Below are 576,716 nucleotides of genomic sequence, written 5' to 3'. Positions count from 1 at the left end.
TTACTCTAAATTAATTTTTATTTAAGTGAAAATAGTATTTAACTCCAAAGATAAATCTTTGCTAATTTGCTAAAGTGTTTGAAATATATATTTTATCCCGCTTTTTAAGATCGGTATAGGCTAATCATACAATATAATACCAAACTATTGTCAATTTTAATTCATAAATTGAAAACATGCAGTAACATAATAGAAAAGTGTATATGAAATGCATTTTTTTCTCCACATAATACATGGACAAAAAAGAGCGCCTCTTATACTCGATATTTCCTAATTAATTTACCGAATCTAATATTCATCATCCTTATGAATCGGCAGTTGTGAACGTCCTGCGATCATAATTAACGGAACGCAATAGGTCGGCGGCCGATACAAGCGCACGTTCTTGACACACAAGTACTGAAGCACTAAAGGCCACCCTTTTTATTGTCCGCGCATCATGTTAACAATCATTTACACGCTGAATAAAGCAAACAGATGTAGCCCTCTTTATACTTTTTTTTTATTATTTATTTTTTATCTAGTCTCTCATGCCCTGCAGAAAATGAAAGCACAGCTGCGCTGGCCCGAACAAAACTGGCATCAGATGGAGAATAAAACAGTCGCTTCAAATGAGTGGCGCATCTCTCTGAACTATGACTCCACAGATGGCTCTTGGGCAAGATGACTAGAAATAGAAAGTCTAAGGAGGGTGTGCAGGAATAATTCTGTGTTTGCTCCACATGATGGTTTTAAGGATGCTTGCAGGATGTGGTTGCCCCTGTGGACAGGTATAGCCTATCAGACATGATGTCAGATGTGTATTTTTACATCAGGTTGTGTTCCAGTGACCTAACATTTATTGTGGTAGATTTCAGTCGCTCGACAGAGCTGCTTCTCATATCCTGCATGTAGAGCACATGCCACAGCAGAACAAATGTGAACCAGCCCCATGCAGTCTGTTTCCAGCACTCTCTCCTTATGATTGGAAATGAAGGGCAGTTAGTCCACTGAAAAGGTGCCTGTAAATGTATATATCACTGTCTGCATAAGTCAGGGCAGATTATTCTGAGCACAGTCTGCCCTCACCTTTCATAAATCATTCCACCCATTCAACTGATTAATTATTATAGAATTTGCAATCAAACAGCATTAAGGAATGATTAATGGTGGGCTTTCAAATGAATTGTCTTGGACCGTATGCAAGTGACTGTAAAACTCATGCTTTTTATTTATCTAATCTTTTTATTTATTTGTTAATAGTATCATATAGTGAATAGTGCAATCACATTTACTCTGCTTTCAAACTTCATGATTTCCTACTTTACTACAATTAAGTGAAAAATGCTGTAAAAAAATGATTTTCTGTCTACTTTACATTTTAACTTATATGGCTCCTTTGTAATGATTGCCATTTCATTCAGAATTCTTTCTTTTTGCAGGAAAGAAGTTACTAAAATTATTTTTCTTTGCTTGTAAATGCATTTTACAAGCTTTAATCCACACTTTTGAAAATCTGGCTGAAATTGGAACATATTTAGACAATGCAAATATATTTAATCTAGGTAAATAGCATTTATATTTACCACATTTGTGTGTTTCATATAATTTTACAAACATATCTGTCTGATATAGGCCATAGCCTATATATGTAGTGGTTTGTTTTGCTCTCATGCTTCATTCTCTGTAATTGTTTTAAGTACCATGCTCTGTAAATGCGAATTATATAGAAATGTGAAATAGCTATAGTGAAAGAGAACACTGTCTGTTTAAAAAGTTTCAGTTTTCTGGAAAGCTTAAGCTAAACCACATATCCACCTGCATGCCTTTAATAATTCAGCGTATTGAGCGTGGTGACAAAATATATTTTAGTGACAAAATATATTTACAGGCGAAATCATTTGTGCAACAGTTTTTCAGTGGCATTTTATGGAAAATTTGAAATGTGTACATTATGCATAAGCCATGAATGATTTTTTTATTATTAATTATTGTTTCTTGTTGTCCAATCCAATGTTTTATGTGGATTACTTTTAAATCAAATGCATTTGTCTGTAATTTTATTTGTCATCTCCTCAGTAAGTCTGATTAACTGCATCTGTTTTTTAGTGTCAAATTATTTGGAAACAATAGAAATTCTTCAGCATTAACTATGCGTAACATTAAAAGGACTATTGAAATGTTGTCAGATTTGCTTATATATTAAAACTAGATAATACTTTGTTTGAGCCACACAAGTGACAAACCACTGTGGTGAGGCACAACCCCATGAAAGCCTTGATCCTGGAATTTCACTGTTTTCTGTGGAATTCTTTTGACAAAAGGGGTTAAATATCAAAGCATGAAAACTTTTTATCAGCCTTTGCAAAGAGAGTGAAAATGCATGTTTATTAGATTCATTTAATCACAGTTCGGCCAGACAGCAGCACGCAGAAATGTTAACACATTTTGTTTCATTAAGATGATATTATTAAAATTATTGTATCTCTAAAAAATATAATAATTTCCAGATTAATCATATTCACATTTTGCTCCAAATAATGCAGTGAACTTGTTCTCTCTTAATTCCTCATGCCTTTAGTGCTTTTTTTAATATCCTATTTAAGCCACGGTCCATATAAATGTTATATTTTATTATAGTGCAACATGTGCTTTCGTAGGCTTGCACAATATACTCAAATACTGAGCCTAAAGTCTCAGTTTAAAGAACGTTTTAAGTAGGCCTGTAGATAATCACAAATTGACTTTTTCCAGGATACCTGACAATGAAATTTGACAGTTTTAATGACAAAATAACACAAGCTGGAAAAAAAGTGTTTGCTCCACCAGAGGTAGGGTCGAGAATTTCATAATAAAAAGTCAACCTTGTGACATAAAGATAAAGAATGGATTCAGGCCATGTTATGAATCTTGTATTTTTAGACTGTGCTCTGGAAAACCTTACCATATGTGTACTAGAACTTTTAACTTGCATATAAAGCATAACAGATTTGCTTCTTATTGTTTGGTTTGTATTGAGGTAAAATAGTCTAGTATGTTGAGATGCCATGGGTTATTATATTATATGCTCTGCTCTCATCTGAACGTCTCTTTTACAACATGAGATTTATGACAGATGAGCTCAAAAGCTGACAAATGTGACTCTCCTCTAAATTTAATGCTTATTGCACTTATTTTTATAACATTTATGCTTTCACTCTGTCATTATCAAGTGTTTCCTCACTCTGATACGAGAGGGGTCACCATGTCAGCAAATGACCTTTGACAGTGTTTTCAATGGGACTTATTTAAGTAAATTTGGGGGTCGTCTATTTCTGTATTTTTCAAAACATATTTAAAAGTTATGGAAGCAGTTTCAAGTTGACCATTGATGAAAATACATTATCGGTCACAGGGGGCACTGGCCTGTGGCAAAGGCAGTGGATGCTTCTGTTTGAAGATGTTAATTTGGTGTGACAAGTGAGTCATAATTGATGGTTTTGTTCAGTAACAGCATTTCACAATAACTCTCAGTGCAAATGCAGCGAAGACAGGCTGCAGGAAAAACAAGCGAGGAAATGATCTTTGTCTTTTTATTTGGAAGTCACTTCACGCTTTATTAATCGATTTGGTTGATAACATTAAAGCGGTTCCTCACTTTATTTTAGTACTTGCGAATCAATCTCAGTCTGAGCAATGTGCCGAGGGCAGAGGAAAAGGGATGCCATTGTGCTTAAATGGCCCCTATCCCTGCTCTACAAGAGTGCTCAGTACATCCAAGTGCATCTCCACCAGAGTCCAAACATGCCTTAATTCCGAGGCAATAAACAACACTAATTGGCCATCAAAGAAACTTGACATGCGTTTCAATGTTCAGATGAAGAGCAGGCCCCGTTTTAGTTTTTCATGCGCATATGTGCAATACACATCATGCATTCATTCAGAACACGACCCAAATTTGCTCTGATCATCTGTGCCCGCTCTGACAGCATATACTGCGGTGCGCCGTTTGATTTGTAATTTATCCTAATTTCCTAATCACAGTTAACACCAACAGTCCACACAGCAACACTGAAAGCTGCAATGTGTTATTTTATTTTTCTCATTGAGGTAACACATGTTATAGTCTTTCAAGTGCTGATTCTCTCCCTTCACTTTCTATTAATTTCAAAAGTCTTTAAAAGTCCATAGGAGCTACATGGGCTAAAGCAAGTATACACTGGGTGCAGTTTGATTGATGTACACTATAGTTCTAAAGTTTTGGATCAGTAAGATTTTTAAAATTATATTAATACTTTTATTCAGCAAGGATGCATTAAATTGATCACATAGTAAAGAAATTTATAACGTTACAAAATATGCTATTTCTAAAATAAATGCTTTTCTGTTGAACTTTGTTCATCAAGAATAAAAAAAAAAAAATGCATCATGGTTTCCACAAAAATGTTAACTTTTTTCAACATTGATAATAAAAAGCAATGTTTTTTGAGCAGCAAATTAGCATATTAAAATGATTTCTGATGGATCGTGTGACCTAAAGACTGGAGTAATGGCTCCCAAGATTAAATTGTTAAAATTATATATTAAATTATTTAACATTAAAAATATTAAAATAATTTTTACATTTATGCATTTGGCAGATGCTTTTATCCAAAGCGACTTCAAGGTACATGTTTACATTCTTATCAGTTTTTGCTTTCCCTGGGAATCGAACCCATGACCTTGGCGTTGCAAGTGCCAACACTACTGTTTGAGCTACAGGTGAGCATAAGAGATTTAAAAAAACATTCTGTACAAAATGCTATATATAGAGGACACAACAACTTTGAATTACATTGCCTTGATGCAAAGTATACATGTATTAAAGAGATAGTTAACCCAAAAATGAACATTCTGTCATCATTTAGTCACCCTCAAGTCATTCCAAACATGTATTACTGATAGAAGATAGATTGATAGTGGGATGTTTAGTGTTGTTTTGGTCTCCAATGAAAATTTTACATTCTTCAGAATATTTTTGTTTTCTTATGATGTTCCAAACCTGACGTGGAACGACATGAGGGCAGTTAATTTAGGTATGAACTGTCCCTTTAACCTGTTTTCCTCTGATAATGTCACACTAGATGTTCAACAACATTTAACACAGGGATTTATATGATCAGTTACTGGATTTCCCTGGAATCATTCGAAAGGCAATCTTTTTCCCATCAGAATGATTCCTATGTGTGAGGCGAAGAGAATGCTTGGGAGAGAGGAGCGGAATCTTTGCCATCACCTCTCCATGGTAACCAGATGGTGTTCTTCCACCACAGTCATGCTGTGGTCCTGCTCGTATGCAACATGACGCACAGACTTGGCTGTAGGCTTGTTTATTTCGTTGTGTGTTTTGTGGCGGTGTCTGTGCACTCTGAGACGCAACCCTACAAACGCTGAACCCAAGCCTGCTCCGGGTCTGGCTCCTCACCTCCGCACGGTCACATGGGTATGGAGCTCTCCGACTCACCCAGACATGAGAACATCTTCATGGGCGAGGATGAGCCATGTCTATTTGGAGCTCTGCTCCAGATTTTTATGTGTAGCTAAAATTGGTTTCACATGAGTTGGGGGGCAGCCTGCATCAGCAGATTTTCTGATCAAATTAAACAGAGAAAGAGAGGGGGAAAGGCAGCGGTCGTACTGATCTTTAATTGAATAAACAGGACTTGAGGAAGGGAGGCGAGAGAGTCATCAGTACCCCTTCTCACCACTGTCCTCTTGGTCAAAGATAGTTTAACCCCCAGCGGCAGATCCAGGCCTTCAATACTCCATCCTAACCGGCTTCAGCCAGACTTTAAAAAGTTGCGGTTTAGACCAAAGAGCCATCAGATGTGTGCACGATAAGTGTCATCTTTCATCCGTGGAGAGAAATTCAGGAATTAAATTTTTCCCTTTCAATTTTTAGACCCAATGTTGGCTGCTCAGTATCATTCACTGGTGCACACGCTGGAGAACACAGAATCAAACCATTGTGATTTTCTCATCTTTTATCCAAAACCAGGCGTGTTTTTGTGACACCTCACTGGATTCGGATCTGCTAATCACACTGGAGGTCTTGTGCTTGTGCCCGGGACCCCCTTAATCTGTAGATGAAAGTTTATTAAGATTTATAAAAATGATTCCCATATGTGACTGATGCTGGAATCTGGTTTTGATCTTACAATTGCTCCTTTTAGTGATATGATCAGTTGGGTGAATTATGCCACTTCATCAAATTCAGAGCACACCCGACATGAGCCGTACGGCAGTTAAAAGAGAGGGAAAAAAGCACAAGAGAAATGAAGAGCGATGGAAACGAGAAAAAAGAAGCGGGAGGGATTATTCTAATCATTTCGAAGCAGGATAAGAAAAGCACCGCAGATTCTCTGGGTTATTATTGATCAAAAGAATTACTCCGTGTTCTGAAGAAATGGAATGAGAGTCATCAATGCTGTGGAAAAACAATAGACCCATTCCATGAGTCAGTGTCACTGCAATTATTTGTCAATCTAACATGTTTGGTTCAAAACAGGGTATGTTATTGTATCAGCAGTTCTCTTGTGAAAGATGCACAGAAAGACTCCAGTTATAATCAAGGAACACCAATCATACCAAAAGCATCCAACAATTGACCACTGGTATGTAAATAACTGCCGTTTCTCATGCTTGGGCAGAATTATGAGTGCTGTGAGTGTCTTGAGTTTAATTTTTATCCCATGGCAGCCACTTAGATTACTTTTACCAGTATGTGAAAGCAGAAGAATGCCCAGCAAAATATTTAGCATGCCTTTTTATATTTGTGTTATATTCATTTCATTTTCGTTATTTATTTATATCTTGCATTTTAAGAGCGCATGCTACAATTTCCATTCTGCTGCTCTCTGAAAGAAATCATGATAATTACAAAAGTTTATATTAAAGTCTTGTATGAGTGCATGACACCCCAATAGGCATGGTCTTGTAGCAGAGGGAATCTCCAAACATTTCTCACAGATAATGCTGTGCAAATGGCTTGCAGGCAGCAATTTTGGTAGCAATTTCTTCTGAATAAATTACACAAATGTCCAGCAATTGTCTTTTTTTTTCTTCTCTTCCCTCATTCCTTTGGGAAAAGCCAGATGTGGGAGTGTTGGGTGCTGTGGTTGCTTCTATTATGTTTGAGTGTGTGATAATAAAACAACAGTTGTGCTTCTGTAGACATTTATGATGTTGATTTGGTAGCTATTCCTATTGTAAAAAGATCTCTTGTGTTCAGCTTATGTTGACTAGGATCATAATTCATTAGGATCTGCATTGAATTATCTTTAAGATATAACCAATCAGAACCAGTCCAGTCTGATATGTGTGGAGTTGTGAAATGTGGAGTTGTGAAATGAACAGTCAAGGATGCCTTTTATGATAGTCATAGGACAAGGCTTGGCTAACCACTGCAGCACCAGGATTTGTATTTTCCCAAGGACAGCTAATTGGTTTCGATTTGAAAACGGGACAGGCACTCTCAGCTCTATCTGTACATTATAGAAATTGTGAAAGAAATCCATCTGTTGTCTTTCCTGTAATTTTATACTATTTCATCTTTTCAAATGAACACTGATCTAAATCTGACTTGATTTCTCCAGATCTATCTATACCCATAATGACTTTATATTTATACTTATTGTTTGTATTTATGAGCAATAATTGTTTGCTATGATTTCAAATGCCTAGACAGCTGCCATTGTCACACTCGTGTTATATATTGAGGTTCTGGAGATTTTTTATTTCTACATTTAACCTGTAATGAGAAGAATAATGATCCATTTGACTTACATGTTGACAATGGCACCTTTTCTATTCAGAGCATTTTATGTGAGCATATGAGACAAAATTTGTTGGTTTATATTTTCGTCTATATTGCTTTTGTTACAGGAGTTGTTTAGCTGAAGGATGCAGGGCTGGAGCTTTTAATACAATTGTTAGCTCTTTATTCTTAAGTAATATACTTGTCACTGTGCTCATGTGAGCCTGTTACTCTCTGAAGTTTATTATTGTTCTGCAAAAGTTTTGCCAATTTGCTGTTTGAGAAAGAAAAACAAGCCCATAATGTTCAAATGAGCCCAAATTTGGTTCAAATTGTGTGGAATTAGGTGAGTAAAAGGGAAATGATATGAAGACACTGACTGTTTTTTAGTCTAAAAGATGGAATGCCAGTTTATTGGAAAATGGGTTTATTGGAATCAAGAACATAAATGTTTAAGTAAACTTCATTTAGTCTCATGTAGTAGGCTAGTTCAAATGGGTGTGTGTGGCCTAATGCACGCCGAGCAGTTTAACTGCCTCCTCACTATAAATTCGATTTTTTTTTTCTAGTTGAAGTAAAAATTGAGATAAATGGTGGTTCATTTACTAATATGTGTTGTGATTTTTTTACACTTGGCGAAAAGCTGAAAAATAAAATCTCATTAAGTGCCTCATGCTGAACACTATTGGACAACTTGAAATTTGGTGTAAATAAGGTTCATGTGCCATTTTCTGGAAATTATAGGCCCCATATGTATATGTTACATACTGACATGGTAAAAAGTTTATTATTATTATAATAATTCCCCCATGAAAAAAAAAAGACGAAATATATTTTATAGCTGCTTGTCATATTTGATAATAGAGTTGTTATACAATATATTGGTATATTGACCACAAAAATGATACCATTCCCATTCTGCTCTGACGTGTCTTCACATCTGCTCCATAACGCAATATAAAACCTCATTGGAGAGGAGGAATTCTGGCACAAAATTATATTACCCTGCTATTTCCATGACCACCAGTCGGACTTTCTTTTTCAGTTGGAATGAATTTGTCTTTGGGTCATGAGCGTCATTATAGAATTGCCTTTCAAGAATTCTGGTTCAACCGTGAACGACTGACTATGTTAAGAATTAAACTTTTTTTTACATTTTTCATTTACCCCATTAATTGCCAATATACCAAAGAATTTGTGTGGTATCACGCAAAAACATTGTCCATTGGGCTGCCAATAATGATGGGTGTGTATAACATTGTGCAAGTGCTTTTATTGTGTGCTAACCTCGGGGAGATTATGGATTTCACAAATAGTAGGACTGGCACTGGCATTTCTGTCAGAATTAGGGACTTATCCTCAAACTTTCGTACATGAGTTTATAGAACTTGATTTTTTCTTGAATGACTCCCTCATAGATTTGACGTTAAAAATCTAGCTGTGGGTGGAAAATCGTAGACTTGGCTGAGCTTTAGTGTCTTTTTATTTGTATCCCAAGACTATATTACATCCGTGGCGCTCTCACTGCAGTCTTGCCCATTGAACATCTCTAAATCCTTAAGAACCCTGGGCTTTTGGAAGAGTTCAACTAAACAAACATTGGCTTTGATTTGCTGTGTTTATAGTTGCAGGAGGACACGCAGTATAATATGCATTGAGATTTGTTTGAAATCCCAATTAAACAATGTCAGTGAAATAAGGTAAAAATGTGATGGCCGTTTCATTTTGAATCACGATATCAGTTCGAGATCATTTTCTTTTTAGTCTTTCAAATGGGAGGTTTCATGAATTTGGCGAATACATGGTAATGTTGTGAAGTGAAGAATAAATAATTTGTTTCTGCCAGTGTCAAACATGATTCCATTGCAAGAAAAACAGGGCTGGTCTCTCCCAACTTTCCTTCTCCGTGCATTTGGAAGGGATGAAAGCTCAGTGTGATCTCAAAGGTCATCTGGTGACCCTGTCTCTGTTTTCTCAAGCGCAGACCTGATCCTCAGTTCTGCTCTTGGAAGTTGGTGAGCAGATCGGCTGCTGTTGTCTTAGTGAGGTGGGCCACACTCTCACAGTGAGGTGCCCGCTGTCATCACTGTGACCTCTGAACTCACTGATGGGCAGACCCAGGACTCCTGAGGCTGAAGGCAGTATTGAAGATGACCAATGACTGATATTCATATAGGGGTCAAAGATCACGATCTGTGGACATATTTGTATTTATTTACTTTTATTTTAGCTCTCTGTAACTTCTATTAGGGTGGAACAACATATTATTTTTGGTAGATTTTTCTCACTGTTTGTTACAATTTTTTTTTTCTCACAGCCTTTTGATGGTGTTTAAATCTACACTGGTGTTCAAAGGTTTTGGGGCGGTAAGATTTTTGCAATGTTTTTGATAAGCAGAAATAAGCCTCTTTTGCAAGGCTGCATTTCACAATTACAGTACTACTGTTGTGAAATATTATTACAACTTCAAATATTTTTAAATATATATATTTATTTTTTCCTGTGATGGCAAAGCTGAATTTTTTAGCAGTCATTACTCCAGTCTTCAATGTCACATGATCCTTCAGAAATCATTCTAATATTCTGATTTGGTGTTCAAAAGAACAGCATTTTGTAACATTGTCTTTACTGTCACTTTTGATTAAATTAATGTTTTGTTTTTTAGGCTAAATGAAAGCATTATTCTACAATGCCTAGATGGATAACTTCCAAACTGACCTATCTGAGACCGGTCACTCACCTGCCGTTTGGCAGTTAGACATAAACCGGATTACACTTTCTCTTCCTTTCTGTGCCCTTCTCATGCCCCTTCTGCCACCGGGGCTGCAAGTGGAAATGTTATCATTGGGGTTTGTGTCTCCCCTTTGTCCTTGCCTTCCCCTCGGGCACTTGACCATAATTTAATTAAACATTCGTTTAAGAGGATCACGCAGGAAGAGACAGGCTGGTCACAGACAGGTCAGGGCAAAAGAATGTAGCCAAACTGAACTGCCTCTGTGTAGAGGAATTCAGCTTCTTTTTGCAATTGCACAATATTTTATATATAAATACATGTAACTTGAATACATGCTTTTGTCTGGTAAATGATAATAGGCCGCCTTGTAATTTTTTTCATTGACATTTTATATTACATTAATGTATTTGACAGATCTTTCAATGTCTTTAACCCAGTTTGTATCTGATATGGTAACGATAATCACTGACCATTTCATACCAAAATTAAATTAAGTTACAGGCGGCAGAAAATTATAAATATGGTCTTTGTCATTAATTTCATGAAAAAAATAATTACTAATATGCTTTGTTGTAGTAGATTCAGGCTGTTAAGAAATCACTTGATAATCTGGCTCAATTTTGGTGATGATTGGCCAACATTAAAGGGTTAGTTCACCCAAAAATGAAAGTTCTGTCAGTAGTTACTCACCCTCATGTTGTTCCAACCCCGTAAGACTTTCGTTCATCTTCGGAACACAAATTAAGATATTTTTGATTAAATCTGAGTTCTGGATCACTCCTCCACAGGCTTGTGGACACTATAACTTGCTGGCCCAGAAAATGTATTAAAGACATCGTTAATATAGTCCAAGTGACTCCAGTGGCTCAATCTTAAGTTTATAAAGCGACGAGAATACTTTTTGTGCGCAAAAGCAAACAAAAATAACGACTTTATTCCACTTTTCATTTCCTTCTCTGTTTCTGTGTTTAAGCGTAGCGCGTCTGTGTTGCACGTCACCACGTATCACACACATGACCCGCGTCGGCCAATAGTGAGCCTACGTGTGACGTGCAACACAGACGCGCTACGCTTAAACACTACATGAAAAGACTCGAGGCCCAGAGAGAAGGAAATGAAAAGTGGAATAAAGTCGTTATTTTTGTTTGCTTTTGCGCACAAAAAGTATTCTCGTCGCTTTATAAACTTAAGTTTGAGCCACTGGAGTCACTTGGACTATAATGTCTTTAATACATTTTCTGAGTTATAGTGTCCATAAGCCTGTGGAGGAGTGAGCCAGCTCTCAGATTTCATCAAAAATATCTTAATTTGTGTTCCGAAGATGAACGAAAGTCTTACGGGGTTGGAACAACATGAGGGTGAGTAATTACTGACAGAATTTTCATTTTTGGGTGAACTAACCCTTTAAGAACCATTATCAATTACAGTCGTCCAAAAAAAAAAAAAAAGTAATGTAACTCTGCAATGTAAATTTTTGTATTAATGTCAACTTTTACTTTTATTCAAATAATTTCTGATGTCATTTTAAGATAGAAATAGAATTACTGCATGCATTGTTTTCAGTTGTGTATCACATATCCATGCTTAATTTCAAAGCAAGAGCAAAGTTATGTCTGGTGGAATAGATGCAGGGTCTGAAAGGGTTACATAAGTCAAGTAAGGTGTCTTTTTTTTTTAGCTCTTTCTGGCTGTATTCTTCTGGGAGAGAGTTAAAACCATCTATGGTTTATTGAATCTGACTTTAGGCTGTCTTTAAAATCTTGTCTTTCTACACTTTGAGTCTTTTACGAAAATCTGAGTTCTGCCATGGAATTCTGGCTATGATAGTTAATTTCCAGTCATTTCCAGACTATAGTCTCAAGCAGGTTTCCAATGACCTCATTAATTTTTTGAAAACAGCAATTTTCTAAGGGAACTTGTTTTTTTTCCCTCTCATTTTAAGATTGCCCTGTTGTCTTGATTAATTAGTATCCTCATTACAATAGCCTGTCTTCTATTATACTCTCAATAATACGTTAAAAATAAAATATATATATATATAATATTTGGTTGCAAAAGAAAAGATTGTTTTGAATTCCTTTGTTTTTGTCCAATGGCATCATGTTCACAAGAACCAATAAAGCTTCTTCTATATGATTTTTATTTATTTATTTATCTCTCTCTCTCTCTCTCTCTCTCTCTCTCTCTCTCTCTCTCTCTCTCTCTCTCTCTCTCTCTCTCTCTCTCTCTCTCTCTCTCTCTCTCTCTCTCTCTCTCTCTCTCTCTCTCTCTCTCTCTCTCTCTCTCTCTCTCTCTCTCTCTCTCTCTCTCTCTCTCTCTCTCTCTCTCTCTCTCTCTCTCTCTCTCTCTCTCTCCTGGTGAATGTTCATTTTGTGTAGTGGTGAGGAGAGACGCCTGTCTGTCTTGCATCTGCAGTAACACTGAAGGCTTGTGGACTCTTTCTTTTGGTCCTGCTGTGGGATAATTACCATGACCAAAAGAACATTTATTTTGAAAAAGAGAAACAGTTGTTAAAAGCTCTCAATGACAATCTCAATTTACATGGCTTTCCACATGAAATATTTCAAAAGTGATGCCAAAGAAAAAGGCCTACAGTATTTGGTGAGGAGTTGGAGATGGAGATTTGGCCAAGTGGCATCAGACAGACTGGGGTGTTTCAATGTGTTCTTACTGTGTTCACCAGTTTAACAAGCGTTGGACCACATCACTCACTTTGCCGGGTTAATTTCAGCGGACCAAGACTTAGTGCAGTGATATTATTGGGTCTAGACTGAGGGAAAGACAAAAAAAGGTCTTCTCAGAGTGCGGACACAGTGAAATGTCGCTACTCCAATTTTAGGAGCTTCTGTAGGAAGCCCAACAAGCTGCAAATTTTATGGATATCTTTGCCTGTGTTTTAATGATATAGTGGGTGTTTCTGACATAAAACACTGCTATTAAACTCTTCATGATGGCAGAAAGCTGTTGGCCATGGTTAGCTGCTGTTTTTATTCTTACAAGCAGTTAAAGTACACTTTTCGAAGCAAATAGTTTTGTTGTTTGTTGGGGTTTATATACTGGCTGGAGTGAATTTAGTGTGTGACATCAATGTTGTCTGGTGACTCAGAACGGACCACAAGTCTCTCTGGTCAGCCACTGCAAATGGTGCTGACATCATTTTGCCATCATGTCATCACAGATTTTTGAAACGAAGCAAAGCGTTGTCTGGATACCCTTTGGGTCTGTAAAGTATCTACAAGTTCCTCAGCAATTTAACAACATATAGACAGCACATTAAGTATATAGATTATCGGGAGACAACTCACACTTAAAAAATTTTTTGGTTGTCAAACTTTAGTGGAACTTAAGTTCGGGATACTGTATAACATAACCAACCAAATTAAAATATACACTGTAAAAAATAATTGTTGGTTTAACTTAAAGTAAGTTACCTGGTTGTTCTTTGTTAATATAAAAAGGAGATTGGTTTAATCAAAAGAATCTCAAAATATTACGTTAGCTGAACCACATTAATTATTTAAGTTGATTTGATAAAAGAAAATAATTTGTGATTAAATAAAGTATAAACTGAATCTTATCTTCATAATGCCTTCAGGTCATTATTAGAAACACCTGTTTCTAATAATGATATATCACTTAAAATTATATGAATAATATATCAAATAATTTTAAATGATATGAATAATTTTAAAGGTCAATAATGATATCATTTTAAAAAATTGAAAATGCAAACAAAGAGTCCTCACTACGACTATAACTATAATGGCACAGAGGAACGATATCATTGGCATCACTTTCGCAACAATTTTTTTCATCTTATGAACGATCAAAACATTGGCAACCAATCAGAATCCAACAGACTTTAAAGAGCTAGAGCATTTAAAGGACAAATGCAAAACTCCAGCGCATGCTTATATTGGTGTGGACGCTAATATAATAGAAGCATACTTCAAGTTCAAGTATACTTAAACGGATTGTTCACCCAAAAATGAAAATTCTGTCATCATTTACTCACCCTCATGTCGTTCCAAACCCTTAAGACTTTCGTTCATTTTCATAACACAAATGAAGATCTTTTTGATGAAATCTGAGAGATAGATTTCTGTCCCCCTGTTGACAGTCTACACAACTACCACTTTGATGCTTCAAAAAGATCATAAAGAGATCGTAAAACTAATCCATTTTGCATTTTGTGCAGATGATCAATAATACATAATCAAAATGAAGCTCTTTTCCAGCTGATGAACAACAAAAACATTTGCAGCCAATCAGAATCCATCTTGCTTTAAAGAGCTTGAGCGGCAGACAGTGCACACTTAGATTAAACAGAACGATTATTTTCCACTGGTGTGGATGCTATCGTTATAGTTATTTTTATAGTTAGCGCTTTTGGTGTGAACAGGCCATAACAGTAGTTTGAGTACACAACTTGTTTACAATTATGTTTTTCTTTTGTACTGCAACTATACTACAAGTGAACTTATAGATCGTTTACTAGTTGAATGTAGTTTTTAGTTTATGAAAGTACACTTTGAAGTACACTCTCAGTAAACTATTACTTTAGTACTTTTACACTGCAAGTTGTAAGTTTTCTTAAGTGAACCTGGCATCATACTTAGTTTACTATTTATATATTATTTTTTACTTTAAGTATACTATATATTCCTATTTAGGTATTCATTTTTATATACCTGTACTTAAAACTGCAGTTTAAGTAGATTTGAAGTCAATTTCACCAGTGAACTACAGGAACATGCTCTCTTTATAAATCAATATTTTCAAATAATGTAAGTTTATAAGATAGTATGTAAAACTATGTGGGGAAAAAAAGTATTTAATAGGCTACTCCATCAAAAGAGTAAGCACAACTACAAGCCAAGTATGCTTAGAATACTTAACTATAATTTTAAGTATATCTTAAAAAGATTGAGTAAAACTTTTTGTACTTTTTTTATAGGCCAAATAAACTTAAACTTTTCTGTCAATAAGTCAAGTATACTTGAGTGCAATATTAAGAATATTTCTGAGAAGTACTTATTATAAAGTAGACTGAGTGTATTTTTAGTTTAAAAGAACTTGAATAAACTTTTTTGAAAGAGTTCTGCAAACGGACCTTAGAACTAATAATTATTATAGTGTTATTATTATAAAACTTCATTAATACATTGAATTGTTTAATTTTACAGCTTTTTACATTTAAAGCTCATAGCTAAGTTAATTAGTTTTTGGCTTAGACAGACATAAGGCAAGAACAAAAGCATTAATAATATTCGATAGATGTGGGATGGATCAAATTATTTGTATTTTTTATTTGTGTCATAAAAAAATCTTCTCCTGTTTGATTCTGTCTAACAGATGCGGTCTCTGCTGCATCTGGCAATATATTAGAAAATACAGTCTTACAAACAATGATTCCAGGAAATTCAGTCTCTGCTCTGAATTTTAGACTGTGTGACATGGATCACCTGCACCTGACTCAAGTTAACCCAGAATGTTTTGAAATGCTGTTGTTCGGAAGCTGGCCTGGACCACACCGTGCGGCTCATGAAGTTATTGTGGGCTCGGTTGCCAAAGTTTTACCGGAGCTGTCAGGCTTGCAATAGCGCCAGCTCCCATGGCAGAGGTCATCCAAAGCAGGAAACAAAGGGAGTCTGTCTGCCACTAACATACCAGAATGTCCTGGAATGGACAGAAAGAAGCTCTTTCAAATAGGGTCCTAATCAGAGTCATGTTCCTTATTTAATTTAGGAGGACACTTGCATGGAAGAACTTGTCCTTTCTTCACAGCTCCATTCATTCACAGAGGATGGCAATAATGAACACTTGGGGTTTTACTACACCCATCTACCATAAAGCTGTATTCATCCCCGATGGTACATATTTTTCACATGCACACACATATTTATTTTAAGTTGTTCTCATTCATTTCAGCCATTGCTTTATTTTATTCTTAATGTTTTGAGTTCAGTGTAAGAGCGAACGTCAGGTGAGAGCCGCTTAAAATAAATGGAAATAAATAAATATATGCTTAAAATCCTCATTTTTGTTTTCTAAAATAGCATCCTGTATTTTAAAACAGCAGAACCTGAATCTTAGTGATAGTTCACTCAAAAATGAAATTTTTTGTCATTGTTTACTCACTCTCAAACCTGTATAAATAAAATAAGAAAGTCCCACAGGTTTGGATTGACGTGAGGGTGAGTACTGTTAAAAAATAATGTTTTTTTATTGGCTTTAATGGTTCTATGAAGAACCTTTAACATCCATGGAAACTTTCCAGTCAACAAAAAGTTATTTATACGGTTTATGACGGTTTTTTAGATTGTTAAAATGTTCTCCACACTAAGAAAAAAATGGTTGTGCACACTTAAAAATAAAGGTTCCAATAATAAAGGTTGCCATATAGAAGAACCATTTTTGGTTCCCCATTTGAACCTTCCAGTGAACAGTTCTTAAACTAGCAACCCAGTGTTGAAGAACATAAAGAACCTTTTGTGGAATGGAAATTGATGTTAAAGGTTCTTTGTGGAACCATCAATGCCAATAAAGAACCTTTAAAGACTGAAAAGAGTTCCAAAACCCCCTTTTGGAACCTTTATTTTTAAGAGTGTAAATGAGGACAGAATTTGTATTTTTGTTTAAACTATTAATTATAATATGCAACAAACTTAATTTGTCTTTTCACAATGTGAACAGTTGGAGTGCATGATGTTTTTTTTTCTTCTCTCTTTATGATATAGATAAAAATAGTGAAGAGAGAGATTGCTCTCAACAACGCTCAAGTGCTGTTTACTGGCTGAGGTCGAAGGGTCATGGGTGACCATGTCTGATCCTCAAAGTAGCAAAGTGCACTAGAAGGGGTCCCTTTCTGGAGAATCAGTATATATTGAGTTCTCTTACGAGAGGTTCTCTCGTATTGCGTAGTTGCTTACGCTACGGGAAAGCCTTTCTTTCTCGAGATACTGAAGCCAAAAATTATCCTTAATTTTTATAATCTTGTCAACGCAGTGCGGCAGCCTGCAGACCTAGGGCAAGCTAACTAGCGTGCCCATTGGCTGCCCTGCGGCAACTGCAGCAGCCTACCGCTGAGCCCTTGGCGTGACGTCACGACCAATGAGCGCGCTTGGCGCGCTTAATGCGTCACAGCCCGCGAAAAGGGGTGTGGCTTAGCGTATATAAACAGGGCTCGGAGGCTGCTTCTCTGATTTCTGTCTTTTCAGCGAAGCTCTTCGCATCGCTGCTCTCTGAGGAAGCCGCCGTCGAAACAAGCGACCAGCACGCCGAGGATCTCAGCCTGAGGACGCCGGCCGCCTTCGCCGCCTTCGCCGCCTTCGCCGCCTTCGCTGCCTGCTTCGCTATCCGGCGATCATATCCTTTACTGCTCTGTGTTGCATGTGTTTGTGTGTTCGCCCCGCGACACACTTTTTGCATCTAAAAGAGCGCGAGGCGTTGTTGCAAATGCCTCGCTCATCCTGTGGCTCGTGCAGAGCCCCGCTCAGCGATGGAGACCGCCACGTGATTTGCGCTCTCTGCCTGGGCTTCGACCACGCAGCCCGCGCCCTCTCCTCGGGCGGCTGCGAACAGTGTGAGGACTTGCCGATGTCGACCCTGCGGGCTCGACTCGCCATGTTTGACGATCCTCCACCTTCCCCGGCTGCCTCTTCAGGGCCGCGTAAGAAGAAACGCCGCTCTCAAAGGCCTCCCGAGCCGGTGGTTATAGCTGAGCGCTCGCCGGAGCCCCTCCCGCGAGCCTCGCTTTCTCCTTCTCCCCCGCCCTTCACCGACGCGCAGCGGCCGGCTACTGCCCGCACTGCCATCGCCTCAGGGGATGAAGCAGATGACGCCGCTGACAGCTGCTCTCTGCTTGCTTCGGACAGCGAGGAGTGGTCGGGCTCTCACCGCTCCGCCTCCTCGACTCCTGAGTCTGGCAGGTCCCGCTCCAGTGTCGACGCGGAGCTTATCCGCCTCCTCACCAAAGCGGTCGACCGACTGGGATTGGACTGGTCCCCACCCAAGGAGCCCGCGCCTAACCGACTCGACGGGTGTTTTCTGCCTAGCCGCCGCCAAGCGCCAGCCTCTAGGTCAGCACCCTTCCTGCCTGAGCTCCACCAGGAGCTATCGAAGTCGTGGAACGCGCCCTTCTCCGCTAGACTCCGCTCGTCTGTCTCCTCGGCTCTCTCCCAGGTGGACGGGGCCGCCGAGAAAGGCTATACCGGCATCCCTTCCGTTGAGGAAGCGGTGGCAACGCACCTTTGCCCGCCGTCTGCTAGATGGCGCTCAAAGTCTGCCCTGCCGTCTAAAGCCTGCAGGACCACATCAGCTCTCGCCGGCCGCGCATTCGCCGCCTCCGGCCAAGCTGCTTCTGCCCTGCACTCGATGGCTGTTCTTCAGATCCTGCAAGCCGACCTCCTCCGCGAATTGGACGAGAAGGGCTCGGATCATACAGCCTTAACAGATCTGCGCAGCGCGACGGACCTTTCGCTCCGTGCTACCAAGACCGCTGCACAAGCCATCGGCAGATCTATGGCCGCGCTCACCGTCATCGACAGACACTTATGGTTGACGCTGGCGGATATGAGTGAGTCAGAACGCGCTGTTTTCCTCAACGCCCCGCTCTCGCCCACCGGCCTCTTCGGCCCTGCGGTCAGCGGGATTGTGGACCGCTTCTCTGAAGTGCAGAAGGCGTCGCAGGCTATGAATCTCTTCTTGCCTCGCCGCTCGAGCCCAGCCGCAGGCCGCTCTCAAGCTCAGCCTCCTGCGCGCAGCTCCACACAGCGCTCGTCTCGGCCACCAACCACTTCGCAGCGACGCCAGGGCGGCCGCCCTAGGTCGCGCTCGACCAGCCGTCACAGACCGCCGCCCCCCCGGGGTCCGCGTCCCAAGATAACGCTGAAGTCTGAGCCCGCGAAGTCCTCCTAGCACCCGCAGGGAGGAAGAGATGGCTGAGTCCCGCTGCGGCCGGACCGCCATCAAAACGCCCAGCTCTGTCAGTCCCCTCAGTGCAGGCTACTGCAGCAGCTTACACCGCAGCCAACGAGCCAGTAATACCACTCGCTCGCCTGCACACAAACGCCGTTTTTACGGCGGCCCAAATAAATCTCGGAAAGAGTGTAAATTCGGGCTTTCCGGCTCCGGCCGAAGGTGTTGTAAGTGTAGAAAATGTGCCCACTCCCACGTGCTCACTGCTTCACACAAACACGGTCCCCATGGTAACGCGTTCAGAGCGCTCTCTCATAAAGCGGTCACACGCCGCTCGAGTAATAAGTGTAGTAAATGTGCCCACAACTCTGTGCTCACATCTACCTGTAACTCGCTCTGCCACTCTGTTACCCCGGGCAACAGCGGCTCAAGCCGAGGGTGTTATAAGTGTAGAAAATGTGCCCACTCCCATGTGCTCACTGCTTCACACAAACAGGGTCCCCATGGTAACGCGTACAGAGCGCTCTCTCATGAAGCGGTCGCAAGCCGCTCGAGTATTAAATGTAGGAAATGTGCCCACAACCTTGTGCTCACACCTACCCGCTGCTCGCTCTGCCAGCCAGTTACCTTGGGTCACGGACCCTCTAAAGCTCCCAAACACTGGCCGTGTCATAAGTGTAAACCCTGCGCCCGCTCACGAGCACGCGCACTCACTTGTAGACATTATAATCCCCACGCCTCTCTCGCGCCTGGGATGTTTGACAGCAAATCACGCTCCATCCGATGGGACCGAGCTACTGAACGCTGTACAGTCGGCCAATACTGTTTACCAGCCCCCGTGTTCGAGCACCAGCGGCGCGCGCGCCGCGCCTTTCTCTCTGATACAGGCTCCCCATCCCGCGCAGCGCGGCGATCTGAGCCCAGAGACCATTCGACCCCTAGCTATGCATGCGGAAGCATGGGAAGCGATTCAGGGCGCGTCAGAATGGGTGCTGAAAACTATAAAACACGGCTATTCGCTTCAATTCGCTCGTCGCCCTCCGCGCTATACAGCACAGACGGAGACGAGAGTGAGTTCAGAAGCTGCGCACTTGCTTCAAGCAGAAATAGCGAAGCTGCTGCGCAAAGGGGCTATAGAACAGGTTCATCCTTCTTTGAGCGAGTCGGGCTTTTACAGCCGCTACTTCCTCGTGCCCAAGAAGGACGGAGCGTTCAGACCTATTTTAGATCTGAGACATCTGAACAAAGCCCTCATGAGACGGCCGTTCAAAATGATCACAACCAGAAAAATCCTCGCGCAGATTCGCCCAGGAGACTGGTTTATCTCTCTCGATCTAAAAGACGCATACTTTCAGATCCAGATAACTCCCCGTCACAGGCCATTCTTGAGATTCGCCTTCGAGGGTCGAGTATATCAGTACACAGTCCTGCCGTTCGGCCTGTCTTTGGCACCCCGTACATTTACGAAATGCATGGACACGGCCCTCGCTCCCCTGAGGAAACAGGGAATGCGAATACTGAATTATCTGGACGATTGGCTTATTCTAGCGCAGTCAGAGACGGAACTTGTGTCTCACAGAACAGCGCTTCTCAGCCATCTGGAGGAGCTGGGTCTCTCGGTCAACTGGACCAAGAGCTCGCTATCACCCCGTCAGTCAATTTCCTTTCTTGGAATAGAACTGGACTCGGTGGCTATGACGGCCAGACTGTCGGAGCAGCGCGCGCGCCGCATCCGCCTCCTCGCCGCATCCCTCCAAATAGGCAGCCGGGTTCCGCTGAGGACATTCCAGCGTATCCTGGGGCATATGGCCTCAGCTGCAGCAGTGCTCCAGCTGGGTTTACTGCGCATGCGCCCGCTCCAACGCTGGCTGAAAATGCGCGTGCCCCACCGAGCCTGGGCGGCCGGCGGCTTGCGAGTCAGAGTGAATCAGGGATGCATTTCAGCCCTGCAGCCCTGGCTGGCAGCCGAATGGTATCACACAGGAGTGACTATGGGAGTGATTTCACACCGGAAAGTTGTCTCGACAGACGCTTCCAACCTAGGTTGGGGAGCGCTCTTCGAAGGCAGACCGGTCTATGGCCGCTGGTCAGACCAGGAGAATCTCCTACACATAAACTGTCTAGAGATGCTCGCGGTCGAGAAAGCGCTCAAACACTTCCTCCCATTCCTCCACGGTCACCATGTTCTAGTCCGCACGGACAATACATCGGTAGTGGCCTACGTGAATCACCAGGGCGGTGTCAGATCAAAGATGCTCTGCACCCTGGCGGAACGCCTCCTCGCGTGGGCTCAGCACTCTCTGCGCTCGCTGAGAGCCGCGCATGTGCCTGGCCACCTGAACGAGGGCCCCGACAGACTGTCCAGGGACAACGTTCCCCCTGGGGAGTGGTCTCTACACCCCCAAACAGTCCAGTCACTGTGGCGACGGTTCGGCAAAGCGAAAGTCGACCTTTTTGCGTCAAAAGACAACGCTCACTGCCCAGAGTTCTTCTCGAAGAACGAGGACGCGCTGGCCCAGATCTGGCCCAGCGGCCCGTTGTACGCTTTTCCCCCGGTCTCTCTGCTGCCTCAGGTCATCGAGAGAATCAGGGAAGCGCGCCACTCAGTGCTCCTCATAGCCCCATGCTGGGAGAACCAAGCTTGGTTCCCGGATCTAATACAGCTGGCAGACTCAGCCCCCTGGCCGATACCGGTGAGGAGAGACCTCCTCTCTCAAGCACGCGGATCGATATGGCATCCCCATCCAGAGCGCTGGTCTCTGCATGCGTGGAGCCTCAACGATTACACGCTAATCTGCCAGACGGGGTCATGAACACGATCATACAATCTAGAGCCCCCTCTACGAGGCGGCTCTACATGTCGAAATGGTCAGTGTTTAACACATGGTGCACTGCTAAGGGGCTCGATCCACAGACATGTGGGGTATCGCGAGTACTGTGTTTCCTTCAAGAGCTACTGGACGCGGGCAGGTCCCCCTCCACGCTCAAAGTCTATGTTGCGGCCATTTCAGCGCTCTCGGTTTCTGAGCAGGGCCGCGCATTAGGAAGGAACGAGCTCGTCATCCGCTTCCTTAGGGGAGCCAGGAGGATGAACCCCCCGCGACCCCCCTCGGTTCCTATGTGGGATCTCTCTATGGTCTTGGAGGCCCTGAGAGCGCATCCCTTCGAACCCTTGGAATCTGTGGATATGAAATACCTCACGCTCAAAACCGTTTTTCTGATAGCTCTGTCGTCAGTCAAACGAGTGGGAGACCTTCACGCGTTATCTGTTAACGCCGCGTGCCTCGAGTTCGGACCTAATGACTCCAAAGTCATTCTCAGACCGAGGCATGGGTACGTTCCAAAGATTTTGGGCACTCCCTTCAGAGCACAGGTCATTTCCCTCTCAGCCCTGCCGACGCACGGCAGCGAGGCCGATAGTAATCTCCTCTGCCCGGTCAGGGCGTTGAGAAACTACATTTCACGGTCCGCCGCTTTCAGGCGCTCGGATCAGCTCTTTGTTTCGTTTGGTGGGCGCACCAAGGGTCTCGCCGCCTCGAAACACAGCCTGTCCAGATGGATAGTGGACGCTATTGCTGCTGCTTATGCGTCTAAAGACCTGCAGTGCCCATTGGGCGTTCGAGCTCATTCCACTAGAGGCATGGCCTCGTCGTGGGCATGGTCCAGCGGGATTCCCATTCATGACATTTGTGCAGCGGCAGGCTGGGCCTCCCCCTCCACGTTTGTTAGGTTTTACAACCTGGATGTTCCCGCCTTGCAGGCGAAAGTCTTATCAGTCTAAGTCTCGCGTATGCCAGCCCACTATCTGTGCGCGGGCTACGTTGTGTGATTTAGCTCTACTGGTTGAGCTGCACTATACAGGGAATTGTCAGTTAGGACCGGCCGTGCCGCTCCTAACCCCCTAGAGTGTGCTTATGTACGGCGCTAGCCCTCTTCGGGCTGCCCGGCTCTCCGCTATCACGTTCCCCGGGCTCTCCCTGGGACTCATTCAGTGGATGCTGGGCGCGCACGGCGTTGACAAGGGCGTTCCCGTAGCGTAAGCAACTACGCAATACGAGAGAACCTCTCGTAAGAGAACGTTTCGGTTACTCACGTAACCTCTGTTCTCTCTAGAAGAGGGAACGAGTATTGCGTAGCCCGCCGTGCTCGCGCCACAAGCTCATTTCGCTTCATGCGACAGAAACCAGAGAAGCAGCCTCCGAGCCCTGTTTATATACGCTAAGCCACACCCCTTTTCGCGGGCTGTGACGCATTAAGCGCGCCAAGCGCGCTCATTGGTCGTGACGTCACGCCAAGGGCTCAGCGGTAGGCTGCTGCAGTTGCCGCAGGGCAGCCAATGGGCACGCTAGTTAGCTTGCCCTAGGTCTGCAGGCTGCCGCACTGCGTTGACAAGATTATAAAAATTAAGGATAATTTTTGGCTTCAGTATCTCGAGAAAGAAAGGCTTTCCCGTAGCGTAAGCAACTACGCAATACTCGTTCCCTCTTCTAGAGAGAACAGAGGTTACGTGAGTAACCGAAACGTTTTCAATTAACAGTAATATAGCATTTTGAAATGAGATTTTATATATATATATATATATATATATATATATATATAAAAGAAACACAGACCACACAGACCACATCCTTCAGAAAAAGAAGTTTCAGAGACTGAGATTCAGTTGACCTTTCACCCCTGCTTCCCAAAAGAACTCCAAAACCCACTTCCTCCTCAAAGTATTTTGAAATATAACCAACATTCCCAAAGCGCTAGAACAATCTCAACCAATTAATCAGATTAATATGTGACCTCAGAGCACAAGAGGCAAGAAAAATCTATTTGTTTTAGCATGCAGAGAGTTCCGCCAGTGAGGCGGGAGAGGTGGGATAGCCTGAGAGAAGAGTGGAGGCCGGGGTAAGGGTCTGCCGTGCCTGAAGGCTACAGGCCTTCCTGTCAACAACGGAATATGACATGGCGGTCGCAGAGGACCCGGGGCATTACAGCGGCAGAGTTTGAAGAACTCCCTCCAGCTTATCCTGTCCACTTAGTGGCCAATATAACAACTTCTCTATGGAGCTATTGTTTGGTGATGTGACACGTATGTGATTCGTTGATAATCTTTAGGGCATTTTAAAGATGATTTTTACGTTAGGAAATGTTCAAGCTTTGTTTTATGCAGAGTTTTCTTGCCATTGTACATTATTGAGAGTAAATGCTGGAGCAGACATTTTAGGATACGCTAACACGACAACGTTATCAAACGATCCCCGTTCACACGGCTAAAAACGCTGTGTTATGCTGCCAGGTCAGCAGTTGGCGATGTCGCTTTGTAAAGAAAGACAATGCACCTGTGCACAAATGCATTCAAACGCGCACGGCATATAGACTAAACGCGTAATAAACAGGTGCCCATCACCGTTTTCACAGATTTGCGTTTTTATACTTGTACGTTTTCAAAAGTTTGAGTTTTCAGGCCACCAAAACACCATTGTTGTGTAAATTAACGCCCAAAACGCATATGAGGTTTTCTGTTTTAGTTGAAAACAGGGTCATGTGAACTGCCCCTAAGAATATGCAAGGTTATTTCTTATTGAATCCCATTTCAGCTTTAGAGGGGGGATATTCCAAAGATAACTGCAACTCACAATGTAACTTTATGTCTCCCAGTGTGACCCCATATCTCACAATCTAGAAATGTAGTTACTTATTGTGAATTGCTGCTTTGTTTTTTATTGCTTTTGCAACTTTATATCTTGCAACATGGCTTTATATCTTGAAATTGCAAATTTGTTTCTTGTAATATGTCATAATGTGACTATTTCAATTGTCACAATTAGCTTTTTTTTGTCTTAAAGATAAAGAGAAAGTTTTTTATTTACTCGGACTCAGAAACAAAGTTTCCATAATTTCTCTCTGGCTCAGGAAAGGAAAATTAAACAAAACAGCATGTGGTGCCTTAACATACCATTTTGCCCTCTTCCTTTCCTCACCAACTGTTGTAACAAGCCCCACTTCCTGCTTGGGAATCAGTGGCAGTGATTTGAAATAAAATTTTACTGCCAGTCAGAAAAACCAAGCCTTTGCCGTATGCATACAGACACAACAGGCTTTACTTTTCGTGCTGCCTATTACTGTAATGAGCTATACATCTAGAAACACATGTTTTCACTGTACAACTTTATGATTTAGTAAAACAGTGACCAGTGGTTTAGAACTTTATATTGCCACAATGACTTTTTTTATTAGTGGATTGGTCGTTTTTTACACATTGATAAATTATGTGGGGCTCCTGTTTGGATCTTCTCAAGATGGGATGTTAATTCACCAATTAAAGGCATGTAGGCCTATACGTTCGTTAGCTGGATGAAAGTTTGGTCAAATGTTAATTTAATACTTTGCCCGAGTTAATTGGACTTTGAAGTATGAAACCCGATAACAGAAATCGCGCTCAGATGAGAGATGTGGGCCGCCTGTGTGTGTACAGCAGCAGAAATATAAGTGGGAGTCATTAGTAGATTAGGCCTGTATAGGGGGTGCAGGGGCTGTGCTCGAGTGTAGCTGGTCATCCTGGCCATGTGCCCATTAAGACTTGTGACTTGCGCTCAAAGGTAACGATTGTGACTGGGAGACAAAGGCTCCACTCAGCACACTTACTTTTATTTTCTCCCTTACATCCATGCACTCTGCCCTTCAATTGCTAATTCAATAACCGCTAATCACACAATTAAAATCACATGCACCCAGAAAGTCAATAAGGCCCTCTCGATGGGCCAGACACCCGCAGACTGAAAACTATGTTGTTTTCCTCTGAAACTTTCTGCCGGTGGAATGTTAAGGGAACGGCTTCAAGTCATTGTTCTATCTATAGCACCAGTCAAAAACATCCCAATCGTCCAAAACTATTAAACTTAAAGACATAGTTACAATGTCCATTAAGCTACCAGAATGTCACACCAGATAACCTTTAGTTTTTAAATGCTTCTCAGAGTGACCTTAAAGACATTTAGAATGTAGCATTTCTGCAGTTATGTATTTATTTTTAATTACCTGTCTCTTATTATTTAGGTCTCTTATGTATTTTATGTTTGCCAAGGCTGCATATATTTGATCAAAACTACTGTAAAAGCACTACTATTGTGACATATTATTACAATTTAAAATAACCATTTTCTATTTTAATGTATTATAAAATGTAATTGAAGACTGTAGTAATGGCTGCTGAAAATTCAGCTTTGCCATCACAGTAATAAATGTCACATGATCCTTCGAAATCATTGAATGTTCCATTGATTTGCTGCTCAAGAGACATTTCTTATTATTAATGCCGAAAACCGTTGTGCTGCTTAATATTTTTTTGTGGAAACTGTGGTATTTTTCAGGATTCTTTGATGAATATAAAGTTCAAAAGAACAGCATAAAACAGAAATCTTTTGTAACATTCTAAATGTCTGTCACTCTTTGCCGTATAATGTGTCCTTGCTTAGTAAAAGTATTAATATCTTTTAAATAATCTTATACTGACCCCAAAGTTTTGAATGGTAGTGAATATGTACGTGTGTATATATATATATATATATATATATAAACTGTAGTGCTAATTCATAAATTTTTCCAAGTGCAAAATTATGACTAAGGCTCGCTAAAGGCTAGGACATAAAGCTCACGAAAAGCCATAAACTCCTTAAAAACCGCAGTTCTAGGGAGAGATTGCTGAGAGAAAAAGAGAGGAGGAAAAGGAAATGGGGCTTGGCATGTTGACTCAGGAGAAAATCCCCCAGGACCCCTCAATGGACAGCTATTGAAGTTTAATTGCTTGCCTTGTCTTGTCTTTTTGGAAGTTATCACGTGCTCACGTTAAGTAAATAGCAGTTGCTATCTAGAGGTAGCAGGCAAAAAGAGGCTGAGCACAAGGTTATCGACACCTGTCTGTAATGAACATTCAGCCCAATCCTTCATCTTAACTTCAACAATTACCAGGCAAAGTCCTGATGTTTTTCAGGGAACATTGCAGATGACAACAGCGCTGAAAATGTCCACAGTCAGCCCAAATTTCCCATTCCCTCAGAGAGTGTCTGAGCTTTGTAGCATTACCATTTGCATAATTCACTTTGATGGCAAGATATTAGCTCTCCATCTTTGCTCTCTTTTGTATCTGAAGATTACAAAGGGACTATTTCCAGCGCCACGCAGACTACCAGGAGGAGACTATCAAAGGAAGGGAGCAGGCTTTCAAGTTAGGACACTTCGATTGTGTTACAGATTGGTTCCAGGTGAGGCAGCTTTGGGAGGCTCAGCCAGAGGAAAATTGCCCTCCACGAAGTACCGGGTGAGAGGCAAGAGGGGCTTCACGGTTGGGATGGCATTCCAGAATTCCAAAACTACTCACGTTTGGAGGGATTTGAAAGGATAAAGGCCGGGCTTCAAAAATCTTGTTGTGGTGATTGCCTACATATTAAAACTGAGGGGAGTTTTAAAAGCATGCTAAATAGCCTTTGATTGTCCCTGTGATACTGCTGAACAGATATTTTCCAGATCTGCTCCTTATTTTCGTTGCATGCTGTTTTCATGTGGTTCTCGATAGTGACAATTGTCGGTGTAATCCTACAATCTGCTGAAAAACAACTACATATATGGAAATAATGTTGCCTTTCAACTACTATACTTAGAGAAAATGAGCTTCATAATAGATCATTTTACTTCATATATGCTCTGTCGTCAGAATGCGGAGAGTTAATTTACTAATAAGAAAGGTGTGAATTGTGAGTGCGAAATAGGTGATATATATATTTTCAACAGAGTTTTCAAATAAGTGAGATTAGAAAGTTAGTCAAGGTCAGAATTTTCTCTTGACTGCAACAGTATACTTCCAAAGCCATTTTTATTAGGATTTTATTCATAAAAAATAAATCATTGATTATTTTTCACTTTGTTTTAGATACCACAAAAAGATATCATAGAAGACTAAATTGCTTTATCTTTCTTTTTAGTAGAAACAGCTTTGTATGGCACAACCTTTCTTTAAAGAATCTTTAAAAATTTTAGATAAATTCCAGTAACATTTTACGATAAGGTTTCATTTGTTAACATTAGTAACTGTATTATTTAACATGAACTAACAATAAAAAATACTACGTTAATTTCAATATTTACTAATACGTTGTTATTTGTTACTATTATTTGATGAACCGCAGCTAACTTGAACTAACAATGAACAGTTTTATTAACTAATGTTAATACATATTGATAATTTGTTCGTTAATGCAAGTTAATGCATTGACTAATGTTAACTAATGGAACCTTATTGTAAAGTGTTACTCAATAATTTGCTCAGTGATAATACGTCTAACATTTATGTAAACTGAATTTTATAGAACAATAATTATGTAACATTTCATTTACATTGAAGCTATAATGCTTCCCTGGAGGCAGGATGTTCTTGATCATAGCTTTCAAACCCTACACTGTTAGAAAAATCTGTAGAAATTACAGTATTACTGGCAGCTACTTGCCAGTAACTTACTGTAGATTTAAATTGATGTTATTTACTGGCAACAATTTGTTCAAAATTAAATGAACATTAAACATTAAGAAGTCTTTATCTTTACAGAATAAAACTAAAATAACATCCTCATGCAAAGCATTCTGGGAACCAAAATCTGAAGGAAAAAAAACAGAAAAAGGTTGATGAAGATTTCTGGTTCCCAGAATGCTTTGCATTAGATTGTTATTTTATAATTTTATTCTTTAAAGACAAAGACTTGTTAATGTTTAATGTTCATTTAACTTTGAACAAACTGTTGTCAGTAAATAACATAAATTTAAATCTACAGTAAGTTACTGGCAAACAGCTGCAAAACTACAGCAAATTTTTTACAGTGTAGTCATGACTATAGTGAAATATGATCGACGGACATCACTTAACATTATTGCTTCTACTGTAATACACTAGCAGCGGTCATCTTCTTTCAATAGGCTGAAGCCTCTCTTGCCAGGTTTCAGAGCCAAATTTGCCTGTGCAGTTTAACAGATCATAAACCAATTCTCACTGCAACTGTGTGGATCTCTGAATGTCTTGAGCGCTGAATGTGTAGAGATGGGCTCATGTGGCCGCCGCCGCTCACCGTTCACCGTTCATCATGTCAGGCTGATCTAAAGCAGGCCGTCGGTGGGATACATGTTCCAACCAGCGCTGTGCCAAACATAATGAGCCTGCCAAGATGTTTCCCTTCATTCACATGGTCTTCTAGCTCACTATATGGAAAAGGTACAGTATTATCAAAATAAAGTTAATTTGTCTGAAAATGAAACAAATCTTTGACACAGGTTCTTTTTACAGTCTCAGAGCTAAGAAAAGTACTTTTTTTGTTGTTGTTCGTGTTAACTTATCTATGTACACTCTCCTCAACTGTCCTCAAAAATGATTATGCTCATTATCAAGTTAAAGCGGACAACTGAGGTTAAATTAGCGCAAACGTGGACCAGGAAAGATCCGGCCTTTAGGAGTTATTAACGTGGGAAAAAAAGAAATCTTGTAATGGTTGGCTGATTCTCCACTGATTGAGTTTACACTAAGAGGAAAGATTGTTTCCACCTTCAGCGAGGGATGAGGCACAGTGAAGTGGATCCGGACGGACCTTAGCGCTCCGTCACGATCCCTCCGCCCTCTGCAGAGGCCACACAGAACAAATAAGCTGTTATTCCACTGTTGTTTGAAAGGCTTGAGGAGGGATTGGTCCTGTAATGAAAAGAAAATAGAGATGATGTTCCCATGACGGACATGATATAGCGAATGGTGCCGGGCCGCACTGCAGTGTTCAGTTCACACCTCTAATTCTCGGAGCCCCTGACAACACTCGTCCAAACTCCCTCACCCCCTCAGCTGAAAACCTCATTGCTTGACTCACTTTCCCAACAACATGATCCGGCCCAGAGGCCCATGCCATCACTTCCTGTGCCTGATTTGTTTGGGAACTTTAATCCATGCCCCTGCCCAGCAATGCTTTGTTTGTCTTGCAGAACAACCAGCAAGCATGAGCTGGAAATCCAGAGGCCTCTAAAACTCTAAAACTCAAGATAGCTGGCGATCCAACTTAATGCTCATGTAGTCTGTCTTCAAAGGATTCTTTTTTTTTTCTTTCTGATGACCTCTTTTAGATATATTTTTTAAGAATAATCATTTCTGCAATCATTTCTTCGAAGGCCATTTTCTTAAAACATGTGGGTGTTTCTTCAACATCGATAATAATAATTGTAATAATTTCAATAATAATAATTTCACTTAAAGTCTTGGAGATTTTTTGCAATGCAATGTTTTTTTACAATTTATATTTACTTTTCAAATACTTTTCATATAGTGCTCACATGTTCCAAACTTTCTAAACAGAAAATATGAATTATATGTTAAAAAAAAAATCTAAACAGAGTGAAAAAATCCCAGATAACAACCATTGAAAACAGATAAGGCAGGGTCATCCGGGTTACTGAAGTCAGCAGCGCTGTATGCTTGCTAGGAAAAAAAATATATATTTGTAAAAATATTGCATTTGGTGAGCTAATAAAATATTAAAACAGTTACAGTTATTTAATTATGCCATCCAGTATCGTGGACTCACTCTCTCTTGTTTCATACAAATGCAGCTGCTGCCATTTTGTCACTATTGTTTTGTCCACTGTTGGATTATAAAATATAAACAGGTACGATTTTAAAACAGTTTAATCTGAAATCAGTATCTCTTGTCTCCATAATTATTTATGTGGCGAAATTCTGTGTTATAAGTAAGTGGTATGACTGTATACTCTTAAATGTCCGTCTAGTTTGAACTTGCCGAGCTAGCAACTCTCTCCGCGGAAGCTTTTCTTTTAAATACCTAATAAAATATTTCAACTCAGATCAATATTTCGTGTCTAATTATGTACTTATGTGGCGAGTAGCCGTGTAATAAGCGAGATATTGTACATCCTGCCGGCTGTTATCTCAGACTAAACCCCCGACAGGGTGATGAAGACCCCGACTCGAAGCTCAACAACCAGCTGGATGTATTATCCCTTAGGCCCGCTTAATGGCGCGATTGACCAATCAGAATCAAGTATTCCACAGAGCCGTGAAATTATCAATAATATTTATTTCCTATCAGTTACAAAGAAGATCTAACTGTGCGGTTATTTCCACCAATTCAAGCTCTAGCAAGTAAGTCGTTTTATTGCAATTTTTTATTCATTTAAACATTTTATTAAAACATTTAACACAATGGCTGGGTTTGTCCATATTGGACCCAAATTTGTGTTGAAACAACCCATCATTTTTAAGTGTGAACACTGAAAAAAATAATACGTTGACTTTAATAAAAAAATGTACCGTAAGTGGTTGCACACAATTGATTTTAGCTACATTTAAACAAATGCATTAAGTTGAACTAAAATTAAGTTAAAATTTTTGTTTAAATGTAGCTAAAATCAATTATGTGCAACCACTTACGATATTTTTTTTTTATTAAATTCAACGAATCATTTTTTCACACAAAGCATAATTTGAGGTCTGGTGGAAATTTCATGACTGAAAAAAGTGAGTGTTAAGAAACATTATTTTCTAAGAAGTCCACGAGGCCGAAATGCCCAAAAGAAATACCTTTTAATGAAAAACAAAACAAACCTACTGTGGGTATGTGGAGTTTATGTGGACACCCAAAAACCATTTTTAAAGGGACACTTGTTTGCCTCCTCTATCACGTTTGTTCACAACAGGCCCATCATAAGGTTCCGCAAGGGTGCGTATTTGTGTATTTATGTGTCAGAGGTCACTTAACTTCAGTATGCCCTTAAGCTGATCCACATGTCAGAGGACTAGCTGCATTGAGAATCAAAACCAGAGTATGAGAGGAAGTACTCTGTTTATGCTTTTCATAGACCTTCTTTTTCACTTTCAAAGGGAAAAAAAAGCTCTGCTGGCAAGCGGGTCATCTTGTGCATTCTCTACGCTGCACAGATTGCCGCTGGCCTGGCTGAACAGTGCCATATTTAAAACTCTCCTCCGGTTGCCACTCTCGGGGGCCCTCAAAAGATTTATCTTTTATCTTGGTGTTTGAGCTGAAACTAGTGATTAGACATTTACATGCAGATCATCCTTGATCCTCATCAGCATGTTGTAATTGGATTTAGTTCTCATTTGTGTACACTGATGATTATGTCAATGAAATCCATATGCACATAACCAATATTTTCAGAACAATTAGATATAGAATATGCCTCTCACAACCTCAAGCAATAGCTGAGACAAAACAAGAAAGGCATGATGCCATTATGTATACACATGGTGAGGATGTTTTGCAGAATTTTGATTAATGTGAAGAGCCTGTGAGAGTACGTAATGGTCGCTGGCATTTTCTTCTCTCAGAGATAATACACATTTTATCTCCTTTTTCCAACATGATCTGGGAGACTGCACTTGTGTTTATTTGCTGATTGTTGGTTTTGTGTTGCCATGACAACAGCATGATGCGTCCTTATGTCTGCTTGGAGACGCCCGTGTTGTTTCTCCTTTTTTCTTGTGGAAGAGCAAAAAATGTATCGCACACTTATTTGTAATTTTAAAACATTTTGAATAATAATTTTTATATTTATGATGGTAAATCACTTTGAAATACTCGTTATACAGCTGAAGTAAGCCACATTAATAAGGACAAACCAAGTGATAGTAAACATTGTTGTTTCGTATTCTTCAAATTTAAATGTCACCAAAGTAACGTTATCCAGCAGGATATAAAAATGAGGAATTGTTGAAAATGTGAAACATCAGTTAGACGATTTGAAAAGCATAAACAAATCATTGTATGTTTATGAGTTTATAACTCTTAAAATTGCATATTTTATTGAACATTTTTTTTAGCATTTTAAATTATTTGTTTACATATTGTTTTATTAATATGTTATATATTTTACTACAAATTATTAAATAATTGTTTATTTTATAAAGAAAGTATAGCATTTATAGGCCTATATATATTTATATATACGTGTGTGTGTATATGAAGAGTTCAGATGCAAAAGCCTAAGTGCCATCTGAAATTTTCTTCTAGAATGATCATTTTTATCAAGCTTGTATATACAGTAAGTTCAGTAATTTCACTGAAATGACAATAATAGGTCATTTTCATTGCCATTTAAGTGAAATTACTGAACTTAAATATACGAGCTTGATAAAAATGATCATTCTAGAAGAAAATTTCAGATGGCACTTATTAGAGGCTTTTGCATCTGAACTCTTCATATATATATGTGTGTGTTAGTATGTGTTTATATACTGTAATAACTGTATGTATCTCAAATCTGAGCTACTGGCAGAGAAAAATCTTTAATGTTAATCTGTGAAATGTATAGGGCCTTCTTAAAAATGTATATATTTGCACAAGACTAAACACATTGAGGAAACCAAAGCTGTGGATTTTTGCTGAGAAAGAACTGAGTTTTGAAGTGCTCCAAAATTTGCTTGCTATTTTCCTTTACCTGTTGGGAACAGCAGGCCACATAATGAATGCACAGTCACAAGCACAGAAGAGTAACAAGACTCTAACCAAAAGCCATAATGACATAATTGAGGAAAAGACCTCTGATGTTAAGCCATACGGTTTTCAAGCATGCATACAAACGTGATCTCACAGTACATGCTCCAAACAGTCCTCACGAGACATCAATGTACAATCCTTTCTCTGGAGAGTAATCAGACCTATATTGTTCCTGCTCTGAAGTAAACCTTGATGCCTGCTGCACTGAGCGGTGTCATGTTCATTTCAACTGTATCAATCTGAAGTAATCTTGACAAGGCATCTCTCAAGATCACCCATGTCGTGTCATACTCAGTGACCCCTGTGGCCTGTGGGGGTGTTCTGCACGTCTGGATCGCTCTGCTCTCTTACCGTGCTGTAACGCAGAGCTCTGTTTGAATCATCATACTCAATCGGCCAGTTGACCCTAGATCGTCTACAGAGCCCTGGCATGTCAAGCCACATCCCCATTAGTAAGCCACAGTCTGCGGCCCTGCTTTGCCTGGACTGGGTGGAGAAGGAGACAGGGTTCTTCTCGTCATTTCAACCTTAAACCTGCTGGGAGGATGAAGGGTTTATGAATTGCCAGGAGTTCAACAACAGGCCCGGTTGATTAAATTAAACTTTCCTCATTACTGAACTTTCTCTGCAAGTGACAGACTCCAGAGGCTCTTTAGTGACAGACACCACTGTGGGTATATGATTTTTTCCTGAAGTCTGAAGAAAACATTCACATTTGCCAGTGTGGACACTCTCTCGCCAAACACAGAAACATTTGGGATCTACATTTGGTACATCAACAGATATAGTCAAATAGATATTTACTTATGTGTAAACTAAATATAATGTTTTCGGACATTTAAATGAAACATGCAATTAAATTAACGAATTATAGTTTAAATTTAGAGTGCTTTTTTGACCCACTTAAGCAGGACTTAATTACATCTTTATGTAATCTTAAACGTAGGCTACTTTCATATAATCACCACTATTGTCTTTGAAATGTCAAAAACATTTGTGGTAAACTAAAATACACTTTGTAATTAATATTGAAACGTATAAGTTATGTATTTAAATATATTTGCAATTAGGCCTACACATTTCTAATGATGAATCTGTGATTCAAATTTTGTCAAATTTGTTAGACTTTAAATGTAATATTGCATGATGACACTATGTTCAAATTATAATCAAGTACTTTACATGTGGTTTATTATGTTAGTCAACACATCAAAATAAGTGTTCTTTAGAGCATGACATAAGTGCACATTTAAAAGTATATTTCATGCAAATTAATGTGTCTCTTTAAGTGCCCATTGATTTCATTAATAGTATATAGAGTTTCCTAAAAATGTAATTTTTATAAGATTTTAAGTACGCTACAAGTGCATGTCCAAGTACACACATTTATTTTTCCCATGGGAACGCCGTTTGTTATTTTTTTATTTTTTTTTTATCAAATATCAAGGATACTTATGAATGGCCATCAATGGAAAAAAGTTATTTGCCTCATAGTGCTGTAGTTACAGCACTTACCAGCAGGGGCTAACTGGCCCATACTAACCAACAAAATCTTCCTCCACTGTCATTGCAAAGTGGAAGAGTCTAAACAATGTATTGAATCCATTCCTTCTAATTTCATCCCTTTCCCATTTTCTCCTAGATCCCGTTACAAAGATAGATCGGAATTTTGGCTGAAAGCTCATTCTGACGTAATTGTGATTGGCTGATACCATGACATTCAGCAGGAAGGAGGAGACATCCAAACATGTTTCCAGTTTGTGTTGTTTGGATGAAATGTCCATTTCTGTTATCTCTTCATCGGTTCCTATTTTGCTTTTCCAATATGGATAGATTTCACCCTAGGTAACAGTGGGAGCTTAAAACCCTCCATAAAGCCTAAAGACAAACATGGACCTGTAGTGCAAGCGGTTCTGCTCCAAGTTTGGGTTTAGATTTCCATCTAAACTGATTTTCATCTGAATTCAGAATAAACATGGCGGAAGCCATCTGTTTCTATGTAGAGTGGAAAGAGTTCGATGAAATTCTTGAATGCTTTAGAAAAGTCCTTTGTTAACAACTTTTATTTTGACTTATCCTGTCCTCTCAAGCATAGATCCTTGTGTTTGGCTTTTTTTTTTCTAAACTCTCTGTGCACATGGCCCTTAACTTTTCAATAAAAAAATACTCTACACTATATACAGTATATTCCATATATTTCCATATCACTCACATGTTTAGAATGGTTGAGGACAATAAGGTGAAGACTAGGGGGTTACAAAAAAATATACATGTATATATATATATTCATAGTCATTATTCATGGTCTTGTACCTCAGCATAGATTAAATGGCAAGGTTATACAGAAGCTAGCAGTTGATATTAGAGTAACCCAGCCTTGAAGGACATTGTGATCCTGAGTGACAGCTGGCTATGAAAGTTATGTCACATGACTCTAGACATCTGGGAAGCTCCTTGCTCAAGAAAGAGTGTCCCAGGAGTTCCCAGAATGCCCTCTGCGCTTTGGTCTGTTTTAGCAGACTGACGGGTGTGCTCAGGTTTCGTACTGGGAGATAAGATCAGGTTTGTGTGAATTCTGTACAGCAACAAGCGCTGTTCAGTGCTAACCCCCCAGAGTAAATGCAATATCGCACCACATCTGAGGGCCAAGTGCAGTACAGTCCAAACTACAGCCAGTCACGCTACACATAAATAGGACCCAAGGTCAAAGGTTACACTTCCTTCGAGTCTAAATATTTTCAATGAATTAGTCAAAGGAATAAACAAAACTGTGTGAGACGCTTCTTGATTCTGTCTGAATCATTTGAGCTTTAAGTAAAGACATTTTCCAAACAAAATAGTGTTGAAACTCTAACAGTATATACGCATTAGCATGGTTTCAAGTTAATATTCTTTGAATGGTACATGAAAACGGTAGTGTTTTTTAATATTTATAAAAAAAAATCAAAAAGTTGCTGAAATGTAGCAAGCTATTTTTGTTATGTAGCTTATAGTGTTGTTCAGTTTCAAGTTTAGTTTTTCTATGACTTTCTGTAGATTAACTAACTCAGCTATGTTTATGTAACACTAGCTTCTGAGTAGCTTTTTGACCAGAAAATCAAGCGTTTGTTTGAAAATGTATCATGTCTGAACTGAATTATGGCTGGATGGCCCATTTTCAATAGGCTAAGTGCTGAATATGTGATTAATATGCAAAATCATATATTTCATTGTGTCCATTTTAATGGGCAGCTGCTAAATGGTCCTGCTTGCGGTGATGAATCAAAAGTACTTTCTCTCACTCATTCTAGGTCACGAGGAGATGGATGCGCTGCTGCTGTAACTTCACGGCCTCACAGAAGTAGTCTGCTTTCTGTCAGTCTCAGTCCTGAGAGACTGCTTCAAAGGAAGAAGATCAGCTGCAGTAACTGAAAGATAGAACGAGTGAGTGCGGGCCTTTGCAGCTCTTTCCCTCAGAGGGGAGGTGTGGTATAGAGAGGAGAGGGAGGTCACGAGTGAGCACAAGTATTAGTAACTTGCATCTCCAGCATGTGTCCGCTCCACAACTGTACAGTAGCTCACCAAACCAGCATTCATAATGTGTGTAACAGATACGACTGTTGGACTCCTACTATGTGTCAGGCACTGAGTGATGTTTTTATTACTCTTTTGTACTGTACTTTTCAACAAATTAATGCAGCCTTGGTGAGCATAAGAGATTTCTTTAAAAAAAATCGTAATTGTTTCAAATTTTTTGACCAGAAGGGTGTTCGTTTGGGGTCTGTAAAAGGGGTCTGTAAAAGTCTGTAAAAAAACAAAAACAAAAAAACACCCATCGTTGTCACATGTCTGTCCTGTCTTGTTCTGCACTTGGGTGTTTGTTATGTTGTGCCATGTGCTTGTGTCATTGTTAGCCCCGCCCTACTTGTTATCTGATTATTGTTTGAGTTCTCCCACCTGTTCCCCCTGATTAGTTTCCCTTTATTAGTTCCCTCTTGTTTGCAGTCTGTGTGGATCGTTGTCTCTGTTTTCCCCTGTGTTATGTTTTGAGTATTTGCCTGCCTTGTTTTTTCCCCACGAGGGAGTTTTGGTTTTTGGTCTGTTTTGTGGTTTATTCATTAAATTTCCTTTCTGCACTTGAATCCTCGCCTCACCTTTTGACTTCCCGTGACAGAACGATCCACCAACTATGAGGATTCAGCAAAAGGATTCCTGCCCTCACCTGGAGCGAATCATGAAATTCAGCGGGTTGGTTTCCCTCCGACAGCAGGGGACCAGGGTGAAGGATTTCGCCCGGAAATTCAGCGCGGCTGCAGAGGGACTCGGGCTTGGGGATATAGTCCTCAAAGACGTGTTTAATATTTGTTTGGATGTTCCCTTGCCTCAGTGGGAGATGAAGGGGCTGGAAATTTTAGACTTCCCGGGTTTCGCTAAGTATCTCCACCATCGTGCTCGGTGGGATACATCGGACCCGCCTGCATCCCCGCTGCCCAGCCCAGAGAATGCATCGCCGCTGCCCAGCCCAGAGAATGCATCGCCGCTGCCCAGCCCAGAGAATGCATCGCCGCTGCCCAGCCCAGAGAATGCATCGCCGCTGCCCAGCCCAGAGAATGCATCGCCGCTGCCCAGCCCAGAGAATGCATCGCCGCTGCCCAGCCCAGAGAATGCATCGCCGCTGCCCAGCCCAGAGAATGCATCGCCGCTGCCCAGCCCAGAGAATGCATCGCCGCTGCCCAGCCCAGAGAATGCATCGCCGCTGCCCAGCCCAGAGAATGCATCGCCGCTGCCCAGCCCAGAGAATGCATCGCCGCTGCCCAGCCCAGAGAATGCATCGCCGCTGCCCAGCCCAGAGAACGCATCGCCGCTGCTCAGCCCAGAGAACGCATCGCTGCTGCCCAGCCCAGAGCTCCATCCACCATTAACTCCGTCTAGACCTGAACCTGCACCTCACCATCGAAGACGGCGGAGGAGGAGGAAGACCTCCGGACTCCCCAATGTCCCGGAGGATTCCGTTGCGGAGCAGCCAGAGACTGTTCACGTCACGTCTGCCCAGCCAGAGACGGTTCACGTCACGTCTGCCCAGCCAGAGACTGTTCACGTCACGTCTGCCCAGTCAGAGACTGTTCATGTCAAGTTAGCCGAGCCGGTGTCTTCGGACAGGATGGCCGCCGCCGAGGGTGTTTCCGTCACGTCTGCCAAGCCTGTGTCTTCGGACAAGAAGGTCACTACCAAGACTGGGTCTTCGGACAAGATGGCCGCCATCGAGCCTGTGTCTGGGCCGGTGACCGCGACACTGGCCATTATGGCCACAGCCATGTGGTGTGTGTGGGCTACACACACACTTGAGCCGGTGGTGTCTGTTCCTGAGCCGGTGGTGTCTGTTCCTGAGCCGGTGGTGTCTGTTCCTGAGCCGGTGGTGTCTGTTCCTGTTCCTGAGCCGGAGCCCGTGTCTGTCCCTGAGCCGGAGCCCGTGTCTGTCCCTGAGCCGGAGCCCGTGTCTGTCCCTGAGCCGGAGCCAGTGTCTGTCCCTGAGCCGGAGCCAGTGTCTGTCCCTGAGCCGGAGCCCGTGTCTGTTCCTGAGCCGGAGCCCGTGTCTGTTCCTGAGCCGGAGCCCGTGTCTGTTCCTGAGCCGGAGCCCGTGTCTGTTCCTGAGCCGGAGCCAGTGTCTGTTCCTGAGCCGGAGCCAGTGTCTGTTCCTGAGCCGGAGCCAGTGTCTGTTCCTGAGCCGGAGCCAGTGTCTGTTCCCGAGCCGGAGCCAGTGTCTGTTCCCGAGCCGGAGCCGGTGTCTGTTCCCGAGCCGGAGCCGGTGTCTGTTCCCGAGCCGGAGCCGGTGTCTGTTCCCGAGCCGGAGCCGGTGTCTGTTCCCGAGCCGGAGCCGGTGTCTGTTCCCGAGCCGGAGCCGGTGTCTGTTCCCGAGCCGGAGCCGGTGTCTGTTCCCGAGCCGGAGCCGGTGTCTGTTCCCGAGCCGGAGCCGGTGTCTGTTCCCGAGCCGGAGCCGGTGTCTGTTCCCGAGCCGGAGCCGGTGTCTGTTCCCGAGCCGGAGCCGGTGTCTGTTCCCGAGCCGGAGCCGGTGTCTGTTCCCGAGCCGGAGCCGGTGTCTGTTCCCGAGCCGGAGCCGGTGTCTGTTCCCGAGCCGGAGCCGGTGTCTGTTCCCGAGCCGGAGCCGGTGTCTGTTCCCGAGCCGGAGCCGGTGTCTGTTCCCGAGCCGGAGCCGGTGTCTGTTCCAGTGTCTGTTCCAGTGTCTGTTCCAGTGTCTGTTCCAGTGTCTGTTCCAGTGTCTGTTCCAGTGTCTGATCCAGTGTCTGTTCCAGTGTCTGTTCCAGTGTCTGTTCCTGTGCCTGTTCCGGTGCCTGTTCTTGTGTCTATGTCCGTTCCTGGGCCGGTGGTGTCTGAGTCGGAGCCGGTGGGACTAGTTTCAGTGCCTGAACCAGTGATGCCTATTCCAGTGCCTGAGCCGGTGGTGCCAGTTCCAGGGCCTGAGCCGGTGGTGCCAGTCCCAGTGCCTGAGTCGGTGGTGTTTGTTCCAGTTCCTGCGCCGTGGCCGCCCGAGGGGTCTTCTCCGCCCTGGCCGCCCGAGGGGTCTTCTCCGCCCTGGCCGCCCGAGGGGTCTTCTCCGCCCTGGCCGCCCGAGGGGTCTTCACCGCCCTGGCCGCCCGAGGGGTCTTCACCGCCGTGGCCGCCCGAGGGGTCTTCTCCGCCCTGGCCGCCCGAGGGAAAGTCTCCGCCCTGGTCACCCGAAGGAGAGTCTCCGATCTGGCCGTCCGAGGGAAAATCTCCGCCCTGGCCGCCCGAGGGAAAGTCTCCGCCCTGGCCGCCCGAGGGAAAGTCTCCGCCCTGGCCGCCCGAGGGAGAGTCTCCGCCCTGGCCGCCCGATGGACAATCTGCTCCACCCTGGCCGCCCGAGGGACAGTTTGTTTCTCCCGTCCCGCCCTGGTCTGTTTCCCCAGTCCCGCCCTGGTCTGTCCCTCCCGTCCCGCCCTGGTCTGTCCCTCCCGTCCCGCCCTGGTCTGTTTCTCCAGTCCCGCCCTGGTCTGTCCCTCCCGTCCCGCCCTGGTCTGTCCCCTCCGTCCCGCCCTGGTCTGTCCCCCCCGTTCTAGTGGAGTGTCTGGAAGCCACTCCTTAAGGAGGGGGTTATGTCACATGTCTGTCCTGTCTTGTTCTGCACTTGGGTGTTTGTTATGTTGTGCCATGTGCTTGTGTCATTGTTAGCCCCGCCCTACTTGTTATCTGATTATTGTTTGAGTTCTCCCACCTGTTCCCCCTGATTAGTTTCCCTTTATTAGTTCCCTCTTGTTTGCAGTCTGTGTGGATCGTTGTCTCTGTTTTCCCCTGTGTTATGTTTTGAGTATTTGCCTGCCTTGTTTTTTCCCCACGAGGGAGTTTTGGTTTTTGGTCTGTTTTGTGGTTTATTCATTAAATTTCCTTTCTGCACTTGAATCCTCGCCTCACCTTTTGACTTCCCGTGACAATCGTTTACTCACCCTCATTTCATTCTAAACCCGTAAGACTTTTGTTCATCTTCGAAACACAAATGAAAATATTTTAAATTAAATCTTTGAGATTTCTGTCCCTCTATTTAAAGTCCATGCAACTACCACTTTGACCCTTTAAAAAGTTCATAAAGAGACCGTAAAACTAATCCATATGAATCGAGCGGTTTAGTTTTCAAATTTTCTGAAGAGACTCGATTGCTTAATATGATAAACAGATTGAATTTAGGCATTTATTCACATATAAACATTGATCAGCGTACATGAACAGAATTGCTTTATGCGCGAGGACAAACGTCATTGGTTCTTGCGGAAGCCTAAATGTGCTGCGAAACACACGAGAATGAACCCCATTGGTTCTCGCACATCAAGCAAGCATGCCTTGAGCTTCCGTTTACCACAACTGATGTGTGAGTTGATGAATGTTTATATATTTCCTAACCTCAAACTTTTGAATGGCGGTGCATTATATAAAAATGATAATATATATAAGTTGCATTTGTGAAATATAGTTTCAATTATAAGAGAAATAAGTAATAAACAACAAAACTTATGTTATTATTATAATAGCAACAATAATAATAAAACATTTTGCAGATTAAAAAATTTCTTTGAAAAATATTTTTATCTGTAATATATAGCAAGTGCTCTGCTATCTGGTTCATGTTATAGTGCATGAGCTGTACATAATGTTTTATGCGACTGATCCTTAATGTACAGGTGGGCCCATGTGACCCTAGTGAGAAAACAAGGCTTTCACCATGTGCTCTACAATGAAGTGTTCCCTTCTTTAATGTCAGTCGCTCCACTTTTACTGCCAGTGGAAAGTATGCACTCAAGGGCCGTGGATGAAGAGTGCGGGGCATGTGGGGGACTAAGCCAACTCATCTGGCAAACCATGAGTGTCTTAACAGCCTTATCGAGATGAGCACTTTTAAAGCACTGTAGAACTTTTATTTAGGCCTGGAGTCCATGCTCAATGCACATCAAAAGTCCCAAATGGTTCTCGAAGTCTCTGACAACATTTTCCACAGTAAGAAAGCAACCTAGCCATCTCTATTAAAATAGGTGCATCTAATAAGAGTGAAATGCGTTTATGTTCCATCCTCTCCCAGGCTGTATCGCACCATGTGTGCACGACAAGGAAATAAAGTGTCATTGGAATTTACATGACACATGTTGTGAATCCATGGCTGTAAGCAAAGACCTTTCATTAAATATCAAATGGGAAATGGCCCTGATTTAAATCAAAGACTCTTTAAGACTAAATTATATGAAGTCTTTGATTTAAATTGTGCAGTCAGCAGGCATGTAAGTCAACACTTGTGACAAACAGGGCCACCAACGGAAGAGAGCTGACCAGATTGGTGAGGTGTTGGAAGACCCCTGAGTAGTGTTGAAGAGCAGATCTGCATTCATTGCAGCTGGCGAGCAGACGTCTAGTCAAAACTCCAGCTAGCGCCTCTTTTCTCCCCCCCCTCTCTCTTTTGCCGTTCTGTCTCTCTTTCTGGTCCCTCCTGGGGAAAAGAATATTTCTCTCTTTGATTTCAGTCTTGGCACCAAATACAGCTCCTTTCTCCCATATGGGTAAACATCCTCACACAGAAAGAGAAAGGAGGAGTAAATAAAGAACCAAAAAGAGCAGCAACAACAACAAAAAAGGTGGCTGACCATAGCTAACCATCATTTCCACCTGTGCATGGACGGATGTACGTCCTAATGAATGTCCATGTTAATTATGAGAGGTCATAACCCCCACAGCTGGATGCAGTGACATCTGAACACACACAGACTCATAGACCTCTGTAGAATAATGCACTGCTTATGCAGATTTTGGATCGGATATTGTAATGACTGGCCAGTGTTTTGTAAAAGGTAATGAAAAATAATCTGCACGACCTCCAAATGTTTGGGGTCAGTACATTTTTTTAAAATATTTGTGAAAGAAAAATATTTCTTATGCTCACCAAGGCTGCATTTATTTGTTAAAAAATAAGGTAAAACCAGTTACATTGTGAAATTAAAAAAACATTTATTTTAAAATTTAAAATTTTCTATTTTAATACATTTTAAAATGTAATTTATTCCAGTGATGGAGAATCTGAATTTTCAGCATCATTACTCCAGTCTTCAGTGTCCCATGGTCCTTCAGAAATCATTCTAATATGCTGATTTGGTGCTCAAGAAACTTTCTTTATTATTATCACAGTTGATGTTGTTTTCGCAGATATATATTTTGTGGAAACCATGATTTTTTGACGAAGAGCGTTTTTTTTTTCTCAGCATTTATTCAAAATAGAAATCTTTTGTAACATAACAAATGCATTTACTGTCACTTTTGATCAATTTAAACGTACAGTATGGCATTTTTCGCCACTAGGGGTCGCTAACCTATTTACAATAACAAAGGCGTAGATTGATGACGCAACATTTGCTAAGAATTATGGATCTTGTCGTCAACGTCAAGCCGACCGATCTAATAATGTTTATGGATGACTGAATACATCGATGCTTTTATCATGACTGTGATATGAAGCAGTCCGGGATTGCTAAGAGACAGCTATCAGCTCCACACGCGACGTGAGTCCCGCAGATATAAAAGGAATACGGACATTTCATTCTACCGAACTACACACAGAATTACTACTCACAGGTCAGTTTATTAGACAATTTTAACTTGTGAGGTAACGCAGCGCTGTTTCACTTGATCTAACATTACACTATCACACTAAACTGCATTTGAATGTGTTGAAATGTATGTGTTAGTTTGTCTGTATGAGACTAGCAGTAAACTAGATCAACATTAGAATAACATACAGATCAGATTCTGATATTTTATCATTGTTGAACGTTATAAAACATTGATTAGTTTTATGTAAATGTGCTCACCTGTTTAATAAAGTACATGTAGGAGCGATCGAAGTCTCGGACGTGGAGCTCTCGTTTATATAACGTTACTGTCTATGGGAGCTCTCGGCATCTCGAAAACACCGCACTGATATTGATTCTCGTTTTAGTTATCCTTTTTTTTATCCAAAGTCTGCTTGCCATGGTCCGTAATGTTTGAACGAAACAACAACAGCCTGCAAATAGACATTGCGAACTACAAAGTTGTCCGCGTCAGTCGCTTTGGTTACTATCAGACGCTCTGGTTCATAGCTCTGGTTGCCATGGCAGCACGAGCGGAAACCAGGGACAACGCGGATATGACGCCATTGACGGCGACAAAACGGAAATGAAGAAACGGGACGTTTCTCGAATTAAATTACAAATTTCTCCTGGTTTGAAAGTAGTTGGTAACAGTCAGGATAATGTAAGTACACAACAACAAAAAATATATAACATAGATATAGTGATTTTTGCTATTTTTAAAGCAAAAAAGTTACATATTGTGCCTTTAATACATCCTTGCTGAATACAGGAATTAAATTTTCTCTCTTTTTCTCTCTCTCTCTAAAAATCTTACTGACCCCATCTTAGTGTTCATTTATGAGTCTTGGGTTCAAATCCAACCTGTGTAATGTTCTTTCCTCATTATTTCCTGTTAAAGAAACAGAAAAACAAAATAAAACCTATAAATAACCCATTAGATGTGTAGTTAGATGTATAGTTGAAACCAGTCGAGCCGTGTTGCCAGTGATGCGTACAGATAAGGAGACAGGCCCAGATGGATGGCAGGTCAATGGGGGTGAAGTGGACAGACTAAGCGGAAAGATGGAAAAGGAGAGTGAGACGTGGTGGGACGCTGAGAGAGAGAACGGACGAAGAGTGTGCAGAAATCAGAGGGGCATCTGGAGAATTCCAGTGCTTGTCTGCAGTGCAGCGGGAGTGAGGCTTCAGCTGAAGTGTTTGTGGGGCCCCTGTGGTTTTTCAACCAATAAATCCACTGCATGTCTTTAATATGGGCAGAATGTGCAGGCAGAGGAGTGCTGAAGGATGTATGGCCATTACTCAGCGGCCCACATCTGAGAGGAGAGCTTGGCCTGGGACGGCGCAGTCAACTCCCTCCTCCTTCTCAGTCTGCGAGCAGACGGTCAGCTCTGCTGAGGTGTGAAAAAGAATGGATCTCCTGAAGCGCAGGCCACTGACATATAACCTAAATGACAGCCAGTGCTCACATAGTGTTTTCTGAGTGGGGCTAAGAATGAGGGAGAGAGCATGTCTGGATTATACTGTGAGAAGCTGGATCTCTTGAATTTGTCTATTCAGACGGCTAGTTGTTGATTAAGATTTTGTTGTGTTCATTTAGCATTATACAACAGTTTAGTTCCGGTGCTGAAGTGACAGGCTGTCAGCTATATGCATGGATGCTTCCTCATTAATTCTCTGTGGCCACTGACTTCCAGTGCAGTGTGAAAATTGTGAGAAAATTAAATCTTTGAGGAAATGTCAAACAGGAGACAGCAATCCACCAAGCTAACAGATCTCAATATAATGTTATAATTTTTTATTCTGATTGACCATTTTTGCTGCTAACACAGTATGCTATTGGAGAACCCTATACCAGAAGCTTGTGTAGAACTGAGATTTTAGCGGAAATAAATAGACAGTGTGCGTTCATAGAATCTATTGCAGTGGGGATTTATCGCTGACTCTTTCTGCAGGTTACATTGTTATGCCAGAAGGTAGTGATGTATGTCTCGAGACCGGTCTAATATGCTGCTGTTCTTGAATTCATACAAGTTATTGCTTAGCTTCAACACTAGTCTGTTTTTTTTCCCTCCGGTCTCGACTTGGTCTCGGTCTTGGTCTCGACTTGGTCTTGGTCTTGACTTGGTCTGTCTTGGTCTTGGTCTTGGTCTTGGTCTTGGTCTTGGTCTTGGTAGTGTCTTGGTCTCGGTTTAGGCGGTCTTGACTACAAGTCTACCAGAAGGTGTAGATAAGCTGGTCGGCAAATCACTCATTCAGCTTTTTGCTTCGGAGCCGAGCGGTTGTCTTTACAGCACACACAGGAAGGTGACGCAGAGATGGAGGGACTACTCTTATCCTGGAGGTGATGAACGCACCGCTCCTTCCCCCGGAGGAGGACTGAGTGGAGAATCTCTTGTTTCTAAAGGGTTTATTTCTGTTCTGAGGAAACTGCTCTTTTATTGAAACTTTGGGTATCACTGGCCCTCTGGGTCACATAATTCGATATTTGACAGTAAGCGACGCTGTGCTTCCTCATTCTCAGCCCCCCAGTGCAGGAGTTTGTGTTTCGAGGATGCGATGCCTCCTCGCGGTTCCGTGAAGCCAGGTAAGAGTCATAACATACTCAATTAAAGCACCTCTAAAGTCCTGTTTAACTTGGTGGCAAATAAAGATGCGCCTGTCCTGCGCGTGGAGATTGCGGTCCTGTTGGCGAAGGACGCAATAGAGCCGGACCCCCCAGCCGAGATGAAGTCAGTGTTTTACAGCCTGTACTTCATTGTACCCAAGAAAGGCTGTGGGTTACAGCCAATCTTGGTTCTACGAGTCTTGAACCGGGCCCTTAAAGGGGTCATATAATGTTACATGCACTTTTACAAGTTGATTGTACTGAAATGTGTGTTGGCAGTGCCTGTACACAACCATCATAAAATGATAAAAAAATCCATCTAGTGTTTTTTTTTGTAATCACCTTATATGTTTTCCAATCTCTAAAATCAAGCCGTTCGACCTAGTGATGTCACACGGTCGGACGCCCCTCCCACGATTTGTGATTGACAGCAGCGTTTCAAATCAGACCCGCCCTCGCTCGTAAACGAGCTGTCAATCATCATAGTCTGCGCGTCATTGTTGAAACACTGGAGCACTGTCTATGAGCAGAATGGCGTCTAAGCGATTGTGGTGTTCTGTTCTTGGGTGCAATAAGGAACACAGCAGTCATACTGATGTTCTTAAATCCGAACCGCTGAAGTCGCAGTGGCTGAGTTTGTTTTCGAAGGGAATATTCCCCACGATCAACGTCAATGCTTTCATGTTTGCGCGAATCATTTCACACACCAGACTGCTTTACAAACGAGGTCAGTATAAAGCTGGATTTGCTAAGAAGCTGCTCCTGAAAAAGGATCGGTACCAACTATTCGTGTTCCTGCTGCACCTCCAGAAGAAGTGAAGTGAGTGTAACGTTTTATTAACCTTTATATTAATATTTATATTAATCTTTGCAAATAGCTAGCACGCTTCACGATGAATGCGGCTGTTTACACTCAGGGTACATTGATTACGGCATGTTTTCTATGTACGACGTTATCAATATAATTCATAATCCCACGTTTATAATGAACAACGCGTTATGATTATTGTGTTATTATTACAAACGGTGTACGCACAGAACAGAGGGGCGGGGTGAGCAAAGCTCATTATCATTTAAAGACACATGCACTTAAACGGCGTGCTGAAAACAGAGCTGTTTTTGACCAGGTAAAATGAGTGTTTTCTTACAATACTAATGAGAATTTTTAATTAAAGTATATTACAAACTTTTAATTTAGACCCTAAAGAATCATATTAGCTTGTACAAAAATGGCTTTATATGACCCCTTTAACACTATCCCGTTCAAGATGCTAACACAGAAACATTTCCTCACGTGCGTTCACCACCAAGATTGGTTTGCAGCGATCAACCTAAAGCGTACCTCCATGTTCCGATTTTGCCTCAACTTAGACCATTCCTATTATTTCCTTTGAGGGTTGGGCATACCAGTCCTCCCCTTCGGGCTGTCTCTGTCTTCCCGCTTCTTCACGAAGGTCGCGCAGTGTGCCCTTGCCCCATTAAAGGAAGTGGGCATCCGTATTTTTAACTATCTAGATGACTGGCTTATTCTGGCTCACTAGCAATATCTGTTGTGCTAACAGAGATCTGGTGCTCAGGCTCCTCAGCCGTTTGGGGTTTTGGGTCAACTGGGAAAAAAGCAAGCTCTCCCCTGTCCAGAGTATCTCTTTTCTCGACATGGAGTTGGATTCGGTCAACGACAGCATGTCTCTGCCTGAACTCATTCAGGGGCAGAACAGTGGTTCCAGTGAAACAGCTTCAGAGCCTCCTTGGGCATATGGCATCCGCAGCCACAGTCACGGCTCTCGGATTGATTCATATGAGACTGCTTCAGCACTGGCTACATGGCCGAGCTCCGGCACATATCAGGTGGTCATCACATAGATCTGTCACCGCATTTTCAGCCCGTGATTGATCTTGCATTTCTATGGGCAGGGGTTCCCTTAGAACAAGTGCCAAGACATGTTGTTGTTACAACAGATACCTCTAGATTGGCCTGGGATGCTGTATGCAATGGGCATGCAGCTTCGGCCTCCTGGACAGGACCTCAGCTGCCTCGAGTTGCTAGCAATACTGCTGGCCCTGCGCTGGTTTTGACCGTTGCTGCTGACGGACAAGACTGTGACTGTGGCATGCATTAACCACCAGGGCAGTTTACGCACATGTTGCATGTCGCAACTCTCCCGCCATCTCCTCCTCTGGAGTCAGCAGCGGCTCAGGTTGCTCCGTGCCATTTACATTCCGGGCAATCTCAATTGTGTAGCCAACACGCTCCCATGACAGCTCAAGCTCCCGGGAGAAGGGAGACTCCATCCCCAGGTGGTCCAGCTGATCTTGAATCGATTCTGAGACGTGCAGGTAGACCTGTTTGCCTCTCCAGAATCCTCCCATTGCCAGCTTTTTTACACCCTGACAGAGGTACCCTCGGCACGGATACACTGGCACACAGCTGGCCCCTTGAAGTGGCACGACCTGGTCATGGCACCAGGAGACTAAATCCTGTGCATTTACATGGACCGCACGCAGAGCTTTAGGAGCTCAGAGCAGCTCTTTGTCTGCTTTCAAGGTCAGCAGAAGGGAAAGGCTGTCTCCAAACAGAGGTTGGCCCACTGGATAGTGGATTCCATTGCCTTGGAGTACCAAACTCAAGGCATATCATGCCCCTTCAGAGTGTAGCCTCCCCCTGGGTGTTAGCGAATGAGTCTGATGCCAGGCCCAGTAATTGTGTGTATGCCCCCGTGGTCAGCCCCTGTACTGTGCTAAGAGCCCATATGTAGTGATTCCCCTCGGGTAATCCCATATGTGTATTTCTCCATGGTATGTTTTCCCCGTTGGTAAATCCATGTCTTTCCTTTGACAGTGTCTGCTCTGTCATAGCTCTGCATTTTTAGCCGTCCTATTCCTTTCTAGGTAGGATCTACCACAGAGATTTCTACCACAGAGATTTCAGATATGTTGTACTAAGGTCAATCCATATGTGTATTCTTCACGTTATCTCGCTACAGGCAGGATGTGGCCTGCGTAGCATCTCTTTCCATCTGGATTTAGCACACTTCCCCAGTGTTATCCAACCAGTCATGGCTGAACAGTGTAAAGCAGAAAGGAACAGCAGCTATCGACCTTCTCCTTGGAAAGTTCTGTCCGTTCGTCCCACTAGGTACAGAGGTCTGTTCGACTTACATGGGGTGCTGGGAAGGGTCAGCAGTTGTGGCGCTTACTATAGGGACCCCATAACATCAGTATCGACGTGACGTCAAACGCGACTGACTGAAAGGGAACGAGGGTCACAAGAGTAACTGAGACGTTCTCATCTCATGCAGCCGAAGTAGAAGTGGTTCAATCAAAATGCCACATCTGTAACTGCATGAGAGGATAATATATGAGTCCGTATTTTTTCCGCTGGAAAACTTTTCAGTTTTTAATGCTTTATTTAACATCACAACCAACATAACAAGTGGAATACCCCGAATCAGATAAACAAATGATTATCTTTTGACGTCTCTACCGGGAAATAACCTGATTTCTAAATAAAGTCTTGTAAAGGCAGTCATCCGCGTACCGGTTTGCATGTAAACATGCTCATTGAATCGTTTATTCAACCGATTCGTTCAAAACACTGATCATTCACACTAATGCATGTTGCTCGGAAACATCACTGAATGACTTCACTGTCACCAAAGACTTTTTGAAAGTGACTTTTGACTGTCACTTTTCTTTTGCAGTGCAAAAACACTCAAAGTAGCCTAACTAGCAATACTCTGCTTAAAATGTAAGTTACTCAATATTAATTTAGTGTTTATTTAACTGTTCTATGAAAACACTATCACTCTTGCAATGTAACATTGGTCTTAAATCAGCACAGCCATGTCATTACCTGAACCCAATCACATATGCAGGAAGTTATTACTGTTTTCCGGGTCATGACTCGTGACCGACAGGTCGTGTTCTGTTTCTGCTTCTCGTCATGTATTAGTCACTGTTAAGCACAAGTATCTTCTGTTTACCTGTTTTGCTGGTAGCCTACCAGCTGATGCTAATGCTGAGGTCAAAGGTTTGATATCCATGGAGAACGCGCTGATGTAATGTATATCTTAAATGCAAAGTAATTTGTTTGGGGGAAAAGTGTATACCAAATGCATTTGTATTAGTAAATGCATACATGTAATGCAGTGATTCTCAACCTTTTTGACTACGACAAGGCCTGACTGTCCACAACATTATTCAAAGCCCCCTTATCTTGAATTAGTTTTAATTGTCCATAGATTAAAATAACTAATAATTATGATTCAAATTTAAATAATTAAATAGTAACATTCCAGAAGTTAATGGGTGAATTAATTTAAGAAATGTCCTAGCTGGATTTAAAAGCTTGTAGACTTTGGATGTTTGCTCAGAGCCCCTATTCGGACCTGGTTCAGTGATTGAGAACCACTGATGTAACATTAAATGTACAATGTACAATGAATTTTCAAGTCATACAGTATGTATGCATTTTTCTTATACATTTATTTATTTTCCAAGATCATCGTCATTTTACCCTGTTGCTTATCTGTTTACATTCTTCCAAAGTAAATGTCTTTTGAGAGATTAGCGCCATCTTCTGTTTCAGATTACACTTCCCATGCTCTCTAGGTGTGCAACTTCACATCTGAGTATCTTCATGCAGTGAACAACTGCTCACCAATAAATGGATACTGCAATGGGACTGGTACTACAAGAAGTCTGTCTTTGATATGATTAAGGGGTTACCGGGTGAATGGAACAGGCATTGAAACCAGACGTTCTCATACAGTTTATTAAAGGTTTCTTCTCTGTTTACACTCAGGTTGCTAAGATAAAAACAGCTCTCACATGGCTGCATATTAGTTTGATGAACTCCAGTGATTATTGTATTCAAGCAAATCCGTGTTTGGCTTGCACATTTGTTTTGTGTTCAGATTTGAGGCCAGTGTTTTCAAGGACACGCTGAAATACAGTATCATCACAGGTGGACACAATTGTAGGCCTGTTGGCAACACTGACAGTCTTCAGTGCAATCAAAACAGAGAATAGGTTTAGGATTCTATGAATAAACTCGCAATTTTTGAACTCGCTATGGTGTCTCTGTCATTGTCTGTCTCTTGTCTCCCATGTGAAGCATGAAGCAAACATTTTTGGACACAGTGCTGATTACCATCATAACCCTCTGTCTGGGACGCTGCTCCTGGCTCAGGCTCAGAGTCAGCCTGTTTGTAGCTCCATATGTCAATACGCTGCCTGGAGATTTGTGGGCCATCATCAAGACTCGCTTGCAAGACGCTCGCTAGGAGTGGCTTCAACGACTTTGCATTTCTCTTCGCTTTTTTCATTCCAGCTTTCACTTTACTTTTTTTTGGGCTCATCAACTGTGCAGAGAGACCAGTAATCATGCTCTTTCATGTGGTTGGGATCCTTTCACAATCCAAACGCTTACCATTTGTTTGTGTCTTTTGCTGCCATCTCTCCCACTCCTGACTAAGACAGATTTAAATACTCTCTGGGACCTCACACGCAAATGAAATAACATGGCGGCGATAGCAGCCATGGATGCAATTATCCTCCTCTTCAGTATTCCAGTCTGCAGATCTCTCCCATCGGCTAGCATTAGTGAAAATTAGATACCAGAGTGAAAGAAAAATTATGAAGTTTATCCTTATGTCTATGGGCCACAGTGCCACTCTGTTATCACAATGGTCCTCCAATTATTGTTTGATCTCAAACTATATATTTTTTTTATTAGAAAAATACAATTATATGCATGCATTATACAAAAATACAACATAAACTTATATTTAATTAATTAATTCAATTTTCATTCATTTTAAAATGTGCAAAGCTTAATTTTCAGCAGTCATTACTCTTCACATGATCCTTCAGAAATCATTCTTATGCTGATCTGGTGCTCAAGAATCATTTCATATTATGTTATTATGAAAGTTGAAAACGGTTGTGATGCTTAACATTTTTGAGGAAACCGTGATACATTTTTTAGGTGACTGTGATTAATAGAATGTACAAAAGAACAGCATTTGTTAGAAAAATATTTTTGTAACAAAATGTAAAAATCTTTACTGCCACATTTGATCAATTTAATGACTCCTTGCTGAATAAAAGTTATTGAATAAAATTATTTTAATACTATATCTATCTTATTGGCTAGGGCTTCATTTGCAACCTTCACTTGTTACAATATGGCACTTATTTGTCTCTCTAATGAGTCCTTGAAAAAAAAAGTACCATTGTCTAAGAATCGCATCTCCTACGCAATATCTAAAATGAGTTGACCCATTTATAAATATAAAATATAGTTTATTATATATATATTATACATTTTGGTTTGTTGTCTGGGCCTACATTAATGTTTACATAAGGCCCAGAGACAGTTTTCTTCACCACTCACTAAATTCCTAACACTAAAAATACATGCCTTGCTGCATAGTGCCAAAATTGCAATCGAGTTTATCTACAAATTTTATGTGTACGGTCTTACCATAAATAACATGTTGATGTCAATAATGACAGTAGATCCCACACACAGCTCTTTATATCTCAAGCAGTCTTCTTCAGAGATGAGACCGTAAAAAATGGTGAGCCAAAACCAGACCGTATTGAAGAATAACAAAAACATAAATTACTGAATCATGGAAGAGACACACAGAGCGACTCAAATCCCCTGATGGGATCATCTTTGAGCTTTGAGCTCAACGGGAGAGTGATTTATCTAGCATTATAAACATTTCACATTGGTAGGACAGTATAGTTTTCTCCGTGTCAGTTCATATGATTCACCAAAAATAATATCTGTGAGTGATATCACTACTAGAGAACTCTGTGCACATCAGTACAACCGCTTGTATGGAGCAGATGCAGACACAGACAGAGCTGTTAAATGACCTGTGGTCCACAGAAAGAAGCTCACCAGCTCTTCGCTAAAACACCATTGATCTTTATGGTGCCAAACTCTGTATAAAAATGTGGCCTGATATAGCTGAGTGATTTTTGAAGCTGGTCTGAGCTTTTGACTCATAAAACAAAGATAATTATTCTAAAAAAACAGACGTCCACATAAAAGCTTCAGTTCAGGAGGACATACATGCAAGACACATGCATGTGTGCAGCCTTGCGTGTTTGTGGGTGGCTAAATCACTCTCAGTTGTCATTTTTCTACATGCTCAAAAAAAAAGTCTCCTTTCCCGTCAGTGCAAATAAATTCCTTACCCCTCAGACGAAAGGGGTCTCTTACCACTCCACTTTGCGGTGAGACTATAGCACACTAAATGGTGGGGCAACTTAAGCTTGTGGCCATCAGACATACCGAATATAGGAAAGAGAGCATCCCTGAAAATAAAGCAAGACATGATTTTCATAGAAGATTTCTAATATTTCAAGCCACTGAACTATCATCTCTGAACACTGATATCATAATAATATATGTTTTATGTTATCCTTAGACACTAAAATGATGATAATATATATTTAGTATTAGTGTCTATGTGAAGGAGATTGCTTTGGTGGAAAGTGAGAGAGTAGCCTACACCCTGTTTCACTTACACTCCAAATTGGTCATTTGTTGTCACTGTAGTTTGTAGCCATCAATGAGAAACGTTCACTAGAGGAGCTCTTGCCTGCAGTGCCACTTTACAGCTCAAGTCTGGCCTCTAGTGGAGGAAACGTTTACTACAGGCTGAGAGCTGGATGATGACATCACTGTTCTGCAGAGCGGCTGAATTGAACTCATAGGCTTATTGATTAACTTTACAGTTACTGAACTGAACTGAATCCACACTGAACAGAGTTGAATTGAGCTGAATAATGGCAATACTATTGTTCTTTTACAGCAGAATTTGATTCTTTTTTGCATCATTGGTCATTATCTTCCCTATTTATCACTGTAAAGCTGTTCTGTACTAACGAGTTATATAGCCTAAATGAAGGTGACTTGATAGACAGACAGACAGATTTAAAATAAGTCAGTATTTTCTTCCACAAGTTTGGAAGCACTTGGTTCTGTTTTTATTTTACTTATATATTTTTTTCAATCATGTTCACTGTAGAAGTATTTAATCTGTCAGAACCGTCAAGGCATCAATATATTTTTGGACGGACAAGCCCAGTATACAGAGTGGTGATAAATATCTGACACAATATCTATAAAATATTTTAACATTTTACCTCGTTTATAAATAAGGGGTTTGTTTGTTTATAAATGATACCTTCTTTTGGATATGAGTTCAGGCAACAGACACAGACACCTAATAAGGGTCCTTCAGCGCTTCTGCATTGTTAAGACGAAACTCGCGGAGCTGCTGGAGTTGCCGGGGAGCGTCTGTTATACTTGTAGAAAATAACATCTAAAACACTGAAATTCAACTGTATTATACAAGTAAATCTTTCAAAACATTGAAAGTAAAGGTAAGACGCCACGGTTATAAGAATAGTCAATGTTCTGCATCCACGAAAGCGATGACCAGCTCAAGCTAGCGGCTAACGCTCACAATCCGCTAAGTCAGAGAATGTAATAGCACGCGATTAAAGTTTGATTCTCTAACTGCAGTTTTGTGTTGATATGTTTACATTTATGTGTTATATGACGTCTGATTGCTCATTCATTCTGTTGTGTGTTAATACGTCTAGCTAATAGAGCTGAAGGGGTGTGCTTTTGGTCAACAGTCGGACCATCCGGCCAAGAAGAAAGAATTGAGTCTGCTAGACTTTAAAGCGTTTTAGGATCACGCTGAATTATACTATAGGTGTTCCGAGGATAATAATCTCCTTCGGCTTTGTTGTGGATGATTGGCAGTTTGTTTATATAATAATTGATGGATTTGGAAAATTGGGGGTTCATCCCAGACAAGTGGGGGTTTCAGTGTCTTCAGTTGGGATACCCGACAGACCTTTGTTTGCTCTCTTGACCAAAAATGCAGGCTTAAATTTTGAGTTTTTAATTAGCTGAAACTGGTTTCTTTTTGACCTGTATAAATGTCATATCATTGAATATCTTCAGATAAAATGTTTAATTTTCATGCATACTTTTTTTATGTAGTTAATTCTTTGACATCTGAAAAATATGACAACAAATCATCATTGGCTTTATCTTTACAGATGCCATCAGTGACCACTGGCGACAATGCTGTTCACTCCTCCAGTCCGGATTTGGGCTCTGCGCCATCTGATGCCCTCAAGCAAGTTCTTGTTGTAATTGACAAGAAGGTTCGCAACATGGAAAAGAAAAAGGTAACTTAATTTTAAGATGATATTAAACTGGATCCTATTTATTTACTTCATACACAATCCTCATATTATTGTGCATTTAATTCCAAAGACATTTTTCTCTTTGTAATATTTCACTGAAATCTTGCTAGTTATCTAATGCAAATGCAGATTAACATAAATGCAGTTCATGTTTTTGCAACATTGGCTTCATTTGTAGTATGGAATAGCCATATAATCAAATCAGTTTGCAATGGGAAAGATCCAGTCCTCTTCTATACATTTTTTTCTCCTGTTATCCAGTTTTACTTGAAATCTGCCTAAATTCTTTCTTAATACTGATGTGGCATCTTACATGTCACATAGGCTATCTTTAACTGCATTCCTGACAAGAATTTATTTGTTTTGGATTTTTAAGATGACATTGGGTTTCTGAAATGTTAGTCTAGTAAAGTGTAATGAATGCAAATAAAAATTGTACATGACTGATGAATCTTAATTTACAATGAACCTCAACCAATAATATAGTGTGAAAACAGACTGCTCTGTGGTTTTAATTTAATGGTATAAAATATGATGACAACTTTACAAAAAAGATAGTCGTATCGCATCTGATCGGTTTTATGGAATTTGCATTTTAATCTGCATTTGCAATGTGCATTCCACTCCTCACCATTAACATGAGCAAACTCTCTGTTAAGAGCAAGCTGGATGATTACCAGACAAGGAAGAACAAAGGAGAACGCCTCAACCAGGATCAGCTGGTATGTGGCCTATATTCAACGCTTGTTTTCTGTGCTCCAATATATCAGCAGGTATTGTTTTATATATTAAATGCATGTGCTTCTTTGTTTTATATGTGTAGGAGGCTTTATCTAAAGCTCCGGAGGTGGCTCACAACTTGGACTTTGCCCGTGAGTTGCAGAAGAACTTCCTGGCTTTAAATGTGGAGGTAAGTGTGTTTTTGATTAAAGTTTGCCTCAGTGTCATCTCAGCATTTACATTCACTCTCACTCCCTCCATCTAGGCTAAAACCTTGATGCAAAAAATGCTGCGGGACGCAACAAAATCAATCTCGTCTTGACCTCAGCGCAGAGTTCCAGTTTGTTTCGACCAGTTGATATTAAAATGTGTTGTTTGTTCTTTTGCAGATGCAGAAAACGGTGAAAAAGGCGACACGACGGGAGCAGTTGAAGAGGGAGGAGGCAGAGCGCAAGAGACTGAAGGCAGTGCTGGAGGTGCAGTACCTGCTGGAGCAGCTGGGGGAGGAGAGTGTGAGGCAGGACCTGACTCAGTCTAGTGGGGAAGCCCCCTTGCTAACAGAGTCAGAACTCACTGGCCTGGACGAGTTCTACAAGCTGATTGGGCCTGAGCGGGACTCTAGCGTAAGGTGAGGACAGTTCATTTGTGTTAGATTATTCGGCATGTTGGGATATCTTTATCATAAATGACTTTTGATTCCAGGTTGGCCGAGCAGTTTGAGGAAGCAGCCGTGCATTTGTGGGAGCTTTTGGACGGAAGGGATAAAGCTGTGGCTGGAACCACATGTAAGTAACGTTTTCTGACAGTGTTTGCCACACGAGTATCATTCTGGGGGTACATTTTATATAGATAGTGGGTACATTTTATATATATATATTAGACATGTGCCGGTATTCGGTAATGCGATAAATCGCGGTAATGAATATGCACGATATTGTTATCGCGGGCACTTCAAAATACCGTGAAAAATAATAGATCAGAATTTATATTTATAGAACGCGCATTAGCGCGCAACCGCTTAAACAAACACTGCGTATATGCTGCGCGAAACACGTGCACGCTCTGATGTAAACAATCATCACATGTAGAAGCACTGTGTGCATGCGGCGCAGTGCGCGCTCTAGTCTAATGCAAACAATCCTCACATGGAGAAGAAGCATGGCGGAAGAAGGAACGCTGCCGATGATTTATCCCCCTTCTAATATCAGTCCTTTCAACTCTACGCATTCAGCGTGAGACTCACGCAATTTACACTTCTCACACGCTCTCGCGCCACACGTTCATTTTCTCACGCAGAGAAAAATCGCGGAGCAAAGACACTGACACCGACAGACTGGACAGAGTAGGTTACTTTTGATATGAAGAAAATTATCAACTCTCAGATTCTGTCCATTTTATTACGAAATTCAGACAATAAACCGTTTTGGTGCTTGTAAACGTGACGTGACCGATCGCTGTAGCACATCAGTTCAAGTAAACCGCAGGGCTTAAAGTATTCCGGCACCATGCCGGATCTCCGGCGTGCGGCCGTGAGGAGAAAAAAAATTGGGAACTTGCATGCGGTTTAATATTTTCGAGTCAATTGATTTCACCTACCAATCATATGAGAGGATCGCTGCTCTAACTAACGTTACAAGCCTATCAGAAGCAGAGCAGGGCGGGTCCTGGCAACACAATGTGATCACGATCCATACGTTAGCGTCGTCGGTGAAAGCATGGAGCGCAAGTTCATAAAGCCCGGGGATGATGTCTTACCCACGGGTATAATTTCCTATGCGGACGGGGGGGTATGTCCCCCCACTTTCAAATTCGTTTGTTGTGATTTTTAACCGCACGCCGTCATTGCCACAGAGGAGCAGGACCGAGCCTGTAAAATTAGTTCACTGAAAGTTCTAATGCGCAGGTATAGCGGTTGCGACCATAGACTATAAAAAAATAGATTGCGACACAGTTAGTGATGAAACGCGAGAAACAACAACAGGCTAATGTCATTATGGATGAAAAGAAAGAAAGGAGATGTTAGTTGGTTGATTCAGGAAATTAGCTCAGGTCAGGATAATGGGTAACTTCAGACTGTTAGATAAATATTAAATGTAGAACATTCTGTGTAGCTTACTTCAAACCGCAGTATTTTCTGTCAGCAATGTATGAAAAGTGCTGTCAACGTCAACGCATGCGATTCATTTTTGTCCAGCTTTAACGTTTTAAAATATTTAACGCAATTAACGCAGCATCCATCCGTTCTTTCTTTCTGACATCCTTTAGCTAGGGTTATGATCACGCTCTTATTCACGCAAATGCTTTAGAACCATTCCTGCGCGACAAGACAAAGAGAACGCGCTTTCAGTGAATGTCCTGACACGTACGACGCACAGAAAGATGCGCGCCAGTATCGAGTTCTCTTTCGCGCTTGAACGAACAATAACACACACATTTATGCCAGAATGTCCTCTTTGTCGAGTATCATCACAAGAACAGTCTTAAATGAGTTAAATAAAATCTTAAATGGTAGAGAGAATGAGATGTGAGATAGAGGTCTTCACGGGTCCAAAAATTCGTGCCCGAACCCGAAAGAGACCCGTAATGTGCTAAACCGAACCGACCCGGACCCGTCTATTATTTCAAAAGCTGGACCCGGACCCGTGCAGATCCGAGAAATGCCTAACTGGACCCGACCCGGACCCGTCTATTATTTGAAAGCTGGACCCGAAACCGACGGGAAGACACAGACCCGACTGGACCCGATTGTCACATATTCCACCTTAAACTGCTATTACAAGTCAATAAACCTGTTGCGAAAAATACAACTTTTTGTCTTACCTAATTTAAGCCGTGGTAGCTTAGTAGTCTCCTCTCCTTTCCTTGTAACGTTACCTGACTGGCTGTGATCATGCATTACAATCCTCCGACAAGAAAGTTATTCATGTTATTCCTCTCGTTATTCCAAGTCCAAGCTTAATCCACTCATTATTTCAGCTTCAAAAGTCCACTTGATGTCACGGTGACGGATGACAAATGCAACTTTGCACATGTAACGTTAACTTACATTCTGACTCGAGTTAACTCGCATAATAACTTTGACTGTTTGCCCTTTTGAACTAACGTTATAATAACGATTGCTCGTTCAGTGCCATGGCCGCTGACGTTATTTATTTGCTATCATCTCTGTGCTCTCTGCTCTGCATCGAGTCCTAATCTGACCACTAAAACTTTAAGATTAAACAAGACGGTTAATTTATATTGTAAAATCTAAAGCGCGGTTTGGCGGTCCCTCACTGAAGCTCTGGTAACTGGTTGCCATAGAAACATGACACGCGCTTGAGACTGCACATGCACGCTAGCTGGATCAACCTAAAATATGCTTTTTAACGCAATTTATTTTGAGTGTCCTAATTTTACAAGTTGCAAGTTACAAAAAAAACACAAGCAGTGTCTAATCACGACCGGGTTTTCTCCGAGTCTGATCTAATGACTCCGATCGCACGGGTATTACACACAATGTTAAACAGACCCGGGACCCGAAGTAATAAATTCGGACCCGACCCGGACCCGGCTGATCATTTAAAATATAGACCCGAACCCGTACGGGTCCCGGGTCGGGTCCCGGGTCAACGGGTCTCGGGTTCACTGTGTAGACCTCTAATGTGAGATCCTGTCAACAGCGGCAGATCTTAAAGTGACAGGAGCCATTCATTCTGTCTGTCAGTAAAGTTGACCTAAAGAACAGAGGGAGCAGAGAAAATTACTCACTGTTCTTGACTAAAGAACGCTTGTAGCTTTGATAAGGATTAATCTATATTTAATTTATAATTTATGCAGTGCGGACTGTTTTATAACCTTATTCAATTTCTGTATGGTACAGATAAATATGACATGATGTATTATGGGTTTAATGATGATTGTCTTAAGTTCACTTAAATTAAAAGTTTTTATTTTTTTGAAGCCTAACGTTTAAAATTTTGGGGGAAATCATTTTCATCGAGATATCAGTAGCTATAATATTAGTGATACTGGCTTTCATTCATAAAAAGATGCCATTAAGATACAGCTGTAATACTTGAAAATAAGTACCCCCCCCCCCCCCCCCCCCAAAAAAAAAGTTCAGGCTCAGGAATTTTTTTCACTTTAACCCCTGAAACCGTTCATCTGCTACTTTTTATTTAAAGATACAGTACAACTTACCGAAAGGTATATGCCTCATACATATCAATCAATCAGTGTTTTTCAACCATGGAAAGAGGTCAATAAAACTGCAGGATAACAATTATGTCACAGAACGTTACATTTACCTCAAGAAAGCCATTTAATGACCAACACGTTAGTTGACTAGAAAAAAATAGCTATAGAGAGGAGTATTTTGCCAAATATGTGCACTATATTACATTTGTAGTATATTTTTACTTGTGTCATAATTGTTATTATAATGAAAACCAAATTAAATTAAATTTAATTTGTTAATTTTTAACCTTTAATAATACCAGCTGACAGGGCTCTCTGTCTGTTTACAGTTATGTGAGATATATTTTTTTCTTGAGAAAAATTAACATGTAGGCTATCTACTGTAGCCTACCTCATATTTATCCAAAGAGTCAATATTGAATCAAGATTGAAATCAAATCCCAAGAATTGAATTGAAATCGTGAAAGTTGTGTAAAATTCTGTTTAGTTACCAAATGTTTTGACAATCACAATTACACCTATTGTAATGCAAGTTTTTTTTTTTTCTACATCCCAATCCATCCGTTTCTGAGCAATTAAAATATCGTGATATTACCGTATACCGTGATAAAAGCTCAATCAATTAATCGCAGCATGAAAATTTGATACCGGCACATGCCTAATATATAGATATATAGATATAGATATATATATATATAGAGAGAGAGATAGAGATATAATATATATATATATAGAGATATTAGGACTTTGGCTCTCGCAAGATCTCGCAAGACTAAAATGTGACGAGATTTCCTGTCCGCTCCCTATACACGGAGTACACGCAATCGTGAATTTGAAAAAGTAAAAGTAAAACACAAGCTACCTGATGCATAAATACAATAGTCTGTCTCCCAATACCCATCTCTGGACTGTTTAGTTGTGGCTATGGTCTCTGTTTGCACTTCGAATATTGAGAGAGTACTGTAACATCTCAAGGACAACAGACAAGGGAGCCTCCTTTTCTGAACTTTTAATCGGAACGCAAGAACAACTGTAGGGACAAACGCACTCACTCATTTCTCTCTACCTGGCCTTGAACTCGCCACATTAACCCTATAACTGCCGGTGCAAAATAAAACGGCAATTTCACAACAACGATAGTCTGTGCGCTACAGTACTTTGATTATGGTTGCACTTGAATCCGTTTCATCCCTATATACTACTATACTATAATACCACTACTACTACTTCTACTAATAGTAATAATTATAATGTTATAATACTATTCCTATGACAGTAATAGTCATGTATAACACAGCTCTATTGTGAATGTTTATCTTCAATAATGCTTTTAATAACACTTTATCATCTGAACAACCAGTTAGTAAAGGGTGGTGTATATTTTAGGATTGTGAGACTTGCGTCACTTTAACAATCCGTACTAGAGCTGTTTACAAGCCCCCCTAACACGAGTGAGTTTGAGGCTGTTTCGTAAATGTTTTAAAAAGAACCATTTCGTAAGAGTAATTTGTTTTTGTTTTCACTGCTTGTGTCATTTTCGTTTATTTGTTTGTTTCAAAATTGCGTTTGTAATCGTCAAAGTGGTCTTGATCCATGTCAACTGTATAATCAAACTAATATTTGCTCTCCAGTGAGTCTGAATACCAATGCGGCCATCCCTCGCTTGGCCTCCCTGTGAATGGTGGCACTTGCAATGAGCTTTGCTCTGTCTCGGGCCCACAAGGGTCAGCAGTGCTTCATGCTGACTTGTGACCCACGTCAGCAGCTGGGCAGGCAGCCAGTGGTGTGCGCAAAGCCTCTCTGCTGGAGGTTTCAATGATGGACAGGGCCTGCTTGCATATTCCTACAGAGAGGGTGGGAATCACGATAGTATCAGATTGTGCAAACTCAGCTTATGAGACATTGCTGTATTTATTTGCTGACAGTTTTTGTGAGCTAAGCTGAAATTACCTTCAATGAAGAAAGATGTTTTTTGAGTCCAAATGATTAGAGACTAACTGTGGACCATGCTAAACCTTGACCCCTTGAATTGTATGTTACTTTACCAGACAAAGCCCTAAAGGAAACCTTGGACAAGATGCTGCTAAGTGGGTACTTTGATCGTGCTCAAACACATCAGAATGGAGTGTGTGAAGAGGAGACGGGGGCCGCGGCGGCAGCAGCGGAGTCATCAGAGAGCGAGGACCGCCCCGCTGAGCCAGGTAAAAACAAAAACCATCAAATTTCAGAGAAAAGAAACGCTTCCCCGCACAGCTGACGGCTCATGTTGATGTTCTTGTCTTTTCATAGAGGGATCCGCTCAAGAATTCACAGAAACTATTGAGGTTGAATCAACAGAGGTGCGGATTGATATTACTATACTTTCTATGTACATGCTCGGAGTAAACCCTAATTTTGTGGAAACATTTCTTGGACTGCACTACTTCAGCCATAGCATTCTTAATGCTCTTCACCTCTTTTTTTCCTAATAGTTTGTAAACAGACAGTTCGTTCCAGAAACCACCTACTGCAGCAGTGACAAAGAACAAGGAGCAGAGTGGAACACGAGTTCTCAGGTACGATGCACTTCACAGGGTTCCTACGCAGCTTGGGAAAGTGGGTGGGAAAATGAAAAAAATATTTACAGATATCTGTACTATATACCAAATATAATGCTGTATGATCAACCATTTATGTTAAATAAGGTCTGAAAATCTACAGAGAGGTTTGGAAATTTGAGTCTGGAAAAGTATGGAATTTTGAAATGTGTAGGAACCCTGACTTGATTTGTCAAAAAAAGGCCAAGCGGTTTTTATTTCCTTGTTTACACCATGTGATCATTGGTTTTCAGGCGGTCAGTGCCCTTCAGCAACCTCAGCAGCCCCCTGCAGCCATGAGCCCAGCTCTGGTCAGCTCAGAACCACACACGCTGAACGCCGTCCTCCCTACCCCTGCAACAGATCCCGTGGTCCGAAAGCAGGTGGTACAAGACCTCATGGCTCAAATGCAGGGTACCTTCAACTTTATGCAGGTAAACTGCTGAATGTTTTATTCATCTCTTCAAATGTAGCAGTGGCCTTTTCTAACTTGTGTAATGTGGACAGGACTCCATGCTAGAGTTTGAGGGACCGCCTTTAGATCCTGCAATTGTGTCGGCGCAGCCCATGAAACCTGTTCAGATGGTCTGTCCACCAGGTTGGTATACAAATGGGAGGGTTTTTTTTTCTTATTATTTGAATATGGCAACTTTCGATGCATCATTGACATCATCTGATGCCATTGGTTTTTGTTTCATGACCAAATAATGTTGATTTTTCAATGACTGGCATCATATTTGGTTTGAGAGCTATGACAAAGTCCAAAGATTCTTTGCACCAGTGCGATTATGGTTTTCCATTACTATTGTAGCATTTAATAATATTTGTTTTGTTTATTATAATAAACAATAAATAGTAATATTGTTATAAAATATGTTGAATTATATTGTTTATAGTAAAAAATATATATATATATTCAGTATTAAGGTTTAGTAATTTTATGGGCTTTGTCATTTAAAAAAAAATTTTTATTAGTTTTTATATTTCTATAAAACTTTTAATGTTTTCAATTTAAGTTATTTTAGTACTTCAACTTGTTTTAGGTAGTTGCCAATAGTTATTTTATTTCAGCTTTTTTTATTTATTTTTTTATTACCAAAACCAGTTCATGCCACTAATATCCTAAAATGGTACTCTTTCAATGTTTTCTGCTGATACAGAATCCAGACTCCCCCAACACAATGCTCTTTCTGTGCAGCCTGAACACACGCAAGTAAGTTCAATGACCAAAAACATGCTTTCAAACATGCTTTCAGGCGTTCCTGAAACCCTTTTCCGTTTTGGTTTCCAGGTCCCGATGGTCTCGGCTCCAAAAGAGGCTTACTCCTCCACACCCCCTCTCTATCAGCCCCCTCATAACTCTGAGCCCCGACCACAGACAGACTCCATTGACCCCCTGCAGGTAACGTCGTACACCACAGTCTTCACAGAATGCTGTGTGTACACTATGGCATAGATATGTGAGTGACGTAGGATATACACCCTAGGTTTCCATGCCTCTGTCGTCTGAGCAGCCCCCCACCCCTTCCTCTCAGCCCCAGGTGTTTCAGCCTGTCTCCAAACCCCTTCACAGCGGCATCAACGTTAACGCAGCTCCATTCCAGTCCATGCAAGCGGTAGGCCTCAACCTGTCTACCCCACCCTCTCCAAATTCACCCCCTGAGTTTGTCTCCATTCTGCTTCTGTTCTGTTTGTCATGCTGCGCAAGGAGCCGTTCACACAGAACACATTTTTGCATTACATGGTGCGGCTTTTCCATTGTCTTTCCATGTAAACAAGTGCTATACAGAAATGTTTGACCATTGCGATTAGGGATGTCCCGATCAGGTTTTTTTGCCCTCGAGTCCGAGTCATTTGATTTTGAGTATCTACCGATACCGAGTCCCGATCCCATACTTCTATAATACATAAAAAAAAGAATAAAGAAGAGCCAAAAACAGATCCAGGATGTTCATTATTTTTTTATTTAATTCACCTTATTTTAAAGGAGAACTCCGGTCAATTTTAACATTGAGCTAATTTTTTTGTACATTTGGAGTGCTGTCAATACAGAGAACAACGACAAAAACCGGTGTTGCCTACACCGTGTTATCCTCTTTTTAAAATTTGCACCCTGTTGATTTCAATGGGGCAAGTTTTAAACCTGCTTTTAGCCTCTTAACATCCTTGATGTGTCATTACAAGTGCACAGGTCATGTGAGTGATTCCTTCGGAGTGAACGCGGGTGAATCTGACTGCAGTAGATGTGAAAGATATGAATAAAAATGATGTTTATTCAGTACCTATGATCACGTGCGTGAACTCGACAATCGACTACTATGTAGGATGTAAATACAGGTATGTGCGCTGGCTGAATAAACATCATTTTATCAACATCATCTGGTTTAAAACTTGCCCCATTGAAGTCAACAGGGTGCAAATTTTAAAAAGAGGATAACACAGTGTAGGCAACACCGATTTTTGTCGTTGTTCTCTGTACTGACAGCACTCCAAATGTACATTTAACATTCAACAACTCTGTTAACAAACAGAGCACTTCTGTGAGGTAGCTTGAACAATCAAGTAATAATAACATAAATTCTTCACTTTTGGACTTAGTGCAACAGTAAATATAAAAAAAGTCTAATATATAAACAAATAGCACCTCAACTTAAAATACCCAGCAGGCATGTAAACAAATAAAAAAATAAAAGTGCCACAGTGTTTGCAAAGCCAGTAATGTGCTTTTAGGAACTGCACTTGCCGGTTTCACACTGCACGAAGTGCAGAAATAAAGCAATGCCACACGAAATAAAGCAATGCCAACTTATCCATTATAGAGTACTCTGTCTGTACACAACCCGCGGTTCAGCCGCGCGTGATAAACGCATAGACTGTAAAAAATAAACGTGATCGGATCGGGACATCCCTAATTGCAATCGCATCTCAAGTCAAGTTCAACTAAAAAAAAAAAAAAAAAAAGCATCTTTAGACCTATTTTTTGTTATTTAAATGCTGTGCGTCTCATGTTTTTTAAACGAAAAACAAGCATTCCGTGTGAATGGCCCCTGACAGGCTTGTTTTGTTTAAAAAGATATATTTCTATGAGCATTAGCATTTGAGTTTATCATGTTCAAGCCTGTTGTCCACCATTTGTGGATGAGCCATTACTTGCATGACTATAACTAACGGTCAGTGATTTTTATTTAAAAAATTTTTTTTAAAGAATGTGTTTAGTAATGTCAAATTTTTTTTTTTTTTTTTTTTGTATTTGTGTAGATAAATTATGTCCTGTTTGTCTATTCCTTATCTGTTTAAACATTTATTTACCTAATAGTCTTAAAGGCTGACATGGCATAACAGTCCAAATAAATAATGCCGTATGCTAGTTTTGATATGCTTACATGTTCTCTCCTCCATTAGGTGTTCAATTTGAATGCTCCAGTTCCTCCAACCAGTGAGATGGACTCGCAGAAGATTTCTAGCCAATATCAGAGCGGTTACGGTCAAGGCTACAGCACACAGGCCAACCTTCCAGCTGAGCAGCAGGAAATGCCTCAAGAAGCCCTGCAGTCGGGTAAGAGATTTGCTGCTAGAGTTGTGCCATTTTGTGTATGCGTAATGTGGAAAGATATAAAATAAATATCTTTATTTCTTATTATGTCTTATGTAATATGTGATATTATATCTTACGCAATACTTTTTTTTCTTATTAGTTGGCCCTTTCCATTCTCAAGACCAAGGTATTCCGTCTGCAGGGGGACACCAGTCTGCACCTCAGCAGCCCTCGGGGCAGGGCACAGGGTTTGGGCGGCCAGGTCAGTCCTTTTACAGCAACAGAGCAATGCCACGAGCTGGACCCAGAAATCCTAGAGGTGCTTTGAACGGCTACCGTGGACCATCAAATGGATTTAGAGGTGAGACAGGACTTCTTTATTCTGTGCTGAGACATTCTAGTCTGAACTCCAGTACGAAATCATACAATCAAACCTTTTTTTTTCTCCTTGTGTTTAGGTGGATACGATGGATATCGCGCTCCATTCCCCAACACTCCTAACACCGGATATGGGCAAACTCAGTTCAGCACTCCGCGAGATTACTCCAACAACACCTACCAACGGGTAACTTCAAGAAAATGAATACCGTGGAGATTTGAGAAGTCCTAAATATGTGTTTCTGTAATCGGTCATGTTTTGAAGTTCCGTGTGGTTTCTTTACAGGACGGATATCAGCAAAGCTTCAAGCGAGGAGCTACCCAGGGACCTCGAGGTTGCTCTCGAGGTAATGCTCAAGCGATGCGATCCTAAAATCTTTGGGAAGACTTGTTTCTTTTTGGCCAGTTTGAACATTCAGTTATTGAGAATGTTTCCCCTAGCCCATATTTTTACTCCTATCAGTGGTTTTGTTATTTTTTTGGCTTATTGATTCAAGTAAGCCCACTTTGATGGTTTTAATATACTGATGTGTTTTACAGAGACACAGTGGAGAGCTGAAACTGTCAGTGTTGTGATTTTTCAGCCAGGTCATGTTTAAAACATAGATATTCCTGTAAACTTGAAAGATTTTCATTAATTTATTTTTTTTATAAAAGAAAATGCAAAAAGTTAACTGCCACTGTCGGTCCAATCCATAGGAGTGTTTTTGACATTTTTTTGGCCTGTCCCCTTTCCCACACTTGGTTCTTGCCTGTTTATTGGGTACTGAAGGCATTAATTGTTTGTTTGTTTTTTTCACCCCATTTCATTTGAAGATTTTTTTTTTCTGCTGTCCTGCCCTTTGTATGCTCATGTCACTCCTTGAGAGAATGTTTCAATAAAGATGTGTTGCATTACCTGCTTGTCTGCCGCTGCTTCCTTTTTGCTCTCCATGCTGAGGAGTCCTCTCACCTGTCCTGTGACCCTTTGTCTGCTAAAGTGTTTGAGGTTGATTGTTTCTTTTAGTCTTCTAAGGGGAGGCAGGTGATTGGTCCGCTTATCGGTCCATTTTCTGCAACTCTGCTGTTTGCTTTCCTGCCCCTTGCGTCATTTATTATATCCTGCTTTTCAACAAGCTTAAGAGTTTGTTTTAATTGGGTGTGAAGAGTTGATCAAACAAAATGGCTCTCAGATTGCCTCCAATCCGGGAAGCGATAAAAGACATTGCTCCAAATCAATCCATAGCTGATGCACTGCTTTTCCTGCTTTAAGTTAAAAAAATGCTCACAGAAAAATCTGTCATACTAAAACTGTATGATTTTTTTTATTCCTTGGAATATGAACATGTTTAGCGCAATGTTGACACTGCTGTTTTCTATACAATGAAAGTGAATGGTGACCATGACAGGAAAATATAGGAGTACTTTAAATATTAAATCTAAAAGTTGCATAGATTACTTGACTCACTGATCATAATTCACTTTCATTGTATGGAAAAAAGCTGAAAGAAAAGAACATCTGGCATAATATCCCCTTATTGTTGGCATCACAAGAAAAAAATATGGGTTTGGAATTGCATATGGGTGAGTAAATGATCCAAAATGTTTATTTTAGGGTGAACTGTCCCTTTAAATGGTCCTTGCGTGACCTGAACATTAGCAGCCGTTTGGTGGATTGCACAATTTTAGGAAAGCTAAAACAAAGAAATAAACTGAAAGAAGCTCATGCAAATTTCAGAGAATCCTGCTGCGCACAATTATGTTGCTACTGACTTTTTCTCTAACTGCTAAAGATGGTTTAGGTTTATTACATTTGCAGAGCCTTTTATCTTTATCATTTTTATTTAATTTTTTTCTCAAAGTCAAGTTAAGAACAGCAATACTTGAGTGCATGTGAGAGTATTTGAGTGCTATAATGATTTCTGGAGCTGTTCGGATGAATCTTGTAGTTTGTAGGATGTACAGTTTGCATTTTAATACTTGTAGTATAAATGTAGATGTAAATGTGCCGCTTGGTGATTTAGGAACAGCTTGTACCATGCCAAAAGCAGGGAAAGTGCTCATTGTAATTGGCACAGAAATCATTGAATGCGACTAGACTATTTAACTCAGCATTGATTTTCTGATGTATTTGGGTTTCAGGACGTGGGGGATCATATCGGTCCAGCAGAGGAATGGGTCCCATGGCTGCCCAACAGACCAGCTAAACCCAGTCCTTTAGCCAATATCAGCCCTGTTCCACCCTTTTATCTCCTCCACCCATTTGGACTCAAACTCAAGCCGTGCCACTCCAGACCATGTAGTTAGATGACTGCATCTTAGCAAGTAAGGACACAATCAATGGTTTTGGGAAAATACAGTATCAATGAGACTATAGCACTCCCAGCACTGTAATTGCTCAGAGCTCTCAAAGCTTTCTCTCAATCATATGCTATTGCACAGCCTTTACACATTTGAGACAGAACACGTGCCTTTGATTATGGGTGTCTGGATTTTAATCGATCTTGGTGGAATAATGACTTGGTAGCTGGGAACAGCCACTAGATTTTGAATGTGAAGTACACCGTATACCAAAGGCACTTAGTTTTTGGCCAAACGAACTGTTAAGTGAATGTGAAGAATTTTCTTGTACGTACTGTATTGTATGTTATTTTCTCTTTTTTTGGCTCAGCCAAATGGTTTACAGGAATTGCATTGTACTGTATGTGGCTGAATGACTGCTTCATTGTATTTCTTCCTATTACTGTTGATTAGACTTAATGCTAACAAATAAATGATTTTTGAAGGACAAGCCACTTTAAAAGTTATTCTGCACGCATTTAGTATGAAGAAAGAGCAGATCGAATCTTCTTTGAAGTAATCAAATACACTTGTGCATTTAATATCTTAAACTCAGCTATTTTTTAGATTATTAGTGCTTGATTGAAATGATGGTCACAAATGGTTTTTGATGGGTCAAGTATAGCGCAACCGTCCAGAAACTTGCGACCTAGAACCTGAACCACTTCATACTAGTTCTGGGTTCAGTACAAGTTAAGCTAAATTGAAAGCATTGTGGTATCTTCTTGATTAGCTCAAAAATATAACTGATTCCTAATCCTTTTTCTGTGTAGTTGTATCCAATTTTAGAACTTTGTTGCCATGAAAACACACTGCCTTAAAGTTTAAACCCCAAAAAACCCATGTAAAAATTATTCTTTAAACATCTTTACAGTGCAAATAATATGCCATACCGAATTAATGTAAACGCATTTGTTAAAAGTGCCTCATTGTAACCTTCATTTTTGCTTTTGATTGAGCTTAATATGTACTGAACCAGCACTGTTCCTTTACATAAAGTAAATATTTGTTTGTTTATTAAAAAAAAAACTTTTTTTTTTCCAAATAGATTTTTTATTGATGTCTGACTTAACTCTCAAACTTCCCACTGTAAGCAACGGTTAAAATTCAGAGTAGCCCTAATCAAAATCTTCCAGTACAATTCAACAATATTCTGATACCACACAACTAGGTTTTAAGTAGCTTTTCATGGCCATTAAAATTTCCGAAAACTAAATGTGCAAAACAAAAGCTTATCCACAGACATCCAATCCACTGTGTTGAAAAAAAAAAAAAAAATATCTACAACGTATGAAAGATATTTTCAATAACAAAAAGAAATCAAGCACACTTATACCAAACAGCAAAGTCTGCATTAAAAGTATTAGGCTTATGAAAACCAGCCACTTTCCCACTAATTAAAACCGCAGCACACATGAACGCAGATAATCATTGACTAGAACTGGACAGGAGGTACTGTTTGTTGAAGTCTCCGTGAGCCTGGCGCTAGGTAAGTTTATCCACAAAAGCCATATGACGGTCCTATGGCACATTGTTGTGGTCGAGGGGCATATTTGGAGAATCTTGGGGTGGGCTGTTGTGTCCTGGAGGCAGTGGCTGGTTTTCTTGGGGTATATTTTTGTGTTCCTGTCCTAGATCCTGTTGATTCGGGGGTACATCATGATGTTGTTGTTGTTGTTGGTGGTGTCCTGGGGGCAGAGGCTGGTGTTCAGGCGGCTGGTCATGTCCTAGTGTCTCAGGGACAGCATTTCCCTCAACTGTTATGAGAGATTTAAAAAGTGTTGTATCATTGCCAAGAATGTGTTGCATTTAAATTAAAATGCTTAAAAAAGTATATTTGCCAAGAATGTTGCTTTTAAAATGTGTTCTTTTCAAATTTAATTGATTAAAACCAAGTATTTTGGCCAGGAATGTTGTTATTAAAATAAACGTTGCACTTACATTTTTTTTAAACAATATATTTGCCAAGAATGTTACCCTCTAATGCTTTGCTTTTTTTTTTTTTTACTTCATCGGAATGGTATGAAACTTGGTAAAGGTTTTTGCACTTGCTATGTGAAAAAAAGGTTAAATGGTCCTGGGAAAAAATAGTCACACTTGTAGTCCTCGTGTTGGAAACGAATGGGAAGCAAATTTCATCTGGTGGAAACATTTGGTACTGTGCCCAAACAAAATCTTAATGAAAGCTAATTTTTAGAGCTATCCATCTTAAAGGTATAGCGGAGGATCTTTCCGAATTTTAGATAAGAGCCGCCCTCTCCACTTTTTGAAAAGTTTGATTGATTCACCAGAATGATTGACAATTAGGAGGACCAATAGTATAGGTGATCCACCTGGAAGTAAAAAATCCTCTGCTATACCTTTAAATATGGAACACAACTTGTTTTAGATTCATGGCTTTGATTTTTTTCACAGCGTAAAACGTGTTTTGGAAAATACATATTTCATATAAAAATTGAAAAACAAATTTTTTCATAACAATAAACATAAAATTCTAGAACTTTTTAAAACTTGTTTTCTTCTGCCAAGTGTCATCTTTAAAAGCAGACCAAACTTAAGTCTGTGCTCCAAAGCATTCAAGATGTATGACAGTTTAAGTTGGAAATTTCATTTTCAGGTCGAAAAAGTGCTTAAAAAGTTAATAAATGGATTATAATTACTGCATAAATATAATTTAGTAGCATTAAAATCCCATGAAATAAAAAAACATGATCAAACTAAAATATAGTATATTAATTTCATTGAAATAAATATAAAACATTTTTAATTTTTGACGGCCACGCGAAGAGCACCAGAGGGTTAAGGGTGCTTTCACACTTGGTTTGATTGCCTGGTCTGAACCCAAGTTCACTTGCTCAACTCTCCCCTGCCCCCGCTGGACTGTGCTCGCATTATATTATTTGGGTCCAAACTGCGATACACTTGCGCCATCAAAGCAGCAGTTGTTTAGCCCTGTTACATGATAATAACAACGCAGTAAAAGGCGGCAAAAGGCTTAGAGCTGCTCACCTCACTTTAATATTTTGTTCTTTGAACCTTTGGTTTTGTTTTCAACGCACCAACACATAATGGCACTTGCGTTTATCTGCTGCAAATGTACTAGTAATGCGTGAGTCCAGCAGAAATTAGAAAAACATTCTCTGTTTGCAGTGCTTCAGTCACGCTTGTCAGGGGAGTGAGCGAGAACACACACAGACATAGTTTTATCCAATGCTTTATGTAGTTGCGAAATTGGAAACCCTGTTAACCCACTGAACAGAATTACTCATGTTTCTTTAACATTCTCTAGAATAATGTAAAACTAGAAAAACATGTCAGGTGATATCACATTCAGGGCCTAATGTAACAACAGTTACCCAATGTAATCTTTACATGATCTGGTTATATATGTCATTTGCAAATGAAAGTATTACTTACAATGCGTCTCAGGAGGAGACGGTACATTTTGTGTTTTCAACCGTTCCATATGCTCCACAGCCTGATAAAAAAGACGCACAGAGTAGGTTTTCATTCACTTGTTATAATGACTTGTTTTTCATTCAATGAGCAGATACAAGACAAATCAGCTCAGTTACCTGCTGCAGTTCTATTTTCTGAGCATTGAGCTGCTCCTGCTGTCGCTCTAGATCCTCTCTCTGCTTCTGAAGGTCAGAAGCTTTCTGGTTTAAGTCTTCCTCCTGCCTGACCAAATGCTCCTCAAACTCTCTCATCTCTTCATCCGTATATGCCTGGTTCTGTTCTAGAGTCTGAGGTCATCCGAAAACCCAAGATAATTATTACTTGGAAAACATAAAGGTTAAATGCCATTTTTTACATTTTTTACTCACTCGCTCTTAGGTTTATATAGTAGTCGTGGTCTGAATTATTAGCATCGTTGGTAATTCATTAAAAAACACATTTGAAATTCCCTTATCATCCATCATAAACTTCTGATGTGCAGCAAAAGATTGCTGAGGTTCACAAAATAGAAAGTGGCTGTAAGATTCTATCAAATACCAACAGATAAAAAAAATCTAAACCTGACAGCCTCTGCTAGAAATCTTATAATGGGCCATAGATGGATCTTCCATCAGGACAATGATAAAAACACAAAAATGGGTCACTGAGCACACAGTTAAGGTTCTGCAATGGTCATTCCAGTCCTCTTACCTCAACCCTATAGAAAACTGGAGAGATTCTGTATGGAGGAATGGCCTCTGATCTTTTGTCAGGTGTTTTCCAAACTCATCAAAAATGATTGAAAGAACTCTTAAGCTGTTATCTTGGAAAAAGGAGGCTGCAAAACGTATTGTGCCATTTACTGTGACCAATGTGTATTAGAGAAAATCATTTATTTCATAATGAGATTTTCCCCCCATTTTCAATTGTTTTTCTCCTTATAAAAGGTTAGATTTTGGGGAATTTTTGTAATACAGGGTCAAAAGGATTACCAATGCAGATTTATTTTCACAAGCTTCTTTGTTCATATTTACCAAGGTTGCCAGTAATTCTGACCAAGACTGTACTTTGATACTGTGTCAAACGTAACGCAATCATCCAACATGAAAGACTGTTTACTGAATGCATGAATTAGATGATATTGATCAATGGTCTAATTATGTATCTGTAGCGTGTCACACTTACTTCCCAGCTGTCTGGTTCAAGAAACTCTTTTTTCTTTGTGGCTACCAGGAACTCGTCTAGGGACACCAGTCTGTCTTTATTGGTATCAACCTTTAAAAGCCAGATGATTACAGATACAGAAAATTAGATTTGTCAATTTTTCTGAAGTTGCCAGGTCAGGTCATGCAAAGAGAACTGGTCCATTATTTATAATCATCATTTAACCTCGTTCATGACGTGTTCTCTCATTCGCAGCCTTTCCTCCTCCATTTCAACCATGTCGTCCTCTTCATTAGTTGGATCATAGATCTTCTCCAGCTGGGAAAAATAAAAATCACAAAATATTTTCGTTGCTACTCTAAAATAGCAGAGCATGTTATACCTACAATATTGGCATGGTTGTTCAGAAACTGCTAATCTACTGGGATTTTCACGCACATCCATCTCTAGGGTTTACAGAGAATGATCAGAAAAAGAGAAAGTATCTAGTGAGTATCTGTGGGGGAAATGCCTTGTTGATGCCAGAGTTCAGAGGAGAATGGCCTGACTGGTTCGAGCTGATAGAAAGGAAACAGTAACTCAAATAACCACTCATTACAACCAAGGGCTGCAGAAGAGCATCTCTGAACGCATAACACGTTGAACCTTGAAGCAGATTGGCTACAGCAGCAGAAGACCACACCAGTGCCACTCCTGTCAGCTAAGAACTGAGACTACAATTCGCACAGGCTCACCAAAATTGGACAATAGGATATTGGAAATATGTTGCCCGAGTCTCGATTTCTGCTGCGACACTAAGAGGGTAGGGTACGAATTTGCAATAAACATGAAAGCATGGATCCATCCTTCCATGTTTCAACGGTTCAGGCTGGTGGTGTGGGGGATATTTTCTCATTACACTTTGTGCCCCTTTAGCCTGGGTTTCCCCATGCTGCCTTGAGCGCAGCGTGATTTTATTCACGCTGCTAGGCAGCCTGGATACCATGGACCAGATTTTCCCCTCAAAAAGGGAACCAATCACAGAACGGGGAGGGAGCAGCAAGACGATGATGACGTCTATGCGACACACCGAAGCAGTTTGTTTATATCTATGGATCCAACATGGCATCAGACGCGAAGTTACCTTTCGATGCAGCCTTGGATAGTGATCTAAGTAGTTTAGAACGCAAGTTTATTTCGTCTTCTTCCTCGTCGAATTTCTGTCACTCTACATACGTCATCTGGTATAATTGAAACAATTGGCTATGAGCTACGTACAGGCGCATTTGATAGACATTCGTAGCGGCCAATAAACGGCTCTGGGCATTCGTAAACCACGCCTCAAATACGAGAAAATGAACATGTGGTTCCCAGACCACGTCTCAATGAGAAGAGGTCTGACGTTAGCCAGGCTAGTGCCCCTTAGTACCAAATAAGCATTGTTTAAACACCACAGTCTTCCTCATCATGTCCATCCCTTTATGCCCACAGTGTACCCATCTTCTGATGACTACTTTCAGCAGGATTACGTCTTGTCACAAAGCTCAAATCATCTCAAACTGGTTTCTTGAACATGACAGTGAGTTCACTACACTCAAATGGCCTCCACAGCCGCAGATCTCAATCCAACAGAGCACCTTTGGAATGTGGTGGAACGGGAGATTCACATCACGGACATGCAGCCGACAAAGGAGCAACTACATGATGCTATCAAGTAAATATGGACCAAAATCTCTTAGGAATGTTTTGAGCACCTTGTTGAATCAGTGCTACAAAGAATTAAAACAGTTTAGTTAAAACAGAAGACAAAAAGGGGTCCAATCAGATACTAGCAAGGTGTACCTAATTAAGTGGCCAGTGAATGTACAGTGTGTGTGTATATATATATATATATATATATATATATATATATATATATATATATATATATATATATATATATATATATATATATATATATATATATATATATATATATATATATATATATATATATATATATATATATATATATATACAGTGCTATGCATAAGTTTAGACACCCATGCTAAAGTTGACTAAAAAGAGGAATAAAAAATCATCTTTTGGAAATTGAACTTAAAGGAGAACTCCGGTCAATTTTAACATTGAGCTCATTTTTTTGTACATTTGGAGTGCTGTCAGTACAGAGAACAACGACAAAAATCGGTGTTGCCTACACCGAGTAATTCTATTTTTAAAATTTGCACCCTGTTGACTTCAATGGGGCAAGTACTAAACCTGCTTTTAGCCTCTTAACATCCTTGATGTGTCATTACAAGTGCACAAAAAATGTGAGTGATTCCTTCTGAGTGAACACGAGTGAATCTGACGAGTGAATCTGAAAAATGATGTTATTTCAGCCAGCGCAAATACCTGTGTTTACATCCTGTTTTCGGTTGAAGTCCATAGTAATCGATTGCCGAGTTCACGCGCGTGATCATAGGTAACTAAACCTATGCGCGTGAACTCGGCAATCGACTACTTTGGACTTCAACCGAAAACAGGATGTAAACACAGGTATTTGCGCTGGCTTAAATAACATCATTTTTATACATATCTTTCACATCTACTGCAGTCAGATTCACTCGTGTTCACTCAGAAGGAATCACTCACATTTTCTGTGCACTTGTAATGACACATCAAGGATGTTAAGAGGCTAAAAGCAGGTTTAGTACTTGCCCCATTGAAGTCAACAGGGTGCAAATTTTAAAAATAGAATAACTCGGTGTAGGCAACACCGATTTTTGTCGTTGTTCTCGGTATTGACAGCACTCCAAATGTACAAAAAAATGAGCTCAATGTTAAAATTGACCGGAGTTCTCCTTTAATGTCTTAATTTAAAAAATGAGGAAAAATCCAACCTTTAAGGACACCAATTTTCTTTGTGAATGAATAATGTATCGTAAATAAATAAATGTTCTTCCTTAAAATACAGGGTGCATAAGTTTAGACACCCCTATGTTAAATTCCCATAGAGGCAGGCAGATTTTTATTTTTAAAGGCCAGTTACTTCATGGATCCAGGATACTATTCATCCTGATAAAGTTCCCTTGGCCTTTGGAATTAAAATAGCCACACATCATCACATAGCCTTCACCATACCTAGAGATTGGCATGGTTTTATTTCAGTTAGCCTAATAGCTGGGTTAATTTGCATTGAGAGATGATCTTATGGAAAGTACTCCATGCCAATCTCTAGGTATGGTGAAGGCTATGTGATGATGTGGGGCTATTTTAATTCCAAAGGCCAAGGGAACTTTATCAGGATGCACAGTATCCTGGATCCATGAAGTAACTGGCCTTTAAAAATAAAAATCTGCCTGCCTCTATGGGAATTTAACATAGGGGTGTCCAAACTTATGCCCCCTGTATTTTATGGAAGAACATTTATTTATTTACTATACATTATTCATTCACAAAGAAAATTGGTGTCCTTAAAGGTTGGATTTTTCCTCATTTTTTAAATTAAGGCATTAAGTTCAATTTCCAAAAGATGATTTTTTATTCCTCTTTTTAGTCAACTTTAGCATGGGTGTCTAAACTTATGCATAGCACTGTATATATATATTATCTTCCGTGGTGACGTATGCAATTATGTACCTCCTTTGTGAATAGGGCTTCCAGCTCTTGTTCATCAAAGAATCCATCTCCGTTTGAGTCTGCAATACAAGATTGCGAAAATGTAATAATATTAAGTATGTAATTTCAGCATTCTCATATCCAGGATTTGGCTAAGATATCAAGAATTTTTACCATGCAGATTGAAGAAGGTTTTTGGGTCAAAATCTTCAGGGTCAAGGCCATCAGCCTCCTCCCACACTTCTTTTAGCTGATTCTTGCTACCCTATGGACCAAAACGTCAGAGATACATGAGTATATCTTCAATGAAATCAAACATCAAGAGAAGTTAATGCGTGCAGACTTACGGGGTGGTTGACTTTGGGGTGATCAGCATGTTTTTTCTTCATCTCCTCATAGTGCTCCTCCTCTTTCCTCCTGTCCTCCTCATCAAGGGTCTTCAGGTGTTCCCGTCTCTCATGCTCTTTCATCATCTCGTACCTTTTAAATTCTTCATGCCGTTCCTTGTCGTAGTTCTCCAGATCATTTGTAGCCTACATTGCAAGATCATAAATGTAACTGAAAGATAATAGCTTTATGTGTTCTGGTCTTCAGTTATATGTATATAAAAGGTATTTTATTGCTGTTGCTCAGTGACCAAATGAGAAGGGAAATGCATGCTGCATGCTGACCATGGATTTACAACAGAGTATTACACGATGTTCTTTTAAAGTGCGTATGGAAGATTCCAGAAATATTTGAGACAATATTTTCAGTTTATCTGTGGGAATTGACCTTAAAAATGAACACAATGTGCTAGTAACTGTGTCCTACAAAAACAAAGGAATTTGGAAATGTCACTGAAATTTCTTTAGTGACAATATATTTTTCTAATTATGTTCAGCTCTTGTTCTTTGTGTGTGCGATCTCTATGAAATGATTTATAAAAATATATATCTTGTAATCACAAATGACTGTAAAGTCATGAAAATGTATTGAACAAAATGTGTGGAAACCTTGAGTTATTTGTCCTTTTTTACTTAATTTTATGCAACATGAATTGTACTTTAAATGCAAAATATATTATTGACTTAAAAGATTACAAGCACTAAAATCAAGTATCAAAAGAAAGAAGCATTCAAGCATTCAAAGTGACAGAATCAAAATGAAGTATGATTATGAAAGCTGGGTAACTAAGTAATGACATACCGATTTGATGAGTCTGTCCAGATCCTCAACCTCGAATGTGTGCGGGTTCATGTGGTTCAGATATTCAAACTGTTTGAGTAACGCCTGGTGATCTACCGCCATATCTGTGAAACATGAGAGAGAACTGTGTTCAGAGAATGTTCTGAAAATCAAGACCCATATGCTTAAAATCTATGAATCTACAAGACGTTGTGTCTTATTTGGTGTTTGTGGTCTGTTCATTCATTAAAGTCAGCATGAAAATCAAAACTGACAATTTGTATTCATTTATGGAATATTGCAGTATTTATTAGAAATGATTTATCCATGCACATAATTTATTTTAATTCATGTGTCCTTGTAATCTTTAATCAAAAGATCACTGCCATTTTATAATTATATATTTAGCTTTTCTCTAAATTTCTCTCTCTCTCTCTTTTGCAATCAAATTAAAATATATTGTTTTTAATTCATAATCAACATCTGTAAATGAGTAGTTTTTATATTTCTCCATTTCTCCTTTCTAATTTGATTATGCTGTTCGCAATGCTTCATGGGATTGTAGTCCTTTCCCTCACCAAGCCATCAAGTACACAGTCTTGCACCTTTTTGTCAAACTTTCAAAGACTTTTGCTTAAAATCTAAATTTGTAGTGTTGAGATTCACCTCGTAGCTGATTAATGGCTTAAAACGCTTTAGAGCTGCTGAAAAAGCGGGACAGGCACTGTTGCACTCTATAGCAAACCACAACGATCCAACTATCCAATCAATTCCCACTGGACAAAATCAAGTCCTGCCCTACATTTTTTCTTGCCATTTTCCTCAGATATATGTCTCAATGGGGAAGAAAAGATGATTGCAACTTCTGTTTCATGCCAACTTTAATATGCAATTTCACCTTATGTATATGAAATGAGCATTTATTCAACTATGATTATGATTACGGTTATGATTTTTACAGCCATTCTTACCATTCCCTCCTTCAATGTCCTGCTTGGCTTTGATCAGGGTTCTCAGACGGCTGACCTCTTGCCTTTTTAGTTCATCCAGCTTGGTTCTCACATGGTGGCTGACAAAGTCAAGCTCTTTAGCCAACTTCCCTTGCTGAAATCAGCAGGAATGAACAGATTAGCCTTGTGCGACCTTTGAATTATACAACACAAATAAAGCCATGCTGTTTTCTTACCTTTATATCTTCCATGTCTGTGTTGTGGAGCTTTTCTCTAAAATGTTGATCTTTTTCAAGGAAATCAATAACTTCCCTGAGATAGCGGTCATAGTGTAGGCCGGTGTCCTACAAATTTAATATAAATATGTTATACATAAAAATAATATAAGTACATAATAATATAGTGTCAAATGTTTTCGAAATTAAGAGCGTATTGCCCACACAAAAATAACCATGCATATTAATGCAATCTGACACTCTAAGGCCACTTATTGCTGCCAAAGCTTGTTACATAATTGACTGATCAAATGTTTCTTACCACACTCTGGGGAGGCTCCTTGACTGTTTCCTCTGGGAGTTTCACCTTAGTTTTATCTAAACTTATTGGCACTGCCTTGGCCCAGGACATCACACTCGCCAATACAAGGCAGCTGGTGAGGAGCCCCTTTAAACAGGACATCTGGAAAAATCAGCAAACATATGGATCATAGTCAGACGTCAAGCCGAAGATGACAGCTCTATCATTTTTAGATATAGGTTGTATCGCAAAACCTAGCGAGCCGACTACCACTTCTGGAAATCTGAACGTAAAAAAAAAAAATCTGTCTGGATAGCCGGCTCACTTCTAGGGTTGTAACACAGCCACTGATTGGCAGTTCAGCTCTCCAATAAATCCGTTACTAAGGATAAACGACATTATCAGGCAGTTAGCGGGTCACTACTATATTAAAGAGACACACTGCAAATATACGTGGTTTTGCTGGCAAGCTATAAGTTAATTGTAACACAGAGATGTGGTTTGAAAGGGTTCCTGATCTCGATACACAGAAGCTAATTTCATTAGCTTTCCATTGACAGTGAAGTCTATGCCAGACGTTATAGCGAAACTCGATGTCCATTTTATGAGTGAAAAGTTGAATTGTTGATGCTCTATTTGGGTCAATGTATCCGGATCGATTCTCAATTAAATAACGGCACTTACGGTGTCAGATCGGTTTCTATCGAGCTATCTCGGGTGTTTTCTGCTTCCTTTCATTACCGCTGGCTTCCTGACTGCCCGCTATCTTGGACTGATGATGACTAACAGTAACAGGGCAGCTAGCGAGCTAACCGAGCACAGCAGTAGGAGGAGACAGAGAGCTCGTCCACGTAGATCAAGCGCACTGCTTCTCTTGCAGTTTGGGCTTGAGTGATGCTACTGTTTCTTCATGACGCAAATACAGACTTCCTGAGGGGGGCGCATGGCGGCTCAGAAAGGCGAATGATCAACTGGCGGTTTTTTTAATATGAAACATTTGTACACTTAAAACATTACAGATTAAAACTTGATAATTATACTGTTTGCTGCACGTAAATGTCAGAATAAGTCATCTTTATTCATTCATCTCAAACGTGTATGATTGGTCCGTTCTGACAAGCACTGAAAAATGTTACAGATACAAAATTATTTTACGCCGTAAATGTGTGTTATCATAGCTTCGGATAATAATAATAATAATAATAATAATAATAATAATAATAATAATAATAATAATAATAATAATAATAATAATAATAATAATGGATTAAACCGATCATACGCTCCGCCCATTTCATAACTCTGTTGCACGCGCCAGTTCAATCTGCTTATTTTATTTCTAGAGACTCCAGCCACGCTTACATCAGTTGGTCTTTTCTTGGAGCGCCACCAGCTGGTGGATATGAGAAGAATGAGGGGGGGAAAATAAGACTTTTTCTTTTTCTTTTTACATATTATTTTACATTACATATAACATAGGACAACAGCAATGAAGTAAATGCTTGAAAAATACATAAATAAATAAGACAACACAATTATGAACATATTACATCAGATAATAAGTTCCTTTGCTAAATGTAGATTGAACCAGAGCCCGTCTATTCTCTGATTGAACCCAAAATGTTGGGTTAGAGAGAGGAAAGATCTTCCACTGACTCATAATTCACATTATTACAAAGACATTTTTTTAAAAAGTGGTTAAAATTATTATGATCACTGAAATTTATTTGTATGCAATTTTTTTTAGAAGGACTTATCTGGATTTATTGAAAATAATTAATAGAATGTTGTTGTTTTTAAAGTTCAAACATAGATGACAGCAAACAAAATGAAAAAATATATATATTTCTGAAACAGACGGTTGATAACTAACAAGTAAAGATTAAGTTAATAAGATCATAATTAACTTACTAAAGAACATAGTCTGAAAACAATCGATATATAAAACCAAAGATCCAAAAACAAATGATCCTGGAATCAACAGACGGAAAGTGATATTCTACATCACTTCCGCCACCATACTTCACTTCCTCTCGGCCTAGGCTCGGTCTTTCTCTTTCTTCGGTCTCTAAACCGCCATCATGGGTCGTATGCACGCTCCTGGGTAAATGTTTATTTTACGCTTAAAACACCGTCTAAGGACCACACTGCCTACCCAAAATACAGTTAACTCTTTATAAGATAGACTGAGCCTGGAATATGTATTTCATTCGAGCTAGAAAAGAGTTTTTGAGAAGTCAGAAATTAGTCCCACGTTCTCTTCCTCTGTGCAGCGTGATGGCAGCACATGTAACGTAGTATGAGGCGCTGCAGGATGGATAAATGAACGATCTTTACACACTGATTCATTTTACATCGACAGTTTGTCGGTGCGGCCTGGCTGTTCGGGTATCATGTCATTTAGTTTCACGTAACCTACGTTTTGGTGTCCAAATGTGTTTGGCGGTTCGTTAGGTTTTATACATGTTGGTCTATTACATTTAAAAGTATGTTATGTACTGGACCAGTTCATTTTAAGATTATTTTGATTTTACAACCTCTTTAGGTTCGCTTATAGTTTATATTTCCTTTATTTTATATTACCTGCTGTCAGTTAACATGTTTACAGCTTAGCTTACTGCAGAAGAAGTGGAATTGTTTAACAAGTTGTAATTTAATGTTTCATTAAAAGACATGTTTAACATGGAAGAACGTTTTGTTTTTCAGCAAGGGTTTGTCCCAGTCGGCACTGCCCTATAGACGAAGTGTCCCCACAGTAAGTCCATTGATTCTGATTCCTCATTTATGGAAGTACAATGCCTTTCTAAGTTGTCAAGGCTGTTAAAATATCCATTTATTATGTCTTTTAGTGGCTCAAATTAACATCCGATGATGTCAAAGAACAAATCTTCAAACTGGCCAAGAAGGGTCTCACCCCCTCACAGATTGGTAAGTTCTGACTGATGTAAAATGAGTGTTCCTGCAAGTCATGTCCATTGTATAACATAATTTAACAGGATTCTCTATAGCACATTTCATACAGAATGGTCATGCAAAGACAAGTTTGAAATCAATTCAGTACATTAAAGGAAACTAAAAATCAACTAGTATAAATAAAATGAATGCTGTCAGATTAGTAAAAGTACAGCTGAGGCACACTTTACATTTGTAATCTGATTTCCAATAAGAGAGAGAATGCTTTCAGTTGTCGCTTTATAGGCTTATTGTTTATGCGTCTTAATGGGCAATTCAACTTTTCTTCATGTTTTCATATTTGTGAACTAGATGTTGCTGCCCATATTGTGTCTGTCTGCACAATTTCATTATCAAGAAGCTGATATCTCTTGCTCTTCTCATTAGGTGTGATCCTGAGGGATTCCCATGGTGTTGCTCAGGTGCGTTTTGTCACTGGCAACAAGATCCTTAGGATCCTGAAGTCCAAAGGCCTGGCCCCTGATCTGCCTGAGGATCTCTACCACCTTATCAAGAAGGCTGTTGCTGTGAGGAAGCACTTGGAAAGGAACAGAAAGGTAACGAAATGCAAGATCACTTCGGAGATTTCTAGAAAACTCTGTTCAGTGCACTTCAACAGTTTTCTCATCATCGTCGCTTGTTTTTGCAGGACAAGGATGCCAAGTTCCGCCTGATTCTGGTTGAGAGCAGAATCCACAGGCTTGCCCGCTACTACAAGACCAAGAGAGTACTTGCACCCAACTGGAAGTAGTGAGTATTTGAGTCGTTTTATAACCAGAACTGAAATCCCTCCTGTATGTGTAGGGCACATTTCATTGTCCCATTCTTCACTTGTAAGAACTGAGATATTTCTTATGTGCTAGATAAACTTTGGAGGTAAATTAGCAGTTTGGCTTGAATGTGCCACCACTGCCAGTCCCCTTCACACAAAAAGCTGCTTTGTCTTTCAAAATGCATTTTTTCCCACTGAATCTTTTAACTGATTCATTTGTTTTCATCCGCAGCGAATCCTCCACAGCTTCTGCACTGGTGGCATAAATTTGCAGTTTTTTTGGACAAATAAAGATATTTGGATCAATTCATGAGTTTGTGTTGTCAGACTGATTTTCTTTACTCAAGTTGGGTACAGAACTGTTGTGATCCTAACTGATGTTTCAGAGTCGAATACAGCTGCCACATGCCTGCTTTCATTAGAATTTTGGTCATGTGAACATATTCAGAATCCATTGTAACTGAATATTCACTTGTATTTGTGCATGCTCAAAGTTCATTTATGGGTGATGCAGTTGTGAAGATTCAAAGTCGAGCTATTGAAATATACACTTTATCACTTTGCAAACATTAAAAGTAGTGTTGTGGCAACATTGTGTAGTGCATGTTTTTGTGTTATTGGTAGTGTTATTAACAGGGTTTCTAGGCGGAGTGTGTTCTGCTTAAATCAGCAGCGGATAAAGGGGAAAACGATCATCTAAATTGGAATACATAACATCCACATTTACAGTATCAAACTGATCTGTCTGGCATAAATTTATGCAGGTCATAAAGCGTTTTAGTTTCTTCTCATGTAAGCGTGTTATCACTTCGAGAAAACCAATGGAAGAAAATTAAAAATATTTACAGATGATGACTATATACCAAAAATAATGCTTTATGAACCATTTGTTAAATATGGTCTTAAAAATGGAGGAGGTTTGGGAAGTTGAGTCTGGAAAAGTATGGAATTTTGACATATGTAGAAACCCTGTGTAAAGGACTGAGAATAAATGGGTTTGTTAAATCACTGCTTAACATGGCAAGTGTGGCCATTGTTACAACACAATAGAAAGAAGTAAATTTAGTAGCTTTTGTCTTGTGGACATGAAATTCATTGAATGGCCAGAGATCTAATTACAACTGTCATTTAACTGGCTCTAATTTAAAAAAGAAAAAATTAAAGGGGGAATTTTTGATCTAGATGGAATTATTACAACACAACAAATGTTTGTGCGCCTGTATTGGATTGTGAAAACACTGAAAATTAGACAGACATTCCAAACTTTCCATCTGTGTTCACCATAACTTCTATGTCTTAATAGTGCTAAAATGTTACTATTCTCAGGAAGATCTGCATGGCCCAGTAAATTTAATAATACAAGTTGGCTATCTGATTCAATAGATATGTCCTTAGAATATTATATGCATATTATTAAATTAGATTAAGACTAGTATCTCTAGTCTACATGCAGAGGAAAACTGCTTTAGAACAGGGCTGTGCAACCCTGGCCCTTGAGATCCACTTTCCTGAAGAGTTTAGCTCCAACCCTGATCAAAATCACCTGCCTGTTACTTTTTGGTAACCCTGAAGACCTTGATTAGCTTGTTCAGGTGTGTTTGATTAAGTTTAGAGCTGGAAAGTGCATCACAAGGGGGCAAGAGTTACCCACTCCTGCTTAAGAAATTGCAATACGTTGATAAAACATCAAAAAATTTAAAAATTTAGATGGTCCTCACTGCAGAGCATACAATCTGGGGGGAGGAGTCGGATAAAATCCAACTCCTCCCACCTTACGTACCTAAACCTACCAATCTCCACCCCCTGATCCCTAAACCCACCCCTAAACCTACCCATCTCCACCCCTAAACCTACCAATCTCCACCCCTTATATAAGATCCGACTCCTCCCCTCGGATCTTGTGTACTGCATTGAGGTGCTACTGGAAAAATTTACAGCGTGTAATCCACTAGAGGTCAGTGTTCACTCACCATAAGAAATTTGTGCTAATGGCGGCTTACTAAAATTCTTCCAAAAGTGTGAAATGATGAATATTATATATCCTGCATTAATAAATACTGTATAATAGAATATATTGAATGAAATAGTCACGTGGTGTACAGTATTTTGTTAAGTGCAAATAGACATTTTTGAAAAAAAAAAAGTATGTCTTGAGTCAGCCTTTCATAACCGGCACCTTTTGCTTTAAACATTGAACTTTGTTGAATGAACGGAGTCTGGTATTTATGCAAAAAGCATTTGCTGCCATTCCAATCATCACTAGCAAAGCAGGTTTTTCTGTAAAGCTCTGAAAAGCTGTGATGGTCTATTATGAACAGCACCATAACTCGTTTTCAGTTTGATTAAAATAAATTAAGAGCTGACAGAGGTCACATCACTGAGATGAGGCAGTTTTTTTAGTTGTGAAATGAAATAAAATACACTTTATGGAAAGTGTGGTGTAACACTTTCACTGTAAAAAGTGATCAGTTGACTTAACTTAAAAAAAGTGAGGAAAGTCACTGCCTTAAAGTTATTAAGTAAATACATTTCATGTGTAATTGAAAAATAACTTAACTTAATTTTGTCAATTACATATGAAGTTTATTCACTTAATAACTTTAAGGCAGTGGCTTAAAGCTGTTTTTACCGTAGATGTGTTACATAGTGCTATTTCTTTGTATTTTGAATCAGCTTTTTATTTTTCTATTTTTAGTTTTCAAGTTCAGTTTATTTTTAGTCATTTTGTTTAGTTCAGTTTTAATTTGTTTTAGTTTTTATTTATTTCCAGTTATTAATATAATTGTATATATATATAATATAATTTTAGTGTTTTAAACTTATTTCATTTCTAATTTTCATTCAGTTTAAGTTTTTCAAATTTTATATTTTATTAAAATACAGCTTTATTTCAAAAAGCATAAATATTTTGTATAGTTAGTTTTAGTAATTTCATATGATGTACTGAAAATGTTTTAAATGCACATGTATTTGCAAATATATTCATTATTAATCATGCATGCATTTTAAGATCAAGTATGAGGCACATTTTTTCAAAGGTTTAAGAAAACCTCATTAAACAGAGGAAGAAGACATCTTGAGAGTCGCCTACTGCAGATCACTTTATTCTGTATGCAGCGATTTAACTGCAGTTGCCTCTGTATGAGCCTCTCCTGTGAGAGAAAAGTAACACTGAGTCACCTTGCAGCATTGTGAGCTGCTGGCAGCGTTGAGGAAACCATCAGCAGTACAACACTGCAGAGCTGCGCAGGACTGCACTCCATCGCTGAATGTGTGCGACTGCAAGGGATAAGACAGAGGAGATGGAAGACCTTTTAAGTGGTATTACAGAAAGCCCCTAATTCAAACAAGCCTATTAGCCGAACATGTGCTGTGCTCTTTTTAAGGCATATGGCGTTTTATTCTGGGGGCACAACATGGAACATGGTCAGGTCCCACGGTGTGGGTATATGCCTCTAGGGTTACAGTTCTGAAAGTCACATCTAATCCCAAATCAACATGAACTGCTTGTCAGTCAAAGCCAAGGGACTCGGCTGCATAAAACTGCTGACACAATATCAAAGTGCCCTCTGCAGATGTCTTTTTTTTTTTTTTTACATGAACAAGAGTTTTAGTGGTCTTACCAATGCCAATGTCTTCTTTCGAAATAATCTATTATTTATGTATTTCAGTAGTGGGAGAAATGCTTGTAGCTTTATGCATTATTATTAAGATCAGTAAAAGAATTGAAACGATTTGTCAGAAAATAAATAAAATAAACCCACAGAAGCTGCCTTTGTAGCAAATACCAACACTGCAGCCACAAGCATCTTTTTCCATTCTGTATCATCAGTGTCTCTTCTGTTGGATTTTAAGTCATCCTTAGGGGGAAACATTGCATCAAACCAACAAAAGGCTTGCCGACAAAAGCAACTCCAAAGGGATTCTGTGCTAAAATATTTATACGGCTCTGAAGTGTTTGATGTAGATACACAACTGGAGTCAAATGGCTGTTCTTGGCGAGAACAGAGTGTAAATCAGGGATACAAGGGAAATTCACGTGTTTCGCGTAAAATTTCCATCAATCGCTGCTTTTATCCCAGCCAATTCATATGATATGGTGACCATGCATTTGCCAAGTATACATGTTATCCTTGTTGGTCCTGCAACAACATTTCTTTTACAGTTTTTATGTAAAAAAATAGTTATGATGAATTGGCGAGCAACACAAAAAAGGAGAGAAAAAAGAATATAAATATACACAGTGCCTTGCGAAAGTATTCGTACCCCTCAATTTTTCTATCACATTTTATGTTGCAGACTTATGCTAAACTGATTTAAAATATTTTTTCCCCACATCAATCTTCACTCCATACACCATAATGACAAAGCAACAAACAAATTTGTTTTTCAGATACTTTGAAAATTTACTTAAAATACTGAAACACTGAAATAATAACATTGCATTAGTATTCGCATCCTTGGACACTTGAAATTTAGCTCAGGAGAATTTCAATTTTACTTGGAGATGTTACTACACTTTCAGTGGAGTTAACCTGTGGCTAAATCAATTGAATGGGTATGATTTGGAAAGTCACACACCTCTTATTCAAGAATTCAGAGAGCTCAGAAATAGGTAGTTCTTTTGACCTTATGGCTTGGTTTTTGCTCTGATATGCATTTTCAGCTGTTAGACCTTTTATTGGGGTTCACAGAAGCACGTAGCCTCCATAATCCTTAATGAAAGAAGTTTGGAACAACCAGGACTCTTCCTAGAGCTGGCGTCCTGGCCAAACTGAGCAATTGATGGAGAAGTTAGAATGGTGACCAAGATGCTGATGGTCACTCTGGAGCTCCATATATGGAGATGGGAGAAACTTACAGAAGGACAAACATCACTGCAACACTCCACCGATCTGGGCTTTATGGCAGAGTGGCCAGACTCAAGCCTCTCTTATTGAAGACTCATGAAAACCCACTTGGAATCAGCAAAAAAAAGCACCTAAAGGACTCTTCCAGACTGCGAGGAACAAGAAACCGGGCACTGCTCATCACCTGCACAGTACCATCCCAACAGGAATGTATGGTGGTAGCAGCATCTTGTTGGGCCAGTGATCTTCAGAAGGGATTTGGTGACTCGTCAGGGTAGAGGGAAAGCTCGATGCAGCAAAATATAGAGATAGCCTTACTTAAAACCTAGTCCAGAGCACTCAGAACCTCGGCCTAAGCAGAAGCCTTCCAACAGGACAATGACCCTAAGCACACAGCTAAGACCATGCAAGAGTGGCTCATGGACAACTCTGTGAATGTCCTTGAGTGGCCCAGCCAAAGTCGAACATCTCTAGAAAAACCTGAAAATGGCTGTCCACCAACGGTCCTCATCCAACCTGACAGAGCATGAGAGGATCTGAGAAGAATGTCAGAAAATCACCAAATGCAGATGCGCATAGCTTGTTGCATCATACCCAAAAAGACTTGAGGCTGTAAAGGTGCTTAAACTAAATACTGATGGGGTATAAATACTTATGCAATGCACTTATTTCAGTTTTTCCTTTTTAATAAATTTGCAAAGTTTTCACAAATCTTTTATTTGCTTTGTCATTATGGTTATGGAGTGTAGACTGATGTGAAATATAGGTAATTTAATATAATTTAACTATATATATATATATATATATATATATATACATACATACATTTTTTAGTTTTTCTTCTTCTAAGGTATTAATTTTTCTCATGTTCTACCAGGAAAAGACATATCTTTCATTACAACCTCATGTTCATCCATATGCTATTTCTATGAGGAATCAAAAACCACACATCTGAATATGTAGTGATGTTTATTGTATTTTAAAATGCAACATATCACTCTACCAGGATGTAAATCTTATAAAGACAATGAATTTGTCAATGAAAGGTTACAGCAGTTTGCCAGTAATACAGTCATTGTCTTTTGGTACATGGACATATACAGCGTGACATTATGAAGCGTGACTTTGAGCGGTGCCTCTTATACCTTGCAGGATGAAATTTGGATGGCATGAGAAGACAGGACAAGTCCGGTATGATGCATTGTAAGCATTATTGTAATGCTGGTTGAGATGGCTCATTCTCAGTTCAGCCAAGTTGTTGAGAGCTAATAGATCGAAACCCTCAGCTGTGTCATTTTTATTCACTCTGGTACACACACAAACAAGAAAAAACATCATGACCTTCCATACATTAACTGCTGCCAGCACTGAATGACCTTTAGAGGTGCACTCAGTCCTTTCTCTGCCATATGTTACATATAAGGAAGAGCACTTTTTACAATGATGTACACTCACATGAGATGAAGATTCCAGTCACATCATAATATATAAAAAGTTATTTTGTTTTACATTAAGCCCATTGCCTCTCAGGGGGTGACATATTAAACTTGAATGACCAGCTGAATACTTCTTATTTTTCTCTGTTAACCCTGATTATAAGACACTTTTGCGAGGTGAATAATAAATTAATTAATAACAGGTTTCTGAATAGTGCATTTCTAAAATGACATTATATATATATAAAAAATAAAAAAAGCATTTCCTTTTGCATTGCTTTTTTTGGGCTTATTTACAGTAAACAGTTATGAATATGCTTGCTAGTGGTTGACCCCATAGCACAATATCCAATTAAATATCCTCACCTGCTGTTTGAGCTGCACTCTAAATAATGTCATTAATTTTAAACAATTTGTTTCCCTTTGCTCCCACCCCCACCCCACACACATACGCACACACACAAGTATTTTACAGTATTTTAAGGTCAATCGTCAACTGTCAGCCAGAAGAAAGACTATGTTTGGCTATAAATAGCATAGCCTAGTGAAAGGATAATCAGCTGTTGTTGCAGTTGGATTGTTTCTTTTGTTGTGACTCTGCCCTGCCTTGGTAATGAGAAGTTTGAACGGGTGTGTTCCTGTAGTTATCATCAAGAATGTATGGGAGAGTAGGTATGAGTTTCGTGACTAGATTTCTTATACTATGAGACATATTGGCACATTTGCTTTCATGAGGAAGTGCATCCTTGTCCAAATATTAGCTCAAGCTCATGTGTTCATTTACCTGCATATGTTTTGGTTAATATTAAGTCAGATAACCAGTTAACATGCATAATGCAATCAGATTACTTTTGATGTAACAAGTAACACATTACAAACATGGATTTCGTAATCAGATTGCTTTTGGTGTAATGAGTAAACTTATGCATTACAAGTAACATTTTCGTAATCACATTACTTTTTTAACGAAACTGCAAATTACATTATATTAACACAAATATATATTTTTACAAACAAAAAATGACTGCAGATTAAGTCTTTTCAAGGAGCTACAACCGCCACAGTAATATTGTATGTTGAAATATAACTAATGATGCATGATGTCCAATTTAGTATCAGAATTTTCTCCCAATCTAAAATTAAAACTTGGAAAATTTAGCAATGAAAATACTCCTTAGATGTTACTTGATGCTAGAGGTTGATGTGTAGCCTAACTATGCCATTAAAAACCCATGCAAACTTTTAATCTTTCAATTCAGTCTTTATTGAAAATTGTTTTTTTGTTGAAAATTTAAAAAAACTTAATATTTTAACTTGATGGGAAACAGTCAGTGTAGATACTGGTATTTAGTGGCTACTCTTGAATATAGCTAACTATCACTGAACATAACACACCTGGTAATCAAAGTACACGATGATAAGCCTGCCATTTGGCGCTTCGGAGAATAGCGCGGCAGGTAGAGAGCCTCGAACAACTAGTAGGCCTAAACAAAGCAACGTTGCGTTTTGATAGCAAAGAGAAATTCCTCAGAATGTCTAGAATTCAAGAAAAAAAGTTTAATCAGCAAGATATGGTTTCTCAGATGGATATTTTGGCTGGGAATCACATAACCACGTTATAGGTTTTGGTTAACCTGACTAAAATAATCACTTGTAATATTGTCATTTAAATCATAGTCACCGTTCGCCTAGGGTAGCCTACTTGTTACAGAAGCTCAAATCTCTGTTGTCATGAGCACAACACATTTTTAACGCAATCTGGCTTTAATACAAATCTGACAAGTTGAACAATTATCCAACTGTTTCAGAATGCGCGTGTGATTTGCGGGAATGTTAATCTGTCCAGGTTTTAAAGTGTAACTCGGATCTGTGTGAGTAGGCTATGCATGAAGCATCTTACAGCATTGGCTTTGCTGTGATAAAAGGTAGAATTTCGAGGGCGACATCTGCACTCACAGCATCAACATCCCGCCCAAATAGTGATGCCCTCATTCTTTTCTGTCGGCTTATTATTACTGGGACAAAAGACTTTCTCCAAGTTTGGCCTGCCCCTTTAAACAGCAGTTGCAGCCCTAGTGGTGATAATCGGACTGTCCGATTCCCTGGAAACTCTGCGGCGCAGCTCTCACTTTAAACCGGGATCATGGCGGCTCCGCTCGGGCGGGACACACTACCTGATCAGTGGTCCTACGGAGTGTGCAGGGATGGCAGGGTTTTTTTCATCAAGTAAGCAGCTACTAGGGGTTTAATCACAGTCGTTGTGTTGTACTGTGGTTCTGGTAAATCTGCACATTTTCCAATGGGTCTCGTAACAGGTGTTTCTGTTTTCCAGCGACAAAACTCGCGGCACTACTTGGCTCCATCCCCGCACTGGTGAACCTGTCAACTCGGGACACATGATACGATCAGGTACAGTAATAAACCATGCTTTCTAGTCTAAACTTTGAATCCCTTTGACGGATAGGCTACTGCAAGTAAGTGTGTTTAAAGTAAGCTGTGGAAACACGTCCTTTGCATAATTGATGGAGGGCTACTTTCTGTTTCATTAAAAACTTAATGGAGTTTTGTACAAATATTTCTCTCCCATTAGATTTACCGCGAGGATGGGAAGAGGGCTTCACCGAGGAAGGCGCCAGCTACTTTATAAAGTAAGCGATAGTAAATTTCTGTTTTTGTCCTTGTGAGACCGTGAGGATGCGAGTGCAACTGCAAAGCCCTCCCCAACGAGCGCTCACTCACTCCCGCCTCTCGCGCTGATCAGTGTCCGCTGTCTGCTCGAGCCTCCATGAGTCAAGAAAAGACACTTGAATTCAAAATTCACTTGATTGAACGTTTGAATATTTACTGCTGAATAGCAGTGAGTGTAGATTGTGGGAATGAAAGCAGATAACTGATTTTCATCTATCAGTCTGTTTATCCATTGGTTTGTACAGTTATCACTGTTTATGCAGTGATCAATCTGATTTCCATCCATCCTTCTGTCTGCCTCCTGTATGTCTGTCTATCTGCCTGTCAGTCTGTCTGTTTATTCGTTCATCTAGTAATCAGTCAATCAATCCATTTGTCAACATCCATCTCCACCATGTTCAGTAGGTGAGGAGACTCATATGGGCAGCTAGTGAGCAGCAGAAGTGAGATGAAGTGGACTTTGGCAGGTAGAGAAGTACAGCTAAGTGAGCTGCCTGGAAACATTAGCTGCTAAGACAGTGCTTCTCAAACCTGTCCAGAAGACCCCCACCATTGCACATTCTGGGGCTGAATCCGAAATCGCCCCCTAAACCCTCATTCACTATTCCCTACGGTAGTCCACTAATACTGTTCACTTGAAGGAGTGAATGAAAACGAGTTCGCGAATTCAGACAGCTGTTGAGAGCGTACATTAATTGTACACTCGTTATTGCGGTGCAATGTGGGATTGCACTCAATAACATTCACTATGGTTTCGGACACCACGACAAATGGCTGTCAACTCAAATAACGCCCTTTTTGAGGGTATATAAGGGGCGTTTTCGGATTCAGCCTGGATGTCTCCCTCAGTCTGTACTAATGAGCTGAATCAGGTGTGTTAGAAGAGGGAGACATACAAAATGTGCGGTGGTGGGGGTCCTCAGGACAGGTTTGAGAAGCCCTGTGCTGAGTATTAGACTATTGCTGTTGGGACTGTGGTCAGTGCTGCTGTATAGAACAGAACTATATCGCCTGAGTATGACGGGATGTGTGTCTTGGCTTAGCCTGTCAATGACAACGATTTGTTGTTTATGTAGATATTGATATTGTATAAAAATGTGTTTTTTGACATGTCATCCTCTTCAGTTGTGATTACATTTTAAACAAAGTTGTTCTAGATGCTATTGTGAATTGGTAGCATGAATAGTACATAAATAAAAGCAAATATCTAAGATATCATCTCTGTAATAAGATGGCATAAGCGTTGCAGTGGTTCCCTAGATAATGTTCCCCAAGGTAATTCTGTACAAATGTATTAAATACGTTTGTATTAATGAGCCAGCTCATGCTGTAAAAGATTATTTCCCTTGGAACCAGTAGGTGCTATTTTCAATTTTTCATCTGAATGGAGTGTATTAATGTTGGAATATCAGGAATATTTCAGTATTACATTATTAAAACATTCCGTTATCAATTTAACATGATTTTTTTTTTAACCTTTTTATAGTTTGGTTGAATTTCAGATTGAGATCAGCACAGCATTTCTCTGTTATAGCTTTACCTGTCTATAGTTTTCTTGGATGACATTAAATTACAAGTGATAATGGGAAGGAGATCTGATTGTGTTTGATCTAAGCTATATGATGACAAAGAGAATCATTAATTCTGATTGTAGGGCCCTCACTACTGTTTACAGTCACCCATGCAGCCCATTACCTCTCTCTGTGCCCATTTAATGCTGGAAATAAAGGGCATTGCCCAGCAGGACTGGATGAGGTTTTCTCATTAAAATTCTCCTCATGTACGGCAATGTGCAGGACCTTAACCCTCCCCGTTTAGCGGATGTTGTACTCTGTCTGTACGTGCATGTGCCCATATGCCTGTGGAATGACATGATGTATGGCGAGATCATACAGCCAATTCATGGTGGCTTGGCTTTCCAAAGTCACTTTACCCATTCAGCTCCACTAATGTGGAAACCGCAACCAAACCACCATCATCATAGTCAAAGTATCTAGTTATTCATAGTCAGTCAACGGCTTTTACGGTTCCATGTGACATATAAGAGAGTTTTTTTTTCTGCTGACAGATAATTAGTTTGTTTAAACTGCTTGTTTAATTGAATTGAGAAATCAACCCGACAGCTGGCAGTAAACAACCGATGTGATTGCACTTTATGCCGCACATTAACAAACCAATTGGGGGAGCAGAAGCAAATGAGAGGCAATGTGAAGCTACTAGATAAGATTTTCCCCATCACGGATTCGTGTCTGAGTCCATCTTTGCTGCCTTCTACACAATTGCCATGCAATGATTTGCTGCAGGATTGCAGTGAAAAGAATGTTTACTTGTGGCTTTTTTCAATATTAGCTTAGGAGAGTCCTTGAACACATTCACCAGAGTATATAAAGTGCATGATCCTACAGTGACCTAATGCATCTTGTGGTAACTCAGTTTCTTTGTTGAAATTGTATGTTTGTGATGTGACCTTCCTCTGTATGACTCATTAGTTGTTTCATTCAACATTAGTCTCATATGGATTGTACACAGATGCCAAAATATCATGCAGTCTCTGCATCTAAGAAATCTTCAAATGAGAATACATGACAATCACCCAGTTATCTTGATGTGCCACCAACGTAGCCCACGCAATCCAGAATGCCTTAGTGTCTTGCACTCTTCTTTGCATCTAAACAGCACCACTTTCCCATAAAGCTGTTTATTTGTTAGTTCAATGCTCCACTGGTGTCTGACCAGAAAAATGCATCCCGACAATGCTGCTGTAGTGAGGGGGGTGTTTTAAAGGTCAAAGAAAATGATTTTAGAAATGTGTTATTGCTGACAGTTTTATTGTGGGGCATGTGAAGGGACTCATTGTGCTGCATCTGGGCACAGTCAAATACTGAACAGTGCAGCTCAGAAGCCTTCGAGAGCTGAAATGTCAAGACTGTAAAGTAATCAACTTATTTGTGGGCTAAATGACATTATAGTTCCTGTTTTGATCCTGCTGGACATTTGTCTTTGTGTCATTTTGTGTTAATGTGCTAGAAAAGGAGCTGATTGTTTTTTTAGGCGAAGAAGGCTAGAATAGAAAAGGGTGCATACTTTGTTGCTTATTTCTGCCTTTTTAGGTATGGAGAGAGCCTTCCATTACTTTAATCTGCCCATTTTGTGGTTTAAATTGCATTGTTTGCTGTCTGTGGTTATTTGACTCACTTAAGCCAAAGAATTTATCATGCACCATTTGTGTAAAGTCTGGCAGTCATAAGTGGCTGTTTGCTTTCCCTCACTTCAAACTTTATGAGAAGAGATTTTTTTCTTTATCCTCTTGTAGTTTTATAAATCAACATTCATTGCCGTAGACTGCGGTACAGTATAGTGTACAGTAGAGTACTGGATGTTGTTAAATGTGCAGCAGTAGGGAGAGAGTGATGCTTAGACTGTCCTTGAGACAAAGCACGCTTGCGTTACATTAGCCACTCTCAGAGACCATCATTTCTGCTGATGTGATTATTATTTTTGTTGTTCATGGGGGACTGCTCTGTATCCGGCATACTGGATTATTATTCAAATCATGTTTGATATACTGCAGGCTTGAATTATGCCAAACATTTAATAAGTCCCATAAAACGGTATAGCTAATGGATTTAGTGTATGTCTGTATCCATCCAGCATTCATCTAATTAAGTGATATGAATGGGGGAAAAAGACTCTCAGAGGTTCCCACTCATTTTGAGACGGAGAGGCACATGTTCTCCATCACTGTATGCAGGAGACTGAAGGTGGATCTTCAGCTGACCTTTAAAGAGTTCATTCTGTGAAACCGGTGCCTTTTCCAATTTGATAGGGTGTTTCTTTAAGTAAATTTTAAACAGATTATTATTGTGTTATTGTGCAATTTCAAGATAATGTAATACATTTTAACATGTTGGAATATAATATTTGACAATCCAATGTATCATTTAAACTACAATCCATATACATACACTGTTCAAACGTTTGGGGTCAGTAAGAATTATTATTTTATTTTTATTTTTTTACATTAATAGTTTTATTCAGCAAGGACACATTAAATTGGTCAAAAGTGACCGTTTTAAGACATTTACATTTCTGAAGGATAATGTGACACTGAAGACTGGAGTAATGACTGCTGAAAATTCAGCGTTGCCATCACAGGAATAAATTACATTTAAAAAAAAAAATCTTCTAAACTGTAATAATAGTTATAATATTACTGTTTATATTACTGTTAATATGGAATCAAATTAAATGTGTACATATACTGTGTAGAGAGAGAAAGATAAAATGCCAGCTTTTATTTTCATAATATATTTTTTCATCACAATATGCAAAATATATTAGCAGATGTACATGTATGACAGACACATGGCACCTGTATTCTTAGAATGACCTATATGACTTTATTAGGAGGTTGTGACTCAGGACAAATGATTTCTGAAAGGTCCTCGTAGGTCAGCTCAGCGTGAGGAAAACCTATTGTACTCAGTGGACATCAGAAGGGTTTGGCTGAGTCATAAAGAGTCAAGGTGATTCATCTCTGCATCCTGCATTGGTTTCTCAGCCTCAGAGAGTGAATGGCAGGTGGTCTCAGCAGGCCTCCGCTCCAGCCTGGACGATCAGACGTGTGAGGAATAGTGCTTGTGCGGAGACGTCCTTTCCACTCTACATCTGTCTCGCTTCAGCAGCTTTTCAGAAGGGTCGAGGGTCAGTGTTGTTTATCAGAGTGACAGTGTGTCCTTCCTCTTACCAAGAGCTCATATTGGCAGGTTCACACATAAGAGATTTTTTCCTATAGGACAGTCAGGGTTGCCCTGAGTTTGAAAGCTTCTTGTGCCCGTTGGTTAGTCCTTTGGTTAGTTCAATGTTTCTCTTACAATAAATTTGCCAGATTATTTGGAGTAGAATTTGTTCTAGCTGAAGTCATTTGATTTTCACAACCAATGTTTTCTGGAGTGCTTTGTCTACTGATTAAAATGTATTATAAATTTTTTTTTAGAAAGGAATATTTTTGATGCTTTGAAAAACAAACTAGGGATGGGCATTTAAAAAAAATTATTGCTTTTGAATATTTGGGCTCATAAAAAACGAATATTTGTTTATTAAAATGCCGTTTAACATTTACAATGACGTTTTATTCATCAAGTTTTTGTCACCATTTCTGAACAAGCTTACGATTAGGCAATATACACAACAAGCTTACGTTATGTATAGTGAGGTTTTGTTTTAGCAGAAAACATTAAACAATATATTATGTTCATGTTAAGAAAAACAATATGCACATGCTCGGGTGAAAAAAGCACACTGCTGACAAAGGTTGCAGACACAAAGATAACGGTGTGCTAAGCGAAGTTTGTGTTTTCGGTTCTTAAACCTGTCTCCCTCGACAAAACTTAAAGGAAGCACGTTTCGAGATCATTCTATCAGAGTCTATCAGTTATCTTCTCGGCTCATTAGGGTACAGCTGGTCTAACCTGCAGTCATTCGACTTGTGTTTGGATTTCATGTGATTTCTCATGTGGTGGTGGTGATATTATAATAACTCAGCTTCATTAATTAATTTGATCAAAAGTAATTACAATTTGTAAGATCATTTAGTTAGATCATTTTTATCGAAGTAATTCGAAACTTTGCGAGGTTGTATTTGAACATTGTGATCAAATACAATCAACTTGTTTACACGCTCCACAGCGCCACCCAGTGCATTTAATTATAACTGTGGGCTTTAGTTTGCGTGCTTGGAATTTATCATGGATTCACTGCATTTACGGCCAGCAAAGGAACGTAGTAAAATTCTAATAGTATTTTTATTTTTCGAATAATTATGTCGTTCGTTTCAGAATTCACATCATATTAAATGCGGCGTCTACCCTGATGGTAAGGTCCATGGTGACTCTGTTTGAGGAACCCCCCCCCCAGACCCCCTTCTTTCACTTCACTGCTCATCCAACAGCCTGAGCTCAGGCCAAGTCTGCATGTCGCTGCCGTGACAACAGCCGCTGCTTGTGCAGCAGGTTTTTTGGAAATAAGAGGAGTCAACACAATGGCGGGACTGTTGAGTGTGAGCGGCCGTAGTAAAATCAAACTCATTTACATGAGCCCCGATGGAGGAAGAAAATATCCTCCTCTTGAGAATATACACTACCATTCAAAACCTTTTTTTTTTAAATAAAATAATAATTTGAATAAAGTTGACCAAAAGTGACAGAAATATTTTGCAACATTACAAATGTCTTTACTATTTTAAATAAATGCTGTTCTTTTGAACATTCTATTCATCAAAGAATCCTAAAAAGTATTTCTCCACAAAAATATTAAGCATCACAACTTTTTTCAACTTTTATGATAATAATAATAATAAAACCAAATCTGCATATTAGACTAGTTTCTGAAGGATCATCTGACACTGAAGATTGGAGTAATGAATAAATTACATTTTAAAATGTAAAAAAGTACAGCCTTAGTGAGCATAAGATATTTATTATTTTATTAATTTTTTAAATCATACTGATCCCAAAATTATGGACTGTAGTATATATATTTACTTGAGTGAATGCCTGTGCTTCTGATTATTTGGGATTTTGTGTACAAACACGTGTGAAACAAGAATTTCCCAGTTTTTCCTCCCCAAAAAGCCAGCAGACTCTCTGAAAAGTATTCTGTACTGAATTTGTGCAATTCTATATCTCCCCAAAGGCATTTAGACACAATGGTGTCCTATTGGGACAATATCCTTTTTGTCATTTGGGTTTACATCCCACTAGAGTTGCAGTGGAAGTGTTGTATTTCCATGAGACTGTAGCCCTAAATTGACCGCCTACAGAGAATCAGATTCCCAAACACCAGCTCTCTGGCACTCCCACAGCTCAAACTCTTGGGAAAAAAATGTAGAATTTCAGTTTGTGATATTTTTACCTCAATCGGCCTTTCTCTTCTGATCCACTCATGGTGTATTGATCCCACCCCCCACTATTGGTTCAGTCTCCTGAAGTTCTTGGGATGCAATGAGTTAATTAACCATGATGTGTTTCAGTAGAGTGGAGGCAAAACACTTTAAATGTTGATTAAAGAGGATGGATTTCCCTATAGGCACCATCTCCCAGCAATGTCAGTGGAGCAGCATTTGTGCCAAACCAGCAACCCTCTCCACGCGTCACTGTTCCTGTGTAGATGTGTTTTTAAGTAGTCCCATTCCTTTATTTCAGAGGCAAAGCTCACTCATCCTGCAAATGACCTTTTGACTTTTTACTTTCTGATGGTGTAGAGTCATGCTACATTACCTGCTGTCACATCTGTTCAAAATATAGTGGAGATACGCTCCAGATCAGGCTACTACTGAGTGTTTTTGAGGTGAACTGTCATGTTTAATATATTAATTACAACATTTACTGTAGACATATGTGCTCATTTTAACCTAGAGACCTATTGGGATGGTCCAGACCTTCCTGTGTTTCTTCACATTTAACAGTTAATAAATGATGCTTAAGATTAGACTTGATACATTGAGGATTGATAGTTTTATAGGGTTGTATTTAGGGGCAGAACACTAAATAGCTCATTCACTAACCCCCTGGAATCATGATCAAAGGGATAGTTCACCCAAATAATTAAAATTATCTTATCATTTACTTACACTCATGCCATCCCCGATGCCACTTCTTGTTCGAACTTCACAGCGCACTCAAGTTGCATGGTACAACGTCTCTTTTGTGAGCACTCGTATGGCAGTGTAGACAATAGCTATGTTTACATCGACAATTTTAGATTAAATTGGAATGAAATCATTCCGATTGATGAATCCGAACATAGTGTTTACATGAACAGTTTAGCTTAGGTACAGAGGTTAGCTATTGGTGCATTATCTTCCCATCGCTACTTTTCTTTTTTTGTCCCATGCATAGAATAAGTGTATTTGTAAAGTGTAAACATGAGCAGTCATTTCTGAACCAGTTGTTTTTGCAGAAATCCAACGATATCTGAAAGAGCAGTTACTTTAGAGAGAAATGCATGTTTCATGCAGATTACATAATCAGAGAGTATTTGTTTTTTATTTGAATTTGGTTAGTTTAAAAGTAGATATTTCAAGCTTTCTATAGATATATTTCTCGTGTCTGTGAGAAAGTGAGTTTGTTCATTGTTGTGACGCGCTCCAGTTTACGGAGGCTGAGATAGCAGAAAGCACATCCTTTTTGTTTTCTTACTTTTACAAAAACATGTTTTGTTGTAATTGTGAGTAGACTATATAAAAGTAGACTCTTTAAAGTTGCATTACTCTAATTCTCTGGTTCTCATTATCTGTATGAACGAAAATGACAGTGTTAAGTTGTTTCCGCTGTTATCAGGAAAACTGTTGAGTGATCGCGTTGGCACCTCCATGTCATGCAGCAAGCACGCTATACTTTAGCTTCCACACACCTCCTTTCAGCCAGAGCAACAGAGGGAGCTCATGAGAAGAAAACAGGAGTTAGGAGCTATACATGTTTTGTATGACTCATGCAGAGGCATTTGTCTGGTATCCACAAAGGCACAGGCAAGAGACAGTTAAAACATGAAACCAAAGTAATACACGATTATAATTATTTATGAAATGATTTGTCTATGTTCTTCAGCAGCCTCTGGTATTTGCTATATGTATTTATTATTGCAATGGTTAGCATAAGTAGTCTTTAGCATCGCATATAAATATATTTCTGCCTCATACAGTGATCAGAATACCCATCGGATCACAAGGAAGTTATTTCATACACTTGCTAGAAACTCAACTGGCCCTGGCACGCATTAGAATGCTTACTTTTGGCCCAACAGTGGAAACACGGCTATTGTTTGATTCATTCAGTTCAGCTGTTTCTTGTTTATTTACCCTTTATCTCGTGGTTTTGGTTAAATAAAAGGACTATTGTGAACTCTATATCGTTGTGCGCTTTGATCACAACCACAGTACGTGACAATACCAGACCCCAAAACAAGAAGAAGAAATATGGATCTGGCTGAGGTAAGAGGACTGTACTCACTCTACAGATAAAGCGTTGTCGGGAAAACCTACCCCGTTTCGCGTACTTACCCCGAAGTGACAAAATAAAATAAAATTCTGTATCAAAATTTATAAGGAAAGACCAGTACTTGGTCTGTAGGGAATTCCAAACCTGCGCACATATATTCAAACGCACATAACTATAGAACCAATTCTTAATGCGCATGTGAACGCCATCAGTGTTTATCACAGGTTCGCGTTTAAAGTCTGTGTATAGAGAATGGTGTCGTCTTAGCGGCCCCTAATTTAATAACAAATGATCGTCGCGACGGAAGCGAATCAATCAAAACTAACTTTAGCTGGAAAATAACTTTATTAAAGAACCACTTTAAAGCCAAACCAATCTCTATTACCTTAAATTATACGTTTATCTCTGTAAAGCTGCTTTGAAACAACATTGTTAAAAGCGCTATATAAATGAGGATGACATGACATGACATGACATGACATGACATGACTGGCTGAGGATCATCTCATCTTCTCCCTCCATCAGAGCGGTCAGGAACCAGAACAATATGTGGAGGAGTTCCTGTAGTATTACCATTCCTAACTCCAGTGTCCCTAGCTCCTTCGTTTCGGCCACGGAGGCTGTTCCTGTCTTCAGTGTTCTAAGCTCAAATGTCCCTAGCTCCTTTGCCATTTACATCTCCAAAGATATAGACTCTAATGTTCCTACCTCGTCTCAAGAAGACTGAGCCTTTGCGATTTACATCTCCAGCACCCCCTGCACTGCCAGTACCTCCCTGGCTCCCTGTATTGCCGGTGCTACCCTAGAGGCTTCCAAGCCTACCTGCACCACCCTGGTCACCTGCCCATTACCCGCCACTACTCCAGGGTGCCTGCCCTCTCTCCCGGTTGGACTCTTTTTTGCCTCAAGGTCGCGCCTTCTGGGAGGGGGGAGTAATGTCACATTCTGAGTTTGTTTCTCATGTTTTTCTGTTCCATTCATGCCTGAGTTTCATAGTTAGTTTTCTAGTATGTTAATTAGTTCTGTTCTCCCTGCTTGTTTGTTTCCATGGTTACACATTGTTTGATTCATTCAGTTCAGGTGTTCCTTGTTTAGTTACCCTTTGTTTGCTCTGTGTATATATGCCCTCAATTTGAATTAGTTGATGGTATCATTTGTGCTATTGTGGTTGTTTTCTCCTGCGTAATTCTGTTTTGATTAAAGACGAATTTGTTGGGATGCCTTTGTGCGATTTATACAACAACTTGTAACATCATCTGTTTATTATCAGTCAGATTCAAATGCTTTTTTAAAGCTACTTGATTTATTTTGTGTGTGTGTGTGTGTGTGTGTGTGTGTGTGTGTGTGTTATTATAGCTATACATTGTCAGACTTTTTGTTTTGGCCTCGTCATGAATACTATGAGTGTGTGTGTGTGTGTGTGTGTGTGTGTGTGTGACCTTTACATGACATCCGCTCCACTGAAATGTGTTTGTTTCCTTTGTGTAATCCCTAAGTGTGATTGGCTGGCTTTTGTAGTCAGCCTCAGCGCCGAGCAGTGGTTGTGCTTCGTCACAGTACGTCAGACAAAATATTGCAGTGCAAGTAAAAAATGCTAATATTATAGGTGCAGTGTGCTCTTTCTGGCTTATCTCAGTCAGCTGTTTCATACCATAATGTTTACATTGGATGGATGCTTACTCAGTAGCAGATGCTCACTTCAGTTAGATTGATTTGAAATCTGAGGTGTCTTGGCTTGTTCACTAGTTCTGTTTGATCCCTCAGATGTTTCTCAGCATACGCATGAGGCATTATGAGACAGCATGTTTGTGCCAGTATTACCTCTCTCTCTTTCTCTCTCTCCCCCTTACCCTCTTTCTCTGAAGAGAATAGGGGATAAAGTGATTATGCTGCGTTTTTCAGTGAGGCAGGAGCCTTTCGCTGTGACGGGACTGCTTAATGTTTTCCTGTTGCGGTGGGGGCTGTGCGCAGTGGAGCTGCAGTGGACTAAACTGCTCATGAGAAAAAAAAAGAAGAGAAATGCTCCTTTTGAACTACCTGCAGCGTTAATAATTTATCTTGTGGAAATCGTGTTATTTGTATCTCACCAGCAGCAGCAGGGGGGTCTGCTTATGAATCCAGGCATGACTGATCGTCTTGAGAATTCCAGGGTTGGGCCAAATGTAAGAATTGGCTCCCTTTCAATTCATGAGCAGGAATTAAAATTGAATTGGCCATGTCCCGCAGGATGTTGAATTTGAATTTGAATCGCAAGACAGTTTATATTTGTCTTCCTGTCATTCTAAGTTGAGGAATTTCAGTAGTTACCGTAAACACATTTAGTAAAATCTATCATCATTTTTATTTTAATCTATGCATCATTAATTTTGTCTGACTATGCCTATTAATTCCATGGTATGTGGATTACTTTCACACAATATAGCACAGTATGTTCTACACACTGTTTTCAAATAACTATGAAAATAAACACTGACATCAAAATTGGAATTTTGAGAACTTCACTTCATCAGAGCAATGGAATGTTCTTCCACAATTGTCCCTAAAATTAAATGTATTAAAAATGGTTTGTTATTGTACAGTATTTTTTAAAAGGATTACTTCTAAATGTTGGGTTTGGTAAGAGTTATTTTTTAAACATTTAAAAAAAAAAGTCTCTTCATCAATGTTCATCATTTATTTGATAAAAAATAAATTGTGAAATTATATTGCAATTTAAAATAACTATTTTATTTTATTTTATTTTAATATATTTTAAAATATAATTTATTCTTGTGGTGGTTAAGCTGAATTTCCAGCAGCCGTTATTCCAGTCTTCAGTGTCACATGATCCTTAAGAAATCAATATGCTAATTTGGTGCTCAAGAAATATTTCTTATTATCAGTGTTCTTAATGTTTGTGGAAGCCATGATACATTTTTATTTGGACTCTTTGACGAATAGAAAGTTGGAAAAAAAGCATTTATTTGAAATATTAATTTTTGTAACAAATGTTTTTCCTGCCACTTTTGATCAATTTAATGCATCCTTGCTGAATAAAAGCAAAACCTTTGAACAGCAGTGTTTTTATAAAAATGATTTTATTCAATATTTTCACTTTTTTTCTTTTTTTTTATCAAACATTTAATTTATTGGCACATGGTAGGCTTTTCCCCCCAAAAGGTTTTCTAAATACTCCCTCCATTTTCCATTAGTTGGACAAAATCTTTTGCTTTGTTGGGATAATCACAAAATGTTTTGGTGTCACATTGTTTACACTTTTTGTGCATCCTGTTCTACCTAAATTCAATTCCGAGTCTGAAATCAAAATGAATGACACACAACCCGGGAGTACCACTGTGAGTCCAGTTTAAATAACTTGCCCGAGGGCAGCCATATTCTGATCTAATCTGGAGCGTAGGAGACCAGTCGTGCTGCATTGCTACTTACAACTGTTGTATTGTATTCTCAAGCCATCCATATTGTCCAGATAGTATACTGTATGATACTTCCTTTGAGAAAGAAGTAGGCACCAGACACAACGTGCCATGGTACCATCACATCTTCCATGACAGATGAAAGCCATGCTAGGCTAAAAACACATTGTTTGTGCTGGTCGAAACAAATGGGACTTGGTGTAATAACAGAGCATTGACAGGAGGAAGGGACAGAGGAAAAACAATGAGGTAATTGAGAAGAGAGGACAGTGGCTGCTTATGTTTTGCAGTATGTCACCAGGGCCATTCAGTCAGACACAGATTGACTTGTCGTATTTAACCCTCCAGCCCGCGCTAAACTCAGAAACATGGTTGAGATGTAACAATGTGTGTTGCTGTACATGAGAAAGTTTGTAGACCGAAGAGACAGCAGACATAGGGGCCGTAGAGATGCTAAAGCCTCCGCCGGCATGGGTACCTGCTGCAGCTGCCTGCCGTTGGGCCGTGTGACCAAGCAGGATGTTGGACGTGAGGGGACCGAGATTAAACTGGAGACTATCAGCGAGGAAGAGGATGAAGTTACATCAGCGGAGGAAAGGTAATGAGAATATTATATAGGTTAATAAAGGGCAAAGTTAACAGGGTAGCTGAAGGATCAGAATTAATCCGATGGCAAATTCTCAGATTGTACGAATGATTATTTTCATTGCTCAGTTTGCATGACGTGGACCAGTGTTATACTAATAGTATACTATTATAGTATTAATATTTACATTACCTTTTATTACATTTTTTATTTTTAGTCTTTTGGATATGTGCTTTTGTAATTTTTCTTTACTTTCAATACTTTGTCTTGAACTTATTTTAAGGTGCCATTTCTAATTTTGATTTTGAAGTTTTTCATATAATATTTATATTTTATTTTACCTTTACTTTATTGATGAAAACTATTTTTAATACTTTCAAGTAACTTTAATAGTTAGCATACTTAGCAATAACAACACTTATGTGGACCCAAAAAGCCTAGAGCTGGAGATTTTTTTTTTTTTTTCTCTAACTGAACACAGATGTCAGGTCTCCTGCAGAATTTTTGTAAGAAGTGAGCCAGCAAATGTATATGACTGCAGAGATTCCGTTTTCTCTCGCCTTCACTTAACATAAAAGGAGCTGCTGAGATGACTTGAGCTTGTAAACAATGTCTTTTGCTCTCTGCTCCAGACGTTTCAGTCTGTGGGGTTTAGAATGAGGAATTATGCTATTCAGACCATGAAGCTGGCCTCCTTTTTTGAAGGAGAAGGAAATTCCAATGGCTAATACTTGGATTTTGCTATCGAACTATGATCTTCACAGTCTCACGGGTGCGTGTTTGAAGTGAAGCCTCAAATATTTAGTTTATTCTGAACAGCAGAGCTGTGCAGATTATGCCTTTGTTTCTCTTCTGAATGTGAACAAAGTTTCCAAATTAGATGTGACTCTTAAGATTTTGATACCTTAAAAGTCTGGCTGAATGTAATGTAGACCTAGGAGCTCTCTGAATAAAAAAATAAAAAATAAAAATCAATGTGCTCTCTCTGAAATGGTGTGGAGGACCATTTGTCTTTTTTAAAGCTATTGATAACTACTGCTTTGACTCCTCAAAGAAAATTAGTCTAAATCATAGACACTCTCAGGAGGATATATTGTCAGAGTAGGCAGGTGGATGTGGTATTGGTTTCTTAGGAAGGTCATCCATCCAAAACAAACATTCATTTCCTTTTGCAGGAAGTCGCGCTACCTGGGATTTATCCAAGTAACATTTGAGCGAGCAATCTTCCTGCAAGGGAGTCTTTGGTCGGGCAGGACTTTGTTTTGTAGTGCTGTGTCCTGTGTTGGAGTGATTTAAAGACATGATTTAAAGAGATCTTGCTGGCAGTGTGGTTTAGGAACAAAAACCTTTTCCTCTAAGCATCTGGTAATTGATTCTAGGAAGCTGGGCGGAGAAACATGAACCAATCAGTATTAGCAGAACTCTTATGCTCAGTCAACTATACTTCTTTTTCTAAACAAGAAAATGCACTCTTCAAAATGCTGAGGAAGGTTAGACGGCTTCTCAAACCATCTCCTACTTTTTCTGATGCAAAGAGTAAAAACACTCTTGCCTAGTTTTGTATGGCAGAGTTTCTGCCCTTGACCGCAAGGCTCTGCAGAGAGTGGTGAAGTTGTCCAAATGTTCAACAACGGACGACCACACTGACAGGACTGCATTTTTGTCTTGATGCGATCAGCCTAAAATTTCACACTCTGGTATTTATATGTTAGCCTACTGGAATGTTGATTGTTTTAGTAGAAGTTGTGCCTTTTAATATAGTATTAATTTTGTCAGCTATTTAATTTAGTCTTAGTCCTGTGTCAAATGTACTTTTTAGTTTTTAATCATATTTAGCCAACCTTGTTCTCTTTTTGTTTTGTCAAGTTTTAGTCGACTAAATGTCTGGGCATTTTAGTCTAGTTTTAGGGCATGTTTACACGACACTAAATCTTTTTATGCGGTTTGGCCGTTCATGTACACGACAGCGGCGTTTTGGGGCCTGAAAACGCAAACATTTGAAAACGGGTTTCAAAGTGCAAGGTTTTGGAAACGATGCCTTTACCGTCTCCATGCAAACAAGAAAAACGTGAATTTGTGAAAACGGTGACGTAATGCGAATTACATGTTCACGCATACATATTACATATTTTTGCAGATCCGTGTGAATGGGGATTAGTACATTGTTGTCATGTAAACATATCCTTAGTCAATGAGAACTTAGTCACAATTTTGTCACTGAGAAGCTTTGATCGCAGATTTAGTCGCATGAACACAGACTTGCTGAATGACATTTTCATTTGAGCAGAATATCTCAATGGAGATTGCTAAACTGCAGCTTACATATTTGTCTGTTTTCACATCATCCTTTCTGCTTCCGCAGTGCAGAGAGAGCATAGTGTGTATGGTTGCCAGATTGCAAAGATTAAGTAAAACTTCTTTTCAAAACAAGCTATGATTGGAGGATTTAAAATATTGACATCTAGCAACTGCATACATAAAAGCTCTTAGTGGTTGTTAAAAGCAGTCTGCAATATTTGTCTCCTTTTTTTGACAAAAACAAAGAGATTTTAGTCTTGTCTTTTTATTCCATGTTGATATTTACATTTTCATTTATTCATTTAGCAGACGCTTTTATCCAAAGCGACATACAAATGAGAACAATAGAAGCAGTTTAACTAACAATAGGACAACAGTATGCAAGTGCTATGACCCTTCCCAGTTTAATTTTTATTTTATTTTATGAAGATAATAGATAGAAGATAAAGTAATGGATCAAGTGTTGCCGAAAAAGATGCGTCTTCAGCTCGGCTCGTTAAAGACCACTCTAGCTGCTGCATTCTGGATCAGTTGCAGAGGTTTGACAGTGCAAGCTGGAAGACCAGCCAGGAGAGCATTACAATAGTCCAGTCTGGATAGAACAAGCGCTTAGACAAGGAGTTGAGTAGCATGCTTTGATAGGAAGGGCCTGATCCTCCTAATGTTGTATAAGGCAAATCTGCTGGACCGGGCTGTTCTAGCAATGTGGTCTGTAAAGTTTAATTGATCATCAATCACAACTCCAAGGTTCCTGGCTGACCTTGATGGACTTATGGATGACGAACCTAGCTGAATGGAGAAGTTGTGGTGTAGTGTTGGGTTGGCCGGGACCACAAGCAACTCTGTCTTGGCAAGGTTTAGTTGAAGGTGGTGGTCCGTCATCCCACCTGATATAGTCACAGTTATCATTAATGACATTGGTGTCATTGTCTCATCTAAGTCATGGAAACAAAGGTGACCAGAACTAGATTTGTACATTTTCTGAAGAAAATTTGAGTAGTACTTGCATGTTCAAACTCACAGGCTACAAGAGTAGGGTGTTGCTGTGCAGTTGTCAAGATGTTCTCTGTTGTTTTAACACATTCCTATGTGGTTTCAAGTCTATTTTTAAGTGGTTGCAACAAATGTATACAATGTAATGTTAAAGTCTCTTAAAAAATGTTTTTCAGGGGACTACTGTAATACGGTATTGGCTCCAGCCTACACTTAGGGGAGACACTGATCCAGGCTCTTCTAGTCTATTTTACTCATCTCTCTCATTTCTTTGCCTGTTTTATTGTCCATAAGGTGATATTATTAAGTATGATAGCACGCCTCATTGGGCTGCATTATTTGAACTATCATTCATATCTGTAGCACAAATTATGTGGGAAGAATTACATGCCGAAGTGTGAACAATAGTAATAGTGACTAAGAAAATACATTTTGTCAGGGTGATTCAGTAAGTCTACTCTATTTAGTTTGGGGTCTGTAAGATTTTTTTCTAAAATGTTTTTAAAAGAATTCTCTTATACTCACCCAGGCGGTTATTAAAAAAATGATATTGTGAAGTATTATTACTAAAAAATAATTAATAGTAAAATATATATAAAAAAACATTAAATAATTGTTTTCTATTTTAATATATTTTTAAATGTAATTTATTACTGTGATGGTAAATCTATATGTTTGATTTCCGGAGCCAATACTCCAGTCTTCAGTTTCACATAATTCTACAGAAATCATTCTAATATGCTGATTTCGTGCTCAAGAAACATTTCTTATTATCATTGTTGAAAACAGCTGTGCTGCTTAATATGTTTGTGGAAACCGAAATGAATTTTTCAGGATTCTTTGATGAATAGAAATTTTAACACTTTAGTTTAGGGTCCAATTCTCACTATTAACTAGTTGCTTATTAGCATGCATATTACTAGAATTTTTGCTGTTTATTAGTACTTATAAAGCACATATTAATGCCTTATTCTGCATAGCCATATTTTACATCCCTTAATCCACCCAGTTACCTAAATTTAACAACTTCCTTCCTAACTATAATAAACCGTAATTAGGAGTTTGAGGCAAAAGTCGTAGTTAATAGTGAGTTAATTGGACCCTAATCCAAAGTGTGACCGAATTTTCAAATAAATAACATTTATTTGAAATAGAAATCTTTTGTCACACTACAAATGCACTGTCACTTATGATCAATTGAATGCATCCTTGCTGAATAAAGTACTAATATCTTCTTAAATGAAAAAGAAATCTTACTGACCATAAACTTTTAAACGATAGTGTATGATGCTTTTTGGACACTGCTTTTTTATCATTACTTAAGTTGTGCCTAAATAGATTATATATCTTTTAAATATAATAGTATGAATTTATCAATTCAGGATATATTTTTTATAAGCCCCAAAGAGATATAAAAAAAGTAAATACGTTTATAAATGGTATATAAATAATAGTCAACATTCGACTTTATTGGTACTTTTTTTTTTCTCCTTGCGCTTTTTTGTGCTCGTTGAGTAACACATTTAACTGTAACATACTGTCTTTGCATACTAAATCTATCCATACATTATCAAGTCTGACTGCTCTCCATACTAGAACAAGCTGTAATGGTGACATTGATTGCTGCAATTTATTTGCCTAATTATAGCCATGAAATGTATGTCCCTCAGGTCCACCAGCCATAACACACACATACGTTCTTAACTCAGTCTGCCAGGACTGATCACAGGACAAATAGCCCCGAGCACTGGTTACGGCAGTTTCCCACCTTGCCCACATTAAAGCCTGAATGAAATATCTACGGTGAGAGGATGAAGTTATTTCTGTCAGAGTCAATGATCCTCTGCTTGGCCTGAGCAGCGTGAAAATGTAGTAACACTCTGCTGTGCTCAAGACAACCACCAGGGAATGCTGTTGAATCTTTGACTTTCATAGGTCACACGTGGACAGCACCAGAGAGGTGGGGGATTAGTTTTCTTTCAATGGAGCAAATCTCATTCAGGATTTAAACGGACAGCTTGTGGAGATTTTTCCCTATTGCTCATTTATAATTTATATCAAGTTTATTGAATTCATCATAGAGTTAGCCTGGGTTAAAGTCTTTCCCCCTTCCCTGATAAAAAAAGTAATCTTGGATTATATTTTTCTGACTCTTTCTTTCACATCACTGCCCATGCTATAGTGTTTACATGACTTATAGCAGGCCATCAAGGCTCATGTCGTCATGTCTGTCCTGGCTTTGACCTCTGGCCTTGTAGTGATGCATTTTAAGTCCAAATGCTTTTTATAAATACTTTTTTTCACATTATCCACAAAAATATTAAGCAGTGCAACCAGTTTACAGCTGTGAGAATTAGAAATGTTTCTTTTAGCCTGTCATGATTATTAATTGTCTGATTGTGGTTATTCAGTCTAATCACAATTATTATGCATTATAATTACTTCAATAACATTTTGCCATCTAAATAAGGATAATTTAAGCACTGAAAGAAATTACATCAATTGTACAATATTGTGTCTTTTCTGGTTTGGTAGGGAGAATTATAAAGTACACAATGAAAGTCAAAGGTCTTCCTTCATAAGAAATGCAAGCTTGTGGCTTTAATCAGACTGCATTATATTATATTATATTTATGAATTATATTATATTATGTGAGACACAAGACTAAAGTAATGGGTGCTGACATATATTATATTATATTATATTATATTATATTATATTATATTATATTATATTATATTATATTATATTATATTATATTATATTATATTATATTATATTATATTATATTATATTATATTATATTATATTATGTTTTGTTATGTTATATATGAATTAAATGATATTATATGAATCATGTTATGTTATGTTATGTTATGTTATGTTATGTGAGACACAAGACAAGAGTAATGGGTGCTAAAAATATTTCACAGTATCACCGTTTACTGTATTTTTGATCAGATAAGAATCTTTCCATATCATGACTTGCAGCAGTCACGAGTGCTTTTTAATTCAGAATCTCGCATATCTCTGTTCTGCACCATTTGATCAGCTCTGTGAACCTGAAGGCAGATGCACAGGACAGGAAGGTTCTGGTTTCATCTGGACCGCAAGCTCATCAGTTACTGCTGATTTGAGGCGGCCCGCTGCAGCAGGTGTAACCTGAGACCACTGAGGATGGGGGCGATTGGTCAGACCCTTCTTTCTCTGCTCAATTTAGGGATGAGACCTCTTTTCTGTCCCCCCTCATCCTGTAGAAGCTCACAGGGGAGATGGAGAAGGTGCTGACAGCCTGACTCTGGCTGAATGGGGGCGGCTCAGTTCAGGCTGATCCAGCACTAATTTCACCCATCCAACTCCGCACTCCACACCCTCTACAGAAGGAAGGAACCAGAGCAAACAGAGGTCATATGAGCAATTAGCACCGGGATATTTTTGGCACACGAGACACGTACCTTCAGTAAGATTCCAGTGAGTTTAGATAACTGTGAGGCTCAGAAATATTAGTCTTGTTGGGTGTTAAGAGCACGTGCCAGAAGATACCTCAAGGAAGAGAGAATAATGATTTGTGGATAAAATCTATCTTCAGATATCCTGAATTCTTCTTGAGGCACATACATAAGAGAAACTGAAAAGTTTTGTCTTTTCCGGAGTGTCCTTAGGTCTTCAAGGCCAAATAAGTGGTGAGTACCATACAACTCTGAGTTTATCTGTTATTCCCTTGAACAGATTTATCTACAGGAAGATTGTGTTTAACAAATGATCATTAATTACCAAATGACTAAGTTCCTTTTCTTTCTTTTTTTTTTGATGATGATCTAAAGCAGTCATGATGGAAGTCATATTTTATTATTATAGCTCAATATTACCACAGCTTAACTAGATAGCCAATAAACATGTTTAAGTTATGGTTATGACTATAATTTCCAAGGGATGCTGTAAAATCCATTAAGTCAATGGCAATGGTTAATATATCACACAGTTTCTAAATGGAGCCATTATCTATTTATTTCACACTTAGTGTGGATTGCAAGAATATAAAATGCTCAGTTAAAGAAGAACTGTGTACTGTTGGCAAATATAGTGTTCTTATTGTGAAATTTAGATTTGGTAGGGTGATTCAGGATGTGAATATGATGTCTGAACTTATTTGGCACCTTTTAAAGTTTCTCTTATAACATGAGATTGATGAACACACTGTAATACATTTAGTTTTACAAATGTTCCAGCTTCATATATTTCTAATAAAGTAAAATTAAGATATTGCACAGTTACAATGTAAAGAAACTAAATTCAAATGCAACAATTTTTAACCCCAAGTTTGTGGGACATGATACGAAATTTAATGTCATAATGATTATATTTTAACACCGTATGATGTGAGAATGAGGACAATTCAGTAAAATGAATTTGAAGTTCGATTGCAACCCCCCCCCACCCAAAAAAATTATTTAAAATGATGTGTGCCCGTTCCACTTTACGCTTGCGTCATCAAAGTAGCAGCTGTTTACCCCTATTGCATGGTCCCAACGACAAAGAAGGTGACAAAATGCATAGCGTTGCTCACCTCACTATTAAGTTTTGGTTTTTGAACCTTTAGTTTTGTTTTTAAAGCGTCAGCACATAACGGCTTATCTGCCGCGAATGTACTGCAAATGTTCTTTGCAGACGCCTGAGTTCGGAATACAGCGTCCTCCAAATGATCTGAACTCGGGTGCACACCAAAAGTGATAGTGTGAAAGCACCCTAAGTGACATCTTGTATAGTGGTTAGTTTGAATGGTTAAAGGTTTGCTTTCAGATGATAATGGGAAGAACAGGCAGCTTTTGCTGTATTATCAGTGGAGGTTTCTGAGATTTCATCATGGCATCCAAGAGAATAGATCTACAACTGTCTTGGTTTTCCAGACATCAGATGTCAGTGGAGGGCAACTAAAGGCTGATTTAATGATAAGCATGAAAAATACATTGTGAGTCTGAGACCACATTGAAAATGTAAAAGTCTAATTTAAACCTGAAAGCAGAAAGTTTTAGTATTTTGATAAAACAAAAGTCAGAGAAATATTATGAACTATTTCTAGGTCACTAAGCGTAAGTAAATATGTGACAATGACTATCAACAAAAAAACATAAATTTGACATTATTTTATAGTAAAATTACACATAATGTAATGCAAATTTTAAACCATTTATAATTTTTCAGATTGATCATGTGAACTCCTTTGAATAAACGGTCATGTTCATCTGGGTACTTTTTGTCTACTCTTTTATGAGTACTGTGAATTTGGCCATACTACTTTTGTCACATACTGTTTTTCGTCTACTTTATATTAGGGAAGTATGAGATTTCAGATGCAGCCTTGGTTTCATTTTCATGGACTTTTAGTTTGTTTCTCTTCAGTTTGCTGTTTCCTGTGTTCCTTTGCTCCATTTTTCCCACCAGTTATTAATTTCAATGGACACTCATTCAAATCATTCTGTACACCTGTTCATCATTTAGCTCTTTATCTTTGTATATTTAAGTTCCTCTGTATTTGCAGTTCATTGTCTGGTATTGTCGTGTGCTACACACTTTGTTTTATATAATAAATAGGCTACCTTTGTTTTGGAACCTTTTGAATCTTTATTATCATCATCAATCATCATATGGACTAAAGCATTACACTTCCATTGAAGTACCAGGGACAATGTCATCAGGTTTTATAAGAAAATTTGAAATACATGGTAATTTTTTTTGATGAAACTTTCCACTCATTTTTTTACGTTGATGATATAATTTGTAATTTAAAAAATTGCATTGATTTGAAGAAAAAAAAAACTGCAAAGCAAAATAATTGCTGCTTGTGCTTCATCTTTTGGACTCAATCATATTTACAGAGTTACTATTCAACTTAAGTGTATTTTATAATATTGGGAAGGAGAAAATGAATCCCTTTTAATTTCAGGAAAGCTTAAAACATTTTTTTTTAACAGTGATGTTATTACAAGGAACTGTAGGCCTATGTAATTTAAAGAATGTGTTTTTATGTCGCATATATGTGGGAGGAATTGCTTCACAACCTCTCATTTGCTGTTTAATTACCTATACATTAGTGGCTTTCAGCACGGATATGGAGGAGGCTGCCACCTTGCTAATGGCTGAAGGTCCCCTTGGGCTGTGAGACCGTAATTGGTTTAGTGAGCTGTATATGTGATGTTTGATTTTAATTACTCACTCAGGTGAGTGCCAAATGCATGTGCATGATTGAGCATCCTTCATAATTCAACCAGATGAGCTCCTCTCATTTTTATCCCCTCTTCTGCCCTTTGCCTTAGTGCAACCTGCTTTGCATTCAAAATTACATACTGTGGGGTCCAAAAGTTTAAGATCACTTGTGAAAATGCTTCTGTTTTTCAAATTTAATGTTTTTTAATTTTTTATTATTACTAAATTATCAAAATAAAACTGAGTTACAATGAATTTGTGTCAACAATAAGGGTGTGTTCACACTTGGCATGTTTGGTTCGATTAAAAGGAACCATGGTGCAATTGCTCTGTTACTGCGGTTCATTCGAATTGGTGTGAACACTGCCATCCGAACCCTGGTGCTCACCAAACAAGAGGACCGAGAACGCTGAAAAGATTGGTCTCGGTCCGCTTCCAAACGAACTCTGGTGTGCAACACTGACTAAAGACATGTAAGCAAACTAAAATCGGGACATGATGTCACAAGATGCGACCCTAAAAAGGACAGAATGCTCAAGCATACATGTTTTTTCCCTGTCATGCTAGCTGTTGCCCATCACAGCCCATCATTTCGTTTGTGTGTGTGTGTGACAGAGGGATTCCTGCCACTGTTTTGACTCCTGTACACATTTTATAAGCTCTTCACGAGTTCTCAGCTGGTCAAAATACCATCATATGTAGGCTACACACATACAATGAGCACATTTAGCCCAGCATTGTTTTGGATGTTCTGTCTCGAAATAAATGTCATAGAAGCCGACCAATCAGGTTGTGAACGTATCCTTACGCCTTTGTTTGGTGTTAAAAATGCCATTAAGTGGACCAAAAATGCCATTTAGTCCCCCCCCCCCCCCCAATTACACTAAATAGTTAAAAATAGTTGTTTATAGTCTTAAACAAGCAATATTGGTTGATCTCTAATTGCATATTTGGTTTAGTGACCTTGAAATAGTGCAGAATCAAGATTTCTTAGTCATTTTGGCATAATAATGCTTCAATGTTTTAAATGTTTCAAAACCCAGAAACTTTATTTCCAAGTTTAAATTATAATACTGAATCCCAGATTTTTAGTGAGGTTTTCCATGACATTTGGACCCCACTATAATTGAAGGCCAGACCCCATACTTGGGTATTCTTAGTGAATCTCATTTTACATCTGGGCTGTGGGAACAGAACAGGAACTGGGGTTGAAGGGGTTTCATTGGGGGATTGTGACGAGCATGAGTAACGGAGGGCTGTTCCCAGTCTCCCCTCTGGATTACCTCAAGGCTCAAGACTCATCCTTCACCTGCAGCCGCTCTTTCATTAGCTGATAGCGCCCATTTGCACAGCCTATAATCAGTCTCGCCAGTTGGAGCCGTGCCAGTTCCCTTCTTTGAGGCTTTAAAACGTGCATTTTTGTTCTTTTAAATTGACTTTTTCTTCTTCTCTCCTTCTGTCCATTTTAATCAGTTCTTTTCTCTTTGACTCAACCTTTCTCCCTGCCTACTTTAATCTTGCGTCTCATCCCTTTTATCACCGTCTCATTTAATTTCTTTCCCTTCCTGCCTCCCACCTCTCTATCCTTTCCCTTTTCTCTTTTTCCTCCTCTTGCATCTCTATCATCCCAATCTGCTGAAGTCGTTTCCATTTCACAAATGCGTAATAAGTAGAGACCCTTGCGTCATTTGACCGTGACAAACGTGAAAGGGTACAAGGTGCAGCAGAGGTGAAACGGTCTTGTGTTTGTGTATTTGGATGTGCATGCTAGCTGTTTGTGCACCATCCCCATCCCCCCCCGTGTCTCTCGGTGAGTGGGAGAGCCCGGGAGCGGGAAGGCCGTTTAAATGAAACTCGTGAGCTGGGCAGTGCTTGTCTGCAGCAGTAACGGCAGCTGTGCTCCGCTCAGAGGAGTGTTTCCCGTAAGCTAGCAAATCTGCGGCAAGCATGTGGAACCGGGCGAGTTATTCTGAGCACATCTCTCAAACCGGGCAGCCCTACTGCAGTGTGCCGCACAGGTGTGTATCTGCTCTGTTTCTCCTGCTTCAGAAACACAGATCTGCAGATCTAGACCTGTGTCAGTTATACTGACTTATGCATGATGCATTTATATGTACAAGTTGACGACTGTCCCGTCATAGAGGAAGGTGTTAGGATGGATCTTGTTTGATACTGTTAAGCTTTTGATTCACTGCTGATGTTGACTCAAGGATTTCTTTTAAGAATGCAGCCTGTGTTTATTAATGCTTGCTGTAGCTGTGTGCTCCCTGCTTTTATCTGCTTTGAAATATGTTATCCTCAAGTGAAATATTCAAGGGTCATTTGCAGAACGATCTGTGTCGGATCTGTTCAGGCTTCTAGTTTAGAAATACTCTTGGGATATGCAGGCAGATCTAGATTGGAGTTGAGCTGGTTTCTTGTTTGGGAGCTTTTCACACACATCTCTCATATGATATCACACACACACACACACACACACACACACACACACACACACACACACACACACACACACACACACACACACACACACACACACACATAGGACAGAAACAGATTTCTGAATTATCGTCTTAAAAGCATAGGCCTTTTATTTAATGTTGCAAACATCTAAACTGCCATTTTTACTTTAAAGCTACCTCAATAACTAATATTGTCAGTGGGATTGCAGAAATAGTTAGTTTTCAATAAGGTTTCCTGAACACTCTACTACCATTGGCTGACCAAACTGATTGCCCTACTCATAAACTCACAGCATTGGCTGAGCACAATATTTTAATCGCTTTATAGTCGAATTTTCATTCATTTTTTGTATATTTTGATATGATAGAAAGTATTTAACTTAATATGAATATTTTCTTATAAAAAACCTGTTGTATAATGTTTTATCATCTCATGAATAATTGTATAGCAGTTATGCATTATATAACTTGTTATAGCTTTTAAGAGGATGATGATTTACAACAAACAATCATGGTTTGTTGTAAATCTATTTAATTAACATAGTATGTGTTAATTATATTGTAAATCAATACAATTAACATGTTAATAATATAATATGTTTAATGTTTAGCCATGAACCGGTTATTTTCTTAATATTAATAGTAGATGTTAATTGTACTTAAATTAACAATGAGTTATAATTCCCAAAGTTGTTGTGTATTATTATGTCTCATATTGACATCTTAGTACAGTACATTGATTTACTTTTACCTGCTCAATGTTTTGATGCTGCAATGGTCTTGGTGTCAGAGGGGATTATGAAAAAACAATATCCATCCATCTATTTATCATTCCCCCCTCTGGCTGCCCTTCCTGTTACCTCCACTGTGAAACCCTGTGACAGCTCTGGCTTAGACTGCATGTCATCTTCCAGCCATCATCTGTGCTACAGCCACTGGGTCTTAATGTGGACCTTGGAAGGAGCTGCAGAGACTATTTTTATTGGGGGATGTTCAGCAAATCAGTTATGGGTTCTTTGGTTGAGACAGAGAAACCTGGATCTGACATTCCTACAATAGAATCATAAAACCTCATTTGTTTGTTTCAAGTGATTTAACACTGGAATCTGGAGTTCCAGGAAATTGTCCAAAATACCACTCTGTCTTTGCTTAGGTCCTGGGAGGGAATTGTTTGTGAACAAAGGCCCTGAGTAGTATGTAGCTGGAGATGACATGCCATTCCGCTTTGAAATTCTCAATAGTCGACTGTCCTAGTATCATTACACGCATACATCAGTTGCTTTGGCTTTATGCAGTCAGTGCCATCTAGTATTTTGCTTTACTTCATAGTGCATTACTCGCAGTAAACTACTTGGAAATTGTGTGATTAAGTGCTATTATCCTCATTAGACTTTTTATACTGTATGCTTTGGACATAAAAGCCAACCACTAGGCTATATTAGCAAGCACAGTTGTAACATAAAAGCCAACCACTATATTAGCTAGCACAGCTGTAACAGAGACAGGGGTGTGCCAACTGCAACAAAAAAGGCAAACCCAAAGATGTTTTGAACAGTAGCAGCACCACTGCTCTGAATGGCGTGATGATGAACTCAAGGGTTCAGAGTGTTTATTCCAAGAAGTGCAAAAATTAAGGTTTCCCAATGGTGTGCAAATGGTATTTACAGTGGCAGTCCTAAAGTATATGCAATAAATAAATAAAAAGGCAAAAGTTCATTTGTATATAACTTTTGAACAATGCCAATAAATTAACCCAGAACACAGCAGCAACTATACTCCAAACTTTCAAACAACTTGAGAGGCCATCTTAAAAAGGCAGAGCCCCTCCTACTTGGACTAAACCATTTAGAAATTAAAAGTAATAAAGAAATTTAAGAAAGACAAAGAAATGTGATTTAACAAAGATGTAACCTGTTATCATAATACAAAAATCTATAAACATTTGGAACAAAACATACTCAATTATTAATGTTTAACAAACAGATCACAAATCTTCCCCTCATACATGAGAACAAAGAACTGTGCCTTCTATTGGCTCGAATGAAATCTTTAAAATGGTGTAGCATTTACTGTGTCTGTTTGGGATGGGGAAAGTGTTCAAGTACGCAAGTATAACTATTTATAATATGTCATTTGCTATGGAAACAATAAACATTTAACATGATTACTGGTCTTGTTTTACTTCTAAATACATACAACACTTTAAAGGTTAAACTGAGTAAGACAGGAGACAGGAACAAAAATAAACAATACACATGATCAGTGACACAAACATATCTGTGTTAACTGCATGGTGTTCAAATTTGCGCTTAACAGATATTGTGGCTGAATCCGAAATCACCTCCCATACCCTCAAATAGGGCATTATTTGAGGGGACATTCATTTGTAGTGGTGTCCGAAACCATTGTGGACGTTGCATGCACTCATTCAATCCCACAGTGCACCGCAATAACAAGTCTACAGCCGATGTACGCTCAACGGCTGTCTGAATTCGCTCACTTGTTTTCATTCACTTCTTCAAGTGAACTGTATTCGTATAACGTAGGGAATAGTGATTGAGGGTTTAGGGGGTGATTTTGGATTCAGGCTGTTTGTTATGATGTTACAAGGAGAAGTGTATGTATGCAAGTATGTTCACAGTCTAGTGACAAAATAAGAGTCCTTTTCACAGAGCCTCACTGTGACAACACTGTTATATACTGTGTATACAAATGAATTTTCTCTGTTTCAGGAGTTTGTCACACATTCATGCCAGTTCACCACGTCTGCCCCTCCGTACGTTTACAGCTTCACTTGTTAAAGTAATAATCTCTTAATGTCACGCTGGCTTACCCTGTAGTTATTATCTTCTCCATACACCTGAATTCTATTTGCTCTCTTGACTAATGGAGCACAGGTTGAGTTAACAGTGCGTGCTTTAGGTTCATCTGGGAAGGAGAACATGTCTTCCCCACTGCAGTCTAAACTGAGAATAAAGAGAGATGTGAAGATGTGTCGAGAGAGAGAGAGAGAGAGAGAGAGAGAGAGAGAGAGAGAGAGAGAGAGAGAGAGAGAGAGAGAGAGAGAGAGAGAGAGAGAGAGAGAGAGAGAGAGAGAGAGAGAGAGAGAGAGAGAGAGAGAGAGAGAGAGAGAGAGAGAGAGAGAGAGAGAGAGAGAGAGAGAGAGAGAGAGAGAGAGAGAGAGAGAGAGAGAGAGAGAGAGAGAGAGAGAGAGATTTTGTTGTAAACTAGTAATATTTGTAATAAGTATAATTTTATATATATATATATATATATATATATATATATATATATAACTCTTCATATATATATATATATATATATAACTCTTCATATATATATATATATATATATATATATAACTCTTCATATATATATATATATATATATATATATATATATATAACTCTTCATATATATATATATATATACAGTGCTATGCATAAGTTTAGACACCCATACTAAAGTTGAATAAAAAGAGGAATAAAAAATCATCTTTTGGAAACTGAACTTAATGCCTTAATTAAAAAAAATAGGAAAAATCCAACCTTTAAGGACACTAATTTTCTTTGTGAATGAATAATGTATCGTAAATAAATAAATATTCTTCCTTAAAATACAGGGTGCATAAGTTTGGACACCCCTATGTTAAATTCCCATAGAGACAGGCAGATTTTTATTTTTAAAGGCCAGTTACTTCATGGATCCAGGATACTATGCATCCTGATAAAGTTCCCTTGGCCTCTGGAATTAAAATAGCCCCACATCATCACTTAGCCTTCACCATACCTAGAGATTGGCATGGTTTTATTTCAGTTAGCCTAATAGCTAGTTTGATTTGCATTGAGATATGATCTTATGGAAAGTACTCCATGCCAATCTCTAGGTATGGTGAAGGCTATGTGATGATGTGGGGCTATTTTAATATATATTTTTATATATATATATATATATATATATATATATATATATATATATATATATATATATATATATATATATATATATATATATATATATATATATATATATATATATATATATATATATGCAAACTTAAAATATTTGCATGTGTGTATATATAGATGCAAGTGTGTGATATGCAAACAGTGTGTCTTTTTTAAACAGAAAGTGGGGTTGCCTTTAGTCGGAAAAATGCTTAAGTATAGGATAATACGTCATAATTCAATTTTTGTAGTTGATATTTTGTGTAAAAGATTGCTTAATGTAAATGCTCTTGATATTCACTGAAAGTTTTATGACAAAGTATGGATCAGCTGTTAATAGCTTTTGGAAGATATTCTAATCTGTTTAGTGGGCACAGTTATCAGCCATCGCAGAACGACCAAATATTTATCGTCCTGACCAGATTTTGGTGTATCCGATTCAGTGGTGTGATTTATGTGTGTGCATTTGGTTTTTATATAAATAATATATTTTTTTTTAAATGCCACAGTAGACATTTGCATGATTCTGTTATCAGAGACTGTTATGTATTCATCAATGCTTGTTGTAACTAGCCATCAGACCCTGCTCAGCCCAAACATTCGACTCGCTGACCTTTCTACAGTGTCCCTGTCCTTATCTGATCAGTGCTTTTTTTAGGCAGCGTATTGTATGTACGGGCAGGGTGTTCACAAGGCTAATGCATATATATGCTTTAAAACCAGACTAGCAGTCCTATAACTGGATTGGTGCGAATGGCACTCAGTGTGTTATGTCTGTGTGAGCATATTGACCGTGAGGTGACAGAAGGACGAAGGCCGACTGCTGGAACCAAATAGGATTGTGCAAGTTTCATTGCTTATAGAGCCCATTAGCACTGGTTTCCCCACCTTTTTTGTCTCTCTCACTCTTTATCTCTCTTTTCTACTGTTGTGATGGAAAAAAGTGACTGATTATTCATAATATCTTCATTTAAATCTTTATGGAAAACAGCCCTGAAATACCACAATGTTCTCGAACCATCTCTTAGTTGTGGTGTCGGACACATGGTCATTGTTTTTCAGTAATGCTGCATGACTGTTTCTACAGTTGGTTACGCATCATATACTAGGTGTAGTTTTATTGTGAAGTAAAACCAGAGTTGCCTGTTTATGACTAAAGTGAAAACAGTTTTATTTACATTGGTAGTAAGGCTGCACGATTTGAGAAAAATGTGATACATTTAGATATTTTAAATGTATTTATAAAATATAAATATTTATTTTATATATATATATATATAACACGTGATTGCACAATTTACCCAAACAATTATAAGTTTATGATAATAGTAACATTATTATTAATAATAAAAATATTAAACAAAAAATGAAATATTAGTGTTGAACTAATACTATTTAATGGTAAAATACAAAATGTATACAATATAAAATAACAACAATATTTGATAATCACACTAAACCATATCAAGATTCTGATTTTAATTGGAAAAACAATTGCATATTTATAGCATTTTATTTCAGTATTAAAATATGTTTTCCTAACATTTAAACACTGTGACTCTGCTATCAGCATTGTACTGTTGGCTGAACCAATTGCATTAGTTCAGGGCTGGACTGTGTTTGTGTGACCAATGGTGGACGGGTAATTATGGAAATTCACTTCTCAGTATTTATGCAATTCTGCATTTTGTATCTAGTGGCACAGCAATTCACATTTCAACTTTTAGGGGCCGCCTCCATGGGTGGGCTCTTCCTTCCTTTCTTTTCTTTATTTTTTTGTAGTTAAGATGTAGGGTTCACAGAGAAACCTCTGGCACTCTCACTGTAATGAATAATGTGTCTGACAGCTATATCCTACTATCTGTGCCTCTTTCTTTTAAGGCCTGTTAAAAAGAGCCCGTGTCTGTTGTACAACTCACCCCTGGCCCTACACAGCAGGAGATGCCAGACTACTGCTCTGCGGTGAATGTACTGTAGGTGAACTCATGATGCCGTATGCTGAAAGGAGAAGAAGAATCCAAATTCTGTAACTAGAACCCAGACTATTTTGAAAGTTTCGGTGACTAGAAACATTAGACTGTAATATACCTTAAGAGTCCTATGGCTTCTTTGACTTAAGCTTGAGTTGGCAGTGTATTGATTTTTTTTTTAATTGACTTGTTAGTGCCAGTTCTACTTGAACCCAGTGATTATTTATATTACAGTGCAGAGAGTCCGGGGCTTTGGAGTGAGCTACATCTCCTTATGCATAATGGATTGTGTTGGCCTTTATGTGTAGAGGATATTGCTGAAGGAAAAATTTTAGTATCAACAATATAACAATGCTTTTTCTAGACTTTATTAAGATTATGAAAGTTGGAATGGCTTATGATTTCTGTGGGGATTATGGTCACCGCCCCCCATCCCCCATTTAGACCAGAGATGAAATGGATAATCCAGATGTAAACATATGTGGTCACTGGTTAGTGTTTGAATATGTTTGTGGGTCAGATTTTGCCTGGACCAGTCAACTGTCCCCAGGTTTAATAAACATTCTGAATAGTGTCTTAATGAAAATGCAGAAAGGTTTCTGTGAGCGAAGTTTAGGGATAGGATTGAGAATTTGAAATGCCACTCAGTTATTGCTAGTATAAAACATTGAGATCAATGGAAAGTCTTCACCATGATATAAAGCAAACTTTATAGTGCACCATTACACATATATCAGTTCCTTTGGTCAGTCATTATCACACCCGGGAGTTCAGGTACTGTTCAGCTGTTCAGGTACAGCACTCAGTATGGCATCCTGTAGATAAAACAATGTGCAGGTATAGAGTCATTGCTTGTTCTTTGAGACTGGAATATTTGCATTTAAAAAAACGTCCTCTCCTTCCACATTGGGGATTCTGTCTAATGGCATCAGACAGTGTCTAATGGATTGTGACATGTGCAATAATACAAGAACAATGTCTTTTTGTTACATGCAACATATAAGCATTTTATCAAGGGTTTGTTTAGCACAACTGTCCCTAGATGCAGGAAAACAAACCAAGGGTTTCCCCCCTTTTTCCACTTGATAATTGGTTGTTTAAGGCATTGTTGCTACTACTAGAAAGTCTAATGACCCGTTGCCTTGGTTAATAGGAAGTAGTAACTTGTTTTAAAAGCCACAAATTAAAGAGGTCACACTGTCTAAATGGTAAATTTTTGGCTCATCTGAAATAAAACCTTTTTTGAATAAAATACTCAACTGTTGTTACTATTGGTACCGTTTTTTTTTTTTTTTTCTGGCATGGCAGAACACTGGCTCTAATGCCACTGATGTATTCTGCCTGCTGTAAATCTGTTTTATGCACATGGAGCCTAACGTTGTGACAAGGTTGCTTACATTTGGAGGAGAACCATCAGTGATAAATGCAGCTAAGTGTTTGGCTGAACTGAAGCCATCGTCTGTCGAAGCCTCAACTGCAGAGTGTCCTGAGAATAGCACAAGCCTGAACATTTCTAATCTAAAAAGATGAGCTGAAAACTGCTCAGAGGACTTGTCGGAAGCAAAGCTCTTGTAAGATTACGAGATGTCTGAAGCTACAGAAACGCAGATAATTTAGTGCCTTCTTCTGACCTAAGGAATGACAGGAGGAATATATTCTTCCTGTGCTGCTTTAGGCATGTTTGATTTTGTCCTTGGGTTACTTTTCTTTGATTTGGCTTTGACTTCAACTTCAATTTTCCCTAGAGGTAGCCTTTGAAATAGTTGAAAATCTCCTTTAAAAAATGTCTTTTTTTTTTCTTTTTTTTTTACACATCACTGTTGCTTTCAGCGAGTTAAGAATGTTTTGTGTGTGTGTGTGTGTGTGTGTGTGTGTGTGTATATATATATATATATATATATATATATATATATATATATATATATATATATATATATATAGATATATATATATATATATGAAATATATATATGAAATATATTTTTATATATATAAAATATATTTTTGTGACCTAAAAATGGCCTTAAAAATGGAAATCTGTTTTGAATTTTGAGTTGTTGAATTTAGGGTACACCATTAGCATTCTCTGTGTGCTCTCTGGATTGGCAGTTGACAGATCTTATTAGGAAGAGTGTGGCCTGAGAGGAATGTGTATTTCCTGTATGATAGTATGATCCTGCAGAGTTTGTCCTTGCTGCAGATATTACAGGGCCGCTCTGATTTTGACTGCGTGGAGTCCACGGGAACATGTTTATGCCCAAAGAACAACTGTCACAGCAATATTTCCCTCTGCAGCACCCTGCTGACAATGTATTGTCTCATATCGTTGTCTCATTTTCCCTCTGACAGTCAGAAAGAAGGTATTGCATCTCAACTTAAATCTCAGGTTAACATTTTCTTAGGTCACTGCAGGTCAGGTCATTCCCAAGATCACAGATCCTAAGAATACTGAGGTAGTCAAATGCTCAGTGTTTTACATATCTATTTGATAACATGAAACCCACATCTAATAAGGAACTATAATGGTGGAAAAGACAAGGAAAGGCATACTTGGTTAGTGCATATTTAGTCTGGTATTACTTTTTAAATTCCAGTCACTTTAGTCCAATTAAAACAGGAGGTAGTGTAGTGCTGTGTGTATAATTTGGCTGATTGTCTCAATAATGACTTCATCCAGTGTGACTTTTCTAGGTGTTTTGTCCCACACCAATAGGTTAGGATTTCCAGACATTTTAAGAGAAACAAGTGCCTCCTTTTATATTTTGTTTGTGCCTTATTCCTGTGTGTATTCCTGATCCATGTTTATTAAGTGAATCTCATTGCTGTTGATTACCTGGCTTTCGAAAGAAAATATAATAATTAGTTTGTGCTCTCGGGCTAGTGCAAAACACGGGGCTTTAAATCTTAGTAGGAACAGTCCTATTTACAAAGAAAAAAGAACCTAACCTGTATTTAATCTGCAGAATTATAATCAGTATCAGTGTTTCTAATTTCGCTTTATGACAGCCTCATTTGGATGGCCGTGGTGATGTGGTGCCTGGAGCTGTCTAAGGCTACAGACCACATGCTTCCTTATTACTGCGACAAATCCGCGGCCCAGTCAGTTTGTCATTACTGGTTAGCTTCGTCAGATTACTGCAATCTCTCAATTCCAAACCTAAAACGGCACACCATCAAGACTGAACACCTTATTCTAGCCCAGAGAATGCAGTTGTAAAGAAGATTGCCCTTATGTTAACACCTTTATGAAATATATGTGTGTGTGTATGGTGCACTGAAAACATTTTGTGCATAGAAATGATTTTCACTCAGAAATTGCTAGTAAATTTCATAAATCTGCAAGTAACACATTGAATTAAAAAAGTACCTCACTGCTGGCAAAGTGAGCTTTCATTAAAGCTTGGCTGCCTTTGCATTAGAAAGGTGATTAAAAAATATATATATATTTTTTTTTAATTGGTGCTATCTGGCTAGAGAAAACAGAAAAACTTCAACACCCATAATGCACTGGGCATGTTGCCTTCCAAGGCCATTCACAGGCCACTATGGATACAGTTGACCATAGTCAAATAGCGCCTTTCTTTAGTAGGAAATACTTCTTAGCATACTTTTAGTCATATTGGAGTCGACTTGTATTGTTCCCGGGAGCAAGAATTCAAAGAATGAACGTTTAGAGTGAGTTACTTTTGGTTTGCAGTGAAGGATCCAGAGCGTTGTAGGCAGTGGATAAAGGCTGCAAAGAATCATAAATATGGAGAGAACATTGCGAACATTGTGTTTGTAGTCAAAGAAACTGCCGTTCCATCTGTTTCGTCAAAACTTCAGTCGCATACAGGTAAGAAAGCTGTTGCCATTTCTCCATGTTTCCATAGTGCTATTTAAAGAGAAAACAAAGTACGATACAATTTACTGTGACTAAACCTATACCTTACAATAACTGTTTTGTTAATAACCCTCTGTCGATCTGACTGTCTGTGGGCGGTATCCAAAAATGCTGAAGTCAGGTAACACAGAGAAAGAGTAAACATTGTGCATGATCATATTCTACCGATATTGTAACAATTCAAAGCGAGTAGAAAATCGGTGAAGTTACACTTTAAACATTACATTTTGAAGTAAAAGAGCTGACTTTAATAGTTTAGTATGCGCATCATGCAATAAGTAGCAAGTCATGAAAAGGGAAAGAAGCCAAACAATGTTGTGTGCATTATCAACCATGATTAATTGCGGTCCCAAAGGAAGGAACATAAACACAGTCTCAAAAACTTATGCATCTCATGTTCTGCCCTGATTCCAAAAACAAGCTTGTTATTACAATGCTTGGAACAGTTTATAATTTTGAATAGTCACCACTATAATGACATTTCAGTGGTATTCTGTTATTTGATTTATTGTAAGTTTCTTTTCTACGTATTTAGAATGTAAATGTTGACTTAACTGAATTAAGATGAAGATATCCGGATGTGCTGCTGCTCTGCTGCAGTCTCAGGGCATCTCATCTATCCTGCAGCTATTCTGCAGATGTTGAGGTACTAAACCTAGACATGGCATCTGTCAGTTTACATGTGTTGGTTGACGTGCAAACTTTATTGTTTGTGATTTCATTTGTTTTTCCCCCTGTCTGACATTTGTTCGGCTCAGAATTACTTATCAAAACCACTCATGTCCATGTCATTCTGTCTCTCCTGTCATTAGGACCCATCTTGCCATATGTGTTAGCAAAGCCCATGAAAGTAAAGTGATGCCTCTGCTAGACGTGAGCAGTCAGCTAAACTGAATCAATGTTGAGAGGCTGTGCGGAGCTGAGATGAACTTGCGAGGCATGTTGTAGGCTGTTGTTGGGGTTGCTACAGATAGAGTTTGAACCCGGCACAGGTCACTGTTCCTGTAGCAGGTTTGGGTGTGTTTCACTAATTATTTCCTTCTGATTATTTCAGGTAACAACTTATTTTTTTTCACCCCAAGCCCCCAACACAAATTGCTGTCGCTATTGATCTTCTAAGTGCCTTTGAAAGTCATTTCATTGTGACTGTCCGGGTGGCTGTAAAACAGCGATTTCTGTGATAAATTGCTGCGAAATTGTTCTTTATAAATATTTATCAGCAGGCTAATTTTGTGCCAGTGAAGTGATGGAAGTGCTGATGCTGCCACATTCTTATGGGCGCATCTTTTCCCTCAGGCCATTGTGAAGATCTCGGTATATGGACAAAGGGGGTGTGTATAATGCTTTGTTGATCAGTAGTTATTTAACTAAGACTTTTTTTGCCGACTAATGACAAGCCGTTTGATGGGCTTGTTAATATTAGGCTATTAAAAGACCCAACAGAAGTGCTGACCATAGGAAGCTCCATCTCATAAACGAGGATGTTTCAAGGCCAAGGGTTCAGCTTCTTCAACTTTTGTTTTGTTAGCTGTTCTCAAACTTTGAAGATTTTTCCAGAGTTTCGCCTCCAGGCGCTCTGGAACGCGCTTTTCTGGAGGCTTTGAAATCCAAAGGAGTTCATCTGAGCAAATGTTGTCATGGTAATGCTCTGTTAGCGAGCAAAGCACCGGATCAGATTTTCATTTTAATCAGTTTTGTCTGAAATTAAATGGGTTACATCAAAAACATGTGGGGTTAATTTTCTGCGTAATCAGAGGTTGGATATTTTATGAGTCGTGATGGGGTAGTTGTTATTGCTTTAACTGTTTGTTTGTGTAGGAAATTGACCTAATCATTTTGGTAATTACTGTATGTCTCACTTAGCATTGGTTCTCTTTTAAGTCTCTCTTTACACTCACTGCTTGCTTGACACATCATCATCAGTCCGTCATGCTGCTCGGTGGACTGGGTACTGCAGCTGAGCCTGTGAGCAACCAGGCGGAGCGAACGACATTTGTGTTTGTGTTCAACTAAACCTCCCATTCGTTGTTCCGGGACCCTTGTCCTTTTACTTCGCTCTAATTAGCTTTCTGCTGGGGTGCTCTTCAGTTTTGGGGGCTATCCTTTGAAATGTGTTGTTTAATGAACACGTTGAGCTCTCAATGTTCTTTAAAGTCTGAGGCTTGTTTGGACATGCGAGGTCTTTTATGTGCTTTATGTCCTTATATTGGAAAACTGTCCTTTGTATCAAGGAAGCTTGAGGTAGCCAGAATGGCAGGATTGCTTTTTTTGTACCACAGTGACAGCACCTTGCAAAACCTTTTTTTAGGAGGGATGCGGCCTCACTCTTGAGGGGCCGGGATCATGATGTCACTCAGCAGCAGATTAGGGGCCGTTACCAAAAGGATGGTCAGTGTATTCAGAGAGAGGTGCTCGATGCCACCAGCAGGAAAAGAGCAGTCACTGTTGCTGGTTAGACTCAGAATAGGGTCAACAATTTTGAAGAGAGAAGTTTGTTTTATCATGCGGATATATATTACGGCTGGTTTAATGTTTACATTCATGAATTTGGCACATGCCTTTATCCAAAGAAACTTACTTTTGTACTCAAGCCACATGCACTCCCTGGGAATTGAACTCATGAATTTGAATAGTTTTTACAATTGTAAAAAAATCTTTTTTTTATTTTTTTTGGTAAATGAAGTATTATACATGTTAATTACATGTTAATTTAGTGTGATTATTAAAATCTTAGCAAATATTCAAAATTCTAAATTATCTTCATTTGAACCAATTATTTGCATTTAACATTTTTATTTGATTGACAACCCTTTTATATATTTGTAACCACAGCCCTTAATGTGGAGAATAATTTTTTTTTTTTTTGAGTAATAGGACCTATCCAGAACTCTGTAAAATAGCTTTTTGAATACATTATATAAAACCTTTAAAATCATCCAGTGAAACCGGCCTGTTAAAAAAATGGATTACAATTGGACAATTTGTCTTTTGAAAAATGGCTCAGTTAAAGTAATTCACTGCAAGGCTGAGTAACCAAATCCCACAGTACTTTCCTCTCACAGTTACAGTTCCTTTCTTCCTCAGTCTCTCCTCTCAACTAAGATGTATAATGTTCATGAAGCTATAGATTATTATAGTGTTGAGTTTACTACTTTGTGAAATGCATGCTTGACGTTATGCGTTTTGTACAAAGTTGCGTAGCCTAAGTTTTTATTATTGCTGCTGACTCAGGTTTTGTTTTATTCAGTGCTCTTGTTGACCACATTTTTTTTTTAAATCAAATCCTTGTACTGTACAAGTATACATATTTATCAAAACAAACGCATTATAGTTTCACATCCAAGTGCATTTTAAAGGTCCCATTCCATGGATTATTTTATTATTTTATAATGTTTCCTGGGGTGCCCTTATAATGTTAGTATGTTTTTTAGATCAAATTCTTTTATAATTTAGAAATAAAAGGCATTTTTCCTAGCCTGATTTCATCACCTGATTTGAACGCTCTGTTTGAAGGGGCGTGTCTGCTGTGAGACTTCAATGTAAACGCCCTCTGCTGTGATTGGCTGACATGCTTGCATATGAAATATCTGGCATTACATGTGGAACTATCTGGAAAACTTTTACTATTACAGCTATTATACGTTTTTACTATTACAGCTATCGGGATTAACGAATCGTGAGAAGTTTAAGTATTTAGATCTATTTCAGTCACATAAAAGGTTGCAGTGATGAGCATTGAGCAGATGACAGTATGTTGATCGCGTGAAAAAAGATCTTATCATTGCAACGCAGTTTCTGCACTCACTAATGATTTCACCAATGCAAACATGAGGTATATAAATACAGTAAGAGCTTCGTTGTGCAGTGTAACAGCGTCATTGATTTCATAACGAGTTTTGGCAAGTGTCCAGATAAACTCGCGCTGTGTGATTGACAGCTTGGGCGATTGGAAAGGGATTGTTCTTTGATCGCTTTCTGTATATTAATCACAGTTTAAGTAAGATTATTTTCATCCTACTAAGAGAAACGATGTGAAGTTGATCGCTACTTCCATAGTAAATCACTACTTACCGCTTGCTGGAATATAGTTGAAATTGTCCCCTTCGTCAGTATGAAACGCTGAGAGAAGCCTGCTTGATATTATCCCAGGTTAGAAAAACAGTCCGTGGTGAAATGGACAGAGCAAACTAACAACTTTGAATGAAACTTTTGCAGTATCCGATTATAGATAAACATCAACCACGTCTGTTGACATTTCGGCATTAATACGCCTGTGTTCCTGTGGGCGGAGGTTAGTCAAAACACGGTTTTAATGACGTCATTAAAGAAGGAAGTAGAGGAATGTAGTCCAATCCAGCCGTTTTTTTGTAGGCGACTTCTGTTAAATAAAATATCTCGCTTGGCATTGAACTTTGAGCTTTATAATTTTACAGATATTATTTATACTCTAACAACAACATTACACACTAACTAAAGTTTGAAACATGGGATCACGAAGAACGGGACCTTTAAACCTTGTGGCCTTATGTCCATTGTTCTATTGAGCTGAATTTTTTTTGTATCTGATTCAATATTTGCTTTAGAGCTGTGCAAATAACACCTACTTTCCTGGTCTGCATACCTCATTTTTTATCTATTGTGAGCTAACCTACTAGTATTTACAGCCCACAGTCTAGCCAGTAGTTTGAAATGTTGCAAACATGCTGTTGGAGAGAATCTGATGCAGGTGCAGTGGTGTGTGCCTTGACTCAGAACAAGGTTTTGGTTAACGGAGGGGAAACGCATTTCTCTGCAGGCTGTCGTCATATATGGTAAAATTGAAAGTAAAATTACATTTTGCAGTGATGTTGTCAAATTATCAAAGTTTTCCCCTCCAATTGTTAGTCGTTTTTTTCACAGGAAACTCAAAACAATAAAAATTAAGCTGTATGCTTTTGCCAAGAAAACCTGGCAGTACAATAGAAACAAGAGATGCTTTCTGGGAGGGCAACAGGCTAGTGCGCTAAAGCCGGGTTGATTCTGTGTTATGAAGCTCAGATAGGGAAATATTTATTTTGTCACAGAAACACCTCCCAGTTGGGCTGTAGTTTGGCAAGAGACCAAGAGGGTGGGAGTTTGAGAGAGAGAGAGAAAGAGGGAGGGAAAGTTAGAGAAAAGAGGGTATATCTGATAAGCTGTGTGGCTGAGCTCGGTTCTGGTCATGAAAGAGTTTGATCTCTGAATGGCCGTCAAATACTTTGCGCTGAGTGAAACTTCTGGCAGGCTGTTCTCAGGAGAACTTGTGTAGATTGGAGAGCTTTGGCTGCTTCACTTCAGCAGGATTTCAACTTTCCCATCAGAGCTCTTCTCTCATCCTGCCACCGTTTCGGGGGACAAACCCGACTGGGGGAATGAGCCCAGGAGGAAGTAGATAATCTACTGCACTCTGGCAGGTGAGACAACTTTAGGGCAGCACATAAAGAAAGAGTTGAAAACGAGGTTGAATGAGAACATCCGGAACTTTGTGTTTAAATAGTGTTAAAAAGTGTTTGTTCCCCTAGTATAGTACAGCTGAAGTCCTGAAGTATCGGTGGGAATGCCATGGTGCTGCTGCTTGAGCTCTGATGCTAAGAGGTCTTAATTTTGATAAAGATTTACCTCTGAGCATGTTGTTCATTGAGAACTTGGTACAGCCCGTTATACTGAATATCTGCAAGGACAAAATGTAAATCTTATTGAAACAATTTAATAACTATGCAGCCTGTGTAGTGAACTTTTTAAAGCTGAGAAAATAGACTGTGCCATGAAAGCATATAGTTAAAACTTTAAGTTAAATAGTTAAATACTACTTTGCTCTGTTATTTTTTGTTATTGCTATTTTTAAGTTGGGTGGGGAGTAAAATGTGGTTAATCAGGCAGAGAAAACACATTCATTACAAGCTCCCTTGATAGTGCTTTGTGATAATGCTATCTTGATTTGGCATTGAAAATGTGTTTTATAGTGTGTTTTCATGTGGCGTTGTGTTGACCATTGTAGAAATCCATCATTAACATAAACTCCAAAAAGGGATTTTTAGAAGAACCATTCCCCAAAGACCCTTCAATAAACTGTTCCTAAAATAACCATTTTAATAATCTCAAAAACATTTTTCAACTATTAAGAATCTTTTGTGCAATAGAAAGGTTCCATCATGGATGTTAAGCTTCTCCAGGGAACCATATGCCAATAAAGAACATTTATTTTGAAAAGTTTTAAGACCATAAAACCAGAAGAATGTATAAACAATTCCAACATTTTAGACAACAGATAATGATTTCAGATCGTCTTTTAAAATACAGACCTTAAGATTACCATACAAGTTGTTCTTGATAGAGATACTGAGTTTTAATACTGCATTATGACTTGAATTGCTGAGACTAGGAGAAATCAATATCATTTGTGTAGCTATACTACCACTATCAGCAGTTTTGTTAAATAATGTGTTCTTCTTTCTCTATATAAACATGGCTTTTGGTTTCACAATTGCCTGTTCTGCTCTTGTGAGATGCCAAATTATATGTTCATCCCACGTGTAAAAGCTGTCATAGTGCAAGGGGAGTTGAGAGCTGTGGTAATACTTCTCTATGTGGACTTTAATCTTCTGAATATAAACAGGCCCGACTGCACCACTACACAACTTCTTGCATTTGACTGTCAGCATGCTTGTGGTATCTGTATGGATGCAACTGGATGTAATATACGTTACATGTTGTCTGTCTTTGTAGCAAAGCTGTTATGAATGATTTTACCCAATAATCGAATGGTCTGTTTAAGAAAATGTCAAACTGATTGGGTATACTTTACATACTTCATCACTCTTTCATAGTGATCAGCTCTGTCATGTCAAGCGGTAAATTGAACCAGTGGGCAAAACATTAACAATTTACATTCCCAAAATAATAAAATTGTCACATTTTCACATCGAAAAACAAAACAAAAATATATATTGTCATGTGACATTGTTCACAGTTTAATTTATAAAGGGTGATTCTAATGACAAGAAAAAATGGCGAAGTAGCAGTCTAACACAATGAGAGATTATTCATGATCATCATTCATAATGTCACTGCTTTCCCTCAAACCTGCATTATGGCTAAACAAACAGCGCTACTGTTTGCTATTCTGTTTATCCTCAATGCTAATGCAGGGAATTCCGTGGCAAGTAGTTCGGAAGTAATATGATGAGAACAAAGCTCTAAAGAATGCAGATTCCTAATTAACAGTGGAAAATAGCAAAACTATTGTATAGGGCCAATGCAGTTTATCAAAGTGCATGATGCATTTGAAAAAAAGGCTTGGGCAAGAGGGAATCAGGAAATGTGCTTGTGTTTTTGTAGCCCATTACAGGAAGGTGCACCAATCTGTGCCTGACAGGCTGATGACGACTGAGCGAGGTACAGTAATCTTGCGTGCATCATCGTTTTTTTTACAGGTTTCACTTCTGGTCTGTTTTACTGAATGTGACCTAAAGGGCTGCTTCTCAGATAATCAACTGTTCTGTTTGGTGGTCTAAAAATAAAATGTCCTAACTTATCACAGTTAATTGTGTTACATTGTGAAGAGTTTTTATACAATGATGTCAACAGACTGTTTATGCTTAACACAATAATAATAATAATAAAAAAAAAAAACTATATTATGGGGTCACAGGGGTTGTATTTTTTTTATTTTTTTTGGTAAGTAATGTCAGTGTTGCCTTGCTTTTTTCCATTGTTATTTTAGTCATGCATCCTACAATGATCATGGTTTAAAATCACTTTGTGAAATCAAATCCAGCTTTTAATCCATCAAAATGCTTCAGCTTCTTATACCTGACTCGCATTGACTCCATAGGTGCCTAAAGTCTCTTAGAAATGCCAAATGTAATTTGATGGAGTCTAATGGCAGGCCTGTGGCTGACTCCCCTCAGATGTGGATGGCATACATAAAAAAGAAAGGCCTGGTTGCAGTCGGCCTGCCCAAGAAAGGGCTGAAAGCCCTGTAATGATGAAGAACCTTTCAGAGGAGGGTCTTTTAACTTACATTACAATGATGGACGGACCAAGCTTACTGGAAAACCGGGGACACAGCGTTTTAGGAGCACTTCTGTTGGTTCCTGTGCTTTAGCAAACATTATTTGTTATATTTATGATTTTTATATAGGTTTTATTGATGTGTTGTTGAATTTCATAGTGTTACTATGGTTTTCCATTGCATATTTTTCTTGCATTTCAGTTTTTATTTGGGTTTTCTTGTGGTGATATTGATCATTACATAAATTAATTTCACAGATGAGGTAGCAGGATTGACTTCAGGATCATGTTTATTCAGGAACTGAATCGAGCTGCAACAAGATGGATAAGACCATTGTTGTAGTGAAGGCTTTGTAGTACATGCTTTAATGTCAAGCGTTCTTTGATGCAACCACTGAAAAGCTTTTATGCAGCAGAGTTTGCTGATGCACTAAATGTTCAATTAAAGATAAAAGCTTGTAGTGTTTGGAGACGTATGTTTGCATTCAGCAGAACCATCTTTTGAGGACATTTGTATCTCGGATTCCTGTGGTATGATTGTTCACTAAAGAATGAACTTGACAGTGTTGTGTCACTGGGGGTGTATGATGACATGTTCCGCCGAGCCTGAGAAGTGTTTTTCACAGCCTGTTAAATTTGACAGTGTACTGTGAAAGAAGCATGCCTGAGTTTATTGGTCATGGTGAACGTGCCACCACCATAAGTTTAGGAAGGCTAATAAGGGGCTATATTTGGAATGCTGACATAAATCTCTTGCTGTTCATTTCTTGTGCAGCGGTTAGAGCATTCAGAGCCATGCTGCTCATGCAGGCAGTATAGGTTCGAGTCCAGCTCGAACTTACTTTCCTCTCTCTACTCTTCCAGTCAACTAAGTGCTAAGAGAAAAAAACAAGTTATGTTCTATTCAGTGTTGCTTGCCTTGTATTTAAATGTCTTCTAACTAGAGTAATTAGTGCTGTTGCTGCCCTGGACTGAAAATCACCTTGTACACTGATGGTGGATAAGACCATAGTAATATTATGTTCTTGTCATGTTTTTTTTTTTTTGTTACACTTTGTTACAGTGTCCTTGTTACATGTTACATGTAGTTACTACAGTAATAACTATAAATTTTGCATAATTACATGCAACTAACCATTCAACAAACCTAATCCTAACTATAACCCTATAGTAAGTACATGTAGTTAATTAATACTACTCAGTGCTTAAATGTATAATTACACGGTAACAAGGACATCTGTAACCCACTATTTTAAGGTGTCCTTGTTACCATGTAATTATACATTTAAGCACTGAGTAATATTAATTAACTACTTTACTTTTGATTAGGTTTGTTGTAGGGTTAGTTGCATGTAATTATGCATAATTTATAGTTATTACTGTAACACGGATACTGTAAAATAAAGTGTTACCAAATAGTGTAACCGTTTTTTAAATATTTCTATTTGTTTCAGTTTTAGTAATTTTAGTACTTTAGTACATTTTCCATCTAATATTTATATTTTATTTTGTATAGGTTTTGTTTCAATTAACAAAAACAATTAAATAGTTTTAGTTATAATAACAACACGTTTCCATGAAACTTAAACCTTATATTGTCTTCTGAAGCTGTATGATATTTGTGTCAGGAACAGACTTGTCATAATTCACTGGAAAATCTTGCTCTCCACCATAGTTCTGAAATGTTATTCATGTCAAACTTTCATGTTGAAATGTTAAAGTACTGGTTTATATGTGTTTTTACTGTATGTTTATTTACTGCCTAGACTTACTATTCATTTACTTTTCTATAGAGAGGCAAAAGGGAACAGCGTTTAAAGAGAACTGTGCTAACATCTGTTCAAGCCTCTGTGTTGCGTGAAGGACATCTTCACTTGGCTTGATGATTACTAGCACACCTGAAGCATGACTATGCCTGTTCTTTTAACTGCATTTATAAGCCTTGAGTCCACAGAGAGTCACTGAGGCAATGTGACTTAATATAGCTTTTTTAAACATAATGGATATGATGATAGGCAGATAAGTGACTTGAATTATCCTCATATAGGAGCACATGAACTCACTGGGGGGTGTCTCCTTAGTCATCAAATTACCACTCCCTCTCTTCCAGCCAAAGAAACGGCATGAAGTAAAAATGAATAACTAAATCGATGACAGCAGGCATATTATGTGTGTTATTTCACAGTGCTTTCACCCTTAGAAGCCCCCCTGTCTCTGTCTTATTACACCTGATGACAGTGAGATGTTTTAATGCCCTACTTAAAACAGTGAATGGCCCTGTGTAATTGAAATCAATAGTTTCTGCAGAAGTTTGTGCTTAGCACCACACTTTGTGTTAAATAATATGAGTGGGCTTGGCCAGACTTCAGCGCTGCCAGTGCCACACATTCTGCACTCTTGCGGGAAAGTCATCAGAATTCCTCAAACTTGGTGTATTCCTGTAGAATGTTGCTCTTACGGCTACAGTACCCACAGCAGGGGAGGGAAGTGCCAAATTAAACATGATTAATATTGGATTGCTCATTTTGTTTTTTCTTCTCTTGTCATTTTCCCTCATTTCCCTCATCTCCTGACTTTTTCTTTTTCTCTAATGCAGCCACAACCAGAGGACGACCACGTTCAGGCATCCTGTGACGGGACATATCTCCTCAGAAAACACTGACTTCCTTTTACAGGACCAGTGAGTGCTTCTCTTCCTTTTATTTGCATGAAATGTACTTTAGGAAACACACTCTCTGTTTTGAGAGGGCATGTGTTCAGTGCAGGTTGTTTGTATGTTCAACCATGTTTAAGAAGATCTAAAGGGGCTTTGGTTAAATTAATAGCTGCAAGAGTTTTAAATTGTTCTTTAACAGATGCGTGAGTAATGGGACGTATAATGATCCATGAGCCACTGATATCATATGCCTGTGCTGGAATCTGCAAATCAGCTGGAAATGTCCAGAGAATGGTAATGATGACCATTGCTGGTGTTGCATTTTCTAGCTTGGAGCTGCATTACTGAATTTGATTTAAAGAGAATCTGGTAATCTGTGCAAAGCAGGTACATACAGTGTTGAGGAAGATCGTTTGAAACTACCTACACAACATAATATTAAAAGAAATTAGTAAACTGCATTTTGCTATTTCCAACTAAATTCCTTGGGGGAAAAAAGTTTTCAGATTGAATTGCTTGTTATGACGGAGAAAGATTGGGAGCCATACAAAGACAATAAAGACGTACTGTAAAGTAAATAGACAACATGTTTTTTGTTGTTCTTCTCGAAGGTAAAACATAGGACTAGTGTTGTCTGAATTGTAAACAAATGACTGTTATGAACAGATTATTTTAATCAATCGATCAATAGTCTTACAAATTGGTTTCAAACATAGGCTGCATCCGAAAATGCATATTTCCATAATACTGTATACACTCACCTAAAGGATTATTAGGAACACCTGTTCAATTTCTCATTAATGCAATTATCTAATCAACCAATCACATGGCAGTTGCTTCAATGCATTTAGGGGTGTGGTCCTGGTCAAGGCAATCTCCTGAACTCCAAACTGAATGCCAGAATGGGAAAGAAAGGTGATTTTAAGCAATTTTGAGCATGGCATGGTTGTTGGTGCCAGACGGGCCTGTCTGAGTATTTCACAATCTGCTCAGTTACTGGGATTTTCATGCACAACCATTTGTAGGGTTTACAAAGAATGGTGTGAAAAGGGAAAAAACATCCAGTATGCGGCAGTCCTGTGGGCGAAAATGCCTTGTTGATGCTAGAGGTCAGAGGAGAATGGGCCGACTGATTCAAGCTGATAGAAGAGCAACTTTGACTGAAATAACCACTCGTTACAACCGAGGTATGCAGCAAAGCATTTGTGAAGCCACAGCACGCACAACCTTGAGGCGGATGGGCTACAACAGCAGAAGACCCCACCGGGTACCACTCATCTCCACTACAAATAGGAAAAAGAGGCTACAATTTGCACAAGCTCACCAAAATTGGACAGTTGAAGACTGGAAAAATGTTGCCTGGTCTGATGAGTCTCGATTTCTGTTGAAACATTCAGATGGTAGAGTCAGAATTTGGCGTAAACAGAATGAGAACATGGATCCATCATGCCTTGTTACCACTGTGCAGGCTGGTGGTGGTGGTGTAATGGTGTGGGGGATGTTTTCTTGGCACACTTTAGGCCCCTTAGTGCCAATTGGGCATCGTTTAAATGCCACGGCCTACCTGAGCATTGTTTCTGACCATGTCCATCCCTTTATGACCACCATGTACCCATCCTCTGATGGCTACTTCCAGCAGGATAATGCACCATGTCACAAAGCTCGAATCATTTCAAATTGGTTTCTTGAACATGACAATGAGTTCACTGTACTAAAATGGCCCCCACAGTCACCAGATCTCAACCCAATAGAGCATCTTTGGGATGTGGTGGAACGGGAGCTTCGTGCCCTGGATGTGCATCCCACAAATCTCCATCAACTGCAAGATGCTATCCTATCAATATGGGCCAACATTTCTAAAGTATGCTTTCAGCACCTTGTTGAATCAATGCCACGTAGAATTAAGGCAGTTCTGAAGGCGAAAGGGGGTCAAACACAGTATTAGTATGGTGTTCCTAATAATCCTTTAGGTGAGTGTATAGTAGGTCAGAAACAGTATGTGAAAAGAGTAGTATGTCCGAATTCACAGTTTTCACAGTAAAAACATGGATATCTATAGACCCCTTCACGGTTGACGTCACAGGAAAATTCTAAGTTCGCAGTGCGCATGTCGGGGTCAGAAAGTTCATTCCATCCCATTGAATTGTGTGTTTACCAGAGAATTTCTCGTCAAGAAAAAATGCCTACTTGTTGCGTCGTGGACTGTGAAAATCACACCAGCTGTGGAGTCAAGTTTTTCAGGATTCCTGCAGGATCTCATCCGTTTAAAAAAAAAATAGACGACATCTGTTCAGATCTATTTTTTTTTTTTACAGTCTATGGTTCAGATAGATACTGCTATCTGCTAAGTAGCATGACACAGGTCACAATTAATGCCAGATATTGAATTTCACCTAACTATTAAACTAGTCTACAGTTTACAGAAAACATTTGTTTACTTACCAGGGCTTAACTATACCGTTGTTGTCACAATAACACTACAAACACGAGCATCTTTGATCGTAGCATTGTCCCTGTCTTCCCGTTTATTATATAAAAAAATACACATACTTAACAGTGTTAAATTTGAAAAAGTACTGTTCGAGAGAACTGCTTGGTTTGTTACCTGTTTGTTACCACAGTTATCTGTGTGCTTCCTCAGCGATGAAGTTCCACATTTGCGGCTATCCAACACGAAAATGCATGCAGCAAATAAGCCGTTCACAATATTTTCTTCAGATAACTCCAAATTTCTCCCATACACTGGACTTGATTTTTGATGACTGTCGACAACTTTACAATCTCCACTAGCTATTCTTCTCTTCAACTCCTCAGCATCCATCTCGACGACTGCAAGCAGGTCGCGCGCGCGGTTATGATGCATTTTTAAAAGTGAAAGGGCGTGGCGCGTGGGCAAATAAACTGATGTGGATTTTTAATTATTTTATCAACTTGAAATACAGGCATATTTTTGTAGACGTGTTCCTAAAAATATGAATATATTTTTACGTTTGCATGTGATTGTTTTAAACCCGTGTTTAGACCCGTATTTCCCCCGTGTCCGACCCGACACAGTTGGATATTTTTCACCCGTTTGAGCAAAATTTGCGGGTCACCCGTCCGAACCCGTGCAGGACCAGTACAGCAGGTAATCGCCATTAGCTAAAACAAGTTTATTATGGTTCTGTTCCCGTTCCTGTGATGGCAAAGACAGTGCATACCCATGACACAATATGCCGGTCTATTAGCCGCACCATTTTTCTGACCCCATGCTGCGCGCGCATCCAACCTAGGCGTTCGATGTTTACAAACATTGAAGGGGTCTATATGCAGACCTCATTTGACTGCTCCAGAGTAATATTTCTAAGAGCTTTAACCAAATTTAGCACGTGGAGAAACTAAATCCTATGAAAATAATCTGCTGCAGTCTATTGCAGATATAGATACATGTGAATAAATTTGCTTGCAGACACAGAGTCAGTCAACTTGCTTTCAAGTGCTTACGGACCGGCTTTGACCGTTCCAATATGGCAGATGTCTTGCGTATAGCTGCCCATGGTGGTCACTAATGAGGCATCTACGAATACATCTCTATTAGCGAAAAGTACCCGGATGGCGAGATTGTGAAGTGTGCATCCAATGGACAACTACCGTAACGATCCTATGAGGCCACAGGAGAGGATTTGTGAATGGCATTAAAGCGACACAACTAATGCTGGTAGGTCACGTGACAATGACAACATGCTACGAATGTAGTACTTCCAGATACTATATAGCCATGAATATGGCGTCATTTTTTAGTCAAATGTTATGAGCGTGTAAGACATGCTCACGAGCACATTATGTTATTTCACACGCGCAAAAATGAACCTTCAGCTGGCATGATAAAAGTACTCGCGCACAAATTCAACAACCGAGAGGTGTACAGGTAGCTGCGAGCGAGCGCCTGGCATACTCTCATGCTTGTACAGTGGAATCCTGCTCGCGCGCAGCGGGCTTCTGCTCGCGGAGTGCTGTTTTGCTCGCGCAGTGGATTTCTGCTCGCTCAGCTGATTTCTGCTCGCTCGAGTCTACATGACTTTTGACAATTTGGGGGCGGAAACCAAGGAGGGCACTGACCCTCTTATGATTGGTCACTTTCATCATGGAAAATCTTGGGAAATCCTAACCCCGCCCATTACTCCGGCTATCTCTGTATATTTTAGACAACGAAATATGTGATAAAACACCATACTAACTCTTTTCGTTTTCATTTAAAGAAATCTTAAACATGATAGCCACACAAATGTGGTTCATGCAACGCGTATTGATTATATTCACAGCACATAACGTTTGCCTATTTATAATATATATATATATATATATATATATATAAAACACAAACCTGCCTCTTTTCGTTTTAAATATAATATAAAAACATTAAACATTTTAATATGGTCCAGGCAATATGTGCATTTGTACTAAACAACAGATTTTGCAGTAAACAACATTACAGTTTTTAAATTTTTAAATACAATTATTACAATTTAAAATGACAAAACTCAAACCAGTCTCTTTTTGTTAAATTTCAGTTTTATCAATATTAGCCATGATAAAAGTATAAGTAAAAGGTATAAGAAGCTATACAAATAAAGCAAACAATTCAGTCAAACATACAAAGTCAGCGCTAGTCTAACCATACAACGATGACCGGGCGCTCGGCACTCATGTACCCCGCCTGGAACAGCCTTTCCTCAGCTATAGTCGTTCTGACGTTCGCCGCTTTCGCTGGCGTCTCTGTAGTGGTTAAACATGAGATATAATTCGTCTTGTGTATATCTAACGGGCGATTTTTGGTCTCGTGAATCTATAATTTATTCCCTGGCCAATCGTTTTGGCTAAGGGGAAGTTTCATAACTTTATAAGCTATTTAACATTACCTTTGTATGGTTTTATAGAGCGCTGACTTTGTGTTTGACTGAATTGTTTGCTTTATTTGTATAGCTTCTTATACCTTTTACTTATACTTTTATAATGGCTAATATTGATAAAACTGAAATTTAACAAAAAGAGACTGGGTTGAGTTTTGTCATTTTAAATTGTAATAATTGTATTTAAAAAAATTAAAAACTGTAATGTTGTTTACTGCAAAATCTGTTGTTTAGTACAAATGCACATATTGCCTGGACCATATTAAAATGTTTAATGTTTTTATATTATATTTAAAACGAAAAGAGGCAGGTTTGTGTTTTATATATATATATATTTTTTTTTTATAAATAGGCAAACGTTATGTGCTGTGAATATAATCAATACGCGTTGCATGAACCACATTTGTGTGGCTATCATGTTTAAGATTTCTTTAAATGAAAACGAAAAGAGTTAGTATGGTGTTTTATCACATATTTCGTTGTCTAAAATATACAGAGATAGCCGGAGTAGCAGAGCGAGCTGAGTGACTCGCGCTGCGTCTGAAGGTGGGCGGGGTTAGGATTTCCCAAGATTTTCCATGATGAAAGTGACCAATCATAAGAGGGTCAGTGCCCTCCTTGGTTTCCGCCCCCAAATTGTCAAAAGTCATGTAGACTCGAGCGAGCAGAAATCAGCTGAGCGAGCAGAAATCCACTGCGCGAGCAAAACAGCACTCCGCGAGCAGAAGCCCGCTGCGCGCGAGCAGGATTCCACTGTACAAGCATGAGAGTATGCCAGGCGCTCGCTCGCAGCTACCTGTACACCTCTCGGTTGTTGAATTTGTGCGCGAGTACTTTTATCATGCCAGCTGAAGGTTCATTTTTGCGCGTGTGAAATAACATAATGTGCTTGTGAGCATGTCTTACACGCTCATAACATTTGACTAAAAAATGACGCCATACATGAAGGACATACTGATTCAAAAAGAGAACGTATCCAGAGATCATGCAATTTCGGATACAGCCTTAGTTACCGGTTTAAATCAATCAAGTGACTCATTCAGAGTGATTCTTCTTGACTTACTCACTGAACCACAAATACTTTAATGTCCGACTCACAATGAACTGAGAACCAGGGGAATGTTAATGAAATCAATAAGAATAAGGCTTGTGTTAAGTGTTGTTGATTTAGTCATTATCAACAATTACACTTAGTCATCGTACAATAGTATTAAGAATTGCTCATTTTCTTTACTATTCCATTAAAATGTGCACCACTGCACCTGTTCCTCTCCTCTTCCTCTCCATTAATTTCTATGTCTTCCCATATGTCAGTAAGCTGAGCTGGGATTTCTTCCTCATCAGTGCCGTGAGGGTTAAGAGAGCTCAGATTTACATGCCCCGCTGAGACAGATCTCATTCTGTTACTCGCTAACGCACAAGGAAAGAACGGGCTTGAAGAAGGGTTTGCTGTTTATTTTGAGTGTTCTGCTGCCTGCTGAAACAAACCCAGGTGAAAACTGTTACGAAGTTCAGCCGCCTGCCTCGATTTCCCTGTTATCACTCAGTTGTGCTCCATATAGAGGTGGGCTCATGGATTCAGAATGTTGGGCTCTCGTAGGAATATCGCACACAGCCGTCAAGAAAATTTCTCATGCAGATGACAGGTAAGTAAATGTTGCTGCCAAGGTTGATTGATGCTTCTCATTAGGGGCACAGTGTGTGCAGGACCTGTGCCAGGTTCAGACTCCGATTAACCACCATCGGGAAAAGCCAGAAGAGTCACTTGACTAGTTATTAGTTTACCAGATTACAAACCTCTTGTTTGAGTGCCCAAGAGATAAAAATCATGGCCAAATGTGTTAAAGAGTAAGAGAGGAAGTTTGTCACTTGCAGCTGTGTCGATAAGGCGGTAAGACTTTTAATGTTGTGTCAGCTCTAGCATGCCTGTGGTTTGTAGAAGTGAGAGATAGTGAAGTTACAGGACATAACTGGAATACTTGCCACTCCTGGCTGCTCATAAGAGCTATTTTAAGCACGAGTCCGGCCTCATTTGGTCCTCTCTCCCCATCAACCCAGCCTTTTCCTTTAGGAATCTAGCAGTGGAAACTAACCTCACCCTAACAGCTGTGATAAATGCTGATCTGTGGGAAAAGCCTTGTGAAATATGTCAGGAGACATATCAAAATCTTTTATCCAAATATGTAGTATGCTGATATTTCAGTTCATCTGTGTGCCCTTAATAGCGCTGCATACTCCCAACCCTCCTCAGTGAAGGGCTAAAATGTGTGCTGCGATCCCATTGGTGGGGATTTCAGTGGAAATGTGTGCAGTGATAGTGATAAGTGTTCAGATCCCCTGGTAGTGCAGTACTATTGATCTGAATGGCTAATCTGAGCACAGTGCATATCTAGACAACACTAAAGCATGGTGCATTGTCTGCCACAAAGGCTGACTGCTTTTTTGTATGCATTATTCATTCCTTTAATGACCAAACTGCACTACACTTTTATTGACATAATTAACGAACATGATTAGTACATAATATAATGCTTAACAGATCCTCAGTTAAAAGGTAAGTTCAGCCAAATAATGAAGAGTTCAGATGCAAAAGCCTCTAAGTGCCATCTGAAATTTTCTTCTAGAATGATCATTTTTATCAAGCTTGTATATTTAAGTACAGTAATTTCACTTAAATGGCAATGAAAATTAACTATTAATTGTCACTTGTGAAATTACTGAACTTAAATATACAAGCTTAATAAAAATGATCATTCTAGACGAAAATTTCAGATGGCACTTAGAGGCTTTTGCATCTGAACTCTTCAAATATAATTGTCATAATTTACTCACCCTCATGTCGTTCCAAACCCATAAGACTTTAGTTTATCTTCGGAACACAAATGAAGATCTTTTTAATGAAATCTGAGAGCTTTCTGTCCCTCTATTGACAGCCTAACCAACTACCACATTAAAGCCCCTCAAAAGTAGTAAAGACATCATAAAAATAATCCATGTTTAGCCTCAATTTAATGAATTGACCCAGGTGCTTTGTTTGCGCAAAAAACATAATTTACCACTTTATTTAACAAAAAAAATTAATCTCCAACGCGTGTTCACGAGAGCACCATTACGCATGCGTGTTGTGTAGACACGAGAGCAGACATTGTTGTGTGAACGTGCGTTGGAGATTCATATTTTGTATTGTATGACAAGTTATTTAATTTTTGAAACTTTGATTCTTATCGTAAATTATTATCTTTAAATGCCAGGATAGCCTTTTGTAGTGTTTAATGACTTATTGAACAAAAATGGTGCTGCTATATTATTAATGTCATCAAATTGAATGATATGACTTTACAGTAAATATAAATATTATTAATTACGATTTATTAATTATCAGTTTTGTTGTCTGATAATTTTGTTTAATGGCTTTTAAACTGTATTAATTGACCATTCTTAGTTTCATGTCTCTTTATCACATTATACAATAATTAATAATTCATGTCCTTTTATTTATATATTTGGTAGGTAGTTCTGCATTAAGCAGGATATTGCACAGCCAGCCAGTCATTGTATAAAAAATAACAGCCTCAGGATAATAAAAGACCCCTGATCATCCTGTTTGAATTTATTTTTAAATGATGAGTACATCACAGTTTACAGACTGCTATAACTGATCTGACTTCTAAAGGTTTTTTTTTTTTTTTAGAATAATGTGATCAATACCAAAAAGTACTGTTAAATGCCATGATTTCTGAATTTGTTCATCATTCAGTACCTTAGTACCCATCAAAGTACTGCTGTATGTGATTCCATCACAGTCTAACAAAAACTGCTGTATCATTGTGTAAATTATGTGGAGCTTATTATATACTGCTATATGCTATGTATTATATAACTTAACCAGGTTAGTGGGTCTGAAGCTCCGCCACTGTGGAGCTCTGAACATTTGGGAGCAGATGTGGTCGTTTTTTTGCCTGAGTTCTTGCTGGCCTTCATCTCTCCAGCATGAAATACAGGCCCTCTGCGCCCATCCATTCAAAAGACAGTGCAGGTAAATAATATGAAAGCCTAGATAAAACACTAGTAAGTCCCAGGGTGCAAAGAATCTTGAGAAATGTTGGACGGGAGCCAGTTTGTGAGGTGAAAAATGAGAGTGAGAAAGACAGCAGTGCTGTTCCAGTCCGCAGCACTTTCCATGACAATGCTGCTGTAGCTTCCTGCTGTTTTGATGTTGTACACGGGCCACAAGCACCTCCTGACTCTTTCACACTACAGGAACTCTTCACATTCCTCAGGAAGAAAATCTGTTTATGGTTTTGTTGAGGGGATGTCTGTGCGCGCATGTTTCAGATTTTGGACAGGGTTATTGTGTTTTATCGAAAGCTCCAGCACCCATGAAAAGCGTGGAGTCAGCCTGACATGCGGCTTGGAAATCTGCTTGCTTTGGTGAGTTTTAGCAGAATAATCAAAATTTTGGGGGGGGTTTGATGACCATGTTAAGTTGCATCATGCATTACATTATGCATCATGCATCATGCATTTTCTCGCTGGTTTATTTTCCATTATCAGCACTCGTATTTGTAGCTTGGTACCAACAAAAACTGTTAACCTCAGATTCATGTTTTATGTGATAAAAATATGTACAATATAATTTTAGTTTTGTTTTGTGTGTATCAGGTTATAACAACACACTTGCTTACAAGCAGGCTTGCACATAGTGAAAAAAACTAAAATATAGTAAATAATAGTAAACAACAGAAATTAAAATTATGAATTCTGATCCATAATATATAACAGAACACACACACACACACACACACACACACACACACACACACACACACACACACACACACACACACACACACACACATATATAATATATGCAATTGCATGACATAAATATTTGATACATCAGAAAAGCAGAACTTAATATTTGGTACAGAAACCTTTGTTTGCAATTACAGAGATCATACGTTTCCTGTAGTTCTTGACCAGGTTTGCATACACTGCAGCAGGGATTTTGGCCCACTCCTCCATACAGACCTTCTCCAGATCCTTCAGGTTTCGGGGCTGTCGCTGGGCAATACGGACTTTCAGCTCCCTCCAAAGATTTTCTATTGGGTTCAGGTCTGGAGACTGGCTAGGGCACTCCAGGACCTTGAGATGCTTTTTACGGAGCCACTCCTTAGTTGCCCTGGCTGTGTGTTTCGGGTCGTTGTCCTGCTGGAAGACCCAGCCACGACCCATCTTCAATGCTCTTACTGAGGGAAGGAGGTTGTTGGCCAAGATTTCGCAATACATGGCCCCATCCATCCTCCCCTCAATATGGTGCAGTCGTCCTGTCCCCTTTGCAGAAAAGCATCCCCAAAGAATGATGTTTCCACCTCCATGCTTCACGGTTGGGATGGTGTTCTTGGGGTTGTACTCATCCTTCTTCTTCCTCCAAACACGGCGAGTGGAGTTTAGACCAAAAAGCTCTATTTTTGTCTCATCAGACCACATGACCTTCTCCCATTCCTCCTCTGGATCATCCAGATCAGGGATGGGCAACTTCGGTCCTGGAGGGCCAATGTCCTACAGAGTTTAGCTCCAACCCTAATCAAACACACCTGAACAAGCTAATCGAGGTCCTCAGGATTACTAGAAAGTTACAGGCAGGTGATTTTTTTTTTTTCAGGGTTGGAGCTAAACTCTGTAGGACAGTGGCCCTCCAGGACCGAAGTTGCCCATCCCTGATCCAGATGGTATTTGGCAAACTTCAGACGGGCCTGAACATGCGCTGGCTTGAGCAGGGGGACCTTGCGTGCGCTGCAGGATTTTAATCCATGACGGCGTAGTGTGTTACTAATGGTTTTCTTTTAGAGTAGCCCATAGCCCATCCCAGCCTTGTGCAGGTCTACAATTTTATCCCTGATGTCCTTACACAGCTCTCTGGTCTTGGCCATTGTGGAGAGGTTGGAGTCTGTTTGATTGAGTGTGTGGACAGGTGTCTTTTATACAGGTAACGAGTTCAAACAGGTGCAGGTAATGAGTGGAGAACAGAAGGGCTTCTTAAAGAAAAACTAAAAGGTCTGTGAGAGCTGGAATTCTTACTGGTTGGTAGGTGATCAAATACTTAGGCTATGTCATGCAATAAAATGCAAATTAATTATTTAAAAATCATATAATGTGATTTTTCTGGATTTTTGTTTTAGATTCTGTCTCTCACAGTTGAAGTGTACCTATGATACAAATTACAGACCTCTACATGCTTTGTAAGTAGGAAAACCTGCAAAATCGGCAGTGTATCAAATACTTGTTCTCCCCACTGTGTGTGTGTATGTGTGTGTGTGTATATATATATAAATAAATATAAACATAAATATAAATATAATTTTTTTTTATTATTTCACCTACTTCAGGCCTTAGTAATATTTAGCCAGTCTTTTAACTGTTAGATATTTGGAGATTTTACTGTCACTACTAGGCATTGCTCAGCAACACAGATGAGGTGTAAGTTGAATATGAAGCTGAAACCAGAGCTGGAGCTTACACAGAATGGGTAATCCAAAGTAGAAGAAGGGAAAACAAAGGAGATGTGAGCAGTCCGGTACCTTGTAAACAACTTTGATTCCAAGCAGTCTCAAAAAACCCTATGAACCCTTACTCCTGGAAGTTGTTGAGTCAGCCAATCAGATTACACTCGGTTATTTCAGCCAGCGTTTGGCATTTTTGTGTGCTATATACATCAAACAGACTATAGGCACTCTATATGTGGCTGTGCCTTCTCGCTTTGAGACTCAAGAATTTGTTCATAGTTTATACACTGGGATGAAAACACTGTTTACACAATAACAAATACATGCATGGTGATGGGAAGAGGCAACTGTGTACCCAATGAGTAATAACTCCCTGGGTACTAAAATGATTTGTCATTTCCTTGAAGGAGATTTAGAAATGTGACAGATGTTTGGTTGAACTGTGGAGCTCATTGGTACCTTTCACTCTATGTTATACCTTTCCCTGCAGTCTCTGAATCTGACACCTTTTCTCTGACAGTGTTTGGGAGAAGTTTTTTATTTGTTGCCTGCAGCTTTGACAATTTGTTTCACCTTTCTTCTGTCCTCTATTCCCCCCTTCATCCTAGTCTCTCCCCCATCCCTTCTCTCTGCTGACGTGCCCAAAATGTTATAAATCTCACTGCAGCTTTTTATATACAGTAGTTGTCCTTCTTAGGAAAGTGAAATGGAGCCGAATAATTTAAGGGAGCAGGCTGGCATTAAGACATTTGTATCACAGCAGTCGTGGCTCTGACATTTTGCAAACATTTGGTTACTCATTTATTATTAATGACATAATTAACCAGCCTTGCTTTTGAGATGACATACCTGAGTGTTTACACTTTCTCTACTGTAATTCCAGTGAAACTGACTCAGACTGTTTAGTGACCGTGGCCTGTGATGTGACTTGTGCAAATGCCCTGCATTCTTCAGCTGCTGTGCATTCCTCCAATCCTCTCATCCACAGAGCACCCACAAACAGATTAGCTAAATATGGGTTGTCTCATCCAAATCGGGCACTGTTATACTTCATATTAATCCTGTTGTGACTGTGGCGGAGGTAATGTTGATGGATGGAGAAGGGAAGCAGCGTGACATATAGACATATAGTGTATGAATACTTAAGTAAGCTTTTAGGAGGTGTGAAGTATCGTAATGACGCTGCATTGATGTTTCCTCTGGTGCTTTACAAATGAATGGATGGATGGAATAAATTATTTGTTAGATAGGTAGTAATGTAGCAACCCTCTACAATGCGAGTAAATCACTCACATATGTGACTAAATCTTCAGTCTGGGCGACTAAATAATATCTATCATTAATAAATTATTTTTGAATTTGAATGGTAGATGGATAAATATGGATGGATAGATTGATAGGCAATAGATTGATAGATTGATAGGCAAGTAGATTGGTAGATATGTAGATACAAATATAAATTGATATGTATGATAGGGAGATAGATCAGTATTGAAAGGTAGATATAAATATGTAGATACAAAGATAAATGTATGTAGATAAATGTATGGAGGGGTAGATGGACTGATAGATTTATGGATAGATAAATCAATAATTGGATATGTAGGTTAAGTAGCTAGGTAGATACAATGGCGAGGCCAGAGGGGTGTCTGTGGTGGCACTGGACATCTGATTGGCCAGCCCAAAATGTAATTAATACTGGCAGTTTAATTTTTCATTTCATCTTATTTATTTTAGCCTTCAACTTTAGAACAAGAACATTTTTTTCTGTGCAGCATCACGCTTCTCAGTGTGCATTATAGCCTATTTGAGGCTGGGCTGCTAACTCTCTCACACCCAGTCGAAAACATCGCGGAGCAAAGAGGCCACAAACAATGCGCTGACAGACAAGACAGTGCACGTTACTTTTGATATAAAACAAAGTCTCAGCTTTCAAATTCTGTAAGTTTTACTACAAAATTCAAACAATGAGAATATAAATAAAGCTTTGGCGCTCTTTAATGTGCCATGTTCAAGTGAAGCGAGAGCACACCTGAACCAATCATCTCTTTACTACTAGTTACAGCACCAAATAAACATGAATGAACATCAGAAGGAATGTTGAAAGAAACTGTACAACTTGCTGAAATGAATCATGTCTCACGTAATCGCTCAATGTTTCAACCGTGGAAAGTTAAAACATCAATAAAACAGCTTAAAGGGCACCTATTATGCCCCTTTTTAGAAGATGTAATATTGGTCTTGGGTGTCCCCAGAATGCATTTGTGAAGTTTCAGCACAAAATACCCCACAGTTAATTTATTATAACCATTTGAAAATGTCATTTTTGGGGCCTGTTTTAAAAAGAGCTGTTTTGTCGTGTACCACTTTAAATGTAAATGAGCTGCATATCCCCGCCCTGCTGCTGGACCCAGATGATGAAGAGAGTCTGGCACAGAATAAACACGAATGAGAATGGACGAAACGTCTCGGAATGGTTATTTGATACATTTATGTTTACAAAGTTTTAATCGCGTCCCCTTTGCCATTATGGATGTGCAACACACACACACACACACACACACACACGAACTGTGATAACGTTCGCGCAATTTTTTTAAACTACACACACACACACTACTGTGATAACGTTTGCTAAGTACAAACAATTTATTTATTTATTTCTTAAGGGGAGGGAGATAGACGTGTATATAGCCTACTGTCTATGGAGATAGAGCAGACCTTAATTTATTTACATTTGTAAATGGTGCAAAAAAATGCCTACGTGACATAAAACTGTCTGACGTTGTTTGTTGAGACATCCTATGACGACGACAATAAATAGCTTTAGACGCATTTGTTGTTGAACTGGCTGACATCGATTGAAATGACTATTTGCTCAAAAATCATAAAATACACTTACTTTTTCTGGAGGTGACGTTGGATCGCGAACTGTAGGCAACGATCCACACTTGAGGATTAACTTTGACCCTCGTTCACTAAACAGTCAGTCAGAAAATGAATCTCGTATTTAGGAAGTTTAAGTGGTGCCTTTTCTTCATAAATAAAATCCATCCGCTGCGTTTTCGGTGGCTCTGATGTCAGTGAAGACTAGTATGTCCATTCTTACATCCCACAACAGAACACCTACACTTCTTAGGAGACATTACCGGCTGTCGTTGAAACAATGGAGGATGCAGATCACCGAGGGCGGGGTCTATGCCAAAACCAGATGTCAATCAAATCACGTCGGTGGGGCTTAGCGCTTTTCTACGTCACAGTGAGGGAAATCTAGAACAGGGCGTTCTGAGACAGTGCTTATGATTTATTGAGATAGTAAAAAAACTACTGGGTGGATTTTTATCATTCTAGGGTGGTTTTGCTCACACACTGCCAACACACATTTATGTTCAAACACCATGTAAAAGTGAATTTTGCATTGAAGAAAAGTGTCACTTAACATAAATTTACCTCAGAAAAGCCATTAATTCAGTTAGTCCATAAACTCTGTAGTTAGAAAAATGTACTCTAAAGAGGAGCATCTTTCAAAAATATATACACTATATTACATATTCATTATATTTTTACTCTTACAGTATATAACTAAAAAGCTATTATTATAAAAAGTGGTCTTGTATGCAACTGTTTTCAAGTTGTTAATTTTAACTTTTAATAACTAGAGTCCTTTAGGGTACTTTGTATAGTTTACAACATTAGTTACATGTGAAAAGTGAAAAAGTAACGTACTGAATATCCATGTATATGTCCAAATAAACGATATTGAATCGTAAGCTTATGAATAATTATTCCCCCATGAATCATTTTCATTCCAAGCTGAAATCAAAAGTTGGCAGCCCCATTTGAAGTAAGTTTAAGTTTTAGGTTTCCTAAACAACTTTTACGAAATTCACTGTAAGTTAACATTAGATCTTTTGCTTAACGGTTAATTAGATAAGATAATTAAGAGAGTTCCAGTACCCTAACATCCATTACGTTTACATCTGTGCTAGTAATACATGTAATTCGGTCACAGTGTCTTAAGTTACAGTATAGGATTGTATAGCAAATGTGGGGGTAATGTTAAGTAATCGTGCGATCATTCATCCATGCTTTTTGATGCCAGGTTAGGGTTATAAATTATTTTCTGTCATGGTCTATAGACCTTCTGAATTAGCATTGGTCACCCACTGGCCACAACATGTATAAAACTTCTGCCACTGGTTAGATATAAATATGTAGATAAATAGATATGTATGATAGATGGATGGATGGATTTGGTTAATGTCTTGTCATTGTTACTATGTCCAGGTCACCTGACACTACTTTCACCAGAGCTGCGTATGCTGAGTGGTGATATTGTTTGTTTAGTACTCTTCATGTCCTGGTCTGTGAGTAGTTTGCCTTCAGGGAATGTGTTTGACAACATGTTACTTGAGTGTTCAATAGGGAGTGTGCTTCTGAGTCTCTTCCTTGATTGTATACTTGTGTCCCTGGGCTCTGCTTTACTTTGTTGGTTATTAAACACAAAAATGTATCTATTTCACTCTTAATTTCATAGTGAATTAGTAACCACACCTTATACTTTGTGTCAGAGATCATGTCTTTCTTCTACTATTGTAGGGCAAATTTACGCATGTCCAAGCCACCACCAGAGCCGAGGCCTCCCAGCATGGTCAGCGAGTCCTCTGTCGCCATCTCCTCTTCCCCAGCGGACACCACTTCAGGATCCAGGGTGAGAAGCCCAGCCTTGTTCAGTTCTTATCTGAGACTGGTTTAATGTTTTCTGTCATGGTGCTGATTCTCAATAAAGGGAAATGTTCATGCAGAGCACTTCAGGTGCATGAAAGTGCAAGGCTTGACCGATAGCCTAGAGAGCCTCACTGTTTCAATGTGTGTGTGTGCACTGTGCATGTGTGTTTATCTCATATGAAATCATATTGAAAACTGATAATGTTTTATAGATATTTGGGAAGAGTAAATTGGCCTCATCTATTTTTGCCATATTTCTTCCATTTTGACAAATGACCCAAGCAGTAGGTGGAATGGGTAACTGATTTTTCTAGCCCCAGAGAAGCTGGACTTAATCTCCTGTGTGGGTCACTGCATTTTGCAGAGGTCATGGGGTAATACTGCATAGAACTTCTGGTTATATAATTTTGGTTTAAATTTAATTTAATAATAGTAATTTTTATAACATTTTTTATGAATAATATTATATTGGTTAGAACTCATTTTGCATACACACTCCATATTTGGTTGAGGGCTAAACATCAGGGTGATCTCTAGGCAGCACTTGGTCGCTCGCGTTGGTCTCATATCAGCTCAGTAAAAGCCTCCGTTTCCTCAGATCTGCTCTGGAAGTGGAAATGTAGAGACGAAGTTATGTCTCCTATTAGAGGGTTTTTTTGACACTTTGAAGTTTTAATGGCCTGGCTTGATACACATTGGCTGTGTCACTGTGTGGTAGAGAGTCTGATGCTGGCCTGTCAATGACAGCTCTGTGTCAGCATCATATGAGCTTTCACAAACCAATCGATCAAGCCCAGAGGCCCTTATCTCTGCACACACACTTTACTGGGACAAGAACCAGGCTCCCAGTGGGCATCAGTCATCATCCAGCTTTGGTTCTTTTTAACAAAGCATCTTATCACATTGTTGTGTATTCTAAACAGTTAATTAAATGTCTTTCATTCTATTCTTAAAGGGATGGTTCGGAGTAATTTCAGCCTAGGGTCCTTTGCACCATGACCTCGATTTCAAACTGCGTTTTTGAGACTGTCTTTGGTTCACTGCAGTTTTAAGGAGAAAATACTCAGCAATGAAGTAGACTTTGCACATGGTCTTAAATCATATTAAAAACACTTAAAATCATCTTAAATTGTCTTAAATCATATTAAAAACACCACAGGGGGGATTTTCACCACAGGGGGTCTTTAATATATGCAAAGCTCATTGTAAATGTTCTGTATTATTCTCTGTGAACTTTATTTGGATATTTTACAGTTCTAATAGTCTTGCTAATTACCTTGGACATAAAGTGACCCTAAAAAAGTTTTGACACTTTAGCCACATTTAAAAAATAAAAAGACAATTTTATATTTATTGTAAGCATCCGAATACTTTTGGTTGCCACTTAAGGTTGCTACCTTATTAATGCCTGTGTATACACTGTATGCAATTTTAAAAGCAAAGTATGTGTTTTTCTTTTTTCTTTTAAACACCTCAGAATTTGAAACCCAGTGGGAAGGTGCATTGCTTTGGCAAGCGTGACCATTCCATCAAAAGGAACCCCAATGTCCCGGTGGTGGTGAGAGGATGGCTCTACAAACAGGTGCGGCCCTCAAAAGTGAAACCCTGGTGTGAGTCATTTACAGAGTCTGATTTTCATCTGAACTGAATGGTGTTCAGATGTTAGATTAGATCTTGAACTAAGACCCCACAGGCAATAAACTGATTAACTGAGCATGTTATTCAACATAGAATAATTAATAAATATTCTATATAAACAGATTATCCAATTAAATCCAATTAAACGCTAATAATAACAATATTTACATTGGGTGGTACTGATAGATGATTATCTTTTTTTTTTTTAAGATAATATGAAGATATATATAAATGATAACATGAAACAATAAATTCATGTTGATTATTAATTGAAAAAAAAAAATAGTGTGCTTAAATTTGCTTCTAAATATAGTTTTTTTCTGTCTTTGTAAATTTCCATTTCTTCCACACATACATTTGAAAATGTTATTGTTCTTCCATCCTCAGGACAGCTCAGGCATGAGACTGTGGAAGAGGAAATGGTTTGTGTTGTCTGATTACTGCTTGTTTTATTATAAAGGTGAGTTATAATATTCCGCTTTAGTTTGCTGCAATTATCTAGAACGGTCTCTAATTTTATTGCACCATAATCACATTTTCTGTAACGCGTTTTGAGATTACCTATAATTTAATAAGAAATACCAGGTTTCTCATTTCCTGTTTTTATCCCTATTGCTTACACAGATCATACTGAATTATATTATTTTAACAGTTCACATAAAGTAATTCTGTTTTGATAATTTTTAATCATTTTGGTGGGTGAGGTGGATTATCACTTATTTGCTGTCATATGTGTTTGTTTAAGAGTGTTGCTAACAAACCAATTACACCATTGTTCAATTGTAATCTAACACTTTTCAACTAACATCTCTACTTTGCTAACAGATAGTCGAGAGGAGACTGTTCTGGGCAGCATTCCTCTTCCCAGCTATGTCATTTCTCCCGTGGGACCCGAGGACCACATCAGCCGCAAGTACACCTTTAAGGTAAGAGTGTTCTAATGATCTGCACTGTAATGCTACTCAGCTACTAGCTTATTATCAGTGGTGGTGTGTGGGCAGCAGTCAGTGATGACTGATTAGTGTGGCAGTTGTTTGACTCCTCTCTTTGCCCTCTTCTGACCACACAGATCAGTTACTACTGCCCTCACAACCTCATAACAGGCTCAACTAAATCTCTGCTTGTTTTCACTAATAGCATCATGTTCCTCCACTGAGTTCCTAAAATATTCTTTTCAAGGAGACAAAAATACCTGAGAATTTTTGCTGGTTACAAAGGGAATAATTATTTAAAAAAATGATATTTTTGCTTCTAAAAATTTAGAACGAGTCACATTCAAAGTGTCTGTTGAAAAGCTTATCATTAAATCGCCATTAAAATGCTTATCAGCAATCAGCAGCCTACTGTTAAATGAGTGAACTATATTACTTGCCACAAGAATTAAAAATTATTAGTATTTTGAATTATTATATTAAATACTGTCATATTTGAAAAATATTTATAATTCAATTTTTGAATTTAATACATTTTTTTTTTAATTAAATTGCTGATACCACCATTGTTTTTAAAATCTTTGTTAAAAGCTGTGTTGTGTCTAACAGCATGCTTTAACTGTAAAACTGTATCTATCAGCCTCTCATTAAACTTGTTTTAGCCCATCTCTTTTTGACCGGTATTGTTCCCCTCAGTGTCTGTCAGCACAATGCTGTCATTACAGAAGCTGCTGTTTGTTCACAGGAATTCACACTGAGCTTCCACCCAACTCGCTCAACAAGTTTTCAACAGCCCTCTTCTCTTCTCATCATTATCTAAACCCTTCTCTGAGTGAGGCCTATTGATGGCAAGCTTCCATTGAGCCTCATAAACCTCCTCCCACTGTTTACTGCGGTTCGGAGGACAGTGAAATAATATCCCAGAAGGCTTAGTGCTTACCATTTCTATTAAACTTACTGCATTGGAAAAATCAATTCTGGGTTAAACCTTGGAGGTGCCATGGAAGTGGAAAAAATCTTCAGTTTTATTCTATAAATTTACTGATAACTTACTAAGATTTTGGAATTTATATGAAGCCGTTTGCATTTTGTGCGCAATTTACCCCAGTCTCCTCTTGAAGCAAAGCTCTTCTGAAGAACAATACTCCAGGAATGTTTGATCCCATCACTGCAGCTCATTCAACGCTCAGTCATCCTTCCCTATGGGCACGCGATGCATCGTTCAAACTCCATTTCCCTGCTCGTATTCCCCAGTGCTGGAATTTATTTGACTATTGTGCCAGCAGGGAGATTAATTATACATCTACTCTATTTGGAATATCTTTCTTGCCCTAAAGTCTGTAATGTACCAGAGCAAGGTGAGGGGACTTGTTCTCGCATTGGTGCTCTGGGTGTTAATTAGCAAGTTGTTAGTTAGGAGATCTCCATCAGTGAAACTAGCCAGCAGCTATTTGAACATCTGGCTGCTTTATTTTCATGTAAATTAGCCCCCAATGTATGCTGTTTGTATAATGTTTTTACTCTTACTGGCTTCTTAGTCAGCAGTGAAGAGTCTTGCATGTTTATTTTCTGTAGGATTTCTTTAGTAGTAAGTTCTGTAGTAAGGGTAGTTTTTAAAAAAAAAATTACAGAACAAATGACTCTTATGAGGATGAGCAGTTTTTTACAGAATCAAAAAAAATATGGCCACGAATTAAGAATTCGTTCTCTCGTTTTAGTAAATTGTGGCCACAAATTATGAATTCGTCCCCTCAACTTATTAACACATTGAACTAATTTGTCCCATCATTTTCATTTAACTAAACCAAGGAAAATGAATTATTACAACATGGCCACGATTTAGAAAAATGAGGGAAGCATAGCCTGGCTAACGTCAGACCTCGTCTCATTGAGACGTGGTCTGGGAACCACATGTTAATTTTTCTCGTATTTGAGGCGTGGTTTACGAATGCCCAGAGCCGTTTATTGGGCGCTACGAATGTCTATCAAATGCGCCTGTACGTAGCTCATAGCCAATCGTTTCAATTATACCAGATGACGTATGTAGAGCGACAGAAATTCGACGAGGAACAAGACGAAATAAACTTGCGTTCTGAACCACTTAGATCACTATCCAAGGCTGCATCGAAAGGTAACTTTGCGTCTGATGCCATGTTGGATCCATAGATATAAACAAACTGCTTCGGTGTGTCGCATAGACGTCATCATCGTCTTGCTGCTCCCTCCCCGTTCTGTGATTGGTTCCCTTTTTGAGGGGAAAATCTGGTCCATGGTGTCCAGGCTGCCTAGCGGCGTGAATAAAATCGCGCTGCGCGCAAGGCAGCATGGGAAAACCCAGGCTAGTTATACCATGTGCACGACTACAAATTAAATAAGTCGTAGGAACGAATTGTGAATTCGGATTGTTTACATTTATTTATTGTTGAAATGATCGAATCATTTGGTGATGGAATTGCACCCCCCCCCTTTATTTATTCCTTAAAAGCACTAAAACAATTGGTTATGGAGCTTTTAAGGAACTGAAATTGTTAAAAGTAATAAGAATACGATTCCCATCCCTGATCTGTGGCCGTTTGAGAATACGAATTCGAGAATGAAGTCATGAAAGGTTTTACATTTCGTTCAGCAAATGATATGGCAAGTACGCATGAGAAAACTCCTGATGCTCAGCTTCAATTGATTCAGTTGATTCATTTATTCAGCTACAGCAGTTAAATGTTTTGATGTTTATTAATGATCTTTTCCTGTTCTCTGGTGTGTTGAACTTTTGTTCTCCCAGTGGCATAATTCTGCTTAGCTTTGCTGCCTCTAATGTTAATTGCGTTTCAGCTCACCCTGCTTACCGTATCTGATGATATTTCACAACCAGGGACATTTCAACACATCTTCTAGTTTTGGTTAACATTTTTCACATAGGCCGTGATCCACTTCCCTCTGTTTTTTGCACAACTCACTCTGATTCTCTCATTCCAATTGCCTATTGCTTCCTGTTGTGACCTGGTGCATTATGGGAGCTGAACCGGGTGCATCTGGTGGAAGGGGCCGTCTCCTGAGTCAGCCTATTGCATGAATAGGTATTTTAATTTCCATTCATTACTATCAGCGGATCTCCACTCCATCACCATTCCGTGTATGGCATTCTCCTAGGCAGATGAAAAATGCACATAGCCCATGTGCATTGCTGCGTTTCCGCATGCATGCGACTCAACCCGCTTCCTCAGGAACAGGCAATGCCAGATCGACAATCCAATCTCCCTGATGTGAATATTGGAAATGCAGACATTTCCTTGCGAATGTGCGAATCTTATATTAAAGACGAGGACTGTTGCAGACTGGCATTGCTCTATTCCTCTTATCACTTCATCACTTGCATCAGTAGTTCCAGTGTTGGTTATTATCCACACATTTCTCCACTTGCATCAGTAGTTCCAGTGTTGGTTATTATCCACACATTTCTCTACTCTCATTGGCTGTTCAGTCGCTGCTGAATTGCATCGGTACTGTGAACTGATGTCTGTTGTTAAATTGTGCTTGTATTTATATTTTTAACAGATACAAATATTTAGATACAGTGCGCTACCGTTCAAATGTTTGGGATTGGTAGGTTTTTTTTTATGTTTTTAAAAAACATTTAAAGTCTCACCAAGGCTGCATTTATTTGATCAAAAATATAGTAAAACAAATAACTATATACAGGCAGTATATAATTTATAATTTTAAATACAGTTTAAATGATATATTTTAATACATTTTATATTTTAAATTTTCAGCATCATTACTCCAGTCTTCAGTGTCACATGATCCTCTAGGTAATCATTCTGATGCTGATTTGGTGCTCAAGAAACCTTTATTATTATTATCAATGTTGATAACAGTTGTGCTGCTTAATATTATGTAAAACTGTGATAAATTTTTTCCAAGATTCTTTGCATAGAAAGTTCAAATGAACAGTTTTATTTGAAAAGCCTTTTGTAACATTATAAAAGTATTTACTTTCACATTTGATCAATTTAATGCATCCTTTCTGAATAAAAGTAAAATTAATTTTCTTTTTTTTTTAATCACTGACTCTAAACTTTTGAACGGTAGCATATAACAGATCTGAATTGTTACTCTGTACTATTATTTTTGTGTTTAGCTCATTGTTAATTTCTCAAAAGGATAGGTTTTCAAGTTGAAATGTACGCATTCTTGAATGTTTAACTTTCTGAGGAATATTCCAGGTTCCAACTTGATATCAATGGACAGCATTTGTGGCATGCTGTTAAATAGTAACTTCAATTTGTCACTCAGTTTTTAAAAATGAACATAAAAACATTTTTTTATTGGACATAAATACAAACACAATAACTTTTTTTATGGCTGTTCTTTTGTAACAGTTGAATATTTAAATGTTTTGGCATTCTCGCCTCCATAACTGTTAAGCTACAATTGTGCTTTTGGCCAATTTCACAAACTGAGAGACAATTTATAAAATAACCCAGAATATTCCTTTAGCCTCTGAAGAGGTTAAGCGATTGAACAAATTCCTCTGATTAATTAACACATATCCCTCTAAGTGGGATAACCCTGAATGAAAGCCCAGGACGTGATGGGTAATCTGAGGACATTAACTTCTTAAAGACAGGAATGCGAGAAGAATTTATATCAGCAGACATGCTTTCCTTCAGTAGCTGATACTTGATATTAAAACATGCACTGAAATCAATTTTCTCTTGTCCAAGTTTTGTCTCCCACTTCTTATTGTTTGTCATCATGAAATAGTGGTTAATGTTTGCAAGATACAATATGTGCCTTCTTTTCCCCTTGTTTTATTTTTGTGTGCATTCTGCCATCCAGATTTTTTGCTTATTTGTATGTGTAGATGTGTATGTATGACAAAGTGAGATATTGTTAAGGTAGATTAAAGCTATTATTTTTCTGGAATAGCATACAGAAAATATCTCTACTACCTGACTGTTCACTGAAGCGAGTGTCACACACTTTTGTCTGTGACAGGTCTGTAAACCATGAAAAAATACAGGTCGCTATTTTTAAACAAGTCTGTCAATCATTTCAAGTGTTCAAGTTGGCTGAGATGTTTTCCAGATGACAATCAAACATCATACAGACGTCTCTGGTCAACGCATGTGTGCTATCAGTAAAGGAACTGAAACAAAGTCAATGTGAGCAGAGTAGGGTAATATGAAGACTTCAGGTGCAGATATCGGATGGGCCGTATTAGCCATTAGCTCGTGACAGGCGGGATAATAGACTCCTGGAGAGGCTGAAGAGATGTGCCGTGAGCAGAGATGCAGCTGTCAAATTGTGAATTAAGAGACGCCATCGACGTAGCCTAGAGGCTGCTGCATTGACTTTCTACAGAATGAGTCAATGTTACCAGATGTAAGCTCTGTGTGTGTGTGTTTGGAAGGACGGTCTGCTGCCTGGGTCTGGGTGGGCCTGGCAAAAGCGCTGAGCTGGACTCTGTTTAAGCGTTTAGATGAGTGAGCGGTGGCCATACCCCCATCAGAGAGATTAGACCAACAGTTGCATTTTGGCAGTAGCAGATTTAGCAGGACAGAAGGTGCACGGAGCAAGTTAAGCTGGGGGGGGGCTGTTAACCCTGGCATTAAACAACACCAGTAAGAGATTTTAACAGCTTTGTTTATGTGTGTAAGTATTTGTGTGCATCTCTAATATTATGTGTTTTACATTTGTGTGGTGTGTTTTGGAATTAGTACTGAAGCCCTGAAACGTATTTGAACAAATGTATTTATCTCATAAACTCTTCTCAAGAATTTGTGTAAATAACAAAATAAAGAGGTAGAGGAAAAAAAAGAGACTCTTGTTTGTAAACTTGTGTTAAATTCTATAATATTCTAAGAATATGTGGAATAAATAGACAATTGCATTCATCTCTCTTTGCATGGATAGTTTGTTTGCCAAGTAGTTCAGATCTTCAATGTTGATTTTCTGACATTGATGGTTTTTATTTTATGGAAGCCTGTTTCTACCTCAGAGTAAAAAAAATAAACGAGTAACTGACATCTATTGTGACAATATTGTAACTTTATTTCTTCCTTCAGTGTTTTTATTGCGCACATTTGTGGCTTTATATTTTGTAATGTAATTTGTGAGTATGCGATTGTGTAAGTTTTTGCCACTCTTTGTCTCACAATTGTGACTTTATTTCTCTTAACTGCTGGTCATAAGTGCCGTTTTATATCTTACAGTTGTTTTCAACATTAATAATAAGAAATGTTTCTTAGAGGACCAATGATTTGTGAAGGATCATGTGACACTGAAGACTGGAGTAATGGCTAGTGATAATACGATAATAATAATAATACGACACAATATTACTGTATTTTTGATTAAATAAATCCTTGTCGAGAATAAGAGGCGTCTTTCAAAAACATTTAAATATCTTACTGACCCAAAATGGTCACGTTCATCTCACAATTGCAACTTTCTATCTCAATAAGTATAAAGTTTATATTGCATTTTCTCACAATTACAATTTTTTTATACTCTGAAGCATAACGGGCTTCCATTTTCTGAAGCATAGTCTGACTGTAGTACAACAATTAGCCTACTTTTCAACAAAAGTCTCAAATGCTTGCACAGTACCTGTTGCACTAGTGCAGATCATTTGACAGAAGTGCATGGCAATATTAGTAACAATGATAATACAGTTATCATTGGTTGGTAATCTTCTTCCTGTGCTCAGATCAACAAAATAAACAGAGCAGTTCAGCATGACGTCTGAGCTTGCTAAAATGACAGTGGTGCTGTCACAGCAATTCTGGGGCCCCCGCTGGTCCGGGGCCTCACATGCACGTGCATCCTCTATACGTGGTCACTGATGACGGTCCCCTTCTCTATCTCTGTCTCTCCCTCAGGCCTGCCACACGGGAATGCGCTCCTACATTTACAATAAGAATTCTCTGATTGGCTCGCAGGCCGAGCACTGTGGCATGAGGACATACTACTTCAGCGCCGACACACAAGAGGACATGAATGGCTGGATCCGGGCCATGAACCAGTCCGCACTGATGCAAAGCCATGGCGTGAAGAGGTCAGTCTCTTCCTGCTGCTGCAACAACTCTTCTCTCAGGGCTGCTGTCTCAACAAAATCCGTATCTAAGAAACCTGGGCAATATATGCTATTAAAAACTATAGGATAACCCTTATTAATAATTTTATTTGCCAGACATAAAACAGATTAGGAACCACAGGCAGCAAAAAGATTTTATGTGATTTGGTTGCATTTTAATATCATTTAAAATACATCAAAATACAAAAGTATAGTAGATTGAAAACACTTAATACATTTTCCTGGCTTTAATGGATTCATTGCAGTGCACTTTATTTTAATAAAAAGGGCCTCTAAAACAACTTAATTTGTTTTATATCTTACAAGGCCAGGGCTGCATGGTTGGAGAAAAAAAATATTACCCAATAATATATCAGTGTAATATTTTTCAGTCCTGCATGGTCCAGTCAAACCCCAATGGATTTTGTCCTTACAAATACCTTACATTATTTTGTCTCGGAAATATGCCGCATTAAAAGGATAAATACATTATGAAAGCCATCTCATGTTTTCTTTAAGAACTAGCTCTAACCCAGTATAGTATTAATTCTTCTCTCCACTTGTTCTAGAACTTCCTTTATTAAACCCTCTTTATACTGTCACTTAATGTTTAATATTATATGTTTTTACGTGTTTTTATGTAATGTTGAGGATTGATATTTTCTATTATTTCATGCACAACAGAAGTGAAGTTGTCTTAACTGGTTTCTGCACTACTTGAACATTTAATCGTTTTCATTGAGGCAGTCCAATGACGATCAAGGTTAAAGCTTGACTTTTTTCTGTATTCATTTCTTACTCAGGAGGCTGGTATCACAAATCAATTCAAAGAATGGTTATCTTTCAATGTGTACCAAATTTTGGTGAAATCTGACCTGCAAATTTACATAGCACAAAGTTATTAGTCTCATAGCGGACCTAAACCGCATCTAAAGTTAATCTTCACATATTAACCTTTTGGCTGAATTCAAAGCACACACGAATTCAAAGGTTGCATGGTTTGCATTAAGTAATTTTGTCCACTCGGTGTGACTGCAGCTTTACTCTTTGTGCTGACTTGGTTGTGTATGTGACATGGCAACTTTTTAAAAAGTCATTTTGGGGATGCTTTATTTTATTTTTGTCCCCAAAAAATACTGGATCCTTTATAAGATGTGAATTTTGAATCCAAATAAAGAAACTGTATTATTTTATTTTAAACAAATAACAACTTTTTAAGTCACTTGAAGGGCTCATGGCAGTCATAAACTGTAGATGAATGATGTGTTGTAGTGATTTAAGCTCATGTCTGATCCACAGATCAGGGGTACAGCAAAAGCAGTGTGGTGTTCTCACTCACCTACTGATGTTGTGCTGGTGCAGAAGGCACAGTGCCATAGTTGTGTACACTTTAACACTGCAGCTCTGGGGAGGAGTATCACTGCGGCACGTTGCATGCAGCTGACTGTGGGCCGCCGGCCCAAACTGGCCACTCAGACTGGGGCGTGATGTTAGTGTGCTGCCCCCATGCTCTTCATTTACATGAGGCTTTGTCCCTGGGGCTTTCCTTATCGCTGGGCTTTTATAGTGTACATAAAAAAGAGGAGTAGGTGGTTAATAACCATGAAGGTGGTTCATAATGTTGCTTATGGTTGGTTTGACTAGTGTAGTGGCTGTGTTTGTTGCAATTTGTAGGCAAAGGCTTTCACAGAAGCACGTGGATTGTTGGCAGTGTTACTGTTCGTGTCGTTTTGATGCCAGACCACGAGTCTGATCATGACGAGGAGTAAAATGTCAGTTAGTGCTGCTGTACTGTATTGTAATTAATTGACCTTCTGCTGTAGGCCATCGGTTCATTTGAGGGAGATTTTGAATGTAAAATAACAGCGCCATCTAGGGATATATTCACAATATTGCATGTGAAGATACTTGTATGAATCTGATTTATAGAGCTGAAGTGTTTTGATGCATTTCAGATCTTTGGTTAATTTCACTTGTAAATGTTTCATGAATGTGTTTTAAATATTGACTTTTAAAATAATTTCTTAATTTTATACAGATGACCATTGGTCTGATCTAATAAAGCAAATAAGTAGCTGAAATTAATTAATTAATTGTGCTAAATTATGCATTTGTATTAATTATGTTAAATTTGTTTATTTATTATGCCGTATCTGGTCAAATTAGACTTAATTGTCAGGTTATGTGACGTAAAGGAATAGCTCATCCAAAAATTATTTTTGGTAATGAATATCGCACGTGTCTTTTGAAACCAATTGTCTGTCTTCCATTGAGCACAAAAAGATTTAGGGTTGCTGAATGCTTAAGCTGCTATTTTCCATGGAATGAAAGTCAATGGTGACCACAGTTGTCAAACGTATTCAAGGAAAATATGTCAAGGCATAGTTTCGTTTCTTGCATTTCGTCGTCTTCACAGAGTAATCATGTACAAGAATAGGATGCAGCACAACTGGTTTCAACATTGATGATAACCAACTTATTTGCCTACTTAATAACCAAATTAACATATTAGAATGCTTTATGAAGGATCATGTGACACTAAAGACTGGAGTAATGATGCTGAAAATTCAGCTTTGCCATCAAAGGAATAAATTATGAAATATATTAAAACAAAAAACAGTTATTTTTTAGTCGTAATGATATTTCTGCAATATTACTGTTTTTACTGAATTTTGATTAAATAAATACAACCTTGTTGAGCATTATTTGGAGAGTCTTATTTAAAAAAAAACATTAAAAATTATACACTCCAAATTTAGGAACACAGTATTGAATATTGAAATATGTATAAAAAATATAGTGCATGAGTTATATGGGCTACATTTATGATGCTTTAATGGTGCATTTTTGTCCTTTTTGGAGTGTGACAGTCCCTGTACCCTCCTCTTTCATTTTATAGAAGAAAGCAGCTCAGATATAATGCTAAAATCTTCTTTTGATGTTCCACGAAAGAAAGAGAGAGTCAGTTCAAGGTCAGTTATCAGCACATTAAATCAACACATTGAATTGTAGATTCTATAAGAATTAATTCAAAAGTCTAAACTCATTTCTGTTTTTTCTTTCTTTATCAGCAATAAGTAAAGTTCAAGTTCACTTTATTTGTATAGCACATTTACAACAGCCACTAGGCTGACTAAAGTGCTTTACAGAACAACCAGATTAGTAAGACCTGCATAACAACACATACTGTAAAACACAAATAAGAGCTGCAAAGCTAAGCGAAACCTTAAAACCGAAGTGACAAAGCAGTGTCAGACTCAAATATAGAATGTAAAAACAGGAGTGGCAAAACAATCTCAAACTCAAATATAAAATAGTAGAACCAACCGTTAGAGAAGAGATCAATATACTAAAGAAAACAGGTATTTTTAACAGACTTGAAAACAGACAGAATAGTTCTAATCTCGGTTTGAGAATCGGAGGGATGTGGTCATATTTGCGACACTTATGTAGACGTCTGGCCGCAGCATTTTGGACTAACTGAAGACGAGCCATTTGAAAACTTGATATGCCGCAATATAAGGAACTGCAGTAATCTAACCGACACGCAATAAATGCACGAACAGCCATTTCCAGAGTTTTCGGGGTGAGAAAGCCTTTGATTTTAGCCAATAGACGAAGTTGGTAGAAACTGGAACTGATTACGGATGAGATCTGTTTGTCAAATTTTAAAGGCTGGTCAACGAGAACACCTAAGTTCCTCACCCCTGGGGATTTAAAAGCCGATAGACTCTCTAACTCTGGACTTATACACTGAGAGTTTTCATTTGGGCCGAAAACAATGTCCTCAGTCTTGTCTTCATATAGGAAGAGGACATTTTGGGCTAGCCATACTTTAACCTCCTCTAAGCATTGCAGAAGAGAATTCATCGCTGCAGGGTTGTTTCTCTTGATTGGAATATAAATTTGAATGTCGTCCATGTAAAAATGAAAGGATACGCCATGACTCCTTAGAATAGCGCCCGCCCAGAGGTAGCATGTATAGAGAAAATATAGAAGGAGCCAAAAGAGAGCCCTGTGGAAGACCACAGGTTAGAGGTGCCATAGATCTGGAGAAATTACCCATCTTTCCTCTAAACTTTCTGTCAGACAGGTATGACTGAAACCATTTCAGGACAGAAGCTTTTAGACCCACCCAAGACTCAAGTCTAGACAAAGACTTTTAAAAGACATTAAGTCCAATAAGTCACAGGTAATTTTGAAGGTTAAATATTAACTATATTTATTTTTTACTATTAAATCAAGTTTATTTAGATAACTTGCAGGCAATTTGGATGCAGCGTAGTAGACATAAACATAAAATACACACCACAATATAAAACAAAACAAATAAATGAAATAAGAACATGCAACAGTACATATAAATCTAAAATACTAATGTTTGCCATTCAGAGTATTTAACAATCTACTCCCTTTAACAAATAACTCCCTTTCACTCCACAGAGAGGCCGAAAGAAGCTCTAAACCTGAGCAGCACGCAGTCCCTCAGACCAACCATTGCAGCAGCAGCAAGAGCTCCTCCCAGACCGAGGGTCTCCAGCAGACGCTGCATGTAGAGGTGGCAGAGCTGAGGCCGGAGCGGGATGGGGACGAGTGCTATGTTTACAGCAAGGAAGTGTTGGAGGATCCTGTTAAAGCCATTTCCACTGGAGAGATGGAGGGGCTTTCCCAGTCAGGTGCCCATTCTCGCCCGTCGTCCACGGTGCCCTCTCACAGGAACGGGCTGCCCTCCTCGGGCATGCCCCCTGATCAGAACGGGAACGTGGTGTATAAGAGGGGTCTCGTCCCCCGTACAGACACAGAGAAAAAGGTACAAAGGAAAACTGCGCTGGCTCAGGTCGAGCACTGGGTGAAGGTGCAGAAAGGAGACCCCAAAAGGTCAGTTTTGTTTGCGTAGACACCCTTATGTGTGCTGTGATGGAGAAAAAATTGTACGTGTAATAAGCTCATTAAATGGTGTAACATTGAGGACTTGAGCCATTGTGGGATTCTGTATCCATATGGTTTCTTCTTATAAAGGAGCTCCCTCTAGTGGTTGTGATAAAAACGCACTGAATATTAAAGGGAATGTTTTGTGTTCAGTAGTTCTAGCAACCGCATTTTGGTTACTACTGGAAAAATATCATCTCTCTAAGTTAGTAAAAAAAAAAAAGAGTCAGTCTCTAGAAAAAAAAAAAAGAAAAAAGTGGAATATATATTAACTATATCTATAATATACTGTATATTGGTTATAATATATTAAATTATATTTTTATTTTTACAATTGTATTATATAATGTATTCTTTTAATTAGGGCTGTCAAAATATTAATCGCATGTGTTTTAATAATATATGTGTGTGTACTGTGTATAATTAAATTTGTATATATAAATACACACATGCTTGTATATATTTATGAAAAATGTGTAATTTATATATAAAAAATTATATTTATATATAATATAAATTATATATAAATATATACAGTATATGTATGCAAATATTTCTTAAATATATACATGCATGTGTGTGTATTTATATATACAAAATAATTATACAGAGTACACACACATATATTATGTAAACACAAACTTTTATTTTGGATGCGATTAATCGCGATTAATCTTTTGACAGCCCTACTTTTAATATATTTTTATTTTTAAGTATTATATTTTAAGTATTTCATTTTTTTCAAGTATTATATTATTAAATGCTATTATTATCATTATTATTAATTTAATTTGTAGCTCAAAATTGAAGTTACATTTACATTTTTGCACTCACAATAAGAACCATCCTCTAGCATACTTTAAAAAATGTCTTTGTATTAAACAGAACTTTCCCTAAAGGTTTTTTTCTCTGAAATGTATATCTGTAGCATATATTAAATATTTTAAAGTTTATCAAATATTAAGTATCTATAACATATTAAAATATGTTCTTATTTGTGTTATTTTATTACTATTATTAGATATAAAATATGAATGTAGTATTATTATTATTATTATGATTATTATTATTAATACTTAATTTGCAGCTCAAAGTGTTTCTCAGCTCAGAATAAAAACATTTTAGGGAAAAGAAAAATAATAATAATTGTTTTTATAGAAATATTGTGTATGTATTGCATATGTATGCTAATTAACAGTGAGAAGGGCATCAATATTAACAGTAAAAAACTTAAAATTCCAGCCATCCCACTGCTGAGTACACCCTACCCAGACGGACACCTCCTCTCAAGCCTAAGTCCGTCATGATGGATACGTACCAGTCGTTGCCAAAGACCGCTCGCCACCACTCCGGAGGCAGTTCCCCCCCAGTGCCCCGCAACCTGCCTAGTGACTACAAGTACGCCCACGATCGTCTTAGTCACTTTCGTATGTCCACTGACGAGCGGATGGCCACTAAAGAAGGCATGGTGTGGCAACTGTACGAGTGGCAGCAGCGCCAACAGTTCCGCCACGGAAGCCCCACCGCGCCAATCTACACCGGGCCTGACTACATGGACTCGTCTGGCTTCAGGGTCACTCTGGAAATGCCACGATCCATATCTGTGCCACCATCACCATGTGACATGCCCCCAACCGGGCACCCTTCCAGGTCCTTGTCCCCACGCAGGCCCCACACGCCCTCCGACAGGGTGACGGTGCGCCCGCTGGATGATTTTGCCACCGTGGACACACCCAGTTTGGGTTCTCCCAGAGGAATATGTTCCCAGATCTCAAAGGTAGGGAACACGAAGCAGTTCACATAATCTCACATTTTTAAATTAGTTGTGGAAAGTTCTTCTCTTTGTTCAGACCACAGGAGCCTTGACCACCAAAGGCGTGAAGGGTTATGGGAAAACTGATTTTCCCTCTACTCAGGCTTTGATTTGGACTTTGTGACAGGATTCACACAGTCTTCTCTCAGGGTTTGACTCCCAGGTGCAGAGGGTGTGTCTAAAGAGAGCGCTTTTTGTTTATATGTGTCGCTGAAGTTGTTTATGTGACGAATAGTGGCATCTGCCGGCTACACCCCCCACATGAGAGCAGCGCTCCCAGCGCCACATTCACACGCAGCGGCAGTCACAGAAGCCTCTGTGCCTCATACAAGTTAACATACTGTCACCCACTTCTGCTCTGCATACGCTGGGACTCGTGTGAACTCACTAATTACATGCCTCCAACAGAAAGATTCACAGAAGCTGTCAAAAGACAGATGGAAAGAAAAACACAGCTTCAGTCAATGTAGTGATACCACAAAGAACATCTCAGTGGGATCTGAAAATCTGAGACTACTAGTGAAAATGCTTTCACTATGGGTTCATTACATATTATTGTCAGCTTAACAATTATCAGCATAAATTAAGTGGGAAAAATTAACATTTCATTTTAGAATGTCTTTGCATTTTTTTGTCCCCTTTTGCTTTACTTACAGCAGCATTTAAGCTTCAGAAACTCCACAGGTTTGTTTAAAACCCGATGATCATGTTCTCCAGCATGATTTGAGAATGATTCATAGAGCATCACTGTGACAAATTTGCTTGTTTGATTTTTGACTTAGAAATCTTAAATATTTTGTCGTAATTTTGAATCGCACTGTATATAAATGAGTAGAGATGAGTACCTTTCACTACTGTTCAAAAGTTTGGTGTTAGTAATTAAAAAAAAATCAATTAATAGTTTTATTCAGCAAGGATGCATTAAATTTATCTTAAGTGACAGTAAAGACAGTTTTTTTCTAATCAGTAGGCTATATTAAAATTATTTCTGAAGGATCATGTGACAATAAAGACCGGAGTAATGATACTGAAAATTCAGCTTTGCCATCACGAGAATAAATAATATTTTAAAATATATCAAAATAGAAAACAGTTCTCAAATTATATAAATATTTCAAAATGTTTCTGTTCTTACTGTATTTTTGATCAAATAAATGCAGCCTTGGTAAGCATGAGAGACTCATTTCAAAAACATTTCCAAAGTTTGGGGTTGGTAAGATTTTAAAGTATTGTACATAAAATGCATACATAAAATTTAATACGGAAAGTATTTATTTTGGTGGTGTAGCTTGTGACCATTTCAAGGTTTAACCATTTTAATCACTTTTTTTTTTTTTTTGTCCTCACAACTCGCAAGTTGAAATAGTTTTGAAATAGTTTTAGAAGAATATGTTGTTTTCCAAAAGTAGTTTCAGATAAACTAAATAAATCACACAGAAAGACACTGCAGTCACTGCTCGACTGTGATGTCAATTACCCAGCTGCAGAAGCCTATCTATAGATGCATCTTAAAGGCTAAAGTGTGTTTGGTAGAGTGGTTTCATGGACCTCCACGGTGGATCACTAGACTGTTTAGCTGATAAGATTCGCCAAAGGCTAAGCAAAGCACCCAATAAACCGCCTCAGCAGTGGTCTCTTTCTTCTGATCTTGTATTTAAATAAAAAACCTATTATACAGCAAAAATGCAGTGCCGTGGGATTCGCATTGGAAACAGATTCTACAGTGCTACTCTGCTGGTAGCAAACAAATGTTATTTTAAGAAAGCAGGTTGGAGATAATTTATGTGTAGTTAATTAAATCTCTTGTTGTTTGTGTCCTTTTGAGGTGCTATGATGGGCCTAGATGAAGAATTTTGTATGTTAAGCAAAACTGTCAAACCCTCAAAGCCCTGTGGCACATTTGAAATCAAGCACACACTCTCTTAACTAAAAGAAACAGATGAATGAGTAAAATGTGCTCTGCTGAGCCCTAGTTTTTTGAAACTGACTTTTACTTGACTTCAAAAATGTACAGTATCCATAACTAAAAGTGAGAATTTGAGAATAGTAGTAAGAGAGGACTGCGGATTTCTTCATTGTCATTCTCAACGCCACCATTCTGTATAATTTTGTGTCTCTGCAGACCTCGCAAATGGAAAGGAGATCCATGCCAATGATGGGCTACATCACACACACAGTCAGCGCACCAAGTCTTCATGGAAAAACGGTAAGACTTCCATAAAGAACAGACTTTTTCAGACCTATCTTGGAAACGTAGGGAAACAGAAGACCTGCTTGGTAGATTACATTTTGGCCACGAGGAGCGTTTTGCGTTCTAGTTTTGAGAAAGTGATCTGAGATATGCCGTTGTAGCCTGGCAGTTACATTTCGCCACTCCTATTGTCCAAATTTCACAACATCTCACCGCTGCCCTGATGGTCACCTCCTGAAGTGCTTTCTTTCCCGTCTCCCCGCTGTCCTGCAGCCGGAGGAGTTGACCCTGCTGCTCATCCAGCTCAGGAGACACCAGGCCAAGATGGCCAGCGTGCACAGCGACACATTCACACACCTGCAGAACCAGCACAACGGCCTCTCAGGCCCCATTTTGCAGGTCAGAGGGTCATTTCCCCCTCAACCCACCCTGAGCATATCATACCCCCCTTTCCTTAACCCCCATTCTGTGCTCATCTTTAAAGTTGTGCGCTGTTGGTTCTAGTTGTGACTGTGTTGGTTTGGTGTTAGCTCTCCGTTAGCATGGAGTCTGCGGTAGAACGTTACAGCTTGGGCTGCGCAGTTTGACGTAACAGCCTGTTTAGTGTTTTTGAAGAACCTTTCCTCTGCATTTTGCTTTTTTTTTTTTAAACTTTTTTTTTTCCTCTCTTGTATTTTGGATCCTCAGATTGCTTCTCAGATGTTAACAGCATGTTGCTTGAAGACTTGCCTGCATTCACATGATTGAATGTTGCCATGAACAGAAAACATAAAAAACATCACTGGTTTACTTGTGTGTATGGAAATTTAGATATGAAATGTGTCAGATAGGTACTCAGAAATGAGTTTAAACATTTGGTAAATAGTAACGCATAAGCTGTGTCCCACTCCTATTCCACACTCTAGATCTCTGTCGGTTGCACATTAAAACTTAACTAGTATTCTACAACATTTACAGCATTGTTATAAAATGCTTTACTGCACACTGATGTCTGCACACTGTGTAAAAGGGGTCCATTTCACGTTTTCTTTACAAAAATACATGCTCTAAATAAGTAAACTTTAGAGTGAAGAAACAGATCATTTATTTATTCATTGAACTTATGGCACACCTTCAACAGTGCATCAGTCTGAGTACAAATTGAAGATGCTTGTCATCAATAGGGATAAAAAAAAAAAAGGGTCAATCACCCATAACATGCACTTGTGTTATAATGTGTCAGCATTTTACAGTGTCCATGAAAATCAGTCTCACTCTTGAATGCTGTACTCTTAGCCATGAGTCATGTGACCTCTTTCTTCATTTCCCACTTAAAGGCAGATGACACTTACATCCAGCTGAAGAAGGACCTGGAGTATCTAGATCTGAAGGTGGGCTTTATTGGACCTGCCTTCACCTTCTTCCTCCGCCCATCTTCTCCCTCTCTCCTCAAGGCATAAACTCTTCCTGATTTATTCCCCCTCCTTATTCTCTGTAACGCCTGCTCTGCTCTTTAACCCTGAAGGATGTGTAGAGTGAATTTTGAAACCGATGATTACATTTACATCAGTCAATATTCACAGAGAGCAATGCGTCATTTTAAGCTTTTATTGCTAAAAATCAGATTTTATGCTGCAATTTAGCAATTAAAGTCTTGGCGGATGCATGGATGTAGTGACTAGTGATGGCTGCAAATGTTAAGAGTCCAGGAGGAGAGTTGTCAATTGAAGGTCAGATGGACGCTAGAATCTGACTCTGAATTGTCTTTCCTTCTGTACAGTTGCATTTAGGGCTGCACGATATCGAAGAAAAATGTGATGTACAGTAACTTGTTAAATAATGCGATTATGTGATGTGTGTAATTTAAAGTCCCCCTGTAGTCAATCATTTTATCCCTTAAAACACATCTCCTTAGAAAGGCTTTGATCATCAGAACGTCAGTGGAGAAAGGCATATAGTTCATCATAACATTGTAATGTACATCATATACATAATTCACCCGCTATATTGCTAAATGTACCAGATCAAGTCAATATATCGTGCAGCCCTAGTAACCTTTATATATCTTATGTAGAGTTTCTCCGCTTTTGTCACAAACTTTATGGTCACTGACTTTTCCGAGCCTCTTTGAAGTGGAGTGCATTACTTGCTTTAATTAATCGTTCATATTTCAAATGTATATTTCCAATGTATGCCTAAATTTATACCTACAGTTCACATAAACCCTTTTTATCTTCATTTCAAACAGATGAAAAGTATTGAACCTCTCATCTATTCGGTACACAGTGCGTTCTGTTTGAATGTAAGGATGGCGTGTGCGCAACATGTGACCATCGTTGTGTGCATTGCACATGATCTGCAGAGTCATACTCATATGCATGTGCTTTTTTTGTTGTTGTTGTTCTTTTGGTAAAATATCAATACTGCACCGATGAGGGTTTGCATTGTAATTGTGACCATTATGTGAATTATTTCAGTGCAAACATTAAGCATCAACTAATTATTCCAGAGACTGAGGTTTTCTGTTAATGAGTGAACGTTTACTGACAGCTGCTCTTACTTATGCAGTATCCTTTAGCTAACTCTTGTTTATCACTAAATGATTCACTCCCACACGAGTTCATGTCAAGTTCACTGCCGATGAAAGTATTGATACTTTGCCAAAGACCGAACAGCGCTTTGGGTGGATCGTTGCGGCTCTCCCCAAATACCCCAGTTGCTATTTGTTGGTAAACACATCATCTCAGAGCTTCCAAAAACAGCGTTGGTTTGTTTTGTTCTGCTTTTTTTGCTTGTGTGTTCATCTTGAGATTTTACGGTCTTGTTCTTTTTAGTTTGCCATGGCACAGTTTGTTTACATGATTTCAGCAACATTTTGTCGATAGAATGTGCAGTCTTGTTGGTTGCTTGATCAATGCAACCTTACAGCCAACTTAGTCTTGATGCTGATGCTAATGTTGGTAAAAGTGTATGAGCTTTTGCATTTTGTCAACAGGTAACCGGACGTGACTCTCTTAAAGATCGACCACCTCGGCCTGTTAAAATAGCTGAAAGTGACATAGATGTAAGTTCTCTTCTCTCTCTATTAATGCCCACTCTCTGATCATGACCTCCCCTTTCATTCTCTCTGTTTGTTTCTCACAAAAAGCTGCTACTCAAGCCTGAATTTGTACGCGCTGTGGGGAGAAGCAAGCTCTCTCGCTGTCAAGAAGAAATTGAAATTATTGACGAGGGCTTTTTATATTCAATGCTCAATTTAAAGAGAAAAATACATGCAATGGGAGTTTTATACTTCGAGCTTGTAAATTTTTCAGTTTGATTTTTGTATTCCAGTGCTCTCGCTGTTTTTCAGTTGATTGGAGGTAAATAATCTGGAAGTCCTGGCTTTTCATCATTAACATTGTTTCGGTTTAACAATTTATACGAATTTTGTTGGTGGATTTATCTGTGTGATGAATATTTAATGTTGTTAAAACAACAATATATGGCTGTAAAATAATAACAGCTTAATAATTAATCGGAGGGAATGATAAACAGAGTGGAGAATAAACAGGCAGTGTGAAGAAGGCCGTAAACAAGACACTTCTGCAGCTTCCGTCTCTCTCGCACGCGCGCACGTACCCTGTAACCCATTTTTCACTGAGAAAATGCTGTTTGTTTCTGCAAATAATGACACCAAAATTGTCTTGGGTGCATGGAGTTTATGCTAATGAATATCTTCAATAGTGGAAGATGTTGAATATGGAATAGCGGAAGAATGTTTTCCGTCGGCCTTCTGTTTGATATGTTTGTGTACTTTAATGGATTCAGTTCAGTCATGCCTTCTGTTTGGTGACCATGATTTATTGCTGTTTGTGATTGTCTCCCCAGGTTAAGCTTAGTAGGTTATGCGAGCAAGACAAGATCCTACAGGAGCTGGAGGCCAGTATACGCACACTCAAAGAAGATAAGGTGCTTTGTGTTTTTTCCTCATCTAAATTCCGTATTCTAACCCAGGCGTTGATGCTGTATTGTGTTGCACGACTTTATACACTACTGTTCAAAAGTTTTGGGCCAGTAAGATGTTGATTTTAAGAAATGTATACTTTTATTCTGCAAGGATGCATTAAATTGATCCTAAGCATAAGTTAAGACATTTATAATATTACAAAAAATAATGTTACAAAAGTTAGATATTTCTATACTGTTCTTTTGAAATTTCTATTCATCAAAGAATCTTTGAAAAAAAAGTGTCATGGTTTCCATGAATATATTAAGGAATATTGAGCGAAAGTGACTTATTTGAAAAACATTTTTAAAAATCTAACAGACTCCAAAAAGCAATTGAAGAGTTCAGATGCAAAAACCTCTAAGTGCCATCTGAAATTTTCTTCTAGAATGATAATTTTTATGAAGCTCGTATATTTATGTTCAGTAATTTCACTTAAATGGCAATGAAAATTACCTATTAATTGCCATTTAAGTGAAATTACTGAACTTAAATAAACAAGCTTGATAAAAATGATCATTCTAGAAGAAAATTTCAGATGGCACTTAAGAGGTTTTTGCATCTGAACTCTTCAATTGTTAGCTTGAAGATCTATTTCTACTTGATCTAAGCCTTTTAAATGACTTTTGCTGTTATAACCTAATATAGTCAGATTGATTCAGCCGTATTAAATAACCGGTTTTAGATCTAATTTTAGATGTTACCACATGAAGCAAATTTTGACCTAAATGAAATGTTGTTTTCAGAATTCATTAATCACAGAGGAACCTAGTGTCCAACCTGATGTTTCGGGTCCCTAGTGCTAGTTCTTTTCGAACTTCTTTATCTGCATCGTCTTCTGTTTCTCACCTTATCTAGGACAAGCTCGAGTCAGTTCTGGATGTTTCCCATCAGCAGATGGAACAGTACCAGGACCAGCCCGCCCATGCAGAAAAGATCGCCTATCAGCAGAAGCTGTTACGGGAGGATGTGGTCCACATCAGGGCGGACATCTCACAGGTGTCCACGGTGAGGACACATACACTGACAGAAGACTCAAGAATAACAATGCAATACTAATATCAGCTTATTGCACTAGTATTGAGGCTTGCTTCTGCTCTGTGTTAAACAGGAGATGGAGAACGCTTGGGCAGAATACAACCACTTAGAGAGAGATGTGGACAGACTGCGTTCAGTTCTTCAAGACCAGATGACCCACAGTGCTCTCTCTCAGGTCAGACCAAGGAAAATGACACCAAGCTGATTTAACTCTTTTCAAAGGACAGAGGTCTTTCTTTACTCAAACCCAAAATTGTTTTTCAGCTTTTATCCCTTTAATGCATGCTTCTAAACTAAAGTATCAATACTGTTTGAGCGGCAAAATGTATCAAAAGATGTTAAACCGTGTCTCCTTTTCTATTCAGCATGCATCTCTCAGTCCGGTAATTGATAGAGAAAGAACAAAGTAATGAAAGAGATATGGAGCTCTCAGAGGCAGAGTGAAGATCTAATGTTAGTTTTTGATCAGCATGATAGAGTCATAAGAACAAGGCATACCGTGTCTAAGATTATTGATTTCTCAAGTGTTTGTGTGAGAGCGCACACAGACAGAGTCAATAAATTATGGCTTGTTCTGAAAATACAAATAAGAGAAAATCCTATCCTTTCTTCAGTGCCCCTTTGAGCTCTAAATTTGCCTCTTAGAAAATCAAAGACAAGCCTCAGGGTCATCATATTTTTTTTAACAGTGTTCACAGCAGTAAGAAAGTTATTCTATTCTATTCTATTCTATTCTATTTTTAAGCTGTTGGTTAATTTAGATTTTTCATCCGTTTTTGTTAAAAATATTGTTCTAATATTATATTATATTATATTATATTATATTATATTATATTATATTATATTATATTATATTATATTATATTATATTATATTATATTATATTATATTATATTATATTATATTATATTATATTATATTATATTAATGATCTGAATACTGAAAGACAGACACTCAATATTCTATACACTTGAATAGCATTTATATATTCTGATATATATATATATATATATATATATATATATATCTACTATATATATATCTACTGTGTATATATATATATATATATATATATATATATATATATATATATATATATATATATATATATATATATATATATATATATATATATATATATATATTGCATTTTTCTGTTCAGATAAGCTTAATTTGTGTGTGTATTTGCATATCAAATAATAATATTCAGTTTTATTATTTAAGTAAATGTAATACATAAAATTATGTACTGAAGTATGCGCTCTTGTATTCTGTTCCCTCCTGTTTCAGGCTTAAATTAACTCTTTTATTCAGTTTATTCAGTTTAATAGTTGGAACATTTTATTTCATCCAAAATTATTCAATTCTGTGCTACTGTGCAGCAGGAGAAGTCTCAGCTGAGGAAGGAGCTGTGGCGGATCGAGGATGTGCTTGCCGGCCTGAGCTCCAGCAAAGCCAACTACAGAGTGACCATTGACTCTGTGCGTAATCCAGGTGAGAGCGGGCCCCTGCCTGCCATCACTCCCATGCACTGGAGCACAGACCGAGGTACTGAGGTCAAACATCACCACATGCATCTTACTGCGTACAGATGCTACTGATAATCATACATGTGTTTTTTTTTGCTTTGTGATGTCGACATTTGGGATATTTGCGTGTCCCAGAGAGGAAACTCGTGCCTTCAACGTCATTGTCCGCAGTGCCTTCACTCTTCACTCCATCCATGGGTGAACTGAAAGCTGCTCAGTCCAGTCCCCATCTCAGCCCGGTGCAGTCTACCCAGCAGCCCCTGCAGCTCTCAAACCCACCCCACAAGCAAAAATGGGTGAGTGAGTGAAACTAGGTAATCAAGATACTACTTTAGTCTATTTATCTGTATTTATGGACGTTTATGTTTACATATGCAGCCTGAGGAAGATGCTCCACCCAGACCCCCCCTGCCTCACCTCTACAGCCCAGATGAACACCCCCCAGCTGTGCCCCCTCTCCCCAAAGAGACCTCCGTCATCCGCCACACATCAGTCCGGGGCCTGAAACGACAGTCTGATGAGCGGAAGCGTGACCGTGAGATCGGGCAGTACACTAACGGAGATCATAAGGTTTGTGACACTCAATGGCACCCGGATAAGGCCAGCTGTCATCTGTGCTAGTGGTTAAATGTTATTGTAGTTCTGAGCTCTGTTCTTCTGGGACTGTAGGTTGAGATCCGGGCATTCCTCAGTGAGCCTGAACTGCTGGCAGTTGGTGGACAAATGGGGGGCTTGAGCCGTGACAGTGGCTACCAAACTCTACCAAACAGAGGTACACACAGACCTGTAGACAGTCAGACTCACACTCGCTGAAAAGGGAATGTGAGGTTTGGTTAATGTAAACCACAGTACAGTTCATTGGTGATGTGAAAACAATCCTCAAGTAATATTATTAATTATTAACTACTAATTAATTATTATGTATATTTGCTTTGTAGCCTGTGCAGGTGCTTCCCATCTTCAATAATTCCCATTTGGAGAATTTCGACAAATTCTGCAAGTGTGGAAATATTAATGAATACGTTTAGGATACATAAGATGCTGTGAATGTGAACTTAGTCTTAACATTACGAACTACGAAAGAGCCAAATAGGTGAACAATATAATTTCCACCACCATCATTTTCTTCAACTGTTAAACACAATACATAATTTGAGATGTGATGATAAATTATACTGAGGTGAAAATGTGCATGACTTTCAGAAAAACATTACAGAATTTTCCTTTGAAACAGCTATACTACCGTTCAGAAGTTTGGGGTTAGTAAGATATCCTTTTTAAAGATATTAGTACTTTTATTCAGTAAGCATGCATTAAATTGGTTTCAAATAAATTCGATTTCAAACAAATGCTCTTTTGAACTCTCTATTTATCAAAGAATCCTTTGCATAATGTTTCCAAAATAATCCAAAAGAATAATGGTTTCCACAAAAATATTAAGCAGCACAACTTTTTTCCAACATTGATAAGACATTTTTTCTTGAGCATCAAATCAGCATAATATAATGATTTCTTAAGGATCATGAGACACTTTGCCATCATAGGAATAACATTACATTTCAAAATAGAAAATAGTTACTTTTATTTGCTCTAATATGTCCCAACTGTCCCGAGTCTTTTTTTTTTTATATTAAAAATCTTACCAACCCCAAACTTTTAAATGTACATACTGTTGGACATTGTTAGCAGGCAAATTAAAACTACTAAAAACAATTGTGCTTTAATGGCATCCACAGGGCCACAAGTGCCCATAGCTGAAGAAACACGCTTGCCTATTGCGTACCAAGTGTGAATGTGAATGTGAATGTGAATGTGAAGACTCAGGTTACTCAGTGGGCAGTGATGTTTGACGTTTAAAAGTAGGATCTCTCAGCTCAGAATTTGAGATGGTCTGAAAGATTTGTCTAATCCAGTCCAACTTCTGTTAGGTTTGACTAGCTCATCTTCAAGACTGAACCAGTCGTCAAACATTTCATCGTTCGTCACCCTAAGAAGAGGACTCACCACCACAAGCTTGAAGGTAGGGAGCCAAACAAGTCCTCAAAGTGTGTATTGAGAGGCAGAGGGACATAAAGGGTCTCATAGTTTGCTTTGGCAGGTTGATTAGATGTAGCAGCAGTACAAACCGCTGAGCACATGAAATAAAAGCAGCCAGTGTGGGCTTGAGCCAGACTGTACTTTGTGAATGAGTTACTGCCGTAGTGTTGCCATGCAGACTGTGAACACAGTGTGTGTCTCCAACCCAGATGGATTCATGCAGAAAATGTTAACAGAAATGAGCACAGCAGATCTTCGAAATGGACTCTTCTACTTGTTTTTTTTCCCCTTCTTTTCTCATTCTCCCTTTCTGACTGACTTTTCACACATTATTAACAACACATCATACAAAATCACTTAAATTAAGTTGTCTCCATAATATATTGTGATTAAATATACACTATTGTTCAAAAGTATGGTTTGAAAGGAAAAGATTTAAAGGAAGGTTTTTGAAAGGAGTCTGTTACGTTCACCAAGGCTGCATTTATTTGATCAAAAACACAGTAGAAACTAGGGCTGGACGATTTTGGAAAATAATCTAATTGCGATTTTTTTTTTACCAATATTGCGATTGCGATTTAATATGCAATTATTTTTTAAGCTCTTTATCTTTTCTATTATTCAACAAAAACAAGCAATAAATCATTGTAAAATAGGGAAGGGAATCTTTAGGCACCTCATGAGCCGATACATTTTTTTTCTTTAATTGATCTGATTAATAAAGCCGTCGAATCAAGCGACCAGCACGCCGAGGATCTCAGCCTGAGGACGCCGGCCGCCTTCGCCGCCTTCAGCTTTCCCTGCCTGCTTCGCTATCCGGCGAATATATCCTTTTTCTGCTCTGTGTTGTATGTGTTTGTGTGTTCGCCCCGCGACACACTTTGCATCTAAAAGAGCGCGAGGCGTTGTTGCAAATGCCTCGCTCATCCTGTGGCTCGTGCAGAGCCGCGCTCAGCGACGGAGACCGCCACGTGATCTGCGCTCTCTGCCTGGGTTTCGACCACGCAGCCCGCGCCCTTCACGGGCGGCTGCGAACAGTGTGAGGACTTGCCGATGTCGACCCTGCGGGCTCGACTCGCCATGTTTCACGATCCTCCACCTTCTCCGGCTGCCTCTTCCGGGCCGCGTAAGAAAAAACGCCGCTCTCAAAGGCCTTCCGAGCCGGTGGTTATAGCTGAGCGCTCGCCGGAGCCCCTCCCGCGAGCCTCGCTCTCTCCTTCTCCCCCGCCCTTCACCGACGCGCAGCGGCCGGCCTCTGCCCGCACTGCCGTCGCCTCAGGGGATGAAGCAGACCAGCTGGTTACTCCCCTCTGTCAAGCCGCGCAAACGGCGCCGCTCACAAGGGATGTCAGAACGGACGGTCACGGGCTATAGCTTCCTTTACGTTACAAGGAAGCTACCCCCCCCCGGATGACGCACGCCCTCTCCCCCTCTGTTCGAGCCGCGCAAGGCGCCGCTCACAAGGGATGTTAGAAGTAGACGGTCACGGGCTGGCTTCCTTTACGTTATAAGAAAGCTACCCCGCGTCTCGGTCGCGCGCGTCACTCTCCGGCCACCTCCGTTTCCCACACATTTCTCAGTCCCCTCCTAGCTCAGGCGACTAGAAATATCTATATTGCAGTAAACGAGCCTGTTATACACGCACGCCTGCAAACAAACAATGTCACAGCACATAATGACATCTTCCCGCTCTCTCTCCCTTTGTTCGAGCCGCGCAACTGCGCCGTTCTCAAGGGATATCAGAGCGGACGTCACGAGCACCGGCGAAAGGAGGAAGAGAGAGTGTTTTCGTCCCGCTTAGGCCGGACTTCCTCCAATCCTCGCATATTTCTCAGTCCCCTCTAAGCTCAGGCGGCTGGAAATACTATTATTGCAGTAAACGAGCCTGTTGTAATACACGCGCGCCTGCAAACAAACGCTCGGTCATATGCTCGCACTGACTGGAAGCTCATGTGTGCCCCTGTGGCTCAGTGGCAGAACATTAGACTTCCGCACCAGAGACCCGTGTTCGAATCCGGCTTTGGCAGCAGAAAAACTTTTTTCTGCTTGCTTCTCTCGAGCTCGCGGCCAGCTTTCTTACATACAGAAAGCAAACCCGCATCTCACGGGATACATATTTCTCAGTCCCCTCTAAGTTCAGGCGGCTGGAAATACTAATACTGCAGTAAACGGGCCTGTTTTAATACACGCGCGCCTGCAAACAAACGCCGAAACGAAACACGACGCTCGGTCATATGCTCGCACTGACCAGAAGCTCATGTGTGCCCCTGTGGCTCAGTGGCAGAACATTAGGCTTCCGCACCAGAGACCCGTGTTCGAATCCGGCTCTGGCAGCAGAAAAAAAAAAACTTTTTTCTGCTTGCTTCTCCGAGCTCGCGGCCAGCTTTCTTACATACAGAAAGCAAACCCGCATCTCACGGGATACATATTTCTCAGTCCCCTCTAAGTTAGGCGGCTGGAAATACTAATGCTGCAGTAAACGGGCCTGTTCTCTTACGAGAGGTTCTCTCGTATTGCGTAGTTGCTTACGCTACGGGAAAGCCTTTCTTTCTCGAGATACTGAAGCCAAAAATTATCCTTAATTTTTATAATCTTGTCAACGCAGTGCGGCAGCCTGCAGACCTAGGGCAAGCTTACTAGCGTGCCCATTGGCTGCCCTGCGGCAACTGCAGCAGCCTACCGCTGAGCCCTTGGCGTGACGTCACGACCAATGAGCGCGCTTGGCGCGCTTAATGCGTCACAGCCCGCGAAAAGGGGTGTGGCTTAGCGTATATAAACAGGGCTCGGAGGCTGCTTCTCTGATTTCTGTCTTTTCAGCGAAGCTCTACGCATCGCTGCTCTCTGAGGAAGCCGCCGTCGAATCAAGCGACCAGCACGCCGAGGATCTCAGCCTGAGGACGCCGGCCGCCTTCGCCGCCTTCAGCTTTCCCTGCCTGCTTCGCTATCCGGCGAATATATCCTTTTTCTGCTCTGTGTTGTATGTGTTTGTGTGTTCGCCCCGCGACACACTTTGCATCTAAAAGAGCGCGAGGCGTTGTTGCAAATGCCTCGCTCATCCTGTGGCTCGTCAGAGCCGCGCTCAGCGACGGAGACCGCCACGTGATCTGCGCTCTCTGCCTGGGTTTCGACCACGCAGCCCGCGCCCTTCACGGGCGGCTGCGAACAGTGTGAGGACTTGCCGATGTCGACCCTGCGGGCTCGACTCGCCATGTTTCACGATCCTCCACCTTCTCCGGCTGCCTCTTCCGGGCCGCGTAAGAAAAAACGCCGCTCTCAAAGGCCTTCCGAGCCGGTGGTTATAGCTGAGCGCTCGCCGGAGCCCCTCCCGCGAGCCTCGCTCTCTCCTTCTCCCCCGCCCTTCACCGACGCGCAGCGGCCGGCCTCTGCCCGCACTGCACCGACGCGCAGCGGCCGGCCTCTGCCCGCACTGCCGTCGCCTCAGGGGATGAAGCAGACCAGCTGGTTACTCCCCTCTGTCAAGCCGCGCAAACGGCGCCGCTCACAAGGGATGTCAGAACGGACGGTCACGGGCTATAGCTTCCTTTACGTTACAAGGAAGCTACCCCCCCCCGGATGACGCACGCCCTCTCCCCCTCTGTTCGAGCCGCGCAAGGCGCCGCTCACAAGGGATGTTAGAAGTAGACGGTCACGGGCTGGCTTCCTTTACGTTATAAGAAAGCTACCCCGCGTCTCGGTCGCGCGCGTCACTCTCCGGCCACCTCCGTTTCCCACACATTTCTCAGTCCCCTCCTAGCTCAGGCGACTAGAAATATCTATATTGCAGTAAACGAGCCTGTTATACACGCACGCCTGCAAACAAACAATGTCACAGCACATAATGACATCTTCCCGCTCTCTCTCCCTTTGTTCGAGCCGCGCAACTGCGCCGTTCTCAAGGGATATCAGAGCGGACGTCACGAGCACCGGCGAAAGGAGGAAGAGAGAGTGTTTTCGTCCCGCTTAGGCCGGACTTCCTCCAATCCTCGCATATTTCTCAGTCCCCTCTAAGCTCAGGCGGCTGGAAATACTATTATTGCAGTAAACGAGCCTGTTGTAATACACGCGCGCCTGCAAACAAACGCTCGGTCATATGCTCGCACTGACTGGAAGCTCATGTGTGCCCCTGTGGCTCAGTGGCAGAACATTAGACTTCCGCACCAGAGACCCGTGTTCGAATCCGGCTCTGGCAGCAGAAAAACTTTTTTCTGCTTGCTTCTCTCGAGCTCGCGGCCAGCTTTCTTACATACAGAAAGCAAACCCGCATCTCACGGGATGCATATTTCTCAGTCCCCTCTAAGTTCAGGCGGCTGGAAATACTAATACTGCAGTAAACGGGCCTGTTTTAATACACGCGCGCCTGCAAACAAACGCCGAAACGAAACACGACGCTCGGTCATATGCTCGCACTGACCAGAAGCTCATGTGTGCCCCTGTGGCTCAGTGGCAGAACATTAGGCTTCCGCACCAGAGACTCGTGTTCGAATCCGGCTCTGGCAGCAGAAAAAAAAAAAACTTTTTTCTGCTTGCTTCTCCGAGCTCGCGGCCAGCTTTCTTACATACAGAAAGCAAACCCGCATCTCACGGGATACATATTTCTCAGTCCCCTCTAAGTTAGGCGGCTGGAAATACTAATGCTGCAGTAAACGGGCCTGTTTTAATACACGCGCGCCTGCAAACAAACGCCGAAACACGACGCTCGGTCATATGCTCGCACCAACTGGAAGCTCATGTGTGCCCCTGTGGCTCAGTGGCAGAATTTTACGCTTCTGCACTGGAGAACCGTGTTCAAATCCGGCTCTGGCGGCAGAAAATATTTTTTCTGCTGTCTTCTCCGAGCTCGCGGCCAGCTTTCTTACATACAGAAAGCGAACCTGCATCTCACAGGATGGTGCTTGAGTATTTATGAGCGTCTAAACATATGAGCCATCAAAGCATTTGCTCTATAACGCCGATGGTGTTACAAGTGTAGAAAATGTGCCCACTCCCATGTGCTCACTGCTACACACAAACACGGTCCCCATGGTAATGCGTTCAGAGCGCTCTCTCATAAAGCGGTCACACGCCGCTCGAGTAATAAGTGTAGTAAATGTGCCCACAACTCTGTGCTCACATCTACCTGTAACTCGCTCTGCCACTCGGTTACCCCGGGCAACAGCGGCTCAAGCCGAGGGTGTTATAAGTGTAGAAAATGTGCCCACTCCCATGTGCTCACTGCTTCACACAAACATGGTCCCCATGGTAACGCGCATAGAGCGCTCTCTCATAAAGCGGACACAAGCCGCTCGAGTACTAAGTGTAGTAAATGTGCCCACAACTTTGTGCTCACACCTACCCGCTGCTCGCTCTGCCATTCAGTTACCTCGGGTCGCACACCCTCTAAGCTCCCAAACTCTGGCCGTGTCATAAGTGTAAACTCTGCGCCCGCTCAGGTGCACGCGCACTCACTTTTAGACATTACAATCCCCACGCCGCTTTCGCGCCAGGGGTGTTTGTCAGCAAATCGCGCTCCATCCTCTGGGACCGAGCTACCGAACGCTGTACAGCCGGCCAATACTGTTTACCAGCCCCCGTGTTCGAGCACCAGCGGCGCGCACGCCGCTCCATCCTCTCTGATACAGGTTCCCCAATCCCGCGCAGCGCGGCGATCTGAACCCAGAGACCATTCGACCCCTAGCTATGCATGCGGAAGCATGGGAAGCTATTCAGGGCGCGTCAGAATGGGTGCTGAGTACTATAAAACACGGCTATTCGCTTCAATTCGCTCGTCGCCCTCCGCGCTTTCTAGCACAGACGGAGACGAAAGTGAGTTCAGAAGCTGCGCACCTGCTTCAAGCCGAAATAGCGAAGCTACTGCGCAAAAGGGCTATAGAACAGGTTCATCCTTCTCTAAGCGAGTCGAGCCTTTACAGCCGCTACTTCCTCGTACCCAAGAAGGACGGAGCGTTAAGACCTATTTTAGATCTGAGACATCTGAACAAAGCCCTCATGAGACGGCCGTTCAAAATGATCACAACCAGAAAAATCCTCGCGCAGATTTGCCCAGGAGACTGGTTTATCTCTCTCGATCTAAAAGACGCATATTTTCAGATCCAGATAACTCCCCGTCACAGGCCATTCTTGAGATTCGCCTTCAACGGTCGAGTATATCAGTACACAATCCTGCCCTTCGGCCTGTCTTTGGCACCCCGTACATTACGAAATGCATGGACACGGCTCTCGCTCCCCTGAGAAAACAGGGAATGCGAATACTGAATTATCTGGACGATTGGCTTATTCTAGCGCTGTCAGAGACGGAACTTGTGTCTCACGGAACAGCGCTTCTCAGCCATCTGGAGGATCTGGGTCTCTCGGTCACTGGACCAAGAGCTCGCTATCGCCCCGTCAGTCAATTTCCTTCTTGGAATAGAACTGGACTCGGTGGCTATGACGGCCAGACTGTCGGAGCAGCGCGCGCGCCGCATCCGCCTCCTCGCCGCATCCCTCCAAATAGGCAGCCGGGTTCCGCTGAGGACATTCCAGCGTATCCTGGGGCATATTGCCTCAGCTGCAGCAGCGCTCCAGCTGGGCTTACTGCGCATGCGCCCGCTTCAACGCTGGCTGAAAGCGCGCGTGCCCCACCGAGCCTGGGCGGCCGGCGGCTTGCGAGTCAGAATGAATCAGAGCTGCTTTTCAGCCCTGCAGCCCTGGCTGGCAGCCGAATGGTATCACACAGGAGTGACTATGGGAGTGATTTCACACCGGAAAGTTGTCTCGACAGACGCTTCCAACCTAGATTGGGGAGCGCTCTTCGAAGGCAGACCGGTCTATGGCCGCTGGTCAGACCAGGAGAATCTCCTACACATAAACTGTCTAGAGATGCTCGCGGTCGAGAAAGCTCTCAAACACTTCCTCCCATTCCTCCACGGTCACCATGTTCTAGTCCGCACGGACAATACATCGGTAGTGGCCTATGTGAATCGCCAGGGCGGTGTCAGATCAGACGCTCTGCACCCTGGCGGAACGCCTCCTCGTGTGGGCTCAGCACTCTCTGCGCTCGCTGAGAGAGCCGCGCATGTGCCTGGCCACCTGAACGAGGGCCCCGACAGACTGTCCAGGGACAGCGTTCCCCCTGGGGAGTGGTCTCAACACCCCCAAACAGTCCAGTCACTGTGGCGCCGTTTCGGCAAAGCGAAAGTCGACCTTTTTGCGTCAAAAGACAACGCTCATTGCCCAGAGTTCTTCTCGAAGAACGAGGACGCGCTGGCCCAGACCCGGCCCAGCGGCCCGCTGTATGCTTTTCCCCCGGTCTCTCTGCTGCCTCAGGTCATCAAGAGAATCAGGGAAGCGCGCCACACAGTGCTCCTCTTAGCCCCATACTGGGAGAACCAAGCTTGGTTCCCGGATCTAATACAGCTGGCAGACTCAGCCCCCTGGCCGATACCGGTGAAGAGAGACCTTTTCTCTCAAGCCCGCGGCTCGATATGGCATCCCCATCCAGAGCGCTGTCTCTGCATGCGTGGAGCCTCAACGATTACACGCTGATCTGCCAGACGGGGTCATGAACACGATCATACAATCTAGAGCCCCCTCTACGAGGCGGCTCTACATGTCGAAATGGTCAGTGTTTAACAGATGGTGCACTGCTAAGGGGCTCGATCCACAGACGTGGGGGTATCGCGAGTACTGTGTTTCCTTCAAGAGTTACTGGACGCGGGCAGGTCCCCCTCCACGCTCAAAGTCTATGTCACGGCCATTTCAGCGCTCTCTGTTCAGAGCTGGGCCGCGCATTAGGAAGGAACGAGTTCGTCATCCGCTTCCTTAGAGGAGCCAGGAGGATGAACCCCCCGCGACCCCCCTCGGTTCCTATGTGGGATCTTTCACTGGTCTTGGAGGCCCTGAAAGCGCATCCCTTCGAACCCTTGGAAACTGTGGATATGAAATACCTCACGCTCAAAACCGTTTTTCTGATAGCACTGTCTTCAGTCAAACGAGTGGTGGAACAGCTCTTTGTTTCGTTTGGCGGGCGCACCAAGGGTCTCGCCGCCTCGAAACACAGCCTGTCCAGTTGGATAGTGGACGCTATTGCTGCTGCTTATGCGTCTAAAGACCTGCAGTGCCCATTGGGCATTCAAGCTCACTCCACCAGAGGCATGGCCTCGTCGTGGGCGTGGTCCAGCGGGATTCCCATTCATGACATTTGTGCAGCGGCAGGCTGGGCCTCCCCCTCCACATTTGTTAGGTTTTACAACCTGGATGTTCCCGCCTTGCAGGCGAAAGTGTTATCAGTCTAAGTCTCGCGTATGCCAGCCCACTATCTGTGCGCGGGCTACGTTGTGTGATTTAGCTCTACTGGTTGAGCTGCACTATGCAGGGAATTGTCAGTTCGGACCGGCCGTGCCGCTCCTAACCCCCTAGTGTGTGCTTATGTACGGCGCTAGCCCTCTTCGGGCCGCCCGGCTCTCTGCTATCACGTTCCCCGGGCTCTCCCTGGGACTCATTCAGTGGATGCTGGGCGCGCACGGCGTTGACAAGGGCGTTCCCGTAGCGTAAGCAACTACGCAATACGAGAGAACCTCTCGTAAGAGAACGTTTCGGTTACTCACGTAACCTCTGTTCTCTCTAGAAGAGGGAACGAGTATTGCGTAGCCCGCCGTGCTCGCACCACGAGCTCATTTCGCTTCATGCGACAGAAACCAGAGAAGCAGCCTCCGAGCCCTGTTTATATACGCTAAGCCACACCCCTTTTCGCGGGCTGTGACGCATTAAGCGCGCCAAGCGCGCTCATTGGTCGTGACGTCACGCCAAGGGCTCAGCGGTAGGCTGCTGCAGTTGCCGCAGGGCAGCCAATGGGCACGCTAGTAAGCTTGCCCTAGGTCTGCAGGCTGCCGCACTGCGTTGACAAGATTATAAAAATTAAGGATAATTTTTGGCTTCAGTATCTCGAGAAAGAAAGGCTTTCCCGTAGCGTAAGCAACTACGCAATACTCGTTCCCTCTTCTAGAGAGAACAGAGGTTACGTGAGTAACCGAAACGATTTTGAACAAGGTCCTGAGCCGTTGCTGGGCGCAGCGGACAGACACCGCCGGTGTGTGTAGTGTACACTACACTCAGAGAATAATGTGTTCGAATTTAAAACTGTGTGCGACCCCCAGCCCCGTCGTCTCCTGTTATAAGCTAGTCATCAAAAGTAAGCCAATCTACGTTTATGTAGTTGCCTAGTCAATGTTGTTTATATAACGTGGTTTATGTGGCCGCTGAGCCAGACTATGACCAAGCATTGTTTTTGGTTTTTACACACTGTCCACTACTGTCCTGCTGCTGATTTGATGATGTTGTTTCGCATCTGTCAGATGCGCGTGTGTGTGTGGTGAGGCCTGGCCGCGCGCAGTGGAAATGCTGTTCTTATCGTTCTGTTCTTTATTAACACTGCTTATGATGACTTACATGCTTGTGCTCTGATTAAACTGTGGTGTATTCAAGCAGGTGTAGTTGTGTTGGCCTATTTTGATAAGATAACAGATGCATTTTAGGCTGTGCCCACCTGATTTTCTCTGGGCCCACCCACATTGTGATTCCTGGCTACGCTACTGTTTGTAAGTAAAATACCGCACACTACTGAAGTAACATCACGCAGACCGCGCGTCTCTCATATCTTGCGCAATGAAGCCCGAGAATGTCCTTGTAACACAATATCACATAAATGTCCTCTATAACACAATATCACATAAATTAAACATAAACTGTTATTTCCTGTAGCTAGGTGGTCTATATGTCTCGCGTGCCAAGTTGATGCTTCATCCGCAGCACAGACTGGTTTACTCTCGTGTGTCACGTGACCAGACTATAATCGCAGCTTTGCGGTTAAAAAAAATTGCATTTCATCATATCGCGATATTATCGCAAATGCAATTAATCGTTCAGCCCTAGTAGAAACATTAATATTCTGAAACATTACAATGTATTACCAATTTTTACTTCTGCGATGGCAAAGCTGAATTTTCAGCAGTTTTCAGTGTTTCACATGATCCTTCAGAAATCATTCTAATATTCTGATTTGCCGCTCAATAAACATTTCATATTATCAATATTGAAAACAGTTGTGCTGTTTAATATTTTTGGGAAACATTGATGCAGCGTTTGATGGAAACGGTCTCTTTCAGCATTATTAACGCATCCTCTGGTGTCTCCTAGGAGAGACCAAAGAGTGCCTTGGAGCGTCTGTACTCTGGGGAGATCGTGCAGCAGCGCGGACGCATGAGCGCCGAAGAGCAGCTGGAGAGGATGAAGCGTCACCAAAAGGCTCTCGTACGGGAGCGCAAGAGAACGCTCAGCCAGGGCGAGCGCCAGGCCTCCACATCTCGCTCCTCCTCCTCTGCATCCAGACCCGTGTCTGCAGACCTGGGATCAGTACGTTAGAGCACAATGACATGTTTTCCTCCAGAGAGGATTATCACCCTGACATAAATGTACATTCAGCTATTTAAACTGTTTTGATGGAGAACTGTAAGATTTTGCGTTAATGCGATCAGCATTTTACAGTAGTAGTGTCTGCCGCAGGTAAGTGGGTTTGTGGGAGGTGTTACAGAAGGAGACGGGAGAGATTTTATCATATGTTGTCGGGACGCTTGGATGGGCTACAGAATAAGGACAGATGGGAGTTACTATTTGCCAATGAAAGACGTGGACTAATGTGTTTAGAGGATTAATAATGAAAGCTGATGTGCTATTGACTCTCATTACAGGTTCAAAATGTTGTAATGACTTATATGAGTGTTTAATTTTAAACTTGGGACATGGATCTCATGGGAGCAGCTCTTCTGGGTTGGTGAATCAAAGTAGTGTGCTTTTACTTGTGGGATGTTTGAAAAGTCCAAAGGCAGCACTAACATCAAAATGCTCTTTTAACCTATATAACAATAACCCAATGCTCAAATTTATAGGAAACAATGTCTGCTGTATTAGTGGACTCATATACTAAACTAAATTTCAAGCACAAGCTCTCAAACCTTTTAGCTGTTCATCACTCAACCATAATAATTATAGCATAACTAAAGTGAGAAACCAGACTATATTGTGCTTACTCATACATTTTTTTGTTTTATACTAATTTTACCAAATTTCACTTTTCACATCCGGCTTTCTAATAACAATTCTTCCAAAACCTGCATAATAGTTTTTTTTTCATGCAATTTGGGTCTGACTTGAGGCAAGTTATGGCCTTCTATGTACAGAATAAATGACATGATCATATTTTGTTTTTTTGATTTAAAAAATATATAATTTAATTTGACAAAACCAGACCTGGTTTAACTTACCCTGGCTTTTGTTATTTTTAATTTTTTTTTTAATACTTTTATAATTTTACTCCTTATTTTACCAAAATGTATTGGCCTGGGTGATGTATGAATGAGCTGTGTTTATAATTGTACTACTTACTGAACATGTTTTTTAATCACTTGTATGGTCATAATAATATAACAGCGAATTGTAGCATAATTTGCAAAGAGAAAATCAATTGCATAGCAATTTCCTCTATCTTTTTTGTAGATTTTTGCACAAGAAAATAAACACTTTGCTAGTAAAAAAGCAAAAGGAGGTAATTGTTCTTTTTCTGTCAACTGTGAATGTGAAACCGCAGTTTATTTCACGACACACTGATTTATTTTCTTTCCAGTAAGCACAATAAAGCCTGGGAATGAAGCATGTAAATGAAGTCGCAGATGGAGCTTTTTATTGCGTCTTTCTTGGTCTGCAGGAGTGTTGTACGCTACGGTTTGAGAGCTTGAACATGTGACACTTCAGATGCAATCACTTTTACATGGTACAGAGGTACAGGAGCGCACTGGGACAATGTATAATTATGCTCATGGTTGCAGTTTAACCAAGTTTTGTGTGTTGTTTCTGTGCAGGGCTCCCCTCTTTAAACTTTTCATGTAAAGAATGAATGTTGGATGTAAACTGATATGTGCAGCGCAAAGGTCATTTTAGCTTTAATAGTGTCTAAGGTTCAGGGGAAAATCATTTCTCCTTACTTAAGATCTCTTGAGCGTTACATAGTGTAACTGGAAATGTTTTTTTTTCCCTCATTTTTCTTGTCCTGTAAATCATGAGAAGAACTAAAATTTTCATGTCCTGAGTTGGATGTGTGTAAGATCTAGATTGGCCGTCTCAGGGCTCTGTGTGTTTGTGTGCCTTCAGTGGAGAAGAGAGCAAGACTTTGATTTGCAGCTACTGGAGCGGGCCGTGCAGGGTGAGGAGAGACCAGTCGAACACCAAGAGAGACAGCGCTCTCACTCAGACGAATGGCTTACCCTGAGTAGCACACCCATGAGAGAGTTGGATCTGGAGCCTCTGGACTACCAGCTGGACCTCAGCAAAGAGGTAACCATACTACTTATAGGGAGAATTCCCCTAAAAATGAAAATTCTGACATAATATCCTCCTTGTGTGGATCAGAAAATGCTCAGTAACCATGCACTTGTTCACAAAAGTGAATGTTGAAGGAGGCCACAAATGTTGAGTCCATTAAAATGCAAGTGGTGCTCACTGCAGAGCCACATGACACCCAGCTCCACCTCCATGGACCTAATGGCTGGAGTTATGTTTAACGATAGGGTTATGGGTAGGATTAGGGTGTGGTTTGACCGTCAAGCTCCACCCATCGGCTCTGTAGTGAGCAGCCTCTTAAAATGGGCCTACATTTTCCTTTTCTGTTCCACAGAAGAAAGTACGACATTTTTGGTTGAACTATCCTGAGTTTAATTAAAGGGCAATCTCAGTAACCGTTGCAAAGTACACTTGAATGTTAAAAAAAGTTTCATTATTTTACAGCAATTGTTTAGCCTTTTATAGTTTCATATTATACATTAATGTAAGTTTTTTTTTTTTACAAGAATGAAAAATTAATAAAGTAAAGAAAATATTAGAAATAAAAATATGGACAATAGATTTCAGATTAAAGTGTATGCTTGGTCTCAATGCCTGTATAGCTGTCAAAGCCTCAAAAGGTGGCCATCCCTGAGCGCTATGTGGACATGGATCCAGAAGAGCCCCTCAGCCCTCAGGAGATGGAGGCCCGGCATCGTAAAGTGGAACGAATCAAGAGCATCCTGGCTAAGTCTAGGTACTGACAGATCAGTCTCATTTAACACAGTCATCTTTATAGATGTTTTCTTGACATTATATGGAGGGTATGCATTGACGTCACTTTCCCACCGGAACACGCCCCCTCAGCTGGACTGAGTGGCAAAAGAGCTGCTGCATGACTAGATTTAATAGGGGAAAATGGGAGTAAAACAAATGATTTTCAGTTTAAACAAAATGTTAGAATCGATATATTGTTCCTTACAACTTATCAAAGATCCAGTGATCCAAGGATATTGACCTGCAGCCAGAAATCATGTTTCCTGACATTTATATGTGCCTGATTTCGACGACGGGGAAATTTGCCCGTGAACGCTTTATATAAATATAATATTGGTAGGTCTAAATCCGGGTGATCACTTATATCAATGTTTTATATATATCGGCACATCGTCCAGCCCTAAAACTTGTCAGTGTTTATTTAAAAACATCCAATTATGAAGAATTTAAGATGGTAAATGTTTAATTGATGAGTTGTCAATACAATATATAACAATAAAATATATAGGGTATTATTTTACCTCAAAATTCAACATATTGACACACAATGATAACTGCAAATCCACATTTTGCTGCCTGGAGTCCAGTTGTTTCTGTCAATTGCAGCAATCCATTTGCTTCTTTTTTCTGCAGCCTCCTGCAGTCGCTAAAAATATATCTCAGATTTCTTGACAAATCTTTTTATACAGTTAATCTCAAAGCTCTTTCCCGTTTTAGATGTGTTTTGTGTGTGTTTTGCGGCATTCATGCTAAAACCAATGTTTGCCGGCCGATGGTGACGTCACATGCATACCCTCTGTTGACCACCATTCAAAGGTTTGGGGTTGGTAAGATTTTTTTTATGTTTTTGAAAGAAGTCCCTTATGTTCACCAAGGCTGCATGAATTTGATCAAAAATACAGTAAAATCTGTAATATTGTGAAATACTATTACAATTTAAAACAGCAGTTTTCTGTTTGAATTGTTTAATGCTGATTTAATGCTCAATAAATATTTCAATTAATTTCCCTTTTATTGTCATTGCTTAAAATACAACAACATTAGTTACTGTGCATCCGCACATAACACAACAGCAATAGGTACTGTACAACTATGTACATATGTATAATAAGTATGATAAAATTCAGTACAATAACTTTGGCAACTGAAGTGAGGTATTGCATGTAAACAATATTGCACAGCATTATCTTGCAGTGGCCCTATATAATTAGTGCAAAGGGTATTTCTTATTATTAATGTGTAAAACACTAGTGCTGCTTAATATTTTTGTGTGATTTTTCACGATTCATTGATGAATGGAAAGATCAAAAGAACAGCATTTATTTGATATAGTAATCTGAACATTTTTGTTACACTTTTCTCTGTGAGTTCATTCTGGTGTACCTGTTCTTTTGTTTTTGTGTCTGTGTGTACATAAGTGTTCAGAATATACCTCCTCCAGCAGCAGTAGACAAGCCAGTGCTTCCAGACATAGACTCTGCTCTTCAAGAGCAGGAGAGAATCATCACCATGTCCTATGCCTTAGCATCAGAGGCCTCACTCAAGAGCAAACAAGTGGCAGGTAAACTAACCAGGAGGGTTACTGTTCTACACAGTGAATTGATCTCCTCAAATTACTTGTATCTTGTTAATACACTCCATATTCTATGGAAACACATCCTGTATTTTACATGGCATTTATTAGTCAAATCACTGACTGTACATGTACATTTATGTTTTTAGCAGCAAGTAACTTACTTTGAAAAGCACAAATCATGTTAAATGGCAAGTGCAAGGACAGGGTGTACACAATATGGGTTAAGATAGGCTAAGGAAGATGAATGAGTAGCCCTTAACCATACAATCAGTTCACACTTGTATGACTGCCAGAGCTCCATTTGAAAAGATTAATTTCAGATATGGTCTGCAGTATACCTTGACAGTTCAAATACTCTGAAAAGATCAAGGTGAATGTGAAGAAAACCCTTCAGAAACAGTTGTTTGTAATTCTAATCTGACAGTGCCAATAAAACTTCCTAAACCGTCACTCTGACAACTACGGAATAGCTGTGAACGCTCTGAGAAACGGTCCACCCCGTTTCAAAACATCGGTAATGGAGGCGTGATGAGGAAGAAGAAAGAGCAAAGCCAAGCCTATCAGCCGCAATGTTAATAACTGAACATTATTCCTTATTAGCGCAGATCTGACGAGTAAAGATGCTTGCTAATTGGGAGACATGTCGGATCTTTCAGGCTGGGAGGAATCTCTTGATGAGGCCATTTTTTTCAGAGCCGATCAATGACCCAGTTGAATATGCACTGGGGCTTGTTCACTCTGCATCCCGTGGCAGCACTTTGAACATATTTCTGAAATGGCATAAAAGCACACCATCGTTTCATCTTTAGTTCTTACAGAGGCCTCATTCACTCTGCCAGGTCTAACCTTCAGACAGGGAGCAGTCTCTCTTAGTCACACAGATTTGCAGTCAATTCGTCCTGACGCAATGGATCATAATGTGTAAGGCAGTATGGCGTAGTCAACAATTAGCATTGGAGAACATGTCAGAATACCTCATCTGTAAGGGCAGGTCTGGGTTTTGATCAGCTTCTGCACATTTATTTTGAGTAAAGACTAAAGTAGTCAGAGCTGTGGTCTTTAAGCAAACAGTATATATAAAAAAACTTTATTTTTGTTAGGCAAACTTTATTTTAAAAGTTGAATGAACTATCGAATGTAGAAAACAGTTTTTACGCTGGTTAGTATGAGCAACTTAAAATATTAAACAGCAAGAACTTACAATATTAAGTTTGGTTGTGAGAGTCCAGTTAACAGGCTGCTGAGCATGCTCAGTTTGATCACTAATGATGCACTTGAACAATTGTGTTTTTAGTCAAAGCATGTGATGACAAAAATGTTTGTTTTCCAGAAATAATAGTTGTTTTAGCTTTATTTTGTGTTTTTAATGATTTATTTGCTGTATAATTTAAACTAATGTCACCATCAGAGTGATAAGTGTCCTCTTTGAGTTGAGTACTCAAAGTCCTGAAGCTGGTTGCCTCAAGTTTTCTCAACTTCTGATATTTACAGTGCATTCTCTTGGCATATTGAATTGTAGTGCACATGAGGGCAACACGTGTTGGCTTGTGACATCGCCTGGTTCCACTAACCCTCTTTGCAACATTGTTTTATGTCATGTCTGTTCTATCAATAAAAAATGGAAGGAAAGGCCAACATTTTTTGCTAAAACTGCTACCAACTGGTCCAATGGTGGACTACCATCTAGAGGGGCCTAGGTCAACCTGGTTAAAGCTGGTAGACTACCTTGGTTAAAGGAATAATTTGCCAAACATGTAAATGTACTCACCCTAATATCGTTTCAAACCTATATGACTTTATTTCTAACTTGGAACCAAAAGGAGGAGTTAGTGCCTATGAGCACTTGGGATTTCATGTTTTAAAAAGGTTTCAAAAGCACCGTCAATGGTCCATGAGATATTCCTAATCTTTTAAATTTAGATGGCCAAAACGTAAGTCATTATTTGGTGAGAATATTCTGTCAACCACTGCGGTGAGTTGAACTTGAGAACCAGATCTTTCAGTTTGGTGAACTGAAAATACATTACTGTTCAAAAGTTTGTGATCAGTACGATTTTTCTTTTTTTGTTTTTGAAAGAAGTCTCATATGTTTACCACGGCTGTATTTATTTGATCATAAATACAGTAAAAAATATTTTTTATAATTTAAAATAAACGTTTTTGATATATTTTAAAATGTAATGTATTCCTGTGATGGCACATCATTCTCCAAAAATCATTCTAATATGCTGATTTGGTGCTCAAGAAACATTTCTTATTATCATCAATGTTGAAAACGGTTGTGCTGCTTAATATTTTCATGGAAATCCTGATAAAGTCTCGACAAATTTATTTGAAATAGAAACGGAAATATTTGTAACAATGTAAAATACTTGTTAAATGCTAAATCTAATAAATGAATGTGCCAATGAGATCTACTGCAGGAAATTTTCAGTAAATAACTAACCTGTTTTTCGCAAAGTTATTGTATGGCTTCAAAAGACTTTGTATTAAGCTCGTAAATCATGCAGACCATTTTTATGATCATTTATTGTGCTTTTTACTTCCTTTTTGAAAGCAAGAGCAACCAGTACAGCTCATTGTTTAAAAGGTCCCCCTTTGCGTTACACATTGGTAGAATGGAAGTCATACAGGTTTGGAATGACATGAAGGTGAGTAATTGAGGATTTTTTTTTTTTTTTTTTGATGAACTATCATTTTAAGTTTGACCGCGTTGATGACCTCAGACCAGTCTTATGTACCTACAAAAAGCTGTTTGTATTATGTAGCAGCAGTTAACTGTGTCACTAGCTCTCTGTGTGTTACTACTGTACACCCCTCTGTTCCTGTTTCTGCTTTAGCCTCACCGCCGGTTAACAGTCCCACCTCACTCCCTCAACCTCCTCCTCCTCCTCCTCCTCCTCTTCCTCCCCCCACTCCTGCTGCCGTCTCTACGGCTCAGTCTGCTCCCCCTCCCCTGAGCAATGGATTTCACTACACCTTTGTCTAATCAGAGAAAAAAAACAAAGTAAGAACTAACCGCTAACCGCTTAGCACGCTAATGTGCTTTTGCTAATTGTTCCGTGTGTGTTTTGACACCTTTTCTGTCTGCATGCTGCATGATTGTGCTTCATCAGGGCTTGTGCTGTACTAGTAACTTCATGAGTTGTGTAGATTGGCCCCCCTCTAACAACTGCCTCCACATCTGGAGATAGAGAGGTGTGTAAATTGTGTGCAAATTGGCTTTTTGTGTACTGATAAGCCTAAAAAGCCATAAACAAATGCTGTCTTTTGTGAAATGTTTGTAATTAACAAAGACTCTGGGAATCACGGAGGCAGCACTTATCGTTGTGTTGCCAAACAACACTTGCTTTGCCATCTGCAAAGAGCTTTGCCATTTTGATGTCCGTGACTGAAATAAAGAACAGAATGGCAGTCAGGGTATTGTAAAAAAAACTTTAGATGTACTTTTCTTCACAAAGCTGTTTCAGTGCAGTTCATGAAAAAGTGTGAATGGCTCACTATGTCTGTCCCACTTTCACCTGCTTTGTGTGTTCTGCTTCCCAGCATGCCCTAAATCAGTGCATTGCTATGCCTTCTCATTTGACATACTGTATGCCTGCCGCGAGCTGTTTTATATACAAGGCACTGTCCACAAATACGGTACACTTTTGGGTCCCATTACTTTTTTTAATGTGTTAAAGGCTCAAATGTCTTCTTGTTTGCAATGAGAACGATTACATAAACCATTATCTAACAATTAAATGAACCTAGCATCAAAAGTAGTTCATTTTACTTTATACCTGAAGCCTTAAAGCATGCAATGCCATTTTTTGGTATTTTTATTTGATATTCAATTTGATATAGTCAAAACTAATTTCTATTTTTAATTAATATTAATCACCATAACTGTAATATTTAGCTTTGTCCCACAAATCCCCCCATTCACCAACTATTAGTAGCTTATAGTTAGGTATATCCCATTGTCATTTGAGGGACCATCAAAATAAAGTGTTAGCAGATATTAAGCAGTCTATTAATACTCTGAGTATTATGTTAACGATCAATTTTTCTGAAGGTTAAAAATCTCCTTTTTCAGACAATTTTTTAATTGGCCGCACCCCACCATGATTATACTGTTCGAGAGATTCGAGTCACCTCATAGCTGTACATTTTATGTTTATTAGCCAGTCCATTTAATCACTGAATGCCTGAGCTGCCTATGTTATTCTGCTGTTTCAGCAGCATTTGAATGAAACTGAGCTGCATGATGCATGCCATGTTTGAAGTGTGTTTAGCTCAACATTGTCTTTATGTAATATGCTGCACTGAAAGAAGGAGAATGGAGCGTGTTTACCTGTCTGCTATTTAGTAAGGTAATCAGGGGCGGATCTAGAAAATTATTTATAGGGTGGCAAGAGGACTGTGAGGGGTGGCAACCCCAAAGCAAACAAGCATTCAATCATCTATACTTAAATTATACTAGATCTACTAAATCAAAATATAACCATAAGAGGCAATCATCGGGGTCCATGCACCAATGGCCCATGTGGATGATTAGCAGTCCAATTAAAATGAATCTTATCATGTTGTTTTAACAGAAAATTTGAATCTTTACTGAAAGTTAGGGTTTGATGAATCAGGTTATAGCAACACACATTTGTCAAAAGGGCAACTGACTTTCAAAGGAAATCACTCTCATATACTGTTAGATTAAACAAGAAGTAAAAAAAAAAATTAGATTTAGATTAATCATGTCATAGGATGTCACAGGACAATTTCAAATGAAAGTGAATATCTTGAAAAAGACAATACAATTGTTTCTTCATTTTAAATGGGAAGCAATATATATATATATATATATATATATATATATATATATATATATATATATATATATATATATATATATATATATATATATATATATATATATATATATATATATATATATACATATATTTTTTTTTTTTTTTTTTTTGTAAGGTGACCTTGGGTGGTCTGAAAGGCGCCTAAAAATTAAATGTATTATTATTAATATTTAATCATGTCTGGCAACTTGAAAAATGTTTATTTGGGTGTGTTAAAGTTAAATATATATACATTTCACAGATATACTTACAAGACCAAACATATAAAGAGCTGTATGTTTTTAACTTAAAGCCTGTCTTTCAAAAATGTAAATCTGGTTAAAACTAGATTCTTACCTAACTCTGCTATTAGTTTCTGTGATCGGGATCTACTTAATGGTTTCATTTTATTTTGTCGGATGTAAAATATATCCATGATGAAAGAGGATGAAAAAGAACTGTAAGAGTCATATCTGTTAAGGAAGTTGACTGCACAGTGCATGTTGATATTTTTTTTGTCATCACATTAAAGTGCAGCTACTAAAATGCGCTAGAGAAAATGCTGTGTAAATGTATATTTTATACTGGGATAAATCTTGGGTGGCAATGATTTTTCTTGGGGTGACAGCTGCCACCCCCACCCCGGTAGATCCGCCCCTGAAGGTAATGCTTATGTTATTTATTTATTTTTAAAGGGAAAAAAGGGGGGGAAAGGCAGTTGAGTTTAACAGACTAAGTACTTGCAAAACATGGGTTTCAACTGTAACTTTTTTCTTTCTTTTTAGCACATTGACAAATTTGTTAATTTAGTACACCCTTATTTGTGGGTCCTTATTTTTCTTAAGTGTATTATGTTATTTGTTTCGCTTTGTTTCTTTACATTTGACATCTCTTACTCTTTATCTCTTTTCTAGCCAAAGCTGTGTCTGGATATTGAGGTGCTGTCACATTCTGAAAACCCCACTAGTGGTGGACGAACTTAAACTCTGCTTATCGAATCACATCGCTCACATTTAGAGATGACGTTAGTGCACTTTTGGACTCACATGGGAACTCACTTCTGACAAGCATTTTTGTAGAGCTTTTATTTGATATGGACATTTTGCTGTGGAAACTGCTGTGCATATGCTGTACAAGATCTAACCATGATAACCCAGATATAGAGAGCCATTTTATATATATTATTGCACTTTTAATATGCACTGTATTGTAGAGAACATTTAAAAGCTCATGTTTCACTTCTCAAGGCAAGACAGAAGTCTGGATGGATTTCAGTTTGAAATACGACGGTAATGTAATGACAAAAAAAGTATTATAAATGTTACGCGTTATAAACATGAAGGGTACAAAAATGTCAAATGTTGATTGTATTTTGTCAATTCAGATGATATTCTTACACCAAATCACTTGAAATATTATTTTTATGTATCCAGCACTGCCAGTTTCCAGTTAGCTTGCAAATGCATTTTATTTTTGTTGACAAAGTTAGGAGGAAAAAATAACAAAATAATATTTTCAGACAGGATTTGTGTGAAACGGGTTGGGGAGGGATATGCCACATACATTTTTTTTTTCTTTTTTCTTTTTTTTTTAAAGAAATTGTAAATATTAAAGATATTAACAAGCTATTTGTCTTTTATTCTGTTTGTGTTATCAATGAAAGAAGGAGAGAGAGATCATTTCAAGTTTTTATCTTCAGGGGAAAAGTGATGTCAAGTAAGGTATTTGTAAAATGATTCGAGGGTTTTACATTTGCATTGCATTAAAAGCAGTCATCAACTTGAGTCTCCCAAAACAATTTCTGAAGACATAGAAATTTATGAAACTTATTTATTGCCCATTAATCATCGCTTCAAGGATTTCCTTTTAAAATGTGCATTGTGTTTTGACCACTATATGATGAGTAAGGTTACAAACATAAGCGTTTTAATATTCGAATTTCACACAGCTTTCTACAGTTCTGATCAGCATTTAATATATAGCTTTCCTGTATATTAATATATAATATAGGTAGTTTTTCTGTAGCTCAAAAAGTGGAGCGCTGGCGCTTGCAATGTCAAGGTCATGGGTTCGATTCCCAGGGAAAGCAAGAACTGATAAGAATGTAAATGTGTACCTTGAAAATGCAACGTTAATCGCTTTGGATAAAAGCATCTGCCAAATGCAAAAATGTAAATGAAATATACAATACTGTGCAAAAGTCTGCCACAGTCCTTCTGGATTTATTTATTCAATTCTGATCAAAAATGTAGAAAGCTATGTGAAATTAAAATGCGTATAAAGGTCTCATTCTTAAATCTATTAGAGAAATATTAGAATACATTTAAGATTGAGGCCTTTATTTAAACTCCACGTTTTGCTGACTGATTCAGTGCCACTTTTGTTTATCTGTTACTAAGTTAGTTTGAATAGCACAATTAAAAAAAGCATCCTTTACATGATGATGATTATCATTGTACCTGCAAAGGACATTTCCTAAGACGCTCTTGATTGGACTTTTTTTGAGTTGTAGTGTGAGTGGGTCTGCATGGCTGTTAGGACACTTTGTGTTGCAGCCCTCAAGTGAGATCTTTATCTGTAATTGGAGAGTAATTACAGTCTCTCCACTGCTGTATCTTGTTCTTTGAAAGCACCTGTGAGACATGCTGCTCCTCCCATAGCTCCACAGCAGGAGCTGCCACATCTCACTGCATCTGATTAGAAGAAGTGAGAGGTGGGCTACTGTGTGTGTGTGTGCGTGTGCGTGCATTAGCGAGCCTGGTGGGCATGAGTTTGATCACATCCGCTTTTCTGCTTATTTTGCAATAAGCGGGCTGTTTTTCCTCCTCCAGCAGAAATCCACCCAAGACCATCCACAGAGAATTGTGGCATTTCCATTTATTGATGTTTGGCTGCTATTTCATATACATTTGTTATTCCGCACTCTGGATTTCAAAGAGAATAAGAAAAAACCCATTATGCAAATTCTGTCCTGTTCTGTTAAATGCACTGAATGTCTCTCGCACTAATGCTGCACAAAATATTTCAGACTCGTTCAAAGAAGTTTAAAGACACGTATGCAAGTACGCCTACAACTGTATTTGGACGCTTTGTCATCCAAGGATTCTGTGACATTGAGTGTTTGAAAAACATTGAACCTTTGTTCAATCCAATTCATTTGAGCATCTACTGCGTTGTTCATAGCGAAGTTCTGGCACGTCACAGGTGCTATTATGTTGATGTAATTCAATTCTTGATGAATACATGGCTGTTTAGGATAGAATAGATGTTCCTTGGAAATGCAGACGGAATGCTGTATTTAAATGTGAATACTGTAAATGTCCTTCATTTAAATGAATGAACGATAGATTGAAGAGAAGGAGGAGGGTAGGGGAGGGGAGGGGGGGGGATTATTGCTCTTTATCCACCGCCCAACTAACTGTGAAAACTCTCAGGAGGATTGTGGGGATTTTCAGCAATAATGTCCATGGCAAGAGCTGTAGTCATTGCCAAGAATCATTTACAAATATGCAGTTGAGTATAGACTATTTGTCAATATTGACATGAATCTGGGTGGTGTTCTCTCCACAGTACTACTCCAAATGCTCTCTGGTGAATTGGAGGCGACTGTTTACTAAATGTCTAGGAGTGACTGAATTAATTAGCTTAAAACTGTGTGCAGCATTTCTCCATGAGTCCATAAATTTGTCAAAACATGATGTGTTTTGGAGTGGCTCAAATCATTCCATTCTGTAAATAGCCACCTGTTTCAAAGTGAAATCTGAGCGGCCGGAGTGGTGTTTAACTATTCTGACCTTGTCTCAAGAATGAAAGCTATGTTGACCCTGGAGTTTGACAGCTTGGCCTAAAGCCCTGCTTTTTTGAATCGATGCTGACAAAACTCCAGTAGTTTATGCCACTATTCAGCTGAGGAATAAACAGAGATAAAAAAGTGCACAAATGAAGCCAAAGTGCGTTTAGTAGTGAAGAACCACAGATGGCCCCTGTAAGGTCAAAGGCACAATGCAATCCGTGAACCTATGAACCTGTGTGGACGCAACTCTATGCCCTCAAAAAACAAAACATAATGTTTACACAAACTTAGGCCTGGTTTTGCAGTACAAATGCAAGCGATTTCTCTTAACCCTCTATTCATGATGCAGCCTTTATTTAAAATGACCAAGTTTGACTCATTGTGACAAAATACAATATACAATTCATGGGCTCTTTCTTCACAAAATATTAGTAGCCTCACAGGTCTATCACATGTGTTGTTTAAATGCATTCTGTTAGAATTATTTTGAATTGTATAGACAATTATATTGCTTATTAGTAAAATAATTGTACTTTTCCAGTAAAATATATAAATTACTCGAATGTATTTGATATTTATAACATAATAGACCATTGAACAGTTTTGAAAGTCTCTTATGTTCACCAAGGCTGCATTTATTTGATCAATACAGTGAAAACAGTAATATTGTGAAATATTTATCATTTTAAATTACTGTTATATATTTTTAAATGTAGCCTATACTTGATTCCTGTGATGACAAAGCTGAATTTTCAGTATAATAATTTGATGCTCACAGTTGAAAAGAGTTGTGCTGTTTAAAAGGTTAGTTCACCCAAAAATTAAAGTCTGTCATTAATTACCTCATTAAATGTCGTTCCAAACCCCTAAGACATTCGTTCATTTACGAAATATTAATCTCCAGCATGCATTTACGGAACAACTTCTGTTCTCGCGTCAATGCAACACATGTCATGGTGCTCTTGTTAATGTGTTGGAGATTAATATTTTGTAAATAAAGTGGTAAATTGTTTTGTTTTTTCTCGCAAAAAGAACCCACGTCGCTTCGTAAAATTGAGGTTAAATCACTGGAGTCATGCATTCATTTTATGATGCATTTACTACCTTTCTTGGGCTTGAAAGTGGTACTTGTGTTGCTGTCAATGGAGAGAGAAAGCTCTCAGATTTCATCAAAAAGATCTTCATTTGTGTTCCGAAGATGAATGAAAGTCTTATGGGTTTGGAACACCATGAAGGTGAGTAATTAATGACAGAATTATCATTTTTGGCCAAACTAACCCTTAGATTTTTTTTTTTTTTTTTTTTTTTTCAAGATTCTTTTTTTTTTTTTTTTTACAATGTAAAAGTTTTTACTGTTTGCTGAATAAAAATATAAATTTCTTTTAAAAAAATCTGCAGCATATAGGCATTATTATTATTTGTCAAATAATAGGTGGTTAATATCAAACTTAATCGGGATGTCAGCTCCTGTTTTGAAAATAAGGACATGGAGCAATAGTTAAATTGATTGTTTAGTTCATTCTCACATGTTGGCATGTGATTGATGCATATAAAGCAGTGTATTGAAAAAACAAAATGACATTAGAGAAAGAAAATTTCCTTTGCAGGAGGGATTGCTCTTCAGAAAACTTTTTTGGGGTTGAAGAATCCCTGTCTGGTCTCTCTAAACTCATTTCAGTTTCTCTCCATTCCCCTAAGCACCAAACTGTGAAACGGGTCACCTGTAGCCAAACCTGTATGTGTGAATAGGAGCATATTGAGCTGGAGAAGAAGCCACATTAGGCATTCTGGCAATATGCCAGTCAATGATATGCATGCGCCCCTTTCTTCACTCACTTATTTCATTGCCCTGACTCTTAGATGTGAAGGGACATCACAGATTCACTATGATATCCATTGTGTGCACCCAACAAATGATATTCAGCTGAAATCACAAATTCCCTCCTTTCCAGATCCATCCACGTCTCTCCGGGTGCTAATAATTCAAAGGCACACAATTACCGTGTTTTAAGACTTTGTGTTGTCTCGACATGGCATTCCCAACACGGCAGGGATCCTCATAGCTTCTGCGTCTGACTTATGCATTCACCTAAGGGAGGATGAGATTCTAATACAAAAGGTACTTTGAATCCAAAACGGTATCTTATGCTCTTTTATCACCATTGATTTACTATCTATATGTTTGGTGAGAGACGCTGAATAATTGAGGAGGTCGGCTTAACATCATTCGGTGTTCTTTTATACACGTCCCTGCATATCTAACAGAAGAATAGATAAAACTAGAACAGAATGTAGGCGGATAATACCTCCGAGTCCTGCCTCATCTTCAGCAGTACAGCAGAGCAAAGATTTACTCATGATCTGAAACGTCAAGCCGTCTTTTGTTTGTTCTCGAGAACAATAAAGATGTTAAAATTCACCGAGACTAACATCTTGGCTTTCTGCTTCGAACAAGATGAGAGAGAAAACGTAATCGTTCCAGACAAACGATTACCTCTGCGTGCGTAAAAAGTGCTGTGCGCAACAAAGCAATGAAACATTTTCCCTAAATGCCCGGCATTTACAATACCTACAGGGAATTGGGCTTTTTGTAAACATAAATGAGGTAAATGTCCTTGGGCTTTTCAGTTGATCCAAACAGTTCTTTTAACTTCAGGAAGCCTTTTTTGCTGCACCTCTCGCATCAAATTAAAGGGAAGCACTGTCTCAAGGCAGAAAAACACAACACCTCGGCTTCGTTTTCTTGCTGTGTTTGCGAAACCTGCCAATTAATCTATGATGAAACCATTTAATGAGGCTCACCTAACGCTTCTGGTGTTGTGTTCTGCACCAACTCTGCGCTACATGTTTCTTTAGGGGGGTTTCAAATGGGTTGGGAAGTTCATGTGCATATTTAGCCTCCATTAACAAAGACTGTGGGTTGCTGAATTGAAAACTGTCTACCAGGGTCAATATTAAAAGCCCTACTTAAAGCTAACTTCAAGAGTTTGAGAAGCCCAATTAAGAATGTTCTGTTACATTTTTTTTGTGTGTGTATTAGATGTTAATGATCTACCATGTATTATTCACAGTTAACCATTAACTCTGTTATGGTGTTAGAAATACAATGTTTGAACCTTGAATCTGCATTTGTCAGATCAGAACCACAGGGCGAGCTGATTTGTCCCAATGTAAAACTTGGACGGAAGTCTTGCACCATTGGTGTTTGATCAAAGTCAAATCAAATCCGAAAGTCTCGTCGGGGGATCTGGGACGTAGTCATTTAGATTTGCATTTATGTAGATTTACACTAATTGGAAAGAACATATTCATAAACCGTCCTAGAGTAAAGAAGCTGAAGCTCACAGTCATGATGTAATTAAGAGCATGTAGCTTTCTTTCATTTAAACGTTTAATTAATCAACTGTTCCTTGTTAACTTGAAAGGAAATTATAATACTAATAAAAAACTTTGATGAAATGTAGAGTGACAAGTAATATTTAGGTCAGCAAATGAGAACAGTGTCCCACTTTGCAGTTCCAAATGGGACTGGGGTGATTTGCATGTATGCAAATGAGGCATGTTTTAATTACATAACTTTAATGTAAAAGTGCAGTACTTCCTAGGCTGTTCTTCTAATCTTTCTTTTAGAGATTCTGGCATTTACTGTATTTTGGAGTGTGTGGTAGATAGAGCGCTCTGACCTCCGACTCGAAGTAACAAAACTGTTTTATGTTTGACCTTGTGGAACATGCTTGATTTACAATAACAGCTCTCACGGCGCTCTAATGCCATTATTCTCTTGCTTTTGTTACCTTACGGGGAGGTGTGCTTGCAGAACAAAACGGACATATTGTTAAAGAGTCTTTTTTTTAAGGACATAAAATTGTAACGCCTTTACAAGAAATGTCTTGCTGTTCTTACCAAACATGTTAAATTTTACAGCACATTCAGGAATCCAAACCACTATTATTTTCTGTTAAAACCCTCTGATTACTAAACCTTAAAAACACTAGATGGAACACACTCCTTGTGTTCCTTTTATGAGTGATAATACAAGGCAAAAATATATATGTATTTATTATTAATAATAATAATGTGTGCAACCATAATGGTTACAATATTTACTTTTTTTTTTCCAGAAGATATTTTCTCCCCATAAACTTTGAGGTCCAGTGTTGTTTGGACACAATTTCGTCTCGAAATAAATTCTTGTGTGTGATTTCGAATGACATGATGGTGAGTAAATGATTACAAAATTTGTTTTGGGGTGAACTATCTTTTTAAGGGTGTAATTGTGTCTGCTTTGTGTTTTGGTAATGAGTTGAAATGTAGGACTGATCTTTGTGTTTCAGAGATGATGCAGATTAAGATGCACAGACCATGCAACTACAAAGAGTTTGGAATCTTATTTATTGATATTGAAGATTATTCATTATTAGATTATTTGACAAGTTATGCTATGCACATGTCCTTTCTACAATACTTTTATATTTAATTAAAATGTCCATGAACTCTTTGAAATGTAATAATGGATTGGGTTTTCCAACCACTGACATTTAAATTACCTCTTCCTGTGTTTCCTGCCACATAATGGTTTGCAGTGTGTCATTTTCTCTCTCGGTTTTTTTTTTTTTTTTTTTTTTATATACACAGACCCTTGAGTGATGCTGAAACCCTTCGGACTACAACGGGGCTGTTTCGTGGAAGGTTTAAATAGAAGTTGTTGTGGAGAATCTTCATCCAGTGTGTTAGGTCTCATTGAGCAACAAAGACACGGTTCTGTAGATTTTGGCTGAAAATGTATCGCTCATTAATTAAACGTATCAGACATATTTTCATGGCTCCTGCAGCTATGGAAATGTCTGAAATGAGTTTTCAATAGAGGCCTCTCATACGCAGATCCTCTGTGAGGCATTTCAATCTACCAGACAAATATATTTGTGAAGTGTTGTTTGCCAGTTCTCAAGTAATCACAGCAAATCATATGGCAGCCTCCATATTTCCTTTGACAGAAGAGTGCGGCCTAATTAAACATGCAGAACTGGAGAAGAACACATGTTAATTTAATGTAACAAAAATGTTGATTTTTATGCAGGCCTTTTTTAAATATTAATAGGCTAGGCTTGAATTTCATGATGCATCAAAGCATTTCATGATATGCTAATGTGATGAATGCTGCCTCTTTCTCTAACGAGCTGGACAGAACATTGGTCCAGACCAGACCTGCAGGCTTGAACCCGCACGCTCACACCCGCAAAATGCTTAATTACAGGCGCATAGTTCAGAAAAGACCTTTTGATTTTAGGATTTTGTCAAAGGGACCGCAAAACATGACTTGTACATTTGTTCAGAGCTAATTAGTTAAGACCTGAACACTATTAGGGAGACAAAAATGAATCACGTCCTTGTTAAAACCTATAAGTATTTGAGTGACTGTTTTGCAGTCAAGGCCAAACTACATCAGAGGCATTAACCAAAGATTAAATAAAACAAACTTACAATTTATTCATGAAAAGAATTTGGTTTTAAAAGAAGTTTTATTACAGCTCTCTAAAACGTTGTGGTCTTTTACACATTGACTCAAATTTGCAGATTGAAGAAGCTCATTAGTCAGAATTTCTCTTTTAATCGAGACTTACTGTTGGTCCTCTGATAATGTGACTAGCAGCCACGTGCGTTTTTCATTTTCGTTTTAAAAAAATGCATACAAATAATAAATAGCCTTCAATTGTTAGGTTTAAGAATGCCGTTGAAGCTCAACCCCATATCTAACCGTTATCTTAGAATTAAAAGATTTCAAAAACAAGAACACATCCTACTTGACAATCACTGCAAGTATTAAGAAGCAATCCAGAGGTGTAATTCCTCGAGTAATCAATGGGTGGCGCATTAGCCCTGTACAAAACATCGATGAGCGGCGTCTACCTGACGCTGTACCTGCCTTCTGCAGGAGCACGCGAGCTCTGGTTGTTATTCAGCGCAACTCTACCTAAAAAGTAAGACGTTCTTTTTAAGGACTAAAAAAATGCTAACCACCAAAATACAATTTAAAACTGAATGATAAAATAATTACTTTCAGGCAAAAACGAAATTTCTGTGGTCTGAAACCCGTTTGAGCTGGCTACCTTGACAGTGAATGCTGTCTAGTCAGGTAGCTCACTTGGTTTTGAGACACAGCCTGTGTTTACCTTCAGAGAAACACTTGTCTGAAGACTGTTGGCTGCATTTTTTATTTCATGAAGTGTTTTGCGCGGTGGCAGTTTGAATGTGCCTGTTTACATTTTTCAGCTTGTGTGAAAACATCGACATCAATGAACCAGTCAGAAAATATGTCTGCACCTTTTCGCTATATTAAGCTGAAATTTCGAACAGCCAAACGAATTTCAGATTGAAAAGTAGCCTAATGATTGTCACTGTTTGAAAATGAGGCGTTTAGGGAAACTTTTTGAAATACTTTCGGTGTCTGCTGGAATAGGCTGTAAAAGAAAAAAAGTTTCAGTGCAGTGGCTTTATTGCCTTGAAGGCAAGGCTTTGTTTGAATAATTAATCTTCTCTTTGGTGTAGATAGAATCTGGGGATGAAGATGTGACGCGTGGATAGGATTTTTCTCAGGAAAAAAGGGAATGTGAAAATGAAAGACAGACAAGAGCCAGAACAGATGTGATGAGATGTTGTGAAAGGATATCTATTCTGGCATACCCGCTACATCCTTAATCCCCCCCCCCTCTCTCTCTCTCTCTCTCTCTCTCTCTCTCTCTCTCTCTCTCTCTCTCTCTCTCTCTCTCTCTCTCTCTTTCTCTCTCACTCTTCCTCCCTCCCTATCTCCCCCTTTCTTTAGCCCTGTGTGACTCTTCAGTTAACAAACAGCATTTTCTTCTGCATCTGCCCTTATCATTGTAAGTACAACATTGTATTGTGTATGTATTGTTTTCTTTCGTATTGAATTTATGATATTTTCACCACAAAATAAATAAAATAAGATGCAAGCAATTTTATATAAAAAAAGGAAACCGCGACAGTTGACAGATTAGGCTATATGCGATTTTTAACTACCTACTTTAGTTTTTACTGCATGTCTTTGTAACTGCTGAACAGAACTGTATTTATGTTTCCGATCTCTGCATAAGTCTGTCAGTGTTGTAGTTTTTTTTTTTTTTTTTTTTATGTCTGACCAACCAGCATTCCTGAAGTGCGCTGCACATTCAAATATAGGCTATTCAAACTCATCTGACCTGATCTTTGTCTGTTTAAGAGCGAACAGTTTCTTCACAACTTAATATAATTATACGGTGGATTGTCTAAAAAGCTGTCTGGAGAGGAATGTCTCCGTAGTTTTGTTCATGCACTTTATTGGTAACTTCTTAAATATTTCTATAGGCTACCAGTGTAAAGGAAACCGTTTCACAGATGTGAACAAATGTTTGTGTTACAAGACAGTGTTAAGCCAAACATATATATGATTTAAAAATATACATATATAGGCTATATATATAGCCTATATATATTATAGGCTTTGCGAAAAAAAAAAAAAAACAGGTTTGTAAAACATTTGTGATTTATTTCAAAATCGTTTACCTGAATTCGAATAATCATCATGCCTGTGTCCGTGAAATTAATTTGGAATAGCCTACAATTTTTAAACAGCTTATTGTGTAAAAGAAAATCAGTTTTTATTTTATTTTTTGCAATAATGAGACAATGTAATTATTTCCCCAGTTTCAGGGAGACTATCACTGGAGGTGATAAGTTTAAATTCTGATCACAATGCCCTAATTCATCAATAGCCTATATCGATCAAATCAATTGCTATAATAGCCGATGCTTTTTAAACACGATTCTTCTACATTCGGTTTTGTAGAATGACCTGAGATGGCCTTGGTTGTTGGCACAAGACTAACTTCAATAATCGTTCCAGGTGTAAAACACTGTTTTACAATCTTTTGAGAAGAAGGCGCGTTGGATAAATATAGGCTACGCAGTAAGCATTTTATAGCGGAATTAACCATTTTTTCAATTTTATAACATAATAAACGTCTGTGTGAGAGATACGTTACGATTTTTCCTCTGCGTGAGGATTAGCTTATAGGTAACTTCAAATTCCATAAAAATGCTCATAGGTAAGATTTTTTTTTTTTTTTGCCGTCGCTTAGAACTTTTTTCGACATGTTATCCTCAAAAGTAGCCTAGTGTAAAGCAGTGAAATCACAATCTTTACATTTTCACCTTTATATCACGTTCAAGTCCCTAGCTCCAGCTTAATCCAATAACAAAATTTGCATATTGGGCTATAGAGATAGTATAGCCACCCTAAGCTTTTTCCTAATCAGCACTATGGTCGCTGTTGCAAATGCAAATGAGTTTTAATTTATAACCCATTTATTTTTAAATAGCTAGGCTATAACTTTAACAGATGTCTTGACGCGTGAATATTTACAAATGTTTTTAACGCGAAATTTTATATGGCTAACAATATCCTGACATTTGAAAATGTACATCACCTGAGTTCTTTTTCCACTTCACAATACACTATTCTACGCCACCTCTCTCTCTCTCTCTCTCTCTCTCTCTCTCTCTCTCTCTCTCTCTCTCTCTCTCTCTCTCTCTCTCTCTCTCTCTCTCTCTCATGTGTTGTCTGGGAGGGGGAGCCCTGCCTCTTTCCTCAGATCAATGCCCTGGCCACTCACTTTCTGATGTTGCACGACGGGAAATGCTTTGAATACTTGCGACATGGCCGCTTGCATTGATTGCCAAGATTGACAGCAGTAACCATCGTCTTCTGTCGCTTCTGTTTTAGAGTAGTGAGGAAATCGCGATAAATATACTTGCAACTGCTCTCAGCAGTTTTGACAGTTCAACTTCATACAGCCAAAGCGGGATTCCCTCTACGGTCAGTGGAAGCGACACACTTCAGTTTTCTTCTTTCTTTGCTTCTACACTCCAGTGTTCATTATCTTTAACCTGTTTCAAAACCAAAAACGGGATACGGCGAAGACGAGCGCTTGTTTTGGTACCCTGCTCACATCAAGGTAAACTTTTATCATTGATAACCTGTCGTCCGTGATTTCGTGTCTTTTCGTCATGTTGCGTTTATCGTCTTTTAACATCGCAGCTACCGTATCGATACATTCACGTGTTATTTACAGAAGCTTTACAGTAAGTGTCCAAACTATTTGAAAGGGGTTGCTTGTCCAGGATTGATATTTGTCTAAACGGTCATTTTCAACGAAGAGTGACGCATGATAGCCTACTCCGTAGACCGATGACGAGGAACGATTAAGAGCTTATTTCTTAACAAAAAAACCGCAAAAATCTAGTCGATTAACAGAAAAAAGTTAAACAGACATCACCCAAGCGGTTCTTGTATGTTCTCCCAGCAGTTATAATGTTTTGTTTGTACTTCATTGTCCGCTATTGTAACTATTGTAGCCTAGTGTAGCCTGCTCACAAACGCACGCGCCGAAAGGAAACAGTGATGCGCAGGTTTGATTTCTAACAATGTACGTCTGATAATAACTCCAGGTGCAGTGCTATTTAATTAGTTTTATTTCTGAGTAATAGATATCATGTAGTTGTCATCCGGACGGCGGATAAGTTCACTACACCGGAGGTAATTTCACTTTTGTCCACAGAGCGGTACTATTCATTGACAATAACGGGAGAAGCGCTGCTATAGCCTAGGTGGTAGGCTACTGGCAAGTATCCGATTCGACGTCGTTTTAACTTTCTCTCTATTAAAAACTGGACATGCTTTGTGTTTTTAAAGATCAGACACCTTTCCAGCCCGCGAGAGATAGCTAAGCAGGTAGTTAAAAAAAAAAAAAAATTCTGAAGGCAAAATTGTTCTCTAAGCGAGCATGGGAATTGTTTCTCAACTTTCGCTCGAGGTCAGGCATATTGACCTTTGAAGAATGCATAAGCCATAAATTAAAATGAAGTCCTCATCTAAAGCTGAACCATTTAGAGACAATAAGCAACTTGGACAAGCAGACTCCTTTTAATCTCCCAGGTGCTCTGATATACAACTGCATTCAGACTGAAAGTAAGTGAACTCCGGGAATTATTTCTTATTTATTTGATCAGAATGTGTGATATTTTATCTGAGAAATTATGGCGCTTATTAAAACGTTTGTTAACGTACTTTTCGCTTTTGTTTTAAAACGTCAACCAGATAGGCTATGTGTAATAATAATAATAATAATAAAAACTTTACACAAAAAATCATATAGCCTAGTAGTTTGAAATTACATTGACAGTGAATTTCTATTCAAAATAAATCCAGTAAAACAATTTTAGCGTTTATTTTTTGTATAACGCGATTTACACTTTGCGTTATCCTTTTTCTGCCTCTTTTTAAAGTTTCGTGCTGTAGGCTACATGACGCTTTTGAGATTTCCAGAAACAGAGCGGTGAGGTAGGCTAGCCTATGAGAGGACAAATGGAGCGCAATGTGTGTGAACTCAGTCTGTGGGACACCGATAGCCCATCATCTCATGGGTGTTTCCCAAAAGTAGACCCTCATACCACGCAGATAAGCCCTTTTTTCGACTGCTGCACGAGATGCGATAATATTTTAATAAGGAACATAACACAACACGCCGACGTAGGCTATGACGGAATGTATTGGTTTTTAAAAACTCCTGAAGCCCCCTCAGACACGTCAAACGGGACATTTAAAATATTACAAAAATTAATACACATAAATGACTTCTTGTTAAACACTTTTCCGGCGCTAGAAAGCGAAACACTCTCCTCCTTTTTTCTTTTCACAGAAACACAAAAGCTTTGTTGTTCCCGTCAGGGACGCAACCTGACACCTTAATTAAACACAGCTTAACTTTGCTAGTTTTTCTCTCCTGAAATTGTGTCTAGTCTGTAAGAATAACCGGGTGTCTAATAATACATTCTTGTCTTAAGTGAGAGGGGGCTGTTTGAAAAACAATCCCCTTGGCTTGTCCCTCTGTTGGGGTGAAGTTGAGCCCGTAATGGCATTTTGTTTTGAGCAGTTGCTGTTAGCTGTTCCCTCATAAGGTAAGATGGCACTGGAGCCCAATGGAACATTTATAATTAGACTGCCAGTTCAGCACATTGTCCTGATTGCTATACAGGGATGTGCTGCACGCAATAGAGATAGACTTATTCACTGCCTTTGAGAAAGGGTCTCACCTATATCCCCCTTATGTACTTATTCTAAAGTCATGCATTTAAAATACAGACCGTGGCTACCTGTATTAATTCATCGAGATTTAAAAAGGAATCAAATGTGTTATTTGCCAATACAGAATCTAATGAATTTATTAAAAAAAAATCCCTCCTCTTTTATTAGGGTTAACACACTTCACAAATGTAGTACGCATCCGTGTTTTTTATTTTTATTTGTTTAACTTCACTGCTCGCTGTTTCAAGTTTAAACGCAGTATTCATGCAAGCTTATTTTTCATGCAGACTGGATTTTCCAAATGTTTTCTTTATGGCCAGAAATGAAGTATGATTGAAGGTTTTTGCGCAGTTTCATAACTATATTTCACAGACAAATGCACTTTCATTTTCGCTGAGATTAAAGCGTTTGAGATAATGACGATCTCCGTTGATGTTGTTGTTGTTGTTTTTTTTCTTCAGGACTTTCTGCCCGTGGATTTGGGGAGGAACTTGTGGTTTTGTGCAAGTAAAGAGCATTTCCTAACTGGATCCGGCGAGCAGATACCGACAGATCGCAGACGAACGCTTATGGTGCCAGTAAGTTCAGAGATTTGGACCGTATTCTATTCTGCGATGCCTCACTTGTCTTTGAATAGATCTTATGTTCTGAGACTTGACAGCTGGAATATTTATTTTAACACGCAGTGTGTGAAGTAGGCTAGGGTTTTAGTTTTTTTTTATACTCTAATTATTCTTACAGTTCATGCGGATTAATACAATTTTATTAGAGATTATTATGCAGTGATGATAGTTTTGCATTTTTTAATTGAGGCATTTCATCGTTAAAGGGATTGAATCATGAGGCTCTAAATCGTTAAAACACTCGCGGAGTGTCATGATACCTTGCAGTGACTGAGTGATTTAATTTCATGCCATCAAAATGCATTTCATTTAATCTTTAAATGCGTGCAAAATTATTTTAAGATACATTTATACAAAATATAATTTTAAGATACATAAAAGATATCAGACCACTTTATTTGATACTCAGTGTTTCATATATAAATCATTTTGAAATGAGAGAATCACTTTTCTGTGCATGCAGGATATAATAAGTTCAGTTGTTTAGCTATAATTAAGTATGTTCTCTGTTATAAAGGGACTTTTGATTACTTTCTTGGGAACATTAATTGCAGAGCTGGCATCAGTTGAATGCATTATCAGTCCTAAAATCTGGACAGTAAATGAACTTTGAATAATTCTCTTTCATGTGCCACAGTCTGTTGTTTCTAGAGGTTGTCTGCCATATGTTTTAGCACTTGAGAAATATTGTCTCAGATTTCTCTACCAGTAATTTTGAGTTTTAATCCGTTTTCAATGGTTTTACACAGCTTTGGCATTTTATTTATTGCCTGTTTTATTATTTACATTTTCATTGACCTAATTTGGCCTCGCTTATCGCTTCCTACTTTAGTAAAGCAGTATGTCTTTAATCTTTGAAAAGATGTTGTTTATACGTCTTAAGTGGATGTATATCTGGAAGATAAAGTAAAGGATGAAGTGAGTGTAGCGAATAATTTTTTGAGCTCAAGCAGTTTATTTATGAACAATCACGTTCTTATCAGAGCCAATTCTTTCAAAATGATATTTCATCTAATAATTTAGTAAACGAATACTCTTGTTTTAACTCTTGTTCATTTTTTTATTTTATTTTTGTTGTGCAGTAGTGCGTAACCCAGTGTACAGTAACATATTTAGTGGAAAAGAGCAAGTTGTGAGGTTGTGTTAGATGCTCAGGTGTAAGTGTCGTCTATAGTTCTGTCTTGTATTGGAGGGGTTAGAACAGTGCCAGCAGAATCCTAATGATAAACAACACTGGAGGTAAACAACAGCAGGCCTGGTAAAGGTAAGCAGCACGCCAGCCGTAGGGGAGGAATGCATGAGGAGGAAATGTGGCAGCACATGTTGTGACATCTGTCTTTATAAGTGTTAGCTAATTTGCTGTGGAATATTTCAACAATGATCAAAACCGATGGCAACATGTTTATTAGAAGGCTTTTTTCCCCTTTTGTGGCAGAATCTCTCAAGTTTCTGGAATGTGTTATTGAAGCTTTGCTGCACTTTTAATTATAGTGAGTTTTGTCTACTAATTAGCGAAATAAGGAAGACACTATGGAAGGTGGCGTTTTCTTGTGGATGATATTCAGATCTTGAATGACTACATAAAGCATGAATTTCTTTTTGCAACTGCTTATTATTATGCACATGCTGATGTTTAAGTGCATGCAGTGTCTTTTCTCGCGGCCGTCCACTGCGTTCCTGCAGAATGATAGATCCATTGTCATCAAGGAAGATGGCACGCTGACAGCTGCTCGAGATCCCCAGGGCTTCCAGTATCTACTATGATTTAATGATTTACATAGGCAGGAATGCTGACCCTGGACGCACCGAAATGAAATCAAAGCTGTAACAATCAAATGACAGATAGATATGTAGTCTTGTGAAGACCTTTAACATTAGGTCTTAAGTATTTCTTTCCTCCTGAGCAAGTATAAATTATCCAACCTATACTTATCTGCGGCTTAACAACACACCCAAATTGCAGTCTTGCTTCTGAAAAAAAGATAGTGAAGCTAGAGCTTAGGAGGCCTTGTGAAATGCCAATACAGGTGGCCGTGTCTTTCAGCGACTGACTAAAGGCCTTTTTTCTCTACAACATTTTGTTTTTTGCCCTTTTGCAACCTCAGGTCTAGATGTTGCAATGGCACAAGGATAAAAAATTAAAGACGTCTTTGATGTCCTCGACACTCTTTGTAAACGAAGGCCACGCTTTTTTGCCCTCCACTGAAAACGCATGTTCACCTGTGGCCTGATGCTGCACAATGAAGTGGAGATATAGATGCTTTTCACTCCAAAATATTACTAAATGCTTTCTTTTCCTCATCTTCTCACAGCATTTGCCTGATAACAGGATGTGCTAGCACAATAATAGAGCTGCTCTTTGAATGTGTTCCATCAATGCACACTATTGCTTAAATCAAAATGTCCCGAACTTAGTGTTGCATGACACATAAAGCCTACTTTTCTTTGAAATTAGGTGCATGACAAATATGCCTTCTGTATCATGAAATATTTTCCTATTGTTCTCTCTCCTAGCTCTTTTATAAGCACACATGAATATGTAGATTTAATGCTAGGGATCTTTGGGACTGTGTGGTTGTTGACACTGGCTTTATTGGTGGTTATAATCAGCATTATCAGGTCTAGGCTGTGGTGTAGCATATTGTTTTTTGTTTTTTTTTTTTAAATCAGAAGATGATTTCTGCTGTGCAGAGGAAGATTCTGAGGCCATTTCCATTTCAAAGGGGTTTGCTGTGCTTGCTGGCAGTAATTAAAATGCAGTGGTTTGGAGCCTGTATACACACACGCGCTCTGGGGTGGAGGGTTTGCTGGGAGAGAGTGAGCGGAGGGAACCGTGTGCAGGCGGTTGACTCCTGCATGCGTCTCCAAATGCACTTATAATTTTGTACAAATGTTTATGCCAGTCCGTGCTCTTTTGTGGAGAGCTTGTCTCCTGGCCAAAACCATTTCAAGACAAAGTTAGTTTGCTTTTTCCTTAACCTTCTTGTTGTGGCCGCTCTCTCCCTCTCGCTCACTGCAGCTGCTCTCTGACACAGGCTTTGGCACATGCTTAACCTTTAATTGGTGCATGAATAAATAATAAAAATAAATCTGTTGATATGGACTCTGTGTTTAGGGCTAGTCCTTTGCTGTTCGCAATTGTCCTTGCATTTTTTACTTCACCTCTTTCATCCTCCATTTTTAAGTAATTATAATTAATATATAATGTAATTTATAAAAGTAGTAAATATTGCTGAATGGTAGATGTCGTGATTTATCTTAGACTTTATAGACTTTGTGTCACTTTTTTATTGTAGATGCTGAAAAAAGTCTGCAGATGCTGTACTGTTATATAGGCATCAAGAATTTAACTGGAAAGTACTATGATTTTGCATAAGCTTCTTGTTCATTTTTTAATATTAATAAGAGGTACTCTATGAATTCATCATGCTTTATTGGGGTAGGAATGATGTGTATTGAGTTTAGTATAGTAAGCATTACATTTTTGAGACTCCGTAATTCCCTCTTACATGCCTGCAACTCCACTAAACAACAAATTTAGTAGCTTTTTATTCTAGTATTTATCACTTTCACAATGTGAATTTCATATTACATCATCTTATGGTGAAAGTTTGCTGTGTTAGCTAAATCATTGTCAAACACGGATTAAGGGAATCAGGACAGTGTTGGGAGCTAGGCACTATTTAGTTCGAGATTTGTGATAATCCTGGCCTTTCGTGGTAGAGAATAATTGATCATTATCCTAAAATGCTATGTGTTCCATTACAAAGGGATTGTGCAGCCCCCGGCAGAAGACTCCGCCCACTCTGAATGCTCTGCTATTAGATCAAATGTGAGCCAGTAAGATCAAGCTGGCAGATTGCCCTCTACCTAACTCTCATAGTACGCATGTGATTAAGCAGGTCAATATGTGATGCTCCAGATTCCTATAAGTCTGCTTTTATGTGATGGATCACAAACCACAGTAAGTTAGTCCATGATGACATGATGTCCATAATATAATGTTTAAAATGTTTGATATACATATTTTAATATGTTTTATATATACACATAATTTTATATAGTTGATGTACTTCAATCATTTGTTCATTCTAGCATGTTCGGGATAGAAGGCTTGATTTAGCCCTCACAACATAGAAAATTATTTTTGTTAAGAACTGTCAAAGAAATATCCACCCTGAAGTTGAGTTCCTCTTAAGACAAAAGGGCCTTTGAATTCCTGGGACTTTTCTGTTTTGTGAAAGAAACCCTGTTGCTATCTTCTTAAACAGTTTTGTAATGAATTAGACTTTGTTTTTTTTTGTGTTAATGAGAATCTTCTAGAATGAAGAAATGCTGAAGCTTGGAGCTAATTGCAGGCATGTTTTTTGATAGGACATCTAAAAGTCTGGAAATTTTTATGGAAAAAACAGGAGATTTGATGCCAAAATCACATCACCCATAGTTTCTGTGTGTGTGTGTGTGTGTGTATGTGTGGAAACTCAGGATGCAAAATGCCAGAAGCAAATTAAAGTGACAAAGGAGGTTGGTAAGGAGAAGGGAGGAATGCTGTGGCTGTGTGTCTGACAGTAGTTCAACTGAAGTATTTTATAAACCAGCCCCTTTTGTTTCCTATTCTGCGATTATGTGCACCCGCTTGCAGTTTTAAAGGCTTTCTGCCGTCGGTGTACATGTGCGTCACAAGAAAATGGCTTCAGCAGACCAAACCACAAGTGTTCTCTCTCTCTCTCTCTCTCTCTCTCTCCCTCCCTCACACTTATCTCCATCTCTCTTTTCTTTCTTTCTGAATAAGAAAAATGCTCTGCTACCTGACTGCCAATGTAATAAGATGTAGTGCAGCAGCAAACAGACAGATTGAGAGAAAGCCCTTGACTATCTTTATGGATGTGTCCATGAACAGCTTTTGATGATGGGTCAAGTGGTGACAGCAACTGATGTGTGATAAGTGTGTGTGTTAGCTTGATCTGCCATTCTAGCCTTCACAGTTTAGAGCGCGGCTTGGCTCAATGGTCTCTACGTGAAGAGACTCAGCAGTTAATGATGTTGGTCTTAATTCAGAGCTGCAGAGCTGGGAGCATGGAGTGAAGAAGGTTCCTGAAGATCCCATAGGGATCATTCATCATTCCTGGGGTCATGGCACTACTGGCTCTAAGATAGTGGACATGAAAACTCTAAAGGTGCGGTCAATTCACCATTGTTGCAAAATAGTAATCGAAACACAGATTTCGAGTTCAAGTTCACATCACTTCTTGGTTTGAAAGTGACTTCTATGGGAGCCGTGCGTTTTTTTGCCTGTGAAATTAAATGAACATTCGCTATTGTGACTAAACCTCAATGGCAAAATTTTAAAGTAGTTTTGATTCAGTCCCACTATAGATTTCACACTCAGTTCTCATCCATACATACGCAAGCAAAGACATCTCATCTTCTTGAGAATTCACATTTAAAGTATGGACACGCTTAAAAGCTGCACATTTTGTGGTGTTGTTGAGGTAATTTATTATACGTTGAAAGTGAAGTCTTTCCTCTTCCGCTCTCTCTCTTTTTGGCTTTGCCAGGATGTATTAATCACACCAAAGTGAAAACACCAGGCTGGAAAAAGTGAATGTTTTCTTGCAGAGGAAAACAAATTGAAATTGAATAAAAAAAAATTAGCCCCTTTTTCATTAGTTTGTCATGTTAAATCTTTGGGCAGGAAGGTCTACGAACATAATTTAAGCCCTAATTTTTCTTATGAGTAGTTGTGGTGTCAAAAGGGCTGTAATGTAGTGATTTTTTTATTTTTTTTATAGGATGGCAGAAATCTGTTGAAATAATGGAGAGAATATTGCGGTTATGCCTCCCCCGCATATCTTTGGAGCCTCTTTGACGTCTATCAGCATACCCACACCGGCACTCAAATCACTCTGAATCACTCATCGTAGGCCAGAGTTTAGGAACATACGAACTCCACAAAAAGAGGGAAGCTGGAATAAAGGGAAGATCCTGGCAGGCTTACAGCCCCACCAGTCTTTTTCCACCGGTGGGCATGTCGTCCTGCGGCGCTCCGTCATGGGCCTGCAGCTGAAAAAGCTCACTCATAGCACACACTGTTTCTCTAGCAGGAAAGAAACCGAAACTATGACACAGGGCTAAACTAAACCCCCGAGACCTGCCAGGATGCAAATAAGACATTTTCTCCACAACACTGGTCGCCCCAGAGCCAGGGCTTTTTCACCTTGTTCCAGTTGGTACTAGAGCCGGGAGCTGCTCCTGCTGTTACCTTGAAAACACTTCTCTTCTCCTGATTCATTTATAGCAGCTTCTACTACTATTAGAGTGTTACTTAAAACTTTGTTCAAGCATTGTATTAATATTTGCAATGAGTGCAACATGTTGGTAATTGGGGAGCGGTGAGGTGCATGCGCACTTAGGGGATGCAAGCTTGAGCGATGATGGCGCATGAACGACTTGCGGTGTGGTGTCAGAGGGGAAGAATGTTTTCTGTCTCTGATTGGAGGTGGTACTTAGATGACAAGAAAGAGAAGTTGTGAAGGGGGAGGGAGCAGTGGAAGAAAGGAGCAAAAGATGGCCCTACTCTTCTTCACTGTTGCTAAATTTATTCCATCTGCAGGGTGGAGGAGTTTGGGCTGACTCCAGACCAGAGAGAGGCTTCTAATTAAATCGTCATCATTATCAACTTGTGGTCAACGATCATCCTAGAACGCTCGCTCTTCCAAGATGAACATGGAACCAGAGAGGCTTTTCCTTCAAGCCTTGTGTTGGACAGAATTAGAAAGCGAAAAGCAGGATAGGAAAGTGCTACACAGGCCTGTTTCTCTTTTCTTTTTTTCTTTTTTTGGCATAGGGTGAAAAAAGGCACTCATCCACTTCCACTCAGGGTTAAACAATTACTGCACATGAGAGGGAGGTAGAGGAATCTTAGCTGAGTCTGCTAGACTTGCTCGATTTCAGGGGGAACATTAGCTGTAGCGTTAGCATGTTCAAACCTGTAATAATTTCAATTAGAGCTGATGGGCGTGTTTACCATATTTGGATCAGTACTGTTTGGGAAGTGCTCCCCTTAAGGGCTGACAGCTCTTAATACGGTATTCCAAGCATAGATATGTGAGTGACACTGAAGAGTGCGTTAAAATGCTTTATCAAATCATAATTACAGCCCCAGTGATTAAAGGGGAAGTGACTCTGATTAGAAGAGTTTCTGGGGACGTGGAAACGGGATGAATATTCAAATGGGAAAGGCAAGGAGAAATATTATTTAGAGTTTTGTTTTTTCCTCTCTCTCTCTGGAGTGAGGTATGTGTCTGCCAGACTGCTGTGCAACCACAATGCTATGATATCATCTTTACCACACAGATTTCATCTGGGCCCTTTCAGCTCTATTTATTGGGCAGAAAATGTGCATACAGATATCGGCACATTAATATTCAGCTTCTCGCTCTCTCTCTTAACCCTCTGATGTATGGCATTGTCTATGGTAGATGTTTAGAAGCAATTTTAAATCATTTAAACTGTGTTCCAGACCACTTTGAGTGATTACATTCAAGCCTTTCAAATAATTCTACACTTTAAAAATGAAACGGCACATGGAAGAACTTTTTGGAGAACCTCTAGGCACCCTAAGTACATTACAGGATATTTGAGGCACCCTCATGAGGTAGAGATTCTCCTTAAGGCCCTTAAGTCCATGATTCTTCAAGTAGGCCTATCTTTTAATATATATAGTGTTCATGGTATGTCTGTGTGTGTGTTTTTAATTGATGGCAATATTGATTTAATATAGTTTTATATACTGAGAAAATATATATAATATTTTTATATTGTAATTTTGAGTCTAAAAGAACATTAGGACATTTATTTATTCATGTATATCAATTTTATTTTATCTTTTAAACAGCTTGGTTTGAAGCCATATTTAGAACTTTTTATTAATTTAATCGTTCTTGCAGAGGGTTAACCTGCTCATTGGGAATATATCGAGTGAATTTTTTTTCTCTATTTTGTAGTGTCTTAAGTTCTGTATGGCCAATGTACGATGGCTGCCAAGTATAATCAGGGAAAACAAGGGTGGGATGGACGGCATTTGACTGTTTTTGTATTCTATCAGCCTGGCATGCGGGCTTAATGCAGAGGACTTTCAGAGCAAATTGGACTTGAATCTGTGAGGAATGTGAAGGGGAAAATGTCCTCTCTCTCTCTCTCTCTCTCTCTCTCTCTCTCTTGCTCGCTCTTTCTCTCTTTCTCTCTCCCTCTCTCCACTCTGTTGCGCTTGGAGAGCTCGATGAGAATCACACGTTTTTGTGAACTTCAAGGTATGCACTGTTTAAGCAAAGGAGATAAAGGAGCGTATTATTAGTGGCCGTCTTCAGCAGGCAGATTAGGATTGCTTGAGTCTTTTCTCGCCTCACCTTTGTGAGCCTCAAACACTGACTGCCATGTGATAGCCTCTTTTTCTGAATAATTTTAGAGAGCGTTCATAAAATGTAGGCTGTGAAATAGACAGCGAGAGCCTTACAATTTTACAATTTCACAACCGACTTCCCTCTTAGAATGACAGTGGCTAACCTGACTATTACCGCTTTTGATTTCAGCAGGGCATGGTTTTGCGCTCTGCGAGCTATACATAAAAAAGCTTAGCGCCGACTCTGAATTTATGGCTAAATGCTGCTTATCTGGCAGCCTTTTCAGACACTTTAGAAAAGAGTTGTATTTTCAGCTCACTTCAAAAAAATTCCCGCCTGTGTTGTTGTGTACTTGAGCCTCGGCTCTGTTGTGAGCTGCACAAAATAGAAGTAGTGCAGTATCGATATTTTATACAGATGGGATTCTTTCAGCATGCACACACAGATATGGCATGTAAACAGCAGTGATGTGCAGATGTTTCAGGTGAAGGCAAATTTTTATGTTCTATTCATATACATTTGTGTCGTGTTGTATTCACATCACACCCAGCTCTTGAACACCTTCCCACATGCCTCCTCAAATCCCCACATTTATTTATTTACGTTTCGGGTTCCCTCCAAATCTTCCCTTCGAAGCCCAGTAGGCAGGGCAAATTTACATTGCTACATAATCTAAGATACATTTGAAAATAGTGTGTGGCGAACAGTAGTGGTGGTGGAAGCCTCCTGATATTTTCATTGGAGCGTTGTCAGCTTTTCTAGAGAATAATATGAACCATGTGTCCCGTTTGCAAGAGAAAATTAGAGACCTTTCATGTGACCCACCTGTCGTGCTTTCAGCGGTGATAATGTTAACCTCATGTCAGCATCAACGGCCACTAGAGCTATAGAGCATGTGCGTGTCGACACCAGGGGAGCTTCTCATCTCGCTAGAGTCCCTGTATTTGACACATATTCATGGACCTCGCAGGGAAAGAAACAGATCTCACAAACACACATGGTTCATGGTAGTAGTTTTTCTGTCTTTATTTTCTTCTCAGTTTTCCTTTTTTCCCCCTCTGTTTTTGTTAGCTTCTCAACTGTTGTGTAGTTTTGAGCATTGGGGTTCCTCAAGGTTCCTCGGGTTTCATGTGGCCTGTGCCATGCTGTAATAGGTTTCTTGGGCATGATTGGAATATAATAACCATTTTACAGTGTTTCTTTTACCCCCCATGTGCTGAGAAAATGCAAAACGTTCACGAGCACCACAGGGCATATGGTTGGACCTGTGATGTCAGTTGTTATTGCTGGATGCGTAGGATAGGAAAAGTTGGATTATTTTCCAAAAATCTACTGTGCGAGGAGCATTATGTCACAAAGGCGACATTGTAGCCAGTTGGGTGTGTTGCAGTGTGGGTCCGTGTATGTGTGTTTTGTGTGCCTCCCAACTCGCTTTCTTATTCTATACATTGTCCAACTGCCCTCAAGTACATGCTTGACGTGCGTCACACCACTCCCGTGCAGAAATCAATGGAAACTTTTCCATACAGTATATCAGCTTCATAGTGGAAAAAACATTATATCACGCCACACATTATGCCTGTCCATTTTTAAACCTCAGTCACTATATAGAAACTTAGAGTGTCTTAAAGGCCGTGTTGCAGGTTTTTTTTTCATCGAATTTGTGCTATTTACTTGTTGGTAATAAACATTTAAACTGTTATCCATTGCATTTTATGTCGTTGGGTATCACAAAGCGGAATATAATACGAAAAAGTAGAGCGGTTTGCAACGACTCTCCTTTCCCCCACAATGTCATTACGTCACGTTGGGGAGAGAATTTACCAAAGCCCGCGGCCCGCATTGATAGAGTGACTAGAGAGACGAGTAGCAGACGAGAGTATTCAGATAACGTTAGCGCAGATTATAGATAAATAAATAGATATAGATAGACAGACAGATAAATATATAGATAGGCTAGTATAGAGAGATAGGCAGACAGCCAGATAGCATAACGTTAGCAATAGCATAGATAGCTAGCAGCTAGATAGATAAATATATAGAAATATATAACGTTAGGTAGATTGACAATGGTGAACTACTGTTTGTGCTGGGTGTAAAAACTCTTGATGCTGAGTGAGGCACGTCACATCTGGTGTGGGGTGAGCTCCTCGACCAGCGACCAAAACACACTCACTTCCCTACAGCACAAGCTTTCCAACGCAGTTTCCATGGGACGGCACCACGCACACAAGCACCTGCTAAACACAGCGACAGACACGCGGCGGCTACGTTTGCAACAACATTTTCACCGGAGGAAGAGATAAACGCTTAGAAACACCCATATAGCTAGCATGATGCCTATTTGATTCTATTTGTAGATGAAAAGAAAAAAAAAGTGTCGTTATTGTGCACTGCTGCTCGTAGACTATACCTCCAGTGCTCATTGCTGCGTTGTTAAATGATAGCAACTCACCAGAACACTTCACCAACTCTCCACTCATTCTCCTCGGACCATGCATTTAATTATTAAGTATTTACGACATTGTGGTGGCGTTTAATTGCGTTCAACTCGTAAATACGATCTATACGAGATGACTTTGAACGCACCATAATACTAGGCTGAGGCTAGCTTTCCTCCACTTCTCCCCAACGTGACGTCATCACCGAGTTGCGTAAAAAAACCGTTAATACCAAAAACGTAAAAAACTGGTCTTTAAGGCCATTTTTGGGACATTTTAAAAATGATATACATATCTTGAGTGATTTATGTACCCATTAATCGACAGTGGTTGTTAACCTGCAACATGGCCTTTAAAAGGTATAGTTCACTCAAAAATGAAAATTTTTAAACCTTCTTGCTTATGCAGAACACAAAGGGTTTTTTTTTGGTCCGTACAAGGAAATTTAATAAAGTACAAAACAACATTTTTCGAAATCCTTTTTTTTTCAGGAGATAAAGGGTCATACAGGATTTATTGTCCTTTAGGTCATCCATGTAATTGATTACATAATTTTAATTTTGGTTGAACTATCCCTTTAACGGCAGTTTCAGCACTGTTATTTAGATCGTGGCTTTCTAACAATATTAGACTTGGTAGATTATAGCTCTTTGGCATAGAAAGACCAACAATAGTCTCACCCTCTGACTTGCCTGCACTGGTCATGTGACTGTAATTTGGCCAAGACACCCACGATCACTGGGACGGAGTGGATTTCTTTAAAGCTGTCCTCCATCAGCGGTGTACTCCAGCCTGATTGCCTTGTGCAAAATGAGAGCATCATGGGAAAGGACGTGCATCTAATAGCTAACTGAAGAACCACGCATATCTTGTTTTTCACTAATTGAATTCTGCACTAAAATATGCTGGCAGGAGCCCTTACCTTGTTTGACTTATTTATTGCCTGACTGGAGAGGTAATTTGACCTCCTCATTTCAAAGACTCTTTTTTTTCCTGCAGAAAAGGAGTGTTAAACTCAATTACACCACCGATCAGTGACTCAAACACTACATTTGTTTTCTCTGAGGGGGTAAGAAGGGAAACACAGAGACGAGAAGAGCTCTCTCTATCTCGTACAGTCAGAGAAGCTGTGGTATATATGGGAGAGTGTGTGACTCCCAGTTATGTCAATTGAGATTTGTGTCCATCGTTTAAATCATTTTCCTCTCTAGAAAATTAAGAACGAAGAAGAATTCTCAAGCCAACAATTTTTTTTCACTCTTATTAATGGATTCGTTTGCATATGCTGAGTGATTGTGGATTTTGAGGTGATTTTTTTTTTTTTAAATAAAAGAGAAAATGAGGTTTTTTTTCAATGGTTAAGATTTACATCTGTGCTGGCATTGTTGCTGTAAGACTTTTTAAAAAGAGTTTTAGAGAGAATAGATGCAAAAATGAAAAGAGTTATGAATTATTTAATGATCTTCATAGCACAAATCCTCCCATTGAACTGAATCAAACACAGTGAAAACAGGAATTTGAGAATGCTGTTGAACTTTAAAAAGAAATTTGTAAGAAAAGTAGATTTTTTCCTTTATTTTTGCTCTAACCTTTGCTCTGCCTGAGAAAAACACGGCAGAATGCTTCTGGATTTTCATGAAGCCACTAGTCAAAACCCTAGAGCACAATGTGCTCCTCCCTGCTTTGCTGGTAAAAGAATTAAAAGTGAACTTGTGCAGGAAGAATGCAAGTACCAATGAGTCGTAACCTCTTTTTTTGTTATTCCATCATTCATATCGAGACCTGAAATATTTTTCAGATTTTACATACCACAAAACCCATCATTGGGGAACCAAGGCCTCTCCTGGCATACTTAATTGAGGTTTCTTCTATTCCTCTAATGGAGAATACTGCACACAACTTCTTTTTCTCCTTCTGTGTTCTTGACCACGTCTCTTCATTTAAATTGTCTCTGTTCATTCATAGAGAATGTGAACCATGAAGGTTTCAATTCAATTGCAAATGTAATATTTGAAAAATGGGACTTTGCCATACACACGCTCCTGCGTCTGAACAAGAACAAGACAAATAATTTGTGTGCAACCGCCGGGTCTGGATGTAACCTGATCTTTTCTGGATCGATTGATTCCATTCTGGTGTAATTCACCATATGATTGACTTTCAGCACGGCTTACCGTTGGAAAAATATCCCTGTACAGGCTGCGGCCTTAAATAGCGCAGTAATTTGAATACAGATGCTTGCTGCTTAGACCTTGTCACTGGAAATGACTCTGAGTCAGGAGACAATTGCAGGTTGATTATGTTGCCACTGACAGAAGTTGCAGGTTCTTTGTGCATCAGACATATTTGCATTTAAATGCTTATTGTAGGCAGCCGAAGCATATCCGCTCTGATTGTCTGCACGACCTGTCTTTTTATATTTGTCTGAAAAACAAAATCAAATGAATTGCAATAAGGGATAATCTGTATGGGAATTATTTTTTCCAATGGTAAAAGGCACATCAATCAATTTTTCTAACTTGTTTTCAGGCTTTAGTTATCAGTCACATAATGTCTTTCATCTCCTTATGTTTTATGAATACGATTTGATCTGCATCTGTGTAATTTATCTTAATATTTGCTGTGGCTGCACAATTATTGTATATAATTTATATAATAAAATACCTATTTTATTTGGGTAAACTGTGCAAAGTTCTGAATCTCACGAATGGACTGGATAAAATCAATAAAAGCTTCTTTTTTTTTCCTTTTTTTTTTGCTGCATATCTCAATTTAGTGTTTATCAGGCGTTTCATTCTAAGATACATGCAAGAGTCACAACTTTAACTGCTGAATGTTTTGTATTTTTTTATTCCTTTTGCAGCCCATACAGTAAAACAAGTAATATTCTCTCTGAAATGATTCATTTGAGTGAGTGAATGTTCAAACGTTCAGCAATAATTTGTTGTGTTATCCCTCATACTTGACCTGTTTGTGCATGTCCTTGCCTTTATCCACATATGTTTCTCATGTCCATTGTGTGCGTATTATACCATAAAAGTGTGTGTGTGTGTGCAAGGCAGGTGTGTGTATGTGTGCTCCTGCTGCTTCAGGCTCTGAGTTCTTTGTCCTGTAGCACTCAGCATGTCTGCCTCCTCAGGAGAGCCAGGGCTCTCTCTCGTCTGGCCACACAAAGGCACAGCCTTTCTTTGAGGTGTTAAAAACTTCCATTTATGCATTCCCTGGACAAAAAGCTCCCGGACCCATTTTCGAGGCCATTGGCAACACAGGCAGACATTGTGGCCACGCTTCTTCGCCACTCATTTCACAGATTCTAAAACCGGTATGTGGTGAACAGGATTTCAGCAGCTAAAATGCCCCGTGAGAGCACGGGTGATAAGAGAGCGAGAGAGAGAAAGAGAGAGAGAGAGAAAACGGCCGGCAGCCCCGTAAACTAGAAGATGAGACCAGGAGAATAAACATATTACCTGGGAAAGAAAGAGAGAGGGAAGCAGGTTTGTTTCCATAACCCAACTCAATAGTAGGGACGGATAAATAGGGGGGTGGGAAAGTGCTTTGTGTCATGGCTAGGGAATAAACTCCATCGACTGATGCCAAATCAATGATAAAAAAGACAAGGACCTGCTTTCTCGCTTTTGCTGCAATTGCATTCTAATCATTTACTGAAGTGTGTGTGTGTTTCACAGAGAATCGGTATGACTGTATTTTATCAGCTGGGAGTCGAATTCCTCTCGGGGTGGATTTGAGGCCCGTGGTCGCCGGTCAACCCTTTCTTCCCCTAATACGGACTTTCGTTGTTGTTATTTCACAGCAGAGTAAATCACATGAAATGTATCTCCACTGTCAGACATGAAAGTCTGGCTTGGTCGCGGTGCTGTCTGCAAGCCCAAGGAGAGGAGATGTTTGATTTAAAAACAGCACAACCTCCCCCATCCACGATGGGAGTTGTGAAATACGCTTTATAAACACCCTCGGCTGTAAGCAGGCCCTCTTAAACTAAGCATGTGCACATTCAAAGAGGAAGATCAATGAAATGGGACGTGTCTTATTTTATTTCAGTGAAAGAAAGTTGGTCTTTTTGGATCCACTGCTCTTTCTGACATGAATCTCACTTATTGTGTCTTTATTGGTCTTTGGAGACAATTCAGATTGAAGAATTTTCTCTCTTTGAGTGCGCGAGTTTGAATTGAAATGGAATTGGCCACACATGACAGGATTGGAATTACAAGACTGAATTACAATTCAAATAATTTCAGCGCAGATAATGCATTCTGGGATGTTAAATTAATTTTATTAAATGAAAAAAAAAAATCAAATATTTAAACATAAATATTAAATATGTATTAAGTCTTATACACATATTTCTATAGGTTATGTTTTTTTGCTCTCTCTCTCTAGCATTTGTCGCTCTATAAACCTTAAAACTTCAAAGCTTTTAAAATGTTTCTTTAAAATACATTTTTTTTTAACATGAATGACAGTTAAATATTTTTTTTTTTCAATTTCAATTCCCTTTCATTTTACTATATTTAAATTCAAAATTCAGGAATTTAATTGAAATTAAAAGTGCATTATCAATTTAGTCGTGAATGGCGCACTACCCTTACAACTGTACTGGGATCGTGCTTTAAACACACAGATATGTCAGCTTTGGATGCGCACTAGTTTATTTTTGTCAGTAGGAATATTGGATCTGACAAAAACACCACTTTACCTCTTTTGCTCTTCCGGCCACTGCTGGGTGTGAGTGGCCCGTCTTTCGGCTCAGTTCTGCCTTATTTTCACCCACCCCCGCCTCTTCTCCCATCCTCCAGACCCTGTCAGTGGCCCTGCTGTTAGTACAGATAACCTGCCCTCCACCAAGTAAGAGACCGTCCTGCTGATGGGGGATATTGCCTCTTTTGTCCCAATAACTACTTCCCCTAAATCCCCTCTTAACATGTTCTGGACTGGGGGAAATAGGACATTTAAAGTGATTTTATTTTTTGCAGGTTGCTGGATCAGAAGAAAGCCAAGGCAAAGTTGATGCAAATGAAAATGTTCCCTCCTTAGGAGAGTGCAGCATGTCCATGGTCAGAAAGATGAAGGATTTCATCTATATTTGACCCATCTGAACCACTTTGCCTGACAGTTCAGCCTCTTAAAGCTCTCTTATCAGTACACATTTACAGCGCATTATGTAAAACATGCTACTGTATTTCTCCCACTTTTGCAAGTAGCCTATATTTAAAACAAGCTGCCTGCGTATGCCGTGCGAAAGCATGGCTGCTAATGTGAGGTTAGTCACTGATTCCCAATCATCATATGATGGTCAAAGACACAGCGCTGTTATGTAGAGGATTGATTTAATCAGCTGAACCTACTGTAGATGAACACATGCTTGGGATTTGAAGGCTCATTGAGTTTCTGAAAGGACTTTTCTTTTGATTCTGAATCCTTGTTCCTGAGTGAAATGTAAAGAATGTGCAGTTTATCTCTGGCTAAGGAAAAGACGACATCCCCATTTTTGTTTTGTGCTGGCTATGAGCTTGAAAATGATTGAATGGAGGAGAATGGAGGCTTTTTGGAGAATCAGTTATTCGTGTCTGTGTGTGTGTCTGTATGTGTATCCATTGGCTTGTGCTCCTGGAGTCAGTTTGTGGTAGTGTGTTTGTTGGAGAGGCTAGCTGGAGTCACTGTCATGGTCGATGGATTAGCCTCACCAACATGAGTTTAAGCACCCTACTTAACCCCAATGAAATATTCAGCACATTTAAAAAATAAAATCTGTTTTCATTTAAACTGGTCAATTCCTCATCTGATGCAATGTGGCGTAAAGGTTATTTCACAGGAAACCCTATCATTAATTTTTGGGTGCCCCCTAGTCTGTCCTCATGGGGTTTAATGGGCTTTAGCTTTTCGTCTAGCAATTTGCCAAGACGCTCGGCCACTCGAACAGTTCTTCCTTTCTTCATCTCTCTTTATTTCAGCTCCCATTTGTACAACCGCAGCTACTTCATCACTGCAGTCATTGTCAGGAAGAGAGAGAAAACAGAGCTCAACATGTTAGAAAGCCGCAGCGGTAATTGCGGACGCAATGAATCGGTAATAAAACTGTTGGGTGACTAATAAAAACAGGCTGGTGCTGATTGGAACTCTCTTTAATGAATTCATGATCACCCAATTAGAAAGTCCTGTTTAATCCAGCTCTTCTTAGCACTACAGTGGCCTGCCACAGTCGTTTATATAGTAGGTCAGGGCTTATTGCGTTAGTTTATTTATTTCTAATATCATTATCATATTTACAATAACAAAAAAAAATCCCATCTAAACAAATGATTAGCTTAAAAAAGCATGAATAAAATTGCACCATTTTCTTTTTCACAAGCTTTTTACTTCCATCATTTTTCTCACATAGCATCAAATTATATTGGTCCCCTGCAATTAAAACAGCGCTGTTTTTATTAAAGCACAACAGGAATTGGTCAGATGTTGCATCGCTCACAAAGAGAAAAGCGTTTATAGAATTGCCACCCCTGTCAGGTGTGTGTGGCACGAAAGAGAGCTGGGCCTAACTCTGTGAGAGATGCATGAGCGCATGCACACAGATACACACTGTGTGTGTGCGCGGTGTGAACTGGGAGGCAGTCAGGCCTGTGGCATGGTCTTTTGAGAACGTGGAATAGACTGTCAGCTCAGAGGTGCTATTAAGATGACAACAGCTTTCCATTCACACGAGGGTCAGACCTCCTGCATCTTTTCTCCCATTGTCACTTTCAGCCTCAAGGTTGCCACATTCAGATCCATTGGAGACCAAAGATCTCTCAGTTTATTCTATTAACCCACCCTCCCACACAACCATTTACCTAGTCTGTGCGTTGACTTAGTTCTTTAGCGCTCTTACGGGAGGGCAGATTTCGGTGCAGAGATGGCGCAAATTGCAGGCGGATCAATTAGCTGTGACCTCAAACCCATGTGTCCTTGTTTAATTGGTGATGCTGAGGCAGGCTAATTGTATAAATCAACTGGTAATGAGATTCCTGCTTGTTGTGAAAAACAGAATAATGTGGTGAAATGAACATTAGTGAGGTTTGTGCAGGACTATTTCTCTCTCTCTCTCTCTTTCTACTGTCACGTAAAAGGGAAATGTAACACCACACATATGGTCGGATCACGTTGAAACCGGGTGTTGTTGGTAGTTTGGGTGCACCGTCTGTTTGTTTGTGTTGCCTTGGTTGTGCCGGCCCGGCAGTGCTGGAGCACCTCAGAAGACCTGCTAGAACTAGCAGAGCGTGTAACTAAATAAATCATTAGTGCTCTGCAGAGAGAGAGCAATTAGAGAAAACAAGTGCTTTGTATGAAAGCCATTTATTAGTTGAATCAAACAGTGCAGGGACAGATTAATGAGGTATTAGAGAAGTGGACTCTAAACATTGTCTAGGATCGAGTCCCTCAGGGAGAGAGCTGAGTAACTGGAGGCTCTGCGGCGCAACGACTGTTTAACTTCATCTGCTGGGACTCTGACCGTCTGCCTGCACCCTCACTTTACTTCACTCGTCTGACATCCTCTCTCACAATTTTCTGTTCTTCTGCTTTGTTGTTACTCTTTATAATAAACGAATGCATTGATAATAATAAGAAATATATCTTAAGCACAAAATCAGCATATTAGGGTTATTATTATTTCTGGAAGATCATGTGACACTGCAGACTGGAGTAATGGCTGCTGAAAAAATATGAAAATAGAAAACATTTTTAATATGTTGTACTATTTCACAATATTACTGCTTTTTTTATTGAATAAATTCAGCCTCGGTGAACATAAGAGACTTCTTTCAAAAACATTTTAAAATCTTACAATCCAAATTTTTGAACGGTGATGTATATGTGTTTAGTTACTGAATTTGAACTGAATTGCTGTAGTAAACAATGTGCAGAATTCCATTTCAAATTTGAGTTTTAGAAAATGTGATGTACTTTATATATAATTAATCATAATTTAAAGTTTTTGAGAATGAGAGGAGCACTTCATAACCCAGAATGCATCAGCTCTAATTGGTTTGAATTTCAATTCAGTAAATTCCAATCCACAAATTCCAGTTGTGGCCAATTCTAATTTATGAACTGAAATGAAGCTAATTCAGAATTTTGCCCAACATTGATAATATGCACATTTGAAGCAAGCTGTGCAAACTTAAACCATGTTGTTGTTTTTGTTTTTTGTTCTGTTGTAGGTCATTTTCATGAATTCAAAATCAACTCACCAGTGATCTTTGGGAGCTGGGGATAAAGTCTTTCTGTTTATGTAAGTACAAACAGTATATTTTGGTTTATGTGTCTTGTCCAACATTACTTGTGTATCACTGTTCCATTAACACTCGTTTTTTTGTCCTATGGTTGCTGTTGTCTTATCCCTTTACGTCTGTCTGATTTGATTTTAAACCACTGTACATGCTTCATCAACTCAGGAAATGGTGGCCTTACACAAATGATTACAGTGATGAGTGTGTTGTTCTGTTCTGTGTCACTTTCCTAGAACTAAGTTTGCTTGAAAAACAGCACAAGTGACTTACATAAAAGGCTACATATTAACATTTAGATGCAGATTATAGACTTTTTTGTTACTTTAAAAGGTATAAAGTAGTCATTTAAAAAACTGGTTTGCTTGTTAGCACCTACCTCCACTTTCCGCTCAAACACACACTTCCATTGGTGCATATAGAGCGAATCTATTCTCTATGCTAATACCAACTATGTTATTGGTACTTTCAGGCTGCCAGTCGCCCTCAATAAGAGCATTCACAGCAATGAAGAAAGAGCCCCTTTTAAAGAAACACAGACAGGGTCTTAGTAAACAGTCAATATACGGCTGCAGTTTTCTGCCACAATATGTCTTAAATGGGAGTTTTCTCTTTCCAGCATAGTAATAAAGATCATATCTGGCAAAGTGTTGCTCTTGGTAATGTTGAGCAAACAAGCTTTCTGAAAGTTAAGTTCATATTAATCTTTTTTCAAATGTCACTTCGATATGAGGTGCAGGACAGAGTTATATTAGTGTGCAGAAAGCCCCACTGTTGGCCCTGCATAATTAGGCCACCTAGAATGGCATATTCCAGCTCAAAGTTTAAGGCCGCACGCTAAATCAGAAGCTTTATCCCCGTGATTTCAATTCAAACAGCGTCTTCGGCTCAGATCAATACACTCTATTACAGGCGCTTTTTTGTTTAAGCTGTGGTTGTTGTGTGTGTCGATGGCGTATTAAGTCCGCACTGAATGAATGTCAGAGGAAAGAGAGGCAGATCAGTGAATGGAGAAATAAGAAAGGGGCCAGAAGGTTTTGCAAGGATTGCAGGTTTTGTCTGCCTGAACTGTAACTCTGGAGGAAAGAGTCTTAATTATTTCTGTGAGCCTGAAGTGGAGAAAGATCATGCGTTATCATTATTATTGGAAAATTGTGCTTTGAGTAAATACGATTATTTTCATTTTTTATTTTCATTTTTTCACATTGACCTCTGCTCAGTGGGCGTGTTGTTGTCTTTGAGCAAGAGTAGGTGTTTGAGATGTTTAAAACATCAGTTTTAGTAACAGCAGAACTTTCGCAGTGGTTTCTGGAGTGCCACGGGTGGTAATCTTACCATTCGGGATGAGGTTACATGTTCTGTGTTACCACTACAGAACAGCTACGGCCTGTCCCGTTCTAGGTCCTGTGAACACAGATATTAGCATTGATATGTCACAGGGTCAGGTCTCTATTTAGGGAATGAAACGCTGATTGTTAAGCTGAATGAAGGTGAAAGAACCACTTGAGTTAGAACAGTAAACATCAGACCTATGCTCTGGCCCAGCTCCAGCACTGAGGGTAACAGTGTAAGCCTTGTACTGTACATCAGGTTGGCATTGTGTCAGCATTTAGACCAGTGCGAGTGTGTGTATGTGGGTGGGTGAGAGTGAATGCTTAAATTTAATTTTTCCCGTATTGAAAACTTAATTGATTTTACTTAATTTTGGTAATAATAGACATTTGAAGTACAACAATTTAAGGTTAGTCGTGGCTGACCTAAATCTTAAAAATAAATAAATAAATTGTAATTTTAAGCAAACTATGTAAACTATGTACACCAACTATCTGAAATAAAAAAATATATATTTCAAGACGTATGTCAGTCATTTAAATGCAAAAAGCATTTGCATTTAAATGCAATTGAAATAAAGGCCAAGCTGTCAGTATCTATGTCCAGTGTCTTTTTCATTTCAGTTTTCGCACTGTTTAAATATGAGGAAGAGAAGAAATGTACCCGTTCATCGTTCCTCCCCTAATGCTCTGATTCTTACCAGTCTATAACACATTTATTAATCTAAATTCCTTGGCAACTTTAATCTGCATGTTTAATTAATCACAAAATGAGGCAGTAAGTAATTTGGGCGAACGTGTGGCTTGCATGCGCCCGGCATTTAATCACTCCTGCACGAAGTCATTTGGAAACACCTGAGGAAGAGGCGGCATCTGTTTGAACAGGCAGAATACACTCTTTGTCAGTGTGTGCCATTCATCTAATAAAGCTGCCGGAGCCTTCCTTCATTTTGCATTTAGCGTGTCTCGCTGTTGATGTCTCTGTGGGGCCAGTGTCTTCAGGAATGATTTTCTGTTAAATTTTTTTAAATAGACAGCTCTCCTGGACCCCTAATGAAAATGAATAACCTTTGGGTGGTTATTTTCCCATCTATTAACAGTCTCTCCCCAGCTACAGTTCTTTACTAACCCTCTTTTTGATTGTTGTCAGAGTGGCTGTTCAATAGGGGTCGGCATTTTAATTTAATCAGCCTGATTGAAAAAAAAAAAAAAAAAAAAAACCTTCGCTCTCTTCTACCACCCGAAAGGCCCAATGGAACATAAAATTTCATCACTGTAAATTTAGAATAAAATTTAATTGTTGGAAATTTAATTATTGTCATGAAAGGAAGTCCTAAGGTCTTGAGACATCTGCGATGGTTGAGATCCTCGCTGAAGTATTTAGGGCACAGTATCCATTCGTTTTCTTATTAGTTCTCATGAGGTTTCGTTCTGTGACGCCAAGAGCATCATATTCTGGCTCTGCACCTATTTTTCTGCACGCATACTGGTGTGCCCTCTCAATCCACAGGGTCGTAAGGGATACGTTTTTCAAATGAAATGCACTCCATTTATTTGTACTACATTCGGCTGGTGTAGTCTAGCAGACCAGACTGGCTTCGTCTGAGAATTGACCATTGATCATCTAGAGCAAGACTATTTTCAATAGTCTTCAATCACCCCGCTATGACCTAACATCCCAACAACACCCTGTCATGGCTGTGGCGGTGACTTCTGCCAAGGTTTATTCAATATATCGTCCTTTTGATGGTTTGATGTGCTTTATCTAATTTTCAGAAGAATTATACATAATATAAACTTGGCAGTCTTCCCTCGTTTCAAGGTAAAGACAGTAACCAAGGTAAAAAGGCGTTCTCTTATTGACTATATATAGACATACTGAGGAACATGACATTAATCTCCTGGCTTCCACAGCTGGGCATAATGCATAACTAAAAGTCCTGTAAAATGAATTAATGATTCCAACCATGAACTTTTCTCCCAAAATGCCATGAATCCTCCAGAGCTGATAATGTGCTCTGACCCTGGGGTGTGAAATCCTTGTTATGTTGAGAGTTGCCAGTTAATTGATTTGCAAATTATTTAAAGTTTGTGGGGCCCAAGGGAGCACTTGGCTCTAATGATGCCCATTCCCATAGTTTGATTCTCTCTGTATTACACTTTCTCAGCATGATTGTTATAAGGTAATGTCCATATAAAAGATTCAAAGTGCATTTTCCCCAATAGAAAAAGCTGAAATTTTGAAGTCTTGTTGCCTGAATTAGAGGGAAACTTTGACAATAATTGATAATTTAGCACAGAAACTCTAAATACAGTATATAAATTCATTTTTACTTCAAATGTTTACAAGCATTGAGAAAGAAATGTATATTTGTAGTTTTAATTTTTTTATTATTAATTAATTAATTGCATTTTATATATATATATATATATATATATATATATATATTTTTTTATTTTTATTTTTTTATATTCATTTAATTTATGTTTGCATTAATATAACAAAATGCAATAAATAAATGTGCATATAAATCAATATATTTTCAGTATCAATATAATTTAATATATTTTTAAATAATACATTTCATTCGTAATGATATTTATGAAAAATATATAAATTTACAAATTTATATTTATTTAACTGTTGTTGTATATGCTCACAGAAATCATTAATAATTATAATAAAAGTACAGTAATAACAGAATAAACTTGTATTGTTTATAATCTTGACTATTATAGATGAAGTTAATACTCAAAACTATGCATTATATTATGTATTTTTAGCTGCATTTCAAAACGATACACACTCACTTTCCTTTTTACATATTTTCTGCTAATTATATTGAATGTATAAAGGCAAAGTCATGCTATCTTATATTTGCCAGCCACCTGCATTAACCATATCTGAAAAGACGGCTTGTTCTGTTGATTTGGACTCGCAGCAACTTTTCAAACTTTATTAGAGACAGAGTGCATTTCATTGTTGGCTTTATCTCATTTACGTATCTTGACTTATCTTATTTTTTTTAATTTGCGGATCACCACAGCACAAATAAGTCTCCCAGTAATAAGGAGAATATTTTTAGGTGGGAATAGTTGAATAGTTGGGAATGTGACTTGCCCATGTAGATTTTAAAGGCATACAGTGCTGAGGTCATGCCCATTAATCTGAGGCTATCTGATAACCACTTGACTCGTAGGAATATAATTAGCACTTCTGCTCCTCTGCTGCATATAATGGGGTAGATTCTCCCACATGCTTTCATTCACAAGTGCACTTTTCCACCCAAACGCCTAGTGAGTCACTGAGATGAAAATATTATTCACCTTGAGTCACTCCTATCGTTATTTTGGAGTTTTTAACATTTCATTAATGAATGGAGGTTGTCTTTTTTTCTTCTGCAAAAAACCTTAGTCTTTTACAAAATGGCCTTTACATAATCTAATGTCTCACATGCAATGAATGAACAGCAATCTTGAAAGTAGTTTAACATTGTTACGTTTAAACTTACGCTCTCCTTCAACTAAAATAAAGCGTAAAGCGCTGAGGGGAAGAAAACCCCTGTGAAACGAGGAGCCGCTCCTGAGATCTAATTGATTTGTTGCGCAGATGTAAGTTAAGAGAGACCTCACCTTTTGCAGGGCTTGTAAGTTTGTAAGCACACGGTAATGTGTCCATTAGGGGAGTCAGATGCTCAGTTGGTTGAGTTGTAGAGGAAAGGTGCATGCTGTCTAACCCACTAAGTGGCTGTTTCTCTTTGCTAATATAAAAGAGACCCTGAGCCCTCATTAGCAAGCGCTGTCATTCAGACACAGAGTGTCGGCCTGATTTAAATAAAATGAAATGAAGATAGTTCTTTCTGGTCCCCTGGCTTCACTCATTGCCATAAACATATGCTCTGTGCCCTGCTTCTTTCCATCTTATTTATGACTTTAATTTGTTGTGTGGGCTGCGCTGGAAATCAAATTTAATACAATCCTCCCAGGGACCCTGTCATATAATAACATGGTAATTTCTGTGTATCCTTTTGAAAAATGAGGAAATTAATTCTTCCTGACATGTTCTAATTATTCCAGTGTGAACAGGCAAATCCAGTTTTTCCTCTCTCTCTCTCTCTCTCTCTCTGATAAGTGTCAGAGGCAGGCGCGCAGCCTCGACGGGCATCTAGGTGCTAATGCTGACCAGCAGTGCGTTTAATTTGAAACATGAGCAGACACCTTTCAACACACCTTCCTAATGTTGGGTTGCTCTGCACAAATTAATTCACTACTCATCAGGGTGGGCGAGCAAGGGGGGTTGAGACTAACGGATGGGACACCGGTGCTGTTAGCGAGAGTGTATTTAACCGGTGGGCTATGGTGGAGGGGGGAGGGGGAGGAAGCCCCTCTCTGTCACGTCGTCTTTTGTGATGCCGTTTGGAGATGTGTGCACTCGTGTGACAGGAGGACACCCGTGAGACGTGTTTGGATCTGAGGACAGAGGGATAATTTTTTCTCCTGTTCCCAGCACTGTCAAAACCTTTTCACACCTTTAGTGGCTAGGATGAGAGGGGATGAAATACTAATTTAATTAGACTGTCATCAGTCACTTCAATATATACTGTAGTGCTTTGGCTTTGCATAGAATCTGTTTCTGCCTTTTTATAAAACTTATGTTTCTAGTGCATTAATGCATTTAGCAGAAGCTTTTATCCAAATAGACACAGTATGTAGAAGGTATACAGGGGTACATAATTACTTTTGTGTCCCCTGGGAAGTAAAACCACAATTTCAATGTTGCTAAATCTACCAGTTGAGCTACAAAACGGGCGCTGAGATAAGAATTTATATTTTTGAACGGAATTTGAAAAATAATAATGGTAAAAATAATTGTATTATGGACAAGGCTGAGTATTTGTGTGTGACACAAAAGCGTAAACTCCCTATTACATCCTCAATTAAACCTTCTCTATTGCATTTCACCCAAGCACAGTGGGCTTTCACTGAGCACTCGAGTGTAGGCCAGTCAGCACTGTGAGATCACATGACACCGCGGGCCCTTATTATTGCCACATGTCAACATTTCATTTTGCCGTTTTTGCCAGGGCACAGTTGTGTCACAGTAGCTTCTGATTAGTATTACTGTGTTACCAGTCAAGGAACAGTTGATTGAGTGAGTCAAAACACAGAGTGCTGCCCTCTAATACCTGTCAGCGAGCGGCACTCTGAGGAAAAATATCCCTATCCCCCTTTAATTATGAACAGTGTTTAAGGCTCTGTGACGGGAAAAATAGACAAACAAAAATTGAGTGAACCTTTGGGTCGGGTTAAATCCAAAAAGGCCTAATTGATTTTATGTGTGTCTTCTGTAAGTGCGTGTTACAGAAGAGAACCTCCAAATTATGACGTCATGTGCACTGAAGAATAGAAGAGCTTTATAGTCTTATAGACGTCCCGTTATCACATCCCACACCCTCGGTGTTTAATCAGTGCTGGAGGAAGACGTGGTCATCTTCTTCATGGAATACATTTTTCGTTTTGGGAACTTCAGTTCTGTAAGATAATTACGTTAATCTGGTTTGTGGCCTTTTCTTGTGTATGAAGATGTAGCAAGATGTGTTTTACTGTCGAAAATGAATTTGTCTGGCTCTCCGTTCCCCTTCTGCTGTCTGGAGAACATCTATAGAGGGAGATTCATTGTAGTATGTACAATAAGTTTAGTCATGGAATCGCTGGGATCTCCATCTCTGGCCCTAGCCCACCCACTTTCCATGGCACTACATTAATTCAGCCAGTCAATTTGACTGAAAGTTTGAAATGTGCACTGCGTTAGCGAGGGAGGCCGTACAGAAGCCGTGTTAATAGCGAGGGCTTGTTGTCCATATGGTACTGTTTTAATGGAGCACATTTGTTGCAGATGGTGGGAGACTTCGCTTGGGCAGAAGCGGTTCTTGGCAGGTCTTGGGAGAAAAAGGCGCATGGAGCTTGACTTTTAACGCTGATGTTGATCTTCGCTGTTTTTCATTCAACAATCCGTTGCCCTTGAAACAAGGTCTGTTCTAAATTTAAGCCTCGCTTTACTCTGTTTATTTATTTCTTTTCGTTATGCGGAGACAATACTGTGTGGCTCAGTCACTTTTTCCTCAGCTCGGCCTGTAAACCGCAGCAAAATCCTCACACACAGGGATCGTCGTTGTCTCAATTTCTACAGTGAGTTGTTTTCAGCTGCAAGAGAGAGCTGAGGTAACACAGCAGCCAGAGGATAAGAAAATTGAGGGGGACACACAAACGAATCACTTGAACGCTACTGTTACAGTGATGAACTCTTACACTGTATAAAAGAAGAGGTATTACTGCACAGAGTGGTCTTCAAGTCGAATCTCATGAAACTGCTGAAAAACATCTAGTCATATTGTTCTTTTAGAATTCTTATTATTATTAATGTCCATTATTATATTTAAATTATAATAACAATTGTTATTATTATTTTGTTAAATGTAATGATGATGATAATAATAATAATAATAATAATCATAATAATTTTAGCATTTATATTTTTCTAATTTTAATTATAAATGATGTTTTGCTTAAAGAAAATGAAGCCTGTTTTAGAATATTTACGGCATTTTTTTAATGACAGCTAAGCACTATACCCAGAGTAAACACAATACAGTATAAAAAAAAAAAAAAAAAAATCGCATAAATTAGATTCACTATTGATGTAAAATGAAACCACATTTTCATGAGATTCTCCCATTAAGTGTAGAATTAAAACTGAATGGAAAAACCCTAATTTCCTAAAGTGCTTTAGGCCTTTACTATGTTGGGCGGTTATTCCAGATCTCACTTAACATTATAGTGTTATTCTAATTAGACAATCTAGATGCATGTTTCATATCCCTTTTTATTAAAATATTTTTAAACAGAATAAACGGACCTGATAATCAAACCACGCTTAAATCTAACCGTTACTCGTTACTATGAGCATGTTGTCCAAAAGAGACAGACGCTGTCACAATGCCTGTGTTTTTGCTGTCTTCTTGCTGCCCCCAACAAAAGCTAGAGTTGGAGAGAGAGATAGAGTGTGAGAAGAGGGGTGTGTGAGAGCGTGTGTGTGTTTTTAACACTTCCTTTGGAATAGTGAGGAGACACGCTTGATTGCCTCTGTTGCGTTTTTACTGTTTTCTCGCGTTGTCACTGCTGTGGCAGCACTTGGGTATTATGTGAGCAGAGCGCCCATGGCTGAAAACACTCCTTTCCCATCCCCCCCAACACCCCCAGACACCTGACTGTGAGAAAAGTCTCGGCGGGTCTTACGGGTCCTCTGGCCTGCTAAGTGCTGGCTGGCCTGAAAGGCGCAGTGTCCTTGGGGTTCTCTGATCTCACTCTTTCCATTCTCTCAGTGGCTTTGTCTCTACCCATCCACAGCAGCACAACTCACCACTGAGAGGAAAAGAAAGAGAGAGAGAGAGGATGAAGGGAGGGGAGAGGCATGGGGCAAATTACACCCATGTCACTGAAAGCGAAAGCATTTAGGAGGCAGAAGACTGAATGTCTTTTGACTCTGATGTGTCTCTTATTTATGATGATGATGATGTGAGAGAGGGAGTGGGGTGTTAGAGCATGAGAGAAATCGCTAATTAGTTTCAGCACTTGATGAATTCCGGTTCTGCAGTATTGCATTTTTAAAAAAAACATCTCTGGAAATGCATCATCTCTCGTCGTTGCTCCTGGAGGGACCAAAGTGAACTGATGCAGAGTGTGAACTTATATAGTGAAGCTTCACTATTTTTAGTTATATCTAATTATATAATATAATTCATGTTTTATTTATTTAACTAATAATGTGTGTGTGTATATATATATATATAGATAGATAGATAGATAGATAGATAGATAGATAGATAGATAGATATAATTTTTTTTTTTTTATACATATAATTGTATTATAATTTTTATTATTTTATCTTTCTGCCTTAGGCCACATTACACACTTTACACTGTCTTTTGCATACCAGTTTATTTTACTATACAAACAAACCCATGATCTTTATTAGTCATATGTGTATGTATGTCTTGGAAAGACCAAAAACTGAGACTAATGGAAACCCTTTGGAGACAATTTCCAAACATGTGCCCCCAAATTTGCGGCATTAGACTTTTTAGAACAGCCTCTGTGCGTAGTGATATCATGACCACATCATCCCGCCTCCCTGTGGTTGCGCGGCCCAGCATTGGCTCAGAGTTGGCCCCGTGTGGGCCCCTGTGGTCCAGCTTCTAGAAGCCGCCACGGCCCCGCCACACATGGTCCACAGCTGGACCACCACATGCTGCTTTGGGAGGAGCAGCGCCCAGGAACCACTGTCATACGATAACATATCATCAAAAATGGGACTGGAAAACCATGTACACTAATGACAAATGTCTGTTTCTCTGAAAAGACGGATGAAAAGCTATTAGTGGAGCTGTGGGGAGTGTTACATCTTTGTCCTTGCGTTTGGTTTGGAAGATAAAAATGTTTCAGGGACAGTCGAGGATGTGTTGGTGGTTTTGTCTGTTTTCTCCCCTCTGTTACTGTTTTAAAGTTGCCATGCTAACTTGTGCTCGCTCAGTTACAATGGCTCTCTGTGTATTTCTCCTGCTACAGAAACCAAATGCTGAACATGGAGGGCTTTCTGCGTAGCAGCTTTTTACTGAGGTTAGTTGCTTTAGTTTTTCTGTTGTTGCCACAGGGGGTCCAGCGGGCTGAATTCATCTGTCCTTTCACAGCTCCGATATCACACCACCTACTATTAGCCAACTTGTGGGATGATGTGTTGTCTCAGTCTGTGTTTGTGTATGTGTGCAAGTTTTAGCTCAGAAGTGTAACTCCTTCACACTCCCTCCCTGTAGATAATCAGACCTAAAGCATTACACCCTTCATACACCCTGTGCCACCCACCCCAGACCCTGTCAGTCAGTGAATGCATGCTCATGTCTGTCACCTTCCCTTCTGCCCCAGCTCACTGATTGGTCAGATTGGAAGTGGGGCAGAGCTTAATTTGTGATTCTCACCATTTCCTGTTTTGTGTGTTTGTGTTATAACCGCAGTCAAAATGAGTAAGGACATCATTATCCCTTCCCCTTCCTGTGATTCTAATTAAGAATTTGTGCTGTGTGTCTGTGTGTCACTGCACAGAGGAAGTAAAAAAACAGCGAGTGTGTTAGCCATTGGCTGTTCTCTCTCTGTGCAAAGCACCTTCCCCACACTTGAATAGCTAGCAACCCTAATTAGTGATCTCTCATTAAAAACAGCAGCAGCAACATCTGCCTTTCAAAGCTGCTGTCAGCCAAACTTTGCTAAAGCTAATGAATCCCCTTTGATTTCTTTTTTCAAAAGGTCATTTAGTTGATTAAATTAATAGCATTTTTTATTCTCTTTCCAAGATGTCAGAATCCATAAAAATGAATGGATGTTATTCATTAATTAATGATTATTAGATTTTTTAGTTCTTTTCATATCTATTAAATTATTTTTATAGCTATTCATTTTGATTTCAGCTAAAAAAAAACAACAACAAAAAAAACGCAATGTTTTTTTATTATTTTTTTTTTTTCTCCCCCAAATCCACATGGAATACTTAATACAATCTCCTGGTCTTCTGAAGGTTTTTTATTTTTGTTTTGTTTTATTTTTCACAGAAATGCATTGAATTGGGTTGTGCCTATTTATATGCCTTTTTGAAGCCACTGTCTTTTTTTAAAATTCATATCTATTAAACTTTTTTACACCAATATTTTTTTAATACTAGCAGAGAAGTATTAGGTAGAGACACCACTATAGTGATTAGTTGAACGTTTGAGGATTACTGAGACTGATTTGCACTCACTGACTCTGAAGGAGAAGAATAGACGGTAAGATCTCTGATCTCTTCTGCATATCCACATGGAAGACGGCTGCAGGCCTTGACCCGAGACATGAGTCTTTCCGGTGTGTTTGTGAGTAATCACATGTTTTTAGGACAGTCTGTGGCAAAAATGAATGCATACTTTGATTTACTCGAGGTAGATAATCTGTAAAGTAACATCAGTTTGGAAGTTCAAATTCACCTATTGTAATAGTTTTAGTTTGTCATTCAGGCATTCTTCCAGCTGATGAATTTGTTGGCATACATGTGACCCACTTAGATCGCTGTTGGCGGGATCTGTTTGAGCGTGCTGGATTATTGTCAGCTTGATGCTCTTATCTGCCCGCCGCCTTCCTTTAATGCTACAGAATGGAGGATTGTGTTTGACTTCAGCCACCTGTTGCAGAAGGATATATACCTTGGGGCAGGGCTAGAGGGGAGGGACGGGGCAGTAGGTTGAGAGAGGACAGTTAGCGACACCTTATCGCTTCCTCACTAATCCTTCAAGATGTTCAAACCCTTACCATGGAGCACCCAATTTTAGTTCATCCTAAAGATTACATTTTCCCTTCATTCTTTTTCTGAGTAATCATGTGATTAAACTGAAGTAAATGTAGAATTGCATGCTCCTAATGCACTTCCTGCCACATTGGAAGGTAATGTGTGATTGGTGGAGAGATATTTTGCAAATGAGCAGTAACATACAAGGAAGCCAATGCAGATGCTAATGTTATCCCCGAGAGATCAGAAATGACTCAAAAACGTTTTATGTCATAGCATGAAATCTGACAACAGAAAATGACTTTCTAGTAATGGATTCTAGTTTGTAATCATTTGTGTACTGTACGAATTGTATGAATAGTTAGAGTCAGACTCTCCCAACCAATCCGGTTTCAAATGTGTTCAATATAGTCATCTTGAAATTTCGAATAAATTCCATCAGGTGCTGAGAATTTGTTTCTGAGCAATACTCACACACGCATAATATTTTATTTAAAAGTTATTTGCATTTTTTCATTGACAGTGAAAACAGAGAAACGTGAAGGCCCTGTTTTCATTTAATTTTTAAAAGAAGCAGAATGGAATTATTTATTTTTCATTGACAGGCATAATGGACAGTGACATTTCTTTGATCACGTCAAATAATTGATAGCTGGGAAGTTTTGCCTATGGGTGGGAATGAGTGAGTGAGGGAGAAATAGAGTGAGGAAAAATGTAGAGAGAGAGAGAGAGATACAGATACAGAGACAGAGAGAGATGTCTCCAGCAGTTCTAGGCTAATCCCAGAGGAGAGGACCTCCTCCTCCATCTCTGCCATTATTTGATGTAATGAAAGGAGAAAGTGTGTAACAGCTAGATTGTTAATTAATTTACTCTAACAAGATGAAGATAAATGAAGCACACTGAAGGTTGACTAGGCAAAGGGGGCCCACTTAGCATTCCCTCTCCCCTCAGCCTCTGCTCGCGCAAACAAAGATCCGTTCTCACACTAGTCAGCACATGATTCAAATGACTAACTGCCTTCATCACTCTCAAAAACTCGTTTCAGATTTTACTCAAACTTTCAGGCCCATACTGACCTAGATTTGAAAGACGAAAAAAAGAAGCAGCTGAAAATAAAAATCTCTTAAGTTTTTAATGTGCTGTGATTTAATCGGATTCCAGCACTTCTGGACTGTCGCTCATTCGCCATGCATGCTGATGATTAATTGATATTATTTTCTATGGTTAGTTATTTTGTTTATAGCTATCAGTCACTTCATTGACGTGTTTGAGTTTGGCTTATGAGTCTTATTTTTGTGACAGCTGGGCTGGAAATTTTTAACCTAGGCCCATGCATTGCTTTATTGTAGAATAGATCAGAATGGCAGGGTCATTTTTTATTGAAACTAAGATACACAGAGATAATTCTGTGTAAACATGGGCTCAGATCTTCATGGTTCTAGCACAAGGAGACAACCTAAGCCCCCTTTGCCCAAAAGATGTTCTTTAGTGGCCCAGCCCCATTTAATAAATGAATAGTGGTGGTCTAATGCGGATTGGTGGTTATTTAAGCGGTGAGAGAAAGAGGCCCAGACGCACAAAAAAAGAGAAAAGCCAGACAGTTGTCTTCATCCAAGCCCTTTTTTCAGTGTTCTATCAAGGACCTTCTTTGCCAGACAATTCAGCATGGGCCCCGCATGGCAGAGCAGACCAATCACCGTGGCACCCATTCTCTGCTCCTTTATTTTTCAAGTCACCAACAATAGCTTGTTGATTGTGTGGACAACACCAGCACAATTACCTTCTCTGTTATGGTGGCCGAATGGCGTTTTAAAGTCCGCTCTTCCATAATAGAATCATTATTGTTATTCTTGTAGCAGGGCCTCAGGAGAAGGAATAGCTGCTCCCGGCATGTCATTATTTTGCAAATGTTCGATTAGCTCAACATGAACTGTGCGGCAAGAATCACAGCTAATTAGACAGAGGGAGCTTCGCCGCTGGCCCCTCCAGCTCCTGAGTTAAAAGGTACCACTTGATGGGCCAGTAATATAAAGAAAGGTGGTAAAAAGAGGGATTAGAGCTGTTGCCGTAGTAACTCCAGCTTCCATCTGCGAGACGAACAATGAACTTGTGTTCCTCCACCACCTTTGATTGAAAAATAGAAGTGAAAGAGCTAGCGCTCTGAAAGGACAAGACCCTTTTTTAACAACAAAGTGGAATTCTGGCCTAATAGGCTCTTTGGTAAAAGTTGTTTGGTAAGACTAGGGAAGGATAGAGGAGATGAGAGGTCGTCATGTAATCCAAGGACACCAAATGTCGGTGTCTCCCCGAACAATAGCAGTTTGTTTTGGGTGTTACGTTCGTTCGGCGCCGTCATGGGTGCGGGACCTGCAGATTGGCTCCTTTCGACACTTCTTGAAAGGAGATGGAGAGGGAGGAACAGAGGGAAGCGATGCAGTTTAGCAAGCAGGAACAAAAGTGCTGCACGGCCAAAACCTACTTGTTCCTAACTGACTCTGAATAAACATCCACTAGATTTACGCCTAAAATCTGGAAGAAAATAACTTATCCAATTAGAAGGAGCAGTCAGATGTTGTTTGGACGTCCTCCAGTCATTCCCAGCATTATTCCCAGTGCAGTGGTGTAGAGAGGGAGTGAGGGAGGGCAGAGGAGAGAACAGGTTTCTGCATGGCTCTGTGTGTTCCTGGCACTTTGTTCGCCTGATAACAGCGGCCTTAGCAGTTTTCCTGCCTGCAAGTAACTGTTTCCCTCCTCTTTCTATATTTACAGTAATTGTCCAACATAAGTAGGGGCGTATCTACAAATGATATTTTTCTGACATCCCACATTTGTAGTAGTTTATCATAATTTGAATGCTGTCATATTATCCCACATTTTCGAGTGTGACTTATACTAAAGTAAATTTATACAATAAAAGTTTCTGTAAGAATATATAACAATTAATATTACATTATTTGCACATTCATCTTTCCAGACTGTTTGTCCGTCCTTCAAAAAGCATTTGTCATGCAAGCGAACAAAGAACCGTTAGAGCTTTTTGTCAGGGACAATATGTTTATGATCTACAATCTCTGTCCCTCTGTGTCCCTCTTTCATTTTATATCCCCTATTAGTAGTGGAATATGTCTGCTCACATTAACCTAATTTATGGTCAGGGCCACTGTAACAGCAGCACAGGTTAATGAATTTGGCATTACTGAGTAACTGTTATTGAGGGCTGAGGAGGAGCCTAGCAGATGGGAGAGATTGTAAAGCTCTCTGCTTTGCATGACGACGGTTGAAAGACGGATAGGAAAGGAAATTATGTGAACATGATGAACCCCATCACCCACCTGCACAATTGTGTGAACCTCTTGTTTTCTGTATGGACGTTTCTGACTCATCAGATCATAATTTGTAAATCATGTACTGTACTGAGCCTGACTCAGCTAAATTCTAAATGGATTTTTTTATATGATTACCTTATCAGTTTGGCATGTAAAACAGTTCTTAGTTAAGCCATCCTAGAATACAAGTGCCTTGACAATAGACTTTCTCAATTTGTACCTCCTTTTTCATTTTATCTATATGCCTTTTTAACACATACATATACATCCTTTTTTAACACGCACATCAAAATCAATATAAATATAAATTATATTAAAATGTTAAAAATGTACAATTTATGTTACACTATATATTTATTTATTTTTTATTTTTTTTCTAAAATATCTCACGTTTTCAGCAAAAGTCTTCAGTCATTGAATTACTATTATTATTTATTTTAAAGAGGGAATCGATAATACTTAACCCAGTATTGTGCACTCACATTTATATACATCTTCTAAAGTGGACATACTTGAGTTTGAGTTTGCCTCATTTTTTGGCTCACAATAATATTTTGTGACATGCCAAATGGTTCATGATTGTCCTTTACATCGTTCAACACAATGAGTCTTAACAAAACTGCTCTGTGATGACTCACTGGTCCTTGAGCTTGTCTTCCAGCCATTTCACCCCCCCCCCCATCTCTCTCTCTCTCTCTCTCTCTCTCTCTCTCTCTCTCTCTCTCTCTCTCTCTCTCTCTCTCTCTCTCTCTCTCTCTCTCTCTCTCTCTCTCTCTCCCTCCATCAGAATCTTTTATTCCTCTCCTCTGCTTTCAAGGCACAAGTACTTCCGCCCTTTCTGCCTCAACACAGTTGTGCATGGCTCACCAACCCTTTCAATTTAGATTTCAATTATCATGTTAGTTTTGTGATTAGATTGTGTCCTCCAGGAATCAAACCTCGCTTTCTCTCTCTCTCTCTCTCTCTCTCTCTTCCCCTCTGCAATCAGATTGGATCTGATGAATTGCAGCTGTAATTACGGAAGTTATTGAATATGCAGATCGCTGATGACTAGCAGTGTATCTGTTCATAGTGCATTAACTCTAACTGTATCAAACAAGAGGCTTGTTCAAGACCCACTCAAGTAATGAGAGAGGGCCAGTGGATGCCATTAGCCAGAAATAATAGCACGCTTGAAAGGGGCGAACAATGCGATCCCATTAGGGTGCCTTTGTTTTATTCCCTGAGTTTATGCCTGTGTGTGTGTGTGCTATAAGATGGAGTTTTCTGGCTCAGTTTCAGGCCAGGTCAGCTGATGAAGCATTGACCAGCAGTTTTACTGTAAACATACAATGAGGTCTCTGCTGGGAGGTTATAAATTGCTCAGCATGAGGTATTTTCCCCAGCTCGCTCTGATTGGCCTTTTTAAAGGGACCATGATGCAAACTCTGAGACTGATAGGTGGTAGTTGGATGAGGAAGGGTGTCACGGTTTTGAGAGGGAGAGAGAGGGAGAGACAGGGAGAGAGAGGGAGAGAGAGGATAAAGTAAGTGCTTGAACATTGTTGAAGCTGCTCTCTGTCTCCAAACCTTGGCCTCTGGGTCCACTACATAATCACTCACACACACAAACACACCTCCTCTCGCCCTGCGTATGTCAAGCTGCTCTCCCAACAGTTTAATAGCAAGGGTGCTACAGAGCGCTGTAATCTACACTTGACTCCTGAGCTCATAATGTGACATACCACATTACACAGAGACTCAGAGACAGACAGATGCTCCCTAACTGGCCAAGAGATACTCAGTTAAAAGTAGACGGCCCAGTGAAGTGGTAGCATTAAATTACCTAACCTGTCAGTCACAAACTTTTTTCAAACTTTTTTTTCCTTAAGCCAAGAACAGTTAGAGCTGCTGAAGGGATAGTTCACCCAAAAATTTCAATTCTGTCATTTACTCGCCCTCATTTAGTTCTTAATCTGTATGATTTTCTTTTTTTCTGTGGAACACAAAAGAAGACGTTTTGAAGGATGTTCACGCTGTTTTTTTTTTTATAACAGTTTTTTTTTCCATAAATTCATGAAGACTTTCAGTGAATAACAACCCCAAAATGATGATTTGTTCCTTACTATTGTTAAGTTTGATCAAAAATACAGTAATGTTTTGAAATATTATTACAATTTAAAATATCCATTTTATTTTTTAATGCTTTAAAATATAATTTATTTCTGTAATGACACAACTGATTTTTCAGCTGTCATTAGTCTAGTCTTCAGTCATCCAGTGTCACATGATCCTTCAGAAATCATTCTAATATATTGATTTGCTGCAACCCAAAACTCTTCTTATCAATGTTCGAAAACAGGTTTTTTTTTTTTAACACTGAAAACAGCCACATAGGGAGTGGTTACATCAAGAAACGCTTATGGTGCTTTGAATACATGTATGCCTCTAGCACTACAACATTATAGTAAAATAAGCTAAACCAGCACTCACACTCACACTAAAATGTAAGAATACAGTGTGTGAGCCGTCTATACAGTTCTCCCCAGAAATGAGTCCTGGTGGGAAGTACACGTACACACACTCCCTGCATGCTTAAATTGTATGTAGCTAAATGGCCCACTCTTAAATATTTACCCTAAAACTGTCTCCATTTGCTGTGGAGGTGACATCAGAACAAAACAGAAGGAGCATCTGCCGGCATTATGCTTTCATAACGCTGCATAAAATGTGTTGTTTGTCGCCTTTAAAATGCAGCACTTTTATGAATAATGCAGCTCTCGATTTCAAGAGGAAACACTTAGAAGATGGATTCATAAAAAATAAATCCCCAAGTTAGTTTTTTCCTCTATGATCATAAGAGGAACAGTTAGAAAGTTAAGTGCCGCCACAGTAAATGAAACGAGCTCGTCAACACAATGCTAAATTGTTAGCTGCAGCACTAGTGAGATAAAAGGCACTCTCTCGGTTTCTTTGTAACTGCTGAATTATGGGGTCTGTTTAAGCTCTAATTAGTGTTCATTTCAGGAGTTTCCAGTCTTAAATGTGTATTAATGTAATGACAGAGGACGTGTTTGTTTTTAGGTGTCTAAGTGGAGAGGCTTAATACAGGCTAGCTAAATTAGCACATCCATTCTGACAAGTACTCTAATAACCGCTGCGGATTAACTTATGACCCTGTTTGGGAGCACAAAGCTTCATGTCCACTGTTGCTCCGGTGGACCAAACTCGCTGTAGTTAAGACTCCAAGAGGCTTTGGCGCCTGAACTGCTGGGCGCTGCCGCCTGGTTCCGTGTATATTATTAGGTTAATAGGATTTCACTTGTTTACACCAACTGTTAGCTTAACTCGAGGTCAAAGAGTGGGCTTAAACTTGTGTAATTGGCTTATTAAGAAGGATCAAGTAGCATTGTAGTGAGGGGTTAAAACACACACACAGACACAGTCAGGGTGCCATGCGACGTGCGTTGAGCACAGACTAGCTGCGTGCTCGCTGTTTTTTTAGTCTCTGATAACGCGCGGATTGCGAAAGATGACCTTTGTCAGTGGCTAGCTATTGTTTGCCGATTGGTTGCACACTCCGCAGGCTGTGAAAGACACATCTGCTGCCTTGCACGCAGAACTGAGAGGGATAAAGGGGAGGAGGAGGGGAGGGGAGGGAAGACCTGTGCCACACGTCCCACACTGCCACAATACCTATCCGCTTATCAAATATTTGTCTGGCCTTCGCTACCTATTTACTTTCCCTCTGTTTGCTTTGCTTATTCAAGTCTTTCTGTGCCAGATACAATGTTACCAAAGACTAGATGCTACAGTCTCTTTTTTTTTGTCCTGGGTCATTCACCTCCTTGCTGTCAGAGGGCACATGGACATTTTCTTTTGTTTTATAGTTTGCTTTCAATTTTCTCTTTCTCTCAGCCTTTTTCTGACTGAAAAGCGTATCATACACCACCACACTCTCGTTCATAAATACGTTAGCGATCCGGGTTGCTCTTTGCTTCGATGACAAACAGAAGTGGTGTTAATTTGCTCACTGCTCACTCACTCTTCCCACAAACCCTCTGCTGAATGGCCCAGCTCAAAATGTGTATTTGTTTAATATGTTTTTGATTGATTCAGGGCTGATGATCCATACAGTCAGTATTGAGAACACACACACATTCTGGAGCACAAAAGGCCTCTTTGTGTTGCTGGCAGGCAGGCCTTGTGAATTCGGGGAGTGGGGTTGAGATTACGCGATTATTTCATACAGGGGCCCAGGCAAATCACAGAGCCCGGTCCCCGCCGCACAGAGTGGGATGGCTGTGGCGACGATGAACCACAACAGAGGCCGAGCCCGAACCCAAAAGCGGTGGACAGCAGCCAGAGACAGATACAACCCACCCCGTCACACACTTGCGGTTTTTTAAAAGAAAGCAATTTAGTTAATGATTTCATTCTGAAAGCCTGTCATGATGCATGTGTCTTACCCTGCCAGGAAAAGGAGAGCAGGGTGGAAAGAAGGAAAGAAAGAGAGACGAAGGTGTTAGTCAACATGACTACACTTAAGTTCTAACTGCTTGCGGCTGCTGCACGGATCGTGTTACAGAATGGAGCAGACCGATGTAATGCTACTTACAACTTGCTGAGGAAGCCCGTCACAGACCGTAGACTTTTTTTTTTTTTTTTTTAGCTAGACTCCAGTCAGATATTTTTCCAGCTTGTTGAGAACATTTTTAAGACACTACTGTGCTGTTTCATCTGAAACGGGAGTGTGTGAGTTGGTCAGACTTACGGTTTAATAGTAGATGGGTGAGACATTTTCTGTATCAGTCAGCGGCTAATCCAGTAATGTGCCTGCTTTCTGGCCTGGGTACAAATCTACTGCACATTTTTCTGTTCAACCATGCTTGTCAACTCCAGGTTTTATTAGTCCGTGGTGCAGCATGTTTCGTATTCACTTTACCGCTTTTTCCCTGTGCAGCTTCATCTTAGCATTGCTAAAACATCAACCCTTCATGTACTCTCTGACTCAGATTTTCGTGGCAATTACACAGATCGATGGACGGACTCTCCCTCTCACCCTCTCTGTTCTCTCTCTCTCTCTCTCTCTCTCTCTCTCTCTCTCTCTCTCTCTCTCTTTTTTGTATCGGCTGTCAGTCATGTTGGTAACTTCTAACCACCTCCTGACAGACATGAGTGCCAACCGTTCGTTTAGCAGGGGTTTTTATTCAGCCGCCTTCGTCCGACCTGTCACCGTGGCCACACACTGTTGCCCATGCTTTCATTTGAACAGGGGCGAATGAATTAGTTTCAGAGGTTTAAATCAGCAATCAATGTCACTTGCCCCAACATAATAAGGCTTAATCATAGATCTTCAAGATGTGTCCTGGCTATATATATAATGATAATTCAGGAGAGAGAGAACATTGGAAAGCATAAGAAACAAGGGCAGTTTAGGTCACAGCATAAAAAATAATAAAAAATAAAATAAAATAAAAAGCATATGGAAGAGTTAGGGATGTGACTAGTGATAATTAAGGAGCTGTTGTCCACCCTGAATAGCACAGCATCGAAGGTAATTTCCTTAGTTTTCTTGCTCCACAGAAATTCCATTTATGAGATGAGAATGAAAGGGAACAAAACTGCTATTCTTTTCATTAGACGCTGCAAATTTTCCAATTTGGTTGACTAGCGACTGGTGAAAAAAAAAAAAAAAAAATCCTATTTTTGGAAAAGAAAGGAATTAAGGGGACAGTGGCTGGAAAAAGCAGGGCACTGTGTGCCGGCATTCCAGATGTCCAAACGGCAGTTGTACCAGCCCAAGTTTTTCTGGGCACGGGGTGCCAATGATGACCTCATGCGCTCCAGGCTGAAGACTGTAGGCATACAGTTCTCGCTGACATGGGCTTGAATAGCCCTCAGCCTTTCATGTGTCCATTCATTCTCTCCAGTCCTCTGGCGGCAAAATTACTCCCTCATAATTAGCCATTGTCCCAGTTTTTTGGCTAGTATGGAAAAAAGTTTTTTTTGGCTAGTCACTTTTGTGTATCCCCCGTTTTGCCCTTTTTTCCCCAGTCTATCACCCTCCATCTTGTTTAATTTGTTTATTGTGCAACCGAGCAATATAAGGCCCCTTTCCTCTGTCTATCTTTAGCATTAACACTTCATTCGGTCTCTGTCTTCTGTCCTCGTCACAGTGGACTGTGGGAGATTTTACACTCGATTTGTTGAATCCTTTGCTATAAAGTCAGCCACTCTGAAGAAAAGTATCTTTATAAATGACAGAGAGGACCTGTCCTTGAATGGTGCTTTGTTTACTGTTTTTCCAAAAAGGGGCCCCCACTATATTTCATCTGTCAGAGTTGCTTTTCTTTCCCCCAACAATGCTTGATTGTTTCCACACAAAAAAAGAAGAGAGGGACAGAGAGAGTAAGAGAGAGAGAGAGACAAACAGAAAGAATGAAAAAAACAAAACAAAAAAAAACAGGTTCAACAGACAGGAGAATTCTGTATTATATTTTCCTGCCAAATTCCGATCTCTGTTTTCCTTCCCCTGCACTCACAAAGGGCTCATAACTTACTGTCAACTGTGAGGGAAACCACAAAGCTCCACTGTTGCTCAGCAAATAGGCTGTGTTGCTTGATGGCTTCAGTGGCTGTAAAGTTTGCTTAACTGCAGCACTGACACCAGGCACTTTGGGAACTGCCGCCCCGTAAGGCCCCGAGCGAGGGACGAAGAGAGACAGAAAAGACGGCGAGCTGCTTTTCTTGTGTCTCGGAATCGTCTCCGGCCGTGCAGGAACTGAAAGAGACACGCGTTGCGAGTGAGACTGTGTGTGTGTGTGTGTGTGTGTGTAAGCGGAGGAGCTTAACAGCTGCTCTGCCGGTGGCTCCGTTCATGTGCGAGAGCGTACTCCGTTCAGCGTGCCGTCGGATGTGTTCTGACAAGACGTGCCGTGGCTGGGACGAACGGCCTGTCTGTGCTCGAGTGTTTTTGTGTGTGTTTGTGTGTGCCAGAATTTGAGGAAGTGTTATGCCATCCAGCTCTGAAGTGGTGTGTGAAGAACAGAGAAGGACAGGAGCGGCCAAACAGGCTGAGGGAGACAGTATGTGAGTGTACACACCTGATGCACGCTAATTCACACACACATCTCACTTTCACAGTGAGGACAGTGACGGGGTGCTTGAGCTAATGATCAAAGAATATTTTTCCTCACAATTCTCTTTCTTTTTGTTGAATAATTATTACACAGGCTATGCTTAATATACAGAGTGCACTTTTAGAAAAGACTTACTTGGTACTTCTTGTAAATTGAAGTGTGTTGTATTTTAAGTTGGATATGGAGCAACAGTGTAAAGGAGTGAGTGATGTGTGGTGAAGGAGCTGTCATACAGTAGTTGACTTTAAGGGTTGTAAGGTTAACATTTATGAGGTACATTTAAAAAAAAATAAAAAGTGCTTTCTCAGATTATTAGAGGCTTCTTAGTTTCACTATTTAAATAAGTGTGTTACACTCCCATCCGGTAAATAAAATGTATAATTTATTTCTTCAATAATAATAATAATAATAATAATTATTATTGTTATTATTGAAATATTATATTATTCATAAATAAATATTTGAAATGTATTTTTATGTAATTATTATATTTGTATTTTACAAATGATTATTTATTTATTTGTTTACATGTTTGATGGTTTTAAAAGTGATTTTATTAAATGTTATTCTTATTTATTCAATGATAATTATAACAATAATAAAACAATTCTAAATAATACTTATGTATAATAATTCTAAATAAAACTTTATTTAGATGTTTGTTTACTTATAAATCAATAAATAATGCCATAAGAGGAGATATCAAATTAGATGAAGAATAAATGCTTATTTTCTATTGATATTTCTACTCAGTAATGCTTTCTGATCAGAAGCCCTTGTTCAGAGAAGCAATGTTCTTTCCTTCTGTCCTGATGATTGTTCATGGATCGCTAGACTGCTCCGGTACAATGGAAGGTGATAATTTGAAGGTGCTAAACAGCTACAGCAGGGATGATAATTTTCCAGCCCAGGTTTCACAGGTGACAGAGGGATGATTATAGGAGGTGAGGACCTTGAGAGTCTGTGCTGTCACCTGTGTGATCTGCTGTCAGAGAGACGCTCACACAAAGACACATATGCAAACTCATGCCACTGTATGTCTCGCACTCCTGTTCTCACTCCCTGTGGGAAACCAGTTCATGTGTGCGTATTCGTGACAGAAATCTCTGCAGTCATTTTTAGTATTAATGAGAGAGAGTTTTATCTTCATTTTATGTATACTAAGTAACTAAGTATCGATGACTTAGTAATTGAACACTCACCGGGCTTTATGGCTGCAGCAGCTGCTGTTGTTAAAAAAAAAAGAGAGAAACGTAAATCAGTATTACTCAGAAATTTTGTCAGGGTGTATTTACCAGTGCCAAGGTTTTTTTTTTTTTTTTCTTCTTGTTTTGTTTGTGTTGTCTGATCATTTACTACTCACTGTTTACACTCAAGAGACCAACACAATTATCATAAAAGCGTATTATTATAATCCTCACTGCAGGAATACTACACAATACACAGTTGCTCATTTATTTTTTTTAATTTTTTTTATTTTTACAATTTCCTTTCAGATGCAAACACTTCCTATTACACTTTGAATAATTGCATTGGAGTGTTCTGTTTTAGATTTCTGTTTAGCCTTTTAAAATCTCATAAGTAATTTTTTTTTACATTCCTGTAACTTTCTCTGCCCTACCTTTACATTTCTTATTAGCCTGTGTTTTGAAAGCGTGTGTGCGTATGCTCAAGCATGAACGTACACACGTGTGCTCGGTCGTGCGTGTGCGTGTGTGCGTGTGTCGTTACCCGTGGAAACTTGAAGCCCTGTCATAAAGCAGCTTTTGCCATTTTTCTGCTCACCCATCGTTACTTCCTTCAACAATGGCCCTCTTGTTTTACCCCCTTTTATTTGATTATTTCTCTTCATATAGGTCTGGGTGGTGGTGCCGGAGCGAAAAGCGGCCTTCTAATATTTCCTTTCAGGAGTGGCTGGTGATTTAGGGGGTCTGCTAAGGCCTGTGGTTTTGAGGGGGTGTGGGGTGTCCGAGGGGAAGGGGGCAGCAGTGACACCATAGCTCAGGAGTTACTTATCGCCATTGTCTATAAAAGGGCAACAGAAAGACACGGCAGAGACAGAAGAGCGGGGGGCTTCTAACGATTGAGAGGGGCGAAAGCGGATATCCCAAAACACATGGCCCCCAGTCATGAGACCCCCTGAGGAACACCAGCGCGGGGTGTCTTCTAATGCCACTAACCAATTAAACAGAGGTCAGTGCGTGATGATACGTTAGCAGCGGCAACAATTCATGAGTCGAAGCATTCCAGGCTACATGAGAACTCATGCCGAGAACTTAACTCCTAATCCTCATAAACGTATCGCAATATTGTCAGCTATATATGGGGCCTTTCTCTCTCCCTCGGACTGCGAAAATACAAGCTGTGCTGCCCTATACTTATTGATTGGTTTGGTTTGTTAGCTGTCCATTGTTATTGTGTAATCAGGCCTGAGAGGGAGAGGGCTGACAGGAATTCATATGAGGCCACTCTGGCTGAGCTGATATATTCTCTGCTTAATATGCACAAAGGCCAACGGATCGGACTTATTTACTGAAGAAACAGATTGAATTATTAATAAGAATAAAGGGAAGCGCTGCGGTTGCTCACAGGACTGTTCCATGGGTGTTTCTCTCAACGTAAAACACCATTTAATTTGATGAAATACGATGGCGTCGGGGCTATTTCCCCTCCTCCGTCATACACCACATACTGATTTTTGTTTTATGGGTCGTAGGGAGAAATTAAATGATTTTGAAGTGCGCTTAAAGGAAAAACCCTTCTAGGAATCAGGCCTTTATTCCAGCTAAATGGCGGCCACATTGTTCCATTCTCAGCCGTGGGTGCAGATTAGCCGGGTGGATGTGAGTTGGGTGGGGGGTGTTATGGTTGGGAAGGAATGGGGGGCAAAACTCATGAACCCCAGCACTCACGGGCTGAGCTGCCCTCCCAGCTCTCCTAATGAATTATTAACTCCAACTGACAAATACTGTTACGGGGCCTTGGCTCAGATCTGTTGCGTTTTCGAGTAAAATTGCTGTAGACACATGTTACAGGAGGATGGAGTCAGCCCCTCTCTCGTTCTCGCTCTCGCTCTCGCTCTCTCTCTCTCTCTCTCTCTCTCTCTCTCTCTCACTATCATGCCTCAGCAGTTTGACTGATGGCTAGAGACTGGAGGGAAAGGCCTGAGAGACTGAATATTTTAGAGGTAAAATAATACCACTTGATTTACTGTGTAATACAAAAGAAGTGCTTTGTTTCGCTCGCAGTCCATTGAAGATGAAGGTGGGGGTTGTTGTGCTAGAAGCTCCGGCTCTTTGGATCCATGAATAAAAAATCTCTCTCTCTTTCCCTCGCTTTCTCTTCCTCTAGCCGTTGCGCGCCCCTTTCGCATGCCGTTCGGTGCTCTGAACTTTGCTCTTAAATTTGATTTTCAATTAACGCTCTACAATTTAAGAGATCACTTTCTGTTTGATATAATTACAGGAAACAATTTATTGGCTGATTAAAATTGAGGCCTTGGTCTCGCTAAAGAAAATAGGGGTGCAGAGCGGTCTGGGTCTCTGGTGCCTTCCTCTGCGCTAACTAACAGACTTAGCTTGTTTGCACAGCTGCGGTATCCCGCTTGATTAACTTCCATTGACTTCCATTGTCCACTTCTGTTGGCTTCCGCAGAGCTCATCCAAGACTTTGCGGATGTGTATGTATTATTTTTATATATTTTTCTTTGGTAAGCATAACACAATTAATATTACTGCAGCTAGCATGAAACAATAGTAGCTTGAGGCTTTTTTTTTTAAGCTCACTTACCGAACTGTATTAAACAATTCATATTGAGAGTGTGAGGCTTAAGTGCTCAGCCATGTGTGCAAATTGATGGCACATCTTCAAATGAAGTAGTCATACTTTAAAGGGCCTGAGAGCAATTGGGCCTGACAGCCCGTTGCAACCCACACATCCCTCATGCGCCGGAGTGCACGGCCGCCGCACGCACATGAACAGATTAACTCACAGTTTGGTGTTAAAATAATCTCTCCCGGTGTCAAATTTGTTTTCGTCCCACGATGAGCCACATGCTGGAAAACTTGGCAGGGCTGGAGATGGAGTTCTGGAGGCACCTTGGGCTTCCTTCATTACCCAGCCTGCCTCTCTCTCATCTCTCTGCAGTCTCAGTGGGCAGTGGAAGGACATTAGCTCACCTGCAGCCCTTGACCTAGAACGCCCATGCCCTTTGTCCATGCTAATGTGGCTAGCTGCAGCGCTTTCAACTTCCATAGCCTTTCGTAGACTCTGGACATTTCAGACTCAAAACAATCATGCTCATCACTGTGGTCAGCAGTCGTGTGTATGTCATTGTTCATGATGGGTGCTGGCTGTCTAGTGTAAATTACTATCTCTGAGTAGACAATTTAAAGGCCGGTAGAAACGTTGTGTGCTGGCTGATTCTCAACTCATTAGATCAGTTGGAGTCTTTTGATTAAGTATTTAGATCAAGCGTTTAATTCAATTAGCAGTTTAAGTATTCATTTCCTTAGCAGTAGTAGAGTGATTTTATTAATTGTCATAAAAACACAAATGACCTGTTTATTTTATTTTATTTTTTATTTTATTTTATTTTATTTTATTTTATTTTATTTTATTCTAGCACTGAAAATCAAGTTTGTGGGATTAAAGAAACTTGGTTGAGTTTTATGCTATATGACATGATGACTTTTGTTTGAAACAAATGCATTTACCAACCCTATTTTGCGAAATGGGAAATTTGCTATAAATCTTAAAAGTTACCTCCCATCTGCCACAGCAGCCTACTTGCATTAATTCCTAAGTACAATTGCAAAAGCAGAATAGCACAATTACAACAAAATGAAGGAAAATGGCACATTTATAGACTCAATATGAATGTAATGACCAAATTCCCGTTAAGTGTCAGCGTCTCAGCGTCACCGCTCTTTTTGTGGTTGGTGGCAGGGTTAGTGCTTTAATGAGAGCGTGTTATATGGTATGGTAACCCTCTTAGTGCGGTAATCAGCCATGGGGCGGGGGGATCGGGCCTGCCTCAGGCAGCTCTCCAGCCGTAGCTCAGCACGTCCATTTACATTAAACAAAGGATTAAGAGGGACCCCAGTGCATGCCGTATTCCCCGCACTAAGCCCAGAGCCATTGATAGGATCTCCCCAGCAATGATACCGGTTCAATCGTGGGGTTAGATGTGGCGCGGAGGCTCAGAACGGCTGCCAACTTCATATATGTGATGTGAGAGCACTCGTAGAGAATGAAAGCCGAGCTCCAGCATTTCCTGTCTGACATTTGCGAGACTCTTTATTCGGAATTATGTTGTTGCATTGGAAGTTTGAATATGTTTTCTGACACTTTTCCTCTGCTCTTCTCTCAGCAGAATCATGTCTTCAAAGCAAGCCACTTCTCCATTTGCCTCGACCCCTGACGGAGGTGAGGATGGATTGAATCAGGAGCGCATGTCCTGGGAGAAGGAAGAGAACTCCGAGTCGCTAGTCGCCCCTCAGCTGCCCCTGCACAATCTGCTCCACAACAAACCTCCCCTGGAGGAGCTTCAGCCAATCAGCAGCAGCGTGCCGCCCGAATCTGACTGGGAGAGCCTGATGTCGGCCCAGCAGCGCATGGTGAGTGCCACTGCCAGAGTTTCATAGCTCATTTACGTGTGCTAACACAGGCTATGTGTGTTTTTTATTTTCTAATGAGGTGTAGATGAAAGATTGCATTATTAAAGATAGTTGGCAGGATTCAAAGAGTGACAACCGTCTGGTCGAGGTTATTCGTCTAGAACTCTCTGGATATTTTCCGTTTACGACACAATCGTGCAACATTAACACAACATCATTGTCATGGAGTAAACCTCCAGATGTATCCCACATCTATTCTCTCAAAACAAACACAGACACACACACACACCCTCTGTACTCCTGCAGAGAGGAATCCTCAACCCAAGGACACAGCTAGAAGGGAGCAGGCCTCTCTGGAACACTTGAATGAAGACTTAAGACTTTGTGATTTGCCAAGGACTCGGCTTTGAAGTCTGAGTCCTCCACAAGCGCCTGGAGATCCCTCACACTGTAAAAGTGCAGGAGAACCACGTATTGAATTGCATTTCATGTCAGAGCGATTTTATGAATCTATAAATAGAGAGACAATGAGAAAGCGGATGAGGAGTGGGAATTTGAGGGAGTTGAGGGAGCCCCTCCTTCCTCCGTGGTGGTCTCTCTAGACCAAGAGGCATAGAGCCCAGACCTGAGACTGACAGCCACTTATTGTTCGATGCTTGTAAAAGGGAATTCTCTATAAACCTTCCCTCTGCTGCGGCTGCTTGCCCAGAGCTAAGATGACTCTGACCAGCCCTCGGGCTCTGGACTCCCCTGGCCCAGCAGCATCCAGATGCCAAACCCCACTTTAATTAGCCTAAAAATTCAGCTGTCATGAGAGGATTTTTGCCTTTTTCTTTAGCTAAAGTTTGCATTCCATTGGTGGCAACACCACAGCATATGGTGTGACATCAAATGTATGTTAGGGACAACAGGATGCACTTTTGCACCCATAGGAAAGAAAAATGAGAAATGAGATCCCTTTTTTAACTCAAATATTTCTCCCTAGAAAGCGATGATTAAATAGAGGTCAAATGGAGACTTTTCTTATCTGAATAGCTTTTCAGATTTTTCTCATGAAAATAATTGCATCTCTCTCCTGTACAAGTTCAGAAGAGACCTCTACAATGTCTCAATCTATGCTCAGATGTGCCAAAATATCAAAAGTCAAAGATTTCAATATGAACTTGAACATTTCTAATCAATCTTCTATCTAATTTTATCTAATCAAATGTCTCATCTCTGTCTCCTTTTTTTCTAAAGGAAAGAAGAATATAATATAATATAATATAATATAATATAATATAATATAATATAATATAATATAATATAATATAATATAATATAATATAATATAATATAATATAATATAATATAATAATGGTTGTCTTCACCTCTTCATCACATGTAAATCCAGAAGACTTCAACACTGCTCAGGTGGTGCTGTTTCCTAATTGGATTACAGAGAGCTTTTGTGATTGGTGTAATTAGAAGAGCATTTCAAAGAATTGTTACCGCACTGCTGTGGTTGGATATGCACGGGATGATCTCTCAGTTTCCTCTTGATATAATGAGGGAAAGCATATGAAAAGTTAATTGTGCTCATTTGATGTTCAAGTGCAGCTGCTTGTGTTTGATTTGCTGTGAGCGGTGCACTTGCGCTCGCTTGTCTTCACATGAGCAGGACGTCCTGTTGTTGAGTGAGTTTTTTCTTCTTCAGTGGGGTTGTAGTTTGTTTTAACTCTCAGCTGATAAAAAAACTTCATTGGACTGTGGATAAAAGCATCTCTAAAATGTAAATGTAATGTGAAGTATGTATCTGCAAACTCTTCCTGTATATACATTTGACAATCTTTTTAGTGTATAGTGAGTCGTGCCTTTAGATCTGCTATGTTAATATAAGTGTAGAGAATGGCATTGAATAAGAGATAAAAAGGGTAAAGATGTACGAACATAGACACGAGAGTGCCAGCATTGATAATGAGTTTTGGAGGTTGGCAGTAATTAAATACTGAACCAGAGTATAAAATGAAAGACAGAGAGTTGTCTCTGCTATTCGTGTTATTGTGTTTATTAAAATTGCATTATTGTTAAATTATCACAATTTCAAATAACTCTTTTATTTTAATATATTTTAATGTATTGTTTAATATATGGTATGTAATTTATTCCTGTGATGGCAAAGCTGAATTTTCAGCATCATCTCTTATTATGATCAATATCGAAAACAGTTGTGTTGCTTAATATTTTTTGTGGAAAATAAACCATGTTACATTTTTTTCAGGACAAATTGATGAATAGAAAGTTCAAAAGAACAGCATTTTTGCTTAAAAAATATTATAAATGTATTTGCTGTCACTTTTGATCAATTTAATGCATCCTAGCTGATAAAAAAAACTTGCTGACCCAAAAATTCTGATACTGAATACTGAATCACAGCATATTCGTATAAATTTAGATAAAAAATTGAGAGACAAAAGAGTATGAGTATATCTTTTTTTTTCAGTTTGGTCATTGAAGAATTTGATGAGATATGTTTGAGTTCATATTGCTATCGCTGACTTTTGGCATCTGTAAATTTGACTTCATGTGTGTGTTAGCAGAACCCTCAGTCTGTGCCAGCTGATTTATGTGATCTCATTCGTGTACCGCTGCCACATAATCACACTGCCTTAATGCCCGTCTGTGCCCTGCTCTCCAAACATACACCTGCCAGTTTTCCTCTCATTGATGGAACAATCCTATGCCCAAATTCTTCTCACAGGACTCTCCACTAACTCCACTCACTAATGTGCTTTTGCACTTTATTATTTACAATCACTCAGTAGTGTTTAGGATTTAGGATCAGACAAACAGATCGCTTCTCCCTTTCGCTCTGTTTTCCCTCTCTGTGTTCTCGCTCTGGGAACACTGAACTATCAGCTGCAGACAGAAGCTCAGTTAACCACTAAACCACACACAGGTGGGACCGCAAAACAACAGCAGTTTGAGACGGGGCCCAGATTTACGATGGCCTGGAGGGTTCCGTGCGGAACAGTCGGCTGCTCGAGAACCAACAAATTACACTGTGCTCGAGCTTGGATCAAACACGCACTCGTAACCTTTGCAAAGGAATTACAGTGATGACTATTGTGCAGAGAAAAGAGTTGTTAAACACCATTCATCTACACTAATCTAAGCTTTTAATTGTCTTAAGCACAAAGTCAGGAAATGAACAAATGCACTCCTTAAAAAGCCATTGCTGTCTTAGAAAAGCATCAAAGACAGAATGAAGTTTTGCCAGAATAAGGGAAGTTGTGTGTGGTGTGATATATCACAATGAAACACGAGTTGCGTGGTGATGCTCCAGAGTGGTGCCGAAAATATAGTGTAAAATATAATAATCAGTGCATCACTACCACAGTGAAGCATGGTCTTCCTGATGGACTTCAGGCTCATGTGTTGGCCTGGCCCAGATTTGAACCCTATAATGAATATTTGGTCTCACATTAAACTCAATTGAACTGGGAGACATTTTTCAACTGTTTGAAGCCATTAACATGGATTAGAACAACATTGACTATTCTTCCTGTAAAAAGCTGTCTGCAAGTTGGGGAAGGCTATTCCATGATAACTTACTTTATCTTCACTATTTGTGCAATTCTTGCTAATTTCCTGACCAGTGATTTGTGATTAAAGTGGTTAAGACCAGTAAAAGACCACTGGATATTGTGCCATTTTAGGCTTGGCCCCCTTTTTCAAGTAGTGTACTCTGTACAAAGGGAGATTACTTTTTTGTGTACTCTTCAAGTAGTGTACTCTCTTTTTTTTTTCAAGTAGTGTACTCTGTAATCATTTAAAGTGTCCTAAACTCACTATCTCTAATATAAATAGTATGTCTTCAGCATTTTCATAATTTTCAAACCAATTATTACATTTTAAATGTGATCATATTGCTATCTTTTTTTGTACTTTGACATTTAATGTCTATTTTGGCATAAAGTAAAAATCTTCTCTCAAACTCTTTTGTGTTTTCCTGCAGGAATCGGACAGCAATAAAGTATGTTCCTTATACTCCTTCCGGAATAACTCTACCTCTCCACACAAACCAGAGGAGGGGGCCAGGGAGCGCGGCGACCTGCTGAGCAGCTCAGCCTTCGGAACGCCAGAGCGCCGCAAAGGAAGCCTGGCCGATGTGGTGGACACACTGAAACAGAAGAAACTAGAGGAGATGACAAAGACAGAACATGACGGTACAGAAGGTTTCAGCTTGTTTGTGTGTTTGGATTTAGGAATATACGTGTATGTGAGCAAATGTTTTTTTCCTCTTAGCGAGAAGCGTTTTTTGGCGTGCATCGATCTCCTCAGTCACTCTGTTTTCCTCGTTCGCCTGTATGCTCTATTCTTTCTCATTCAACACAATCTGTCTCTTTTCTCCCGCTGTACACGCACACACACACACACCATCGTTTAATCAGGGAGGACTGACGTGGCTATGTTTTCCAGTTTGTTCTGAACCGAGTCCAGTGTGACAAAGAGTGGGTGGCACTACCCCTCAGCTTAAGTGTGGTCTCTGGGCGATGCCAAACCAAACTCTCAGACCATAAAACACACGCCACGACCTGACGCCAGGAACATTACCTTTTTATTCTTCAGTACAGACGACAGCATTCATGCCGCAAAATTCATTTACAGACCAACTCAAATAGCTCAAAGAACACTTTTTTTCTTCCATGTGTTTAGGGCCCAGAAGTATCCACGGATTTGACAATTAAATTTGAAAGATATAAAATACATATGTATTGTTTAATAATTTTATCATATGAAGGATATAGTGAAGGATTTATGCATTTGGGTAGGTTTAAGTTGTAGCTTCTGCAGCAAGTTGTTCGGTAAAAGTCAAAATCCAGTCCTATGACTAAAAGGAGAATCAAGTAAATTGAGAATTTCTTTTTATTGTTTTATTTATTTTTTTAAATTAATGAATAGTTTGATGCAGATCATGCCGTGGTGGAGAGAGTCCTCTGGGAATAAGACCGAAAAGCAAATACTGGAAAGAGTTGCTGAAACGGTTGCTCTCCTCATAATTAGTGTAAAGCAGAAACCTATACAATCAAATTACACACACACACACACACACACACACACACACACACACACACACACACACACACACACACGCACACACACACACACACACACACACAGACAGTATTGCTCCTTGGGGAGATACTAGTCTCATTTAAGCATCTGGGGAACTCTTAGCCCGAACACTTGATCAGAGGAATAAATTAGGCCATACTTTTTTTCCTCACATATATTTTTTCTCCCTTTCTGTGAAGGTCTTCATATTAATTAAACGTATTTGTTTATGGTCGGTTTCATTATTGCCAAGGGTTAGAAAAATATTTTGAATAAAAAAAATAGGACAAATTAAATAAATCAGAGTGAGAGGCTGTCAGTCATGAATATTTTCATATTCATAATTGATATAGAAAATGATGACAAGCCATCCATTATCATAAAGGGGCTTCATTTTGTGGGGCGGTGCAATGAAATAATTTAACTGCAATCTAAATTTATGTGAACCGATTTAAGATTTTTTTTTTTTTTCTCTAAAAATATTTCCACCTATAATTTGCCTGTCTGTCAATTAAGGTGCTGTATTAAACAAAACGCAGTTTTGGAAATAGTATTTAAAGTGACTTGCTGTATAACCTGTATAATATTTTGATGCATTTTTTTTCTTACCTCTCCTGCAATCTCCAGCTTAATGGTATTCAGAGGTAGTGTGAAGGGCTGGTGTTCTCATAGGTTGCTCCTGTTTTTTTCCAGTAAGGTATTTTTAAGATGCGCTCTCAGCCCTCTGAGTTCTAGGGTGCTATGCTAATGAGCCCCAGCTGGTATGGCCGGTTGCTGCTGTAATTTAAATGGTCAAGTGCAGCTCGTAATCCTGAAGGCCCGTATGTTTAGTGCAGGCAGAAGAGGGTGCTTCACTTCTAGTGTACAGCTGTGTTAATCTGCCCTTAATAATGGAGACCGAGCCGACCTCATGCCTCCACACCTCACACCACAATCTCCCCCTTTGCACAGAAATTGGTTCCCGAGCTTGAGAGACACAAGAGGCATGCAGAGTTCAACACGTTAGTGCTGAGATGCTGAAATGGAGCGGTTCTGCGTCCTTGAGGACGTCTCAGTTTGGTGCAGCTGTAAGGGGAATCTTCATGCCCGCAGAACCTCAAATGTCAGGATTAACCCCTTGCGTGACTCCAAAAGCAATTTAGAGAGACATGTGTTGTCTTAACGACAAAGCATGTCGTTATGTTATGTGAGGCAAAGAATGGACAAGCTAAAAATATTGCTCATCTCAGCCTGTTATTAAGGGAACAACTGTAACCTTTCATTAGCTTACCCTGCTTAAGGTGCGGTCACACCAGAAATGTGTCCGAAATCGTGTACTGCGTTTGATAGACAATTGATATAGTAAGTCATCCGATGATTGTTCTCTTACTGTTTTTAAATACTGCACATTTGGACATATTACCCATTTGATGTAGTGCCTTTTGCATAATATATAGTAGTGGGGTAGGCTTTAACCTCACAACGAATATGTGCAACAGGAAATGAAGAAACGCTTTTTTTCAAAATAAAACAATAAATTATAAATATCAATAACAAGTAATAAAAAGTAAACAAGTAATCTCCTTAACTTTGGTGTAACATTGCCAACCAAGCAATCTTAAATTTGAAGGTCAAAGTTAACAAACTTGCAGTAGCAGAAAATAAAACCATTCTTTTGTGTGAACACTGTTAAATCCAAAAAAACCTTGGCTCTCGTGATTGCTTTTGATCTTAAGCTTTTCTTCTCTGAGAATGGCATTGTGTAGGCAGCAAAATTTGATTGATTTTTGATTTCAGTCAAGGAGAGATAGATTCAGACATACTTGAAAGGTTGCATTTCATATAGACGCACACTGTACTTCATACCCGTCTTTACACACACTTAATTGAATGTGCACCAGGGCCCTAGAAGTCAACCGCTCTCAAATTCAATCAGACCTATTAGAACCATACCGCAAGTCAGTGAAACCGGACTGTCATCTCCATCTCTCCTCTCACTAACAATCCTTAAAGTGCCTTAAGTGCTTGTGACCGCTCTAATGAATGAAAATATCCTGCCTAGAGGACTGCATTAAGCTGAATAGTCACCTTCGCTGTAAAAGCGCCACATGAACCTCCTCATCCACAGAGGTCTTAGGAATTTCTGTAATTGGTATTGTAAAACATTATTTATAGAGAGCTCTCGGATGGTGCTTTTTCATTGTTTATAATCCTTAAAGAGGAAAAAAATCTAAATATAAAAAAAGAAAAATAAACTGGACAAGAGGAAAAGTGTCCATTATTCAAGGTGACCTTGTCTGATATTCACAAGCAATTAAGGCCCTTTTTATGAAATGTACTTAAGTAATGATCGTTGATATATGAATCCTCTGCTGTAAGGTTGTTTTCATTGTTGCTGTTATGTGGAATTTTTTTAGACAGTTTTATGAACACTCCTTTTTTAGTGGAGTGATTCTTCAACCTCCATTTCAATGAACTACTCTTACCCTTATTCAACCTTGAATTGATTTGTTTGCGGTTTAACGCTCCAAATATCTGCTTTTTAGCAGCATGTTTAGACACTGCCAATTCTCTCTTGCCAACTTTCTTACATAATATTTGTTTTGTTTTATTTTATTTTATTTTATTTTATTTTATTTAATTTTATTTAATTTTATTTTTATTTTACAAAATATTACAGCATTTTGAAAACATCCATGTAATCGGCCATGACAAAAATCATTCTTGGCCTATCTGTAGTGGACAGAATTTTAATATCGGCACATCCTAAGTTTTCTTTTTACTTTAACATTCCCACATCACTTTGTAGCAGACAGAAAGATCTAGGGAGAAGCATCTACACCTAGTCAAGAAGGCATTCTGCCTACTGCTCTAGTTTGGGCACCAGTGAACCACTGGCTCTGCCAACTTAGTCAGCAGTCTTGTATTGGCAGGATTGGCCATGGCTGCTGGTAATAGCTTGTTTGCTGCTAATCCACGCTTAGAGCCCTGTTCGTCTGAATGCCAGAATTACATTTTGCAGGCAGTTCAGTGGCAGGAGTTCAGATTGGTGGCTGAAAAATAGACCATCCACAGCCTGTCATTCCTCTATGACATCCTGTCAGTGTGCACCTCTTCTGCTGAAGACCACACACGCTGTTATGCAGTTCGCAATCTGTTACAAAATTTTTAAAGTACGAGTTTTACCTAAAAAAAAGCTTTTTGCCAGGATTTGTTATATAATACACATAATCCTCATAGATTGGTTAAAAAACAAAAACCATCATAAAAAAGTGTTTCTTGTGTCAGTGTCCCTGCACAGTTGCTCAACCTTATGCACCCTTGCACTCTTTCCCCTTGTAAAAGTGAAAAGGCAAGGTTGTTAGCCATGTTCAGAAATATGTCAGAGCCAACAGGTGTAGAAGAGGCACTTTCTGAAAAGGAGTGATTTACACGCTCAGGAGTGACCTGGGTGACAACAGGAACAGTTGCTAATGTGGCATGGATGAGGACTTTCTCTTGGCTGGTAACCCTGAGCCCTCTGAGGGACCAGAGGAGAGTCGAGGTTAGCGAAGGACTCAATACACCTGGAACTTTGTGTATTGAGTTAATGAGTTTAGCAGGGGTGGGGGGCAGGTTCTTCTGTGCCTCCATCCCACGTAAAGCCTGATCTCTGGGGCAGAGGGATATTTCTAGAGGCCCCCCACCCCCTTGCAGACCTCAGCCATTTCAGCAGCAGGTGAGCACCGGTGTGCATTTAAATAACAGCTGTGTGTGTGTGTGTGTGTGTGTGTGTGTGTGTGTGTGTGTGTGTGTGTGTGTGTGTGTGTGTGTGTGTGTGTGTGTGTGTGTGTGTGTGTGTGTGTGTGTGTGTGTGTGTGTGTGTGTGTGTGTTACCTTCCTGATCTGCTCAATAGGGGCTCTCTGTCCTCAAAATCTCCTTTGAGGCACTTGTTTTTCTGTTGAAGTATGTTTGCGAAGGCATTTTTAGGAACCTATCACCCTACCCTGTATTTATACATTTCTAACTGAATCTGTCCTTTTTTTTTTTCTTTTCTTCAACATCCAGCCCAATATCTCCAGGCAGCATTAGCCTTTTCCCCATCGAGATCGAGAGATTGATGGGTTTGGGCAGCGGGAGAATTGAGTGCAGAAAGCTGTTTTACCGCATGCCATTTCGGTTGCATTTTTATGACCCTCTTGAAAGGGTTCTTGTTGAAATAGCTGAGGGGCTAGCTTTGCTCTCCAGGCTGCCCACTTCTGATTTCTATTCCACCTAATTAATAACAATCTTTGTTATAATGATGTATGGCACCGGCCCTAGACTTTATGCATATACAATAAGGTCGATCTTTTTAATTTCTTGGCTAGTTTTCGGTCCGAACCTGAGATCTGGAAGCGTACTTCAAACACAACGTTCCATCACTCTGTTATGTTAGTCCACCGATCCCTCGGGCAGAGTACACTGGGCCAAACATCAGTCGTTGGAAGTTTTCTCGCCTCTTGCACTCTGTCATCTATCTTCGACCGAGCTGCCTGAATGAAAGCCTATGGGTTTGAGTAATCCAAGTGTGCTTGTACACGTGTCTAAATATGTTAGTTAATCTTCAGGGTTATGTGTGGATCTCGAGAGTTGGCAGGTAAGCTAGAGTGCGGGTGAGTTGGTAGCTCAGTAAAGAGCAAGATCTGGCCCATCACTTTTGTTTGAATAGATAATGTAATTCTACTGGGGTTGAGCTGACATGAGCTGGAATGGCTTGTTAGGACACATGATCAAAAGCTTGTCTTCCTGCTCCCTCCACTCCTTGCCAGTCATCTCTCTTGTCACCCTGCAAGGCAGACATTAAATATATTTTTATTTTTATTTTTTTACGTTGCAGACATTCTGCCACTCTGTGGACAAAAATGATAGCACCTACTCCTCCTGTCTTTCCCTTTAGAAAGAGAGATACAGAGACGCTACTGACAAGCCTTCAGCACCAAAAAAAGAAAAGGAAGATAGACTGATACAAACAGATTCTGGCAGCTCTGTTCAATCCATATCAAAACCCTCCGCAGCCTGTATGCTTCATATCAAACATCCATAATACAAACACACTTCCCAGAGGAGCGTGTGACAGGAGAGACAAATCGTTCCCCTCCTGACTGCCTAGTCTGGACCTCCAAAACTCTGTCCCTGCTCCAAATAGAGTGCTCCTCTTTCAGATGACAAAACAAGCAGCTGCTTCTGCCTCACTGTGCCATTCTCTGCGTCCATATCACCTTCCCTCTTCTCAGATTCCCATTAGTCAACAGTAGCAACTGCTGAAGAGCATTCCAGGAGCCATCTTCTCTCTCGAGCTCAGCTGTTGACTCTGTCCCTCTTGTGTGGGATCAAGCACAACGCTTCCATTGTGCTGGTCTCTGTCATTGAGCTGAGGCTCTCCTGATAGGAGGAAACGGGTGTTTCAGGGAGACAAATCACAGCCAGGACTCCTGAACAGAGCTCCATTTGTCCCCCCTCTCTCACTATAGGTACGTCCCCCTCAGCCGTGAACGAGACTTTCCTACACTGTTATTCATATACCTTAATGTATTCATCACATTAACATTCCCTTGACACTATTTAATTAAGTGTACACTAATGCATGTTTTAAAAAAACAACTATATTTACATTATTATAAATATAACACATTATGCAAATAAAGATATTTTTCCGTTTTTTTTTTTTTTTTGTCATTTCTCAGTTTTTTTGAGAATGATTTGTTTTTAATTTGTTTTATTTGGAGACAAGATTCCAAATACTTTTAATTTGCATGTTGTTATGTTTATTTAAGCATAATTGTATTTACTATAATCCCTAAATATACTGTGGTCCCAAAAAATATCTAGATACCTTTGGATGTGAAAGTCACTCTTAAAATGTCTGAATCTCACAACATTAGATAATAAATATCAATCCCAAGTGGCATCTGCAAAGAAGTGACAACTGACCATTTTTTTGTCGTCAATTATGTTTTTTCAATTAACCAAAAAGACTGAAGGTGATTTTAGTGGCTATATGAGGTCAGTTCTCCTCAAGTTCAAAGCTGTCCTAGCTGAGTAACCTAAAGTGATGTCCATGACATTCACTATATGGACACCTTCCATTAACATCTGTCAGCCGCAAAGTAAGTGTCCAAATACTTTTCATCTTCATTTTGAACAAATATGTATATAGTTTCATAATTCAAAACCAAACAATTTTTTTTGTGAAATGTTTGCTTAAAGTATACTCATTTATTTACATAATCTCAAACCTCTGTATTTATTTATCTATCTCTTTTTTTATTTAATGTAATGACATTCATCAATTTTTGGCTAAAGTGCATACATGTGGCTAAAGTGTGTGAACATGTTTGGGGCCACTGCAATATGATGAGATGAAAGTTAAGAGTGTTGTCCCAAGCAACAGTGTTGATGGGGCCGGCGTTGAGTCCCGCTCTTGTTTAACAGCGGTGTTGGAATAGTGGTATATGTGTAAAGCAGTACTGGAACGAGTGGTTTTAATGAGCAAGCATCTTTATGTTCCCCTCTTGGTATTTGGATTAGCACAGTGAGAAAAGCAAAATGCTGATGCCTGAGAAAAGAGGACCACCCCATTAATTAGCCTTAAATCTGTCACTGCGCAGCCGAGCACTGCCGGTGGAAAAAGCAGGACCCTTTATGTAGATTAAAAGCGGTCAGATCGAGATGAGCTGGGCTTAACCTGTAAAGCGTGTGTTGCATTTGCGCTATATGAGTGTGAGATCACCACCACCCGCCTCGTGCTCAGTTCGCAGGCATTGACTGCACATAACTGGACAAAAGAGCTGGTGTCATCTGACTAGGATCAAAATAGTGTCAATGTAACTCACACCGTAGCCACAGACGGGCCGATGTGCCCAGCTAATGATTTCAGGCCACATAGCAAGACTTGTTTTATAAGACCCAGCTACGTCAGCTCCATATGGTTGCTAATACCGCCACCCTTTCTGAAATTCACAGACACAACAGCTAACATACACATGTTGTTTTCCTTCTCCAAAAAATTAAAGGGATCGTTCACCCAAAAAGGAAAATTCTGTCATCATTTATTCACCCTCACATCTTTCCAAACCTGTATGACTTCCTTTTATCTGACTTTTTTGTCTTTATAATGAACGTCGGTGTGGTCTAGTGTTGTTTTGGACCACATTGACGTCATTTACAAAAAAAAAAAATCTTCTTTTGTATTTAGTAGAAGAAAATCATACAAGGTTGCAACCTTCTTTTTTTAAAATTGGGTGAACTATCCCTTTAAAAATGAACGATACACATCGACCCGATATGTTTCTGAGTGCTGTACACGACAAAACCGTTTACGCCTTGTCTGTCTCCTCGTGTCTTTCTCTCTCTTGCTCTCTCTTTGTTCAATAAGGTGCAAGGGGATGAGATGGGATGTCAGAAAAAACAGATAGAAACATGTTTTATTGCTCAGCGAACGTTGCGGCTCGGATCATCGTAATTATTCGCTGAACACCATCTCTCATTGGGAGTGGCCCCCATATAATTTTAAAGTCTGTGTAGGTCGAGTGGTTAATACGTTTTAGGACCCTGTCATCCATTACATGTCATGAAGTTCCAATGATAGCTTAAAGGAATGAGTTTTAATTCTAATTAATGGTTCTGCAGGGAGGGAAAAAGTTTTTTTTCCCCATAAAATTCCATCTACTTAAATTTGTGATTTGGGTAGTGAGGGACGCTTTTCTCACTCCTTTAATTTCCCAGAGTGCCCTGCCTGAGGATTCCTTCTCCATAGTGGTCTGGGTCTGGTGTTGTATGCCGTATTTTTCCCCCGTATATATTGTTCTTTGTCTCTCCATATCACACGCCCTTTCGTTTTCCCATTCTTGAGAGGTGATAAAGAAATGAGCTCAGCTCCATGTGAAATGGCAGCGTTTTCCATCCTCTCACAGCATGCAGTGGTGGATATGACCCCACAGCAGAGAGAGAAAGAAACGGGTCGATTTGAAAGAAAATAACGTGGCCATTGTTGCACAACCACACAGGAAACAATGTTGAGTGTGTTAGTTGTAGACCGGTAAGTAGACTTGAGAGGAATTTCAATTCTTAACCTTTTGAAGTACTATGGTTACCGGTAACTGCGCCGTCTCGTCACAGTCTCTCCTTATACATGCTTGGATATCAACAGACAAAAAAAAAAACCCTAACTTTCAGCCACTGTTAAATTGACAGATACTTCCCATGGCATCCTTCTGCTGATAATGGGAAGTACTGGTCAGATTGCGTCTGTATTGTTCAGTGGTACTCCATAGGTGGATTGTATTGCTGTGTTCAGCTGTGTGGGCTGAACCCGGCAGTCACTGGTGGTCTGTGATGTAGTAAGAGTGTGCAGTTACACGATAGCTGCGTGTGTGTGTGTGTGTGCGAGAGAATGGAGGTCGGTGGCTAAAAATAGTGACCTTTTGGGCCTGTGTGCATAAGCACTGAACTCTGACATGCTGGTAAACAGAGTGTGCTCCACGGTACCATAAACATTTTTAATTGTTGCCTCATAAAAACGGAGAATGTCAGTGGCAGTGGTGGAAAATATGCTTCCTTAATTAGTCAAGCGAGTTTTACAAAGAACGAAGATGCCTCCTTTTAAATTTCCCTTTTTAATGCCCTCATGCACTCATAGTACTGTTTATTACTGTAAAACAGTTCACTTGTGGCTGTAAAACACTAGTTTGTTTTACCACATACCTACTAAAGATCATCAATTTTAATTCTTTCTTTCAATTTTTCCTTATATATTAAAACTTAGACTTCAGGAAATAAAACACTCTGTCAATTACTTTACCTAAAGAGCGCATATAAACTGAGCTGTAGTTTTTTTTTTTTTTGCTTGATGTGTCTTCTATTTTAATTTTAGCATCACATTATCTTCTTGACGCCACGTTTCAACTCTGCGTATATTGTGGGGAGAACCTCTCAAGCACGTCCAAGTTGCTCTGGCATTTAAGATGAAATAAAGTTTCAGTGACGACCCAAGACAGTTGGCTTCACAGCAAATTTTAATCTATTCATGTGGATCCTATCAGTTTCTTTTTGTCCGTAGCACCCATTAATTTACTAAATCACTCTGAGCTGAAATGATCACAGTAAGCGACATTATTCACACATTTTTATTAATTCAACGTAGACGAATAAAAGTGAATGTTTTGAAGCATTGATTAGCAGAAGGGTTTATATCTGACAGTTAGATTGCAGGGTAGCCAGCATAAAAAAATGGCTCCTCTGCAAGGTACCCAGTAATTTATTTCTTGTGTGAAATTGTTATAATTTATTACAGTATGTGGGCTCTAATGATTACCGACATGAAATGGAATTTATAAATTAAGATTAAATCCGTACATCTCTTCTTATTTCGTACCTTCACATGTGCTCAATCCTTTCAGCTGCATTTCAAGATAGTTTCATAAGATGCAGTTTTTTTCTTTCTTTGTGTATTTTTATCTTTAATTTATTTACTTTTCAAAAAAAGAACATTCATTACAGTCCAGTTTACAAAATCCTAACCCTTGAGAAGCATCAGAATGTTGTAGAAATGGATGAGGAATTTATTTTGCTTGCAGATAAATAAATACACTTAGACAAATATAAATTAAATAAACATATAACAAAGATTTTACACAATAGACAAGGGACAAGAAAGGACACGATAAGGCGACAGACTAAGTTATTAAATATGAGAGTTTATTTTTTTGTGTATATCTTGTAAGTGTATATCTTAAATGAGAGGCAGTTCTGAGAATTTTTTTTTTCAGCCGATAAAACACTGCATTCTTTTTCAATATTTTCCAACATCATTATTATTATTATTATTTATTATTTATTCATTATTATATATTTTTCAAATCATGTTACAGCAGGATCTCACGAATTAGACTAAATTTGTGTGGGTTGTTTTTCCTGATAAGGAGGATGATCTTTGTTTTTTTTAGAGGGATGCATTTAGATTGATCATTTTAATTGTGTTATAAGTGCCTGACAATGTCAGATATTGAAACTCTTGAGGACATCTTTATTACTTTTCGTTGTCATTCTCATCCCGACCTATTCAGAAAAAGTTCATTGGCCAAATTAGTTTTTTCCCTCCGTGTTTGCTGAAGATGTTTCTTGTTGTGAGTGAACCGTAATGAGCAGCAGCAGCAGGCAGGAGCGGAGCAGTCGGGGTGGGCCGCCTCTGAGGGCTCACTCAGCCTGAGAGGAGGCTAAAGAGGACAGGGGAGAGAAAGTTCATTTTGCTATCCAAGCATTAAATGGTCCTAGTTTTCTTAAAAGTGACCTTGTGGGGAAGGCAGCGCAGCCGAGCTCAGGCGCAGCTCCTTCCAGCTGCACACATGGCATCCATCGGGGCACAATCACGTGCAGTCCCAACACCTCAGGCTCGGACATATGTTGAGTTTTATTTCATTCTTCTGACATTAATCCTATTCACCAGCTGTTCTGCCAGCTGCCACTCTCCAGCTTAAGAGGAGATTGCAGTTTTGGGGGCTCGAAGTATGGGCTTATCTTGGCTCCTGATCTCTCTACACTAAGTTCTGATTGGATTCCCATCCACCGCCCCCCCCCCCCACCCCCCACACACACACACGTTATTTTTTCTTGTGCCCCCCCTTTCCTCCCTCCTAATATCTCCCTCCTCTTCTCAATCTGTAGGATCCTTGAGTTGTACTTCTCTCTCTAGAAATCTCTCTTTCAACTTTGCTTTAATTTCTTCTCGTTCTCCTCCTCCTGTCAGAGGAAGGGAGGCTCCAGGGGTGTGTTTTAATCGCTTGCCCAAGCCTTCATTTGGAGGCTTTCCTTTGGAAGATGCTGACCCTCTGCTAGTGTCTTGCTGTCTTCACCAATATTTATTATTCAGTTTTCTTCTTGTATATGCTGCCCAGAATTCATCTCCTCCTTAGGGTGACGGTATCTGGCATGGTGTCTTCCCAGTGCAAACATGCCATGAAAATAGTTTTTATCCACAGCTTTGATTGAACTTGAACTCTTTATTTCTTCTATTTCACATATTTCAACTTTATCTCTCCCATTCACGTTACTAATCAGCATGATCTATTTCCCTGTATGTCTTTCATTGTCCGATGGAATTTCTCTTGTGTCATTAGTGCTGAAGAAGTACCCTGTCATGGAAGGCCTGGCCAGTGTGAATTGATCATCGGTGGCTGCTCACTTTAATAATTCAACCCTGATTAGTGCCGAGTCCTGCAGTAAAATGGATTGAAGAGGAGGTCATGTGCTGCCCTGCTCAAGAGGTGAAGCCTCTTGGGAGTGGTTAATTCATGTGTGCTTGATAGACACGTGTCCTGTTTAGATAGGTCAGGAATTGTGCGATTGGCTGGGATGACGGGGTCAGCGCTGAGATTAGCACCTCAGCTCTGCCAAATAAAGACAATGACACTACAGCCATCCGCTATTTTTACCATAGTCTTTTTATAGCAGAATCGGTTTCCTCTTAATTGCATTACAGCCTCCATAACACCACATATTCCAAATAGCTTTTATTAACCAAAAAGCAATGCTCCTAAAAATAGTGAAATAAACTATGTGTATTATTTAAAAATGTTATAATAATATAAAAATGTTAATCTTAATGTTTTTTCTAATATATGTATGTTCAAAACATTTAAACATTACAGTATTTTATATTATAATTAGTATCAGTTATAAATAAATAATACTATTAAAAGGAGTTACTAAGGTTAGTCAGTCTATTTACAGCAGCTGTCGACAGGAGGAAATGGCAGCACGGTGTTCGAGCAGCCTACAGGTGACTAGCAGAGATGCTCACTAAGTGGAATAATGAATAGTATTAGGTGTCAATTAAATCAAGCCTTCCCCGAGGTGCAGGTGCTCGACAATATACTGACACATCTCAAGGAGCTGAAGCCTCTTCACCCATGCATGCCAATGGGTGCATTTGCATATTAAAGAACCGAAATTATTTAACCGAAGCAAAAAAAGCATGCAAAAAAGAAAAAAGCGGCTTGTGGAAATGATCGAGGTTATTAAAACTGTTGACAGGGAAAGAAGGTAATTGGCAGAAAATGAGGGAAACGCTACTGTTATACAGTGTTGTGCGTGTGCGTGCATGTTTTCTCTCTGTCGTGATTTTTTTATGTTTTTTTTTTTTCAACCCGACTCTTCTTTTTAGCTGTTAGCATTGTGCGCCATCGCCTGGGTGTGTAACCTATTACGTTTAGATTGCTCCCTTGCAATTAGTGCCCTTTTTGTCCTCACTTCAATAACGGCGTGATTATGGAGACTTCAGGAGCATTTGCCGCCGCCCCAGCTAACAGCTGTTGTCTCTGGAACTAACGACGGGAACGACAAAACATGTTTTCTTATGCCGTTTCACTTTCCTGTCTGCCTCTTGTAATTATTATACTCTTATTTTGTGTGATGATGGAGTCTTGTTTTAGTGGCTCTGTGATTAAGACATTCAGAAGATTTTCCCTCAGTGTTCTGTGCACGCTTGCGCTCGCGTGTGTGCATAGCTTGTGACTCCAGTTTGTTTTTCTAAGGAGATGGAGAGAAATAGGATGAGAAAGAGTACGTTTTTGGTTTTCTATTGACTGCAGCATCTCTATTGTAACAAACGAATCCAGTGCAAGAGAAGCCTTGAGATGTGATTTTTCAGAGAGGGGACAATGTTTTTTCCTGTGGGAGCCAAGGAGAATGCCTGGAATAACTTGTTTTCCCCTCTAAATTGCATGAAACTCTCAATATTCTCTTGACCTTGGCTGCTTGACTACTTTTCTTTTTTGCTCAAGCCTTTTCTCTCATAACATTATTAGAAATGAGAGTGCTTCGAGTATAATTATTAACCTAACTGCGACACTTGCAATGGGAGTGCCCTTCAACCTGGGTGGCTTCAAGTGGAACCATAATACCTCACTTGGGCCTTCTTCTTCTTTCCCTTTCTCTCTCTCTCTCTCTTTTCATTTTAACTGGGAATGGTTCCTCGGCTTTCTCCATCATTAGATGGCGCGTTCAGAAGAAAGCCTGGGAAATTTATATCGTCATTGTCAGTTGATCATCGATTTGGTAATTCCCTGTTTTCCCTGAGGAGTGGGCCGCTCAAATGCTGGACCGAAAGGGGAGGTCTGTCTCCTCCTTCCTCTGAGAGGAGATTCTGAGCACAATAGTGACGTTTTTCAAGGTTTATTGAGAGGAAGAGACATAATGTACTCTGTAGCTACAGTTCATTGAAAGTCAGATTAAGGATGCAGTGTTGGGTGGACAATTGACAATAGTCAGCACAGGGACAATAGGGCAGTTCGCTGAGGACAGCTGTAATGATACTGTGAAGTGGAGTGTTTCAGTAGAGAGTCTCTCTCTCTCTCTCTCGTTTCTCAAGTGTAAGGATTGATTGGGGGAAGAGCAACTTCCTGTGGAGGGGATTACAGTGGCGGTGTGAGACCTGGGGGTGCTGGCAGATGTTCTGGCTGTCTGCCACAGGGCAGGGCTTGTCGGGATGGGGGTACACCCTCTCCGCTCAGCACAACTGCATCTTCAGGGACATGACACAGCTTCATCTCACATACTGTACATAGCCGTGGAGGTCATTAATGACAGTACCTGAAGTAGATTTCTACATAACTGCATTACATTTATTTAGCTTGAATGTTCTAAGGCAGTTAGACTAGAGAAATTAGTGTCACTTAAATGTCTGTACTGCAAAGTTGACATTATTCCAAAGATTATTGAAATTGTAAAATGTTGACTTGAGCACTATGTATTAATGTTAAAATCATAATTTAAAATCATAGTTTAAATCATATAATATGATATATTATGCACTGCTGTTTGAAAGTTTGACATCTGCAATATTTTGTAATTTTTTTTAATTAAAAGTTTCTTATGCTCATCAAGGCTGTATTTATTTGATAAAAAAATACAGTAAAATGTTTATATTGTGAAATATATATAAATATGTTATAATGGTTAAGTATGACATGTCAGTTCCAAATGCTACCTGTGTTTTACTTTTTCCACTGTTATGGTTTTTGTTAGACATGCAATTTTGGCTCTGTGTTCCATGTGGTGATGAAAACTGTTTACACTGAATCTTTGCTGAGATTTATGAGCGCTGCTCTTGCTTTTCATCTGTTTGAGACCATCGGCGTAATCTTGTCAGCGGATCTTTGCTGTAGGTGTCTTAATTGAGCTGCTTTGTAAAGAAGAGCAAGATTTCTCTGGCAGAAAACTGAGCTGGCGAGATCGGATCGTAGATGAGTGGTTAGATACGCAGGGGCCAGGTGTAGTTCATCCATTATGTCAAGGAATCACTGGAAGGTTGTCACATCTCTTCAAATGCCCATTCCTGCACTGAGATCAGTAAGTCTCTATGACTTTACAACTATAATGGCACTTTCATAGAGTAGGGGCTTTGGCTTTATCGGGCCAGAAAAGGGATTGTGACATGCTATTTATTCTGCCCGAGTATGCTGCCTTCTAATCCTGGTGTTTCGACAGGGATAGTCTCCCGAGCGTCAACACGCGCACTGAGACAAGTTTCTCTGTTTCTCTCTCTTCATTGTCTCTTCTTCTCGTTTCTTAGAATTAGGTCCCAGGAGGTTCTAGATCAGTGGGTCGTCCTCTAAACCCTCTCCCCAGTGTCCGTGCCATGTCATATCAGTGGGACGGGCAAGGGCCGAGAAAGCTGCTCTGGGTCTGTTGTGGCAGGGGCTAAGCCGTCTGTTGAGATGGGGGAACCCTGGGAAAATGCAAAAAGGATACAGATTTGGGCTATTGTTTTCATTCCAATCTCATCTGGGCTGAATTGGTTTCCCTTGAGCCACGCCACGCTTTATCCGAGAGGAGAGAGGGCATGAGGAGGTTTTTGGGGGTCTCGTGGGATAACGTCAATAAAGTCAGTGCTTGCTTTATTTATCTGCTCATTCTAGGCCTCTGACAGGCCTTTACAGACAAGTACAAGTCTTTTCCACACTTCCTCCTCAGTTTTCAGAGTCTATAAATGTCAGACTGTCTCTGAACTCTTTGTATTTTGAAATCCGAATGCAAATGTGGGAAGGAAATATACCTTGTTCAATGAGCTGTGCTGCGTTTCTCATTTGAAGTAGCAGCAGTGCTGAGAGATGAATGGATGTGGCTGAAGCTTTGTTTGATTTTTCAAAATGAATGGTCCACTTTTGTTTCTTTACATCGGTAATATGTTAGTATGACATTTAAGTATTATCCAGATGTTAAGCAGTGTTTCCATTGGCATTAGTGCTCTCTCTGGAGAAGATGGAATGCAACTTGGGAAATTGTGCAAAAAATATCCACTTATTATTAATCCAAATTCCTTTCAAATGTTCTAGCTTTATAAGGGTACTTTGAAAAACTCCAGACGTCTGTCTCATTAACTGCTTGTTTTCCTAAAGTATCCTCGCATGAAAATGCAGAAAGAGCCATATAGTTTCAGACAGTTGTGGACAGGTTGCTTTTTGCAAGCGTCTTTGGTCCATCATCCTCAAATGCTGGACATTCCTCACCTTGCTCAGGTAAAAATTTGTGGAGGACAGCTTTGGCACATTCCAGCTGTAATGTGTGTGTGTGTGTGTAGGAGTGAGGGAGCGGCCACTCTCAGGGGAGGCAGAGTGGAGCAGAATGGGAGCTGGCACCGCATTATCTCCAACAGTTGGTGCATTCCTTAATGATCAAGTGCTGGAGAAGCATCTGTGCACTGCTCCGTGTGTTGGTGTGTGTGTGTGTGTGTGTGTGTGTGTGTGTGTGTGTGTGTGTGTGTGTGTGTGTGTGTGTGTGTGTGTGTGTGTGTGTGTGTGTAAGATGCAGAGGAGGAATATGGGAAAAGTCTTCCCTAAAACCTTTTAACCCCCAAGACAGATCCATCCCGGCCCTGTGCCATAAAAGGAAGTTTCTCTGTTTCCAGTTCTTTTCTCCAGCCTAGAGGAAAGAATGTACTGCTATTTGGTATTCATATGTATATGTTGGAATGCGTGTCGTATGTATGTGGTTATTATCTGAGGGCAGGAGTGTTGTGACAGGAAGCGCTTTTATTCAAAAGACCCCAATCACACACACACAAAACACAGGGTCAAAGCATCTTATAAGGTCAAGGAAACAAACTGTGAGACCTGGATTGGGAAAGTCAATAAAGTAGAAATAATGTTAGAATGACCCAAACGGAGGTGTCCTGTTGTTCCCTCTGAAATAGAGGAAATGGAGTATCAAAGAAAATGTGACCTCCCCTTGATCTAACCTTGGCCTGTAATACAGCAGTGGCCATCACATGGACTCGCAGTCAAACATGTTCATGCCCATATAAAAAAATCACGCATTTGATTTCTATTTACCAATATACCCAGATTTATGGAAGCTTGTTTAACAAAAAGAAGGTAATATTTTATTTTTGGTAATTGATACTTTTTCTCCCAATTTCAACATTATACAATGCCATTCAAAATTTGGGGCCAGTAAACTTTTTTTTATTATTATTAATAATTGAATTCACAAGGATTTGTTAAATTGACCAAAAGTGAAAGTAAAGACTTTTTATCATTGCTACAAAAAATCTTTCAAATAAATGCTGTTCTTTTGAACTTTCTGTTCATCAAAGAATCCTGAAAAAGGTTTCTCAGTTTTCACAAAAGTATTAAGCAGCACAACTGTTTTCAACATTGATAAGAAGACATGGTGACTGAGCACTAAATCAACATATTAGAATGATTTCTGAAGGATCACGTGATACAGAAGACTGGAATAATTTCAGCTTTGCTATTTGCATATTTTTACTATTTTACTGTATTTTTGATCAAATAAATGCAGCCTTGGCAAGCATAAAATACTCAAAAACGTAAAAAAAAAAATCTTACTGACCACAAAGTTTTGAACAGTAGTGTAGTTCATAATTGCAACATTTTTCCAACAATTGCAACTTTTTCACAATTGCTAATTGATATCTCACAAAGTGATTTAAATGTCTCAGTATGACTTTATATCTCAAATTGTGATTTTTCTGGCGGAACATGCCTACATATTTATTTCTTTTTTTTAAGTTGTGAATAAGATAAAGCAGTGCTCACGATAATAGAGGCATAGCTGCAACATACATTTTTATGGCATGAGATGAAGATCGCATCACACCACATTCATGAGTGTGATGATGTCACTCATTCGGAATGTTCTATGGCCTGGAGTACCTCAAGATACTGTATGACTACAATACATGCAGACACAAAGCACACACAACAGAATAGCCAAAGTCATTCCCATTCTCATGAATTGTGCCCTTTTGTTTGGCAAAGTGTGTTCACAAATGATCCATTGTGTGCACGAGTGGTTTAACTATGGCTTACGGTGCCGGAGGGCTGCCAGCGGCGTGGAAGAATGTCTGCTTTAGCCCCGTGCCCTTTAGCCTTTCACACAGGGAACAAACTTCTCTTCCTGTCCATGATGTCATCCAATGGCAACATGAGACCCGCAGCCCCTCTGCTCAGGGGTCATGGCCTGCAAAGAGCTCATCAGCTTGGATAAGGTAGAGATCTGTTCTTGATGTATTAATACTGTCTCTCACTTTAAACTGTGCCTGATGTTTGAGTCTGTTGAACACTTCACCTGATTCCTCTTCTTTCTGTCCACTGCATTTGACTGGGTGTTTTTCTGTCCTGTGTGTGTGTGTGATTGTGCGGTGGGAACAGGCTGACCCAGGCTGTGAGCTTCAAGCTCTTGCTGGTGAGCAGTGTGTTCTTTATCAATGACCTCGGGGCCGCAGCTCTGCGGATTCCAGCCATTCCTCCTCCTGATTCATTGTCTGCCAGACAAATGTTAATTGTTTTCATCATTGCCGGCTGTGCGGGGCCAGTCAAGCGAGCCCATCTCACTCTGTCTACCTTCCCTTTTAATGTCTTTCTTTGTGCGGCGTCTTGTTCTTATCACTCTTTCAGCCTCTCCGGTTGACCTTCAGCGGACAAGGGGTCACGTCTCACATTATCTACATATTGTATGCTTGTTCGTCTTTGTATTTATCTCTGTATGTGCACGATTGAGAATTGAAGAAACTCCGTACCTGGCCTTTGAATACAAAAAAATTCATAAAATTAGTACCTTTCATAAAGAAGATCTTTTTACACTCTGAGGTAGAAACAAATTCACCTGGACACTTTCACAGAATGTAGTTGACCTAACTTGAAAATATTGCATTATAGCATTTCATCTAGTTACCAACCACTGTGTTTATTATTTTATAATTTAAATACATTTTTTCTGACATTTCGACATCACACATAGTACTCTTTATGAACTGAGCTGACACACTTTTCTACTGTAATGCACTCAGCTACTGATCTCAATAGAATTTCACTTTATTACCACGGTCCAGCCATCAGTACAGTTATCGTGTATCATGGCTGTTGAAAGCCAGGTGTGTGTAATATTCACTTTCCTGTGAAGTAGAAGGAATTTGTTTCTTTCATTTAGCTCAACACATCGTTTGAATGGGAAGCCCCCCCCCTCCTCTTTTCTTTCTTTCTTTCTTTCTTTCTTTCTTTCTTTCTTTCTTTCTTTCTTTCTTTCTTTCTTTCTTTCTTTCTTTCTTTCTTTCTTTCTTTCTTTCTTTCTTTCTTTCTTTCTTTCTTTCTTTCTTTCTTTCTTTCTTTCTTTCTTTCTTTCTTTTTGATGCCTCTTTTTTTTCTATGAGCACAAATAGTTTTGTTGCTCAAGGTTTGTGGGTCATACCCAAAGCTATGGATTTGAGAGATTTTCAAGACACACTGCAGTATTTCGATTTTCAGTGTAGTATTTCAATGCACACTGCCATATAAATGCCTCTTTACTGCAGTTGTCTGTGTTATAAGTTCACTCAAACTGTTTGTTGTAATTCGATCTAATGTGATTTTTATCATTTTTGCATTTTTTTGCATTTTTTTTTAATAGAGCAGTACTTTATAAATTGTATTTATAAAGTATATTTATATTGTATTTTTATATTTATACTGTACCTGTGTTCATAGTTTGACTTTTTGACATTAAAGGTGCTGAATGTAACTTTTTGACTGTACTAAAGCATAAAAATACCATATGTTTGCAGAGATGCTAAGTTAACATACCTGTTTCTCTGAAAAACAATGCTACAGTCAGTTATTTTATTTTAAAATATAGTTTCCGTCTCAGAATATCTGTTTTTGTTTCGGTCTTTGTGATCTTGCCCACTGCCAATTTACCCAATAGTATTTCGACACCCTGGGTTGCCAGTTGGTGGAAATCACAGCGTATTACAGCCATCGAAGCCAGCAAACAGACTAGGTCAGAGATCACAGATTCTACCTGACCTAAAATACCTCGGCATAAAAAGCCAAGCCCACTCATCAACTTGCAAGTGTGTATATCTCCTCGCCTTCCATTGTCAATTCCGCTCGCTCCTGTTGCTTGTCCTTAATCTGGAAACCCACGTTGCGCGTTGAGTCTGAGGAGGAGGGGCAGGGGAAACAACCCTCTCCAATATTTTGAATTTGAACTGCAGTACCCATTTCAAACCGCTAGCTGTCAATCTTACACACTGCACCTTTAAATCTACTATGTGAGAAGCACAGAATACAGCCTGAAAGTTAAATGGTTTTACTTTCCTCGTTTGTATATGCATTCAGTTTAATTCTGAGATGTCGCCTGTGTTTCAGAATCCTCCTGCATGGAGAAACTCCTTTCTAAAGACTGGAAAGAAAAGATGGAGCGACTCAACACAGGCGAGCTGTTAGGAGAAATTAAAGGTAACGCTTACAAATGTGTTTCCATCAAATTAAGAAAGAATGGTGTGGTCCACGTGCCAGAATATGGCAGAAAAATATCAGAAAGCAACCTTTTCTGCTCACTCTTATCTTTCCTATCTTTATTTAACCTCTTCCTCCTCAGCATGACTGTTAAATGAGTTCAATATGCATTATGTCAGCTATATTTTGTTATTTATCTCCTGGAATGGAAATTAGACAGAATTCTGTGTATTCTGGTGAAATACATTTCTATAATGCTTGAACACACATGCAAAGGTGGGCTTGATATAAACAGAGAAAAGGGGAGATGATTGCATGGGTGTGTTTGTATTGAAGGATAGTGTGGCCCATACACTGTTTTTACCCACTGAAGGTGTTCATGGGATATGCTTTTTTATTTTTTATTTTATTCCATGAGCAGGTCTTAGCACTGGCTGTTACAGAGACGTGTTTATGTAGCAGGAGACAGCACTGCACCGTTTCTCTGATAACACACTAGTTCTGCCCGGCTCCAGCCACACACTCCTCCCTCACTATCTCTAACTCTCTTTCTCTTCCCTTTCTCTGGCACACTTGGTTTTGCCGTTCATTCCTGCCGACACCAATCTGCCCCATATCCTCAGAGCTTTATATCGACTCTTGATTTACAGTCACGTGTTTCAATAACAGCCTTTTTTGTTGGGTGAGGTGCAGGTGTCATAACGGTTAGAATATCCTCTGTTATAACATCAGTATTTCAGGACGCTTTTATTGGAGAAGATGTTTAGGAGGCAGTTAATAGCTGGATTTAGATTGCAAGGGTAATAACATTGGAGAGAAGTGTTATTGTATTTTGTTCCCTCGCTTAATGGTTAAGCCTCTTTTCCATCCCTGCACTGTTTAGAATTATGAAAAACGTTTGTCCTTGGTTTTAATTATTGGATTAGACCTACTCTCTGTGGTGTGTGGGTGGAGGAGGGGTGGAGGTGGGGGGAGAAGAGGGGAAAAAGAAACAGTCGCACATTCTAATAAGTGCATTCATTGGCAATAACCTTAATGAACCCCCAAATGTAAATCACATCTCAGTAAACCAGATTCATTGTACCTGTCCCTGTTATGTGGCACCGTAGATCAAAGTGCAGCGAAGAAAATGGCGAGGAAAGATTTAGCCTTTTGAAAGGAGATCTTTTTAAATTACAGGGTATTTTTCTGTTGGATAAATGGCATTGGGTGAGGTCATGTTTAAAAGGTATAAACAGGTAGAAGGCGTTGATGATACCCCACCAGTGGCCTCCGTCGTGATTTCCAGCGAGGCTGCGGGCGACTGTAGAGAAACAGACAGAATTACTTTTCATATCATACCGGCAGCCTAAGGTTTCTAATTAGCCTGCCATTTCATATGACTGTAGACATTTCAAAGGCCTCCTTTGTGCTCCCCCTTACAAAATGTCTCTCTCTGCGTTTGAAGTCGGCCTGATGTAAATACGGGCAATTAAAAAGGAAGCTCAGGGTTGGAGACACACAAGGTCTGCTTAATTAATACACAAACAAAGGCACCAAGCTGGAAAAGAGAAAAAACACACAACTTATGATTAAGATCTAAAGTGTTATGATAAATCAGAGAGCGCATTAATAGTCGGGTTAAAAAATCAATACAAAGGCCACACGTTCCTCCAGCTCGAAATTAATGGAGGAGAGTGCTGGATAAAAGATGGCACGAGGATGAAAAGGAGGCTGTTGCCTGTTTGGCCTTGCTGTTTTTGCTCTCATATCTGAACCGATGGCATTGTGCATTCTACCCACATTTCTTTGTGCTATTGTCATCGCACTACAAAAACCCGCCTTTGATCTTTGTTCGATAAATAAATCGGCTGGGAATCACTGTCCCCGCCATACTATGTTGGAACAAAATAAAGTTTCTCACTGCTTTTGAAATCTCCGCAGCTGTTCTTTAAAACCTTTACATATTTTCACCTTGTGAACCTGTCGAGACACTGCGCTGTGGTAAGAAAGAGTTTAGGAGGTGCAAAAGTAACTGATTGCCTTAGGGAATGAAGAACAATGGTGGAGAGAGAGTGGAAAAAAGCTGAAACTCTGAGAACACTTAGACTGTTTTCTAAAACACACTGACACGTCCGGACCTGCCCAACTCTGTTGCACAAAACAAGTAAACAAAGTCAAATACCAGATCTTTTTTTTTTTCAGTTTGGATGTTTCTTATATTTTAAGTAGTTTTTAAGCTCTGTTTATCTGAAAAAACGAAATGATATCCGGTTATTTGATGCATGAGTTTGAGAGGAAGGCCAGAATTGTTTTTGAGTGCTCTTAATTGTTGCCGAATATGTTTTCTTTAAGCCCCGTGTTGAAATCGGCACAGGGTTTAGGGGCAGCGCTAGCGGTAGCGGGTACAGGGCGTAAAAGGGAGTCAGCTACGGATCGCTTTTCACCCGCCGCCGATGGAGCGCTGTGTTTGTTTTCATACCTGAGCTCAGCTGTCAATCAAGAGGAACGGTGAAGAGAGAGATGAGATCTACAAAACAAAACCACAAAGCAGGAGAAGCAGGATGTCTGGAGGACGTCCAAACCACAGCACTGCCTGTTTGATTGTTAGAGAGAGAGAGAGGGAGAGATATATGAACAAATACAGAGTAACACATCAGATATATGCCAGAGAGTTTTAATGACCAAATTTAATGCAAAGGTGTGCTGCTGGTGCAATTAAGACTTTGTATTAGAAGCTTTGATTCACTTCAGCTACATTCAATTTTTCATACAATTAAAGACATTGGCACCCCTGCACCCCAGGTTCATTATTTGATGTGTTCCAGGAAATGTTCTAGTGGAATTTTAATTTGTCTTTGTCTTTTTAATGGATTTCATTAGTCAACCAGAGCTCCGCTCTTCTGCCGATGAGCCGTTTTGTTTCTTTCGCCTTGAACATTCAGATGTCCCTGACTGTTTAAAAAATGCGACGAAAAAACTGGAAGTCAAAATGTACTCGGAAGATCAGAGTATCCAAACGTAAACCAAAAAAAAGGACAGAAAATCAGAAATCTCAGCATTGTGTGATCGCGTGAAAGTGGTGACTATAGCTGCAATGTGAAAAAAGGGGTCCCTCGCTCTTTACCTAATCAATTTCTGAGTGTCGTCTACATGGTTGTGAAGAGAAAGTCCTGTGGCTGGCAGATAAGTAGAAGCTTTTTAAGAGAGCGGCAGGGCTGAGGGTGATTTCGATGTGACTCTTACCTGGCTTAGGCGCTCTTGGACAGAGAGCGGACTGTGAGGGTACAGAGCGCCGATTGTTCCAGCAGCTGGATTTACTTTTAAAACATGATTATTCAATTTAACGTCAGCTTTATTCTTAATGGCTCCAATAAAGGCAGAGAACCCATGCTAGTGTAGATACAGTATGTGATGTGACACTCCAGGATAAGCATGGATATCTTTTTTATCATTGCGATGCACTTTTTAAAGCATTGCTATTCCATTTAAAAAATATGGTATAAAACACAAAATAATTATACATTAGATAGTAAGGAAAAATAATAAATAATAATAAATAAAAAAAATTCATTCATTTTACTGTTTCATTCAGTTTCGTGGGATTTAAAAAAAACATTCTCAGATAGAAATTATTTTATATTAATTGTTTATATTCATTTATATATTTTATTTATGTGTCATATATTTGTATTATTTAAATGGATATTAATAATATTTTTTATATATTTCTTATAATAATATTAATTATAAATATTAATATTCATTAATACACATTTTATGTCATTTAATTATTGTAGATTTATGTTGAGTTTGCACTTAAAGAAATGTATTTGAAAATAAAATTATAACTGACTTTACTTAAGTGTCTGCGATTTGAAACGATTTCAATGATTTAAAAAAAAAATACAAAACAAATATGAGATTGATTGTAATAAAATAGTTTAATCGGTGCACATTTTTAGTTCAAGTCTATTACTGAAATAATTGAGCATCTTTTGAAGTGAGGAAAAACAAAGCAAGTTTCTGTCTGCTTACTGACAGTTGATCTGTAGCAGATTTGAAACCGTTTTAGGCATTGTTTCTGACCGAGGGAGAGGAAACCTTCTCCCCCCATCACAGCATCTGAAATATTCCTTCATCTCCCCCATCCTCTAGTGGCACGCTCTGCATTTTTCTCTCCCTAACGCCTCAATAGTCAAACTGTTTGCCCTTATGTACCCAAGTGAAATATGAGCCACTGTAAATTATTATTCTTTGGGCCACATTTGCAAGATGAATGCGGGGAGAGCTGTGCTCCGTTTCTTTCCTAATGAATTGAGGAATTTAGCTTGTGGTGTTTGGCTGTAGAAAGGCACACCTTGTTTGCTGCCTCTCTTCGCATGGTGTTATTGAAAGTGCTTGTGAACAGGAGCGAGTTGAGGGGAAGACAGCCATCGAAGAAGCCCGACACACACACACACACGGTTCAGACCTGAGGAAAATCACTTCTCTGAACACTAAACCACAGGGCATGCATTTAAGCTTTCCTGCTAGGCAAATATTTTCATTTATTAGGAACATTCACAATGTCCTACACTGTTACAAGCTCTAGCTACAGTTGCTCAGAGGTGGTGAAACCCAATAATGCAATTATTCACAAATTAGAAACATCTTTGCGTGACGTGTGCCACTAGCAAACACAGGTTTAATTCTGTGTACTGCAGTGTTGGGAGAGCTAATGTTTATCAGAGGAAGGGTCGCAGAGCTAATGTTCTGCTCACGGCCGTGTAATGCTGTTTAAGAGCTGGCAGGGCCATGCCCGGGTCGCTTTAGCGCATGTCACGCTGGATTTCCGACTACAGTAGAGTCTCCGGACTCTGTCTCCACTCCTCCCCAAGCCCCGGGGTCCTAAGGGGATGTACATTGCTACTAATGAAATCTTTATGCACAGGCACAGTGCACACAAGCACAGAGAACAAGCTAGGCCTTGAATGGTTGTTAGGTTTAATCAAGGTTTTTTATTCTCTCTAATGATGATAATAATAAAACAGGAAGAGGTCAAGGCATCTAAGTGAGTGATGAATGGGCGATTTTAAACGTGTGTGTTCAAGGACAGTTTCATTCTCAGCGGTGACCTCGGCGTCAATAAACTCTGATAGGAGAAACATTAAAATGCACACCAGGAGCTCTCTGTCCCGCATCTGTCTGTGTGGGCGTGTGTGTGTTATGTGGTTAGGTTGAGCTGTTATTTCGGTTGGACTCTTTAATGAAGAGGTTTGTGTGATGCTGAGGATGCTGGGAGAAGAGCGGGGCTCTTGCATTATCTTAATTACACTCGTGAGCATCGCTGCTGTCGTCATTAGATTATTAGTCTGCATTAAAGTGCCCCATGAACGTCAAGAACATGAAGTGTGTCTCTGTTTAAGAGCCACTCTGTTGACTTTTGGTGTCAATCTAGTGTTTTCGAGATGGGATGGGAAAAAATACAAATCCTTGTTGAGAGTGTGTAGTAAGATGTAATGGAGTGCATTTAATTTACATACTCAGAGTAGTATTCATATTCTGCTATCACACATACAGTATGTAAATGAAATGATGTAGAATTATCCAGAACAGATTTAAATACTGTGTTTTGGTTGCTAAGCTTCTGTGCAGGCGTGGCCATACTAAAATGCACAGCTAATCACATTTAAATGCTCACAGTACTGTATCTCGTTTGGCACTAGTATATATTGAGGACAAGACGTTCGCCCTTTTTTTATAGCCTGGACAAGAGCTGTAAATTTGCATTATGCAAAATTTTAATGCAGCATTGAAAGGTTTTTTGAGTTGATGATTTGGGCTGCCATATGCTTACATGTGCTAGCAGGTCCTGGTGCATGCTAGTTAATGAAGTTTTATTGGCAGGATCAGCAGGGTTTCAATCCTCGCATGGGGCAGAAGGCTAGGTAAAACAGCTGTTGGTCATACTGTCTCAATTCAGGAGAAAGTAAAAAAAAAAAAAAATTATTAATGCCATATTAGTCAATATGCTGCTTATCATTCAACAGCACAAATGTGAATCATTTTAAATGTTTGTTTAAATGTTGTTATTATTATTATCATGAAAAATATCATATTATATATTTGTGTATATTATATTTGACATGTTATTCTTTTAATTTCAGTTTATATTTTATAATTATGTAATTATTAAGAGTAATTAATATTATATAAATTTATTGTAATATAGTATTATATTATTATTTTTTAATTAAATATTTATTTTAGGTATCAGTTGTTGTTTATGCAGTTGTATTTATTTGCATGTTTACCATTGGTTCTTGTCTTTAGATGCAACAAGGTTCTGCACTCTTAATAGTGATTTAACCATACTCACTTTGAGGTCACTGACAAAACATACAAATATATTTTTTAATTCCCTTTTTGTCATCTTGACTTGAACTCTCTTATTTGGTATTGACATTGACAATGGAGACAGAGATTCTTCACATAAAAGAACCTTCAGAATCCATATGGGGACCATAAATCGCAGTCCTTGTGTGTATGTATCGCTGGGCTAAAAATAATTGTTTTATTTTATTATTATTATTGGTTCAGATGAGAGAACATACCTTTTCACAGCCCCTTAGCTGCCAGCCATGTCAGGCACGCCAGCTATGCACAGCCCGCGTCCGGGCCCGGCCCGGGCACAATCGCTGCTTTTAGAGCCCTCTTAATTTACTTTGGATGGGCTCGCAGCATATGGGAGTATCCACAAAAGCCAACTGATGGAGAGACAAAGAAATTCCAGTATTCGGACATTAGGGGGGGAAAAAAGTCATTCAAATTTAGTCATAATGGTTCAGCTGTCCCATCCAAAGGAAGAGAAGAGAATAGAGAGTTTTTCCCTCTTTCGCCCCTTTTATTTTTTTCCTCCTCTTTCTTCCTAGTGTGTGCCTGGATCTTTTATCTCTCTTATTCACTTGGGACTCTTCAAAGTAACAAGCTGCCCTCTCTTCCCTTGGTGCTGGACTTGGAACTCAAATTAGGGACTGCTTGATTAGAGGGGAAGGGGGGGTGGGGTTGGCCTGGGGTGGCAGAATGGCTGTTGGACAGAACAAATCGCACCCCTACAAAGTGTCTTTTATCTGGTGGCCCCTCTCTTTGACAGCTCCCTCTCTCGCTCATTCACTGCAGTCGCAGTTGTTTCTCTCCGGTATTCGAGTTGGACATTGTTGGAAATGCCATCCAATCTGGTTTGTGACAGTGAAGGGAGAGGAAGGTAAATGTTCTGTTGATGTCGCCTCTCTTGCATATTCTTGCCCATTCTTTCTTTTTCCCCCTCAGCCAAAGGTCCTGAGTGGAATCTTATGTCCTCGTTGATGAATTAGACAAACCTAACCTTCTCTCATTATTTAAAATCTCCTGGCCAGACCCTGTCAAGCCAGAACGACAATGCAAGGAGACACCTTTACAAGAGCAGCCAGACTCACTGCCGTTAAGAGCAATGCAATATGCACCACTGCTCTCTTTGTCAGCACTCTGCAGACAGATACAGAGCTAGCTCCCCCCATGCTCCCCTGCCAATAAAAGTTTTATCTGCTTTTAAAAGAAATCTATAATTCAATACAGAAAGAACAGGATTTTCTATACCAAAACAGGAGTACCAGAATGTGCACAATTCTCATGTAATTCTCACAATTGAGTTTTATCCATACAAGTAAATTCATGTATTCATTTGTATTGATATATCTCAATTATGAGATTTAAAATGTTTTATCACATTATTTTATAGTAATATATTTTTTTGTAATAGTTGTAATATATTGAATGTATTAATAATTTTAATAACTTTTATTTTTTAAATGTATTTATATAGTTTTATTCATGCTTTATTTGTTTATACACATACAGTATATACATACATACTAGACTGTTATTAGACCAATATTTAACAGTATTATTATTTATGTTAGATTATGTAATAGCTATATTTATTTTTACACAATACCATGTATAATATTGTTAAATATTAGCCTATTTTTTGCTATTCAAGTGCACATCTTTCAAGACATTCAACTTTCCATTATCCACTGAGAAGTTGTCTGTTTTAGTCAGAAAACAATGAGGTAGGACCAGAACAGGGCAGAAATATGAGGAGGGAAAAACAGGGGTGAGAGAGAAGCAGGAAGACATTTTGGTAGCGGGGTGGGGTGTTAGGGGTGAGCTCTGAACAATCGAGCCGGAGACGAAACAATGGAGCCTCTGTTAGTATGCTGCTTGTGTTTGTGCAGACCAGCACTCTGCATACACAGAACCTGTGCTGGGTCCTCCACAATCTGCGGCCTCTCTGTAAAACTTGGCTACTGTAGCACGCATGCAATCGTTACCTCTCTTTCTCTCTCTCTCTCTCTCTCTCTCTCTCTCTCTCTCTCTCTCTCTCTCTCTCTCTCTCTCTCTCTCTCTCTCTCTCTCTCTCTCTCTCTCTATATATATATATATATATATATATATATATATATATATATATATATATATATATATATATATATATATATATATATATATATATATATATATATATATGTGTTTGAGAAATTATAATTACGGAATGTATCCTTATGGAAGTGTAGTCCTGACTTTTGTATTTCATTACCAAGTGCAGCGGATTGTGTGATTGAAATGTGTGATTGAGTTGGAGGGTTGTCCAGAGAGCTCCTGAGTGGGCAGAATTGAGTCCAGATGTTTGCCCCTCAGTAGGATATGAGTCCTGTCCTCCCCCAGAGGCCCCTGAGATTCTCTGTTGGGAGGAGGGGCAAGTTATGCTATTTGACATCCAACAGCCCTTCTGACTTGGTGAAGTGTCTTTCCCTTCGTCCACTGAGAGATGCTCTGCCGCCCCCACCTCCTTCTGACTCTCTCTCTCCCCTTCTCTTTCTGAGCGTGCACGGGGGCAGATGTCAGTCCCGACAGCAGCAGCCACTAAATACGGCCGTTCATGGCTCAAGCCAAAGGTTAATAAAATCGGTAGCAAATGTATCAATTTTACAGATAAGCCATTCACAACAAGTGTAGTCCGCTGAATAAAAAGTCAATTCAGACCCAAGGAAACCACATGCAGTAGCAGTGAATGGACGCTTTTCAGGTATCTTTTTTGAGAGAGAGGGTAAATAGAGAATTGCAGCCTCTCTCCTTTATTGCTGCCGTGCAGGCCCGGCCAGTAAATTGCTCTGAATGGGGGCTGGAGGTTGACAGGCCCTATTAAGACAAACGGCCTTCCTCATCAGAGACATAAAATAAATCAGGTGTTTAGTCAAATTAAAATAGTTGAACTAGAGCAGGCCCCAGGGAGCCGCTTCAGAGAAACTCAAGACAGATGTGGCCAGGGGAGCACAGGAAGACACCCAGGAAAGAATTTAACACTGAGCTGGCTGCTAGCCAAGCCAATCATACTGTTCTCATGCAGCAGCAGGTTAGCCTACTGTCCGGAGGCCGGATCACTTAGCATTGATTAGCTTAAGGTACAGCGCAGCCTCATGGGAGGACATGCAGGAGGCATGCACATTTTCTGGTGTGATTATTCTTTGGGTAGAGACACAAGAGGGATAATGAGAGAATACAGAGGTGACGGTGACCCTGTTTGCGAGAGGCATGTCAGCTCCGAGGTGTTTGTGTCTACTCCTCCCTTAATGAGAATTGAGAGCAGTCATTACATGGCAGCGCCTCCAGTCATGCGACTGTCGCCAGTACGCACACACACTTGCCCTGTATTGTCTGTCACTAATCTGCCACCTTCACTCGTTTTGTGACAGCTCCTCTTATTTAATAGGAACAATTCCATTCCTCACCATCTCTCAGAGAAGCCGCGATCACCAGAAGTGGAAAAAGAGAGAGTGAGGGACTCGCGACCTTCGCACTTTTACTGAATCCTTTCCGTTGTTATACTTGGGCTGTTTGGATGATACCATTCTCGGCTTTGAAGGAGCTAGAGTTTCCCTCCCGGACCGCCTTCTGTGGTCTTCAGGAATTCTCTTGACTGATACGTACTGTATCCGTTCGGATGCTCAGCATTTGCTGGCTCTGTTCTGCCCTCTCAAGAGAGAGAGAACTTGCTGATCCCATGAGCGTCTCGATTGTGGGAGCTTTTTATATCTCTGATGTGCAGATCAATTAACAAGGATCTGTTTTGCAGCACTTGCTTTGTTTGCTGTTCTGTCTCTAGGATAACTGACCTTTGCATTCATATAGAGACTATATTTAAGAGGTGAGGGACATCTGGCTGTTGTAACATGAGATGTAAACCTTTTCTTTTCACTGCTGGGAGAGTGTACAGGGTCATGGGGAGAAGACTTTGTTTCTGTTCTTGCCTTTGGTTTCTTTTGTTTGACTGCATGTGTTCTGTCGCAGGTACTCCAGAAAGTCTTGCAGAGAAGGAGCGACAGCTCTCCACCATGATCACACAGCTCATCAGCCTGCGAGAGCAGCTCCTGGCCGCCCATGATGAGCAGAAGAAACTTGCCGCCTCACAGATGGAGAAACAACGTCAGCAAATGGAGCTAGCACGCCAACAGCAAGAGCAGGTGAGAATGTGCAAACCAGGGTGGAGTGCCATTCAGAAGTCAAAAGACAGAATTCAATAAATCAGAATTAAAGTCTGTTCCTGAATCTTAATTTTGGTAGCAAACAAGATGTAGAATTAAAATTTGAATTTGGAATGTATGCAAGTAAATTGGAAATTATTTGAAAATCAAAGAAATTTGAAACTGCAAGTTTTAGCTAAAATAGCAACATTTTAATTGTTTTAACGTTTTACCCTTTGGAATTTGTCCTTAGTTTGTATATATCATCATATTTAATTTACTTTTAATTTAACATTTTAATTCATGTTAGTGAACCAGTGTGGGAGAACTTTATTTCCCAGAATCCATTAACTGTTTTGAATTTCAGTTCAATTCAGTAAATTCCTCTTCCTGTCATTTCAATTCAACTTCACGTGGGATGTTGCCAATTCAGTTAAAATTCACAATCATTATTTAAAAGGAAGCTAATTGTCCCCAAACCGTCTCTCACTGGCTTCATAATGTACAGTATATGTCCTATAAACCCAGTTGTTTTGTTTAAAGCTATCTAGTGAAGATATTATCAGCCATGCATCACATATTCTTATTTTACAGCCTCATTTATCAGAAAAAGCATTTAAAACAAAATTTGCTTATTTGCTTTTAAATTGGTAATGAGTCCTTCTATTTAGCAATTTAATATTTTGATTTAGTTAATGGCTTGATGTTTCCGATTTTTCCTTGATAAATCAGGCTCTGTGGTTGTGAGGATGGATGCACAAAGTAATGGTTATTGTAAATAATTGATAAAATATGGAAGCACGTAAATTGGTAGGGAAATTGATCACTATTAATTCAAACTTTGCATGAGAAGCATGTGTAGCTCAATCAAATGAGGCGTACTGAAGGCATCAGCAGCTCATGAGCTCCGTTAATGTCGCACAAGATACATCTCCATCTTCACAGTTTTTTTTATGGGGAAACCATATAATTGCTGTCAATTTATTATGCAGATGAATAGGTGCATGCTAATGTGGTCTGCGTTTACCTGAAGCGGATACGCTAATTTCTGAATTCGTCCTATTAATGTCACCCGACTCTCCACATTAATATCCAACTTTATGAGGATTGTATCTTCATTGTATGCTCAGCTGATTTTAATAAACGGTTATTGCAGGAATTTACAGTTTCGCAAATGTTCAAGAATGTATTCCTTTCCATTAATGACAAACAAAATGGAGGGAGAGGATAGAAAAGAGCTAGAGAGAAAGGGAGGGGGAGGGAGGTAGGGGGAGCCTGAAGTTAGGATGTCATTTAGCCATCCAGACACGACACAGTAATTAACTGTTGACACTAGTGAAGAAGCCAGCACAAATTAATCCTGACACATTTGCAGACGGGTGATATCTTACAGTGAACACTTTGTAATTATATTTGAAAATGAAAATTAAATGACACTTAAACCTAGGCTGTCAGGCTAACTGAGGAGGAGGAACGGGGGAGTCTGCAGGGGCTTGGAGAGATGGAGAGAGAGGGAGGATGCAATGCGCTTAACGTTGAGAGCCCACCCTTGGGCAGACCCGGCCACTCCTAGGTTGCATAAACATGCCAGTCTTTCACCCTGTGGCACATCGCCCCGGCCAGGCCTGGAGCTGGGTATAATAAACATTAGCAGGCCTCTGATTACAGTCATTAGGGTCAATTGGTGAACGAGAGATGTTACCCACAAGCTCTGATTGCATATATTATCTGTCTGCATAAATACATGGTACAATAAATCCAGTTGCTCTCTCATAGACTATGATAACGTACATCCTTTAATGTTTTAGGCCAGGGTTAAAGGTTTCTGACGGTGTTCAGCTAAATGAATCACTTTGCTTTCGCAGATTGCCAGACAACAGCAGCAACTTCTGCAGCAACAGCACAAAATCAATCTCCTCCAGCAGCAGATCCAGGTCAGTGCTTGACTTTCACGTCTTCATCTCCTCTTATGCGCTTCTGTCAAAAACCGTTACTTTGTTTTTAAAACTGTCATCAATCACGTTACAACTGTCACCAATCAGGGTAATTGGCCAATGTTAATTCGGAAGGGGCTATAGATGGGTAGAATAATTATCACTCCCTAATTAATGAAGGAAGAGAAAAAAAAAACTGAAATGAGAGAAAGCTTAATGACACCAAGTGGTGCCTGTTTGCATGTTTTGTGGAAAAGTGCCCTAAGGGTTTGAGACATGAAAGCCGGTGATAAATGCCTCTGAAATTACACCATCCCAGTGCGGTGACGTGGCAGCGGCTTTGGAAAAACAGCACAGGCGCTACTGTTAGCCCCGTTTCCCATTGTCCAATATTGGAAAAATCACTTTGCGTTCATTTGCTTGAACTCCGTTGCGGCCGACAATCCTGTAAACATACCGCGTTGACACGTAAATTGCACAAACCTTGCCTTTTGCAAATATTTGCTGCTTGCTTCAAGTCAGTTTGAGTGATCTTTTGAAGGTCTCTCTTTATAAGTGTGCTTCAAGAATAGGCTCATTGAAAGTTTGCTTTTTGCTTAAAATAATTGAATTGGATTAGTTGCAAAGTACACACTGTGGTCACCCAAATCCGTTTTCTCGCCACAAAGTGGATTGCACTTTTTTCCCCCTCCGTCAAGCAATTATATGAAATGAAACAAAATGAGAGAGGGAGAATAAAAAGATTGCTTACAAGAGTGCCATAAATAAATGTGATGTAAATGCGAAGAAAGAAGGGGGAAAGATGCAGCAGAAGAATGAGTGTGCCTTTGTGTGCGTGTGTGAGAGGGCTGTTGGTTTGTGTGGTATGTGGTGCTTCATCAAGCAAGGTTACCAGACCACCCAGTCAGAGACATGGACGTACACAAGCTGGTCAGTGGCAGTGGTCAAGGTCTTTACACACACTATACACATAAAAGCCAAGGGCAATGAAAGCAGCCCATGCCTGGAGATACTTTCTTCCTCTTATTTTTTTTCCCGCTTGCTTTCATTGGAGACAGGTACAACATTCCCCACTCCTCCTTTTTCTCCTAGATTCACACCCAATTCACCATGATGTCAGCTGGTCTTCTCTCACATTTTTCATCACTTTTTACACACTTATTTCATTCTTTACCTCTCAGTCCTCACTTTTCACTCTCTATATTTCACGTCTCATATCTTCCTGTGCATTTGACATGTACTTCAAAGCCCGTAAGTTTGAGGCCCTCAGAATGGAATCCAGGAGGTTTTCTTCTCAACGCTGTACCATTCATTGTGAGGTTAACCATCTGCCTTTCTTACTTTCTCTGCTCAGATGTGTCAGGTAAAAACAAACCACTGTCTTATTTACACAGCCCGAAGCACGACAGATTTATAGCTCGGCAGTAAAACGTAAAACCTCTGTCAAGTGAAGTGCACTTCTCGAGAGAAAGACCCAATCTGTTAAAGGCTTGTGCTGTTGAAGAGCCCACAGAACTAGCCACTGTGCTACTAACGGCTGTTATACGCACTCCACCGCACCATGTGTGTGAAAATCAGCGCTCTTCACTTTCCAGTAGACAGGCTCCTACATGCCTACTGTGTGTTCAGACGGTAGCAGTGGAGTAAGAGTTTGTGTGAACAGTTTAATTACCTTTTCGAGTGGAAACTAGCGACAGAGCTCATCCTAAACAGCTGGGCTACACTATATTGTCATTCCTGCAGTGCACTGAAGAGTAGCTAACATAAGTAGCTATGTTAACACAACTTTTTTGGCAGCATGACATGAGCAAAGCTGTCAAAATATTATAGCTTTTACTCTAAAAAGCTAGCCTTTCCAAAAAATAGAGATACAGCATAATAGTTTACTGTCATATTGTATTGTGCGCGTGCACCACCTTTCAAAAGTTTAAAAGTCTTTCTAAAAAAAAAAAAAAAGATTAATATTGGTATTCGACAAGAACACATTAAATTGATCAAAAGTGACAGTACAGAAATAATTTCTATTTCAAATTCTTTTGAATTTTCTATTCATAAAAAAAAAAAAAACATCCTTGATAATACTAAGAAATGCTTATTGAGAACCAAATCAGCATATGATAATGATTTCTAAAGGATCATGTGACACTGAAGACTGGAGTAATAGCTGCTTAAAAAAATCAGCTTTTGCCATCAAAGGAATACATTTTAAAAATATATAATAATAAAAAAATAGAAAACAGATGTTTTAAATTGTAATAATATTTCAGAATATTACTTTTTACTGTATTTTTTATCAAATAAATTAAGAGACGTTTTTAATGTATCACAGTTTTCAAACACAAAACGAAAGTAAAGTACACAAACATACAAAAGACAACATAAAGTCTAGGCCTAGTCCTCTTTCGTCCTTCACTCCTCCGTGAGAAACTCGCGGCTGGTGTGGCTCATTAGCACTCGCGCCACCGACCTCGCTCCGTTCCCACGGCTCTCGGCCCCGCCCTGCTTGCCACGTTTATTAGATCCATGTCATACAGTGTGATTTGTAATGATCTTAATGGTCTGTAGCATGCATCAAACACAAGAGACAGTCTCTATCTGCTGCTGTTACACTGGGTTATAATCACAAATTTTAAGACCAGAACACAACCAGAAACGGACACCAAGAAAGTCAGGCTTAGGACCTGTATCTTATTATGCTTTTTTATCTTCTCTGACTTTGTTTTCATATATCATTACCATTGCCTCCCTTTGTGACCCATTTAACTTCCGTCTCTTGAGGCCATGGCTTGTCGTAAAGAAGAAGGGAAAGTCGTAAGGCAAGAGTACGATGCGATGGGAAGCTAGATGAGGAGGCTTGCTAATGCAGTTCTTTGGCACTCTGTTTTCATTAAAGCTAGCTCTACAAAAAATGCCCAGTGCTCTTAATATACAACAGCTTTTGAGTTAATTAGTACTCCAAACAAGCTCTTCAGCCTTCATGTAGAAGACGTAAAAGTTGAGTGGTAAAACAGCATGCACGGATTGGGTTTCCCCGCTGTTAGCATGGAGCGTGTGCATGGTTTAAAGAGCCAGTCTCCCCATCAAAGCGCTACTGTTTTGGCTCACATGTTAAGCGGCGCTTTAGACCTTTATTGCTGATGTAACTGATCACATCACTGGATTCTGTAAACGGGACTGAACGGGGTCCAAATAAAACTATCAGGCATGTAACAAAATACAGCGCTGGCTCGGAAAACCAGTTCTGGTTTTCTCCGGAGTTGTTTGGCACTGTCCGTTGCTCAAATCAAACCACTTTTAAATTGCCTTTCTCTCTGTTTCGTCCTTTCACATTTTGTACAATGAGCTCAGAGAGACGGAGAGATTGAGACTTTGTCTTTTCAGGAATTACAATGTCACTTGTTTTAAAGATAACAGATGTTTAGATTACAGCGTTAGAGGCTTATCAGAACTTCAAGCTCAAGGTTTTACTTTCTTATTTATTTCTTTAGCCAAAAGCCTCTTGTTGAGAAATTTCATATGGCAACTAATTCCGTCCAGGGACCGGATTACTGTTATGTGACTGAAGCACAAACTTAAAAGCACCATCAGAGATTGAAGGAGAGGCTTAGGAACAATTAAAAACAAATGTCAAAGTAAATCTTGATCTGAAAGAGAAAATGTGTTACTTATGTAAGACAAGTAAAGCCGCACAAATAAGAACATGTAAAAGCCACCGCCTCCAACAGGAAGGCAAGCCTGTGTTGTTCTTAGCTGTTTAGAATCGGTATTAATCAAGCCGAGTGATTCGTGTTCCGCTGACCTGTTTACAAAGAGCCAGTCTCCTTGACAATTCAACTCTCTATTTTATTCGCCCTCGTACCATTAAAATCAGCTAAAATTGTGGATGGCTTCCTGTAGGAAAGAAATATCATATGTGAGAGATCTTTAATATCTTATTTCATTATCCTTGACAGAAATGAGTTTAAATAAACAGAAAATGGGTGCTTTAATTTTCTCTATACATACTGTATATAAAAAAAGTTTTTTAGCCAAAGGAATATAATATGAAAAAATAAAATTAAGAAAATATAATTTATAAAACAATAATTTATTTATTGATTTAAAAAAAAAGTAATTTAATTTAAACCTCAGTTGTTTAAAACCCCTTTCCATTTCTCTTTCTCTTTTCAGATTGTTTTATTTGTTTTTCTTTTCTTTCTTTTTTTGTTATTTCTTCCTTTTTGGGCTAAAAACCAAAACAACACACTGATGAATGAGTAGTCAAACAGTACTAAGTTCTTGACCAAAAGTTTGTTTAACGTAATGATATTGATATGTGATTAATCACTTTCCTTTTTAAATTTCCTTTTCCCACTTTTGCTTTGCCTGAGCTGCCTACGATGATGACATAAGTCCGTGTATATGAGGTTAAATCACAAAAAGACTTTATTTTTCCAAGAGGTTGTTAGGAGAGACTGTTCTATGTCCTCTGAGCTCATACATCTCTTACACTTAATACTTATGATTAAAGCTGCTGTACTTGGTTAAGATTTCAAAGGCCTTTACATGTGTGCATGTGTATTAGGTGCTATTGTCTCTCTCTGGGCTCTGTTTTGCGATGGCAGCTGTAAATTCCCAGGCTGGACTTGGGGATGATCTGGGCCGGGGTTGACGTGCATCTCTAGCAGAGACTTGGCTCAGATCCAGGCATTCCTGCACGCTGGGGCTGGTACGATGTGAGCTGAGGTGACGTAGGGAGGAGAACACACAGGTGGAGGCAGGCTCATCTTATTGTATACACACATGCACAAACATCAAGAGAAGAATGATTCCCTCAAAGGTCAGCGTGAACTTTAGATACTGAGTCGAGGCGAGGCTGCGGTGTGTTTGAGGAAAAATTCCCGTTGAGATTAAACAACTCTTTTTCTACGAGAATCCCATTATGATGTTCATATACTGTCTCTCATATCACAGCAAACAAGAGTTTATTAGCTCCGATCTCCCTCCTCACACAGCACGGCTATGAGAGACAGAGAGGGATAGTCACACTGAGCTGTGTTTGTCAACGGACAGAGATGCTGTTTGTCCGTGTAGGGCCATTGTTGTGCCGACGGTCGCTTCCTGTGTTTTAAAGCAGACCGCCGGTTCAAACACTCTGTCATTGTACAGGCCTGGTTCTACTTATCTAACCCCAGGGATCCACTTCCTCTTGCTACTCTACTGAGAGAAACCTCCACGTGGCTGTCTTCCGATGTCCCCCCCCCCCTTTCTTCCTCCCATCCATCCTCCCCACCTCTCTCTCCCCTCTTTCTCCTGCCAGCACCGGCTGGATCACACAGACCTCTTGCTCTCCATCTCTCACCCTCTTCTGGCAATCGCCTTTTCTCGTCCACTTCTCTCATTCTTAGGTGGGATCTGTACACATTTTCTTGTTTTTTTCCCCCTTCCAAAATTAATGCATTAATGCATTATCCATTTAAATAACATACAAAATATTTTACGCAATTAATGCAGTATCCATTTTTTCCATCATCCTTTGGCAAGCGATCACGTTCTTATTCAATCGCAATAAGACTCAAAAGAGAATGCATTGCAGAGCTGGTGCGCACGTCTGTGAATCTCCCGTCTGTGTGACACGCACACACGACTCGTACGCACAGAAAGCTGCATCAGACATCGCTTGAACGAACAAAAACGCAAAATTATGCCAAAATGCACGTTTTGTCGAGTATACTCGCAAGCACAGTCTTAAAGGGGTCATTGGATGCAAAATTCACTTTTATATGGTTTTTGTATATAAATGCGTCTTTGCAGTGTGGACACTCCTTTCTTTTTAATCCTCAAAAAGCCTAAACACTCTCAATAATCAGGCCGTTTGGATTTTCTGAGCAATATGATGTCATATTGCTCATGCTCCGCCCACGGCCACTGACGGACTGTCCCGTATTAGCATATTTCAGCCCTCAGCCATTTGTATATGTCTGCCAAGGCAGCACTTTACGTGTCTAATGTTGAAACGCCCCATGGAAGAGAGGGGTGGGGTGAGCAGTTGCTCATTATCATTTAAAGAGACATGTACCGAAACGAGTCGCTGTGAACGGAGCTGTTTTTGAGGAGGTAAAAAGGGTGTTGTTTTACACAACCATTGAGGAATTTTAACCAAAGTATGTTACAAACGTTACATGAAGATGATACCAACTTGTGGAAAATAGGCATCCGATGACCCCTTTAAATTAGTTAAATGTAGTCTTAAATGAACATAAAGAGTTGTGAGAAAATGGGATGCGTGTCATGTACGCGTCATGTGCAGCAGGGCTCAAAGGGACAGCAGCCTAATAAACCTGCTGCTGTCTGTCATTTAGGATAATCAAAAAAAGAAAAAGAGAAAATCACTCACTGCTGTTGACTGAATTACTTTTGCAGCTTTAATAAGGATTGATCTATATTTCATTTATAATTTATACAGTGAAGACTGTGAAGTGTTTATTCAATTTCTGTATAGGTAGGAAGCCCTTTTAGACAAGGTTGCATGGGCCAAAAACTACGAAACTTTTTGGGCATTTTGACAGGGCAAGTCAAAATCTGAACTGGTCTGACTGGGCCAATAGAAAAAATTGAGACCTGATATATTGAAGGGCATAGGTAAATGTGACATTTATTATAATGGGTTTATATGAAGATTGTTTTAAGTTCACTTATATTAAAAGGTATTATATATTTAAACGCCTAAGAAATCTTAAAACCTATAGCTTTCAATTATATTGTAATGCTGAATGGTTATAATTGCTACAATTAAGAAAAATTCATAGAGACTAGCAGTATTGGTATCAGTGATACTGGCCTTCTTTCATAAAAAGATGCCATTAATCAAATATTTAAAATATAGGCTACTATTTAAAATATAGTCTTTGTTGTTTCTAAAATGTGAAAATTACAAATAAAAATGTATTAAAAACTTCTGTAGCTGAAGTTTTGCTAAGTTTAATTATTTTAAGTTAGACTTTTTTTTTTCTGATGTATTCACATCTTTTTTTTTTTTTTTTTTACGTTTTCAGTGTGCTATTATAGTAAGGAAAAACGAATTTAATCTTTACAGGTTGAGTAGCCGTTCCTTGTCCTTTGGAATTTCAAAGCTCACAAAGAGGAATAGAACTTTTTTCAATATGCAATTATAATGAGGAAAAATAAATTAAAGGAAGAGAGAGAATTTTTTAGTTCAGATATTTGTGTTTGAGTTTTTTGTTTTGTGGGTGCAGATTCCAAGCAGGCCTGTCTATTATCTCAATAATCACTCACTCCTACTATGTCGGGTTTTGTACATTCTCTTCAATATCAACACACTGACAGATGCCATTTGAAATAATTCTAGCTTTTGCAGATGTGTTTTATTTTTTATCATCTATTTATTTATTATCCACCACATTTAAATGAATATAATAATTCTACATTTTTCAGTTCTGTTTTCCGTCGCTGTAGGATCTGCATTCCTGCTCAGTGGCAGAGGAGTGGCACTATTACAGCTAAAGCAGAAGCTGTTGTCAACATTCACTTCAAAGCAGGAAAGGTTCCCTCACATGTGGTTTTAAATGGTGTGGGGGAGCAGCAGGGAGCCTCTAAGGGTTAACTGATAATAGCTGCATCCAGCCACCAGATTAAAGATTCTTTTTAATTATACACAGCTAACCACCAGCATAGTGAAGCCAGACAGACTAAAGACGACTTGTGCAGATGATAGACACAATGTGCCAATGTGTTTTAAACAGTCTAAGAGGCCAGTGGAAGAGTGGGCCTTCAGGATATTCCTTTGTTCCTGTGGACCGACAGACAAATGTGTGTGTGTGTGTGTGTGTGTGTGTGTGTGTGTGTGTGTGTGTGTGTGTGTGTGTGTGTGTGTGTGTGTGTGTGTGTGTGTGTGTGTGTGTGTGTGAGACCAATCTCTCTCATATGTGTGCCATTTCCCCAGGCCACTGTGAGTTTGCTTCATAGCCGTGTTTATCAGTGGGAGAGGAGGCCAGGCTAAAGGGTTAATCAGAGCCAGGTCTCAAACACAAAACACACATGTCTGTATCTGTTGGTCATGACAAACTGATTTAATTGTAAATAATCCAAAATTCTTGTGGTATTTTGACTGTGTAATAGTATTATATGATGCACACTCAAGAAGCTCGGCAGTTTGTCTGAGAATCTACACAGGTTGAAAAGCCGTTCTCTTCATCTTTTGGCATTTCAAAGCTCACAAACAGGGATGTAGGAATAATAGCAGTCTGTTCTGAGAAGTTGCATAATGGTGTTCAGGTCTCCCCTCTCAGTATTTTGCAGAGCAGTGACAGAATTCACAGAGGAAGTTGAACAAAAAGAAACCCTGTCTACACAGACAGAACAGAGCCTCCTAATTAAACACACAAGACTTTGAGGAACTCATTCGTTATGTCTTTTTCTGAGAGAAGAAAAGGTCTGTCCTTTTTTTCTTCAGGATATGTGGGATATGTTCTTTTTTTCTTTAGTTTAGCTACTTTAGATAACCGAGTTGCTTATTAAAATAAAAGATCTAGAATAAATAAATGCTTTGTTTTTGTAGTTTTGTTGTTTACTTTGTTTATTTTAGGGAGGAGGTCATACAGTATATTAAAATAGACTGTGGCCTGTTAAAATAATATTTTCTATTTCCCTTTTTTTTTTCTCTCTCTTTCCCTCCGGAATCCGTTTTAAGAGAATTGTAATCCAGTTACTGTACGCCGGTTTCATCTCCTCTCAGTCATATTACAATCACCATTATTTAGCTGCTGCACATGAAGCTAATTACCATAGCTTTGTCTTTAGCCTAGAGCCATTTGGTTTGCCTTTTTAATTCAATGAACAACAATTAAATCCAATATTTCATTAAGCTCCCTCAAATGCACCAGGCGCCATATAATGGTGAATAATTCAGCTTGGGTTTTTTAGATAAATATAGGGGTGTCTAATTGAACAAAGATAATGCTCCTAATTTGCCTCTTGTTAGATGGTTTTGGTTGTCTCCCAGCACCCTTGTGATCTCTCATGCTAAAGTCTCATTTATGCAGAGACAGCGCTGAAAACAAGCTACGCTAAAAAAAAAGAATGTGTTGCCAATTAGCATTGTCTGCCAGGCAAATGGATTGTAATAAGGAAGGAAATGAGCGCGGGTGTGTGTTTACATCTCTGCGCACACACGTTTTCCTGCGTGCTAATGCCCTTCTCTTTATGGTGTGGAGTATGCTAGCTTCTCCTCCACCAGGATGAGGGCCATAACGGTCTCATCAAATCCTCTTGGCTTGTGCCCAGTGCGGCGGAGCCTGAAACGCGCTCATCCTCCATTTAGCGGAGACTGTTAGCTGATGAAGAGCCCAACATGCGAGAGTGGAGATAAAAGAAAGCGGTGACCCAACTCATTAGCCCCCTTTGATTTAATATATTGACACTTGGATACAAATAATTCCATTTAGTGTGCTTGGTTGGAGGTGGTGCGGGGGATCAATTTAATTAGTTATGAAATGTGACTTCTTGTCACAAAGCAGGAGAAACGCTGACGTTAAATAAAGTCATGTGCGGTTCGAACAATAAAGCTTCTGTAGGCCCGTTTTAAAACTTAATGACGCATAAAAATGGGCCTAATAGTTACATCCTCACCAACGGGCCATGATGCTTTTGATATTACTCTAATGGATCGACGAAGGTGGAACACTTAACACCAGCTCAAACAGTTTCGGAAATTACGAATATAAACAGTGATCGCCTGGCTGCCTGGCTGAACGTTGATTGCTACAACACTTGGCTTTCTGTTAACAGCTAGATTTGTCTTTAGCATTTACTTTAACCATATTATCAAATGAGGTTACAGAATCTTACCATATAATAGAAGAGACAGATCTTACAGAGACAGACATTATTTTTTTTTTTTTTTTTTTTTTTTGCATATGTTCAGGCTAAAGACCATGGTTCCAGTATATGGTCAGAGAGCACAACACAAAGACATACTTGTGTGGTTCCATATGTGATCATTACCAGTGACTGCTTAAAAATCAGCCTGTGTTTGTTCAATTTTTCTGTTAGCTGCATATTATCTTCATGCTTTTTAATGATTCAGAAGCCATGAAAGGTTTTACGGCTTTCATCCCAAAATAATAATTCTGTCATCATTTACTCACCCTCATGTTCTTTCAAGCCTGTATGATTTTCTTTATTTTGTGGAACACAAAAGAAGATATTCTGAGAAATGTCTCCATGTTGCTTAGTCCATACAATGAAAGCCACTTTTGTCCAATGTTGTTTTGGACCCCATTGACTTTCATGGTACAGACCAAAACATTAGAATTAGTCTTAAGAATTGTGTGTGTTCCGCAGAAGAAAGAAAATCATACAGGTTTGGAACAACATGAGAGTGAGTAAATGATGACAGAATCTTTTTCCCCTGGGTATACTATCCCTTTAACAATGTTGTGAGGAAGCAGGAAATAAACGTAGCTGAGACAGACCTGAATTCAGCTTGTATTAATAACAGTTAGTAACATTTAGCATCTGTGTACTGTGCTTAGTGACATTGACACTGGGTGTTAAAACAAAGTTATCATTGCTCTCATCTTAACTGCTCGTCATAAAAATCAGTGGCTGATTTACGATCCATGAGAGCGGTTTGCTGAGTCCAAACCCGGTCAACTGCGGTATAAAGCGGTCACTGTCCGGCCAGCATCGACCCCTGAATCTCATCAGAATGCACCTGTCACTCGCCGCCGCACCACAAGCCCTCCCAGATCATGCTCGACGGACCTATACTTAGCTCTCATTGTGCCTGGGCCCTGCGAGAGGAAAAATATCAGTTGGTGGAGAACACATCCTCCAGTGTGATGTTGACTTAGTTTCCTCTCCCCTCCTGCCTGGCCCAGTGTTTTCCCTGTTAATGTTGAGCAAACTGTTTTGTCTTTGCATTGGCTTTTTAACGTGGTCCTCATCCTCCGTAGTGGGCACACACACAGGGGGAAACAAGGCAAGGCATTAATAGCCTCTACTGTGTGCGGCCAGCCGGCAGTTTAGAAAGGGGGCCCGTGTTTTCTTAGGGCTAGGGTGGCAAAGCAAAGCATTCAGCCCTGCGCGTCGCAGCACAAAAAAAGGGCCGCTTTGTGTTTCGGATGGGGCGGAGGAGGGTCCGAGCATTCCCGACGGAGTACAATGAATGGGCCGTTTTGTCTTTCGTCCGTTTTTCATGCACACTGAATTGTTGTTGTCTTTCTCTCGCTCTCCATTTCTCCCTCGCTCTCTTTTTCATAATTATTCTTCCCCGTCACTGGGTGTGCACATGACATTTGAGCGTGTTTTAAAGTCTCAACACTCTCATGTGCCTGCAATAAAGTCCTGGCCATAACAATGTCAGCTTTCTGCTGGACAACAGAGCACTCTCTGTTGTTCTCCAGGCCCAGCTGCTGGAAGGGTAGAGCGAAGACAGTGGCTTAGTCTGCACACAGATGACAGGAAGAAGGAGAATGCTCCTCTTACTCTCTCTCTCTCTCTCTTCATTGACTCGCTCACTGGACAATGCCATTTTTAGTTAATGGGTGGTCTGACTCTGGATTCTCAATTCTAAACTGTTGGGTCGTGACCCAAAAATGGATCACAGGTCTGGTCTGATGAGGGAAAAACAATGCTAAATTCCACTTACTATATAAGATTGGAAAATAAATAGGCTTATCAACTTAAAAGGGATAACTAATCACTTCCCACATCTTTGTCAAAGGCTGTTTAATGTGTGCATCCAAAACACTCAAATTCATATGTAACTTGGTTGCAGCTACAGTATAGACCGATGCCAACATGGACAGATGATATGCCTTTCTACCTGAAATCCATGAACAAAACTTTTTTATTGTTGTTGTTATTGTTGTTATTATTATTATAATGTTAAGACATATGGAAATGTTAAGAGGAAATAATATTTTAGATAATATTACGTTTTCGTTTCATGATATTTTAGCCATTCTCGTGCTGAAGATTCTTAGACTATCTGCATAATTGTCAAATATATTCCCCTAGAGGGAGATTCAAATATATATGGAAGAAAAGAGACAACAGTTTTTATTCATTTAGATTCATTTGAATTAATATTAATTATTCTTGTTATACAGAATGTTGTCTTCTTTCATTTTGGTAACAACATAACATAATTTTTTTCTTATTAAATCATTACCTTATTTTTGTTCTTCTATTTAAAATTAAGTAAACTATTTCTCTTTTTTAATTCTTTCTTAAATATGTTTTATTTGGAAGGTTGGACCAAGCATAAAAATAAATATTGATCTTTAAATACTTCATGCATAATTCAAAAGTGACCAGAAAGTAAATCAAATTTTAAATGTTATATATATATATATATGAATGCATATCACACTGGGCGTTTAGCTATACTACACCATCCCGGTCCGAAAGGGTCTGGGGTGGATTGTGGATTGTGCCGGTGCCGGTTTTCATAGATGTGGGATGTATATGTGGGATAATGATGTTGGCCTCAGACTCATTTGTGGGTTTGTTTATGTCTGTCCTTTTCTCCCCTCATTACCCATGCTGTTTGAGCCAGTCCCCTTGGGTTTAGCCAGTTTACTGCAAAACCTTTTTAATTTTATGACCAGACCCTGACAGAAAAATATTTTTCTCCTCCCTTTCCTTCTTTATTTCTTTCTCCCCTTCTCTTTTTTTCTGTCATTGTGTAAACTGAGTCCTACATTAATTGTGTCATTCTAGAACAGGTAATCCTGAAAGCATGCGCTAGTGAATTAAATGAGTAGTGAGAGAGAGGTGGACGTGATATTTGTGTGCACTATGCCACAGCAGTGCTGAGCTCAGAAGACTACTAAAGCCTTAGGCTCGTCTTTGATATTTTATATGCAATACAACCCTAATTGCTTGAAATATTTACAGACTTAAATTACATTTTAGGTTCTTAGAGGCTCAATTTGCCTTAAGAACATATTTCTGTTGAACACACACTGATCACATTTTGCTGGTGCTCTTAAGGGAATAGCCTTTACCCCCACATCTTTGTACTTAACTAATTTAATAATTTCAGCATCCCAGCATGATCCTCGATTCTCTCTTTGTAATATTAAGCACACTTATTTGATTATTCATATATTTAAAAAAAAAAAAAAAACAGGTAATGTATTTCAGAACTAGAAGTGTTCTAAAAGGTATAGTTAACTCAAAAATTTTAATTCTGTCATCATTTACTCTCCTTCATGTTGTTCCAAACCTGTATGAACACAAAAGATGATAGTTTGAAAAATGTCTCAATGCTTTTTTTGGCCATATAATGAAAGTCAGTGGGGTCCAGTGTTGTTTTGAAGCTAAATTATTAAATTCTTAAATATCTTATTTTGTGTTCTACAGAAAAAAGAAAGCCATACGGGTGTTGAACGACATGAGTATTTACATGAGCAAATAATCATTTTTCATTTTCAGATAAACTACCGCTTTAACAGTTATGCCAAATTGAGCATGAAATTCAGAGATCAGAGCTCAGTTGTGTGTGTATCATTTGCTTTTTTGTTTTTTTGCCATGACCTCCAGGGTGGACTTGAAGTAAAGCTGAAGTAGAAGGCAAAGGGTGGGGGAGGAAGGGGCCGTTCTGCTTTTAACAGCCCCGGACTTAATATAGACATATTGGAATGGCTCTTTTCCAAGAGGGCTTGTTTTACTGTGTAAGGAATTAGCGGAACAAGAAGTCATCTATTGGTTATTCCTCCAGACGAGCTGAGCGTGGGCCAGTGTCTGGTTTCTGTGCACCTTGCCCGTTCGGCACACATGCGCACACGCTGCGAGTCCTCAGAATACATTTGTCCTCTGTCAACTCGGGGTCTTTTGTCAGCGGTGGCGTAACATACATCCAAATACACATGAACACACTGTTTGCCAGTTGTCCTGTTCCAGTATCGGGAACGTTAATCTTTTACCTGTTTAAAAAAAAACACACATAACAAAAGAATGAATGAAAACAAGAAAACACGGTGCTCATTGACTGATAAGCCTTTGAGTCTGTGGGCTAGTGGATTGTCAGAGGCGGGTCGGTCCAGGTCAAAGCCACGGCCGCAGCACAAAGCCTCTTTATTCCAGGTCCTGTATCTGTGTGGCTGATGAGGGCCTCCTGCAGAACTCCTCGCTAACAGAGCAGAAAGAGGAGAACAATGCGTTTAGTCTGTGGCACCAAGGTTGATACCAGGTCTTAATTCCGGCCCCCGCACTGGCAGAAAGAGCGAGGATCAAAGTCCGACTCAACCCTATCGATCCGCACGTCCCGATTGTCATCAGGGGCTGAGCGCGGCCGAGCAGAGTATCTCGCGCTTTGATAACGGCCTTGTGAGCGTGTGTTTATGTGTGTGCGTGGGTGGGATTAGAGCTCAAAGCTGCAGCCGCCGTGTGCTGGAGGAGTGCGGTTAACTGATAAATGACCTGTGACGTGGGAGTAATGTGTACTTGGGGATCTATGGGATTGTTTAAAAAATTGACCTCTTCAGAACAGAATAATGTGCAGACTCCCGAGCGCAGAAGTGGTTTCATTCAGCAAAGAGCTCTCTCGTTTTCTCTCTCGCTTTCTCTTTGCTGGTGAGTTTCCAGAAAGCACTCGCTGAGTGTGTTCACAAAGTAGCGGGTGTGAAGTTCACACTGTCGGGGCTCGCCGTGCGGATTGAGCGCGGTTGCCAGGTCCTCTAGAATCACTTCGCCTTAAAATGGATCCCCTAAGGTGGTTTTCTTTCTCAGTCATTTTGGCTCTGGCAGCGTCGAGCGAGGGAAAGAGCGTGTGACGTATCGGTACTTACAGTAACAGTGAAAGCTGTTTTCACTCCTGCTAAATTTAAAACACCCCCATGTTAGAGCCTTTCTTTGAGATTTTTTACGAAAAACGGTAATGGTTCCAAATTTGGACCAAAACACATCACTGGTGCGAAAGTTTGTGCGGCCTCACCTTAGGCTTTTAAAACGGGTTGGCTTGTGCTTAATGCTTAACCTAAGGCTCCAAGGATCTCTGGCTCCTTCCAAAAACTCAAAGAGAAAAGAGAAGTTAGCCAGCCCTCCCCGTCTCAGTCTTATCTTGTCAACACTGAAAGGCATTTTGGACATGTTAAAACAACTCCCCCTCTAGTCCTTTTAAAAGGGGAAAGAATCCCAGAGTGATGCTCCTTGAAGATCAATCTCTATTTTCATGTTAAGGAGAGTTGGGGACAAGTATAGGGGGGCACATCTCCTGAGCCCGAAGGGACCCTTTAAAAGACAGCGAGGAGCATGGGTGCTGACAGGGGCCCTATTGAGGACAGTAATGACTTGTACATCTCAATTTTCTATGCGCTTGTGTGACAGCCTGGGTCAGGATATGCCAGCAAATACACATTTACAGCTACATAGGCCACTGCAGGAGGGCATAAACATATTAGTGCACCTGCTGAATTAGAAGCACAGCAGCCTATTCTAACAGTAATCCAAGTACAGTGCAGCTCCTTGAATAGGCTGGGCTGTCCGACCCATTAGTTGCTGCTGTAAACCATTACTGAAGCTAAGTGCTGATGTCAACATTTCCACTAACAACATTGATTAATCTATAGCTCCCTATTTACTTCAGGGGTCCCCCCCCCCCCACCCCCACCCCCTCCTTCTTTTATTTTGGTCATTCAACCTACAGCAAGCGCACATTGTGTGATTAAACAACCCACCGCTGACACTCCGCATTCAGTGTTGGGAATTAGTGATCAGTAGCATGATTGCTGCTCTGATGTTTTCAAAACAGAGTAGCATTTCAGGCAATGAACCCCTTTTTCCTGTCATGTTTTTTAATGCAGGTAATAATCATGCTTGGCAAAAATGTCTACTTAATAAATTCATTTCATTTTAATGAACAATTCATTGTTTAATGAACAATTCAAACAAAATCGGTTTGATTCATTAATTTTTTCCTTTAGCAATATATGGAAAATAAAATGTTTAATACAATAATTATATATATATATATATATATATATAAAAAATTATATATATATATACTGTATATATATATATATATATATATATATATATATATATATATATATATATATATATATATAGTATTAAATCATATTTAGACAACATTTTTGTTAAATGTTGCTGTTCATTGGTACGTTTTTGTCATGTTTATTTGTGTAAATTATGGTGGATTTAATTTTTTATTTTATTTTTTTGATTATATTATTGTGATTAGTATAGGTTCTCATTGTTTTTGTGGCCAGTTATTTTTATTATATTATATTAAAATGTATTATTTTATTATATTATATTATATTAAAATGTATATTATATTATATTATATTATATTATATTATATTATATTATATTATATTATATTATATTATATTAAAATGTATATTATATTATATTATATTATATTATATTATATTATATTATATTATATTATATTATATTAATCATTGGGTAAATTAATCATCTTTACTTGAGAATAATTTTTAATTAGATGTTGTTAAAAACCTGTAATTGAATTGCTTTAAATGATTATTAGCTTGTAGGCTGACAAGCTACAGTTTCAAAGTGCCTGATATAAGGGCAGGGGACAGTAGCGAAGACAGGGCCCGAGAGTGATGCGTGTAACTGTGACAGAGAGACAGATTGTGCTGTGTATCACCCCAGACTTCATCAGCTGCACTGAACTGATGATATATGCGAGACGCTGAAGGTGAAGAGGCCCCTCTCTCTCTCTCTCTCTCTCTCTCTCTCTCTCTCTCTCTCTCTCTCTCTCTCTCTCTCTCTCTCTCTCTCTCTCTCTCTCTCTCTCTCTCTCTCTCTCTCTCTCTCTCTCTCTCTCTCTCTCTCTCTCTCTCTCTCTCTCTCTCTCTCTCTCTCTCTCTCTCTCTCTCTCTCTCTCTCTCTCTCTCTCTCTCTCTCTCTCTCTCTCTCTCTCTCTCTCTCTCTCTCTCTCTCTCTCTCTGTCTGTCTCTACACCCCCATAAACCGGTCGGCCGTGTGAAGAGAGAAAGAGGCTGCCAGCTACACAGCCTGACTGATTGCTACAGATGCTCTTCCTCAAGTACCGCGAGTTACATCCTCGCCACAGCAGGTCTTCGGGGACAAACAATAGCACCTGTTCCTCATAAGATGGGGCTCGTTCATGTATCTTTAATGAACTTTAGGGCAGATGGCGAGAAATGGCATTATCCCATCCTCTGGTTCTAAGGATCCGATAAGACAAAGGGCAGATAGGAGCCAGACCTACAATGGGCTGAGTTTATGAGGTTCGGAGCTTCCACAGGCCTGAGCTTTCCTCCTCACATCTGCTCCACTTCATTCTTTCACGCTCTTGAAGATCTGACTGGCAATACTAATGCTGCAGGCAGCCAGCCGCCTGGCACACTGACGGGGGGTGGGGGTGAAATATCAGGGCACAGATACACAAATACGGGTGAGCATGTTCATACATACCATGGATACTGAATATAATGAGCGGCAGTAGAAATGAATCGAACACTATAGACTGTTCTGTTTATGATGCTGTAGATATATTTATGAGCCAGACTGTTTATTGTTTATCTGTAAGAGATGATGGTATGATGGAGATGATGGAGAGTTGTTTATGGTTACAGAGTAGCGTAGATATGTACTTGCTGTGTGTATATTGTGTATGAGCAGGTATATTCTTATATCTGTATTATTCTTATATCTTATATCGTAAAACAATTTGTTTTACGATATCAGCGCATTGTTCTGAACTGTTTTTAAATTATCATAAATTTAATTATCTAAGTTTTCATATTGTCTATCATGTTATATCTTTGTTTCATTCATTAATTTTAATTAATTTATTATTTAATTCATACATTTGATAAGTATTGATAAGGAAATATAAATATAATTAGTTAAGAATAATCATATTTCTCTTTGAAGTACTACCTTTCTGTAATTCATTTTATTTAATTTTTTTATGAATGAATAAATAAGAGAAATTAATAAAATAAAAAATATTAATATTTCAAAATATGAATAAAATGCATTTACATTTCCAAGAAAATAAAACAGTATTAAACTAATATTAAGCCTATTTTTTTTTATTCATTTATTATAGTTTTAATTAATTATTCCATATTATGTCTATGTGAAGAGAGGGAGGGAGAGGGACAGACATAGAGAGTCAGATAGATGCAGTGACTGAATGAGAGAGACTGACACATATAATAAGCGAGCTTCAATGCAGAATGCGATATGCAATTTTTCAGAATCCATCTGTCTAAGTGTAAGCACTTTCCATTCCATTCTCTGTTCCATTCTCTATTAGCAGTCAAAGCAAATTGCCAGTGATCATCTTTAAATCTTTATCTGCATTGTCTGCTCAGCTCCACCGATCTATGTTAATTGACAGGCTTGAAAGCTAACCTTCACTATTAGTCCCCACTTTAACAACGCTTATTTGATTTGCCACTCACAGATGCGGCATGTGTAAATTAAAGTTTAATGTAAAGGCCTCATTACTGTAAATCACAACCTCAAACTGAGGGCAATTTATCTGTTTGTACTGTCTCTTTTTCTTTTTCTTGCTGTTTGCACCTTTTGAAACAGCATTAGGGAATTCAGTTTGATTAGCAGATTTATTGTTAGTCAGTTTGTTAGTTTCAAATGATATCTAATTCTAGGTTGTTTTAAATGATTTATATTTGAATTAAATAAGACATTGATGATATAATTTAGGAACAGATGGGATAAGGCGTAGCAGGCCAGGTGTTTTTGTCATTATATATGTGGGCCTCTGTGCAGGACTATGCAAAATGACATGTTGAGGAACAGTTGTGTTTTGGTTCCACTTTAAAAGCAGCTGTTGTATGTAATACTGTGGCTTTAAACTGATTTGTCTTGCAAGGGTAATGTGAATAAGGCTAATGGCAATTATGTATGTGACTGACCTTAGCGGCCTTCTGAAGGAGAACAATTTACATGGTCAGAGCCTTTTCTAAAGCACTTAAATGTATCTGAGATAGTATAAGACGGTAGTTGGTGACGTAACAGACACAATTTATCTTTTCTGCCTAATAGCTCCTTTCACTCCACTTACGTTTTGATTCACCACACATGCAAGCAAACCTTTCCAGAAGCACATCTATAAGGTCATGTTAAAGAGCCCTCTGATCTTTTTCATTCAGCATTTTTATCACATCTGTAAAATACCAAAAAGAAAAAAAAACTGCAGTTCTTTCACTTTGGCACAGTCTCAACTCTGTATATGCACTTTATAAAGTGCAACACTCTATAAACAGAAAAGTGCAGGATTTTTCCTATTTATTTTTGCTTAGGAGAACTCACTTAGTCCGAATCAATGAAGTGGACCTGAACACTTGTTTATCACCTGGGGAACAGGCCCTACTGAACTCTAACATTAGGCGCTCATAAGGCGAAAGCAGCATTAAAAAAACAGAGATCGCACAGACCTCAGCTAGAAATGTTGAGCAGAAAGTGGTTCCTCAGAGCAGGTTGATTTCATGCCCCAATGCTGCAGCAGTAATTGCGTCCAGACCGGTTTTTATTGCAGGCTGATTTTAAAGAGCGATGAATGGAGAAACATTCTATAATGTGTTTATTTTGGGGGGGGCTGACCTTTATTAACCCGTTCTCCGGTTGGGCTCCCCAGAGGCGGGTCGGCTCGCCTGCGTAAACTCTGCGCTGGCCCACGGTAGCGGCGCTGCAGCCTATCACCCACAGGCCGGAAGCAGAGAATGACAGCTAGATTGGGTCCGGCCAACACTCCACAAACATGTGTTTTCAAACTTCGATGGGAAGCCGCTCAGATCCCTAAATACACACAGACTCTCATTTTCATTGTCTAGTTCAGCGTGTCTGTTTTTACTCTTACACAGAGCTAATGCTATCCTTATGGACACCATTAACGTTCTCTTTATTTTGCAATAAAGCAGGAATAAAGATGAACATGGTTGAGAGCGTTTGAAAGGCACCACACGCGATGCCAGGTGTTGACGTTATACATGAAATATCAGAAATACACGAGCTTTTGGGCTCATTCCATCATTTTCACAGCTGAAAACAGGTGCTGTAAATTACTGGCCTCCCTTGGGAATTTATCATGTAAATAAATGACCTTCCAAGAACAAGAGCCAAGAGCCGTATTTCTAAAAGGATCCACATTTTCTGTCAGTCTCATGATTTAAGTTTTATAAGCAGTGTCTACCTGACATTTCTAATTCTATCTAATAACGTATGTAGGTATTAACCTAACAACCTTAACACTGAATGAGGTGTTTATGATAAATATGAAAATAAACACTGCTGTATATGTGTGTGTGATGGTTTCTTTGAAGCATTAAGGTGCGATTAAGTGCAGGTATTTGGTGAGCGTGTGCGGGTTGGACCGGGGTCAGAAAATGAGCGGTGCTGTCAGGCTGTGTTAGGCTCCTGTGTGATCTCCTCTCTCTCTGTGTTCAGCAGGTCCAGGGTCACATGCCTCCACTCATGATCCCCATTTTTCCACACGACCAGCGCACTCTGGCAGCGGCCGCTGCAGCCCAGCAGGGCTTCCTCTTCCCCCCAGGCATGTCCTATAAGCCAGGTAAGAGAACACACTTAAGCTCTCTGAGTTTCCTCTCCACATCTTTCTTTCTGTTGCTCCTTGCACACTTGGCATAAAATGTTTTTCGGATAATTCTTGGGTCATCCTCACAACCAATTTCCAATACCCAAAGTTTAAATATTTATATTAAAGTATAAATACATTTATATTAAATGCATGTATTTTAAAATAATATTACAAATGATAATGTTACACATTGAGTTCACCCAAATAATGAAAATGTCATACCAAACCTATATGACTTTCTTCTGTGGAAAACAAAAGATGTTTCAACTTTTTTTTTGTCCATACAGTGAAAGTCATTGGGGTCCAATGATGATTTGGACCCCAATAACAAGAATAAAACAGACATTTTTCAAAATATTTTCTTTTATGTTTCACAAAAGAAAGAAAAAGTCATACAGGTTTGCAACGACAGACAATTTGTATTTTTTGGTGAATGACCTCTTTACATATTTAAAAGTTTCAAATATATTTTGTCAGGATAAAAAAAAAAAAAAAAAAAATGGATCATAAACACTACTCTCTCCCAACTGTATTTTTGAGGGAAGACAATAATGTTAGCAAGTTCCTTTCAGGCTGTCTTTTATTCCTTTATCTGTAGTATGTTTTTTCTGCTTCACCATCCTTCGCTATACCTCAGGGGAACTTTTGAGCTTGCTTTACCTCCTTATGTCTTTCAGTCTTCCTCAGCACATATTTTATCATTGCTTGATTTCCCGGACCGAATCATAGCATTGTTTTAAAGAGCCCACCCCTTTGGATTCAGAGAGCAGAACATCAAGCCCTTCTTGTCAAGGCAATTAATTCTGAACACTGTGAAGTGTATCACCTCAATGAAGCAGCCTGTTTTGGCAGAGTTCAAGGCATTTCGAGCCTTCAGAACAATAGATGGTGTGAATGAGGGGTGGAATATAAACACTGTCAGCATATAAGGGTTTCAACTTCATGGGCCATAAATCTGCTATTTTTTATATAATACTCTCTATGACCCTGTAAATGTTATTATATACATTTATATTATTGATATTATGCACATTTAGTCACCTTTGTGAGGAACATGTCATTGGCACTGATCTGTAGATGCAAATAGATTATAATAAATTAGTGTTTTATCACTATACCTAATCATTTCTGTTTCTTAAAAAAAAAAAAAAAAAAAAACAGGAAGGTGACATCTAGTAGTGCACATTTTCCATTTTAGAACCTAAGGGCCTCTGGTGAAGCAGCTGTCGTACTTGTCCTGGCATGCCTTTTTTCTCCTTTTGTAAAAAAGAGAATTGATCCTCACGCAAGCACTGTAAATTCAAAAACAATTTGTAAGAAAATGCTACAACATGTACTGTAGGCTGACTCACTGCCAGTATCCCTCAACCTCATATCCAGCCATTGTTCTGGGGTTTTGGGATGTGCCAGTCTAAGTTTCTGTAATTAAACCGTTATAAAAGCATACCCTTGCCTCCCAAGGGATCAGTAGCATTTGGGTACATTTCCTTCTTTCTATTATTTTACTTTATTTTTCCCTCTATGCTTTTTCAGTGTAGTTGCTGATTGTTAGTAGAACTAACACAGAAAAGGAAAAGGAACATAAATTAAGAAGACAAAAATTTCAATCTGAATTTTCAAAGAAAAACTTAATGATGCAGCTCTGTAAAGAAAGCTTTCCTTTTGTCTTCAAAGTATGCCTTTAGAAACCACATTATTTGTTGTCAGCACCTCATCAAAAGGCGAATATACAAGAAAAGAGAGAGAGAGGTAGACAGAGAGATGGATAAGAGGGAGGAAAGCTTCAGAAGTCAGCAGGTGAGAGTTAGATTATTACAGGGTGTGGTAGAGCAGCTAATAAATTAAGTAAAAAGGTATATGATGGAAGATAAAGTCAGCTATTTTGGAACTACAAAGGCATGACAGGTTGAACAAAGAGCCTGAGGGCTTTCTTTTCCCCAGTTAGATTTTTTTAATATGTTTGACATGGAAAGTGTTTTAGTACAAATAACAGCAGCTGTAATGGAATCCTTGGCGTGTGTAAAGCACTTGCATTATTCATAATTTGCTAAACAGCAGAGAGGAGAAAGTTTAGGACATAGCTTATTGCCATTTGTGCGCATGACTCGACTTATTGCCACAGATAATGCGATAGGACTCATTGCTGTTTGGGATGCCCAGCGTGGGGCGGCCCGGCTGGGTCAGTGCAAGCAGCAGAGGCCCGATGCTGATGGCCCTAACCCTGCAGTGAAACAGCAGAGATCCCCTTTCTCACACACTGTGCTCAATGGCTTGGGCTTGGTATAAAGAGAGGACTCAGGTCATTCTTTACTCAAATAGACTTGCGGAGGATAGCGATGATCCCCCCCGTGCAGACATGAACACATACGGATTGCTAATCGTGGATGTTCACGGCCTTTGGGATGCAATGAGCCCACAATGCCCCTGCTGGTGGGACCGCTGACAGCCAGTGATTGTACAGAACAGATACGTTCATGTCACAGAGAAAGTGCATCAGACGTTTAGACATTGATACACAACAATTGACAATTGATGATCCAAGTTTTGAGCAGATATATCAGGGTTGTCCCTCATTCAGAAATTAATTGAGAATTATTTTAAATTCCTGAATGTGGATGCAGTATTATTTGTAATAACATTCAATTCAATTCAATTCAAATTTATTTGTATAGTGCTTTTCATATTGTTTCAAAGCAGTTTTACAGAAAGTGCATTTCAGAAATGTACATAGAAAAATAAAGTTAGTTAATCATGTATTAATTTAGGGCATAACATCGCTGGCGTTGAGTCGTCTCTTCACAGGCGTCAAGTCGTCTCTTCACAGGCGACGAGTCTTCTTGACATGAATTATTATTTTATTGAATTATTATCTTCAGTTGCTATAGATAATGGCCAGTCACTGTTCCAAGTAGTTTTGTCTTATTTTTATTTTTTATTTTTGTTGTGTGTTGGACCACAACTCTTAACAATCTTGGCTTGGAAGAATGGCTGTAAGCATGGTAGACACTGAGCACTTTAACAAAACTGTTGATTTCAAAGAGAGCCCTACTCTGCTTGAATATTACACATGCTTGGCTCTTGGCATCAGGTGGAGTAGAAGTGAAGAGGTTGCAGAAGGAGCACTCCGCCATCCAGTCCTCCCCGTTCTCCTCCACCTTTTAATTAGCCTCACAGCCCTCGCTTCTTATGGAGCACCGGCCCGCATCAGCGGTAGTGGTGCCCTGTGCAAGACCCTTGGGTCCTTCTACTTAAAGAGGCCCCGTTCCAAGTTTGGCAGTCCAAATTGGCCTCGATTTGCAGCATGATACCTTGCTGAAACAGAATACACTATGAAGCTCTCTAGTAATGCCTTTATGTGAGAAAGCACTTTAAGCGTTATTTAGCAACCCACCATTATATAAAGAAAAGAAGACAAAGGAGTATTGTGTTCTGAGCTGAGAGAGTTTGCCCTTTCCTGCTTGGTGTCTTTGCAAAGCTTGCTTTGATAAGGTACCTCTCTAATAAAGTGATGCTATCACAGGGGAATTACATGATGTGTGAGCCAACAGCGTAGTTTTCAGTCACTTTTGGCTACTCTGGCTGGCCCTGTTACATGTGGTCAGTGTTGGTCAGTTTTGTATATAAGTGTGTGTATATATTATATATATATATATAGCTTGATTTTTTTCAAAAATTATTATTAATTCTTAACATATATTAATTTAGCAGATACTTACAAAAGAGGAATACAACAAAGCAATTCATCCTAAATCCTAAGGAGGCAGAAATGTGACTGACAAAATCATACAAAGTTATTAATCAACATTTTTCTCAGTTATTTCGTTTGATGACACTAATACTGCCTAGTAGTACCCAGCAGTCTTCTCAGAGGTTGCTGAATCAGATCTGAGGGAGCCCACTATTGGGCCCCAAGGTGGGTTGATAATAAGCTCTTGGCCCTTGGCCTTAGCAGGCTTGGAGAAACAACCCGATTGGGCAATGGCGTCACTGGAGCCTCCCTGGCATCCACTGGCTGGAGACAGGCAGAATTGCCTTTTAAACTAGATTCACTTTCACAGACTGACATAGAGAAAGCTGGCAGCCGATCTCGTCTACTTGAGACACTGGCTACCCACCCATCCCCCAGACCATTAGCCTTGGCCTAGTGTTCTCTGCTGGCACTTGACCTGCCCATGGCTCACATGACATATCACCACAAGGAGAGAGAGAGAGAGAGAGAGAGAGAGAGAGAGAGAGAGAGAGAGAGAGAGAGAGAGAACCTTGAACGATAATGACCCCCTCTACGACTCTCATTGCACTATTTGAAATCTGTTCAGTTGCGTTCTTTATTCACTTCTGCCACAGGGTGGGATTGAATTACCTGGCTGCATCACAATGTGCTGTGGTCAGTCAGAAGTGAGTGTGGTTTGTGGGGTGAGGGGTGGGGGGGGGATATATGTTTACCCCCATGCCTGTGGCTTAATAGCTCCATATGTTTGTGAGAAGAAGTGACAGGCAGAAGTGGGGGCTGAAAGAGGGCCAATTCCCCTTCCATGGGCACACTTCATTCAAAGCTCTGCTTTTAGAGCCAGAGACAGTGTTATATACACCAACCACAGTAAAACACACATCTCACACACTTAACACACACTCATTTCTGGAAAAGGTTACCATAGCTGTATCTCCAGGGGTGTTGTGTTCGAACCTGTATGTTTTTAAAAAAAATCTGATTCCTATTGTGTTTTCTATTCGCCCTATTGTATTGCTTAATTCTATTGGATACGTTTGATCTCATGATGAAAATGTCCTACAAGCTGTATTTGCATAAAATTTTGTCTTGTTAAAACCTGTTGAAGTTGGCGTCAACACCCTCTCTCACACACATACATATATTATTGTGCCAGATCACATTGTAAAACACATAATGGCATGTAGAACAATAGTTTGACTAGTCAGGCTTCTCACAGAACATGATATTGCGAACAATAAAGTAAAATGGCATAACCTTGCGCACAATGCACACCCAGATGAGAAAGGACTGTGCAAGTGTGGGCAAAGATAAAAAAGGGAAAAGGCAAAAAGCCTGAGTGTGAGAGAAAGAGAGACGTTCCAGTGTAAATCCCACTCTGCTCTGGCCAGCTAACTCTTTTGTGAGTGCAGATGTTTGGGCTGAGTGCCGAGGCTGGGTGCAGGCAGGCCCACAGGAACTGTGTTGGCACTTGTCTGGCCTGCCGTTGGGCCGCTCATTGTCTCAACCTGTGCGCATTGTTCACTATCTCCCCCTCCTCCTTTCTCCGACAGGTGATAACTACCCGGTGCAGTTCATTCCATCCACAATGGCAGCTGCTGCCGCGTCAGGACTCAACCCTCTGCAGCTCCAGGTATGTACAGTCACAAAAGAATTTACGGGCAGTGGGCCAAGCCCTCAGCACCGTGTGAGCAAACCAGCTGTATGCTAAATAACAAGTTAGAGCTAAATCGCTCACACAACGGTCCACCCCTGCAAGCTTAACACCTTCCATCTGCAATATAGCCTGTTTTTACAGCGCAGCCTTGACGCCTATGCACGGGAACCGGGTGTTGCATCAATGAAGAGTATTTCAGGGGCCCCTCGTACCTTAATTGCTTTATCTGTTGACACCATTTGGAGTAAATTTATGGTATCATAATGATGGAGGAGCTTTCAAGACCGTCTGGGCTGCCTTGGGAACATTTCTCAGATGCAATCTTCATGTACTTTAATATAGATTCATATCTTCATACAAGTTTATCTCATCATGTTTGTCATTTTAATTGTTTCTTTTAATCCTGATTTTTGCTTTGTTTACTTTGTCACACACATAGAACAAGTTTTTTTTTTTTGAGCTGATAGCAAGAGAAAGGGTTTTATTACAGCAACTAATGTCATTAGTCCTTCCTGTTTAGATTATTTATATTAGATTAAATGTTCCTTGAAGTTCTTTGAACAAAGACTGAACGAGAACGAGAGTTGAAGGCAATACAGCTCACAGCCCCGTAGTGGATTCATTTATTCATTTTTTCCCTCACTTTTTTATTCATAGACAATTGTTGTTCTGTCAACAACAGTGGTAAGTGGTTGATAGCAATTAGACATTAAGCTCTCTGATAGCTAGGAATGTTACAAAACAAAGCTGAGAGCAGAGGGAGGACGTCGTGCAAGGGAGAGAGGATAGGGGAGCGTTTTGTACTTTTTCTTCTTGCTGATACATGTGCACAATTTGTCCTTCGGAGCTTATCGCTCTCAGCATTAATGAGCCTTGGCAAGTTGGAACAATGCTTGCAGCTGGAGCTAGAAAAGCCTTTGCTATAGCATGCGACTTTGGGGAGAACAATCATCTGCGTTGAAGGTGTGGAATGTGTCTATTCATGTTAAAGTGTATGTAAAAATGTGCGTGCGCTTGTATGAGTGAGCTTAAAGGGGAGGGAGCTTGTGAGTAAAAACTGATTAAAAATCATTTCGATCCATAAGTGTAAGCGTGTCTTCCCTCCTCCCTTAGGAGTAAGCTGCGGTTGCAGAACCAGGGCCCGTCCCGTCTATTTATAGCGTTCCTGATGGGTCAGCTCGAGTCTGGGATAGTCATATATCAGGAGGCACCGAGACCCCTTAGCCATTCATTGTGATAATACATTTAACCCTGGGAATGGGCTGAGAGCAAGTCTCTAAGTCCATGACTTCGCTGACCTTTAGAAAATACAGTAAACACAAATGAGTTGCATTCCCATTAATTGAAGTTTGTCTTTCAGCCACAGATTTAGCCAAGCATATTGGTATTTACTCTCGGTACCCTTCAGTCTAAGAAAGCCCTGCTAATCAAACATACCCTTTCCGCCGCAACTGTGCAGCTATCATCACGCGGAAGATGATTAAAAACGATCAGGACAGAGATAGGGGAGATGAATCTCATTCCGAGTGCAACAATAATGCCATTAGTGCTCGCGTTGCACCCATCTGGCTTAGACTGAGAAGTTGCGTGCAGAAGTTCACTATGAGGACAAAGGGACAGGCAAAACATTATTTTTAAAGAAAATGACAACCGACAGATGCAGAAGAGGTTGTAATTTAGTGGGGAAGGGCGATTTGGATTGATTTGTTCGTCAGTTAGCACGTGCTAGCATGCGGTTGCGGCTGCTTTTGTCTCTCTTCCTTCTTTGAGCAGAAATAACAAGCTTTGAATTCCTGTCTTAAATCAAAGGAAGCAAATCTTTTAAAATATGTCAGATAAATGAGGGCCAGCGCTAGGTCAGTGTTAATGAGAGGTATGTATGGATTTGTCTGCTGTGTCTGGGTGATTATCTGTAATGGCAGTATCACTGAGCTCTTGCCGCTTATGCATCACTGATCCGCTCGGTGGGAGTGACCTCACCTATGAGATCCCCACTTCCTGTGCCAGTGGACCCACCCACCCTGTGCCACTGGCTGGGTGCATCTGTCTAATTAGAATATCTTCACTTGTCAGCAATTCTGGCAAGGTATCATTTTCCCTAATTTGCTCGGTTTAGACTGGGGAAATATATGAACCTTAAAAAATGCTCTGATTGGAAAGGAATTAATTCCCACAATGCCGTGCTCGGTCATGCAGGAAGAGGGACGGCCGCTCTGCCAGTCTTAATGTTGTCGATGCTACCACTCGCAATTTTACCGTGTCATAACAGTAAGTGGGCTGCCTGTGGAATCTCTCTCTCTCTCTCTCTCTCTCTCTCTCTCTCTCTCTGTCTTGTCTCTTTCCCGTCACCCTGGCCCGTCCGCAGGCTAACAAAAGGCCTCAGGTCCCGGGGAGTGGAAATGAAAGCGGTCAGGCGATCTGAGAGCGTAATTTGCTTGTCAATACATTTCCCTCGACTGGTGGCACACGCGTACATGCGCCCGCTTGTCACCCCGTGTCCCAACGCGGCGAGTAATTTCGTTCAATGCATTCCTGACAGATTGGCCCTTGTCCGCAAGTCACCAGAGAAAAGCCGCTCAAACTATTCCCCAGACCGCATGCCTCTCTTCATTAAGACCCTCTCAGGGTTCAGGATGAGCTGTGCACGGCCTCCAAACAATGGCTCCATCCCCCAGCGTTGCCTTCCTATTAGAAGTGACACCTCTCACCTCCAGGCGGAAATTGTTTTCGGACTGTAGCCACATGGCCAGACAGTCTAAAAGGAATTATCCTAATTCTACAAAAGAATTCGATTTTATTTTTTGTCTGTTTGAATTGGCATTTAATTTGGTAGCATTCAAGATCACCTTACATCAATTGCTTAGAGGAAAACAATTTCCTTAAAGCCATTCTCTCCTTGATATATTGTTTTGCCACAAGTTCTATACAGATCTCAAGTCAACTTGTGAGAGGCCTGTTTTTTATCATTGGAGGAAGTCTTTTGGGTTTAAGCAGTCCTAAAATAAAACATCATGGGATAAAAGCAGAACATCTGGGTTTCCCCGTGGCATATAATAAAGGGAGCAAAAACAAATACTGTAGGACATGCTGGCCTCTCTCTTGCTCTCTCTTTTACTCTCTTTTCTTTTCTCCCTCCTTTCATTATTTCTTAATCCTTTTCTTTCTTCATGAAATGAATTTACTGTTGAATTTAAAGAGCATTATTTAAAAAAATATGATATATATTCTGGGGTCTATTTCTGGAGAGTCTCTGAGAGTCTTTGAGACCCTAATCAGAACACGAGGGTTAAATCTGTGCAGCATTTCTTAAGCTAAAGGTGCTTTATTTCATGCTTGAAGACTGTACTTGAGAGTCAAGGAAACTTCTCCGAAACTTCTGCCTGGGTTCAGGAAACTAGGGAAGAGAGGAAATACTGTTATCTTTTGTTTGGATGCTCATGTCTCTGCATTCCGGATGTGTGGAGGGAGCAGGGCTTTCTGCCACGGCTAACAAGTGGAGCACTTTGACTATGAGCTGCAGAAATGAGAGCGAACAGCTGCTGGTGTGATTGAGGAGGAGAGGAGAGAAAGAAGGAGAGGAGAAAGGAGTGGCGCGTGCTGTGCGAGACAGACTCCGGAGAGATAGCCAGAAGACGAGATGCAGTGTGAGCACAGGGCAGAAGCTCTAATGGGAGGGATAGGTGGACATCTGGATGGACAGAATTGTAAAACAGAGAGGCAAGTAAACAGATAGTGAGAGATGCAAACCATGTAGCCTTAGATGACCACCTGGGTTGAGACCAGCGCAGGGTTATTAGCATAGGCTTGTGTAGCAGAAATTTATAGGACACATCATACCTTTCAAGTTAGTGAAGCTATGTAAGGATAAAGATGGAAAAAAACGAGGCGGATGGGTTGAGATGGGGGGAGGGAGCAGGCTGGGCGCCAGCAGATGGGACAGATGTCTGGCCATACTGGAAAGCATTGGCGCAGCGCACTAGCGCACCCCTGCTTCCCTTTCTGACATCTGGGCCAGCCTGGGTCAGCCCGCCTGCCTTGGGCAATGAGCCTGGACAAGCCTTGTGGCAAACGGGCGCGGGCGCCCCAATGCTACTGAAATGGCAGAGTCGACCATGCGGCAGTAACCGTCCTCTCTCCATGCTTCTGCTCAGCTGTGGCCATAGAGATAGCCGAGGAGAACACACAAACACAAGAGCCTTAGTGTATGTAATTTAGTGTGTATAGTGTGCGTATGTTTTGACGTATGATAATGTATCAGTGGGGTTTTTTGGCCTTGTGGATACGTTTCAGTGAGCTCAGACTGGGGCCTATGCGGATAAGTTGGAGAGACAGTCATGCACCATTATAGCTAGAAGCACTAAAATTGGCTAAATCTGCCACTGTATTTCACAGCATCTGTCAGAGTGCAGTCAGCCCCTCTCTTTAAGAGCAAACAAGAGACTCAAGTTGTTGTTTTTTCCCTTGCATGATGGCCTATTTGCCCATCATATGTGCTGAAATCTAGTGTTTTATGAGCCGTTTCAGTTTGCGGTCTCATTCTGTTATAGCACAAGCAGAAAATATGCACACTGTGAACACAATAAAGGTAAAGTACATTACTGTTCAAAAGTTTGGGGGTCAGAAAGTGTTAATTAATACTTTTTTTTTAAATTAATACTTTTATTCCACAATGATGCTTTAAATTGTGCATCAATAATTTAGTGTACAATATTTGCAATGCATATTATTACAAAATAGTTCCATTCTAATCAGACATTGAAGACTGGAGTAATGGCTGCTGAAAATTCAAATTTGCTATCACCGGAATAAATTGAATTTTAAATATATTAAAATAGAAAACTGTTATTTTCAATTGTAAAAATATTTTACAAAATCAATGTTTTTGCAGTTTTCTGGATACTTGGATCACTTCTTTCAAAAACATTAAACTCCAAACTTTTGAACGGTAGTGCGCATAATTTTTTTTCATTAATTATTTGTGATAAGGCAGAGTGTGTGTTTACAATGAGCTTTGAGCATAAGCTTTTTTTATTTAATTTTTTTACTTTGTCTATAGTGTAATGGAGTTTATACAAGAACATTTGGGTGAGACAGGTAGAATGGGATTGCAATACGACCCAGGTCAGACTCGAAATTTTACAGTATATGTACGCACAGCTCACTGCACCACAGCTCTGTCTTAGAATTTCATTTGACAAAAAAAAAAAAAGTAACCTTTCTTAACCTTGCCTTTTCGATTTATAAACAGTTTATCTTGAGCGTTTACATACCTCTACACAGAGGTGGAGCACTGAATTAGCTCTCAGAGACACTTGAAAGCAAAGTATCCCTGAGTGCTGATGCATCCAGCGGTGTGGTCTGAAAGTGTCGGGTAATCTGGATTATCTGCAAATACTGTTGTTGCAGGCAGAAATGGAGGGTTCTCTCATTTAACCTCTTTTCTCTCCAGAGGGGTTGCTTTTAATTATCAGAGGATAACCGCCTGACCTTGGGCCGGACTCCACTCATTTGGAATCCACGGACTGTGATATGGGCTTGGCTCATATGTGCGGGAGCGGGAGGCAGGAGATATTAGTTGGTCTGCTTATGTGTGTCACTTGAAGTATGAAGACTGCGGGCGAGCGAATTGAAAAGCCCCATTTCCCGAGCCGCTCTCTCTCTAACTAAGCTGTATAGCAGCGAGTCATTTAATGCTCAAGTGGACAAAGGTATTACCTGAGTCACTGGGGTGGATCAGGCCTTTTCTCTGCAGGCCTTTCTGAAACTACATGCTGAGAGCAGCTCAACATCTCTGCCTCTCTTTTTCTTTAGCTCTCTTTAGGCCTCGCTCCGGCCCCACTAGTGTTCTATCCCCAATGGCTCCCATTTCCTCAGAGCCAGCAGCTTCAGTACACACTGTAATAGCTCTCCACTGTGTAAGATTGCTGCTTATACACCACTTTGTATGTCTGTTGATGTTAGCGCACACTTGTGTGTTGTGTGTGTGTGTGTGTGTTGAGGTAGCAGCTGATGCAGTGCTCATCTTTTGTTCCTCTTTTAAAGAATCAAAGCCAATAACCAAATTGAGGGAAGTTTGGGAAGTGTCAAATAAATGTTTTACGATAATATATAAATATATATAATATTACATTATATTGTATTATTCCCTGTATTGTACAAAAATATGAAACACATTAACAGTACATTAAATGCTTCACAAAAACATTTGTTTAAAGTGTTCCAGTAGAAAGTATCAATTTTAGATTTCGAAGATCAGAATATATATCAATATGTGATCTTTCACTCCTCATTTGTGAGACAGAAATAGTGAAATCTCTATTTTTGTAGCTAGATGTTAAACATTAATAGACCGTGTTAACTCAGACTGATGATGGGATTGATAGATTGATGGGATCAACCATGCTCAGCCTTTTAGTTTTGTGGGGCAGGGGGCATGAAGCCAGCTTGTCCCGGCTGCCCTGTTCCCTGTTCGGCCATTGACTTTCAGCATAACCCTCATTAGCGTTGGCCCTGTCTGCTGTGGAGACCCTGCAGTATGGCTGGAGGAGAGGCAGAGGAGGCCCAATGGAGCCCTGCATTACATGCCCTTCAGACAGACTACCACATGTGTCCTCACACCACATCAGCAGTCTCTCTTTCTCTCTGTGTGTCTCCTTTTGTCTATTTTCACACCTTTCAGCATCAAAACACATGGCCTTAATATACAAGCCACATTGTGCACAGCTTGGTGTGATGGACACATATGAGAGGGTTGAGCGTCCTTTCCCATCCTGCCCTTGAAGTGAGCTACACGTCACACCTTTCTGTTAGTATTTACCGTTATTGTGCAGCGTCTTTTTGGCTGAGAGCATCCAGACCGCTGTACTCCTAACCCTGTGGCTTTGACCTGTTAATCAGGCCTCACAAAAGGCAGTCTGACTGGCTCTAATTTGAAGCAAAAGCCAATTACGCTCTTTTTCCGGAACAATAAAGTTCTTCCCACGCAAGGTCAGAGTCCCTCTGCCCATCCACATCAGCAGTGGCTCGCTGTTAACAAACATCTGTCCAGCAGACTGGGCCGAGGGCTTTCTTCTTGTTCACAAGCACACAAACTCAGTCAAATACACACATTCACAATCTCGTTCACTTACTACCTATAGAGATCCAAAAAATAGTGATTGTGTTTTTAACTTTGTGGGACAAAGGCTTTCTGTTTACTGGGCTGGCGAGCTGCGCTATCACTGTGTGAACCTAATCAGCCTGCCATTTCCGCTGTCCGTGTGCCGGCGCTTGCCCCAGGTCTCCCGCAGAAGAATGACCCTTTTGTGCGGCACTAATGTGCAAGCGTTTAACTTTGGGACCGGAGAGCATTTTAGTGTTTATATCTCCTGATACATGTAGACACAAAGCACTTTGTCTGGCCTCAGGTTTTTCTGTATGAGTGGCTGAGGTGGGGCAGGCCACTAATGCTGGTGCCACTTTTTCCATTTCAGACAAATGGAGTCCTTATGTAGCCTAGTAAGGAAAGGGAAAGGAAATGAGAGCAGAGAGAGCTCGGGTACATACGTATTAAAAAGACCTTTATGCTTTTTTGGGGGGGTTGAAAATACAACGACTGTGGCTGTAAAAACAAATGGATAATATCACTAGGCCACTATTTTTAGGGGAGACTGAAAAAAATGGCTTAAATGTTGGCATTGTAGATTTGGGCTTGTCAAATCATAAAGTGAGGAAACTATAGTATCACTTTGTCTGATCTAGTGTGAGAACTATTGATTAAGTGGTGATATTTTAGACTGAAGTGTCTGTTTTTACATTAAGTTTTTACATTTATGATCCAAGCATTTATTACAAATTTTTGTCAAATAGGATTAAATTATAAAAACAAAAATTACACTGTAAAGAAAAAGCGAGAGGACAAACAGATAATGTCGTGGCAGAAAATTACTAGTACCTTTTTAGGTTTACTGATATTACATTCAACCCTAAAACAAAACACAATGCATACTGTAATTCAAAATGTGGTTCGAACACTTGTTTAAAAAAAAATTCCTTGATCGTAACACAGAGCCTTTGCAAAAATAGAAATTTACAGACTTGGGCCATATTTTTACTGACCGAAAAAAAAATATATAATTATGGATGTTATTTAAACAATCAACATCAACAAAAAGTAAAAAAAAAAAGGTGTTCTGAGGTGCTATACACAGGTAGCTGTGTATAATGAACAGTACTGCTAGAACAGTATTATTTTACTATTATTTATATAGTATTATATCTTTTATATATATTTTGAATAAGCTTTAATTTTTATATTTTTTGTACTATTCAGATTTAATTTATTTTATTTCAGTTTTAGTTCCATTTTATTTATTTATCTCCAGTTAGTATGTTTAGTATGGAAGCTTGTTTCCGCCACAAAATAAAAATAAATAAAAGATAATTGCGACTTTTTATCTCACAATTGCGAGTTTACATCTCGCAATTCTGACTTTATTTCTCAGAATTGCGAGATATAAATTCAGAATTGCGTGAAATAAAGTCGCAATTGCGTGTTTTAAAGTCAGAATTGCGAGATATAAAGTCACAATTGCGTGTTATAAAGTCAGAATTCTGACTTTTTTTCTCGCAATTGTGACTATATCACGCAAATATCTCAGAATTCTGACTTTATATCACGCAATTGGGAGATATAAAGTCAGAATTGCATGATATAAAGTCGCAATTGCGTGTTATAAAGTCAGAATTGTGAGATATAAACTATTCTAAGGTAAAAAAAAAAAAGTCCGTCTTTTTTTTTTTCCTTAGAATTGGACTTTATATCTCATAATTCTGAGAAAAGATGTCAGAATTGCGAGATATAAACTCGCAATTATGTGTTTAAAAACTGAATTGCGTGATATAAAGTCAGAATTCTGAGATATAAAGTCAGAATTCTGAGATATAAAGTCAGAATTGCGTGATATAAAGTCGCAATTGCAAAAAAAAAAAATCAGAATTCTGACTTTATAAGACGCAATTGCGACTTTATATCTCAGAATTCTGACTTTATTTCACGCAATTCTGACTTTATATCTCGCAATTCTGAGATAAAAAGTCGCAATTATCTTTTCAAATGTTTTATTCAGTGGCGGAAACAAGCTTCCATAGTTTAGGGATTCAACTTAACCTTATTGTAGTAATAATTGTAAGTTTTGAGTTTCATTTTTGTCTTACTCTACTGAATGTTGCTATGGTAGATTTTTAGATAGTTAGTTGGCAAGTTTTACAACTTTATTGTCCACCAATGTGGAAATTCTCCTTTGGCTTCTCATAAAAATCATTTCATTCATATTCAATGGTTTTAGAGCTGATTTTATCGGATATTATGTCCCATGCCCTGTTTTTTTTTTTTTTTTTGACCCTGGTGTGATTCATCGTACTTAATGTGAGAGTCAAAAGACAATATAAGCATTTACCTGCTTGCTAATCAATATTTGCCTGAGGGGAAAGCAACAGAAGTATGATTGTTTTAAGCGTCTATGAATTATACACCCTGCTAAAACAAATATCGATAATGTTGTACGATTTGACATTCAAACCCAAGATTTAGTCTTTAATTGACCCTTTTGATCTAAAGTTGCTTTGTTAATGGTGCTGTTATTATGTGTGTGGGTATTAGCGATGTGTTGAAGTAAAACTCCTTCTCAATAGGTTATGACAGACAGTCAGTCTCAAAGCTGAAATCTAAACCTCTCTCACACACTTTCTCCACTCAGTGCTGATAAGTGATTGACAAGTTGCACTTCAGCATGTTGAACGAGTACTGCTGGAAGGTTTCTGATGTTAGTGAGCATGTTGACCATGAGCCAGTGAAAATAAGCAGAAGAACATGAATTCTCTTTGTCAGGCTTCCTGTCTTAATGAATATCTTTGATATAGCACATTTTTGGAAACTCGACTAACTTGAAATTGTGTAACTTCAGGGGAACGTACTCTGCGCCATCATAGGGGGAAGTTCAGGTGTCTCAGTAGCGACTCAAAAAAGGCGCCAATTAAAGTCAAAGAGGCTTACTAGAGGGAGCGAAGGGAAGGAAATCAGATCTTAGAAGCAGCTAAGCTTCAGTCTGCAAATTTGGTGTGATGAGTGGAAAGACGAGTGGCTCCAAGTCTCTTGTATTCGAGCCATTGCTGTGTGGTTTTTTTGGGCTGCTGTCTCTCCCTGGATTCAGGCTTTGATATACAGTTAGACCTTTGATGGAGCTTCTATGCCGGGATGGAAAGGGGAAAAGAAATGCAAGGGAGAGAAGAAAAGAGAGAATAAAGGCTTTGAATGGTGTCTGGCTTTGGATGTTAACGCTTGTGGGTTGTCTCCCTCCTTACAGCAACTCTACGCCGCCCAGCTGGCCAGCATGCAGGTCTCTCCAGGAGCCAAGATGCCTCCGCTGCCCCAGCCCCCCAATTCTGCCGGGCAAATCTCCCCGTCTGGCTTGAAGAACGAGAAGAGGTCCTCAACCCCCCTGGCTCAAGTCAAGGTACGGTCCCAGCCCGGTCTGATGTGCGAGTGGAGTGGTGCTTGACCTAGTCCTCTCCACTTCCTTATTCACTAAATCAGCTGTGGTAGGTACAGCAGCGAACAAGTAAGTGAGAGCTTGCCACTGGTTCTCCTCTTGCTCCGAGCCCATCAATCTGGGCTGCTTTTACAAGGCACCCGCTCTCTCAAGCAGAACTCTGTGGACAGGGTTGCTATGGCTTTCCCTGCTCCTGGAGAGCAATTTTTGGAACGCATGGTTTCTCATGACAGAGACTGGCCCACGTTTTCCTGCGCGTTACATTTAACTTGGATAGAACTGAGGCAATGACATCAGAGGCACATAATCTAAATATATTGATGAGGCTACAATGATGTGATGACTGTCTTTTGTTTCTTTTATAAGATCAACAGTCTGGTCCTCGCAGTATATAGTGCTTTTCCATCAGTCTTCACTGATATATATCATCATTTTGCTTTTTTGTGCTGCGGCTGAAACCTAAAACACTTGCACATTTGGAAAAGTTTAGTTTAATATCACAATAGAATGGGGGTAAATCATTGAGCTGAACAGTAGTGTGTGCGTAGCGGCCGTAATCCTCTTCAGTTGCTCAGCTAAGCTGCTCCTCCGGGGCTTTTGGAGCGCTGCCCTTGGAGAGCGACGCCATATATCAACATCTCAGAGCATACGGTAAGATCATTGGCAATTACACTGAGCCAGAATTCAGAGTCAGACTGGCATTTTTAGACACTCTACTTCTGTTCATTTAGCCAACACGTGTTGTTTGAGATACATTATCTTAATATTGATCAAAGATGTTGCGCGATTTTTGCCCCGTTAACTCCATATGTAGATACGCTGTGCTTAATTAGCTAGCAATCTGTTTGTTTGTCTAGTTGAAGCGTAATTGAACGACAAACTGTTATTGGCAGTCAGATTTGTAAAGAGCTGGGGGCAGTCTCTGTATGTGGCCCATCTGTTTGGACAGTACAACACTGCCAGTGAATTTTTTTTTCTAGCCTTCACAAGATACATTAATATGATTAGATGTGCTTTTAAAGTTGTTCTGGATTGATGCGATTTTGACACATTATGTACAGTATTGTGTTACTCGTCAACCAGCATATAGAAGAACCTTAAATGCTTCTTAATGCTGCATTCATTTGATTAAAAAAACATTAGAACAGCAATTTTGTGAAATATTATTACAATTAAAATCAAGTGTTTATTTTATTATATTTTAAAATGCATTCCTGTGATGGCAAAGCTGAATTTTCAGCATCATTACTCCACTCTTCATTGTCACATGATCCTTCAGAAATAATGCTTGATATATAAAAATAATAATTTGGTGCTCAATAAACATTTTCTATTATTATCAGCGTGGAAACTGTTGTGCTGCTTAATAGTTTTGTGGAAACCATGACACAAATTAGATTTGTTTTCCTCACAGGGATCACATTTGGTCACCACAAAGACAACAAAACACACACACTTAATTGTAATACATTCAGCCACAACAGTAACAAGCTCTCTACCTTGATTGCATTTGTTTGAAACAGGATGTATCAGCTGTTAACTGTTTTTCTCTGGCCTGAGAGCAGGTGAGAAGATAAAGATGTGTGCTCAGACAGAGAGGGTTTTAATTAGCAAAGCCTGGCCCTCACTGCACCGAGATGCTATAGCATGGCACAGAGCCTGGCTATGAATACAGAACCTGTGTCTTGGAGGAGCCGGACTAATTAGTCTACAGTAATAGCCTCTGGTGCATTGTCTTTTATGTAAGGTGGAAAGCGTCTCTCTATAAGACATCCCTGTTTTAACAGAAGCTTTGTGTCTTTTTTGTAGGAGGAGGGAACACAGCCTCTCAACCTCTCTGCTCGGCCCAAGACAGCTGATCCCGTCAAATCCCCCACATCCCCGACACAGATCCTCTTTCCAGGCAGCAAGAGCAGCCCGAACAGCCTGTCCAAGAGCGGAGGCATCCCCAGTCCCATCGGAGGAATGGGTCGTGGCTCTTCTCTGGGTAAATCTTTGGATTATGCCTGCTTTTACAGTTCTATGTAGTGAAATATTTTATAATTATTAACATCCTCACAGCTGAGAGACTAATTGTATATTTCTGATTCTTTGTAGTGTGGAATCAGAGAGTGAACTTGACAAACTCCCAAATCATAATCTGTTTTAGACCCTGCCATTTTGACGCAGTAAAGAGTAACGGATGCCGTTGCTGTATATTTGTTTTCAAAGCTTGTAGTTCATCTCTCATATTAAGATTTTTTTTTTTTGAAGCTGCTACTAACATTTACTAAAAACAGTCTTTCATTAAAACGACACTGTGTTGCTCATTTCCCTCCTCCTCATGGAGTTGGGCTTTGAACACAGGCTTGGTGTTTGTTTTTCTACTATTTCCGAGATTTAACTGCCATCCCGCCTCACCTCACTTTGATCCACTAATTACAGAAAGGCGACACACACTGAGATTGCTCCCTTAGTTTCCTGCTCCCCCCACACATGGAGTCCGCCACACTTACAGTGCACACATGCAGACTGTTCTCACAAGACCTCCTACAGTATATTGTGTTTCACAACACTGCCCTAAGCATATGTGCATTTGAATGTGAACCCAAGTTATTTGTCTCCGCAGACATTCTGTCCAGCCTGAACTCAACAGCGCTGTTTGGAGATCAGGATGCGGTGATGAAGGCCATCCAGGAAGCGAGGAAGATGAGGGAGCAGATTCAGAGAGAGCAGCTTCAGCATCATCAGCAGGGAATGGAGGCCAAGCTGTCTGCCCTCGCCAGCATGGGCCTGAACAACTGCAGGGCTGATAAGGTGAGCGTCTTTGACACCTGTAAACTGTGTTGGGTTGCTACAGGGATTTTGGATTCTGGAATCAGATTGCAAATATTAACTGTTAGATTAGAGTATAACAAACTATTTTATTATTTTAACAAAAAGGACAATTTATTTAAAAAAAGAGAATTAGACAATTAAACCAGCCAATTAGTAATTCGATTTTCATACAAAGCATTGTATGTGTGTCTAATTGTGTTAATAAAGTATACATTAAGAATATGATGCTCTTTTTTATTTTATTTTATTGTCAAAATCGTACAAAATCATTCTTGCATGCAAGAAATCAAAGTAAAGAGATTACCTCAAAACCTACTTTTATTCATGCAATTTGTAATCAATACCAGATTCCATTGCAGAAGTATATACCCAACACAACTGACTCTTGTTCCTTGCTTTTTGGCTGAGTGTACAACAACAGCCAAAGCTCAAGGACTTGAGCCCACAGTGTTTTTTCAGACATGATCTTTAAAACCAATCAAGCTCTTTGAAGCACGTCCAGAGGAGTGCCTTTGATTGACATTGGCAGGGTAGATGGTGGATGAGTGTGTGTGTTTGCATTTGTGAGCAAGGAGGACCATCGTGGTCCTCTGGTGCCTGGCCTGTGCGGGTTCAAACTGTGATGTCTCTGCCCAATTAAAGCATACAGGCAGCCCTCTTCAGCCCCTGGTGTGGGACAGGCCCACTTTGTACCGGGAGCAGGCATTCTCTCAGGGATTCCTTTTAAAAATATCTTCAATCAATGAGTCAATCAAGGAGCAGAAAAACAGACACCACTACCATCTGATTGATGCCATATTGCCAGTTGGCTGTGAGACGCAGGCAGGAACTGGGAGTGGATGCTCATTAATTTTTCATCACCTGATTACTTTAAACCAGCATCTTAAAGTAGGTCAATGTATATGTAAAAAAGTAGAGGGACTATTTTTCAATCAACTTAGAAGTCAGGGCGAAAGACATGCCCCGATGTGGGTGGCATCGAAGGAAACTCAGAGAGTGCATCCTCGATAAAGCCTGAGTTTAGGCAGTTTTTATTACTGCTGCTTCTCTCAGCATTTTACAATACCTCTTTACTGCTCAAAGCGGTATTGTGGAAGGCATAATCCTGCTTTCTCAAACACAATGCCCAACTCTAAGCCATTATAAACGGAGATATCACCTAAGCCAGTGCATTACGCGCCATTCTTTTGAGATTTCACACTCTTTGTTCGTGTTCTTTAGAGGTGGATGCGGTATGTGAACATGTAGCCATCACCTGTGGCTGTCTCCCTCCCCACCTTTTTCCTTATTCTACCTTCACCAGCCTCAACTCATCCTCTCCTTCCCTCTTTACCTCCCAAAATTGCTCTGGGGTTAGCTCATGGTCAGCCAGACACGAGAATATGCCGCTACATGACATGAATGTTGCTCCAGCAATGGCTGAAAAGGCACGTTTGTCAACAGGCAGCACACACCTACGGCTGCATTGTTCTTAGCAGGCCGAGCTTGACGTTTTTTTTCTCCTATTCTTTTGTCTGGCTTGGGTTTTGTCTTCACACGATTGTAAGGCCGTGCCTTTTAACATGGTTATGTGGACATCTCGGCTCAGGTGAGCTTTATGTGTTTTTCTAAGTGGGGAGGAAATCAGTTCGGAGGCAGTTTTCTCCACCTCCCCCAGAGCAAAAAGACATTAAGCTTGTGGCTAAATGTGTTTTCCCTAAAGGACTTTGATGTAAGGGCAAGGTAATTCTAGGCAGTCAGCGGTGCAAAGGAGGGAACGACAAATAATAATTAGGTGCTCTATCAGTGGGAAAATATGACCGGTATGCTTGGGTTATCATTGTTGCTATAGGTTACAGAGCACATCACAAAGACTCCCTCGGTTTTTTTTTTTTTTTTTTTTTTTTTTAAGTATCATTTACAAAGACTTTCTCGTTCTTTATTACTTACTTTCCTTCTGAGTTTTCAGTTGCTCCCATATCTGAGAATACAAGTTTATGACCTTAAAATGTGATGGAAGAAAATGGCAGGCCTCTTTTGTACTGTAGCCTCGCTCAGAAGACTGTCTGCATCTGATGATATCATAAAGGCCGATCCACCTCAGACTGTTGCTAAGCCAAACAGACGTATTGATGTCGCAAACAACCAGAGGCCAAACAGAAGCTGTATTTTCCTCCTCATATGTTCCAGATGTCTCTGAAGTTCAAACAAATAGAACTGAGCTAATTCTAATGAAGACGTTCATTATTCAAAGCATAATATGAAGAATATCCCTTATTTTTCAATATTGGTACTAGGGCTGATTCAAAATTGTAATCAAATGAATTCCATGAATTTCTGATTAATTGAATCAGATTAATTAATTGTGTATATTGATATTTGCTTAGAAAGCACTAAAATAAAGATAATTTTAATACATAAAAATATTTTAGTAATTAAAAAAAAAGCTATTATATTGTTGTTTTGCTCTTTGCTTTTTGTTTTTATTTATTTAAAATTTTTAGTCGAGACTCATGGGCTATTCACATGATAAATGTTGTTCTATGTACACGTGCAGACTGACATCTTTTCTTTCATCTCACCTTTCATTTCTTTAAAGACGCTGCATAAATGTAAAAGTATTTTACCTTTGAAAAATATTTCCTCTCGGCTCATTGCTCAATTTGCGAATTTAACGCATAGATCAGGGGCATGATTATTATTCTATTTTAGATTATTATTGTATTTTTTCATTATTAATCAATAAATTGGCAGGTCTAATTGTTTCCTATCATCTTAGAACGCTTTGTTGATACCTAAAAGCCAGTTCCAAAATTAAGGCCACGTAATGCCCTCTAGCCATATGTTTCTGAGGGGACACTTTACATGTCATGGGAAGAGCTACTACAGCCATGTACAAAACGGTAATGAACCGCCCGCTGTATATCACCCAGCGCTGCCAGCAGTCAGACAGTTGGCCTGTGCCTGCTGCTCGCGCCTAACAGACGGAAAAAAAGGCCTCTAAGTGTTCTAGATAAAAGCTTTCACTTTGGTCAGTTTCAGAATATTAATATTTCAACACATCGCCTCACCTGACATAAATACTGAACGCCCTTTAATAACTGCCTTCCAGTCTGCTGTTTGGAAGTTTATCATAGTGAAAGCTTACGTGGAAGATTCTGGAAAGGTAACATAAATGGGATTAAGGAGAGGTTAAAATCATCTACTGGGGCTGTTGGTAGGGGATATTAAATATTGATTTATCCCGGTGTAACGACTGAGCTGAAGAGTGAGGCTAAGTGCTGCTTACAGATGGATCAATTCATCTTTTAATACAAAGTGTGTCCGTAGAACACAATGGAATGACCTGCATTCCTTTTTCTCTCACAAAAAAACATTTCACTCTCTCTGAGATGGTAGAGCGTCTCCTTTGCGTCTCCTGTCTTTTAGGTGCATGTGTAAAATATTCATGTTTTAGTGTTTGCTTGCTTGTTTTCTATTTGTCTTTTTTTCCATTAGATGTCCCATAAGTAAAAGAAAGCTTTTATGGGACCTACAACAATTTGCCTTTTTTTTTTTTCAAATATTTATTAAAAGTATTATTGTCTACAGAGGGCAGTTATACCATTTCATTATTTATTCCCTGTTCAAGTACTCTTTTTTTTTTTCTTTCTCCCTGGAAAGGACGCTGCATTGTACATTTCTAAATCTGTTTTATGCACGAGTTTTAAACTGCTTTGTTTGATTTTACATTTTCAAATTGAATTTTACAAACCATCTAATGATGAGGTTCCACTCTGGAAAGAGCCCAGATTTTGATTTCAGATATTTCGCCCTTGCTAATAACCTACTTTTTGACAGATGTTGCAGTCCGATGGGGTCTGGCAAGGAGATAAAATATATTCTTGTGCTGACACTTCCCAAACTGGAATCAAAGGGTGAAAGGCCAGTGTATTAACCTATTGAGCATCCGCCGGCCTCCCTGCCCCCTCCTCTCACCTACATTATTGATGAGTGGAATATTCACTTTTCTCAAATCCCAGAGCACAGGGCCACAAACATTTAAATGGAGCTTTGCTCACTCTCCTCGAAATCCTCACCCCCTACCTTTAGACCCGAAGCCAATGTTTGCTCTCGTCCCTTCCCCGTGTGTGTGTGTTAGGGGCCTATTCACGCTTCCCTTTACAAAGACTTGGGGTATAATCTTGTCTGGTCTGCAGCCCTGGAAGCAATTTTCTACCCCTTTTTCTGCTGCTTTCTTGGAAATTGCCAGCATAGGTTATTTTTGGCCGCAAAGCAAATCCTGCCGTACATGGCTTTGGCCGTCCAAAATTTGATTATATTCTGAACTCAAGCACGCCCCATAGCAAGCAAATGCCATTGTTGAGTATTGCTTACATTAATTCTTTGTTCCATTTGTTTGGGTATATAAATAGCATCTTTTTCTGCAACATGTGAGGGTAGGCGCACGTCTCGAGCTAGTTCTGAAACAATGCCATGCACTTACTCTTCCGCTTTTTTCTTGCTTAGGTACACATGACTGAAGCTCAGCTGATTTTACACTGTGGTTGCGTAAAATCACACAAATGGCCAAAACAGGGCAGTCATTCAAAAATGCAGCGAGGCCCTATTCTCCAAACCTGCGCAGCTCTGCTTACGCCAGATATCCCGCAACAAAGCCGGCGTAAAGAATAGGCTACAATGGGTCATTTATGTGGCACCATATTGGGACAAAATCTCTCCGAACAGGTGCATAAAGAACCCTCTGTCTCCCAGATCTTGTGATTCAGAGTGTCCATTATTATAAATAGATTGCGTGATAAGAGCAGAGAAAGCAAGGTCCCTCTTAACAGATCCTTGAGGACCCAGTGAACAGTTCAGGGTCATTTAAAGCCAGAAAACCCATAACAAAATCCAGAGACGATGATCTCAACGCAGCAGGATAGAAAAACAGCTCTGCAGAGTTTCTTTTACAGCCGAGAGATGGACACGTATAAAATGCTTCATTTCCCCCATGATGTCGAAAGGTCAGATGTTGTGGGTAAATTTCTCAGTTTTATAAGAGAGCAAGTTGTCAGTTTAACATAGTTATAGTTTAATCTGCAACCATGTGGGACATAAAAAAAAAAGAAAGAAAAAAGACAGAAATGTCACAGTCCTCTCATGTCAATGTTTTTAGATTAAGTGGTTCTGGAAGGTAAAATATAAATCTAGGATTGGACACCCACCAGTGGAGGGAGGTCGCAGCCCCAAACACGCTCTGCCAGCGGCCGCTTTGGGAGTCTGCAAGCGTGGACTACCGCTCGGGTATAAAAACCGAGCGACCGCATGAAAGGAACTCTGGGCTCGGCGCGCAACTGCATGTGCTTTTGACTAAACGTTTTAAAACTACTAACTACTGGAAAGCTGCACAATTATAAATAACATTTTGATTGGTTACAGCAGGAATTGAAAGCAGATGAGGGGCAAAATAGTCGTGCACTGCATCGGCTTGTATAGGGCCTTGCGCTCAATACAGATGGCTGAAGCAACCTATATTGCTGATACACACAATGAGTAAGAACTCATTGTAATGGGCTTTCAAAGCCTCCCTTTATTTCCTCTATCACTTGGATCTCTTAACCAGGTGTGGAACTGACCGAACATGCTGTATTCTCAGCTTTCAGAGCCCAGACAAGGACATGGCACAAACAGTTATTCACTTGACCAATGAGTTTTTTTTGTTTGTTTTTTTTTTAACCAGGTTATGAAATTAGCCATGTGCACCTGGGTGACAGTAAAGGCAGATTACTAAGTAGACATGCTCGTGCTTCCAAGGCCAGTCGTTTGTTGTCTTACAATTGCTGTTATCTGGACCCGGCTGCAACAATTCAAGGCCATATGGCTTAAGCCGGGCTATTTTTACCACAGGAAAAGCGTCACTCTATGGCAGTGTGATGCGTAAGTACAGGGTAGACACCAGCACAATGCGCTCCTGCCTGAAATACATGAAATCTGTGGGCAGCGCTGCAGTCCTCAGGCACATGTTCTGCGGCCGGCCTGATTAAAGCCCTCTCCGCTGCGCTGACATGGGCTCCTCGCTCTGGCTACCTTCCAGATGTTCAGAAGTTCCACCAGCCCTGCCATCGGCCCTTCTGTGTTATTACTTCAACGTGCAACCCTCCTCCGTCGAAACAAAATGCATTCTGTAACTGAATTTGAGGATGGAGGGGGGAAAAAGGATAGTGGAGGGGAGATTATTGTGGGTGTCTTTTTCCACTTCAGCTTAGGACTGTGTGGTTATAATTTTAGATGTGGGAATGAAGGGCTGCATGCTGAACTCATTTGAGGGAAGGGCGAGTCGTGCGCCAGAGAGGTCGTGGTTAGCATGGGAGGGGCACAACGTGTACCATGACATCTTTTCTTTTTTGCATTGTTTCCGTTTTTTTTTTTTCGTTTGCCTAACCGCCCTTTCCCTTTCTCCTTCTCTCTGTACTTGCGGAGACTCTGGGCTCTTGCCATCTAACTGCCGTAATGCACATTATAAATATCCTTTATAGCACAATGGTCGTAGAGATCTGCTGGTAAGCATTTGCCTAACTGGACAGGCCTTTTTCAGGATGGTACACACCCTTTACTGCTCTTCTGTGGCAAAGTGATCAGTAAAAATTTAATGACACCATAAAATAATAAAAATGCCATTGATTTATCACAGCACTTGATGCAGACAGTAGGAAAGGCGCTTTAGAGTCTTTTTTCGAGTCTTCAAACAAAAAGCCTGGTGTTATGCATATAAATTATTTCTCTCGATAATTTGTACCTAATGCTATGACATAAATTACAGAAGTTACAACCAATAAGTGTATAAAACATAGTATATTAAATTGAATGGAAATTCATTGTACAATATTTGAAGGTGTGGATGTCAGTTTTATGTTCTTATATTTCTCAATTGCAGACTCCTAATATGCACTGTAAACTGTGTCGCTCTTTCCCATGAATTTCAGCACCTCCTAGGCATGAATGAACTCTCTCTACCTCACTCCATTAAGTTAGACCTGTGACACTGAAGTGTCTAATCTCGTTTTCACGTACAATAGCTCTCACCCGGCTCATTCTTTAATCATTGCTCTGGAAAATGAGAAAGTTTAGCGCCTAAACAGTATTTAATGAAACTCAATGATGGATGCTCCTTGTTCCCCAAACTGATGTTTAATGATCATGACTTTATAAAAGGGGTTGATTGATCAGAGAGAGCCAGATGAGCAGGGAGGAGGGGATGACACAAGCAAGTAATTTATAACCCCCCCCCTCACACACACACACACAAACACACACACACACACTTAGACAAGTTGTTGGGCCCTTCCCCAGTGGACAGTCCACGGCGCATCGGCCATCACTCGTGCGACTAATCGCACATCAGTCAATTTGTCATTGGGTGCTGCGCCTCTTTCATTAAGTGCAATAATGCGGTCTGGTGATGAATACAGCAGTGTAGGAGGCTTCACACGGAGCGTGGCACACCAAGCTAGCTCTCCAACTTATCTTTACAAAGCCGTCTGAGCCCAGCGGGGACCGCTACATATGTCATAATTAGAAAACACTTAAATAAGCAAGGCAGAGTCAAGACAGGCAGCTCTTAATGACAGGCCATAAGCAGGTAGTGGTTAATTGTACATCAGAATCACTCAGATGGCCATAAATAATGATTGTTCCATCAAGCGTGGTGGTGGGAAATTGCGGTACTCTCTCTCTACAGCTCTTCTCTCTTTCCCTCTGATGCTTGTGCCGTGTTTTTGAGTAATAGTTTTCAGAGGGAAAAAACAGTAATAGATACTTATTTTTGGGGGAAAATGTATGTTATCAAGTAGACAAAAGATAATAAAAAAATATATATATTGAATGAATTTGTGGCAGCTTTATAACTGCATTTATTATTTTCATTGTATTATTATTTTATTCTTTTTTCCCAAGGACAGCAATAGTGCAGCGTTATTCGAAGAAGGCAAAAGTGCTGTGTTTAAGTCTCTTATGCTCACAATACTTTAAAAGCAGTAATATTGTGAAATATTATTACAATTTCAAATAGTGCTTTTCTAATTTAATATATTTTAAAATGTAATTTATTCCTGTGATTGCGAAGCTGAATTTTCAGCATTATTACTCCAATTTAAAACAGCATTTATTTAAAATAGAAATATTTTGTAACATTATAAATGTATTTACTGTCCCATTTAATCAGTTGAATGTGTCCTTTCTGAATAAAACTATTAATTAATTTATTTTTAAAACCCAGCAGCTTCTGAATAGCAGTGTATGTATTTATATGAAAATAATAAACAAATCTATAAGGCATGTTTGCGCTGAAAAAAAAAAGACAAGGCTAGTTAAGTGCATTTTGAATCTGGTTAAACTGGATTGCAGGTGGGCTGGTTAGTGAACGTGACAGGCTTTCATGCTGAAACACCACATACAAACGTTCCTGAACTGTTTAGTGAATTTGCCCCTCATTGATGATAAAGTCTATTTAAAGTGACAACAGCAATAAGCACGGAATACTCCCAAGTAATCCACTATTGTCATGAGCTATTGACAAGTTGAGCTGGAGTGCTAATCTTTTGCTGTGTGAAGAAGAGCTTCCACTGTCCACGGGCTCCCCAGTGGCGAAAAGAACAGAAAACAAACAAACGAGCAAAACGGCCAAAGCAGCGCGGCTGAAAGATTAATGTGTACGTTGGTATCTGTGTCTTCGTCTGTGGCAGGGGAGCTGTTAGCATTGTGTTGGGAGGCCGCCCGAGTGTCTGTTCAAACTGTGTATGATAGGCATTCTCTAAAGAAAAGACAATTCAAGCACACCTTTTGCCTGAGATTGAATGCACACCCTGGGAGAAGAACAAACGCTCTGGGGCCGACTCACCATAATGCGCTTTGCTTTTACCATCTTCCTGCTCCATTCGGAGGGGGGAGAGATTACTTGTATCATGCCGAGTCAAAGTGTCCATCTCCTCTTCGAGTCTTTAGAGAGAGCGAGACGGGCCTCCACTAATGCCCTGCCGCACTCACGGCAGAACTAGGTCATTTAACAATGGGCCCGAGCAGCGGTCGGCCCTCTTCCTCTGCATAATACATTAAGTCTAATGTGCTGCAACCATTCAGGAGGACCCCCCAAAAGCTGTTATTTTATTCTGTAAATGCACACGGACATGACATTCAATATTGTCGCACCGGCGAAGAATGACAGGGGTTTATTGTGCATCAAGTGCGACATGATGCCAAGTTTAATCTGAACAGAGAGCAACATGACAAAAGGGAAAACACGGCGTGTTCCTCGGAGCATGAGCCTTGAATAAATGATAGACAGGGAGCTCAGGGCGGCAGAGACAGGGGCATGTACTGCAAAGATTAGAGCGGAAAAGAAAAAAATAAGCTGAACATTTCACTGGAGGTCCCAGGCTGCATTGTGTGCTCAGGATCTTTCAGTGTGTTGTTTCTAAATCCTTTTTAGCAGAGTGTTCCAGACTCTTATCGGTACAAGTCCCTGCAGATGAAGACAGTAAGAAACTACAGCTGTGATAAAGATGACTTGACATGAGCCCATCAAAATGCATGCGAAGAGCATGTGTGTCCGGCAGGGTTGTGTGCCTTTCGAGATTGAATTGGTGCCTTTAAATTTCATTCGATTTGAATTCCGCTTCATTAAATCACAATTCAAATTCAGAAATTTGCCTTGAGTGTTTTTATTAGTACTTAGTTTTCATACAGATTTTAGTTTGTGCGTACATTTAGAGGATATACAGTATATGTAGTAATTGTTGTTGTTCTTTTATTGAAATAATAATTTTAATACTTACTATTATTGTTGTTGTTATTAATTTACAAATTTTTTATTACATTAATAATTAACTTTATAGACCATTGTACCATTGTGGAAGAACATAATTTCACAATGTTCTAATTTAAACAACATCAAGTAAAAGCCTCGGTTATGAATGAATCTGAAAGATCTGAATAAATACCATTTTCTGTATCAAACATTTTCTCTCATAGTATGCAATTTGGTACATAAAGAGAAACCAATCCTGTAGACAGTAAAGTGTATCTGAACACACATTTTCATTCATTTTTGCAGGAGAGGTCTCATTATGACAGCCTTGGCCATCACCTGGGCAAACTAGGCGAGGATGGAAAGATCGGTCACAGAGTCATCGACCTCACCAGGCCAGAGGATTTTGATGGTAAGTAGTGTTTCAAAACATAATGTGACTTCTCACAAATTGTGCTTTGTACCCTTGCAAAGCATTTCCATATATCTAATGCTTCTTGCTTGTCGACTACAGTGAGGAATGAGGTCAGGTACAGTTCAGTCACATGATCAAATTCCACAATTGCTCGGCCAGTTTTTAGAGGAAGTTGATGGGGGTAATGCAGTGTGCACGGCTGTATTTAAAGTTTTTAACAGCTAGTTCTTGATGACAAAGCATTGGGACAATGCTGGCCCTCCTCCAGAACCAGACTCTGTTGCCAGAGCTCATGTCTGATTTGCTGGGTGTGGAGGTGTAAATGCTGATGATAGAACTTAGATGACAAGATGTCAGCTCCTTTTGCCACCCTGTTCATAAACTGTGCATATATGCACTAGTGTTTTTCCCATGTATATTTGTATATTGCAATATTTATAACAGTTTTCATGGAAATTTAGAGCCAAGATATGGAATAATATAGAATTCAAGTTCCATGTAATGATGGATATTATAAGGGGACAATCACAATAGATTTGGTTGTTGTTGTTGTTGTTGTAAGATGATAAGCCTCTCAAATCTCTGTTTATGAGCTTTCTAAAGCATAAATTATTTATTTTGGCTGGGTAAAAATCAAAATCTGTAAATAGAGGTTTAGAGATGCAGTTTTTCTGGTCTGGCAAGATCTGCTCTGACCACCAGACCAGAGCAGATTCCCGCCAAGAAGCCTATCCCACCCCTCTCAGATCAGTGAGAAAGCTGGGTCCTCCGACACGGTGGGAACCCGTCTCCTGTGGGCCCTGAAGCAGGGTTGAGGGCACCCAGCCACCCAAGAGATGCAGAGTCAAAGTCCTAAGTGGAGGTGAAAGAACAGAGAGCGTCCCATCAGTTAACTCCCAGTACAGACAGAATTAGAAGGCCACAGAGATTTCTCATTCCAGCGGACAGGCGCCACTACGAGTGCTCAGAGCCATCCCCATCTCTATCTTCCCACAAACACATCGAGATGAAGGATGTGAACGGCATTTTATGATGATACGCCCTACATTAAATAGTCTCTTTTACAAGTAGAATGTGTTTACCCGTTGGGAAACATGAAGTGTTTACTTGTGTGTTTTTGTGTTTAGAGCCTTTTTTGATAGACCAAGTCAAACAAATTACATTCCTCTCCCTGAACATTTGAGGAATGTAAGCGCCGTGTATGTGATACCTACGCTTAAAAAAGGCTACACTTCATCCTTTTTGTTCTGTTTATTTGCAACTAGTCTTTGTTTTATTATGCCACTCTGTTCAGAAGCTTTGGGGCTTTGTCAATAAAGCTAGCTATTTTTTAATGCACTTTAAATGATTTATCAGCTGAGTAGGAAACTACCATTTGAGAATTAAATTTCTTGACACTTTAACAGGCCGAACAGACTCATACAGTAACTGCCATCGAGAGCAGAGGAAAATTACTGAGTGGGTCCATAACGGCAGCGTGTTTCCCTGTACGGAGGTCCTGCCTGCTGAAAAGACACGTTATATTGGAAAAGGCTTGGGGTGTAAAACAGCTCTCTGTCACTGCTGCAACTCGCAGAAAGCTTTAGGTTGCTTGAACTAATATTTGTGAAGCATGCAGCAACCAAATTAACAGCTGCCAAAGCTCTAACGAGAGAGAGGCCATTGGAAAATAACGGCGGGGTATGGAAATAGATAGAATTTCCTTCATTTCGCAAAAAGCCACGAGCCACATGCATCAGCTCACCGCAAAGTCATTAGGTCTTTTTAAGCTCAGATGAAAAACATTAACTAATACCACAAAAGGCTTTAGTATGGCCCCTTTGTTCATTCACATATGGCTGCGTATGAGTTTTGTTTGCCGAGCGGGTCGGGTCGTGCGTGTGTTTAAACTGTCTCTGTCAGACGGGGGTCTTAGCAGAACAAAGGGTGTGTTGAGTGATTCCAGGGGCAGGAAGTCGAGGTAATATCTGCACACTTTTGAGACAATGCCGGCCAAAATAACTGCTTGACTTGACTAATCTCTGAGCTATGTTAATGTTGTATTATTTATGCATATGGTTAAATTGTGGCAAGGTTATCACTGGATTATTATAGGTTAGCAATCACAGCAGTCAAAGCGAAGGAACCAAAAGCTCAATCAGACATTTTCTGTCTGTTAAACGATCGTTTTGTAAAATGGCATATTATGTTATAAAAAGAACAGAGAATATGTGAGGATCTACACTACTGTTTAAAAGTTTGGGGTCTGTAAAATTGTTTTTGAAAGAGAAAGAAGTCTCTTATGTTCATCAAGGGTGCATTTATTTGATCAAAAATACTGAAAAAATAGTAATGAAATATTATTACAATTTAAAATAACTATTTTATTATATTTTAAAATGTAATTTATTCCTGTAATGGCAAAGCTGAATTACTCCAGTCGTTACTCCAGTCTGATTTGATGCTCAAGAAACATTTCTCATTATTATCAGTTGAAAAACATATTCCACAAAAATATTAAGCATCTGTTGTCTTTGATGGATAGACAGATCAAAAGAACAGCATAATGTAATGAACTGTAAGGTATTTGGAAGTCCATTTCTGCCTCAAAGTAAAAAATAAAACTTGTATTGTAGGTTAAAAGTGTATAATTTTTAATAAGAAAAAAAGCACATAGTCAGAAATAGTCACACTGTTAGATAAAGTCTAACTTGCAATTTTGAGATATAAAGTTACAATTTGCAAGAAGTAATATCTTATTATTACATCCTATTATTATAGGCAGTAATGGGGTGCCTTAGATCTATCAGAAAATATAGTTTTATCACACTTACATAGTTAAGCTCAGAGAAAGATGGAGAACATTTAACGGTAGTGTGCTTTTGTGTGTGGCTTGTCTATACAACAAAGAGACCAGACATTCTTGTGTCTGTCTGTGTTTTCCCAGCATTCCCACTGCCAGTCCTTTATCCAGTTTTACTGTCTCTGTAGTCTGCACCTCAGCCCAAGTCTCCTTTACACAATAGTGCATTACAAACAGGAATTTAGCATGGCCCTCTTCAAGGCCTTACAACATCCAGGGCGAGATGCATGAGAAACAATAGCACATGCTAACATGCACGTTGCAACACGTTGCGCTTTTGTCCATATAAACTTGTTCACACACAGAGAGAGAGCAGAATTCCAAATATCCAGCTGGGTGCAACCCAACAATTGGCATGTTAAAGTAGTGGGCTTATATCACATGTAAGTTGTAATGGTTTAATTAGCCCAATATGAGTGCTGACATGAATGGGAGAGCTGAGCATTGTGCCATATCTGCCTGTGCGCTGTAAGAGAGACTCCCATTGTCAGCGCTAAATACCTTCACGGAAAGGCGTCTCTCTCTTTATTGGATCGTCCGCAGAGGGCCTGGCAGGTTTGCGTGATTGTTGGTTGTTTCTCCAAGCGGATTCTTGTGTGACAGTCTGTGTGTGCCCTCAGAACAAAAGGCTAGCTGCAGCGAGAGCCTGAGAGGCTCAGCCTTTTGGCTCCGTTCCGCGTACCATCGAGTCTGGGCCTGCTGCAGGCAGGTGTGCCGGGCCGCGGGGCCCCTTTCACTCGCACACTTCCTCGCAAGCGCTCTCTCTCTTTCTCTGTAATTCATACAGTCCCCCTCTGCTCTCCCTCCTGTTCACCGGGAGAGACAAATTAAATGGAGATTCTTGTATCGCTCTGTCATGTTGGGCACCGGGTCTCATAAATCACAATAAAGTCGATTAGAAGCCTCCTGCCGTCTCGCCCCCCCTCCCCCCCACACCCTCACGCACCTCAGGGGGTCTCCCGTGGCATCCCGAAACATCTGCATTTATTTACACAATAACACACCTAACTAGGTGCTTCCTAAAAGAGCCGCACGGGGGAAAAAACGTCAATTAATGCTAATTTGTAAATGTCAGAGGCATGTAAGCTTTCTTATTAAACAACAACAAGCTAGAAAAAAAAGCAGAGGGTTGTAAATTGCATGTTGTGGATGTGGGGTGACGTCGCACGAGCCGACCTCGCTGCCAACTCTTTGGCTGCTTTTGATTAAGGCACATCATGATTGCTGTAGGGTGGGGGGCACGGACCACCCGTGTCTGCGAGCGGGGCTCAATGCCAGGGGCCGCCGCTCGTCTCGTCCCGCAGAGCACCGGCACTCTCTAAGTCGGCTCTCATTCCTGCGGTCCACTCAAATGACTGAGAGCGCTGAGTCTGTGTCTGCTGACGCACTACAGCAACAACAGGGCATGAGATGATTATTACAACCAGCCCCAGCCCCTCTCACCCTCTCTCAGCGAAAACGGAAAAATGGATCCGATCTGCAATTTAAAAGTCCAGCTGCTGGTTTCTTGCATGTAAGCTCCTCACCTCTGCCTATATCTGAATGCATGCCAGTATATAAATTGCTGAATCAGTGTCAGTGGTAAAGTAATGGCACGGCGCGAATCGTAAATTAGAGCCGGCCATCCCCCCGAACAGACAGCGGCAGTCGTGTCTGGGTAAGGTAGCCGAATGCACGAGCAAGCGTTGGCAAGGTAATGAATGCCTTCATCTGGCCCCGGCAGTCAGCAGATTGCCCAGCGTTGATGGATACTGTCAGCCCTACGCCACACTACATTTCATTGCACAATAAACATGGCTGTCAAAGCCAAACAAAGTGAAATCAATTTATCCTGCACGGTGAGCGCGTGCTAAATGAAATTAATGTACTGTGCGGGGAACGTCGTCGCCGTATAATCCCAACGAAAGGGGCCGAGAGAAGCTGGGACGAGGCGGCTGGCTTGTAGTGTGTTTGGTGGTACAAAGTTGTGGAGAGGGAAGATCAGAGAGAGCCTGACTGATGCACCATGACTGTGTGGAGCCGGGCAGCCAGATAAACAGCAGCCCTTTCTGGATTATTATGATTGTTAAACATGACATGTGTAAATGGATCTTTTGGGCCCTGGGCAAAGCCATTCTCCCCAGCAGGGCCTGGAAGATAGAGCCTCCTGCTGGCTGCCTGAAACTTAGACTTTGTCTCTCTCTCTCTCTCAGGGCCCCAGTGTGGCATGAGCGTGTGTATGTGTTTGTGTGTGAACAGAGAAGGTACCTCTCCAACATTGCCTATTTTCCCCGCTCCTCCTTTTTTCTGAGCAGCGCGCTGCCCTCGGAATAATCTCGGTATCCCGGTGCTGTAGTAGCGGTGCAGTGCCAAGATCCATTACTTAGCTGGAGTTTTTATTTTGTTTATCAACACCAGTGATAATAGAAATCAAAAGCAGGTATCGTGTGCCAAGACTTGAAGTTTCAGGGTCCTAATGAATACACATCACATGTGGATGATGAAATATTCATGGCTGATTCCAAGCCTTCTTATCCAGTTTTTGGATCATTAAAGATGTATCGTAGCATATGGGAAGGCTTTTTTTTTTGTTGTTTGTTTTATTTTTCAAGCCTTATTTATCAACATGTTTTTCTTTGTTGAAATATTCATACAGCTTTTATTTAATTCTTTCACATCTTACTTATAAAAGGAAGCAAATGCGCATGCAAACAGAATCATTTTCACTCTGCTGTAAAGTTAAATACAGAAACTGGGGGACACACATGCTGATTGTGAATGGCCTGATTGAGAAGTTACACTCCTTCAAGCCTGTTTGCTCTGTACTGCACTCACACCAGGCCTCATTGACTAACTCTACACACGCATATGTGAAATGCCTGTGATAATTTTTATACAGACACCTAATTTTGTATTTTTATATATCTCTGTCATATAATTATTTATTTGAATTAGTTTATTATTATTATTATTATTATTAGTGACCCTACAAAGTCGTTTATATTTTATTTAAAAAATATAGCCTAAAATATTTGATCCAAGTAACAAAAATAAATTATTATTTTTATTTACCATCCCGTGTTTAACCGCTGTGTTTAAGTCTGCCTTTGGTCATGCTCTGTCTGTATTTGTTAGCACATTGAAAGCAATCACATGGAGATAAATGTTTTGTCAGGACATTGGCAACTGGCCCTCTCCCCTAATTTTACCTCCTTCACACAAACACACTTGTGCCACATTTGTTATTCAAAGCATTACCATTATTACTCATAGCAGGAGACACATTACGACAGCCATCCAGAAATGTACGGCTGTTCAAAAGTATGAACCCTGCAAACCAGACAAAATATTTAAAGGCATTATAGTGAGGGTCCTCCTCATCTGGTTTGAGCTAGTTTTCACTCATCAGGAGTTCCTCGACCAACAATGCCGTCTTGTTCTATGCTCCAAAACATGGGCTTGTCCCATCCAGTTCTGGGATGGGCAGCCTGGAGTATGAGGTACGACTGCAGGCCTCCCTTCTCTGGTTCAGCTCCAGTCACACTGATGTGCTGATGGATGCCCTGCACTACTAGGTTGATTAACGGTTTGCACCCACTCTCTTCTTCTTGCTCTGGTGTTCCTAGGGTGTAGGGAACTGAATGGCTCTGCAGATAAACCACATCAGTATTATTGTTGGCCAACAGGAGGCGCCAGCACTACCGAGGCACGGGTCTACAGGGAACCCCGGGGAAGGAACAGCAACGAACCTCACATCAAACGGCCCATGAACGCCTTCATGGTCTGGGCCAAAGATGAGCGCCGCAAAATCCTTCAGGCCTTCCCAGACATGCACAACTCCAACATCAGCAAAATCTTGGGTAAGTCAAAGCCCCCCAAATCAATCACGACCAGCAGTCATGGCCTTCTGGGTTAGCCTTTCCGTTTTCGTTTTGGGATGACGCCATGCTCCATACAAATAAATTGAACTGATGTCTTGGGAACTACTCTAGAGTGCTTCAGAAACTGAAATGAAAATGTCTTTGCTTGTTTTGGATCACACTAATCCAGTAGTCTTTTTTTTTTAACACAGCCGTTTAAAGAGTCATTCTACTTACTGAAATGGCTTTACTTTTCTTTAGAGTACTACTCAAGGAATGATTGTCACTAACTATGTGTTTTCATTCAAGCTCTGACATAATTATTAGCAAAAACCAAAATATCGCAAAAGCAATTGCAAGTAAGCAGAATTTCCATCACTTCCAGGAAATTGGAAAATATAGAAATAGAAATTTTGTTGAGACATGAAGCAGTCACATGGCATTTTCTAAAGTAGAAATTGGTCTAAAAATTAATTATGTTTCTATTGAAGTTTAAGTGCAAGCAATAAGTACTGCATAATATTAATTAACTACATGTACTTACAGTCAGGGTTTGGTTTAGGGTTAGTTACTTGTAATTATACATAATTTATTGTTACTACTATAGTAAGCACGTCTTAAAAAATAAAGTGTTACCACATTTTAAAACATTTTATTACTGGTGTTTGCATATTTTTTTAACGACAGGCCAAAATTCTAATAAATTCTAAAAAAAGATTGATGGAAACCTGGCTATTGCGCTGATCTTCTTAGGTTAATTAAATTAAAATTTTGTAATTTTGTATTGTATGAAATTTTGTACTATATATATTATTATAATGACACTGATGATAGTATCAGCATGAATTAGGACAGGAGAAACACTGAACCTCTGTTGAGGTAAAGGGAGGGTCTGTTTTTACCAAACTGAAACAGCTCACTATTTTGGAGCAAAACCAAGACTTACACGACTAAAATGTAGCTGAATTGCACCATTAAGAGAGAGGGTGAGTGTTATGTTGATTGACTAGATATTTCAGCATGCAGTACATCGGACCTTGAATTGCACAACATATGCAAATGAATATTGCCATGCCAGTTTTTCCTCTCTTAGCAATCAATAAACAAGCATCTCAGCATTACATAGCTACTAAGCAAAATGTATGTTGTGAATAAGATGTTCAGGCTATTACCACACCTGCCTAATCTTTTGCAAGTAATTCCACACAATTCAATGCATCTCAAACAGACGAGCACAGTTAAACTTGATGGTGTGCTGCCTGCGGGAGCAGCTCAATTAGATGGATTTAGTGGCTGTCACATGGGCAGTGTTTGTCATGAAAAATGACAGGGCTAAATGGGTCTTGTCCCCCAGTCCAGAGAGTCAATAGATCACAGCAACTAAAAGTCCCGTCATCCCGGACATTCTGAAGGCTGAAGATATTTACTGGCCTGTTGTTTCCACTAATGCAGCAACAGTCATGCAGCTACCCTCCATTCACAAAAGCAGTGCTTACCTCAGAATAATGCAAAGTTCATTTGTTGTACATTGTGTTTTATGCTCATTTTGTCTCTAAATGTAAAAATACATTTAAATAGCATTCATTTCAGGTATTTCATTCATTTTATTAAAATGTATTGAATTCATTACAAATATAGTTTTATAATCAAATAAAATGTACTTATAAAACAAAGTCATTCTTTTACTCATTTTTATTAAAATCATCATATTATTCATTTTGTTAAAATGTATTGAATTTATATATATATATATATATATATATATATATATATATATATATATATATATATATATATAAAAGGTAGTTTAAAATAAAATAAAATCTATTCATTCTTTCTCCAAGAAAAAAAATCACTCCTGTATTATTCCTAACTTCTCACCCGTGTTCAACAGGATCCCGCTGGAAGTCCATGACGAACCAGGAGAAACAACCGTATTATGAAGAGCAGGCACGGCTCAGCAAGATCCACCTGGAGAAGTATCCCAACTACAAGTACAAGCCCAGGCCCAAGCGCACCTGCATCATCGACGGCAAGAAGCTGCGCATCGGCGAGTACAAGCAGATGATGAGGTCGAGGAGGCAGGAGATGAGGCAGTTCTTCACTGTGGGGTAGGCGCACGGCAGGAACAATCCAAGATGCCCTTAAAACCCTATAGACTGTCAATAAATTCAGCTTAGAGCTCACACAATAGGCAGGTAATGATTCCATGCCGTGTGCCAACTCCGGGTGTAAAGCCAGTGACCCTCTAATCAGGTTGATTGGAATAATTCAGCCACTTAGCTCGTTTGTCACGTTATATGGCCCTCGCACTTAATTTTAATATACACTTCAAAGCTAAGTGAGCGCCGCCTTTTGTTGCGCACACGCTCCCTTTGTGATTATATGCTGTGGTAAATTTATTTTTTCCGTGGAGGAGGGGAAATGCACTGTATGGCCCTGGGTTGAATCCCATTGACAAAATAGTATTTTCTTTCAGCTGCTTGAAAGTGGTGGTTTATCGCATTTAGACGGTAACAGAGGGCAGCAGGACTCACGTAGCCATTATTTTAGGATATTAGAGTCGAGTATGAATGTAGAGAGGGCTGCAGGGCAGATGTTTGGAGCACAACTCTATAATTTACTGCGTGTGGTGAGTGAAGAAAATGCCTGCTCCAGGTGTTTCCACTTCAACAGCAAGAAATACGAGCGCTGGAGTATCAATCAGCCTGTTAAAGATCAGGAGACTGTGTCTCTACCAACCAATTGGCTTTGTCGCCCTGAAAGAAATGAGTGTCATTTTCACAATCGTTCCCAAACCGTTGTCGCTGATTGGGAATAATTTTTTACAGGGCTACTGGTTGGTCACGTTCCATTCAAGCCTGGGTTTCAAGCCTCCCCAAGCTTTACGTTTTCGACCAGCGTTTGGTTCTGTACATTCTTTCCATTCTCCTATTCCGAGACCGTAATTGTTTTCCTTGAGAAGCGTTAAACTTGTCATCTGTCTCTTAAAAGCTCTAAAGCTTCTCTGAGCTTTGTAAAAAGTAAAAGCGCACACGTGCTCTTCATAAGCATAAAACTGTCTTTCTCCCGTGTGTTTCTTCACCTCTGTATCAGGCAGCAGCCACAGACGCAGATCCCCATCACCACCAGCGCAGGTGTCGTCTACCCCGGTGCCATAACCATGGCGACCACTACGCCCTCCCCTCACATGACGTCAGACTGTTCCAGTGCCTCGGCCAGCCCTGAGCCCACCATCCCCGTCATCCAGAGCACCTTCAACATGAAGATGGAACCAGGCACCATGGTGCCTAGCGACCCCGTGAACGGAGAGGACGAGATGGACATGTACGAGGACTTTGAGGACGAGCCCAAATCGGACTACAGCAGTGACACACAGGAGCCGGTCAGTGCCAACTGAGGGCGAGACACCCTGTGAAGAATATCCTTTTCTTAGAGGGAAGACTGAAGAAGATGAAAAAGAGAACATAACGAACAAAAAAAAGAAATCGAAAAACTTGTTTCTAATGATATACATTTTGGGAGCCAGCATGCAGATGTGGCTCCTTCAGATTTAACAGCTATTGGTCTTAAATGTTTCTCCGAGTGTGAAACAATTTGATTGTTTTATTTTGGCTTTTTTTTTATTTTATTATTTTATTTTTTTATTGATGTTTTTTTTTTTCTTGTGTTTTGATCATGGACAATTTAGGGTATTTCCTACGACATTTTTAAATAATAGGACTTGACAATTGAAACATTTCATATGAATGCATAACTCACAGTCTTACTCAAATTCATATGGATTTACACATGTATTTGTTGAAACCTTTTTTTTTTCTTTGAAGCGTACATTACTGTTTTAAATGGGGTTCTATATCTCACTCAGGTATGCTGTACCAGCCAACAGCTTGTGAATGTTTTTAATCAGAACTATTTCAAATGAAAAAGACAAAAACACTTCTTTTGACATTTCATAATACGATAAAACTGAAGAAGTCCTTACATTTGATGAACCATAGAGGGAAAGCCTAAAACTCCCCATTATTATTGTTGTTATTATTATTATTACATTTTTAAAAAAAAGTCCAGATGTGCCAAACATATCATAAGCTTCCTGCTCTTAAATCTTAAATTTGAAAGTCTTAAGGGAGAGACTGCATGAGTCTTAGACAATCCTTGCAATCTTATCTACAAAGTCCACTTTCTTTTTCTCCTCTCCATTGACTACCACCTTCAAATGCTCAGGAACTAAGAGTGTTATAGTTCTCCAGGAGGTTCAATGCAGTGATCATCTGACCACCGGCCTCGTCTAGTTCAGTCTTACCCGCTCGGTTCTTAATCACAGTGATTGTAATCAGGCCAGAATGCCAAGGGGCCAAATGGCATCCAATCTGCAGAATTGGACAGGCAGCGAAAGGCCGCTTTGGTGTATTACAATCACAAATTGCTGTTGTACAATATGTACACGCACATTCTGCTAAAGTCTTTAGCCCCGTTTTCCAGGGCAGCAAGTTTAAAGTCTTTTTTTTTTTTTTTTTACACTTAAGTCTTGTGGACATTGTAATCTTAACTGAAATAAAATAGTCTTAAAGCCCATTGGGCTTCTGCAATTTGTTCATCATTAAGTCTTAAGAGAACGTCCAGTTTATTAGGATGTTTTGGCCAGTTATGCAGAGTGTTAAGGAGAAAATTAACTAAACTAATAATGGCACTTATTTTCCAAATTTTCTATATACTGTCTAAGGATACTTGGATTTAACATGGTTTAATTGTATCTACATTTAAAAAATATATATTCTGAAAGGAACAGAAGACTTTGGATCTTGGATCTTTTTGAGCACTTGAAAAAGAAAAAGAAAAAAAGACGAAAAAGCACATTTTTGCTCCTTTGTATTCAGCCCTGCAGCTCTACTAAATTATCCGCTCGTTCCGGCAGTAGAACGGATCTCAGGTTGTTTCCGTGTGGAAGGACAGCCAAGAAGCAGCCAGCGGTCAGGGCCTCTTGTTTTAGACTTTGGCCCTACTGAAAGCTCCTACAGGGTGCGAGTGCCATTCACCTCCACTCACCTGACCTCTGCCCAGCACACACCCTCCCTCAAGGGGCTGCCATCTGGCTCCCGGCATCGGCCCGTGCCCAGGAGAAAGGTGGCGAACAATGGAGACGAGGCCCATGTGGTTTATTGTGCCCTCTCTCCATCAAAGCTCTAGCGAAAGGCCGCGGCCAGAAGCAGCCACGAGGTGCTAGCGAGCAGATGGAACAAGTAGATCAAGCTGTGGGGGATTATTAAAATGACTGACGAGTCGGTATCATCTGAAATACGGCATTATTAATGCATGAGTCCCGCTATTTTGCCTTTGCCCTTGAACCTGTCTGTTTCATTGGTAACCCAGAGATTAGAATAGACAGGAAATGTCACAGCAAGGCTGCTGGTCACTGCATTACTCCTCCAAAGGTCTAAAAGGTACTGATGACTATTTAGCGCTTACTTCTCCCAGCAGTTGAAGCATTCACTTTTTCTTTTCAGCGCCCCTCTTTGAAAAGCATTTACTTCATTCGTAGAAGTTTCGAGCACTTCTTTAGAAGCTTGTATTTGTACCTTTTTATTTAGTTGGTTTTGTTTAAGTTTGTTGTGATTTTTACATAAGGTACAATACTCAGCTGGATGTCCCTTGACAGCCGCGTTCATTTTTTTTTTTTTTTTTTTTTTTTCTTCCCTGCTTACAAGCCAACGTTTATTGTTTAAAGCTGTTATATCTGTTTGCTGGTGGATTGGTTAATTTGTACGTGATTTGTACATATTTCCTTGACCATGCCAAGCCAGTTCTGTAGGCTGGTAGCAGACAAAAGGACTGTTGTTGGGACTGAAACTTGATTGCGCTTGTATAGATAAAAAAAAGAAAAGAAAAGAAAAGAAAAAAGACTATTTCAATCTCACACGGGGACAATGATTCAAAAGTGTTACAAGCACTGGATATAAATGGTATTTTTATCAATTCTGACAAATGTGAAGCCGTTGTGCGAGGAAAAAAAGAAAAAACCTACATGAACAAGTCACCTGTTTGGACTCATGTGAGCGCGCCTCACAGTTGCCAGATTTGAGTCATTTTTCTCTTGACATATTTTGTTTATTTATGCAAAGACACGTGATGAATGAACACTTTGTTTAAGCTCCAGTGCTGCCTAGGGGAGAAAGAGCAGTATACTCGACGGAGAAGCTTGCGTAGTGACTGAGACACACCGGACTTCAGTAGCACATTTTAATGGTCATGTATGTTTGTGTTGTATATTGTATTTGAAGCTCTCTAGTGCATAGACATTTTATTGTATTTATTAGCCATTTTTGGCTCTAAAAGTGTCAGTAGAACAGAATTAAAGGACAATCAGAGAACAAGAATAAAAACAGTGAAATTTCAAAATGGATTGGAGCTCAAAACAAAGTTTTTTGTTTTTTTTTAAATCTCCATCTCATTTTTTTCTTTTCATTGTAAATATAACATAGGAAAATAGAATTCTATTTTTGTTCATGGATACTTACTGAAGTATAAATTATGTATTTTACTTTTTTCTTCTCTGTTTGTTTGTGTGTGCGTGCGTGTGTGTGTGTGTGTGTGTGTGTGTACGTTTTTGGTCATTGTACTTAGAAAAAGAACGAAATCACAAACTGACAATTCACTGTACCTCATGTAGTTGCTGAATTCACATCCCTGTTGATTGAGTAGTATTGGAGAAACAGCTGAGACATCTCACTTCGATGTGTTTCAGTGATGAACCTCGCACTCCATGCTGAATTAACCAGCCATTTGCTATGTTGTTAGTGCACTCTGTAGCAAAGGACAAATCTTGAAATCAATGTACGTAATTTTCTTCCTTTTTTTTATTTTACAAATTGTTTTCTAAATGTTACTTGCTGAAGTTATATAATAATTGGTTGTGTGCCAAATTTGAATGAGAGAACATGTACAGTAATTGTGGGGCATCAGTTGTGGTGTGTCATTCAGTACAGCATTATATAAAACATGTGAGTTTCTCGGTGAGCATTTAATCCATTGGGGATGTGCAAATATTTATGTTTTATTTTTTATTTTTAATGCTGCACAATGCAGACCCATTCTTTGCATTTGAGGTTTTCATACAATATTTTACTCTGTGTTGCTTCATAGTGTTTAATAGACCATTTTCCATCCAGTCAACAGCAAGTCTAAACGACATTTCTTTTATAATACATAACTGTCACTGCCATATTAATGCAAAGTAGGTACAATAACTGAGGACAAAGCTTGGGTTTTTCTACAGTACTTATCTTACTGTAATGCTTTTTTTTTTGTATGGACTTTTGTGATGTATATTGTGGGATAGTTTTTGTTAATTTAATCAGCACAATTCACTGACATGCTGGACTGACATGCTAGCTGCTGTTCAGAAGAGTAAAATGTTGCTGTCAGGGACAACGTATGCTGTTGTCAATGGTATTTTGCTTTTAGATTTCTGTAGTCTCTCAAACAACACTGTGTGTAGCTCATCTGTCGCTAGGTACACTCTTGTTTCGAATCCTGCTAGCAGCCTGATAACACTTTTCTTTGATTTTGTCTTTTTGTGTGTGCGTGCATGTGTGTGAGAGTGTGTGTGAGCGCGTGTGTAGAGACCGGTTTCTCAGCAGGTACATAGACCCATGGCAGGTATTATTGTTTGGGCGTTAGAGAAATAGATTAGTATCTGTTGCTGCTTTTGGAAAAAAAAAAAGTTTTAAGTCTAAAAATGTAAATAGTTTTATCATAATATCTTGTACAGTCCAGTGTAAAGTTTTTAATTGAACTTAAAAAGGTTGCCATCACATTTGTGTTCACATTCTTCTTTATACAGTACAAAAGACAGCTATTTGCTAAGGATATTATTGTTTAAAAAAAAATGAAAAAAGGTACTAAAAATATTTTTGCTTGGCTTTAGTATGTAAACCAGCAAGTCATTGGTTTTCATGTGCAGTATTGACGTGAGGTAAACTAACTAATGCTACAGTTGTATGTCCAGAGACCAGTCTTCTCTGTAATGGTAGTATTATTATATCAAATAAAATAAAGCAGATGAGTGACACATTTTGGTGTATTTAGACACCTTAGTGAATTGTACAAATATCTAGGATGTTCTCCCCACAAGCAGCATTTGGCATATTGTAATGTAACACCATTTCTACAGTATATTCTCAATTCACTGATGTATGATGGCAGATGAGGGTGTTCCTGTCTGTTTGCTTATTTACCTCAAGAGTTCCTCTTTTTCCATAAAAGATAGAGTACACACACGTATGACAAAATCGTCTCACCATCACTCCATCTTTTGTACTGCTGTTGACACTTACAAATTAAAGATACATTTTGTTTTATTTGTTGTGTTTGTTTGTTTTTTAATTAGTGATTGGTAGTAAGTTGTAGACATATTTTAAATATTATTTAACCAGAAGTGTGTGGAAATCAATTATTTGGAATTAATTTGATGTTGGGAGTTTATTGTGCTAAGTAGTAAATTAATTCAGGCTACTTTAAGCGCCTTGAGCATAATATGAGCTAGCTGCCGTAATAAATGCAATGGCTTAAGTAGAAATGCGATTAAAGATAATACAAACATTTACATAGTTCTCTGTATTAGTAAGCAATGAAGTAAACTGCACACATGCAAACAATTTACATATTATGTGGCAGCTTTGTTAACAGATGCCTTGTTGTTTTCCGTGCACACATTCCTCTGACAGGTTACTTAGATGGGCAACAAAGCTAATAATAACTGTAGTTGACCTGATTGTTAGGCCTCTAATTTCTGGCTTTATGCTGCTGCAACAATTAAACCCAACTACGAGAACTATTTTTAATGATACAATGAATTATCCTGCTCTATTACCATTTAGCATCGCTAAAAAAAGAGAAAAGAAAAATATAAATTAAAATGTTATATATAGATTTTTAAAAATCCTTACCCAGGCTACTTTTGAAACAGTTTAGCTCTAGGCTCAAGGGTATGAAGTGAACAGAAGTGTATACAAGTAATCAAGTAATTAAAACACACGCTAAAAGCTTATTCGTGGTTGTCACGTGTTTCGTCTTCTTCTTGCGCTTTACACATTTGTTACGTGCACGCCAATAACGTTTCAGCAGCACGTGGACCAATGAGAGCAATAGAACAGCGGTTAGCGGCAGCGGAGCGGTTAGCGACAGCGCGTGAAGGTGGGTAGATTGCATGTGTTTTGTTTGGTTTTGCCTAATGAATATTAGTTAGATTATGGTTAGCGTTTATTGGACGTTGTCTAGTGATCTTCTTGTATTGTCCAGTCCCATAAACTTTTCTTTGGGAATTAAGCAGTTAAATGAAGCTGAATTACAACTGACATATGGTAGGCTATCTGTAAAAGCATAATTGATTAATAAACTCAGAATATTGAAATTATATTATACTGTATATCCGCCCACACGGATATATTTGAATGAGAGAAATAATAATAAGTAACGTGTGCGATATGAAAGGAAGTAGCCTAACGTTACTTTAGTCAGTTAGTCTAGGCCTACTTGTGTTTTTACGCAGGGCGAGCCTGGGGAGATATTTTTTTGTAATAGCTTAAGCATTTTTCAATAGGCTAATTATTAATATATTATTTTATTCTTGTTTTGAAATATGTTGACAATTTTTGGCACACAGTTACAGTAGCCTACATTTTGGTCTTTCAAGATAGAAACTGTACCTGTAACATCAAGGGCGTTATGGCTCCCCAACTGACGGATAGTTCACCCAAAAATGAAAATTCTGGCATAATTTACACAACGTCAGTTTGTTTCAAACCTGTATGTATTTCGTTCTTCTGTTGAACACAAAATAATATATTTTAAAGACTATGAGTAACCAAACAGTTGATGGACCCCCACTGACTTCCATAGTATGGAAAAATATAAAGGGCTTTATCAACTTATGTTTGCAAAAACATACTACCAAAGTACTCTTGCACTGTGTATACTATGTAGACAGTGCACACAATGCAAATATGTAGGCTAAGCAGAAAATACTACCAGTGTCTCAGTTTTCATAGTTCAGTAGGTCTACAGTAGTCTGTACACTAATCAGGTAGTCGTCCATTTCTGTCACATTCCACTCATTGGAAATGTTGTCATGTTTTCTTAAGCCTCTCTAGCTGAAAGAAATACCAATGATGTTTTGCACAAGCTCTGGAAAATCAAGTCATCAGAGTCCCAATGTTTAGGCTAGTTGATCAAGGTCTGGCTAGTGCCTGAATTTGTTCACAATACTGATTCATGCAGGGAGCTAGAGAGTGGAATGAGACAAAAATGTACAGTATATTGCAGAGCTTACTGCGGTATCCCACAATGCAGTGCACTTGACCTGACCTGACCTGCCTTATCCCATGTAATTAATGAACCCAAAAAAAACAAAAACAAAACTTGATTTTTAACATCCTGCACTTGACTCATTACTTGATTGGACTGTAAAATGGTTAGACAGTTAAAAATGAAAACTAACATTTTATTTCCAAGAGGATTAGTGGCATTAAACATGCAGCGTGATGTAGCTACTCTACAAATAATTATTTGTATTTTGATTTCCAGTAAATGTACGTCGATTTAAAGTTTTACTTGAATTAACTACCATAAGATTTTATATCTTGTTTTCAGTAAATTCTACCATAATTTTGTAAAGTTTAAGCTTAAAACAAGGAAAAACTACTATGTGCCAATATGGTAAGATAAAATTATCTTGTTTTCCCTTTTAATTAAATAGATTTTTCTTACTCCCCTAGCAAGTAGTTTTTCTTCTTTCCACTATAACAGCTCACCTATTTCAACTTGCAAGTGAAGTCCTACAGCTCTGGATAAGCAGTTCTCTAGCATTGTTTAGCTATGCATTGGAAAGAGCACACACGCTTTCTTTAGCGGATATTTTAATTGTAAAGCTGCAAGCACAAGTCCTGGCATGAAATGTAAGCGATATAATGCCACACACAGACATTCTTCTCTAATTTGTAGCAATATTCTATACCAATATTTCCTTGGCAGTGTTTGTAATGAAACAAGTAAGGGAAACAGGGAAACAAAAGTATGGAGCTGTCATGGTGGTGCCCAGAGTTAGTGTTAGTGTTTTAAGATTTTTTTGTAATTTATTTCAGCAAAATAGTATAAGATTTTAATATTGACCATAGGTTAGCAGTCTCTGCCGTAGTATAATATTCGGTATTAGACAAAAAAATGTAATATCCATGTAACCATAATTTTTCTGTGGAGAAATTCCATATTGGTCTGGCTGTTTACAGCTCCTGTAGATGATGCATGTTGCATGTTCAGATGTGAGAGTAGGCTACCTTATTTTATCACTGAATTGTTTGTATGTACTGCAGTCTTCTTTTTAGCATTGGTTAGCTAGGAATTATTTTTTTATTTTTTGCTTTATTTGAAATGCAAAAAAAAAAAAACTTTCTGAAGTGCTTTTCTTACTAAATAAAAAATGACCATATTTCTCATTGTTTTCACTATGGACCTGAATGGATAACAATGGTTACTGGGATTTGTTTTCCTCCCAATAATCTATCATTGCTTTACAATAAAGATGTTCAGTGCTGGCTCGTAAATCTTTTAGAGAAAGCACAAGTTTAGATGGGACCATCTACTAAGAATATCTTCCAAAACACATTAAGAACGTATGTAGAGGCTATTCTTAATGTATATGTGCTCCTGCTGACTGACTGCAGCATCTGCCAGAAATAGGATGGAAGGCCTGGAGGAAACCAAGCCCTCTAAACTGCAGGAGTTTTTTCATCTTTTGGATTCCAGCCACTGGGTTCTCTCTTTTTGTTCCCTGCGAGCTTCACCTCTTTGACATAGCTTTACATGATGAATAATTTTAGTTTAAAATAAAGGCCTAATTGTTCAGTAAATAATTGTTTCTGACTGGCACATACAAAAACTGTATGATCACTAATAGTAAGCCTTGGTGTTGATTTACATTTGTGAATGTTGTAAAATGTTTATGCACAGTTATACTGCCCTCTTATCTTCTGATGTGTTCCTGGGCATTAAAAAGTAGATTATCAGTCAATATCTCTTGAGTAACTACTTTTGTGTGAAGAAATACCAAAAAAAAAAAAATCCCCAATAGAAAGGGAGGCTTTTCATCATTTCCTCAAGTTTGCCATGGTAGGAAAAAAAATGGATCTGGAATAGAACTTACTTCAAAACATTTTTGGAAAACCATTTATGTGTTCCTTTTGTTATCTTCATCAGTCATTTTTTGTCCAATGCCAGAGTGCACTGTAAGCTTCTTCTCCCGAGAGCATGTGTAAAATAACCACATTTTAACTGTGGTGTATAATATAGGCCTGTGTCAGCTCTCTGCCGCTGAAGTGCCCCACAGTAGATGGAAAATTAGACATATATTGCTGCACAATAAATCTTATTGTAATTCACAAAGCTTGCATTACAAATCTTTGGCTCTGAAGGCAAACTTGGCATTGCACATTTGCCCTTGTGCTTCTCTGGGCACATTCAGATGTGGCGGTTATTGATGTTCTAATTCGAAATAAGACATGAGCATTGTTATTTCTATTAAGCTGGTTTTTAATCCCTCTGATACAGCGTACTTCTCTGCACAAGCCTGTGGTTGGATGAATGGGGGAGGCTAGGTGGGGGTGTTCATAAGTACGGAGAATGATGTTGCAGCCTTTAAATGGCCTGTTTGGATGAACTGTCAGAGTGTTAGTACAAACATGTAGGTGTTTGGGCTGCAAATAATAATTAATACTGTATTGCTGTGCGGAGGCGACAGCCCTGTTATTTCATGGCCCTGATGACTAAACATTGGAGGGAGTCGTCTGGAACAATATTTTACTGTTCTGGAAGTGGCAGCTCCTCCTGAGCTCCATGCTATTGCCACTGAGTCCAGTGAATCAGTCAGGGAGGGCTGTTTCCCCAAGCCCAGCTGCTATATATCTGATTTTCTCATTAGACTTGACTCATGACTTCATTGTACAGTTTTTGGCTGAAACTCTGCAAGGCTGAAGAGTTGCACTTTCGAGCTGTTTATGTGTACAGTTCAAGGAGGCATTGCAGGTAACTTTTGTCTATGTATGGCTTTTGTTTACCTCGCAGCCCAGACTGCCATTCAGCAGATGTTCAAGCCCTGAAACGTCTTCCTCTTTTTTATATATTTGGAGCGGTTCGGTTTGTTTTTGACATACTTTGCAGGATGCCGGGTTGCACGTTGAGCCGCTATTCAACTTTGGAGTGTGCTGAATTGCAGGGGGAGTAAGTCTCACAAAGAAGGCTCATATTTATGTAGTATAACACAAAGTGCAGATTCTACAGATTTCAAAGAGCATCTAAAAAGATGCGAGGAGAGAGACTCGGGTGAAATTGTCTTCAAAGTAGTTACCTTTTCAAAAGCGTCTGTCATGTAGAGGGTAAAGTGTGATTATAGCCTCAGAAGTTTGGGCTGATTGCAGACATGCATACATATGCGTACATGCGATGGCTCAGACCCAGGGCCATTTTTAATCCTTGGAGGTGAAGGACTTAAGGAATCTTGCTAATTTCACAGATGGTTTAAAATGGATTAGTGTGGAGTACCAGCATCCCGAGATGTGCGGACCCACCAGGCTTTCTGTTCCTCTGCCAAAACTCCTCTCCCATACTCGGAAGTGCCTTCCAAAAAGTCCTGCAAGGTTAAAGTCAAACTTCAGCGTTTCTAAAGCAGCGCCTAATTTGTGATACTTCACCTCTGCTGTCAAGCCCCTCTGTGTGCGATAGTGATCATCTGCATCTGATTGATAAGGACAGCTGTTATTCGCTTTGCTAAATACCGAGACCTGCCATTATACTTGCAATTAGTTTTTGGTCTCCCATTGGCCGCGCTTGACCAGATGTTGCGTGAACCTCATTTTCAGTTACACTGTGATCCAGGAATAATTACATCCATCCAGTCCCAGTGGGAATCAAATGATTGTTATACCCAGGCACCTTGATATATTATTCACATTGGCTACAGAGAGTTCTTTTGCTTTGAGAATGAGATCTTTCGTTTTCCATCCAAACAATAACTGTGAGCACAAAGGCTTCCTCTCAGCGTGACGCCTAATGCACAAAACATTTGGCGCAGAGGGCCATCTTTAATTGTTTAACTTCTCTCTTGCCCCATCAATCGCTCGCTTCAGTGTGCGTGGAAGCCAAGTTGCTGAGAGGGGGGGAAAGGGAGTGAGAATGAAAAGAACATTGAAGGAGACGGTGTGGAGTGCAACGGAGGCCAAGCCCGCTGACAGAGCCATCGCAGACCCATGGAGTCCAGACACAACTCTGGACGAGCTCAAAGAACTCAGCTTGGAGTTAATGTGGGAACACAATAGGCCCGGGTGAAAAACTCAACATGTTTTTGTTGAACTTGTCATTCGGTTGTGCATAGTTGTAAAGAAAGCCTAGGAACCATCTGAATGTTTTTGTGCTCTTCTAATGCACCATATTTGGGTCAGCTTTCACAAGGCTTTTGTTCGAGCACTCCTAACAATGGCAGAGACGTTTTCCGAGTGACATACACACTCGCCCTGTCCAAATGCTCTTGGACCCACCCCATCTGCAATAAGTTTCCAAAAAGCTGACCTCATGGCATGACGGGATGCCATAAATCAGATCCTTTCATCTGATAGTTGAGAGGTCTTAACACTAAATTCTGTATTTAAGATGGTAGAAATGTGTGTGAAATGGTTTGAGAATTGTTAGGAGGACTTTTTGAAACGGGTGTTACTTAGGGGAGGTGCCACAGGATTAAATCTGGTACAGCTTTGTTGACATCTGAATTTAAGTTTACATTTTTCTCTGTTGGATTAGACGGGTACTGTAGCACCCAGCACACTTTGTCGGGCTTGTCGATGATTGATTGACTGTGTAAGCGAGTTCACGCTTACCATAAATGTATTTGTTATGCTTTATTTTCCCCTTCACTCGTCTTTGAAAGCATATTTGTGTGTTCGCTTTAGGATTCAGTCACATGTTTAGAATTTCTTACCATGGTTGTTGGGCACATCCGTTTGCTAAATGAACTTTTGAAGAATCTGTATAGGGCAATATTTCACAAAATGTAATTTTACATACTGTTTCACATCATTGCATTTCCTCAGTGTATTTATCTCTGAAAGCATTTGACTGCATTTCTTTTGGGAAGAATGAATACGTAATGGAAATTTAAAAGCATCTTCACTCCTTCTGCTTTTTGAAGAATTTAGAAAAATAAAGGTTCCTATGAAGGCATGTGTTATTATCTCAAAACCATCACTCAGCTCTCTCATGCATATGTCAATTACTCAACTCCACCTTTATGAATATGTAAATCTGCTCAGAATGCCTCATTAATTAGTAATTCATGCATTTTTCACAACCCCAGTACATTTCCAATGGAGGATGATGAATTATCATTTATTACATCTAAGATATCTGTTTCTTTTAGTAAATCGCTCGTTTTGAAAAAGTCGTCCTGTAGGAAGTGATCTGCTGTTATCTCGACACACTGACTGTGAGCATTCTTTTAGCATTTCTATAGTTGCCAGTTCTGTCTGTAATGTTCTCTGATGTGCTGTTTCATGTTCAGGGATCATAGCACCGGCTGTAGTGTGTACAACATGAGACTATTGAATGCAAATAGACCCAGAATTACTGGTCACGTAAAGCCAGAAATGGCATGGCTCAACAGTAAAGGTTTATCCTGCTGGTCCAGTCAAACCTTGCCAATTATTAAAAAAAAAAAAACAATAAAAAAAACTGTAATGTAGCCTATAACAATGTATTTTTTTTTATGTGGCAGGTATATATATATATATATATATATATATATATTTATATATATATATATATTTATATTTTTTTTATGGCATTCTGGCCTCAAACAGTTTAAGTAAAAATCGCAATATTTTCTTTTTGAAATATATATTTATAATACAGCCTGTAAAAAGAAACTGTACAGTAAAAGTGAAATAATTATTACTTTTTTTTCATCAGTAGCTTATGTAGCTATATTATAACTCCATGAGAGCTATACATTATAGCACGCATTTGATGAAAAACTATAACATGCAATGCTCAAATATCTCATAATCTAATAATCTTTTCATCCCACTCTTATGTTTTTAAAACAGTTACAAACATTGGTTTTATGTCGTGTTTTGGAAACGAATATTGTAAGAGACAAAAACCTCACAAGATCTAGAATTGTAAGATTTAGTGAGTCCCTGTTTGGGCAGGTGACAATAACAGTTGTCCCGAAACTCATCAGGCCATTCTTATTATTGACCCCTGAGTTGTCAACCTGTGTTTCTAAACCAGTAAACATCACTACAGTACTTAGAATCTGTAATTTTGTATTCCTTTTTAATCCTTCTGTGCCATAATATACAGACCCACTTGATCTTATTTGTCTTTGATAATCACTTGAATTAAACAGACTGTTTGCTTTTGGGACTGGGAGACTTGCACAAGGATAAACGAAGACATGGTTGTGTTGACCTTTGTTTACTTTAGGTCCCTCTGTGTGCTTAGGAAGAAGATGATTTATATTTAGTATATTTAATTTTTTTCTGTAAGGAGGCCTCCACTATCCCAACTATGAAATCATAAGCATTTTTTTAGACCGTATCACAAGGTACTTCAACCATAGGATCTAGTGTGTTGACTGAAGCACATTGCAGAACCATGAATTTTACATAAAAAATAGTCGCAGAAGAAAAGCAAGATATTATGGTGCATTTCTTGGGTTTACATTCCTCCTAGATGTAGCCGCTTTGTCACCATCTCCCTATTGGGTTAGAAATATATTTATGTAAATGCCAGGGTGACAATTGAATGTAAAAATCTGGGGTATGGTGTCCTGGGACCCTCCAGAGCATTTAATTTGAGAACTGTGAAAAGAAACAAATACATGTGTTATTATGATGATCATGTCACAGGATTGTACAAACAACAGATTGTTGTCTTCCCCCCATTTGCCTTTTTATTAGTTTGGTGGAAGAAGTGCAGTTACAGATTTAGCACAACTGAATCTCTTCATCATAAAGCCATATGTTCTCTTAACTCCACACCTTTTGGTTGAGGCATTGCCTACTGAAAAGTAGTTGGATAATGAGTGAATTAATCAAATTTAAATGTTTAATAATAATATTTATAATAATAATAATAATAATAATAATTCTTATTTAAAAGCAGACTTTTAAGAGCTGTCTCATTTCATTTGTCTGCCGCATATGTCATTGGAATGTAGTGGTCAGTTTACTAAAATGAAGCAGCCTCAAAGTCATTAGGAAATTACAACAATTTATACTTTGCTAGGAATAACAGTCAATTTTATAATGGTTCCTGTTCTGAAATAAGACATCCTTTATGATGTATGTGGCCGACAAATGCGACCTCCGGAGGACGCAGCCTTCAAAATAAGACACAGCTAAGGACAGTCACGGACAGGTGTGTTTTCCTATATTATTTTTCTATGAGATGGCAACCAAGATCGGCATTATGTTTTGTGCCTCTGTGAATATGGTGATCTATTTTGCACAAAGATGATGATAAGAAAAGTACTAGCTGAATTGTTGAGGTGCAACCAACTGTACTCCAACTGTGTGTATTGTTGTCGGGTGCGGAACTACTTTTCAGAGTGCACTATTGCTCTTCCATAAGTGGTGAGCCATTGAAAAGAGGGCTCTTGTAAATTGACAATTTACTGGCCCTTTTTGTAACAGCACTTACAGGCTACTGGCATCTTAAACCTTTCCAGTGTCATTTTCCTTCTTCATGTCTCACCCCTCCCCCATAATCAGAAATGTAAGTATGATTATAAAAACGTGAAGCTGCCAGAATTACTGTTGTTACCTCCCTAGAAATTCAACCTGCATACCGAACAAAAAATAAACCAAACATGCTTTCAGATTTTGATAATCACTATACAGTCACACTGATGAAAGTGAATTTAAATATTTATCTAGTGTTTCCCTGAGGTATAAGAGAAAGAGAGAAGGATGGGGTTGTGATAGTTGATTCCTCTTTTCGATCTTATTCTAAAATTATCTAAAAATTTGTTTTTTAATGTTACAAAATGGAATTGAATTTAGAGCAAATTTAGCAGCAATAGAAAAATACAATAAGAATCTACATCAGCCAAAAACACCACATCCATGTCCATGAAGTGTCCATTCAGTCCATCTGAACTCATATTTGGTTGTGGGATTGCATCTGAAAAGATTGACACGCTAATAAACTGATTTTAATTAGACACGCTTTGAAATGCCTCCTCCTGCTCCCCTCCATCTAGCCATCCTGATACTGGTGGCTTATTAAATCATTTGCCGCCCTGGGTGATCTCCTTTTGAAACCCAGCCTGACCCTCCGGGCACAATTTATTTTTATTTTTAAAATAATTTTTTACCAGCAAATTTTGCATCAGTTCAAGAGAATTATAAATCATTATTACACAGGCTGACACTTCAAACATTTTGTAAAAAGCTTTCTGAGCGATGAGGCTTCAAAGGAGGATGCTCAGCCCTGTGACGGCTTTGCTGGTGTGGATCCAGTCATTGATACCCTGTATCTTGCTATGCAAATGCTGCAAACCGGTTTCTTTAAGTAATAAACAAGGGCTTATTATTAAATACCATTGTTTCAATCAGGAGGAGGTGAATTATCTTAGGATTCAGTCACATGTTTAGAATTTCTTACCATGTTTGTTGGGCACATCCGTTTGCTAAATGAACTATTGCAGGAATGGTTACATTCCTAATATCATATTGCAGGAAACTCCAGAACTTTTTGGTGATTAGAATCACCACAATGACATGAGAGCTCAGCGAGAATCTGGTATCTCTGAATCTCGTAAACCTAATTCTGAAGACAGAATCACTTCCCAGCTGTAAATCACTTATGTAGTTTTCTAAGGGTAAAAGCATATCAGTCCACAAAGACACTTCTATCGATAATAATTTGTTCATAGCTCCTCGCCTAAAAGTTTGGAAATATTTAAACCTATGAAAACACATGTTAACACAGATAACATGCCCAACAACTGAGAATGGTATTTTTCTTACACATAAAAATGTTCTTGAATTATTCAGTAGTTTGTGGTTTTCTTGTTTTCATTTATTTACACATTGTTCCACATTCAAATAGTAATGTCCTTGACTGATTTAATCTTACACCTACCATTGCATTTTAGATTTCAAACATATTTTTGCAGTCTTTTAAAGGTATGTTGTTGGACCTCTGACGGAAAATGTCTTGGGTTACGACTGTAAACCTTGTTCCCTGAGAAGGACACTGCGCAAGACACTGCGTCAATGATGGCAACCTCCATGCTTACAAGTGCCTGTCTGTGTGAATACAGCACAACTAAGACATGAGCACCTGTGAACCCGGGGCAGAGCCCAGGTCCAGGTTATAGAACCTCATGAATGGGAGCCCGCTGCATCACAAACATCTTGAAGGGACACACCCGAAAGTAACGCCTTAGAGGCCGCCGTACTCCTTGTAGGGTGAGCTCCTTGTAGGGTGAAAGCTAAGGGTGAAGGCTGGCCAGAGACCTCATAAGCAAGAGAAATTGCCTGGACTATCCACTTGCTAACTGTCTTCTTGGATGCTGGAAGCCCTTTCTTAGGTGATCCAAAGCAAACAAATAACTGATCGGTTTTCCTCCACAGGGCAGCTCTGTGGACATAAGCATCCAGTGGACATACAAGGTTAAACTTTTCCTGGTCCTGATCTCTGAATGAAAGAGGGCAAAAAGCTTGCAAGACCGTAGGTCGCAGCATATTGGTCAGCACTTTAGAGACATAGTCCGGTTTCGTATATAAGAATTATATAAGAATGTCTTGATCATCCCTGGTGCATGTAGGGGACACTGACAGAGCCTGGAGGTCTCCAACACTTTTTAAGAGATGTGATGGCTAGAAGAAATACTGTCTTAACCCTCAAACACTTTTCTGGAACAGTCTCAATGGGCTCGAAGGGAGCTGCAGATAATCCCTCTAGCACAGGGGTGGGCAAACTACGGCCCGCGGGCCACATGCGGCCCGTTAGGCTTTTTAATCCGGCCCGTCGAGTGTTTAAAAAATTGTCATTAGATCGCATTCATTTGGCCTTTTTCTTGCAATACTTTATATATATATATTGCATTGCATATATTTGACAATCGGAATATCAGATATTTCATGCCATAGCTAACAAATGTAAAAAAGGAAAAATGACATAAAAGCAGATCATAATTCATTCAGCGCTGTTGTGGCTGCGGTGTGTCACGTAACAAGTAATGACGCGTCACCATGGAAACCAAACAGACAGCGCATAGACTTGTTGCGGGTTGCACGTTAATGTTTTTTCCTTTTTTGGAAACTCACAGAGAAAAAAATGTTTGGTGACCGCTTGCACACCTGTTTAGTTTTTCCTTTGTCTTCTATTTAGTTTCTTTGCTCCTCTGGATTTGTGGATGTATCCTGACTGATTCCGTTTAACGACCTTTATCGCCCGGCTATCGACTAACGTTACGCTCCCCTGTCTGACATGTACAGAACCTGGTTTTGTTCATTAAATGTTCTGATCTGCCTTTGCTTTTTATGTTTTATTTTATTATTCTTAAAATAAATTTGTATATTCATTTATTTCGTTTTTTTCCCCCACAAATGTATGACTTTTGGAAGTGCAAATTGATTGCCATATGCATTTTTAATAAAGTTGAATTAATGTAACCTTCTGTCATTTTTACTTTTCTAAGTGTAGCCTACACTTGCAGGTGTTTTGTTTCTAATTCACTGTTAGGCCCATTAAATAATAATAAGGATAAACAATATTTTAAAAGTAGGCCTATAGGCAATAATTATCTAACATCTGACTAATTAAAAATTAACCTCAAAACATAACATGCTAAATGGGGGATATCCAACAGTATTGTCATAATGTCTCTCTCAGTTGTTGAATTTCGGGCAGACGTTGCCACAACATAAATGTGTTTGCTCAGCCCGATCTCATGAAGCGAATACCACGAATTGTATTTGTAGTGCTTATGATACGCAGTTTTCGCGTGCATATGATACGCACTTTATGGCGTGTAATAGGCACGCACTCCGCACCCCTAATCCTGACCAAAGGGTTTACAGTGCGTAGCATGCATGCAAAAAAAAAAAAAAAAAAAAAAAAAAAAACCTTTTTGGCGTATAAATGGCACGAGAAATAAAATTTGTGGTATAGATACGCACTTTCATGAGATTTGTTTCAAAATCTGCTGGGCCGGCCCTCTGTCAAATTTTGAAACCCAGTGTGGCCCTTGAGCCAAAAAGTTTGCCCACCCCTGCTCTAGCACAACGGCAAGATCCCATGCTGGAACTCTGGTCGGACCACAGAGGAAACGTGTCACCAACGGGTTTCTCCTCAGTTACACACCACTCAAAGGGACATGGTAGGAAGCTATGACCACCACATACATCTTCAGTGTGGAAGGAGATAGCCCTGTGGAAAAACAGCCCTGCGGAGCCCTGAGGAACTCCAGCAATTAACCAACTGGGCAGTTAAGTGGATCCTACTATCGCATTCTCCACTATGAAGTGAACACTCCACTTTAACGCATACATTTTCCTCATAGAGGGAGATCTAGAGTGAATTATGGTCTCAACAACCTCAGTTGAGAGACCTGAGCCTGTAATTTTTCAAACCCACAGCTTCCATAGCTCTGAGCGAGGTTATGGATTGTGTCGCCTGCCTGAGACAGAAGGTCCCTCCTGATTGGAATCTCCTGGGGAGAGCCGTCAAGGCGGGACACAAGAACCATACTCGGGCCGGTCAAAACGGCTCTACTAGTAGTAGACTGACGACCATCTCGGTGGACTCTCTTCATAACTTCTGGGAGCAGAGCGATCGGGGGAAGGGCATCCAGCCCCAGGGGGTCTCCATTCCCAGGGTCTCAGCCCCTGCCTCGACAGGATGTATGCTCCTAAGTTTTGGTATCCTGGAGAGAATCATGCCCTTGGATAGGGACATGAGAAGCGACACTCTCTTTTTGCTGCGCTCAGTTTGAGGAGCTAGACGGCTGGGGCTGCTCACGTTCAGCAGCCCCAGAGACCTGAGTTTGGCGAGGGAGATACTGCTTAAAAGCTGTCTCCTGTTTCTTGGCTTCCTGAAACCTCTCAACGACCGTGTTCAGGGCATTGCTGAAGAGGCTAGTAGGCTCAAGGAGTGTTGAGCAGAAAAGCTTTGTCTTTCTCTTTGATGTCTGAGAGATTAATCCAGAGATGCCTCTTCGTGGCCACCAGGGCTGCCATAAAACGACCGATAGGTCTGGTTGTCTCATTAGTGGCCTGGAGAGACAAATCTGTGGCCTGATGCTGTTCTTGAACAGCGTCGCGCCCCATCCCCTCGTCTTGATCAAGGACTCATAGCAGGTCAGCCTGGCATGCCTGCAGAATGGACATTGTGTGCAGACACGCACCGGCCTGACCTGCTGTCATATACGCTCTACCCACTAGACATGATGTTGATTTTAATTGTTTAGTGGGCATCGACAGACCTTGAGGGACGATGCTGAGCTAGGGGGCAGATAGCTCGCGGGCGTCTGTTTAACCCAGGGTATCGCCCCATAGCCATTTTCTTTTAACCGCCTAATATCTGAATAGAAATTAGAACCTGAATAGAACCTGGGGGCTGAAAACAGGGCAAAATATGGCCAATTCCATGACCTCGCAATCTCTTTATGGAGGTCGGAAAAGAAAGGAAGGCCCGTGGTGGAGGTAATGTTTTTGTTGACAAAGCGCTCATCTTGTTTGCTTTTTGGACGAGCGCCTTGTTTAATTTAGACATGACACGAGTTATTACTTCCGGCTCCTCAAATGCAGGGGACAGAATTGGCGAGTCTTCAAAATCCCCTACCTCGGTGCTCAGTTTCATCTACCTCCTCGGAACTAGACAGATGAAGCACCGGGCTCTCTTCCTCTTCCTCGAGCAGCGGGCCGGAACCAAGAGGAACACGAGCCTGAACACCCTCCTCTAAGACTGATAGGCGGGAACGGATCGTGCGAAGCGGTAGTCTCACAGTCAGTGCCCTCAAGTGCTGATAGAGCATGCTCCTCTCTCAGACAAACAACACATAAGTCGTGTCTATCCCCACCCGTGATTTAACAAGGGCAGGGAGGAGCACTCAACTTAAATGTTTGTTTGCCTGCCATAATATCTTACTATGCTTGTGACTGACATAAGGAACACAAAACAACAAAGCAAACAGTTTCACACAGAGAAGCTAACGCCGGTCGTTCCAGATACGCTCGTATGCTTTCCCGGTCATGACGTAACCCGCCTGTGATGTACTGTCTTGCCATTGGACTGATTTCACATACGTGCTTCAGACGCAATCACGCAGAAGCGCTCCCTAAGCTTCATTGACACAGTGCGAGTTCCCTCGAAAGGGAACAGGCTTGGCATACTTTATGTTGCCAGATTGAATGTCTTTGTTCTTCAAGACCTCAAATTATGGTCTACTCAGTTACACATTACTCAATATTCGAGATCTCTTTAATATCACCCATACATTTACATCTTCAGATAAAGGTACAGTTCAGTGTTGTAAGAAAGACTGTCGATTCAGAAGAATAGATTATGTTTACAACTTTAGTTTTGCTGCAATATGCTCTGCAAAAAAGTCTAAAGAAAAAGAATTTGCTATTGGAACGTAATATTTGTTGCAATGAAATAATTTGATAAACTGGAATATTTTCTAGTAAAATAATCTTGGATATTCTGATATTAAAATTGTCTGCTACATATTCTGAATATGTCTATAATTTCCTAAGCATAAAAATGTGGAATACAAATGTTATAGTCTATTGGATATAAATTTGTCACATTATTGACTACCCCTGTATTTTGAGAAACTGCTGTCATCGTTGTGGGTTTCTTGCTGAGTAATGGCCTCTGTGCAACTGCAAAATCCATTTGATGCTTCATACAAAATCATAGCACTAAAGCTATGAAATTTGTTGTTGTCTAGTAAAGTATTGCATTGCTAACATATTTTGTGTTGCAGTGGATTTGGCTTTTATATATTTGCAGAAATTTAGCTTAATTTTTGAAGTGTCAGCAATGTGTAGGCTTAAAACGTTGCCTTTCTTCCTCTCTTTATGGGGACGTGCTGATCTTCGGTCTGTTTTGGATTAAGCTTTTGGTTTTTAAAACTTTAGTAGTTTACTAAATGGCAATGTGATTTTTCCAGAGCCTCCTTCTGCAAGGCTCGTTCTGGTGAAGACGTCATCAAATGCGGTTGCAGTCCTATTAGTGTTCCATCGGACCACTTATCATCACAGAGTTTATTGTGATTGGCTTTCCCACCAGTAAGCATGCCCACTATCATGACATAACCTTAACAGACTGCTATATCAAACTACAGCATTATATTCCATTTTCTTCATTTAGTCACTGATCCATATTTGTTTTTCTTTTTAGCCCATTTCTGGTAGAATTTCCAGTAATGCCAGAAAAATGCCATAGAAATCATTTTACTAATAACCTTAAAAGAATAAAACATTCTGTGTTCTCAATTTCTTCTCTAGAGAGCTTCAAAAGAGATGCGGGTTTCAGGTATGACCACTAATGAGCATTAGACATTCAAAGCGTCCATTCAACTTTGTGTGTTTCTTTTAATTGGCTGTATCACAATGTTTATATATGTATTATTATTATTATTATTATTATTAGAGTTTTTATGTATAATACTTACAAAAAGTGTGTTTGTATGGCTTAATTTGGTCAACAGGAAGGCAAACCTATTTTCCAGCTGGTCTTTTTGTGCTGTTGTGTTAAGGTTTGCATTTGCCTGAAAATATACTTTTGGTTTTATGATAGGTCTTTTTTTATTGTGCCTTTAAGCTGCCTGGTCAAATAAGGAAACAATTACAAGATGTTGGCTAGGGAATTGCTTCAATTTGCCAAATAAATTTATCTTGATCCTCATAGTGGTGAAAACATTTGTGGAGCTTTGCCTATTCATTAATCAGAAACGTATGATCGCTGAAGTATTATAGGGTTTATAATAAAGCATTCCTCTCAGATTTCTGCACAACCTGTAGACAATTAAACTCCATAAAAAGTGGTCTCATTGTTATTCAGCTTGCCTAAATCTGGAATCTCTGAATCAATACGAAGTTCCAAATAAATAAATAAATATAACTGAATTACATTATTTAAATTACAAAACCTTATTCTTATTCTTAATTAATTGATTTTTCTCCCCCATGTGATATAAAGAAATGCAGTCTTTATCAAAAAGCTTCTATCAAAACAGCTTATCAAAAAGTTGTCGTCTCATGTGCATTGTAGATGCACAAAGCAAATATATTCATCCTCTCCTGTATTCTCCGCTCAGTTGTAGTTTCCACCCATACATTTGCATGCCGATGTATTTCAGCCATTTGAAGTTCACAGTCACTACTACTGATCAGTGGAGGTTCACGTGTGTGCTGTATCATAAAAGATAGAACTATTAGAACTGAATGACTTGAGTCTGAGCCTCAGGCAGACGTTCTTTCAAAATCCCTGTGCCTGTGAACCGTACCAGAAGACTTTGATTTCAAAAGACATTCACTACCATTGATGTGGCATGTTGTTGCCATGATTTCTTTGCATTTTTCAGTGAGCTTAAGAGTTGTTCATCTTTTGTTTTAATAGTTAAGCAATGAAATACACCTAAAGTTACTAGTTAATTTTTTATTCAGTCATCTTCAGTTACCCCAACGTGAACTTTGATAAGCTTTTCACATGTCTTTGTATGTATTATGTTATAGTATGTTGTTTTTTTTAAAGTTACTTGCAATAGCATACTAACACAATACTCTTATTATTTCTGAAGTATATAGCCTAGTATGTTTGCTATGCACAGTTTTTCTTTAATGCACAAGCAGCACACCACAAAGTATTGGGCACAACAATAAGTTATTGGGGTTTTTTTTTCAGCTGCCAGTACTTCTGTTTTTTAATGGGTAAAACTTTATTTTGATGGTTCTCTTTAAACATTCTGTTGACTATAAGTAAGCTTGCACCTACATGTCAACTAACTCTCAATAGAGTATTAGTAGACTAGACTGTCTACTAAATATCTGCTAACACTTTATTTTGATAGTCCCCCAAAATACGTTCTACTGAATATAAATAACTTTGCAAGTACGTCAACTTATTCTACTTACCCTAACCCTACCCCTAATAGTTAGTTGACTTGTACAGTAGGTGCAATGTTACTTGTATTCAACAGAATGTCTAAAGGGGACCATCAAAGTAAAGTGTAACCTTTTTAATTGCTCTGCATGTTTTACTGGCCCACCACAAACAAACAAATTATCTTTTTTTTAGGGATGCACCGAAATAAAAATTATGGGCTGAAACCAAACAATTCTGGATGCTCTTGTGTAAGGGATCCACTGGAGGCAAGTTGTAGAGAACCCAAGTGCAGTTTATTTAAACAAAACATAACAGGATTAAACATAAAACAAAGGCGTGGCATGAAACAAGACAAAAAGCCATGGACATAAACTCACACAACAGTGGTCACAGGAAACAATACTTGACAAAGACACATGGCAAACATGAGGGCTTAAATACACAAGACTAATGACAAGACAAGGGACACCTGTGAACAATGAAACAATCAACCAATGACAGCATGACACAGACAAGGGAACACATGGCAGGATCACATGAGAAACAGGGAATCACATGACATGAACAAAACCAAAACGTGACATCTTGGCTGAAAACAGAAACCGAAAATGCTTTTGAAAATGATTTATTTCTTATTTTAAATTCGTTTATTTTTGTATAAATGTATTAATATTTGAATTTTTAATGAAATATAAAAAGATTATAATAATTAGGCCTAAATATAAAATATCACTACGGTGTTCACTGTATAAATTAAATATAGAATAATCTTTGTTAAAGCTGTGTTTTGTTGTTTGATTAAAATTAATGACTTTTATGACTGGCGCTATTTTCGGCGGCTGAAATTTCGGTACATCCCTAGATCTTTACTGTGTGTGTGTGTGTGTGTGTGTGTGTGTGTGTGTGTGTGTGCGTGTGTGTGTATACACACACACACACACACACACACACACACACACACACACACACACACACACACACACACACACACACACACACACATTCAGACACATCATAGTAGTATGTATAAAAACAAATAGTCTATGTCAGCCTGGATAAGCGTCCACTGTCAGGATGCACCAAATCATACTTAAAACCTTTTAACAGGCCTAGTAAAATGGCAGATCTTCTCCTGTCTTTTTCATCTCAGGAAACCAGGACAGACCGTCAGGGACATGCATGTGCCAAGGATACCCAAGAGCTGCTCTTTCAGGGTTAGGGAGGGAGTCAGGCCTCCCTAAGTGAATTTGTGTTAGATGCTAACTGAATATACCTAACCATATTTAAACTAAACAAATGCAGTAATAGTAAGATGCTGTTCCAGTACTGTTTAGAGAAAAAGATGCTTATTTTGTCAATTTATCCATTTCAATTGTGTACCCTGTATTAACATGCAGCAAATTTAATCATATTTCATAAATAAACAAGCAGAAATTTTTTAATGTATTTTTGTAATCCAGTGTGAAACCTGATACCTGAAAGTTTTCCCTTCTGATTGTTTTGAGAGATTTCTCTGGAAAGAAATGTCTCAAAACAAACAAAACAGTTGGCCCAAGCCAAGAGAGAAAAAAGGTGGAGGTTTCCTATTCTATTGTCACTTGCATTTGGCTTTCATTATGTTCCTGCCCCAGGCGCCTGCCGGCCTGTGAGGGAGCCAACAGTGATTTGGTTTATAGAGATCATATGGCAAGGAAACAGGGCTTGAAAGATGCAGCTCCAAGAACCAGATTTGATGAATTTCCTATGATTTGAGTCCGAGTTTATTCTTTCCTGTCGTGGAACAGACACCCCGTAGCACACGTGCCGGACCGGGGATGAGCAGCGGAGAGGGTCATTTAGCTACAATGTGGGCTCTGTTTTCACACATCTTGAATTGCATTTCCTATATCAGGACAAGAGGTCCTGGTAAGTGATCCAGAATGTTGGCAGGAAACCACATAGAGTGAAGGTTGCCTTTGTCATTAACAATCAATGGGACTGCCATCAGCTGCTGCATGTGTGGAATTGATATTATCTTACGATTAGACTATTCTGGCATATCATTTTGAAAAAATTAAGGGTACAGTGCCCTAAATCAGGAAAAGTTTATGTTTTAAGTTCTCCTTGTCCCTTCCTTGCAAAAAGACAATCACCTTATGCCCATCTGCCGGCTGTCGGCCTTCTGCTAGAACGAATGCCAGTCTTCATCAACACGACTGAAATGTCATCAAGTAGTTTAATGCTCCTTAATATCGCTGTATCGTTTACGTTCCCGAGCATGCTAGAAATGAGTCCCAGCTGGGGATTTTTGGAAACCCAGAGAGAGCAGAGGGTGGGGGGAATTGACAGGCTATTTAGACGTGCTACTTCACTTTGCATTAGAGTGTACAATATCAGGCACAGAGAGCCAAAGTAAGGCCAGATTTCAGGCAATGCTCATTGGGCCTGGAGCGATGGATCACTTACCTCAGGAAATCAAAGTCAATGGTAGAGGATCTGGCCTGGAGACGAGCCCAGAAGCCCCGTGAAAAAGTGTGAAACCTGTAGAAAGAAAAGAGTGACTCATTGAGAAAATCCATTACCGCTCGAGAAGCCAATAAGCATAAAAAGAGCTGTCTTGTTAAATCCAGTGGTTGATAAAGCAAGGCTTTGACTTGAAGAATTGCCTCGGGGCACCGGTGATACAAGGTAGCAAGAGAGATGGTTATTGATACGGGGAGACGTTTTAGAGAGTCGCCGCTTACTGCCTTACTGCCTCTGTGTTTATTGCCAAGAGAGAAAGTCAGGGTGAGACATCAGGCTTTACCTGTGGTCTACTTGGAATCAAAACACCGCATGGGATTTGTGTTTAGTACAGTGAAGACATACACAAATGGACAGAATTGCAAGAATTATTAGTTTCCTCCCTTCAAAAGCAGAACGTACAAAAATTTGTCTGGTTTTCTAAATTGACATCATTAGAATGTAGGCGGCTGTATGCTGGGGTTTTTTTTCCCCGCCGCTGTCCTGCGTGATTACAGGGTGTTTGCTTTAAACCCTCACTGAAACTGTTACTGTACCAATAGGCCACTGATTTCATCTTCTGCTTCGTGTTTACTGCAATCATCCTCATTTTCCTGCTTGACTTCTTGTCCCTCTCTCACAATGTTCACTGTTACAGTAGCTCTCAATCTGGTGAGGGACAGTAAACTACAGTATTTGAAGAAATGCCTTGTGTAAACCGATTTAAAGTGACATGCTCAAGATGCTCAGATCGGCTTAATGTCGGCCTTGATTGTTGTTATTGAAGACGATGGTGCCCTTTACTTTCAAATATGTCAATTTTAGGAATAGAGGACGGGTATTATTTCTCACTCAAAGATGAGTTTCGAGGCATCATCAGGTATGAGCCACCTGTCAGATAACCTGTGACCCTTTAATCGTCTTGGCTCTCCTAAGCTGGTGGCTCCCTCAGTAGATTTGTTTTTAATGCGCTGTGATTCTGTTTTTTTCTTTTTCTCAAAGCTCTTCTTTTCTCATCTCTGTCCTGCTGTGTGGTTGAAGCTCAAGTGCAGCCAAAACAAGCTTCAAATCCCCCATATTAGGACAGTTCGAAAAAGACAACTTAATCATTAATCCATCCTCTTGCAACTTTTTACTATTTTTCACTTCAAAACAGCATAACCAGAGGAAAATGACTATAAAATTGTATTTCTGTTACATTAGCCTGCATCTTTGGCATAATGCCCTGTAGATTATTTTCATGTTAATCTTCATTTAAAGACTAAGCAGTAGCATATTCATTCAGTTTGTTAGTGGTTAAATTGATAATATTGTGCCTGAGATCGTAACAGATACTGAAAAAGCAATTTCCATGCACATAAGGAGAATTTATTTATGTATGAAATCAAATTATTTTGCCTTCATCCCATGACTCTCTGAGGGAGTTTCTTTCTAATCAATCAAGTACTGGATTTCTAGAGCACTTGGAGATGTTTAGTGAGATTCAGGCATCTAAAAAATTGGGCTTATGCTTTGTTTGCTCAGTACAGTGTTACTTTTTTTTTAATGGGGAAACTATAAAAACTGACTGAGGTAATTTAGTAAATTGAACAGGTGAATAAGTCTAGAAGATTATTATTTGTTTGTTAAAGGGATTGTTCACCCAAAAATGAAAATTCTGTCATTAATTACTCACCTCTAGCAGCAAAACTGACATACTGTGCCTTTAAAAAGACATACAAAATATGTCAAGGGTGTATATTTCTCCATTTCTCATAGCATGCCTTCATTACTCACTGTTAATTTTATTACTCATTCTTCCTATTTTTTTCCTCATCATGAAGTCTCTCTTATACAGTCATATAGTTTCTCTCTTTCCTGATCTAAAATAATATTTTGGGTTAAACTTTATTTTAAGTTGTCCTTGTTACAATGTAATTATATATTTAAGTACTGAGTAATATTAATTTGCTACATGGACTTACTATTGACCTTATTCACAGCAGCGCCATCTTTGATTTTTAACGGGAATGAAAGCGAGGCTGTGAGGGATAGAAATACATCTCTTCAGTGGGTTATACTGTTATTTAGTGTGTTTTTGGATTATTCTGCTGATGAAATACTGCAACAATATATTTTTATTCAATATATAAATTGAATAAAAAAATTATTAAGCTTTATACAGCTTTTTACAGCAGATGCCACTGAAAACACGCTAAGTCTATTTCTCACAGCCTCGCTTCAATACCTGTCATGGCGCTGTTTTGAAAAAGGTCTATAAGGTTAGGATTAGGTTTGGTTTAGGGTTAGTTGTATGTAATTATGCAAAATGTATAGTAATTACTCTAGAAACTACATGTAACATGTAACAAGGATCATGTAAAATAAAGTGTTATCATATTTTGTTCTGAACTTCTGATTAATATTTGACAGGGACATTACTTGGTTTTGACTGAATTTGGGAAATTTAAAACGAAAACCCTCTATCATCATTTACTCATAATCTAAAGACAGCACTCGCAAATATCTCTGACAGTTTAAGCCATTGTACGTGGGGTAAGAAAAGTACTGTTGGAATAGTCCAAGATAACCAAAGTGTCTAAAGAATGAAAATTATCCTTCAAATCAAATAAAAACTTGGCAGGTGCCATAGTCCCTCTCATAATGCTTCCCAAGTCACTTAAGTTAAAGCCCAGGGACAAGAGGATAACCTTAATCAGTGCAATGTTGAATGCAATCATTTATTTCTGATTTGCAGACTGCTGGTCTTTGTTTACAGCAGAATTGCCTGCTATCATAATATGTGGCCTCTTCGTTTATTCAATGTCATCACATTTTTTCCCGCATACTTTCATTTATCATTTTTTTCTCCTCAAGTCAGTCTACTCCATGTTATATTGAAAACATACAATCCTCGAAACCTTGTTCTTATTTCTCCTTTCAGGGAGGTGTCACTCAAAGTACAACAGAAAGTTAAAAAAACATTTTCTTTTGATACTACTGAAGTACTCTTATAGAGTGGACTATTCGTTTCAGATAAAGAACTGTTGATAAGCATCTCTCCATTATTATATGTGCTAATATGAACCTGTGGACACAAATGTAGGGAAAATGAAAACAAAAGACGGCATTGTTGTCGGATTAAATTCAGCTTCGCCAGCCCGAACCTCAGAACATTCCATGGTGTCACATAATACTGTCAGTTTCCTATTGGAAGTGCCAGCATAGAAGGAATGAGTGTGCTGGCAAACAGCGTGTGTGACTATGTCCTTTCTTTCTTTTTTCTTTCTTTTCTTCCCCCCCTCTCCTCTGTCTGTGTGTGTGTCTGCGGTGTTGGTGGTAGTGGTCTGGATAAGGCTTATGATACTCTTGGAAAAATGTTGTATTTTTATAGAGTTATCCCATATTTTCTGGAATGTCTTTTCCGTCAGTCAGGAGCCTGTAAGCACCTTATTTGCTTTATCATTTTATCACCATATGTAATATTCTGTTAAACAAGACAACCATATGCTGTCCTGCCATATGCTTCTGTATGGAGTGTGTGCCGTCCAGTAAAGCAGCATTGACAAGGGGCAAATATTCCTGCCAATGGAACGTTGTCCGTGTGTCTCTCAGGATGTACGGCAGCTGCCCGCGCTAGTCTGTAGCTCTGGGAAACCAGTCTACATTTGGGTGTGCCAGAATACATGGGCAGGGTACTGACAGTGAAATAACTCACCTGTTCTTGGCAAAACGGTTGTTTCAGGATTGTTAATGGATAGTTCACCAAAAATTAAACTTATGTCGCCGTTTACATGATCGTACGAGATATAAATTAATATAAAATAAAATATAAAATATCTCAGTGAGGTTTTTTTTCCATAAAATGAAACGCATTGGTGTCCAAAACAACACTGGATCATTGTATATAAACAGAATTTTCATTTTTTTGGGGTGAACTATTCCTTTAAGAGAGCCATGATTAACTTGATTGACTCCTGTTCTCCTCGTAAATATTGTAAACTATAAATTGTTATTATCATTTTGATCACATGCTGGCGGTTCTGAATTATTAATAAAGCTCTTCTGCTTAGAGCAATGCTTGATTGCTTTTTGAGGTAAAGAATGACGTTACATAATTTTGTATTTATTATAGCCTTGGTTTTGGTGCGTACAAGCCAGTTGTGCTACTGTAAAAGACAAACCAATGTATGATTGACCACAGTCATCATGAGTTTACCAGATGAGAAGGCTTTTTCTAAGATAGTTTCCTTTCTGTTGCATATAGAAGCCAGAATGCTAATGACTTTTTGAGCTCAGTCACTTGAAGAAGAGAGATTTCATTTCCAGCTGTAGCTATGGTGCAGTCCTGCACTGTTTTAATAGATCTATGGCCTCATAACTTGACTTTTTTAATTTTCCCCAACAGATGCCAGACCACACCACAACTTAGTAAATGTGATGCATTTGAAATGTCTGTACCATAGTTAAATACAGGCCACTTTATATGTGCACCCTATATAGTCAGCCATTTGTAATGCATGTATTTTGGTATTTTCTGCACAGTATGCAATATTTTAAATTATTTGGACATGTATGTCTTTAAGAATAATTAATAGCTATATTTTAAGGTACTGGAAAAGCCCATGTCTAATGCATTTCCCTGGTCTAACGGTTGCTCAGTGTATTGTATGAATTATTTTAGTTTATTTGTACTTTTTTTACATTTGTACTTTGTAATTTTTTTAATGACAGTTCTTTAAGATATGTTTACATGACAACGATGTGACAAAAGCGTTTTTCGCATACAGACGACAACGTTGTCAAAATTATCCCTGTTCAAACGGATCCACGAAAACGATTAAAAGCGCACCTATAAACTGAACACCTAATACGCATACGCATGACGTCATCTTTTTCACAAAGTCGTGTTTTTGTAGTGTATACGTGGAGACAATAACGGTGTCTTTGAACTTTGAAACCCGTTTTCAGAAGTTTCGCATTTTCAAGCCCCCAAAACGCTGTTGTCGTGTAATTGAAAGGCCAAAACGCATAAAAAGTTTTCTGGTTTTAGTTGAAAACGGTGTCGTGTTAACAGAACAATTTAGAGACTGTTGGCATGCTAAAACTGTCTGGAAAATTGCGTCTTTAAATTCATCCTCTTTAACCATCAAAGCAACAAAAAAAAAAGGTGCAATAAAAGGTAATATATTTATTTAACCTATTTATTGTTTTCAGTCTGTTAGTTAGGCCTACTCTGTGATCCAAGAACGTGCAGCCATGCACCATTTAAAAAATAAATAATTGTTGGCCTGTGTACATATGTACTGTAGATGTATGTCTGTCTTTGGATATGTTTTTTTTTATTTACTTTTTTTTATGTTTCATATTGCTTTTTAAGATGCTTTATCAGACTAAAAATTGTTTATTTATTATTTTCATAGACCCATGTTACCTTTTTTTTTTTAATCTGTCAAGTTGTTTTTGAACCCAAGAACTATTCTATATTAAGGGTTTTGAAACCATTCCTGGAGCCTCCCCAGCACTGCACAATTTGGATGTCTCCCTTATTGGACACACCCAGCTCAGGACATACTAAACTAATCAGCTGATGAGTTAATACAGCTGTTTTAAATAAGACATCCATCCAAAATATGCAGTGCCTTGTCCTATACAAACCCCCTAAGAAATGCATCTCAATATATGTTTACATGCACTCTTTTTTTCCAATCCGATTTCAGATTCTGAAAGTTCTGTTTATATGAACCCTGAACATTGCTATAATTATCTCATTCATAATCATATTTGTTCACATTACATGTATGCCAAATATATGAAGTATGAAATAAAACATATGTAACATAAGCATCATGGCACTGTGCATGTGCACAAGGTGTTTTTGAATCCGATTGAGAATATTCATGCGTTATATACTTAATTTCTTCCTGATGATCAGATTATATCAAGTCTACGCCACCGTTTCAATCTGATCGAAATTTCATCGAACAATCGGATCAATTAAGTGTGTTTACCTGAAGGTTTTTCAATCCGATTGAGACATCAATCCAATTCTAAATGGATCGTTGGGTTGCATGTAAACCTACCTACTGATAGTTGAATGACCTGATTCTAAACCAGCCTAATTACACAGCGCTTATTGTACTTTTAAGACCAACTAGTCATTCATATGTAGTTTTGTACATCTCTAATTCTGACCTCACAAGAAACACATGTTGTGTCAGCTGGTCCAGTAGGGCGTTGTTGTACGGAGGCCCAACTTACCATTGTGTCATTGTGTGTTTAACCTTTGCCTCCACGTCTCGCTGCTCATTATAGTGCTATAGTCATCTGGTGGAGATGTTAAATTGAGGTCATTAAATATCCCAGGGTGCTTTTCCAAAGCAGTAGAGCTATAACCTCGACGTCTTGGACAGATTTTCCCAATTGGCCTTCGTCAGTCACAGCCTCCTCATCATCCCCGCATATAACTGGCTACATGACTGTCTCCTCTCCACCAATAGCTGATGTGATGTGCGTTGTGATACATTGTAGATGCCATCACGTCATCCAGGTGGTTGCTACATACTAGTGGTTAACAAAGTGCTAATTATAAGGTAATATTATGTATTATTAATCATGTACTCTTGAGAGAAAGCACTCTTTACGTGTAAATTAGCCCTTGGCCTGGCCCAGTTACACCGTACACACTGCAAGCTGACATTAATGAGCAGTGAGCGATCTGGTGATTTAGAGGTGGGGCAGCTCCACTCCACACTAGGAAAATAAACGCAAATAATAGATCTCCGGGCTGTAATTAAACGGATTGTGATTCAACAATGAAGTCATGAGCGTGTCATTTAGCTGGAAGTAACGCAGCCTGTGAGCCACATTAAGGAGTGTGATCACATCTCCCTGCACGGCGAGACTCTCGGCGGTTCCATAGTAACACGTTGTTGTCACCTGCGAGCGGTGGCGCGGACTGGCACACTAGGTGATGACGTGGCAAGCTGCTCGTGCGGTCCGGAGGAAACCCACTGCTCTGTGCTTTATGAGCTTGTGCTGAATTAACTATTGTGTAGGGGTTTTCATGGGCCAGGTAAATGAAAGCCAACTAGTATTTAGCAGTAGACTTTAATAGAGCCGAGTTGGTGTGTCTCACTCAAAAGTAAATATATTGCCTGGTTTAGAAGTTCTGTTAATATACTTTTTTTTTTTTTTTTGCTTCCATGGTAATACATCTGAGATGTTCTTTTAAGAGACAGTTAGTACCTTTAAGTGTAGGCTATATGTGTATCACATCAAATAATAATGTCCATTCCTTCATTGATGTCATAACAGTCCACTGTTGTATTAGGTTTTGTTTATTAAAAAAGCTTTTTAAACATACATTTGTTACCTTTTGAGATTTGTGTATAATACACATACAAAAAAAGTGAAATTATTGTATAAAAAATGCAGCTGTGGTTGCCAAAACTTTACCATAGAAAATATGGTAGCAATATTTTGTTTTACAGATTGAACTTAAATTCACAGTAAAAAAAAAAAAAAACTGCATTTTTTTTAATTAACTGAAATAATGTAAATATAGCAAATTACTAAATTTAGTTTTTTACCTTTTATAATATACTGACAACAAGACAACCACCCTAAAAACACAGGTGGTAAAGAGAAAGCCACATGATGAATAAAAGTTCATCATACAGTAAGTGGCTTTTCCACAAGGTAATGTAAATACTAATATATAGAAGGTGCATCCACACAAATACTGGTAAAACAATTTTTTTTACAGTGTAAAATCATTCTAAAATGTGCATGTTTTACTGCTCTTCTCTGTTATGTTTTTTTTTTTGTTTTGTTTACATGCAGAGATAGAGTCACACACTCAGCCGTAAGGGAACAAAAGACACGGCAAGTGAGTATCGTGTGAATATCATGCTCAATTAGAGCACAAACAAATAGAAACATGTTTGTCTTTTGTCAACCCATTCTGTTCAAGAGATCAAGTTGCGCGCGCAGAGTTTTTGGTGATGTTAGCTTAGTTAGATTTGATTAAATTAAATTAGTCTCCCCCCCTTCATTTATTATTATTATTTTTTACCTGTGAACCCAGTGTGGCACCCCTGCTGTAAAGGCCAGAACTAATTATGCTGTTTCTCGCTCCTAGATTTTCACACCACTGCCTGGAACATCTGCAGCCTGTCATGTAGCATCCTATTCATTTCTACTTAATTTGATCCTAATATGTGTCTACATGAGGAGCCAGATGTTGCCAGAGACTGTGGCACTGAAAGTTTTGTTTTAGAGAGTTTGAACCTTGCATGGGAATTTGAACCCTCGCTTCGCCTGGCGTGTGTAGATGGCAGGCGAGATTATTTCCATAATCATTAATATGTAATAAAACATGGTGATTTTTTTCTCTCTCTCTCTTTGCTTCAGTCTGTCAGAACACGTAGCAATCCATCCTAATTTGACATGCCTCCCTTGGGTGGGACTGAAGTTGTTTTTCTGTCATTAATTTCACATTTATTTTTAAGGGATGCTTGCCATTTGCGCTGACCATAAGAAGATTTAGATCCACAGCTCACATAATTTTTTTTTTTTTTTTTTTGCATTATCTATTTTACTAATGTTTTTCTGCCCTAAAACTATAGCTAAAACTAAACTATAACTAATGTTATTTAATCTAATTTTCCCAAAAATGATTTAATCCTAATGCAAATGAAAAGTAGGCGATATGATATATTGTTTAAAGAAAAAAGTATGTAATGAATATATTTCGATTACATCTCACTTAGTCTAGCAGAATTTTGTAATGTCGCTCAACGTATTTCACATTAGAGTGATTTACAGAGTATCAAAGCTCTTTGGCACTTTTCCACTATTTTAGTACTTCGCATGATTGATGTGAGCTTCAACTGAGGCCTTCATGTTGTTTTCCTGTTGCAGTTCATTGGGGGAGAGGGTCCATGGCTCAGCACTTGTCTGATTAAGGAGATGAAAACCCTCGTGCTTCTCTCATAATAAGCACCATATGTTGCCCACTGGCCCCTCACTTGTGCCTTGTCATATCGAGTGGCTCCCAGACATGCCTCTTGACATGCCCTGCATCAAGCTCCTGGCCTGAACTAATGAGAAAAGTGTTTAGCGCTGGCGAGCACATCCCCGGTCCTGAGTGCGAGAGGCGCGTCGCTGGAGAAGATGTGGGCCATATGTCCCAGAGTGCCCAGCCCCCTTTCCTCTGCGTTGGCATATGGAAGACAACCTCCCCTGATGGCACAGGGTCCAAAACATGGCAGACAGAGCACCAAATGTTAGCTGCCGAGACTGAGGTGTGCTCGACGTTATCAGAATAGCCACGGATGTAAATTTCCAATTATGGCCCGTTTCATGAATTCAGAGTTTGTTTTATTGAACATGAAACTGAGCGCCGATTAGCTTTTTTCCATTATGTTATTCTTTTAGCGGCTTTAATGTGGCTTGCATGCTGGTAGATTAAAATGTGGTAGTCACCACTGACAATGATGAAATTACATTAGAGTAAGTATTTGGATGTGCCAGCTTTTGATTGGGATTTTTGTATTTATTTTTTTATTATCTGAAGCAGATTGTTGGGGCAATTGCAGCGTTTTCTTATATATTGTTTCATACTCAAGGGAAGCCGAGCGTTCCTGTCAGGAGACACGGATGTTGATTCAGACTCCCACCATTGAAACATACACCCATGTGTCTAGAGAGGCATCTGCTCCTGTTTAACCCCATCGGTTTGTATTAAGAGAAGCGGCAACCCGCACACGGCCTACGCCCGCTCCACGCCTGGCCCATGAAGGAAAAGAGAGTGGGGCTGCATCTTGCCGAAGGGAAAGGGTGGTTGTTGGGACCTGTATGTGGGTTTTGTCAAGCATTGCTAGCAATAGTTTAAGGTTTATCAGTGATGATTTCTAATTACAGGCTCACTAGATGTTCTGGGTGAACTACCATGTACTGCCTGGTAACATAAAAGACTCCTCAAGCCACGTATGTCCCATTTGTTTACTATAATGAGCACAGAGTTATATCGATAATGACAAGGGATAGGCTTATTGATCTTGAAGTATTGATACTTTAAATTTTATGTGAGATATTGATCTGTGTGTTGTTTTTTCCTTGACAAGTGATTTTATTATTTATATATATATATATTACATTTATATACCTTTCATGCTAAATGTATTTAAATAAAGAAAATTATATATATATATATATACATATATATATATATACACAGTATATATATATATATATATATATATATATATATATATATATATATATATATATATAATTCTATATATACACTATCCTTCATATTTTTTTAATTAAATTAATACTTTTATTTAGCAAGGATGCATTAAATTGATTAAAAGTGATAGTAAAGACATTTATAATGTTATTAAAGATTTCTTCAAATGATTGCTTTCTATTCATCCAAGTTAAAATATAAATCAACTGTTTTCAACATTGATAATAATGAGAAATGTTTCTTGAGCACCAAATCAAGATATTAGAATGATTTCTGAAGGATCATGCAACACTGAAGATTGAGTAATAAGTCTGAAAAATCAGCTTTGCCATCACATAAATAAATTACATTTTAAAATATATTAAAATAGAAAACAGTTATATTTTAAATTGAAATAATATTTTATTGTACTTTTGATCAAACAATAAATAATGACGGAGAGAGAGAGAGAAACCTCATCTGGAGTTAATTTACTTTAAATAATGAAACTAAAAGTGACATTTATTAAAACAAATGTCACACAAACCCTTTATAAGTTTGCTTAAATTAGAAGTGGTTAAAAGACTGATATATGTTTGAAAATGTTGATTATTAACAATTTGCAATTTATGCCATTTAAGAGATTATAAGTTGTGGTTATAATGCCAATTGTTAAATGGTTTTATTTTCAGAAAATGCAAAAATATTGAATTTATATTAATAATATTGTACTTGTGAACTTTGTCAGATAAAAAACTGGCATCATCCGTCATTCCTCTTTCTCTGCATTTCTTCACAAGAAGCCTCAAGCATGTGTGTGTATCTCCTCTCTGAGGTGCTGTTTTTATTGTGGATTTGCAACATATCACAATTAGAAAAAGCCAGAATCAAAGATGCAGACTCATTGAAACACCCACAATTATTGATCTGTTTCATTCTACATTTGTAGTGCTCCTCACAGCACTTCACTACAGAGCTCAGTGTCTCATGTAAAGACTGTCAGAGTGCCTGACGTGGCTTTGTGCTCTCAGTTTCAGTGCTGTCATACTAGATGACTGTGCAGGTTCTTCAGGCGAATGGGGCTGTCAGCTGACTTCATGCTCATTGTCTAACATTCTCACACACTCTGCCAATGAAAGCTTTGCCCCCTCAGGCAAAGTACATGGCAGCCTGCTTTGTTCTACATGCTACTGAAACGCTGCTGCTCTCCTGCTAAACTGGGAGCGTCCGATGCAATTAATGTAACAGAGAAGAAATCTCACTCTGTGATGCAGAGGCAGGATTCTGCTCACATGCTCCTTTTAATTAATTTTGACATATACACTAAATTATTTCAGTGCATGCAAGATGTTGAAATGACTATATGGAAATTTTTGAGTGTAGGGGAGCGTGGGGTAAGATGTGTCAGTGCTGTCTCCTTTAAAAACTAACTGTAATTTCTAACTGTAAAATCTTTTTCTTTTCTTTTTTTTTTTTTTAGGAAGGGCCCATCACAGCTGCCTGTGACCTGAAAGATGCACATGAGAAATACTAAGCTTTTTTTCTGAAATCAAAATGTCTTTTCAAGAATGAGAGGTTAGTGCTGGCATAGAGAAACCAACCATTCAAAGATGGTGGTGTCCTATAATGATTGTGCTTTTTTTTTCTAAAAATGAATATGCATATACAGTATATGTATGTACTCTGTGTGTGTGTGTACTGTATGTATGTGTGTATATATATATATATATATATATATATATATATATAACTGCAATATAGTGAAACGTTAACAATCTTTGTGATAATCTCACTAAAAGTCTTAAAGGCGACACTCTAATTTTTACTGGCTTTCACTGTGATCTGTTTGAATTGGTTATTAATGTTGCACTCTGATATTTCTGAAATCTATAATTCATCAGTCACTGTTCATGTGACCATCTCTTCGATAGTGCTCCTGGAGGTGTTTTGAGCCCTTCATTATAACTCCAGCTTCAGTCTTTGGGGAGATACGCACGGCCCCGTCAGTCTCTCTCCATCCCAGCACACTCTCATATCAGAGCGCTGGGCAGACGCTGAGAGCCGAAACCAGATGCTAGCGGTGCTACTGTCAATAGAGTGTGTGTGTGTGTGTGTGTGTGTGTGTGTGTGTGTGTGAGCGGGTGCCAATGTGTATGACGGGGAAATTAGTAAACCGTAGAAGAAAGAAAGATAATCGTGGCATCGTGTTACTTGTAACTGACTGAGAAAGATAGACAAAGAACATTGTTCCTGCTGAGAGAGAACAGACAGACAAAAAAGGAAACAAATCGGAGACATAAATATAAATGCATGAAATGGTCATTATTATTTCATACAAATGCCTTTCTTTGCTTGAAAAATTTAAGCTGCAGCAGCAGTGCCAATGCAGCGTATGTCAGAAAAAAAGCCCTGGGACCACAGATGATTTAACTGGGAGAGGAGAGCGTATGCAAAAACCACATGTGCAACAGCCAGCAGTAAACAGTAAATATGTGGTCAGCTTGGCAGGACACTGCATTTTCTTTAGAGTGCACAGACAATTTGTGTCAAATAAGAAGAAGGCAAGCTCGCTCGCTTGCTCTCTCTCTCTCTGGGTCTGAGGAAACACCCTTTTCTCATTTTGTAAGTGACTATTTTGAGGCCATTTGTTGTAGGGTACACCCTGCTAAAACTAACTGCTTTACTGCGAAACTTCCACTGTTAAATATAAAAGTAGGTTATATATTGTTACAAAAAATCCCCAAATTTTGTACTGATATCTAATGCAATAATTCCTTTGAATGCATACAATATCACTGTTGGGCAGCCGACCGCAGCATCAAAGCTATTTTAATGTTGAACTAGATAAACAATACATTTTCCTTTATAACATATAAGATGTACAGGATTGTCTGTCGGCTGTTTAGCTTTTTTTTATTATTAACTTGCGTTAATCAAAAAATGTAAGATTAACTTGTGTTCACTGAAAAAAAAAATCTATAATTTTTTTCAATTCAATAAATATGAAACTAACTCAGAATAAATCTAATTGTTTAAGCTTTAATTTTTAGCCCGAATCTAACATCCTCTTTCTGCCATTAAACAGCTGTTCCAGATGAACGGGAGATCAAATCTCTCTCACTAATGTCAGTGGCATGTTAGCGTGGAAAATGTTGGGCAAATTCTGCCTATATTCAGACCAAACCTTTATCTCCTCCCTAGTGTGCAGAGCCGCTTTCAGGCACATTAAGGCTCATAATGAAAGCAGAAATGATTTATTAGGACAAATGTGAGAGGGAGGTGATTGGTGTGATAAATATTTACACTTTGAGTTGGGGTGGTGTTTTTGAATACGTACTACACACAGCCTTTAGGAGACAGATATTTTTGTCGCGTTCTAAAACTCGACCAACTGCTCTCTAAAAACATGCATCGCCTCATCATACGAAAGCTGGGTATTTGCATAATTATTTGTCACCACCAACACACCATGTGCATTTGCACCATGTCCTATTGATTTAGCCAATGTTGCATTTCCCGACTGACGTTTTTTTGAAAACAGGGAGTCTAATTAGAGGCCAGGCTGATGATGCTCTGTCCTCTCAGTCCATCGTGAGGAATTAACTGTCTCTATCTCTGCATTCTTCAGTCGCGGCATCATTGACCATCTGCACATAAAAATAAACAAGAAATGATTTTTGTGCCTCTGTAGAACCCTCACAGCAGTGGCACCTTTGATGTGTACTCCTTGATCTGTTTGGCCCATGGTGTCATATCCCCCTGTGATGTACTGGATTAATTAGGCGGAACGGGTATTTATCCGTTAAAATCATAATACTAATTTACCCAATGCACTGTGGTGCCTCTGTGGGTGGCGGTGGTGGCTCAAAGTTTTTTTTTCTTCTTCTTCTTGCTTGAGAAGGTGCTCAGCCTCACGTGTCAACCTAATGCTTTCCATACAAAACACAGAAAACCCAAATTACTGGCTCTGATCAATTCGACTCTTCTGCTCCGATGGTGCACTCCTCCTGTTTTATTTTGCTTAGTCTTGAGAATAAACCAAGATAAAAAAAATCGTTATAAATAAATAATTAAAAATGAATTAATTTAACATATATTGAGTATGAATGTTTGTATTGTTTTATATTATATTATATTAATTGTATTATATTAATAGTAATTAATAATTATTTAAGCGGTCCTATGTAATTTAAATTTGAAAAAGAATACTCGCTTTTTTCAGTTGATGTATATGTATGTGTACTATTTTATATATATATATATATATATAATAACATTTAACTTTGTTTAATCTAATGCAAAATATTATATAATAACATATATATATATATATATATATATATATATATATATGTTATTATATAATATTTTGCATTAGATTAAACAAAGTTAAATGTTACAAATAAATCATTATAAATAATTTAAAAAGTATTATTAATAGAAATTAATTTAATGTAATTATATGTTCAGTATGAATATTTTTTTATATTGTTTCCTATAGTATTATATTATTGCACTAAATAGATTTAATATATAAAATATATTATGTTATGCAATAATACACATATATATATATATATATATATATATATATATATATATATATATATATATATATATATATAGTATTTTTATTTTATTTTTTATTTTTTTGTACTTTTTCTGTTCAGATAATATAATGCCTTGGGAACTCATTTAAATTATATTTCTTTCTTTTTTTCTTTTTTTGACACTCTTTCCCTATTTGTCATTGATTATCACAAATGTGTTTTTCACCGAGGTGCCCATCAGACCAGATTCTACCGTTTACATTTATCTCATTAAATTATATATTAATGAATTATGACAGCTTTGACTTGTCTTGCAAACACACATCTCTGCTGTCTCTTTTTCTCTCTCCCCCTTTCATAAACACGCTCTTGCTTTCTTTCTTCTCTCTCTCTCTCTTTCTCTCTCTCTCTCTCTCTCTCTCTCTCTCTCTCTCTCTCTCTCTCTCTTTCACCTAGACACGGCACATACAAACGCACCTACCCTACCTCTCACACACAACTCTGTCAACACACCCTCCTGCCCAGCGCGCTCTCCATCGAACCTTGTTTCTTTGTGCTAAACCAAATATAGAGTATATTGTCCATCTGTGTACAATGGGCCAGTGTGGAGCCTGTGGTTCTCTGGACTGAATGTAGCCTGTTCTCCGGCCCTGGGCTGTGAATGCTATCGGCGTGCTGCAGCATACGGAGCGCGCACTATTCCCACACCCAGACGCACCGCTCTGGGGGATAAGACCGGCACAATTGATAGAAAGTGTATTCTTTTCCATGGGTTCCCACCAGCGAGCCCGTTTCCGGGGCCTTATCAAAGAACAAACGCCTTTGAAAAGCATGGTAAACAAAGCACCGGGAGGCATTGTTGCCCACACTTTGACAGGAGTAATCTGGCTTATCCATCAGCCTACATTTGGAGTCTGTCCGGGCCCCACCCTGCGTCTCGAAGGGTTGAGATCCAGATGCTTTCACACCTCTACGTGCTCCGAGGTTTCTATAGTGAGCAGATATATCGTACTAGTGCCAGTGTTCTTTCATGCTGTCTCACTCGTTCCCCATTGAGCAGAAGCAGCACAGCAACACTTACACCGTTCCTTAACAGACACACCTTTTCTAAGGCTATTTGTTTATTACACCATTTTTCAATTGCTGTGGAAATATATGCACTGTGTGTATGTGAGTTAAGGCTAATGCACTCTCTTCCCTTATATGCGGATATTGATTCTCTCAAATGTACACATGACATACACTGTTATCTCGTATGAAGTCAGAGGTAATATTTTGTTGATATTATTTTTATGCTTTTATTGCTTAAAATCGACATACATTTTACACTTTAACCGACAATCAGTGTTTAGTAGTGTTTAGGTTTAATATATTTTGAATAATTATTTGAAACAGGAAAAGAAAAAGAAAAAAATTATGTTTTGCAATTTTAAATATATATACATATATATATTGTATATTATATATATATTGTATATACAGATACAAATACAGCAGAGCATCTCATCTTGCTGAAAGAGCTCACCTTTGGGACTTAGAGCCACAGTATAGTGCCATCTACTGGAAAATAACTGCCCTGTGCCTCATATAAGCACCTTCTATCGTGGATTTGTGAACTGGAGAATATCACTTAAAGCTTCAACAGATCCATAATCATTCAAAATACAGTTACACACTTTGATCAAGGTAGCAGTCTTAAACTAAATGCTGATAACGAGTAAAACAATATTATTTTCTCCTATATCAGAATACAATTTAGATTCATTTCTTTTTTTAACTAACAAACCTACAAATTCAGTGCTCCAATCAGAATAATGTACACAAAAATATATACATTCACTCTTTCATGTAAATAGCTGAGTATGAAACATGGCCTGTGCTGGGAGTCGTTTTCCATTATTTCTTATCCTATATCTGTGATTACATTTGCATAAATTCTCAACTATTGTAAATAATTGACTTTTCTTGAATAACACCCTGTCCGACTTTATTTGGTAATGAAATGCATTTGCCCATCTGCATTTGCATTAAAATATCTACCATAATTGGACAACCTAAAAGCATGTGTGATACATTATGTCAAGAATCAGCTAATTAATGTATCTAGCAAAGGCTGTTTTGCAGTTACGATTCTTTTGTCACATAAGCAAGTTGCATTGTGCATAACACGACAAGACCTCTGCCTGACTTTATGATTTTTCGCTGAATATAAAACACATATTTGTAACACTTGCTTCATCTGCCCGTTTGAGTGAGGAGGCGCAAATCTAGTCTGAGATGAAGCAGGGGAGAGAGATGTTTCCTCCGGTGGCGGATGCGATGAGAGATGGATGGGGAAGTGGAAGTGCGCGGATGTGCCCCCTTCTCTCCATCTGATGCCGAGGGCAATCATGATTACTCACGGAGTGACAGTTTAAGAAAAACCCTGTCCTCTTGTCTCAGCCTGCTTTAAAAATACTCTTCATTATTTTCAGCCACTTTCCGTTTTAATAGCACGAACACCATTGCCAAGCCATATTTCTTTCTTCGGGGTCAGCAATGATAATTTAGATGGGGCCGAGGCACGTCAAAGCAGGCGACATGTTTTTAGAGGAATGGAGAAAAGACGCAGTGTGCCGTACGTGTTTGAATTAGATACTGCTACGTGTCTGTCTGATTATATTCCCTTCTGGAAATGCTAAATGAGGACTGCAACTAAAGAAAAGCCATGAGATAAACAGTAATAGTTGCTTCAAATTCTTGTGTATTTTTTACTGCTTATGTTTGTGATTTTGGGGCAGCCACAATTTGTACATTTCAAGCTCTTGAAACTTGTCTGTATAAGTCCTCTCGACCTGTTCTCCACATCAAAACCTCTCTTCACATCTTCTTGTTTGAAATCTGTGGTGCGTTTTAATATTTTAAAGACGGAACCTTGGACGTCAATAAATTACTTATAATTGGCTTTCATGTTTATGGCGGCAGTTTTCTTAGATTTCTGCGTTATTGTGTGCCATTATGCATTCTGCTCAGCATTATGGATTTTTCTGTAAGGTTAGTTCGAGCAGCGGTAGAGACGCTGAGTAAAACCGAACACAAACCCCATTTAGCATTGTGCTGGGTGATTCCTGATGGACCCGTGTGTCCAGTGAACTCTCCGTTGGCCTGCTTTCTATTCCAACTGCCTGAAGGCTGTTTTCCATAGCCATATTAATGAGAACATCTCCACATCTACCGTCTAGCGCTGCGGTGAGGAAGGGGATGGGCTTCACTTTGTGAGTGTGTGTGTTTGGGTGCATGGTCCTATTTGCACTATACCTATACTAATCTCACAGCCTTGATCAGGGTACAGTAAATAAACCCCCAAGGCCTCTATTGATCAGCCTTGAATTTGTTTTTCTCTGAACGTGGCATCTACTTAGTTATTACAGATGTTACTCTGCGTCAATGAATTATTTTATCAAAACAGGTATGCTGCATTAACTATTTATTTGGAAGTAAACTCTCTTTCAGAGCGAAATGTCCAGGTTACCACACACACTCTTTTGTGTGTGTGTGTGTGCGTGACAGCGCTCAGTGTGGAGGTTGTGGGTCAATATGGACCTTGTTGGATGCCAAGCCCCGATGGTGTTCTCCGTGCTGAGCCGGGATTGTAGCAGTAGGTTACAAACTTCAATCTCTGCAAAAGCAGTGTGCTTTCATTATTTATGGGCCGCAGCAATATGGGGGGCGGAAGAATGAGGTGTCAGGAGTGAGGGGCTTGTATGTCTTGTAACAGATGTAACAGGCGTACACAGGTACAGTAGTGTAATGATAATTATTAGCAGGCATGCGTGTACTTTAGTGCATTATAGCATTCAGGCTAAATCACTGTGATGAAAAATTGAGGTTTCACTTTATTTTGATGTGTATCCCTTTCAGCACATTCTGTTGACTATAAGTAACGTCGCACCTACATGTCTACTAACTCATTAGAGTGTTAGTAGAGTATTAATAGACTGGTAGGGTTAAGGTTAGAATAAGTTTACATGTACTTGCAAAGTTACTTAAAGGCTTTTCACACTGCGCTTAACCATGGGTTATCGGGTTACTAAAGGAACGTTTCACACTTGTAATTTAAAAGGGGGGGTTAGCACCGCTTTTTCCCTGGGGTTATGAAACCTTGCACTGCTTTTGTGGTGTTAACTCCGCATTGCACTGCCAAACTTGTACAGTGTGAAACGATGCGGTGTTAGAATGTTACAAGATGCTTAGCAACCGTCAACCAATCACGTACCTTATATTCACATGCTTTGGGCAGTCACTGAGACACTGTACGATGTATATAAAAAGTAATTTCTGCATTTGATGGGAAAAATGTCAAACAGCAATGGAAAACGGGACAATTGTAGCGAAGAAGAGACATTCAACGGTTCATTCTTACCTTTTATAGTTCGAAGGTCCTTCAGAATTTTATTTTTTTTATAGTACAGTCAGCAATGTGTAATATGAGGACGCGCAATCCTAGAGCCTTCATGTTAACAGGTCACATGCTGCATTCATCCAGTCAGTGACACTGGCAATGTGCATATGCAAATAACCCAGGGTTTAGTAATGTACAGTGTGAAACGTCACCTTATGAATACCCAGGATTAATTGTTAACCTGGGGTAAATTATGAGCAGTGTGAAACATGAAGCAAGATAACCCAGGATTCCATTTACCCGGGGTTTAGAATGACCCAGGGTTAAAAGTGTGAAAAGCCCTTTGTAGTTAGTAGAATGTCTGTTGGGGGAGCAATACAATAAAGAGTTATTAGAGTTACAATAAAGATATTAAGCAGCTGTCTACTAATACTCTAAGGCGAGTTAGTTGACATGTTGCAAAGCTACTTGTAGTCAACAGAATGTTCAAAAGGGACCATCAAAATAAAGTGTTAACAAAATCGATTGTATGCTTCTTTTTGTTCTGTATGATTTATAACATGAAGATGAATAAGACAAAAGAGACATCATAAGGGCAAACAAAACAGTAGGAAATTGATCTGATGTGTATCATTCTCTCTGTGTTTTGTTTGTCTGAGTTGTTCGGATGCAACCCCAGAGGCTTTCTGCTCCCTCAGGTTTGTGGGTTGTGTAATGGATGTCCCACTTGTTCGTTAATTGCTTCAGTGTCCCTGAGCACAAAGGGAAGGTTAAATGATGCTATAAATGATGCTGATGTTGTGTATGTGGATCTGTTACAGTGCAGAGGAAGTCTCTCTCTCACTCTTTCCTTCTCCATTTCCCTTGTCTTGACAAAACGGGCTGTCTCATCCATCACATGTCCAGTTGTTGGTTTCAGGCTGGGAATCCCCCTGCTGGGAGTGATCAAAACATTGAGACATATTTCAGTAGGAGCCCATGCTCTTATTCTTACCCCATCATTTTTGGCATGTAAATGGCTGACCTCTTCATAAAGACTTTTAGACTTCCGACTTTTGGCTTTCAGACTCTCTGACTGACATTTTGTCCTCCAGAATAACACGCTGCAAAAAAGGAAAGGAGGTTGGGATTGTTTTGTGTTTATGTAATCAGGGCAGTTGAAAATTAATCATTGAAACTGAATCATTAAACATTGAAAAAAAGATCTTGGTAAACATTGCATAGCTGCATTGCATTATATGTAAATGATAAATTATTTTATTCAATCCACATAAAAAAAAAAAAGACCTTTTTTTCTGGTCTTTTAGTGACAGGTCATGAATTAAGGAAACTAAATATTGTACTATGTGTATTGTCACGCAGCTAAAAAGTATTTATGACAGTGTATACTGCACTACTTTGACAATATTTTATATTCCATGTCTGATTTATGCCCTTTCTTGCAACAATTTCTGAGCTGCGGTTCTTAACTAACTGAATAAGAATATGTTAAACTAATGTAGATTCAAATGTTCTATTTGATTTAAGAATATAAAAATATATTTTAAAACTGTTTACTTCTTTTTGTCGATGTATGACGGCCTGAAAAGATATAAAAGCATGTCATGCCAACTGTTCATTTGACCACCACCTTCTGAGAAAAATCCAGAGGAGCCCCAGTCAGCAAACCCCCAAAAAGCTGACTAATTCAAACCAAACTTACAGCCTCAACATTATAAGGCTTCCCACAAGTAAAAAAACGTATCATAAAAAGCTAAAAGACGCTTGTTAAAGACTAATAAATGAGGGAAGGGAAGTCTACTGTATTAGTGAGTTGACTTGGATCTTGTGGATGTATTCTCTTAAATTGTTTATTGTGAATCTCAAGCTTCCTCAGATTTACAAGAAACTGTCAATATAAGTTAACACTAATGATGATCAGAGACACGTTCTGCAACTATTGTTAAAAGTTACTATGGACAAGTGTACCTGTCTTGTTCCTTCAAAAACTTGGAGGGGAGGGTGGGGGAGGATTCTTAAATTTTTCCTTTGACTGGACTGCTGAGTTCAGCCAGGATAAATGTCGTGATTGAATGAGTGAAACCGTACTCTCACTAACCCAAGTACTTATGGCTGACTGTGACCACACACCCAAGACTGGCCAAAGAGTCTGTTCATTCTGCCCAGTGTTCACTGGAAAATTCACTGGCACATTGCACATGTTTGAATAACGCTAGCAGTTTTTAAAAATTGTGTTCTTAGCAAAATTGAAAAGGCTGTAAAGACGATTAGATTCAATATTAAACATCCTGAGGTGCTATTCCAGGCAACGCTTAGAAACACACAGGGGAAAAAATGAAAAAGGACAGAGCCAAAGCACCCCCACCCCCCTTTTAGATGTTTTACAATAGCGGCTTATTCAAATCCCAAAAATTACATTTTTCAAGCGCCTTTCATGGCTCTGGCTTTGTTATTGCTTTAACATGGGTATCAGAGGCCTATGTTTATTCAACCCTCAATTACCAAAGGCTCAGCCGGCAGGCCTTTAATTGATTGCTTTAATTGATTGGTCGGGGGTAACCATGGCTGAAAAGCAGTTTATCTTAATCAGTTGAGAGGAAATGTAGAGTGGGGCTTGATTTCCTCCAGCTGATCAACCCTGTGTGGGCTAAAAGGGGGGAGCATCTATCGAGGCGAGAGAGAAAGAGATCAAGGGAGTGAGAACGTATATAGGTGTAGGTGGACCTGGATGGGACATAAGGACAGGGATCAAAATCTTGGATTCAATACTTTTTTTCAAGACTGAACTTTACAATCACAGTAATGGAATAGCTGTTTGTAGTCAAAGCTTCTTTTTTTCTTTTCTTTTTTTTTTAAATAATTTTATCTTTATTGTATTGTGTAAACAAGAAAAAAAAACATTTTTTAAAATGCAGTTTACAGCAGATCATTAGGAGATTTCCCTGAAATGTAGTGATTTGTCCTGAGCAAATGGTACCAGTGATGCAAATCAAATGTGTTTGACTTAGCTATCCCATAAGGCTACAGGGAGATTTTGAGACTTTTCAATTTGAGACTTTTATTTAAAAAAAATAACAAAAACAACAACAACAAAACACAGCATTTAATTTAAAATAGAGAACTGTAAGCCAGACCACTCTTTTCAAGTGTAAAACACACCAAAAAAGCTGCAATTGAACACAACGAAAGAACTAAAGGCGATTGTCAACTAGCATGTGCGTTCCCTTTCAGTCGTTCACGTTCAACATAGTGACGTCGACTGAATGGGATCACGCTAGGGAGCCTGTCTTCTTCGAGTACTATTGAACAAGCCAATGGAATTGGTGTGTGTGATTCACATCACACACTCCGCCCCCGCGGCGCGGGTATAAATACAGAAGTGGATGCACGCACTAGTTGCTTTTTGCTTCGGAGCCGTTTGTCATTGATGTCTCTGAAGAGTATTGTTGTATACAACAAGCGAGTGTGTCGGTGTTCTTCTGAAAAGACTCTCCCAGTTGCTGGTGATTTCTACAGCGCAGTGCAGCGGTGGCATCGCAAGCTTTGAGCTCTCAAAAAAATTATCTTTTTGTCTGTGTGTTGATGGCTGGTTGAGGGCGGAAAAGTGAGTTCTTCACTGTTTTCAGTTCACTGAAATAAGTGTTGCCGCGGTCATTCCCTGTGTGCTCCAGCACTGGTGACGGGTCCCATTTTCTCAAAGAGCAACATGGGTGCGTTTGCGTCTTTCTCAAGATGCCATTCCATCCGTGCGTTTCTGGGTGCGGTGAGGCTCTGTCCCCCTCTGACAGTCAGGAAAGTTGCATCACGTGTCTGGGCTTACAGCATGCTGAAGCAGCTTTTGTGGATGACTCATGTTCACATGACCATCTCGGCGTTGAGGTCGAGACTCGCCTTCGTCCGCAAAGGTGCAGTCCCCATCCCCAGGCCCTGCTCTAGCGTTCCTTCTGGGCTTCCTTCCCAGAAGAAGCCTGGAGTGCCATCTCGGCTGGGTGACCTGACGATTACGGTGAGGGGTAATCCGCCTGGCAAAGCCCCGTGGATCCTTCCCTCCTCTTTCACGCCGCAGCCGGTGAAGCCCCTCGATGAGCACGCTGGTCCCTCCGTGGTGGACCGACCAGCCGTTTCTTTCAGGGCCCCTCCAGAGGACAAGGATGTCTGTCGCAGCATCGGAGGGTGAGCTGGGCTCTGGAGATGACGACTCGGCTGTGCTGCCTCCCTCTGGCCTTGCCCGAGCTGGATCCAGATATGGAGGCTATGCTGAAAAAGGCTGCCAAGGCGGTAGGAACGAACCACCATGTCCCGAGCCGTCTCGATTGGATGATTGGTTTCTCGGAGCGGGTCAGTCTGGTTCTCAGCCCGCCGCTCCAGTGCCATTCTTTCCTGAAGTGCATGAGGAGTTGACAAAGGCATGGACGGCACCTTTCTCTGCCAGAAACCGCCTGAGTAGCTCCTCCCCCCTCACTACCCTTGATGGCGGAGCGGCAAAGGGTTACGAGGTGATCCCTCCAGTGGAGTGGTCCATTGCGATGCAGCTATGTCCAGCGACCGCTACATTATGGAAGGGGGATCCTCGTCTCCCCTCTAAGGCCTGTAAGTTTTCGTCCGTTCTGACGGGCAAGGCTTACAAAGCCTGTGGGCAAGCCGCTTCCTCACTGCATGCCACGGCGCTGCTTTTAGGTCCATCAGGCCCAAGCACTCATGAACATGCATGAGGGTAGCCCAGACCGTGAGCTCCGCACTGCAAACGACCTTGCCCTCCAGGGTACGAAGGTTGCAGCCCGCGCGATCAGTCTGGCAATGTCCACTCTTGTGGTCAAGGAGCGCCATCTCTGGCTCAACCTGGCTGATATGAGAGAAGCGGACAAGGTTTGATTCCTGGACTCTCCCATTTCACAGGTTGGGTTATTCTGCGACGCGGTAGAGAACTTTGCCCAGCAGTTCTCTACCGCCCAGAAGCAGACGGAGGCCATCCGGCACATCCTGCCCCGGCGGCCTGCTGCTGCCTCCACCCAGTTGTCGGCGGCAGATCCTCCGTTTGCTCGTCACCGACGCAGAAGGGGCGCCCTGACCGCTTCAGGCGCTGCCAAGCCAGGTACCAAGCGTCCCCAAGCTTGGTCTGCAGCTTGGTCTGCATGCTCCTTTCGACCTGAAAGACATGTACTTCAGATCTCTATCCTTTAGCTCCACAGGCCACCTGTGTTCTTGCGTTCGAAGGTATGAAGTATCAGTACGTGGTCCTACCCTTCGAGTGCTCCATGACCAGTTGGGTCTTCAGGTCAACAGGGAAAGAGTAAACTCGCCCAAGGGTTGAGGATCTCTTTTCTAGTATGGAGATGGTCTCGGTCCAGCGCATCTCTCAAATAGAGGTGCATCAGCTCAGTGCTATTCAAGAAGTGAGAAAGGGTCTTTCAGAGGCTCCTGGGGCATATGGTAGATGCAGCCACACGGCTTCCTTCACATGAAGACCGCTTCAGCACTGGCTTCACAGCCGAGTCCCGAGGTGGCCATGGCAGAGCAACACACTCTGTGTGATAAACACCCTGGCCTGTCGCCAAACCCTCAGCCCGTAAACCAACCTTTCGTATCCCTGGGCCAATGGCTTCTAGAACGAGTGTCCACTAATACCGGCTGAGGGGCCACATATAAAGGGCATGCAGTAACAGAGGTCTGGGCACCCTCCGACTGCATTGGCATCTATTGCCTCGAGTTGCTTACAATTTCCTTGCTTTGAGACACCACTGCTCAGCGAGCATGTACCAGTCTGAAAAGACAACATTGCGACCATTGAGCTACGCTCCCCTCGCATGTTGCAACTCGCCCCCGCCACCTCCTCCTTGGAGTCAGAAGCTTGTAAGGTCGCTTCATTTCACTTATTACTGCTGGCCTGCTCAATAGTGTCACTGACAAGCCTCACAACAGCCTCTGGCCCAGAGAGAGTGGAGACTCCGTCCATAGCTGGCCCTGGGGCTCCCGCAGAAATGCGTTCCCCAGGGAGCCTCCTTGCACTACGGTGTTAAAATCAGGAAGAGATGGAGCAGGTCTTGCTAGTTGCCCCTTATTGGCCCAACTGACCTCTCCTCTCGACAGCCTTCCTGACTCCTTCCTCTGAGTACATTCTCAGGGATGGGGCATGATGGCACCCGCGTCTAGACCTTGGAGAGTTCCAGGTCTGGTTCTAAAAAGAATGGGACGTGGAGGCTCTGGTTACTACCGCAATAATTTTTATGCCGTAGAGACCATCACTTCTGTAAGAACACCCTCTCAAAAAGAGGCTCGCTCCCCCTTAGAAGTGGAACTTATTCGTTGAATTGAGTCTTCTCTCCGTGAGGAGATCCTGAAGGTGTTCGATAACTTCAGTATTTCCTTCCTGCTAACGGTTGGAGTGAGGGCTCTCTGTATTGACGCACATCATGATGCAGTGGATACAAATCCGTGGGAAGTGCGTCTTGATCGTCAGGTTCCTGAAGGAAGCAAGGAGACTGAATAACTGCCTTGCGTCCCCTCTTTACCCTCTTGGGACTTATCTCTGGTGCTACTGCACTGCAGAGACCTCCCTTGAGCCCTACAGGCAGTGAGTTAAAAATTCTGTTTTTAAAGAAACAGTTCTCCTGCTTGTTTGGTCTCTATCTAGAGGGTAGGGACTTGCCCGCATTTTCGGTCAACGAATCGTGCCTGGAGTTCGGGCCGGCTAATTCTCATGACACCTGAGACCCCGGCCTGGATATGTACCCAAAGTTCCTACTTCTCCTACGGGACCAGGTGGTGAGCCTGCAAGTGCTGCGCTGGAGGAGGCAGACCCAGCCCTGGCTTTTTGTCTGTCCATCCGCTCCAGTGTGGTTATACATGATCAGAATGCAAAGCCCAGGCCTTAGACCAGCTCTGTCTGTTACGGAAACCAGCAGAAGGGAAGGCTGTTTCCAAGCAGAGGTTGGCCCACTACATGTGGTTGCCTTCATCTTGGTGAGAAAGTTTCCCAAGATGCATGTGCCCACCTGGACGGTGAGCTCCTCCTAAGCAAGGATATTGCTCCCTTCTAGGTGTTGACACAGAGTGCCTCGCTGAACAGATGTTAAATTGAGTTGGGGGCTGGGCGACACCTATACATGTTCGCTAGAGAACTAGCCTATGTGTCGAACCGTTGTTTCCCATGGGTTCTCTACACATGAAGCCAGTTTCACTGTTAGCACGGTTCGAAGAGTCGGGCGCCAGTGACATTCCATATGTTGTTCTGCCCGGTCATCCACCCAGTACATATGTGTATTCACCAAATGTGACCTCCCTTCGGGAAGGATGTGGCTTCCGCAGCGTCCATTCCTTCCATTGATAGGGTACGCTTTCCCAGTGGTTTTGTGGAACAGCAGTTGACTTTCCTGTCCTAAGCTTTGCCCTTCTCCGCCTCAAAATTGTGGGGGGTCAGGAGGCTTTCGTCCAGGCACTGGAAGGTGGCAGCTCTAGTGACAGTTTCCATAGTAGATCCCATTCAGTTGATGTTGACTACGTCGAACGTGAACGACTGAAAGGGAACGTCTCGGTTGCGTATGCAACCCTCGTTCCCTGAAGGAGGCAACGGAGACGTAGTCCCTTAGCCACTATAGCTGGGCTACCACTGACTCAGAGTTACTCTCAGCTCCTCAGCGAAAAGCAACTAGTGCGTACACCCACTTCCGTATTTATACCTGCGCTGCGGGGGTGGAGTGTGTGATGTGAATCACGCACGCCAATTCCATTGGCTCGTTCAGTAGTACTCTAAAAAGACAGGCTCCCATGTCTCCGTTCCCTCCTCCAGGGAACGAGGGTGGCATACACAACCGAGACGTTCTGCACTTGTGTGTAAGTAAATATCTGTCTCTATCAGCAGGTATCTATAGTCTATTTTTGTATTTTCATTCAAAAAGGGAAACCAAAACTATGACTGCAGATAATCAAACTGTGAACAAAGCAGCGCTTGCTTACCATTTGAATATCAATCATGCTGATCTTTTATTCTTGTATTCTTCACTTTTATTCTCTTTCGATAAGCAGCCTTTTGGAGTTCTCTCTGTCACTAATGGCTGACGTCGATTCAACATACCGACTAATGCTCAAAACCGGCCAACCGTTGGCTTGGTGTGTCCCGGCCTTAAGTGCTAATGGTACCAAGAAAAATGCTAATCATGGATAAATTGTACTACCAGAAGTAAAGTATTTTGCAATTGTTGTTAGTTTGTCAATGATTAAAGAACATACGTATCAAAGGACAATGCCAGCATGGCAGGTGTAACACAGCATGAAAGTACTCTAAAAGTGTCTCCTCTTCTCCTTCTCCTCATCATTGCTCTCAAATGGGAATACTTTAATTTAGATGGAGGTCAACTCAGAAATATGTCACGCTCTTTCTCACCAGATAATGACCCAAACCTGACCCTTATTGTTGAGGTGGAATTGCACTTCAAATGTTTCAAGTGGCTTCCAGGCTTTTAACCAGCGTCTGAAATGAAGTTCATTGAATGGAATTAGAAAATTGACCTCTTAAATGTCTGGCCCCTACATAAACTTCATTGATGTCTCCTTGCCATTTAGCCTGTACTGGACGTTACAGCGCCGCCATAAGAATGAAGGAGAATAGTCTGATGGCCAAATATAAATTAAGCTAATCGTCTGGGCTCTGTTCTTTATCAGTTGTTACACTTTGCCGGTCATCTAAATCCAGAGATTTTCCAGACTCACTGTAACTTATGACAAAGCCAGAGTGTTTTCCCATGATCCCCTGCCATTGTGCTCAATGAGGAAATTGTCAGATTTAATAAAATAACATGTTTCGCCTTCTCTGTTGTCACTCGTTTTGTTTGGAGCAGAAGCAGATTGCCAAGTTGGCTGGCTTTCAAGAGAATGCTGTAGTTTTGATAGTTTTGCATGAGACTTTCAACCTTGAATGATTATTCAAAGAAATGGAAAATGGTCATAGAAAAAAAGCACGTCCTCACAGATAATTTCAAGAAAAGGCCTGGCTGACAATACGATAACCTTGTCGTTCAGGGCCGCTGCTAGTCTCTGTGTAAAAGATTGTGTGTTCTTGACGCAGGAATTGCTGGAAGAATTAATCGATTCTCTAGTTGGTAGTAGCATGTCCTCTGTAGACAGCACAGCACTGCCACAGTGTGCCATGAACACAGGCAGCTTAAGAGCTTTGTGCAAGATCTTAGCCTGAGGGCTTTGTGTTAAGAGTTAGAACTCACAAAGCCTTTATAAGCTTCCAGAGTATGTTTAACTCAATGCAGCAACACAGAGGCGCATAGATACCTGCGTGTGTGCACATTGGTGAAAATGAGAGCCCGGGAAGGGATTTAAATAGGATCTATTGTATGAACTACTGATTTTCAGATCCTCATAAAGCTTCATAATCAAGACCCATTATTGTAGTTTGACATCTCACCTTGAATGCTTGAATTCTCAACTGTTCTGCATTCCATTATTGGTCACTTTTGAAATATATAACACATGCGTGACTTACAGGTATTCATCAATGTCCTGTCTGTGAATTGTGTTTTCACTTTCTATCATGTCTGTTTTCATCTATACTGTATCTCTTCTCGGCCACTCTTCCCAGATAAATGTTTCATGAGGTCCGCCTCATATCTTTCTCTGGAATAACGTGTCCGATAGATTATAGGAGACATCACTCAGTCACATTCACCTTAGACCACAGATCTGCATGTCCTTCATTGAACTCACATATTCTTCGGAGGGGTCAAAAAGAAGAAGAAAAAGTGATGGAGAGGCACATTTTAATACCCAAAAGTAACTGTCAAATAGTGTATGCGATGAGAGAACTATCAAAGGGTGCCTCTGTATCAGATGTGAAGGCTTTAAGTGGGTCATGGGCTCCTTTCAGTGTGATGCCACAGTAAAAATTCACCAGCCTATCATTATTTAATAATGCTCTAATGGAAGTGATCCCCACCCCAAATATAGACCCACCTCTAAAATCAATTATTCTCTAATATATTAACAGTTGTCACTTACAATGATGAAGACAGTGATCTCATGAACTTTCTTTCAAAATAAGATTCCTGCATTTATAGTTTTTAAGATAGTTCATAAATAGGCAACAATATTGCTAATGAAAACAATTTATTAAATTTAGATTTACTTTAGACTAATAGACAATTTTTCAATCAGTAGTCAGATTCCTGAATGAGCAATTCAGAGTCTTTTACTATTGTTGTTTAATATACAATGGCAGTTATTGGATTGCATGTATATAACCTCTAGCAAGAAATGCATATTTTGCAAGAATTTCTTTAAATGCACAATACCATTCAAACATTTGTGGTCTGAAAGATTTGTGTGTTTGTGTGTGTGTGTTTGAAAGAAGTCTCTTATCACCAAGGTTGATAAGAGACAAAATACTATTTGATCAAAATACAGTAAAAACAGTAATATTATTAAAATTACAATAAAACAACTGTTTTCCATTATATATTTCCATTTATAATTTAAAATGTAATTTATTTATTTGATGGCAAAGCTGAATTTTCTCCAGTCTTCAGTGTCACATGATCCTTCAGAAATATTTATATAGTGATTTAGTGCTCTAGAAACATTTCTTATTATTATTAATGTTGAGAATAGTTGTGCTGCTTAATATTTCTGTGGAAATTGTAATGCAATTGTTTTTTTAGGATATGATGAATAGAAAGTTAAAATGAACAATGTTCATATGAAATAGGAATCGTTAGTAACATTGTAAGTGTCTTTACTGTCCCTTTTGATCAATTTTATGCATCATTGCTGGATCATGTGAGGTTTTTTGTTCCCAGACCTGCTGATACTAATAGGAGTGCAAATGTACCCTGTTTTAGCTGATTTTCCCATTTTCCTTCAAACTTAAACCCCACTTCCGCAATAAATCTTTCTCTGTTTCATTCTACTGTACTTTTCCAAAAGCCTTTGAAAGTTTTCTCCAACCTTTAGATTTGTTAGTCGTTAAGTTGCATTTCTTTTGACCTTGAGAATCTTTCTATTTGTCATGTTTACTGAAATCCCACATTATCTTTTGAGGGATTCAAGAGCAGCAATCGATTGTTTGGCTTCTTGCAGAAACATTGTGCATTAATGAACTTTATACTGTTCTCTGGTTGAATACAACTTTTTTCTTCTTCTTTCACTTCTGTACAGGTTTTCCCACTAGTCTCCTGTTTTTTAAGTCCACTTTTTAAAATTTAATGCAACATTACTTTACCACATTCAGAATCAGATCAAAGACTTGTAGGGGCCTAGTGTTTGAAGTGTGCTCTATTTGAAGTTGTTTCCAAAGACACTGCGTGTAAAACAAAAGTTTACATATATTTCGGCCTTTGTGGGAGCAGTGTGTAGTGCGTGCTGTATTGATTCCTGCTCTTTGAAAGAGAAGAACGAAAAAAGAGCTTTGTTGGAATTGTACTGCTGTACTGGCAGCGGGAACTGCGGTGGGATCTGTGCTCCAGTAGGAGACAGACTGATTTCCACAGGTTGGCGAAGGTCTGGGGAGTTTTTTAATTGATGTGTGTATGTCGTGACCTTGCGACTGTGCTCCTGTAAATATGGCTGCAGAGTGGCCAGAGAACATTAGTGACTGGCAGACAGCCTCTTAAGTTCTGTTCAGGGAGACGAAGTGATATTCTGAGGAAAACGGCAAGATTTATGATGATGAACCATCAAAATGATGTAAGAACCCCTGTCTCAGAAATGACACCGACTCAGTATTTATCCAACAATTCTGAATATGAGTGGTGTTCCACAAAAAGACATTCAGATACATATGACTTTTTTTTAAGGGACTTTCTTCTGTCTTCTGGGGTCTGCAAGTGCAATATAAACAGCGCTTCCTTCGTATCTGTAGACATGTTGAAATTTTCATTAGATGCAAATTTACTACACATTAATAATAATCTTCTAAAATGTGAGTTGACCTTTAAGCTGTTGTAATAGATCAAATGAATCCAATTGAAAAAAACTGAAAAAGAAACATCCTTGCTTGTCTTCACTGAATATACAGTAAAAAAAAAAAAAAAATTGTAGAGCAAGGTATCATTTTTCCATATTCAAATAAAGATTTTAAAGTAAAAATGTTGCCAAATTCAAATATAGATTTTAAAATAAAAATATTGTTATATTCACATAAAGATTTTGAAATGTAGGTTGTGTCAGTAATTAAAGAAGTATGTTCAGCTAATTGTCAGCCTCTTACATCTTGAGAGATTGCAGAATTCAAGCGACAAATTATGTTTTATAAACAAAGTTCAGGAGGAGCACGTTCAAATGGACAATCTAATCAGCTTTGACTCTTCCTTTGCTGGCTCCCATCAGCAGCTCAGATCTGCCTTTGGCTTCCTGTTCACCAGCTCGGCCCTGGTGTTTCGACCCCCATCAAAGTTGGCTCCACCATGGCTCCTTGCTACCTGGCTCCACCTGGGACCGTCATTCTTATGGCTTCACCAGGCTTCCTCGTCCCTGACTTATTATATTTTAAATTATAAAATAGAAAATTGTTATTTTAAATTGTAATTATTTTACAATATTACTGTATTTACTGCATTTTTGATCAAATAATGAGAAATGATGGAGAGAAACCTCATCTGGAGTTAATTCACATTAAATAATAACTATACTAAAAGTAAAATTTAAAACATTACAAGCTTTGGTTTAAAAAAATCTTACTGCCTCATCTTTTGGAATGGTAGTTATTTATTGACATGCTAAATGAAAATATCACTAGGCTATTTCTACTAGACTATTTTTAATGAACTTTTTTCATACTAAATTATAACGTGGAAAAAGGACGGATGGAGAATTACAAAATCTAAAGGGTTATGCAAACTTTCTTTCTTCGTGTGCACATATTTCCCTTCAGAGGAAGCCAAACACTGGCTACAGTGGAAGAATAGCTCCCATTCCAAGTGTTTCTGTGAATGGGGAAAACAATTAACATGGACGCGACTGCCTCTTCACTTTACAGTTAATTGGCTCTCATAAAGCCAAAGCTTAGAAAAATTATGGGGAGGAAGCCTTGCCTTGGAAGTATGTGTTTACTGTGGCTTTTATGGAAAATCCCATTTAAGATGGAACAAAGCACTTATCTTTATGGCAAAAAGCCCTCTGATAAAGGGGGAAGTGCCTTGAAGTTGTGAAATTATGCCCCTTTTATACAGTAGAGAAAAAGGTGGTTTTCCAAGCTGTTTTTGGACAGAGAAGGAATGCTCAAAGATAGACTGCAGTAAAGTTGCATAGAAGTATTGCTTTTTGTTATGCTGTAAAAACACTTTGTTTCTGTTTTCCTGTCTGTCTGCAAACATAAAGTCATTTGATTGTCACAATGCTTTTGACGGGTTGCCATATATTATTACAAAGCGCTTGAGTCTTGCCCTGGCAAACATATGGGTCAGCACTTTTAAAATGCAGCCCCCCTGCTTATTGACCTCAAGTAATACATTTCATATCTGGCACTGGTCTGTATGGTCTGTATGCTTTATGGGCGGCGTAAATCACAGGTCCATGACTCAGGTCCAAAGGGTGATTATGTTTAGAACCAATTTGTCAACAGAACATGGAACGCTTACCCAATCAGACTCGATTGGAAAAATAGACTCTGAAATGAGTGAATTTAAAGCTGCATGTTTTGCAATTCATTTGGTTCATAGATCTACAGCAGTTTTTAAGTATACATTTAAGTAGGCTACATTTAACTGCCAAACTGTGTGTTTATAAAAAGACAGTTCACCCAAAAATGAATACTCTGTCATCATTTACTCATTTCAAACCTGTATGACTTTCTTTCATGAGATGTTTTGCACAATGTTGACACTTCTATTTTCCATAGGAAACAAAATGATATGAAAGAAAAAATAAAAAAGACAAAAAACTCTTTAAAGTGTCATAACAGTAGTTCATATGTCTTATATTGCATTATATTCCAGGTCTTTATTCCACAAAAGTCGTTATTCACTGAGAATCTTCCACTCTACGCCAACTCACAAATGTTTGCATACATTCAAATATGGCATTTTAAGATGCATCACATCAGGTTTGACATCACTGATATCAATGCACCAAATTTGTACATTTCGCATATTCAGATTGCACAAACTAATGAGATTTTCAGTCAATTTCAGTCAAAAATCTCTTTCTACTATAAACTTATCATACAACTTCAGAACACTTGAAATATAGTGTATGTGTATTACAGACTACTTTAAAGATTTTTTTTTTTTTTTTTTTTGCCAGATTTACAGGTCTTGGGTACCATTAACTATCATTTGAGCAAAATAGAAGCGTCAATATTGTTACAATCTTCTTTTTTTGCTCCAGGAAGAAAAGAAAGTAATTCAGAATTTAACCATGAGAGTAAATGATGATAGAATTTTAGTTTGGAGGTGAACAATTTTTTTATGGTTATGGGTGATACTTTAATTTTTTTCTCCATATGCTTCTCTGTCCAACTGTAAGTTACATATTTGTGCAGTTTTGTTTTGTCTTGTTTTTAAGCATTTGTCTTCATTACCATTGTAAGATCAAGCCCAAGTTTGACTCATGGCACACATTGCAGTATTGTTCATTTAGTTATCTAGCGGTACAACATCTTTATCATTGTGTGTACAGTGTAGCCAGGTGATTTTCATTGTTTTTTTGGTGTTTTTCTGTGCCATAGTAGACAGTGGAAGACTTTTTGGCAGTCTGCTCTGCACATCTTGCTCTATTAAGCTTGGCTTTATGCATTACATGTTTTTTCCACTGTCGTGAAAGAGAAAAAGGACTGTAATTTTGAATTGAAAACCACTTGGCACACCTAACCCAGCATCAGCAGCAGCGTGCCTCAAGAGTAGGGAGGATCTACAGAGAGTCAGACAAAAGACAAGTAATAATGAAACATCCCAGGCTGAAAGCCACTGATGAGACTCTCTCACTTTCTCTCCCTTCTCGTCTTCTTCCTCCTCCATCTGGACAGGGCTCAAGTATTCATCTGTCAAATCAAACCTCTTTTGCTCTAGCCCTTGCAGCTTCTTAGCATTTTCTCTTCTTTTGTGTCAAAGATGTAAAAGTTTATCCTTTCAGCCTTAAATATCAGACAATTTATGCATTGTCAGAGCTCCTAAAATGCTGCTCAGATTACATTTGTCATGTATAATCAGTATGTAGCCTACTTTTGAAAACTGCACATTGATGGTAATGCTTCCCATAACAATGAAATGATCTACCATAAAATACAACATAATTATATTATATTTACACAATTCCATTGAGTTGTTCCATTGCTGCTGCTTTTTATGGGGGGGGGGGATACTTTAATTAGGTACATGCACTAATTTTCATCAATCCAAATGAATCCAATTCACATTTTCATTTACATATGCATTTGTATTCATGTACACACACTTTCACCGAGTTCAGAACTAGAGAAAGCCACTGCTATAATGTCACTGAAGCTACCGTGGGTCCATTTTTTTGCCTTGATGATATACCTAAAAGGAAAGCTGACATTAAGCTGGCTTTTTTAATCTGCTCAGTCTCCTCAACTGACCATGTAAGACAGATATAAACATACAGTATGTATGCATGTTCGTAAAATGTATGTTATCAAGGTAAACATGTATCACAGAAATGCACCTGCGCAGGATATTTTTGAATCCAATTGAGAAGATTGTCGTGTTCAAGCATTAGTTTTTTCCCATTGATCAGATTATTTCAAATGTACACCACCCCTTTCAATCCGATCAAATTTAATACAGATCGAACTCAATCTGATCGATTTAGATGTTTATATGAAGACTTATCAATCCGATTTAGCCATCCGTCCAATTACTAACAGATTATTTGGGTGCATGTAAACGCAGTTACTGATAACACATTTAAATAGAGTGACTTCCTGTTCATCATCCTCTTTTTTTTCCACACTTGGCTACATTTAAATTGTCATGTTTATTGTCTTTCTGTATATAATGAAAAAGTACAACTTTTGATGAGGTAATTGGTGAATAAGAATAAAACACTGAACTTATTTTTCACATGCTCTGAGTCTTCTGGCACATTTCACGTACGAATAAATATCACCACCTTGAAACCTAGCATAATACGGCACTAGAGTGAGTTGGCAGCACAATGACAGCTGTTCACATGATGTATTTTTTAATACTTATTTAAACAATGCTTTCTTTGTATCTATCACATATCGCAGTATATCTCTTTTTTTCCACCCGACAGTTTTACCTGTCTGGCAACTTTTTTTCCCCCTCCATGTCTTAAGAATAAGTCCCTTGCTGGAGTTGTCATGGACTTTGCGGCCAGCCAAAGAAAACAGTATCTGTGGGCAAGGGGTGGGCTGTGCTGGTGGAGAGGGGGCTGGGGAGGCTGGGAATTGGTCCTGCTTGTTCTGTGTGCTTTCTGTTCACAGAACAGGCATTAGATTGAAGAGATCTGTAAGCCCGCTCTGCTGGGACCCCCGTAGACACAAAGCCCATTTCTCTGGGAGATTGCACTGTTTTCTGACATGAATAAAGCTTGTTGTGCCCTCAGAACTGCAAAACTTGCCTTGGGAAGCAGCCCTCGTTCTCGCTCACTTCCTTATAGCCTCTTTATATAGATTCAGAACCGCCTTTATATATGCAGATAATTTAAAATAACTCCCAATTGTTATAAAGAAGTCTTTCAAATCTTGCATTCAGTGAAGGATTTATATATATATATATATATATATATATATATAGTACTGTGCAAAAGTCTTAGACAAGTTAATAAAAAAAAAATTGTAAGTCAGTTATTTATATCTTTTGCTGTAGTGTGTCAGTAGGAAATATCAGTTCACATTTCCAAACATTCTTTTTGCCATTAATTGTAATAATCCAGTGAGATTTCTGTATGCACAAGGAGTCTGACAACAGCCGGTATGTTCTGATCTCACCATCATCGAGTCCGTTTGTGATTACATGAAGAAACAGAAAAAACTGAGACAGACTTAAATCCAGAAGAACTGTGGGGACGTCTCCAAGACGTTTGAAGAAACCTTCCAGCAAAGCTACCTGAAAAACTATGCGCAAGTGTACCTGGACAAAAGCCATTTTAAACGCAAAGGGTCGTTACACCAAATATTGATTTGAATTAACATGCCTAAGACTTTTGCACAGTACTGTATATACATTTTTTAATAAAGCTCTTCTTGTTTTTGGTTTCCTCAGCAACATGTTTGAATATTTTTTTTTTTTTTTAGCTCCCGGTAGCAGTTTTTCTCGAGCCTTTGGGAAGAAGTGGCATTTTGTTCAGTCCATGAGTTAACTCTTGTGCCTGGTACTAGGAAATGGGTTAAAACCACACGCACACTGGTCCAACACAAACAAAGTCCCTGGCATTCCTGAGCAGGCCAGTCGGAGAGGCATGATTCAGTTGAACATGGAGTGGAGGGCCTGACCACTGGACCCACACCACACTAAAACATGTCCTCACTCTATTCTCCCATTACTCTCACACTGGGAAACACTGCCGCCCAGCTTTCTCATGCAGAGCCTACAGTACATTCATGCAGTTCATTTAGTCGACAGGCATTTGACTTAACCACCCAGACTAACCTCAGTTAACCTAGCCATTCTAGAAAAGAACATAAGTTATGATAATAAATAAGAAAGGGCCAAACTCAAGCCACTGTCTGAAAGTATGATAAGTGATTGAAAAACATTCTCATGTCCCTGAAAAACGATGAGCAGCAATCCCAGCAGCCCCTGCTCTTTGACATATCACTGTGTTTGACGTCATTAGTGCTGTTAAATGAAAAGGGTGTAGCATGGTTAAAGAGCTGATAACCAAAAGATCACAGGTTTCCTTGTTGAAATCGGTTTGGATAAAATCATCAGCTAAGTGTAAATTGAGGTGTCTTTTTTCGTCTTTGGTTTTTTTTGTTTTGTTGCATGGCTTATTGATTTAGGTGTCTATAGTCCATCAGAAGACGATCAAAGTGTCATTTCTAATCAAACAGCAGGTAAGGGGATAGAATACTAAGTAGTACTGTAACTGCATCAGAGTTCAGAAGGTTTGTTGTTTTGGTTCATAAGCAATACAATTTATTATACATGAAACTTTCTGAAACATGCATGTGGATGTTTACAATGCAGTTGAGTTACAATGAGTTCTCTCCTGCCTGGGTATAAATGTTGTATTTTAATATAAAATCACATTTAAACACCCACATAAAAATGCATTTCTCTATGTCTTATTGTTTCCTCATCAAATATATAAAGTCTGCCTTACACATATTCAATTCAGGCACAGTTTTTGATTCCTGCGCCGTTCCTTCCTTTGAAGCTCCACCCACTTCCCATTTCTAGTCTACTTCTGAACTTTCTGTGATGTGCAAGCCAAGACTTACAATGTATGAATAATTTTATCATCCGACAGCAGAGCTCTATGCTCCTTTTCTATCTCTTTCCTTGCTTTTCTTTTTTCTTTCCCTTTTCTTTTTCCTCTTTCCTTAACTTTTCCCTTGCTTTTACTTTTACTTGTCCTTTACCTTTCTTTTTCTTTCTTTCTTTCTTTCTTTCTTTCTTTCTTTCTTTCTTTCTTTCTTTCTTTCTTTCTTTCTTTCTTTCTTTCTTTCTTTCTTTCTTTCTTTCTTTCTTTCTTTTCTTTAGCTGTTTCTTTCTTTTCTCTGTTTTCTTTAGTTGTTTCTTTCTTTCTTTCTTTTATGTTAGTCTTGCTCTATTTTCTTTTCCTCTTTTTCAACACGAACTGTGATCACAAAATCAGGGGCAATTTTTTTTGCAATTCACAAGGAATAAACTTGCAGCTTCATTCAACAATCTCCAATAAACCCTATTGTTTGGAAGTTATGCAAATGCAGACATCATGAGTCATTCATTTTTTCCTGTGCAATTCTCTGGGATTGGAAGGGTGAAAAATGCCGGAGAACAATGTGCTCTCTTCAGTAATAATTAAGCTGATGGCCTATTATGCTGTATTGCAAATCAATATGTACGGTCCCTGGCGATGGTTGAAGTAGGAAGGCTTGGCGTGAATCCAGCCCATCTCACACTATGAATGAGCAGATGCAGGTGCATCACAACTTGCTTTGGTGATTATTTTTTTGTTGTTGTTGCTGCCGGGAGGAGGGGGTACGGAAGAACAGGCTGGTGACAATGGCAGCAGGCCTCTCTAGTGTAATTGTGTGTGAATGCTCATTTTAGAAAGCCTTCCGCTTTTGTTAGACAGGTGCTTAGATTCTGTCTCTGTATCACTTTCTTCCTCTTCTCACTCTCTAAAGCACTTTCAGAGTTCCTTTGTCTGTTTTTTTTTTCTTCTTCAAAATTTATTTTTATTTGTATGGATCGCCTTCTTGTTTGTATGTTTTTGTGCACACATCGACAATGTAGTATTTTCCAATTAATCTTTTACTTGTCAGTCTTTTACAGTTTTAATTTATAACTATAAACAATTTATTTCAAATCAAATATACCTTTGTTATTAGTGCTAAACTGTAGTTTTTTATTTTTATTTTTATTTTTTAGATTAGTCGCCATATCAAGCGGAAATCATTCTCTCTGTCTGTCTCTCTCTCTCTCTCTCACTCTCCCTCTCTCATTTCACATTCAAAAATGTATATTTACTGTGTAAAGTTCCCCTGTGTTTACCCTCTGGTTTGTTTGCTTGATATCACTCTGTTTATCTCCATTAATTCCACAATTTTTCAGTCTATTGGATGTTGTGTAGTTGTCATCAAAAGCCGCCTCTCCATGGAAGTTCTAGTGTTTTGAAGGAGAAATGAATATCAGCATTAAAAATTAAATGGTATATTGCAAAACATCACTTCATGGATTCGTGGCAAGTGTAGAAGCAGCTGTTCCACCAGCAATCTGTAAATAAGAGGAATTGTAGATAAAGACACTGAGGAGGCTGTTAGATGTGCAGGAAGCAGCGGAGCCCACTTTAAATTGACTGCAGGAAATTGTGAGAAAATGGTCATAAATTGTTAGGGCACACAGTTGATTTTTATTTTTTTATTTTTTTATAATTTTTTCAGTCTCCTTCCTCCCACTTTCTTCTCAAGATCTGTATACATCTAGTATTTGAACCCAAGGGGGAAAAAAGACATTGAAAAAGCTAGGAAAAGAAATTAAACATTGATAAGAAAAGAAAAAGAAAAAAAAAACATCTGCAAACTATACCAAGTTTTGGTAGAAAAACATGAATTCAGGAATCAGAAATAGCAAGTATTTATGTATATATATATATATATATTTTTTTTCTTTTTTTCTGGAATTGTGAAGGCTTGTGTTATTTTAGCCAGATCCCTCCAGCAGCCTTTCTTCTGCAGAGAGAGAGAGAGAGAGAGAGAGAGAGAGAGGCAGCATGTGCTGCCCTCCACATATTTAATGAAATTTATAACAATTGTCCTCCAATCAGATTAAGTGCTTGTTTAAAATGCAAATATGTTCTTGTCTCTGACATGCTGTAATTAAGTAGAACAATGCTCTATTTTTTCCCCTGATGTACCACATCTCTCATCAAGGGCTTTGAAAATAGGACAATGATTGACCACCTGGTCTGGTTACAGTAGCTAAATTTATTAAATTCTCTTTGTCTATAGAAAATCAATGAGGAATTGTACGCATTGCTAAGGGTCAGGCTTGTTTTTCTATCCGGCATATAATTACCCTGACCTTACGGTACTTGTTGAAGATAATTTTCTATATCATTACATCTTTGTCACCAAATTGAGTCCTCTGTGGAATTTTCGCTGATTTCCTTTAAGACGATCAAATGGAGGATGGCTGCAAGATCTAAGAGGCATATTGATTTAGTTAGTGCAAGGAAAGCCAGCAGCAGGGTTTCAGCTAGCTGAAATGCACATTTTCGGCTTTGTATTGCTTTTTTAGTCAAAGCTTTTGCTGTGAAGATCTTGTTCGCTGACTTGTTCAACTTATTTATTTCACCTTATTGAATAGCTCTTCTCCTTTAGAGTGAAACCAATACAAAGTAGAAAATGCAGCCGTTGTTCATGTCTGCAGTTCTTTTGGCTCATTTGGTATTCTGTGACAATTTAACCAAAATCAATTTAGAAAATTTCCAGCTGGCATATGATTAAATTATTCTGCCATCAGTTTATTTGAACAGGCCCATAAGGGAGTGTGGCGACGCAAATATTTCCTTCTTTTTCATTTGTTACATATGGCTGGATCTGTATCATCTCAAGTTATCCATTCAGAGGGCATTTTTGTGGCACTCAAGAGCGCTTTAATCACAGAATCAGGACGTTGTTTATGTGCAAGAACGTGGGTTGAGCATGGAGTGAATATCCCTTATCCCAGCACACCCGGCTGACTGTGATTAATGCAAACAAACAGTTTCTCCATAGAACCACTGCGCCAGAGATGAGCCCTGCCTTGTCTCTTGAGTCAGTTCATAATTATTATATTGTATCTCAATTTAACTCAATCAGAGCAGTTCACACAGTACAGATCGTCTCCAGACCGCGTGGGACCTCCGTTTCACGAATCTGATGTATTCTGTTGCGCTGAGGAAAATTAATTGGATTAAAGATTTGATAATCAGTTTCTTTGTGCATCCAACCTTGCATTTTCACCCCCCAAACCCACCCACCATCGTCTCAGCGCATCAGGAGCCGCATTAAGTATTTCCTCAGTTTCACGGCCAAGGTGTCGAGCCCTAGCGTCGATTCATTTAGCATAATCACTGTGTTCTAATGAAACTGTTAATACCGGAGTGACAAGATTGCTTCTTTGCTGAAGGCATCCAATCACCCTGCCACATCTCGGAGGTGATGAATGTGTAATTACCAAGTTTGACAGACCTTGTTTGGCTTGGGCTTTGTATGAGTATGTGCGCATGAGAAAGTGAGAGGATGAATATGCTGAGGGTTGTGCTCCTGACCTCCTTCCCAGGGCTTCATACTGATATATTGATGCAGGGGTTCTTACTGTTTGGATATTAATGGTCCACAGACCTCAGTGTTTTCCAAAAGAAGAGGGAGGGAAAGTAGGATTTACAGTAGTACAATAGCTGAATTGTGATCAGTTTGAAACAATTGTGAGATGTAAGATGGTCACCGAAGTTGATTGCTGTAAGTATCTGACTGTGCCTCAGTGAATTTGTACTGTTCAATCAAAAAGAGCTTGCTATAGTATTCAACAAAATCCGTATATAGACTTTTTTTTACAATTATTATTATTATTTTATTTTATTTTATTTTAAATTATGTGTTTGATTATTTATTATTTTTGAAAAATGTAGAAGATTTTGGACCTTAATGTCAGGACATAGTAGATACATTTGCTTTAGCTTCCAGCAAATGCTAATTTATTGATCCATTTAATTTGTTTATTTCTTAAGTATTATCCTAATTGGTAGTTTAGCCTATTTTTATATATATATATATATATATATATATATATATATATATATATATATATATATATATATATAATTAAAATAATAATCTTTGTTTGTTTGTTGGCCTGACGGGAACTGGCCCTCCGACTGAGCCTGGTTTCTCCCAAGGTTTCTTTCTCCATTCTGTCACCTGATGGATTTTGGGTTCCTTGCCACTGTCGCCTCTGGCTTGCTTAGTTCGGGACACTTAATTTTCAACAATGTTATTGATCAGAATGTACTGATGCTGTTGTATGAGAACTGGATTAAGATGGATGATATCATTTTTGCAGAACTGCTTTATAGATGAAATGAATAAATTTAATAATTGATTATCTTTACAACACTGAACTGACTTCAGCTGAACAACAGCCAAAATGCATAATTTTCCTGTTGTCACTGTAAAGCTGCTTTGAAACAATCTGTCTTGTATAAAGCGTAAATAAAGACTTGACTTGATTTGACAATCATTTATAAAGATATATATATTGGTTATCGGCTTTCAAATATAAAGAATTATTGGTTATCGATATCTGCCAAAATTTTCATCAGATCAGTAGTTCAGGGATATATATATGGTACTATGCCAAATTTTTAAAGATTTTTGACTCTGTTTTCAGACCATAGTGGAGACCAAAGCTGGAGACCATCAATGAAAGCCTATAAGTAAAAATGTGCTTTAAACTTCCAGTAAATGCTGTCCAGCGTTAATTGATCTTTGCCAGAACATGAATGCTCCCTCTCCGCTATTGATTTATCATAGATCTCTCCTACATGCTAGACCAGCGGCACCAGCCCAAACATGCGAAAAATAGATGAATTTTCAGTGATATCTCCATGTCAAAATTAGTAAGACATCACCTTGGTTGAAAATGAGATGGTTTATGATTGCTGTGGCCATTTGAAATGGTTGTGAAGAAGAAACTGGACTATTCTGTCATCCGCAGTCCTCTGATCCCAGCAGCGGTGTCATGACAGGCCAAAGCTCTCACTCACTCACCATACTGCTAATCACATGCTAATAAATGAGCTCTCATCCCTGGGTCATATCCCCCATGCTAACAGCAAGAGCTGTTTTTTGTCACTCATCTTTTTCTCACCCTCAAAATGAGAAAATAGCTGCGACGCACATACAGGCTCTTCACAAGAGTGTGAATATCTAAATAAAGAGATATTCTGTCTGTTAGACTGTTTTTTTTCTTTCTCTCTCTTCATTCAGGAGCGAGGAGGAGATTGCGTGAAATGCCACAGCAAATGCTCAAATTGTGTGGATTTTGGAGTCGCGCTGAAATTATTCATTAGTTCTTATGTATGGGTATCCCAAGATCCCAACACACAGAGTGATTTGTTTTTAATCATTCTGATGTTTTGGTTGAATGTTCTTTGGGGTGGAAACTTTGTTCATCTACTTTGGTAATGAGTGTAAAAATGGGTTGCCATCTGCTTTTTTCCCTTTTTTTTTAATTTGCTAAACATTCTCTGCAAATCTGTTCTCCAGAATGCAGGAAATGAATGCAAACACGGTTTTTGAACCTTGATTTACATTCGGATTTGTAATACGACTGCCTTTTGAATTGAAGCAATCATTGTACCTTTGTGCGTCTCTTCAAAAGTGCTGATATATTAACATCACCAGTCAGTTAAATGATTTGTGTGTTACCCACAATGACTTGCGCCAGTGTGCGGAAGATGCTGTTCGATTTGAATGTATCCATAATTAATACAGATGCGTCAAAAGGATGCTATTACATGCTTTTTCTCAAACTTCAGAAATGTTGTATCGTAGGCCTGGAACATCAAATGTGTGCATCGCTGAATAGCCTTTCAATGTATTCATCAAGGCAATTGAAAAAATCCCTAGTTTGGTGATCAGAGAGCGCTTCATGCTCAATGAGGAGTGACAGTACATTTAGCCGAGAGTCTTCTTGTGTATTGGATGTCAGGTCACTGGTCATGTCTTATAAGTTTGTTTTGATATGTTGTAATCTTTTGTTAATTCTATTTGCACACATCTTTTTTTTTTCAGATGTTTTCGAAAACGATGCGTGTGAGGCACGGTTACAGAGTCTTTTCAGAGTACTTTTGGCTGCCACATGCCAGTGTTACCTGAAGCCAGGAACAGTCACAGAGTTAAAGACAACTGCTGTGTTTTGAAGGGGACCTTCAATGGCTATATTCTTGATAGACCAGGGAGGTACGGCAGTGTTTTGCTTGAAGTGGCGGATCCAGAAATTCTTAAATTTAATAGGGCTCTCAGCAACACATTCCTCTCACAAACCTGGGCTGAACCCATCTCCTGAACTCTATTTGCTGATTATTTAACTACCTGTAAATGCACAACAGCTCTATTATATCTTGCTGGAGGCCCTATCAAAAGGTTCTTTAATATAGCAAGCACACTGCACAGACTGCCAGTGTTTTTGTAGTTGTACACGTCGTGAACTTCGGGGGGACCGAGCACCTCCTCGGGAGGTTTCTGCAGCCGGCAATGAAAAGTTTCCTATAACTATGTGGCAAATAGAGGAGGTTGTTTGGGAAATATCTATCCATTAACATTCATATATATAGTTTTGCAATTTTAGCCTTTCACCCTATTTACTCTGACGCCAGCGTGAAAAATCATATGGTTTTGGAGTCATTCTGCCAGGCGTACAGTATATTGATATTCAGGCCGGAATAGAATTCAATATGTCACCCCCTCCCCCAGAGAATCACTCCTTTCTCTGTAATTTCCATTGAAATTTTGTGTGCAAATGCAGTAATAGACACATTTATAACATCAAAAGGATTCAATTTTCTTTTCAATCACACAACAGTATGAATAGCTTTTTCCATTGAATCTAACAACGAGCAGCCATTACCCGACACCAAAGGATAGGTTGCCTTCACTTGCTTTTTATGAAAGTGTGTCAAACAATTTCCCATGTCTCCCATTTGTTCTAAGCTAACAGGGGCTGTCAAACAGGTTTGTTTCTAATTTTTCAGTGAAATGTCATTTCTTTCTTCTGGTGCCGGGTAATCACCAGAGATCCACATGTTTATTTTTTAATGCAGGCTGTAAGTGTCTTTAATACGTTAACTCCTCCGCTGAACGCTTTCCAGAAGCCTGCGGATGACAACTTCCGACTGCTCCTAATTGCACTTGGTAAATTATTTTGGGAAAGATGACATGAATAGCATTTCACTGACATGGACACACAGGGCATCAGATGAAGTGATGGCCACAGCACAAATGGTGTGAGCGCTTTTATTTCAGTGGGGTAATGTCTCTCTTGGAGCTCTCTGTTGAAAGGTTACAGTAAAGGGACTGTTTGTCATATTCTGTGTATCCATTCAATTTCTTCCTGTGCCATCCAGGTTTGTCACTCTGAAAGCCTCAGTGTTAACTTAAATTCACATTTCACTGTTTGGGTCTGTTATATTTGAGTGATTGGTGGTATGATTTGACAATATTATATTGGTAGTTGGTAAGTTAATATATAATATATAATATAATAATATATATACATATTTTATACAATTTTGTAGTTCATTCGGATGGCAATGGCAAAGAAAGTAAAACGAGGCATGTAGCTTATTATTAACATTAACTGACGAGAGAGGGAGAGCAGACTTCTGTTGAATGCTCTTGCTTGCTGATCGTTAAGTGCATGTAGACAGTATTCATATTGATCCCGTGCATTCGGTCTTAAAGGGACAGCAGGCTAATAAACCTGACGCAGATCTCACTTCACTCACTGCTCTTGACTAAATACCTCTTGTAACTTTATAAAAGATCCATCTATATTTAATTTATACAATAATGAACATACGTGTTATTTCACATTTGATTACTTCAAATTTCTGTACTTGAAAACTATTAGACCTATCTGAAAAACTCTAAAAACAGTTTATTTTATTTGTAGCCTTTCTTTGTTCTATTGTATTTATTTGTGCTATTTGTAATTTGATTATTTGTTCTTATTTTATTACTGACTGTTTACTTGTCTTTAATAATGTTTAAAATGTACATAATTAATTAGGCTAGTAGTTTTGCTGTAGTATCAAAATTGGAATAGAGAATAGTGAGTTTTAGTATCTAAGTATTTGAGCCACTGATCCAATCCTCAGCACTGAGCCCTGCTGAAGCAGCTCTAAATATGTTCTGTGCTATTAAATGATAGATAAAATATGATAGAGCAATAGAATGAACAGTGAAGCTCATACAGTACATTTCAGCAGGCTTAATTAAGCATGAAAATAACTGAAGGAAATATATATTTGCTGAACAAATTAAGCCAACCAATATGATTTGTATTCTTTTGGTTTCAACCAATACATTTAAAAATTACAAATGCAGTGAAAATACAGATATCGGTATCGGTATCGGTACTCTGTATCGGCAAGTACCAAAAATGAAAGTAACGGTATCGGACTCGGCCTGGAAAAAGTGGTATCGGTGCATCCCTAATATATACACAAACAATGTAATACTTTTATTGTATATATTATATATACAATATAATTTTTTTTTAAATGTGTTACCATACTTTTTAGTGGTATTAATGTTTTGCTGTGTCATTATTATCATCTTAGGGAAATATTCATGTTAGGAAAATAGCCTGAAAATGCATTATGCTAATAATATGACCTAACTACTAGCTTTGATTTTCAAATGGTTACCCGTTAAATGAATTTTGACAACCCAGTGCTGTCATCTTTTAAATACCCCCTTCACACACACTCTCTCTGAAGTCTGCATGGTAATGGGAGTGGCCTGGTCTTCCGCTGTCATCAATCAGTTTGCACCATCCCTGACCCACCGCTGAGCAATGTGCCGTGTTCATAAAGCCATGCACTGCAGCAGATGGGCCGCAATTTGCAACACGTATGTTTTTTAACATCCCGCCATCAGGGATTTTAATTATGTCTGGTCTCTTCTTGAACAGTCTGTTTACAATACAAATAAGCCCACACAACCGCACATGTACAGCAACCCAAGAAAATGTAAGGATTCAAATGTCACTGCACATGTTAATTAGAGCGATTATAGCGTTCAATTCCAGTGATTAAATTTAGCTTTGCTATCAAGACAGTCTGTCAATCAACACTGTGTTTGGATTAGTTTTCAGATTCTGTGTGAAAAATTTATATAATTGTTTTACAGTATATTGAAATCTCTTTGAAATATATATTTCCAGTGAGTCAAAGCACTAATCATTTTAACTTGTGTGTGCTGATGTTCACTACAGACTACTGACAGTGGGTATAAAACAATTAGTTCTGAATGATTTTGAGAATTTATTTTTAGCATCAGATTGATACATGCTAAATGTATATCCTCTCAGTCTTGTAATATTGATTGTTTGCTGTCAGAAATATTATGAGCTGTAAAACTAATAGGCCTACTGTGTGAATAGGCTATATCGGCATTCAGATACTTTGGCTACGTTCACACTGCAGGCTGAAACGACCCAATTCCGATTTTTTTGCCCCTATGCGACCTGTATCTGATCTTTTCATGACAGTCTGAACGACACAGATCCGATCTTTTCAAATGCGACCCAGGCCACTTGGGTATGTGGTCCCAAATCCGATACATATCCGATCTTTTCAAATGCGACTTCAGTCTGAACGGCCAGGTCGCATGTATCCGACCCGCACGTCATTGATACGCGAAAAACGTCATAATTCTGCATTGAAGTAGTCGTCGGTTTGAAAACGGACTGCATATTCGTCGAGCTGAGGTAAATCTGCCGAACGGGTCGACCTCGACGAGCCCGTTAATTAAAAAAAAAAAAAAAAAAAAAGCCCACGGCCGTTATGTTAACTTATTTGTGCTGAATCTGATATTAGATAGGTCAGCGGCTGCTGTCTGGCTCTTGTGTAACGGTCCCTGCGTGCGCTCGTGTGTGTGTGTGTGTGTGTGTGTGTGTGTGAGAGTGAGAGAATCACAGTTAGTTAAAGCAGAGATCGGGCTCTGGTTAAAGTTTAGCTACTTCCGCAAACAACAAGTGACGTCGTTGACCGTTGAGTACTCTTCTGCGCATGCTGGTCACTTCTGGGTCATTTCACGTTCACACAGGAGATCACAAAAGGTCGCATTTAATTGGAAATGTGAACGGCCTTGCAAAAAAATCGATTTTTTTCCAAAAAATCGGAATTGAGCATTAAGCCCTGCAGTGTGAACGTAGCCTAAGTGTTAACATCTTTATTAATGCTGTTTAGTTTTGTTCTCTGTCAGCCATCCAAGAGTGAGATGGGTTATTATCACAGGCTGTATGTTGTAAATGAAGAGATACACTATGCTAAAGGTTTTTGTGTCATCTAGTTTCTCCGAGGAGGACCCTCTCTTTAATGTTTCTAGTTAGTGATGGCTATTAGTTAGTCAGGTTACCATGCAAATTATAGGGTAGTGAAATAAAGAGAGAGTCTGTTCCAGAAGGCACAACATCTGCTGTGAACTAGTCTGAGATTCAGTTGGATCCACTTCCATTGGCATCCACCAAATATTTACTGCCCTATTAGTATCTTCCCCAATACCCATCATAACAGAGCTGCCCACTAAAGGGCTACTCCTCATGGGCCAAATAGATGGAGTCAAGCCTTTTAGTGCATAGCATGTTCAGTTTTTAATGTATTTTAGTTTGTTTCATAAACAGATGGATTGCATTAAACAACAACAGATTGCAACATGACAACTGTGTACATACCACTATCATAACTGTTAAGGAAGTGTGCCCACCAAGCGCACACAAACATTGGTTTTGTTCTCAAATAATTATTCGGTTAATTCTGTTAAGTTGCTGACACCAGTTTATTTATTTTTTGTAATTTCGAAAAAGAAACATTGTGCAATGTATATGTAGTCTAGGGAACCGTTCCATTTAAAAAAATAAATAAAAATTATAACAGTAATAATTGGTTCCAATAACAGTCCTTGCACATTCATTCTTCCTCCAGTGTGGACCAAAACCACATAGTAATATACCCTGGCAGAGTTTCCTCCCATTAATTATTGTACAGTGTGTTTTTAAATATGGACATTATGTTTGGTCAGTAGCATTGTTTAAATATTAATGAATGAAATATGTTTTTTGGTTTGTTTAGTATTGCGGTTTAATTCAAAGGTAAAGGTGCAGTGTTTGGCGGCATCTAGTGGTGAGGTTGCAAATTGCAACCAACAGAAGTTACGGTGGCCGACAGGAAAATATGTTGTTGTCTGAGACAGTGTTAAGCAATGAGGTATCTTTACAAAGATAAATTAAGAAATTATGTTTACTTAATTATTCAGTAATAAAACAATATGTTATTGCGAATATTATTGTTACTTGTTCATCATTGTGTCAGTGTTTTATTCGCTGACTTTAGCTAGCTTCTTTGCATGAAGAACAACATAAGTGACGAAACGCGTTTGTCCGTTTAGGGCCACTGTAGAAACATGTCGGTGCAAAATGGCGCAAAATTTCAATGTAAGGGGACCCGCGGTGTATGTAGATAGAAATGGCTCAATCTAAGGTAATAAAAACATAACGATTCATTATGTAAGTTTTTTATACACCACTGAAAACATAGTTATGTAGCCTATATAATGTTGCATTTCTGTCAACAGATCCTCCTAAATATTACACAATGCAACTTTTAAGGCCAATTTTAGAGTTGTGTCGCCTCTAAAAAGACTGCCAAAAGTCATTAAATCTGTGTAACATGCTGTGTAACAAATATTGTTTTATATTTTTGTATTATTGAAATTATTTCATCATTTGGCACCAGTGTTATTTTAGTTTTATCATAGTTGTATTCATATTTTGAATTAGCCTTAATTTTAATTTTTTTAGTTTTCATGTTAATTTTAAGTAATTTTGGTAGGCCTATGTGGTTTTGCCATATATTTTTATTGCTATTTAGGTTTAAACTAACCTCGGTTACTAAACTAACCTTACTAATTAGGTTTACTTTAGTTAGTTTTAGTTTTTATTCATTTCCAGTTAATGATTTTAGTGCTTTTAATATTTAAGTTACTTCAACTTAAACTTATTTCAGTTTATTGTCAATGCCTTTTTTCAAGTAGCCTAGGCTAATATTTATTTATTTATTTATTTATTTTATTCCAGTAACAGAAATGTTTTAATAGTTTTAGGTAATAATAATAACCCAGTTTGGCACTGCAGTTTCTTTTTTCTAAATGTATTCCTTTAAAAACTTTTCCTTTAAATCACTAACAGAAACAGTAAGGAGCTGGAACCTGCTGTGGTAATGGATTCTGCATTGCTTCAGTATGGCTCTGTGTATGTATAGTGTACAGTCATGTTCTCGTAGGCCTGAGCATGACTCCTAAGAATCTTCCATGTTAGAGCTGCTACAGGCCCCGGCTCTGTGGGAACAGCAGAATAAACGCCATTACACCTGACAGCGTATTCAGTTCCTCAGACATCATTGTGACAGGTGAGCTTCTTCGGGGTGGATAATTGTATCCCGGGTCTATGGCACACTGCTTATTATTGATTCATGGGGAACAGAATGAACTCCTTGTGAATGTATAAAAATACATTTAAAAGTCCATTCTCCTCAACTAAAATCACAGCCCCCCAAACGACGTGCTTTTGTCACTCCCAGTTCGCTTTCTCTGCCAGCACTGCTTTTAAGGGCTTGGCAGCGAGGATTGAGCATATATTTAAAGAACCTGACAGGTCGGACAGTAATGCAGTTGTCTGGGCTTTTATTTTCTACATGGAATCCACTTTGCTAAGCCCTGGTACATCAGAATGAAGTGCCATGGTGGAAAGGAACCGAAAGAGATACTCCCTGCATGAAAGTTTTAAATAGTTAAAACCATGCTAAAAGAGAAATTAATATATTAATTGTAATTTGTCTGAACGTGTAAGGCAAAAGGCTTACAACAGTTAGCTAGGGCTGACTTTATGTGAAAAAGCGTAATGCATGAATTTATATTCTAGTTTATTGATTTATGTAATGAGCGAGTACATCATGAATCCATCTTCCAAACTGTTTTTTTTTTTCTTAACCTGAATCACTGGTATTCCTAAAATAAGTGTTTGTATTCAGACTATTTTAGACAGAGCGGGACACCAACCACTGTGGAGTAGCCCAGTACCTGAAGTGACTCAACATATACATAAACGGAGAGAAGTAGGCTTCAGTGTTTTTCCGCAAGATGCATACGGTTTTGCAAACTTATCTTAAGCCTGTTATGCACTAATGTTTTTGACATCTGCAAAGTTTTCCATGCAGAGTTAACAATAGTCGACCGTTTAAGACATAGCCTCAAGCCCAAAATGGAGACAGAGGGCCATTACAATCTGGCTTCCTCCACAAACACTCTAGATTCCTTTAACAAGCTGTAAATTGCTAGAAGTTTTCTGCTTGTGGCATTGTATATCCATCATTGCAAAAACACTCAAAATGCCACAGATGTGGCGTTTTAAGAGGACACACCTAATCAGACAGGAACGGGACACCACAGTTAGAGAATCACATCTGCTTTAACGCGCACTACAATAGCAACACGAGCATAACTGGAAGCAACAGCCTTGGGTACAAGCCTAATTCCTGTTGTTTCTTCAATCGTGCCACAGCTGGAAAGCATCGTGAACATGAGGACAGGACCAGCGTTCTGCACCCAACACAACGCAGTACTCAAACCTGGCACTGGCTTTTATTCGCTCATAAAAATGTGTAAGGCCTGATTAGCTTCCCACATTTTCAGAGGATAAAGGAATTAAGGACCAATTTCCTGGTGTTGTAAATGTTAATGCAGAGAAAGAGGATGGCTGTTTGATTTTTGCAGGCTATATTTGTAGTTGAGGTGGTTGGAGGGGTAATCGTGTCGGTTGTGAAGGGGCCCACCCATGAAATATCAACGGATGAAGAATGTAATACTCCATTTAACATTAACTGCCTGTGTTTGGGATGTCTGGCTTCTGTATCCGCTTAGCGTGGTGTGAAATATTGCTCTCTTCTAAAACTGTGAGAGTGGCTTCTCTAAGATAATAACTGTGATAATTGAGTTCAATTGACACATCAACCAGTCAATTCTTCAATACCAGATGACATATGGGGGGAAAACGGCATGAAATCCAAACAAAACAAAACCTCTCAAAGTATGCAGATGTAACCCATCAGTGATCATTTAGAGAATAGTCATTGACCCGTAACTTCTACGAGGAAGTAGGAAATGACTAAACATCCATGTTGTTACCCATTTGTGTCAGTGGGATCAGTGGGACCACAACCAAAAACTTCCTGAATTGACAGGAAACGGCATGTGTGTGGTGGCTGTCTGGCGGGAGCGTGGGTACAGGAAAGAGGCAGGGCCAGAGCAGAGGACTGGACTTGGCAGACCGGCGCTCTGCATTGTGGGACGAGCCACTCGACATGTGAGAGCCCAGCCTGGCCATTCATCCACACCAGCGTTGCACGCCGCCCTGTGATTAGCATTGTCCTCTAGCAGATGGCCCATCATCTGTTTCAGGCGGCAGAAAGGAAAAAAACGCCACTGCGAGAGCAGCCCTTCATTCTTATTAACTCATAAAGCGGCCATTGTGTTTCACCACATTTGTGCAGAATGAGGTGGTCTACAAATATATATTTAAAAAAACGTTTCAAATATTATTTAAGATTCACAGGATTGTGTCTTTAAAATCTACTGATTTGTGTAATTCCCGCAATTACAAATTAATATTTAATGTTTTGTTTGACTTTTTATTTTTTATTATTATTATTGTTAAACTATCTTCATTTGGGGCCTCCGAAAGCCACACCAATAGTGCCACTTCCTATGCTATTTACAGGGGCTTGGGGCGAAAAATCTCTCTTCCCCTACTTTCTCTCTCTCTCTCTGTCCATTTTTTCTTATGGTCACTAAGGCTTGTTTGATCAAAAATGAAAATATTGTAATATTGTGAAATATTATAATTTAAACAAAATGTTTTCTATTTTAATATATTTTTACATTTAATTTTTCCTCTGATGGCAAAGCTGAATTTTCAGCAGCCATTACTCCAGTCTTTAGTTTCACATGATCCTTCAGAAGTCATTCTAAATATTGATTGGGTGCTCAAGAAATGACAATTGTTAAAAACTTTTTTTTTTTGGAAACATGCTTTATTTTTATTGTATTAATTTTTTATGGATAAAAAGCCACTTTTGATCAATTTAATGCATCCTTGCTGAATAAAAGCATTTCTTTCAAAAAATAAAATTTTCTATCTACTCAACTTTTAAACAATAGTTTGTGTATGTGTATTTATAAAATTCTCAAAAATGAAATGTACAGCATTTATCTTTTTCTGAGGAACATAAAACTATAATACTTTGGAAAATGTTGAGGTTCAAAACAACAGGGGAACCCACTGAGACATTTTTTTTACGGGTTCAAAGTTAATTTGACACCAATATCAAGTGTAAAGTCCCGAGTGCGGTTCACCTTGGAGATGCTCTCCATGATGGGATCTCTCTTTTCTTTCTCTTCTAGACCTACTCCCATGATTGGCCTAATAATTAAAGCCATCCTGCAACCGCCGCCGTTCTGCGGAGCATCGGGTGCATCAGGGGCCTGTGACATGATACAGAGGGACAGCTTAACTATTAAATATCCATCACGCCACGCCACATCAGTCCTAATGCAATCAGAAACACATGACTACATCGCCCGGGCCCCCACTTCCATCCACAATGATTAAGTAAGTCTTTAATTTCCAAGACAAATAAAAAATGCAAGATCATTTTATCATGAATGTAAATGACCTGTCTCCTCAGATGACAGTTCGATTTGATTGGGAAGAGGGGGGATCTACTGTAGCTTTGCAGGCTAATACAAGGCTTTTTGTACTTCAGAGAGTACGCACGTGGGCTGGGGTCTTTTTGCCGTATTATCATTTTAATGAAGCAGGGTATTTCTTTTGTGGTCGGGAGGCTCTAATGCAGTTGTCCAAGACTCCCCTTTCATCTGTCTTCTTCAAACGCTCAAGGTTGTTAAACAAATGGATGTGTCTGAGTATATAACGCTGATGTGGCCTGGCTGCTGTTGACTGGGCCAATTAGGACTCGGAGAGAAAAGAATTGAGGCATGCCGGTTCACTCACTCAAACGGTCATACAATACAGTCTGGCTGCTTTGTGTTTATTAAAATCAGCTGGATCCTTAAAGATTTTGTAGGACACACTGTAGTATGACTTTCTGATGATTTTCATTATCAGGACTTCAACCGAGATCCCCGTACTGTTTTTAGCTCGCTAATTAGCATCTAATTATAATAAAATGTTTTCCACGTACCTGATATGTCATGAATTACCCAGTGCCGTTGTCTCCATGTTTAAATGAGCGAGCGTCTTTAGAAAAATGTTTAATTCTACACCTAAGAGGTGATAATGATGCATACCTGTTTGCTTTAGTCACAGTGGGAATGTTGAAATAAGAAGACATTGATTTCTCAACATGCTAATTACTGAGAAATCGCAAACGCCGATGTGCTGGTGGCTAAAGGTGGATCCGAGTTGTGTTCTTGAGCAAGTGTGGTAGTTAGGCTTCAAAATGTACGATTTTTCAGATTAATTTCAAGAATTACATGAATAAAATTTAGGAGTGAGCATAACACTCAATTAATGCAAATTCTATCCTCTCCTTACTCCCAAAATAACACAGTTTTTTGTTTTTTGAGCTTAGTAAATCCTTATATTTGGTTTTACGGTCATAATTTTATTTTGTAATAAATACATGTTAACTGTTATCTCTCCATCAGACATTAAAGGAAAATTTGCGCTTAATTTACTCACCCTCAGGCCATCCAAGATGTAGGTGTCTTTTTTCACTAGTTGAACAGTAAAGTTTTTTTTAACAGAAACTGTGGTCCTTGGTGATTCATACAATGCAAGTCAATGGCTACTGTCACTTTGAGAGTCAAAAAACATATACAGGCAAAACAAAATGAATACCCGTAGCTCCTGATGATACATTGAGGTCTTATGAAGCAAAACGATCGGTCTATGCAAGAAACTGAACATTATTTACAACATTATTGCCTATAATCCAAAGTCTCTGCAAATGGTCCTGAGCGAGGACTACAGTTACAGTTAAAGATCTTCTTTACTGTTCTACAAAAAAAGAAAAAAAAACTACATCTTGGATGGCCTGAGGGTGAGTAAATATTTGGGTGAACTATCGCTTTAAATAAACGTTTAACGCTTGTTTAGACCTGTATGGTAGCAATAATAAAAAGTATTCTGCATTATTCCTGTAAAATGAAAATGTGGGTGGGAGATATTAACACGAGTGTAGTTTTTCACTCATGTTGGCATGCTTGTAATGATTGTCTTGATTGTTTACATATAATCTAATGCCCCTAGCATGGCTTTTGTATACTTTTTCTTTAATTGTTTAATAGTTATAAATAAAGTTGACACTAAAATAACTACTAAGATGTTTGAGGCAGAATTTACTAAAAGGTTTGTAGTAACTAAACGTTTTCTAAATAAATGGGCAAAGGAAAAAATAGTTATCCCTGCTCACACCTGAAGATGTATTGATCAGTTTAGTTATAATAATTGTGTAGTGGTCCACATTATCTAGGAAAACTTTTTATTTTAAATCACAGTATTTTTTAAATGAATAAAAAAAAATGCACAATTCTTTCTCCCGCATGATATGATATAGGTGAGATGAGCATTAGATGACTTCGGCTCAGTACAGAAAAGGATGGTCTGTGTCTGTGTGTGTGTGTGTATGTGGCGGGTGGTGGGTGTTGAAGCGGGTGATTTGATGGGACGGGGTGTCAGAGCAGGCAGACGCCGCCTGGTGTGTCTCCGATCTCATGTTTATGCAGAGATCAACTGATTTCTTTTGATTTGGCATTGAGGTTCTTGATTTACCGCTGACTATCTGCTGGCAGCCTTTCAACAGAGTTCCACAGGTTCAGGGGTTCATTAATTACCTCTATGGCAGAGTAAGAGACACTCACACACTTAAAAACACACCCTGGTCCGTTCTAGCCACCTGCTCTGGTCCCAGTTCTACCAACAAGCACGTCATTGGTGGTAGAGGACGTAGTATGCCTTGTTGTCAGACACCCCATCATGAAAAGACAGAAACTCTTTGGTGGCCTGATACTCACATTATTAATTCACACAGACACACACAGACGTACAGAAGATGGATAAATATAAACATCTTTAAAGTGTCTCATCTGCAGTCAGCACTGAAGGGATCAGTGGGCGCCTGTCAGTGTTTCACAAATCCTGTTTACTTGGCTTTCAACACATGCAAGTATAAAAGCATAGTTTGTGGAGTCTTCCATTTTCTTTTCAAGTTATTGTGCTATCTGAGTTTATAAAGGAGGGCATCTCGCTTCCAAAATCATGCTCAACATATGACAATCTTCTTCTGGGCTGTAAAGTATTGATCCTCTTTTATCTAGAAGATGTTAGTTCAAGTTCTGGGTTGCTGAGGGCTAATTTGAAAGCAGAATTGTATTAATACACATGTGAGTGCATTGAATGAGGGGGAAAGAGGTCCACCAGTCCTGACAGGCATGTACGCACACACACACACAGTTAGTATGACGGGAGTCATGTGGATAAATCACCATTCACTCCGGGAGCAGTCACAGTCAATGACATATTCACTGGCTGCTTCAACAGCTCATTTGATAACACTCTCCTCACGCCATTCTGTTTTTTTTCTTCCACGAGATGAAAAGCTGGCTGAAAATCTCATCAGCTCAGTGAGGCAGGGCTGATAGTAACTCAAGATAAAGGAGGGAGGAGGTGCCTCCTAATTAATTAACTTTCCGTGGCCTGCCACGGGCGTAGAGAGAGGGAGAGAGACCACAATATCCCGCCTTTTTCCAGGGGGTTTTCAATTAGACATGCGTTATAATTAAATGCGATGTCAGTGGGACCACGCGAGACCTGGCAGATCTATGTCCACAGTTTAGTTACTCACATTCATCATTTTGACTGATGGCTGAGGCCTACAGGAATATCGTCTTGGATTGTTTCCGTCTTTCTCTTTATTTATTAATTATATATATATATATATATATATATATATATATATATATATATATATATATATACTGTATATACTGTATATATATATATATATATATATATATACTGTGTATATATATATATATATACTGTATATATATATGTGTGTGTGTGTGTGTGTATATATATATATATATATATATATATATATATATATATATATATATATATATATATATATATATATATATATATATAATATTATTAGTATATATATATAATAAATATTATATACTTTACATTTTATTCCATAATGAAAAACATAGAAGAATTGTCTGGTCTGCTTAAACATTTATTTATTTATTTTTGTTTGTTTGTTTGTACAGGTACAGTTTACAACACATGTATTATTAAACATGTTAGCTAAATATAAAATTCCTACTGAAATCTCTAGTCTAGAGGATGGTCACATTACAGCACTTGAAAACATTCACTTAAAAAGGTGTGATATATAATAAAACTTACTAGTTACTAAATAAATAAAACAAATAAAACCCTATTAGCTAAGCAACACGCTAACCAAGTTGTGAGTTGAGTCTCCCACGCACTGGTGTTTTACACTCACAAAAAAATCTAAGCCTTCTTTTAATTCTTTCATTATTTTGCATTTTAATAGTAATATTCCATCAAACTGAATTGAATAATCCTTACATATTTTATTTGAATAAGTGATTAAGGATTGTTCAATTAATCAGTTTATCAAGGATTATTTAATTTGATGGAATTTTACAATTAATTGTAATGCGAAAAATGTGTATTTTAAGTCAGCAGGAAATGAAAATTCACCCTATATGATTTCTAAATGCATGTTAGTGATCTTATTGTAGAAAATGTTTTTTTGTTTTTTTTTCAGCTTGTAACTTGATCTTCCGTTGAAACAGCAGACTTCTCTCTGGTGATATATGCTGGATTTCTCCAATCATTTAGTCATTAAACCCTGCCCTCTTCTTACAATCAACTGCCAGCTCACATTGGATAGAACCAAATCCCTCCCTACTTTTTATTTTATTTCATTTTATCTGTTTTCATAATGCAGAAGAAAAGCTCTGTCGCTTCTTGCGTTTCATTGCGAAATTAAGGATTCCAATGTAGACTCAAATCAGTCACAAGGCTCGCCTTCAGAATGCAGTTGCCTTATGTAGTCAGCAGACAGCAAGGCAGCTCACTGTGTTTTGGAACAGATCCTCAGTGTGTGAAAAGAGCTGCGCTACAATTCTGTCTGCCCTGAGCGAATGCACACTTCTTCTTAAGAACACATCTCTCTGATGAGTGACACTACTGTAGCAGCAGCACACAAACACAAACACAAACACAAACACGCGTTGCTGACGTGTCATTGGCCTCCAGGTATCCACCTATTCTGTCTGATACTGTATGTCTGCAGTCTCATAGCAAGTGTGAGGTTGACTGCCCACAGTGCTGAGGTCACATGGTCACATGCTGGTCACATGGCTTCAGGACATAGCCTAATGTGATTCTGTCTTGTTCTTCAAGTTAACTCTGCTTTCATGCTGGGAATGCTCCCAAACTTCAAAACCTGAGCGCTCCCCTCTGCAGAAAATCCCCTTCTGTGAGACCTCCACCTCACTCTGAATGCTGTATGTTGTCTCTGCTTTGTCTCTCACCACAAAGCATTCAGATCCTTTCTGTCTGTAGATACACATTTCACACACTTTGAAGTTTACAGTTGTGGGATTCCACCTTAGCTCCTGCTATATTTTTTTCCAGCGATAGACACCATCTGACTGTTTATCAAAGGTCACCAACACTTTCTGAGTATGTCTTTGAATCATTTTATTTGAGTGTAAAATACCTGTTTAACCCTTTGATGCATGAATTATTAAAGTCTCCCTGTAGTCAATAATTTTATCCCTTAAAACATCCTTGACAATCAAAATTATTATGTTTTTTCCCATGAAAAGAATTTCTTCATGCCTTATAGCTTGAATGTAACTCTACACCCTTGCTTCATTTAGTATATGCAGATCCATGAATATGCAAATTAGTCCCTGCCTTACACCAGCACATACTACCTGATCCATTCGGTCAACATTACTTAAGTAAACGCTACACAATGGCAAGTGGAAACATTGGTTTAATTCCGCCATAAATGTTTGAACCAGAAACTGATTCAGAAGAGGAAGAGTGAATTATACAGGCTCGCCTACAAGTCGATGTCAGAATGGTAATGCGTTTTATGTATCGCTCTCTACAACCTCTTTGGCTTGACTACCTAGTCATCAAACAGCTAATAATGTGTTCCTGTTTGCAGTCTCAGAGTCAGACAATCAAAAATCAACATCCTTTGAAACGCTTTAAACATCATAGAAAGTCTGTGGAGAAAAGCCCTGTCCCGCATGTTGATGGGATTGGTTTGTGCGTTTTTGAGACTTTTGTACAGTTTTTATTTAGCCATTTTAAAGAGAAAATTCTCGCAATGGTGTTGACCGATGAATTTGCACATGGTTTGTCTTAAAGTATATTAAAAACACCACATAGACATATAAACAACATCAAGATATTTTAAAGAATGTTGGTAACCAGATAGTTGACGGTAGCCTTTTTTAAACTCTCAAAACAAAAATAATATCTTAAGATGTGTACGATTTTTACAATTCCCTAATTATATAATAATAATAATAATAATAGTAATAAATTATTGTTGTTGTTGTTATTATTATCTTTTTTTAAAAAGAATTTCACATTTGTCTACTGCAAAAGAATATAGGAATAAATATTTCAGGGGCACTTGATGCATCACCACTTTGTCAGGCATGTTAAATGTATTTTGTCATAAATAAATAAATAAACAATAACACACATTTTTAACCTGGATGGTTAAAAATTACTAAAATAATTCTCCAGTTTTGTGGACACCATGCATTAGAGCAGTGTTTCTAAACAGGGGTTTGTGAAAGAACTGCATGGCACTCTAAAAGCTAATAATAAAAATCATTAAATCGTTTTTGTTATTATATAAAAATCAATTATTGATCGTAGCTTCTTGCGATTAGTATGATGTGTTGTGCTCATTTATGATCTGAAGTTTTCAGTGTCTTGGAGTGTCTCGATTCACAGTAAATGCTTTCTCCACATGAACTTCATGTCACTTAAAACATAACATACATTTTGAAATGTAACATCCACCAGGATCACTTTTTCACATTTTGCATAATTTCCAACATTTTTGTGGATGTCAGCATTGTTCTAGATTTATAACAAGAATCGTGTATAAACTAAACACAGATTAAACGGTCTCCCTGCAGTTTTCTGCCAAAATAAAAGTTTGAGGGTTTAAAACTTTATATTTTTATTTTAAAGGTTGTTTGGGAATCTCTGCATCCGAGGGTTAAAAATGTTTGCTTGATAAATTTGTGATCCAAGAGTAAAAGTATTAGCCAAATGGCTCATTTCAGCCTGGTGTAAATGTTCAGTTTAGCATGACTAAGAATAGTTTAACAATAAATATTGCTCTCTTTCATTTCCTGTACTGTGACACTGCTTTTGCTTCTGCTGATGCAGACTATAGCGCGAGTGAATTGTGTGTCTCAGAGTCAGCGGCAGCTGTACCTCTGACTGCACAAGCAGGAATCCATCCACTCACACCTCTAAACCTAAACTACCCCGACAGGAACAGTTGCTTTATGCCCCTCTTAATCAGCTGGACTAGAATTGAAGATGACTTCAAAGAGATATGATGTCCTTTATTCTGTAATTCTTTTCCACTTGTACACATCTTCAACAATGATTTACTGGCATGCTGAATTTGTGCGTATGTGTGTTTCTATGTTTCTATTCTGAGATTGCACAGCTGGTGTCAGTATTTCAACCAGCATGTTTCTGTTGTCTTTGTTTTTTCTTTGCTTTCTGTACAATTTGGGGTGACCAGCTGTGGTGATTGCTTTTCCTTCCTTGGCTTTTCCTTGTGTGTAATTTAGACTTGGCTTGCAGTGACGGTGGTGTTCAAAAAGGCCTTGGAAAAGACCTGAAATAGACAACTAAAAGCAACATGTCAGCACGTGAGAGAATGCCTCATGGAGATCTCTATTGGAAACTAAACTGACCTAGGCTAGATTAAAGGGTATGTTCTCCTGGGCCTAGTGTGTGTGTGTGTGTGTGTGTGTGTGTGTGTGTGTGTGTGTGTGTGTGTGTGTGTGTGTGTGTGTGTGTGTGTGTGTGTGTGACTGTGCACACATGCATATGCGCATCACCTGCAGTGTCCAATGGACATTACTTTACAATGTACTATAACAACAACGACTTCTTATTTCTCAATCACACTTACCCTAATTAAGAGATCAAAGATTTAAAATTACTTTCAAAAGTTTGGGGTCGGTATGATTTTTAAAATGTTTTTGAAGAAGTCCCTTATGCTTACCAAGGCTGCATTTATTTGATCAGTAAAAACTATAATATTGTGAAATATCATTACAGATTAAACATTTTCAGCAGTCATTACTCCTCAGCTTTACATGAGAATATTGAAAACAGTTTCGCTGCTTGATATTTTTGTGGATAATGTGATTACAATCTTTTCAGGATTCTTTGATGTAAAAGGTTAAAAAACTGATTTTTCCTTTTATGCACCTTGGTCATGGAATAGTTTGCAAAACGATTTAAACAAAATGTTTAATACATTATCTATTGATGAATTTAAGGCAATCATAATAATGTGGTGTTTGTTTTTTTGTAAAGACCTCTGTGTTTAAATACGTGTTGTATATGTTGTATTGTGGGTTTGCATGGCTGCTTCATTGGCCAGGTGTCTCTTGTAAAAGAGATCAACGATCTCAGTGAGACTTCCTGATAAAATAAAGATAAAATAAATTAAATAAATAAATAATGCATCCTTGCTGTATAAAAGTACTCATAAAAAATGTACGGACCCTGAACTTTTGAACGATATACTTCTTTCCTTGAGGCCTTTAGACACACTCAAGTGTATGAAAACACTTGCGTCTTGTATTGTCTAAAATGTTTGATTCATAAAAGTAGTTTTATACAAGGATATAAAATGATTTCTATCACTATATATATATATATATATATATATACGGTAAATTTTTTAAATGTTTTGTATGTTGATAACTCAGGAAACATCAGTTTTTACACTGTGGTAGCAAGGTGTCATTTTGACTGAAACATGCCACAAACTGTCTATTGATGCGCCCAGGTTGCCTAACCTCCCCCATCTTCTCTATTTTTCATTGCTTTGTTAAAAAGAGAGCGCCCGCAGGGGGGAGAATCGCTGGCTGTCATTGCTTTTTAGCCACTGCGCTGGCCCTGCCTGTCCATCTGCCTGGATGGAGACTCAGTGAAATTGCCGTATTCCATAATAGACTCGGGCGTTCTGGGCCGACACACAATGAATGTTGTTGTAATTTCTGCTGTCACAGGGGCAATGGATGCCCCTCTGCGTTTTTCTTCTTCTTCTTCTTCTTCTTCTTTTTTTTTTTTTGCCTGCTGGTCCATGTGCAGGGGGCAATTTACATAGAGACATTAATGTAACTGTCATGTTCTATCCCAGAGCAGCCATGCAGAACTGCTAAGAGACAGGCCGAGCTGCAATACTGATGCTCATAGCGCAGAGAGATGGAGCGGCGGCACAAACTTAATGGAATTAAGTAAAGAATTCTCCTATTTACCACTATGGCAGATAAGTGAGAGAAAGAGAGAGGGGCGAACATTTAAATAAGCGCCGAAGTGGAAATAAATGGCAAAATAACATTTGAGGAAGTCATTTATATCTGGTGGTGATTTGGAGAGAGAGAGATCAGTTGGAGATATGAATTGGTAATGAAATATTTGTGTTAGACACGCATGCTGCTTGCAGCATCAGCACTACACATCTGAGATGCTCAAGAACATGGTTCAGGCCACGAGTGCGATATTAACTGGTCAGTGCATGCTTTTATTGCACTATTTTCTCTCTCTCTCTCTCCATATGGTCTATAAATGAGGGTCCAATACAAAATTATATAGAACGGAGAGGAGACCCATCAACAACAATTTTGTGTGGAAATTGTATATTGCATTTGTGGGTCACTCTTATAAAGTTTACATTGTCTGTTTGCAATGTGTTTATTATTATTATATTTTTATAAATCATGTGGTGCTGTGGAGGATGTTGTTCATCACAGAACACTGAATAGATGAATAGGTCTTTGGGTCCTTGTTGTCTCAGACCCCAGACCTGCACTGAGAAAGCAGTACTCTAAAGGCCCGTTCACACCAAGGACGATAACTATAAAGATAACGATAAAGATATAATTCTAAAAATCATTCTCCATATTAAAGAATAACAGAGTTCACACCACAACTATAACGGTAAAGATATGAGGAATGATAGCGTTGGGATCACTTTCAGAACGATTTTTTTCCAGCTGTTGAACGATAAAACACTGACAGCCAATCAGAATCCATTCTAATTTAAAGGTCTCGCGCATTTAAAATGGATCTGGATCATCCGGGCGCGCGCGTGCTTAGAAAAAAAAGTATGGAAGTAAAATAATGTCAAATGTTTTTGAAACAAAAAGCCTGTTGAATTGCACTACTTGAAAAAAAATAGGCATTGCATTAACCATGCTTGCATTTTAATGCATTGTATTTTTAGGGCTTGCATTTTTATGGGCTGAAATTCAACATGGTTGAATATTTAAGCTGTGAATATTTCAATTAAAAACATTTCAAACACATTTTCATTATTAAAAATTCAATAATCCATATTCACCTTTCATATTTCACTTACAAAATATTCAAACTGTTTAAAAATACAACCTATAATATTCAACAGGCAATTTTCGGTCCATTTTATTTCGCTTTGCAAATTCGCTTCCACAAATTCAGTGGTTCAAATTCAACAGTAAATTCAACCGAACTGCAGGAAAAGCAGTAGATTACCGAGATACTCTCCATCTGCTGTTAGTCAACCTCACCAGCAGGTGGTGCAAAAGCGTTTGTTGTTGACGAAGACAGAGCAACAGTTAGAGCAAGCCATTCATTCATAAAACTCATTTAACAGCAATGCAAGTGTATTTGTGATTATTATGACGGCGGTTGTATGTTAAATTCAGTGTCTTCACGGTTACTTTCCCTGTCTAGCCTACAAGCATCTTTCTCTACCGTGAACAAGATTATAATGTTATTCCCCGATGCGGATATACAGATCCAATATTACATTTTTGAGGTTGACATATATTTCTCTTGGTTGTTTAGTTGCCTTAACTTTATATTGTGGCGATGTGCTGCATGCAAGCTATTAGGGTTTCCCTCAATACTTAAGGATTCCCCAGCTGGACATATAAAACGCTTAACGTATAGCTTAATGGACTAATTACAGTGATATAAAAGACCAAACTCGCAGGCAAGCAGATTGACTCAGAATAACGCGCAAAGTTTAATGCTGAGCGTTTCCCAGTGATAGACTGGCATAAAGTTGGCTTGACGTTGGACATTCGCACATTTAGGGACCGTCTCTAAAGTGTATACGACTTTGGTATACACGTTTCTAACTTCAATAGCATTTGAATAGAACGACTTACAGTCATAAAACCAACTGTAAAGTGTTCATGTAGTGTCAGGCATAATGCGCACCCTTTGGATTTTTGATATTTATTCAAATAAATTAAAGTTTGCTATTGAAGTTAGAAACGTGTATGCCAATGTTTTATGCAACTTTTGAGACGGTCCCTAAATGTGCGAATGTCCAATGTCAAGCCAATTTTACATTTATTAGGCTACATTTAGTCATTTATTTAGCAGACGCTTTTATCCAAAGCGATTTACAGTTAAACTAACAATAGGAGGACAACAATATGCAAGTGCTATGACTTTTATGGTATTATGGCATAGCCTACTATACTATACTATATATATATATATATACTGTAGAGAGAGAGAGAGAGAGTGAGTGAGAAAAGAGAAGAGAAGAGAAAAGAGAAGAGAAAAGAGAAGAGAAAGTGTTAGTATTGATCAAGTGTTGATTTTATGCCAGTATATCACGAAACGCTCTGCATGAAACTTTGCGCGTTAAGTTCATATTCTTAGTCCATCGAGCCTATATAGTAGCCTACAGCCTACATCCCCAATAAGGTGCGAGTTTGGTCTTTTATATCACTGTATTAGTCCATAAACTACGTTAAGCGTTTTGTCCCGACAGAAGGGGAATCCTCGAGTGTGAGGTATTGAGGGAAACCGATTATAATCCTGTTCATGTAGAGAAAGCTGATGACATGTAGGCTACACAGGGAAAGTAACAATGAAGTTATTGAATGAAACATAAACACAGCTTTTGTGTCTTTATCATCTTTTCCGCATATATACTGACACAGCTCATTTTCATTTTATGAATGAATGGCTTGCTCTAACTGTTGCTCTGTCTTCGTCAACAACACGAGCTTTTGCACCACCTGCTGGTGAGGTTGACTAACAGCAGATGGAGAGGATCTCGGTAATCTACTGCTTTTCCTGCAGTTCCGTTGAATTTACTGTCAAATTTGAACCACTGAATTTGTGGAAGCGAATTTGCAAAGCGAAATAAAATGGACTGAAAATTGCCTGTTGAATATTATAGGTTGTATTTTTAAACAGTTTGAATATTTTGTAAGTGAAATATGAAAGGTGAATATGGATTATTGAATTTTTAATAATGAAAATGTGTTTGAAATGTTTTTAATTGAAATATTCACAGCTTAAATATTCAACAATGTTGAATTTCAGCCCATAAAAATGCAAGCCCTAAAAATACAATGCATTAAAATGCAAGCATGGTTAATGCAATGCCTATTTTTTTTTTTCAAGTAGTGCAATTCAACAGGCTTTTTGTTTCAAAAACATTTGACATTATTTTACTTCCATAAAAAAGACCGTTATCGGTCGTTGGTGTGGACGCATATATAGTTATCTTTATCGTTATTTTTATAGTTATCGTGCTTGGTGTGAACGGGCCTTAATGGCTGTCTGTTTCACCCTCTATTTGACTGCTTTGTTTACTCATACTTTTCATTGCTGTTTCATAGATATTTTTACACTTTATTTTGCACTGTGCTCTGTCAGAAGTGCCTGTTTAACATTTACTCTCTATTCACCTTGTCATAAAAGCATCTCTCTATAATAGTATCTTGTGATTAATAGTTTGTGACTTTTTTTATTCATTCTGTGAATTTAAATGATACCATCCAAACAAGGTTTGTAATATACAAGTACACATTATTTGTCTGAAATTAAATACAAATATTACGTTTATGTTAATTAAGTTTAAGTAGTCCGATATTGAATATTTAATTGTACATGCTCTTTACCCTATTTTTACATTTATATTACCGTTGTCATTATCTAATGATTGTGAACCCAGAAATAAAAATTCTCTCATAATTTACTCGTGCTCGTGTCATTTCAACCCTTTGTGACTGACCCTCTTCTGCGGACTGCAAAAGAAGATATTTTGAAGAATGTTGGCAACCAAACAGTTCTGGTTACCATTGACTTCCATTGTATGCACAAAAAAGAAAACAGTGAGATATTTCTTAGTATCTTCTTTTTTTGTTATACAAAATACACAGTCACACAGGTTTGGAATGACATGTGGATGAGTGAATTAATACAGTTTTATACATATATAATATCAATTATTCTATCCTTGTGCATTTTTTACTGTAAACCCAGTTTGTGTGCTTATTTGTTGTGATCCATCTTTGACCTCTTTTAGCATTAGTGAAAAACACAGTTCGACCTTTTTGAACTAAATATTCTCGCTCCACATCCTGGGAGAATAATAATTGTAATATTGTGTACTCCTCCACCAGCACTGCACTACACAGCCCCTTTTCCCTGGTGATTGGCTGGGCTTTCAGAAAGCAGGGCCCATCTCACTGTCAGAGAAGTTCCATTCCATCCAACAGGCTGAGGGGTATTGTGCTTCTTTGTGCGCATTTGAGCTGACATGGTCTGTGTGTGTCTGCGGAAACTATTTCTCTGTCAAGAGAATCGAGCAGGGAATGGCGGGCCTTGTATCCTCACATTAAACGCTGAAAGCGCGCCTTGTTTTCAGTGGGGACATGGCAGAAAACAGGAGCTGGGGTAAATGGAAGGCCTGCTGTGGGGTGGTCTTTTTCATGGTGATTAACTCAAATGACACACAACCAGAGGGACACTGGCTGCCTCCACATTAATGCCTTTTAGGAGGAACGGCGGCGCTCCTCATTGGAATGTGTCTGCCTTGCTACCAGGGGAAAGAGGGAGAGAGAGATGGAGAAGAAAGGATCGCAGCTATTGAAGATGGCATCTCTGCTCTCTCAGTATACACTTTGGACGCTTTCCACATTTTGATTTAATAATGGCCTGCCATGTAGATTTTTATTCATGTGGCTAGAAGGATAAGTGCTGATGTGTGTCATTATGTCCACCCCACCACAAAAACGAGTGAATTTAGGTCAGAGTATGTATATACACGACAAACGCAAGAAAAATTGCCTTTTGTATGAAGAAATGCATGCATAGTCGAAGCTGTGACCTTGCGGATTGAGCTGAGGCACTTATGCGGGAGACACAGGTTGGTTCTGGCCCAGATAGTCGTCCAATGAAAAAAAGGCTGAAATAATATGTTGTCTAAGTTCAAAACCACTGCATTTTCCAGGTAAAATGTCCATCAAGAAGCACTAAAGGTGAGGGTTTTTCTCCTACACAGATGAGGCATTAATATGTTTAAAAAGATACAGTTGATTCTTGCTATAACTTTACAACTTCACTATCATAAATCAGTCAACACAACCATCAGTAATTTAGTTTCCTAACCCTAAACCTACCCCACTCATGGAATTTAAATTGAATTTAAAATCCAAAATTCAAGCTTACAAGAGGACACTGCATTTACTTATTCATTTAAGCTAGTTTCAGAGCAGTCAATGTAAATTATATCTTTTTATTTGTTTCCTAGGGAGTACTAGCACTTTCAGTTACCTTAAAGAGATTGTTCATGCAAAAATAAATCTGTCATTAATTACTCGCCCTCATTTCATTCCAAACCCGTAAGACTTTCGTTCATCTTCGGAACACAAATGAAGATCTTTTTGATGAAATCTGAGAGCTTTCTGTACTCTCCATAGACAGCTACTTAACTGACACTTTGACAATTAAAAAAGAGATCGTAAAAATAAACCATATGAATTGAGAGGTTTAGTCCACAATTTTCTAAAGACATGATTGCTTTATATGATGAAAAGATTGAATTTAGGCTTTTATTCACATATAAAAAACTCAATTCACACATCAGTTGTAAACGGAAGCTCAAGCATGTTCACTTTAAATCTCCTCTGTAAATCTTTACGAGGCATACATAGTCCTCACTTTAGATGAGCTCACAAAAATAGTTAACTGACAACTACTAAATGTTTTATAACTACCTGAATTAAACACGAATTACAGTAGGAATGCATGTTAATAAAGCATTTATTAACACACTGAGTAACTATTATATGTCTAAATAATAAGATTATTTACTTGCACTCTCTAAATGGACCATGGAATGGACATTTTATGGACCACTGACAACTCCTAAATGACTGGTTTTAAAAATGATAAATTGATAATTAATAAAGTATAAAAATACAATTATACACACACACACACACACACACACACATATATATATATATATATATATATATATATATATATATATATATATATATATATATGTATATGTATATATATGTATAAAAATACAATTATTATACACATATATATATGTATGTGCTTATGAATCAAGAATAAAGCATTTATAGCTGTATTTATAAACTGCTTATCAATGCCTATTAATGCTTTATAAATGATAAATTAACTATTTACTAATGCTTAACTAATGATTCATAGCATGCAGTTATTATAAAGTGTTACCCAAAATAGTTCTATTCATATCTATCATATTCATACTCATCTTTGATGAGTATATGCATCAAATATAGGTACAGTATATGAAAAATTAAAAACCTGTCACCATCTACTCACCCTTAGGCTGCACTTTCTGAATCTATACTGTACAGTAGTTCTGAGTAAGAAGCAGCCTGAAACTGAAGTCATAATAACCTGATAACCTCCTCAGATGGTGATTTAACTCATTAGAGTATAAGTCACTGGGCTTTTAGCACCACTAGTCATTTTACCCCGAAACTGTAGCAACTTATTTATCATTTCGTAGACTCGTACAGTACAGTATACCATTTTTCCAGTGATTCTAGATTCTAGCATCAAAGCAATGCACATGGACAGACACAGATTCTAGTGTGACTGGAGTCTTGACAACTTTGTGTTGCTTGTTTAAATGATTCAGAGTGTTGTACTCATTAACTTCTGAGGTCTTCACCTTCATCTGTCTGTTCTTTGTCTCCCTCCTCGTCCTCCTCATGGCTCAATGATATATGGCTGATAATGTAAGGGAAATCACTTGGTCATGCTTGAACTCGCCTTGTACTTATGCTTTCTATCAACCATAAATACTGTGAAGCCACAACCGCAACTCATTTCAACTATTAATCTTTCAATAATGCCCCCTCTTCATTAATTCATAATCGCAGCCTGATCTTAATTGCTCGCTATGGTTTTGATTTGCATTGCTGCCAGGCATCAATTAATCTTTTTTTGTGTCAGTCAACACAAGTTATTGTAATATGACACTGGGTAAACAGCACTGAAAAAAGAATGAGTGTATAATGGATTGTTTAGATCTATTTATTAAGCATCCTGTTTAGCAGCTTAAAAGCTGGTTGTTTATCTCCGGCGGTAGAGAATGTAATCTTTCTCTCTTTCTCACACACTTATTCATCTGCCTCTTTTTTGACAGGAGAAGTTTCTGGTTCATAATGAAGTCCACCAGTCCCAAACAGAGCTGATAGTCACCATCCATCAATATGACAACACGAGGAACATGCAGTTAACTCTGAAAATACATGCATGTATCCGTGTGAAGTTCTTGTGCTTGTGTGGGAGATAGAGAGCAGACTCTGTTGCATGTGTGTGCGTGCGTGCGTTGTTTTTTTTGTTTTGCGTTTAGGGAACCTCTTTGTGGGCAGGTTGGGATACATGCTGTTTCGACATGGAACAGAATTTTATGCAAGTGATTTTCATGTGCGAATCAAACAATGTGTGTGTGAGAGGTTTGAGTGAGTGGGTTTACTAAACATTTGGAAAATGTCCCCAAAGCAATAGAAAAACCTCAACACACCATGATTTCCTTATGGATTTTTCTCTCCATGTGGAAGTTTCATAAAGGGACAAACGTTATATATATATATATATATATATATGTACAGTACTGTGCAAAAGTCTGCAAAAGGGTTTAAAACCATAAAAAAAGGTTTTAAACCCTTTATTTATATATTTTGCTGATAGGAAATATCAGTTTACATTTCCAAACTTTACTTTTACCATTAATTGTAATAATCCAGTGATATATATTATATATTATATATAGGCTTGGGGATCGAAAAAAAAATGTATAATTAGTTCAAAATAAAAACAATTGAAGTCAATGGGATGTTTGGAATTTCAAGTTCATCTCCTCTCTTTTCAGGGTTAAATATGAGTATCAGATCACCTCCCCAAATACATCTTCTTCACCTGTTGGGCTTCACAGTTCTGTCTACTGCTCTGGGACATGCGATCCTTGAAATCCTAGCAATGTAACTGGGCGTTAGAGTGTTATCAATGTTTAAGAGACATTCACATGGTTTATTCATCTCTCCTTTACCCACAGCATTGTCTCTCATGTTATTGTTAAGATCCTCTTGAATAAATCATACTGAACAACGGTGTTTTGCTGCAGAATGCATTAAACTGAGAAGCTAAGCATGACTGCACTGATAAAATCTATCTTTTCACTTTTCATATCCTGTGCAAACCAGCTACACTACAACATCTTGTCTCAGTTATCTTGATGTTATTTAAACCAGCGCTGTTAGGAAGTAAAATGCAGATAGCAAATCTGTTTGATTCTCTTTATCGGTGTGATGTTTTACTCATTACAGAAAATCACTACAAAGAATGAATTGTGCCTGCTGATAGCACTGTATATGTTCACAACATGCTTTCTGTGTTGTTTTAGTTGCCGATTCATACGAAGAATTTATGCAAATCAGGTAAATGCACAAACGCATCCACAAATCTTGCAGGTCAGTTAGAGAGCTAGATTGTGTAAGGTGACCCTAACACCTGAATCAATACTTGGTTATAGGATAATAATGCTCATTATTGAATTAAATGAAGAAAAAAAAAAACTGATTTTTTTTTTTTTTTTTTTTTTTTTTACCCTGCTGAAAAAGTTAGAGCTAGCAACCAGCAAACCAGCATCCCATGCCACTCTCCCGTTTCCCATGTTGGTGACCAGCGGGTAAGTGCAGCTGGATTTTTCAGCGGGTAAGTGCAGTGGTTCTCAACATTTATGACTCAATAACTTGTACTAGGAGGTAAATTCACTATTTCTGTTTTAGCCTATAGTCCTTACATTAGTTTTCCAAATGTAGTTTGAGCCACAATTTTTATAATCTGGTGTCTGTGATTTCATGTACTGATTCGGACAGGACTAGCACCTCCATGTTTAATACAGAGGTGGGAGTGTGTGTAGGAAGGTGTGTTTTCAGTGCATTACAGAAGGTCATGTGCTGCGGTTGCGTGCATCAAGTATGTGTTCTTTAAATTAATTACTTATTGGTATAACTTTATTTATTATTAAAACCCTATTTAAATTAACTTCATATAAGTTTATTGAAGTGGCTGTTCATAATAAACCCACATAAGTGAGTAGAGACATCTAGACAAGTAGGCCTATCTTACTTGACACTGATATTAAAATGCGCAGTTTCCGTGTTTTGGCTCTATTTATTCATTTTATAATGTATTTTTTTCGTCAGATACCAACCATGTTGAAATTAAATAAAAGCATTCTGAAGATTGGTGCGCGAACGGTAGCTCGGGTAGGTAAAAAAACACATGAGAAGAAGCGTTAGGATAATACAACATCAGCAATCACAGACATTCACATTCGGACGAGATTAGATTTCTCAGAGGACCGTTGAGTTTGCCAAAAAACAGTAGGTACTTTGCCCTGGAACTTTTACTGAGGTTGTGTGAGAAAAACAGACATGACAGATTCGGACGGGATTAAAATCGCAAAGCACAGTACGTCTGTGAAACACGAAATGCTCTAATGTGCCCATGGAAAACTGGTCCCGTTGTTGCTGCTTATTGCTCTCTCTTTCTCTCTTTCCAGGCAATCATAGCAGAGTAACACATGCAACGATGCCATCACAATCATTAAATAACCACAAATCAGACTCGGAGGTTGAGACACAAATGGTAATGATGAAAGACCTGCCAAACTCAGGTCCCTTCCATCCTCTCTTTCACAAAATGCAGGAATTCAGTGCCACGTAGGGCCGTGTATTAGGACGCATACGGCACTAATTACTGATTAGTGTGTTGGCATAAAATAGGCAGTCTTTCAGATGGCTTCTTTAATTCCTCCCGTGTTTAATAAGCGTTGCTCAATCCCGTCTGTACAAATCATCCCTTATACCAGTCTAAATTAATCTGCGCAGTTACCCTGCCCCGTTAGCAATGCGATCGAAGGAACGTGCCTGCTTGAAAGCGGGTAGAAAAGAGAAGAGAAAGCGAGCGGCGATGCTTGCACTCAAAGTGCTTTTAACTGAGCCGCTTTGAACACATCACTTAAATGTAATTTGGTGGTTTCTATGAGATTTATTCAAAATTAAGCATAATGAACAAAGCTCACTCTCCCTATGCATTCCTATAAGCCGGGCGTGTGTCAGATTGCTTCTTTGACAGCTCTGACTTCAAAAGCTCAACGTTGTCAACAAATAATGAAATAAATAAGAGGAAAGCATGATTATCCAAGTACTTGGTTTATCTCTCTCTTTTTTACACGTTGCATCCGATTGGCTAATTAACTCCTCCTCTACTGCACAACAAAGTGGCGTCTCCTCACTAAGCCATTCTGACATGCTGCGTTGACACAAATGTGCCATGAGCATTTATAATGTAATTGAATTTGAAGGTGTGATGCATTTTGTTAATAGGACCCATTTAGAGAGAGCTTGCCAGGGTATTTTACCTTTTAATATGGAAATAGAGGTAATAGTAAGGGCTTGGGAGAAGGTGGCATATTAGCATGTCGTCATTTACAATATGCTATGTTGTAGCATGAGGTTGATAATGTGAGCCGTTCAGTGGTAACCAAACAAAACAACTGGAGAATCTTGCAGCACATAAGCAGATCTGAGATGTTTTCCGAGGACTCAGACTGAAGGCCCTTGGTTTGATTCGATTTTAGCCTCTCTTCTATAACAGGCGTCTACGGTCCCTGTGCATGTATCCGTTTTCTCCCATGACCACTCGCTGACTCTGGGTAATAAGTCATCTCTGCTTCACAAGAGGGTACTGCAGTTAATAAGAACACACATGCAGAAACACGCAGACACACACCCACACTTGCTCACGCATTGGTGGGAATCGTTTTGCTTTGTCTTCAGGCTCCAATCCAGGCTGAGCCAGCAGCAGGTAAAGCTTTCTGTAAATTGTAGCCCAAGGGCAGGTCTTCTTTACTCAGTGCTCAGTGCTGTTTGAAGCTTTCTGAATGCATGAGCCCTCAATATATTGAAAATCGGGTTTGTTTTCACCATTAACCCATTGATGCCCCCGTTTTCCAATGCAATTTGCATAAAACATTGATTGCATCTGACACCCTCTGTAAGCCTGAACTGTTACCAGATCATTTATTTTCTTATGAGAGGCTGCACTCTCTCTTTTTTTTATTTACATAAATGTATTTAATAGTGCTGTCAGTCTAATTAATCACATATTTTTCTGTAGATGAATTGCAATGAATCGCATTTGAAAATATTTTTATATTATAATAACTTCACACTGAATCTCCAAATAATTTACAACATAGACAACATAAAAACAAATTATGTTTAACTGAAAAAGTATTCGCAAAATGAACGTGCCCTAGTATTTTATTGTTACAAATATATTATTATGCATATATATTTAATGTTTTTTATTCATTGACATACATGGCTATACAATACATTTTGCAACACTTTATAACACATTTCATTAAGAATAACAGTAACATTTTACTTTATATAATGCTTAGCACAGTTAATTTAGTTAGAAATATGTGCTGTATTTTCATTTATGTATAAGTTACTGATCTGGCATTATTCAGTGTTTTATTAATGACTTATTCATGAAAGTCATTAAAAAGTGTTACTGCATTTTGTTTATCTCTCTTATGATATTCATAAGCTGTTTTAGTATTAACCAGTGACTGCACAGTGCTGGCAAAGGATTTATTTGTCCATGTGTCAGTGCTAAATCATTTTGTCATGTTTATATTTTTGGTTGTTCATAGTTTTTGAGCACTTCAAGCTGTTTTTTTTTTTTTTTTTTTTTTTTTTTGGGGGGGGTAGATTTTTTTTTCCTCTTTAATACAAAATAAGATTTATAATTCATATATTTGGCCTACTTTTTTTTCCCCCAAACCCTTGACAATTGATGATTGGTGGATGCACTTAAGTAGTGTGTTTGTCAGTATCTTTACAACTGTGAGGGAGCTTTTATAGTGATTCCATTTACTTTGCTAAAGTAATTTTGTATCTAATTTATGTATGTACTATATATACAGTGTATATCCAAAGTGTAAATATTTAGTTTCTGTACACATTAAATAATGCTTGATTACTGCTGTGATAAATAAGAGGGGTAAGCATAGTGTAAAAACATTTGTTACAATTAAACATCATCATGAATCTGTGTGCTTGTGTAATAAGCTAAAATTGCCCCGCCCGTGATGTGTGTGTGTGTGTGTGTGTGTGTGTGTGTGTGTGTGTGTGTGTGTCTGTGTCTTGTAGGGGTCTTAGCTCAGGACCCATGTTTGATTTGACTCCGTGAGCGTGTTTTCTGCTGTTTGACATTCTCTGCGTCTCTCTCCTATAGGCTTTGCTGTCTATAGCTTGTGGCGCTCCCAGTGGAGCAGGCTCTTTCCACTAACAAAATGCAAAATACAAAATTAATAAAAACACCCTTTGAAACTGACAAATACGCCTCAGGCAAAATATCGGCCCGTCGGCTGCTTAAAATTTAATCAGTATTTCTTATTTATTTATTTATTTTCCACGGCCATGCTCATATTTTTAATAACACGTTGCTCAGGCTGTCTATGTACAAAGTTTTCCTCCATCAAGAATTACATGTTTAATAGGTCCTGACAGTCCATGGACTCTCCAGATCCCCTGGGGGATCCATGCTAATAAAATAAGCAGATTTTCTTTATCTCTTAACCTTAGTCCTTGCCCCTCTCTCATACACTGATCTGATCTTTTTGAGACTCCTGATGAATATACTTTAGTCTGTGTTTATATTTGGGAGAAATGCGTTTTAGATTGTTTCTTATGTTCAACTTTAATCTAAGTGTCATGTTTTCCATATTTATTTTCAAAATATTAAAACATTACAATTGGTAAAATTACTGGCAAAATATTCCTAAATGCCAAATATTGCAATTTTCCTACAAACACTATGAACCTTTAGGTTAGCCTACTGTACATAGCAGTCTCAAATTATAAATGTAAACATTTTCATGTGAAGTATTAGATTTATTAATACACAAAATAATGGCCAATACATATCCTTATTTCTGTAATTAATATTAGTAGTTGTCAGAATTACATTTTGTGCAGCATTATCGAGTTGGCAAAATGATATAAAATTTGATTACATGCTCAGTCATGTTTTAAAGTTTTTATATATATATATATATATATATATATATATATATATATATATATATATATATATATATATATATATATATATATATATATATATATATATATATATATATATACATAAGAATAGGAAAAGGTCCTGGAGTCAGGGCTCGAACTGGGATCACTACTGCGCCATACAGTATGTCAGAGCACTGCCCACAAGGACAATATTTATAGTGTGATACGATAAAATGTTTTATTCTAAAATGTAGGTCTAACAGAAACTTGAGAGATTTAGAGGAAAAACTGAGAAGCTTCCACCCCACTTTTTTTTTTTTTATTTTTTTTTTTTTTACTTTCTTATTAATAGAGACCAAAGCTTTCAGTAAAAGTGTAGGCTAAAACAAGCAATACTTAAGGTTCCTGTTCATCAATATTAACAGTCCAATATATTATGCATATTATTCTTTAAATACCACATAAAATGTGTTTTTTTGTGACTTACTCTTAATTTTGCATATGCTCTTAAGTAAAATACATTAAATAGTAATTACCATTAAATTGATGGATGGGCCAGCGTTGGTTTTGTCACTCAAGTTACTGCAAACTGTCTTTGACAAGTCTTTCTCCCATTACCTAGTACTGCACAGCCATCTTTGTTCACCCCAATGTCAGGAGGCTTGCAAATTCAGCACATTACAGTAGGAAGAGTGGCTGTAGTCGAGACAGGGAAAAAGCAGAGATTCAGCAGAGAACATTCAGAGAGCTAGTACAGCAGTCATAGATAATTCACTTCCTTGGTGACATTAAATCTGTTCACCGTAAAAACAATTAGGTCTGTGTTGAACTTGCAGGCAACAATTAGCATGGTTTTTTTTTCACCTCAAAGTGTTTATTTTAGGCAAATCTTTAGACTGAACTTCTGTCAAGTTGAGTAATTCTCTCAAGTTGTATGCACTCAAAAAGAGTTCTTTGCATAGCTTTGCCTTTATTTATTGATTTCAATTGCTTATTATTATGTCATATTCCCCGTGCTAAATTTACATATCAAGCACATACTGTATCATCTGCTTGTTGTCTTGAACTACTGACAACATCACATGAATATTCATCATATAAACATTCATGAGACTAAACACTTGGTACATGAAAGATGACAAGGATAACAATAAAATAACTGATCATTCTGAAGTAGAAGAATAAATGTATCCTGACATAAGAAGGCAATCAGTTATTAAACATGACAACAAATTCACCAACCGTGTAAATAGAAGTAGCAAACTGTTAAACAATGCAACCGTATTAATTATTCATGCTCTAGCGCATGCTGGAAAGACTATTTGTGTGTGTGTGTGTGTGTGTGTGTGTGTGTGTGTGTGTGTGTGTGTGTGTGTGTGTGTGTGTGTGTGTGTGTGAGTTGGTAATCATCACGTTGTGGGGACAAAATGTCCCCACAAGGATGGCAATATCCGAAATCCTTGTTCGTGTGGGGACATTTTTTGGTTCCCATGAGGAAAACGGCTTATAAATCAAAAAAGTGCTGTTTTTTCGAAAATGTGAAATTGCAAAAAGTTTTCTGTGATGGGTAGGTTTAGGGATAGGGTTAGTGTAAGGGAATAGAATATACAGTTTGTACAGTATAAAAATCATTATGTCTATGGAAAGTCCCCATAAAAAATGAAAACACTACGTGTGTGTGTGTGTGTGTGTGTGTGTGTGTGTGTGTGTGTGTGTGTGTGTGACTGACTATTGGAGCTAAAAAATGCATGAATCCTACTCACCTTCTATGCTTTCTTTTGTACATAACAAACATCTTTATTGAGATGCATTACTTGAGTTCCTAAAAGTTGTAAGTAAGCCAGAAACTACATGAATGCAATTTTTTTTTTTTTTTTTTTTTTGAATTTTACTGACATTGGAATTCGCATCTGAGACAGTGAGAAATGGAGACATTATGTTTGCTGTTGGAAAGCCTGTATTGATTAGTGTCAGGAGTCTGATTGTGAGACTTACTCAGTGTCGACGTATGCTTAATTTAACAGTTTTCTGCTCCTGAAACCTCGTGGGGAAAGAACAATTCTGAACACACTCTAGCACATTTTGACTTCTGTGTGTTTATAATCTAACTGTGTTAAAAAGATCTGTCGCCCACAAGGAAGACAGGAAGCCCTGTTGACAGGCAGGGAAAATAATGTTATTCTAGGCAGAAGTGCCAGAGAGAATGTGTGTGTGTGTTCAGCCTGCTTTGCTCTAAGCACTCATAATAGCGTGCTAATCAAGGCTAGCATCTTTTAGTAGGAGAGGAGCAAGGCAGCTTTCCAATGTCCTCAGACACGGGTGTCTATTAGGGGCGGGCATCTTTGATGTGAGTAATTTAGTTGCCTAATTATACAAATGGGGTAATAACAATGGAAATAACAAAGCTGTGTGTGGTGCGAACCATATGTGTGTGTGTGTGTGTGTTTGCAAATGTGTACAGCCTGTTTCTGTTTACTTGCATGGTCATGGCCTAAAGCAATGCACACACACACAAACAAAGTGAACAGCTCAACTCTCTGATGGCTCAGTGAGGGATTTCCTGCTGTAAATCAGAACAACAAACAACAACAATAAAGAAAAGAAAATTCTCCATGCATGGTTATTAACACACGCCTCAAAGTTTCTCAGAGCAGAAACAGTGACTTTTCTCTTTGAAGTAGCTGATTACAGTTGCTTTTGCATTGCCTTCGCCCCAGGACCGCATCCTCACGCCCGCGATCACTCAGCGCTGATTTTACAATACATTTCTATGACAAATCCGAACAAATTTCTTTCTCATGCCATTATGCTCAGTTCTCAAAAGGATACGAGTTACGAAAAAAAGTTGTTCTTTTAAAGTTTCTCTATTTAAAAAGCAGAAATAACAAGCTCCATTTTCTATTGCCGTAGTTGAAACGTCTTGTTCAGTTAAAGAATACAAAACCAACAGATCGAAATCTGACGAGCGGGGACAAGCGCTTTAAATTTTTGATTGAAGACAAAGCTCTCTGTTCTCTCTACAACTGAGGAAGAATAGCGAGGATCATGCTTTCATGGTCATGCTTTCATGGCACGGCTCTTAAGAGTGTGGTTTCACCCTGTGCATTAGCAGCACATTAATTTTAGAATGAAAATCCTCGTTGAGTTCATATAATGAGCAGTTAATTATTGACAGCCATTGATGAATATTTAACAAAGGCATCGGTCTTCACTTGGTTGGACGCATGTGGAGGAGGATTAAGGGAGACGTGCCTGGCCCATGACCCAGAATAGCTTTTCCTTTTCAGAGCACATCCTCCTAATTCATTGCTGCATGTGAGAAAAAAGGTGAATCACACCAGGTCTGCTTTATAGGGCCTTGATTTTTATTTTATTTAAAAAAATGTATAGGAGTTCCCAAAAAGTATTTTCGGGGGTTTAAAGATGCAAAAATGGCCCCCCCAAAAAAAGAGACTCTCATTTATAATTTCTCGTGTGAATGGATAAAATAATGCCACATGTAGTTTTAAATAATTGGATGTGATTTACTGTAGCATGAGAGGCAGATCTTAGATATTCAAGCCCTTGTGGTGTGGCAGAGATGTTCACACAGTGCTGTCTTACCTGATCAACTAAGACTTGTCAGGCACTGCGGAGGCTTTTTTTTTTTTTTTTGATATTTGTCCCATGAACTGTGGGACTGCTGTTGGCTGGGGGTTGTGACAGGGCTCTTTTGCTGCACATGAAGGCCGGTTTGTTCCAGAAATTTGTTGGCCCACTGTCACTCGGTATGCCCACCCTCCTCTTCCTGAGCCCCCAAAGAAGCCCCTTAAGTGCCCTTCACAATCTCATCTGTTGTGAGATGCAAAAAGGCTTTCAAAATAACAAGATGACAGACAGTGAGAAAAGCATTTCTTTACCCTTTTGTGGCCCATTGGTATTTTGCTTTGCATTATAAACATCTTGGATGAGGATTTTTTGTCTGATATTTTGAAAGTGTGTAAGTTTTGAGCAACTTACATTTTAGACAGAGTTTTGCAATTTACTTGTTTTGTCTGTTTTAAACAGCGTGAATAGTTACAAATGAAGCCACAGCAGAACTGTTGCACATTTCCGAACAACAACACAACAAGGAAGGCATCAAATATCCTTCGCTGCCTTCGATATCCCACAATCCTGTGTGTTCCAGTCTGTGACAGTTAAGCTAAAAAATAAAGTGCAGTTGGTGGTCAGTTTGCAGAGGTGGGTAGTAACGAAGTACATTTACTTTGTTACATTTACTTGAGTACTTTTTTAGAAAAATTGTACTTTTAAGAGTAGATTTGAATGTGGGTACTTATTACTTTTACTCGAGCACATTTCTAATGAAAAAACTGTACTTTTACTTCGTTACATTGGGCGACGTTCCTCTCGTTACTTTATTTTAATGCAATATGTGTTGTTAAATGCGTAGTTTATTCCAAGCGCGCTGTATCTTTTTTCTGGACTTGAGCGATGCTCAATTCACAAATGAATGACTCTTTTGAGTCGATTCTGTTCAAAGACTTCATCAAACAAGTTGGCAGATCTGTCTAAATCGGTTCGCGAATCAGTTTGAATGATCTGTTCAGTTCCTGCACGCACTGAATCATCTGAAGCCCTTTCAATTCACACTCGACTCGGAGTCGTAACAGGAAGATTTAAGCACATCAAGAGCTTTAGATGAAGTGGCAGTGGACCTACAGTAGCTACTAGCTACAGTCAAGTGAGAGCAAATCTTCAAATGCATCAACTTTTTGCCAGCGATAAAGATCTTTATTAGTTGAACATCTTCGTAAGCTGTCTGTGAATGAATGATTCCACAGGACGATATATTCGATTTCATTTCACTCAGGTAATACATTTTACAACCAAACAGATTACTACGCCACAATACTAGAAAGTATGACATTACCCGTTTTTTGGACATATAAATTAATTTACATTAAATAAAGCTACCATTGTTCACAGTCAGTGCCGGCCCGAGCCTTTTGGGGGCCCTAAGCAGAATTTGATTTGGGGGCCCCCTCCCAACACGCGGAGTCACCTGTGCTGTGCTTGGCGATTATTGACACAATGTCACTCTATAATGTTACATTATAAATTAATACAATGAGGTTATGTATTAATACAAAATAAATACTTAATAAAAAATAGATATACTTAAATAAAAATGTTTTAACTTTTTCTTTACTCTTTTACTAACTCTTTGAAACTTCTGAAAACAAATTGTCACAAAACATATAAAAAATTATAATTTGCAAAATATCCTGAAACGTTTTGTAACACTTTGCAGTTTGAATGATGTCTTGTATGAACATGACGGAGTATGTTTTTATATTTCCACTGTTCGATCGCGTCCGCGCCTCACACACACACACAGACACACAACATAGCATTGCAATGATATCGCAGCCTGTTCGTTATAGCCGTAATAAAATATGATAAAAAAATAGTCAACCTAACATATAAAAATTACACTGCTCTGTTTAAATAGTCAGTAGTAGCCTAATTCGTACCATTCAGCGCTGCGCAGCGTAAGCACCACTCCACTGTGATGTTTCCAAGCACATTTTTGCGCATGTGAAGAGAATTATTTTTTTCTTCGATATTGGAACGTGGGTGAAGTACAAAGAAGCCTATAATAAAGAATAGTTTGCCATCCAAATCCATCGCGAATGTTGAAACATTTTGATTCTAATGAGAGAGATACGTGAGCCCATCGCCGCTTTCACTTTCGCTTTAAATTAATTCGTTTTGGCTTGTTTATAGTTATTTTTTACCCTTGTTCTGTTCTGAATATCATTAAACTTAAAGGATAAATCATTGATCAAATCAAATTTTTGTGACATGGCTTAACATTACCGTGACTTTTCGCACGAATTGTCTGTGCACGCAAGGTTATGCGCATGACTCAAACACTGGCAGTCACAGCACCAGTTGTAGGCAGTACTGATCATGAAATCAGAATTTTCTTGTCTTGAATTATTAATCCATTCATTCATTTATGTCTTTTGTTTAAGTTAATTAATATGTAAAAAAAAAAAAAAAAAAAAAAAAACTCGCTTCGGGGGCCCCCTGGTGGCGAGGGGGCCCCAAGCAGCCGCTTAGTTCGCTTATGCCTCGGGCCGGCCCTGTTCACAGTTAATGAACACCCGCCATCCCGCGGTAGTTTGTGTGTATTGTTGCGCAGTGGCGTGCGAACTCGACTTGAAAACGAATGCCTTTGCCTGCCGTTGACAGTTAACCAGTTTAAACATGCTTGCAGAAATATACATTTGATTATATTTTTGGAGAACAGTCAGAAGAAGAACCGTCGATGTACTTTTTTTTTTTTTTTTTTTTTTTTTTGTGTGTGTTCAGATGTTCAGTAGCAGTCATGAGCGCGAGCACATGTGAAGAGTTTTTAACTCTTCTCTGTAAATACCTTTGAATGCAACACTGCAGATTCATTTTATTTCGAAATTTTCTAATAATCCAAATGTAGTTGTATAAGTTAATATTATACAAACCAGAGGACAGGCAATGATTTTCGAGCTATACAGATGGCAGAAATAATGCTTATGTCTCTCTTCTGTTTTTGTTGCAAAGATAGCTGATAATAATAGTCATTTAAATAAACAAAATCTAAATATATCATTTTATATATAGCCTACGACTTCAGAGGCAAAAGCCTCTAAGTACCATCTGAAATTTTCTTCTAAAAGAGCATTTTTATCAAGCTTGTATGTTTATGTTCACACTTAAATGGCAATGAAAAGTAGCCTACCTATTAATTGTCATTAAAGTGAAATTACTAACCTTAAATATACAAGCTTGATACAAATGATTGTTTTAGAAGAAAATTTTAGATGGCACTCAGAGGCTTTTGCATCATGAAGTCTTCATATATGTATATTGTTTTGGTTGTTGTTGTTGTGTTTCCTTGCCTTCCTACTATGTAAAGCGACCTTGGGTTTGAGAAAGGCGCTATATAAAATAAACTTATTATATATATATATATATATATATATATATATATGTATAGCATATATATATATATATATATATATAGAGAGAGGCCTATATGATCCGAAGTAACTAGTTACTCACTACTTGAGTAGTTTTTTCATTGGATACTTTTTTACTCTTACTCAAGTAACTATTAAGATTATTACTTTTACTTTTACTTTGAGTAAATATTTCTATAAGTACTTGTACTTTTACTTGAGTACAGTTTTTGGGTACTCTACCCACCTCTGTCAGTTTGTGTGTAAATGTACGTTTTTGATCAACGCTTTTCACTTTTTATGTCATTTCTAGCGAGAAATTACTATTGTAGTAATTAAATATTTAATTACATTCTATATATATATTGTATATCACTAAATATTACGCTGCCTCAGAAGTCCACCTTCGTGTGCAAACGATGCCTGTGAAGTCATTGCCTGATAGGGCAGCAAAACAAAACAAAAAATCAGAATTTTTTTAACTAATCGGTTGAATGAATCATTGACTCACTCATGAAATGTCAGTCACTTGCCACCTACAACTGTATAAATGTACCATGTAAAAAAAAAAGTAAAAACCCACCACTAATACTAGACAGACTAACAGAGTCTGGAATGAGCAAACACAAAACAGCGGAGTGATTTTAACAGTAAGGGGCCATTCACACAGAACATGCTTTTGAAGTTAAAATTGTGATGCAGGGCACTGCAAGGTCTAGAGGCGTGCTTATTAAAAGGTGACGTTTTCATTTGATCACCACATTTGTAGAACGCTGTATCGTGCACGAGACGCGCTCGTAATGGTCAAACAGGTCTATCTATTATAGAGAACATTGAAAAAGCAGAGCAGTGAAATGCAAAAACTCGTTCTGTGTGAAAGGCCTCTAAGAATTACTAGTGCTGTTGGATTATATATTGGTGCTCTTGGAACACTACTCGACCAATCAGATTTAACTGTTGTACTGTATGAACATGTTTAGAAGTGACCGTTTTTATCTATTTTTCAGATTGATGTTCCTTAATCCGAATAATAACAACTGTCCTGAGCCTCTTTTTTGGCCGGACAGAGCAGTGAGCGCTGTCTGCTCAGAGTTTTGCGAATGTGTTTAAACTACTAGTGTTTTACAGTGAGGCTCCCTTTGTAAATCAGAAGTTCTGCATTCCAGCACAGCTCTGCCAGGCCACTTAGCTTCAGCCTGGCCCTTTGTAGTGGTACAGTATATCTTCCAGCTTGTGATACTGCACTAGGAGTGACCCACGCCAGCTGACATCTTAATTAAATCTTTAGGATCCCTTTAAAGCCTTTTATTGGGAGGGAGAAATATGGACTTGCTCTGAAATCAGGAAGGTCACAAGCATTCCCTTAGCAGGGCTGACGCTCAGTATATTGTTACCATATTTACTGGTTTGTGTTGTGTGTTTTTAGTATTTAGTAAGCATCACGCACGCTGAAAAACGTCTCGTACACCCCTTACGGGTTCAATTCACCCCGGTCCTCACAGGCAACCCCCTGCAACGCTTCTGACAGCTGAGAAATGTCATTACAGGCCAAAGATGAATAATAGAATCGGCCACACTGCCACCATATTCTGCGCTTTATATCTAATTAACCGCTGAAGGTCATTTAATGATCTTAATGAGATATTTTGCAGTGTATTTATACTTTTCAGAGTGCTCTGTTTATGGTGGGATGGGAACAACGTCTGTGTGAAATGCTGCCTATGAACAATGTACATGGGTGCAGATTTAAGTAAAGACCACAATGATTTTGGTTGTATAAACTCTGGAGTTTTTCTAGTTGTATTTAGTATAAATTAGTTCCAATTTGATGCAGTCACTCTAGTGATGCTAATTGTAATTGTGCCATAACAGTGTGACTCTGTAGTGTTGATTATGGTTGAATGTCACCCACCCTGCCTTGCCTTCAAAGTTTCCCTTACAGTTGGTTCACACTAAAAAACATTGGGTTAAAAACAACACAATTTGGATTGTTTTCAACCCAAGGGCTGAAAATAGGACAGAACACATGTTAGGCTTATTGTACCCAGCAAATTGGGTTGTTTATTTAACCCAGCATATTTGATTCAGTTTTACTATAATACTAGCTTATTTTATTTTATATATTTTTTACTTTAATGTCTAACTTAAATCCTCTAAACTTTTTTTAAAATACCCGATACAACCACTGGCTTGCATGATAATTCCTTTATTTTCAATCATATTTTACAGTATAGTATATTTTACATAATTTTAAATACATATTGCCAACATCTAAGCTTGTTTAACAAATATTAGAAGCAAAAATGAAACATTATTAAGTAATTCAAGTGTAATCGAGCAATCTCTGTTGTCCCGTTTCCACCGTAACAGCGCTGGATGTTGTACCGGTGTTGTGCCGAATTTCGACCCCCGCCAAATTATTACCCCCCTAGCATTGTAGGTTTAGGATTGGTTGTGGGGGAGGGGTTAGGATTAGCGGTGGAGTTAGGATTAGGCAATCAGGTACTGACTTCAACGAATAATTTTGCAGGGGAACTTCTAACTGAAACTGTTTTTCACTCGTAGCCGAAATATGCGGCAATAGACTCCATAACCTGTCCATAAACAATCCGTGTACAGTTCTGAGAACATATTTTGACATCATACGTATTTATATTCTGTATCTTTTTGAATAAAATCATAAAATGTTATGCAAGGCATCAGGCGTTTCCATCTCGCGAAAATATCGACGTGACACTCGTGCGACTCACATCGCGCCCCTGTATGTTGCTTTGCATAAAATTAAACGATATACAGCACAATAGCGAATTTTTTGATAAAATAAAATGTACACAAACCTGTATTTTAACGAAGACACGAAGACCATTTTGACGGAGCTGCACTGCTCTCTCCGGAAGAGGTCGCAAAAAGCCAGCGATAAATAACTCAATCCCTGGGTTATGTCTGAACCAAGATCTGGGTAACACAAGAAAACTACCCAAACACTGGGTTGTTACGTCTGACCCAGGAGCTAGCTAACACAAAAACTACCCAAATACTGAAAAAATAACCCAAAATAATTACTCAAAAGGCTCAACCAAGACTAAGAAAACAGAAAAAACTAAGACTGACTAAATCGAGAAAAACTATGGGAACATCTCCAAGACGCTTGAAGAAACCTATCTTCAAAGCTACAGTACTGTGAAAAGTTTTAGGCACTTGTATAAAAATGCTGTAAAGTGAGGATGCTTTCAAAAATGTTGTCATAAATAGATCTTATTTATCAGTTAACTTCTATTAACTAAATCAAATATTTGGTGTGACCACCAGCTTTTGTCCAGGTACACTTAGTTTTTCAGGTAGCTTTGCAGGAAGATTTCTTCAAGCGCCTTGGAGGCAGTTCTTCTGGATTTAGTTTGTCTCCATTTTTTCTGTCTCGTCATGTATTATTACCTGATTATTACAATTTATGGCAAAAGGATGGTTTGGGAATGTACTGTAAGCTGATATTTCCTGACACACTACTACAGCAAAGATATAAATAACTGGCTTAAAACCTTGTTTTTTGGTGAAAATACTGGTGTGCCTAAGACTGTTGCACAGTACTGTATTTGTTTTTATAATACGTATATTTTAATTTGGTTACACTTTATTTTCATACTCCACTTTAGGCGTTCTATTAACTTTGCAACTACATGTCAACCAACTCTTATTAGAGTATTATTAGACTGTTAGGTTTAGGGTTAGTAGAATACATTGAAACATGTAGTTGCAAAGTTACTTATGGTTAATAGAATGTCTAAAGTGGACTATGAAAATAAAGTGTTACTTTTAATTTTTTTAGAATAATTTTTTAAAACAGCCAGTAAGTAGCCTTTTTCCCACACAATATACATCACAGTAACGATTTCCAGTGAATAAGACCATTGTAAAACATTGCTTGAGGTTCAGTGAGGGAGTCAGTTGTGATTTGCTGAGTGAGTCTGATTCAGACCACTAACTAGTGAGTTCAAGACTGTTTCGTGAGTCTTTTTTACTTAAAACTTACTTTTTTAACTTTTGAGTTTAAAAAAATCTTTTAAAATAAGTAGGAGATGAGAGACACAGTACAAATGTCTTTCAGATACACTGTGATTTTACCTAAATTTTAACTGTTTTATTCTGCCTTCTGGCGACAGCTGTCACCCCTCATTAATGTGCATTAGGAAATGCATCAAAGTGCATGAGGCTGCATGTGATTAATTTATACAGCACTTGGTATAAGGGGAAGCTTTGCAGGTGCATCAGGCTCAAGGCTGCAAAAAAAGGCCAAGTTAATGGATCACACTCAAGTGCATTCCTCCGTTGGAGTGCATCACTCATTTGGTGTCATTTCAAGCATCAGCCTGTCCGTTCCACACCTTTGAGTAAGCTGACCTAAATAGGAAACTCAAAAGAAGTCGATTTCGCTTACACGCCGATTGTCCCATGGATGTTTCAAACCCCAAATGTTTAATTTCCTTGCAATCATATCATGATTAAACCAAATCAACAATTCCCTCCATTTTAACCTCATGTCAACACCAATCAGCATCTTAAACATAGATAATCAAAGCCTATGTCATGGATATTTGGTGCTATATGTTTACAGGGCTGGCCCATTTTTTAAGTCCCCCATCTATTAGCATTGACGGCAGAGTGCCAAAACCTAAATAGAGGGTTAATTTTTTAATTAGCTGTGAAAGCAGGTAAGGGGAGCCAGGCTTTAATTGGTCCAGCACAGTTTTAATGATGTAATTATTTTGGAGGCTGTGGCTTTGTTTGTTCTTGATGAGTGAGGGATCATATGTGAGGGAGATGTCTGTCAACGCACGTCACTCAAGCATTTTAATCTTCACATTTTCCAAGTGCATTTGAACCATATGACACTTTACCACTGGATAATTCAAATCAGGTTTCTCTGCTAAATGTCTTGAAAAAGTTTGCATCTGATCTGTATGTGGTTTATAACTTTTTGGATGATTTATTAATAGTGTGGCCTTTTTGTTTTATGATGCTGCGTGCCGATCATGTTTATGTCAGTCGAACTATGTGTTGATGTTTTTATACTTTTTATGGGCAGTTTGTACGAACTCAGATCAACTTTATTTTGCCTCAAATTAGACCTCAAGTTACTTCCGTTGGAAGAGTTTGATGAGTCTGATCAGCAATTTGCTTGTTACAGCAGGTGACTGAGATTGCTCATTCAGTTGAGTATGCTGATGCAATTACAGATGTCATTAGAATTTTACTAATTTTAGAATGTTTGTTCATCATCATTTTGACATGTACCCTCATTTTATGAATACCGTGATATGAATACCATGTGACAGTTTTTTTTATGCATCATTCCATTATTCTTAAGCTGCTGTGCAATATATATATATATATATATATATATATATATATATAGATATAGATATATAGATATAGATATGTATATATACAAAGTTATGGCATGAAACTCTAGATGGTGCAGGCTAATAGGTCCTTTTACGCACCTGTTCATAATCACATCGTTATCTATAGGGCGCAGCTGATTGGTTCCTGCCATGTCAGTAGCCAATGAGCTTGCGTGCTTTTGCCTTAGCAGTGCTGAGCGCTTTCAGAAACCCTCCACCTTCCCGAGCTCCACCTGTATAGATCTGCAACGGGTAATTCATGTACGCTATATTGTACAGCAGCAGCATGTCTTACTTGCTCACATCAGCGTGTCGTGTATGTATTGGCTGTAGCAAGTCCCGTACTTGCTCTGCCGCAGCAGTGTAGCAGATCTATTCCGCCAAGACCAAACATACAACATTGTCATACCCATTACCATGCCAATCTCATGACAGAAATATAATATGTATATATTTGTTTCATTTCAGTCTGAATAGCTGGGAGATATCACTATATTTACTGTAAATTACCCCTTTCATAATTATTTTAACTAATTAGATGACACATTACCTTGACTCCAGAACAATATAATGCATTTGATATACATGCATGTATGTAGGTAAATACTTAAAAATAAGTTTCCTCTGCGTTTTCTTTGCACTGTTCTTCAATGCATAGTCATGTATGGAATTTGATTTCCATTTGATGTGCCAGTGATCAGTGCGATAATGCTAAACAAACGGAAGTGTCGCACCCAAATGATAATTAATATTTGATTGACTTCGCACTAATTAAACAATAATGAATATTTGATTGAATAGCCCTCTCCTCCAGCATGGTTTTAGTGCTGCATAGTGTGTTGTCACTCCTCTTCCCCATGCTGTTTTTGGCACATCCTGTATTTAAGCCTAGTGTCTTTAATCACCCCTATTCAAACCCCACAGTCAGCATTTCGGCCCGGGCCCCAATCAGGACACCCCATAATTGGAAGGAAAGTGTCAAAACCTCCTGTTTTCCTGTACTCAGGTATAGCCACTGTGTCCTGCACTGGACAGCTTGGGCACAGTCCAGCTTCGCTAGAGCAGGGGCGCATTGTCTCGCACATTTTACGCTCCAGCCGAAGAGGTCCAGTGGGCCCTGTTTGTTGCTCTTTATAGAAGACCATTGTCCACAACATTAAAGACAGACCTGCAAATGTGCTTTTAAGTGCAAGAGTGAGATGTTTTCAACTAACATCAAGCTGCTAATGATTTTAATGAGAGCTCCTTGTAGCATCATCTTTTTTTCATTGAATACATCACACTAAAACAAAATCAATGCACAAGATTAATTAAGGCCCTTTTAGATGCCTTCTGCTGTTTTTTTTCCTCTTTTCACCCTCTCTCTCACTCTCTCTCTCTCTCTCCGTCTCTCTAAGCCTCTCCAGATGAGGGGATGCTGTGCTGTATTTAAGCTTGGTTATTTGACATTTAGATGCAAGGGGGAATAAAGAGAGGGGGGGAGACTGTAACAAACACAGGGACAGTTTTTGACAGTTCTTTGTCATGTCGGAGAGAAGAAAGGGGGCCGACTGTGAGATGCTACTTTGAAGCTCCGGAAATTTGTAATGAAAAATTTAAGCTACAAGAGAGAGGGGGTGAAAAAAAAAAGAAAGTCGAGCCATTCATTTGGCCCTGCATACATTAGCGGGTTGGTAATTCAAAGGTTTTTGCTATGTGTTTTTGTCATTTGGACTCTAATAAATATCTTAGAGAATTGCTTTGATATTCCAAAATTGTCTCTGTGGCTGGTCCACGTTAAGAGAAAAGGGGAGAAATAATCATCAGGACTCCTGGCTCTAATGAGAAGGTCATTGCACCCTAATTATCACAGGCAGCTCTGCCTCAGCCCTTCAAAGAGCCCCATGAGCGCACCCGTGCTGTAGACAATACACCGCACACACACAAACACACACACAAAGCCCTACCTGAACATCTACTCTACCTCTGTATTTGAAATAAGTGAAATTAGACAAGGGTACAGAGATTGTGTACACATTTGGATTAGATTTGACTTTGAGAAAATAGCCGGACCAGGTCAGTGCAAATGACAAGGAATACAAATATAGAAGATGCTTCGTGCTGAAAAATTTGTTATACATGTCCAGAGACCATTACTGTACAAATGGCAATCAAAGACCAACCTGTACAAATAACAATCTTGTACTGTTAAGTTAGAAATGTACAAACACTGATACATTTGGTATTTAACAGTGCAAACAGCATTACTATTGTAAATAAAGTATGACACAATTCATACTTTATATTGTCAATACGTTGTCAGTCATTAATAGAGCATTTTTAATTTAGACTGAATTTACATGATACCCTAATGACGTTATAATATGATCACATACACATTTAATATGTATAATTTATATAATTTGCTTTTATTTGACCTAATAAATGTAATGCTGATTTTATGCCCTTGCCAGACGAGTAAAGTAAAGGATCAAAGAAAGTTACACTCCCTTTAAATAATATGAAAATAAACTTAATGAATTGTGGGTAAATCCTTGCCGTATGGAAAATATGATATGTGTTTACATTTATCTTGTGATTCATAAAATATTAATAGTGTTAAAAGCATTAATATTAAACTCTTTTTATCTAATAACGCAATGTTCAGTGCATATGCATGACGTCACATCATTTAATGAGGATGCAAATGTTAACTGTGAACAAGACATTTCCTCGTTTCATCTTAGATTGACTCCACCCACTGTGCTTTCTATTAGCAGTAACTCAGTCTGTTAGATAAATATCTTGAATATGCATATCACTCATTGATTGAATACATTAGTAAGTAAAGTCTTTTGATGAACTGTAACAGGATTTCCCGCCACTCTTGAGCATGAACACCAGGTGACAGCTGACAATATTATCTGTATGAAACATGCTACTATAAATTAGTTACAAGGTCAGTTACGCACTTTTAGATTTAAATGATAATAGGTTTCTGTTCGGTAGATTCACATGGAACTAGAAATAAATATAAAAGTCTTTGAAGATTAAACAAGTTCATAGTGTTGCATTATAGGTTCTTCTAATCAGCATATCAGTTATAGATTATTGACTGGTTTTCATAAAAACAAGAGAACAAGAAGTTCTGTGAGAAAGCTATAGTTTATAGTATCAGACTAGTTTTAAGAGTAATGCTGACGTATTGATTTCAGTGGTGGCAACTACATGTCCAGAACAAACTTTCATGTTTTGACCTCTTGTGTATTAATCTGTCTCTTTGGAGCCTCCCTCAGTTACAAGGCCTGGGCAACATTCCTGCTTGTCCCGCTGTCAGCAGCCCTGAGCCAGACTTGCAGAAAACGTCTTTGCTGCTTTACTGCCTGTCAGAAAAACGTTGTATCTACATTGCTCAGACATACAAGACCTTCCGGCTGCATTTACAGAAAGGGTCTTTAATAGCTGTTCTTTTGCCCTTATATGTCACACACACGTGTGTGTGTGTGTGTGTGTGTGTGTGTGTGTGTGTGTGTGTGTGTGTGTGTGTGTGTGTGTGTGTGTGTGTGTGTGTGTGTGTGTGTGTGTGTGTGTGTGTGTGTGTGTGTGTGTGTGTGTGTGTGTGTGTCTGTGTGTGTGTGTGCCATCTCTCAGCCTGTGAGCCTCTGACAGCACTGTGGTTAGATAGGTGGAGTTTTTGTACTGCAGATGTTATTGGGCCTGGAAAATAAACCTCCCTCTCCATTCCTCCATTTCATCCAAAAGCCAAAGGCGGATTCTAATTAGGGCCATGACAGATGTGTCCTGGGATAGTGCTGTTTACACATGAGAAAGTGATGTTCCTCTCTCTCTTCCTCTCTTCATTTCCATTCCTGCTCCTGCTACTACTGAGGGAGACCTTAACAAGAAGTAACTCCATTCCTAAACAGCATCTGCAAGCACTGTCAACCAATCTAATATGAGGTTGCAGGTTAAGCTCAACCTTAATGATTTGTGAATGAGCGTCGAACAGTTTCTAATTGTCCTTCTCCATTACAGTAGGGTACAACATGACTAAAGGCACACCTTGAGAAAAATGTTTTTTACTACTCCCATAGTGAATAATTGCAGAAGAAATATGTCTTTTTATTGAATATTAATAGAACAACAGATTTTGTGTGAAAATAAATCATAAAAGTGGTTAGATTGTTTAAAAAATCTTATAAATGTATGAGGTGGCCATGTGTGGGGTAAAAGGCTCACCAGCATGGTGGAAAAGGTACAAGTATTTATACAAATACTTTAGGTAAGGTAATGTTTTGTATAATGTTAAAGTTAATAATTGTTCGATACAATCACTTAAGCAAAGTTTGTACTATTTTCAGTTTATTTTGATGAATAAAATCATTTATTTTTGTTCAATAAATATACTGTCATTAAAATATGTTCAATATGTTAATTTTAAAAATACAGAAACATTTTTTAAGTAAAGATTCTGAAAGCATTGAATGAGATCCCATTATAATTTAATATAGTTTTAAAGTAGTGACAATGAATATGATAATGTATTATATTATATGATTAATGGTTTCATTATAAATATGGTGATTAACTCTAAGGTGGACACCCAATTTAATATATGATATTTACCATCTGAATCTAACCATGTCATGTCAACAAATGGAAAAGTCAGCCAGATATTTATTATCATGTTTATTATTGTGCCTTTCAACCCAACAGCAGGTGCACCTTTTACCCCAAATACCATAGTTTTACATATTCTTCCATTATTGAAAACCTGTTTCTTTTATGTACCCTGGACAAAAATGAAAAACATTTAACAAGACCTCTGTCTCAAAATAGTCAATAATTTAATTTATTCTCATTTGCTACATAAATCTACAACATTTTAAAAAACATTAAATGTTAGATCAAATTAGCGCAGAACGCCGGTTACTGGTATAACCTTGCTTCTATGAATAGTGAAAGACCGCCAGAGACGGTCGAACATTGTGAAAGGAGATGCATCTCACGAGTCATCGAGAATCCCACATTGATTTGTCACCTGTGACCCTGACCAATGACTTGTCGGAAGATATAACCCATTCACTTCAAAGTCACTCTCTGAAGTCATCCTCTCAGTCTCTGTGACCATATTGATACTTTGCAGTCACGTGACTACCAAGGATACCTGGCGGGCAACAAACGGGTATTTTCAACGTTGAGTCCTAGTTCCAAGACTTTCTAGTAGCTATCAAGTCTGTTAACGAGCTAGCTGCATAACTATGGACTAGGATTAACTCCAAGGTAGCTAAATTGTGTAAAGCAGACAAGTTTTTTTAAGATAATCGAGCAGTAATAATTCCTTCGTAAATAATCTAGCTCTACTGTTGGGTCATCTCTGGTTCTCATTGAAAATCATAGATATCGCAAACCTCAAAACAACCTATCACACACTTCTGTTATAGTTAGCAAAAGACGTGTGTTGGTTGCTTATCTCATCTGCAGTTAGTGCATCCAATTGCACAACAACTATCTGGCATGTCGTTTACACCTCAAAACACCAACTTTTGTATAGTAAAACTGGCGACCCTTGATTAGTTTACTGGGTTTCGTTGCTGGAGAACGACGTTCTTGCCCGCCACAGCCAGTACTTGTGACGTCACGTGCAAAGTATCAATACTCTAGCAGTCTTCCACTATTCATAGAACCAAAGTTACACCAGTAACCGGTGTTCTACTTCACTGTTACAGACCGCCAGAGACAGTCGAACATAGTGCAAGACGAATACAACCAAGTCACGAGGACTACAACTACCTACTGTCTGACAATAGTCAAGTATCAAGTCAAGTATATTTGTATAGCACTTTTCACAATACAGATTGTTTCAAAGCAGCTTCACAGTATTAAATTAAAATAATACAACAAGGTTTGTTTCTAGTGAAATTTATTGATTGATAAAATTAAATTAAATATTCCCAAAATATCCCCAACTGAGCAAGCCAAAGGCAACAGTGGCAAGGAAACTCCATCAGGTGACCTAATGGAGAAAAAAAAAACCTTGGGAGAACCCAGGCTCAGTCGGGGGCCAGTTCTTCTCTGGCGTTTATGAACTAGAGGCCGGATTGTAGTTTGAACTGTAAGATTAAGAATATTATATGAATGCCTGGCTGAAGAGTCTTTAATCTAGTTTTAAACTGGGAGAGTGAGTCTGAGCAACGAACAGTATCAGGAAGACTATTCCAGAGTTTTGGAGCTAAATGTGAAAATGCTCTCCCTCCTTTGGTGGATCTGGATATCCTAGGTATGACCAAAAGCCTCGAATTTAGTGATCTTAAAGAGCGCGATGGATTATAGGGCGATAGAAAATCCGTTAAATAGACTGGAGCTAAGCCGTTTAGGGCTTTATAAGTCAGTAGCAATACCTTGTAATTAATACGGAACTTTATAGGTAACCAATGTAGTGATAAAATTGGTGTTATATGATCATATTTTCTTGATCTAGTAAGAACTCTAGCAGCTGCATTTTGGACTAACTGTAGCTTGTTTATTGAGGATGCAGGACAACCAGCTAATAAAGCATTACAGTAATCTAGTCTCGAGGTCATGAATGCCTGAACTAACTTTTCTTTTCAATACAGCAGAACTGACCAAAGGAATGGGGGCCACATTGATTCTGTAAAATCTTGTAAATGTGCAAGATGGTGCCCATGTGCACATATCTCAGAGAGGAGTTGAATGGCATTTAATAGATGCTGGAACTATCTGACCTGCCAAATCATTGGCATGTACAATGGTATCTACCACCCAATGAGCCAGCCTTTTTGACAAGGGTGCGTCCTTCCGACAGACACCAAAACAAACTAACAACTGATCAGTGGTGCCCCACGAAGCAGTCTTTAACACATACTGTCGCAATGCTCTCACTGGACACAGGGCTGCCTGGGTAGCCTCTTCAGGATTGCCACAAACACCCTTAAGAGTCGCTGTTGACCGCCCAGTGTCCAATAAATGTTGTAAGAATGATGGCACCAATGACTGGGTTAAGAGACTGCTCTGTACACCATGAAAAAAAATGTCCATTTACTGGCGTAAGTGCAACGTGTTGATGGAGCTCTTGCATTCATGACAGTGTTTCTTACACCAGCCGAACACTGTGAGAGCTCTTGCTCAAACCCAGGGGCCATACACAGCCTCAATTTGCTTGGTGAAGGGTGCCAAAGTTCCCTGTTCATTTGCGATAACAGATTCCTCCAAACTGGCAATGGTTGTAGTGGACAGCAGACTGAACCACGGCCTTGCTGGCCAGCATGGCGCCACTAGAATAAGCCTGTGGCATCTGTCCTGCACGTGCCTCACGACAGGCCAGAGGAGTGGAATGGGAGGGATGGCCAGAGGAGGAGATCCGGTCTGTCATGCTACTCCTCCTGCGCTGCGAACCACAGCGGGCAATGTGTTGTCTCTCTGCTGGCAAAGATGTCCACTGCTGCGGTCCCATAAATTCCCCAAATTGACTGAACTTTGTGCAAACACCACTCCCCTGGCTTCTGACCCAATCGAGGGAGTGAATCTGCCGCAGTGAATCTGCAGTGACTGGGGGTGTATGCCACTCTGATTGACAGAAAGTGCTTGTTCGTCCACAACAGCAGCACTCGTGAAAGTCGAAGGCAAGATAGAGACCTTGTGCCCCCTTGGTGGTTGATTAAGAATACCACCGTGGTGTTGTCGGTCCTCACCAGAATGTGCCTCCCTGATAACTCCTGAAGTGTCTTAGCGTAAGAAGCACTGCCCACAGCTCAAGGACGTTGATGTGAGATGTCCTCTACTGCAGGGTCCAGCTGCCACTTAAGACCTGATGTTGCCACAGTCCTCCCCATCCGGTGAGGAAGGCATCTGTTGTCAAGTCAAGTCACCTTTATTTGTATAGCGCTTTTTACAGTTTAGATTGTTTCAAAGCAGCTTAACAGTGAAAATAATGCAACAAAGTTTTTTTTCTGCTGTACAGCAGATCTAGAAGAAAATATCGTCATAGTCCAGCTCAAGTAAGTTCAGTGATGGTTCATTTTTGTTGCAAAAAAGTTATTTAGTTCATTTTAAATGAGCCGCTCTGGAGAAAACAGTGATGTCATCGTCCAGCTCAATTCGTTCTCATATAATGATGTCAATGCTGGCACGTGACGAACGGGCATTGTGTGACAAACAGGCATTTGATGTGTGGGTAGCCCATAATAATTTACACTGCGCTCAAATGCCTCGTTTCCACTGAGCGGTACGGTACGGTACGGTACGGAACGGTACGCATTTATTTGCGTTTCCACTATCAAAAGTTGTGAATGGTACCAAAATGCCGAACCGTACCGTACCACTTTTTAGGTACCCTTCCATTGGGGTACCTAGCACAGTGGAACGGTACTAAAAGGTGGAGCTAGACTCACTGCAGGACATTGATTGGTTGACAGAGAATCGTCACTTGCACGTGCTACAAGAGGAATGACAACATAAGAAGCGCCATTTTTTAATATACAGTTTAATATAATACTACTGTTACTGTATCACGAAATGTAATTTTAAGAGTTTTTCAGGCGAGAATGTAGTTGTTTAAAGCTCAAATCTGTGGTTTATTTATAAAGATGATTTTTTTTTCCCCGGTTGTGAGATCCATGCGTTCAGCGGGCGCTCGGCGCTCATGTTTCCCGGCTGGATGAGCCTTGCCTCGGCGTTCGTCGCGGACTCCGACGGTAGTGGTTAAACATAAGATATAATTCGTTTTGTGTAGACCTAACGGGCGATCTTTGGTCTCGTGAATATATAATGAGTTCCCTGTCAATCGTTTTGGCTGAGGGCTAAGTTTAGTTTTATATTAACGCTATTTGTGTTTAACTACTTGTAATGTTAGAGTGCTGCATTTGGATATTTGACTGAATTGTTTGCTTTATTTCTTATTGTATAGCTTCTTGTACTTTACTTAAACTTTTATATAGGCTATTATTGATAAAACTGAAATTTTACAAAAAAAAAATGGTTTCTTGTCATTTTTTATTACAAGATTATCACTGATGTTTATTGCAACATTTGTACAAATGCATATATTGCCTGGAATATGTTTATTTTATTTATTTTTTTAAACGAAAAGAGGTAACGTTAGGGTTGTGTTTTAAATTTCGTTTCGTTATAAATAGAATAACGTATAACGTGCAGTGAATAATCAATATGCGTTGCGCATGAACCACATTTGTGTCCCTATAATGTTTAATTTATTTAAATGAAAACGAAAAGAGGCAGAGTGGTGTTTTATAACATATTTCGTTTTATTGTTGCTTAAAATGTACAGACAGAGTAACCAAGATAACCGGTGTATCAGCGACGCTTTTAAGAACGCGCTGTACCATTTGCATGTAGGAGTCGCACATGGAAAGTACAAACTTTGCGTACTTGATATTGAGAAAAGCCTAATGTCGGCGCTTGTCTTCTTGTGACAAACATGTCGAGGAGCAAGAATAAGATCTGCTGCATGTCATCCATTGTAGTTTACTATGTTCTTCTTCGCGCGAAAATGACGTCGATCGAAACACCACGCCTATCAAGTAAGGGTACTGTTGGCAGTGGAAACGCTAGCCAGATCATGGTTAACAGACCCGAACCGTACCGTACTGTGCCGTACCGTACCGTACTGCTCAGTGGAAACGAGGCAAAAGTGCTGCGACCGAGACTTCACTGCACGAACCCTGGGCTCAAGAGCTTCTTGAGCAGCTGCACCAAAAACTTGTCCAGGTACCAGTAGTAGCTGGCGAAGATTGTTATGTCAAGCCTCTGGGAGTTTAGACTGTGCTAGCCAAATCTGCCTCATAGCTTGTGTAATAAGCCCAAGAGCCTTTCCGCTAGAGAAAGCAATTGATCCCAAGGCCTGCAAGGAAGCGTCAAGCAACTCTGATGCAGTATTGTCCGGTGGGTTAACGTTCATAGTATAATGAAGCGCTAACAAAAGATGAGACATAGAATTCCCTACACGACTTAAGCCTGAGACAGTGTTATAAATCCTGACCAACAGATCATGCGTGCGTTTACACTCCGGGCTAGTGCAGTGAAGATTCTGTCTAAAGGCTTCATCTGGTGATGACAGCTCACATCAGGACAAGGAAGAAGCTAACACAGATGCCCTTGTCCCCTTGCTCACATTCCAATGAGTAGGGGGCTTTGATAATAAGGCTCTAATGCCTTGATCCGAGTTTGCAAGCTTTGCTACTTGATGGGCCAACATATCTGATTCTGAGGGGGACGCTTGCTACCCACATGAAATGCTGTCCTAGCTGGTGGAGCAGAATTTTTAATTTTGACAATCCCAAGGACTGGCCTCTCTGATGTGACCAATGCTTAAGCAAGTGGGACATTGAATATGAGCATCCATAAGATCCATTGGACCTGAGTAGAGAGAGCATGAAGCTGCCATAACTTCCCACACCAGTAAATGAAAAACCCTTGGTCAACCAATAGGATTATAATAAAAAATTAAAAGCAGAGAAAATGGGAGCTTTGAAGAATAAGGGGTTGCCGTTGCTACAGTAACTCCCTTCAAATGAGTATTGCTCTGGTTTACCATTGAGCGTTCATATTATGTAGTCTTTTAAAGACAATAAGCAATACTACACGTGGTCTGGCAGAAAAGCTGTGCGCACTTTAGCGAGATCTCTTCATGAGAATGACAAAGAGACTGACCGTGATGTGAATGGAATGGATATAGCTTCCGACACGTCACTGGTCAGGGTCACAGGTGACAAATCAATGCGGGATTCTCGATGACTAGCGAGACACGACTCCTTTCACTATGTTCGACCATCTCTGGCAGTCTGTAACAGTTAAATAGAATCAACTTTACGTTGCTGTCCTCCATTGCTTCAAGAATCAGCCAAATTTACACATACATCATCAAAAGCAGTTATTAAGAAAAGTGCTGAGCTAAATTTTTCTGCCATCTAGTGGTTTAAAAGAGAATAAAGTAAAAGGCACCTTTTACCCCTGTGTGCCTTTAGACCCATTGTACCCTACTCCGTATTTCCCTTTCAATGCGCTATTTTACTTCCCTCAATAAGTGTAAAAGCAAGAAGACAGACCCCGTCCGTTCATGATGTATTTTTTTCAGAATAATTAAAATGTGCAAAAGGAGTCCGAGGCCTTTGTGTGGCGATGCTGAGAAACAAATGATAATTTATTTATAAGGAAAAACAGGATTGGGAAAATAGTGCACACATTTCATTATTTATGACATTTTCAGGCAGTCTTAATTTATACAATCCTGTGAATTTTTTTTTTTGTTGATTTTTTTTTTTTTTTTACTTCTTTAGTTATGCAGAGAATGAGAGGGAAGTGTTTGCTTTGAGTTTATGCATTACTAGATTTGTCAGAAAGATGGAAACTTGCAGATCCACCCACACAATGCAAGAAAAGCAAGCACAATAATAAAAACAAAGTGAGACTCATAAGGGTGAGAGTCTCAGTGTACCAACAGCCCCTCTACCTTTGATGCTAGAGCTGTATTAATCAAATTAAGAATACATGATGCCTGAATGTCATTGAAATAGGCATTTGATTGAGACCTGCAACATTTCCTGTTATCCAGATGACTTGATTGACTGCACCTTTTAAATGTTTGGAGGATAACTTTTTGTTAGGAACGTTTTAAGATATTGAGGACCTTTACATCGTTTAAATCTGCAGCGTCAAATTAGTACCATATTTGCTTAAATCGCTAATTACAATTAGCCGTCAACTGATATGGGTTTTTCACTTGCTTATACAGATCAAAATCTAGAAAGTAATGTGACTAATGGCTGATTGTCAGATAATTATATGTAGATTTGGCATATATATATACTGTGTGTATATATACATATATAATTTCATTTATATAATATGGTTTAATTGAAATATTAAATAAAAATAAATTATATAATATAATATATAATAATTAATTTTATTTAATTTCTCTCAATTCTTCTCTCTCTCTCTCTCTCTCTCTCTCTCTCTCAATATCATCCATCCATCCATCCAGCTATATATGCAATAAAATATCTTTAATATATAATACAACAACATGTATGGAGAGACAGATGAGACTGTGATGTGTGTTTGTGTACATATGGCCGGCTTCAGAAAATTAAACAGCAGCATTTAGATGTTTTTAACCTCTATGTAGAATATGTAGAATAATTGCAGTGTTTTTCTATCAGACCATTTTTTTAAACAAAAAAATAGTCAGTCTGTAGTCAACAAAGAGACCAGACAGAAAAATAAAAGATAAGAGAAGTGTGTTTCAACTTTCGTAATATCAAACCGCATTCTGTTTCTGTTGGTAGTAGCAACCGAGGGGAATTGGGGTCACGGCCACTTCACGAACAAACCCACGCATACACATAGACGTGCATATCACAATCTCATCCGGCCACTGGAGTGTGTTCCGCAGACCTCTCCGTCCCCTGGGCGTCCCCTCTGAATATATTGACTTGGACATCTGCTCCCCCCACCCCAAATACCCCATCAACCCCTATCCACCTTATCCATGACTGCCCTATTATCATGAGCTCCTGTGAATATAGTGCATTCTGGGAAAGAGGGCCCATAAAAGAATGATCAGGCGAGGCTTTCAGACGCAAGTCAGTGGTAAAGACTCTCTCTTTGTCGAACAAAATGGAAATGCGCAGACGAACATTGCACCTGTTGAAAGCCCTTGTGGTGCTCGCCGGCGCTCACATGCGGCATTATGTACCTTATTATTTATACAGGGCTGTCAGCTAATATTGCATGTGTGTCTCCACAGAGCACTCTCTGCCATCCTTGAAAGTCACTGTGAGAGGCACCCAAAGTTGCACCGACAGGGGCTCTGCGCTCACCGGGGACTTTCTGCTTTCTGAAGAATTCATAGCTCTGCACTATTGACATAATGCATCTGTGCTGCTGTCTGATAAGCATTCTTTTTCATCTCCCCTGTTCAACCCCTTCACTCCACATGTTATTATGGCCTAGCGCTTCCAGCCCTGCTCTGAATTTTTTAACAGTACATTTAAACAGCAGTTCCCATTCTTGGGAGTGCAAGAATGTCATCCTGTCTTTTTCCTCCTCCACTTTTTTTTTTTTGAAGTGCTCGATACGAGAGAACAAATCCCATCCCACACAACTCTGTAAATATTTGGAGCTGCACTGCTTTGCGTCCACTGGAAGTCTGTTCGGGGCAGTGTAGTCTTTAACCCTTCTCTCTGCAGCCCTAGGTGTCATCTTTCTGCTACCGTGTTATTAGATAAAGAATTAATTATCGTATCCGACAGCTGTGAACTCGGGAATTGCGATACCTTCCAGCCAGCTGCGGGGAGCTGAGAGAAGGCCAGGAAGGGGTTAACGGCATTGTTCATTCATCTGCAGCGAGTGACATTCTTTATGCTAGAGCGACCCCTGATTAGCGGGTGAGCTTTAATGGCAACTAATTAGCCAACCTCTTCAGCTCGGCGTAATGATCAAACGAGCTGTCACCGGGTACCTGATACAATGATCCTCTTCCTCACTCCAGATATGATATTTTATTCCCCTGCAATTATGCTTTCCCTATCGCTCCATGTGTGTTTATTGCCTGAAGCACACATGTCAAATTAAAGAGCAGCTTATGCACCTGATATTTAATTATTGCCCACTGCACTACTGCGCACAATAGGGAAATGTCAAAGAGAGCAATCCACTTCAAGCAAGCAAGCACTGTTTCGCTCTAAAAGATGAAATATGCATTTTGAAGTTATTTTTCCCCTCCCTAAAATCATTTGTCTCAAAGATTTTTATGGTTCAGTTCTCACAGTGAAACAGTGCTTAATTTTACTACACAGCCTTTTTTGCTTGTTTGATTTAGTGTCAATTTATTTTTACCCTTGTCCCAGACTTTTAACTTTTAACACATTTAAACACATTTAAAATGTAAAATCTATCATACAAATATGAATGATTATATTTAAAACTATGATCTTGTAACAAAAAGTGTGTGAAAATGAACAATTATGCCCTCAATCAACTTTTTTTTTTAGTGTTTCTAGTGTTCTTGATAACCAAGTAGATGAGTGAAAAAAAAATTACTTGTCAGTAGAATATTTTGACTGAGGGTCATTTCCAATCAAGCTATAGTTTTCCAAATCATGCCAAAACACCAAAAAGTGTTATAAATGTCATTTCTGCTGCCATCATTTCCATAACACAGAGTTAATAAACACAATACATAATTTGAGATGTGGTGCAAATGGCACTTTTGACTATTCTTAGTTAGAGTGTGAAAAGTGTGTTTTAAGAGCGTTCATTTTCTAGAATTCCTAATGCAGGGTCAAAAGTGCCCATGGTTAAAGAAACACCCTTATACAGTTTGATGGCTGAAATATTCCTGCCAAATGCATCTGGCTCAGCCCATGATTGACACTCTCTTGAGGCACCAATAGAATATTTGTTACAATAGAGATAGAGGGAGATAGAGTCTTTCCTGCTTTATTTTTTAAAAGAGTGCACACATGTTTTTAATGTTACACGGTGGTAAAACTGTACTGTAAGGAAAGCTGTAATTTAGAATATAATTCATTTATTTTCCTGACCATGAATGTTTTATTCATCTTGTCACTATAGAGATTCCCAAGCCCTCTGTCTTTCCCCCTTGTGTTCACGTTGAAATTTATGAGCATGTAAAATGTGATTTTGATTATATTTCTGCACACTGCAGTGCTTGTCTCCTCCTTTCAGACCTAAATAGCTCCTTTTTAATTGACTTATTCTTCCCATTTATTAAAACATTATGTTGTGGTCGGCGTGTTTAATGCCTGTCTCTTCCTTTTTAAAGCTCCAGCAGTGTTTCACCAAACGTGTCGGTTTCCTAATTACACATTTCTTTAAAACAGATTGTCAGTTTGGATCAGGGACAGAAATCTTCTGCAATCTTTCTCCCTCTTTGTCTCTCTCTCTCTCTCTCTGACTTATCAAACAACATAGCACGCCATGCCTGTATTTCAGATGTACAATTTCTCCATATTAGGTTAATAGAGCGTAATTTGCTTTGCTGTGCCCGTAATATCCGGCTCTCTTAGGAAAGCATATTTAATGTGTATTTTGCCCTCCCTGGCTTGTCTTGTTAGGGTTGATTGTTTGATTGTGTCTAACGGGCTGGCTCACCTCCACCTCAATTCAGCGCTACAGGCAATAAATACATATTTATTACTCCCTATTTCATTGCCCACGTACTTTTAAATGGCTGAATTTATTCAGTCGCTTGACTGCTTTATGTAATCGAATGCTTTATGAATGCAGCAGATTAATTCATTAATTGCGACAGCCGTAATAAATTAATGAAGTGATGTTCCTTTTATGATTGCTTTTAAAAGCCCCCTCATGTGTTGAAGCGGTGAGCATCTCATTCTGTTCGGATGTCTGAAAAGAGGCAGGTCAGGGACCTGACACAACATTTAATTGTGTTCACACTACTTTTGCTCTGTTTTTTGTCCATAGTTTGAAAAGGGGATCTTCACTGTTGCACAGGTTTCTGCACCCGTAAAGGTTTTAGTGGTCGTGCACTGCATGGAAAAGTTTAGTTCAACTTAATGAATAGCTGATAGAAGATACAGAGCAGTATAATTACAAACAAAATGTTGGCTCTTTTCGTCTCATCCACAGAGCTCAAGGAGAACCAGAACGCTCTCTTTTCGTGCTCTCACACACACACACACACACCAGCCGGTCCTGCAAGCACCTGCTTACTAGATGTAGATATGGAATGCAGGTGGTGGAAGTTCCTTCACTGTGCCCTAGATACCAATATAACACAGATGTCATGGTGTTGTTCCAAAACCACAATCACAACATATGGTAATTGCTGCAGGATGAATTTGCTGGCCTTCTCTGTAGCAGGGGGCTGATAAAATAGAGAAGTCAGCTACCGGTGCTGCCCAAAGCAAGCGGCTGCCAAAGCCGACTCTATGAAACGTTGGTTACACGAACGAGGCGCCATCAGGTAAACCCATTAGCACTGCTGATAGCCGCAGCTATACCAATGTCAAGTGTTTTGGGGGCGAGTCATTCTGCAGCTGCGCTCTTCATAGACGTTAGTGGATTGTTTGTAATTCTCTGAGTGCCCACCCTGGACTTTCCTCCTCGGATGGGCCTCTCTGTGGTGTGAATTTGAATATGTAGTATAACATCACTTGATCTGTTTACCTGAGGTCTTGGGGATCAGTCAGGGCACAGGGAATGATGTCTGTGGTGGGTGGAAAAGTTATCACTGGTGAGTTATAGCGTGTATGTCTGCGTTCATGTATGCGTGTATAAGTATTCCCTCCTGAATGAGGCAAAAACAACCATACAGACATGTAATGACTTTATGTACACGATTGAATTTACAGTGTCAAAGAATTAAAAATGTGTTATGCGAAAAATAGGATCATAAATATAAATGAAGCAGACATGTTCTCAGTGAGCTGTGATCATCCAGCTCTTGACTAAGTGTTTGTTGCATTGCCAAATATTTAGGTTAGGTGAGAAACTATTTGTATGTTGGGAATTCAGGAAACGCTTGGGATATTTGCACATGATTTGACACATCTTGTTCTTGTATAGACTGTGGAAAAAAAAAACAGAACTTCATTTACGTCGCCCAGATTGAGCTTGTTTGTTCATAACTTTAGTCAGACTGATTTTTTTATCCTTTTTATTCAAATTAGTATTGGAAGCATCTTTCGTGCTGTTTCCTCATCTGTATTAATAGCCAGCCTGATAACATAACCTTGGCTTATTTAAATGATATAAATTCATATATTTATAGTCACAGACAGTTCAGCATTGGTTTGATATAACCAGTGACAGTTTTGTCACTGAACCAAAACTTTTCCCCACTGACCTCAGACCATTAGGCCATCTTTATTGTTAAGTGTTCTTATGTAGATAAAATACATATTGTTACAAGCTCTCATCTGGTTTTAGGGATTCAGATAGTCAGTGTTGGGATGTACTTGGTGCCAGTTCTCGCTCTAGTTACACATGTCGAGAAGTTGTTGATTTTCTCAGCCTGGAAGCGGTATGGTTTTTGCCTTTGAACAGATTAATTCTGCCATTATTCATCCTCACCTCCTGAGCCTGATGGTGGAAATTGAAAATGAGTGCTGTTTTCTGCTTCTCTAGTCAGTAGTTTTGCGGCTCGGAGTACGAACACACACACACACACACACACACACACACACACACACACACACACATTGTATTGAGAGCCTGAACTGAATGCGCCCTTACAACTGTGATTCTCAAAAAGGGCTCTCTTGTGATTTTATGGCGCCACCATCTGGTCATCAGAGGGTCAGGTGAAAAAAAAAATAAGAATTAGAAAATAATAATTTTTCAACAGCAGAATCCAATGTTTAAAAAAAATGACTGAAACTTTTTTGCGCTTTTTGCATCTTTAAAAAATAAAAAACAACCTAAATAAATATTTTTACCATTTTACTCACGAATTGAATTAATTGCTTCTGTATTATTCTCATTTGTAATTGCATCTGCTAAATGTGCGTGTGCGTGTGTGTGTGTGTGTGTGTGTGTTTGTGTGTGAAGCCATTACACAGGGCTAAAGGACGACATATTTTGTAAAAACAAAGAAACACAAAAGTATTTCAATGTCTATGAGCTTTGGGTTTGTCTCAATTAATATTTTAAGGATAATTTCATTTGTCTAAGCTATATTTGTGTATAAAAATACTAATGAAAGATTGTTCCATTTATGGAAAATTAATTATTAAACTAATTTAACTGGCATCAATGCACTATAAAACTTCAAACACACTCTCATGGTAATTCGTAACTATTTTACATTTTGGTGAATTGGTGGCTAATTTGTACGATCTCATTCGTATGTTTTTTTATATAATCTGCTTACACCCCAATGTTGGTATGACATATTGGTATGTTTAGGGTTAGGGATGGCCCTTCATGCTTAATTTTCTTCTAATAATTGTACATTTTTGTACGATTCACATCGTACGAATTCATACGAAATCACTATCTCTTAACATAGTTAGCCTATGTTTTCCCATGAGATCAGATTGAAAACTTCACATGCCTTCATTGCAGCACTAACCGATTTGCATGTGTAAAATTATAACTGTCATTCATAGAAGTAGTTGACAAACATGTTTTGTTAAATATGAAAATCCTCATCAGCGATCAGAGATCCTTATCAATAATCATCACAATTCATAATGTGTGATGTTACTAAAGGCGAGAGGAAAATGATCGTGGAAAAATCATGCTTATTTTGTCTCAAATCCGACAGCTGCCTTTCTCGCTCTCATTTCACCCATGACTGGGGGATGTTCAAGGACTATTTCTTAATTCCCCCTCTCGGAGACAGCGTAAAGCTGTGGACCGCATGCTTACGTGCTTCTGCTGGCCTGGGAGTAATTGGCTCAATACACATATTGATCAGATGAGTATGAAAATGCCATCAAAATGTCAGTTGTTAAGTTTATTGATTAATCCGTGAAGTCTTGGAATCATTGGAAGGAGTTCTTGTTTCCCCGCTCTGCCACGGCTACATTGTTGGGTAAATAAAACCAGCTCTTAATGAAGGAGAGCATAAATAAACATGACGCTGTGTGGAAGGAGAGCTCAGGTTGGTCTGATGTATTGACTGCATGAAATGAGATCGGTGAATGAAGGCGTTTGCTTATCAGCGAATGTAATTCTGAAGGGACGGCAGCCATGCTTAAGGATATCGGAGCTTCCATCACATAATAGGCAACAGGAACTGGTCTCGATGTGTATAAGGTCTCCAATCTCTCAATGACTTTCTCTCACTGCTAGAGGGACAAAGTCTCTTTCATGTCTTTTCTCTCACTGTCTCTTTCTCTACAGCTTCTCCAAATACACACAGAGGGATCAAGGTTAGCAGGGAAAAGGGGGAATGAAAAACTTGAGAGTTTTTGATTCGATTGTTTTTTTTTTTCTGTCCAAAGGCTGTCTTTTGTGATGCTCAAGTTCATGGTTACGTTTTCTTCATCATGTTCCCAGAAAAACAAACTTTAAAGCTTAAGGAATGGTTTCCTTATTGTAGAAAAACACAGCCAACAAATATTTCATATACAGTTAATAATAGACAAATTTCAAATTAAACCAACTTTTTCCAAACTTTTAGTATATTATTGGTCGAATGCTTACCTCTCCTTTACATACTGAATGTTGTTTTGAATTTTAATAACAGTAAAAATTTACAGTGTTTTAACAAAATGGTATGAATAAAGAATTTTAAAAAATCTGGAATTTAAAAAAATTATATATATATATATATATATATATATATATATATATATGTCCATGCACTGATGTTGCTTTCAAGGATTATTTTATTCAAATTCATTTAGATTTAAGATTAAACATGCTTTATGTATGTTAATTACTACAACAAACTGGCAGATTTAGCAGAGCAAAAATGTATTTGAGAGAGCAGATGAAACAAAGATTCGCTTTTGCTATGGGATTACTATGTTTGTGTGTGCGAGAAATCATAGATCTGTTCAGCTTACTGAAACAAAATCTAGACAGACTCGTGGTGGTTTGTACATGCGTCCTGCTAGGCATAAAATTGGAAGCGTACTTAAAAGTGAGAGCCGAGAGTTATTCTGTCATCGTCTGTGGCAGCCGCCCTGCTTGTGTTTTCTCAGCTGAGTGTTAGTCGTGTTTAGTTTGAAGAGCTCTGGGCACTTCCTCGACCACATGTTTGTGCTTCAGAGTGCCCCCTTCTCTCCTACAGCACTCATTCAGGACAGTGGTCTCAAATAAAGCCTGCTCTTCTTTTACATAATTGAATGGGCACCAAACCCTCTCTCCCTCTTAAATGTGTTTGCTTTCATTTGACTGAAACACATATAGATGCTTCTGTAAACTCAACAACAACTGGACCTCGGTTACCTTGAGGATTGGATCCTTCTGTAATGATAAATATATGTGCTCCAATTTTCCCACTCAAAATATGGTCTCGACACTCATTTTCTCCTCCCAGTCCACAAAAATGAAAATTTTCCTTCTAGGAAGCAGCCTTTGATGTGTAGTATTCTGTTTGATTTGCCCATTTTAAATTATGTGTGAATTATTTACACAAGCTGTTATGCTGTCTCCAGCAACAGTGCGTATATTGTTCCAGTGAGTTGGAGTTCACAGCATGCTTCTGAATCTTGACTTTTTTTGCAAAGAAAGGTGCAGAATTGGCCAATGTCTCTTCCCTGGAAAAACAAATGGTTTTCAGCAAAAAGAAGCAACAGTGTTAAACCAGCAGATTTATCTCACATATAAGACTGTTAGACAGCATTTCAAACTTTGTGAACTATGTTGTGCTATTTTTCTTCTCTTTCTACAGTAACTTTAGACAAGTGCATCAATTGTTCTAAAAAAAAACTATCACAGTTTATAGCATGATGCGAACAAATAAAGTGTTTTTTTATAAATAAAATTAGCTTAACTGTTAAATAGTTGTTGTTGTTGTTGTTGTTTTTACTCTGAGTGTAACCTAATTCTGTCTTCATTTACAGCAACAACAAAAACTGTGTTACTCTGAGGAAAACAGCTAGCGAGTTAGTTTAATGTTACTGGTTAGAAATTGGGAGCGAGAACAAATTTAGTCACAAAGAAAGAACCGATGCTAATCAAACAAATCTAGTGTTGTGTGCGAATGTCATTCTTCTGATCTCGTATAGATGTATACAATTATATGAAATTGTGTAAAATTGTGTGAAATGGTGTCAAAAGGTAAGTATTTACCCACACACAAAAGATTTGTACACATGGATATGAAATGGGATGTCGGACATACAAAGGGGTTCCAATAGCCTAAGACCACATCTAAAATCTAAAATAAACGGAAGCTCCTAAGGCCTGTTCACACATGAAAACTATAACGATAACTATATTAGCGTGCTCTGAGTTTTGCCGTCTATTGCTTTAAATGCTCAAGCTCTTTAAAGCAGGACGAATTCTGATTGGCTGCTCAATTCAATTCAAATTTATTTGTATAGCACTTTTCACAATACATATTGTTTCAAAGCAGCTTTACAGAAAGTGCATTTCAGGAATAAAATACAGTTAGTTATTCATGTATTAATTTAGGGCATACAGTAACATATCGCCAGCGTTGAGTCGTCTCTTCACAGGCGTCGAGTCGTCTCTTCACGGGTGTTGGGGCATCTGAAGTTTCCATGAGAGGCTGGATACAAACGAGAGCTGATGAACTCTATTTAATAATAGACAGACATCACCTCATAATATTAATGCATTCGATCTGATTCAACTGTAGTATAAAAGGTAAGTATTATGTGAATGCTTGGCTAAAGAGATGCGTCTTTAATCTAGTTTTAAACTGGGACAGCGAGTCTGAGCCTCGAACAATATCAGGAAGGCCATTCCAGAGTTTAGGAGCTAAATGTGAAAATGCCCTCCCTCCTTTAGTGGACTTAGATATCCTAGGAATGACCAGAAGCCTAGAATTTAGTGTCCTTAAAGAGCGCGATGGATTGTAGGGCGATAGAAGATCCGTTAAATACCCAGGAGCTAAACCATTTAGGGCTTTATTGGTCAGTAGTAATACTTTGTAATTGATACGGAACTTAATAGGTAACCAATGTAGAGATGATAGAATCAGTGTTATATGATCCTATTTTCTTGACCTAGTAAGAACTCTAGCAGCTGCATTTTGGACTAACTGTAGCTTGTTTATTGAGCATGCAGGACAACCAGCTAATAAAGCATTACAGTAATCTAGTCTCGAGGTCATGAATGCATGAACTAACTTTTCTGCATCAGAAACAGATAGCATGTTACGTAGCTTAGCAATGTTTCTAAGGTGGAAAAAGGCTGTTCTTGTAACATATGAAATATGATTTTCGAAAGACAAGTTGCGGTCTAGTATAACACCCAGGTCTTTTACCGTAGTGGATAAAGTAACAGGACAGTTGGAGTTGTATTGTAAGAGGTTTTGTGGGCAGTTTTTTGGACCAATAAGTAATACCACCGTTTTATCTGAATTTAATAGCAGAAAATTACACGTCATCCAGTATTTTATATCTTTAACACACACTGTCAATTTAGATAATTTAGTGTTTTCATCTGGTCGTGATGAAATATATAATTGAGTGTCATCAGCATAACAGTGGAAATTAATTCCATGTTTTCTTATAATATTACCAAGTGGCAGCATATATATTGAGAATAGCAGAGGGCCTAACACAGATCCTTGCGGCACTCCATAGTTTACTGACGTTATCTTCGATTTTTCCCCATTTAAACAGACAAAATGGTTGCGGTCTGGTAAGTACGATCTAAACCAGCTTAATGCCTGTCCATGAACACCAGTGTAGTTTTGTAGTCGATCTAAGAGTATTTTGTGATCTATAGTGTTGAACACAGCGCTAAGATCGAGTAAAACTAGTATTGAGATACAGCCTTGATAGATATCATTTTCTTCCAAGAAAGAGCACAATTGAGCGGACACAACTTTTTCTAGTATTTTAGACATAAATGGAAGATTTGAAATGGGTCTGTAATTTGCTAGGTTATTATGATCTAATTGTGGTTTCTTAATGAGTGGCTTTATAACTGCCAACTTGAATATTCTTGGAACATGACCTAAAGATAAAGACGAGTTAATAATATTGAGAAGAGGCTCTTCCACTACAGGTAACACTTCTTTCAGTAGTTTAGTGGGTATTGGATCATTCTTTTATATTTAGAATGATTTCTAGAACTTTATAGTTATCATTATAGTTCTCGTCCTTGGTGTGAAAAGGCCTTTAGGCTTTTGAAAAAATAAATAAAGCAAAGAATAGGAAATATTTAAGATACTGCATTCTGTATTTATTTTATTTATTTGGCTTTTGGTATTCTCAAATCATGACTATTAGGATTCATACAAACATGTGGAGATCATGCAAAAGCAGAAAAACCAAATACATTCTGAAATTCATGTATATATTTTTTATTTAGTTTTTTACTCAACTAGTTATGCTGTTTATGTAATTTGTAAAGAACATTTTAAATTAAATAAGCATTTTTAGTTGTTGTCTTAGATTATTAGACCTGACTGTATATACTTCGAAACATGCAGAATGCTTAGAAGAACATATTTTAAACTTATTGTTAGGTTGTTTGAATAAACACACGTCCCTTGTTTAAAGTGACAATGTTGTTAAAAGTGTTGCATATTTATCAATGTGTACCATTTACATGATATTCTCTTCCAATTTGAGCTCAAAGAACAGGTCCGTTGGTCTTTATGAATAAACCATTGCATTTATAAAACACTTGACTTGACCTGTACTTTAGACCTCTGAGTACCACTATTTCATAGCACCTACATGAATTCTACAGCAGAAATGTATTTTTCCCTGAAGACATATTGCCAGATGGTTGTGCTTTTAATACATGCATTGTTTATAGCAGCAATTTGTTGTTTTGTTATTTAAAACAATTAAACTTGGCAATTCACTAGCGCAGTGTCACAACTATAAGAGTATAGTGACACTGAGAATCTCAGATCGGTCAGCATCATGTCTCGTAACACTTCCGTGTGGATGTTTAGAGTGAGAGTGAGAAAAAAACAAGAGTATCTGAGGGCGGCGGAGACACAGTCGGATGAAATAATCATAGCCGTACGACACTGTGAGTGTGAAGTGGGAGGAAAGAGCCTGTCACCTCCTGCTGCTAGGCCTTTAATATTCACACAACCCCACCCGTCACATCCTCCCTTTAGGTGGGAAGAGAGAGAACCACAGCAGTGCAGCAGAGAAAGAGTGTTGCTTCTTTAGAAAAGAACTCCCCAAAAACGGATGAAATATTTTAGATATTTAAAATTTAAATAGCCTAAAAAACTGGAATTGAATGGTTACATGATTCTTTACATATACTAACTCTCTCTCTCTCTCTTGCTATATATATATATATATATATATATATATATATATATATATATATATATATATATATATATATATATATATATATATATATATATATTACACATATCTGTGGAATAACTGATTCTGATTGGTCAATCACGCCATCCAGCGGTATGTCATTCCCTGAAAACAACAAGTTAAAACTGATAACACAGACTCATCCGGGTAACTGAAGTCAGCGATATTCGCTTGCTAGGAATGTTTTTTCTTCTTGGAAGTTTTGCGTATGGTGACCGAATAAAATATTAAAACTCAAATCAATATTTTGTGAAGAGGTAATTTAATAATGTCATCCGGTGTTGCAGTCTCGCTCTCTCTTGTTTCATACAAACGCAGTTGCTTTTACTTTTACAATAAACTTTTACAATAAACGATTGTTTTTTAATGGATTATAAGATTACAAACAGGTAAGAATTTAAAACAGTTTAATCTCAAATCAATATATCTCTTATCCCCATCATTATTTATGTGGTGAAATACCGTGTAGGCAATGTAGTATGACTGTACCTTATCCCTTAAATGGCCATCTTGTTTGAACTTGCCGCTTGCTAGCAACTGCTTTCTTCACGGAAGCTTTGCATTTAAAGAGTTAATAAAATATTTCTCCGTTTTTTCTTCATATAATACTCAGATCAATATTTCGTGTCTAATTATTTACTCATGTGGCAAGTTGCCGTGTAATAAGTGGGATAATGTACATCCAGCCGGTTGTTATCGCAGAATAAACACCTTTAGAGTCCCTTTGGAAAATGGTCCAATTCTCACAATTAGCTTAACTATAACTATTAAATACAACTTTTGCCTCAATAAACTCCTAATTATTATTAATAGTTAGCAAGGTAGTTGTTACGTTTTGGTATTGGATTATGAGATGTAGAATATGGTCATGCAAAATAAGGCATTAATATGTGCTTTATAAGTACTAATAAACAGCCAATGTCCTAGTAATATGCTAATAATCAAATAGTTAATTGTGAGAATTGTACCCTAAACTAAAGTGTTTCCGGTTATTATTATTACCAATTATTAACTGTTGTTATTATTAACTATTATTACTCTCAACACATTTCATATAATATCCCCCTTATAGTTATTAAAGTCTGAAATAAAAAAAATAAAATGTAATTGGCCATTTGTTAATGTTTTGATATGCGACTGTTCCCATAAGCACACAATAATGATCTTTTCTCTAATTATAACTGCATAAAATGCGTGTGGGGTGTGGGGGTCTCCTTTGTTGCTTCTCCTTTGTTCTGTGCTACTATTACTAAAATCCCAAGATAAAATAAAGCACATTAACTGGAATATAAATGAGCTTTAAACTCAAAAGCTGCTACATTAGTATAACACCACCCACAATGCAATGTTTTATTCTCTGCATAACTCACTCTATAAATATGAGCTTTCTATTCTGTGGCAATGTATGGAGACACCACTAGACACTGAAATAACATGAGTAATTTAGGAAGTATTCAGTTTGCCCTTGATAAATGATGATATGTTCTTCCTGATGGGGTCCGCCCTCCCACAATTTAGTAAATAAATTCCATTGTAATGTTTAAGCATTCCAGCCCTTTCTTTTAAGTAAAATCTAAACTTGTCCATTAGGAGCAAAGTCTGTGAACCTTTGAAGATAATTAGCAAAAACGGTGGAATGTCTGTGATGCTCGGCAGGTGCGTTTGATCAGTTCCATCAGGCGAAATGAGTGCTGACAGGGGTGGAGTGATGGGGGAGGGGGTGGAGAGGTTACAGGAAGAAGGGGAGAGGTACACACTTTTCATTTAACACCAGCAAGAAAAAAAAAAGAGTTTTTGACGATGTTTGGATTAAATGACATGACTTTGTTTTCTATCCTGTTTGGGTGTTTGCATATAAAAGTTTTGATAAATAAAAGTCATGTCATTTATATACATAATAATAATACAAGTTTGTTATATTTTCAAAAGTTTGGAGACGGTAAGATTTTTTCAAGTTTATTCCTGATGGCAAAGTTATCAAAATGTTCAGCAGCCATTACTCCAGTCTTTAGTGTCACATGATCCTTCAGAAAACATTGGTGCTCAAAAAACATTTCTTATTATTATAAATGTTGAAAACAGTTTTGCTGCTTATAAATGTATTTTACTGTACCTTTTGATCAATTTAATGTATTAATTTATTTTAAAAATACAGAAGTGTATATAAATGGCATGGCATGACAGTAAAAATGTGGTTTCGGACAAATATTGAAGTTACCCAAAAAAAAAGTCTTCTTTTTTCCATCTTCTTTTGAACATGTCCTCATATAAACATTGTAAAGTGATTTTTGTTATACTCAGAATACTGAATGAGGCAAATCCTTATAAAAGTCATTAAAATATTCTCTTTAATTGTGATGGTCATTACCACTGCGCTGTTTACCCTCTGTAAGTATGCATTTGATCTATATGTTGTCCTGATTTAAAACACAACAAAAGTTTGATATTTTACAACCATTAGAGGATCAGTGAGGTGTGATTTCACCCAATAGTTTGGCATTAGATTGAATAGTTGTGCTTTATTTTTTCAGCAGTGACACAGATACACAATGGAGCCCAATTAAATGAGTCACAATATAGAGCTCATCTGAAGATGCCAAGAGCATAGTTAATATATAAATGCTAATATTTGAAAGTCAAATTAATGTTGAAAGGGCCCGTAATAACTGTTAATTAACTCTTGTTTTCTTTCTCACACACCCCTCGACAAAGTTTAACCGACTGAAAGATTCACAAGGCTTCTCTTTAACATTTCGGACCACAAAGCTAAATTTCAAAGCATCAGGCTCTGCCTTTGAAGTGGGGTATTCTCTGTAGATTAGATATTATTTTAAGATCCCTTTGTTTAAAAATTCATTTTTATTATCCCTGCATGAAATGCAGGGGCAATTCCCTACATAGCCGACCATCAGTGCAATTAACATCTTCGATCGAGACTGCATTCCTGATAATTAATACAGACTTTGGGGCTCCCTTGTGATCGCTCGCAGGGGTTTGATTCTTCTGCAGAATGAGATTCATCCTAATGAAAATGGAATGTGAAACTTTAATGAACATGACTGCCATGTCATAATAATAAAGACTTTGAAACAACACCGGTCTTTCCACGCTGGCTGTCTGAACCCGTGTAGCTACATCGTGCCAATTAAGAGTGATGATAAAAATTAGCACTTGTGGGTGTTCGGCAAACACGCGGCCCGAGCGAGGCTGTAAACAACTGTTTTGCAGGAGATTGTCATTACCGCCGTCTGCGTGCTGAGCAGAGTGATGACGGTGGGTGTCTGTTTTTTCGGGGGGTTTTTTCTCTTCTCGTCAGATATGTTTGATCCATCAAGCTCTTCTTGTTTTAATTAATGTTGTATTAATATGTATACTAAATGCATCTTCGCACTTGAGGATTGGAATGATTAGAGAAACACGTTTGCTCTTTTGAGATCAGAATGGCAGAATTAACATTTTGTGTGCACTTGATGGATGTGAAGTTTTCACAACTTTGATATTTTGTTTGCACTTCAACGTACCATGCTCCTGAAGTCCTTGGCAGAATGCATGTCGGAACGAGACACGGTAGTGCTTGTTTTATTGATCTTGCTGCAATGTCTTCTTTTTAGCACAACACAACAGTCCCACACTTTTGGACCTTGTCGGCTTTTGTGCTTTTGGCTTGGATCTAAAAACAAGGGAAGTGTTTTAGAGGCAGCCATTTAAAGCTCTGTCTCTGTGTGTAAATGCAGGGTAAGCCCACCCATGGGAGTCCTCTAAGTGTTTTAAGAACATCCTTGAACATGGAGCTGCGTTTGATGAAGAAACAGAAGATCCGGAGCATGAACAAATCAACCGTTCCCAGGGGAGAACATCTCAGCTGTCTACAAAACACTGGTCCTGAGACAGTTGGAGCTTAACAGCGCTGGAGTCTTTTACAACTGCCAGAAAACTCCTCAAACTGTTTCATGATCAGTCAGATGTGCATGGTGATTCCACTGTCCCAGGCTAGGGGTAAAGTCAGATCTTTCAGCAAGGGAGAACCACGGACACAACTAATATTCATCTGCACATCACTCAGATAAAAAGGTCCACTAGGCCCCAGAGGTGTTTTCGGAATTTTAGTTTAAAGCATCGCTCTGCAGAGAAGATGATTCTGTCTACATAAGGACTTAATGATCCAACAAGGATGATCGATTGCAGCTGAAAAAAAAAAAAAACATACAACCATATAGCTGTCTCATCAGCTATAACATGGTTTACATTCGCCATAGATAATATCCTGTTCTGTTCCACATGAGCAAAACAATGTGACGTCAAGTCACAGTGTGATTTTGATAAATAAATATGAAGTGCCGCCAACGAAAATGGTTTCAAATGAATTAAAATCAGAATCAACCCAAATTTCAATGTGGAGAGACAGTATTGTTGTTTCGTTCCTGGATGAATCAGGCTGCGTCCGAAATCACACACTTCCCTGCTATATAGTAGGGGAAAAACAGTTTGTGACGAAAGAAGTATGTTCAAATTTACAGTACTAATAAAAGAGTAGGCACTACTACTGCTTGCAGCGAGATTCTGAAGTGTGCATACGATGGACGTACACATTCGCCACGTTGTGTACGTCCATCGTATGCACACTTAAGAATCTCAGATTACATTCATACTATACACACTCATACTATAAAGAACATACTTTTTAGCTCTCACATAGGAAGTACTTATTCAAAATAAGTACCTACTTAAGAGAGTATGCGATTTCGGACGCAGCCTCAGTGTTTTTAAACAAATAACAGGAGCCGATTTCTGCCCCCTATTAGCATTAATCATGTAACCTGCAGAAAGAATGACTGAAAAAATCCCAAAGATATTAGAATCATAATGTCTTTTTTGATTTTATACTGTAAGATGTGACAACAGTTTTATAGTAGTAACAATAATGCATTTTGGTTTAGTTATTCTGGTATTTTATACACGTCATAATTCTACACATGATCAGATGCCGTCATAAAATTTGCATAACGAAATAATATTTAACAATTCGTTCATTCATTATTTATTTTCTTAATAGCTTACATGAAGTTCAATTTGGTAAAGAGCATGGAAACCTACTGTATGTAGACTATACTATAGTTTTAGTATAGTGGGTGGAATAGTGTGTGCATGGAAAATATGCCACAAGTCAGAAAGAGAAAAAACACACAAAAGAGAAGAAACGTACAGGTCAATTTTAGGGGTTTTGAATGGTCTTAATTTCAATAAGATGGCAAAACAGTTCACATATACACTACAGTTTACGTAATTTAAGTGTAATTTTATTCAAGTAATAGTTATCCATATACACTTTTGGATAAAAAAAGAAAAAAACATTTGTTGCCTGTAAGCGAGTTACCAGAAGTCTTTTGATAAAAGCTCTCTATGGATGCTGCTTTTAGAAATAATTAGATCATGCTGAGATGTGTTCTATGCACTAGACCAGATGTTGCTGTTTTATCGGAACAGAATTATAATGTGAACATGTCATTTTCCTGTGGTTCCACATAAATGCTGATCTGGAAATATAACCTGGGAAGAAAAATATATTTCTTTCACTCCATGGAAACTACCTCTTTAATGCAAAAATCCTGCAGTAGCTATAGCTCATTCAATCAGAATGCTGAATTAATAAAAGATGGCAAAAAGTTCTATCAGAGTTAATTCCACTCCGCTCAATTATACAAAGGCCCACGTATTGGAAAGTTTGAGCTGAGGACGATTCTAATAAATCTGCGCTTTAACACAAGGCATTTAATATCAGCGCTTCTTAATGGGGTCTTGGTGTTGAATTATCTATGGGGCCTCTGTGATTCTAGAAGGACCATCAAACCCCTGAACTTGAGAGCTCTGTCTTGTAATTGAATAATACATTACATGTGGCAATTATTTTCGTTAGAGCTAGACGGAGAAATCAATAACCAGGGGATCAGATCAGTGGCTGCTGAGCTCTTGTCTTTCCCCCCTTGTGGCCAATTACATCATCACAGCCCTAAACACCTGCGCTGTGTCCGTGTGTCGACGGCCGGATCCAGAGGAATGTCAAATGCACTACTCAAACACTGTAGGATAGAGAAGCGAACAGGTGCATAAGACTAGTACTTTTTGAATGTAGATGCATTTTCTGTTTTGTTTTGTTGTTGGCACAGATTGCACGTAAGCTAGGCAGACAACATAACCGATAGAGACGTCAGACAAATGCAGGGTGAACTGGGGAGTTGTGTATATTTTTTGAGATAATAGATGCTAGTTGCAAGGACCAACCTGGAGTGATAAATTATGCAAGTGTGTTTAGCTCCAGGTAGTATTCCCCACTACATCCAGCTATTTGATTAAGTGGGATTAAGAAGGTCTTGTATAATGAACTATGTACACTGGCCTGGCATATATAAACAACACATCAGTCAAGTATCACTCAGTACAGTGGAACGATTCTGTCCAGCCAGACAAACAAATGCAATTTATGGTTGTCTAGAATATTCACAGCCTTTAAAAAGGTGGATGTCAGGTCTCATTAAATAGGCGCAGCTTGTGGCTGAAGAGAACACTGGCTACTGTACATCAAAGGCTCTGTTACATGAATACTAATAACGGTTCTGGTTGTACTCAGACTCAGCACCGCTTTCTGCCTGTTCATATTTTGCTGTGATGTTTAGTAATGTGTCGCATTAGCATTAAGTTGACCACTGGGTGTTTGATTTTACTGCACTAATTTGACCATGTTTGTTGGTTTTACTCCTACAGAAATCATTTCCATAAAGGATGAAACAAGTCCAGATTGATGGCAATAACATCAACTGGAGAAAAGTTCTGATTTTTTACTTTAGAATTAGACTATAGAATACAAAGCCCCACACAAAAACTAGATATTGTTGCCACGAATTAAGTGTTAATTGTTCATTTGTGGCCACGTTTTATTGTTCTCTGAGTTAGTTACTGTACATTGTGGCCTTGTTTCATAATTTGTTCCCTGATTTTAGTTAAATCATGGCCACTTTGTACTATTTCATTCCCTCATTTAAATTTAGTTAAATCGTGGTCACACATGAAATCAGAAAGTGTAGAAACATTCATATAATTGTCATTGGTTGTAAACGTACAAAGTTTCTAGCAAATCACATAGTTCGCACGAAAATGTATTTATTCACACTTACGTTGTTTCAGACCTGTGTGCAGTGAACACAAAAAGTTTCTCATGCTCTTTTCCATAAAATTACTATGAAAGGAGTGAACCAACTGAAGTTTTTGAACTTCAAAGGCGCCATAAACATGATCCATATACAACTTGTGCTCTATATTTCAAGTCTTCTGAAGCCATATGATAGATTTGTGTGAGGAACACACTTAAATTCACATTATTATTCACTGATAAGCTTCCCCTTCACTTAGCTGTTCACCACTGTGACCAGATCAGAGAGTCATTGAGCTTGAGAAACAGATAAACTAATTCTCTGAAAAGATCCAACTTGATTCGTTCACAAATCAGATATTAAGAATTGCCTCATGAACTTACGAAGAAAAGCTAGGGTGGACATCGAGACAAAGCGATTGTTTTAACTTTCAAAGACAGTATTTGAATGGATGACTTTTATAATGCCCACTTTTCTTGTAATTGTATGAAAAAGAGCATGGAAATATGCTCAATTGTCTCCCTTTGTGTTCCATGAGAGAAAAAGGTAATTACTGGAAAGAAAAAACATTAGGCCTACTGGGTTTTCCATGATTTTTCAGCTAGTATTTAGAGCGCAGGTCTCAGTGGCCGGCCCGGTACAAAGAGCTACAGAGGAACACAAGAACAGAGACTCCATCCACGCTGCAGGACAGAGAAATCTGCCCTGGACCAGAGTGTCAAACAGATGAGAGAAAAGGGCCTCATGAAATAAAGATCATTTTCTCAATCTCACCGTAGCATGGCGCTGAAGTACAGAGAAGACAGAAAGAGAGAAAGTAAGTGGCACTGGGGTGAGTTTTACAGAAGGTTAAAACATCCACAGGCTACTCCAATGAAGACAAGCACTAAAGGAGCTCACATCAAAAGAAACCTGTTTTTTCTCCTATTCTGTGTGGTGCCTTTCCATATTTTATGAACAAAGGCTTTACAGGCATGCTGTTCTCTCAGATGATGTATGAGCACAAGTCTCTGTACAACTCTTCCTGAAATAAAAAAGGTATTTAAAAAAAAAATTTTATTAACCCTGTGTTTCTAGAATCCCAATTGTTTAAGCTGCGATGAGGAACTGTACTAACAAGTGGACATCTCTAGCCAGCCTGAAGGGCAAAAGACGAAAGAGTGGAGTCTGATCTGGTATCTCTACATAAAAGACCCCAAATGACCTATAGTTGCGGGGCCTTTAAAGACACAGATGACAATCAAAAGGACAAATGTGACTGGCTGTGGCACGGGAGCGATACAGGCCCTGCAGTTCTGTGAAGTCTTTGACCTGAAAGTTCAAAGCCCCTTTGGACCCCCCTCTGAGACCCCCAGACAAAGGCTTTGTTCATACGAAAGCAAAAAACAGCAGCATTGTTCCCTTTGAGCCAAGCAGCACCTGTAGAAAGTGGAGAAACCATGCTGACAGCCAGAAGAACAGGAGCACAAAGCGGCATTTCATCTGGTGGGATGTGAAATTACATTTCAGAGCTTCCTGACAGATGCATATTTTCTTCTTTTCTGTAAATGGCTCTGAGAGAGCCCAGCGGTTGAGCGGTTGTTGCTCTCAAAGAGTGAGTGATGTGTTGTTTTTGTAAATGATGAGATGTATTTTCTGCAGTCTCTCTCTGCTCTTCATATACATTCAGGATAATATATTCCCTTGAGTGTTAGTTTGACGGCATGAGATTAGAAAACATAAAAACATCAATTATCTTGAAAATCAAGATATTTGTCCACAGAAAAGTTAGTCATTGGTCTAGTTTGACATCTCTGGGATCTGTCAAAGGAATGTCGATTCATCAAAATACATGTCAGAATAAAACCCATTAATAGTAGATCATCAAGTCCTAAGGAATGTTCTTGTTCCTATTCATGAACAAATTATATAATGTTAAAATTAAAACTATTCAGCTATTTAGTTGACATTTTAATAATCAGCTATTAAAATAATTATGAAAAATACAATAAAAAATGAACAATGTTATATGATAAACAGGAGTACCTAATAAAGTGGCCGGTAAATGTGTGTGTGTGTGTGTGTGTGTGTGTATATGTATGTATGTATGTCGTCTACAGAACAACCACTGGCTCTGCACCCCTATACCTAAACTCACTAATTCAGATATGTGCCCCCCAGAAGCTTGCGTTCTTCAAGTGAACGGCACCTTGTGAGGCCATCCCAAAGAGGCACAGAATCACTTTCACAGGCCTTTACCTTGACTGTTCCAAGCTGATGAAATGATCTGCCTCTCTCAACCCAAGATGCAGCTCAACCCAAGCCATTTTCAAGAAACAGCTGAAGACGCATCTTTTTCATCAACACTTGACCTGTTAATACGAACACTTACTATTATATATTTCTATTTATTAAAAAAATAAATTGCTATGTGTACTGTGCTGGACTAACTGGGCCTAGTCACAGCACTTATATTGTTGCCCCATTGTAGGTTTGATTGCTTCGATTTGTTCTCCTTGTGTAAGTCGCTTAAGATAAAAGCGTCTGCAAAATGGTTCAATGCAAATATAAATAAATAAAAGTAGTTGAAATGATACATATAAAATCTTAAATTAAAATGATACATACGCATGTCAATAGGTGATAAAAAATTGTGAAAATGTTTATAAAATGCTATAAATATTTACAACTAAAGTATAACATTTATAAAATTGTATATTATAATATATATAATTAATTATAATTATAAAGAATTATTAAATAGCCTCATTTATTATAATTAATTGTACAATATTAAAGCTACACTGTGTAACTTTTTAAGTTGATTCTTAGCAAAAAACACTTTGTTCTATCAAAAGTATATGTGCTCATTCATGTGTAATTACTTCCACCAACTAATAAAGTATTCTCTTAAGTGTAAAATCTGCTATTTAGAATACATACGAGCGAGTCGCTCGAATGGCGGCAGCCATGTTGCGCCTCCATCTTGAAAATACATTCGCCAAAGAGGGACATACCTGGAAACTCAAGCTTCGCCTTTTACACTCAGTGGCACCGTGACGAATGCGAGGGGGAGATTACTCGCGACTGCCGGCAGATTTGAAAGATTGCTGAAGATGGAGGATCACTCCTATTTTCGAGGACATGTAGCGGAGTCACCAAGGAAGCGAAAGAGAGAATTAAAACGTCAACGCGACAGGCAAATCAGCAAGACCAAAGTCAATATTGGAGTAACTTTTCCCAAATGGAAAGAGCTCATGAGGAGCAAAGGTTTTAAAACGGACGCCGAAGTTGCCTGCTTTCTTCTCGGCAGGTAATTCGGCCTATTTGTGTAAATTCAAAGTTTTATAGTTGCTTGTCTAACCATAGCATGGTTGTGCATAACGCCAGAACGACCTCTTGTATAACTTGCGTTACTTTTCCTCACGTCAATGGTGAAAAAGTAGGCTATTGTTTACCTTGTAACATAAATCTGTGCTGTGACGGATCACATGTGATGAATAGTTTTAAAGGCGCAATTTTTGCAAAGTCTAACTGGAAGCCATGTTAATCTTGGAATAATACGGCCATCGTAGGAGTTAAAATGCCCTCGGAATTAAAAGGAACAGAAACTAATATTCACTGGGTAGTAGTCATATACAATTTCACCGCTAGATGGGGAAAATATCAGTAGCTTTAATAATTATATATTATAAACTATGCTTTGTGTAATATTTAGGAAGATCTGTTGACGGAAATGCAATATCATATACATAGTTATGTTTTCAGTGGTGTATACCTTACATAATGAACCGTTATGTTTTTATTACCTTAAAAAGAGCAATTTCTATGTACACAGTGGGTCCCCTTACATTCTCAGACGACATCTTTTCCTGTCGGCCTCCGTAACTTCTGTTGGTTGCAATTCGCAACCTCACCACTAGATGTCGCTAAAAATCACACACTGCACCTTTAAACTTAATGTATTAAAAATATTAAACTAATATTATATGTAAAACCAAGTAATAGTTGAACTTCATGTGCTTATGACAGTTCTCTCTTGTTTGTATTTATGCACTAGTGTCCTGGCAAAACCAGTCTGTTTAAACTCCACGCCTGCTGATCACATAGGCCAATATTGTTCAAACCAGTGCCCACGGCCACCTTTTCCTTAAACGTTGATTGGAGCTACAGTTCTTAAAACAAATAAAGCTTTGTGAGAGGGTATACAAGTGTACCTGTGTCTTTAGTGACTGGAGAGGAGTTGAGGTGGCTCTGGACGGCAGCCCCTGGTGCTAGTTATGCGTGTCAGAGAGCGACTTTCAGTGCTCTTCATGCAGTCCTGCCCCTGTCTCTCCAGAGACAGTGGGGGTTTGATGTTAAAAGTGTGGCTGGAAGACAATACTGAGTACATGTGATCTTTTCGACTCTTTGGTCTATCGTAGGCTGAGGGAAGGTGAGTCAGGCACGCCTCGCCACTAATGATCTTCCACAAAAGCTGCTGTAAAATGTTGGTAGGCTACTGAAACTTTTCCTTGAGCCCAACAAGCGTGATTTTCTCTGATCCATTTCAGCCTTATCTTTGAGAGCTTGTCCACTTGTATGATTAGTGAGCTATGTCAACATTAGCCTTTGTGCCTTCAAATCTCAACTCAGCCTTAATATATATAATGATTATATCTGATTACAAGATGCTTTCTCCCACAGGCCACTGGTCAAAGCAGCACAATCAACTCATTATCAATGCAGACATCAATAATGCATGGATCTAATGAGACTGAGACAGGATTATTACAAATTTAAGAACATAAGAAGACTTTCTTATGCTGCAGGTCCTCACTGTTCGCTGCAATTACGTCAGTCACAGTGTGATGGAAACATATTGAACATGTGCATACATAAGCCATGATGCTCTACTGAGTATGTAGCACTTTTATCATGTAATAAGAACTTTTTTTTTCTGCATGAAGAAATGATCAACACAAAATATATGGAAATAAAATTAGTTCACACAATTTACAGAATTATTAAAAAAAAAAAAGAAAGAAAATAAGTCTTGAAGGACAAATGGATAAATCAACTGATAAATGAACAGTGGATGTTTGTAGAAATACCATCATTATATTCCATTTCTATTTCATGTTATAGTTTCGAGGACTTATTGCACTGTAAAACCCTTACTCCTTTTTCCCCCTCCATAATTATATCCAACATATATTTAAAATATGACTTTATCAAACTGGAAAAAGCACATGTTTAATAGAAAGACCAAATAGCAGTTCTAATCAAATGGCTGTCTAAACAAGAACAGTTAGATCCATTTGTCTTCATGATGTTTCATAATTGTTTTTGATACTATATTATCCTAACAATTGACAATTGAATCCTATATTTAGTAAGTGTAATATGTAAAAAATAAAATATCTTTATTTGAGAGAGCAAATGATCAAGAAAAAGCTTCCAGCAGAGTGGAGAACAAATGTAGTATTACTAAAAGACTATTTTCTAGCATAAAAATGGATCTTCACTGCCATCTAGAGGACATATTTTGCATCACCGTTAGGATAGTAGATATGAGCAACTGTTGGTATGGTTCTTTTATCACATATAGATAGTATTCTTTAGGCAAAATCAAATAAAACTTCATAGCAATGAACCATGTACATCACAGCATTCCATTTCTTACCACATGGGTTTGCTGGGACTGAAATTTAAATATGAAGCCAATTATGAACAACTCAGTCAGAAATATTATGATATAATTCAGTTTCTTTTAAAAAGCAGCTCTTTTAGTCCCTTGAAATTCACCCCCTTTTGAGCCCAAACCAGGAAAATTACATGCTTGAACTCAAATGGTTGTCTTTCCTAAACCCTTTGTAGTATGTGCATCTTTTGAAAGAGTACATTGGAGATTTATTCTTCAGTTTCAGAATAAAAATAAGTAAAATAAAAATAAAGTTAGACAAGCTGAACTATATTGGAATGGAAACGTTTTTGAAAATCTTTTTATCATTAAAAAATTATAATAATAATAAAGATGCCTGCGAATATCGAGGACCAAAATGAAATAATTAAATGAATAATAAATTCAATAAAACAACAATTAAATGTTCCAGTTTATTCTGGAAAAAAAAATAAGTGTATCTGTTTATTTTGTAAAATTCCATGAAAACACAACATTTATTGTTTCAAATATTTCACAATATCCATTTTCATACACTCCTAGCCTACTGTTTAAATAAATCTCCTTTTTTCTTAATAAAATGTTCTTTTTCAAAAAGCTGTTTCTCATAATAATATCCTGAATTTAATGATGATGCCTATTTGATGAATCATGTATTTCCAAAGCATGATTTTCCCATAGATTTTCCAGAATAATAGATAGAGGACATTTCACAAATGCCAATCAACAGACAGTGGGCGGTGCTTGGGGCTAACTGGCTAATCCATCTTGGTCTGGTGAAACGAATATCAAGTGTAGCATCAGTTCTGGCAGGTCACATTATAGTCAAGCTCGCATCAGCTGACTCTCAGCTGATACATGTCTACCTATAGGAATACAACGCCTATCACTGTATACATAGCTATAAGCTCCTTCAGCAGCTATCGCGTTTCCCAGGAGCTAATTACCCTCCTTAATCCCCATCTCTCGTCTGTCAGGATTTGGCATTCTGATTACCCCTGAATCAGACTAAAATTCTCTAATTATGTTGTACATTAAAATTAATTAATGATATCTGCAATACATTCATGTTGGTTCTGTTCTGTTTACCTTAAGAGCGGTTGCTGCTCTCCCTGCTTTTATCCATGCTAGGCTGCATGAATGCGCAGGGAATTCTTGCCCAGAACAGAACCATACCGCCAGTCCTAACATATTTAATAAGGTTTGAAAAAATTCATAGGTAAAAATATCCCCAAGAAAGTTTTCTATTGCGCGGAACTGAGGAACGACATAGTTTGATGCATTTTATTCCCGCCCATGTAGAGACCGAATATTAGCCTAAAGCTATTTATCCATTTTTGTTTTGAAGACAAAAACGAGAAAACAAATTATTTATACAATTATTTACAGGCCTTATATTATTTATAATATTATTATGCTAATTACTCCCAATTGGCCAGTTGAAATTATAATCTAATAAACTAAATGTTTAAAAATACTGAATTAAGAAAAATCTAAAAACAAAATGCCTCCATAATGAAACACCTGCAGCAACTTGCTCCGATAGTAATATCTGACCTAACATGAAAATCCTTTCGACTGAAATCTATTTACAGCAAATCTTGCCTAAATGTGCGTGGTTTATTGTTCACTTGTTCATGCAACAGCTATAGTAAATTGATCTTTAGAAAGTTTCGAATATGAATAGGTCTAGATACGTTTAGAGTAGAAACCATCTGCTTCTATAATCTACTTCTGTCCCAGTGCAGCTGCGGCGATGGTGGTTTGCAGTAGCCTACAGTTTGTTGGTTGCCATAAATGGTAGATCCTGATTTAGCCGCACGGTGGCAATGTTTCGCAAAACTTGTACAAAGAAATGTCATGAAAAATGTAGCGAAATTAAATCATCTGCAGAATGATTCGACTTTATCACGACGTGTTTTCGGTCTCTCTGCTCTTTCAGGGAAATGCAGTGTAACATAATTATTACAGCGTACAAAACATTTTCTAGTTAGCAGTTTAAAACCCATTTAAGCCCACCGGCAACATAAAGGATTTCAAGAAAGAAAAAAAAAAGTATTCACTTCCTCCCTGTCACATGAGGCTGTCAACTTCCTAGCCCTACTTCCAGGAAGCATGGCGAAGGCAAACCCTCCCAAAGAAAGGTCATTTTCATGTTACTAATACGTATTTTTTGTTGACATATATATATCTACATAATCATGAAGGTCACTAGAATCATCCAAACAAAACAAATCTTACAAGAGATCTATAGTTTTTTGTATACTTAGTCAAAAGTCCAAGCGGCAACTATAGGCAAATGCCTTGTAAGTACATATATCATGGGAAAATGGGGTATACTGTGTGTTCAATAAATCAAGGTTATTGGCCTTGTTTAGTGCATAAACATAACTTAACCCTTTAAATGACATCTCTACTGTTCATAAATTTCAGTTTTGTTATAAATATATTGTTTTCTTCATTCTATTTATTTGTATTTATTTATTTTCATTTAACTTTTTGATACACAATGCCCTGTTATGGCTGCACTTTGTTCTGCACTATGTTCCACAACTTTAACCCTTGTGCGCTGTTCGTTTGTGGTTTACAGTCAGTCTGTCTGGGCTCTGTAATTTTGTAACAATATATATATATTTTAAACAAATGTAATTTTACTCAGTTTATTAATGTTTTTACTCCACATTTGGACATTTTTACTCCACAAAATGTCCAAAAAGAAAAAAAGAAAATTATGTAAAATTCACCTTATAAAATACCCACATTTCTAACTTTCATTCATGGGGATAACATGGATAATTTGACAAGGTTTAGTGTAAGATTTTTGCCCAAATTTTGGAAAATGCAGTTTTAAAAGTAAAAAAAAATAGAAAAAAAGATCCCTTTAACCAGTAGATGGCTGCAGAGCTCTTAACGTACTAAAAGTTTCAAACTAAAAGACTTCTTTTCACAAGTTTTTCCAGGTAGATTCATATCTACATATAATGAAATCACAATTATAACAATAAAAGTTACTTTTTGTCAAAGTTTAGAAGTTTTTGTACTGAAAAAGAAATTAGTTTTTCAATAATGTTACATTATGATTAGAATCAAACCTGATCAGGATGTTACAAAGAGTTTTTAGAGTTTATCATTTATTTCAAACATATTTTTTTTCATATAATTCTACAAATTTAAAGTGTGCCAATTCATTTCTGTCTATGTGTGTTCTGTGTTGTTTCTGATTTTGAGGATGAATTTTGTCCATTGATAAAATTTATTTGATTCTAATCATAATATAACATTACTGAAAAACAGATTTTTTTTTCAGTACAAAAAGTGCCTAAACTTTGACAAAAAGTAACTTTTATTATTATAATTGTGATTTCATAATATGTAGATATGAATACAACAGCATTTTCCAAAAGATGGGCAAAAATCTCACACTAAACCATGTCAAATTATCCATGTTATTCCCAAGAATAAAAGTTAGAAATGTGGGTCAAAAAGACCCTGAACAGCGCACAATGGTTAAGGCAAATGGATTTGTTGTGTTTTCATATTCAAGAGATTATAAGCTAGATGCAGTTTTTGGGTTTACATCAAATGTTCTTCGACTTTTATACATACATTGCTTTACATTGAGAGGGTGCATACAACATATTTCCCCACCGGCAACTATTGTTGCCGCACATTCAAATATGATTTTCAAAAAAGAAAGAAAAAACCTGGAGAAAATAAATGCAGAACATGTTCACATAGGACACTATTAACACGATTATATGCATGAAACCATTCAGAAACATTTGGGCACAAATATCCGACTGCAGTACATGGCAGGTCAAAGATTACAAAATTACATTTGTTTATTGATTTTCTTTCAGAAGTGTGAGTTTTCAGACACTATGTCTATAGATATATCGCAGGTGTGATGTGAAATAGAACCACCGTATGCAAACTGTTGGCATATCTGAAATATTTTAAGGTAACAGTAAAGTTAGGCTATTTAATTTTACTAAATGGTGTAACATTCTGTTTAAATAATAGCATTCGCCATTTTGTAACCTCTCAGTCTTATTTTATTGGGACTTCTGTATTATGTTGCATTTAGTTCATAACAGTGTACATGTTGGTGATACAATGTCACTACAGGTATTCATCACAACTGAATCTACATTTACATCCCTCCCATCAATGCATTACACCACAGGTATTGTATTGTGTCTTTTTCTCCATTGTCAACCTAACAGCTGTTTAGGTTGCGTTGTTGTACCCTAACGATGACAACCTGACAGAACAGTGCTTATGTTCAGGAAGAAATGGGTAAAAAAAAACATCTGTCATCTAATGGATCCATTTTTTTTTTTGTGAAACTTTTCAAAGTCATTGTCATTTGCTCTCCTCTCAAATGCAGTGTGAATCATGTTCAGAGAAGCATAATGCTTTAAAAATTATCATTATTGATCTGACAATGCAGACTTCTCTTTGTGCCTGCTTCCATATGGTCAGTCCACTTGGTCCTACATGTGTCTCTAATGCAAGTGCTCAGTATTGATCTTGGGATGGATGTATGGCGTAAATGGCGACCCGGGAAGTTGCTTATCAAATATATAGTGGAAACACTGTTGAGCTAATGGCTTGTGAGTCTTAAGGCTCATATCAAATAAAGTGCACTGGTGCCCACAGAGTGACTGCAGTTTCTGTTCATAAGTGTGAGAAAGCTATGGATTAGTATTATTTACAGTCGTTTGAAAAAGTATGTGAACCCTTTGAATTTACTTGGGTGGGGGTAAAAATAGGGGTTCTGCATAATGTCATAGAATTTTATCTGGTCTCCAACCAAGTTAACAAGCAACAGACACAATCTGCTTAAATGCACACATAACAATAAATGTTAATCAATGATTTGTTTCAATGTCTTTATTGGACACACCATTTAAATATTGACTGTGTAGGATGGAAAAAGCATGTTAATCACTAGGATATTGACAAACATTGTGTCACGGTAGAACACACACGAACACGAAAATGAGGATTATAAGGCAGTCTTCAATAAATCCACAGGTTGAAAGTAGTGTAACACACATACATTTTTCACACATACAATTGTGAAAGTTTTACATTGACTATTGATAATTCTCATTTTTATTGTTTTTATTTTATTGTCATTTCTCCTTCCCTTCAGGTTAAGAGTTTGGGTGTCATCCTTAACAGCACCTTATCTTTTGAGGCACATGTAAATAACATTACACAGTCATGTTGTGTTCACGTAATACATATATACAGTTCTAGTTCTGCTATTCAGGATGCCTGTTTTACGTTGCACATTCTGACACTGTGAGGCCACTGTAGGTGTGTGCTGTTTTTTGAAAATAAACAAGTGGGTTGATGCATTGAAAGTTGAAACTAGTCGTTATTTTTTACCAACATAACATTGGCGACAAGGATGGCTGATGCCCCGGTTTTTTCTCTGCCACCTCCGGACTATTTTCTTCCCCTCCCTGGCGAACCTGTCGTTCCTTGGAATCAGTGGAGAACGTCTTTTGAACTGTACCTTTTAGCCACTGGATTGGATAATGCCACTAGCGCGAGGAAGCGCTATCCTACTGCACTTGCTGGGAGCGGAGGGGAACAGGATTTTCAACACGCTCAATGGTACTCTGGACACTTACGATGCTGTAATTACGGCTTTGACTGGACATTTTGTGAAGTCACAGAACATCCTCTTTCAGCGGCTGGAGTTCAGACAAAGATGTCAGCGCACTGGTGAGTCTGCTAGGCAGTTTGTAGCAGATTTAAAAGCCTGTAATTTCGGCATCATGAGGGATGAACTTATTCGAGACCAGCTCATTGAAAAAACGTCTAATCCCATAGTCCAGGAGGAGTTGTTACTCAAAGATGCAACACTGTCACTGAGGATGCATTAACACTCGCCTTACAAGTGGAGGCGGCAACTCAATGTGCTGCCAAAATAGCAGAAAACAAGTCTCATACTGCCGTTATTGAACAGCCAGTGCAACAGCTATCAAGCTCAGACAACCTGGCTGACCCTGCTGCTATACAGGTCGCGCGCCCCCAGCAAACACACCAGCAGAGACGCTGTGGGAATTGTGGCTCCACCCGTCATGCCACAAGGGCTCAGGACTGCCCTGCTAGGAGCCAAATATGCAGACGCTGTCAGAAACCTAACCACTTTTCCAAATGGTGCCGGTCTGCTCTGGCTGACTACTCTGAACAGTCACATGACCCGGTGGTGCCAGTGCGCACCATAGGCCCCCACCCAGGGACCTTCTCCAGGTGCCCCGTATACCTGGATGGCCGCTGTGTCCCTCTTCTCCTCGACACTGGGGCCAAGGTGTCACTGCTGAATATTGACACCTGTAACCTACTCTTCCCAAACAGACAGCTGCAGCCCCCATCCACTGCTCTCTGTGGCTACGGCCGCAGCGAAATCGACGTTGTTGTTCTACTTTACCACCCAGTTCGCTACACCTCTACAACTGTGGACCGCTTCTCATTCCACATTACACGCCACGGTGAGAACATCATGGGCCTTGACCTCTTTCTCAGCCTTGGTTTTACCCTACAGGACAACAACGGAACACGAATATTACAAGTGGGTTCCCCTTGGCAACAAAGCCGGCCTGAACTGTTCAATGGCCTTGGGTGTCTCACCTCATTCACTCACAAACCGCTCCTGGACCACAGCGTGCCTCCCGTGGTCCAGCCCCTTCGGCGTGTTCCCCTGGCTCTGCGGGACGGCGTTACACAGGAGCTCCAACGCCTCCAGGATGATGGCATCATAGAACCCATTGATGCCTCTCCATGGGTGTCCAACCTCGTCATCATGTTGTGTTCACGTAATACATATATACAGTTCTAGTTCTGCTATTCAGGATGCCTGTTTTACGTTGCACATTCTAACACTGTGAGGCCACCGTAGGTGTGCGCTGTTTTTTGTGTTCGGGAAAATAAACGAGTGGGTTGATGCATTGAAAGTTGAAACTAGTCGTTATTTTTTACCAACATAACAGGTCAGCTTATTATCATCTGAGAAATATTAATTGTCTTCGACCATCTCTTTTCGCAAATAGTACTGCTGTCCTCGTACATGTATTTGTTATATCTCGTATTGACTTGCCATTTTCTTCTCAGTGGTGTTTCACAGAAACTTCTTCACAAACTTTAAATGGTCCAGAATTCAGCAGCCCTGATCATTACACAAACACCGTTCATTAAACACATTACTCTAGTTTCAAGGCAACTCCATTAGCTTCCAGTTAGATATCACATTTAATTTAAAATTTTACTTTTCACTTATAACGCTCTTCATAGCACCTTCATATTTGTGTGAACTACTTCATGTGTATTCACCTACTCGATCTCTCAGGTCTTCTTCTACTACGACTCAAGTTTTACCATCTGTACGTCTGACCACCATGGGATATAGAGCTTTTAGTTGTACTGCTCCGAGTCTTTAAAATACCTTACCTCAAGACATACGAAATAGTTCTAGTCTTTCAATTTTTAAATCATGTCTTAAAACTATTTTTTTTTTTAGATTAGCTTATTCTGATTGACATAGCCCATGTGTATTTTATTTACATTTTTGTTCATGTTTATATTAATTGTTAATGTATTTTACTGTTTGTAAGGGGTCTTTGAGTGTCTTGAAAGGTGCCCATAAATAAAATGAATTTTTATTATTATTATACATAAACGAAACCCGACAGCAATGAACAGAAACAAGGGAATTTAAAATATTGTGCAAACAAGAATGATTAGACACACACGAATGAATGACAAAATCAAATCAGTGACCATGACAACAAACAAGACAAGGAGAAATGGTGAAAATGAAAGTCCAAACTGAGGTGACCGTGACATTACGCCCCCTCCCGAAAAGGCGCCAGTAGATGAATGGAGGAGGAGGCTCAGGTGTAGGACGTGAGTCCGGGAGAGGAATCAAAATAAATGGTGGTGCAGATGGTGTTATTCAGCCGAAGAGCTGATGTAGTGCGGGCCGAAGACCTTGGCGGCCACAACGGAGCCGCATCGACGACCCCCTGAGATGGAGGGCAGAGGTGGAGCTGGTGCGACCGAGGGCGGAGGCAGAGCCTGAGGGAGGGTGGAGTTAGCCAGAGCTGTAGGGGTGGAGGGCCGGAGAGCAGCGTTCGGTCTGCCGGTCCGTGGCGAAGGTGGTGTGATGTCCGACCCAGGTGGAGCTGATGGTCCGAGGGAGCCCGGCGAGGCCGAATGCCCAATGGCCCTTGCTGGAGATGTGGAGGTGGAGTGGAGCAGGCAGAGGCAGTAGGCGGAGCCACGGGCTTCCCACATCCAGGCAGAGATGGCTCCTTGCAGGCCCGAGGTGTTGCCACGCCACTAAGAGGAGGCAGAGTTGTTGCTGAGGGGCTGAGGGAAGGCAGCAATGACTGGGTGGCAGGAGTGGCAAATGAAGAAAAACAAATTTCTGATCTGAGAAAACAAAAAAAAATCACTAGTAGTGGTTTGGAGAGGTGGTGGGAGAGGGAGATAGAAAAGGGTCAGCGGGTCAGATGAAGATGATTCAAGTTCAGTGGGATTAAAGGAGACCGGGGATCCAGCTCTGCAAAAACAAAACAGTTCAGTGAGTTCTGCCGGGACTCACTCGGTGGCGGGAGGGTGGGCGGGGCTCGCTTCCATCCCCTCCTACTCCACGAGGGGTCCCACGGCGATGGATGGTAAGGCCGGCTCACACATCTGATCAGACCTGGCCAACTCAGGCTCCGGGGTGATGTCCTGCTCGATCGCTCGAGATGGGCTAGGAACAGGAACTCCTCTACATGTTCTTCGAGGGAGCGAGTTCCCTGCTCAAGGCTAATTTAAAAAAAGCAGGATTGTCCCCGGTGGAAAAGAAAAGTAAATCCAAAATAAAAACGGGGGAAAACGCATACACAAAAAAACATGAGAAACACTCAGTGTAGCGTGGCGTAATCACATCGGGTCTTCTGTCACAAAATTTTGTTGGTAGAACACACATGAACACGGAGATGAAGATGAAGATTATAAGGCAGTCTTTAATAAATCCACTTATTGAAAGTAGCATAACACACATTCATACATAAACAAGACTCAACAACAATGAACAGAAACAAGGGAACTTAAATACACGTGCAAAGTGCAAACAAGAATGATTAGATACACACACCTGAACTGAGTGACAAAATCAAATCTGTGACCATGACAACAAACAAGACAAGAAGAAACTGTGCAAATGAAAACAAAGTCCAAACTGAGGTGACTGTGACACCTTGACAAACCAGGCCAATCAATGCGACAAGATTGAAGGTAGTTGGTCAGAGCTGCATAAAAATAATCAAGAAATTTCAGAACACCTTGTGAACTTGCATAAAAATTAATTTCTGCACATTTAAAGTTCTCAAACAGGCACTTGAATGTTCCATAGCACAACTTGAAATCAAATTTGAGCCCATTAAAACTGCAGCTAGTTCAACAGTGCTGATTTAGAGACGGCATTACACACACACACACAGAGAGAGAGAGATTTAACAATTACTAATTCTCCTGAGCATTTTCTCACAGTTTTTGAGAGGATTTATCACTCTGGCCTGAGTAGTTTTACAGCAAGAACAGATCATTAATTTAGGAATTTTGATAAGAGATTCAGATTTTGATTAGACGCTTTCCTCCCTCACAAATAAATTATGATCTTGGTCTACATTTTCCTCATTCATCTCCATGTAACCTCAATTTCACGGATTATTGATAATTGAATGCAAACTGTTTTTGAAGAGGAGGAAAGTGGGCGTCAGTTCACCGATTTCATGACAGTGTCAACCATGCAGAACTTTAGGGGAAAGCAATGAAACCAGAAACATTGTGCAGATTGGCTCATGTAACCGAGGATTTTATGTCTTATTAATAAATTCAGCTGCCTTCGGTTTGTGCTCAGGATCTGTGTAAAACCTACTCGTTTAATTTCTATTTCCCACATTTAAATTAGCAAAGAGCAACAAAAAAAGCATTCAACATTTGCTCCAACTCATCATCATAAATATATTTATTAAAAATAATAATAATAATAATAAAATATTTGTAGTAATTTGTGTGAAGTAAATAGTGTTTTTTCTTCATGCAACAAACATTTATCGTCACAGCACAGGTGTGAAGATGTCAGGTCAGCATAGTCGACAGCATAGAAACAGATTATTAATTTTGAAACAGGCTATTAATTTGTATTGTTCGATCGAGGTAGAATAGCATCTCCTATGAGAATGCAGAGTACAATCTTTTACCTGGTTTGGGGCCAAAATGCCCATTTCATCTTCCATAAACAGAGTCCACAAGAGAGTGATGTGGAAAGAATTGATTTTTTATTTTTTTTTCTCTTTGGGCTTTTCTTGTTCCACTCAGGGTGAGAGGCTTGGTAAATATCATGTTTTCTATATTCTGCCATTGATCTCATTAGCGGATGTGCGTCACTTTGCCTTCAATCAAAGCAATTGCTTTTTACAGTAAAGCGCATCCAGTAGTGACAACAAACAGAACCGCCACACACAGCTCTCCCTAATGAAAATTATTTAATTGAGATCACAAATCAATGAATTTCAAACCTAATTAAAAAAAATCCCATTAATTATAATGAAAAGATAGAAACTTCATGATATTATATATTATGTGTTGATGTTTACCGTGTTATTTGAGGAGGTCAAGTAATATGTCAAATTGTTTTGACATATACTATTAAATAGTAATTAACCAGTTGATAGTGTTGGATTCTTTTCCGTTTCATTCTAGAAATGCAGTCCTTCAATTTTAGACTGCTTAGCATTTTAGCCAGCATGTTTAAGCAGTATCTGTCATAGGTGAAGTGACTGGCTGACTGCCACACAGACGCTAAAGCACTAGCTGCTTTATTTAGCTCCATGTGTTGATGTATTTCATTTAGATCAGTCCATATTTTTTTAAGTTGGACGTACAGCGCCGGAGACTTGTAATCCATTTACTTAATGACGTCTTACTGTGGCGAAATCATCGCACTTCCTTACTCAATTATGCAGCTCAATTAAGCAAATAACTGCAGAGCTCTTTTTCTTTTACTTAAACGTACCAAAAATAACTATCCATCTGTTTTTTATTGCTGTTTAAAAAAAGCATTACTTAAAGCAATACATCTAATTTAATGCCAGGAGCTTTTTGGTAAACAATTCCCAAGTTTTGCAATTGTTGCGTTTTCTCTTCTGTTTGCATTGGGAAATATGTCAGATGTAATTGCAATGAAATTTGTACGGTGATAGGAGTAATGTAATGTAAAAGTTTGCAGATAAAGATTAATTGACTGGCTGGCTCTCAAAGAGACCCTGCCTCACCGAGGCACGAGAACTTACAATCTCTCCTTATTAGCAGAGAGGAATGGGCTGGGCAGCAGAGGCACTGCAATATGAAATGACTCACTACTACTATGATGGCATAGAGGTTAATTAACAAAGCATCTAACTGGATGGGATCCATTTGAACTGTGTGAGGACACAAGAAAGCACTTGCCGTCACGATTGTTGAGAAGGCTGTGATGGGAAACTTGGAAGAGTGGTTTTGGTGATTAGAATTAGCCCCATTTATGAGATTATATGAATGAAAATGAATCATTCACATTGTGCTCTTTTATTCTCATTTAGAAGCACATAAAATGTTATTGCTTAAATTATGAAATAGATTAAAGGTTTCAATCGCTCAAATAGATGCAGGAAAAGACGCTATATGCATTATTTAAACGTCACTCCTGCTTACAAGATGAGAGAGACATGTTTCATAGGACCTCAATGGTGTCAGTAAATATAAGGAGGATCAATTCATTCTGCAAAACGGGTCTCTGCACTCCCTCTAAATGACACCAAAAAAGGCCATTTTACTTCTATTTTGGTAGCACTTTTTCTTTACAGTACGTGCACTTTCCTAAGAGAGTACTGGGTAATAAGATAACTAAATGGGTTACGGTTAGGTTTAGGGGTAGGTTCAGGGTTAGTGCCTTGTTATTAAGCAGTTATTGCAATTACTGTAATAAGTACATAGGGAACAGGACTGTAAAATAAAGTGCTACCTCTATTTTAGGGAATTGATTTGACTGTAGACAAGTTCCCATGGGTGGTCACTGTTGGGTGACCAGCATGACAATTAAACACACTCACAAAAAAACAAAACAAAAAAACAGAATCATGACGAACGGTTCCCAGAAGGGTTTATACAGAATGGCTGCTGTCACTGTAATTTGCACAGAGGACCCAATAAAAACAAATAAAGCACGTCTCTGGGGCTACAAAACACAACGCAGTGATGCAAAGTCTTTGTTCTTACTCGAACAAGCCGTACTACTATTATTCAGATATAGAAATAAGATTTCTATTTTTTGTCTACTGTTAGATATTAGGTTTTCATTAATTAATGTTAATTGACTATGCTAGATTAACGTTGGTTTACAAATTGGATTTCTTAAATAGACACTTTCAGTAAGACCCATTTCAGTGCTCAATTGGATTATGACCTTTTAAATTGGCATTCAGAACAACTGGACAAATCAATGCTGAACCTTGATGTGGTTGTCATTTAATTCTGATTATTGTTTCAGAAATGCAAAATCGAACGTGACATGAGGGGGGCATGTGTGACACTATGCAGACCAATTACTAAAACAACCAGTCAGTCAATAAATCAAGTACCCCAAACCTTATGTATCTAAAATACATTTTAATCTTGCTCAAATTCACAATTGTTACAATTTGTAATTCAGTGGTAGTACCTCCCTCCTTTAATTCAAACATACTGTACAACAGCGGCATGTAAAGTGTGTTACATCAAGGCACAAGACACATCCATAATCAGGGAAGCCTTTTTATGAGGCGCTGCTTTAATATGATCCCCAAAATACCGTAATGTGCTGAGACACATTAAAGGAACAAGGGCCAAACCAGACTGTACATACTGAATGTGCTCTCTGCTGAGAGGAAAGAATGAAGCAATGCTCTTCCTCGGATCCAAATGAGTAGAAAAATGATCATCACCGCTTTCTCGTTTCTTTTTCTTTTTTTAAACTTATGTTGCTTTGATGAAGAGACAAAAAAATAAGCCGTTATAATGTCTGGCTGAATGGAAACGATCAGTGCTATCAACTGGAGTCCATTCAGATGAAAGTGAGGAGTTTCCATTCCCAGGGTTCATAATGAGGACATGATGGTTTCTCTTTTATTGACAGCGATCAAAGAAGAACTGTGGACGTGTAGATTGGTGACCTGTTGAAAGATTTATGTAGGATGTTATCATCATTGTATATGACACCTGCAACATAAATTCATACTGTAACTATAATATCAGCACAGTAATATGAAAAATTACGATTTTTTAAAGCTATTTTAAGTAGAATAAGGTGCAAAAAGAGGAGTACACTTCTGAAAATGCTTCTTTTTTATAATAGCTATACTTTACATTTAAAAAATAATTTTACATCATAAAATTGGTTTGTTTCAAACTTTTCAAACAGCTACAACCTTTTGTTTATTTAGGTTTAAATTAGATTATGATTATTTCAAGGTGGACTGTATCTATTATTGGTGGTGCTGTTTCAGTATGATCACATAATCATAAAATATTGTCACACGAACATTAAATATAATCATATTCGGTGACGTCAACATCATTCTAACATAAAACACGACATGCCTATAATGTCATGGCGGTACACATACTTTGACACTTGAAAAGACACGAGAGGATTCAGAACACTATTCACGTACCATTTCACAAAGACCCATTTAGTTGACTACTCCTGACTGAGCCTCCTTCGTCTGCCGAACGCCTGGGAGCCCACATTAGTGGGGACAAATTTGCTGCTTCCGATTCCCCCCGAGCGGCTCAGGAAATCTGCCAGGCGATGGGTTACACATGTGGCCGTGTTACAGGCTCTCTTCTGTGTCGTAATACTGGAGGGGTAAAAAAAGAATGGGAATTGAACTATTCATTTAAAAGAAATAAAGCAACATATTAAAAGACTTTATAAATTGATTAGAAATGTACATCATTTATGCATTAAATATATTTAACAAAAAACATAAAAATGTCAGCAGTAATATATCTTACCTAAAATGTGTACTTAAGCCTGATTATATGGAATTAATCACATAAGAATGCTCGTTCATTTCTGAACCTTTAACAAACAACAGGCAAAGAAGATCTCCTTCTAAAAATATCTTTATTAGATCAAGAACAAAGTCAAATCACACAAGACAGGAATTTTGCTGTGGGTTAAAAAAAGCTTGTCGTTACGCCCTGTCTACCAATGAGAGATTCTATTTATGAATCAGTTATATAACCCAAATAGATCCAGTGACTATATGGAATTAGTGGAACAGAGTCTGTCTGAGATTTGTTACTCTGCCAAAGAAAGTAGAAAAAAATGTTCTTTCAAGTCAATCAGGCAAGCAAACTTCCACATGCACTTGCATATCAGGGCCAAGCACGGGTTTACAGCCGCTGCCGATTAGACACGGTTGAGCGCCTCTCCGTATCCAGCCAACACATCACTCTCTTCCAGGCTGCGCTTCTTGCCCGGTGTACCCGCTCCAACATTGGTGCGTGGATACGTCTGCAGTTTGTGCAGCTCCTGGGACAGTTTCCCCAGCACGCAAGTGCTGAGGCTGGAGCAGCGCTTGGACACGGCTCTACCCAGGCTGTGAGGAAAAAGACCACATGCAGAGAAACTCATAGACACTTAGACATGCAGGATACATTCACATACAGGATAGACATGATGACAGGATGCATGTTGACATGCTTCCTCGCACGGCTATCATTATGGTCTCGTAAAATAAATCATGCTTCAGTAATTCATTTCTGACGCACTTTTCATGTCTTTACTTGAGCATATCATGCAGGCATTTCCTCACATGTTTTCAGATCATGCTTCCATCCATGCCGTTTGATATCCTCGTTTTCATGCATTAAGAGCAAACAGGCATTTACACACGGTCAATCTCTCGTAAATCTAAAGTTTCATGCAGAGAATAAACTGGCAGAGAACTCTAAAGCCTTCCCCACTTCTTAACAGAAATTCATCACATACCTGTCATTTACAACAAGTACAAGTACACTTGACATTAAGGAGGTATTGCTCTCATGTTGGAGGCATTTCGGGCTTACTTTCTTGAATATGAGAGAAACAAATCAGTGCACACTCGCTAAAGTATTCAACAGATTGCGTTTGGAATGATTCGAGAAATAGACACTATGGGATTTGTACCTGTTTTCCTCAGTAGCTTGTTGTTCCATGTCCTCTTCGGTCATCTGCATGAATTCTTTGACAATTGCGTGAAGCAATCTTCTCGCTTCGTAGTCAGTAAGCGTAGTTCGATCTGGTGATGATTCCAGTGCAGGCCTGCAACGCAATGTCTTCGTGATGATCATGTCTTACAGGACTACACAAATGGTTTGTGTGAGGTGTCCTCTTTTTTTTTATGATAAAAGCACTTTTTGCTTGGTACATCAAATCCTAAACATAATCAAAACAATCTGCTAAGAGTATAGCACTTAAAAGCTGTCCAGTTGCCAAGTTAAGATTTATCGCCCGATCAATACTGTCGTAAGCAGAGTGGGTTTGGCCGGGATTCATCTGATGTAATCAAAAGACTGATAGTCCATGATGCCGCAACCTCTAATGAAAACATATGCTCCCTTGCCTTCGTCCGAATGACTTTACCAAAGCACCCATTTCACTTGTAAATATATTTAGCCAATTTGAGGAATTATCAAAGGAAAAACACTGGCCTTCAAGCATTTATCAACATGTCAATATGTTTCTAATAGAACCTTACCTGGCAGGAGCCGCATTAGAGCTGTACATCTGACAAATAATCAGTGCATAGGCAACAAGGAAAGCGGAGATCTTCAACATAACCATGGTCCCCTGCAGTGAAACATTTCATCATTAAATAGTTTAAGAACAGACCGAAAATGATGAGGGGAAAAAATGTCATGGTCAAGCCATCACTGGTTAAAAAGATGAAAATAAGCACCCTCTTTAAAGTATCATTGAGCTAAAAAAAACTAAAATAATATTATTTGGAAAGTTATCCACACATTCTCCTATTTGCTGCAGAAGAATCAGAGCTTGTGTGGTTGGTGCAGACGTCTCCTGTCAGGCGCTATGCTATAACTGCAGCATTAAAGATATTAGCCTCGTGATTTCCCTTCCAGCAGGACCCTGTGCATTAGTGTAATGAACTGCTGTCTCTGCACCCACAGCCAGGTCTAAGTAGCCGTCCAATTCTCCTTGAAAAAAAAAATCCATCGAGCATGCCTCTCTGTGCAACTACAGAGCCAAAGAGTAATGCATATACCATTAAGCTCTTCCTAACATTTTATTTTATTATTTACACACATCTATGGTACAGTATATTGAGATTTGTAAAAAGCATGGCACATTTATTATGTGTCAAGCCAAAAATAGTTGTTACTTACCTTGAGATGTTCAGCTTCGTGCAACTGATAGAGTATAGAAAAGAGTCGTCCCAAAATAGAGGGAATATTTCAACTTGATGAAATTTTGAGTCTGTTGCATTAAGCTACAATACACCTGCCTATATACCCACCATGTGGGTCTCACTACTGACAGCGTGGGTGTTTAATGATTCTCTGACAGCCAACCAGAGCTCACTGCTCCCTCATCCAACCAATCAGAGTGTCTTCGGGCTTCTGGAAAATGATAAAGAGTGTGTCACACTAATGACGTCATTCTTCAATCACAAACTGCTCCATTCACAAAAATTCACCAGTGATCAGCAAAATTCAATATCGTTTTTTAAAAAAAGTAAGGGAACTATTTAAAGAAAGTCTGATCTGTTTTTCTGTTGTGATAATTTTTAGTACCAACCTAATCTATCGTATCTCTTCAACTCTCGTATCTGTCCGTCCGTCTGTCTATCTATCTATCTATCTATCTATCTATCTATCTATCTATCTATCTATCTATCTATCTATCTATCTATCTATCTATCTATCTATCTATCTATCTATCTATCTATCTATCTATCTATCTATCACACCATTGTGTCCACATGTGATATGGCTCTATCACACATATAAAGTTGGTATGAGACTTCTGTCATAATGCTGCTTTATTTTTCAATTATAATTTTCTAAAATTCTACTTTTGATAATTGTTTAGAAAACCTTGTGTAAAGCACATACACAAAACTATTTTAAGAGAGGAAAAAAACAAAAACAAATGGATTATGTGTGACATTTTCGTAAATCCGTTTCAAATGACGTGCCAGACTAATGTTGATGGCAGAAAACAAACTTGAATACCCTTTAACCGTGTATCCTGTAATAATGCGTGTGATCAATTGCAACATTGCTCTTGTCCTTATTTGGGTTTCCGTGATGATGTGACCCTTTGTCAGAATCAAAGAGGTTACGTCCATAACAAGCCTTCTATCTCAGTCCCAATTACAGAAGTCTTTGTCTTGAGGCATCATCTGACTCCTCTTCTTTATTGGTTAAGGCCTAATAAACCATTTCCACTAAGAGACAGTGTTTGCGTCACATAGGAACCCCATTAGTCTGGATGAGCCTTTTAGTGTTATCGAACCCAAAGCTGCGCCAATGACGGAATCAGTAAATCTGGGCAATGTGACAGGACCACGGACCCATGCTATGGACGCAAACTACACTTGCACGCGTGATGAACTCCAGCCTAATGAAGGGTCATTTCCGCTAGTGGAACACTTTGCTGAGACGTACCCACGTCCATAGTTCAGTGAGTAAGCAAACAAAGTCGAGAGTTCTCCTTTCCTGCATGAAACTTTGGAGTCAATACTGTAACCTTTTCAAATTTGGTCATGCTTTCATCACTCACTCCAGCCAGCCTTCTGTAAGTTATTTCAGAAGACAGATAATCATTTAGTTTTGAAGCAGACAATGTCCTTTTAGATTATGTTTGCTCATGGGCTGCATCTGCCTATGCACCTACGTATGTGAGACATCCTTCAGAGTTCATTTGAGGAACGGCATCAGTTATCATGGTGCAGGAGACGTCCGACACAGCTTGTTTGATCTGCGTGACTGTTTAAACACCTGCAGACGGAACGGAGCAGGGATTAAGTGTGATTTGTAATGACTCTGAGAGGAAAACTAAACACAATCCATAACCCTCTCTGAGACAATGAGTAGCACTAAATGGTCAGTGAGGAGCCAGCACAGTTCATCCTTAGACATTAAGGAAATGAGATTTAATCACTGAGTGTTGCTTATCAATCAACCCTCCTTAGCGAGTTCATCATAATCTCGTCTGTGTGCTTTATTAATCACACACCATCCTTTTATTTAGGCTACATTAACAACCAATGGCATCATCTGACTGGGATTGGCACGGTACCAAGTCACCATGGACTAACAAAAATAATGACTGAGACTGCTTACTGTATGTGCAACACTACAAAAAAAATGTTTGTGAAATCTGAAACTAATTACGTTTTTAGCCTTGTCTTTTGCTAAAATCACAGCAAAGGATTTCTTTTCATAATATGCCGTTGCTCCTCTGAGGCCTCAAATTCCTTTTATTGATTCATTTATGTTGACTGACTTTTCCCTCAGCTATACCAAATCCATAATTAGAAGTGTTTCTTATGGGAGGATATATTGAATGTTCTAGATGTCCTCATTATATATCACAAACACTGCAGTCTTTGAACAGAATCCCCTGAGACCTGCTGGATGTATCTATCAATACCGATGGAAGGGCTCAAACTTCATAGATAATAAGGCCCAAAGACACCATGTAATAGAGCATCAACAATGTGGAAAATCACATTTCTACTGAGAAAACCAGGAGGATTTATGATCAAATTAGTAGCCTATGACGGCTATAGTTAACATGCTGATACTTCATTCACTTATCCTTTAAAATGATAAAAACATGCAGAGGTTGGTATGATTCCTGTTTTGTGGAAAGACATATGCTTTGCTTTCTTTTCAAACCTATTATTTTCTCAAGACAGCATTTCCCACTATACACAGTTTATAAATACAAGCTCATGCAATTTTTATAGGCTGCAATTAAGATAAAAGGGTTATGCCATTCTGCAGGCACTATTAGCTTTTTTTATGAGGCACTGTTTATTGATAACATATACATAAGACTATTTATTAATTTATTTGTTCATTTTATTTTTTGTTCAATGGTGATTGTTGTGCACAATTTGAAATGGAAATGTTCTGTACTGTCTTGAATTCAACTGTTGGTTCTAAAAAAAAGCAATTAATATGAAAGCAATTTCCTAATTAAATATGAGTAATAGCCTACATTACAATAGTTATGACAAACTGAGTTTTAAATATTAAAAGATTCTGCAGTACATAGCCCCTGATAATATTATTTAGGCTAACCCTTTACATGCTTTTTGAATGTGTGCAGTGGTGCAGAAGCATAATGCTTTTGTTTAAATAATACACTAACATCACCATACGGGTAATAAAAACGATCACAATTCATATGTGTTCTGATTAATTAAACTGGGTGCTTTTGTATACTCCTATGGTAACTTGATAAACGTGCTGCGAACTTGCAGGTCTTACTTAAAATAGCAGGAAAAAATGCTGACATGAGTGGAGGGTAAGTTAACGTTAGTTTCAAACCATAAGGTCAAAGTTTGTACAAATCCTACAGTGCAAACGTGTCTGACCCGAAAACTGTTTTTACTTGGTTAGCAAAGCACACTTGTCATGAAAAAAAAGCAAAAAGTATTCTGGGCCAGGCTGACCTTTTTAATTTATTTTTAAAACGATCGTAAATTTTTAACTCTATGTCGAATTCTTCGGAACTTCAGCCAAACTCATATGGTAAGTTAAGTGACTCAAAGAATTTAAAGTAGGCTTCGTGATATTTCGTTCGTGAACGAATTAGTGTTTTTGAATAAATAATTCACTTTACCTTCTAACTGACTCATATTTTGCGCTCACTTCAAATCTCTGACTCTGCCTTTTGAAATAAATATTAAGTGACTGGTTTCCTGTCTTCAAAGTTTATAACGACAAACAACTTGACCGTTGACTTTGTAAAAGCATTAGCAGACTGACTGACTGACTGACTGTTAGTCAGGTCCCAAAATAGATAAATAGCCCTGGATAAGATGCAGTAGGCATTTTTGAGGAAAAGTACTTCAAGTGTTGTTTCTATATGATTTTTAGGTGCTGAATCCATTTCTGCCGTATAACAAGTTGTAAACATCACTGTTTTGTCATAAACAATAAAAACAAAATGGCTGCCAAAAAAAAAAGTTTTAATGCATTTATTACAGTTTAAACATTAAACATTAGAACTAAAACTATGCATTCTCAGAATATTTAAACATGTAAACAATGAAAAAACAACATTAACATGAAAGGGATAGTTTTTAATGGCTGCTGGAATTATGCCAAGGAACACTAGGAAGCATATATCAGTGGAAATATGCAATTATGCCCAGCCCGAAGGGGGGGGACTTGGAATACACATGACCCCAGGGGGCTGCATATTGAGAATCACTGGGGTGTCCAGCTGCAGGTGGAATATTTCAAACCCAGGGGTGGCAAGGTAGCTTGCCGAGGGAAAGACACATGCTCAGAGAGGCTTACAGTGGACTACACACGTGGGGGTCGCCCAGAGGCCGTGTTAGGTGTCGCCCAGCCTGCAGATCTACATGTGTCTGTTAGCGAGGCGCCATGCGCTAGAGCCCAAGAGGATGCCACACTCCGGGTGGAGCAGGCTGTCACATCAAGGGGGCATGGTCGACCTTGCTGCTGATAAGCCAAAGCAATGGCGTCCACTATCCAGTGAGACAACCTTTGCTTGGAGAGAGCCTTTCCCTTCAGCTTCCCACCATGACAGACAAAGAGCTGGTCTGAAGTCCTGAAACAATGCATCCTGTCTACGTAAGCATGGAGGGTGCGTACTGGACAGAGCAGTGCCAAGGCTGGGTCTGCATCCTCCAAGGGCAGCGCTTGCAGGTTCACCACCTGGTCTCGAAAGGGTGTGGTGGGAACCTTGGGCACATATCCAGGCCGGGGTCTCAGGATCACGTAAGAGTTAGCCGGTCCAAATTCCAGGCACGCTTCGTCACCCGAAAATGCCTGCAGGTCCCCTACCCTCTTGATGGAGGCCAATGCAACCAGGAGCACTGTCTTCATTGACAGGAACTTAAGCTCCACTGATTGCAAAGGCTCAAAGGGAGCACTCTGCAGAGCAGTTAAAACCACAGAGAGGTCCCAAGAGGGAACGAGAGGAGGGCGAGGAGGATTCAGTCTCCTCGCTCCTCTCAGGAAACTGATGATCAGGTCGTGCTTTCCAATGCACTTACCATCAACTGCATCATGATGTGTGGCAATAGCGGCACCATACACTTTCAGGGTGGAGGGAGACAACCTTCGCTCCAACCCTTCTTGCAAGAAGGAAAGCACGACACTGATCGGGCCTTTCGTGGGTTCTTTAAGTTTAGAAGAACACCAGTTGACAAAGAGGTTCCACTTCAACGCATAGGCATGTCTCGTGGACGATGCTCTAGTCTAGCGGAAGTGATGGTAGCCACCACCGCTGGTGGTAGGGTACTCAAACCTGCCTCGTCCCGTCCAGGAACCACACATGGAGGTTTCAAAGATCGGGACGAGGGTGCCATAGGGTGCCCCGTCCCTGAGAAAGCAGGTTCTTTCTCAGAGGAATTGGCCAGGGAGGTGCTGTCGCGAAGAGTACTAGTTCTTGGAACCAGGTGCGGTTGAGCCAATACGGGGCAACCAAAATTACCTGCTCCTCGTCCTCCCTGATCTTGCGCAAAGTCTACGTAAGAAGGCTCACTGGGGGAAAACGCATACTTGCGGAGGCCCCGCGGCCAGCTGTGCGCCAGTGCATCCGTGCCGAGCGTGCCCTCGGTCAGAGAATAAAACAGGTCACAGTGGCAAGAGTCGTGGGAGGCAAACAGATCTACCTGTGCGTCCCCGAACTGATCCCAAATCAGATGAACCGACTGGGGATGGAGTCCCCATTCTCCAGCGAGAGGCCGAAACCGAGACATATCAGCTGCACGGTTCAGGTCTCCCGGGATATAAATGGCTGGAAGCGACCTCAGATGCTTCTGACTCAATATGAGGAGGTGGCAGGCGAGTTGCGACATACGGCGGGAGCGCAGACCACCTTGTCGGTTGATGTACGCTACTGTGGCGGTATTGTCTGATTGGACTAATACGTGCTGACCCCTGAGCAACGCACAGAAGCGGTGCAGGGTGAGACGTACAGCCAGCAACTCGAGGCAATTGACATGCCAAAGGCGCTGGGGTCTTGTCCAGGAGCCTGCGGCAGCATGTCCATTGCACATGGCGCCCTAGCCCATTATGGAGGCATCTGTTGATACAACAACATGCCAGGAAACTCGTTCTATGGGCACTCCAGCCCATAGAAAACTGAGGTTCGTCCACGGGGTGAAGGTCTGACGGCAGTCACTGGGACTCGGAGCGTGCCGTGTTGCCATGCCCACCTCGGGACTTGATCGCGAAGCCAAAGCTGAAGCGGTCTCATATGAAGCAAGCCGAGCGACGTTACTGCGGCTGCGGATGCCATATGCCCCAGGAGCCTCTGAAATAGTTTCAGTGGAACCGCACTCTTGCCCTCGAACTGACGAAGGCAAATTAGCAGTGACTGCGCGCGCACGCTCATAAGCTGCACGCACATGGCGACCGAGTCGATTTCCATACCGAGAAAAGAGATCCTCTGCACGGAGCAGAGTTTGCTCTTCTCCCAGTTGACCCGAAGGCCCAGACAAGCTAGGTGCCGCAGCACTAGGTCCCTGTGTTCGCAAACCTTGTCTCGAGAGTGAGCTAGGATCAGCCAGTCGTCGAGAGGAACAAGGGCTGCCTCGACAACCTTTGTGAAGACGCGAAGAGACAGGGCTAGCCCGAAAGGGAGAACCGCGCACTGGTATGCCTGCCCCTCGAATTATATATATATATATATATATATATATATATATATATATATATATATATATATATATATATATATATACTGGTATGCCTCATTTGCATATGTAAACATGACATTTCAGAAAACTTGTAATACAAAAAATGTCTGTCTCTATGTAAGTGAAAAACTGGAAAGGTTTTATGGTGATATCTATAACTTAAATTTTTTACCCTATCCACCTGTAGTGTTTTGGCTGTGAATAATGCACCTATTGTTTCAATGACAATTACAAGAAAATGGGACCCTTATTTCAATGTTATACGGTGGATCCTTATTCAGGAGACATTGAACTTTCTAAAAATGTGGTATAACAACTTTTCCTCAAAAATGCCTACAGGGTTACACAATCTTGAAGATTCGGACCTGACTATGTTGCACCGTACGAGCAAATAGCATTCGAGTGCGAGCTGTGAAGGAGCATCTCTCATTGGTAGGAAGGAACTACTGAACGGACACGCCCCCTCCATTGAATGGAACCCGTTGCCACGGGTAGTTTTAGTAGTCCGCAAAGTAGGTAAAAGATAGGCATGTGTTGTATCTCCTAATGCTAACACCTTTTCTTCATTTTTAAGTAGACTTGTAGGCAAACACTTTCCGTCGTCTGCTCTTTAATGAATCGATTCAGGAAATGGTCAACTTATTACATACAAACATACTCTAGCCTGTCAGTCACAACCTACGGGCGCTACGATGTAACCGCAAAAAGGGGCACTGAATGAATAAATGAACGAGTCTTTTTTTAATGAACAGATTCAAAAGATTCGATGAATTAGTCACTAGTTCAAAGAAGAGAAGGGGTTTCCACTGCAAAGTCCTTTTTTGGCTTACATGGGTGGGCGTGGCCGTTTATATGTTGCAAGTTTCTCCAATACAAAGAAAAGCCCGCTTGGAAACGTACTTGTGAACATCTGCCCTAATGAAAAGAAATGTGCCTGAATTCTCGCCAATCAATAGTTCTGACCACCGTTTAATCAAACACAATGCAAGTTAATCCAAAGCGCTCTTTCCGCCAGCCAATCTTAGGCTTTAAGAGGCGGGGGATATAGAGCAACATGTGCAAGATGATCTAATACACTGTCTGACAGAGAACGGAGCTCCAGAAACTTTTCAGAAAGCACAGATTATCCCAAAGTGTTTAAGTATCTAAAATGGTATCGATTAAACGGTTGACATCTCTGCTCTCTGTGTCTTGGGAGCAAACGCTCATTTGTTTGGGCAGTTTGTTCATTACAGTCTTCATTTTGCTGGTGATTTGCCAGCTCGTAAAGCAGCGGAGACCCCGAGGGTTTCCCCCTGGACCGACACCTTTACCCCTGATAGGGAATATTCTGTCCCTGGCCACCGAGCCTCACGTCTACATGAAGAGGCAGAGTGAAATCCATGGACAGGTACGGATGACACTTACTCTCAGTCCTCAATTTTTCTTATTTACTTGCACATGATCAAGTAACATACTGTAGACTTGTGAAATTGGCTGCTTTTAACTTTTAAAGTTTTTGCTAATTTTTGTTGTTGTCACCACTTGTATGGATTTTCTTTTTAAAAAGTTATTTTAAGCCACTTAATAATAATAATTATGCATAATATTGTAATGCATCTTACTGTCTTGTAATCAATGTAACTGTCTACAATGGAAGCGTCCCTTGCGGCGCGTCGCCATGCGCCTTGAGTTTCTTTGTTTGACTCGCGCTGCAGAGCTACTCCTCTAGCCACACAATATATATATATATATATATATATATATATATATATATATATATATATATTATTATGCTATTGATACTAAATTAATCATTTCTAATTATTATTTATTATTATTTAATAATAAATAATTATGGTCCCACTTTATATTAGGTGTCTAACTACTATTGTAAAAAATAATAAATGTTTTGTGCAATGTTGGCTACTTATTGTGGCAAAATACTTTTTCTCTAATTGCAGAGATTAATTACAGATGCAGTTGCATGCAGGCATTTTTATTATTTTCATTATAATTATTATATTATTATTTCGACAGTTATACTCTCATTTTACTGTTGCTGATGTCCCTCGTTGAGCTCACAGATGATTGGTCCGTGTTAGTGAATTGGAGCGTTCTAGTCTTGACGCGCCGCGTCGTGAGAAGTGTATTTGAAAGGAACAAAAGAGTGTTGCATTTAGTGTTGCATTTTTGGCAGAGCGCTAAAGCACTCAGTTTTGTATAATGGCCAAGACATGCTGAGTCAGCATCCCTAATTCGTTTTCTTCACCGTATCCACGAGGGTGAATGTAGTCCTCTAATTATACTCCGTTCATTAGTAGAAATATGTTTGGCATTGGAGTGGATTAATGAATATTGCCCTTTATTATCCAGATTTTCAGTCTAGACCTGGGAGGAATCTCGACTGTTATTCTAAATGGTTATGATGCCATCAAAGAATGCCTGTATCATCAAAGTGAGGTTTTTGCAGACCGCCCATCCCTCCCTTTATTTCAAAAGATGACAAAAATGGGAGGTAAGTGGTTTCTTATAGAATCATTTATTTTAGAATCACTGCTGTAAAATCTAGATAGTTAAAAATTCCCAAAGTGAAAATTATGACGAAAGACGACATTATGTCCTTCTAAACTTGTAAGCAGTTCTCTTTTTTTTTTCAATGGAAGAAACAAAAGGAGATTTAAAAAAATCATCATAAACTATAAACTTTTACAGTATACTCTTGTCTTCTCAAGCCACAGGATTGCTTTGTGTGATAGACAGACCGAAATAAGTCATTAATCACTGACGCTTTATATGATAACAAGCTGCAGTAGTTCAAACATTTTTATCTGTGCAGCAGTCATGGGACTTCAGAATAAAGCATATTTTATGGACTAGTTTAATTGTGTGTTTTTTCTTCCTTTGTCCATAACAGTCATGGTCACTATGAAATGTCTGGGAAAGAAAAAAATCTCCAATTGATTTAAACAGAAAATATAAGGGAAGTTAATGAAACGATTTTTCATTTTTAGTGAAGTACTCTTTCAAATATTTGGGTGATTCAGAGAAAAGGCTCTGGCACGGTTATGTATGTCAGAGTTGGGGCAATAACTAGAGAAGAGCGGACAGTCACACACGAGGTTATCACATAATCAGTATTGCAATTCTTGTAAACTGTGTTTAACCCACAAGACTGCTGTTTGGCTAATAATCTCTGGTTAAACATACAGAAAGTTTATCAGATGAACTTTCTTTGTTTCCATTTTTAAGCCAACCGCATTGTTTATTCTCCGTCTAGGACTTCTGAACTGCAAATATGGTCGAGGCTGGATTGAACACCACAAACTGGCTGTGAACTGCTTCCGCTACTTTGGCAGTGGTCAGCGAATGTTTGAGAGGATTTCTGAGGAGTGTGTGTTTTTTCTGGATGCCATTGACAAGCACCAGGGGAAGCCCTTTAACACCAAGCATCTCGTCACCAATGCCGTCTCCAACATCACCAACCTCATTATCTTCGGCCAGCGTTTCACCTACGACGATGGTGATTTTCAGCACATGATTGAGATCTTCAGTGAGAATGTGGAGCTGGCTGCCAGTGGCTGGGCTTTCTTGTACAACGCCTTCCCCTGGATGGAGTACGTGCCATTCGGGAAGCATCAAAAGCTGTTTCGCAATGCCAACAAGGTGTACAACTTCCTTCTGCAAATCATCAATCGCTTCTCACAGGGCAGGATTCCGCAGTCGCCGCAACATTACATCGATGCCTACTTGGACGAAATGGAACAGAGCACCACCGATAAAGCGACATCTTTTTCTCAAGATAATCTCATTTTCTCTGTTGGAGAACTCATCATCGCAGGCACAGAGACCACCACAAATTGCCTGCGCTGGGCTATGCTCTACATGGCTCTATATCCCAGGATACAAGGTTGGTGCCCGGTGCCCACGAAGCAGTTCTCGTTTACAACATTTTAATGTCGTTGCACTAATGGCGTTATGTTTTTTTCTGTGCAGAAAAGGTCCAAATGGAGATCGATTGCGTCCTGAACGGCAGACCACCTGCTCTTGAAGACAAGCAGAGGATGCCATATGTGGAGGCAGTGCTGCATGAAGTCTTGCGCCTTTGCAATGTCGTCCCACTGGGCATCTTCCGCGCTACGACTCAAGATGCAGTGGTGCGTGGCTACACTATCCCCAAGGGCACCATGGTCATCACTAACTTGTACTCGGTGCACTTTGATGAGAAGTACTGGAGCGACCCATCCATCTTCTGCCCAGAGCGCTTCCTTGACTGTAATGGCAAATTTGTCCGGCATGAAGCATTTCTCCCCTTCTCAATAGGTAAACTGCAGATATTTAGGAAATCAGTAAATCTAAAAGCTTGTCACGTTATTCTTCATTCTTACGTATCCACTTTGATGGTCTTTAGGTAAGCGGCACTGTCTGGGAGAGCAGTTGGCCAGGCTGGAGATGTTCTTATTCTTCACCACATTGCTCCAGAGGTTCAACCTTCAGTTCCCCAAAGGCTTTATTCCAGATCTCTCTCCGAAACTGGGCATGACCCTTCAGCCTCGGCCATACGCCATATGTGCCATCAGGAGACAGCAGTAAAACTTCCCCCGTGAGCTCTAGAACACATGCTCTCACCTCAGGGGATGCTTCCAAGAAACGCAAATGTTAGAGCAGTTCCCCATCTTAAATTCCATCAGGTTTTTCAATGGGGAATATTGACCTCTGATATTGACTTGTTAAATTCTCTGAACGTGTCCTTTAAAGTTTCAAAGAACCCAGCCTGAGAGTGATAAGAGTACTGTTACAGAACACATGGCGTGGAGAGCAAAGAATGAGCACGTGTGTTACCAAATGAGTACGTATATGAAGGTATCAAGATATAGTGTAGCTTGTATCTTTGATAGCTTCGAAAAAGTGTACTGTGTAACCAACCGAACATTGTGCTTGTTAATATGAGAGGAGCTATTGTGTCAATGATTGACAGGGTTTACCTCTATAATGGTTTAGAGGTCTGTCTTTTTCAGCATTCCTTGAACCATTTCTGGAGTTGGGTAAGTGAGAGGAGAACAGCTGCCTTTCCCAGAAAGTGACTCCTGACTCCTGTTGGTTTAATGCCAAATAACAGTTCTGCAATAATAACGGCCCTGTCCCTATAGTTCATCTCAGTGGAAAGAGATTATCAAGAAACTTGAGCTGCAATATAAGAGGAAAAAATGGTGCTATTGTGAAAAGCTGACTCCAATATACATTTTATAGTACAAGATCATTTTGGATTTTACCTCACATTTTAACTAGTTTTTGTGATTATGATAAAAATGAAATGAAACAAAACCTTACAAACTTGTATAAATAAACACAAAATTAACCTTTGTTACGCGAGTTGTGTTTTAATGCTGATCCCAAGCTCTTTTTTTTTCTGCCTGCGGCCTCTCTTTCAACTGTGCTGGAATTTTCCGAAGCCAAGTTATACACCATATAAACCAAGCTGAAATGACTCATGTAGTTCTGTGAATTTATAAATCTAGCACACTTCAAAAAATGAATGGTTTTCAATGGCAGTTCCTAACTATCTTCACTTTGACAGTAGTCTTTGTTAATTGTGAACCTACAGTATGCAATACATGTAGCTTTTTTTTTTGTATATATATATATATTTTTTTTTTTTTCTCATGCAGTGCCTTTCGAATCCCCATGTTGTCACAGTAAAAACATTTACAGGCCAAATAATCTTTCCAGTCTGTGTTATTACTTACACAAACTGCACAGGACCGGAAATTCAATTAAAAACTGAGAGTGACGGGTAGGGGCAGCGCTGCTATGGGTAAGCTGTCACAGTGATTCTGTCATCTGAAGAGATAAGGCTGGCCTTTCATACGACCTACACTTGGGGACTCATCATCTGCTGACTGTCATCTTACAGGCAGTTCCTCCCATGAGAACACTTGGGCTTTCATCTGAGCACTAAGAAATAAGCAGCAACCTGCAGCTAGACGATGCTCAGTAGCACACACAGATAATGTCAAAACATGTTGCGTCATTGAGATAATAACGAAGGGCGAAGACACTTTGCTTGTGTCTGGACTCCTCTTAATAGGTGAAAGGTCATGTTCAATGCTTGCTCATTCACTGTGGTGGTGTGATTAAAACACTTTATTTGTACCTGGATAATGTGGTTTGCAAACGTTTTATGATTTTACTATTAATGACACCAGGGGTTTTCAAACATTTTGATGACAAGGGCCCCCAAATATTTTGATCATCTTGGAGCCCCGTTCCTGAAATATTAAGGTTGTTTTATATTTTCCATGTATACAAAAAACACAGAGGAAAATATCATGTGACGTCATAAAAACAAGTAAATACTTTCCGGATCTTTTTTTATTTATTTATTAACAGCACTACTTTTTTTGGTAGTTTTGTGGGGAAAAAAAATCCCCATAAAAATTACATTTACAGAGACATACATATAATATTCAAAAGTTTAGGGTCCGTTTTTGTGTGTGTGTGAAAGAAATTAATCCTTCAGGAAGGATGCATTAAATTGATCAAAAGTGACAGTAAAGATATTTATAATGTCACAAAATATTTCAATTTCAAATAAATGCTGATCTTTATTGAACTTTCTATTCATCAAAGAATCCTCAAAAAAAAAAAAATATATATATATATATATATAAATGGTAAGTGGTGAGAAATATTTCTTGAGCACCAAATCAGCATATTAAAATGATTTTTGAAGGATCATGTGACACTGGAGACTAGAGTAATCGTTGCTGAAAAACATTATATATTGTAATGTTTCACATTATTACGGGTTTTACTGTATATTTGATCAAATGAATGCAGCCTTGGTGAGCACAAGTCTTAAAAATGACACTTAAAAATTAGTGCTGTCAATAAATTTCATTAATATCTTCAGTGCACATATTAACTTTGGTAGCCCTAAAATACATTTTGTGAGTCATTTTTTCTTGTTTTTGCAGGCCTTTAAGCACTCCCCCTCTCGTGGTCCCTGGACCCCAGTTTGAAAACCCCTGACTTAAAGCAATCAAGTACACATCCGCTCCCATGCATAAACAGAAAAAAAAACCCAATATGACACAGACAGACAGAAATCAATTGAGAGTAGAACTATTGTTCAGGGATGGTGCTTTTATGACAGCTATAAATAATAACAAAAAAGTCAATTCTCCCCCACAACCCTGAAAAGGCTGAATGGTTAAATCGGACATTGCTATCTAAATGCTACATAAAAAAGTAAATGCCATCATAAAGGTACTGATGACAGGAACGTCGGAGGTTACTGTGTTGCGACAGATGCCCCACAGTGAGATACCACAGTCCGCTTTGACGGTCGAGCAAGTGGTCAACACGAGGGGATGGTGGTGCTGTGACGCTCTGAACTGCCGGGGGGGTTGTTGGGTGGTACAAACTGAGCCACTTTTAAGTCCCAGATCGAAGAAATTATGAACACACAGTCGAGAGAGAGAGAGAGATCGAGAGAGAGAGAGAGAGAGAGAGAGAGAGAGAGAGAGAGAGAGAGAGAGAGAGAGAGAGAGAGAGAGAGAGAGAGAGAGAGAGAGAGAGAGAGAGAGAGAGAGAGAGAGAGAGAGAGAGAGAGAGAGAGAGAGAGAGAGAGAGAGAGAGAGAGAGAGAACCACAAGCTGCTTTGGGTGCGCACAAGCCCCCAACACAGAACACACCCTGAGCACAGGCCAAAAAAAGTGACTAATGAACAAACCCACAAATGGAGACAGAGACATTTAGGCATCCGGCATCGCTGATACAAGCTCGGCGAGCTTTGGAAATAAGGGGCGTTCGGCAAAGAGTGGTTATGGGCAGGAACAAAAGACAGTGCACCCAAAATAAACAACTAACAAACTGAAAAACACAACACCCAAACACATCCACATCTGTAAATAGCATTAGATTTTTTTAAAAACTCCTGAAACAAGATGATAATTACATGGTCTCAATGTACAATATATGTCAGCTGTATGTAGAAAACAGACGCATTGTTGATTAATTAAAAAATATATAATATAATATAATATATATATTTATATATGCAAGTATTCTTTCTGTGCAGAGGTTAAACACTTGTTTGGTAGTAAAATGTGCACATTTATATCTTTTTTTTTTACTCTTAAATATACTAGCTTGATTTACACTGCCTACTTGAGAACTTTCCTCTACAGAGACAAAATGAGTTTTGTCGAGATGAGGCAGACCGAGAGAGAAAGAGACCCGGAGCCGGTTAGTCTCCACCTCTCCGTCCTCCCCTCATTATTCTAGTGGAATGCCTAGAGTTCTTGCTTCAGACAAAAAAATATAGAACTTTTAGTATTAAACCTGCCTAATGGTGAAGAATAAGAAAATACGAAAGAAAGAAAAAAGTACAGCTTTCAAGGTGAAACCCTGGATTACTTGAAAATGGACAAACTGGCCAGATTATGCATTTGGCAATAATTAGAGTAAGTACAAGCATGTGTCCGTATGTTCAAATAATGCCAAATGTGAAGTAACCCCAAAGCATTGTTTAGTCTACGACTTGCGTGCTTAGTCAAACATTTTGTTTTCAGAAACAGTCCTTATTCTTATCATTGGGTCTTTGGAAATAATAAACATGGATAAATCGGTCTGGAGCAGGTGATAAGGACGGGGGTTAATATCCAGGACACTACACTTTGAGGGAGCATCTCTTTTTGTTAATGACTTTCAAGTTATTCATACAAAAAATAGAAAAAATTTTCTGTCCCGCCTCTGAAAAGAATGCTCGACATGCAAGTTGAAATTGCAGAATTAAATTTTCGCAAAAAACAAGGATCGATCCTTCACATGAATCCTGAGTAACCGTGAAAAAATATATATATATTTAAACGTAAAAAAGGAGAAACGTCCCTTCATTTGAACAGCATTCCTGTCCCATTTGCTATGCTTTTAAACACAGACGGACTTTACAGATAAGATTCAACGATTGGCAACTCAGCGTTCCTGAAGAGGACAAGGTGGGGAATAACACACAACAAATGAAATGAAAGAATGAAAACTACCTTACAAACAACAAAGGCAAACAAAAAAAAAAATGCAGGAAAGTGATCAACATGAATAAAAAGCATCCAAAACGATGCAGAAGTCAGGTCATTTTTCAGTCAAAAATGTCAGCATTTCCACTTGTCCTAGTGACTCTGTTCAGTAATACAGTGTTTTATGTCGCCAGCATGAATTGGGGACTGCACATACAGTGCAGGATACATAGCCCATTTTCTGGACCACAAGAAAAATAAAAACAAACTATATATATATATATATATATATATATATATATATATATATATATATATATATATATATATATATATATATATATATATATATATATATATATATATATATATATATATAAAGTTCAGACAGGCACATTTTGAGTTATGCTTCCTGACACTGAGCCTGAAAAGGCATCAGTTGTAGTCTTTATGTTTTTGAACTGTTCGCTTTGGTAACGGGTGTCAATTATGTCATTGTCTCTTGTTTTTTTCCCAGAGTCTTTTTTCGTGTCCTATTTGACTTAAGTACCTACGGGAGAGATAAGAGCTCTACGTTGAAGGCAGCATCACAGCCAGGTAACCATGGATGGCACGATTCTCCCCTGCCTGTTTTCTTCTCGGTCTCGTTTTAATCTCATAACACGATTCTGCGTCTTCAAAGCTCTGTTCGTTCTCCGCTGATTCTCCATGGGGTGAAAGTGCATAGGAGTGGGGTTCCCACCAAAGGGTCCTCTCACAGTAGTAAGGCCTTTTTTTCAACACAATGTGAACTGCATTAGCTTCAGAGTGTCGGCACAGTGACGAATTTCAGCATGGGGAGATCCGCTAGGGTCTTCCTCTGGGTGTCAATGTGTGTGTTTGTGTAGGTGAAGGAGAGGGAGGGGTCACCCCCTCCGTTTAAGCCCAATGAGCTTCATTTCTTGACCTTCTCCTCTTGCTACTGCCTTTCCTCCTCCTCTGTCTCCTCTTGGATGACCTGAATGTCATCGGAGGAAGAGGTGGATGGAGGAAGGCTGGGGCTCTCGGATTGCTGCTGCTGCTGTGTCTCCAGCTCTTTGGCCTTCTCCTCTTCTTCGATGGTCTTTTTCCACACCTTGTGGTTCTCTGTTAAGTGCTGCATGATGTTGCAGAACAACCGACGTCGACCCTTCCTCCTCTCTGTAAGGAAAACACGATTAGTGTGTGCAACATCTAAGCTGAAGTTTTTTGGGGGGAAAGCATTCTCTCATTATTACAGATTCTACAAGAGCTATGTAAACTTATGAGCAGTGTTGGTGAAAAAGTTACTTTTAAAAGTAATGCCTTACAATATTGCGTTAGTTGCTAAAAGTAACTAATTGCTTTACTTAGTTACTTTTTATGGAAATTATTGCATTATGTTACGTTTGCATTACTTGTTCTCATCTGGGCTGGAAAGAAAAAGAAAAAAACAAAAAAGTTCTATTTTTTGTGAAAAGGCCCTTTCACACCAAAAGTGAAATGAACTAGATGTACCGCATGGCGGTACAAAATATGACCGCCGCTCAGGCCTGCACTGGCTTTCCACAAAAATAAATGACGTGGAGCAATTTGGCTGTATTGCGTGTTTATGTATATAAGTTGTATATTTTAAAAGACTGTCTGGAGTATTCCTGTGGATCATGGATAATTTAGAGTTTTGTAATTATTTGCCATTACTATTTAAGTTTTATATCAAAAGTCATTAGTTTAGACACTTAACATCCATAATGTGAAAACGTCACATCCATAACAGTGGTTTTCCTTACATAATGTATTACAAAATTGAGTTTCAAAAACACACTTATTGTGTTCAAGCAAGTCTTTTTCATGCTACATCGGCAGTTTGTTTAATAATTCACAGACAATTTCTACAAACCTCTACCAAACGGTTGAGGTGCCTGTTGATGGTAAAAGTCAGTTATCTGACTTTGGCATGGGTTTGTTGTGTTTTACTGAAATAAAAAAAAAAAAATTCCCCAAAAAAGTGGTTTTATCTTGTAGCCCTGGTCCCAGAGTTTTAAAAAAACAATGTTAACAAAATTAAACTCATTCCCACTGTACCTAGTAGAACACTTAAGTAAATTTCCCATTGAAATTAATGGGATTTTATGGATTTAGGTGAAAAAATTAATGGGATTTTATGGATTTAGGTGAAGAAAGTGTACACATAATACATTTTGGTCTGTACCATGAAGAGAAAACTGATTCAACTATATAAACTATATATTTTCTGAAAGCGTAGACTCTCAGGATGTGATCTAACATGGCATGAAACATGTCCCACCCACCTCATTAGTATACTGCCCAAGCATAACACATTGGGTATTGGTAAATCGGGTATATTGCTGATACCTAAAAAAAGTAGTAGTATGTGCATGTCTGTCTGTGTGTGTGTGTGTGTGTATGTGTGTTTGTGTATGAGTGTGTCTGTGTCTGTGTGTGTGTGTGTGTGTGTGTGTGTGTGTGTGCTGTCTGTCTGTCTGTGTGTTTGTGTGTGTGTGCGTGTGTGTTTGTGTGTGTGTGCGTGCGTGTGTGTGTGTGTTTGTGTATGTGTGTGTATGTGTGTGTGTGTGTGTGTGTGTGTCTGTGTGTGTGTGTGTGTGTGTGTGTGTGTGTGTGTGTGTGTGTGTGTGTGTGTCTGTGCATGTGGATTTGTATGTGTGTGTATGGGTGTGTGTCTGTGCGTGTGGATGTCAGTGTGTGTGCATGCTTGTGTTTGTTTGTATTCCTGCATGTGTGTGTGTGACAGTATCATCCTAAACCAGCAACCCTTCGCTCAACAGCACCATCTACAGGCCGATGAGTGTACAGTCACTAAATGTGCACATAAATGAATTTATTTTATACCCCCCCATGGATGAAATTCTACGAAACTTAGCAGAGGATACCCCCAGAGGATGTCAAGTTAATCATACACATGAAATATGGTGCAGTTCTGAACATCTTAACTGAAGATAGGGGCGATTAAAGCAGAATAATATTGCATTTTCATTTTTTATGGGAGGGGCGCAAATCACAAATGAGTGATTATGGGCTAGGTTGATGTGGGCCCTTAAGAGCAACATACCATAAAAATTTCTTCATCCTTGGTGCCACGGTTCAGGTAGTTATTTAGGAAAAACTGCATTTTTTGGGTTTGGGGGGGCCCAGCGCGCGGGGGGGGGGGGGGGGGGGGAGTGGCCCCCGGGGACCAAACAAATTTTTTCCGTAAAAGTCTAGTGGGGCTACATGGCCACCAAATTTCATGTTCCCCGGTGTTTCGGTGTCCCTGGTATCGTTGACGAAAAATTCAGTAGATGAAAAAACAAAAAAACAAACAAAAAAAAAACTTTGACAATCCCTATATGACCGCTTTCGCTAGCTATGCTAGCAGCGGTCATAATAAGCCTCAGGCTGAAGCAAACGCATGTTCTCTCCTGTCCAGTAGAGGACGTGGCTCAAAAAAACCTTTCAGCTGTGCTGCCATTCTGGATTGCAGAAGAATATGATGCAGAATAAAGTTCAATGCTCTTACTTCAGCAAAATAAATAAATTAAATGCAAATGTGATGTTTAAAGTAAAGTAAAGTCATTTTTGCTTATTGGGGTTGAATTGGATCATCAAATGTCAGCAGCAAAGACTAATAAATTAAGATTAAATACAGTATGTTAAGTATTTTGTATTATGTAGTATGTAAAATATTTCATCACTGCAGGTTTGCTTAATATTCTGAGTTTGTATTTCACAATTCTTATTCATTTTAAGGAATACTCAATCTGTTTTTGTGCAAGTGAGATGAGTAAATGCATGCTCACGTTTAGTCTAGAACTACAATAACCGTCATGTTTACACAGCACACACAACACCTCTGCACTTACTCCTGAATCCCTAAATTTAAGGAATTGCTGCATGCAAAACATAAGTGCTCCCGAATTTTGAATTTTACCATAGGGCCTTTCGAATAAAATGCATTAAGGTTTGGCTCAACCCACTTTCCAGGGTTCCTTGGAGAGAGATAGAGGAGAGCTTAGCAGGCAAACCAGACGTTCTGTTCTCTAGGTTGAACAGCAAAAAATGTATGTAAGCCTTTGGTCCAAAAGGCCAACACAATAGTTAACATTAAACCGAAGGACATTGTTTATTCATAACTCTTATATTTGGCACACCCATACACCTATCTGGTATAATAATAATAATATATGTTCGGGAAGTGCACCATTTTTCTCCAGAGGCTGGACGCAGTAGGACATTTATATGCTGAAATATATTTCTGGTCCTGAATGCATGTTAACCTTTCAAGAACTGTGTGAGCGGAATGGAACAGAACCCTCTTCCCTCTTTTTGTATCTGCACCTCAGGTCGGCTATGAAGGCCTACGGGGTGCCTTGGGGAAAACTGCTCACCACACATCTGATCATTGCTTGGTTTGAAATGTCCCCTTCCAGACACTAGATCTCTTGGTTGTACGGGAAAGTCTAAGAAAAACGCTTGTCCATATTGCAAACGTGGGAAAGAGATCTTGAAATAGAGGAGGTAATCACGTATGTGGCAATATTTTCACCTTTTAAAAGACATCGTTTTGACTTCTACTTTATACATTTTGGACTGAGCCTTATCAAAAACGATTGACTTTTTTCTATACTGCTGAACCCCGACTGAAAGACAATTCTATTTTGGCCAATACTGGCTCCCACCACACACCCTGGATATTAACAAGTGGTTGACACAACTCCAGGACATTATAATGTTAGAAATATCCACGGCTCCGGTGAATTTTGCACAAAATTCCTCAACATCCTCTACATTAAAGATCTGGACTATAGCTGCTGAGAAGATTTCCAAGTATATTGCAAATAACAATGACCAGGACTCAAGAATAAATACCCTACCACCTTATCCGTTTTGTTTTTTTTGTATTCCTGTAATTTATTTTTCATAATTCCTGTGACTTTGTTTTTTTCTGTGATGTTATCTACCTAGTATGGATCCCATTGTAAAGAGACCACATGGTTAAGCAGGATGGGAGAGGGAGGTTGAGTTGGGATATTGAATTTGTCACATGTATTCATGTTCACATTCTGGCTTGTTTATTGTTAATAATAAAGCAACTCGCATATTATGTTGTAAATCTGTAAGTAATGCATTACTTTACTAGTTACTTGAAAAGTAATCTAATTACGTAACTTGTGTAACTGGTAATGCATTACCACCAACACTGCTTATGAGCACAAGTGTATAGCCATACTTGGTTCAAGATCCTCATCCAGCTCTTCATCTTCCGTTTCAATGTCTTCTGTGTCCTCTTCATCGTCAGAGCCTTCCTCATCAATCCAGTATCCTGGCAGCAGGCCTGCAGCATCATAGGAGTTACAAAGAGGCCCAACGATGTGCGTGATAAAAGACTCCTGCAGCTTTGCTAACTGTGGTGCCGAGCGGTCCATGAAAGGACTGATGGGTAATCCTAGATTGGCTTCCTCGTCACCCTATAAAGACAGAAATGCAAAAACGCACAAATGTTGAACTCATGTTGCCGCAGTTGAAGTTGTGTAATAAAGTGAATAGGACATACCTGCTCATAAAACTCATTGACGATACCCTCTGTCCATTTGAGGTGAAGGCTGCGGTCTTTGGCTGGCCCATTGATATCTGCCAGCTTAATGCACACTTGGCACACTAACAACCTGTCATTTTCATTAGTCCAGTCGACGCCTGGACTATTCACATCATTAACCTGAAAAAAGAAAAATATCAATCAGAGGATTAACCATAAGAAAGCACCATTTTCTACAGTAGACAGGTAATGACGATTTTTGAAAAAAAGTCTAAAGCTCACCAAAGCTGTATTTATTTAATCAAAAATACAGTAAAAAAGTAATATTGTTAAATATTATTACAATTTAAAATTATTATTTAAAATGTTTTGAATATATTTTATTTTACTTTATTCCTGTGATGACAGAGCTGAATTGTCAGCAGCCATTGTTCCAGTTTTCAGTGTCACATTATCCTTCTGAAATATCTTTTATGTTGATTTAGTGCTAAAGAAATTTTTTTCTTATAATCAATTTTGAAAAGTTTTTGCTTAATATTTTTGTGTAAACCGTACACTACCGTTCAAAAGCTTGGATTAAAAAAAAGAATCTTTTATTCAGCAAGGATGCATTAAATTGATCAAAAGTGACAGAAAAGACATTTAAAATGTTACAAAATGTTTAAAAAAAAATGCTGTTCTTTGGAACTTTCTATTCAAAGTATCCAGAAAAAAAAGCATCATGGTTTCCACAAAATATTAAGAAGCAAAAACTGTTTTCCAAATTGATAATAATAACAACTGCTATTAATTAATTGAGCTCCCATAATAATTGATAATAAATGAGCACAAGTCTGTTCATGTTGACTTTTCCTGTTTTTGACCAGATGCAAGATCCAAGATGCACGGCAGCCAAAGTATTATTCGCAAAAATAAAATTATCATTAATACCAAAAGTGGAATAACAGAAATTGTTCACTCTGTTACTCTATCCATCTGTTTTTTTAACACAAGGATGTTTTCTGTTCTAATACATATTTGCCGTTTTACATTAAGATACTTACCGTAGTTTGCAAGTGAAACAAGTATGCTTGTTTCATTCGACTAGCTGAGGCCTTTCCAATGACAGATTTACCAAAATGTAAATTGTATTTATTGGTATTGGGCCACAACAAGCTGTTGTGCTCGTTACTGATTATTGATATTGGTAATTGATACCATATCAGTGCACTCCTACTACCTACCTTAGAATTAAACTCTGCTAGGAAGTCAAAGTGCTTCTTCAGGTCTGTAGCGAGGATGGCCTCGATCACTAGGAACCGAAAGCGCTTAAACTCAACATGGTCCAAGCTGCACAGGAAGTTGAACTCAGGCTGGGAAAGAAACAGGCTCCAGGCAGAGGCTGCATGGTGGTTCTCCAAAACCGAACGGTCATTATACAACACCGCCTGTGTGAGAGAGTGTGTGTGTGTGTTTGTGTGTGGTGAGATGGAAACAGGGAAAGAAAGAGGGAAGAAGAGAGTAACAGTATGCATGAGTCGAGAAGTTCCATGCTCATAAAATCATATGCTTCTGATAAAGATGGGGTGGCTTCACTTCTTGACACAAAAGTGTGAAAACTCAATAAACAAAACTGTTCATAAGCTGTTCAGAACGAATTTAACTATACAAAATCCATAGTTCTTCTAAACTGCAAAAAAAAAAAAAAACAAAAAAAAAACACATAGTTCTTTTACTAACCTGAGGAGCATTAGTGGCTACGAGAAAGGCATTTGTGCGACCAGGGTGATCATAGTCATGCATAGCAGCTGCTACATATAGTGCCATGAGTTCCAGCGCAGGGACATTCCAGGCCAGACAGCCGTAACTGTCATCCGAAAACGAGGAGCTTTTGGACGTGGCATATGCCACCCTACCTGGGGAAATTCCACTGTCCGAATCTAATAAAAACAAAAAATGACCATGTAAAACCAGTGATGAAACACTATTACACATCCATTCCAGGTGACAGTCCATTCCTAAATCATTACAGTATCTTACACCACCTAGTTGACACACGCAGCTTGCTTCGTTTTAAAACTGTGAATTAGCCGATAAGTCACATTTTGAATGGTGAAAATTATCACGTGATTAGCCAATAATAATACTGAAAACTCAATTTATTTAATGCTGTAAGTGAATTTAGACATCACAACATTATAATAAGCAGATTTCAAAATGAAATCAAAATTTCCTTTGCTGTATAAGATCACATTTAACAGTTTAAATTATTAGTGTTTTTAAAGATTATCTTTAAGTGAGTTTTAGATGACAGAAAAAGTAATCTATGGAAAAACCAGGGGAAATGGGCATGTGCAATATTGGCCAAACATATCCAATATAGACCGATACTGAAAAAAAAAAAAACCTGTATAACTAAATGACTATATTAATACAATACCATATATAAACTATATGAAATATGTTCAGCAAATGAAAAAACTTGCCAAAAAAGAAACAGGTCAGTTTATTATTTGTTTATATTCAAGCATGTGTGATGTGTTGCTAATTCCAAATTGGAGTGCAAAGGCCTTAAACATCACTAATGAAATAAGAGAATCAAACACGCCAAAAGGCTGCAATTAAGCTGAATGTTTTAACCGGAAACCAAATACACTGAAATCATACTCCACCATCTCTTTCCCAAAGATTTTGGAATATTTTGTAACTCTGTACTTGAGCCAGCTAGTGAAGTCACTGGTCTCAGTGTGATTCAACACCTCTGCTTGCCAGAGATGGCTCCTGCGTGGAACAGCAGCAGAGTGAGTCAGAGTGAACTCCATTTGAGAAATTACAAGGGCCATCAGCAGACTTAAAATAAGCCCCGGACATGCTGAGCCAGCAGCCACCTCAGATCTCAATCGCAACAGACGATTTCTAATCGGACAGCATTTGCGCCGCTGGCTGGAATAACGAAGACTGAGCAACGGCCTCTAATTTATTTCTAATGGATCAGGAGCTATGCTAAATATAATTAGAGGCCTAACTGAGGAAACAGATGCTCTAACCTGAATCTGTCCATCATGTACCCTATATTAAAGTTTCATCCAATACCTTATCCAAGGGCACAATGATGGTAGACCATGAATCGGTCATTGTGGGATTTGAACATACAACCTTTCAGATACCAGTCCACTATACCACCCCGCCTCAGTAACGCTCACATACCTCAAAGTTTCTTGATGGCAAAACTGTAATGGAGTATGAGAGCACAGTTGTACCTGTATCACTTCCTGTGACATGCTCATTATGGATCTGCTGAAATCCTGGGATTGGCTGGGTGGTAAGATACCACACTGCATGAAGGACGTCAGTGGCATGGACCCGGTTGTGATCTGAGTGGAGAGCAGATAAAATAACACATTAACGCTTCGCTGGAATCATTTCCAACGTTCTCAGTTTCACATGACACAAATCTGCACTGTGGTCCAATTTGAGAAATACTGGAACAATTCTAACCCAGTTTTCAAGTTTAACTTTAACAAGATTTTTTTTTTCTCACAGGGGATATCACGATAGCCGTTCTCCAGAGCGCAAAAGTACGTCATGAATTCCCGCACAGGGATTTTGAAGATTTCGAACAGACCCGTGTCCTGGAACAAAGTGTACGCCACCTGAGAGAATGTAACAAACAGAACTTCATTAAGACAAGACAAGCAGTGAGCCATTGAGTCCCTGCAGATTCATGTTTATTGGCACGCAGTGCTGAGAGAGACCACTAGCATTACATCCAGCTAAATCTATGAAATGCCATTCACATCAGATCAGACAATAAAAGTGTGTAATTGGTTGGATTTAACGAAACGGGAATGGTTTTAATTATCTAAAAGAGAACCATGTTTTCCACCAAAGTGATGAAAAAACTCTCAATTTGACTAATGCTGATTTCCAGAACACAGGCATTTCATTAGCTTCATCATGTCAATAGGATTTTTTTAATGCTGGGCTTAATATTTGGAATTACAAAGCACTAACATAGCTGAGAATCCTGCCAGTCTTCCCTCCCGTAATGTCCATCAGCTCAAAGATCTGGAAGTTCCAGGTGTTGATCTTTTCCATGAGTGCTTCATGCTCCACCAACATAGAGTCCAACCTGAACTCCTCATTTCCCTGCCAGAGATCAATCACAGTCAGCAGACAGAAGGTAGAAGGTTTTGCAGTAATCTCAGCTTAGTCTTACAGAAAAAGTCATGCCTGGCCACTTTCCCAGTGATAACAACGAAAATATTTTACTAAGTCAGCTAAATTGATGTTGTCCTCACACGCTCTTACTGTAGACCCCTTTGAGCAGAACAATAAACCGAGAGTTTGAGGAGAGATCCACTCAAGAGCCACAGCTATAAATCCATCAACCACATAACAACGTTAAAGTATGGGAATGCAAATAAGCACTCTTCTTCTAAACTCAGCTCGGCTTGTTCAACAGCTGGCCACTTTAACAACTGCCAGATTGGCCAATAAAAGGAGCGGGAGAGCGGTGGAATCGAGACGAGGGCATTTGAGGTTACGTGAAAGAAAAGCTCTTCTCTTGTGGGGCTTTCTAAGGCGAAACAGCACTTAATAAATTAAAATTACTTGTCCACAAGCAACACTGGATCTTGATTTCAGTTCCTGAGGCAATGTTTTAGACATTAATATAATGAAACCATGTGGGGATAAAGTGCAGTTCACCGTGTGTGCGCTTTACCTCAGAGTCCAATGAGGTCTGCTCTGTACTGGAGGTCTGTTCCTCTTCCTCGGTCTGGCTATTTAGCTTTTCCTCCACTGTGTCTGGAGTCCTTTCCTCCTGAGACTCAGCCTCCACGCTCTCCTCTCGGATCAGGTTTTCCCCACCATACTCTGCTACTTCAGCTAAACAAGCAAGCAAAAGCATAATTTTGAGCGTTAAACCAAAGGATGGACTCAGGAATGACTATATTCCTATATATTCCTGAAATAGCTTAATAACTTTACCTGAGCGTGTTCTTTGCATCTCATTGGCTGTTGGATGATGGCCCTCACCCATTTCCACATTGGCCACACCTTTCAGCATCTGTCGGCCACAACTAAAAAAATACAATTAATTATTTATCTTATGAGGTGCAGCTTCATTGGACTACTCGTCAGAGAGAATAGGGAAAGGGTTCTAGAAGTTACAGTACCTGGTGCACAAGGAGGCCGAGACATGACCCCGATACGGTTGCTGGAAATCGGGTGAGCTCAGCGTGTAGCCCAGCGGTTTGTGCAGGTTGACACTAGGCTTGGTGAGGAAATCAGCAGTGTCTGGGAACTCCACCGGAGAGCGTGTGACCAGAGACGAGCCGGAAGCAGCAGAGAGACTGTGACTCGGGGAACTGACAGGGCTCAGGCTGGGAGAAGCACCTAAATATATATATGAGAAAAAAAAATCTACTAAGTTATCAAAAAAAAAAAAAGAAGTAATATATACAGAAATAATCAGATGCACTGCTATGATAAACATATGTGTCCATTTCAGAATTTTTGTGGGCTTTAAGTCAAGGTGGTGTAATTGTACAGAGACTGCTAAAGGTCTGTAAAGGTCTCATTAACATACTGAAACATACTGAAATTCTTGAAAAAGAAATGTTGGCAATAATCTATTATCATTGCTTGTCTGTCCAATTAAATAAATGATGTGTAATCAACATACTGTACAGGTAGCCATTTTGTCGACCTGCAACAAAACAAGTAGAAAGGACCCTCATGCATGTGTGTTTGGGTCATTATGTGTCATTATACATTTATAAACCTTAAAAAATAGGATTGTTACATACTATTAAAACTCTTTAGATTGACTTACATGTAGAATACATAAATGTAGACTATACATTATAATATAGACACTAAAAAAATAATAATTAGATTTCGAAGACCTTGGCTCAGGTGTTGCATAGTCCTTTTTTTTTTAAATATCTACTAAGACATCCTTGTTTTTCATTTGCCAACAAGAGGATATAGCTGTTGCAATAAAGCCATCTAAATCACCCTGACTAATCTCATATATTTTTTTTGCACAAAAAATTATATGAAGGGAAGGTTATTTCACTCTTGGTTGGTGCTGACCTGGTCTTCTGGGTACAGTGTGGCCGTAGGAGAGGGTGACGGAGGATGATCTCTGTTTAGGTATAGTCAGCAAGTTGCTGTTGGGCCCATTAGAAACACAACTCTGGCTGTAAGGGGAGGGGAAAAGCATAGAAGTCAAGTCACCTATGTTTAGGCCCAGTGCTAAGTATGGGAGAAAATCTGTCCAATTCATTTTAAAATTGCAAAATATGTTAACTAAAACAAAGCTGAGATTACTACACTTTGATTGAGAGCTGAAAGCACAATTAAGTGATTTAATAAATTGAAATATTTAATAATTATGCAAGGGACAAGTGATGTCAATTTACTTTAGATGAAGTTTCTTTTAGAGATTCTAAAACCAGCTGCTGACAAATTTCTTTTTAACACTGCCACCTTGAGGACAAGCAGTAAAATTACAGAAAGCACATTGTCCAAATAAAATATTAACACTATGGCCTTACAAAAACATTTCATGATATTATAATCACATTTGGTGACGACTACTTGTGTTCCTGTCCTTGTCCGCCCTAGAGGAGTACAGAGAGTACACTAAGGTCTGTAAAGAGTGTAGTCGTGAGGCCTGACCTGCTGAGCTCAGAGAGAGATCTCTTTCCATTGGTTCGTTCCCAGCGTGAGGAGGCAGACTCCATTGGGGGCAGAGAAGAAGAGGCTGAACTGCGCCTCAGCTGAGGGGTAGGGAGACTGTTCCTGCTGCTCAGACCCTGAAAGTACACAGTCGTTTAGTAAGTACTCAATAAGCAGACGTGACTTACAGTACACCTGTTACAGAGAAAATCCCTTTGGAGCTACCTAGGAAACAACTGTGCTCAAGGGCACAACAGTGATGGCTCATGGATTACTACTTGAAGGGATCGAACCAAAAACCATCCTAATGTCCCATGGTATTGCGCACTTAGCCCTGAGTTGAGGCAATATTTCAAAACACTCTCCTAAATTATTACTGTGAAACATTAGTACAATTCAAAATAACAGTTTTCTTTTTTAATTTATTTTGAAATGTAACTCATTCCTGTGATGGAAAAGCTTATTTTTCAGACATTACACCAGTCTTCAGTGTCACATTATCCTTCAGAAAAATGTTTGTAGAACCAGTGAATTTTTTTTTTATCTTCAGGATTCTCTGATGAAAAGACCACTAAAAGAGCAGCATTTATTTGAAATTGAAATCATTTGAAATAGAATTTTTTTTTTTTCGGTGACCTTTCTGAATAAAAAGTATTCATTTTTTTTTTTTTTTAATTCATACTGACCCAAAACTGAATGGTAGTGTATATTTGTACCATATGAGTTTTCAGCTGACATAACATTTTTTAATTTAATGGCATCAGTCCATACTGGATATATAATGGCCGATATTCTAAATTTAATTGTGCATTCTAATTTCCCATATTTTCTCAGACTAAAAGGACTATTTTAAATGCATTACACTAATAAGTGCAAATCTCAGAATGAACATCCATTTATCATAGTACATTTTAAAATGCGATGCCTAAAAGCATTTAAAACAACTGATTCTACTTTTTAGTATTTTCAAATGTATAATCTTTTTGTCAGTTATCGGCCATAACATGTATATAATTATCAGCTTACTAGTATTGGCCATAATACCAGTGCATAGAAAAATACATTCAATTATAAAATCATTATAATTAGGGGCCAAGTACCAAAGATGCACAGGCACCTATTGTTATAGTTGGTGTTCTTATTTATTAATTATAATCATTATATACGTTTATATCTATATATGTAACTACTGGCCCTTGAGTAGCTTCAATATAGAAGCTGCATTCTGCTTTTCCAAAAGTTTAGCTTGACCTGAACTACTTCAAATTATGAGTAACTTGTAGTTTCAGAGTCTCTTCCCCAACACTGCTGCTCACCTACCTTCAGTGTCTTTCTCTCTAATCTCTCTGAGGGGTCTTCTATCTCAGCACAGGGGTAGAAGCCGGGGAAGGGTGTGAAGGGGTTGACCCGTGGTCGGCAGGACCCAGAGAAAGTTCCCATGAGGCTGCTGACGTTGCGCAGTGAGGAGAGGACGTGGGGTGAGAGAGAATGGTCCATCAGCAGGTCTGAGACCAGGTTCCTGGCCTCGTTTATCACAGATAGATCCACGCCATTCCCACTCACTGCACCCTAAGCACACACAGAGCACATATTACAACATCCATAGAATGCAAAAATTAAGCAGCAATTTACCTCAAACTTATCTGTTTATGGGACTTATACTGCCTCCTTGTGGTAACTTAGAAGTAGTGAGATTTCAAACATTGACATTTGGCAAAAAAAATTTGGTCACACTTTAGATTACAATTCTCACTATTTACTATTAACTATGACTTTTCCCTCAATTATCTCCTAATTAATGCTTATTAATAGTTAGTAAGGTATTTGTTAAGTTTAGGTATTGGGTAGGATTAAGAGGAGAATAATGTGTGCTTTATAAGTACTAATACACAGCCAATATCCTACAAATATGCATGCAAATAAGCAACTAGTTAATAGTGAGAATTGGACCCTAAACCAAAGTGTTAAAGGGATAGTTCACTTTGAAATTAATTTTTGATATGTTTTAGCTTACCTCAAGGGCATCCAAGATGTAGGTGTCTTTGTTTCCGCAGTAGTTTCAATTTTGATATTTTTAGGTCAAACCGTTCTTGTCTGTCAGTCATATAATGCAGGTCTATGGTCACTGTCTCAAAACACAAGCACAGAGTCCAAATTAAAACAATTCCCCATCGTCCAAATGAAACAATTCCCCATCATAAGTACACATTGATGGCCTAAGACACGAAACGAGCGGTTTGTGTGAGAAAACGAACAGTATTTATATAGTTTTTAGCTCTTGAAAACAGCACACGTCCAAATGGTCTGACGGCGCGGGCGAGTATAGATGTATACATAGATGTCGCCTTGGCTACGGTTTCGTTCCAATGAACTGCAGTAGCGAAGGCGACATCTAGTGTATACATCTATACCCGCATAGATATATACACTAGATGTCGCTTTGCTACGGTTTCGTTCCAATGAACTGCAGTAGCCAAGGCGACATCTATGTATACATCTATACTCGCCCGCGCCGTCAGACCATTTGGACGTGTGCTGTTTTCAAGAGCTAAAAACTATATAAATACTGTTCGTTTTCTCACACAAACCGCTCGTTTCGTGTCTTAGGCCATCAATGTGTACTTATGATGGGGAATTGTTTCATTTGGACGATGGGGAATTGTTTTAATTTGGACTCTGTGCTTGTGTTTTGAGACAGTGACCACAGACCTGCATTATATGACTGACAGACAAGAACGGTTTGACCTAAAAAATATCAAAATTGAAACTACTGCGGAAACAAAGACACCTACATCTTGGATGCCCTTGAGGTAAGCTAAAACATATCAAAAATGAATTTCAAAGTGAACTATCCCTTTAACGTTTTTTTCCATACATTGCATTCAGGCTGCACATTTGATCAATTCATGCATTCCCTGGGAATCAAATCCATTGCTAGCACCATGCTTTACTGTTTAAACAACAGGAAGGCCATCCCACTGCTCCAGACTTGTGCGAGTAGTAACTGTAGCAAAGAATGACTCATTCCCGGAGCCATCCATTTGATAAATCTAGCCAAGTAGCAAAGACAGTTTTTGATGATATCCACTCAGCGGAAAAAAGGAACCGTTCATAATGATATTGCAGGAAGAACTCTGGGTGTATCTATAAACTCAGCTAGTTTTAATCCATCTTCGGCCTTGTGCGTACATGCTGAGCTCATTTTATTGATTGTATTTAATTCAAACCTACATCATTTTTTTGAAGGGGGTGGTTCTGATGAAAGTAATAAAGTAGAGTGGAAGCACTGCTGCGACCTGCGCGTGTGTGCGTGCTCACACATGTGTGTGGTAAAAGTGCACAGCGAGCACTTCCTCCAGGCTTTGACGTCATTTGGCAAGCTTTATGTGAGCCAGGATGAGGGTTATCCACTCGCAGGTCAGCCGCAGTAATGAGCAGCGGGCAGATGGAGGGGCTACAGGCCTCAGCATGCTAACAGGCTAAAAACGGTCCTCAGATGGACGATAGAAGGGTCTTTCAGACAGAAAGTCTGTATGTGACTGACTACACAGATTACACTCTTATTCCTGACTATACATCAGTGCTATTGTAGTATCATTGATGAGATACTATATTAGTTTTAATTAATAGTTTGAATTAGATTTTCTGTTTTCACTGTAATTTCAATTAGTTTTAGTAATTTTGTTGTGTTTGTCATTTTTACATTTTAAGTTTTAGTTTTTTTAAGTGTGTCTATATAGTTTTTATTTTAGTATTCTTTTTTTTCAGTTCATCAAATTAATCTGAATGAAAATCAACTAGCTGAAATAAAGTATCGTTTTTTTATTTTATAAGTAATTTTATGGTTTTAGTTTCAATTATAATAATTATCCTGCTGTATAAAAAAGCATAAAATAAATCTTGCACACAAATAATAATATATTTAATAATGTAATATACAAATAAAATAATATAATACTATATGTGTGTGTGTGTGTGTGTGTGTGTGTGTGTGTGTGTGTGTGTGTGTGTGTGTGTGTGTGTGTGTGTGTTGAAATACACAGATTAGTTAAAAGCTAAACATGAGCAGTACTGACCTGATATTGTGGCTTGTACCATTGTTTCAGGTCCCAGTCCCACAGGATCATCTAAAAGGACAAAAAACAAAGGCTCTTTAAAGCACATTTCTTTCACAACTGCCACCCTGCTCAAAACCTATGGAAAGTTAAGACAAAGAAGCAGTTAAATTAGTTATTTTTATGTTGCTGACGTTCCTATAAGCATTTAAAAAATAAACACTTTTCTAAGTATTGGTTTGTACAACAGTTTGATGTGGGAGTGAAAATTGTCAACACCTGAGCAACGTTTTTTTGCGAGCAGAAAGCTGCTAAACGAAAACCATTCTGGCGCTTGCAAAGAAAAAAAAGAAAAGAAAACCACTTTAACCACAATGAGACGTCAACAATAGCGCTCACAGATCTTATCTAGCCAAACTACGTCATTTGACTGCATTTCCACGTTATCTGTCTCACAGGCTCAGAGGAAAGTCACCCAACAGAAGCCAAGTCCCACAACACTATCACTGAGATAGGTCACAGACTCTGCCTGTTTTCTGCTATCATGAAGTAGCAAAGCCACTTTTACAGTTACACTGTTAAAAAAAAAAAAAAAAAAAAAAAAAAACCTCAAACTCATTCTTTGAAAATTTAACTAATCCATTACACACCCAAACTTTAAAGCAAACTTGCACAAGTCACAATACAAGGCAAAACAAAACACACACACTTCACACACTAAATAGACATTTGATAAAATGTGATTTCATTATGCATTGCATTCAGCTAAATATGACTTTTTTCATTTAGCAAATTTATGAAATATGAGACATTTTAGGCTAGGTTACAAAAAAGAAAGAGTTCATTTATTTTTCCAATATCAATATTTTGGTTAAAATTGACATTCTATGAATGTATATGAGAATGTATATTTTAGTTACTATCACTAATATGTTTTAAATACGTTTTTGAAAATCACCGTATAGCATTTTTTGCAGTGCTGCAGAGTGACAAATTAATTTTCAAAAGGACATATTCCATGCAGTTGTATGGCCTCATTTTAATCGAAAGACTTCAAGTATAATACTTTTACAAGAATTAGAAAAATGTTGTTTAAGATTAAGGGATTTATAACCCATTTATTTTTACATTTTCTGCACCAAGGAGTCTGGTTTACTTCCGTTTACAACAATAAAGAGAGATAAAGCCCTTTCTTTCGGGGATATGGAAAACTTTTCAGGGTACGTCGGCAAAAAATATTTTAACAACCAAGCAAGCACAAATGAACAAGAGTTCAGCCTCATTATCAAAACAGCGGCATGTCACAGTCTTAAAATAATCAGTCAAGCAGAGTTCGAGAGAGTTCTCGGCCAACAACGGCTCATGTGTGAGCGGTCGCCATGTTAAACTCGGAAAGTCACTGTAACTGAATGGCAGAGCAGCGTTTGACCACATGGGGGAGTACTGGTGACATGTGAGAGAAGAGGCTCAGAGAAGCAGAAGTGCTTGCACCTGCGCTGGCCGTGTCATGTGTCACTTGCAGCAGCTCTGATCTTTAAAACCAGCACTCAAAGCTGTCCAAAGACATGACCACAGACTTTTACTTATCCGACACGCACGAGGCTCAGAGGGCAACAGATGGAACTGATGGAAACACTCATCTGTGAGACTGCAAACTGAGTCAATACATTAAAAAATAAAAACACAACAACAAATGAATACACATCAAGACACAGATGAAGACTCATTTGAGTTTAAATGACTCAGTTCCATCCCTGGATCTGGATTTGTTTATGATGTCAACACAGTGCATGGCCTTTTGCTCTCAACTCAGATGTTTCACTGATCATCCAGATATGATCACTGTTAGCTGTCAGCATCGGCTTAACACCATCAGACATTTAGTATGGCAAATAAGCACTGCCATGGCAACCTGACAGAGGCCAGCAAACAATAGCACAAACGTCATGGCAACCATGATGGCGGGAGATAGATGGAGGAGAGATGTGTCAGAGGAGTCAACACTCTCTCACATACAGAGTTTTGAGGGTCAAAAATGGCCACTGGTCAGATACGTTTCCATCAAATCAACCATTTGGCATAGAGCTTGTTATCTACACAAACATAGACTCAAACCCTCTGAACGCCCCACAATGTCACAGAGTTATCAAATCTCTCTACTTTTGTTCTTTACGGTCTGTTGAGCTAGTAAACTTCACAGACGTAACAGAGATTACCAGAACAATAAAGGTGGGGTTGGTTTCATAACCCTGTTTCCTTGAATTTCTTACAAAATTTAGATCCCGGTGCGCCTGGTATTAACTATTAAGATCTGTTTTCGTGAAGTGAACAGCACTAAACTCAGATGTAAATGAGGTTCAAAACATTTTGTGAGGCAATCACTCAAACCACATTCGTACATTTGTGATTACATTACAAATACGTGCATTTTCAACTAATTCGTCCTGATATATTACTGTTCAAAAGTTTAAGGTCATTAAGATATCTTGAAAAAGGAACGAATTACTTTTATTCTGCAAGGATGCATTAAATTGATCAAAAGTGATAGTAAAGCCTTTTACATTGTTACAAAAAAAAATGCTTTTTATAACCTACTTTTCTACTTTCTTTTTAAAGACATCAGTATTATGTTTTCCACAAAAAAATATTAAGCAGCATAACCATTTTCAATATTCATTCTAAATAATAATAATAATAATAATAATAAATGTTTCTTGAGCACCAAATCAGCATATCAGGATGATTTCTGAATGATCATGTGACACTGAAGACTGGAGTAATGATGCTAAAATTGAGCTTTGCCATCACAGGAAAAAATTACATAAAATATATTCAAATTAATAAAGAAAACAGTTGCTTTAAATTGTAATATTTTCACAATTTTCTTTCAACGGTATTTGTGATCAAATAAATGCAGCCGTGGTGAACATAAGAGACTTCTTCAAAAACATTCCAAAATCTTACAGAACCCAAACCTTTGAATAGTGTTATGTGACTGCCTACATACCTGTCAATCAAAGACAGCAAAACAAGTTGTTGTTTTTTTTCACCAGGTGCATGCAGCTTTAAAAGAAAAGAACATTTTTGAAAAGTGCACACGCACACACACACACACACACACACACACACACACACACAACTTCACAAGACTAAAGACGGATGTTGACGTGACGCATATCAAATGAAGCACAGCTAAGATTCACTCAATACAGATACTCCTGTATTCCACTGTATTTTTTTTTAGATTAAAATGCATGTACATTTGAGAGGAACACCATGCAAATCTTCCTTCTACACTCTGACGAAGTCATTGATGTATGTAGTCATGAAATCCCCTTGAAATCTGATCACAAGTGGTTACATGAGGCACACTTGAAATGCAACTGGTGTAAACACCTGTAAAAAAGTAAAAGAATATTGTCTTACCTTCACTACATGTACAATCTCAACCACCATTTAAAAGAAAAAAGTTTTACAAAATATTTTGAAAGGTAAAAAGTTTTTTTTTTTTTTACAAATATAATTTATGAATATTGTTGAGTCATATTAGGGTTACACCATTTGACAACTTAACCTAGCCTTAATAAAGATCTAAAGTCAAATTATATTAAGTGTTTTTCAAAGAAGTCTCTTATGCTCACAAAGTTTTCATTTATTAGATAAAATACAGTAAAACTAGTAATATTGTTAAATATTATTACAATATAAATTAACATTTTATTTTCATATATTTTACAATGCAAATGTGATGGCACACCATTCTTCACATGTGTCACATGATCCTTTAGATCTAGAACAGCCCATTTAAAATAGAATTGTTTTGTAAAAAAAAATAAATGGCCTTTGCTGTCACGTTTGATCAATTTAATGCAGCCTTGCAGAATAAAACTATTTCATTTCTTAAAAAAAAAAAAATGCTGCCCCCAAACCTTTGAACGGTAGTGTATTTTCTTTTCTTTTAATGAAAGTTTTGTTATTATTTAGAATCTTACGATGGTTACACCCAATATAGTTTAAAAAGCAAAATTGAATTTTTAATGAAAACATGTTCATCTTATCAGAGGTCTATTTAAGTCACTGTCAGCATGAATTGCATTTAACACATTTATAACTGAACCGATTTAGACCAAAAAAAAAACATCACTGACGTTGTGTGTATTTGTATTGTACTGTATTTGTACGTGTACGTGTACGTGTACAAATAGACTCAATTAATCAGACCCTTCGGGCAAAAAGAGAGAGTGCTGTTTTTTTTTTTTACAGATAACCTGCAGGTGCATTGTGGGAAATATGTGTCATATAGTATTTGCATTACAACACTGAAGTAGTTCACTCGAAATAGACTCCAGTCTGCAGACATTCACCTACATAAGGTCAAAGTGATCATACTTTTTACGTAAACCCAAAGCTAACACAAATGATGTGGGATCTGTGCCGACAATGAGAATAAATAAAAAAAGAGCAGTCAACAAAAATGAAGAAAAAAGAAAAAGGATTTGCACTACTACATTGTCATTATGAGAGTATCAAAGTGATGAGGTGTGAGACAGAGAGTATCAGAGCATTGTATGTTTGTGTTTGAGAGAATCTCAGTTGACTGGTTAAATAACTGCACACACCATCCGAAAGCAAGAGGCCAACCAGGGCTGGCCAAACACAAACAGCATCATAAAAGCAACAGAGCCAGTCAAGAGCTTCATCAACACACAACAGACCAGCCAGTGAAGCAGAACAACAAACCAACCACTGATGAACTCGTATCACCTTACATGCAGAGACACGGGTATAGAGACAGAGCGGGAAAACACCAGTCAGTACGTCATGATTTTATGAAAATGAGAAACCTGTTTTAATTGATTAAAATACAGCAAACAGTTGGGTGAAGTTTTTTCATAGGCAAATACTGTATGATCTGCGATCAAGGACAATGAAGCAATGGCCTGATATACAACACAAGAAATGACAAGCATGTAGTTACTGTAAGCTGGTTTTGAAAGCTCTTTTCGGTAACACATTACAATAAGCTTCTATACGTTAATAATATGTAATGCAATAGAGCAATTATAGACTACATTTCTACAGTATTTATTCATCTTAAAGGTAATGTTTACACACAAATACATTATTAATAAATTAAGTTGTATCGAGGTGTATTAGTAATAAATAATAATAATAATAATAATAATAAAAAATGTTAATACTTTGATTCAGCAAGGATGCATTAAATTGATCAAAAGTGACAGTAAAGTCAGTAAAGACAGTACACATATTTCAAATAAATGTTGTGCTTTTGAACATTCTATTAATCAAAAAACCCTAAAAATAAATGTAGCGTCATTTTCACAAAACCATTAAGCATTAAGGATCATGTGACACTGGAGACTGGAGCAATGATGCTGAAAATTCAGCTTTGCCACCACAGGAATAAGTTCCATTTGAAATATATTAAAATAGAAATTAGTTATTTTAAATTGTAATAATATTTCGCAATATAACTGTTTTTACTGTATTTTTTTATTAATTAAATACAGCCTATCATAATACATGATCTTGATCTTAAAATCCCAGGGGGTACTAAGTAAACAATTAAGAGTTCACAAAACCCTTCGAAAGGGAGCAATAAAAATACCAAGACTAATATTTAAAACTTACGCCAGCAAAAACACCATGTACACAATGATGAGATCCTTATGTATTCAATGATGAGATAAATGTGGTGCTTTAGGAGAGCCCGATCATGGATGGTAGCAAGAGTGTGTGTGTAGCAGAGATGAATGTGTCCCAGTGGGTGTCAGGGAGCTGACGTCAGTGCAGGCTAACGCCCCTCACGGCTCAGCTCATCAGCAGCAGCTGTGAGTGTGGGAAAGTCTTGGCTACTCTGCAGTCAACTCCAGCCAGTCTCACAAAGACAAGGTCAATGGCCCTTTCTCAAGTCTCATCTGACCCCTAGAGACGATCACATTTCACACTGAACATTACGACTTTTCGGCTGCATTGATCTGAATTGCACATTCATGTTCTCTGGGAAAACAATGCAATGTTTCTGCATGAAATCACATATTGTAGAATCGATTTTAATCATTTTTTAATTTAGGAAACACCACAAAAGCAAGAGCACTTCTCCATAAAAAAAAATAAAAAATGTTGAAGTAAAAAAGTATTTCAAACTATGTTAATCAATGAAATATATAGCAACCTGAAACATTTTTTGTGCCAAACAATTATCTGACAGATATGTATCCCAGTATCTCCCAAATCAATGCTTTGGTCCTTGAACTTGGGTACAACCCATCCTTAATGGCTCACAGTCCTTACAGGTCATTACAGAGTTATGTGTCTTCTGGAAAGCAGTCAGTGACTTCATGCTGAGCAGTGATTATGTCTGGCTCTCAGTCGCTGGTGTCAGGACTCTGACGGACAGGAGAGAGACTGGGAAGAGGGTTATGTTGTCAAGAGGAGCTGGCAGGCCTGTGGAACATTCCCTTTGCGGAGGGGAATGAAGAGATACCCGCCGTCCTGTGCTTTTCACATAGGAGCATCACTTCTCTCCAAACTGCTGATAGTAGTTACAGATACAGACCAAACCGGTTACAAGCTTCCAACGTTCCACTTGGCCGAAAAGATATGATGGTGATTGCTTGATTACAGTCTTCCAGGAAATGATGCAAGTTATTATAAGACGCTCTAATACAAAGATGCTGTAAATGGGTTGATGCATCAGTTGCAGTTTTATAAATTATTAAAAGTGGTTATGGTGTGATAATGGAGTGTTGTTCCAAATGGAGGGTTTGAAAGCATTTCCCAACAATGTCGTCATGGGATGATTATTTTGATGGCTTTTCTCTCCACAGTAAAGACAATGGTTTTCACTTGGTTCATTGTCACATTTTGCAAAAATCTAAACCTCACAAGAACTAATCTGATTAAGGTCGGGAACGCAGTTAAGCTCTAAGACAAGTTCCAGTTCATTGTGTGTGTTGTCTTAGTCTCAGTCTAAGCTCGCTAGCATCTGGTTTAGCCATCGCCATTTGTTTTGGAATTACCGGGGGGGGGGGGGGGCTTGGAGGTGGGGTTATTCGGTGGTCAGCCAGGGTATCTGATTCGCTAGACTAGGAGGAAGGGAATCCTGTCCTGTCTAGGGATGTGCAAAACTACATATTTTCAAAATCAGTAAAACTAAGTTTGAAAGGAAAGGACTGTTTTTCAAAAAGGAATATCTTGCCTTTTGACATAGCATCTTAAAAACACAATACTAAAAGGCAAGATGCACAAAATATTCCCCGAAAATTGAAAAATAAAATTGTTGCATTATTCTTTTTTTGTATTTGAAAGCCTCTTATGCTTACCAAAGCTGAATGTATTTGATCAAAAATGCAGTAAAAACAGTAATACTACAATTTAAAATATCTGTTTTCAATATATTTTAAAATGTAATTTATTCCTGTGATGGTAAAGCTGAATTTTCAGCATCATTACTCCAGTCTTCAATGTCACATGATCCTTCAGAAATTATTCTAATATGCTGATTTGGTGCTGAAGAAACATTTATTATTATCAATAATAGTTGAACAGTTATGCTGCTTAATATTATGTATCACTTACTTTAAATTGTCAGTTTTCTTCAGGCTAATTTAATCAGTTTAATCAGTTTTATTTGCTGTAACATGTCTAATTAGAAGCATTAGGTCAAGTTTGCTAGGAGTCCCAATACTGATGACACCACGACCCTCTGTGACAGTTTAATAGAAAATAACAGCATTTATTTGAAACATAAATAGGTTGCAACAATGTAAAAGTCTTTACTGTCACTTTTGATCAAATTAATGTGTCCTTGCTGAGTATTACATACATACACACACACGCATTTTCGTATGATATCAGCAGAGCTGGGGCGAGATCATACAAGCAAAGCTCCTACGTAACAGCCAAATGCTAATCGCAGGCCACCAGCCACAGAAGTTGCTGTCATTCCCCCCTAGCCAACCAACCAGATTCTAGTCACACCAGAGCGGGTGCTGTGAACAGGTGGGGTTGCTTTGCGGGGTCATCAGGGCAGCCCTAGGGCTTGGCTGCCCTCTCTTTCGCCCTGCCTCTGCACTCAGCTGGCTGGCACAGAGAAGAGCAAAGAGCTCCAGAGTGACTGCTCTTTTTGTCAGGGCTGAAATGAAAATCCTGCTGTCTGAAGCTTGATTCAAAAAGCAGCGAATACAGTATCTGGGTGTGTGACGAGGGAAAGAAAGCAATAATTCGTGACTGTTTATGCGTCGATCTGATCAAATATTCAAACAAATGAAGCATGCAGGGCCATGCAAACGGGCCGTCCCGGCTGCTGTGCTTCTCTGAATTACAGCTCATCTCTCTGGGGTCACCTGCCTCCAACACAAACAGATGCTGATGACGCAAGTCTGCTGAGCCCCAGCCGGTTTGGTTCACCGTGCACTTCGGTGTCACAGCAACTCCATCCCAAGAAAACTACCATAAAAACAAAGGAGGGGACTCCAGGGCTGAACCCTGGAGGAGGGAATAAGTGTTTCCCAAAGGTTGGCCTTGACTTGTGTAATCAAGCTCATGTAAGTGTGGCACCAGGACAATGAAATCCAAGCTGTTTGGCCAGAAAATCTGTGTCGAAAGTTGCATGTCATTGGGAAGACCGGGCTCTGAACCTGCTGATGGTGTGATCTTACAGTTTCCTCTCTTTCAAGTCACACTCCCTCCATCAAATCTGGCTCCTAGATTGGATATTTCAGAGCTCTTCCAAAGTCCAGCACACAGAGTCATCAATATTGGGACTTCTTGTTTTCAATTTGCCCTGTGCTTCTAATAAGACATGTTGCAGCAAATAAAACTGACTAAACTGATAAAATTTTAATAATTAGCCTGAAGAAAACTGACAAATTAAAGTAAATTGTGAAATAAAGTTTACACCAAAGCATAAATTCTTTTTGAACGACTGTCAGACGTGTATAAGTGAACATTATTACATTTAAAAGAGTAAAAGCAGTGTTTCTGGCTTCAATTGCACCATGAAGACTAAAAACAAAGAAAAAAAGTAAAATATGGCAGCTAAAATCTTGAGAGCTGAAAAACTACGAACACACGTGAGATTAATCTCTGCTAAAGTCTCTGTCTCTTCACTCATTCTTCAGGTTTTGGCTCTTGGCCGCATGCCAGACCGAGAGGAGCTTGCATAATAACAAACACGTTTTTGCAGGAACAACAAAAATGCCACAAGCTGAAGAAGGTCAACAATGTTACGTCAATTATGAACTTTTTCCCACAATGGTATGCTTCAGGACTTAATGGCCCATTGCTATTTGGCTTTGTTCAACTTTATACTCATCAAAAAAAAGAAAAAAAAAAGAAGTAGACATTATACAAGTAAAAAAGAAACCAGAACCACATATCGACGTGTTTAGAAAGAATGAGGACATGAGCTCAAAACAAACCGCACAGACAAGTTATGATCTATGTTCATAATTAGCAGAAGAAACTGACACAAATGCAGAATTATCTCTGTATGTTTGACATCATTACCATGATATGTACACTGTTCAGTTCAAATGTTTGGGGTTGGTTATACATTTTAATGTTTTTGAAAGAAGTCTCTTTCACTAAGCTCACTAAGGCTGCATTTATTTGATAAAAAAAAAAACAGTAAATCAGTAGTAATGTCAAAATGTAATTTATTCCTGAGATGGCAAAGCTGAATTTTCAGCATCCTTACTCCAGTCTTCAGTGTCACTTGATCCTTCAGAAATCATTCTAAAATGCTGATTTGGTGCTCAAGAAACATTTCTTTAAACTCCTAAACATTTATGTGGAAACTGTGATATATATTTTTTCAGGATTATTTGATGAAGAGAAAATTCTAAATAACAGCATTGATTAGCTAACACAAATTATAACACAAATGAATAGTTACTTTACTGTCACTTTGATCAAATTAATGCATCCTTGCTGAAGTATTAATTTCTTTATTGAAAAAAAGAGAGAACTTACTGACCCCATACTTTTGAAGGGTAGTGTACACAGTTTGTGCTTAAAATGTATTGAAAGATACATAAAAAAAGGATACAAATTCAGAATCCATACAAAACACACTTTGGCTAGAAATATTGATTTGTTTATCATTTTCAGCCAGTTAACAGGCTCAAATACAATCACAAGTGAAAAAATTAGATTGGTGATGTTTAAATCAAGAGGATTCAACAACCATATTCAAAACGCTATAAAAACCACAAAAATGTTTGAACGGCAAAAACGTAGGCCAACATGACAACCCAATTCCATCAACTGGTCAATAAGTCACTGGGCCATCAGGCCATCCTTATTGATCCCTGAATAAACAAATAACCATCACAAAAAGTTTAAGCAGTTTGTTAAAGTCAGTTTTGAAAGCTTATCCAATCTAGTCTTGTTCCAGAGCGAGCACATAGAGTTCTAGCAGGAGTGTGTGACATATTGACTGACTCTCTCAAACTCCAGCTAATAGGACAGTGTGAAAACTCAAAAGCATGAAAGGTGAGCGCAGCCTCTTTCGACCAATTCAAACTCCTCCCCTGGATTTCTATTTATTATTGTCTTCTGAAGTCTTTCATTTCAAAGCAGAGGTTAAAATATAAGCTGCCAGGATCAAGAGGTATACAATATTTCCAAGCCAAATGAAAATAACATTAGCATTTTGGGGTTTATCATAAAATCTCTTATTTTCAGTTTATTGCACCAAATATATTTAGCAGCTTAGGGCTAGCATATTGCGTCCGTATGGCAACATTAATGCAAGCCATCAGTGTACTTTTGAGATTAGATTCTGAGAGGGTAGTCTGATCCAAAGTTAAAGCACAGCACTCAATAAATCACACACCCATTAATAGTTTCAGGCAGGTGGCATTTCATGTGGGTTCAGCTTCATCTGTGCCCAGCATCCTCGAATGCCCTCAGCTGTTCAACCCAGCATAAATAGGTCTAAATGACTGTGGACTGGCTATGTGCCCTCCCATCATGAACACCCTCAACACTCTCTCTCAATGATAAGCCTCTTGAGCTCAGCCTTCATTTGTCAGTCAACCAGTTTACCGTTTATCTACTTCTAGCAGACGGTATCAAAAAATAAACTGCTATATGGTGATGCACAAAGTTTTGAAATATTCGGTAAGAATGACATGTTCAGTGCCCTTGTTACATGTACTTACTATTGTAATAACAGTAAATTATGAATAATTTAAAAGCAAATAACCCTAAACCCAACCCTAATCCTAGAAAGTAAAGTACATGTTGTTAATTAATATAACTCAGTACTTAAATATATAATTACACTAAAAAGGACACATTAAAATAAAAGTGTAACCAAATATTCTTTCACAAATTATTTCTGCCATTTTTGACTAAACTTTGTTAGTCTGATGTTGTCTGGACGTTAATCGACACTACTGCTGAATTATCTCTGTATTTTGGACTTAAATAAATCAATGAATAAAGATACACAAAGTATTGAAATGTTTATGAGGTCTCGACTAAACTTTGTTATTCTGATGTCACCTAGATGTCAATGAACGCTTCAGCAAATTTTCATGTGAACCTGAAATAAACAAATAAATAAATGAAATGAAATAAAATAAATAAATAATTAAAAAAAGAATCAAACAAATAAGTAAATAACTAATGGGCAAAATAAACAAATAAATGGATACAAAAATGGTATCAAAAAACAAATTGTTTTGTGGTAATGCACCAAGTTTTGAAACATTCTTCAACAAAACTTTCTTGACTTTGCCTGGATGTTGATCTACACTACAGCTGAATTGTCTTGACTTCCACACTATGATGAAAGCTATTTATTACTTTATTAGTCTGATGTCTCCTAGTTGTTGAAAGGTTTCAGCCTATTTTCATGTGAAGCCAATGTGCAATACTGGGAACAATAAAACGGTGTTCAGAAATGTTACAAAGCATAATCTAAGATTGACTCTAAAGTAGCCTTTGACTTCCCTGTTGTCACCAACAAGAGCTAGTCATATATTTTATGCAAGTGACTTTGAAAGGAGAGGGCAATAAATAGTGTTTCCTGACAGACAGACGTTTATGCAGCAATTGCCTTGTAAATGAAGGCTGAACGAACACAGGCCACTGTTCCTTATAGCTTGATGGAACAGAAGACACACGCACAACGGTGTGTCTACGACAGCCTCGCGCAGAATTGATCCCTCAGAGTTTCTCCAGAACTCCAGTGTTAACATTACACCCCATAACGTCTCCAAAACATCAACATACTGGATACAACACGTCAGGCCCTGGAATGTTTCGCTACGTGGAGCACGGCTCATGCCAGACTGATTTGTGTCAAGTAAAGCCAAACACACAAACAACGCTGGCAGAGAGGCGTCCTCTCATGCGGAGGGGAAAGAGAGTCGGAGCACAACAGGAAGACTCTACCTGATATGGCCATGGCTGCCAGATAGGCCCAGGCTGGAGGCCTTGTAAGGGAACATCTGGCTTTATCTTGGAATCAGTGCGGACAGACCTCTCACATAAACACAGGCGCTCTGGAGCGCTGCAGATCTCTAGTCACTAACAAGCCTGTGAACGGCGCCGAGCTGCCATCTATTAGAGAACCCAGAGAAATCACCTGTTGACAAGTGAATCATTTACAAAAAAGTGGACGCTCAGGGCCACAGGCTTCTTAACTGCTTATCACAGCGATCGTATAAGTTCACGAGTTCTTCCTGCTTAACTCTTTCTTACATATCCATCATATCTAACGAATGAACTGGAAATCAGGGGTCTCAAACTCATGAGCTGGTGGTTGACTAACCAGGTGTTGCATCCCACTAACAGCCAGTTGAACAGTTACAACAAATTCAGTGTTAACAAAAAAAATGACAACCAAGGTTTTTTTGTTGTTGTTGTTTTTATGTGTAAATACAAACAAAAACAAAAAAAACCCAGTAAATAATGAAATGTTTATTACATAACGCATTATAAATTATAATATATATATATTTATAAATATTATATAATTGTTGTAATAATTGGAATTAACAAATTAATACATAAAGTATATTACATTAGGCATAATAAATAAATAAATAAATATCAAATAATAAAACTGTCTAGATCAAACTAGCGGTTTAATTAGGAACATCAGAAACATTGATCTGGCTTTGATGTAACTGTGAGAAGAAATATATAAAAATACATGGCAGTCAATTAATACAAGTATAAGTACAAGTATTATTTCATTTGGGAAGCAAAATAAAGTAGTTGGACGAGCTGCGCATGTGCATCAAATATAGAAACAGGCCTTCCAGTGTAGATGGCACTTGATTATGTTGGGAGAGATCTAGTTGTCATGTCATGACAGACGGGCGTTGTCAAACTTTTTTGATGTATGGGAGCAAGCAGGTAAGTTTGTTGTCCTAGGGTACAGTTTATATTTGTGTTTAAGGCATGTACTAAGCCATGTAGAAAAATATTGCCAACTGTAGTTCAGGCTACTGTTTAACCAACCTTTAGGAGAACTGAGGTAATCTGAGGTTTAGACTTGCAAGAGTTAGACTTGCGTATGTGAATTAATATAATTTTTTACCAAAATATAAATTGAAATTATTTTTTATAGGAAACAACAGCATCCATAAAAATTACTTTAAGATACTAAACTCAAGTCACTGTTCACCATTAAACACACAGCTATGTAAAGGCAAGATACTACAGGTAAAAACATTGCTTTTTCCACCACTGGTTAATTTAGAGATTTTTAACTATTTGGCTTTTCATAACATGTTGTTTCAGATTAGTGGAAAGGAAACATCTACAATACACTTTTTACTCTTTCCCGGCCAGAAGGAAATTTCAGTCATTTTATGAGACAACGCATCCCTACCATTGAAGGAAATTTTCAGCTCGGATGAAATGTCGACCCAGGACGAGCTACAGGACTGTGCAAGCATGAGGGCTGTTGATGGACTCGATCTACTCCATCTAGTTTTGATCATCGTTCTGAATCCCATCTGGATGTAGTCTTTGACAAAAACAAGATTTTCTCAGCTTTTTGTTCAAAATGTAGTTTTTTTATATAGCCTAACTTACCAACATTCAAATGTTGATAATAAAAAATAATGCATTAAGCTAGAAAAAAACAGGTTTTTGTTTAAAAGCAGAGGCTCTGTTCTTTCTTTTGATATATTGCATGTTCAAATATTCATACAACAAAAATTTTGGGGGGCCATGAAAATTTTGTGAAAATGATCAAAAATGCTGGGGGTGGCTGGCAACTTTTTTTTTTTTAAACACTGGCGGGGAAAGAGTTAAGTGTTTATTTTATTGCATTTATTCTATTTGTGTCTGTATATAAATTACAATATATTTCAATAATGGCCATTTTTTCCAAATAAGTATTGTTCTCATGCACTGAGCCAGAAAACTTCAGTAGCACTTACATAAACGAAACTTTACAGTTAGGTATCATTTTGTACAACATTTTATTCTTAAAAACATACTAAAACGTTTTTTTTTGTTTGTTTTTTTTTTTTTCTGGTTATTGACAGTATAAAACTCTAATCTGTCAACCAAATGAAACAAGAATATGAACCAGGCTTTATCCAAATGTTCAGATTTCTGTTCTGCAAATGTATGCAAATTAGTGCATATTTAAGGGATAAAGCTAGCGATGTCAGATTAATGTGATAGGCAATACTAGATCATATCAGATATGGTGATGATTAAGCTATATTTAGCAATATAAACAACAAGAAATGATAGTAAATAGAGATTGGAAACAAATTATACAGATCTAAAAACGCAAGCCACACAGCAGTGAGGCAGACAGACAAGACAGGTGTTGTTAAGCATTGAACACACGGGGGCTTATTATAAAAAAAAAGCAGCGGGCAGCAAGGAAAAGCTCAGAGAGCGGAGAGGGGATCAGGGCAGGAAAGGTCAGCCATCTAGTGTGCCGCCGTAGTATGTGATGCCTGCCTTTGTTTCACTGTGGGATCTCACATGTGCAAACAGGACTTCATGCTCACATGTTCTCTGTCTTCTGACCAACACACAATCTGACCAAGAAAGTACAACGAGACAAGTATATAAGCCAAACTAACATGCTACCCTTCCTCAAACTCACTGGCACAGCAGTGTTATGAGCTCACACCTGACAAGCTGTTTACTCTGTCTGCTGTCAATCGACACAAACCAAAGTATTCTGGCCAAAGGATAATAAAATATCTGACACTGATTTTTTTTCAGGGCATGCTTTGCGAAATGCCTGAAAAATGCCTTCTTGTCGCCAATGTGAGTGTAATGATTTGTTTTATGAGAAACATAAAATGGTCCTTTGTGATAGGAGTGTATTCTGGATCAAGAGTCCAAATCATGACAGGAGAGTGTACGTATGTGTAGGAACACTGTGTATGTCAGTGCGTATGTGAGAAACAAGGCCTAGAAAAATCTGAATCACTGCCATCATACTAAAAACGACCTCTTCCACCCTCTGATGTCCAACATCAGTTGATCAGCTTTACTCAAAGGCCAAAAGACACAGAGCTCTTTGAAAGATGTCAAAAGGTTTGTCTTATAATGGTATTATTTGTTACAAAAAAAGTAATAAAAAGTAAATCAAAGTCAGAATGGTATAACGACATGCAAAAGCCATTTCTGTTATCATGACAAAATTTGGTCCCACTTTATATTAAGTGGCGTTAAGTATGTACTTACATCAAAAAATAAGTGCAATGTACTTATTGTGTTCATGTTGTTTTGTAAAACACTTTTGCAGCTATTGAGGTGTGATACGGGTAATGTTAGGGACAGGTGTGGTGGATTGGGTAGGTTTATGGTGTTAGGGAAGGGTCAACTGTGTAATTACTAATGCAATTACATAAATTAATTACAGCTGTAATTACATGCAGGAATTTTTTAAATGTAAGTACAATGTAAAAACATGTAGTTACACAATAAGTACATTGTATCAAATTATTAATTTTAATGTAAGTACATAGTACTTAAAGCCACTTAATATAAAGTGGGACCCAAAATTTTGGGTGCAGAAATGACTACATTTAGTCAGCTAGGGTGTAATAAATTGATCACAAATGACCACTGATAAAGATATTTTAAATAAATGCTGTTCTATTGAACTTTCTTTTCATCAAAGAATCTTGAAAAAATTATCATGGTTTCCACAACAACAACAACAACAACAACAACAACAACAACAAAAAAAGACTGAGCACTGTTTTGAAAACTGTTTTCAAGACGAAGAAGACGAAGACGAAGAAGAAGAAGAAGAAGAAGACGAAGAATTGTGTGAACAAAAAAATTGTGTTTTGAACAAATCTTATGAATGAATGATTCAATGACAAATGCATTTTATAACATTCATTTGTTGAAGTTATTTCAAATGGTGATTTACTTATTTTGATTGCTACCATATATTAGTGTTTATATCCGAAGTAAAAACTTTTATTCCAGTACTTCTGTGGTAATTTAAATTATTGTAACACAGAAATAGTGATACTGTGGTTGAAATGACTGTTTGTGAAGCTGTTACATACCTATACATGAAAATTGATCTCTCTGGGTCAGCGGCAGCGTCAACACTGATTTGAATGTTCACTGTGATCGCACTTCTCAAAGGTTTAATAGAAATCCGCTGTCATTTAGGAATAAGATCACGTGGGTGTTTGAATCGAGATAGTGATCTTTTAACGATTAATCTTGCAGCTCTACTGCCTTCAGCTTGGGTTGTCCCTCAATCCTCAATGATTCAGAACCTCAAACAATTTAACACTCACTTAAAAAAAAAAAGCACTGCCAGGTTCCTCCTGGATCTTAATTGGCTCATGTACAGAAAAAAACAACAACATACAATTATATAATAAATATCAATACATTTCTATTTATGCATGTTTTTAGCAGTTATGATTACCAAACAGCAAAGTTAACATAAAGATCCAAATTTCTTAAGAAAGTAGTAGACAAAATCCCAAACACTCCACACTAATAGGGAATAGCCTTCCTGATACTGTTCGTTGCTCAGACTCGCTCTCCCAGTTTAAAACTAGATTAAAGACGCATCTCTTCAGCCAGGCATTCATATAATATTTTTAATCTTACAGTTAAATCCGGTCTTTAGTTCATAAACGCCAGAGGAGAACTGGCCCCCGACTGAGCCTGGGTTCTCCCAAGGTTTTTTTTTCTCCATTAGGTCACCTGATGGAGTTTTTCGGTTCCTTGCCACTGTTGCCTTTGGCTTGCTCAGTTGGGGATATTTTGGGGATATTTCATTTTAATTTTATCAATCAATAAATTCCATTAGAAACAAACCTTGTTGTATTATTTTAATTTAATACTGTGAAGCTGCTTTGATACAATCTGTATTGTGAAAAGTGCTATACAAATACACTTGACTTGACTTGACTTAATCCCAAACACAAATGTAGTAGACAAAATCCCAAACAAAATCTAGAGATGTGTGTCTCATGTCATCTAGTGTGAGCATTATTTTTCACATCACTGTGGTGACTCAGTGTTCAAATACCAGATATAAACCCCATGAACCCAAACGAGAGCACTCTCACGTCACGCGCAAACCACCATCATCAGAGCTCGGTAACACAGTGTCTGAGAAATTTCAGAGAAATCACAAAGCCTAAAGGCCTGAAACTAGTTTGTTCAGTTATTAATCTTTTTTTTTAAAGCAATCAAAACAATTAAAGGAGGAACAACAAAAGGGAGAAAACCTTCAAAATGTTATATGTTTTAAAAGAAAAATGCAACAACAAAAAAGATTGAGGGAAACAATTGCATCAGGTATCTTCATGAATTAGTTTCCCAAAGCTGTAATGGCCGTTAAACAAGCTGAATGAGTTTATAAAGGGAAAAATACTTTGGTTGGCCAAAGTCACATCATTGGAATGTGGTTGCCAGAGGACATTTCTTAAGAGAAATCTCCTCAGGATTACTAATTGACTAGGTTGACTCT

The 576,716-nt window shown here is 39.0% G+C and overlaps 8 protein-coding genes across 39 annotated transcripts in view; 5 read left to right on the top strand and 3 right to left on the bottom strand.

Moving 5' to 3' along the window:
- The first annotated feature begins 54,902 nt into the window (after positions 1-54,902).
- caprin1a (cell cycle associated protein 1a) lies at positions 54,903-70,077 on the top strand. 2 transcript variants are annotated; one of them, XM_081358722.1, is made up of 19 exons: positions 54,903-55,081; positions 55,772-55,903; positions 56,581-56,643; positions 56,745-56,831; positions 57,031-57,269; positions 57,344-57,426; positions 62,869-63,021; positions 63,110-63,159; positions 63,292-63,375; positions 63,651-63,830; positions 63,904-63,994; positions 64,557-64,609; positions 64,688-64,798; positions 64,884-65,012; positions 66,799-66,952; positions 67,092-67,292; positions 67,390-67,496; positions 67,596-67,656; positions 69,431-70,077. In XM_081358722.1, the coding sequence occupies exons 2-19, from the start codon at positions 55,772-55,774 to the stop codon at positions 69,493-69,495; spliced, it is 2,043 nt and encodes a 680-aa protein (XP_081214848.1). In that variant the 5' UTR covers positions 54,903-55,081; the 3' UTR covers positions 69,496-70,077. The 2 variants fall into 2 exon arrangements, with proteins under 2 accessions (XP_081214848.1, XP_081214849.1); XM_081358723.1 differs by having other exon boundaries at positions 54,938-55,081; positions 64,932-65,012.
- Positions 70,078-70,883: 806 nt separating this feature from the next.
- Positions 70,884-81,335, bottom strand: nucb2a (nucleobindin 2a). Its single transcript, XM_081358724.1, has 13 exons — positions 81,127-81,335; positions 80,464-80,604; positions 80,163-80,270; positions 79,948-80,080; positions 78,998-79,101; positions 78,157-78,342; positions 77,984-78,074; positions 77,831-77,889; positions 74,456-74,548; positions 74,252-74,341; positions 73,204-73,374; positions 73,046-73,106; positions 70,884-71,385 (listed from the first exon to the last, which is right to left on the bottom strand). Exons 2-13 carry the CDS (start codon positions 80,602-80,604, stop codon positions 71,150-71,152), a joined length of 1,473 nt encoding a protein of 490 aa, XP_081214850.1. The 5' UTR covers positions 81,127-81,335; the 3' UTR covers positions 70,884-71,149.
- Positions 81,336-82,424: 1,089 nt separating this feature from the next.
- Positions 82,425-84,479, top strand: rps13 (ribosomal protein S13). Its single transcript, XM_081352093.1, has 6 exons — positions 82,425-82,546; positions 83,149-83,197; positions 83,292-83,370; positions 83,782-83,951; positions 84,044-84,144; positions 84,399-84,479. Exons 1-6 carry the CDS (start codon positions 82,524-82,526, stop codon positions 84,430-84,432), a joined length of 456 nt encoding a protein of 151 aa, XP_081208219.1. The 5' UTR covers positions 82,425-82,523; the 3' UTR covers positions 84,433-84,479.
- Positions 84,480-91,843: 7,364 nt separating this feature from the next.
- Positions 91,844-203,008, top strand: plekha7b (pleckstrin homology domain containing, family A member 7b). Of its 7 annotated transcripts, XM_081359922.1 has the most exons (28): positions 91,844-92,678; positions 92,785-92,861; positions 93,043-93,100; positions 138,521-138,604; positions 154,575-154,686; positions 156,181-156,285; positions 156,729-156,801; positions 157,167-157,267; positions 164,158-164,333; positions 168,795-169,229; positions 170,523-171,057; positions 173,216-173,299; positions 173,558-173,683; positions 174,601-174,654; positions 176,259-176,327; positions 177,134-177,214; positions 178,110-178,259; positions 178,363-178,464; positions 179,672-179,837; positions 179,954-180,114; positions 180,197-180,388; positions 180,488-180,590; positions 181,747-181,838; positions 192,026-192,241; positions 194,033-194,215; positions 194,824-194,957; positions 196,396-196,538; positions 202,297-203,008. In XM_081359922.1, exons 1-28 carry the CDS (start codon positions 92,596-92,598, stop codon positions 202,317-202,319), a joined length of 3,918 nt encoding a protein of 1,305 aa, XP_081216048.1. In that variant the 5' UTR covers positions 91,844-92,595; the 3' UTR covers positions 202,320-203,008. The 7 variants fall into 7 exon arrangements, with proteins under 7 accessions (XP_081216048.1, XP_081216050.1, XP_081216049.1 ...); XM_081359924.1 differs by lacking the exon at positions 173,558-173,683; XM_081359923.1 differs by lacking the exon at positions 174,601-174,654.
- Positions 203,009-211,993: 8,985 nt separating this feature from the next.
- On the top strand, positions 211,994-363,163 carry sox6 (SRY-box transcription factor 6). 24 transcript variants are annotated; one of them, XM_081359802.1, is made up of 18 exons: positions 211,994-212,053; positions 216,774-216,890; positions 235,992-236,062; positions 246,015-246,065; positions 263,576-263,822; positions 267,820-268,030; positions 288,567-288,656; positions 299,007-299,179; positions 301,045-301,113; positions 321,559-321,682; positions 326,990-327,069; positions 337,437-337,586; positions 339,432-339,609; positions 340,231-340,418; positions 350,509-350,614; positions 357,125-357,298; positions 359,193-359,409; positions 360,395-363,163. In XM_081359802.1, exons 4-18 carry the CDS (start codon positions 246,022-246,024, stop codon positions 360,696-360,698), a joined length of 2,355 nt encoding a protein of 784 aa, XP_081215928.1. In that variant the 5' UTR covers positions 211,994-212,053; positions 216,774-216,890; positions 235,992-236,062; positions 246,015-246,021; the 3' UTR covers positions 360,699-363,163. The 24 variants fall into 24 exon arrangements, with proteins under 24 accessions (XP_081215928.1, XP_081215920.1, XP_081215909.1 ...); XM_081359783.1 differs by lacking the exon at positions 211,994-212,053 and adding an exon at positions 213,819-214,044 and having other exon boundaries at positions 321,562-321,682; XM_081359804.1 differs by lacking the exon at positions 211,994-212,053 and adding an exon at positions 213,847-214,183 and having other exon boundaries at positions 321,562-321,682.
- A 161,796-nt stretch (positions 363,164-524,959) lies between these two features.
- On the bottom strand, positions 524,960-526,375 carry calca (calcitonin/calcitonin-related polypeptide, alpha; the record flags this gene model as incomplete). The annotated part of the gene is made up of 3 exons (XM_081393055.1): positions 524,960-525,149; positions 525,719-525,853; positions 526,290-526,375. The coding sequence occupies 3 exons, from the start codon at positions 526,373-526,375 to the stop codon at positions 524,960-524,962; spliced, it is 411 nt and encodes a 136-aa protein (XP_081249181.1).
- Positions 526,376-534,319: 7,944 nt separating this feature from the next.
- Positions 534,320-538,815, top strand: cyp2r1 (cytochrome P450, family 2, subfamily R, polypeptide 1). The gene is made up of 5 exons (XM_081352807.1): positions 534,320-534,852; positions 535,818-535,959; positions 536,722-537,351; positions 537,438-537,764; positions 537,853-538,815. Exons 1-5 carry the CDS (start codon positions 534,613-534,615, stop codon positions 538,032-538,034), a joined length of 1,521 nt encoding a protein of 506 aa, XP_081208933.1. The 5' UTR covers positions 534,320-534,612; the 3' UTR covers positions 538,035-538,815.
- Positions 538,816-542,973: 4,158 nt separating this feature from the next.
- Positions 542,974-576,716, bottom strand: part of pde3b (phosphodiesterase 3B) — a 59,056-nt gene continuing 25,313 nt past the window's right edge. Inside the window, exons 2-17 of one of the 2 annotated variants that reach the window (XM_081355932.1) lie at positions 558,758-558,808; positions 556,002-556,250; positions 554,682-554,818; positions 554,094-554,200; positions 553,681-553,704; positions 553,172-553,391; positions 552,984-553,075; positions 552,718-552,881; positions 552,006-552,140; positions 551,533-551,644; positions 551,252-551,365; positions 549,732-549,931; positions 549,236-549,439; positions 548,031-548,192; positions 547,707-547,944; positions 542,974-543,640 (exon numbers count right to left, since the gene is read on the bottom strand). In XM_081355932.1, coding sequence (XP_081212058.1) covers positions 543,420-543,640; positions 547,707-547,944; positions 548,031-548,192; positions 549,236-549,439; positions 549,732-549,931; positions 551,252-551,365; positions 551,533-551,644; positions 552,006-552,140; positions 552,718-552,881; positions 552,984-553,075; positions 553,172-553,391; positions 553,681-553,704; positions 554,094-554,200; positions 554,682-554,818; positions 556,002-556,250; positions 558,758-558,808 — 2,430 coding nt within the window. In that variant the 3' untranslated portion in view covers positions 542,974-543,419. The remainder of the gene's footprint in view (positions 543,641-547,706; positions 547,945-548,030; positions 548,193-549,235; positions 549,440-549,731; positions 549,932-551,251; positions 551,366-551,532; positions 551,645-552,005; positions 552,141-552,717; positions 552,882-552,983; positions 553,076-553,171; positions 553,392-553,680; positions 553,705-554,093; positions 554,201-554,681; positions 554,819-556,001; positions 556,251-558,757; positions 558,809-576,716) is intronic. The other variant, XM_081355933.1, reaches the window with a different exon arrangement.

The sequence above is a fragment of the Scardinius erythrophthalmus genome (assembly GCF_964197995.2).
Source record: "Scardinius erythrophthalmus genome assembly, chromosome: 2".
Classification (NCBI taxonomy): Eukaryota; Metazoa; Chordata; class Actinopteri; order Cypriniformes; family Leuciscidae; genus Scardinius; species Scardinius erythrophthalmus.
This window is presented reverse-complemented; position numbering and strand designations above follow the sequence as displayed.

Excerpts from the sequence above, each read along its gene's own strand:
- sox6 (XM_081359781.1), top strand. The coding sequence starts at position 258,078 with ATGCCATCCAGCTCTGAAGTGGTGTGTGAAGAACAGAGAAGGACAGGA. Across the intron at positions 268,031-288,566 it reads GACAAAGACAGAACATGACG|AATCCTCCTGCATGGAGAAA; the intron begins GTACAGAAGGTT and ends CCTGTGTTTCAG. Across the intron at positions 301,114-321,558 it reads TCCTCCAGCAGCAGATCCAG|CAGGTCCAGGGTCACATGCC; the intron begins GTCAGTGCTTGA and ends CTCTGTGTTCAG.
- caprin1a (XM_081358722.1), top strand. The coding sequence starts at position 55,772 with ATGCCATCAGTGACCACTGGCGACAATGCTGTTCACTCCTCCAGTCCG. Across the intron at positions 63,160-63,291 it reads TTGAGGTTGAATCAACAGAG|TTTGTAAACAGACAGTTCGT; the intron begins GTGCGGATTGAT and ends TTTTCCTAATAG. Across the intron at positions 63,831-63,903 it reads GTACCTTCAACTTTATGCAG|GACTCCATGCTAGAGTTTGA; the intron begins GTAAACTGCTGA and ends TAATGTGGACAG.
- nucb2a (XM_081358724.1), bottom strand. The coding sequence starts at position 80,604 with ATGTCCTGTTTAAAGGGGCTCCTCACCAGCTGCCTTGTATTGGCGAGT. Across the intron at positions 80,271-80,463 it reads AGGAGCCTCCCCAGAGTGTG|GACACCGGCCTACACTATGA; the intron begins GTAAGAAACATT and ends TTAAATTTGTAG. Across the intron at positions 77,890-77,983 it reads AACCTTCTTCAATCTGCATG|ACTCAAACGGAGATGGATTC; the intron begins GTAAAAATTCTT and ends CTTGTATTGCAG.
- cyp2r1 (XM_081352807.1), top strand. The coding sequence starts at position 534,613 with ATGGTATCGATTAAACGGTTGACATCTCTGCTCTCTGTGTCTTGGGAG. Across the intron at positions 535,960-536,721 it reads AAAGATGACAAAAATGGGAG|GACTTCTGAACTGCAAATAT; the intron begins GTAAGTGGTTTC and ends TTCTCCGTCTAG. Across the intron at positions 537,352-537,437 it reads TCTATATCCCAGGATACAAG|AAAAGGTCCAAATGGAGATC; the intron begins GTTGGTGCCCGG and ends TTTTCTGTGCAG.
- plekha7b (XM_081359922.1), top strand. The coding sequence starts at position 92,596 with ATGGCGGCTCCGCTCGGGCGGGACACACTACCTGATCAGTGGTCCTAC. Across the intron at positions 174,655-176,258 it reads TGGAGTATCTAGATCTGAAG|GTAACCGGACGTGACTCTCT; the intron begins GTGGGCTTTATT and ends TTTTGTCAACAG. Across the intron at positions 194,958-196,395 it reads AGCATCCTGGCTAAGTCTAG|TGTTCAGAATATACCTCCTC; the intron begins GTACTGACAGAT and ends TGTGTACATAAG.
- rps13 (XM_081352093.1), top strand. The coding sequence starts at position 82,524 with ATGGGTCGTATGCACGCTCCTGG. Across the intron at positions 82,547-83,148 it reads GGTCGTATGCACGCTCCTGG|CAAGGGTTTGTCCCAGTCGG; the intron begins GTAAATGTTTAT and ends TTTGTTTTTCAG. Across the intron at positions 83,952-84,043 it reads ACTTGGAAAGGAACAGAAAG|GACAAGGATGCCAAGTTCCG; the intron begins GTAACGAAATGC and ends TTGTTTTTGCAG.